The sequence below is a fragment of the Rana temporaria genome, chromosome 5, assembly GCF_905171775.1.
Source record: "Rana temporaria chromosome 5, aRanTem1.1, whole genome shotgun sequence".
NCBI lineage: Eukaryota > Metazoa > Chordata > Amphibia > Anura > Ranidae > Rana > Rana temporaria.
In genome coordinates, this window is record NC_053493.1 from 353,018,703 (window position 1) to 353,595,418 (window position 576,716).

At 42.9% G+C, this 576,716-nt stretch overlaps 1 protein-coding gene across 2 annotated transcripts; it reads right to left on the reverse strand.

Moving 5' to 3' along the window:
* Nucleotides 1-116,720: 116,720 nt before the first annotated feature.
* On the reverse strand, nucleotides 116,721-435,528 carry MMP16 (matrix metallopeptidase 16). Of its 2 annotated transcripts, XM_040354586.1 has the most exons (11): nucleotides 435,097-435,528; nucleotides 273,581-273,729; nucleotides 263,241-263,255; nucleotides 260,462-260,584; nucleotides 233,406-233,710; nucleotides 187,265-187,426; nucleotides 181,052-181,272; nucleotides 154,997-155,135; nucleotides 138,111-138,261; nucleotides 120,289-120,404; nucleotides 116,721-119,529 (listed from the first exon to the last, which is right to left on the reverse strand). In XM_040354586.1, exons 1-11 carry the CDS (start codon nucleotides 435,217-435,219, stop codon nucleotides 119,195-119,197), a joined length of 1,839 nt encoding a protein of 612 aa, XP_040210520.1. In that variant the 5' UTR covers nucleotides 435,220-435,528; the 3' UTR covers nucleotides 116,721-119,194. The 2 variants fall into 2 exon arrangements, with proteins under 2 accessions (XP_040210520.1, XP_040210521.1); XM_040354587.1 differs by lacking the exon at nucleotides 263,241-263,255.
* Nucleotides 435,529-576,716: the final 141,188 nt, after the last annotated feature.

Sequence of the window (576,716 nt, forward strand, 5' to 3'; positions counted from 1 at the left end):
GGCGTAATGATAGGAAACAGTCCTGCTCCCAAACGTAACACTTCTCTTTGCCACTCCCGCCGGAGAGGGTTCAGTGTACCCGGACAGGCCTCTCTCACTGACCTGGCAGCCGGAGTATCACTCTGACAAATATAGGAATAAGTCTCTGCCACAGACCCTCCTTGGTGAACTTGAACTTGGGAGAAAGTCTCTGGCACAGACCCCTCTCAAAGAGCCTCAGAAGATACCTCTGCCACAGGTCCCCTCTGGGTAGAATTCTTGGAGATATACCTACTTGGTTGAATTATGTCTGGATCTCCTTCAACTTGTCACCCAGGTACCGACTGACAGGTGATCAGTCCCACAGTGTCCGGCTACCTGTGATCCCTGGTGGTTTCGTACAAGCCCTATTGGACCGCCAGCGCTCCTCAGACCGACTTCCCCACCGAACAGCACCCAGCTTGGGATCTATAAAAAAGGGGAACCCAGTCGCTCACTGGATCCCCATCGCTGGTTCAGATGCTCCGGGCCAACATGGTCCCAGAACCAGGAACACCACGTGGCACGCACGCCCCAGCCAGATAGGCTATAGCGCCGGGGCACCGTGGTGTGGCCACCCTAAAGGTGGGTGCCACACTCGATGAAGAAGACCCAGAACCGATGGCGTCTGTCCCATAAATACCCCCCCCCAGCATGCACAGCGAGGACAAACCCTTGTGATTGTCTACTGGGAAGAGCACCCAAACCTCGACTCCACTGCTGCCACCTGCAGGGCTGGGGTTGGAAGGACACTCCAGAACAGCAGAATGGGCTCACAGCACAGCCAGGCTGAGACAGAGACCGCAATTTTCTACCAACAATCTGGATCAGAGTTTAACTACACTCTGATCTGCCCCTTAAATTTGACTAGCACCAATACAATAAAGTACATAGACGCTACACATGCATTGACAGTTTCCACTACCTAAATATAGAAGAATTCTAATCAACAAACCCTTTGTGTGAGTATCCAGATGAAGAATTATAACTTTCTGCATGCTGCATGAAATCTAATTGCACAATATGCTTGGTGAAAGAGCAGTGAAATAGAGAGCAAAACTACAGAGCACAAACTTGTATTGTTTTCAATATCAAACATGAATAAATATATAGATGTCAGAAAAAGCCATGTTCATCTGTTACATTTTCCTGACATACTTTGCAGACGTTAGCAGCTGATATTTTTTTTTCTTTACACAGAGTACAGTCCTCTTCCGTATCTTTTATTTTTTATTTTACAAAATGAGATGGAAAAAGGACAAAGAACAGACCTTCCATGTTCCTATAGCCTTATTCTGTGAAGTTTTGAAAGTTAAGGTAAAACATGATGGATGTTTTGTCAGCAAGAGCACTGAAAGGATAAGAAAGCAAAAAGACCTGAACAAATCAGGGCGAATGACAGGGAGATTAAAGGGAAATCAGTTAAGTATATTTCACAAAAAAGAACAAGTTAGTTGAAAAGAAACCAGATGAAAGATCTAGGAGAGAGAAATGACTGGCGTTCCTGTAACAAAAGGGAATGTCAGGTTGTTACTGGAATAGAAATATGACAGATTTCAAAACACAATGAAATTTGTTAAAGAAGATCTCCGCCATGTACTGTTGTATCTCAGTGTTACATCATTTATCAGTAGCCTCTTCTAGCTTTAAGCCAAACCGGGGTTATTAATTGAATAGGGGACGGGGGATGTCAAATATGAAAGAAAATTGTTTGTACAGTTTTATCTTATGTTCCAAAATAATATGGTTAACTAGGGAGTGCTATTTTCCACAATAATAATCTTTTAAAATGGCCCTAAAAAACGTAGTAAGGTGACTACAGACCTGAAATTTTTTAGTGCGTACACCTATTTTCAGATACCCTGCAGAACACGCAGACAGCCGCAGGACGCTATTATATAAACTTTGACTACAGCTCCCGAAGTCAAGCTTGGCACTCCTCCTGCTTTTCTCTTTTGGTCATTGAATTTGCCTAACATAGTAATGGACCAAAACCAAGGCATTGGTGAGGACAGGCCAAAGCAAGACTTAGCTGAAGATTTAGATGAAAATTTGCAGTGTACACTAGATTTTAGGGCTCCAGGGCTGGGAAGTAGGGATGGGGGAATCTGCCTAACAGTTTTGATTGTCTTTGCCCTTGTCCTCTGCTTTTCCTTCCTCATGTCATTGCACTCTCTGCCTGATTCTTTTCTAAATTTCCTTTCCCTCCTCTCCTCCCCTTCATTTCCCTTCCCCAACCTCCTACCTTTACCCTCTTGCCAAAGAGCAGTGTGGCCACCCAAGCCAAATCTATCCTCTTTTGGGGGGAAACCATTGACTTTGCAGATTGGTCCTAGGCACTACAGTGCCTTGAAAAAGTATTCATACCCCTTGAAATTTCTCACATTTTGTCATGTTACAACCAAAAACATAAATGTATTTTACTGGGATTTTATGTAATACACCAACATAAAGTGGCACATAATCATGAAGTGGAAGGAAAATTATAAGTGGTTTTCAACATTTTTTACAAAGCAATATCTGAAAAGTGTGGCTTGCATTTGTATTCAGCCTCCTTTACCCCAATACCCCTAACTAAAATCTAGTGGAACCAATTGCCTTCAGAAGTCATCTAATTAGTAAATAGAGTCAACCTGTGTGTGATTTAACCTCAGTATAAATTCAGCTGTTCTGTTAAGCCCTTTTGTTAGAGAACCTTCATGAATAAACAGCATCATTAAGGCCAAGGAACACACCAGACAGGTCAGGGATAAAGTTGTGGAGAAGTATAAAGAAGGGTTAGGTTATAAAAAAAATATCCCAAGCTTTGAACATCTCACAGAGCACTGTTTAATCCATCATCTGAAAATGGAAAGAGTACTGTATGTCACAACTGCAAACCTACTAAGACTTGGCCGTCCACCTAACTGACAGGCCGGTCAAGGTGAGCATTAATCAGAGAAGCAGCCAAGAGGCCCATGGTAATCCCGGCGGAGCTGCAAAGATCCACAGCTCAGGCGGGAGAATCTGTCCACAGGACAACTATTAGTCGTGCACTCCACAAATATGGCCTTTATGGAAGAGTGGCAAGAAGAAACCATTGTTAAAAGAAAGCCATAAAAAGTCCCATTTGCAGTTTGTGAGACGCTAGGTGGGAGACACAGCAAACATGTGGGAAAAGGTGCTCTGGTGAACTGAGACCAAAATTGAACTTTTTGGCCTAAAAGCAAAGCTCTATGTGTTGTGGAAAACTAACAATGCACATCACCCTGAACACACCATCCCCACTGTGAAACATGGTGGTGGTGGCAGCATCCTGTTGTTGGGATGCTTTTCTTTAGCAGGGACAGGGAAGCTTGTCAGAGTTGATGGGAAGACGGATGGAGCCAAATACAGAGCAATCTTAGAAGAAAACCTGTTAGAGTCTGCAAAAGACTTGCAATTGGGTCGAAGGTTCACTTTCTGCAGGACAACGACCCTAAACACACAGCCAGAGCTCCAATAGAATGGTTTTGATCAAAGCATAATAATGTGTTAAAATGGCCCAGTCAAAGTCCAGACCTAAATCCAATTGAGAATCTGTGACAAGACTTAAAAATTGCTCTTCACAGACACTCTCCATCCAACCTGACAGAGCTTGAACTATTTTGCAAAGAAGAATGTGCAAAAATTTCACTCTCTAGATGTGCAAAGCTGGTAGAGACATCCCCAAAAAGACTTGCAGCTGTAATTGCAGGGAAAGGTGGTTCTACAAAGTATTGACTCAGGGGGGCTGAATACAAATGCACCCCTCACTTTTTACATATTAATTTGTAAAAAAAAAAATGAAAACCATTTATCATTTTTCTTCCACTTTACTATTATGTGCCACTTTGTGTTGATCTATAATAGAAAATCACAATAAAATACATTTAAGTTTTTGGTTGTAACATGACAAAATTTGGAAAATTTCAAGGGGTATGAATACTTTTTCAAGGCACTGTATTTTCCACTACATTATGTAACATTAAGGAACTAGTCTTGTTCCTTAATGTTTTGCTGTACGTGTTGCGTTCTTGCCCCTCTGTAGGCTACATGCTGTAGCTGGTATACTTTTCAAAATTAATATAAATATTGAAATTCAGCAAACCCAAAGTAAGCCGCGAATCCCCTTGAATCCTATGGAGGGAATCCTCTTATTAAATTCTGGTCTTTTTAGGGCTAATAGGCAAACTACTGTAAAATAAAATTTACTGAAAGCTGAGCACTGCCATGGGAGACGTACTGATGCCAAAAAAAAGTAAAAAAAAAAAATACAATGCAAGGAGAGAGAGTATTTATATGTGGCTTTGAGGGCAACTTTTAAAATACAACATTTTCTCGGATAGTCTCAGTGACAGTGGAGATTGATGGCATTCCTTTCTGCAGAAATTATTATTATTATTTTATTTTTTTTTTACAATTAGCTTGGCTTGAATATAGCAGTAGCACCCCAATATAATTTATTTACTTCTGGAAATAGGTTGATTTATCAGTGAAATGCTTTTTTTATCAAGTGGTAATAATTTTTTTTAACTGCCAGTTAGAGATTGCTCAGTAGTTAACGGAAGCTGTCCCTGTTCGCACTAATGCAACAACGTCCTGCTACTGACCAATTTCTATAAAACTTCCTTTAAGAAACAGAATGTAAAATTATCCAGCAGCAGAACACTTTTAACCACTTGCCGACCACCGCCAGTAGATATGTCGCCAGAATGGCTCCTGTGGGCAAAGCAACGGACAGGTAAGTTTTGCTTTGCTGTGCTGGCACGAAGTGCTGCGAGCTCTGTGAATGTGGCCGTGGGACCCGAGGACTCGATGTCCGCCGGTGTTTCCCGTGATAGTGTCACGGAGCTGCAGAACAGGGGGATGCCTGTGTAAACAAGGCATCTCCCTGTTCTGCCTAGTGACAGGACACTGATCTACTGCTCCCTGTAATCGGGAGCAGTGATCAATGTTATGTCACATGTTGCCCAGCCTTTACACAGTTAGAATCACTCCCTAGGACACACTTAACCCCTTCCTCACCCCCTACTGGTTAACCCCTTCACTGCCAGTGTCATTAACACAGTAATCAGTGCATTGTTATAGCACTGAGCGCTTTATAAATGACAATGGTCCCAAAATAGCGTAAAAAATGTCCGATGTGTCCACCATAATGATCGCCGCCATTTCTAATAAAAAAAAATATCAACAAAAATGTCATAAAATGATCCCCTATTTTGTAGGTGCTATAACTTTTGCGCAAACCAATCAATATATGCTTATTGCAATTTTTTTTTGCCAAAAATATGTAAAAGAATACATATCAGCCTAAACTGAGGAAAAAAAAAGATTTTTTTTATATATTTTTGGGGGATATTTATTATAGCAAAAAGTAAAAAATATTGGGCCAGATTCACAGAAGAAGTACTCCGGAGTATTTACTGATACTCCGGCGTACTTTCTTATTTGCCGCGTCGTATCTTTAGTTTGAATCCTCAAACCAAGATACGACGGCTTTTGGCTTCGTACGCCTTTGGATCGTAGGTGTAATACTTCGGCGCCCGCTGGGTGGAGTTCGCGTCGTTTTACTCGTCGGGTATGCTAATTAGCTTTTTCCAGCGATTCACAAAGGTACGCGCGGCCGTCGCATTCTCTTACGTCGTCGCTAGTCTGCTTTTCCCGGCGTATAGTTAAAGCTGCTATTCTGTGGCGTATAGATAGACGTGCCATGTTAAAGTATGGCCGTCGTTCCCGCGTCAAATTTAAATTTTTTTTTTTTTGCGTAAGTCGTCCGTGAATAGGAAAGGACGTAACTCACGTCGACGTTCAAAAAATCACGTCGGTGCGATGTAATTTCGCGCAAAGCATGGCGGGAAATTTCAAAACGGAGCATGCGCAGTACATTCGGTGCGGGAACGCGCCTAATTTAAATGATCCACACCCCCTACCCGGATCATTTCAATTAGGCGGGCTTGCGCCGGAGGGATTTACGCTACGCCGCCGCAACTTTACAGGCAAGTGCTTTGTGAATCAAGCACTTACCCGTAAAACTTGCGGCGGTGTAACGTAAATGCGATACGTTACGCCGCAGCAAATGTACCTGAATCTGGCCCTCTGTTTTTTTTTCAAAATTGTTGCCCTTTTTTTGTTTATAGCGCAAAAAAAAAATACAGAGGTGGTCAAATACCACCAAAAGAAAGTTCTATTTGTGGGAAAAAAAGAACGTCAATTTTGTTTGGGAGCTACATTGCATGACCGCGCAATTGTTAATTAAAGCGATGCAGTGCCAAATCGCAAAAAATTGCCGGTCATTGGGCAGCCAAATCCTCCGGTGCTGAAGTGGTTAATGGGGGAAAATGGGCTCAAATGTACTAGACACACAGGGTACAAGCAGGTGTTTTCCGACTAGAATTACGAGACCACAGATGACAAAGCAGTGTAAAATTGGCCAGCACAGGAAATTTAATTAGGGGATAATAGGCCCAACTGGTGGGTGCCTAAAAAAAATAATTCTATGGGGATAGGGGGTGAAGTGGGTGTCAGTAATATATAGTGAGGTGCACATTGTCCTTGCAAGTTGCTGTTTTTTTCTTTCAAATGATGCAGTGGCATGCTGCTAAGAGAAGCCTTGCTTAAAAAAGAACAGTACTTTAAAGAAAGTTAACAAAAATAAAATTATATCAAACACAATAAAATCACACATTAATAAGAAAGAAGCAGCAAAGTGGTTGATAGCCCAAAGAACTAGCATATTTCCTAAAGAGCAACTCCACTTCTGTTAAGAAAAAAACATTCTATGTACATTACAAAGATTTTAACAAACGTTGGTGCAGATTCCTACCTTTTGTTATTCTGAAGACATAGCTGTTTGTTTGTCTGTGTCCATATGCAGTGAATCTGTATGGGAGTGGTTTTATTATTTTCAGTCAGCTGCTGCACCTGCAGGGCTCTAATTAGTTAATAATTAATTAGAAGGAGGCTATGCCTGCGAAACACATTGTCGTGGCAACTGTGTGATGTCCTCACTCTCCCCCCCCCCCCTGTATTCTGCTTGTGTGGGTTTCTGTTTCCTCAAAGAGCAGCGCCTGCTGGATCGGACGCAAGCGCGTTAGGATCTGCATGTCGAGCATTGTGGTGGATAGCCTCGGATGTGCAGCCAGGATCTGGGCAGCTAGTTTCAACGTCCACAGCTTCCCCTTCCCCTGTTGGGATCTTAAGATAGTTATAGGTGTGCGGCCACAGTGGAATCCTTACGCTGTATCTATCTTCGCACAATGTGAGTTTGACCATTGTAGTGTTTTTAACTTTACCATATTAAAGCCGAGTTACACTAGGACAGCTTTGCGCTATCTTCTTTTCTGTTTAGGGCTCTAATTAAGAAAGTGGCAGAGTCTGCATACTTTTAGATGGGATTTATCCTTTGGGAGTATCTCACCAAAAATGACATTTCTGTTGCAGGAGGTGTTTAATATCTGATTTGTACCTTAGAGCAGACTTCTAGGAAGATCAGTAAGCCAATCAAAGAAGCAGGAAATTAAATTTCTGGGGGCATTCTGTATACCATCTGTGTATTGCATTACATTTTACAGAATATTACAGAGCTGCAGACTGAAAGGGAAAGGTAATTTGTAATGACATTTAATTACAATATGACTTGTGTCCCAATTGTATACGCTATACTAATTTTTTTTATTTGCACGCAAGTGCAGTTAAAGCTGTTGTAAACCCACCTTTCAAAAAAAAAACACAACCTGCAAGACAAAGGCATAATGAGTTATTATGCATAGCATACTAACTCATTATGATATACTCACCTCAGATCGAAGCCATTACAGCCGTCCTCGTGCACCACTCGGGAGGCCCATCATCTCTCCCAGCGATTACTTTTGGGTATCGCGGCTCCGGCGCTGTGATTGACCGGAGCCGCGATGACATCACTCCCGCTCATACGCTCAGTAGGCGCCAGTCACGGCCTCCTTTGGAAACGGCACGATCTCCGTTTCTAAAGTGCCCCTGCGCTGTTGTCTACGGCGCATGCTCCGTAGCCATCGTCGTCTGTCATTATTGTAAATATCTCCTAAACCATGGAGGCTTATCTGTAGGTAAAAGTGGTTGTAAAGGGTTTAAATCCACTTTAACCTTTAAATGACTATCACCTCTCCCAGTGAAGTTTGTCAGCTTTCTCTACACCAGCTCCCGATACACCAACACTATTGCTGCCCTTTGTCTTCCCTTTTATAGTGAGGGGGGGTGACTTATCCAAAAGTCTATTTATTGACTCTCCTAAGCTTTCTGGCCATTGTTCAAAGGCAAAGCAGTGCAATATGGTCTAAAAAATTCTTCTCAAGCAAATCAGCACATAAAGTTGCCGGGATCACAAATCAAAAAACCATGCTAAAAACCCAACTTCATCCCTAGTGGGGAGTTCTGCAGCATGTTTAAGGAACAATCGAATACTGGTAGATGCCTGCTTTCCAAGTCTGCAGTCACATTAATAGGGTCAAAGCCACATTAGTCAGGTCAAAGCCATTCCCATCTCTTTTAAACCAGTGATCATAATAAATATATTAAACCACCTATAACACATTGAGCCCTGGTTCACACTGGGCTGCGTGAGTGAAGCTGTGCGAGTTCAGCTGAACTCGCACGATTTCACTCCCGCTGGCAGTCCCGATTTCGGCCGCGATTTAAGAGACATCTGTGCAGGTTTCTGCACAGATGTCTATGTAAATCGCGGCCCTAAATCGCAAAAAGTAGTACAGGAACTACTTTTTGAAATCGGTGCAGCGTCGCACCGATTAGGACAGTGTCATTGCCGACAATTGCCGGCAAATGCCGCCGATTTGAGATGCGATTTCACAAGTGAAATCGCATCTCAAATCAAAGCAAATCGTACCCAGTGTGAACCTGGGCTAAAGCAAGCAGCTCTAGTAGCTTTCACATTGGGTCTACATTCTTCTAGAATGCCCTAGGAGCCCAGAAGCCCTGAAAGTCTTGTTTTGCAAATAGCAAATTGCCTTCTGTACCTCACTATTGGTTAGTAAGGCCAGCCATCAACATAATGAGGCACTAGCTAACTGTGCCAAAACGTGTCTTCACTTTTGCTGCTTGTCAGCAAGGAGAACAATACTTGCCTGATGATTACATGATTACAACTATTTAAAGGCAATTTTTACAGGCTGAATACGGCAGAGCTATTTGCAGGGTGATAAATGTAAATGAGCTACGAAAACAATGAAAGATTACTGCTTGTAAAAGGTTTAGCTATTGTACAGGAGAATCAGGGGTTAGGTAAGCAAGAATGCTGTACCTTACATAATCCACTTTGCTGGGCAAATCCAAACTCAAATCCAAATGCAGAAATCCAATCTGGAAACAAAAAAATATTACCTCTATATTATGTTATGCTGCACTAAATGTCCTTATATCACATCCTTAGGCTGCATTCACACCTGAACGCGGCGTATGTTACCGTGATTTGCCGCGACAAATTGCGGAGTTTTGTCCCGCGATTTGCCACCACAAAACGCGGCGTTTTTTAAGCCTTACATACGCCGGAGGAGTGATCAACATTGTCGGCTATGCCGAACGCCGAAAGCCGCCTGAAAAAAAGTCCGGGACTTGTTTTGAGCTTCAGGCGTACGGCGTCCAGCGTATTGCAGGCTGCAATAGCGTCGTGCTACAGGCGACAATACGCCTAGGTGTGAATGGAGCCTTAGATCCATCTTTGATTTTAGCTGTATCTTACCCCACACAGTAATAGATTTTAACCACTTCCATACAGGGCATTTTCACCCCCTTCCTGCCCAGACTATTTTTTAGTTTTCAGCACTGTCGCACTTTGAATGACAATTGCGCGGTCCTGCGACATGGCTCCCAAACAAAATTGACGCCCTTTTTTCCCCAGAAATAGAGCTTTCTTTTGGTGGTATTTGATTACCTCTGCGTTTTTTATTTTTTGCGCTATAGACAAAAGAAGAGCGTCAATTTTGAAAAAACACACTGGGCCAGATTCTCGTACATCCGCGTATCTTTGCGCGGGCGTAACGTATCCAATTTACGTTACGCCTCCGCAACTTAGACGGGCAAGTGCTGTATTCTCAAAGCACTTGCTCCGTAAGTTGCGGCGGCGTAGCGTAAATCGGCCGGCGTAAGCCCGCCTAATTCAAATTTGGAACAGGGGGCATTTCTCCTAATACGCCGCAAGGACGTATTGGTTTTGACGTGATTGTAAATTACGTCCAGCCCCATTCACGGACAAGTTATGCAAACAACGTAACATTTTCAAATTTCTTCGCGGGAACGACGGCCATTCTTAACATTGGTACGCCGCACTTACGCCTCATATAGCAGGGGTAACTTTACGCCGGGAAAAGCCTAACGTAAACGGTGTAACTGTACTGCATCGGCCGGGCGTACATTTGAGAATTTGCGTATCTAGCTGATTTACATATTTTGACGCGTAAATCAGCGTACACGCCCCTAGCGGCCAGCGTAAATATGCAGTTACGATCCGACGGCGTAAGAGACTTACGCCTGTCGGATCTAATTCAAATCTATGCGTAACTGATTCTAAGAATCAGGCGCATAGATACGACGGCACAACGCAGAGATACGACGGCGTATCTGGAGATACGCCGTTATATCTCTTTTGAGAATCTGGCACACTATCTTTTACTTCTTGATTTAATAAATATCATAATTTTTTTTTTTTAAAACATTTTTTTTCCTCAGTTTAGACCGATACGTATTCTTCTACATATTTTTGGCAAAAAAAATAAGAAAAAGTGCAATAAGCGTATTTGATCGGTTTGCGCAAAAGTTTTAGCATCTACAAAATAGGGAATAGAATTATGGCATTTTGTATTTATTTTTTTACTAGTAATGGCGGCGATCTGCGATTTTTTTTATTGTGACCGTGACATTGCAGCGGACACATCGGACACTTTTGACACGTTTTTGGGACCATTCACATTTACACAGCGATGAGTGCTATAAAACTGCACTGATTACTGTGTAAATGTGACTGGCAGGGAAGGGGTTAACACTAGGGGGCGCTGAAGGGGTTAAAAATGTTCCCTAAAGTGTGTTCTAACTGTAGGGGAAGGGGGACTCACAAGGGGAGGAGACCGATGTGTGTTCCTCTGTACTGGGAACACACATCTGTCTTCTCACCGCTGACAGGACATGGATCTGTGGATTTGTGCTTATTATTGCATTTAATACTTAATATTATCTTTTAACATAGCTTACATAAGTTGGAAAAATGTGAAGGCCTTTAAATGTATTTTCTATGGCACCAGCAAACTCTAATAATTAATTATACATTTTATATTATTTTGTATCTTCAGGCAAATGCCGAAACAGCAGGAAAACAACTCACAATGGGGTTTACTCCTTGCTATCCAGCCCGCCAGTAACACAGATGCTAAACAGATGTGGCCTCATCTGCCTTGTAAATTATAACACCATCGCAATAACCTTTAATGATTAAAAGTTTTTCACATTTTAATTGCCTGCTAGAGATCGATTTTTGCACAGTTTCTATTTTGTTTCTGTTTAAATAAGTACTTTTGAGTATATTTATAAAATAGATCAAGCATTCTCTATTTAATCTTTTATTTGAATTAATTATGTATGTTTATTTTATTACATTTTTTATTTTTTTTATGTAGCTCTATTGTTAGTAAAACTAGCTGAGTGCGGCAGTACATTGCGGCATCCTGTTCACGCATGGCTTCACCCAACTGAATATTCCCAGTCATCACAATGCAATTAACCGGCAAGTAATGGTGTAATAATAAAATGGAATAACAATAATTAAATGTAATCCCTATTTTCTGTTTTTTTGTCACATGTAACATTTTCACTTAGGCTGCTTTTAATAGAGTGATTGCTAAGTTTGCCCTTGTAGATATCAAGTTGAACCCACAGCCTATTTATTTTATGCTTGGATCCATTTAATCTTTCCATTTTCCGGTCCACTAACTACACTTGTCAAATGGTTTTGGAGTATATTTAAAGCTGAAGGATCGATTTGCCAAGTTAGGGGAGGAAGGGGGGATTTTAAAGTGTAATCATCTTTGAGTAAGTTTCCAGCTATAAATGCAGTATGCATACATTAAAGTTTTCACCAGGATGATTGATTTCCTTATTTTCCTTTTTCATATATTTCAGAATTTCCTCACCTTTGCCTGTAAAAATTCTCATTTTCATTTTATAGTTTTCATAGTTTTCAAATCTGATAAGTTTTCTCTGAGTGGAAGCAGTGGGTTTCAATGTCCGTGTTTATGCTGTAACTTGAACAATAAAGTTGTTTTTAGCCTTGTATGTGCTACTGAGTCTGAAAGGGGGTGACAGACCTGTGAGTAGATAAAGGGGCTGACATTTTTTTTTCTGAGAGCTGTTTATGTGATCATGCTTCTCCAATTCTGACCTTACCCACTATACTGTGTATATATGTATATCAGCCCTCAAAATTTACACTCGCCTTCTCGCATTTTGCGAGTACATTTTGTGGGCTGCCTTGGAGCAGGGGGGCGAACAAGGAGAGGAGCCACCGCCGCCGTCTGGTTGTTTAAAGCGCGGTACACATAACAGCTTTCAATTCAATAGCTGTGTCCCCCACCGTGCTGTCATATACAGCCCCTCCCCCTTATCTGGGCACTTTGATAAACAGATCACCCATCTCAGGATTGGACAGTCTATCAAAGTTTCCCGAACAAGGGAGGAGGGGCTGTATATGACGGCTCACGGCAGGAAACACAGCTAGAATTGAAAGCTGTTATGTTCCCCGTGCTTTGAACAACCAGGCGGCGGCGGCTCCGTCTCCTCCGGCACCTCTGGCTCCTCTCCTCTCACCCAGCACAGGTAGGCTGCTATGGGGACACTGGCTGCTCTGGGGACACTGGCTGCTATGGGGACACTGGCTGCTATAGGGACACTGGCTGCTATAGGGACACTGGCTGCAATGGGGACACTGGCTGCTATGGGGACACTGGCTGCTATGAGGACACTGGCTGCATTAGGGACATTTTGCTGCATTGGGGACATTTTGCTGCACTGGGGACCCGTAACTGCATTGGGGACACGTGGCTGCACTGGGGACACGTAGCTGCACTGGGGACACGTGCTGCATTGGTAGACATGGGCAGGCTGCATTTTTAGGCATGGATAAAGTTGTTGTTAATATTAATTTTTATAACTTAATTCTGCATAAAACATTTAAGTGTCATTTCATGAGATAATTTATGAGGGAGTGTCTAGGGGCGGGATTAGGGGGCAGGGCATGGTAGGGGTTGGGCGGGGCAACTGGTGGCGAGTACGCCTTGAGGCCTGGCTAGTAGCTCAGGACTTGAAATTTTGAGCCCTGTATATATATATATATATATATTCCATTACAATTTTCCATTACAAACATGTTATACATTCTGTGCAATGGTTTTGCAAAGAGCAGCCCCAATCCTCCTCTTCTTGGGTCTCCGCTGATGCTCTGGGCTCCTTCCCCTGCCAAGTGCCCCATTGCAAGTCGCTTGCTATGGGGGCAATTGTACATGCTTCCTCCTAAGCCCTGCTTAGTGTGTCCATAAGACACACAGAACGGGGCTCAGCCACGCCCCACTGCTAATGGCTCCCACTGCTGTGTTTGAGCCAATGAGAAGGCAGGCAGCAAGGAGAGCCTTGGATCTAGTGCACATCACTGGATTGAGATCAAACTCATGTAGATATTATGGGTGGTCTGGGGGGAAGCTGCACACAGATGTTTTTTTTACCTTCATACATAGAATTCATGAAGGTAAAAAAACATTCAGCCTTTAGAACCACTTTAAGTTACTGATGCAATGCACTGTGAGACTTAAAATGTAAAGTCAACATTTTTTGTTTAAGTTCTAAATCAAGTGGGAAAGGGTTAAAACCTTTTGGGTTTTATTTTGCCAGCTTGTGGGCAGGGCTTACTGCACCCATGTGGGGATCCAGGGAGAGCGCTCATTGGTGCTCCCTAAGGTGGGCTGAGGTTGCTGTTTAAGGTAAGGCTGCTCTTAAGGCAACTTAAAGTGATTGTAAAGTCAAATTTTTTCCCCTTTAAAAATAACAAACATGTTATACTTACCTGCTCTGTTGCAGTGGATTTGCACAGAATAGTCTGGATCCTCCTCTTCTCGGTCCCACTTCTGTGATCCTGGCTCCTCCCTCCTGTTCAGTGCTCCCACAGCAAGCAGCTTGCAATGGGGGCACCCAAGCCAAGTCACAGCTCCGTATGTACAATATAAAGGGAGACAGTACAGTTATAATACAATTTAAGACAGGAGGGATAAGAGGGTCCTGCTCATGACAGCTTAAAATCTATATGAAAGTAACAGAAAAAAGTGTTGCACTAAAAAAATATGTCTTTGTGTTTTTTACACATGTAGTACTACCCCCGAAGGAGCTGCTGTTTTATTTTGGTGGCATGTTACCTCTATTTCTCCGCTGTCTAGGGTACTGGATAAAAGCTGAAACAAAGTCAATGTCCACACGTTGCGTTCCTTTTTCTTTGCTTTATTTACCGAATGTGATAAAAAAACGGAAAAAAGATTGAAGAGGTGAAATAGTGTATAGGTAGTGGGTTCAGGTGTAGAACTTGATAGGAAGCACTCCTGCTTCCAGACATAAACTCTCGTCGCCACTCTAGCCAGAGTGGGTTGTGTGCCCCTGGATAGGCCTCTCTCACTAGTCCTAGCAGCCAGGGCGCTACACGGAACCTTGGTACAGTCTGTGCTACTGACCTTCCCAAAGGTGGAGATACATTCGGTCCAGAATCCTCTCACGTTAGGTTTAAGCATCCGGATCTCTTCTCAAAGTACCGTATTTTTCGAACTATAAGACACAGTTTTTCCCCCTAGAAACATGGGGAAAAATGTCCCTGCGTCTTATCGTGCAAATAGATGACAGGCTCTGCCCCCCGCCGCCGATGGCACCGCCGATAGCAACGTCCCCCGCCGCCAATGGTCCTGCTCCCCACGCCACTCGCATCGCCTCCCGCCACCGCTGGCAACGTCCCCCGCCGCTGATGGCACAGCCCCCCCTGGCCACTCGCATCACCTTCCGCCGCCGATGGCACCACCCCCCCACCGCCGTTCGCATCGCCTCCTGCTGCCTCCACCGGAAGAGAGGCAGGAGAGCGGATTACAGACTCCCAAACCCCGTCAGTGCCAGGCAATCTTCCGGATGGTTCCTGAGGCAGAGGAAGGCGGAAGTGATAACATGAGGTAAAGGCTGTGTTTTTAGCAATGATCACTCTGCATTTCTATGGGCAATGGTCACTCTGCATTTCTATGGGCAATGGTCACTCTGCATTTCTATGGGCAATGGTCACTCTGCATTTCTATGGCATAGTCAATCTGCATTTCTATGGGCAATGGTCACTCTGCATTTCTATGGGCAATGGTCACTCTGCATTTCTATGGGCAATGGTCACTCTGCATTTCTATGGCATGGACCCTCTGCATTTTTATGGGCAATGGTCACTTTGTATTTTTATGGCATGGTCACTCTGTATTTCTATGGCATGGTCACTCTGCATTTCTATGGGCAATGGTCACTGCATTTCTATGGGCAATGGTCACTCTGCATTTCTATGGGCAATGGTCACTCTGCATTTCTATGGCCGTGGTCACTCTGCATTTTCTATGGCCGTGGCACCTCTGCATTTCATGGGCACTGGAAAATATTTTAGTATACCATTTGGTACAGAATTATTTTTTCTTGTTTTTCCTTCTCTAAAATCTAGGTGCGTCTTATGGTCTTATGGTGCGAAAGATACGGTAGTTACTTGTGAAATCAGGAATCTGACAGGTGATCACTGCTCAGCCTTTCAGTAATAATGTGTCCTTCAACGAAGTTCAGGCCTCCCCTGAGTGTACTAGCCTCGTGAAGGGGTTCTCTCCAGTCAGGTACTTCATTCGGTGGCTTCTTCCCTCTAGAAAGGATAGCGCAGGATCACTTTCTCAATGCAAACCCAGTCTGAATACTGGGCCCGCTCGGCAAGACACGACTCCAGACTAACGTGGTACCCGGAGCCAAGAAAACTCTGAAACACACACCCCCGGCCAGGAGGGCCACACACAGGGGTGGTGGGACGACTGCCCAGGGTGGACGACGACGACCCAGAACCCGTGACGTCTGTCCCTTAAATACTCCTTCTTGGTATGCACAGTGAGGCGATCAACCCCCACTGATTGGCCGCTGAGAAAGAATACCCAACACTCCTGGATCTGACTGCTGCCACCCTTGGCCTGGGGTGGAACTGCCACCCCAGACAACAATAGTGGTCACCTGCAGTACAGCCACGGCTGAAACGGAGGTCCAAGTTTGAAAACAAATCAGTCAGAGGTAACTAATCCTCTGACTAACCTCTAAATTTAAAGCCCTGTCTGCCCTAATGTTGCAGTCCTGCTAAAAATCTGATCACGACCATTGCTAGTAAAACAAATTATAATTAAAAAATGCCATAAATATGTAGAAGAATACGTTGTGGCCTAAATTGATGAAGATTTTTTTTTTGGAGGGGGGGGGGGGGTATTTATTTTAGCAAAAAGTAAAAAATATATATTTTTTTGTTTATAGCGCAAAAAATAAAAACTGCAGAGGTGATCAAATACCACCAAAAGAAAGCTATATTTGTGGTAAAAAAAGGACATAAATTTTGTTTGTGTACAACATCGCCCAACCACGCAATTGTCAGTTAAAGCGACGCAGTGCGTATCGCAAAAAAAGGCCTGGTCATTAAGGGGGAAAATCTTCCGGTCTTTAAGTAGTTAATACAGGATACAAGGTATCACCAATTGTTTATTACAGGAGTACCTTCAAAGGGTAGACCCTGCAGTGTTATCATGTAAAAGATTTTAGGGAAAATACTGGAAATCCCCTTTACATGCAGGGAAATGAGCCACACATTTATACAATTTAAGTTTGCTAGTATAGGAAAACCATGTTTATGAAACTGTCAACTAGTCATTCATTGCTATTTTTGCATCTTACATAGATTATTATTACTGTCATTATTTCTTGATTCAGCATCTGGCATCTTTCATGCATCATGACATTTTTACTCAATAATAGCTTTGGCTGGAAGAGAGAGTTCCAGATGGTAGTGATGTCGAACATGCAGATTTACATTTGTGACTATAGCTTCACAAACAAAACAGGCTTACCACTTTCCAGAAGTGATCCATATCATGTTATTTCTTCAAATAAGCCAAATATAGAATAAATTACAACTTTAATTAATTTATTACTGTATAAAGCCGATTTGTTTTTATTGCCTAAAAATTACAGCTGACCCTTGATTATTTCAACCTTTTGTTACAAACAACTGTATTGATTTCAGTGGAAGCAAATGGTCACTGACTTTATAAAAGTGCCTTCTGTTTCCCATATTATTTGCACAGGAGCCACTCCGAAGATGTGTGAACCCGGCTCCATAGAGAGCCGGTCACAATCTCCTGACATGTGAATTGGATGCGAGATTCCCACATCCAATTCGCAATAGTGTGGACCCAGTCTTAAGGTTTCGAGGCTAATGTTTGGTAACTTGAACCAATACGCCGTCGTATCCCTGTTTCTATCTTTGGAACTGATCCACAGAATCAGTTTCCAATAGATAGGCAGAAGATCCGACATGTGTAAGGGACTTACACTGTCGGATCTTAGGATGCAGTACCGCATCCGCCGCTGGGGGCATTTCGAGTCGAAATGCCGCTTCGGGTATGCAAATTAGCACTTACGGAGATCCACGAAGCTTTTACGCTTCGTTTTTTCTCCGTAAGTATTAGTTTGCACTCGTAAAATTAGGGCTGCTTTTACAAGGCCTAAACTGTTTAGGCCTTGTAAAAGTAGACCCTTCTATCTCGCGTCGCCGTCTTTTTTTTTTTATTTTTTTTTCCCGCCAAAACCCGGCGCAACGTAAAACCGCGCAAAGCACGTCGGGAAAATGACGCCGTGAGCATGCGCAGTACGGCCGGCGCGGGAGCGCGCCTAATTTAAATGGGACTCGCCCCATTTGAATAGGAACGCCTTGCGCCGGCCGGATTTAAGTTACACAGCCGAAAATTTCTAGGTAAGTGCTTTGTGGATCGGGCACTTAGGTAGAAATTTTCCGGCCGTGTAACTTAAATTGAAAAAGTTACGTTGCGCCGGGTTTTTGTGGATCTGGCCCTAGGTGTTCTTGAGCTACTTTTTTGTTGTTTGGTTGTGTATTTTGGGCCATTGTCATGCTGGAATACCCATCCATGAGCCATTTTCAATACCCTGGCTGAGGGAAGGAGGTTCTCACCCAAGATTTGACGAAACATGGCCCTGTCCATCGCCCCTTTGATGCAATGAAGTTGTCCTGTCCCCTTCGCAGAAAAACAACCCCAAAGCATAATGTTTCAACCTCCATGTTGGACAGTGGGGATGGTGTTTTTGGGGTCATAGGCAGCATTTCTCCTCCTCCAAACACAGCGAGTTGAGTCGATGTCAGAGTGCTTGATTTTAGACTCATCTGTCCACAACACTTTCACCCAGTTCTCCTCTGAATCATTCAGATGTTCATTAGCAAACTTCAGACAGGCCTGTGCATGTGCTTTCTTGAGCCAGGGGGCCCTTGCAGGTGCTGCAGGATTTCATTGTTACCAATTGTTTTCTATGGTCCTGCCTGCCTTGAGATCATTGACAAGATTCTCCTGTGAAGTTCTGGGCTGATTCCTCACTGTTCCCACAATCATTGAAACTCCACGAGGTGAGATCTTGCATGTAGACCAAGACCGAGGGAGATTGACAGTTATTTTGTGTTTATTCCATTTGCGAATAATCGCATCAACTGTTGTCACCCTCTCACCAAGCTGCTTGGCGATGGTCTTGTAGCCCATTCCAGCCTTGTGTAGGTTTACAATCTTGTCCCTGACATATTTGGACAGCTCTTTGGTCTTGGCCATGTTGGAGAGATAGGAATCTGATTGATTGCTTATGTGGACAGGTGTCTTTTATACAGGTAACAAGCTGAGATTAGGAGCACTCCCTTTAAGGGAGTGCTCCTAATCTCAGCTCATTATCTGTAAAGAAGACACCTGGCAGCCAAAAATATTGCTAATCAATAGGGTATCAAATTTTTATTTCACTCATTACAATGCAAATACATTTGAACTTTTTTTTTTCTGAATATTTTGTTGCTATTCTGCCTCTCACTTTTAAAATAAACCTAGCATTAAAATTACAGATTATTTCATTGCCAGTGGGCAAACTTACAAAATCAGTAGGGGATCAAATACTTTTCCCCCTCACTGTAACCCCCTTTCCTGCTCAGGCCAATTTTCGCACTTTGAATGACAATTGTGCGGTCATGCAACACTATAGCTTTCTTTTGGTGGTATTTAATCACCACCGGGTTTATTATTTTTTGCTAAACAAACAAAAAAAGACCAAACATTTAGAAAAAAATAGTTTTTCTTAATTTCTGTTATAATTTTTTTGTAAATAAGTACATTTTTCTCCTTCACGGATGCTGATGGGCACTGATGAGGAGGCACTAATATGCAGCACTGATGGGCACTGATATGCAGCACTGATGGGCACTGATATGCAGCACTGATGGTCCCTGATAGGCAGCACTGTTGGCCGCTGATGGGCACTGATAGACGGCAATGATGGGCACTGATAGCATTTATTTGGAAAAGAAAAATGGACTTTGTTGGCACCACACATTTTATACCATTAAAATGTAAAACATTTTTATTTCTTTATACAGAAAAAGTAAAAAAATATTCTATAAATAGAACAATCATAGACTGCCCCCCTCCTTTATGGTGGCAAGGTTGAGTACACAGCTCCTGGGGACCTAAAGTGGTGAGTTCAGCTCTAGCATTTCGCAATTGGAAAGTCAGTGTACTATACTAAATCTATATACTAGCTATCTGACATGAGAACAGACATATACCCTGGTGTTTTACAGGCTAGCTACCTTCAAGTGAGCAACAGTACAACTATTTCCAAGAACATTCAGCTCCTGGGTAATTCGATTGGTGAGTGTAGCTCTAACCTAGAGAACTTTTGAAAGTATTTTACTGTATAGATCCCATGTAATAGTTGCTTGACAGTGGGATTTTTACTCTGGTGTCTTACAGGTTAGCTATTCCTAAATGAGTAACAGGCACTTTGGTATAACCTGTAACTGAGCTTCAAATAATTTCCAATCATAATTCTGTTTAGGAAAATTCTTTATTCTTTTAACTCTAAAGCTCCTGAAGAAGCGCGTCTGGGGTGAAACGTGTTGAGCAAGATTGCAAGCTGGACCTCATCCTCCCTCTCCTAGGGGCCACCCGCATGCCATGAATGATTAAGATATTACTTGTTTAAGGCCCACATGCCCTTATTGGGAGGACCCATGTTACTTGAGGGTTGAATGTTGTGCCAGCATCTATTGTCTAAGATTGTCATCGAATATTTTTTAACTTTTTCTGTATGAAGAAATAAAAAGCGTTTACATTTTAACGGTGTGAATTGGGTGGTGCCATCAAAGTCATTCTTTCTTTTCTAAATACATGCTAGTATACATAGGACAAGGCACATTTTACCAATTATGTCCACAGTACCACCCAGTGGTGACTTAATATAATTAATTTAGATGTGGCACTGATGGGCGGCATTTATGGGCATTGAAAGGCAGCACTGATGGGCATTGAAAGGCAGCACTGGTGGGCACTGACAGCCATCGCTGATGAGGCTGCACTGATAGATATTGCACTGATTATCAGCGCAGATGTCCTCACTGAGGAAAGACACTTATTGGCTCTTCTCTCCTCGCATGCTGTCAGGAGAGGAATGCTGATAACCGGCACTTCCTATTTACACTGTGATCAGCTATGATTGGACACAGCTAATCACATGGTAAAGAGCCTACATCAAAGCATTAAAGACATAAATGAGCGAGTTTGGGGTGGAGGAACTTGACTGCCCTGTACAGAATCCTGATTTCAACCTGATTTCATCCTTTGGGATGAATTAAAGTGGAGACTGCAAGCCAGGCCTTCTCATCCAACATCAGTGCCTGACATCACAAATGCCCTTATGGAAGAATGGTCAAACATTCTCATAGACACACTGCTAAACCTGCTGCAAAGGGGGTCAACTTAATATTGAACATATTACGTACTAAGACTGGGATTTTATTAAAGTTCATGTCCCTGTAAAGGCAGATGTCCCAATACATTTGACAATCTCCTGTATGTTGCAAGACTTTGAGGAGGATGTTACACCGTTTTTTTTATTGAATCCCTCAGTGTCCAGCCAAAAACCAGGAATGTTATTTTGTTTGCATCTATCCTAAGAGCATATCTAAACCCAAAACAAATTGCAGCTGACAAGACTTTAGGTGTGGTGGCTACATTAGTTTCTCTTTTTCCTTTAATTTCGACTAGTGATCCTGCCAGTAGTGCATTTCCTATGCAATTTTGATAATTTGAATAAAAATAAACCTACTATATACGGTAATAGAATAATAATGCAATAACCACATCTAAGGACTGGTAAGTTGCAATAAGTTACATTTTTGTTTTTGTTTTTAGATATACTTGGTGACTGGTGATACTTTTAGAAGTATCTCAGCTGAGCTTCTACACCAACCCTCTGTGCTGCAGCTTTTACTTCTTAGCTGTTTTCTTTCTATTAAAAATCCCCAAAGCATGCAGGACCACTCATAGAATAGTATCTCAGAAAGAAACTCATGGTTAATTGAGTGGCAATAGATGCTCAGAAAAAAAAAAAAGGAGCAAGCCTTTTGGGAATAACACAAGATAAATGGCTACTAGGGATCGGGTCCTGCTGAATCTTTGCAGTGAAAGTGTCAAGTCTTTTATTAAATACAGTAAAATATCTGAGATGTGCCCACACTTATTACAATTATCTCTGAGGCCAAAAGTTTAAATCCTGGCTCTACGTTTTCTTCTCTAGAGTGTTATTTCACAGAATGTGATTAGCAGATTTTCAAGAATTGTCCCTAACCTTTAATACTTTCCAGTTATGCTTATTCTTGCGTGTTCCTTATATTGGACCTGAACTTAAAATGGTTCTAAAGCCTTTAAGGTAAAAAAAAAACTTCTGAGTGCAGCTCATCTAGCAATCTCTCCCTTCTCACTCAGCAAATTATTAGCAGCGAGAGCCATTGGTATAGTGCCGTGACAAGGGGCAGGGTCTTGGGGTGATATCACCGGATGGCCATGCCTCATAGCTACAGTGGGGATCGAAAGTTTGGGCACCCCAGGTAAAAATTTGTATTAAAGCGGATGTGCCAGTAAAAAGAAATATTAAAAGCCAGCAGCTACAAATACTGCAGCTGCTGACTTTTAATATTAGGACACTTACCTGTCCTGGAGTCCAGCGCCGTCCGCAGCAGAGGATGAGCGATCGCTCGTCTCTCTGCTGCTCCCCCCGCCATCCTCAGTGAGGGAACCAGGAAGTGAAGCGCTCCGGCTTCACTACCCAGTTCCCTACGGCGCCTTGGTGAGTCGCGCTGCGCCTGCCGATTGGCTCACACGCTGTGTGCTGGGAGCCGAGTGTTCCCAGCACACAACGGGGGACAGACGGGAAGTCTGGAAAAACCCGTCTTTTGCCCGAGACGTGTGGCCGGAAGTGGGTGCAAATACCTGTCTTTAGACAGGTATCTGCACCCCCCTCCGCCCTGAAAGGGAGGGTGGGTTCCGATAAGTGTGAGTTCCACTTTAGGGTGGAGCTCTGCTTTAATGTGCATAACGAAGCCAAGGAAAGATGGAAAAATCTCCAAAAGGCATCAAATTACAGATTAGACATTCTTATATGACAAAAAAAGTTAGATTTTATTTCCATCATTTACACTTTCAAAATTACAGAAAACAAAAAAATGGCATCTGCAAAAGTTTGGGCACCCTGCAGAATTTATAGCATGCACTGCCCCCTTTGCAAAGCTGAGACCTGCCAGTGTCATTGATTGTTCTCAATCATCGTCTGGGAAGACCAGGTAATGTCAGTCTCAAAGGTTTTAAATGCCCAGACTCATCTGACCTTGCCCCAACAATCAGCACCATGGGTTCTTCTAAGCAGTTGTCTAGAAAACTGAAACTGAAAATAGTTGACGCTCACAAAGCTGGAGAAGGCTATAAGAAGATAGCAAAGTGTTTTCAGATGTCAATATCCTCTGTTCAGAATGTAATAAGGAAATTTCAGTCATCGGGAACAGTGGAAGTTAAAGCAAGATCTGGAAGACCAAGAAAAATATCAGACAGAACAGCTTGCAGGATTGTGAGAAAAGCAATTCAAAACCCACGTTTGACTGCACGATCCCTCCAGAAAGATCTGGCAGACACTGGAGTTGTGGTACACTATTCCACTATAAAGAGATACTTGTAAAAATATGGTCTTCATGGAAGAGTCATCAGAAGAAAACCTCTTCTACGTCCTCACCACAAAAATCAGCGTTTGAACTTTGCAAATGAACATATAGACAAGTCTGATGAATTTTGGAAACAAGTTCTGTGGACCGATGAGGTTAAAATAGAACTTTTTGGCCGGAATGAGCAAAGGTACATTTGGAGAAGAAAGGGCACAGAATTTAATGAAAAGAACCTCTGTCCAACTGTTAAGCATGGGGGTGGATCAATCATGCTTTGGGGTTGAATTGCAGCCAGTGGCACAGGGAACATTTCACGAGTAGAAGAAAAATGGATTCAATAAAATGTTAGCAAATTTTGAATGGTAACTTGATGCCATCTGTAAAAAAGCTGAAGTTAAAGAGAGGATGGCTTCTACAAATGGATAATGATCCTAAAGACACCTCAAAATCCATGGGGGATTACATCAAGAGGCGTAAACTGAACGTTTTGCCATGGCCTTCACAATCTCCTGACCTCAACATAATTGAAAATCTATGGATAGACCTTCAAAGAGCAGTGCGTGACAGACAGCCCAGAAATCTCAAAGAACTGGAAGACTTTTGTAAAGAAGAATGGGCAAAGATACCTCAAACAAGAATTGAAAGACTCTTGGCTGGCTACAAAAAGCGTTTACAAGCTGTGATACTTGCCAAAGGGGGCAGTACAAGATATTAACTCTGCAGGGTGCCCAAACTTTTGAAGACGCCATTTTTTTGTTTTCTGTAATTTTGAAAGTGTAAATGATGGAAATAAAATCTAACTTTTTTTTGACATATTATAAGAATGTCTAATCTGTAATTTTATGCTTTTTGGAGATTTTTCCATCTTTCCTTGGCTTCGTTATGCATATTAATACAAATTTTTACCTGGGGTGCTCAAACTTTCGATCTCCACTGTATATAAGAACAGGCAGACAACTGAGCTGACACAACAGAGGGAACCAGCATCGGAGGAAGATAGTTTATTTTTTATTTTTAACGGGGCGGCAGTGACAGAAGTCATCACCGGATGGAGAAGACATCACATCGCCGGAGGGAGATGACTAGGGGAAGAAGACATCAGAGGAGGGAGAAGACCGGAGGAAGAAGACATCACCGGAGGGAGGAGACAGCAGAGGGAGAAGACTGGAGGAAGAAGACCTCACCGGAGGGAGAAGACAGCAGAGGGAGAAGACAGAAGAGGGAGAACACATCACCAGAGGGAGAATACAGCAGAGGGAGAAGACCTGAGGAAGAAGACATCACCGGAGGGAAAAGACAGCAGAGGGAGAAGACCGGAGGAAGAAGACATCACCGGAGGGAGAAGACATCACCGGAGGGAGAAGACATCAGAGGGAGAAGACATCACTGGAGGGAGAACATATCAGTGGAGGCAGAATACTGGACGAAAAAGACACATTGGAGCCACGACGGGGGACATTCTTCATTTTTAATAAAGGACTTGTGGCTCAGAAGCACAGCCTGTATGGGGTCTCTCCAATCTATCGTCCACCATCCAGCAAAATACTGCAGTTGGAAAGCTATAAAGTAAATTCTTGGCTGTGGCATTGCTGGACCCACACACTCTTCCTTAGCCCGCTGACGGACAGTTTAATCCTGAAGCTTTTTTCTTTCCACAATAACTTTAGAAACAAAAAATCTATTTTCTTAAACCATTTTAAAGGAATCCACATGGGTAAGTGTAAAACATATAATAATTGAGGGGCCCAAATCATTTTTATAAGGTTTGCTTGGCCCGCTACTGATAAAGGTAAATTAGACCAGGCTAGACTATTTTGTTTAAATTTATCCAAAATGGGAGTCAGATTATACTTTAAATAACCTTTCACCCTTAGAAATATCCTTATTCCTAGATATTTAAAGGACATCACAACTTTAATTTGCTGAGCCTCACTTGACATTTTCAAATTAAATGAATCTAAAGGAAATAGGACCGATTTGTCCCAATTAATAACAAAGCCTAAAAATGAGCCATTTTTTTATAAGGGTCATTAAGAAAATCAAGGAATTATCCATGTCTACGAGAAACATCAAAGCATCATAGTGAATTTTTTTCATTCCGTACTCCTCTAATGAACCCACAGATATCCTCAGACTGTCGAACCGCTTCTGCTTGCGGTTCCACAGCCAATGCAAATAGCATTGGGGATAAGGAGAACCCCTGCCAAGTGCCCCTTGATAATGAAAATAATTTTGGCACTAACTCACTAATTTGCATACACGCCCTTGGAGCAGAATATAGTAACTTGACCCAGCGTATAAATCTATACCTCCCACAAATATGTGCACTTGATGCTGTTGAATGCTTTTGCAGCATCAAGTGACAGAATAGCTCTTTTCCCCATGTTATCTGAAGGTGACTGCACGTTTAAAAAAAGTCTCCTTAAATTAATCACTGTAGACCTGGTATGTATGAAGCCAGACTGATCTGGGTGGATCAATCCCTGCATAACCCTACGAGTCTCCTGGCCAAAATCCTTGCCAGAATCTTAACGTCCGAATTTAGCAATATCGGTTGATAAGATTCCAGAGTGTGTAAGATAGAATTAGGTGCACAACCAAAATTATGCAAACAAGTATATCAAGAAGTGTTGTTTAAATAAAACTTAAGATGAAGAAAAATCAAATTCAACAGAAGGCTTGAAAGCGTCCATATCAGATGACATTCAATAAAAAATTTCACTGTGGGCAAGTCCTTTAATCAGAAGGAAAAGGTGTTCTTTTCACCATATACTCCCACGAGCCAGCCAAGGAAAAATAAAATACCCAAGGGCCACTTACCAGTTCTCTATTATGGAGATCTTGTAGGCTCATACAGGAGGGATCACTCAGTCAGGGGCGGCAGGTTTACACATCCATCTGGATCCTCTCCTCCGCTAGCAGTTCCAAATGCTGCAATTATCTCTGTGGGGTCCTTGTCAGGGTAAGATCGTTGTATAGAAGCATGTTAAAAGCGGAAGAAAAGGCTCTTCATAGTGCAGTAGTTTTTTTATTTGTTATTTCCTCTATTCCATATGATGGGCAACTGACATCTTTAAAACCATTTAGCAGAAAAATTCAAATGGATTCACAGCCGCGGTTCAAGCCAGCCAGCTGGTGCATGGTGACGTCAGGTCCTATAGCTCCACCCAGCGCAGCGTTTCTCCATACAAGGCATCGACTTTCCCAGACTTTCCCAGTTCAGGAAGTGTTCAGGAAGTGTCTTCCTGAAGACATCAATCACTGTGAAATGTATGTCGGAGTGGTGAGTCGTCACTTTTGGGTCCGTGTGACTTCCTATGTTGGCCGGTGGTGAGAACGAGGCGTGGACCACACGGCAGTGCCAGATGGGCAATTGTTATATGCACATGCTGTATACACCAGTGCCGGTTCTAGGCACTTTTACATGTGAGTGCAAAACTTTATTTTAGCTTTCATTCCCATCATATAAACATACTACACTACACTATGTAATCTTTTCATTATGTCTCCTGTGGAGTCATTTGCTCTATCCTTACCATACACTAAGGCACGGGACACACGGTCGGACCGAACCGATGAGAATGGTTCGACGGACCGTTTTCATCGGTTCACCGCAGAAGTGGCCTGATGGTCTGATGTGTGTACACACCATCAGTTTAAAATCCGAGCGGGTCAGAACGCAGTGACGTAAAACACACGACGTGCTGAAAAAAACGAATTTCAATGCTTCCAAGCATGCGTCGACTTGATTCTGAGCATGCGCGGGTTTTCAACCGATGCTTTTCTGTACTAACCATCGGTTTGGTCCGATCGGGCAGCGGTCCATCGGTTCGGTTTTGAAGCATGTTTAGAAATTTTGGACTGAAGGAAACCAGACCGATAGCCTATACACACGGTCGGTTTGGTCCGATGAAACTGAACTTAGGTTCATTCTCATCGGTTCGGTCCGACCGTGTGTACAGGGCCTAAGGGATCTGAGGAATTCCTATTGGATATCATAAGCGGTTTTTGACCTCTTTTGTAAAAAGGGATCAAACACCTCTGGTGAGTTTAAACTTATCACTTGAGCACTAGTGGTGAAGTCTAAAAGGATATCTCCATACTGAAGCACTTATTTGGTGTTGGGAATTGTCACACTGGACTTTTTTGGATTTTTTGCAGACTCTGTGTAAAGCCATATTGTCTCTAATTTCTCTAGAGTTTTCATAGTAATATCAGGCTAGAGAGGTCCACGACGGATGCAAACTGCTATTATCCATCCAACAATAATAAATAATTTTTGACTGACTTAAAACTATATCTAAAGCCAAAAGATTTTTCCTATTCAGAAGGTTTCCCTTTACCTTGTGTCCATCTTAGTCCTTTTGAGGAGATTTCACTTGCTGCTCAGTAGACAATAGGAAATGAGAAGAAACTTCTCCAAAGTGAGGGAGCCCCAGTGACAGTGGGCCAGATTCAGAAAGAGATATGATGGTGTATCTCCTGATACGCCGTTGTATCTCTGAGTTCTGCCGGTCGTATCTATGCGACTGATTCAGAGAATCAGTTACGCATAGATATTCCTAAGATCCGCCAGGTGCAAGTGTCTTACACCGTCGGATCTTAGGCTGCAATTCCAGGCCGGCCGCTAGGTGGCGTTTCATTTTTTTCATGCGACGAATATGCAAATGAGGATTTCCGCCAATTCAGAAACGAGCGACCGCCCGGTGTTTTTTTTTTACGTCGTTTGCGTTTGGCCTTTTCCGTCGTAAAGTTACCCCTGCTGTGTGAAGGGGTATCCTATGTTAAGTATGGCCATCGTTCCCGCGTCGAATTTTGAAATTTTACGTCGTTTGCGTAAGTCGATTCAGAAATGGGCTGGACGTAAGTTACGCTCACGACGAAACCAATGACGTCCTTGCGACGTCATTTGGAGCAATGCACGCTGGGAAATTTAACGGACGGCGCATGCGCAGTTCGTTCGGTGCGGGGACGCGCCTGATTTAAATTTTACACGCCCCCTACCCGCGGAATTTGAATTCTGCCGGGGGATTTACTTTTTGAATAAAGCACTTGCCTCAAAAACTTGTGGCGGTGTAACGTAAATGAGATAGGTTACGCGGGTCTAAAGATCCGCTCACCTATCTGAATCTGGCCCAATGAGCGCAGGTTTTAGATGCATTTCAACTGAACTGCATTTCAAATTATTCTAGTCGAGTACAACAACCACTGTGAATACCTCTACAGACTGTCCTTATTCTGAATTCTGTCTACAACTGGAAATATAAGAAGGCTGTAGTGTCTCAGATGATACAATATCAGTCATTTAACATGCTTCCAGGATTGTCTTTGAAATGTGTAATTATGTCAGTCAATGCATGAGAGATTCTTGGTTGAATTTAGTGGCACGTAAAGAGTTTTTTATTTATTGTCTTGATGAATAATGCATAAATCAGCTTATTGTTCTGTTTTCCTAATCAGATAATCTATCAATGTGGGAATTGCCAGTGCTTTTCACTTAGGTGCCTGACTAAGCAAAGTAATGAATAAACGTCTTAATAAACAGCACTGTCCACTCCAGCAGATACATAAAACATAAAATTAATATACCAAAAGAGTTAGAAGAGTCACAGAAAATTATTCTGAGGGATTATGATTCTAATATGCCAAAATGTATTCTAAGTGAACGCTTTTACATTTTTATGTGTTTTTGTTTATGAAAAAAGATCAGTGCTCAAGATCGCTCTTGGCAGCTGTAGACCCCCAGTGTATGTGTACCAAATAAAAATAAATAAATAAGAAGACCAATTTAAAATGAGCAAAAAATAAAAAAAAATGTACATGGAAAGGGCATAATACAAAGTAATACATAAGCCTATGGTTTATTTAAATTCCAAAAATAAAAATAATATACACTCACGGCTTTTTTATTAGGTACACCAGTTAAATTGCATGGTAACACAAATTGCTTATCAGACAATCGAATAGAAGCAACTCAATGCATTTAGGCATCTGGACGTGGTGAGGATGACTTGCTGAAGTTCAGACTGAGCATCAGAATGGGGAGGAAAGAGGATTTAAGTGACTTTGAAGGTGGCATGGTTGTTGGTGGCAGGTCTGAGTATTTCAAAAACTGCTGATCTACTGAAATTTTCACACACAAATGCCTCTAGGGTTTACAGAGAATGGTCTGAAAAGGGAAAATATCCAGTGAGCGGTAGTTGTGTGGACTAAAAAATGCCTTGTAGATGTCAGAGGAGAATGGGCAGACGGGTTCAAGATGATAGAAAGGCAACAGTAACTCAAATAACCATTCGTTGCAAACAAGGTATGCAGAATACCATCTCTGAATGCACAACACATCAAACATTGAAGCAGATGGGCTACAGCAGCAGAAGACCACACCAGGTGCCACTCCTGTCAACTAGAAACAGAAAACAGTGGCTACAATGTGCACAGGCTCACCAAACTTGGACAATAGAAGACTGGAAAAACGTTGCCTGGTTCTTATGAGTTTTGATTTCAGCAGAGACATTTAGATGGTAGGGTCAGAATTTGGCATAAACAACATGAAAGCCTGGATCCATCCTGCCTTGTATCAACAGTTCAGGCTGGTGGTGGTGTAATGGTGTGGGGGATATTTTCTTGGCACACTTTGGGCCCCTTAATACCAACTGAGCATCGTTAAAACACCACGAGTATTGTTGCTGACCATGTCCATCCCTTTATGACTACAGTGTACCCATCTTCTGATGGCTCCTTCCAGTAGCATAATGTACCACAGTGATGCCCAACCAGTGGCCCGCGGAGCCCTCTGATGTGGCCCGTGACCTCCTGCTCTGGGATGGCTGGTTGGCAAGCCCAGATTGCAGGTTGCCGACCTGCCATCTCAGTGTTGTGAATGAAGCCGGCAGTAGAGGAAGCAAGCAGCCTCTTAGAAAGAGCACCATACCTACAGGATAAAATAGACGTCTATGGCAAAGTCCAGCTAACTGGCAGGAAGACCACAGGAACACTGTGCCGCACCCACGGTGTGGGTAGACCATAGACATTCAGTGTAAAATCAGCCTTTGGACCCTTTCACACAAACTGTCCGACCCAATCGGACCCTCCATTCACCTCTATGGAGCGGCAGATGTAAACAGACTTGTCCGTTTACACCCGCCTACCTCCAATCCGATCTGCTAAAAAAAACAGAAGTGAATCTGTCCCCTTCCATCTGATTGGATCAGAGGGCCCACAGAGTAGATTGGTCTGTGCCTGTGTCTGCTTTGCATATGCAGACTGGACACAGATCTGTCATCTGCCCACCCCACACATTGTGGCCCGCGACTGGTTACTAAGTCGCTTAAGTGGCCCTCGGCTTTCAAAAGGTTGGGCACCCCTGATACACCATGTCACAAAGCTCAAATCATCTCACCACTGGTTTCTTGAACATGACAATGAGGTCACTGTACTCCAATGGCCTCCACAGTCACCAGATCTCATCCAATAGAGCACCTTTGGGATGTGATGGAACAGAAGATTCGCATCATGGATGTGCAGCCGGCAAATCTGCAGCAACTGCGTGATGTTATTATGTCAATATGGACCAAAATCTTTGAGGAATGTTTCCAACATCTTGTTAAATCTATGCTATGAAGAATTAGGGCAGTTCTGAAGGCAAAATAGGGTCCATCCTGATACTAGCAAGGTGTGCCTAATAAAGTTGCTGGTGAGTGTATATTCCAGCTCACCAGTCCTTAGATGTGGTGGCTGCATTCGTTTTCTTTTTTCAAGCTTTTTTTACATTACTATTTTTACCTGGTGATTTTGCCCGTTAAACACTTGGGTCGACTTTTGCTGCGCTTTAAGAAAATGCACCAAAACAACCTTATCTAATAGGAGTCTATGGTAAAGTGCAGATAACCTGCACGAAAACCTAGAGTACACCGGCGTTGTGGGAAAACTGCCTTGCATCAATATGAATGCTTCTTTACAGTCCTAGGATGACAACATTTGTGTCAGGACATCAGAATTAAGATGAGACTATGGAATCCTGTCCCTCTCCTATTGTCCAAAACACGAAGGGCATGGTTCTGTAGCCATAAGAGAACAATGTAATTAAAAACAGTCAGCACAGTTCATAGAAGTGGACTCTCTGGAGACTGAGACATGGTTTTTCTGAGCTCCTGTGGCCTTTACAGTACCTCTGAAACAGACGAGAACCCTAAATCCTAGTGTGGGACTGGTGTATTGTCGGTGAGCCATTCTCTTGTTTTATGTGTACCAGGATGGTGGAATGTTTATGTTATTTGTGCTGAAGAAAAGCTGTTTATTTTCCTGAGTTTAAAAGTGCAATGAAGCTTGATCACTATTACAAGCAGCTGGCTGATGGTCTCCAGCTCTCCAGGTTACAATACAAACAAGCAGAACAATTGTTATCAGATTGGGAACCCATTGGGAAATTTGGATAGTTTACTTCATTTTATGTGTAGATAGCAGGCGACTCTGGCAAGCAATGAGAAATAATCTGTCATTACTGTGTCAACTATAAACTGCGGGAAACTGTAGTTCTGACTTGGTATACGCTCATCATTGATCTTCTCACTATATTTATGTGTATTATAACAAGTCACAATTTACACACTTAAGAAGTATTTATTTACCAATGCATTGCATACACAAATTCTCCTTTTATAGAACAGTAATAAAATGGATTTGTATTCTTACATGGAGCAACCATATGTGCGTTGCAAAACGAATGCTTCTCAGTGAAACCATCTGCTATATGGCCATCTGTCTTTAAATCCGCTTCTCATAAACAAGCACAAGCATGAACGCATGGATGTTATATTTCATTTCTGATTCTCATATGTTTTAATACTCAGGATAGTTCTATGGCATAAAAAATGCCAAGAGCTTCTTTACTGCCACCCATTTTTAACTTTAGAGCCATTCCCACTGCAATGCAAACAGGACGGTCCCAAGGAGTCACAGGAAGAGCAGATGCACCTAGAGCCCAAGACTGGATAAGGTCCAAACGAAGTTGGCAACCCAGTAGGCCTCTAAACATATTTGCTATGTTTAAGCAGACACTGGAAGACACCCAATGTAAGAAAACAACTTGTAGGGGCTCTAGGTAAACATGTATGGACAGCTTTGTTCCCCCCAGCCACAGCATAGCAGTAATAAAGGTAAGGCTAAAGCTTAGTACACATGATGAGATTATCGGACGAATGATCGTCCGTTTTTTTTGTAGGATGTATATAGAAAACGAATAGGTTACTAAAGTTACGAAAATTCGTACGACAGAATAAAAATTTGGAAGTAATGGAATGTGTTGTAATGTATTTGTATTGTATTTTTGGACGCAAGCTGTACTGGTTAAACAAAAGTCATATGATCTGGTATCGTACAAGAATGTTTTTGGTGTTTGTCCCTTAGGAAGATTTCGGACGACAGCGGTGTACTAACGATCAGATTATCATACTGTACGATCGATTTGAAAGCGGTATTTTTTGTACGATATTCCGATCTTGTATACAGGGCTTTACCATGAGGTGGGCAGGATTTTACATTAGCTGGACCCTGGGACATGAATTAAATGCAACATTTCATCTTTACCAGAGAGTCTAGCTGCACTGTGGCCACTAACAGCTGCTTAAGTGGATATTTACAGTGGCTCTAAATAAATGTAGAATCAGGACACTGTTACTGTGTCCCTAGCAGTCCCTTGTGGTGAAAGTCTGAATTAAAAGAACTGACCCTTGATACACAAGCCTGAATATGCCTGAAAGAGGAGCAGAAAGGAGTGGGCATTGTAAAATTGCTCCACTTTTAAGCTGTTATAAAATTGCATTGTTATCTCTTAGGGTTAGCTGTATGTGCTGTTATTTGGTTGTATTTTCTACCTGTCAAATCAGAAATGTCAAGCCAGTGTATGGCTGCAATGCCCCTGTGGAGGCCGACCTTTTTAATCAGGTTTATAACTCAAACCAAGGCCCCTTTCACACTTGTGCGACTTGTCCTGCGACTTGTGAAAGTCACATGACATATCTGTGCAATTTCAAGTCACAGCAACCGTAGTCCCTGCACTACTTTGGTCTGACTTTTAATACGACTTGAGGTCCATAGACCTCAAGATTACACAGGCATTGCCTCAAGTCCCGTCAAAGTCGGGCGACTTTCAGGTTGCACAAGTGTTAAAGGGGCGAAAATAAAAAAAAATAAACAGTTCATGCACATCATATTCCTCATGGAAGGATCCTTTCTAAACTTTTGCTGACCCTGGATAGGACACAGTGTAGGAATGGCTTCCTACCTATAAGCAGCACTGTAATTCAGAACAGTAGAAGATGGCCACAGGGAAGAATTTAAAGATGTTGTAAGCCCTTACATATATCCAGTGCAGTGACTATCCTCAGCTGATTCACAGAGATGAAGCAAATCCTCCTACATAAGCTGTACTTGTTTATCTGAAGACTTCTCTTCTCTACAGATGTTCAAAGTGCCCCATTTCTATAGCTTGTCTGAAAAAACAGAAAGTAGGGGGCAGGAGATGAAGTTACACTCTACAGAGCTCAGTTAGAAGCTGATTGGAGGGAAGGGGCACACCCCCTTCGCACAAAATGCAGGAATAGAGCAGAGGCTGTCAATCACAGGCTTTGTGCTAGATCTCCCTCCCCTGTCACCTTTTTTTTCTTGATGTCAGAAAAACAGGGGAATGAGACAGCAGACAGAAATGCCACTTAGTGCCACTTAGTGCTTTGAGTTGAGACAAGTATTCACTATAGAAGGATATGCTTTGTTTATATTTTGTGTCTGTGGTTTACAGAAAAAATTCTTTGGGCCCTTACATTTGAGTGGACGGATTAGGTTAGTCTTTCAGTTTTTTAGGCGGACCCAATCGGAGCCTGCAGTCTACTCTTTGGAGGGGTAGGTGTCAACGGACATGTATCTGCTGACATCTGATCCTATTCACTAAAAAGTGATGGATTGGGATCTGTCCCCCATCCGTCTGGTGGAGCAGATTGGATCGCAGTCAGGTGTAGACAGACAGGTGGTCAGTTTAGATCCAACCGCCCATAGAGGAGAGTAAGCTGTGTCTGTGTCCGCTCCGCACAAGCAGGACAGACACAGACCAGCCATCCGCCAGCTCAGAAGGGTCAGCAAACAGATTCCCCGCTGAGCTGGCAGACTCAAAAGGAGCCAACCCGTGTATAAGGGGCCTACATTATTATGTGCATGATGTTGACTGTTTCGATATAGCTATATCTGAAAGCTGATGATCAGTTGCTACAGTTTATTACATCTTGCAAATCTTCTATATAAAATAAACCTGTGTATGTCTAGGAGCTGTCTAATGAATAGTTTGTATTATAAGGTTGAGCTTGACATCCTGACTCATCAAATTAATGGCGCTTTTCCAGTCCAAGTGACGGGACCAAAGGACTAAGGCCTCGTACACACCAGGTCTGATGGACCTTTTTCATCGGTCAAAATCGATCGTGTGTGGGCCCCATAGGTTATTTAACCATCGGTTAAAAAAAAGCCAACTTGCTTTAAATGTAACCGATGGATACCTAACCGATAGGTCAAAACCGATCGTTAGTAGGCACAACCATCGGTTAAAAATCCACGCATGCTCAGAATCAAGTCGAAGCATGCTTGGAAGCATTGAACTTCATTTTTTTCAGCACGTCGTGTGTTTTACGTCACCGCGTTGTGACACAATCGTTTTTTTAACCGATGGTGTGTAGGCACGACGGACCATCAGTCAGCTTCATCGGTTAACCGATGACAACGGTCCTTCAGACCGCTCTCATCGGATGGACTGATCGTGTGTACGAGGCTTTACTACTGCAATTCACAGCTTTCCCCACAGGTATGGAAACTGATCCATTACGAAGCAGCACGTAGTATCTTTTTCATTGGATAACTTGTAGCGCTCACGCTCATTGCTTGATAGCATGCTGGAATAAATGTAACTCTATTCAACACTGCTGTTTTGACTTTGCTGAAAATCGCACAAAAAGTTTCAAACACAAATCTAAGGCCTCGTACACATGATCAGTCCATCCGATGAGAACGGTCCGAAGGACCATTCTCATAGGTTAACCGATGAAGCTGACTGATGGTCTGATGTGCCTACACACCATAGGTTAAATAACCGATCGTGTCAGAACGCGGTGACGTAAAACACAACGACGTGCTGAAAAAAACGAAGTTCAATGCTTCCAAGCATGCGTCGACTTGATTCTGAGCATACGTGGATTTTTAACCGATGGTCGTGCGTACTAACGATCGGTTTTGACCTATCGGTTTAGGCGTCCATCAGTTAAATTTTAAAGCAAGTTCCTTTTTTTTTGACCGAAGGTTAACTAACCGATGGGGCCCACACACGATCGGTTTGGACCGATGAAAACGGTCCATCAGACCATTCTCATCGGATGGACCGATCGTGTGTACGCGGCCTTAAAGTTGAACTCTAGGCAGATATAAAAGACACAAAATAATGCAGTTAAGTAATCATTAATAAATCGTTAAAGCAAAACTAAAGGCTCCAGCATTGACATCTTCTCTGCAGCATGTGCAGCTCAGTGTACATTCAGAAGTAGTTTGCAAAAAGGTAGGCAATTATTATTGCAGTTATTTCCAATATAAAATGCATCAACCCTGTGCTGAAATTACGTCACAGTTGCCCCTTTAAGTGTGAACCGTACTAATAAATTGAACCAAAAAGATAAAGTAGGCGCTATTCAACTGACTATGGGCCAGATTCACAAAGGAGATACGACGGCGTATCTCCTGATACGCCGTTGTATCTCTGTGATCCGCCCGTCCTAACTATGCGGCTGATTCATAGAATCAGTTACGCATAGATAGCCCTAAGATCCGACAGGTGTAATTGACTTACACCGTCGGATCTTAGGATGCAATTCTAGGCCGGCCGCTAGGTGGCGATTCCATTGTGGTCGGCGTAGAATATGCAAATGACTACTTACGGCGATCCACGAAAATACGCGCGTTCATCGCAATCTCTTACGTCGTCGCTAGTCGTTTTTTCCCGTCGCAAAGTTAGGGCTGCTTTAACATGCCTTATCTTTAGAACAGCCATGTTAAAGTATGGCCGTCGTTCCCGCATCGCATTTTTTTTGGCGTAATACGTCCGGGAATACGAAACGCTGTAACGCACATCGGCGTTCAAAAAAAACGTTGGGGCGCCGTAATTTCGCGCAAAGCACGTTGGGAAATTTCCTAACGGAGCATGTGCAGAACGTTCGGCGCGGGAACGCACCTAATTTAAATGGTGCCCGCCCCATTTGAATTAGGCGGGTTTGCGCCGAGCGGATTTACGTTACACCGCCGCAAGTTTACAGTTAAGAGATTTGTGAATCAGGCACTTACGCTGTAAACCTGCGGCGGTGTAACGTAAATGGGATACGTTACGCCGCCGCAGCGTAACGTAATTCTCTCTGAATCTGGCCCTATATCCCTAACTTATTTATGCTGCATGTTTTCTACCTTAAAAAATGAACAATACTGTGCAATAAATTAAAATAATCCAAAAAACAAAAACCTGTATGGGTTAAATCAACAAATTCATGCAATACATATATTACTGTCCGTTTGTGATAAGTTTGTGCACAAAAAAACGGAACAACTTGTGCTATAGAAGTAAAAAAAAAAAAAAAAAAAAATTGGAAAAAAATATATAAAAAAAAAAATGAAAATATCAAGTCCTTGTTGAACTATAATCACATCCAAATCTTTTATCTTGCGCTCTATATGGGAAGTGTTAAAGAGCGCAAGATAAAATATTTGGATGTCATTATAGTTCATCAAGGATTATGGGATGCCCAAACTGAGTTCAGCAACAACTTGGAGGACAAAGTCACTATATACAAACTGCAACAAAATGGATCCTGGACTGTACTCCCTCCAGAATAATCTTAGTCCTTAATGGATCAGTAGCAAATGTCCCATTTTCGTGTACAAAGGATTTTATTAAAGTTTAGTTCAACATAACAATACATTGCATTGATGGTCATATCATGAAAAGAAATCAAGAAAGCTTCAAAAGAAAGCAATTTAAGCCAGAGAGATATGTTCAAGTCATTGAAATTCCAAGAGTAATTATACATAACAATTAAGAGGTTGTCAACATCATATAGATCTTTGAGAGGCGAGAACACACTGCACCAGATGTGAGTAAAAACGGTCTTACGGAGTTTTAAGTGTTAGCAGACCATATAGTCAAAGCATATACTTTCTCAAGATATAGTATATATAAATTTCAAAGACTTTACCATGCAACCATCACACCCAGGGCTATGCCTGGTGGCCCAGGGAGGTAATAAGAAAAAATGAGGAGTGAGACATTAAAGAGGAGAAGGAGAAGAGAAGTAGTAGAGTAGGAGTGTTGAAAAGAAAAAGAAAATTAATAAAGGTGGTAAGAAGGATAGAGTCCCCCCAATTTATTTTTCGGTATTTGCAGCTTCGGCATGCACTTAGAACACAAATGGAACAGGTCGGTGTAGATTTGAGTAGGCCGCAGGTGCTGGATGTCATCTTTGGGGCTGATTCAACAAAACTCACATCCAACTTATACTATACTATTCGACTGAAAAAGGTAGGCAAGGTGTCACAGACGGCAAAGATAAAATGGGAACAGGACCTGGGACAGATAGATGACACTGACTGGGGAGAGATATTAGAGGGAGTGAAGACGTCACCCCCCAAACAGGCTAACACAGCTATATATAATTCACAGGGCATATCTGACGCCTATGAGACTTGCGAAATTTCAGCCCACACGAAGTACTGCTTGCCCCATGTGTGCCGCTGCTGCGGCCTCGTTCTACCACATGTTGTGGCACTGCCCGGACGTGCAGGCCTACTGGCTGCAGGTAACACAGTTCCTCCATGACAATATGGGATCACCGGTGGGTATGGACCCGAAGTTATGTCTGTTGGGACTGGTCCCAGATGTGGAAATAGATAAATACCAGAATATTTTTATTTGTGAATCACTATTCATGGCCAGAAAGGTAGTGGCGAAGGCATGGATGAGGGATAGGGCCCCAACACTGGAGGACTGGAAAAGGGAGGTGAACACCACTCTTCCCTATAGGAAGATGACTTATATTCATAGGGGGCGCCCACAGAAGTTCTCCAGTGTTTGGGACAGGTGGCTAGAAGATGGGGAAACATGCACGGTATGAGTCTCTAACAGGTGGAGAGGGTCGGTAGAAGGAGGGTGGCGAGGTTGGTTTGTTACATGTATTACTGTAGGTCTCTGGAGTGTGTAGGGTTTCTTCTTATACGTATGATAATGATAAGTTCATGTGCACGGGGTCTGGTGTGAAACGTTATGCGAGCCTGAATTGTAAAATGTATATCTGTAAAAATGTATCAGTTATTGATCAATGTTGATCAAATGCCTAACGTGTATGTACCTCTTATTTTCTACATCTCAATAAACTTGGTTTTGAAGTAAAAAAAAAAAGAAGGATAGAGTCCACGGGGCAGGGGGGCAGAGACAAAGTAAATTGAAAGGAATGCTCGGTCAATATAAGCGACCCAAGTTTGCCAAACCAAAAGGAATTTGTCATGGGTGTCTGATAAAAAAAGCTGTCAATTTTTTATTTACCATAATATCGTTCATGCAGTTTTTAACTGCTTCAAAGCTGAGTATCGGTGACTTACAAGTCCTTGCTGTAGTCAATTTAGTTGCAGTAAAAAGATGCAATGTCAGCTGGTGTCCGGGCGGAGAAGTTCCGCAATTGGCCTACACAGAAGTGGCTCATAAGGGTCCCTCTTTAGATTGATGTGGAATAATTTGCAAAGAAGAGTATAGATTCTGACCCATAATCTGCACACCTTCGGACACGTCCACAAAATGTGCGCCATTGTATACTCTTGAAAACAGCCACGGAAACAAAGGGGAGAACAGGTTGGAATAAAACTTGCCAATCTGACTGGACAAATGTCGCATTTTATTACAGGAGCTTTATGTCCCCTATGTAGAAATAGCAATGTTACCACTGTATGTAGGAGTTCTCTGTCCCCTTAGTAGAAAATAGCACTGGGCCAGATTCGCAAAGAGATACGACGGCGTATCTCCTGATACGCCGTCGTATGTCTGAAATCCGATGGTCGGATCTATGTGACTGATTCATAAGAATCAGTTCCGCATAGATCTCCCTTAGATCCGACTGGTGTAAGTGACTTACACCGTCGGATCTTAGGCTGCAATCTCCCGCCGGCCGCTAGGTGTCGCCTCGGTTTTTTACGCGTCGGATATGCAAATGAGGAGAACCACCGATTCAGTAACGAACGGCCGCCCGTCGCTTTTTTTTCACGTCATTTGCATTCGGCTTTTTCCGGCAGATAGTTACCCCTGCTATAGCAGGGGTAACTGTGGCGTATCCTATGTTTAGTATGGCCCTCATTCCCGCGCCGAGTTTTACATTTTAACGGCGTTTGCGTACACCGATTCAGAATTTTTCCCGACGCAAGTTACGCTCACGCCGAAACCACTGACGTCCTAGCGACGTCAGTGTGATCAATGCACGCCGGGAAATTTAGCCGGCGGCGCATGCGCATTTAAATCGGCGCGGGGACGCGCCTGATTTAAATACTACACTCCCCCTAGCCGCGGAATTTGAATTCCGCCGGGGGAGTTACGATCCGCCGGTGCAAGTTTCGAGGTAAGTGCTTTGTGAATACAGCACTAGCCTCGCAAAAGTGCGCCGGCGGATCCTAAATCACATAGATTAGCGGATCTTTAGATCCGCGTAATCTATGTGAATCTGGCCCGATGTCTCAAATAGCAATGGTACAACTGTATGTAGAAGCTCAGTGTCCCCTTAGTAAAAAATGCCAGAACACCTGGCTTCTATGAATAGATCCCAGAACAAGGGGTTAAGGTAAGTTGTGGAACTGTCCCTCTTAAAGGCTATCTAAATATTGCATTCGGCTGCCTTCTCCCTTTGTTGGCTCTGGGGTTGATAGAGCTACTCACACTGTCTCTTAAAATCCTTCTGCTTGGCAAAGACTGCTGTTTAGGCCTCCTGCTGTACAGGTCCTCCCTTGCAAAACAGGGTGTCTCCTGAGTGAGACTGAAGGGTGGTAAAGATCCCTCTGGTCATACTGCTCATTTCCTTCCTTCCTCAGCTCCCACCTGGAGGCAGAGCCCCCCATGGTCCCCTCTTGATCCTCTACTCAGCACTTCACACTCCAACCAGCAACAACAACAACAACAACAACCCCCACTGGCCAGACGCTTCAATATTTATAGGCACATCTTACCACACTGCCAGGCCTCCCATCTGGGGATTGGTCAAACTCTCATATATACTAATATCCCTGCCCCTTCTTCCAGAACTTCCAGAACCAGGGTGAGACGACATAAGCCTGACCTGCAGAGCCCTCCAACCTGAGCTAATTGAGTGTGAAAAGTTATATTGAGGTGAATGGGAGGCGGTTTCAGGCGCTATTTAGAGGCTATGTCTGTATGGGGTCTAAGGTAAAAAATGTTTAGGTGTCAGCTTCACCCCCTCAGCCACCCTTTACTTACCCGTGACCTTTTTCAATTCAGCACCGCGTGCGTCAGCAGATCTTTTCCCCCCTCTCTTCCGGGTTTCGGTTTGTTTTGCTGGGGCACTGTTTGTTTTAAATATGTAATTATTTAGTGTGCAAAGTCTGAGTGAGCACAGGTTCACATTAAAGCTACAGTTATATTGCCTTTTGCCCATGGTGTCTGTATTGAAGTCTAGTGATAATTAGTATAATGTAGGGAGCCAGTGACCCAGTACAGCAGCAAGGGTATAGCTATACGCAAACAAGTGCAAACCACAAAACTGTTCTGGGGTTCAGGTTTTATGGCAGGCTAGTGCAGTATGAGAAATAACAATGGGGTTATACAATTAATGTGGACTAATATTTTATGCTATTAATTGAGTGATAAAGATAGATTAGATAGATAGATACAGTAGGTAGATAGATAGATAGACCGACCATCCTATACAAGGATCCTGGGATGTGTGGTCACAATCACATACCTCCCAACTTTCTGAGATGGGAACACCTATTAGCAAAAGTATGTAGGTATAGGACACCTCCACTGTCATGCCCCCTTAAAGGAGAATTATGCAAAAAAAATGATTAGTTAAACCACAAGTGCTTTTTTTTCTACCACTACTATTCCTTTATATTGGCTTTTTAAATGTACAAATGCAGACATTTAGGAATTGAATTAAAGGTTTAGCAATGGGAGACAACTTTTTGATAGATAAATAGTGCATCTTATATATACAGCCACCCCCGAGAAATTTGTTGCCGGGCAGGTGAGAGAGCGGGCATCTCCACGAGCGGCTCCGCGGGCAGGCTAGAGTGAGCAGCTCCGCGGGCTTCTCCGCGGGCGGGTGAGAGAGTGGGTGGGCTGGGCGGCGCAGTTTGCGGGTGGTCAGCGCGGTTTGTGGGCGGGCGGGCCGGTTTGCCAGGTGGCTCAGTGTGTGTGTGTGTGTGTGTGTGTGTGTAGGCGGGTGAGAGTGAGAAAGCAGGCTCACTGCCCTGCATCCCTGCAGTAACTTCCGGCCTCACTGTGCAGGCAGCGTGGGCAGCAGAGAGAATACATTATCTCTCTGCTGTCTGACTCTGGGACAGCAAGAGACAAGCAAAACACCACCTTTGCAGGCAAGTGACAATCCGCAAGGTGTGGCAAGTGACGATCCGCAAGGTGTGGCAAGTAACAATCCACAACGTGTGGCAGGTGACATGGCAAGTGACAATTCGCAAGGTGTGGCAGGTGACAATCTGCATCTGGTGGCAGGCAAGTGACAATCCGCAATGTGTGGCAAGTGACAATTCGCAATGTGCGGCAAGTGACAATCCGCAACATATGGCAGGAGACGTGGCAAGTGACAATCTGCATCTGGTGGCAGGCAAGTGACAATTTGCAACGTGTGGCAGGCGACGGTGGCAAGTGACACGCTCAGGGCTCCCACTGATTCTGCATTATGGTGAGTTGAACCATTTAATTTTTTATTAAACTGTAATAATAGAAATAATGCGTTTCAATCATCCTGTCACCATAACAACCATGGTGCCGTGATGATTGAAGCGCCAACACCAGCGATTGTCCTGACAAATTGCCCACAAAAAAAAGTATTTTCTGGCAGTGCCCCTCCCGAGACTAGACTCTGGATCCTCCCCAGTATAGGTATATGCATCAGACAAAAACGAGGGACAAATTAAGAGGAATGAGGGACAGAGGGACACTATTCCAAATCAGGGACAGCCCCTCGAAATCAGGGACAGTTAGGAGCTATGTAATCATTACATGCAATTAAGAACAGACACATCAGAATAAATGCCATATTAAAATAATTTTTGTCAGTGGCAATCCAATCACAGAATGCCGCCAATATAAGTGACAAGATGGGACAGAGCAGCAGAAAAGGCAACTAATAAAGTTGCGGTGAACCATGTACTAAGATAACAACAAACTGACAAGGGCATGGCCATGCTATATTTGGGCTCTGTATATGGAATAATACCAGAATACCAAGCAAGCAGGGGCATAAAGAACAACATTTTAGACTAGAGAGGCTGTATACAGGTGTACAGGAACACAAGAAGGGTAGAACAAGATATGGGCAAGAATGCTGCTGGGGAGACAGAAAGATAAACCCTCCCAGAAGTTAGGGATGCATACAGTACACTGCAGGACACAACTATTGGTGCTCTCTAAAAACATGCTGGAGAACAGGGCATAGATAGATAGATAGATAGATAGATAGATAGATAGATAGATAGATAGATAGATAGATAGATAGATAGATAGATAGATAGATAGATAGATAGATAGATAGATAGATAGATAGATAGATAGATAGATAGATAGATAGATAGATAGATAGATAGATAGATAGATAGATAGATAGATAATTATTATTAGAGCTTAAAGCAGTTTTACACACTTCAGCTAATAGATAATATCAGGTTGCAATTTTCCATCTGTGTTAGTGACAAGTCATCCAGATGGTACTTTTTAAACATCTGTCACATGGAAAAAGTGAACACATTTTCTTCTCCGTGAATCATTTGGTGAATTATTTTAATGCTGGGAAATCATTTCTGCACTACATGTAGGCAAATAAACAGACACATAAAAGGTCATAAACACTCAATGGATACAAGAAAATAATAGCAAATCTGACGGAGAGACGAACCTGCTGTTCTTCCTGACAAAACGATGATGTCTTAAATGGCGCTGTTTGTCATAACCACACGCTTTTATTATAGAACCTCTAAGCACTGCTATGGCTGGAGTCTTGTGGTTGCTTCTAATATGATAATGGTTTAAATCTACAGGCTCTTGTACAGAAAGATGTTTTTTAATTTTCTCCAAAAAATAAAATATATATATGAAATACACAAAAAAGAAAATTATATATAAATAACAAGATATACATAGTACATGTAAACCCTAAATGTTTGTCATTTATTTTGCTAGAGCAGATTGTGTAAGAATTCTTTAATAAAACAATGTTTTCATTTTTTTTTTTTTTACTTTGTTCCTCTGATCTTCTGTAGGAATGAGCTTCTTGTTCGAGTCGAACTCATGTTCGACTCGAACATCGTATGTTCGACCGTTCGTCAAATTACGAACATTATGGGCCGTTCGTGTGTCACGGCGTATAATTCACTGCGGCATTGCAGTGCATTGCTGGCTGATGATTGGCCAAGCATGCACTATGACCCGCATGCTTGGCCAATCACAACGCGCAAAAAACGGAGAGCCATAATTGGCCAAAGTCAGGGTGGCTTTGGCCAATTATGGCTCAGGGGGTTTAGAACACCCCCACACTATATAAGGCCACCTGGAAGTTGGCCTTATGTAGTGTGTTGCGGTGGTTAAGAGTGGACAGAGAGAGACTGAGAGAGAGACTTTTTTTTAAGTTAGATAGAGCAGGCAGGCAGGCAGGCTAGTCAGTTAAAGTTACAGTGTGTAGAGGATATATATGCATCCCAGGTGTTGTGTATATATATTTATACACTGTATTGAGTTTAGCTAGATCCACTCTTCCTAATATACTGGCAGTGACAGGCAGGCAGGTGATTGTGCTAGCTGCAGTATTCTCACTTGGTGTACTGTGTCCTCTGCACAGTGTGCACCTAAAGCTACGTCAATAGATTTGCTGGTGTTCTCATATTAATACCACAGGCAGGGATCTGCTCATATTAATACCACAGGCAGGGGATCTGCAAGTATTTCTAGTGGTGTACTGTTTCCTCTGTACAGTGTGCACCTAAAGCTGTGTACAGCAAGATTCTGTGTACAGCAAGATTTGGGTCTAGTGGAAGGAATTTAGACCTCTCTTTTTTGTTATTATCCAGCTGGTGTGCTTGGGGGACAGGAGCCACACTGGGCCAGAGGTTCTGTCAGCTCTGCAGGGGCAGGCTCAGAGGTGGTTGACGCCACGCCAGCTTAAGCCAGGAATGGTGGTTTGCAACAATGGCACCAACCTCCTCTCCGCCCTGCGACAGGGACAACTGACCCATGTGCCCTGTTTTGCTCATGTCCTTAATTTTGTGGCGCAGCGGTTCTTGGGCAGGTATCCGGGCTTGCAGGATGTCCTGAAGCAAGCCAGGAAAGTCTGTGTGCATTTCCGACGGTCATATAATGCCAGTGCTCGGCTGGCAGACCTCCAAAGAGAATACAACCTGCCCAAGAACCACCTAATCTGTGGCATGCCCACCAGGTGGAACTCTACGTTAGCCATGCTGCAGTGGCTGCACACACAGCAGAGGACCATCAATGAGTATCTGTGCCAATATGGCAGCAGAACTGGGTCAGGGGAGCTTGGTTTTTTTCCCCACGCCAGTGGGCCATGATCAGGGATGCATGCACTGTCCTTTCACCATTTGAGGAGGCCACAAGGATGGTGAGCACTGACAGTGCATGCATCAGTGAGACTGTCCCTCTTATTTACATGTTGGAGAACACGCTGCGTGGAATAATGAACAGGGCCCTTGAGGCAGAACAGAGGGAGGAAGAGGAGGACTTCCTTACCTCTCAAGGCCCCCTTTATCCAGACAGTGTTCCTGCTTCCCTGCCTATCACACAGGAAGAGGACGAGGAGGAGGAGGAGGATTGTGTCAGCATGGAGGTGGAGCCTAGCACTCAGCATCAGCAGCAGTCTTCAAGGGATCAATTGCAGTCCCAAGGAACCCATGGACTTGTATGTGGCTGGGATGAGGTGGCTGCGGATCATGTCATCCTCAGTGACCCAAAGGACTCCGCACCGAATGCCTCAGCAAACCTACGTTGTATGGCCTCCCTGATCCTGCAAAGCCTGCGGAAGGATCCTCGTATTCGTGCTATCAAGGAGAGGAATCATTAATGGCTGGCAACTCTCCTTGATCCACGTTACAAGAATAAGGTTGCGGACCCTATCTTGCCGGCGCAGAGGGAGCAGAAGAGAAAAAACATCTTCGGGAGGCCTTGCAGAAAGGTCTGTGCAACGCGTTCCCAGAGACTGGGGGGGTTACAAAATCCTGGTCCTGGACAACAAGTTGCTGAGGCTTTGGTCAGTCACAGAAGGAGTGGTGGAGAAGGTGGCCGTCTGACCGATGTGTTCAGACAATTTTTTAGTCCGCAGCCCCAAGGTATGACCGGTTCCAGCAACCATCGACAGCGTCTGTTTTACATGGTGCGAGAATACCTAGGGGCAAGATCAGACTTGGACACCTTTCCCACCGAAAATCCTCTGGCTTACTGGGTCTTGAGGATGGATCACTGGCCAGAGCTTGCACAGTATGCAATTAAGCTACTGGCTTGTCCTGCATCCAACGTTCTTTCAGAACGCACAGTCAGTGCTGCTGGAGGCTTTGTAACCGATCACAGGGTGCGCCTCTCCACCGACTAGGTCGATCGACTGACCTTCATAAAAATGAATCAGTCTTGGATCACCACCAGCTACCAAGCACCTGATGCTGATGTAACTGAATAATGTTTTTTGAAATGTCAGATCCCTTCAAGACTGCCTATGCTGATGCTGAGTGACTATACTGTTATGCTGAGTGACTATCCTTTTCCTCCTCAATGATCATGCTGATAGCTTGTAAGAACATTTTTGGTTCTGGGCACCGCCACCAGTGGCTAAGGCCCAATTTTTCTGCCCCTGTTTAACAGGGGCGTGTAATTACAATTTTTGATGCAATACTTTGCAGCGGGCTCATTCCTGCGCTCCAACTAGAGTATCTGTGAGGGGTTGCAGTGTTGTGGCACCAGGGCCTAAGGCCCAATTGTTCTGCCCCTGTTTAAAAAGGGCATGTAATTACAATTTTTGATGCAATACTTTGCAGCGGGCTCATTCCTGCGCTCCAACTAGAGTATCTGTGAGGGGTTGCAGTGTTGTGGCACCAGCACCACCATCACCACCAACAAAGGCCCATTTTTTCTACCACTGTTCAACAATGGCATGCAATTACAATTCTTTATATAATAGTTCACATAGACATATAGACACCCAGCAGGTACGATATTTAAAGGAATTTTTCATTTTTTTTTCACTTTAGGCATCATTAAAATCACTGTTCCATTGATACATGTTCCCTGGGGCAAGACCTGGGTTCTCAAACCCGTTTTCCTCCAATAACTTGAATATTAGGCTTTAAAATTAGCACTTTTGAATTGGAACGTTCGAGTCCCATTGAAGTCAATGAGGTTCTAAATGTTTGCGCCAACGGGGGGGTGTTCGGCTTATCCCTACTAATCAGGACTTGAAAGAATGCAAACATGTAATGAAAACGTTATTAGTGTCGTATGCACAGTGAGGGCAGTGTGCAATACATACAAAATAGAATACAATTATATACAGAACTTACAAATGTCCTTTACAGTTTCCTGTCTTTTGATCAATATTTTGATCATTAACCATACCTGCTATTAGACATGTGCACACTGAAACATTTTGTGTCAGAATTTCATTTTAGTCCGAAAAATAAATTTATTTAGTTACTCCCGAAATTAGTTTTTAGTTATTTTGTTTCGTTAAAAAAATGCAATCGTCCGAAAATCTGAAATAATTAAGGTTGAATCTGACATTGAAGGCTTATGGTATCTGTCGAATGTTCTAAGAAGATTCGACAGTGCAGCTAAACTGTACGACTCTGCAATTGTACATTTCCGGTCGAATGTTCCGCCTACAAGCTATAGAAGAATTCTAATGTATGACACTAGTAATAATTATATTTATAAATTATTATTACTAGTCAACCAACATTCTAATTCTTCTATAGCCTATGGGCCGAGCATTTGACCGGAAATGTACAATTGCGGCGTCGTACAGTTTAGCTGCTTGTCGAATCTTCTTAGAACTTTCGATAGGCACCATAAGCCTTCAATGACAGATTCAACTTTTGTATGTTTTTCGCTGCTTCATCGAATCTTCGTCGTTCATGTCGAATGGTCTACCCCAACACTGTCTCTAAAATGTTGAATCTTTTCTCTCTATGTCAAATCTTTCTTGGGCGTAAACTGAAGGATGGATGGCCGCACTCCAAACCAAACAGGTTGTCTTTATTTAAACGAACAGCAAAACATACCAGATCACAGCAACAGAAACAGGAGGATAACCGACGTTTCGCACTGACTTAGTGCTTATTCTCTATGTAGAATAATCTTAGACTAATAGAGTTAAGGTTAGGCACATTCGACAGCAGATTCGATAGACACAGATTGTTACTGTCAGCGTCATGCCGAATCTATATCGAACTGTATATATCGAACTGTTGTAGCAACGAAAATGAAAATAAAGCATTTTTTATGTTTCGTTTTCGTTTGTTAAATACCCGAAATTCGGACGAAAATGCATTCAGACGAAAACGAATGCACATGTCTACCTGCTATCACCTTTAACCTGGAACCTTCACACGCTTAGGTGTAGGTAGTTCTGGCCAAAGAGGCAAAACTCCATTGTGAAGAATATAATAGCTGAGCAGCTTTTTTCATTACAAAATTACTTTTCATTGTGAAAAACAAATGGTTGATAAGACATAGTACTGGCTGCATAGTACTGTACTGGCTGTACACTCCTGTGGTAAGAATGGTCTTCTAGCTTAATTGTTGGCATGCTGACTTATCAGCATATGTAAACAGACAATTCTACATAAAATGCAAGATGTACAAAAGACAAATATGACTTCAATATGGCTAAACTACATTTCTTAATTATATATATATCCCTTACAATTAAATAATTTGAATAAATAGTACCCTAGACTGTGATTCCAAGAGGGAAATAAATGAAACACAGGGATGTCTTAATTAATAATTCTTGCAGTGTCTGCTGTGGATCCAGGTGACTTTTCCTTCAAATTTTGCACAACTGTACATTAAATAGTTGCTGTATTGAGTCTCCAAACATTTCCTTATATATAAATGTCTCTTAACAATCCACAAATCCCCTGGCTTTAGTTTTAGATCCTTCCAAACTGTTAGGATCTGGAATTGGGGGGGAAACATAAAATTAGTTTGTCAAAAACCTTAAAAGATCAGCAACATTCTCTGTGAGACCCAAATGGAGGATTTCAGCTGCTGAGACAAAATATAAGCAAGTGAGTAACACACTCCCAAACCAAATACCATAGGGAGAGAGTCCAACACCCCCTTAGGGGCTTGATAAAATATAAGAAAACATTTGGGCAAAAGTTTCCTAGTTTGTAACTCGACTTTGTCCGCTACATTGTAGACATTAAGGGGGAGGGGTGTAAAAATAAAACCTCAAAACTTCTAGTAAGGACTCTAGTATAAAAATTATTTCCTCTGTTACTCTCTGTGGATTCTGCACTCTGTGCTTACAAACTACTTCTGATAACACTTTTTACTGGGGCCTTTACAGTAGCATTTGCCACTGGACATCCAGAAAACATGTCCATACAGACAAAATGCATATTCATAAGATCCTGACTTGGGCATCTGGATATACTGTATCTTTTTGTAATCTCTGGAAGGGATGTTCAGCTTTTGGTAACACCTTTGGTAACAGGTAAAACAAGAAGTGGTATATTATAAAAACAACTGTGGTGAACCCTGTCTCTATCCAATGTTCATTTACTAAGGTAGCCATAATTGCTTGTGACTGATGACACGTTCCATGTGTCAAGCTGGAGGGGAAAAAAGTGTCTGGCAGACATAAAAGATCACATTTTTTCAAAGTTATGTTTCATAAGAAGTTGCCCCCTGTGGACCACTTGTTCTTCTCATTCTGGGGTCCTTAAAGTTGAATTATTAGTCCCAGCTATACTGGGCCAGAACTAGGGTGGAATCTGTCAGTTGCACAGACCCATCAAGTGTCCGGGGCTGTGATGCAGGATCCTTAGTTGCCTGGTCTGCTTCCATGTGTGAGTTTTAATGTTAGTATGGCTACCTCAGCAAGAACCTGGAAGGCTGAAAACAGCCAATCAATTTAACTTAGCATGCTTGATTGGTTTACATGCTGAAGTAAAAACAAACTTCTGACCCTTCCAATGGAACCAAAAGCCCTCTATAGCTCGACTATCTATATAAATATATACTCTTTTTATAGCTCGTAGGCTTGCACGATCTCAGTGTAAAATGCTGCTACTAATGCTGCCCAGCTCTGCCCTATTGTTGTGTACAGATGACTCACCTGCAGACCCTGTGTTTACATGTAAAAAAACGACATTCATATGTAAATAACGGGAGCATTCATATGTAAATAGCGGTGGACGGCGGCAATTATATGTAAATAAAGGCGGCATTCATATGTATATCATGCCCCTCTGCAGATATGCTGTAACCTCTAGCAACCAATCAGTGAGTAGTATTACTGTACAGTAATCTCTAGCAACTAATCAGCAAGCAGAAATCATGTGCTGTAACCTATAGAAATTAATCAGTGAGCCGTAATGTGTGCTGTAACCTATAGCAACCAGTCAGTAAATGGTAATGATATGCAAGAAAAAATGTTGCCCAGGGTCCAATCAATATTAAAGATGGCCTGCCTTTACCAACCTCTGGGTCCTCGGATGCCTAACCTGGCTCTAGCTTAAGCTAGTTATTGAGCCCTGAGCTTAAACTAGCTATATAATTCCGGGCCAGAAGGGACAAGGTTAATTAAAATAACAAGAGCTGCATACAAACACTATTGCAATAACAGGGTCACAAATGAATAGGGTAAAACACCTGCGCTGTCTGTGAATGGGAAAGGGAGGGGAAGGGAAGTGAAGGGAGCACTGCTGCAAACACTAGGAAGGTCTACCTTAATAGACAAAATATGAAATAATAAACAAGTGAAAAGTGTTAGCGCTGTGAAAAAAATATTTGTTAATACTAAAAATATAGGTATGTGAAGGAAAAAGGCACAAGTGACTAAAACTAGTGAAGTATTACAACATGATAGCAATAAAGTGAACAGTCTCTGAATATACAATGGTGGTACACATATGATCTTAGGCAAGGAAGTCCAAAAACAGAAGACCACACAGTCACTATTAGTTCTAATTCAACTGATGGATGGAGGAAGAAAAAACACTCAGATGGAAGAAGACCCCGCAACCGAATCTTGTGAGAAAGGCAAGCCGCACACCTTGAAGTATCACACACACCTCTAGTGGTCCCAGCAGCTCACCTCACAGCTGACATATATAGCCTGATCGGAAAACACTTTGCATATGGAAATCTGGTCTTATAGCGGATGTTTGTTCTTAGGTCCCAGTACAAGGCAGTACATGCAAGAAAGGAACATACAGCAAGATGGTGTAATACTGGTATACCAGGGAGCTTAGCGCGCAACCAGCACTAATTGCACTTACTAAAGTGAAAAAATGTAGAGCTTATCTCCACGAGCAGCGAGCTTGTCAGTGTCCTGCTTCTCCTCTTGCTTAGAGTCTCCCGTGTGTCCCGCTGGGGATGCTAAGTGACTCGAGTAGCGATGTCACAAGAAATAGATGGAAGGAGGGCACATCGCATAATCCAGTATACCAAGTAAAATATTTATTAACACAGCATATAAAAACTCACATTTGGGCAGGTATAAGGTGCATAGTATCCACAAGTAGCGAACTTGTTTGCCGTCCGTCAGGTGCTAGAGTGTGTCCAGCACTCCAATCCCGACGCGTATCGTCACACCACGTGACTTCACGCCCCTGTTTAAAAAACTGCGCCTTAGGTGGTGGTGGTGCCCTAAACCAAAAATATTGTTGGAAGCTAGCATCATCAGATTGAGGAGGAATAGGATAGTCAGCATAGGTACTAGTCTTGTCCTGGGAGAAGGGGACATTTGGGTTTTCACCCAGTGTCATCCTGACCTTCATTTGAGGTGGTCCTTGCATCTGCCCCTATGATCTAGTATTGCCCATACTCCTACTTTCAAGGTCGATCAGCACCCACCCAATCAGTTCTGAGGAAGCAAGTAAATCTTGCAAAACGCGTTGACTATTCAAGTATGGATGAACTGTGGATATGACCCCCTATACCTACGCTGAACTACATACATATATCTCCTATTGATGGACTTCTGTATATCTTACAAGTAGGGATGAGCCGAACACCCTACCGTTTGGTTCGCACCAGAACCTTCGAACGGACCGAACATTCGCGCAAACATTTAGAACCCCATTGACGTCTATGGGACTCGAACGTTCGAATTCAAAAGTGCTAATTTTAAAGCCTAATATGCAAGTTATTGTCGTAAAATGTATTTGAGAACCCGGTCTTGCCCCAGGGAACATGTATCAATGGAAAAAAAGTTTTAAAAACAGTCGTTTTTTTTTCAGGAGCAGTGATTTTAATGATGCTTAAATAAAAAAAAGAAGGAAAAATTCCTTTAAATATTGTACCTGCTGGGTGTCTATAGTATGACTTTAAATAGCACAATCACCTGCCTGCCAGTAAATTAGGAAGAACTGATCTAGCTAAACTAATGGAAAAAAAGTTTTAAAAACGAGTCCTGAAAAAAACAACCGTTTTTTAAAACTTTTTCCATTGATACATGTTCCCTCGGGCAAGGCCCAGGTTTTCAAAGACGTTTTCACAGGCATACTATAGACACCCAGCAGGTACAATATTTAAAGGAATTTTTCATATATTTTTTTTTTTTTTAATGTAAGCATCATTAAAATCACTGCTCCTGCGGAGCAGTGATTTTAATGATGCTTAAATAAAAAAAATATATATATTAAAATTCCTTTAAATATTGTACCTGCGGGGTGTCTATAGTATGCCTGTGATAACGTCTTTAAATAGCACAATCACCTGCCTGCCAGTAAATTAGGAAGAACTGATCTAGCTAAACTATACAGTGTATAAATATATGTACAACACCTGGGATGTATATATATCCTCTGCACACTGTAACATTAACTGACTAGCCTACCTGCCTGCTCTATCTACCTGCAAAAAATGACACTCTCTCTGTCTCTCTCTGTTCTCTGTCCGCCCTGCAGGCAGCCTTTTAAAGTGTGGGGCGTGTACTAAACCCCATAAACCATAATTGGCCAAAGCCACCCTGGCTTTGGCCAATTATGGCTCTCTGTTTTTTGCGCGCTGTGATTGGCCAAGCATGCGGGTCAAGAGTAGATCTGTGGAATTTCTGATCAGAAGTGGGATTTTTGAATACAAGTGGATGAGTTAAAAACCAGGAGTTTAAAACAAGAGTTAAGACAGGAGTCTTCTAAAACTGTAAGTAACTTCTTAAACTTCCTACAAGTAATTGTATTGTAACTGGGAAATGAGTGCTAGCAGGGTTAAAGGGTTTGCTCAGTGCACAGTGTGTCACATGTATGCAAAATTGGTGCAACAGCTCCAAGATGGATACCGCTGTGACAGATGTGAGCAGGTTGCCCTTCTGGAAGCTCGTATTAGAGATCTGGAGGAGCAAGTTGCAACACTGGGTAGAAATGACAACCTTGAAAGGGGTCCTCTGCTCGCTGAGCAGGTGGTCAGTAAGGTTGATGTGGAGGGTGGAGGGGCAAGTCAGGATTATCAGATAGGGAGATGGGTTAATGTAGTTAGAGGGAGTGGAAGGGGCGTGCAGAAAGGGAAGGCCAGTCCTGTATTTGTGCATCAAAACAAATTTGCCAATTTGGGTGATGATGTGGAGGTGGCAAACACAGAGGTGGCAGCCCTAGATGTTACTGCTACCCCTAACAGCCGGGAGAGCAACCCATCTAGTAGAGGTGGGGAGGGGAGTGCAGGTAGGCCTAGACAGTTGGTGGTAATAGGGGATTCTATAATCAGAAGGACTGATAGAATAATTTGTCGCCAGGATCGCTTCAACCGAATGGTTTGCTGTCTCCCTGGTGCCAGGGTTCGGCATGTGGTGGACCGGGTGGATAAATTACTGGGAGGGGCTGTGCATGACCCAGCTGTCTTGGTCCACGTTGGAACCAATGACAGTATACATGGAAGGTGGAGGCTCCTTAAGAATCAATTTAAAGAACTAGGCTGCAAGATGAAGGGAAGGACCTCCAAGGTGATATTCTCTGAAATATTGCCTGTGCCATGCGCAACACGGGAAAGGCAGGGGGAGATTAGAGAGCTGAATGCATGGCTAAAGACCTGGTGTAGGAAGGAGGGATTTGGGTTTCTAGAGCACTGGGATGACTTTTCATTGGGGTGCAACCTATATGCTAAGGACGGTTTGCACTTGAATTGAAGGGGGTCTGCTGTGCTGGGGGAGAGGTTTATGGGAATGCTGGAGGAGTATTTAAACTAGGATTGAGGGGGGAGGGTGAACTAGAATTACATCGGGTACACAGGTCAGCTAGGGGTCAGACATTAATGGAGAGTGGAATGGGGATAGATGGGGGGAGGGTTATGGCAGGTGACAAGAAAGTTCCCATGTTGCAAACAGCCATTGGAAATAATAGTGCCATTTGTACTACTATAAATTATATGAAAAACACTAGAGAAAAATGTAACAATACATTTAAGTGTTTGTTCACCAATGCCAGAAGTCTGCCAAGCAAAACAGGTGAGTTGGAAGCTCTGGTGCATGAGGAGAGCTATGATGTAATCGGTATTGCTGAAACTTGGCTTCAATCCTCACATGACTGGGCTATTAATATTCCTGGCTATGCTCTCTTTCGGAAAGACAGGGTAAAAAGGAAAGGTGGAGGGGTCTGTCTCTATGTGAGAAGTGACCTCAAAGCAAGCGTGAAAGAGAACCTGGTTGATGGAGAGTGTGATGAGGCTGAAGCATTATGGGTGGAACTGCATACAGATGTGCGTAGTTCAAAATTAATCATTGGAGTTTGTTATAAACCACCCAATGTTAATGAGGAGGTGGAGACTCAGCTCCTTGCACAGATGGAAAGGGCTGCAAGGGCTGGGACGGTGATAATAATGGGGGATTTTAACTACCCAGAAATTGACTGGATTAATGGCACTTCTGGGACAGTTAAAGGACAACAATTTAAAAACCTATTGCAGGACAATTTTATGGTGCAGTTTATTGAGGCCCCAACTCTGTTGGACCTGATAATCTCAAACCATGCAGAGCTTATTACTAATGTTCAGATAAAGGAACACCTGGGTAGCAGTGATCATAACATGATTTCATTTAATGTTAACTATAAGCAAGAAATACATACAGGAAATATTAAAACACTACATTTTAAGAGAGCAAATTTTCCAAGGATGAGGGCCGCTCTCCAGGACTTGGACTGGGAGGGACTATTGACACAGATGAACACAGAACAGAAATGGGAATTTTTCAAAAAGACTGTGTGGAACCTCACTGCAAAGTATGTTCCCATGGGCAATAAGTTTAAAAGGCTAAAAATAAAACCTATGTGGCTCACGGGCAAAGTTAAAAAAGCTATAAACAATAAGAAAGTAGCTTTTAAAAAATTAAAAAATGAAGGAACACTAGTGTTGTTTAAATGTTACAAAGAATATAACAGGATATGTAAAAAGGAAATCAAGGATGCAAAAATTCAAAATGAACGACAGATTGCAAAAGATAGTAGGACAAACCCCAAAAAATTCTTTAAATATATTAATAGTAAAAAGGTGAAGTCTGAGCATGTAGGCCCCTTACAAAATAATCTAGAGTGGGTGACTGGGGACAAAGAGAAGGCAAATTTATTAAATGCTTTCTTCAGCTCTGTGTATACAATGGAGCATGGGGGAGCTCATGTCCATAATGGGGGTGGGAGTGACACAGCCCCAAATCCACAATGGCTCAAAAGTGATATGGTCCAGAAATATTTAGACAGAATAAAGGTGGATAAAGCACCTGGACCCGATGGCATCCACCCACGGATCCTAGGTGAGTTGAGCTCTGTCATTTCAAAGCCACTGTATCTAATATTTAGGGACTCATTAATGACAGGAATAGTACCACTGGATTGGCGTAGAGCCAATGTGGTGCCTATATTTAAAAAGGGAACAAAGTCTTTACCAAGTAACTATAGACCTGTTAGTCTAACTTCTATAGTTGGGAAGATACTGGAACGTTTAATAAAAGACCATATGGATGAGTTCTTGCAGGAAAAAAACTATTTAAGCAGCAGACAACATGGATTCATGAAAGACAGAAGTTGTCAGACAAACCTGATTTCCTTTTATGAAGAGGTAATAAAACCCTGGACAGAGGAGTGGCTGTGGACGTGATATATTTGGATTTTGCAAAAGCGTTCGATACAGTTCCGCACACATGGCTCATGTGTAAGGTAAGGTCTACAGGATTGGATATATCAGTTTGTAAATGGATAGAAAATTGGCTGAAAGACAGAATTCAGAGAGTCGTGGTTAATGATTCTTACTCTGAATGGTCCAAGGTTATCAGTGGTGTACCCCAAGGTTCAGTGCTGGGACCCTTACTTTTCAATATATTTATAAATGATATTGGGTCTGGGATCAAAAGTAACATTTCTGTCTTTGCAGATGACACCAAGCTATGCAATGGAATAACGTCCTTGCAGGATGTCGCCAATTTACAAGCCGACCTCAATGCTCTGTCTAATTGGGCGACTGAGTGGCAGATGAGGTTTAATGTTGATAAATGTAAAGTTATGCACTTGGGGGCTAAGAATATGCATGCATCATACATACTAGGGGGAGTACAACTGGGGGGATCTGTAGTGGAGAAGGATCTGGGGGTTTTAGTTGATCATAAGCTCAATAATGGCATGCAATGCCAAGCTGCGGTTTCCAAAGCGAGCAAAGTCCTTTCTTGTATTAAGAGAGGTATGGACTCCAGAGACAGAGATATAATTTTGCCCCTGTACAAATCATTAGTAAGACCTCATCTGGAATATGCAGTTCAGTTTTGGGCACCAGTTCTCAAAAAGGATATCGGAGAACTGGAGAAAGTGCAGAGAAGAGCAACCAAACTGATAAGAGGCATGGAGGAGCTCAGCTATGAGGAAAGATTAGAAGAACTAAATCTATTCACTCTTGAGAAGAGGAGAATTAGGGGGGATATGATCAACATGTACAAATATATAAGAGGTCCATACAGTGTACTTGGTGTTGAGTTATTCACTTTACGGTCAACACTGAGGACAAGGGGGCACTCTTTACGTCTAGAGGAAAAGAGATTTCACCTCCAAATACGGAAAGGTTTTTTCACAGTAAGAGCTGTGAAAATGTGGAACAGACTCCCTCCAGAGGTGGTTCTGGCCAGCTCAGTAGATTGCTTTAAGAAAGGCCTGGATTCTTTCCTAAATGTACATAAAATAACTGAGTACTAAGATTTGTAGGTAAAGTTGATCCAGGGTAAATCCGATTGCCTCTCGGGGGATCAGGAAGGAATTTTTTCCCCTGCTGTAGCAAATTGGATCATGCTCTGCTGGGGTTTTTTGCCTTCCTCTGGATCAACTGTGGGTATGGAGTTGGGTGTATGGGATTGTATTGTGTTTTTTATTTTGTTTGTTTATTTTTTTTGTGGTTGAACTGGATGGACTTGTGTCTTTTTTCAACCTGACTAACTATGTAACTATGTATAGTGCATGCTTGGCCAATCATCAGCCAGCGATGCCGCAGTGAATTATGGTCTGTGAAACGTAACTCGAATTTGGCTCGAACGACCCGTTTTGTTCGTATTTCCACAAACGATCGAACATACAATGTTCGAGTCGAAAATGAGTTTGACTTGAATATGAAGCTCATCCCTACTTACAAGTTTGTGTGATTGGATCTCTATCTCCATGCTTGGGACTGGGTATTTGTTTGGTCTACTGAGCGAGCCGTAGAGGATGCTACAATGATTTAAAATTTGATGAGGTTTTTGGAATCTTTTGAATAAAGTTTGTTATACATTTTTAATTAACATTGAGTGTGCCATAGCATCCTCTCACGATGGGTTTACTTTAAAGCTGCTTTTCTCCTGCACCCCCTCCCTTTTTTTATGTTTCTAGGCAGAATATTCCTACGGTTAAATATATATGAACACTGATCTGTTCCCAGAATGCTGAAATCCTCCACACATTCTCCCAGGGAAACAACTTAACCCTTCTTTATCTCTGGTTTGGAGCTGCACATAATTAATATGATTGTAAAGCTGCCTAAATATTCCCCATAACAGCTGAAAAACTAATGTGTTAATTTTGTGCTCAAATCTTCCTGCCTTGTCTCTTAATTACAGTTCTCCAGGCCAAAATCTGCCAGCTGCCTCCTCTGCCAGGGATAAGCAAATCAACTGTATAAGGCACTTATCAAGATGTACTCAGAGCATTAAATGAACTCTGAAAATAGAAATCTTATTAGGCAGAAAGTTAGTGACTTGCAGCACTGGGAAATGTTACATTTGCCCTCCATTCATAGTCAAGCTATTTTGCGCTCATTACACCTTATCAATACATTTATATATTTTTGAGTGCTTAGAATTTTCATTCCAGTGTGTCATCTGCTGCAATTTCCCTGAAATGTGTGTATATTATCTGCACAAAATAAGTCAAGGAGGGGACCAGTCAACCAAATTGGAAAAAAAATTACAGAGCTGAACAGCTTCAGACATTAAACACATTCATTTCTGGTATGGCTTATCTTAACTTTTCACATGAAAAGAATTTCATCAAAATTTAAACGACTTGGGCAATTTTTCCACTGGTATATATTTTTTTATTTATATATATATATATATATATATATATATATATATATATATATATATATATATATATATATATATATATATATATATATATATATATATATATATATATATATATATATATATTAGCCTTCTCTGGTTAAAGAGATTATAAATGTTTATTATTTTTTAGAAAACTTCACTAAAATTTTAAAAATTACTTTTCAACTTAATTTTACAGCCAAGTTTGAATTTCTACAGATGTCAGATGTCAAATTCAAATGTTGCTTCTTAGATACTGCAGCAGTAAAAAAATATATAAGTTTCCCTAGTGTGGTCGGCTTGTGGCTTTTTATTCAGAACACTGCACATAACTTAAAGTCAAATTACAGGCATCCAGAGCATTTATTTTGTAACATACTGTAGCCCCCTGGTCCTAAACTGGGGCTACAAGGCAAATGTAGTTTTTGTCTGGGCTGTAGGCAGCTAAGACTGATTGTACAGTTAATATCTGGTAGACATGTGCATGACGAAAAAAAATTTTTTATTCATTAATCTAGTTATTTTGTTTAGTTAAATTTGTTTGATTCATTCAATTCGTTTTCGGAATTTCTATTTCGAATTTTCAAATTTACCGATTTTTTTCAATTCAAAGCGATCAAAACGATACATTTTTGAATCCGTCGAAACTAAAATCTTATATTGTTTTCGATTCGAATGCAGCAAAGTGAACTAACAAAATAAAAATCTTCATCAAATGAATACAATAACTCTTTAAATCACCTTTGGCTTAACAAAAACAGCATTCTTTTGAAATGATACTCCAATAACACACACAGTCTTTGATTTCAGCAATATGTGTAGTGAGAATTCGACTGGAGTTCAATGTAAAATTAGATTTGAATTTCAGTCAGAATTTCTGAAATTCGGACCAATTTTGTTACGTTATTTGGAGCATTCGGTAAAAGTTGTTTATATTGTAATTCGGGTATTTGGACATATCAGAATCTCCGAATAACGAAAAATGTGTCCGAAAATTAATTTGGAACTAAACAAACCACACATGTTTAATATCTGGCTTTTCCCTAAACTCTATTGGTTTGTGCATTTCTCACTGTCGCTAGTAGGGGTCACTGGTATAAGACAGTACAACTAGACTGAGTTATGAATATTTATATGTCTTCCATGCAGCCCAGTAGGAGGGACATGACCACTGGTGCATTCTGGGAGAGGATATATATATTTGGGCTGGACCATGTGCTCGCTCTTGCCTCACGCTTGAGGAGGTTCTGCTGAAGTGAGCTCTGCATGTAGGCCCAGAAGCCTGTCTGGACCCTATCATGACGTGGTTCTGAGACTGTCTTGCCCAGTGTGAAATGAGCCAACCCAAGGTGAGAAGAGCCAGGGGAGGACCCTTGCTGGAGAGAGCCAGGATGAAGGCTGGACCCTCAGAAGGGTTCTGGTCACTAGTTTGGAGGATGCATCAGAATCTATGTGCTTGCAGTGTTGCCCGGTCGGCTTAAAGATTCTGACACTGTGAAGCTGTTATTTTTCTGGATCTGAGGAGCCTGTAAGTGATCTGCCATGGTATCTGAGACCCCTACCCCTCTCTCCTACTACCTTCTTTTCAAGTTCAACATTAAAGCTTTTAAAAGATCAAAAGTGACTGGCACCCAATCTATGTTCAAAACTCCCCATTAAAGCCATGGAATGAGTCCTGGGGTAAATGCTAGCTTGCTCCCTGCCTCTGGAGGTTTCACCCTGCCTTTAGAAGACCCAGGGGGGAGCTACGATACTTTTAAGGAAATGTGGGGGATAATTCACAAAGCTGTTGTATATATTTTAATAAGTTTAACTTTAAAACATATATGTGTAGCACCCTGGGGTTTAGTCAAGGAGCTCCTCACAAATTTACTTGCCAGGTATAGTTATCTTGATCGATTGATAGAGATCTATTGATTTCTCCCCAAGATATCCTTGTTGCATTTTTCTCTTCTACCTCTAGTTGGCCGATTACTTGGTGGTACTATATATGAGAAGGGCAATCCAAGGTCAGGTTATGAGTATATGGGGTATCTCAGCCAATGGGCAGGGGTTTTCTTGAATCCCTTGGCCTGCTGGGAGAACCTATATATTCGGGGGAGGCCCGGGTTATTTATGTTCTGTGCCACCTGGACGGCTGTCAGGGTGGACGCGTGCCATATGTCCGGGGCTGCTAGGCCGGAGATTGGACCTATCCCAGGGGCATCTGGCTGCCAGGCTGTGTGAGGGCCTATCCAGAATTAAGAGAGATGCGCAGGGTTGGGATTGCAACTTGCAGTCCAACCAAAAGTGATGGTTCTGCCAGCCGGAGAACCCGTCATTGGTCGGAGGATACCAGGGATATTATTGTTACTATCATGTTTTATTGTTATTATTATGCTTATCATCTAATCTTGATACTAGCATTGTATGTATGTTTACATTATAATATTAATAAATTCCCTAATTACCCTCTCGCTACCATGTGCTTCACACAAAGTCCCACCTTCCTTGTTCTCCCCCTATTTTACACTTGGGTATAGTGGGTTTATAATTGAAACATGAATATTTGCATTAGTAAAATAATATTTTAATTTTATTTAATATTATATTATTACTAGGCATTTTGCAGCCAGCTTAAAAAAAGTATTTATGCCCCCTGAAATTTTCCACATTTTCTCATGTTACAACCAAAAGCGTAAACGTATTTTATTGGGATTTTATAAGATAGACCAGCTCAAAGTTGCACACATAGGTGTGTGCAGCCTATTGGATTAGGGTGTGCACAATTAAGCTCAAACACGTGTGTGTGTGTCTACATATATATGACCCCCGGCAAATTGATCTCCCTGCCCCGCACAGTGAAAGAGAAGAGCATAAACACTTCTCTTATGGCAGAGCCAGTAAGAGGGAGATCTTTCCCATGCCTCTGCAGCTACACAGAGCAATAACACTAATGCGCATGGGGTGATTAGGGTGTGCCTGGGCACATCCGGAACACCCTGTGCGCACGCCTATGGTGGCACATAATTATGAAGTGGAAAGAAAATGATCTATGGTTTTCAAAATATTTCATAAATAAATATCTGAAAAGTGTGGCGTGCATTTGTATTCAGCCCCCTTTACCCTGATACACCTAACTAAAATCTAATGGAGCCAATTGCTTTCAGAAGTCACCTAAAACCCTCAGAGGTTTGTTAGAGAACCTTAGTGAACAAACAACATCATGAAGGCCAAGGAACACAACAGATAGGTCAGGGATAAAGTTGTGAAGAAGTTTAAAGCAAGGTTAGGTTATAAATAATGGAAAGAATATGGCACAACTGCAAACCTACCAAGACATGGCCGTCCACCTAAACTGACAGGCCGGGCAAGGAGAGCATTAATCAGAGAAGCAGCTAAGAGGCCCATAATGACTCTGGAGGAGCTACAGAGACCCACAGCTCAGGTGGGAGAATCTGTCCACAGGGAAAATATATAGCTGTGCACTCCACAAATCTGGCCTTTATGGAAGAGTGGCAAGAAGAAAGCCATTGTTGAAAAAAAGACATAAGAAGTCCCATTTGCAGTTTGCGAAAAGCCATGTGGGGGACACAGCAAACGTAGAAAAACATGCTCTGGTCAGATAAGACCAAAATTGAACTTTTTGGCCTAAAAGAAAAACGCTATGGGCCAGATTCTCAAAGGAGTTATGCCGGCGCATCTTGAGATGCGCAGCGTAAGTGTACAGATGCGCCGTCGTATCTATGCGCCGTACCCACAGAACCAGATACGCCTGAAAATAGGCTTGTTCCGATCGGCGCAACTTTTGTACGCCGGCGTAGCGTAGGCGCATATTTACGCCGAGAGCACCCAGCGCTCCCATTGATTTCCTAATCAAATATGCAAATGAGGAATATACGCCGATTCCCGAACGTACGACCGGCCGACGCAGGCTACGTGCGGTGCGCGTAAGCTGTACGTCCGGTCTAAACTTGCCCCTCATAAAAGCAGGGGCAACTTTGCACCAGACGTGTGCAGGTCAGCTGGAGAGCAGCTTTAGCAGCACCCTTACGGACGAGCTGAGCAACCACACTTGCAGGACAAGACTTCTGTATGCCAACATGCCAGGGGCAGGCATGGTCATAGCACAACTAGTGTGCGCCCAGGCGCTTAGAAGGAGAAGGAGGAGGGCACGGGAGCAGATTTATCGAATGCCAGTAAACGTCTTTGCCATCGGTGAATCAGAGGTGTATCGCCTCTTCAGATTCAACACGGAAGCCATCCTGGAAATAACCACAATCCTGCAGGATGACATCACCAGCCCAACACAACGCTCACATGCAGTGCAACCACTGATCAAGGTCCTGGTAACACTGCATTTCCTTGCCAGTGGATCTTTTCAGCGGACAAGTGGATCTGTGGCTGGGATGTCACAAACCAGCATGAGCAGATGTGTGCACCAGGTTGTCCCCGCAATCCTCAGACGCATGTCCAATCACATTGTCAGACCCACCCAGGAGAATCAGCGGAATAAGGCAAGGGAGGATTTTGTCAGAATTGCAGGATTCACATGCACTGTGGGGGCCATTGATTGCACACATGTGGCAATACAGCCCCCCCGTGAGACAGAGCACATATACCGCAATCGGAAACATTGGCATTCAATCAATGTACAGGTGATAGCCGATGCCCAAGGCCTCATATGGCACGTCCGTGCCAAACACCCAGGATCCAGCCATGACAGCTACATATACCGCCAAAGCGACATCCCAACAGAATGGCTGGTTGGTGAGTGACATGGGTGACATGGGTGTCAGGTATGACTGTCCCCCCCATGATGCAGACATCACGAGGGGCACATGCACGACTAACATCCTCCTGTCTTTTCCCTTCCATATGCACTTGGACCCCATCTCATGACTCCATACCGGAACCCCCAAACCCCAATAGAGGAAAGTTACAATGCTGCACACATAAGTACCCGTGGAGTGGTGGAACGCACATTTGGCCTCCTGAAGTCCCGTTTCCGATGCCTGGATAAGTCTGGGGGGACCCTGTTGTATTCCCCAAACTTTGTGTGCCAGATCATCGGTGCATGTTGCATTCTGCACAACTTCGCCATGAGAAGGGGCCTGCAGATAGAGCTACGTGATGACCTGACCCCCGAACCCGACAATCCCCCCCTGACCGAGGATACCCCGTCTGCTGAGGGATCAGCAATCAGGAGATGCCTCGTTGAACATCTCTTTGAGCGTTAAACACACACATTAATCATGACACAAGTAGAATGCATGCATGCACACCACTGTGGTCCCTAGCACACACACCCCACATCCTCATCGAATTGGATTAGACCCAAGTAAACCACATGGTATTAGGGAGCAGCAACGCCACGCCAAGGCTCCAATTATGTCACTGTACATTCATACACCTTTCACATGGCAGAGGGTGACACCCCTTTGCTGGCAGGAGTTTCACCCCCCCCCATTCACACACCAGTCACACTATTCTGCACGCCTCACCGTGTGCATTTTGAAACAAAAATAATAAAAAACTCTTTACCAGAGCAATTAAATAATAAAAATAAAACTCTTTACCAGAGCAATTAAATAATAAAAATAAAACTCTTTACCAGAGCAATTAAATAATAAAAATAAAACTCTTTACCAGAGCAATTAAATAATAAAAATAAAACTCTTTACCAGAGCAATAAAAAAAAAACTAATTGCCCTGGCTGCTGCCACGGCCACGGCCACAGCTCCTCAACTGCCTGGTTGAGGGGGGGGTTGCATCAGGCGGAGGAGCATCCACCGGGGCTGGAGGCCTGCCCTCTAATGCCACCGCTATCCTCCTCAGGAGGTTATTGGTCTCTGTCTGTACTCCGACAATGGCAGCTGTGTGGCCCTGGACTGCCTTATTTAGGGACCGCACCTCTGCCACAAGGGTTGCCATGGTGGTTTGTAGATCCCGCAAACATGATATTGTTGCAGTAGTGTTGCCTGCAACGTCCTGCAGAACATCGGTGACATGTCCCCTCTCCCCAAGGCTGTCAGCCACTCGACTCATGTCCTGGGCCATCGCACCCATAAGGCGGGTCTGGTTGTCCTGCGCAGTGGTCAGGGTCACAGGCAGCAAATCGGAAACCCCACTGCTTTTCCTCGCTGCCTTCCTGGGCCCACGAGAGGCATCAGGTCTGGCATAGGGGGAGGGATTAGATGGAGGGGGTGGGTTGGGGATGGAGACAGAGGGAGTGGGTGGGTTGGAGATAGAGTCAGAGTAATTTGTGGATCGTGGGCTTGAGGTCCGGGATGGACCAGCCAAGGTCGACAAATCCTCCAGGAAGAGTGACAGTGACACCTCCTCCCCCAAATGCTCGGCATCCTGAAGAACCTCCTCAATGGAGGTGTGGGCACCACTCTCCTCCACCAATGCCGCTTGCCTTCCCTGGGGGTCAGGGGCATCTTCATCAAATGAAGAGGGTGTGTGACGGGCAGGGGCATCATCATCAGGGGATGGTGTTGGAAGGGCAGGGGCATCATCATCAGGGGATGGTGTTGGATGGGCAGGGGCATCAGCATCAGGGGATGGTGTTGGACGGGCAGGGGCACGAGACGGCCCAGCTACATCCTGGACATGTGTGGATGACACAAAACATTCACATGTTGGTGGACCCACACACTTGTCACATATTCCCTTCCCCCCTCACATGCTACACACCACATAGTAGAAATAAGCACTTACCTGTCCTCAAGGGCGGGTGAACAGAATCATAGCCCGGCATTCCCTCAACTTGCACCCTGGTAAGGCACCGGGCAACAACCTCCTCATCAGGTGTCAGATGGACCCTTGAGGCAGGTCCCCCACCAGTGCCCCTGACATGCATCGTCATGAGGGCCATCTTGTCCTTGACCCTCCGGCGAAGATCATTGATCTTTTTAGCTATGTCTTTGGGCCTCCTTGCCTCATTGCCCAAAGCATTCACCTCATCTGTGATCCTCTGCAGGATCTCGTCCCTTTTCCCCTTACTTGTGTTTTTGCTGCGGGACCCATGGAGGCGGTCATAGTGCCTCTCCATGCCAGCAAGAATGATGGCCCTCTCATCTGCAGAGAATTCTTTTTCCTGCTCCGAGAATGCTCAGCAGACATTTCTCAAAGCACAGCAAAAGTTAGATCACCAAACCAAAACTAACAGGTGTACTTTTGCACTCGATGGGCGCATGTCTGGGCGTATTTATGCACTGGGCGTAATCAATTGGTCGGCGCAACTCACCAATCACGTTGTGCGCATGCACATAGGGGCGGGGGACACACGATCACGTGACGGCGCATGCGCCGTCCGTTCAGACCTTCATTTGCATGAGGTCACGGTTCATTTAAATGTATCACGCCCACTTCCTTCCTACTTTCACTTACGCCCACTTACGCCGACGAATTTGCGCTGCGCCGGCGCAAAAAAGAACGCTTCTGATTCGAGAATACGGAGCTTGCCTCTCTAAGTTACGACGGCGTAGCGCATCCAAGATGCGCTACGCCCGCATAAAGATGCGCCGATGTACGAGAATCTGGCCCTATATGCGCCTTTAATCTCCATAATTCTGCCAACAGCTTAGACCGTTTCTCTGGGTTATTTAACCCCTTCACATTGTAAGAGGTCAAAGTAATCCTAGTCATTTTAATATTTCTCTCAGGCTGTCCCAAATGGTTCAGAGAAGGAGAGGGGGAGGGGCAAAAAAAAGAAGGTTTTATAGAGGCCGCTAACTGCGCCTCCAATCGATGTCTTCAAATCCGGTTAATCCCATAGGATCCCAGAGAAGACAAAAAAAAAAAGCCTACGCCTCCGACTTCCCTCCCAGTGGAGGTGAGGCGTAACAATTGGGGGTAGTGGTAGACCAAGACAGAGAGCTGAGGCCTATGCCATCCTGCACCCGCCTATTTAAACTATTTTTATCACGGGATAACATTTGTCCCTGATTACAAATGAACAAATTAACTAAATTGTTTAGTTTGTCGTGGGAAAAAATCCTCTGCCCCCAACACTGGCATCATAGAAATCACTGGTTATTAGGCAGTCCCTTTTTATAAAGCTACTTATTCGAGTAGAGGGGTCTTGGCCAAATTCGAAATGATATGGGTACTCCCTGGTACTGTTTGAATAACTGCATGTAATGTATTTCTGGGATGGAGGGTGTTGTTGGCTTTCCCTATTGACCTATTCTAATGATATTTTCTGGGATTTAGTCTCCCGATGGGGTGAGGTTGAGAGATCTTAGCAATTGTAAAGAATGTTTTACCACATATGGTTTGGGGGTGACATCACCCCATTAGGCTGGACATATGCTTGCCTCCTGCTGGAGGTCCTTGAAGTGTGCATGTTTGACAGGGAAAATGTTTTTTGTTTAGTTGTGTTAAAGGGGTTGTAAAGGTAAATGTTTTTTCGGCAGGGCCGAGTGATACAGTCGGCGGCTATGCCCGCCGCTGTATCACGGGAGCGTCCCCGCAAAAGCTTTCCACCATGCTCGCTCGCATGAAGGTGGAAAGCTTTTGGGGGGAGGAGCCGAGGCAGCCGCCGAGGGACCCCAGAAGACAGGACTCAGGGACACTCTGTGCAAAACGAGCTGCACAGTGGAGGTAAGTATAACATGTTTGTTATTTAAAAAAAAAAAAAAATGCCTTTAGTGTTCCTTTAAGTGTAACAGGTTTACTTGTTTCTGTTATACTGTTTTAACTACTGTGTACACAGTTTATAAAATTCCAAAAAAAGTAATTTACAAAAAAAAAATACCTTGGGGCATATTCTTATAGATCTGAGGCAGCGGAACGTATGTCCTTTACGTTACGCCGCCGCAAGTTTAAGTGGCAAGTGCCTGATTCCCAAACCACTTACCTGTAAACTTGCGGCGGCGTCGCGTAAAGTCCACACGCGCAAGCCCTCCTAATTCAAATGATCCTGGTAGGGGGCGTGGATCATTTAAATTAGGCGCGCTCCGGCGCCGATCGTAATGCGCATGCTCCGTCTGGTAAATTACCCGACGTGCATTGCGCTAAATGACGTCTCACGGACGTCATTTGTTTTGACTGTAACGTAAATGGCGTCCAGCGCCATTCACGGACGACTTACGCAAACGACGTTAAATTTTCAAATTTCGACGCGGGATCGACGGCCATACTTAACATTGAGTACGCCACCTAGGGGGGCATCTTTATCTTTACGCCGCGTATCGCTTACAGAAACAACGTTAAAACACTACGGTGGGCAAGCGTACGTTAGAGAATCGGCGTGACTAGTCATTTGCATATTCTACGCTGACTGCCACCTAGCGGTCAGCGTAAATATTGCAGCCTAAGATACAACGGCGCAGGCCGTCGTATCTTAGGCATGTTTAAGTGTATCTCAGTTTGAGAATACACTTAAACATAGGATCGGACTTACGTTGGCGTATCTGCTGATACGCCTGCGTAAATTATTTGAGAATATGGCCCAGTATTTTAGGTCTACATTATGTAGAACGTGACACAATAGTCATTTTTGCACAATTGAAAGTTTAGTTGGTCAGCTCATACGGATCGAATGTCAGCTTGACAAACTGCACCGATTTGTGTCTTGTGTCTGCTTATTCAGCAAAGGATAATAAAATCAATGTCTTTCAACCAACCTGTTCAAGTTTCAGGCCCCTTAGATTGTTGAATAATTGCTTTGTCTCCCTTCAAATTGTCATGTTAGATTGCCCATGTGTGGGCAACATTGACAGAGATGTGCTGTTTAGGTGACAATATGTGACTTACAGAATAGTTCTCTGTATGATTAATTAAGCTTTGAGGCGATACGCCTTTGACAACAAAGCTCTGAGAAAGAAAAAAAATCCACAGCAGTATTATAGGCTATAATTAAAGTCATCATGTTTCATTAGCATCACATTGTGAAAGTACGATAATATGGTCTAGCCATGAAGTGCGTGAGAATAACAAAATACAAATGAAAAAACATTACTGGGTCAGGGCCAGCTGAATGGTTATTGAGGATTCCACGACTGTTACCATACTGTAATGTTATACCACAACACAGTGGTGGCCTGTCCATAGGGGGCTCCACCCCCCATGCATGCGTCCGGCCCCTAATCTACATGCATGTCACCGGACGCATGGATTTCAATAGGGTGTTTTTTTAAGCACATAATTAGAGCCTGAGGCGCTAATTGGCTTAAAACAAGGGTGGGCTCAGGGGCATAGCATTGCGCCCTGAGCCCACCCAGTTGTGTGACAGTAGTGACACAACTGGTCCATAGGTTGGACTTGATGGACTTGTGTTTTTTTTCAACCTCACCTTCTATGTACCTATGTAATATTCGCTATTTACTTCCTTATTCTCCTCCCGGCCAATTAGCAGCTCCTGAGTCCCAATTGGCCAGAGAGTCTTAGAACAGTGGCGGCGGCGGTGCGAGTGAGGGGGAGGTTTGTTTGCTGCCCCCTCCAAAATATTTAGCACCATCCGCCACTGCCACAACAGCAGACTGTGTAGGCAGGTTGAACTGTGTTTATATGTAGTAAGTCAGCGGCTGGCCCAGGCTGAGGGAAAGGGTTATATGTTGTTAGCTCAGTTCCCATGCTTAGCCAGCCAGCCCACCTGTGCTATACAAAGGGGGAAGGCTAAGGTCCAGGGCTTTTTTTTGCTGGATTGCTTCTGTTCTGTTCATGATGGCACTGAATTTTCCAAAAGACATCCAGCCATGGACAACACCATATGCCTGGGCAGCCGCATTACTAAAGTTAGAGTTAGAGGAAGGGCAGGTGCTTAAATATTTTGCACCCTAGGCAAGGCCAGCTACTTGCCCCCTGTCCCCCCCCCCCCCCAAAAAAAATAATAATAATACACGCTGCATTCCCTTCTCCTCCAACTACCTCCTTTAGGCCTTCCAATCACAGTACCAGTTGTCAGGTGACCCCCTATGATGATGGTGCAGGATATAGAAGCAATCCTTGGTGTGATCCGGAGGTTGCAGTCACTGGCAGGAAGGACAGAAGAGTTCTGATTTATGCTCCATAATAGCCGACTCTGGCCGTTCACACACAGCCTTCTGATCCATGTGCCCAGGGTGGAGGAGAGGAGGGGGGACCCCAGTTACCTTAACCAAAGTCTGTACTGCCACCATACAAGTCTTCAAGTGACCGGCACAGCGCCTCCATACTGCCCAGCATCCCCATTCCATGATGGGAAGAGATGGCCAGGCCTGACACACAGGACCTCGCTCACTCCTCCATGGGGTAAGAAGACACTATGACTACAGGTGCCGAGCCTTGGCCATCCATTCAGTAGGGCTCTCGGGGGGGGGGGGGGGGAGGCAACCACGGCCCACTCACTACTAACATCAGCATCTCTGATTGGCCAGCTGTGCTTAACTGTTAACGGTGGCAATGAGGACACAGATCATGTTCCTGCTTATGTGGCTGTGGAGAGGTGAGAGCATGTCAGTGTACATGTGCTTTGTGCGCTCTGTCCTCCTACAGCAGCTGTGGCTGCACCCTATGTGGCTGCCTAGTTTGCCAAGTGGTAGCGCCAGATAGGAGAAAGACGTTCATATTAAACTGTTATGCCACATTTCTTCAGTAAAGCTACATTAACTGTTCTGAGACTGGTCTGAAGTTATTGAAAGGGGTGCATGTTGGTTCTGGCATATTAAAAGAACTTGGGTCTGAAAAGCACAAAGGGGTATGAAGTAACACCACTACAAAAAAGGTTAACTCGGCAAGACAAGAAGAGGAATGCAGTTGCTATGGGTAACCAAGCTCAAATTCTAGACATAAAGCAACCAGTCGTTAGGCATGTTCCAGGTGTATGGACGTGAAGGAGTTAATGGGCACGCATAAGGTCCATGCTAGATGCACGACAGGTCCCCATTCTGTTACTGGGGCTGAGGACTGGTGGAGTGGGCACAGGCTCAGCACGTCCCTCCTAATACAAACATGCAAGTGACCCATGTGTAGTGAGTGACATGAGACAACACTTTAAGAAGAACTATGTATGTTTTATTACTGCACACAGTGAAGGCTCATCTCTAAGTTGAGGAACTGTCTTAATGCTAGATGTTTCATATTCTCCATCTGATCCCGGACAATGATGAATGCGCTCCATGCAAAAGGTTCCACCATGTGCAGACAAGTATACCCTGCCCACAACACAACACACTAATATAAGTGGTACTGTTCTACTGACCACCAATGGAAGAGACAGTTTTCTACTAACCACTGTAACCTGGGGGATAGGTAGCAGGTACAAAAGCTCCCTGGCATGAGCAGGCACAGATACCAAGTCCATAAGATAAGTGAAAAACAGTGGAGTGTTTATTGGTGCTATATACAAAGTCTATTTACAGGTGCAATACAGTGTGCAGAAAAACAAACAGAACAAAAAAAAAGTTAAACAAAAACCTAGCCGTGTCTCGGCTCTAACTATACGATATATATACAGGCCCTCACTACCAGGCTGAACAAGCCTACAGCTTGTCAGCTTCCACATCAACTGCTTAACAGTTTTTTTTACCAACCTCCTTGCTCTCACAGACCAACACTATCTGTGCTTCCCAGGCAGAGCAAAGGCTGTCTGCTCAGGTGAGCTTAAATTGACCTGGGAGAGAGGAACAACACCTGAACTGGATCAGAGCTCCCTGATCCTGTACGAGAGGAGCCTGTGAGAGGTATAAACCCTGAACAGGACTTTCCCAGGCTCTCTCTGGGATGCTCTGCTACACCGTCCACTAATGTAAGGATTGGTTTTCTACTGACCACCAATGGAAGGGGAAGATTTCTACTGACCACTAATGAATGGAGCAGTTTTCTAATGACCACCAATGTAAGCGGTACTGTTCTACTGACCACCAATGTAAGGGGCAATTTTCTACTGACCGCAACTGTAAGCATTTGTTTTTACCGACCACTAATGTAAAAGGTACTGTTCTACTGAAGGCAAATTTAAGGGGCAGTTTTCTACTGACCACTAATGTAAAGAGCAGTTTTTTTACCGACCACCAATGTAAGCAGATCTTTTCTACTGACCACCAATGTAAAGGGAAGTTTTCTGCTGACCACTAATAAAAGTAGCAGTTTTGTACTGACCACTAATGTAAGGAGCAATTTTGTACTGACCACTAATGTAAGGAGCAGTTTTCTACCGACCACCAATGTAAGCAGCAATTTTTTATCGCCCACCAATATAATCGTGACTTTTCTACTGACCACCAATGTAAGGGGCAGGCTTCTACTGACCATCAATGGAAAGGGGTCTTCTCTACCGACCATTAATGCGAGGAGACATTACAGATTTCACAGCTTTTCTTTCCCACTTTTGGAGTCAAATACATTAGGTACAGAAATTCTTTATTCAATGATTTATGATTAGCTAAAATGTACCTATTACATTATGGTATCATGAACTGTAGACCTCATCATTTTATCCACTTAAGCCCCGGACCATTTGGCTGGCCAAATACCAGGCCACTTTTTGCGATTCGGCATTGCGTTGCTTTTACTGACAATTGCACGGTGGTACGGCATGGCTCCCAAACAAAATTGCCGTCCCTTTTTTCCCACAAATAGAGTTTTCTTTTGGTGGCATTTGATCAACCTCTGCATTTTTTATTTTTTGCGCTATAAACAAAAATAAAGCAACAATTTCGTAAAAAAAAACAATATTTTTTACTTTTTGCTATAATAAATATCACCAAAAAGATATAAAAAAAAAATGTTTTCCCTCAGTTTAGGCCGATACGTATTCTTCTACATATTTTTGGTAAACAAAATCACAATAAGCGTTTATTGTTTGGTTTGCGCAAAAGTTATAGCGTTTACAAAATAGGGGATCGTTTTATGGAATTTTTAATAATTATTTATTTTTTACTAGTAAAGGCAGTGATCAACGATTTTTATCGTGACTGTGACATTATGGTGGACACATCAGACACTTTTGGCGCTATTTTGGGACCATTGTCATTTTTACAGCAGTCAGTGCTATAAAAATGCACTGATTACTGTAAAAATTACGCTGGCAGTGAAGGGGTTAACCTGTAGGGGCGCTGAAGGGGTTAAGTGTGACCTAGGGAGTGCTTCTTCTTTTAAGGGGCATGGCTTGCCCGACACGTCACTGATCGCTGTTCCCGATGACATGGAACAGACGATCAGTGACATGTCACTAGGAAGAACGGGGAGATGTTGTGTTTACACTGACATCTCCCCGTTCTTCAGCTCTGTGACACAATGGCTGGACACCGGCGGACATCGCATCCGCGGGTCCTGTGGGCACGGTCACGGAGCTCGCGGCAGGGTCGCAAGCATGCCGCCAGTGGCGCGCAAGCGACCACACAACAGCAATTTAAAGGGGACAAGCACATATACGTCCATTTGCGCAACCGTGCCATTCGCCATGCAGTTAAGCAGGGGTTCCCTGAGGTCTCTGTCAAAGATTCCTTTGGGTTTTAAAAGCTGACAAATACTGTACTGCATAGTGATTGGTAGAGATGGAGGAAATTGTGCAATAATATTGTAATGTGTGCATGGTGAGTTTAAATTCAGTGCAGCAGATAAGATTGGGCCTTCGGCCCTGCCATGTAGGAGTGTGCTGTGTGGCAATGCACTGTAAATCTTAGAACTGAATGCACAGCAATACAAATCTTTTAGCAGGTAAAACAGCTCCCTTTTGTGTATTTAATCTGTGTATTTATTGGTTTGCCTGGAGTTCAGTTTATTATCTGTATTCAAACCTATATTACAGCATATATCCATAAATCTGATTTCCAGTTATGCTTTGAAATGTATTTATTACCTGTGAATTACAATTGTTTGAATATAAAAGCACTTGCAGTTTCCGTTTCAAACTATTTGGGGAACGCTTCATTTTAGAACATTCATTTCAACTGAAATTTAAATATTTTTTTAGAGGAATTTTCCTTTTTATACATTTTATTAAGCATTCAGCCTGATTAGAATGGCAGATCTGCCTGGGCAGTTTATTTTGTTACATAACTTAAACAGATCATTTTCAGTAACGAACAAGTTTCCATCTGTGCAGCGCTATGCCGGAAATCGTTTAGCAGCAATTTTAGTTGTGAGAGGCGTACATATCTGAACTCCGTCAAAGGGAGAGAAGTTCTCAAAAGACACGGCCAGCTTGTCTTAGGAACCACCACCAGGATAAGACAAGGAACACAACTAACCGTATCTTGTGACATCAATGACGTGTCTGTTGAATGTGCAGCATGCATTAGAGGATGAGGAAAGACATACCCCCCTATTTCATGGACTTTGGCTGCTTTGTGAGGAAGGAGCTGAAAATATTTTTGCTGAGCAATAAATAGAGCACTTTGTTCCGTTCAGAAGAGGGCCCAACCGTCACTCTTCAGGGACTGGGATGTTTTCAATACTTCCACAAAAGAAGCTATTGATAGGCCATAACTGAGGCCGTTATGCTGTTATGAGACCACTGTAGATAAATTCACAAGCAATTAGATACAGATGCTAAAAATGTTACACGGTGCTAACTTCATTTTCTGTTTATGTGCCAAAATACAACATTTTTCTTTGATTAACAACCTGTTTACTTATATAATCAGTTGACTACTTCCACTCAGATGGTTTACATAGGGAACAGACAGCACCGGAAGTTTCTCAGACTGTTTTTTACCAAGTGCTCAAATGCTAGTCACTGATGACACCTACAGGGGCCACCTATTTGGCTTTAAAGTAGCCAGTCTGTTTTATGAGCAAACGGGTTCTGTCCTCTGTGCTTAAAGTGGCACCACAAACCAAAAATGCTATTTGATTTACTTTTAACCACTTCTGGATACCCTGACCCCCTTCCAGTCCGGGCCATTTTTCAGCTTTCAAGGCTGTCATACTTTGAATGACAACACTAACAGTCATGCAACACTGTACCCAGATGACATTTTTTATAATTTTTTTGAGACTGATAGAGTTTTCTTTTGGTGGTATTTAATCATAATTTATTTTTTTTGCTACACAAGGGAAAAAATCCTTTTAGGAAAGCAGACAGTCCAAGGTATTTAGTAAGGGGTATTGTGAGTTTTCTGAAATCAGGGACAATATGACTCGTGTGGTGATGATCAGGGACAGTATGACTGGTTTGGCAGTGATCAGGGACAATATGACTGGTGTGGTGTTGATCAGGGACAATATGACTGGTGTGGCAGTGATCAGGAACCATATAACTGGCGTGGCGGTGATCAGGGACAATATGACTTGTGTGGCTGCGATCAGGAACATTGTGAGTGGTGCGGCGTTGATTAGCGACACTGTGGGTGACAGTGATTAGGGACAATATGAGTGGTGTGGTGATCAGGCTCATTAGGTCAAGTGTGGTGAATACCATAACTGGTGTGGGGGTCATAATGGACACCATAACTGGTGTGGTAGTTATCATGGACACCATAATTGGTGTGGCGTTGATCATGAACACCGTAACTGGGACAAAAACACTGTATCAGGGACAACATTACTGGTGTAGCGATGATCAGGGACAAGATCACTAGTGTGGCAGGGATCATGAACATTGTGAGTGGTGCTGTAGTGATTAGCAACACTGTGAGTGGGTGACAGTGATAAGGGCCAACAATATGAATGTTGTGGTGGTGATCACGAACACCATAACTGGTGTGGGGGTGATCATGGACACCATAACTGGTGTGGCGGTGATCAAGGACACAGTAACAGGTGTGGCAGTTATCATGGACACCATAACTGGTTTGGCAGTTATCACGTACACCATAACTGGTGTGGCTGTGATCATTGACACCGTAACTGGTGTGGCAGTTATCACGGACATTGTAACTGGTGTGATCACGGACACTGTAACTGGTGTGGCTGTGATCATTGACACCGTAACTGGTGTGGCACTGATCAGGAACACTGTAACTGGTGTGGCAGTTATTAGGGACTTTTTTAAGTGGATGGCTGTGATTAAAGACACTGACTGGTGACACAGTGGCACAGATAATGCTTCTGCGTGGAGTGCGCACTCAAGGCAGGTGAGAGGGGACGCACATCACTGTTCCTGTCCAGCCTTTTATGTACTATGGCCGGACGGGAATTGGTTAATACTCAAAGAAAACTCTCTGTTTTATTTTGTTGAGGAAACACTTTGAAACCGCCCCCCTAGCATTTCTAGCCTTGGCCATCTTGAGTAAGGGCAGATGTTTATTGTATTAATTACTTCCTGGCATCCATCTGCCCTTAGCTTAGGCATGCAGGCAGGGGGGTGTTCTTAGCTGAGAAATAATTTTCTCCCCTCCTCCCGATGATAGAAAAAAAAATGTCCATGAAGGCTCTAGGGATGTATGACATCATTTTGGCCTAGGCTAGAAACCAGGAAGCAACTGAAGAATTTGTGGAAAAAAAAGTTAAAGCAAGTAAAGTAAAGTAAAAATGATACATTCCTATCTATTTAGGCTAGCAGCATAAGGATTAAAAATAGTTAAAGATAAAGTTAACAGAAAATCGAGTAGGACATTTAGCACACTATGCGCTATACCTATATGGGACAGCACTGTGTTTTTTTTTTAAAAACTGAAATTACACTTTAAGGGGTTTATGTATAAAAGGTTTTCTTAATGAATGAGACACACATCCATACCTCCCAACGTTTTGAGATGGAAATGAGGGACACCTTATAGCACAAGTATGTGGGCATAGGACAAACCCCCTGCCATGCCCCCCTTAACCGCTTCAATACAGGGCATTTTCACCCCCTTCCTCCCCAGACCAATTTTTAGTTTTCAGCGCTGTCGCACTTTGAATGACAATTGCGCGGTCATGCAACACTGTACCCAAATGAAATCTTTATGTTTTTTTCCCCACAAATAGAGCTTTTGTTTGGAGGTATTTGATCACCTCTGTGGTTTTTATTTTTTGCGCTATAAACAAAAGAAGAGCCACAATTTTGAAAAAAACACAATATTTTTTACTTTTTGATTTAATAAATATCAAAAAAAAATAAAAAAATACAAATTTTCCCTCAGTTTAGGCTGATATGTATTCTTCTACATATTTTTGGTAAAAAATCGCAATAAGCGTTTATTGATTGGTTTGCACAAAAGTTATAGCGTCTACAAAATAGAGGATAGATTTATGGTATTTTTAATTATTTTGATTTTTTTACTAGTAATGGCGGCGATCTGTGATTTTTATTGTGACCGTGACATTGCGACGGACACATCGGACACTTTTGACACATTTTTGGGACCATTCACATTTATACAGTGATCAGTGCTATAAAACTGCACTGATTACTGTGTAAATGTGACTGACAGGGAAGGGGTTAACACTAGGGGGCGCTGAAGGGCTTAATATGTTCCCTAGTAAGTGATTCTAACTGTAGGGGGAGGGGACTCACAAGGGGAGGAGATCGATGTGTGTTCCTCTGTACTGGGAACACACATCGGTCTCCTCATCACTGACAGGACATGGATCTGTGTGTTTACACAAACAGATCCATGGTCCTGCCATGATTGCGGGCAATCGCGAGTGCCCGGCGGCCATCACGGCCACCGGGCATACGAATTGGGTCCCGAGCGATACGGCGCGTGCGCACCCCCTAGCCGCCCGGGAAGCCCAGGACAACATATGACGTCCACCCTGAGGGAGGGAGGGTTCCCACCAACGTCATTTTACAATGACAAGGTAGGGAAGGGGTTAAAGGAGAATTATACCAAAAAAATTATCAGTTAAACCCACAAGTGCTTTTTTTGCCACTACTATTGCTTTATAATGGCCTTTGAAATTTACAAAAAGCAGCAATATAGAAATTGGATGAAAGATTTAGCACTGGGGAAACTCTTTTCGAAAGTTTAAAAGTGCATTTTACATACAACTATACAAACCAAAATGAGGGACAAACAAGGAGGAAGGAGGGACAGTTGGGAGCTATGACACATTATTATTACTACAAAGGATTTATATTGCGCCAACAGTTTTCGCAGCGCTTTACAATATAAAAGGGAGACAATACAGTTATAATACAATAAAATACAAGAGGATTAGAGTGCCCTGCTCAGAAGAGCTTACAATCTAATCCATAAACATCCACACAGCCCCAATGAAACATGCCTAAATCTGCGTTATATAACTATTTCATATGATTGTTAGCACCATGTAGTGGCCATAATGCGGTATTTGTTTTTAAAAGAGGTTAAAGGGGTTTTAAAGGTACAATTTTTTTTTCCTAAATAGCTTCCTTTACCTTAGTGCAGTCCTCCTTCACTTACCTCATCCTTCCATTTTGCTTTTAAATGTCCTTATTTCTTCGGAGAAATCCTCACTTCCTGTTCTTTTGTCTGTAACTCCACACAGTAATGTGAGGCTTTCTCCCTTGTGTGGAGTGTCGTGCTCACCCCCTCCCTTGGACTACAGGAGAGTCAGGATACTCTCTACGTTACAGAAAGAGAAAGGAGCTGTGTGTTAATGGGCATCCTGACTCTCCTGTAGTCCACAGGAGGGGGCGAGCACGATACTCCACACCAGGGAGAAAGCCTTGCATTACTGTGTGGATTTACAGACAGAAGAACAGGAAGTGAGGATTTCTCAGAAGAAATAAGAACATTTAAAAGCAAAATGGAAGGATGAGGTAAGTGAAGGAGGACTGCACTACGGTAAAGGAAGCTATTTAGGAAAAAAATTGTACCTTTACAACCCCTTTAATGGCTTTTGAAAAAAGTAAACATTTATACTCACCTAGATGGATGCAGCATCAATCCGATGCTGCATCTGTCCCCTGCCACCTCTGCACTATGAACTGAGCGATCAAACACTGCTGATCAGTCAGTTCTCCCCTCTGCTCTGAGCAGAGAGCCCTGACTGTCAGTCAACACCTCTCTGCAGTTCTGCCCCAGCAATCACTGGAAAGCTGGGCTGTGGAGGGGAAGGGAGGAGCTGGCACAGGCTCTCAGTGAAAAATGTAATTGAAAGTGAAACAAGTGGAAAAATTTGAAGAAAAAATGTAATAATAATTGCAGCTGCTGTGCACAAAGTGCTATACACTTGAATGAATATAGTAAAATAATTACATCACTCCATTGAAAAAACTTTAAAAAAATAACAGTGAAAATACAAAACCATCAATCAAATAATCATGTTGAATTGCAAAACTTCCCAAATAAAGGTGCTTAAGTGCTCCAATCATTATAAAGTGCGGTAGTGCTCCACACTTCCACTCAGTGATGTAGCGCATACCCCTCCTGTGTCTCCACTCATCAGATGAAAAGGACCCCTAGATTTTCAGTCTAGGGGTCATACAAGCTTTAAAGCTGGCCAGGTATGACGACTTTCAGATGGTACAATGAAGATCTCCCCCAACGTAATAATGATGAGTCGTAACATGCACCAAAATAAAAAGAAGAAACTAATAGTGAAGCACAGTAGGTTGGTGTTTATTGCGCAAATAAAAGTAGGTACTTACAGGACAGAGAGGTAAAATCAGCATATAACAACACAGGGATTAAATCCAGAAACACTGCATCCAGCGTGCGTTCCACCAAAACCAAAAGTGACGTCATTTGGACTCGGCACCGAAAATTACGTCAAAGCGTTTTACCCTCCCACAAAGCTTCATCAATGACCTAATTTCCGGTTAATGGGAACAAGTTTATATACAAGAGAGGAGTCCCCTCCCTCTTGCTTAGCCAATCAAAACAATCATGACGGTCATTTTATTAGTTTGGATAAACACCCACCGATGAACAGCAAAGGTGGCCATTTTCCCGTGGATTAGAAATTACAATCAATCCAAAGGGCGTCAATCCGCAGATATACATCTTACATAATTATATCAACTTTATAAACATTAATGTATTAAAATTGTTAAAATACCTTCCTATAATTAATGTAAAAAGGTAATAAAAATACAATAAAAATAAGCAAAAAATGTAATAAAAATAAAAAAATAAAAAAAAATACATTTAATTAAATATATATAAATGAGGTAAAAAAAAGAAAAAAAATATTATAGTAAAAATGTCAGAATATAATAAATTAGAAATGAGGATAGTTAATTAACACACATACTAAATTATAAAAAAAAACATAAATATATTTCTAACTTAATAAAGAATTTTTGAAATGTATTTGTTAAACAATTTGAAAGAAAACAATTCAAATCCAACTCTATATTTAACCCAGATGGACTCATTGTCCCCAACCGATGGATCCACTGGGTTTCGTTCTGTACCACATCACGGAGTGTAAGTTTGGAGCACTACTGCACTTAAGCACCTTTATTTGAAACGTTTTGCAATAATTCATCATGATTATTTGATTGATAGTTTTGTATTTTCACTGTTATTTTTGAAAGTATTTTCAATGTAATGATCAATGCACTTTTGCAAGCGCTGTAATTATTTTATTATATTCATTCAAGTGTATAGCACTTTGTGTACAGCAGCTTCAATTATTATTACATTTGTTATTCAAATTTTTTCCACTTGTTTCACTTTCAGAGCGAGTATATTTAATTTTTCACTGTCACTGTCTGCACTCAGCAGCTATGGAAGTATTTAACGTTGTTAACAATAGAGTGTTAGATGCAGATTATTTTTTTTTTTCACCCAACAATGGTAATTTAGATTTAAATTGACGATTTCAAGGTTTTGAAAAATGCCATAGACAAGCAGATTAGAACAAGGTGGGATGTCTTCACCTTGGGAAAATATGTGAAAGATGGCATCACCAATAGGAGAATAAGGTGGGATGTAGCCCCCAACGATAGCATGACAAGTAATACATTGGAGGTAGAGTGGTTTACCTTTTTTTAACTTAACTGAAAAGAAGTTATTAGAACTTTTAATATCTAGGAAAGAAAATAAATTGAAATTATTGGAAGCTAATATCAATGCCGTTAAAGCCAAAATAGCACCTTTGGAAGGAACAGCAGAGTATAAAAATAAAATGAAGCACCTTCAGGATTTTGTGGGAAAGATGGATAAAGAGACCAAAAAGAAAAAAAAATGAAAAAATATACTAGAGATATTAATGATTATAAGATTAATAAGGTGTAACTAAGGGAGAAGGAAGGGTCTCTAGAGCCTCCACGGAGAAAAGATAATCCATCCACCCTATTTCTACTCAAGCCAATCCCCACAAAGGTACTATTGGACCTATATCTAGGTCTCAAAACAATCCCAGTGATAGGAATAGTGGCAGGCCCCAGGGTGACTCTAATTGGTATGGAGTACCCACTTATAATAGATATGAACCGTTGTACCAAGATGACTATCACTCCTCCCAGAGATTTTCATCACCAAGTTAATGATGTTAGAAGAGGATGGGGAGGTCCTTCTTGGACCCCACTACAATCCAGGGGGTCCCCCAGGTAGAGGACAAAGAGACCACCCAGGTCATAATAATCACAGAGGAGGGGGTATGGAGGTCACACAATAAGGGGGAGAGGAGATCCCTTCCTTAGAGGGAGAAGTCAAAATCCCCTGGAGAGTGGAGAAGGGGAATGGAGACCTTGGTACCCAATGTATGTCCCAGACTATATGGAGAAGAAATAAGAAAAGAAAGACAAGAGGATGTGGAGGAGGTAAAGGAAAAAAGAAAGCGAGAGACCTAATGCAAGGGATTTTCAATCTTAGTGACGCCATATTTACAGTAGATGAATTTAAAGTATTGGAATTAGGCATCAAGTTTCCCCCTGATAGTAACCTGAATACATTTTATGTTTTTATTGATTTTCAAAAATGTATGAGGTAGATAAACATAAAGAAACATTTTAATAAATTGGAACAGGAGCAACCAAATTATGAACAGACCAATTTGGGGAACAATAACATTTTTAATACTAAAAATACTAATAATCATTTTTTGGAAGTTTTTAAACCTTTGGTTGAACATGATTTAGAAAACAGTAAAATTAATCCCGGTAGACACAAAAGGGAGATTGAAAAGGGATTAGAATTATTGGAAAATAACAAACAGATTGTTATTAGAGGGGCGGATAAGGGGGGGGGGGGCTTGGTGATCCTTAATAAAGCAGATTATTTAGATAAATTAAATAGATTGGTAGATGATGTAGAAACTTATGAAAAACTGAAGGGTAATCCAACAGATAGATACAAGGCCAAACTCAACGATTAGTAAAGAGAGCTCAAGATGAAGGAATTGTTAATAAAAGGGAGGCCAGATATTTGGTCCTAGGGTTCCTGTTATTTATCAATTGCCCAAGATTCAAAAGAACCCCTCCAAACCTCCTGGTAGACCCATTCTTAGTGGAGTAGGTTAACTATTTGCTAGAATGGGGGAGTACTTGGACCAGTTTTTACAGCCTTTGGCACAAAAATGTTCAGCCTATTTGAAAGACAGTAAATATCAGATGGAATTACTACAGGTGATTAAGGTTGATGAAGAGTGCATTTTGGCCAGCATTCCTTATACACTAATATTCAGCAGCAATATGCAATAGAAGCAGTGGAATGGGCCCTTAATAGTACCGACATCAAAAGGAAACAAATAGATCTTTGATCCAGTCTTTAGATTTGGCCATGAGCCACAATTTCTTCTGGCATGAGAAGAATTTTTTCAGACAGAGGAAAGGTGTGGCGATGGAGGCTAAATATGCCCCCTCAATGGCTAATCTGTTCATGAGTCACTGGGAGAAGCAAGCTATTTTTGATAATACTGTACCTCAATTACAATTTTAAAAGAGATATATAGACGATATACTGATCAATTGGGCTGAGTCACGTGACACATTTTTAAAATTTCTTGGTGAGATTGAGAACAATTGGTATGGTATCTCGTACTTAGCAATATTTGATCAACAATGCATTAATTTCATAGATCTTGTGGTGTTTAAGGATAATCATCAATTGTTCACCAAAACTTACTTTAAAGAAGTTGACAGAAATGGCTACATCCCATTGGGAAGTTGCTATCATCCTAGATTGTTGAGTGCCATTCCCAAAAGTCAACTGATGAGAGTAAGACGTAACTGCATTAGGAAAGAAGATTATGATGGTCAGGCTGACATTTTAATAGGTAGGTTTCAGAAAAAGGGTTACAATTCCAAAGATCTAGAGAAAACTAAAGGAATAGTTGGAAAATCGAGGAGCGAGGACCTATTTAAAAAGAAAGAGGCTAGTAGGAAGGATTTTGGAGTTGCCTTCATGACAGGATTCACCCACCAGCACAAACAAATGGAGACAATTATTAGAAAACACTGGCCTTTAATATTCAAGGATGCAAAATAAAATAAAAATTATTACCCAAAAGACCACAGTTTATTTATACTAAGCCACCTTCATTGTGTTTAAAACAAGCTCCTAATGATCCACCCAAGAAAGTTTGCACTTTTTTGGATTAAGTAGATTTCTTTAGTTGTGGGAGGTGTGTGATGTGTAAGACTTCCAAACATAGATAAGGAGGACCACACATTTCATGTCTCACGCACGGAGTGAATCCCACAGGATAAAAAAAAGTTTATCACTGGTGGGACCACGCATGTCACATACCTTTTAGCTTGCCCATGTGGGCTACAATATGTGGGCAGAACCACTAGAAAGTTGTGGGTCAGACTCTGAGAACATGTGAATAGGATTAGAAAAGGATACAGACACCACAGTCTGTCCAATCCTTTTAGACTCCATCATGGGAGGGATCCGAGTTGTTTGACGTTCTGTGGTATAGATAAAGTAGAGGCCAACTGGAGAGGAGGGAATCTAAAGAGGGTCATCGCCCAGAATGAAACCCAGTGGATCCATCGGTTGGGGACAATGAGTCCATCAAGATTAAATATAGAGTTGGATTTGAATTGTTTTCTTTAAAATTGGTAAACAAATACATTTAAAAATCTTTATTTAGTTAGAAATATATTTATGGTTTTTATAATTGAGTATGTGTTTTAATTAATTATCCTAATTTTTCACTTATTATATTCTGGCATTTTTATTATAATCATTTTTTCTTCTTCTTTTTTTACCTCATTTATTTATATTAAGTTCTAATTAATTTTTTTATTTGTATTTTATTTTTTGCTTATTTTTATTTTATTTTTATTCCCTTTTTACATGAATAATACAACAGCTGCAACTGCATTTAGACACCCAAAAATTACTCGACCCGTTTCAATCAGGCTTCCGTCCGGGTCACGGAACAGAAACGGCGCTGCTCAAAATATGGGATGATGCTCTAGAGGCCGCAGACAAAGGAGAATCTTGTCTTCTGATACTGCTGGACCTAAGCGCGGCTTTTGACACTGTAGACCACGGACTACTACTGTCTAGGCTAGCTGAAGTAGCCGGAGTCGCTGAAGGTGATTTATCTTGGTTCTCCTCCTTCTTGGAAAACCGATCACAAATGGTGAAACTGGGGTCGTTCACTTCTGAAAAACGTACGGTATCATGCAGAGTCCCTCAGGGATCTCCCTTGACACCCGTATTGTTTAATATCTATCTTTGCCCTCTCTTTGAAATCATCTGTAACCAGAAGTTACCTTACCACTCCTATGCAGACGACACACAACTGTATTTCCGCATCTGCAACAAAAAGGATCATTCTCTTGCACTAGAGAAATGCCTTACTTTGATAGATAACTGGATGACACACAGTTATCTTAAACTCAACGGTTCAAAAACAGAACTTCTCCTGTTTCACGCTAACCGGAAAAATCACCCTGCGTCAACATGGACTCCCCCAGCCATTCTGGGTAAAACTATCACCCCTAGCACCAAAGTCAAAAGTCTCTGAGTCATTTTCGATACCTACATGACAATGGATGCACAAATAGGGTCAGTATACAGCGGATCCCACCATCTGCTGCGCCTACTACGCAGACTCACGCCCTTTATCCCGAAAGAGGACATTGCAGTCGTGGTGGGAACAATCATCAATTCCAGACTTGACTACGCAAATGCCCTCTATCTCCCACTCCCCAAATACCAAATCACTCGTCTGCAAGTCGTTCAAAATACGGGCGCTCGACTAGCGACCGGAAAAAAAACATGGGAATCAATCTCACCTTCACTGAGATCCCTTCATTGGTTGCCAGTAAAAGACAGAATCACTTTCAAGGCACTCTGCCTAATGCATAAGTGTATTCAAGGCAACGCCACCCAATATCTATGCAAAAAAATAAAAGCCCATAACCCCAATCGCATTCTGCGATCCACCAATCAAAACCTACTCCAGATACCCAAAGCCAGATACAAGTCCAAAGGAGATCGAAGATTTGCAGTCCAGGGACCTCGCCTGTGGAATGCACTACTAACCACCATCTGACTGGAGTCGGACCTTCAGGAGAAAGATTAAAACCCATCTCTTCTGAGGTCAAGGGGTTCCTTACCCATGAAATGGATACAGTGCCCAGAGGCGATTCAGTTCGCATGTGTTGCGCTTTACAAGTTTCTCACTCACTCACTCACTCAAAAATAGGAAGGTAATTTAGCAATTAAAAAAAATATATGTTTGTTTATATAATTATGTAAGATGTATATCTGCGGATTGACGACCTTTGGATTGATTGTAATTTCTAATCCATGGGAAAATGGCCACCTTTGCTGTTCATCAGTGGGTGTTCATCCAAACCAATAAAATGGGTGCCATGATTGTTTAGATTGGCTAAGCAAGAGGGAGAAGACTCTTCTCTTGTATATAATATCGGTCCCATTAACCGAAAATGAGGTCCTTGATGAAGCCTTGTGGGAGGGCAAAACGTGTTGACGTAATTTCCGGTGCCAAGTCCAAAAGACGCCACTGGCGGTTTTCGGTGGAACACATACTGTATGCAGCGTTTCCTGGATTTTATCCCTGCATTATTGTTATATGCTGATTTTACTTCTCTGTTCTGTAAGTACCTACCTGTATTTGCGCAATAAACACCAACCTACTGTGCTTCACTATTAATTCCTTGTTTTTATTTTGATGCATGTACCAACTCATGATTATTACATTGAGGGAGATCTCCATTGGACCATCTGAGACCATTGCCATTCCTGGCCAGCATTAAAACTTGTATGACCCCTAGATTGAAAAGCTAGGGGTCCACTTTGTACGGTGAGTGGGAACACAGGAGGCGTGTGTGCCACATCACTTAGTGGAAGTGTGGAGCAGTACTGCACTTTATAAGGATTGGAGCACTTAAGCACCTTTATTTGGGAAGGTTTGCAATAATTCAACATGATTATTTGATTGATGGTTTTGTATTTTCACTGTTATTTTTGAAAGTTTTTTTCAATGGAATGATCCGGGTTCTCAGTAAATCACTGAGAGGCTAAACCAGGTGCCGATCCAGGCTCCTGACCTGGATGTGTCCCAACCATATGGCTCTGTGACATCAGCCAACAGCAGGATTTAGACCACTGTTGGCTAAAAACAGGAGTGCAGAATGAACTGCACATATGTGATCCACAGGAGGAGTATAGCCAAAATATCTTTAAATACCTCAATCGGGGAAAATGAATTTTGGCCACCAGATGGCGTGTCAGGAAAGGTTCCATCCGCTGGTAATATCTATCATTTGGCATGCAGTACTGAGGTCCACCAGCAGGTGTCTCCTGGCAGTTTTGAACTGTCAGGGGAACTTCTCCCTGCTGGTGTTATGTCATCTTTGGGCCGCAGTACTGGCGTCCACCAGCAGATTGATCCTGGCAGTGTGGAGCAGACAGCACCTTTTGCGCTCAGGTGTGACTTGAGGCCAATTACAGGCATTCCTATAAATACCCAGCAAGTGAAAACATACCTTGCCCTGGTATCGTCCTTGTGCCCTGATCTGTACCTGCTGCCTGATTATCTGAACCTGTTCCTGTAATCTGCTACCTGAGTTCCTGATCCTGTCTCCCTGTCCTGACCATCCATCCTCTCCCTGTCCTGACCATCCATCCTCTCCCTGTCCTGTGTTCCTTACCCCATCTGCTGATCTCCCTGTGTATGACCTTGGCCTGGCTAACGTTTATGTTTCTGCAATATCCCTTTGTCCATCTGCCGATCTGCTGTGTATGACCCTGGCCTGGCTATTGTTTATGATTCTGGCATTTCCCATTTATTGTACATATCTGTCTGTTGTTATTTGTGGGTCTCTGTCTGTTGGTTGGTTTGTTGCACTGTGTCATATTGGAGGTGGTTGCATTTATATTATTCACTTACCTAAATAAATCATTAAATTTAACTTATATGTGTTTGGTGTTCCTCTGTTGCTAGCCACACAGTTCTGGTCACACCTGGTACATGACATGGCGATTATGGTCATACACAGAACATGGCAAGTTTTGTTAGAGCTGTGCAGATGTGTGTGACATTCCTTTAGCAAACTTTTTATATATAGCCCCTTAGGGCTGGTTCACACCAGAATATGGTGCCGGAAAGGTGTGCTTTTTTTTAGAGGCATCCAGCTCTCACTTCCTCCCGGGGGCTTCGTGGCACCGGAAGGAAGTTCACCTCTCCCGCTCCCTCCGTGCAATCTTTTAGGACACATCACAGGACCCAGAGGATTGCCGGGCCAATCACTTGAGCATGCGCAGTGCGTACCCGGCTGTGAAGCCACAGCCGTGGGCCCACAGTCAAAACGCTGTTGCGGCGGAAAAGGAGGGGAGAGAAGCAGGGCTTTGTTCGCCCGCAATGCTGGACCGTGGGACAGGTGAGTGTCCGATTATTAGCTACTGACTTTTATATGGGTGGAACTCCGCTTTAATGCAGTAAAAAAGATAGAGAAAATGAAACAAGGGAAAATCAGAAAGCAGAGCCTACCATTTACATACAATATGAGGAACTTTGTATAACCTAGCTGCTTTGGATTGCATTAAACTCAATTAAAGTCGGCCATACAAAGATTGAAATTCAATAGGGAATGAATGACTTTCAATCCATGTATGGGCAGGGAGGTTGTATAGAAGTTGATCTACTTATCAAATTCTGTACAACCACCCTGTCGACTTTTCCCCACTTGATCAGTGAATACAACAGCTCAATGTGCAGGATTCCCCCATCCTCATCAAAGGTGTTTATGGACAAATTGAGGCATCCTTTTTTTTTATTCAACCAGCGGGTTGAATGAAAAACAAGTGAATCTATAAGCTGCCTAAACTACATTGAGTGTACTTTATGACCTTAGCAGTGTTTTCTGGATAGCATTGGCAGTTTACTGACTGGTTTCACTTGTTTTTTGAATTGTTCTATATAATATTTTACAGATCAGCTAACATAAAAAAAAAAAAAAAAAAAATTGAGCTAAAGTCATTGGAGCTAAAAATGACTCACACAATTTCCCGAATGCCTAACAACCTAACAAAAATCCTTTAACCTTTAGAAATGCTTGGTTTCCTGACTTCTCCTTTTGCTATAGTTTGTCACTGGCTTTAAGGAAAATGTTAAAGAGATTTAAATGCCCACTTCACTTTTAAAGGTCAGTTGTCCAAACTGGTATTTGATCATTTGTGTTCCCATGAAAATAGAACCTATTACACTTTTAACCAAGCATTTGATGAACCTTTGTTTGGTTCACAGTTAAATTATATTTTACGATTTTAAAAATTATGAAGCGATATAGAAGATGATACATAAAATGAACATTAAAGCTGATCTTTAATGTATTGCATTTGTATTTGTATTTATACAGTACATTAGTTCAGCTTGTTACAATGTTAAGTATATATATATCTGATACCTGATGTACTTTTAGGAAAGCTGTAATTCACTGTAGTAAATGGTGATATTACAGTGAGCCGCCATTTTCTGGGTCCTGCTCAGGTTCTACAGTATGTGATTTGCTGCCCCAGTTGCAAACTTGGCAAAGCCACCATTCATAGAACACCTTGAATAATTTTAAATAAATACGAAGTGTTCTCTAATTGATACAAATATTTTTTGTATTTATTTGCCTGGACTTTGTTTGTTTGTGTGCTGGCTGCTTTTTGGGTCATACCTCTTATCACTAATTTTTCTAGTTAGCGCAATTTTCCCCCCACATATCTGTTCTCTAATTGAACAAGGTGAAAATAATAACATCACCACCCCTCCTCTCCACCTTGTCCAATCAGAGAACACCCTCCTGGTTCCTCTGTCCACCCAAGAGGACTGAGGAGAACTGACTGCTATATTGTAAGTGCCACATGGACTCTGTTAAAGCGGAGTTCCACCTAAAAATGGAACTTCCGCTTAATCCACTCCTTCCCCCCTTACATGCCACATTTGGCATGTAATTTTTTTGGGGGGGTAGTGGGGGGGTCAGGAGGAGTGGGACTTCCTGTCCCACTTCCTCCTTCCGCCGAGGGGCTGGAAAGGCGATTAGCTTAATCGCCTTATTGCAGCCCCTCCCTGTAGGTGAGCGCCTGTCCAATCGGATGGCGCCGCGCTGCTCGCGTATGCGCAGTGGAGCCGAAAGCTGTCACTGCCGGGTGCCCACACTAGGGGGGGCGAGGAGCTGAGCCCCGGCCGGCGCATCGCTGAAACCGTGGAGCAGGTAAGTGTCTTTTTATTAAAAGCCAGCAGCTACACTTTTTGTAGCTGCTGACTTTTAATAAACTTAAAAAAAGGCTGGAACATCCCTTTAAGAAGCTCCTTGTGCTACAATTACCTTTTCTCAGATTTTTAGGATCACATTACTTTTCTGTCATACAGTACTGTTATATCTTTAGCTACCTTTTCATCTCATAAAAGTCATTATTTGACTATGCAATATATACAGTGGATTAATGCAAACAATTTTTCTTCGTACTGTAAGTGTCTACTAGATAAAGTGGACTGTGTGGGAAGAGATTTTCTCAAAGTGCATCATCTTAAAGGGACTGCACACCTGTTGTATCTTTCAATACATTGGTTACTACTTGTTGCTTTGGAAAGAAATGCATTTACTGTTCCGTTGATTAGGTCTCCAATGCAGACGTGTCAGCCCTCCAATGGACAAATTTGGTATTTAAAGTATCGTTTTGCTAGCTAGGGTAAGTGAACTGCTATGTCACATTTGTTTGTGTTCTGATGCCAATACAATGATTCTGCTTTTAATTATTACATATTAGAAACCAAGTTCTTCTGGGTGACTTATCCAACATAAATACTAGATAACAGGTTTTTGTTGTTGTTCAGTCGTTTAGTCATGTCCGACTCTTCGTGACCTCATGGACCATAGCGCGCCAGGCTTTTCTGTCCTTCGCTGCCTCCCGGAGCTTGCATAACTTCAGCTTCAGGATTTGTCCTTTGAGTGAATATTCAGGGTTGATTTCCTTCAAGATTGACTAGTTTGATCTTCTTGCCGTCCAAGGGACTTTCAAAAGTCTTCTCCAACACCATAGTTCAAAAGCATAAATTCTTTGGTGTTCAGCCTTCTTTATGGTCCAGCTTTTACAGCCATATGTTCCTATGTGGGATACCAAAGCTTTGACTATACGGCACTTTGTCGGTAGGGTGATATCTCTGCTTTTTATAATGTTGTCTAGGCTTGCCATTGCTTTCCTCCGAAGAAGCAAGCGTCTCTTAATATCATGGCTACAGTCATCGTCTGCCGTGATCTTGAAATCTAGGAAGATAAAATCTGTCACTGTTTCCATTTCTTCTCCTTTAATTTGCCAAGAAGTGATGGGACCGGTTGCCATGATCTTAGTTTTCTTAATGTTCAATTTCAGGCCAATATTTGTGCTCTCCTCCTTCACCTTCATTAAGAGACTCTTTAGTTATTTTCACTTTCTGTCATTAGTGTGGTATCGTCTGCATATCTCAGTTTGTTGATATTTCTCCCAGCGATCTTATTTCCGGCTTGTGATTCATCGATCCTGGTATTTCGTATTATGTACTCTGCCTATAAGGTAAATAAGTAGGGTGACAATATACATCCCTGTCACACTCCTTTCTCAATTTTAAACCAGTCCGTTGTTCTATGTCCTGTTCTAACTGTTGCTTCTTGACTTACATACAGGTTTTTCAGAAGACAGGTGAGGTGGTCTGGTATTCCCATTTTTTGGGGATTCGCCACATCTTGTTGTGATTCACACAATCAAAGGCTTTACTGTAGTCAATAAAGCAGAAGTAGACATTCTTCTGGAACTCCCTTGCTTTCTCCATGATCCTGCGAATGTTGGCAATTTGATCTCTAGTTCCTCTGCCTCTTTGAAATCCAGCTTGTACTTGTGATAGCTCTCAGTTCAAATGCTGCTGAAGCCTAGCGTGTAGAATTTTCAGCATAACATTGCAAGCGTGTGAGATGTGTGTGGTTGTATGGTAGTTTGAACATTCTTTGGCGCTGCCCTTCTTTGGTATCTGAATGTAAACTGATCTCTTCCAGTCCTGTGGCCATTGTTGAGTTTATGTACCAGTATATTTCTCTGTGTGTATATGTATGCATATATATATATATATATATATTCATTAAATAATTCAATTGTAGTCTCACCTGACCACCTTAAACACATATTGAAGAGTCTGAGGCCACATGGAAAAAAGTGTTATGGTCAAATAAGACTAAAATTAAATTATTTGGTCTCAAACGATATATCTGGCGGAAATCCAATACAGCTCACCATCTAAATAACACTTTTTGCCCACAGTAAATCATGGAGAATAATCTGCTGCCCTTTGCCAGATAGTTGTCAGTGTGAAGAAGGTTTAATTTTCAACAAGACAATGATCCCAAAACACAGAAAAAATGACCAAGCAGTGGTTGAAGAAGAAAAAGGTGAATGTTCTGGCATGGCTTAGTCAGAGCCCAGACTTAAAGGGGTTGTAAAGGAATTTTTTTTTTTGCCTAAATAGCTTCTTTTACCTTAGTGCAGTCCTCTTTCACTTACCTCATCCTTCAATTTTGCTTTTAAACGTTCTTATTTCTTCTGAGAAATGCTCACTTCCTGTTCTTCTGTCTGTAACTCAACACTGTAATGCAAGGCTTTCTCCCTGGTGTGGAGAAAGCCTCTTGAGGGTGCGAGTAGGAGTGTCAGGACGCCCACTAACACACAGCTCCTTTCTCTATCTGCAAAGTAGAGAGTGTCCAGACTTGCCTGCTCACCCCCTCCCCCCTCAAGAGGCTTAGGCTTAGAGTTAGAGACAGAAGAACAGGAAGTGAGCATTTCTCAGAAGAAATAAGGACATTTAAAAGCAAAATGGAAGGATGAGGTAAGTGAAGGAGGACTGCACTAAGGTAAAATAAGCTATTTAGAGAAAAACATTTTTTCCTTTACAACCCCTATAAACTCCATTGAAAATCTGTGGAATGACTTAAGGACGTCAGTCTACAAACAGTTACCATCAAATTTAACTGAGCTTGAACAGTTCTGCAAAGACGAGTGGACAAATATTGCAAAGTCTAGGGGCCAGATCCACAAAGCAGTTACGCTGGCGTATCTATTGATATGCCGCATAACTGCTAGGTTGCTCCGGTGTATGTTTGTTTTGTATCCACAAAACAAGACACGCCTGAAGCTGGGCTAGATCCGACTGGCGTCTTAGTACGCCGTTGGATCTAAGGTGTATATTTACGCTGGCCGCTAGGTGGCGCTTCCGTCGATTTCCGCGTTGAGTATGCAAATTAGCTAGATACACAAATCCACAAACGTACGTCCGGCCGGCGCATTTTTTACGTCGTTTCCGTAAGGCTTTTTTCAGCGTAACGTTACCCCTGCTATATGAGGCGTAGCCGATGTTAAGTATGGACGTCGGGCCAGCGTCAAATTTTCCGTTGTGTACGTTGTTTGCATAAAACGTTCGCGAATAGGGCTTTGCGTAGAATGATGTTCACGTCGAAAGCATTGGCTTGTTGCAGGTTAATTTGGAGAATGCGCCGTTCAGAAAAAACGTCATTTACGTCGGGTCAAGACGTATTAACATAAAACATGCCACCATCTCATCTATTTGAATTGCGCGCCCTTACGCCGACACAGCTACACTACGCCGCCGTAACTTGCGGCGCAAATTCTTTGTGGATACGGGAAATACGCTGTAAGTTACGACGGCGTAGTGTATCTGAGATACACTACGCCGGACGTAAAGAAGCGCCGCGCTACGTGGATCTGGCCCTAGATGTGCAAAGTTAGTAGAGACATATCCCAACAGACTAAAAGCTGTAATTAAAGCAAAATGCAGTTCAACAAAATACTGATATAAGGGAGTGATCCCTTTTCCAACACAGTGATTCTGTTTTAGATTTTTTCCTGACAGCCTAGGTTTTCATTGCAAGTGCTTTGTGAATCAGGCACTTGCGATGAAAACTTGCGGCGGTGTAACGTATCTACGATATGTTACGCCGCCGCACTTCTACGTGAATCTGGCCCAAAGTTTGGAATCTAGATTTAGTATGTAAAATACTGCCTTAATATTCTGTGAGAATGATATGAACTTCAATAGAAATAGTCAGAACTGTTTCCAATGCTTCTGAGTGGCAAGATGAAAATATGTCAGCATGAATCACAAATCTATCAATTAGACAGTAGGAAAGCTAATGAAGGAACCTACGCATGTCCCTTCAGGGTTCTGTTTAAAAATAGATGAAAATGTCCTAGTAAAAAAGGAGAAACATAATCAATAGAGTGATTAATGGGGATGATTTCACACAAACATCTGGGCAATTAAGCGTGCTCTTTCGGATATGTCCCTCCCTACAATTTCTTTTTTAAACTTGCTTTACAGTCTGTCTAAACCAAAGTACTTAGACAAGAGCCTAAAACACTTAAAGATCTTTTTAATGAATTAAAAAGCCATGCTCATGGTTTGTTAGGAAAGAAAACTTGGAGTCTCTATCCAATTATTTCACTTTGTAAAACTTCTTAGATTTAGGAAAAACGGCAATTACCTCAAATAACCCTGGTGGGCCACAGATGAATTTGTCATTGTTAAGAGTTCATGTAAGTAATCCTAACCTTTATGCTCAGGCAAAGGCATAACCCCAATGGTCTGGGGTCTAAAGTAACCCCTCAGAGTAAGCCTGTCTCTACTAGATTACCATCATGTCATTGGGAGGCTTTTCCGGGTTCAGGCACACCTCCCGATGATGCATAGCTAGGCTCGGCCCCTTCTGCTTTGGTTAATGGAATGAGTATAATCCAGTTCCTCCTGGGATATGCACGTCAGATATCTCAAGAGGCACTGACGTCATTTGTCTAGGCAAATGATGGAGGGGGGGGGGACTTTTTCTTAAAAAAATGTCAAGGGAAAACTAAAAAAAAAGGCCAATACCCAATACCTGTGCAGAGGAGGGGAGGAAACATATCTGAAAGGGTGATGATTATTATTTTATAGGATTTATATAGTACAGTTTACGTAGTGCTTTACAGCATAAAGGCAGACAGTCTTGGGGTGAGTAAAGAGAACGATTAGGTTGGTATTTTGAGGCTAGGTTAGTGGTGTAGCTGGGGGGAAGAGTTGTGGATGGCTTTGTAAGTTGTTGTAAGTATTTTGAATGTCATCTGTTGGGTTAGCAAAAGCCAGTGGAGTGGGGCAAAGTGTGGTAGCAGACACAGAGCATCTGGCAAGGTGGATGAGTCTGGCAGCAGCATTTATGATGGATTGAAGGGAGGCTAGCCTATGTAAAGGTAAGCCAATGAAGAGGGAGTGAACTAGGAGCTTGGTGGTGTCATTGTTTTAGAGATGTTGCAGAAGTTTAGGCAACAGGTGTTGGGTATTAATTGGATGTGGGGCCGAAAGGATAGTTCAGAGTCCAGTATTACACCTAGTCCCTTGACATGCGGGATGGGTTGATAGTTGAGCTGTTGATCTTGACAGAGAAGTCAGGGGAAATAATATCAGCTCATTTTTGGGTTGAGTTTGGGTAGATGAGGGTACACTTTAAGTACCTCAACCAGGTCATGTTTTCAGATTTCCTCCAGTATGCACAGGTGCTTTAAATACATGTAAATGGCTTGACATTTTTGACAGCTATTTTATCCAAGGGAAATTACCAAAACATGGTCAGTTGGGGGTTATTGAGCAATGTGATTGGGAAACACTGATATACATTAATGCCAAAAGTGCCAGTTTTGGTCATAATATGGTGGTGAGGCATCGGATTATGGTGCTGAAGGTGAGAGATTCCTCTGAACTATTGATTTTGCAGTAGAAAAGATTATTGTGGTGGATGCATGGATCTTGTGTGTGGTAAGAGTAATGGCCATCATAGTGTAAAGAAAAAGGCAAGTGTGGCTCTAAGACCAATACAAGAAGCTCATTGAAGGAGTCTGATGAGGTGTGTTTTTTCGAGTCTGGGTCAGGAAGATCTTTTGTGTGGAGACAGTGGTACTGGAGCAGCAATTGATATGGACACCCTGGGCTAGATTCAGGTAGCTGCGCCGCTTCTTATGGCGGCGCAGCGTATCGTATTTATGCTACGCCGCCGCAACTTACAGGAGCAAGTGCAGTATTCACAAAGCACTTGCTCCGTAAGTTGCGGCGGCGTAGCATAAATGGGGCCGGCGTAAGCCCGCGTAATTCAAATGTGGAAGGGGGGGCATGTTTTATGCTAATATGTGATGACCTGACGTGATTGACGTGTTTTACGAACGGCGTATGCGCCGTCCGTGTACATATCCCAGTGTGCATTGCTCCAAATGACGTCGCAAGGATGTCATTGGTTTCGACGTGAACGTAAATTATGTCCAGCCCTATTCGCGAACAACTTACGCAAAGGACGCAAAAACTGCAAATTTCAAAGCGGGAATGACGTCCATACTTAACAATGGCTGCGCCACCTAATAGCAGCAGCAACGTTACGCCGAAAAAGCCTTACGCAAACGACGTAAAAACTACAGCCGGGCGCACGTACTTTTGTGAATCGGCGTAACTAGGTACTCTGCATACTCTACGCCGAAAACGATGGAAGCGCCACCTAGCGGCCAACGTGAGAATGCACCCTAAGATACGACGGCGTAAGAGACTTATGCCAGTCGTATCTTAGGCTAATGTCGGCGTATCTTGCTTTCTGAATACAGAAAGGAGATACGCCGGCGCAGCTTTGAATTTACGCGGCGTATCTATGGATACGCCGGCTGAATCTAGCCCCATGTGTGTTGGTCTCCAAGCTTGGGTGATGTGTCAGCCACTGCTAGTTAGGCATCATTGCAAGCATATCCAGAGAAGGCCAAATGAAGAACAGATTGTCAGTGCCAAGAACAAACAGAGACCTTTTCCAACTGGAGATGGAACCTGAACAGAAACGGTCATCAGAGCTAGGAGGCTCATTGCACCAATAAAAAAAACAAATACACTGGCATTCAGTCGGTCAGAAGTGGAATGCATCATCATGTTTGGTTGCACTGATAACTTTTTTCACTGATCTAGTTTCCCCAAATAAAAAAGTATAAAGGTGTCAGTAAAACACTAAAATATCATTTGCACTCTGACATTGACAAGATATTTGAAAGTAAAACATATCCCTACAGGTCTGCTTTTAAAAATTAAACCAACAGTGTGTAGGCTTTTCATGAGGACTAGCTTTGGATGTTTAGCAAAATGAAGATTAGTTTAATGACCTTGACTGTTCAAGGAAATAAAAATAAAATTATAAATTGCAAATAGTGAGCACATTCTTTGAATAACTGCATTGAATCCCAGCACTCTGCTCTGAATATGAATCCTGCACTGGGATTGCGGTGTGTATCTTATTGTACACATTTGCGTATACATTTATGCTGATTGCTCCTTTTTTTTTAAATAAATCAATTTCAAAGTACAGATTTTTATATATACTGTATCTAGCAGAAAAGGTAATTGCCCTAGGCTGCAATCAATCTCAGCATTCTCTGTTCACCAACAATTTTGTTAGTGATGGAGTCTGATGGCTGTTGTTCTGCAAAGGCTTATAAACTTTATGGTTCCTAATGATATAGGAAGACATAGGTAGCCAGATTCAGGTAGAGATACGACGGCGTATCAGTAGATACGCCGTCATAACTCCGAATCTGCGCCGTCGTAGATTCGGAGGTCTCTTTAAGCCCATCCCCTGAAATTCATTTGCTTCCATTCACAGTTCTCCCCTGCTATTTACCCTCTCCATTATAGCTGTCCAACAATACCAGATGTCAGTAGGCATCAGGCTGTACAGGGAAACAATAGGACCCCTCATGTTACAGTCTTTGGTCAAACTAACGGGGTGCAAGACTGAGCACTGCATTATGAGACACATGCTCCCCCATACCCAGGAGCATGGGCTATTTTGCAGAAACAGAGACAAACGAAGGAGCAGTGGGGAATTGCAGGGAAGCTGAGTGTAACTGGGTTAGTGAGCTTTAAAGTGGAGGTTCACCCAAAATATAAATTTTTAACATTAGATTGAGGCTAATTAAGGGGAGCAGAAATGGGTATTTTTTTTAAAATCAATGCCGTACTTACCGTTTTCGGGATAGATGTTCTCCCGCCGCTTCCGGGTATGGGCTGCGGGACTGGGCGTTCCTATTTGATTGACAGCCTTCCGACCGTCGCATACAGCGCGTCACGAGTTTCCGAAAGTAGCCGAATGTTGGTGCGCAGGCGACGTTCGGCTTCTTTTGGCAACTAGTGACGCGCTGTATGCGACCCTCAATCTAATGTTAAAAAAAAAATTCCGGTGAACTCCCGCTTTAAAGTGACTGACTTTGCGCTGAATAAGCAAGATGGCAAGGTCTCTTTAAGCCTAGGAGCTGAATTTGTAGTAATAACTAGACTGGGGGCCCATTCACACCACAACACTGTGTGCTGTAATGCATGCATTGTCATATATTGACACATGTAATGTTAAACAGCATGTCCAGAAGATTTCTAAACATTGCAGCACACCCCTGTTTTTAAGGTGCATTTGGGTGCCATCCACAATGAATAGCACTACAGCACAGCAACATACATATTGTTATCACAGCACAATGCGGTGTGAATGATACCTAAGTGCTTTGTAATATTCTGATAGGAGACCTGGACCTAGGACACCCATTTAATCGGGCAACAGAATAATTTTCAGCTCTCCCCTCCAACAGATCACACAACCTACCGGCATCTGGGCTGAGATACCGAACAGCCTTTATTTCCCTCTACCCCTCCCCGCTTTCTAAAGCCTCGTACACACGATTGGATTTTCTGCAGACAAAGCATCTCTCTTTTGTCCTAAGGGTGTTTGCCGTTTGTATGCAGGACAAATTCCTGGCGAAGAATTGTCAGCCAACAAACATGAACATAGTAAAGTACTGTATGTACTACGTGGTTTTTCAGCTCTTTAGCGCCACACTTTGGGCACCTTCTGCTAATGTTGTCTTTGGTGAGCATTTACTAAGTTTCGAGGATGTGTGTTTGTACCTTGGACTTTTGTCCGGAAAATCCGACAACATACTGTTGTCCGATGGAATGTACGAACGGTCGGATTTTTCACCAACAGGCTGTCAGCACACAATTCCCATCGGAAAATCTGATCGTGTGTACGAGGTTTAAGACTGGGATGCCATTAAAGTTTTAAAGGCTTGCGTCTACTTATACAGCCCAGTTTCAACTCAACTCCTACTACGAAGGGTTTACCCTCTTTACCAGAAATATTGCACAGCACTACTTGATTGACAGTAACTTCTGCATTTTTTTGTGTTTGACTTATGTTATGTCATGATGTTATGATAGTATTTTTTCAGAATTTTCCTGATTTGATGCCTTTCTCTTCATATTCAGTGATATGCACTTTGAAATATGCTTAATAAAATATTTGAACAAGAAATAATATACTCCGATTTTTGTTGTGGCTTCTACCTTTTAACTGAGGTCTATTAACACTGGTTAAAAAAAAACAAAAAACGAACGTGCTGCTTAAAAAAAGCTGCTGCTGCTGTATTTAGGCCAGGCAATAATGTAAACGTATATACCGTTATCTCGGTGCAGTACAGTCTCATGATATGTGCTCAAACGTGCTTGAAACATAACATACGTGACAAAACCAACATCAAAATAACAAACTTCATACAAAAAAATATTTACTTAAATAACATACATGATGTCCTTCTTTATAAACGAATGTCATTAATCAATCAGTAAGTGCTGTATAGTCTATGTGGCTCAAAGTTTTAGTGTGAATATTTAAATGTGCCAAAGAGGTTATTCATTTATGCAAAATTATCGATTAATGCGCAAGCCATATATTTCACTCTGGATTGGGGATTCCTCGATGAAGTCACGTGCTTAGTGATGTAACGCATAGGGCGGGGCTGATGATGTCAAACCTCATGACAGGAAGTTTGCGATCCATCATCTTGTCAATGTCTAGAGACCATGAACCTTAAGGGGAAAGAGGCTTTTTATTTTGTATCTGCAGTGCATCAGATATGGGGCTAGATTCAGATAGATTAGCGGATCTTTAGATCCGCGTAATCTATCTGATTTACGATCCGCCGGCGCAAGTTTTTGAGGCAAGTGCTGTATTCAGAAAGCACTTGCCTCTAAAGTTGCGCCGGCGGATCATAAATCCCCCGGCGGAATTCAAATTCCGCAGCTAGGGGAGTCTACTATTTAAATCAGGCGCGTCCCCGCGCCGATCGAACTGCACATGCGCCGCCGGCTAAATTTCCCAGCGTGCATTGCTCCAAATGACGTCGCTAGGACGTCATCGTAAATTACGTCTATCCGTATTCGCGACCGACTTACGCAAACGACGTAAAAAATTCAAAATTCGAGCCGGGAACGACGGCCATACTTAACATAGGATACGCCGCATATAGCAGGGGTAACTATCCGCCGGAAAAAGCCGAACGCAAACAACATAAAAAAAAAAGCGCCGGGCGGGAGTTCGTTTCTGAATTGGCGGAACTCCTCATTTGCATATTCGTTGCATATACAAACGGAAGCACCACCTAGCGGCCAGCGTGAGATTGCAGCCTAAGATCCGACGGTGTAAGTCACTTACACCTGTCGGATCTTAGGGAGATCTATGCGGAACCAGATTCTATGAATCAGGCGCATAGATACGACGGACGTATCTTCTTTCTGAATCCGGGCCATGCACTTTAAATAAATACTATTGAAAAACATTTTACGCAATGATAATTTGAGTTTTGGTGGAAGAAATATGATATGAAGGAGGATGGAGATGGATTGAATTCCTGAGATAATTGGATATGGAGAAACATCTGAACTTACACCTACCCGATTTAAAGGGAAAAGGGTTATCTGACCTAACATTAATTTGGGTCAAATACTGGAGGAGAGGATATATATATATATATATATATATATATATATATATATTTGTCGGTGAAGGGAAGAGCGCTACAGTTGGTGGAACAATCACAAGTGAAATATATGGGCTGCCTAATAATTGATCAATTTGCATTAATTAATTAGGATAAAAATAACATTTTTGGCACGTTTATTTACTGTATCAGCACTAATACTTTGAGCCACACAGACAATGACATTCGAAAGACATTATGCATGATATTTAAGCAAATGTTTTATTTATGAAATTTGTTATTTTGATGTTGGTTTTGTCACACATGTTCTGTTTTTAGCAAGTTTGATCACCTATAAGACAGCACTGCACTGAGATAACGGCATATTCTGATGCATATGTGGGACCGCATGTAGTGCAAGCTGCAGTCTAACCGCAGTTCAGTTACAAGATAGTACATATTTGCGCTGAAGTTTATGGAACCGAAAATAATGTAAAGGTAAAAAATAAAACACACATCCAAGACAGGTGATGCCTTAATACGATGTCATGTCTGTGAGTAATATACTGTTCCGTAACACCCTTACGTTTTAGGACACCCCTAAGGCTGCATTCACACCTGAGCGTTTTGTAGCCTGAAGCTATAAAACGCTAGAGGGAAAAAAATACACTCGGGCTGATTTGGGCGTTTTTGAACGTTTGTATTCCCATAGAAACTAATGGAAACGCTCGATTCAAGCGTCTAGCGCAACAACGAGCATTTCTACGGGCGTTTTGTCGCTTTAATCTGTTCTGTGAAATAGAATATTCACACAGGAAGAAGATAAAATAAGTTTCTATGGGAATACAAACGTTAAAAAACGCCTAAATCAGCCCGATTTGCACAACAAAAAAGGGTCCAGAACTTGTTTGAGCTTCAGGCGTTCGGCGTCAGGCGTTTTGGAGTGGAGATGTGAACCATCTCCATAGAGAATAATGTATTTTTTGTATTTTTTCCCCTCTAGCGTTTTATAGCTTCAGGCTACAAAACGCTCAGGTGTGAATGCAGCCTTAAGCATGTAATTGAAAGAAATTGTGTTTTTTCATGTTGTCCTTGAAGTTGCATAAAAATAAAGTTTTCCTTCACGCTGTATGGTATTTCTTAATTTTTTTTTTGCAGGTCAGCTATGGTAGTGCCCAGATTTCCATGTCTGTTGTGTGAGATTTCTTGGTCTATAATTGAAAATGAGCAATATAAATATCAAGATCTGTCCCCCTGCAGACTTCAGTGGGATTCAAATTAAAAGCTGAACTCCGGGCAGAAATTTTATGATCTATATAATATATATTATATGCTATATTACCAAAAGTATTGGGACACCTACCTTTACATGCACATGAGCTTTAATAGCATTCCAGCAGTGGAGGCTCGTCCATAGGAGCTCCTGGGGCAGCACCCCACCAGTTTTGTTGCAGGAAAAAAAATAAACAAATAAAAAATAAACTATGAAATTATTTGCTTGGTTGAGTTTCTCTCTCTCTCTCTCTGCTGCTGTTGCTAAGTAGATTAGAAAAAAAAAGTATAATTATGAGTAGAAGTTTTTTTTCCAATCTGCCTAGCAACAGGACATCTACCAGAAAAAAATATTTAGAAGTTGTATTTAGAACGGTTTAGAAAACCGATCTGGCCGGCCTATTGAGCTCCCTAATTTGGACCATTCCTGCACCAGGGAGCGGAGAAGATCTTCCCTTGCAGTTGCTCTGCTGAGCTCAGTGGCCTGGCTTGCACAAGAAATTGGTATGACAGAGGAGAGGAAAGAGAGCACAGCTCTGACCATGCTGTGTCATGTGTGAGTTCAGATCAGATGAAGGAGGTACTCAGTTGGGGACAGTCAGATCATCTGCTGGCACTGGCAGGCTGGAGATCAGCATCATTAGGAATTGGTAATCCTACACTAACCTCTGGCACATTGTGCGCCATAGAAATGTGACGTCCCTGGCTTTTGGAACTGACCAGCTTCAAGAATATAAATCATCTTCACTATCTGTTAAAAAAAAAGTTTAAAATGTAATTATAAAATGAGGCGATTTAAAGGGGTTGTAAAGGTAAATGTTTTTTCACCTTAATGCATCCTATGCATTAAGGTGAAAAAACATTCGACGGTACCGCCCCCCCCCCGAACCCCCGTTTTACTTACCTCACCCTTAGAAAGTCCCGCGCGGGTCCTCGTGATCCTCTTCGGTTCCCAGCCTGGCTAGGCCGGACGGATTGATAGCAGCGCAGCCATTGGCTGGCGCTGCTGTCAATCACATCCGATGACGCAGCACGCCGGGGGCGGGGCCGAGTGCTATGCCCGCCGCTGTATCACGGGAGCGTGCCCGCAAAAGCTTTCCACCATGCGAGCTTGCTCGCATGAAGGTGGAAAGCTTTTGTGAGGAGGAGCCGAGGGACCCCAGAAGACGTGGATTCGGGGACACTCTGTGCAAAACGAGCTGCACAGTGGAGGTAAGTATAACATGTTTGTTATTTAAAAAAAAAAAAACATTTTGCCTTTAGTGTTCCTTTAAGATGGCATTCATTGAAAAGCAGTTATTTTAGAGAAATTGTTATAACTAGAGACATTTCCTCTTTTTCTGTTTGATGCATTGCTGAGGTCCACAGTCAGAAGCTGAGCAAGACTCCATAAAAACAGACAGCTTCAAACAACACAGCAACATCTACACTCCTGGTGACTTCTAGATCCCTGCATTCAGTGCATTGTAAGTAATGAATCATTACTTACAATGCAGGGATCTAGAAGTCACCAGGAGTGTAGATGTTGCTGTGTTTGAAGCTGTCTGTTTTCATGGAGTCTTGCTCAGCTTCTGACTGTGGACCTCAGCAATGCATTAAACAGAACAAGAGGAAATGTCTCTAGTTATAACAATTTCTCTGAAATAACTGCTTTTCAATGAATGCCATCTTAAATCGCCTGATTTTAGAATTACATTTTAAACTCTTTTTTTGAAAGATAATGAAGATTTATATTTGTGAAGCTGGTCAGTTCCAAAACCAGGGACATTTCTATGGCTCACCATGTGTCAGGGGTTAAAAACAAGGTCCATAAAAACATGCATGAGCGAGTTTGGGGGTGGAGGAACTTGATTGGCCTACACAGAGTCCTGACCTCAACCTGATAGAACACCTTTGGGATGATCTAGAGCGGAGACTGTGAGCCAGCCCGTCCACATCAGTGCCTGACCCCAGAAATGCGCTTCTGGAAAAATGGTAAAACATTCCTATCAATACACTCCTACACCTTGTGGACAGCCTTCCTAGAAGAGTTTTTTTTCTGCATGAAAAACCACATGGATAGTAGGTTATATGGCTTTCAATGGCATTGTTCACACCAGTGCTTGCAGTTCCATAAAAACAAGTAGAACATGCTTCATTTTATCTGCACTGGAATGCTGTAAAAAGCATCAACAATGCACTGGAATGCACAAGTCCTTAGTTAAAGGTTAAGAAAAAAACTGGACTGCACCAAAAACGCGCATTGCAGAAAAGCATCTGGAACACATCCGGACTGTGTTTCTATGGTGTGAACTGGCCCTAAGACTGGGATGCCATTAAAGTTCATGTGCGTGTAAAGGCAGGCGTCACAATACTTTTGGTAATATAGAGTGTGTATATATGTATATATTTATTTATTTATTTTTTACACACACACACGTTCCTATACCATCATTTTATTTGGTGTTTTAGTTCCCTTGGATCTCAAAAATCCAGCCTTCTTTATTCTGTCTATTCCATACAAGCGCACAGTCTCGTTCACCCTGCAACCCATTCAGACTCACAGGGCATTTGTAGTGTTAGTATGTGGCAACAAACACCAACAGGAAGTTCCCCCTGGAGCACAAAGATCGAGAAAATCTGTGTAAAGAGATGTCACTGATTTTTAAAACTGTGAGCTTTGTACACAGCGTGGCACATTCCCACGAAACAACGTATTGGTAAATTGTCCCCTTTAGGAGGCGCGCGTGGGTGCCCACTGCGCGGCGGGGGACCCGATGCACGCGGGTGGCTGGCGCGATTACCATCGGCCACCCGCGAGAGAGCCAGCTTGGGAATTTGTGCGTGCAAAATACCATTTTTTTTTTCCTAGTAAGTAGGAAGACCGATACGTCTCCTCACCCAGTGTTAACCCCTTCCCTGCCATTGCCATTTACACAGTAATCAGTGCATTTTTATAGCACTGATCGCTGTATAAATGTCAGTGGTCCCAAAAATGTGTCAAAAGTGTCTGATCTGTCTGCTGCAATGTCACAGTACCACTAAAAATCGCTGATCACTGGCATTACTAAAAAAAAAAAAAAAAAAACAATCAATATACGCTTACTGCGATTTTTTTTCATACCAAGGATATGTAGAAGAATATATTGGCCTAAACTGATCAAGAAATGTGTTTTTTAAAAACATTTTTGGGGATATTTATTATAGCAAAAAATATTGTTTTTTTTTTTTTCAAAATGTTTATAGCACAAAAAATAAAAACCGTAGAGGTGATCAAATACCACCAAAAGAAAGCTCTGTTTGTAGAACAAAAAAGGACGCAAATTGTCTCTAGCATAGGTTCGATGAATGCCCTGCAAACTGAATGCAGGCATGTTTGCTCATCCCTAGTTCTTTTTGAAAATCATATAATTTCTAGCATCAATTATTTTTTGTGCCAAGACCCTGGTGCTTCTTAATGAAGGAGCAGAGACTGTTGATCCCAGAGTGCAGTTCTAAAGGGGTTAACTTAGTGTTAAAGCAGAGTCGTCGCCCCCCCCCCCCCCCCCAGCAAAAAAATGTAAGTCAGCAGCTACACATACTGTAGCTGCTGACTTTTAATATTAGGACACTTGCCTGTCCTGGAATCCAGCGATGTCGACATCCCGGCGGATGTTTCCATCGGTTCTCATGTGCTGCCGCCGCTATTCGTAGTAAGGGTAACCAGCAGTGAAGGCTTCACACCCGGTTCCCTACTGCACATGCGCAAAAGCGTGCTACGCTTTCTGAATGACCCGGTGGTGGAGAAAAGAGGAGGGGGGCGTACTTCTGAGTGATCTCATAGTGGTGCAGTCTCTCGAAGTGGGGACAAGTACCTGTAAAAAAAACAGGGACTTACTACCCCCCCCCCAAAGGTTCCAAACAGGAGGGGGAGAGGAAACAGATTAGCGGAGGATCCACTTTTGGGTGGAACTCTGCTTTAAGGTAGGTTTCAGAGGATTAAAGCAAAATATTTTTTGAGTTTTTCCTATAGGAGACTTGTTGGAGAGTTTGAGTGGTGAATGGTACACTGAAGTGTTGCTTTAACCTCAAACACATTTGTGAATAACCCCTTTCTATTGGCACCAATCAATGCTTTGTTCTGTTTAGCACCATTGATAACGTTAGTAAATATTTTAAGCTATCCATTTTTTCTAATGTGTCTAGCCAGTGCAATAGTAATAAACAATGAATTATTAATATGTGGTTTACTTATCAAGGCACTGTACTCATTAGAGAGCAAGTACAGTAAGCAAAGTGAATGACTCAGAATGCAGAATGAAGTGCATTACAAAGTAGGAAAAAATAAATGTGGAGCAGGGAGGCAGAGTCCGTGTTTCTTAATCTTTAACCTCAATGTATTTCATAAAACCAACCTGTAAAAAGGAAATAGTTACTACACAAGCCATTTTGTAACTTAATTTTTATTAAAATACGTTTTTATTCTCATTTGACAACAACAATGATTCTTCCACAAATTAGCAAATTGAATGTGTTAGTTGAAATGAATACTAGGTCCTATGGCACTCCAGTTCAAGATCACATGACCTAAACCTGGTATTCTAGAAACAGCAGTTGTTCCATGAGGGCTCCGTCATTAGCAGAGTTTATGATCATTTGAAGTAATTGGCTCAGCCTCAATTCCTGGAATTTGAAATTTAAAGCAACATTTGTGACCAGCTTTTTACAGATTTCTAGACGATTTAAAGGAGTTGTAAATGAAATGCAATCTATGCATTAAGGTGAAAAAACATCTGGTGTTGCCGCCCCCCCACCGAGCCACCATTCTACTTACCTGACCCGTCGAAAGTCCCGCGCGGTCCCTATATCCTCTTCGCCGCTCAGCCTGGCCACTGATTGGCTAGAGCGGATGGATTGAGAGCAGCGCAGCCATTGGCTGGCGCTGCTGTCAATCACATCCAGTGACGCGGCGCACCGAGGGGCGGGGCCAAGTGATACAGTGAGCGGCTATGGCCGCTCGCTGTATCACGGGAGCGTGCCCGCAATTACTGACCACCATGAGAGACAGCCGCCGAGGGACCCCAGAAGACGTGGATCGGGGGCCACTCTGTGCAAAACGAAGCATGTTTGTTATTTTAAAGGAATTATTTTTTTCCTTTAGTGACCCTTTAACCACTTGCCTACTGTGCACATACACCCCCTTCCTGACCAGACACAATTTTAGCTTCCGGCACTGCGTCGCTTTAACTGACAATTGCGCGGTCGTGCGATGTGGCTCCCAAACAAAATTTACGTCCTTTTTTTCTCACAAATAGAGCTTTCTTTTGGTGGTATTTGATCGCCTGTGCGGTTTAAATTTTTTGGGCTATAAACAAAAAAAGAGCGTCAATTTAGAAAAAAAACACAATATTTTTAACTTTTTGCTATAATAAATATCCAATTTTTTTTAAAAAAACATTTTTTTTTATCGCCGTTTAGGCCAATACGTATTTTTCTACATATTTTTGGTAAAAAAAATTAAATCGCAATAACCGTATAGTGACTGGTTTGCGCAAAAGTTATATTGCCTACAAAATAGGGGACATATTTTTTTTTTTTACTAGGAATGGCGGCAAACTGCGATTTTTTTTCCGTGACTGCGACATTATAGCGACACATCGGACACTTTTGACACATTTTTGGGACCATTCACATTTATACAGTGAACAGTGCTATAAATATGCATTGATTACTGTATAAATGTGACTGGCAGGGAAGGGGTTAACCACTAGGGGGCGGGGAAGGGGTTAAATGTGTAGCCCAGTCAGTGTTCTAACTGTAGGGGGAGGGGGGTGACCGATCTGTGTCCCTATGTACAAGGGACACAGCATCGGTCTCCTCTCCCTGACAGGTCGTGGAGCTCACAGAGCTCCACGTTCCTGGTCAGTTACTGGGCAATCACGCGTGCCCAGCAGCCATCGCGGCCGCCGGGCACGCGCACGATGTTCTCAGTAACGCAACGGGTGCGCGCGCCCCCTAGCGGCTTTTTAATGACAGGACGTCATATGACGTCCTGTCAGAACAATAGAGTATTCTGCCCGCCGTCATTTGAGACTATAGGAGGGCCGGATCGATGGCCAGCAGGAGTGGAAATTTTTCTGGCATCAGTAGGAGTAAATATCACCACATTTGGTATTAGGTTGGGAGGAATAGTGCCCCATCTTTGGTAATATAGGGAGTAATTGTGCTCCATTATTGGTGTCAGTAGAAGAAATGGTGCCCCATTGTTGGTGTTAGATGTCAGAATAGTGTCTCATATCAGTGGGAGGATTAGTGTCCCAAGGGCCGGATAAAGGCCAGGAAAGGGCCGTATCCGGCCCACGGGCCGCAGTTTGGAGACTCCTGCTTTAAAGCATACCTGACTTTAGCCTAGGTTCATAGTAGTGCTTGCTGCTGAAATCGCATTATTGTGAATGGGGCCTTAGAGTTTGGTGTTATGAAACATTTCCAAGTGAAAATTATGCTTTTTCACTTTCACATTTCTTCAAAAAAAAGTATTGAATTCTTTAGTTCTACACGTTTTTAAAATGCTATGCTTATGGTATATTTCTACACGCTATAGTAAAGCTGAAATTATGGCTGCAGTCAGGGCTGCCATTAGAAATCATGGAGCCCTGTACAGCCTACTTGGCAGGCCCCTCCGCCCAATGGCACAAATTCTCCCTGCTGATTGTGCCCCCTGTGTGCTGGGCCCCCAACAGGAGGACTGGTGGTCCCCCCCCCCCCCATGAGCAGCCCTGGCTGCAGTAGGGCGGCCTGCTCTGTAAGGTTACAAATTATAGCAGGAAGTACATAGATGTCTAAACAGTGAAATTCTTGCGAGCTACCATATGATGCCTATTAATTAATCAAATAGAAAATAAATGGAATACCCGCGCTTAGGATAAGAGGTGGGAAATGTAAATAATGTAAATTATAAGACTGCGGCCCCCCTCTTTTGTATCCCCAAGAGGATACAAATAAAAAAGGAATAAAATTGGGGTGTGGGGGTAGTGGCGCTGTCTGTTCAGTAGCCACTGGCTAAAGAAAAGAAAAAAAGAAGGCACACAGCAATATATATGCAGTAATGCACACTAGTTCCACCAGAAATGGCGTCCACCAGCCTGGAATTATGATATAATGCTAGGCACAGCTGAGTATATCTAAACCAAAATATGAAGCAGCATCTAAACCAAAGTAATGTAACTATATAGTGAGTACCTAGAGTGGAAAACTATTGCTAGTTAGACCAAACATACTATGTGGATAAAAATAGGCGCATATGTGTGAAATAGATACAAATAAAAATAAATTGAACTAGAACTCTGCTAGCAAAATATAAATATATGTAAACCTAAAGTGAGATAAAGTCCTGTGATGCCCGTAGCATAATAGTTGAATATAAATATAGTATGCGCACAATTGTGCAAAAAACATCAGCATATATCACCAAAAAGTATTGAATCCTGTGATAACCAGAGTTGGATATATGTACCCAACTGTGTTGGATAATGAAAAGTGTAACACAAACACCAAAAAGTGAAACCAAAAAGTCATAAGGTCAATCCAAAAATATGTGTAAAAAATGTCACAAAAATCAGCAGTAAAGTGATGAATCCTCAAACAGTTAATTGAAATTCAAATTCAACTTGAGTGCAGTAATCAGCTTGACCCAGTGCTTCTTGCTGTGCTGGGTGATCACACTATGCAGTTTGTGTAAGCGCGGTGGTCCCGGTGCTCCCCCACTTGGGTCCCCACTCACCAGAAGCCCTCACCCCTGCAGGGGTAGGGTGCAAAACACGCTGCGATGTCTCTCGATCCCAATCCTTCCTTCCCTGAGCTCTCTGGGAATGACTTCCACCAGGTGGCAAAGATCTTCCTAATCGTCCAGACTCCTCCAGAAAAAAAGACAGACTAGTCTGGACGATTAGGAAGATCTTTGCCACCTGGTGGAAGTCATTCCCAGAGAGCTCAGGGAAGGAAGGATTGGGATCGAGAGACATCGCAGCGTGTTTTGCACCCTACCCCTGCAGGGGTGAGGGCTTCTGGTGAGTGGGGACCCAAGTGGGGGAGCACCGGGACCACCGCGCTTACACAAACTGCATAGTGTGATCACCCAGCACAGCAAGAAGCACTGGTTCAAGCTGATTACTGCACTCAAGTTGAATTTGAATTAACTGTTTGAGGATTCATCACTTTACTGCTGATTTTTGTGACATTTTTTACACATATTTTTGGATTGACCTTATGACTTTTTGGTTTCACTTTTTGGTGTTTGTGTTACACTTTTCATTATCCAACACAGTTGGGTACATATATCCAACTCTGGTTATCACAGGATTCAATACTTTTTGGTGATATATGCTGATGTTTTTTGCACAATTGTGCGCTTACTATATTTATATTCAACTATTATGCTACGGGCATCACAGGACTTTATCTCACTTTAGGTTCACATATATTTATATTTTGCTAGCGGAGTTCTAGTTCAATTTATTTTTATTTGTATCTATTTCACACATATGCGCCTATTTTTATCCACATAGTATGTTTGGTCTAACTAGCAATAGTTTTCCACTCTAGGTACTCACTATATAGTTACATTACTTTGGTTTAGATGCTGCTTCATATTTTGGTTTAGATATACTCAGCTGTGCCTAGCATTATATCATAATTCCAGGCTGGTGGACGCCATTTCTGGTGGAACTAGTGTGCATTACTGCATATATATTGCTGTGTGCCTTCTTTTTTTTTTCTTTAGCCAGTGGCTACTGAACAGACAGCGCCACTACCCCCACACCCCAATTTTATTCCTATTAATTAATCAAGTCAGCTGCTTGCACTGATCATGTCTCATATGATCATGTCTCATATGATCATGCACAACAAATTGAAATATAGAGGAGAATGCTGCGCTGTCTTGACCTAAAATTGTGATACCTTATTGAATACCGTATTTATCGCATTATAACACGCACAGGCGTATAACATGCACCTTTATTTTAAGAAAGAAGTTTCAGGAAAAAAAAAATGTTTAAATAAAGAACTTTAAAGCAAAATAAGGGTCAGTGCCCATCAATGCAGCCTGATCAATGCCCATCTGCAGCTTTACAATCGCCCACCAATGCAGCTTGATCAATGCTTATCCACAGCCCCACAATTGCACATCAATGCAGCTTGATCAATGCCCATCTGCAGCCTTACAATTGCCCATCAATGAGTATTATACGCCCAAAAATGATCTTATTGCAAATCATACAACTATTGCCTTATCCATTATTTAAAGTGTGCACGTTATGAAAAGTGCTAAAGTGCAAAAATATATTGCAATGTGTATATTTGTAAACAAAGTCCTCATAAAAAGTGCTTCAATGATATAACAAAAATATGTTCCAGTGCACTAAAAGTGCTGCGTGCAATGCCATGCGTTAATGTACATATAAAGTCCATTTCAAATCCATAAATGCAGGTGATAAAAATCAAATGTGCATATGTCCACTCTGGCGCCCCCCCTAGAGCGTGCGACCTTGCGGCTAAGCTTGGTCAAAACACGCTTCTGAACCACCTCTGAGTTCAATGTGTATGCTGGGATCCTGGGCTGGTTTATGGTATGTTTTTCCACATATGGGTATAATAGAGGAAACTTGATAGTGAATTATCGTTTAAAAATGTTTATTAATATGCAACAGCAATCCCTATATTAGGGTACTCACATTTATTGGGTGCTATAGTGCACCAATCTATACAGGTAACAAAAGCAGTTTGTAGCCGCTGAAGTGGTGTGTTCCACACTGAGAACACTCTGCTGCCTCCTACACCATCCTGTCCCCTATCCTACATGTGTTGATACCAGGACTTTTGTTGTATCTTCCTCAGGGGGAATGCTCGACAAAAGTCCCAGTATCGACACATGTAGGGGAGGGGACAGGACAGTAATACAATCATAATAATAATAATAATAAACGATAATACACTATCGATTTTCTCTATTATACCCATATGTGGAAAAAGGTACCATAAACCAGCCCAGAATCTCAGCATACACATTGAACCCAGAGGTGTTTCAAAAGAGTGATTTGACCAAGCTTAGCCGCAAGGTTGCACGCTCTATGGTGAGTGCATAACTGAAGGGGGAGCACCAGAGTGGACATATGCACGTTTGATTTTTATCACCTGAATTTATGGATATCATTGAATTGAAATGGACTTTATATGTACATTAATGTATGGTATCGCATGAAGAAAATTGCACACAGCACATTAGTGCATTGGAACACATTTTTTGTGATATCATTGAAGCACTTTTAATAAGGACTTTGTTTACAAATATACACATTGCAATATATTTTTTGCACTTTAGCACTTTTCATCATGCGGACACTTTAAATAATGGATAAGGTAATAGTTATATGATTTGCAATAAGAGCATTTATTATTTAATAAGGTATCACAATTAAAAGCTTAGAATAAGGATCACCAATGTTGTAATATGCTCTTGTAGCCCAATGACAAGTAATAAAGTGGGGTACTGACGAGGATTTTGCAAAAGTAAGCCTAGGTTCACATTGGAGCGATTTGTCATGCGATTTGAGAGATCAAATCACATGACAAGTCATAGCCTAAGCAGAAACAGCACTGTTCAAATCAGTGTGACACAGATTTTGCGGCGCCACACCGATTCCCAAAAGTAGTAATTTTGCCGATTTCAGGTGAGACTTTAATAGACATCTGTGTATCACCTGAAATTGTACTGACCTTGCTACTTTGAAATCGTGCTACTTCAAGTTTAGTAGCACGATTACAAAGTGGCATCAATGTGAACCAGGGCTCATGCTCTGAAAACTGTGGTGTCAGTCTCTTCTGGCTATGCAGCCATGAAGCAACAGGGAGAAAAAAAATGTAATAATTTAACTAAGCTTTAGAAAGTTAAAACAATTCACATACAATTGATAGAGTACGTACACCACATAGGTAAAAGTCTGTGGACACCGATCATCACACTTAAATGTGATTATTGGATATCCCATTTTAAAACCACAACCATGTCTAGTATAATGGAGAGTTGGCACCATTCTATGTAGCTATAAAAATCCACCATTCTTTTGGGAAGGCTTCCCATAAAATTTTACAGTGTGCCTGTGCGAATTTAACCAAAAGATCATTTGTGTTCCAACTCATGCCAAATGTGTTTAGTAGGGTTAAGGTCAGGGCTCTGTGCAAGCCACGCAAGTTCCTCCATACCAAACTTATCAAAACACCCTTATGGACCTTTTTTTGTGCCCAGGTGTAGAGTCATGCTGGTATAGAAAAGGGCCTTACTGTTAAGCCCTGTACATACGATCAGATATCTGATGGAATCTAATCCGATGGATTTTTTCGTCGGATATCCGATGAAGCTGACTTTCATCAGTCTTGCCTACACACCATCGGTCAAAAATCCGACCGTGTCCAAACGCGGTGACGTAAAATACTACGAGGTGCTGAGAAAAATTAAGTTCAATGTTTCCGAGCATGCGTCAACTTGATTCTGAGCATGCGTGGATTTTTGACCGATGGACATCCACCCAGACGATCGTTTTTTTCTATTGTTTTTGTATCCATAGGAACATTTTAAAACATATTCTATTTTTTTTCACCGATGGTAAACAAACCGATGGGGCCCACACACGATCGGTTTGTCCGATGAAAATGGTCCATCGGTCTGTTTTCATCGGTGTGTACAGGGCTTTACTGCATGGTAGGAAGTGCATAATGATCTAAACATATTTTGTATGCGCTAATATTAACAGTACCCTTAATGGAAACACCTAAACGCAGACATTTAGAAAGTCCACATTTTCACATTTGGTCATTCAGTGTATTTAGCAGTTTGTCTGGATTTGCCCATTAAGCTGAATACTCACAGACCTGGTACATCTGTTGAATATAGCAATGAAAAATGGCAAGCACACAAAGTAGGATCTCATCTGCTAATTATTTTGCAGCTTTATTTGTATTTTTAATTACAACACAATAAAACAATGGTAATTACAGAAGATGCAATAATATAAAAAAGCGACTGATCCCCTACCCTTAAGACACTTACAGCAGACAACAACTGCCCCACCCAAAAACAGCCCTCCTCGAGAGAGAAACAGTAAAATAAATAGTAATAAATAGAAATTAATCACTGCACAGCCTTTAATACTTTGACTGCGGAAATGGAAAAAGTGATGTTTAGCGCAGTTGATGACAAACTGTCAGTCGTCTGGTCAAAACTGCAGTAATATATTTCACCTTTTATTATAAGAATGATGCAGTCAAAGTATTAAAGTATTGTAAACAAGTTTTGATTGAAAAATAAATGTAAATCATGGTCTATGGTATACAATAAAACAATAATAATAATAAAATTAACAACCCCTTGACCTTTGATGGTGTAATATATGGGGGCAGAAATTATCTTTCTGTGGTTAGTTTTATAATATCTATTTAAATGTTAGCCTCTATTGTTCTCTGCATTGACTCTGGGTATTAAAATACAACTCCTGTTCACATACTGTATGGACAGGAAATTAATGTTTTATAGATCCATCTAAGCACTACAAACATTTCCCGGTTATATCACAGTCTTGATACAAGTTAGCACCATATATTCAGGTCTGTGTTAGCACACAAAGAAGCTTTGTGTTTGTCAGTAGAAGCAAAATAGAATATTATATCTACCAGGACTCTAAAAGACAAAAATAAAATATATCCAATATAACATCTAATACAGGAAAGCTTCATCCAACATTTCAGCATAATATAAATAACACAGTGAGCACTCCCCAAACCATATTTCTATCATCTTTTTATAATGTACCTCGTCAGTATTTCTGTCCATATACAATGCCTCTGAAGGAGTTAGATTTTGATAAATACATTTTTATCATTAATATGAAAGAATAAAAATACTGATTACTTTATGCTCATGGAGTTATAAGTGGGACAAATACATGTTAAAATGTGAAATCCAGATTAGTTTTACTAAGCTCTTAAGAACTATTAAAAAAAATCAAATGTTATTAAATAAAAAAAAATAACACATTACTTGCCATAGAGGCCATTTTAAAAACCCAACGTCATTAAAAAGGACCTTTTTATTTCAGCTGGCAACCTGCTACAATTTTCAAATACTGCCGAATATTTAAAATGTTCCCTTCCTTCCAAGGCATTGTTGCTCTGTAGATGACATTTTTGAGAATTCTTATCCCACCATTCTTGTAATTGGCTTGCTGCTTTCAACAGAAGTCAGCATAGTACTGGAGGTCAAATCACAGGCATTCCCATCAACGTCTTTACATTTACAATAGTAAGAGTTCATCTTTGGTGCAATACTTGTTAAGCATGCTACAGATTTAAAGGAATGCTGAAGGGATGCCATGTTCTTTATTAAGACACAGGCACTTACAATATGGCCATGATAGACTGACACTCCCATTTAGCACTTTCATTGTATTCACACAAATTTTGGGCAGACTTATACCCAGTATTCTGGTATAAGAGGCTGATAAGGTAATCTAGTCCTAGAACTTGGACCCCTTTCACACTGAGGAGTTTTTCAGGTGGTACAGCGCTAAAAATAGCGCTGCTATAGCGCCTGAAAAACTCCTGCACTGCATACTCAATTTAAAAGCCCGAGGGCTTTCACACTGAGGCGATGCACTGGCGGGAGAGAAAAAAATCTCCTGCCAGCAGAATCTTTGGAGCGGTGAGAGGAGCGGTGTGTATACCGCTCCTTCCCATTTAAAACAATGGGAAACCGCGGTAATACTGCCCGCAATGCACCTCTGCAGAGGCGCATTGCGGGCGGTATTAACCCTTTATCGGCCGCTAGCGGGGGTTAATACCCGCGGCAATTCCGACTGCGCAGTGTGAAAGGGGCCTATAGCTTTTAGCATAATCACCTTTGCTACCTTGCATGCAAAAGAAATTATGGGATTATCAAAAACAATGCAATTTTGAGACATTGGATGTTTTTTTTATTAAGGGGAAGGAGGGTTTAATCACAAACTATGGTTCAGTATTTATAAATCCCTAGTTATACTGCATTGAAAAAGTTGTCACTTATTTCTTTTTTTATCAAGGACTCTCTGTAAAGGTGGCCTTGGAATGGTAAGTGGGGAAATATCTGCCCATCCCCAATTGATTTATTCAGTTTCTGGACTGACCATGATCCTCCGGGCCACGTAACATTACTGATCCTCATATAGAACAAAAAAGCATTGCAACAAACTGCTTAGAGACTTTGCAAGCTGGAAAATGTCTTGCACAAACATGTTATACTTGCTTGCTCTGCGCAATGGTTTTGCACACAGCAGCCCAATACTCCTCTTCTCAGGTCTCTTGCTGGCACTCCTGTCCCTTCCCTCCTGCTGAGTGCCCCCATAGCAAACAGCTTACAATGGGGGCTCCACCGCTGCGTGTCCATTCACACACAGAGCTGTGGCTCAGCCCCACCCCCTCTGATTGGCTCAGTGAATGGGATTAACAGCAGTGGGAGCCACTGCTGTCTCAGCCAATGAGAGGCAGAATCCAGAGCCAGGACACTCATACACATCACTGGATCAAGATGGGGATCAGGTGAGTATTAGGGGATACTGCACACAGGTGTTTTTTTTTACCTTCATGCATCCAGTGCCTTTACAACCACTTTAAGGCTACTTTCACGCTGAAGGCATTTTTCAGGAGTTTAAGTGCTAAAAAAAGCGCATGTAAAGCACCTAAAAACTGCCTCCCATCCCACCCAAGTGTGAAAGCCTGAGTGAATTCACACTGGGGCGGTGCGCTTGCAGTCCTTTGGAGCAGTTTGGGAGCACTGTATACAGCACTTCTAAACTGCCCCTGCCCATTGGAATGCATAGCCAGCTTTTCCGAAGTGCCTGAAAAGCGATTCAGAAATGCCGCAACACGGGTGGTTTTAACCATTTCTTCGGCCGCTAGCAGGGGTTAAAAGTGCCCGGCTAGCAGGCGAAAGTGCTGCTAAAACGACGGTAAAGCACTTCTGAAACGAGCGGCGTGGCACCAGTCTGAAAGTAGCCTGAGTCGATTGCTTTACAGTTATGAATTTCAGAGGACAAGAGACATCAAAGGCTTTGCTAGAATATGTTGCACACAGTATCCCACCAAGGCTTTGTCATTTTTATATATCTAAGCTGAATGGCCTTTTTTTATCACATGACACATTTCACTTACTCTTCAATTTTAAAACAACTCTGTGGGATCTATAAAAGAAATATCCAGCCAGAAGAATCCTGTAAACAAGCATATCTTCAAAGATCTGCAGGACAGCTGCTAATAGCCACTTCCAGGTGTGACAGAAGTGTGGTTCTTTCCACTGGTTGCTATGTTACTACTGTGTCCGGAAAGGAAGTAGCGAAAGGAACCACAACACCCAGCAAAGGAGCATGCTAACCGATATGTCTGGAAGTAATTAATAGCTGGAGTACTGCTAGCTCTACAACAGAGAGAAGATTTAATGTGTCAGAGGCAAGTATTTATCTTCTTTTACAGGGTGCTTATAGCTGGTGCTTTTATACCAGTAATAAGGTAATTTTAAAACTCGTCATTCATGGATCAGTCCATTATCAATGATAAGATACAGGATGGTACTGATCTGCACTGTGTCTAGAAAAGGGGACATCCTTCAATGTGCACTAGATACCTAAAGACATTTTGCACCTTCAGAAAAAAAATTATCATTTCATAAAAAGAAATAGTTGGGTGTTGCAAAAAAAAGAAAAACACAACAAAAAGTCCCACCGAAATCACATTCTTTAACCATTGTTTTATAAAAGCGGCCTGCAAGTTTTCTAAAAGTTTTTTCCCACCATAACTATTGGACTGTATACAAACAATGGGCTGTGGACGTCCCTAAAATGGGTGTCGGCTTAAACGTTTTTCTCTGATAAATTAAACAGTTTCTTTGTATACTCCTACCGCCAAGGTACAGTACATCTTTTTTAGTTGTTTATTTTGTAGTTTATTTTATCGAGTGACAATTGTTGGAAACAAACTGGAAATGTTTAGCTATGAAGTTTGTTATTCCAAAAAAATTTTTAAAACAAAATGGAAAACAAAAATAAGCATCACGAAAATAAACCATGTATTTTCCTTTCCATATTTTATGTAGACTATAAAAGAAAATCTTATCTTTGATTGTAGTATTTTTTCTTAGCTTGCTTTTACATTATAAGAATTACAAGTTACATCTTTATCTTAAGCTTACCTAAAACAACTGCTACCATCAGCATACTTTTTTTTAAGGACTATTTAAGGTCCAAATGTCTCATCCCAATAAAGTTTACCCTCTTACCACATTAGCTTGGCTACACTTGGACAAAAGCATGACCATATTTACTATGTCCTTTGCATTTGTGGATTCGAGAAAACAAATGCTCTCCATTTTAACAATGTTGGAGGAGTGACACTCTGTATTATACAAGTCCTATGTTTAACATCTCACGTATTTCCATTGGAAATTTAAATAATGGGTGTATTGTTCCAACAGGGAAATGTGAACATATATATGCACCACTCTTATAGGCAAACAGAAAAATAATTTAACATATAGGTTATATTATGCTTCTTGGTTGCAACCTGCATTTGCCATACATAATAACTAGCATTTCATATCATTGATTTTGCTGAAGGTCAAAGGGCACAAACAGCAAGAACAGCACTCTTTAAGACAGTAAGATATTTATAAAAAGGAAAAAAAAAAACGAATGACAGCCAACAGGACACCAATGAAGTTAAAGGCATACTGTTTTCATGGAGCAGTTACTCTCTGATGCACTGACTTCCAGCCAGCTGACCACACATAAATGGCATCCGGTGTTACCTTCATTACCTGTTTAGTTAGCATAGTGCGGGTAAAAGCATAACACTGCTATATAAAAAAAAGAAAAAAAAAGAAGAAAAAAAAAACAGCTTACTTTTTAATATGGAAAAAACATGAAAAAGCACCTGCTACTGCAGGATGAATGGTAATAATGACAGCACTTTCATTATGTGATATACTTGACAAGAAAATGCTTTGGTGATTCAGTTTCGCCTAGTCCTGCTCCTAATAAGATCAAGCCACTTTCACCCTTTGAGAACTAAAGTGAACATGCAGTTTGAGAACACTTTAGTATGGAACATGCAGTAATCAGATTCTCTGCTAAATAGATAGAATTAATTTAGATGGATGTATTTGTATAAGGCAATTCATATTATCGTGCAACATGGTTTGAATGTACAGTAGACCTCTGTGGATGAAAACAGTCAACATTTTCTTCTGCATCCTCTTTTGTTTAGTACCACTGTCTTATTTGGTTATACCAAACATTAGCCTTTCCTATGGAATAAAACATGTTTTTAGAAGCTGTTGGATACAACACTTTATCAAAACCTCAAATCTCATAACTTTTCTATCCATGTCCACATTATTTTGTGGCAAGCAAGCCATGCCTAATAGAATCTGAAAACTGGTAAGATAGTACTCAAAGGGTTACAAATACGTAATACTTGTAGCAATTTTCTTCTCAACATGACGGCCATTTTGCCACAGCTCACTGCAATCCGTTTCAAAGACATTCTGCTTCCTGCCAGGCTTTCAAATAAGTGTTCCTGTCAGACCTGCTAAGTGCCAAAGGCAGTGGAATGCAACTTGATAAAATATAATGATGCCAAAAAATAAAATAAGAAATTAAAAACAAACAAGTTAAAACAAAAAAAGTTTCACTTTGTTCAGTAAATTCATGACTATAAATGTGTTAAAACGTTTTGGACAAAGCTCAGAAAAAGTTGTATAAAACACAAAATGAATGTATCATTATTAAGGCTGTTTCTATATTGCAGATATTTTGGCCCCTTGTTAGTTGGAAAAAGTCTGTCCAAACAGTCTGAAGGTCCCATGTGACTTGTTCTCCCACAAGGTCAACCGTGGGTGTCTTCCCGTAGCAGACAGTGAATCAATCCTCTTTGGACACAAAGCTATTTAGGGTCTTCACACTCTCCCTAAGGTTCCGTACGGGCGATTCTTATGTTCGTTTGTTGCTCACACTTAAGGATATGTGTCTGTGCAGCACATATCGTTTTCAAAGAGGATCTGTAGTTTTCAAAAACTAAAATAATGTAAAAGAATATTTTAGTAAAGTAAATTTTTGTTCACCTTTCTCTTCAGTGTTGACTCCTGGAAAGGTAACACCATCTCCAGAGTTTAGAAGGAAGGCCTAAAGTTGAATGACAAAGAAATACAAAAGGACTGGAGGAACGGCAAAAACGTTTGGAAGCTTCCCAGGTGATTGAATCCCCACTCAGGTGGGGGCACAAAACCTCTTGGGTTTTAAAGATCAGCCATAAGACCCTGGCTCACAGATGCCTGTGTCTAGCTAGGGATAATAGCTCTGATGTTGATTCTCAAGTAACCTTGAAATTCTACACTAGGAATTGTTAGATCACACCCACTCTTGCATAGAGCGTTTACAGTACAGTATGTGTCGGGGTGTTCCTTTCCTCTTAAATTGAAACACGGTGTAAACCAAGACAAGGAGGCACAAGGCCAGGATACAAGGGATTACAATAGCTATGGCTTTCACAGTGCTGGCTGTGTTGTCCAGCTTCATAACAATGTCTACATCATCTTGAGAACTGGTTCGTTCCTTTTCTCGGTCCATGGTGTCATCACACCCCATGAAATCTTTAAGGATAGAACGTGGGTATCCAGGTTCTACACGCAGTCTCTGATTGTGGAATTTCCAGTATTCTTTTCCTTTATAAAAATAGGTGAATCCTGAAAAAGCAAGATAAGTGCATTAAAAAAAAAACACAAAAAAACAAACAAAAAAACCAACAGTGCTAGAATTTGCCTCTGCATGTTTGCAAAATTCATGAATAACATATGAATGAATAAATAAAAGCCAAAACTAAAATATCTTTAAAAAAAACTTTAATATAGTTATCTACTTATGTATCTAATGTGATTAAATAAATTTCATTGCTTTAAATACCAACTAGACGATCTGTCTCCAGGTTTCAACATGCTTACAGGAGGGTAGAGTCAAGTAATGCACTCAGTAGTTTGCCGCTTCTTCTTTACTGTTCAATCACAGACTGAATACAAGTTTGTTATGCTGTATTGTGTAATTGTAGTAGCGAAAAGTGGGGTTACCAACTGTGCTATGCTGTCTGGCTTACAAGACTGGCTAAACACAATTACACATTTAGGGGGTTAAACAATTCATGTACCATTATTTCAGCTGCATGTTTAGCTTTTTGTTTGTAGTTTGCAGCATTAATAGCTTTCCTACTGGAATGTCTTTAATAGAGCAAAACAATAGTATTTATGAAAGAATTGGCATAGAATGCCCTAAATGTTCAATAATGAAATCACTGTGGACTGTACCAGTCAACCATTTACATTTTAAGCTAATCAATGAATTTCTTTATCAGCTTTCAAATACATTATATTACTTCATGTGAAGTTTTGCTAAAGTTTCTGGTGCCAAAAAAAAACAAAAAAACAAAATACTGTTGTGACATTTATTTATACCATTTTCTTTGTCCACAAATGCCCCTTGAGGCGATTCAGGAATTCCTTTCCATATGGTTATTGATTTGGGGTAACCAGGATCCATAACCCTTAACTCTTCATTGTATCTCCAGTATCTGGAATACAGAATAACACATGCAATGTTATCATTATACATTATTGTCCCAATAGCATCCAAATCAGTATTGCCAACTCTATGCCTTGAGAGAAGTGAAGTTTGGGGAAAAAACAAACATGTATTTAGGGCACGATTAGAAGGAATACATTTTATATTATTTGCATAATTTATGTTTTTTTTTTTTTTTTAAATATAGGTAAGCAGAAGACTCTTGGAATTCCAGTAGTCATAGCACATTGTTACAGCTTGCATCTCCATAGTGGCTAAAAGCAAAAAGGTTCATAGCCTTAATGATCCTGACTTAGTTCAGGTTTTTCAGCAGGGGCTCATATGGAAGAGGGCTTGAGCTAGATTTAACAGACATTGGGCCAGATTCAGATGGGAGATACGACGGCGTATCTCCTGATACGCCGTTGTATCTCTAAGGTCGGCCGGTCGTATCTATGCGACTGATTCATAGAATCAGTTACGCATATATATAATCCTAAGATCCGACAGGTGTAAGTGACTTACAACGTCGGATCTTAGGCTGCAATTCCAGGCCGGCCGCTAGGTGGCGCTTCCGTGTCTTTTACGCGTTAAATATGCTAATGAGCATTTACGCTGATTCAGAAACAAACGCCCGCCCATCGTTTTTTTTTTACGTCGCTTGCGTTCGGCTTTTTCCGGCCTATAGTTACCCCTGCTATGTGAGGCGTATCCTATGTTAAGTATGGCCATCGTTCCCACGCCGAGTTTTGAATTTTTACGTCGTTTGCGTAAGTCGATTCAGAATACGGCCGGACGCAAGTTACGCTCACGCCGAAACCAATAACGTCCTAGCGACGTCATTTGGAGCAATGCACGCTGGGAAAAATCGCGGACGACGCATGCGCTGTTGGATCGGCGCGTGGACGCGCCTGATTTAAATTGTAGACGCCCCCTAGCCGCGGAATTTGAATTCCGCCGGGGGATTTACGGTACGCCGCCGCAAGTTTTGAGGTAAGTGCTTTCTGAATACAGCACTAGCCTTTAAAACTTGCACCGGTGGATCGTAAATCAGATAGATTAGCGGATCTTTAGATCCACGTAATCTATCTAAATCTACCCCAGTATGTTTTATCTGATTTAGGTTTAAAAAACAAAACAAATGAATATGTTTCCTATTTTCTGTTCAGAAAATGTGTTTTGTATTAACCATAGTAGAAATGGTTTCCCTTACAATCTCCCTTACAATGGGGGAAGAGTGGAATGAGAAAAGGAAATGAGAAGTGAAGGAAGAAAGGGATGGAGGAATAAAAAACAGGACTTTTGTCTTACCATAGAATCCTCTTTTTGGCTTTTTGGAGTTTATTAAGGGACACACATATTCAGAGCTATTCTGAAATGTATGGGTTGCTGCCTATAAGAGAATTGGACACTAGCAAAAGCCATTAGTCAGCCAGTTATAACAGCTCCCATTTGCATTATGCTTCAGTTTAATGCAAAAGCAGTAGTAGTGAGTGATCATAGGAGGTGTTGAACATGTGTCCATTAATGAATTCCAAATTAATTAAAGTCACCAATCTTTTCTCCAGTCCACCCATGGCTGAGGCCAGAGCCTCCTGAAAATAGCCGCAGGAGCATTCCCGAGATCCTCTGAGGCTGATGGCAAAACCATTTGTCTTTTTTGCATTTTTAGTCCCTGAGCCCTTTTGCTATAGTAAAGCCGAGGTACTCACAGCCAGGAATTGCATCCACTTGCAGACCTATAGACCAGCACTGACGCTGCTATTTGATGGTCAGCGAGATGCAGAGCACACTATGCACCTTAAGAAAATTACACTGTCAATTTATGCACAAAAAAACTCTCTGTGTCCACCGTAATCCAGGATGGGTGAGGTAGACTGAGCTTTATGGACTAGGTGCAAGTCACCTGACCTGCTCTGTCCTGCAATTTCAGGCTCATAGAGAGCAGCTGAAACAAATCCTCCTGTGCGCCTTACACAAAGCCGTGCACATGTGCGCGAGTCCCGCCGCGCGCGCCTATTCCGAGGCCGCGCACACACGCTACCGCGCATGCGTCCCGGAGCGCCGGGACGCATAAAAGTAGGCTATTGCACGCGTGTGCGCCTATGATGACTATTGCACGCGTGTGCAAGTGACGCTAATGCGCCCGTGCACGAGGTTGCTGTCAGCCGAAGCCAGCATGTGAGGACCAAAAACAAACACTTTGTAGCCAAAGTTTTGGAGTAACCTTCCCCAGGAACCAACTACCAGCAGGTGGAGGCTAAATGACGAACTCAGGCAAGTGTACTCATTATAGATAAACCTCACAATCACTGCTACACCAGGACAATGAAAGGAGAGAGAGAGGCACAGACAGGCAAACTTTAGGCAAACTAGCATAATGGCTCAAAAGAAGGAAACTTTCAGAACCAAGTTCTGAAAGGCCCTTTACTTACCTTATCCAACGCTTCAGGACTCTGCAAAATACAGGCAGTCCAATGTTCGCCCATCACGGAGAGCTGAGACTGCAGACCTTCAGGGACCGGGGTCCATGGACAGGAACACCACACCCCTGGACCCATATCGCACCCTGTCAGTAATCTTTTGGTATTGGGAAATTTACCAAAGCACTGAAACCTAGGATCCAGCCCTCAAAAGAGGAGCATTACAGGCCAAACCATGTTCTTCTCAACCGGGGCCCGAGTACAGTCCACTTTTTAAATCCAGCATGGATCCCTCCAGTGGAGCTACTCAGAGCTCGTGACAAACACCATAGACACTGTCAGGGACTCACCTCTCAATCCCGGAATCCTTCCAGAGGGTTAAATCAGCGGCGCGCAATCGCGCACCGTCGTGTGCCTGTGGTGCGCGCGCGTGCATTAACGGCGCGCGCGTGCACGCCGGGAGCGCGCGCTGCGGGGCGCGCGCATGCGCGCTGACTTCTTGGCGCCAAAACGGCTTTAAATGGACACTGACAGCTCCAGCACATTGCTGTCTGATCTACAGTCTCTGAACGCTGTTACCCTGAAGAAACCTGATTACCTGCTATCACCTATTTGACCCGGCTTGTTTGACCTTCCGCACCTCTCCGATCCCGACCTCGGCTGCTATCGACCTACCTCTGATCCACTGTTGCCTGACCTACCTGCCTGCACAACGATTACTCTCCTGCTTATCCCATCTGAATACCTGAACTCTCTATTGTGATCCGGCTTGTTTTGACCCTGCTTCCGTCTGCTATCTACTTACCAGCTTGCCTTCTCAGTTGTTGCTGTGAATCTTCTGCCTGTGTCACGGACCCCACTTCCGGTTCCAGCTCCCGTCTACACTTCCAGCAGTGGTCTGCATCTACTCACCTATCAAGCCAGCCGGCACTCCTACCCCGCCAGGCTTCTGAGTCTGCTGTTCCATATCCAGCAGCTCACAAGCCGGAGTTGTAAGAGAGGCCTACTCCTACCACCGGGCTCTGGTTACCAGGTACGTGATACATAACAGTATCAGACAGCCATGTCAGAGCCCTCAGGAGTGGCCCCAGCAATGGAGGAGATTTGTAAACACCTCGCATCTCTCACCCAAGCTGTTAAAAATCTACAGGACGGCTACATGCGACTGGAAGGCCGAGTACAGAATCTGTCCGGAGACGCAACTCCTGAATCTTCCGCCAGATCGTCTTCATCAGCCGCTGCCCCAACTGTAGTGATGCTACCACCCGAACCCAGGGTTCCGATGCCAGAGCGATTCACTGGGGATCGCTCCAAATTCCAGAACTTCCGCAACACCTGCCAATTATATTTTGCTCTCCAACCTAGGACTTTCTCTTTAGAAGCCACAAAGGTGGGATTTGTGGTGTCGCTTCTTCAAGGAGAGCCTCTAACCTGGGCGCACCGACTATTGGAGGAAAATGGCACCAACACTGAGACTCTACTTGCTTTCTTTCAGGCCATGGCACAACTCTATGACGATCCTCAGCGAACTGCTACCGCTGAGGCCGCCCTGCTTGCGCTTCAACAAGGCCGCCGAGCCGTTGAGGAGTATGTTTCGGACTTTCGCCGCAGGAGTGCGGACACCCAGTGGAACAGCGCAGCTCTGCGTCATCAATTCCGTTTGGGACTTTCAGAAAACTTAAAGGATGAGTTGGCCCGTATTGGGATTCCTGATACCTTGGAGGACTTAATTGATAAATCCATACAGATTGACCGACGCCTACGAGAGCGACGAGCAGAGCGATCTTCTCATCTAAGTCGCCCTGTATGGGTCACTACTAAAGCACCCCTGCCTGCCTCTCGCTACCAACCACCCGTCCATTCTAGTGCGGCCAGCTCTCCTCCTGATACCTCAGAGCCTATGCAACTTGGGGTCATGCGACCCACTCTGCCTCCAGAAGAACGAACACGTCGTCGGCAGCTAAATTTGTGCCTCTACTGTGGTGAACCCGGTCATTATGTCGCCAACTGCCCCATCAAGATGCGTAAGTGTCGTTTTTCTGTTCCTGTCAACGTCTCTACTCTCTCAACCAATACAACACACCTTGCTCTTTCTCTGTATTTACAGCTCCCAGGAAGAACGATTCCGGTCAACGCAATCATTGACTCCGGCGCCTGCAGTTGTTTTATTGATGCCACCTTTGCCAGTCTGCACCACATTCCTCTTCGAAAGAAAGACTTCAGGCTTTCAGTTTTCCTGGCCGACGGATCCCACATTAAATCGGGTCAAGTGACCCAAGAAACCCTTCCTCTACCTGCTTCTACTTCCGCTAATCATAGGGAATTATTAATTCTGGATGTAATCTCTTCACCCTTGTTTCCAGTGATCCTTGGCATCCCCTGGCTCCGGGTCCATAACCCCCAGATTGACTGGGTCTCTGGAACTTTACAATTCCCTTCCCAATACTGCCTGGAACACTGCCTTCCTGGATCTTCCAGTTTCTCTCCAACTCTGTTATGTCTGAACACCGACCCCAGTTTATTTCAGTCTGTTCCGGAGCCCTATCATGAGTTCCTCGATGTCTTCAGTAAAAAGGGGGCCGATTCCCTACCTCCTCATCGCCCCTATGATTGCCCGGTAGAATTACTTCCTGGGGCCGAGATCCCTTTTGGGCGCATCTTCCCCCTATCCGAGAAGGAACAAGATGCTCTAAAAATCTACATCGACGAGAACCTAAATAAGGGGTTCATTCGTCCATCCACCTCACCAGCAGGTGCTGGTATATTTTTTGTCGCTAAAAAGGATCAGACCCTTCGCCCGTGCATCGACTATCGAGAGCTCAATAACATCACGGTTAAGAACCGTTATCCATTGCCACTGATACCCGAACTGTTTCAAAAATTAAGGTTCGCTACTATCTTCACTAAACTGGACCTGAGGGGGGCCTACAACCTAATTCGCATCAGGGACGGTGACGAATGGAAGACTGCTTTCCGTACTCGGTATGGTCACTACGAGTATTTAGTCATGCCATTCGGGTTATGCAATGCTCCTGCCACCTTTCAGCATTTCGTCAATGACGTGTTCAGAGACTTTTTAGATATTTTTGTCATCGTCTACCTGGATGATATCCTGGTCTTCTCGGGCTCATTAAATCAACATCGAGAGCATGTCCGGAAGGTTTTGAATCGTCTTCGTCTACACGGTCTATATGCGAAAGCAGAAAAATGTGAATTCGAGTTGCATACCATCCAATTTTTGGGCCTAGTGATCTCCCCGACAGGAATTGAGATGGACCCCAAGAAAGTGTCTGCTATTCTGGACTGGCCGGTGCCCCTGGACAAGAAGGGGGTCCAACGTTTTATAGGCTTTGCAAATTTCTATAGACGTTTTATCAAAGGATTTTCTACCATTGTTGCTCCCATTACACAGCTTACAAAACAAAACTTCCGTTTCCGTTGGAATCCTGAGGCACAAGAAGCCTTCGACACGCTAAAAAGATTCTTCACGACCGCCCCAATTCTCAGCCACCCAAACCCGGCTCTACCCTTCCTTCTTGAGGTAGACGCCTCCGAAGTCGCAGTGGGGGCCGTTCTCTCCCAACGCATGGGAGACAAAGACCTGATACATCCCGTAGGTTTCTTTTCCCGAAAACTCTCCCCTGCGGAGAAAAACTATGACGTAGGTGATCGTGAGTTATTGGCCATCAAGGCCGCTTTGGAAGAGTGGAGATATTTATTGGAAGGAGCTTCACACCCTGTGCTAATTTATACGGACCATAAAAACTTGGAATATTTAAGATCAGCCAAGCGATTGAAGCCCCGACAGGCTCGGTGGGCACTCTTCTTCTCCCGTTTTTGCTTCCACATCACTTATCGCCCAGGCTCTAAGAATATCAAGCCAGATGCCCTGTCCAGAATGCATGACAATCCAAAAGATACCTCCACTCCTGACACCATCCTACCAGAGAACAGTTTTTTGCTACTGCACACTGACCTACTTTCCCTGCTCCGGAGAGCATCTTTAGACTCTTCCAAACCTCCCAACATTTCTTTAGAATCCCGAGATGGACTATTCTGGAGAGGAAGCCAGATTTTTGTCCCTGAAGACATCCGAGTAGAGGTTCTGAAACACCTCCACGACCATCCAATGGCAGGACATTTTGGGGTTCGTAAGACACTAGAGCTGGTGCGTCGCACCTTTTGGTGGCCTGGATTAGAGAATTTCTGCAAATCATACATCAGCACATGCCCTATTTGTAATCGGAACAAGACACCTCGAAACCAAGCCTGGGGTTTATTGAGACCCTTACCAGTACCCGACAGACCATGGAAAATGATAGCCATGGATTTCATCGTAGAGCTTCCTTGCTCCGAAGACTGTACTGCAATTTTCGTGATCGTGGACCGTTTGACCAAAATGGCCCATTTCCTCCCTCTAAAGAACACACCTTCTGCCGTTGAAACTGCTCGTGTCTTTATTAAAGAAGTCGTTAGGTTGCATGGGGTACCCTCCAACATAGTATCAGACAGAGGAGTTCAATTTACCTCTCGGTTTTGGAAGGCCCTCTGTGAAATATTACAAATTGAACTCGCTCTTTCTTCAGCATATCACCCCCAGACCAATGGGCAAACTGAACGAACCAATCAGACTCTGGAACAATACATCAGGTGCTTCACTACGTTTTCTCAGAATGATTGGGTCTCTCTGCTACCCCTAGCAGAATTTGCCTACAACAACGCCAGTCATTCTGCCACGGGTCAATCTCCCTTTTTTGCCAATTATGGTTTCAACCTAACTTTTCTACCAGATTTTCTTTCAGAATCTTCAGTACCGGCAGTACAGAATACAGTGGAATTCCTCAAACAGAACACCAAATTACTACAGGAAGCTGTAACCAAGGCCCAGGCTGACAGCAAGAGGTTCTTTGACAAAAAAAGGAAAGGAGAACTGGATCTGAAAACAGGGGACCAGGTATGGCTTTCTACCAGTAACCTCAGGTTAGCTTGTCCTTCTAAAAAATTGGGACCCAAATTTATGGGACCCTTTCCGGTCAAAAGGAGAATTAACACGGTTTCATATGAACTTTCTTTACCTGATTCTCTTAAAGTGCACCCTGTATTCCATGTCTCTTTATTGAAACCTGCAGCTCCTGATCCCTTCCCTAATAGGGGTACAAGGCCTCCTGAACCAGTTCATGTTGACGGATGCGAGGAATATGTAGTAGAAGCCATCCTGGATTGTAGAAGGCGACAAGGACAGAACCAATTTTTGATTAAATGGAAAGGCTACGGACCAGAAGAAAACTCCTGGGAACCTGAAAGCAACATCCATGCCAGAAGATTGGTACGTTCATTTTTTCTTGATCATCCTGACAAGATGGCCCGACTAGGCATCCGGAGGCTGCCCCTTGGGGGGGGGCAATGTCAGGGACTCACCTCTCAATCCCGGAATCCTTCCAGAGGGTTAAATCAGCGGCGCGCAATCGCGCACCGTCGTGTGCCTGTGGTGCGCGCGCGTGCGTTAACGGCGCGCGCGTGCACGCCGGGAGCGCGTGCGCGCTGAATTCTTGGCGCCAAAACGGCTTTAAATGGACACTGACAGCTCCAGCACATTGCTGTCTGATCTACAGTCTCTGAACGCTGTTACCCTGAAGAAACCTGATTACCTGCTATCACCTATTTGACCCGGCTTGTTTGACCTTCCGCACCTCTCCGATCCCGACCTCGGCTGCTATCGACCTACCTCTGATTGATCCACTGTTGCCTGACCTACCTGCCTGCACAACGATTACTCTCCTGCTTATCCCATCTGAATACCTGAACTCTCTATTGTGATCCGGCTTGTTTTGACCCTGCTTCCGTCTGCTATCTACTTACCAGCTTGCCTTCTCAGTTGTTGCTGTGAATCTTCTGCCTGTGTCACGGACCCCACTTCCGGTTCCAGCTCCCGTCTACACTTCCAGCAGTGGTCTGCATCTACTCACCTATCAAGCCAGCCGGCACTCCTACCCCGCCAGGCTTCTGAGTCTGCTGTTCCATATCCAGCAGCTCACAAGCCGGAGTTGTAAGAGAGGCCTACTCCTACCACCGGGCTCTGGTTACCAGGTACGTGATACATAACAGACACTGGCAGAAAAAACTGAGGCACTCCCGGTATTGGAGGGGTTATATAGGGGAGGGAACTTCCACACCCAGAACCTTCATGCAAAATCTAAGAATTGGATGACTGCAGAATCCAAACATGAGAGTGGAGAGTCATGTGTTTGTTTGAAAAGAAACCCTGGACTTAGCAGTATTTAGAAAGAGACCTAGAAAATCAAAGTAATAAATTGGTTCCCGCATTGACATCTGGAGGGTCAGGATCCAACCAAAGTCTGAACAGACTTTGGCCAGATTCAGAGAGAGTTACGCTGGCGTATCAGTAGATACGCCGACGTAACTCTGAATCTGCGCCGTCGTAAGTTTAAGTGTATTCTCAAACTGAGATACACTTAAACCTAGCTAAGATACGACAGCCTGCGCCGTCGTATCTTAGGGTGCAATATTTAGGCTGGCCGCTAGGTGGCACTTCCGTTGAGTTTGGCGTAGAATATGTAAATGACTAGATACGCCTATTCACGAACGTACGTGTGCCCGTCGCAGTACAGATACGCCGTTTACGTAAGGCGTTTTCAGGCGTAAAGTTATTCCATCAAATAGCTGGACTAGTCAATGTTAAGTATGGCCGTCGTTCCCGCGTCGAAATTTGAAAATTTTACGTCGTTTGCGTAAGTCGTCCGTGAATAGGGCTGGACGTAATTTACGTTCACGTCGAAACTAATACGTCCTTGCGGCGTACTTTGGAGCAATGCACACTGGGATATGTACACGGACGGCGCATGCGCCGTTCGTAAAAAACGTCAATCACGTCGGGTCCCCCCCCATTAACATAAAACACGCCCCCTCATCCTAATTGGAATTAGGAACGCTTACGCTGGCTCCATTTACGCTACACCACCGTAAGTTAGGAGGCAAGTACTTTGTGAATACAGTACTTGCCTCTCTGACTTACGGCAGCATAGTGTAAATACGATACGCTGCGCCGCAACAATGCGCGCCCCTACCTGAATCCGGCCCATTGACTGATAAAGTCTGTGCTGACAGTTCCCAGACACCCTTTGTTCCTTGACAGAACAGTCAGTGTTTTGTTAAGATAAGAAATGGTGGGGTCCATGAAAGGAAGGGTCAATTGCTTACTAAAGGTCTCCTCAATAAGGTATTTCTCCATAAAATGCTGGAGAGGAGAAAACATCCTCTCAGGATTAGACCAGTCATTACATAAGACTTGTTGCAGTAATGCGTGTACTGGGAAAGTTTTGACAGGTTACTGACTTTCAAAAGAGCACAGACTGGTAACCTAGGAGAATTCAGCTGCAGGTTACTTTATTTTTAGACAAGTACACACTGAGTCAATTAAAACTGAAAAGATCAAGCCTAGGAGTTATGTCAGAAAACTAAGCATCCCCAGGAACTCATCGAAAAGGACCGATTAAGGATCTATAATAATGTGTGCACAACACATTCAAAAGTGGTGCAGCAGTGCTCCCCAAAGGTACCTGCAACAAATACAATTTCCAAATCTCCAAAGTGACGGACCAGAAGGTGATTGATCACGTGATTAAAGTAATCATCTACTAGGCTCCAAATAAAATCCCAGTTACTGCAATGGTGGTTTGAATAGAGCTCTGTGGCAAACAAATGCAGTAATAGCACCGAGTGGTGACAATGCAGGACAAAGTGAAACATGTCACATTTAAGACCATCCATTGCCCCTTAGGCTGGCATATTCCTGAGAGAGCCTTCAGAGACAGGATCACACCAGAGGATGAATCAGGGCACTGGACCTGCTAAGTGCTCTGCGGCTATTGAACACAGCAACACTGGGTGTCTGGAGAGCACCACAAACAAAGCCCAGTAACAGAAGGTCACATTACAGGCAGACCCTGCATCTTCATTATGACGGGTCCAAGTATGGTCTCCAAGGCTTTTCTGGAGAACCAACCAATCTGGAATAAGAGCCCTTCTATATCTTCTGTCAGGCTGGGTTCACAACTCCGACGGATGTGACTTGCAGCAGGGGTGCGGCGCGTCCCTGTTCTCCATTATAGGGACGAATCAGGGTCAAATTTTTGACTCAATTCGCCCCTGAAACAGAGCCAAAACACACTGTTCCTGTACAAGCCACTCCGCAGGCACAAAAGGAAATTTGTGAACCGGCTCCATAAAGAGCCAGTCCCAATCTCCTGCCATGCGTATTGGATGCAGGGAAATGGGCAAAATACGTTTGGATAGAGTAAGAGTAACCGCTTTCAGATTTTTTTCCCCAGCATCTGTGTCCCATTGCGGAGATTTCCCTTCACTTCCTGTCAGATAGCCAAACAGGAAGTAGGAGGAAATCTCTGCAAATTAAGAGAATGCCTTGGGGACCCCCAGATCACCAGAACTGGTGTCCCCATCGGAAGATTTCTCACTATTACTTTTACTTTCACTTTCAATAATAATGGTAAACAGCACAGATAGAGAGGGTGAATCTCCCCCAACGGGGACACAAACAGCAAAAAAAGCTTCTGGGGGGTACTAATCCCTCTCAACTCTATCAAAAACTAATAAAAAGTACAATGTACAATACCAGGTGCTGAAGTTCATTATTGTATAATTTAAGCTTATGATGTTTGAGATAGACTGATACAATCTTTGGACGTCATTATGTACTGGATTTTGTTTTACAATACACTTGACCAAAACTTGGGTACACATGCCAATAGTGCCATCTTCCACAACTGCTAGATTTTGTTTGCATACATGATGGTTATTAAAGCCTAAAGTTTGAAACATTTCAGTGAATATCAAAGTGTGGTTTAACTACCTACCATCTTCTCTTGTTCAGGGGCACCGTCTTATAATGACATCACAGTGTCTGCACGCAGTGCGGCGGTCACGCCGTATTCCTAGGACACTGCGCGACCCTGATCTGAGTAAGAGAGCCGATGATGCGGCTTTTTAACCGTGTTATTGGCTGTGTCCAATCACAGCCGATCACATGTAAACACGGAAGTGCCACTGACAAAGTGTGACAGTGCTGAAAGCTGAAAATTGGCATGGGCAGAGAGGGGATGAAAGTGCCCGGTATTGAAGTGGTTAAATAGCATTCTGCTCCAGCAATGCAATGTCTAGCTGAAAATAAGATATGCACTTGCTGGGACCTTTCTAACTTTGACATCTAATGCACATTGCCATACCCTAAGACAGCCTTGCAAATGTTTCTTTCAATTATTCCCACCCTAGCTATAACAGTATAGAAACTAGAGAAACTACAAAGTGATGCAGCTTATTCGAACTCTCCCTGTAGAAGGCATTTAGATAAATTTCTAAAGTTTTGCCTATACACTATACTATAAATGAATGAGACTTTTGCTTTAAGTTCTATTTTTGCAACACATGAATATTATTTCTGATATACAGTGCAATTCCCTGGAACTGTAAGCCATCACATGTGCGGAAACAGATCCGTCACTGAAATGCTGGGACACTGATGAGTTGAAGTGTTCTTTATACCCTCCTGTGCTTCTGAATGCTCTATTTTTGGAAGGTGTGTGATTGCTGAGTATGATAATTAGAACTAAAGAATGATTATCTTCACCATAATGACTCTTCAAAATGAATCAACAACTACATAGATAGCTGCTTCATATGCCAATAAATGCTTATTACTTGAGATGGAAATTAAATCAAGGCATCTGGGTAATGCACTGAACAACCTGATTTAATGAAGAGATTTAATATTATCTTGTTCCATATGTCTGTTTTGGATTGCTATGTGAAATGCCATACCTCACACAGACTACTCAGCACGGGGATCCTCTCTTAATGTAGAGTGGCTTCTACAAATTGAACAGATTTTAGGTAAAGTGTTTTTATGTAACTTAAGATTCAAAGGGAGTTTTTAGTTCTCTGTCTGTTCTGTGTATTCTCTAGTTCTTGCAGTTATATAACCTGAACATGCTAGGCAGCAATAAATTAATTAACAATGGACTCCAGCACTGCAAGGCAAGAGTGTCACGTACTAGCTACCATGTTCTGCCTCTGCCTAGTTTAAAACTAGTGCTAGTGAAAAAACAGCCCATTGAGAGCTCTCTCACTTTCTGTCCCTGTAGCACCAGTCCAAGAAATGAGGGGGTTTGTCCCTGAAACAGTAGTGTTGGTCACATGGTTTGAATTTTGTCCAGTTCCTAATGAACTGGCTGAAATTCGTATAGTGGGGGGAGGCCCTGCCTGAAACTCTTCAATTGAAATCTGATGGCGCCAAGTAGAAATTTGTCGGGCAACAGCAGCTTCAATCAATCAGATGGCAACTGTTGCTCGGGTATTCTGACAGCCGCCCAGTAGAGGGGTTCGACTTTCTGTGCAAATGAAGGATTCAACTATGTTTTTTTCATTCAGCTTGTGGGCCTGCTTAAGGCAGGACTGCAATAAAAGAATTGTCAGATATTTTAATGTTTTGTTACTTTACTAAAAAACTTTTTTCTTCCTGAGCTGGCCCCCCAAATTAGAGAGATTATCCTTATCGTTGCTTTGCTATTGTATATCATGTGTTAGGAAACTTGAATTATGCATACTATAGCCAGTCCCTTGCCAAGTAGTAAAATCAGGATCAGGATGACAGCCTTCAAGCTCACATGTCAAAACAAGCCATAAATAGCAAAACTCTTCTTTGCATCCTGACAGATCTTTTTAAATATTTTGTAAGAGAAACATGGAAATTGCCATTGCTGGCTTCCTTTTAAGGCCTCACTCATTGGGTGTACTACACTACACATGTTTAAGTGCTGTGTTTGACCACACGCTCCATAGGCCTAAAAATGCTAGTTGCTTGGTTATTTAACTGGCCAACTAGCAACAACGTGTTTTAAAAAAATAAATCTGACCCAAAATGGACCTGGCAAATTCTGATTGGATTTTTATATTATTCACTTCTCAACATTCCCTGCTGTATACACACAGACCCTCAGGAAAGCACTGGCTTGACCTGCCCATCGAGTGATGCATCAGCTTAGAAATCAGTTTCAGTTTACACTCCCAGCCCCCCAACCCAAGAGAGTTGCTGGAACAGAGTTAAACATATTTTTTTTAATACAGCACCAGCTATTTATAAGCAACCAGCGTTTTCATGTACCAGTTTCTAACATCACTTTATTTATTTAATTAGTAATCGTTAGTAGTGATAAGCAAAATCGAGTTTTTAAAATTTTCCTGAAATTCCATTGAAAATCCGAAAGTTTCGGCAAAATGTATCAAATTTGTTAAAAAGCATTGGCGTTATCAGGGGAAGGCAAATTAAAGGTGCATTTTAGGGCTGCAATGGGATTTAAATGGCTCTTGAGGGTTAGGCAAAAGAGAGGAAGGATATTGGCGCAAGGAGGACACTTAATCATGTAATCAATATAAAACCAAAAAGGGGAAGCATATCATAAACAATCAATATAAAAAAATCTTTATAAAAAATGGCTCATACGAAACAGTCCATAAGGAGTAGTCCATGTACAGCTTACTTGAGGCAGCTCCGTGTAAAGCAAGACAATACAGGAAGAAGCACAAGCGTTTTCTAAGTGTAGCTGTTAGTAAAAGTATTTATTGTCAAGTTAAAATCAAAACTACTCACAATGGCTCAGTTTCGTGATATATGGCATGTGGTATATGGCTCTCAATGTCTCTAGCCTGGGAATTCACCAGGGACGCAGTCATCTATCAGGCTGGTGGCTGGCAGGTGCTGGTGTATTTTGGCATTTCCAGGTCCATGGAATGCACTGGCAGAGCAAAGATGATGTCACTTCCAGGATGCCTGTGAGGGCAAAGCTGCAACGCATTTGCAGAGCATGTGCTCCTTCTTCAGGCTGTAGTGGAGCCATGTTGGAAGAGGGCTATATGAGGGCATGGTTGTTGCGGGATCCAAGCAGGCTCCACCCCAGTACCCCATAGAAAAAATAGCTTACTAATAACAACTGCTGAATATGCAATGTTTAACAAATGGCAATATAAAAAAATATGATAAAAAAGGCGATATAATAAAAAGGGCAATATAATAAAAAGGGCCCATATGGTGGAAATGCCAATATATATACATAGCAATATATTAAACACTGGCAATACATGGGAATGTTTTATTTATTTTATATGCTCATATTAGAAAACACATTGATTATGGTTTATGGTGATATAAAAAAGAAGAAATTGATATACGGTATCTCACAAAAGTGAGTACACCCCTCACATTTTTGTAATAATTTTATCATATGTTTTTATGTGACAACACTGAAGAAATGGCACTTTGCTACAATGTAAAGTAGTGAGTGTACAGCTTGTATAACAGTGTACATTTTCTGTTACCTCAAAATAACTCAACACACAGCCATTAATGTCTAAACCACTGGCAACAAAAGTGAGTACACCCCTAAGTGAAAATGTCCAAATTGGGCCCAAAGTGTCAATATTTTGTTATTTGTTATTTTCCAGCACTGCCTTAACCCTCTTGGGCATGGAGTTCAACAGAGCTTTACAGGTTGCCACTGAAGTCCTCTTCCACTCCTCCATGACGACATCACAGAGCTGGTGGATGTTAGAGACCTTGCGCTCCTCTGCTTTCCATTTGAGGATGCCCCACAGATGCTCAATAGGGTTTAGGTCTTGAGACATGCTTGGCGAGTCCATCACCTTTACCCTCAGCTTCTTTAGCAAGGCAGTGGTCATCTTGGGGGTGTGTTTTATCATGTTGGAATACTGCCCTTTGGCCCAGTCTCCAAAAGGAGGGGATCATGCTCTGCTTCAGTATGTCACAGACAGTACATGTTGGCATTAATGGTTCCCTCAATGAACTGTAGCTCCCCATTGTCGGCAGCACTCACGCAGCCCCAGACCATGACACTCCCCCCACCATGCTTGACTGTAGGCAAGGCACACTTGTCTTTGTACTCCTCACAGGTTGCTGCGACACATGCTTGACACCATGTGAACCAAATAAGTTTATCTTGGTCTCATCAGACAACAGGACATGGTTCCAGTAATCCATGTCCTTAGTCTGCTTTTCCTCAGCAAACTGACAGGCTGACCCCTTCAACCTCTGCAGTAATGCTGGCAGCACTCATACATCTATTTCCCAAAGACAACCGCTGGATATGACGCCAAGTACGTGCACTCACCTTCTTTGGTCGACCTTGGCAAGGCCTTTTCTGAGTGGAACCTGTCCAACCACTGTATGGTCGTGGCCACCGTGCTGCAGCTCAGTTTCAGGGTCTTGGCAATCTTCTTATAGCCTAGGCCATCTTTATGTAGAGCAACAATACTTTTTTTCAGATCCTCAGAGTTCTTTACCATGAGGTGCCCTGTTGAACTTCCAGTGACCAGTATGAGAGAGTGAGAGCGATAACACCAAATTTAACACACCTACTCCCCATTCACACCTGGGACCTTGTAACACTAACAAGTCACATGAAAATGGCTATTTGGGCCCAATTTGGACATTTTCACATAGGGTTGTACTCACTTTTGTTGCCAGTGGTTTAGACATTAATGGCTGTGTTGAGTTATTTGACACTGTTATATAAGCTGTACACTCACTACTTTACATTGGAGCAAAGTGTAATTTCTTTAGTGTTGTCACATGAACAGATATAATAAAAATATTTACAAAAATGTGAGGGGTATACTCACTTTTGCGAGATACTGTATGGCTATATCATGCAACATGTGTTTTGGAGGGGAGTCCTTACTAAATGGGAAATGGTCTCACCTGCCCTTGTGGTCTCCTCTCTTCTACTTGCTGCGAGTTAAGGAGCAGATCTTCAACCAGAAAGTGAGCCACTGCCCAAGGCCCACTGCATGGGGAATTGAGATATAAAGAAAGTTTACATCAAGCAAAGCCAACCTGTATGTAGGTTCCCAAGCATAGTGTGCTAGTTGTTCCAACAGGTGTACCCCATCTCTTGGATATACGATGTGTTGGCCAACGATTGGAGGAATTGATCTATATATTATGAGAAGGGGTTGGTAATACTATACATTACTGCTATTATGGGCCTGCAGGGTGGGTTTTCAGATTTTTTTGGGACTTTTGGTATATGATAGAAGTAAGGGGTGGAAAATAATTCCTTTTTGAAAAAGGACAAATCCTGTTTATTTATGACACCTGCCTCTTTTTTTATCATATTGTTTTTTTATATTGCCATTTTATATTGCCATTAGTTAAACATTGATATTCATATCCAGCAGTTGTTATTCGTAAACTACTTTTCCTATGGGGTACTGGGGCAGAGCATTCTTCGATCCTGCTGCAGCCGTGCCCTCATGTAGCCCTCTTCCAACATGGCCTAAAGAAGGAGCGCATGCTCCACAAACGAGTCGCTGCTACGTACTCACAGGCATGCGGAAAGTGGCATCATATTTGCTCTGCCAGTGCGTTCTACGAATCTCAAAGTGCCAGAATTCACCAGTAACGGTATAGAAATAACAATATACTGTACAATAAATGCTGGAAAAACACAATTGAATAAACTATACTATGCTAAATGTGAATTTGTGTTCAGAAGCCTGGTAAAAGCAAAGTTATCATTCTTTTGCCTGGTAACCTATATACTATATTCACTTTTGCCAGTTTACTGAAATGCTGTTTAGCCTGTCACCAAGCCTATGTAATATTCCTTTTATTGGAAGCTTAACTTTTGTATCTTTTCCTGGTAAGCGACATATTACAGAGATTTTAGTAAACCTCTCTGCGCAGTCCTACTTGGTAATGTGTATTAGAACTCGCACACTTATTGCGCCCTACTTGCTGCAACTATTTCCTACTTCCCAAGTAGTGGATGGTAATCCTGATATAGTCACATCATCAGTCTTAATTTTATAATAAGTGCAAACTGCTGTTCACAAGGAAAAAAATGCATTTCTGGGGAAGTTTTGTTCAGACCACTATAATAGGAAGTCAAGTTTGATCTTTTTTTGCCAGATAAAGAAAATTACCTTGCTTCTAATTTAGTTTTCTCCATTTAAATTTGTTGCCATCAGCAGACCTTTCCGCCACATAAGTACTTTGTCTCTTAAGGCACTGTTAATACTGTGAAACAGATTGAATGACAATATTGCAAATGCCAGCTCTTAGCATCTCAGCCTTATAAATCAGCCACCATGCTCTAAAGTTTGTCTCTGCAGCAATCAAGACTTGAGCCTTTGGAAACAATGCAGATAATACCAGAAAAACATATTATAATTTGATTTCTAATTACCTGTCGCCTTTAAAAAAATAGGTCTTTCCGACGTCTTCCCACCAAACAGCGGTGTCAATGCCATGGGGTGGAATGCCATGTCCTAGCTGTATCAAGTCATGAGGATAGCCTGGTTGTAATGTTGTGTCTTTGAACACCCAATATTTATTACCTGGAACAAAAAAAAAAAAAACACACTTTATAAGTAGACAGTCCACTGAAAAGGAAAGGCATATTTCCCTTAGAGGTGTAGGTGTATGATAGGCTGCATCACCCCCAGATATCTTTGGGGGCTTCAGTGTTTATATTGACCATAGCTAGTTCCCATCTACCTTTTCGCCATTTTCAATGCTGCCTTTTCCAAAATATAAAATACAAATAAACTTCAAAAGAAAATGCAAGTTTCAAAATAAACTATTAGATACCTGATCTCTCCACGGCATCCATCAAAATATTATTAGCCTTTTTTAATAGATGCACCTTTCAGGAACTTGTATTACAGTTATTTATATAGCACTGAATTTACACAGCACTTTACATACTGTACAATTACATCAGTCCTTGCCCTGAAGATGCTTACAATTTACGGTCCATATCGCACATGCATGCAATTAAGATAGAAACCAATATTCAGATAGGAACCAATTAACCTACCAGCTTGCCTTTGGAGGATGTGTTGAAGGAAAACCACGCAAGCACAGAGAGAGCCAAGGACCCCAATGCTGTAAGGCAGAAGTCCTAACCACTAAGCCTAAATTTTATATAATAGAGTGGAGAAAATAAGGTAACCTGAAGTTTCAGCACATAACTTATTGTGTACACGTTATTTATAATACGCATGATACATAAATAAGCAAAATTGCACACGTCAGAAAAGCACAGAAATGTCCCAGCTGTCAACCTTCAAGATCAGACCACACAACATTTAGGGATCGCCCAACCTTGAAAAATTATTATTTTTACTTTAAATACAATGATTTCCTATAATCATCAGCTCCATCTAGTGGCCATAATACAGTATATTTTCTAAAATACCACAGTCAGGACAAATACCACATTATGCCCACTAGATGGAGTTGATAATCATAGGAAATTGCTGTAGTAAGCTAATTAAAGTCATAATTTGTCAGGGTTGGGCAAATGCTTTTCACATTTGTCCAACTTTTTAATTTTAAATGGACCCCTTAATCAGGTCAAATCCTTAGACAAATTTAAAATGTCCAGGACTTGCAGTGGTTAGAACCATCTTTTTCAGGTGGCAACCGACTGTTCAGTAAAAGCGATTGCTTTTACAGTGATAAGGGCCTGGAAGGGTTTGATTCTGAAAGATCTTTAGCTGGAAGATTTGCTTAAATACTACCAAGATTAGCAACCCAAGAGAGCCAAGTATTCCATGTCTTTCATGCAGGATTATCTTTCTACTACAATTTAATTTCAGCGACGGAATTGCTTTAAGGCAAAATTTCCAACTCCATTTGATAAGTAAGACATTGTTTTTAAGTGTTAAGCTATTGAAATCATGTATTTTAACTAATTAAGACATTTAACTACAATCTTGGCAGTTGGACTGTGGTTAAAAGGCAGTCTGGGAAGGTGTATTCGTTTTTGGTGCCAGGTGCTCCCAGTGCCAACCATGCCAAAATCATGTCTAACCTATCCCACTGCTAAATTGGCCTAAACATTCAAATTGTAGCTGAAAATAAATCTAAAATAATCTCCCATGCTTGACCCGGCAATGGCTTAAACTGACATGAATACAGATGTTTCAGTTTTACATACAAATAGATCCATGTGAAGATCTAACGTGTTGGTTCTGCATTGTTTCATTGACACACACACCTGATCAGCCATAACTGTATGACCAATGATAGGTTAAATGGATAAGATTTTCCCATTACAATGACATTTGAAAGTTAGTGGAATATATCAGGAAGCAAGAAAACATTGTCCCTAAAGTTGGTGTGTTGAAAGTAGTTTGTTGTGTAAAGGTCTGCATAGCCACCAACCAATCAGGGTACTACAATGGGCATGTGAACATCAGAAATGGACCATGGAGCAATGGAAGAAGGTGGCCTGGTTTGATCGATCGATCACATTTTCTTCTTGATCATGTGGATGGCCGCTTATCTGGGGAAGAGGTGACACCAGGATGCACTATGGGAAGAATGCATGCCATAAGAGGCAGTGTGGTGCTTTGGACAGTATTTTGCTGGGAAACCTTGGGTCCTGCCATTCTTGTGGATGTTACTTGACACATACCACCTAACTAAACACTGTTGCTGGCCACGTACACCCCATCATTGGAATGGTATTCTCTCATGGCAATGGCCTATTTCAGCAGGACAATGTGCCCTGCCACACTGCTCAAGAATGGTTTGAGGAACACAACACATTTGAGATGCTGACTTAGCATCCGAATTCTCCAAAGCTCAATCTAATTGAGTATCTATGGGATGTGCTGGAAACACAAGTTGTATCCATTGAGACCCCACCCTGCAACATACAGGACTTAAAGGGTCACTAAAGGATTTTTTTTTTAGCTAAATAGCTTCCTTTACCTTACTGCAGTCCTGGTTTCATGTCCTCATTGTTCGTTTTTGCTTTGATGTTGCTGTAATTCCTCTCTGTTCTGTACACTTCCTGGTTGTCTGTTTCCTGATCACCACAGTACTGGGAGATTTCTCACTGTGGTGACTAATCAAGGAGGTGTGATTACTGTGTGTCAGCACAAATCCAGTTTCGTTTTACAAAGCATCACTGCCCTCTATTGGCTCTTTGTCTCTGTACATCAGAGAACCAGGAAACAACAGCAAAAACTAAACTAAACTGCAGGTACATTATATGATTGGTTTTTATCTAATTGTAATCATTTTAAAAGGAATCCGTTAACTATTATGTCTCTATACCCTGTAAACAGTCATTTCAGCAAAAAAATTCCTTTAGTGACCCTTTAAAGTGGTTGTAAGCCCTTACATATACCCAGTGAAGTGAACATCCTCAGATAATACAAAGAGATTAAACAAATCCTCCTACATAGGTTTTACTTATCTGCAGCCTTCTCTTCCCTACAGCCCTTCAAAAGGGCAGTTTAATGTTAAAATACCATTTCAACTGTGAAAGCAAAGAGGGACAGAGGGGGCGGAGAGGCTGTAGTTACAGTGTGTGATAGCTGATTGTAGGAAAGACCTACACCCCCCTTCACACAGCAGAACGATGGTGTTCTGAATAGACCATCTGCATGCTGAGCTCCCTCATCGAATGAAGCAGCAGAGAGAAACAACACTTAGAGCTTTGGAGAGATATAAGTAAACACTACAGTTATGTGTGTTTTACTTAGATTTCATGACTGAGATGTACAACCACTTTAATGTCACTACTGGTGGCTTGGTGTCAGACACCACAGCTTACCTTCAGTGGTCTAATGGCATCCATGCTTCAAAAGGTCAAGGCTGTTTTAATGGCAAAAGGGAGACCTACCCCATTTTAAGTGGAGTTGTCAAGTTATGGCTATTGTGTATAAATAAATATAAACATCAGCTTTTTAGCTTTGCCTCCTCTTTGTTAGAGCTGGTGAAGGATAGTCCCTCCTTTGAGTCATTCAAATATGAGTAATTTGACCCGCTAGTCACATTATAGGGTATTCACAGCAAAGCAACAGATTGGCCTTAAAAAAATGCAGATGTAGCCTCGTGCTTGCCACCTGCTGGTAGATTGTAATAAATATAAAATATTTATATACAATACTTCATATTTACTGGACTCTAAAGCAGCGGTCTCCAAACTGCGGCCCTTTGCTTGTCTTTATATGACCCTCAGGGCACCATTCCATCCACTGACACCAACAATTGGGCATAATTCCTGTCACTGACACCAACAATGGGACACGATTCCCTCAACTGATATCGATGAAACACTAGTCCTCCCACTGACACCAAAGGTAGGGCATGGCTTATTGCCACTGGACCCAGGACACCTTCTACTCTCACTGGCCCAAATCTGACCCCCTTGAGTCTGAAGGACAGTAAATTGGCCCATTGTTTATAAAGTTTGGAGACCCCTGCTCTAAAGAATTGTAGGAATCTCTGGCAAAAAATATAATTTGTAGTTGTGAACATTAAAAATTATAAAATAAAATAAATGTTGGTGCGTTCACTGGTAGATACAGTACAGATGTGGCAGATCAAAATAACAAAAATGTTTTGCTTTGTACTGTGTTGATAGTTTTGAGGTGAAATGACAGAACTATGCGAAACATTCATTGGGATCTTCAGCAGACTAGCCGTACCTCTGGTCAATTGAAATACACTAATCAAATCACTCATCTGTTTGATTTATTGTACAATTCTAAGGGCCCACAAATCTTTTTTGGTAAATTCTAACCTATGTCAAAACTTTTGTGAGGATTTCATTGAGGACTCAGACTCCACTGGGGAAAATCTCCAACCTTTTAAATCAGACACTAGGCAGGGCCAGAACAAGGGATGGAACAGGAGGGGCAATCACCCCATGTACCGGGCTATCATATGAGGTGGGAGCTGTGCAGGAAAGTGAACTAGTGAACCGCAATCTCCCTTCTAACAGCCAGGGCTTTCTGCACTAAACTCCCAACATGCCCACTCTCCACCCCCTTACCCAAACCACCCACAGCGGACAAGAAAAGTGCACTGTGCACGCAAGCCTTCCCCCCTTCCCCAGCTGCTAAAAGGCAAGCAAATGTCCACATATGTGCAGTGCACCCTGCACTGCCAACTACAGAAAGCCAGAGTATATGCCCAACCACATCGTATGTCGGCAGTGGTGGAGGAAGATAGGTCAACATCTTTGCCCTGGGCACTGGACGACCCCAATACTGACAGCAGGAGATTTTAGACATGGTGGTGATCAGGACAGGAAAACACATATATTTATGTGTGCTCTAAACTTAGGTGCCATAAAATAAAATCATTATATAGCCATATCAACAAAAAGATCTGAAGCTAAATAGTACAGAAACATCACACGTAGCTGTCTAAAATGGAAATACATTATTTCTTTTCACACACATAAACCTTGTCCTTTACATGAAAACATGGTATATTATAGCTTTTCAACAATTTCTATTGAAGACGGCAAAAAGAAAATCTAAACTGAGATGATACTTTAAAAATCGCGGCTTTCAAGGCTCTCCATTTGTTTAAATTCCTATTTGCACACAGCAGCCATGAAATTTTCCAATTTAACTCAATTCAGTTAGCCAATACAGATATCACCAGCAGTTCAATTTTCTCCTTATACTAGAGGACCATTAGGAGTCGTGTGATGTTCTGTCATACACAGTTACTGTCATGTCTGGATGAGTGAAAAGAAAGGATGGAAGCCGATAATTATGGAGGTAGGGCTGCCGATGTCCACAATATAAAAAAATAAAGCTTACATTTCTAATTTAATCGACAGAATCCATCAAGAAACTTGGTGGCAGAGCTTTTTTTGCAGAGGAAAACGGTTGTGTGTATGTTTTTCATCGAGAAAACTGTCGTGGAACTCAATGAGAAAAAAAAGAGAACAAGATCTCTTTTTCCTCGTCGGGAGTCTCAATTTCCTCGTCGTGTTCCTCTTCGGGTTGGTTTTCGATGAGAAACACGTTCGTGTGTATTCTTAGAAACCTGCGCATGCTCAGAATAAAGTATTAGACGGGAGCGCACCTTCGGTAAAAGTACCGTTCATAATGGAGATAGCACATTCGTCACGCTGCAAAAATGATGGCATTGTTTAAATGCTGCGCATTTAAATCATCTTTAGAATGGGACAAACATGAAAAATAATGATGTTCTTTTGCAGCTGATGACTCATGACTGTTGCAAATTGATTGTAAATAAATAGAAAAGACAATCATTCTGACCCCAGCAGTTTGCATTCTTTTCTCCCCAACTTTTTCGGCCACTACTGTCTATTGATATGGAAAACACTTTTAGATCAAACATTAGATATTTTTTACATATTAACATCTATTTTACAGCTTATTTTTACCCAAGAAATACATTTAAAATACTATGCCTGGCTCCAGACAGCCAAATCTGGGTCTTCCTCCAGGATGGAAGGCTCATCTTGCTCCTGAGAGGGCTCACCTTGAGAAGGATCAGCTTGGCTGCAGGGAAGGCTGGAGACTTGGCTGCAGGGAAGGCTGGATGCTTGGCTGGAGGGAAGGCTGGAGCTTTTTCTTGTGCTTTTTCTGGAGGGTTGTCTGGGGGGAAGGCTGGAAATTGAATCCCTTGTTTCAAGGTGGTCATCCAGAAAGGACATTCTGCTGTAGTACCACAACTTCGGTACATATACCCTCCCTGCTGCTGCTCCAGACCTCTGAGAAGCCAGTACCTTGTTACGCGGAGTCCTGTATGTGCCTCTCAAGGTCCCAATTTTAGTCTCCAGCTGTTCAGCTGTTACATGGGGCATCTTTGTGTGCACAAATGGGAGCAGACTATTCAGTGCTGCTGTCCTTAGTTCTTTATTCCTGTGGTTGGGGTCTTTTGTCGCCCAAAGAACGGGCAGGTCCCTTAGCCTATCAATAAATTCACCCAGGAACTCCTTTTCATTAAATGGATTCATATTTTTTGCCAGACAAAAGCAAAGACAAAAATACTAATGTCAATCACAGTCTATAAACTCTAGTAATCTTTATCCCCATATAGCCCTCAAATCTCTTTGCAGTATAGGCCACTGATGTCCCAAGTTCAAATCATACCTTCATCCACACGTTCGTCGTTCTAACGTCTTCCTCCACACACCGAACGTACGTACGACACATGTGTGTTAAGCTTTATCTACACTACGCATGCGTGACACTCCGCACACGTCGCCCGCCCATGACGTTCTTACTTGATGTTTCCCCACCCCTTCTCTTTTGGCGCGCAAACGACATGGCGGAATAAGATGAGCAGGTGTGTGATACTCGGCCAAGTTCGTCTAAACAAGATGTCATGGCGGAATTAGATGAGCAGGTGTCTGATAATCGGCCAAGTTCATCAGAAAATGACGACATGGCGGAATTAGATGAGCAGGTGTCTGATAATCGGCCAAGTTCATCAGAAAACGACGATATGGCGAAATCAGATGAGCAGGTGTCTGTAATGAGGCCTAGATCATCCAGAAAAGCCGACGTGGCGGTATCAGATGAGCAGGTATCTCCAATTCGGCCTAGATCATCCAGAAAAGACGACGTGGCGGAATCTGATGAGCAGGTAGGTCTGTACTTATAAATTTGTCTAACGACGACACAACAAGCCTGGAGCCTGATGAGGAAACGTTAGAAACGCGGAGCAGATACAAGGCATCGAACATGTCCTACGCGGAAATGGTGGACATCTTACAAAAGTCTGATTATGACGCCAAGCATGGGCCCTATACCCACCCTAATTTAAGGAAGGCTGAAATTATGGATAAAGTGCAAAAGAAGTCTGGATCGTCATTTTGAGGTGAAACGATCGAAGGAACAGCTCAGAAAGAGGTGGTCAGACCTCAAACTGAGGGAGCCGGAACAATTAAGGAGCATTAAGAGAATGCTAGGAAAAAGTAAGTACTTCTCCTGTGTCCCTATTATTATTGTTTTTCAGAACTTGCATGTTGCTCCATGTTGATGCTTTTGCATATAGGACCTTCGAAAATAACGGTCGTTTCAGACACATCCGTTCGTCCACTACATACAATGGGCCAGATTCACAGCGGACTTACGACGGCGTATCTCCACGTACGCCATCGTAAGTCCGAATGTGAGCCGTCGTATCTATGCGCCTGATTCTTAGAATCAGTTACGCATAGATTTGGCAAAGATACGAGCGGCGCAAGTCTCCTACGCGTCGTATCTTGGGTGCATATTTACGCTGGCTGCAAGGGGCGCTTCCGTAGATTTAAGCGTTGAATATGTAAATTAGGTAGACACACCGATTCACGAACGTACTTGCGGCCGCTACGCCGTTTACGTTAGGCTTACATCCGGCGTAAAGTTACCCCTGCTATATGAGGCGCAGCCAATGCAAAGTATGGACGTCGGCAAGCGTATCTTTTTACGTCATTTACGTAAGTCGTATGTGAATGGGGCTGTGCGTAGGTTACGTTCACGTCACAGGCAATGGGCCTGGCGTACCTTATGGAGTAAATTCGACGTGATACTGAGCATGCGCGCGCATGCGCCGTTCGTTAGGCGCGTCATTTACGTGGGGTCACAATTGATTTACATACAACACGCCCACCTCTTCCACAGAGGTGGCCCGTTAACGCTACGCTGCCGCAACTTACGGAGCAAGTGCTTTGTAAATACTGCACTTGCCCGTCTAAGTTGCGGAGGCTTGGCGTAAATAGGATACGCTACGCCCGCACAAAGATACGCCAGGATACGTGAATCTTGCCCAATGTTTTCTGAAGATACAGGGTTAACTAAATTTATCTAGGATTGATTATATTCCAGAAATATGTTTAAATAGTTGTCTAGCTGATGTGTTTGTAACTAGAATTCAAATAAAAATTATATCAGTCTAAAGGAGAGGACACTCCACAGCTTTTTACACATCTGCACTCAAGAGCACTTGTGTGTGCCACCAGAACAACCTTTTTAGGGTGACCCACACAGGTGCTCCTGTGTATTTTTGGGGTGTCTACATGTGTGAAACGTGTCCCAAAAAGGTGAGTATTCAAGAATAGTGTTTGCAAAAAAACATGTCTTCTGCTTGTAACTGCCCAAACAGACACTTGTACCCCACTTCCAAGCAATGTTTAATATTCCTATTTTTGCCCTCAAATATGTGTGTGCTAAGTGTACTTTTTGTTTCATTCTCATAGGGGACAGAAGACTGGGAGGATACCACTCCTCCGAGCCAGAAACAAACAGACCTCGCAAGGAGCCCTCACCTCACCGCCCACCTCGCAAGGAGCCCTCACCTCAGCGCCCACATCAGCGCCCACCTCGCAAGGAGCCCACACCTCAGCGCCCACCTCGCCAGGAGCCCACACCTCACTGGCCACCTCGCCAGGAGCCCACACCTCAGCGTCCACCTCGCCAGGAGCCCACACCTCAGCGCCCACCTCGCCAGGAGCCCACACCTCAGAGCCCATCCAGACCTCAGAATGTGGAGAAAGGAGAAGTGGTTGAAATTACTACAACAGTTCAGTATCTGTCACCACAGCTTCAGGTAATACGACATGTATGCCTGCAGATGTTTAATCCTTTTTTTTTTTTTTAAGAGGATGATTATGTGCCAGAAGAAAGGCCTCGATCCTCCCATTCCAAGACCCAAAATCTACTCCTCCAAATAAAGGTGTGCAGTAGGGAGATGTCTAAAATCAAGCAAAAATTGTCCTTTATTGATAAAAGCTTGAAGGACATAATCGAGGGGAAACTAAAAAAAAAACATTTTTGGTTCCCAGTTTTACCTCCAAATTTTTGTACTTTTTCTAACAAGCCAAAATTTGAGGATGCACACAGTGCGTCAACATGTGCTATCTGCCATCTCGGGATATCTATGTCCGTGTTTTGTGGGTGCAACCCCTTCCTCGCTACTCAAGTAGGTGAAAGGAAGAAGGGGTTGCACCCACAAAACACGTCCATTGATCACCCATGATGGCAGATAGCACATGTTGACCCTAAAAAGACTGTGTGCATCCTCAAATTTTGGCTTGTCCAGGGGTGACAATACCCCATTGTACTATGGGCAGGTAGAACATTTTAAAAAATATTTCAATGTCTGCGTTATTGCCTAGAGGTTTACATTGTTATATTTTGTGCTATATAATTTTCTGTTTTTATGGCAAATAAAAAAAAATATACACCACAAATACTTGAGAAAGACCATGTGTGTGAATATGCACCAAGTAAAATTTTGGTCAAACAAGAAAGTGTGTCTTGTTTTTCTTAAATAACCTAGAACTTTTGATGTGTTTAGTTTTGGTGTTACCTGTGAAATGGTTGTTAGTTGATAATGAAAATACACTTGACACTACATGTAGTACACTAGGAAAAATTAGGAGACAGCTAAAATAAACACAAGCGAGACATCAAAAATGGATTTTAAACAGATTTTTTGAGGTTTTGGCTCAAAATAATAAATTACAGATTGGCTGGCATAGGAATAGCCCCCCTACCTGTGAAATATTCAACATACTTATTCCGGACTGCACGGGCACTTTGGGGGGGCAAGCCAGTACGGGCAGGTTCTAGGCCCGGCAAGGTGATTTCACCTGAGGTAAGTCCGGCCTCGGGCTCAACTGTGGTCATATAGATAGGAGACTGTCTCCTTAAAAAATTGTGCAATATGCAGCAACAAAAAATAATATAGTTCCATTTATATTCCGCCATATGCATTGCGGTTAAAAACAGGCGGAACCGGCTGGCCATTATCCCGAAGGCGTTCTCCACAACTCTTCGGGCTCTGGCCAGCCGGTAGTTGAACACCCTCCTTTCTGGGGTGAGGGTTCTTTGGGGGAATGGCCTCATTAGATGCGGTCCCAGGCCAAAGGCTTCATCAGCCAGAAACACGAAGGGGAGTCCTTCAACATTCTCTGCATCCGGTGGCAATGCAAGGTCATCACTCTGGGAACGAAGAGCAAACTCTGTTTGCCTGAAGGCTCCCCCATCCGACATCCGGCCGTTCTTTCCCACATCCACATAGAGGAATTCGTACTGTGTTGACACCACCGCCATCAGCACAATGCTATTAAACCCCTTGTAGTTGTAGAATTGGGAACCAGAACTGGGTGGTGGCACGATGCAGACGTGCTTCCCGTCAATGGCTCCACCGCAGTTGGGGAAGTTCCACCGCGTAGCAAACTCCGATGCCACAGTCTGCCATTCCTGTGGCATGGACGGAAGCTGTGGAATGAAACAAAAAAATATATATTAACTTTTGCACATAACATTGCAAGCAGGTTATACAAAAACATTATTGGCCAATATCATTCAAACATTTATTTTAAGGAGCATTTCACACCAAAAATATAAGGCCCAATTATCACATTCCTCACCCCCTCTGATGGACCATTGTAAACATTTTAGGGGGGGGGGCTAGATGAGTTTGGGACCTCTAAAAAAAAAAAAAAAAGGGGTGAAGCTATGCTTTAAAACACATTTTAGGGGGGATAAAGCACTACAATGGATCTTACAAAATACATTGGGAAGGGACTAGGCTAGGTGTGTTTGGGCCCAGGTTAAAATGCTGGGGAGGTAAGTGAAGGAAAATATGCATGTAGGCCAAAAAAGGGGCATTCACAGCATATTACAAACATGGTAATTATGGAAGGAGGAAATAAATACAATACATTAGCATACATTAAATACATTAAATGTGATATTAACCACTTAAGGACCCCTTCACGCCGATATACATCGGCAGAATGGCACGGCTGGGCACATCAACGTATAGGTACGTTGTCCTTTAAGCTCAGCTGTGGTGTCGCGGGTGTGCGTCCGTGGCACGCTCCAGTCCGAAGCTCCGTGACCGCGGGACTCGCGAACCCGATCGCCGCTGAAGTCCCGTGATCGGTCCCCGGAGCTGAAGAACAGGGAGAGCCGTGTGTAAACACTGCTTCCCCGTTCTTCACTGTGGCGGCAGCATCGATCGTGTCATCCCTTTTATAAGGGGACACAATCGATGACGTCACACCTACAGCCACACCCCCCTACAGTTGTAAACACACTTCAGGTCACACATAACCCCATAAGCGCCCCCTGTGGTTAACTCCAAAACTGCAATTGTCATTTTCACAATAAACAATGCATTTTAAATGCATTTTTTTGCTGTGAAAACGACAATGGTCCCAAAAATGTGTCAAAATTGTCCGAAGTGTCCGCCATAATGTCGCAGTCATGAAAAAAATCGCTGATCGCCGCCATTAGTAGTAAAAAAATAAAAAAAATTCAGAAAAATGCAATAAAACTATCCCTTATTTTGTAAACGCTATAAATTTTGCGCAAACCAACCACGATAAATGCTTATTGTGATTTGTTTTCCAAAAATAGGTAGAAGAATACGTATCGGCCTAAACTGAGGAAAAAAATGTATATATTTTTGGGGGATATTTATTATAGCAAAAAGTAAAAAAATATTTAATTTTTTTCAAAATTGTCGCTCTATTTTTGTTTATAGCGCAAAAAATAAAAACCGCAGAGGTGATCAAATACCACCAAAAGAAAAGCTCTATTTGTGGTAAAAAAAGGACGCCAAATTTGTTTGCTAGCTACGTCGCACTACCGCGCAATTTTCAGATAAAGCGATGCAGTGCCGAATCGCAAAAAGGGGCAAGGTCCTTTAGCTGCATTTTGGTCCGGGTCTTAAGTGGTTAAAGGAGAAAACTTACCCTCATATAGTCGTCCTGCAGAACCTGTATTATAGCAGAACAGGTATCCGGAATTATGAGGCCCAGAGCCTGGGGGGGAGATGCCCGTCGTGAACTTCAAGTCCTGCAGTTGCCAGATAGCGTAACTTGGCAACTAGCCTCTGCTCAGCGCTGATTGCTTCCCGCATAACGGTGTCCTGCCTGGTGATATATGGCGACACCAAAGCCAAGAGGTGCTGGAATACGGGATCAGACATCCTAAGGAAATTCCTGTAATCATCAGGATTATTCTCCTGAATCTCCCGCAGCAGAGGCGTATGAGAAAATTGGTTCCTATGGAGCAACCAATTCTTGGTCCATGAACGCCTCCTCACACTGTTCATGGACTCGTCTAGGTCTAAAACAATAAGACCAACACAAACCGACTGCATAATACAAATTCGACGACGAGCAGGTGCCTGCAACATGGCTATAAACGAACGACTAATCAGAACGAACGCACTAAACAGAAAGCACTGAAGAACAGCAAGTCCTATGAAGAACGACCTGAAAACCAGAAACGAGTGGACAGGAACGCACTATAAAACAAATACGACCTGACCACACGCCCTGAAAGACAAGATACGAACCCACAAGCACAAACTGAACGGCAGACAACGATCTGAAAGCACGAAGACTGAAAAGCGCGAATTGTCACTCACTAAACTTTTACTAACATGCGGCAACACAAGATTAGCAAAAGCAGCCCCAAGGGTGGCGCCAATGGAATTGAACTTCCCCTTTATAGTGCCGTCGTACGTGTTGAACGTCAACGCGTTTGAGAACAACCAGATTTGGTCTTGACAGTGTGTACGCAAAGAAAGCTTGTCAAGTTTATCGACAAGCCTAACAAGTAACTCGTCAAGGAAAACGATGTTTTATTTACGATGAGTTCCTCGGGTGTGTATACGAGGCCTGACTCATCTGACTAGAACTGGGGTAAAGCTGCAGGTCACTCATGCTCAAATAGTCAAAAGCCTTATAATATAATGGGAGAGAGGCATGCTGGGAATTTTAGTGTAGTAGAGACTTCAAGAGGTAACCTTTTATGGAAGGCATACAGATTGAAGAATTGCATTGCTGAAGTACCAAATACAGAGAAACAAAGATCAGACAAGGCATTTAAATATGTATATAAGTGAGAACAGAATAGCAATAGCATCTAGCAGTTTCAAGAACATTAAAAAATCTGCAGTTTTGTTGCATTGCCCTACAAGAGTATTTTCTAGATGAGTGTTTTCCAACACAAAGGTGTGAAAGCATGCTTTGATGAACGCAATTCTTTACTGGAGGAATATCTCATCCATAATGCTAGCAGAGATCTGTTCTGGGCCAACATATACAGGTCCCACCCAATGTCCACATCTCCACACATGTTGCCTCTGGCAGTAGAATTCAGGATGCTGCCCTGATTCAATATGTGCAATATACTTGCGTAATCCTGTTGGAACACTGCTACTGTAAATTCTGTCTTCACAAGCCAAGCACATCAATATGTAGTTTGAAAAGCTGCTAAGAGGAGGAAGAGATTATTTTCATTTAATAGACCAGAGGATTTAATGATAGCACCATCTGCTTGACTAGTTAGATGCTGTCTAGCTTGCTTATACTGCTAACTAGTCATTATCTCCCCAAGTCTGAGGCATGATTCTGTTCTTCATGGTATTGTACTTTATTAGTACATATTTTCATTTATATTAAGCCTGAAATTGACATAGGTTTATTAAATAGTCCACAGACCTTACCAATACTATATTTCCCCTTCATACTGCTTCAGTGTAACTGAGCTCCAAAAATCCCATACAAGCACTAAAATTTGAAAAGTTATTTTGTGCATGCCTGCCATGTAAAATTACTCAGGCCTGGTGATTGGCCAATTAGGCTCTGAACGCAAAGTTGTGGGAGGTGGGTGTACAAAAATGTTCCACAGCATCAGAGCCAAAGGCAGTGCATAGCAAAGGTAAGAGCAGGGCCGCCATCAGGGGGGTACAGGCATTAAACCTGTAAGGGGCCCGAATGTTCCCAGGGGCCCGGCCGCTCCCCCTTGCGGTTGAGAGGAGAGGAGAAAAATGTAATTTCCGCATTCTCTCTCCCCCCTCCCATGTAGCGGTTGGCGATAGGAGAGAAAACACTTTCAATTTGCGGCAGGGGGAAAAGGAGAGTGAGATGACACTGGCAACCCCAGCCCCCCCGATTCTCAACTTGTGGCAGCACCTCCCCCATTCTCAACTCGTGGCAGCACCCCCCCTGTTCTTTGCTCCAGGGGGCCCATGCCTGAAGCTGTGCAAGGGGCCCCAAAAATTCTGATGGCTGCCATGGGTAAGAGTAGGCACTATAAGATGTTTGCAACAAAGTTTTATTTATGAGAACAGTTCTACCTCAGTAGGTGTTCACATTTAATCTAACCACATATCATAAATCCCATGCTATGGAATGTATACGTGCTATTCTACTGTATATATTTTCAATTACAGAAGAATATTTTATTTTATTTTTAGCCATTAGATGGAGCTCTAGTCCCTTTAACATTTTCTCCAAGCTACCCTTAACTGCTTTGCTGAAAAATATTTTTGTTTACAGAGATCAATAGCTTAATTTCAACATGACACCCAGAGCTGCATAAGTGACGACGAGTCCTCTTCCTTCCTCATGCTGTCTGATTGTTCAGACATGTCTGTGCCAAATTTCAAATAAGTTTGATCTATGCATCATTCTCACATAGATTTACACTCGGGAATGCACTTAGAAATCTGCACAGCAATCCACCTGTCAGTGATTTGAACAAACTACATGCACACAAAACATCTGTGCTCCTCCCATGGGAGTAAAGGTGCCCTTTGCAGGGGTGTACACAACAGTATGCCTGTGTGAATGAGACCTTTCAATCTGAAAAAAATAAAAAAAACTTTTTGCTGTGCTATCCTGTGAGAAAATTAGTAGTGCTCCTTGAATCTAGCCTTATTGGTGCACCATGTATTTAATATTTATTTGCAAAATAAAATTGATATAGATGTTGCCAAAAAAACAAAAAAAAAAAACACACTTGAATAATAATGATTCCAACTTAAAGATCATCTTTAAAGTGGAAAAAATTAAAAAATGAGGGTACCTCATAGCACAAAGCAAACTAAGTGATAGTCCTTCCAAAAAGGTCAGCTAGTATGTGGTTTCTTAAAGGGGTTTTCCACCTTTTTTTAAGTTTATTAAAAGTCAGCAGCTACAAAAAGTGTAGCTGCTGGCTTTTAATAAACAGACACTTACCTGCTCCACGGCTCCAGCGACGCTCCGGCCGGGGCTCCCCTCCTCGCCCCCTCTCGCCGGCGTCTTCATTCCTAGTATGGGCACCCGGCAGTGACAGCTTTCGGCTTCACGGCCGGGCACCCACTGTGCATGCGCGAGCGGCACTGCGCATGTGCAAGCGGCGCCGTCCGATTGGACAGGCGCTCGCCTACAGGGAGGGGCTGCAATAAGGCGATTAAGCTAATCGCCTTACCAGCCCCTCGGCGGAAGGAGGAAGTGGGACAGGAAGTCCCATTCTCCTGAAGCCCCCACTCCCCCCCAAAAAAAATTACATGCCAAATGTGGCATGTAAGGGGGCGAGGAGTGGGTTAAGCGGAAGTTCCATTTTTAGGTGGAACTCAGCTTTAATGTCTGACGCCTGTAACAATATCTAAAAAATGTAGGGCAGGCGAGCCTCTCTTGCTCCAGCATTCATATTAGGTGTCAATCTTGAAATAACCGAGTTGGCTGGAGCGGATCTCTTCCTCAAATTCAAATTTCTCAGTGCACACATGAGCATTTTGAGGGCATTGGTTTTTTCTTTCTATGAGTAATTAAAAATGCTTCCAAGTTCCCTGTTGATCCAAATCCTAGGCTTTGGTAAATGTACTGTGACTGGTAGAAGCATTGTGTTTCACATCCTTTCAGACTGCAGAGAGTTTAATTGTTTCACACAAACATTTTAAATTAAAAGGAAACCTGTACTCAGAGAAATATAGAGGCTGCCATTGCTGACCTCCTTCTGAAATGTCAGCTGCCAGGCTCTGGACTCTGACATCACAGGCTCCGAGCTCCAAATGTGCATACTTGTTCAAATTCAAGGACTCTGAAAACACTGACGCAATTGAAGATTAGCATTACAGACAAGGAACCAGAAGTTTCAGAACATGGTCAGCCATATTTTCTCAGTATGCAGCTTACAAAGCGCATACAGGTAATATTGTAAACTCCTCTGGGGAGTCTAAATATACAAATCCTTTTATACAAATCAAGTTTGGTTGGAACCATTTACCATTTGTACTGTAAATAAAACATAGAGAACTCTGAAGATTACTCAAAATTAGACATTCACACAAATGTTTTACAAGTGGTGCCCATGGTTTAAAATTAAGGGCAGAACTCCAGAACCACAAATCAAGCTTGCCAATTATGGCTGAGGTTCTCCAATAGCACATACAGTATGTCTGGTCACTGGCACTTCTGGCAAATGTCTGAGTGTGCAAGTGGTCCAAGCTGTGACCCATCAGTAATACAAATTACAAACACAAATACAGACAAACAAAGCATCTCACCTTTAAAGAAGACAAAGTTACCATCCCTGTTTTCATAAACTGCATCAATGTTGGGAGGCAATCCTCTCCAAAAGTAAGTAATCTGCATAGGATTTCCATCCATGACTTTATTATTTCTAACACGCCAGAACCACTGATCCTGTAAAAAAAAAAGATACACAAAAAATTAGGCAAAACAAATTCACACTTCGCATAACACATTCTAAAGCTTTGCTTAATTATTATTATTATAAATCAGTTCCAGTTGGATGTATTCAAAAATCTTTTTTGATCCGTTTTGAAGGCAGCACCATGTGCACAAGACTTGCCCATCCATTGTCCCTGTGAGTACAACCTTAAAGTATAACTTATAACTTTTTTTATTTAAGTTTTGGATAAAACGGGGAGAATTAGTGCACCTATCAGGTGTTTATTGCTACCTGTTCCTCAATTAGGGAGATTCACCCTCTCTGTTTGTCCTGTTTACACTTATCAGCAAAAGTGAAAATAAAACTAAATAAAAAAGGGAAATTTTACGAGTTCTGGTGTCAAAAAATGATTCTCCCACTTTGGAGAGATTTCCTCTTATTTCCTATTTTGGTTATGGGACAGAAAGTGAAGGGAAATCCCACCCAAAGGCACAAAGGGGGCACAAAATAAACTGCCAGCAGTTATAACTACACTGTAAATCACTGGACAGTATAGTTAAAGACCAAGCGTTAAAGAATCCTACCTAAGAGGGAATTTGAAAACATATCTTCTCACTACCTGTTAACTCTGCGGGACAGGAATAGAAGGAAATCTCCCTGAGATACAAATGACAAAAAAAAAAAAAAAACACCCACAGTGGTTTTCCTTATCTACCTACTATATCCAAAAAGAAAAAAGTCAGGCTTTAGATATAGTTTTGTTTTTCTGGTGTTTTAGGTTTGGACAGTTATAGCTGGATTCAGGTAGCCGGGGCGCATCTTTCTGGCGGCGTATCGTATCCTATTTACGCTACGCCGCCGTAAGTAAGTGAGGCAAGTACTGTATTCACAAAGCACTTGCCTCCTAACTTACGGCGGCGTAGTGTAAATGGGGCCGGCGTAAGCGCGCCTAATTCAAACGAGGATGGGGGGGCGTGTTTTATGTAAATTACTCGTGACCCGACGTGATTGACGTTTTTTACGAACGGCGCATGCGCCGTCCGTGTACATATCCCAGTGTGCATTGCTCCAAAGTACGCCGCAAGGACGTATTGGTTTTGATGTGAACGTAAATGACGTCCAGCCCAATTCACGGACGACTTACGCAAACAACGTAAAAATTTCAAATTTCGACGCGAAAACGACGGCCATACTTAACATTGACTAGGCCACCTAGGGGGCAGCTTTAACTTAATGCGGCGTAACTCTTACGTAAACGGCGTATCTTTACTGTGACGGGCGCACGTAAGTTCGTGAATCGGCGTATCTAGGAATTTACATATTCTACGCCAAACTCAACTGAAGCGGCACCTAGCGGCCAGCCTAAATATTGCACCCTAAGATACGACGGCGTAGGAGACTTACGCCGCTCGTATCTTAGCCTAATTTAAGCGTATCTGGTTTCCAAAATACGCTTAAATTTAGGATGGTGCAGATTCCGAGTCTCTATGAATCCAGCTATCAAAGTGTAAGTTCATTCTAGAATTACTCTACGAAGGTTAAACAGCCATAAGCAAATGTACATTCATAAATGCATAGCACCAGGTTTGGATTCTGTTCATGTTTTAGTTTTTTCAGTAGTTGGCATTGGAAACTGCTGGCCATTTACCATTGACACCATGTTGGCTCAGCCTCTCATGTTATCTAAGTCTTGTGATTGGAAAGCCTGACTGGAAAACACTTTCTGTGCCCAGATGTGAATTACGGAGATAACATAAGTGAGTCCAAGTGACACCATCAGGTGCATGATGTTGATGTTGAATGGCCAGCAATTCCAATGAGAATAGCTGGACAACCAAACCTCCAACACAAATCACACGTGGTGCTATGCATTTATCTAGGTACATATGTTATACGGCTGCTTAATGTTTAATGAATAATTCTAGGATTAACTTCCACTTTCATGATGGTCCAAAAAGACAGAGTATAGGCAATTATACAGGAGAAAGCCTGCCATTCATAAGTCAGCCATCTTTGCCACACAGGTATACATGTAAAAGGGAAATGAAACCCCCAAGCCCATTTCTAGAATAGGCTACTGAAAATGAATGAACAGACTTTGAAAACTGTACTAATAGAAGTATGGTACCTTTTGTTTCTTTGCAATGCATCAGTTTCTAACGTTATACAAAGGGTCAGACTGCTGCAAGAATGACAGCCCTTGCTGGATGGACATGGGAAACATTAGGTGGCCTACACTTTAAAATGTACAATCCATAATACAATATCATCACAATATATTTAAAGTTATTGTAGAGGTTTTTTTTTTTTTTAATAAAACATGTTGTTATATTTACCTGCTCTGTACAAGGGTTTTTACACCTTTTATGGGGTCCCACATGGCGCTCCTGGCTCTTCCTCTTCATTGAGTTCCCCCACGGAGAGCTGCATTCCATGGGGGCACGCTCCTGAGTCCTGTCTGCTGCATCCATTGACACAGACAGCAGGACTCAGCCCCGTCCCGACTCCCATGTCACTGGATTTGGAGCCAATGGCTCCTGCTGCTATCAATAATTCCAATGAAGACCCTAAACAGCGGCTGGTGCTGCAGGGCTCGTGTGTGTCACCGCTGGAACGATTGGGTTTTAGGTAAGAAAAAAGGGGGGGGGGCAGCTGCGGCACAGATGGTTTAATGCATAAGGTGAAAAACCATAAGACTTTACAGCGCCTTTAAGGAGTACAACAACAAATTCTGCACTGTATAGTACATTGCGCTCTGCAATGAGGTATAAAGTGGTTGTAAAGCTACAAGGTTTTTTACCCTAATGCATTTTATGCATTAAGATAAAAAAATCTTCTCATCTGCAAGATCCCCCATGCCCCCCTTATTCTTACCTGAGCCCTTTCCAATGCAGCAACATGCATGAGAGCAGCAGCTCTTGCAGCTGTCTCCCTGCTCAATAATATAGCAGCGGGATCCCGCTCCTGTCAATCAATTCCGGTGAAGAGGGGACAGGGATCACTGTGTCAATGAATGCAGCAGCAGGGCTCAGGAGCAAGCATGTACGAGTGCCTTCACTGGGAAGCAGCTTCCCGTGGGGGCAATGGACAGATAGAAGGAGCCAGAAAGGCTAACGGGGGACCCGAGAAGAGGAGGTGCGGGACTGCTTTGTGCAATTCCATTGCACAGAGCAGGCAAGTATACAGATGCTTGCTATTAAAATAAACAAATCCTTTACAACTGATTTAATAGCAGGCAAAGGTGAAGTGTGATATTTGGAGTATGGGTCACCATGGAGCTGTGTTGGCAAAAGCAAACAGTCTTTATTCTTTCAACACAGGTAAAACAACCTAGCTTTCTTCAGCATGAACAAAACAAATAGTCCACGCACTCGTGGAACTAAAGCAAAGATACAGCCCACTGCCAGCATAACCCTTGTCCTATAGCAGGGTTTAAAGTCCCTGTCAACTACAGGGTCAAAACAGAATACCACAGTTCGGCAGCATCTTAGTAGCCCACACAATACACAACTACGTCTCACAAGCATGTCCTGCTTGACATTACACTTAATGGACCCTGCCGAGTGTTTCCCGTCCCTTTCAGCCCTCTCTTGAAGGTTGGGTAACCCATTCAGGACCACAGGAGCTGTAATCCAGGTCAGAAGCTCATTCCCACCCAAAACTACTATGGGCCTCCTGATTCCGGGTCCCTTATGAGGACTTTATAGTCCTGGGGAAACTGCAGGTCAATTTTACCCCTTTTCTGGACCTCCCTGCAACCCTTCACATTGCATTGGTGAGAATCCCTAAATACTGCAAATGTCTCTTGTCACACCTCCCCCCCTTAAAGAGACCACAACCCAAGGAACAGCGATAGATTATCTGCCTTCCAAGACATAATCCTGGCATCCTGTAGAGCAGGGTAACTTCTACTTATGATTAACTGCTGAAAGTAAAACATTGGCATTGGTTAGTCAATTACTAGAAAAAAAACTCAGATATTCCAACATATTTGAAAATGGCAGACAAAGGGTGTAGCATAACAAATATAAGATAAACGTGGGAGTAGTATATATAGTGGATCTCTATTATCCTACAGCAGCTGCACAATGCACTGATGATGGCACAGGCAACGTCAGGACAGTACAAAACCCCAGGGGAGTCATTGTAATGAAATGTGGCAACTATTACTAAGACCACAGGTATTTAAATGCAGTACTGATTGTTTACAGATTTTGCCATAGAAAAGAAGATAAACAAACAGGGACACTTTATTAGAAGCTTTTAAAGGAAGCAATTGATTAAACTATAAACTTTGTATATTTGCCAAGGTCCAGAATCAGATTGTAAGGCAATTGCGGCTGGGCACCTGAACTCAATCTAAGCATTAGAGCAATACATAAAGAGCTCTTAAAATGTGCCCCCTCTGATAGAGTTAAAATGTATCCATAGTCAAAAAAAAATAAAAAATATATGCAATAAGGGCACCCTGTAGTAGACAGTGCGCGGGATTTCGGTCCGCTGGTTAAACGTACTAACCAGCGGACATGTCCGACGGACAGGTTTCCAGCGGACAAGTTTCTTAGCATGCTAAGAAACTGTTGTCCGCTGGAAACCTGTCCGCTAGGCCGGAAAAATGTCCGCTAGGCCCTACACACGGTCGGACATGTCCACGGAAACTGGTCCGCGGACCAGTTTCAGCGGACATGTTCGGTCGTGTGTACAAGGCGGTGGTAACTCGCATTTAGCCGCGGTTCGTTTACAGGCGTTTTTAATGGAGATACATTTTATATATTTTTTAATAGTCAATAAACACGCTTCTAAAATGCAAACGTGGCATGTAAACACGGCAAAACTGACATTTTTAAACATCGGTTACTATCTGTCAAGTTAAATAGTTCAGGAGAGGTTTTAAAACGTCCCGTGTACATTACGCCTTAGGGGTTTAACATACGTCTGTATACCTTTGTTTGCCATTTAATTTCTAATAGTCTCTTGGCTTTTCATAGCTTTGCCTAAGATCTGGTTTTAATTGGGCTGTCTCCTGATATTTTCATGGAAGTCAGGTCAAAAGCTACTGTAAACATATCAGCACAGTATACATTTCCAGATTATAATCTATAGCCTGGAGGAAGAAGCAGAAGGTCACTCTTCCTGTTTTATAAACTACGGGAATTAAAAGGTCATGGATTCAACAATAAAGGGAAATGTTCTGTGGAAGGGAGAGACAAACAAACCTAATGACATCCTCGGCTTGGAAGCAAAATATATATGCAACAGGTTAGACTGAACTGTTGCTCCCCAGCGCCAGCTTTTAAAATAAAGGCTACCTCCAGCATCAAAAGTAAAAGTATTGTCTGGTTGGCATTCAAGAATTTTAAAGCCACTGATTTGGAACAAGTACAGTATGCAGACCAGGAGCTGTGACCTCACCTAAACTTCCCTTGCTTCATGCTTGTTTTGGGTCAGTGCAAAGTACTGAAGCCAGGGACAGCTATGATACTAGATTTCATGAAGAGGTTAGCTATGGCAGCTAAAAAAAATTTATGACTTAATTTATTTATTATGTAACATTCACAGATACATACACTAGATTACCAAAAGTATTGGAACGTCTGCCTTTACACGCATATGAACTTAAATAGCATCCTAGTCTTAGTCTGTAGGGTTCAATATTGAGTTAACCCAACCTTTGCAGCTATAACAACTTCAACTCTTCTGAGAAGGATTTCCACAAGGTTTAGGAGTGTGTCTATGGGAATTTTACAGCGGTCAGAGTTAAAAATAGTCACTGATTACTGTAGAAGTGTCACTTTCAGGGAAGGGGTTGACACCAAGAGGTGATCAAGGGGTTAAATGTGTTCCCTCAGTGTGTGTTCTAACTGTGGGGGGTGGGACTGACTGGGGGAGGAGACTGATCATTGTTCCTAAGCATTAGGAACAAAAGATCTGTCTCCTCACCCCTGATATAATGGGGTTCTGGCTCTGTCAGTAGCGATCAAGGGTGCCCGGCGGACATTGCTTTTTGCGCATCGGCTCCTAAGTGACACGGCCGTAGCATGCCCCCAACAGCCCTTAAAGCGCCCGCCGTACAGCTATGTCGATTTGTACAGGGGAGCCATTCTGCTGCTGTCAAACAACGACAGGCAGTCGGCAAGTAGTTAAAACAAGTAAATTCAAGATACCTTCCTATCTATTTACAAATGCTAGCAGCAGAAAGTTTCAAAGAAGTCAATGTTATAATGCATTAAGGTACAAAACGTTCTGGGTGCAGCCACCCCCCAGCCTCCCTTTATGACTTACTAAAGCACCATTTTGATCCAGCAATGTGCATGAGAGCAGAGGCTCTCCTGGGTCTCGTTCCTCATTGGGCCACACAGCCATTGGCTCCTGCTGCTGTCAATCACAGCCAGTGAGCCAATAAAAGAGAGCAGGGGGCTGAGCCACACTCAGTGTGTGAATGGAGAGAGTGGCTCAGGAGCAAGGCTGATTGCATGCCCCTATAGTAAGAGGCTTTCTATTGGGGGCACTCAGCAGGGGGAGGAGCCATAACCACCAGTAGGGGACCCAAAAATAAGAGGATCGGATCTGCTCTGTGCAAAACCATTGCACAGAGCAGGTAAGTAATCATGTTTGTTATTGGTTGTAAAAAAAATCTTTCCTTTAGAATATCTTTCAGTTAGTAATAAACACATTCAATATGTTTTTAAAGTTTTTCTAATTGCTCCCACGACCGCAAAGCTCCAGTGTGTGTGTCTTTTGGAGCAGAGCTTACAACAGAGCTGAATCCTTGGAGCTGAGATGTCATCCAACTGGCATCTAAGCTCTAAAGCGTTGTCAGGCTGGAAGGTGTTCAGGTCCACCAGCCATTCGGACAGACCTACCTGAATTTGCTGTCCCCTCAAAATAACTCAACACACAGCCATTAATGTCTAAACTGCTGGCAACAAGTGAAAATGTACAAATTGGCATCAAAGTATCAATATTTTGTGTGGCCACCATTACTTTCCAGCACTGCCTTAACTCTCTTGGGCATGGAGTTTACCAGAACATCACAGGTTGCCACTGGGGTCCTCTTCTACTCCTCCATGTCGACATCACGGAGCTGGTGGATGTTAGAGACCTTGCGCTCCTCCACCTTTCATTTGGGGATGCCCCACAGATGCTCGATAGGGTTTAGGTCTGGAGACATGCTTGGCCAGCCTATCACCTTTACCCTCAGCTTCTTTAGCAAGGCAGTGGTTGTCTTGGAGGTGTATTTGGGGTCGTTATGTTGGAATACTGCCCTGCAGCCCAGTCTCTGAAGGGAGGGGATCATGCTATGCTTCAGTATGTCACAGTACATGTTGTCATTCATGGTTCCTCAATGAACTGTAGCTCCCCAGTGTCGGCAGCACTCATGCAGCCCCAGACCATGACACTCCCACCACCATGCCTGACTGTAGGCAAGACACACTTGTCTTTTTACCCCACACCTGGTTGCCGCCACACACATTTGACATCATCTGAACCAAATAAGTTTATCTTGGTCTCATCAGACCACAGGACATGGTTTCAGTAATCCATGTCCTTAGTCTGCTTGTCTTCAGCAAACTGTTTGTGGGCTTTCTTGTGCATCATCTTTAGAAGAGGCTTCCTTCTGGGACGACAGCCTTGCAGACCAATTTGATGCAGTGTGTGGAATATGGTCTGAGCACTGACAGGCTGACCCCCCACCCCCTTCAACCTCTGCAGCAATGCTGGCAGCACTCATACATCTATTTACCAAAGACAACCTCTGGACATGACACTGAGCATGTGCACTCCACTTTCTTTAGTCGACCATGATGAGGCCTGTTCTGAGTGGAACATGTCCTGTTAAACCGCTGTATGGTCTTGGCCACCATGCTGCAGCTCAGTTTCAGGGTCTTGGCAATCTTCTTATATAGCCTAGGCCATCTTTATGTACAGTAGAGAAAAATTCTTTTTTTCAGATCCTCAGAGAGTTCTTTGCCATAAGGTGTCATGTTGAACTTCCAGTGACCAGTATGAGAGAGAGAGAGTGATAACACCAAATTAAACACACCTGCTCCCCATTCACACCTGAGTCACATGACATCAGGGAGGGAAAATGGCTAATTGTGTCTAATTTGGACATTTTCACTTAGCGGTGTACTCACTTTTAGCCAGTGGTTTAGACATTAATGGCTGTGTGTTGAGTTATTTTGAGGGGACAGCAAATTTACACTGTAAGGCTGGGTTCACACTACGATTTTCCCGTCCGTCAGCCGCATACGATTTCAGTATTGAAAACGTACGGGCCCGGACGGGAAAACGTATAGATAGACAATGCATTGCAAATCGTATGCACTCAGATGCATCCGGGTGCGTACGATTTGCTGGCAAAACGTTTTTTAAACGTACGCAAAACCGTGTTCAACCACGGTTTTGCGGCCGTTTTTAAAACAGTATGGCAAACGCATACGTTTTTCTTTAACATTAATGTCAATGGAAAACGCACATATGTGCGGTTCCATACGTTTACGTCCGTTTCAGTACGGTTTTTCATATAAATCGTATGCGGCTGACGGACGGGAAAATCGTAGTGTGAACCCAGCCTTATACAAGCTGTACACTCACTACTTTACATTGTAGCAAAGTGTCATTTCTTCAGTGTTGTCACATGAAAAGATATAATAAAATATTTCCAAAAATGTGAGGGGTGTACTCACTTTTGTGAGATATTGTGCGTATATATATATATGTTTTCACCAATGCGATCTGATCCCTGCCTGAATCCACAGTTCGCACTGCGATCTGTGAACTAATCTGGGGGTGTCATTAACATAGTATCGACACCCGCAGCGGTTCGCAGAGGGCAGTGTGAACTAACTGCCTGCGGGAAAGATGCGATGCGCAAACCGGCGCTCGATTCATTTTGGTTCCCGCATCGCTATAGTGTGAACTCAGGCTAAGGGTAATTACTTCTAAAAGGGATGTCAACACTGCAACTTTTCATTAGAACACCAAGAGTGCACCAGCTGATTATAATGAACCTCTTATGCAGAATCAGTCTACAAATGACATGGTCAAACAGAGCAGAACCAGGTAGGACTCAGCAGTAAAAGTTTGTTAAAAGCCTTGCAATGTACATTGATCACCCAGAGCGCAATGTTCTTTTATCTTAACAAAAGTGGTTTACTCTTTAAGACGCACAAAGAACATGTAAAAAGTTCAGCATGCAAAAATGTGCTAAAGTGTGCATTCTTGGGAAATGTGAACAGATCCTCAGTAATAAAATGGAAAAAAAATAATAAGAAAAGCTGTCAGAATGATTGCGTTGACATTTAGATGAATTCAATAAAGAACTAGCTATTTATTACTGCCATAAAGCACTATAGAACCCAGACACATGTAATTCCACAGTGACAGATTTTTGCTGCTTAGTAATCAGACATCAATTGGATAAGAAGCAATAAGTGCGAATTCCAGTGAGCCGCACTACTGAAAGTATCAACATATTTTACGGTTACTGTCTCAATGGTCAGTGAACCAAATGGCTGGAGAGTAGCAGGCAGCTCATTAAGAAGAATGTTAATCTACAGAATAGTCACCAGAGTGTATTTGTGTAATAATAATAATAATCATAAAAGAAAATCATTTTACATTTCAGTTCTCTGTGGTTATTCTTTTTGCATAAATTCTTTTTATTTTGCACTTTCCTCATCCCATGTTTTATCATGCAGTTTGCATTTCAACCCCCTCTATATCTATCTGTGCTGTGGCCTCGGAGGTGTATTATTATTACAGATAGAAAGCTCTAGCCATTGATAAATCACATGTCCTGGCAAGTCTTGCTGTCAAGCAAGCTGGGACATGTCATTTCTTGTCATCCTAAAGTGGTTCTAAAGATAAAAGATATTTTACCTTAATACAATCTCTACATTAAGGTAAAAAAACAAACACCTTCTATTATTTTATTATTACCCAAGTCCAATTTAGATCCCGTGGTAAACATGAGAGCTGCAGCTCTCTCCCCTCTCACAGGGCAGAGAGGCAGCAGTGGGAGCAATTGGCTCCTGCTGCTGTCAATCAAATCCTGTGAGGAGGGAGCAGGGGGTGGGGCCAAGCAGCACCATCTGTGTCTATGGACAGACGCAGGCAGTGTGGCTCAGGATTGAGCCCCATTGGCCCCATGGGAAGTGGCTTCCTATGCAGGGACTTGAAGAGGAGAATACAGGAGTGCTGGTCAATCTTGTGATGCCCCCTTCCCCTTCTGCTAGAATCTTCCAATACAGCGGGTGTTAAATGAACTGAGGGATCTGTCATATGCATTCAACAAGTGTGTCCACTAGGCCTGCCCTTTTCTACTTCCTCCTCCATTCAAAGAAAATGTAGCTATGAATGAAAAATTATCTATGAATAGGCATACCCATTATTCATCCATCTGTCCCCCATCCAATAGAGCACTTTCCATTCAGTACAGTTTATATAAATGGAGGAGGGGGTGGACCAAAAGGCAGACATTTTTGGCACTATAGATGAGTGCATATGGTAGATCCCTCAGATTTATTGCTTATGGGTTTGTTTGTTTTTGTATGGGGGGGGGGGGGTTGGAAGACAGGTGATTTCAACCAGTTCTGCAGCCACAATGGACACACTGTGGTGATAGTTAATATTTCCCTTCAGCTGATCTTTTTTCCATTTTTTTTATTTCTTAAACTTAGGCTCTAAGGGCCAGATTCATAGAGAATTACGTTACGCTGCGGCGGCGTAACGTATCCCATTTACGTTACACCGCCGCAGGTTTACAGCGTAAGTGCCTGATTCACAAAGCTCTTACCTGTAAACTTGCGGCGGTGTAACGTAAATCCGCTCGGCGCAAGCCCGCCTAATTCAAATGGGGCGGGCACCATTTAAATTAGGCGCGTTCCCGCGCCGAACGTTCTGCGCATGCTCCGTTAGGAAATTTCCGACGTGCTTTGTGCGAAATTTTTTGAACGGCGACGCGCGTTACGGCGTTTCGTATTCCCGGACGTCTTACGCAAAAAAAAAAAAATTGAAATTCGACGCAGGAACGACGGCCATACTTTAACATGGCTGTTCTAAAGATAAGCCATGTTAAAGCAGGCCTAACTTTGCAACGGGAAAAAACGACTAGCGACGACGTTAGAGATTGCGACGAACGCGCGTATCTTCGTGGATAGCCGTAAGTAGTCATTTGCATATTCTACGCCGACCGCAATGGAATCGCCACCTAGCGGCCGGCCTAGAATTGCATCCTAAGATCCGACGGTGTAAGTCAATTACACCTGTCGGATCTTAGGGCTATCTATGCGTAACTGATTCTATGAATCAGCGGCATAGTTAGGAGATACGCCGTCGTATCTCTTTTGTGAATCTGGCACTAAGAGGATATCTATGCTGCTTGTTGCAATAACATTAACAATGCCTAGCCTTTACACAATAAATGCCCAATATATAGAAAAAAATATAGGAGATGTAAACTAACCGAATGCCAATTTGCGAAAATACTGTATATAATAATTAACATTTGGCATTTTATACAATAAACCTCTATTTTTTTATTTTTGTTATACTTTTTTTTTTATATACTTTTCAACATTTTATTATTATTTCTATACGTAATGAACTGATAGCTGGATGGCATTTCTAAATGTAAGTTTCTGGACAGTGGCACGTGAATGTACAGTGCCTTGAAAAAGTATTCTTAACCTTTGAAATTTTCCACATTTTGTCACGTTACAACCAAAAATGTAAATGTATTTTATTGGGATTTTATGCGATAGACCAACACAAAGTGGCACATAATTGTGACGTGGAAGGAAAATGATAAATGGTTTTCATTTTTTTTTTACAAATAAATATCTGAAAAGTGTGGCGTGCATTTGTATTCAGACCGCTTTACTTTGATACCCCAAACTTAAATCTAGTGGAACCAATCTCCTTCAGAAATCACCTAATTAGTAAACAAAATCTCAGTATAAGTACAGCTGTTCTGTGAAGTCCTCAGAGGTTTGTTAGAAAGCCTAAAGCTAGCCAAACATTATACAATGTTCTTGTTCAATTTCCTTTAGATTTACCTTCAACTATGTAGTGCAAGGGGCTACCTGATTGCAGACAAATTGAAAGAGTTTAGGTTTGACCTTATATCAGATGGTTTTGGTAAATCTAAAAGAAAATTGAACAAGAAAATTGTATAAAGTATGGCTTGCCTTGGTGAACAAACAGCATCATGAAGGTCAAGGAACACACCAGACAGGTCAGGGAAAAAGTTGTGAAGAAGTTAACGCAGGGTTAGGTTATAAAAAAAATTCCCAAGCTTTGAGCACTGTTTAATCCATCATCCAAAAATGGAAACAGTATGGCACAACTGCAAACCTACCAAGACATGGCTGTCCACCTGAACTGCCAGACAGGGCAAGGAGAGCATTAATCAGAGAAGCAGCCAAGAGGCCCATGGTAACTCCACAGGACAACTATTAATTGTGAACTACACAAATCTGGCCTTTATGGAAGAGTGGCAAGAATAAAGCCATTGTTGAAAGAAAGCCATAAGAAGTTGCAGTTTGGGAGAAGTCATGTGGGGGACACAGCTAACATGTGGAAGAAGGATCTCTGGTCAGATGAGAAATAAATGTAACCTTTGGCCTAAAAGCAAAATGCTGTGTTGCAGAAAGCAAACACTGCACATCTCCCTGAAGACACTATCCTCACTGTGAAACATGGTGGTGGGTGGGAGCATCATGCTGTGGGGATGCTTTTCTTTAGCAGGGACAGGGAAGCTGGTCAGAGTTAATGGGACGATGGATGGAGCCAAATACAGGGCAATGTAGAAAACCTGTTAAGAGTCTGCAAAAATACTTGAGACTGGGGCGGAGGTTCACCTTCCAGCAGGACAACGACCCTAAACATACAGCCAGAGTTACAATGGAATGGTATAAATTAAAGCATATTCATGTGTTAGAATGGCCCGGTCAAAGTCCAGACCTAAATCCAATTGAGAATCTGTGGCAAGACTAGAAAATTGCTGTTAACAGACGCTCTCCATCGAATCTGACAGAGCTTGAGCTTTTTTGCAAAGAAGAATGGGCAGGAATGTCACTCTCTAGATGTGCAAAGCTGGTAGAGACATCCCCAAAAAGACTTGCTGTTGTAATTGCCGGGAAAGGTGGTTCTACAAAGTATTGACTCTGGGGGGGCTGAATACAAATGTACGCCACACTTTTTACATATTTATTTGTAAAACCATTTATCATTTTCCTTCCACTTCATAATCATGTGCCACTTTGTGTTTGTCCATCACATAAAATCCCAATAAAATGCATTTACGTTTTTGTTTGGCAACATGAAAAAAATTTGGAACATATTTAAGGGGTATACATTTTTTGTCAAGGCACTGTATACTGTGTATAATGTGTGTTGAAACAGCTACTTTTAGCCGCTTCAGAATCCTGTGTGACAAGGTGACAATGCAGGAGCATAAAATGAAGACATGGACAGAGTGTTGTCAGCCCATAACAAGAGTGCCTAAACATGACAAGATCACCAGGTATTTTACTGAAAGCTGCCAACTTAAAAATATTAAAAATTACTTCTGAAAATATATTAACAAATTAAAATTTCGGTGATTGGGTTGACATTAAACTGTTTGGGTATGGTAGAGCTGTGTCTAATGCCGCGTTTTTTTTTCGGCATGAAAAAAACGTTGTTTTTAAAAAATGGCATTTAAAATGATCGTGTGTGGGCTTCAAATTTTTCGAGTTCTGAAAAACGCCAATTTTTTTCCCCGAACATGCTGCATTTTTTAACGACGTTATAAACAATGTCGTTTTTCGGGTTGTAAAAAATGATGGTGTGTGGGCTAAAATGAGGTTAAAAACCCGCGCATGCTCAGAAGCAAGTTATGAGACGGAAGCGCTCGTTCTGGTAAAACTACCGTTCATAATGGAGTAAGCACATTCATCACACTGTAACAGACAGAAAAGCGCGAATCGTCTTTTAATAACACAGAATCAGCTAAAGCAGCCCCAAGGGTAGCGTCATCCGCATGGAACTTCCCCTTTATAGTGCTGTCGTACGTCACCACGCTTTGCTAGAGCATTTTTTAAAAATGATGATGTGTGGGTAACGTCGTTTTAATGATGAAGTTGGAAAAATTTTGTTTTTTTTTAATGCCGAAAAATGATCGTGTGTACGCGGCATAAGGAATGAAGAATTTGTAGATTTTTCCATAGGAATATATATATATATATATATATATATATATATAACTCAAAGGCACTTTTAGCTCAGATCACACAGCCTAAAATAGTTAGGGATACCGTGAGCAGAAATGACACCAAAAAGTCTTTGAGTTAAAGCAGGCTGAAAATCAGACGTGAGTTATTAGGTTTTTCTGACAAATGGGGTTTACAAAACCAAAATACAAAAACAATGAGCTATTTGCATATTTACTGAATTTGTGTTTTTTTGCTGTTCTAACTGAAAGTGTGTCACTGTCCATGGTACTGAAGGTTCACTCAATCCAAAAGGAGTTTTTTTTTTCCTTCCAATGTTTGGGGGGAATGCTAAAAACTTGCAGGAAAAGAGCCAGGAACTATAGATTGAGCTCCTAAGAGTACTTGAACTTGGTACTGATGTATGAACATCAGATATTCCTGGCATAAAAACCCCAGAGGATGGGCTGTACACTCGCATTGAAACATTCGCTTACAGAGTCGAGATCTATTGTATAAGTAAGGGAGTATGGCATATGCATAGATACAGTTGTATGCAAAAGTTTAAGAACTCCTGACAATTTCCATGATTGTCATTTATAAATATTTGGGTGTTTGGATCAGCAATTTCATTTTGATCTATCACATGTCTGAAGGACACAGGAATATTTCAGTAGTGAAATTAGGTTTATTGGATTAACAGAAAATGTGCAATATGCATCAAAACAAAATTAGACAGGTGCATAATTTTGGGCACCCTTGTAATTTTGTTGATTTGAATACCTGTAACTACTTAGCACTGATTAATTGGAACACACAAATGGTTTGGTGAGCTCATTAAGCCTTGAACTTCATAGACAGGTGCATCCAATCATGAGAAAAGGTATTTAAGGTGGCCAATTGCAAGTTGTTGTTCTCTTTGACTCCTCTGAAGAGTGGCAACATGGGGGGCTTCAAAACAACTCTCAAATGACCTGAAAAAAAAGATTGTTCTACATTGTTTAGGGGAAGAATACAAAAGGTCATCACAGAGATATAAGCTGTCAGTGTCCACTGTGAGGAACATAGTGAGGAAATGGAAGACCACAGTCACAGTTCCAGTTAAGGCCAGAAGTGGTAGGCCACATAAAATATTGGAGAGGCGAAGAATGGTGAGAACGGTCAAAAACAGCCCACGGACCACCTCCAAAGACCTACAACATCAACTTGCTGCAGATGGCGTCACTGTGCATCCTTCAACAATTCAGCTCACTTTGCACAGGGAGAAGCTGTATGGAAGTGTGATGCGAAAGAAGAATTTTCTGCACACACGCCACAAACGGAGTCGCTTGAGGTATGCAAACGCACATTTGGACAAGCCAGCTTCATTTTGGAATAAGATGCTGTGGACTTATGAAACAAATATTGAGTTATTTGGTCATAACAAGGGGTGTAATGCATGGTGGCAAAATAACACAGAATTCCAAGAAAAACACTTGCTACCCACAGTAAAATTTGGTGGAGGTTCCATCATGCTGTGGGGCTGTGTGGCCAGTGCCGGTACTGGGAATCTGGTTAAAGTTGAGGGTCGCATGGATTCCACTCAGTATAAGCAGATTCTTGAGAATAATGTTGAGGAATCAGTCACAAAGTTGAAGTTACGCCGGGGCTGGATATTTCAACAAGACAATGACCCAAAACACTGCTCAAAATCTACTCAGACATTTATGCCGAGGAACAAGTACAATGTTCTGGAATGGCCATCCCAGTCCCCAGACCTGAATATCATTGAACATCTGTGGGATGATTTGAAGCGGGCTGTCCATGCTCGGCAACCATCAAACTTAACTGAACTGGAGATGTTTTGCAAGGAGGAATGGTCCAAAATACATTCATCCAGAATCCAGACACTCATTACAGAATAAAGGAAGCGTCTAGAGGCTGTTATTTCTGCTAAAGGAGGCTCTACTAAATATTGATGTGATTTTTCTGTTGGGGTGCCTGTCAAATTTCATTTTGATGCATATTGCACATTTTCTGTCAATCCAATAAACCTCATTTCACTACTGAAATATTACTGTCCTTCAGTTATTTGATAGATCAAAATGAAATTGCTGATCCAAACACCCAAATATTTATAAATGACAATCATGGAAATTGTCAGGGGTTCCTAAACTTTTGCATACAACTGTATATGCGCATTTTTACGTGTATGCACATAAAAATACTGACCAGCAACACAGATTTGTATATATGCAGCAAAAGTTTACACAACAATGGGCTGCATTAAGATCAGAAATAAAACCTCAATGTACTGTATATCCAGCTGTAATTCTGGATGGTGGCACACGTTGTGGTAATTTTGATGTATATGATATATTTGTTCTTTTTACAGAATGCCGTTCTAGCCATACACTTGTTTTGGAATGCTTTTCCCATGCCAATATGGAAATTGTTATGGCTTTACTATTTTTACTGTGTACCTAAGCTCTTTTCAATTACATTTTTTATTTATTTTTTTACAAACAAAAACTCCTGAATGCCTACACACAAGGGGGCAGATTCACAGAGATCGGCACCCGCAGGGGTATCAGAGATACGCTACGCCGCCGTACCTTACCTGGCTTTAAATCGAATCCTTAAAGATTTTGCGCCGTAAGTTACGGCGGCGTAGTCTATCTCTGGCGGCAGAATTCAAATAGGCGATTAGGGAGCATATTTCATTTAAATGAAGTGCGCCCCCTCGCCGAATGAACTGCGCATGCGCCGTCCCAAAATTTCCCGCCGTGCATTGCGCTAAATGACGTCGCTAGGACATAGACGTGAATTACGTCCATCCCGATTCACGGACGACTTACACAAAAAAAAAAAATCAAATTAAACGCAGGAACAACGGCCATACTTAACATGGCAAATCTAACTATACGCCGCAAAACACCAGCTTTAACTATACGCCGCAAAACACCAGCTTTAACTATACGCCGGAAAAAGCCGACTAAAGACAACGTAAAAGAATGCGACGGCCGCACGTACGTTCGTGGATCGTCAGAAATAGCCAATTTGTATACCCGACGCGGAAAACGACGCAAACTCCACCCAGCGGATGCCAAAGTATTGCATCTACGATCCGAAGGATCTAACCCAGATGCCGTCGTATCTTGGTTTGAGGATTCAAACTAAAGATACGACGCGGGTAATTTGAAAGTACGCCGGCGTATCAGTAGATACGCCGGCGTACTCGCTCTGTGGATCTGCCCCAAGATGTTTTTTAGGGCTTCCATGTGCAAGAGGCCTGGGACATAAGAGTTCCCATAAAAATGCAATAGGTGATTCAGCCTACTAGACTCAAAAATGTAGGGATTGATATACAGTGAATTTAAATCCACTCCCAGCTCTATTTGCTTCAGTGGAAATCAGGAGAGACTAATAGACCCAGATGCCTCAATAAAGAGAAACCTGTCACAGCCAAATGCTATCACATGGGGGCTATAGGTCTAAACTTAACTGTAAAAAAAGTAGTAATGCCTATGGACAATTTTGGGTACCAAAGTTGGTGTGCACAATTTCTTGGCTTGACATTTTGGGCATCTATTTACTCGTAGCAACATCTTTTATATTTAGCAAACAAATAAAAAAAAATTAACGTTTATGTGCATTAACACTAACTTTAGTGGTGCAGTTTGAAGTTAGTCAAATACAAGTGTAGCAATATGGTTATATTTAATGAAGGTACAACATTTAGCAACTCACATGGTTGATGAATAAAATAGATCCAAGTATGGAGGCATCTGGGGTAAAGCTGTCCACATAGACCCCCCTCAGCACCGCCAGCTCTCACTGCTATCGGTCTGCAATCGTGGGAAATCAGGACAGGGAAGACTACCCTGCAGTAGAGCAATCTGAAAGTGAGGTTTGAACCACTCGTGGAGCGCAGCATGGAAGGGACGACATCAATGGTGGTACAGAGGATGGTCTATGTGGACAGCTTTACCCCAGATGCCTGCATAAATCATCAACCATGCAAGTTGCTAAATGTTGTACCTTCATTAACCACTTCCAGACCTTAGGTGTTTTTCAGATTCGGTGTTTGCAAGACTAAAACATTTTTTTCTGCTAGAAAATTACTTAAAACCCCCAAACATTATATTTTTTTTTTTTTCTAACACCCTAGAGAATAAAATAGTGGTCATTCCAATACTTTTTGTCACACCGTATTTGCGCAGCGGTCTTACAAGCGCACTTTTTTTGGAAAAAATTCACTTTTTTGAATTAAAAAATAAGACAACAATAAATTTGGCCCAATTGTTTTATATATTTTGAAAGATAATGTTACGCCGAGTAAAATGATGCCCAACATGTCACGCTTAAAAATTGCGCCCGCTCGTGGCATGGCGTCAAACTTTTACCCTTAAAAATCTTGATAGGCGACGTTTAAAAAATTCTACAGGTTGCATTTTTTGAGTTACAGAGTAGGCCTAAGGCTAAAATTATTGCTCTCGCTCTAACGATCGCGGCGATACCTCACTTGTGTGGTTTGAATACCGTTTTCATATGTCGGCGCTACTCGCGTATGCGTTCGCGTCTACGCGCGAGCTCGTCGGGACGGGGCGCTTTAAAAAAATTTTTTTTTGCTTTTCGCATTTATTTTTATTTATTTTAGAATTTTTAACACTGAAAAAAAAAAAAAAAAAATTATCACTTTTATTCCTATTACAAGGAATGTAAACATCCCTTGTAATAGAAAAAAGCATGACAGGTCCTCTTAAATATGAGATCTGGGGTCAAAAAGACCTCAGATCTCATATTTGGGCTTAAATGCAAAAAATAGAAAAAAAATAAAAAATGTCATTTTTTCAAATGACCAAAAAAAAAATTTGTCTCTTTAAGAGGCTGGGCGGGACTGACGTTTTGACGTCACTTTCGCCCAGCCGAGCTATGGGGACGGGCGAAGGAGATTTTTCCTTCAGTCCCGTCCCCGCTCACCAGCCGACAGCATCCGATCGCCTCCGCCGCTACCGACGGCTCCGGTAAGCGGCGGAGGGCACGGGAGAGCGGCGGGAGGGGGGGGGGCCCCTCTCCCGCCACCGATAACGGCGATCTCGCGGTGAATCCGCCGCGGAGACCGCCATTATCGGATTCCAGACCGCGCACCCTAAAGATGGATACCTCGGTTGTGACAGCAGCTGCTGCCGTTACCGAGATATCCGTCTTTAAAAATAGGACGTACATCGTCGTGCGCAGGTCTGGAAGTGGTTAAATGTAACCATATTGCTACACTAAGGCCTCATACACACGATCGGTTAAACAGAGGACAACGGTCTGATGGACCGTTTTCATCGGTCAAAACCAATCGTGTGTGGGCCCCATAGGTTATTTAACCATCGGTTAAAAAAAGCCAACTTGTTTTAAATTTTAACCAATGGATTCCTAACCGATAGGTCAAAACCATTCGTTAGTAGGCACAACCATCGGTTAAAAATCCAGGCATGCTCAGAATCAAGTCGACGCATGCTTGGAAGCATTGTACTTTGTTTTTTTCAGCACGTAGTTGTGTTTTACGTCACCGCGTTCTGACACGATCGTTTTTTTAACCGATGCTGTGTAGGCGCGACAGACCATCAGTCAGCTTCATCGGTTAACCGATGAAAACGGTCCATCGGTCCGTTCTCATCGGATGGACTGATCGTGTGTACGCGACATTAGAGGCGCCTCTCCTCTTTTATACTCAGTTGTGACGTGAAGCTACTTGTGTATCAAGACATCACTTGTAAATCAAGTCAAAATGTATTAAACAATTTAGCTTGTCTTGCAAAACGCTCTCAAACCAAGTTGCTCTCAAACCAAGGTTTTACTGTACTTTGAATTTTGCCTTCACAAACACACATACACTTAAAAAAAAATGCAGCTATTGCTGCAGCACTCACTGCTTCACTAGCATTTTTCCTCCAGAGATCATGTCATGCCCCCTGCATTCTGTTATGTCTCTTCCTCTTTATACTGTAGGTGACCGCGATATTGTGTCAATCTCGCTCCCTTTCTTGGCGAGATTGACCACCTACGAGCCCCGTGGGTCCCGGAGCATGATGGGACTGTGGCGCCATAAGAGGCCTATATAAATCGGTGCGAGCCACGCACCTGGCATTACAGTGGGAGGAAGCGTCGCATCAACATAAGAAGAAAAAGGCAGAATATGGCAAAGAAGAGCGGGCTGCGCCGCCGCTAGTAAGAGAGCTAAAAAGAAGATAGCGGCGGCCAGCCCCGAAGAGGGCACCGGAGAGCGAGCGGGAGAAGAACCGGGGAGTGCCGAGACGACAGTGGAGAGCAGAGAAGATGGAAGAAGACCCCCCGGAGAGTGGAGAAGACCCCCCCGGACAGCGGAGAAGACCCCCCGGAGCTGACTAATAAATTATTTTAAAACCCTGTGTTGTGTGTTTATTTTATTGACACTTTGCCTCCAGGTGAATGGGTAGGGCTACGATGTACCCCATATTCATTCACCTAGGGTGGGGGGCCGGTATCTGGGCCCCCCTTATTAAAGGGGGCTCCCAGATTCCGATAACCCCCCTGCCCACAGACCCCGACAACCAACGGCCAGGGTTGTCGGGAAGAGGCCCTGTCCTTATCAACATGGGGACAGGGTACTTTGGGGTGGGGGGAGCCGCAGGGCGCCCCCCTTAGCCCAGAGCACCCAACCCCCCCATGTTGAGGGCATGTGGCCTGGTACGGCTCAGGATGGGGGGGGCGCTTGCTCGTCCCCACTCCTTTCCTGACCGGCCGGGCGGCGTGCTTGGATACGGGTCTGGTATGGATTGTGGGGGGACCCCCACGCCGTTTTTTCGGCGTAGGGGGTTCTCCTTACAATCCATATCAGACATACAGGCCTGGTATGCCCCTGGGGGAGAACCCATGTCGTTTTTTATTTAAAATTTGGCGTGGAGTTCCCCCTCATGATTCATACCAAACGCAGCGGCTACAATTGGCGGGAATCCAAGTCGGAATGCCTGTCGCTTCTATGACGCACTCGCTGGAATGTGCTTTTTCTATTCCAGCGAGTGCGAGATGTCGGCACCATGTCGCCGAGAATCAGTGCGATACCGTTGTGCTGGAAACACATTCTCGGCGACAGGTATTGTAAATTCAACCCACTTCCTGTAAACCCCACACCCTATGAATGCATCATGACACAGTCTGGGCTTGAAGTAAAATGTTGCAGCGACTGGTGCCCCCAACTCACAACTAGAAAATAATTCCCTCCATATTGAGGACTGTGTACTCCTGGAGAAGAGGAATAGACCCTTCACATCACATGACCGGCTGCAACTCTCCTGGAATTAAGGCCTTGGGGTAGAGAATTTGGTGTGGCCCTGAAACCCCTAAGGCTGGGAATTGTGTTAATGGCTTGATTACAAGAAAAAAAAAATGAATGCAGCCACCTCATCTAATAAGCAGCAATATATTACATTTATATTACATTTTTGTTTATGGGTTTATATACACTTTAATAAAGAGACTCTAAATTATCATTATGCATAAAAGTTAGAAAAATAAAATGACTCCTTTATTATGGCTATTTGCTTAACTAAAACAAATGAGAGCTACATATAAAACAGACATGGGTTTAATATATATGCTACAGCAGCTCATTTTAAACCACAAGTGCACATTTAAATATGCTTTAATTTTATTATTTATAAAATGGGACACATTTGGTATCTAGAGGTATAAAAAGCCACTATCAAAATGAAATGGCATTCTAACGGAAGCTTTACTACGCTGCAAATTCAGTAGTGAAATTTTAATGCAGAGGCCCAGAGCAAGGCATCAATATTCTTAATTAATCTAAAATATTGCAGGCATAAGTAATTGAATATTGATTTGTAAAATGCAGTGTGTTTTATCCACATAGCAGGGGGAAAAAATTGCCAAGCCTGCATACAGCAATGAATTAAGATTGTTTAAAATTCGGCCCTGTTATGAAATATTATAGGGTATATTAAAACATTGACTGCATTCTCTTGCAGGTTGATGAATGGTTTTTCATCTGTTTCAAAAGAAAATAATTTAAATATAACAAGACTAAACCCTTTATTAGGCAACTATATTTTCTGTTTTCGCAAAAAGCCCAGTAGCCCTTGTGATATGGGGGTTGCTTAGTACAATGGTAGATGTTTTAGTGGCTTTTTTAGTGAAGTCAATGCTGGTCTGAATTGTGTTTTAAGGGAATGGCAGCCCACTTTTATTGAATAAAATAAAAGTTTCAAACGAAAGTTGCCCACACTGCGGTTTCAACTTCACAAAACAAGTGGAAAAAATGGCGAGCCACCTGACTCTTTCAGCAGCTCCAATGCGGTTAACAATGGTCTCCCTGACCAGAGGTTCCTTAAGGCTACGCCTTTTCTATCTCAATGACTTTCTGTATGAGCCCACTCCTAGCCCCCTGATAGGGCCTTCCATTCCCTGCAGTTTGCTCCCTCTGGAGATTTTCAGATTTTCTTCAGCCCCCTGTACCAGCTAGCCACTTCAGTTTTCTTGGCCCCCCAGAGATGCGTAGCTTTCCTGATTTTACCAGTCCTTGGGCAAGTAATCCCCCCCCCCCCCTCACAAGAGATGCAGTCTCTGGCAGAACAGTTCTACTGACAGGGCTCTGTCTCCAAATGGCAGAAAAAAACCTTTATGAGCTGCTATACAAATTAAGCGTAGCTGCCCGCACTTCCTTAAATTATGTGAAGTAACAATATAAACAAATAGTTGCAGCGTGTGTGTGTGTGTATATATATATATATATATATATTATAGGGAGAGGGGTAATGTGCAGGGGGTCCGGAGCTGTGGGGGGTAATGTGCAGGGGGTCCAGAGCTGTGGGGTAATGTGCAGGGGTTCCAGAGCTGGAAGGTAATGTGCAGGGGGTCCAGAGCTGTGGGATTGGGAGGCTGGGTAATGTAAAGGGGTCCAGAGGTGCGGGGCGCTGTGTAATGTTAAGGGGTCCAGAGGTGCAGGGGTATTTGTAATGTAAAGGGATCCAGAGGTGCAGGTGTTGTGTAATGTAAGTGGTCCAGAGGTGCAGGGTGCTGTGTAATGTAAAGGGGTCCAGAGGTGCAGGGTGCTATGTAATGTAAAGGGGTCCAGAGGTGCATGGGGTTGTGTAATGTAAAGGGTGCCAAAGGTTGCAGGGTGCTGTGTAATGTAAAGGGGTCCAGAGGTGCAGGGGGTTGTGTAATGTAAAGGAGTCCAGAGGCGCAGGCTGCTGTGTAATGTAAAGGGGTCCAGAGCTGCAGGCTGTGTAATGTAAAGGAGTCCAGTTGTGGAGAGGGGGTACAAAGTAGTGACAAATAGATATTAAAGGATGCAGAGGTATGCAGGGGGCACAGTGGGGTGTTTTTACATTTTAAAGTTGGGGGTGCCAGATATGGGATCCGCCCCAGACGCCAAATGCTCTAGGTACACCCCTGGTTATCGCTATGACTGGCGTTCACAAGCAGCTTCGATAAGGAAGGAAAATTACTAAGAGGAGAGTTCCACAGGAATATATTTACAAAGGCACAACTTAATAGGAATTTTCTAATAGGCACAGAAGTGTATGTTTGTGAAGAGATCGTCTAATTTACACATTTGTTTTCACCATTTTAAAGTGGACTGGAACATTGGTTTCAGTATTAATCGCTTTATAATGACGTTATATGGACTTATGTGATATATTTTACTTTTAATATTTATCATTTTGCACTGTACATATATCCTTTATGGGACTTATTTGTTTATATCTGTCTCCAAATGGCAGCAACTCCAACTGAAACTACCGTGAGCTAACCTCAGACCTTCATAATAACAACCCTGCGCATCTGTGCACTCACACAGGCTGCAGGCGTACAGCAAAGTCCAGACACAGAATTTAGGGTTCCATCCCACCCAAGACTCTTTGGGAACCTCAAACTCCAGGATCCAATCCGGGCTTACAAAGTCCGGAGAAAGCTTTAAGTACAGCTGTGTCTGTTAATAAGAAACACCCTGGAGCTTTGCAATGAGCCTAGGGAGATGATCAGTGGAACGTCCTTTTTTAAGTGACGTTTCTCTTTAAGCACCAATTGACAGGACTGGACCAGAAGGTGGAAGCTGTGCATCACTGACTGTCTTAACTTGAGACGCCAGCCAATTACATTCCTGCAAACAAGATCCCTAAACACTATGGGCTGCATTTTCACATATTCATTAATAATGATACATTTAAAAAATTAGGAATTTAAATTATATACCCCTTTCAAGTTTAGACAATGAAGATAATCCAAAGTTGTTGAATCAGTGATTTCATCACTAGTCATTAAAGGGGTTGTAAAGGTAAAACATTTTTTCCCTAAATAGTTTCCTTTACCTTAGTGCAGTCCTCCTTCACTTACCTCATCCTTCCATTTTGCTTTTAAATGTCCTTATTTCTTCTGAGAAATTCTCATTTCCTGCTCTTCTGTCTGTAACTACACACAGTAAAGCAAGGCTTTCTCCCTGGTGTGGAGAAAGCCTCTTGAGGGGGGAAGGGGCGAGCAGGAGTGTCAGGACACTCTCTACTTTGCAGATAGAGAAAGGAGCTGTGTGTTAGTGGGCGTCCTGACCCTCCTGCTCGACACCCCCCCCCCCCCTCAAGAGGCTTTCTCCACACCAGGGAGAAAGCCTTGCATTACTGTATGTAGTTACAGACAGAAGAACAGGAAGTGAGGATTCCTCAGAAGAAATAAGGACATTTAAAAGCAAAATGGAAGGATGAGGTAAGTGAAGGAGGACTATACTAAGGTAAAGGAAGCTATTTAGGGAAATGTTGTTTTACCTTTACAACCCCTTTAAGAGGAGAAGGATATCAGCAATCATCAAATTTAGCAAACTGAGCATCCATCTGAATGGGATGAACCTTAGAATGAAAAATTAGAATACTGTAATTCACAAGGTGAACTGTATTCTCTGTCGAAAATGTGAAATGTTTATGGTTGGCTTGGGTGTACCTTTATTATTATTGCTCTGTTTTCAATTCATGGTAATTTTTTATTTTACTAGGGCTCTTGCAAGTGAAAGTTGATGTTCCATACTGTTCTATGTAACATATTTTATGCATTTTCATTGCAGTCCTGTGAATGTTTGCTAGCTTTAATTTACTTCCTTAGGGGATGTGCCTCACGAATCTGGAAACTCAGTTAGACTCTTGCAAAATATGCCAAAAGGGAAGGAGCTCATTGCTGAGAACATCAAATTTTAAAACGATTTCTCCAGAAAAATACTCACAAGACTATTTACCCTTCAAGGAAAGACATTTCATTTCTCTACAAGAGGGAAAAATATACTTTGTTTAATTTGCTTGATTTTCCAGGAGAAACGCCATATATCCTCCACAGAACTGGTGAAATATTCAATCCGAACTAATGATAGCTGACATTTTAAAGTAGTTAAAACTGTGTTATGTAAAAAAATTACTTTTTATAAATTTACAGTAAAATAACTGACAATTTTTATATCAACTATCATCCATGAAAAGCAAGAGAGTAACATTCTACCGCAGTTCAACATCATTTCACATACGCTAGATACAAACAAACAAAAATGGATGTAGATAGACAGACAGGCAGGGTATTCTAGGACAAAGACATCCAAAAAAAAGTTTAAACAACAGCCTCTATGCATAGGGATTGTTAAATGAGATAGCAAGAGGACTGGCATGGCTCAATTTGTTATTTACTAAAAGAAGTCACAATGTAACATATCAAAATCTTACCTTAAATACAAACATCTCCCGGCGCAAGATAGCCAGGGTATTAAAATTCCCATCGCAGATATTAGGCTTGGCTCCCGGATAAGATGGCCGTTCTCCTCCAGTAGGAGGCCTGGGAGGTCTTGGTTGTCTATCATTCTTGCGTGGATCTGCTGGTGGGTTAGGCCTGTGTGGTGGCACTGTAGGAAGAGGTTTTGTTGGTGTTGGGATCTTTTCAGGTGGACCTAGGCAGGGATGGAATATACAGTTGAATCAGAACTCTACACTATTGGTTTATGGTAAATGACAAATACTCTAAGCAGCCAGAAAGCAGCAAAAAAAAAAAAAAAGAGACTGCTGTCATTTTTGGGATTTATACAGATTGATAGCGTTGTATAGACAGTAGTTCTACGCTTTTTCGTGTTTTTTTTTTGTTTTGTTATACACACATTTTTACATATGAAGATTTTAGCTAGGAGAACATACATGAGTTTTGCTGAATTAGTCAGAACATCAAAACGGTTATGCGCTCGGTCATAATCAGCAGATTCCATTGCTTAGCCTAACAACAGGAAATTTGCTTTTACGGTGTTTGATTATGTTATAATATTTTATTAAATATGTTTGATTTTTGTTTCTGGTCTCACCTTGAATACTACCGTATATATATTTAATTTAGGGGATGACAACAGCCTAGAAATGTCTTGGTCACCTTTTATTTGTATATAGATCCATTTTGGAACCATTGCACATTACAAATGTACTCCTAAAAAGTTCAGGCGCTGTATGGAGAACCAACATATGGCAGTCTGTGTAATGTTAGCCCTCTGCAGCTAGAGGGGAACCAAAGCACCAGGGATGGCGTTGTGCAAAGGAACCACCAACAAAAAATTCCTCTTAATCCAGCACTGGGGGGTAATGGCTACAAACCACTTGAGGCATACCTCAGAAAAGTCATAAACATGTTTATGCCACTGTGATAAAAACATTGGGGCAGATCCACAGACAGAGTATGCCAGCGTATCTACTGATACGCCGGCGTACTTTCAAATTACCCGTGTGGTATCTTTGGTTTGAATCGTCAAACCAAGATACAACGGCATCTGGGTTAGATCCGACAGGTATACGTCCTCATACGCCTTCGGATCCAAGATGCAATACTTCGGCGTATGCTGGGTGGCGTTCACGTAGTTTTCCGCGTCGGGTATGCAAATTAGCTATTTCCGACGATCCACGAACATACGCGCGGCCGTCGCATTCTCTTACGTCGCCTCTAGTCGGCTTTTTGCGGCGTATAGTTAAAGCTGCTTTTTTGCGGCGTATAGTTAGATTTGCCATGTTAAGTATGGCCGTCGTTCCCGCGGCGAAATTTGAATTTTTTCTGCGTAAGTCGTCCGTGAATCGGGATGGACGTAAGTCACGTCTAAGTTTAAAAAATGACGTCCTTGCGATGTCATTTTGCGCAATGCACGGCGAGAAATTTAGAAATGGAGCATGCGCAGTTCATTCGGCGCGGGGACGCGCTTCATTTAAATGAAACACGCCCCCTAATCGCCGATTTGAATTCCGCCGCCAGAGATACAATACGCCGCCGTAACTTACGGCGCAAATTCTTCCAGGATTCGAACCAGCCAAAAGTAAGTTACAGCGGCGTAGTGTATCTCTGATACGCTGCGCCGATGTATTTCTATGTGAATCTGCCCCATTAATTGTAAAATCAAAGTCAAAGGATTCCAAGAATGGAAAGGTTTAAAATATGGCTGACAGACAATCAATGTTAAACATCATGCTCGGTTTTGAACCTCAATCTCACCCAAACCTAGGCAGGCTGACTCTGGCATACTAAGGCTGGTGCTTGGGGCGACCAAAAGGCGCCTACACACCTTTTGGTTGCCTCCAGCACTGAGTTTTCAGGTTACCTCTGTCTCAAATTAAAAGATCCCCCCTATTCCTGTATTGGTGAAATTCAATACTGGGACAAGGAGGAAGAGAAAATCTCCCAACTAGGGACACCGTGGATGAAGCCCCCTGTCAACACTGACAAAAACAAGATTTTAAAATTTGCATATATTCCTCCTTTTAACAGTTGGAGAGATTTACCATTTTGGTAACACTTGTCAATAGCATAGGAAGTGAGTGCACCCACTGCATGAGTAGACACTCCAAAATTATGTGCAAGAGCCTTCCCAGTAGAGTGGAGCCATATAGTGTAGTTTTGTTTTTGGATTTAAAGAGTCATGTGGGCAGTGGGCAGGACTTAATATATGACAATGATATATGACATAACTATGTTAGACTGGCAATTACCACCAGTTTAAGTTGATTTCACTTATCAAGTATGTAATGACGCCTTATTTAAAAAGCAAATAAAAAATAATTAAAAAAAGGTATGGAGAAATCATTTAAATATAAATGATGAAAAAAACGAACCCAGAGCAAATATATAAAATAAACATCATTTGCAAAGTGCTTTATGACTTTTAATAGGGATTTGAATGCTGCTCTGGCTTTTATGGGTATTAGAAGATGAAATGCTGATTTCTGTGAATTTATATAATTTTCTAAGTAATCAAACAACCAACGATGTAAGGATACATTTGAAATCTGTAGTTAAAATGGAATATTAGTAATAATTATCTGTAATTAATTTACAGAAATTGGAATAATGGCAGCAAAATACTCTTCAAACTCCTACACCTGTTAGAAATATATGGGTCAGCTCTATGCTTGCCAACAACCCAATCACAGATTGTAATCTTACTGCACCATTCTCAACTTGGAATCCAAACTTTATGCACAGTAATAAGTGACCTGTCAGCAATGAAGATGACAGCAGCCATTTTTCCAAATGTGTAGATGCCAAACATTTAAAAATGATTCTTATGCATGCGATTCCCAAGAAATTGGCTTACTCATCAAAAAATAAACGTGAAAGAATGCAGAGTTTTATATAACTCAGAATAAAAAAGCAATGTAAGTTATGACACTGGAACAGGCTACAAAAAGTTGGTGTGTTTTCAGTAAATTATAATCATACCTTTATTAAGCAAAAGCACATTTTAATCTCCCACGCGTCCCCATTTACTGCCAAACAAAACGCATATCCAGCCATTTCCCCACGGATCATGGACCAAGTCCAAAAATTAGAGTTTCAACGGTCAACACAGCTTATCAATGACTTCGTTCAAGGTAGGGAAACATTGACATGTAACACTTCTCTAGCACAGAAACCGAGTTTGTCTCTTGAACATTGGCTATGCATTGCTTAGTACACTAACGCTATTTTTTAACAGTTCATATTTCACCAGCATTTTAAAGTGAGAAAATGACTTTGAGACTAACGGGTCTGATGGCTTGTTTATACAAAAAACAAGCTTTTCAAAATGTAGAATGTCTCCCAGGGAATAAAGGGCTAATGGTTACTAAAATTGTGAAATTCAAACAGAAGGTCAGCAGCAAGTAAGGTCAGTGAGTACAAATCCCACGCAGGGAATATTAAAATGATGATGGTTTAAAACGTTTACCGTAATGTATATAAAAAGCCAAAAAACTTTTATCGGTTTTGAATAGAGTAGGGTTAAAACCCCTTGCTTTTTTCCTATCTGTGTCGAATTGGGTGGTGTTTATTCTCTTGCAGTCTCATAAAGACATAAGGAAATTGGGGGAAATCTCTCCAACATGAGAAAAATCCTCTTAGACGGTTGATACACTAACAAGTGCCCCATCGGAAGACACTCATGCACACTGCGACTCAAAGAAGTGGCTCCTACAGGCTTTTGAGCTCTCGTTTTTTTCTGCATGGAAACTCCCCTCCGTGTTAGCCAATGTGTCCATGCACATTATAGCTTTTTCAGGAGTTTAGAGGCATCTGCTCTTACAACCAGAAAAAAACCCCCACCAAACTGGCGTTTTCGAGCAGGAAAGACGCCTAAGTGCTTAAAAACTTGCAAAAAAAGCAAAAAAAAAAGGGTGAAACCACACAAAAAAAAACAAAGAAAAAAAAAAGAAGAAAAGGAAAGAAAAAAAAAAAAAGGAAAAAAGAGCTGAGGGGAGGGCTTTGGAAAAAAACACTTATGCTCAAAAAAATTTAAATACCACAAAAAAAGCAAACACTTCTTCAAACTTTTAAGCACAGAAATATAAGCTCAAATGCCTGTAATAGCAATTTTTTTTACGCTGCAGTGTGCATGAGCCCTTAGTCGGTCTAACGCAATCCTAAATTGCCAGTGTATCATAGGTCCAGAGTATTACAATATAAATGTAAGGGGGGCATAAAAAAATAAAATGATGATGGGAAAAAGCAGCACACTTTTATGTGCAATTCAGTTTGAAATGCTTCTTAAGCCCCATACACACGGTCACACTTTTTGCCAACCAACTTCAAAATCTGCAACTTTTCTAATTTGTCTGACCGTGTATACGCTCCATCGGGCCAACTTTTTCGGGTTTCATCCAACAAAAAGTTGGGTCTGCAAACGGACCAACTTTTCGGCAACAAAAGTCCGATGGTGCCTTGTCTGACCGTGTGTACAGCAAGCCAAACAACTTTTGTACAAAGTGCAAATACGCATGCTCAGAACCAATGTTAAAATCAACCAACAATAGCTGAAGTTAACCAAAGGGTGGCAGTAAAGAGCAGAAAAAACACGTGATGTTGGGTAATTTTTAGAAAAGTTTGCAGAAAAGCTAGTGTATGCTATGCGTGTGACCGGACAAATCAATTAGGAAAAAAATCCAAGGGAAAGTTTGTTGGATGTGTGACCGTGTGTACGAGCCTTTAGAGTGTTCAGAATTATTTGACCTGCAGTTAATCTCCTATTGACCTGCACAAGACTTCTAAGCTGCTTCAAACCGATTTAAACTGCATTTGCATCCCCATTAACTTGTATGGAAAAACAAGCCGTTCTTAAGGCTCATACACAAAAAACAAAATTTCCCTTGGATTTTTTTCCTAATTGATTTGCCCGGCCACACCCATAGCATACACACAGTCAGACAAGGCACCATCGGACTTTTGTTGCCGAAAAGTTGGTCCGTTTGCAGACCCAACTTTTTGTTGGATGAAACCCAAAAAGTTGGTCCGATGGAGCGTACACACAGTCAGACAAATTAGAAAACTTGCAGATTTTGAAGTTGGTTGGCAAAAAGTGTGACCGTGTGTATGGGGCTTTACAGTGTAAAAAAGCCCATAGGCCACACACAGGACATAATGCTAGTTTAAGTCATAAGAAAGTAGTTCAGTACAGTGGATCCCCACTACTTTCAACTACAAGGTTTAACCCTAACATTTCAAACAAATCTCCCACTGGTGCTGGCAACATTTTTACACTTTTTGGATGTTAAATCTTCACCAAGACAATTTAACACCTTGGCACTGGCTGCCGTCAGCCCTTTAAGGAGTTTGCTATTCCAGGAGGCGAGGCTTATGACCAGGTGACCACTGTGATTGGCTGTCACATGATCGGAAAATACTTTCTGTGAGCTGCCGATCACTGTGTTGGCGCTATTGCATGCAAATATGCGGCCGCTCGCGACAAGGGGCCGCATATTTGTATACGCTCTGCACCAACTGGTTAGGCTCATGAGTAAAACTGTAGAGAATAAATAATCATTTGTTTAAATGCAACAAAGTATATATAAGATCGCCAGACGATAGGTGATAAAACCAATTTAGAATTATAAGGGATTATTTGATTAGGGAGGGGGTGTGCAAAACCAGGTACAGATGTCAAGTGCTATGTTAATAAAAGTGCTTCCAGGGGAAAAGGTACAAACTTTAAAATTTGAGAAACACCAATTTGCAGCTTCACAATCCAAACTTCATTAGTTAAAGGTCTCGCCCCATAATGGAGCAAATCTCCCCTTTGATCCTTCAGTGAAAAAAAAAAATTGGGCTGCATATATGTTACATTGGATATTTTTCCCCCATCATAAGAAATGTATATATTTACAGTATATTATCATATTGCTGATCCAGACATAGGAATCTGCATAATGAAAGTGTATCTAGCAGATGGATTATATCAAAACCTGTGTTCCAACAAAGTGAAAAAATATACCCTGGCATTTACCAGCGCTAGAGAACAGTATTAACTCATTTATGGCCCAGTCTAACCTTCTAACCTTCAAGAAACCACACACCACATATGTCATGCTTGGCAGTGGATAAGACTAGCACAAATCAGACAGTAATGGAAGCTAAAAGGTTTATTTATTACATACGTATTTATTACATACCATATATTTTCTGAATTCCCTGTAAGTCATCTGTAGGTAGCTTGAAATTGTCTGTCTCCATGTACTGATAAAACGGTGCCATGATGGCGGTTGGATCGTTGGAGTGCTCCAATCCCAACGCGTGACCCAATTCATGTACAGCAACCAGAAATAGGTCATTTCCTGAGGAAAAAAATAAATGAAAACTCTTTTGTCAAAGAATGTAATCAATAATGTAATTACACACTCATGAACCATTCAAATCCTACTTAATTAGTTTAAGAGAAGGCTCGGAACAGTTGGGGGGGAAGAAACTATTTCTCTTGTAATTGCATAAAAAGACTAGCAGGTGTTAAAGATCATTTCACATTATTGTCACTAATTGTTTACATTATTAGGATAATCTAATGCAACGCAGTCACGTCAAAGCGAACACCTTTTAATTTATAACAGATGCTACTTGTATTCTCTGTTGTGTGTTTTTGAACTCCAATCACTACACTCGGCATAAATGGCTGACACTACACAATATAACCTTATAAGCACATCAATAAAACGTCTAATATTACTATCTAGTTTTAGCTTTGTGCCATGTGATTTTAAAGAATTTCTCTTCAATTATATGCTAATATGACCGTATAGTCATCAAAAGCAGAAAGTCCGATTTTTGGGATATGAAGCCAAACTTAGATTTTCCTGACCTCACATTCTGGAAAGCCCCTCTCCTCTCCAACCAAAACCTCATCTTATTGAGATCAGTCTTCATTCATCTTGCTATCCTTTGAATTCTGGACTTCTACTGCTGTTTCCCCAATGTTGCAATCCTCAGCACACCACATGCTGCCAATTACCACATTACAGCTGTAAGAGAAGTTACAGATTCTAATGACCATTCACCAGCAGGTGAGAAAGGGAGAGGATCTATAGCATTTTTCAGGTTCGTGAAATCCATCTATTTGTCTATAGTACATGTGGCCCACGGGCCAAATCATGTTATTTCATGTGGCCCTCACACCTCTCCTGCAGCTACAGTAACCCCCTTGTTTCTGCCTTCATCTTGTTTCAGCAGTCAGCAGCAGAGGACAGAACTCCTCCACCAGATCCTGCATCTCTCTGTGCTGCCGCAGCACACCCTTGTCCCTGCCTCCCATGGTCTCAGCATTCAGAAGACTCTGGCAGACCCTGCACTCTGGCCTCCAGACCCTGCACTTTCTGCTTCCTGGCAACAGCAAAAGGTAAGGTGGTGCACTGTGATATAAGGGAGGGTTGGGGCTCTTGAGTTGAGATGGTGGGGTGGGGGGGGGCTCTTGAATTGAGATGGTGGGGGGGGCTCTTGACATTTGATGCAAGGGTGATAGGGTGCTCTGGACATTTAATCCTACAAATACAACCGACCTAAGGCAACCATAATGCTGATATGCACGATTAACCCCTGATCTACAGTATCTAACTAGCTACAGTATAATCTATCCATCTAACATAGAAGGAGAAAACTTGGGAATAACACAAGACCCAATTCAACACTCAAACACTGCATTCCAGGACCTTACAAAACACAAACCCACATGTGCAAAACTCCTTAAAGTGGAGGTTCTCCCGGAAATAGCATTTTTTACCCTTAGATTCCTGCTCATTTTGTCTAGGGGAATCGGCTAGTTGTTTTAAAATCGAAGCTGTACCTACCGTTGTAGAGAGCGATCTTCTCCGCCGCTTCCGGGTATGGGCTGCGGGACTGGGCGTTCCTATTTTGATTGACAGTCTTCCGACAGGCTTCCGACGGTCGCATCCATCGCGTCATGATTTTCCGAAAGTAGCCGAACGTCGGTGCGCAGGCGCCGTATAGAGCCGCACCGACGTTCGGCTTCTTTCGGCTACTCGTGACGCGATGGATGCGACCGTCGGAAGCCTGTCGGAATACTGTCAATCAAGAAGGAACGCCCACTCCCGAAGACCCATACCCGGAAGCGGCGGAGAAGATCGCTCTCTACAACGGTAAGTACTGCTCGGATTTTAAAACAACTAGCCGATTCCCCTAGACAAAATGAGCATCAATCTACGGGTAAAAAAATTTTTATGGGTGAACTCCCGCTTTAATGAAAGAAGTAGGAAGTCTCACTTATAGCGAAAGATTAGAAAAACTGTACTTATTTAGTTTGGAACAGAAGACGTATTTGACTTAACATACAGACATATATCCAAAGTGAATATAAAATAGTTGCCAAATAAACCTTTTATCCAAAGAACCATAAAAAGAACAATTGGACATCAGTAGTGTTATGAATAGAAGATTTTAACATTAGTATAAGAAGGACTCTTTCAGAATGTTTAAAGCAGATCTTTTCTCAAATGTTAAAATAAATCTATGTTGACAGTTTTGCCGACATATGGTAGATTAACCACAGTAGGAGGTCTGAAAATATGTACTTGTCCTGCAGCAGAGTTTGCTCATGTGGTCTTTGCTGAATGGGGCAATTCTCATTTGCAGCAGAGACTGTGTGACAAAATAACCTAATCCTAAAGACATGTGGCTAGCACTAAATGGAAGTGACAATTTCTGAAAGAAGGGAAAGTAGTACTTTATAAAGCCACAAAGTAAATATCACAATTACACTTGTATTGACCAGTTGAGGTTAGGACCAATGCTTGCGTATGTATGAATACGTTTTAAACTGCTGGCTTTCAGCTTGCCCTACAATGCTTCCCAAAAATGACAGTCAGGAAGCGCAGACCCCCCCCCCCCCCCCCCTATTCAGGATTACATAATTCCAAGCTCTACTGCACATGTGCATCCTATGCAGCCTCAGTTGGCATACTGGTACAGACAACATGGACTTGGCATCTCTCCTAGGGCCATGCAAGAAAGAATGACTCCACTGGACCATGAAAGGCAACGGAATCCTCCAAGAAGAGGAAACCTGCAGCAGGGATCTGTGAACCAGATATTTTTGAAAGATCGCTTTTTTTTTCAAATTCTTTATTTAAATTATCCAGCATACACAAAACGGCCAATCCATTAGATCAGATACATCAATAAATTGAAAACAAAACAGATCTATACAAACTTGAATGTACAACATCAGTCATGATTAATAAAAATATATGTGCGGTCATACAAAATGCCCAATAATCATAGAAGCTTCAAGACTTGGGCTATTAGTGGGGGAATCCACACTCTAAATTCGATTAATCTTTGCCATCCTGGATGCATGGACAACTTATTTTTCTTTAACACCTTTAAAGTAAAAGGATAAAACTAGAAAAGGTAAGAAGAAAATAAATTACAGTAAAAAGTGAGGAAAGGGGGAAAAAAGAAAAAAAATGATAAAAAGGAAGGGAGGTGAGGTAATGGGAATAGCCAGGACCGGTATAGCCGCCGGCAAGGGGGCTGGGGGGCTCAGTAAGTCCTCCCACGCTATGCTGAATAAACCTCAAGATGCAATTAGGGCCTTTCCTTCCTCCGAGAATTTAAATATATTCCATTGAACCCAAGTTTTAAAGTAAATCTCATATCAATTTTGGGCCAATAGTAACAGATCTTCCATCTTGTTTACCTCTTCAATTCTTGTAAGCCATAGGGATATTGTATCTCTATCGCTTTTAACCACTTCAATACCAGACCACTTTAACCCCTTCCTTCCCAGGCCAATTTTAAGCTTTCAGCGCTGTCGCACTTTGAATGACAATTGCGCAGTCATGCAACATTGTACCCAAACTAAATTATTATAATGGGGTTTTCATTTTTTGCAAAACAAAAAGAATAAAATATATATTTGAAAAAAAAAACAATGTGTTTTTCCTTGTTTCGGTTATAAAATTTTGCAAATAATAATGCTTCATAAATTTAGGCCAAAATGTATTCTGTTACATGGTTTTGGTGAAAATAACCCAAATCTGTGTATATTTATGGTTCAATATTTTTATTGAAAAGAAAATTATTCATAACAATACAAGTAACAAATAGCCAAGGTTACGAAATAGATTTGAATAAACAAGAACAATACCCGTCTACAGTTTTATCAAGTAGAACAAATAGGAGCAAGTACAAAGTCAGTTCACAATAGATTAAATTGGTGAAAAGAAAAACTATTGTTGAATCTTGGTGGGAATAATTGATGGGTAGAATGGTGCCACTGTAGCCAGGGTTGCCATAGTGAATGGGATTTTCCATAGGAACCTCTGCTGGATGCAAGCAGAGCAGCGTTTATGGATCAGATCCATTGTATCTGCTGAAGAGGGAGGTTGCATTTTTTTCCAGTGTCTAGTAATGTTAAGTCTGGCAGCCAGGAGGATGTATGTTATTAATTGTCGGACAGGTGGTGCAAAGGATTCCATTGTCAGATTCAGTAAGGCTAACTCAGGTGAGGGGGGATATTTGGGCGTTGGTCACCCTTGAGATAACTTGAAATACAGTGGAACCTTGGATTACGAGCATAATCCGTTCTCGTAATCCAAAATACTTGCATATCAAAACGAGTTTCCCCATTGAAGTCAATGGAAATGAAAATAATTTGTTCCGCATTTACTTCAACGGCATACAATACTGCATGCGGCCAGAGGTGGGAGGCGCCGGAGAGCCTTGGAAACAGCCAGGAAAGGCCCAAGGACAGTTTGGCTGACCTCGGCAAACCTCAAAAAGACTTTCCGAGGTTTGCCAAGGTCAGCCGAACTGTCCTCGGGCCTTTCCGGACGTTTCCGAATCAGCTCTGGCGCCCCCCAACCTCATGCCAAACCCAGTACTGCACACCGCTTTGGCCTGAATCCTGCTATTTTTGCAAAAAAAAACACTCGCAAACAGAGTTAGGATTTTAGGAAATACAGTTTACTTATTATCAGTGGACTACTGCCCTCCAGCATATACAAATGTACAAGCTGCTCTGCTCTATGAGAACGAACTCTAAAACCACCGCTAAGCTGACAACATTTTACAAACAAACCTCTCATCTATGTTGAAGAAACTGTGGTCAAACAGGTGACATCTTACATATACTTTGGAAATGCCCGGCCCTCCACACCTACTGGCAAGAGATACAATGGAACCTCGGATTGCGAGTAACACGGTTAATGAGCGTTTCGCAATACGCTCATTAACTGTGTTACTCGCAATCCGAGGTTCCACTGTATCTCTTGCCAGTAGGTGTGGAGGGCAAGGCATTTGAAAGAATATGTAAGATGTCACCTGTTTGACCACAGTTTCTTCAACATAGGTGAGAGGTTTGTTTGTAAAATGTTGCTAGCTTAGCGGGGGATAAATACCATCTGAGGGAAATTTTTAGAATTCGTTCTCATAGAGCAGCTTGTAGATTTATGTGTATGCTGAAGGGCAGTGGGGTCCACTGATAACAAGTAAATGTGGCATTCATGTTCGTCTCCCACTGTAGTAAGGGTTTGGATTTTATAAAGGTCTTTGAGCTGAAGGTAGTGTAAATGAGTGAGATACCCTTTTGCCTAGAGTTGGTTTTGGTGAGGAAACGCCACACCAAGCCGGGTATGGCATATAAGGGGTTAGCTAGTTTGGATAGGCAATGTTTAAGCTGGAGGTAGGTGAACAGTGTAGTGGGCGGTAGTTGGAATTCCTGTTGGATGTTAGCAAAGGGTTTGATAGAGGAGTTGCTAAAAAGGTCTTGGACATTGATAATAGAGATATGTCCGGAATCATAAGAGTGAGAGTTTCTAAATAATGCTTTCTGTATGCAGGCCAACTAATCGGCTGGCTGAATAATTGATTATGAATATAGTTGACAACTATTTTTATGATCGATTAGTCGATGAATTGATTAGTTGTTTTGGCCCTAACCATAAACACAGTGTACCTCTTACAACTAATGGCATCCACAGCTAAAACTACTAAAGATCAAGGTTAGATGGTCTGACCATGTTTCTAGGGTCAAGGACGACTCTCTCTCTCTCACCCCCCCCCCCCACCAGTTGGGAACAGATGATCACAGTTGTCCAGGGAGTAATAAACATGGAATTTGTAGGAGGCCAGGCCTGATATCTCTTTTTCCCATAATTTATTTAGATTTCCAGGCATGCTAATAAAAAATCCCTGGACATTATAGACAACACAGTGAAGGGAGAGGCTAGCATTTCCTTCAGGTGGCATTGTGTGTATCCAATATAAAAGAGAATAGTGGCAAGACTCTGAAGGAAGGAAGTCCTTGCCCAGGCTGTTCAAACAGAAACACAGCTCTTGGCTATGAAAACCCAAAGAGCTATTTTAAAACCGAGTCATTTAAAACTGGTATAGTAATCATCAGCTGTGTTATAGCTTTAGAAATAATAACAGGAGTGTATCACGCTAGCTTGATTTCAGAGTGGTTATCAGAGGCTGCAGTGGATGTCTTTTATCTATATTTAAAACAGCCTACAATCCCTAGAAACTGACAACAGAGCCCATTGGAATTCATATATAAACTTTACTTGCAAAACGCACATTACCGATACACTGGGATTCTTGTGACCTTAAAAAGACAGACCTGCCAAATACGGACACTGAAATCGTGCCTAGTACAAACAGTACAATATCACATTCCATGTTCTTACATTTTACTTTACGACTCCTACTGACTACCTATGTAATCTGGGCTTCAAATCTAGCACTACAGCACAGTCAAAGTAAAACTCCAGTTTAAAAAAAATAAATACAGTAAAACCTTGGTTTGCAAGCATAATTCGTTCCAGAGACATGCTTGTAATCCAAAGCACTTGTATATCAAAGCATTTTTTTGCCAAGAGAGGCACTTCTAAGTGTAGCAATAAGTTGCTAAATGTTGTACCTTCATTAAATGTAACAATATTGTGACACTTGGAGGCTCCTCTCTTCTTTTTTATACTCGGTTGTGACATGACGCTACTCTTATATCAAGACATTGCTTGTATATCAAGGCAAATTTTATTAAAACATTTTGCTTGTCTTGCAAAACGCTCTTAAACCAAGTTACTCTCAAACCAAGGTTTTACTGTAAAATATATGCACATTTCAACAGTAGATATCTATGCCCTTTTTTAAAACCCAAATTGAATTATGGCAGCAATGTGTAGTATTATGTTTCCCCTAAAGATGCCGTAGTCACACCTTTGCTGAGGTCATCATGTGACTGTCCAGAGAGGGTCAAAGAAAATGGCAAGGGTACACTTAACTTTCGAGCAACGCAAGACCATTTTGAAGTGGTATGTTGTCAGGAGTTTAACCACTTAAGCCATGTACCATTTTGTTGCTAAATGAACGGGTCACTTTTTGCGATTTGGCACTGTGTCGCTTTAACTGACAATTGAGCGGTCGTGCGACGTGGCTCACAAAGAAAATTGGCGTCCTTTTTTCCCCACAAATAGAGCTTTCTTTTGGTGGTATTTGATCATCTCTGCGTTTTTTTTTTTTTTGTGCGATAATTTTGTAAAAAATTCAATATTTTTTACTTTTGGCGATAATAAATATCCCAAAAAGATTTAAAAAAATATTTTTTTCCCTCTGTTTTTATTTTTGGTAAAAAAAAATTGCAATAAGTGTTTATTGATTGGTTTGCGCAAAAGTTATAGCTTCTACAAAATAGGGGATAATTTTATAGCATTTTTATTAATACATTTTTTTTTTTTTACTAGTAATAGCGTCGATCTGCGATTTTTATCATGACTGCGACATTATGGCGGACACATCCGACACTTTTGACACATTTGTGGGACCATTGTCATTTTTACAGCGATCAGTGCTATAAAAATGCACTGGGTATGGTGAAAATGACACTGGCAGTGAAGGGGGTTAACCACTAGGTGGCGCTGTAGGTGTTAAGTGTTCCCTAAGGAGTGATTCTTACTGTAGGGGGGCATGGCTTGCTATGACATGTCACTGATCGTGTTCCCGATGACAGGGAAGACGATCAGTGACAGTGTTACTAGGCAAAACGGGGAGATGTTGTGATTACACTAACATCTCCCCTTCTATCAGTGTTGCCAACCGTCCGTATTTTTACGGACAGTTTGTAAAAACGGGCACTTTTTCCCCCCGTTCGTAAATGTCCGTGGTTGCGAGAATGTGCCAGTAAAAATAGCCGAGATCGGTTCGGCTTGGAACTGCGCATGGAGAATGGAGGCAGGGGGTGATGGTGGCTGCGGTGGCACCGCAGAGGGGGATGGAGGCAGGGGGAGATTGGAGGCAGGGGGAGATTGGAGGCACCGCAGAGGGGGATTGAGGCAGGGGGCAATGGAGGCAGGGGGAGATTGGAGGCACCGCAGAGGGGCATGGTGGCATCGCAGAGCGTGGGGGATGGAGACAGGGGTTGTTGGTGGCACCGCAGAGGGAAATGGAGGCATGGGGCCTGGGGGAGATTGGAGGCAGGGGGAGATTGGAGGCACTGCAGAAGGGGATGGAGACAGGGGGTGATGTGACTAAATAATTTGCCCTTATATCGAAAATAACAAAAATATTTATTTTTACCTTAATATCTACCTTAAATCACATTGCTATTTGCCTAGCGTACAAAATACTGAATAAATACTGAAATTTGCACCTAAAATGTTAATTTAGTAATTTTGTAAAATGCCAGTAAAAACGTGGCTCCGCCAGTAAATTTCGGGTGTCTTGCCAGTAAATTTCAATCTGGTAGGTTGGCAACACTGCCTTCTATCTCTCCGTGAGACGATCCCGGTAATGCCCACAGCGATCAAGAGATCGCTCACCAAGATCGCGGCACCGGGCGCATGTGTGCGCCCCCTCAACAACCACTTCTTAAAGGGGACATATACAGGTACGTCCTTTTGCCTGCCCGTGCCATTCTGCAGACGTATATCTGCGTGCGGCAAGCGTTTAATTGGACTATTCTTTTTTGAAGACAGGGTCACTTTTCCAGTGTACCGCGACATGCTTTGTACATCCATTTTACCGGCCATTCATGCGGTTTACGCGGATGAGCAATTTTACTTCCAGCAAGATGGCGCACCACCTCCCTATCACAGAGACATGAGAGCCTATCTCAGTGATGGCGAACCTTGGCGCCCCAGATGTTTTGGAACTACATTTCCCATGATGCTCATGCACTGTGCAGTGCAGTTGAGCATCATGGGAAATATAGTTCCAAAACACCTGGGGTGCCAAGGTTTGCCATCACTGGCCTAACTCGTCTGTCAAATTCTCTCCACGTTCCTTGGAATTAACACCCCGCGATTTCTATCTGTGAGGAGCACTAAAGGATGTGGTGTACCATAGAAAGGCACCTGCACTACATGAAGAAATTGAAATGTCAGTGTAGTTAATGCAGTAGTTCACCAAAATCAAAAAAGTGTCTGGATGCTAATGTTGACCACTTTGAGCACCTAATGTGATTGCATGATTTAAACATTACTTACAGCTACACATTGATGTTTATATAAAATCTAGTAATAAAATTGGTATGCATATATTTTTCATTTTGAAGTGTGTATACATTTTGGGCCCCTCTGTACATATATTTTAAAATAAAATAAAGAACATTCCAAATATAAATTGAGATATTGCTTTTCTCCTAAATTACCCAGTGTACCCTTGGGCACCCAGTGCAGGGTGAAGTCTTGCCACAGTGCACAGGTCACATATCATTTCTGCTCTTCCCATTTCTTCTGTATTCATGCTTTACTCTCTCCTCTTTTTACCAGTGTCCTCTCCCCTGCTCCACTAATGGATTCTTGCAGAATTGGGGTCCTTGATTTAAACCCCAAACAGGACACTACGTGCATGGGAGTTTGTAAGTTCCCCCTTGTGTTTGCATAGGTTTCCTCCCACACTTCAAAGACATGCTGATAGATTGAAGGATACAGTAAGTTCAACTTTGTAAAAAACTAAAATTATACGAACATCTTTTTGCAGGTAAAAAAAAAATAAAAGGCAGTATTTTTATTTTTTATTACCAAGAGCCTGGAAAGCATTGCACCCACGATCAGCAGTGTAAGTTGTATGTTTGTACCTTGTACAGGCAGGCAGTTACACACCGACAGGAAGAGACAATGAACTACCTAGAGTGCTCAACAGCCAGTAGTTGTAGTTCTCTCATTCACAAAATTCTGTGAATGAATGACACAGCCAGGCGAGCAGAGCCCACGCGGCCACGTTTTTTTTTTAAATAGTGACCGCAAGTTTGGGGAAAGGATCCCTGGCTTGCTGTCACTACAGGCAGCAGATCGGGGAGGAGCTGCATGAGTGGGAACATGTTACAAGTTCCACTCTAAGGTCTCATTGACTTTTATCCACCCTGTGAGGAACCATACCTGGCTCACAGGATGCCCTGTGAATGGTCCTGCAGGAAAATAAAAAGCAAGAAAATGATCCCCTAAAGTTGAGCATTTAACCCTTGGAACATCTGCTGCCTGCTAATAGTAACATTGTATGATACATTTTGCATCCTAAAACCGACCTTTAGAACTTTTTCTCATGTTAGATGGCAGATCCTATTCAGACATAATCTGCAGGTTATGCAGGGCAGAAGGAAAGAATGCCTATAGATCCATAGCAGCCAACATCTGGGGTCCACCATGGACAGCTAGTTAGGCACACATAATTCTATTACCTAATGCTGTAATGTTTTTTGGGGGTTTATTTTTCCATATTATGTTTAACATGCTGGTAAATGTTGTTTGGATCCTAAGCCCACCATGCTCTTTTACCAGCCCACTTAAGCATATTCTTCTAGGACCAACAAATGTTGTATGGCCCAGCACAGAATCAACCAACCAAATGGCAGTTCCATGCTGCATAATCCTGGGACTACAGGAATACAGTATTTATAGCTCTGTGCTCAGGAGCAGTTCAGAGACAGAAACCGCTTAGGAAGTATGTGGTCATATTGTCAACATAGTCTAAGTAGTATAAACTACTTTTTGGCATACAAATACAGTGGCTATAGCTTGCAAGCTCAGCTTAGGCAACATTTAACTACGCTTCACATGTTTTGACCATTCCCACTATCTGACATTGTATACCACAAAGTTTTGGAGATGTTACCTCCATGGTTTTCCCATGATTCTTCAAAATCCTAGGTATACCACTGGTAGTTTACACTAGAGGGCTGTAAAATGGGAAACTAGCATCTCCATCATTGCAAAAAAAAGTAGTATAAGTATTAGTCGATTCTATGTATTGATTTTGAGAGTTATTATACAGGTTTTCTATAGCGTCAACAGTTTGTGCAGTGCTTTACAACATGAGGGATGACAGACAGTACAGTTATAATACAATTCGGTACAGGAGGAATCAGAGGGCCCTGTTTGTTAGAGCTTACACCCTAAAAAGGGAGGTCAAGTGATAAAAAAAAAACACATAATTGTTGTGCAGCACAGTGGCCAAGTGGTTAGCAATTCCACCTAGCAGCACTAGGGTCACTGGTTCGAATCACAGCCATGGTACTACCTGCCTGGTGTTTGCATGTTCTCCCTGTGCCTGAGTGGGTTTCCTCCCACACTCCAAAGACATGCTGGTAGGGTATTTGGTTCCTGTCTAAAGTGTCCCTTATATGTGTATGTATTAATGTGAGTAAGGGACCTTATATTGTAATCTCCTTGAGGGCGGGGACTGAAGTGAATGTATAATACAGGGCTCAAAATTTCAAGTCCTGCGCTACTAGCCAGGCCTTAAGGGTTACTCGCCACCAGTTGACCCAACCAATCCCTACCCTGCACCACCCCTAATTCTGCCCCTAAACACGCCCTCAAATTATCTCATGAAATGACACTTACATGTTTTATGCCGAATTAAATTACAAACTTTATCAGTGCAGCCACCCCTGTGCCCACCATTGCTGCCTCTGTCCACTGTTCCCACCATTGCAGCCTCTGCCCACTGTGCCCACCATTGCAGCCTCTGCCCACTGTGCCCACCATTGCAGCCTCTGCCTACTGTGCCCACCATTGCAGCCTTTACGCACTGTGCCCACCATTGCAGCCTTTACGCACTGTGCCCACCATTTCAGCCTTTACTCACTGTGCCCACCATTTCAGCCTTTACTCACTGTGCCCACCATTTCAGCCTTTACTCACTGTGCCCACGATTGTAGCCTCTGCTCACCTGTGCAGAGGATAGCCCCAGGGGAAGAGGAGCTGGGAGTGGGAGGGAGCGGCGGCATGCAGGGATTGATTGGGAGCCGTTCTCCCATCGATCACACAGGGGAAGAGAAAAACCGCAGGATTACATAGCTGATAACCCGCTGTTACAGCTGACTTTACATTGCAGCTCCCTCCGCTCAGCTCGCGGTTACACACAGCCCTGCCTCCTGACCCCCTGCCTGTATCAGATTGACAGAATGCCAGTCCAATGCTGGGACGTGTTCTGTCTATATCAGGGTTATTGAATTAAGATTCACGGAGGTCCAGTCACTAAAATTGTATTCCAGCGGAGGTCCGAATTCAATGTTTGATTCCTAATAGCACCTTGAAGCACCAGGCAAGCACTGCACATTTTCGTGAGCGCCAAACTAGCTTGGTGAAGCCCAATTTAAAAAAACAGGGGGTAAGGGGACTTATTTCGCTGTGTTTCTGCATGTAAAGCAGCCTACATGCAGAACACAGGTAGCAGTGATATAAACCTAGCCTCAGATACTTCACATCAGAATAGTGTTTTTAGCCCCTCTGCACATCACAACCCCCCTCTACATCACAGCCCCCTTCATATCACCCCCTTTACAGCAGTGTCTTCAAACCCCCTCATATCAATTCCCCATTAATATCACCTCCCCATCACATTCCAGTTCTCTGCCCCATTTATATTGGCCCACTCCTTCAAATTACTAACTTCAGCCCCCCTCACATCGCTGTCGTCACCCCACCCACCACTTCGTATAAATCCCTTCCCCTTTACATTCCTGCCCTAATCCCCCCTTTTAAATTCCTGTCCTTACCTCCCCCTTTGAATTCCTGTCCTCGCCCCCCCACTTTAAAATCCCCCCCCACCTCCAGACTCCTGCATTGGCCCCTCTTCACATCATCCTGGGCTTCACACACGCACTTCACAGTACTGACAGCTCTCTTTGATGTCCTACCTACACAGGGCGGAAGGCACATCTATAGATGAAATCGGAGGCAGAACTGCTCCACCTGGATATAGAGAGGCAGGAGGGGGACACCGGAGGCAGGACAGCTCTGCTTGGACCCTGGGAGGCAGGAGGGTGACTTCCGCAGCAGGACAGCTCTGCATGGCCCCCGGGAGGCAGGAGGTAGACATCGGCAGCCAGACAGCTCTGCATGGCCCCCCGGAGGCAGGAGGGGGACTTCTGCAGCCGGACAGCTCTGCATGGAGCCCGGGAGGCAGGAGGGGGACATCGGCGGCCGGAACAGGTCTGCATGGATCCCGGGAGTCAGGAGAGGGACATCGGCGGCCGGACAGCTCTGGAAGGAGGGCGGGAGCTGCAAACTTTTCCTGGTAACTAGCTTGTGATGGGTTGCTTGGCAGCTACTGCCCTGTACTGTCTGCCTCCAATGTAATCCTCCTGCCACCCATGCAGAGCTGTCCTGCCGCAGATAACAACTCCATAAGGATGACAGCAGTGAGGGCAGCTGGTGGGAATGCAGCCGGGCCGGATGAAACAGTGACTGGGGCCGGACCTTGTCTATATGATACAGGGACGGGGTCAGGAGGCGGGGCTGTGTGTAATCGCGAGCGGAGCAGAGGGAGCTGCAATGTAAAGTAAGCTGTAACAGCGGGTTATCAGCTATGTAATCCCGCGGCTTTTCTCTTCCCGGGGTGATTGATGGGAGAACGGCTCCCGATCAATCTCCGCATGCCGGCGGTACCCGCACTCCCCCCTCCCACTCCCAGCTCCTCGTCAGAAACGATTTTGCACTCGCAAAATGCGAGTAGGCGAGGGGAAATTTTGAGCCCTGGTGTAATATACAGTATATGTATAGCGCTGCATAAATTGATGGCTTTATATAGGTACCTGTAAGAAAAAAAATAGAATAACTATTGGGGGATGAGCTGATAAAGTAAGATAGAGTAGGAGATAGACATATTGGGTAGGAAGTTCCAGAGGATGGGAGCGGCTCGGTAGAAGTCCCGAAGGTGAGCATGGGAGAAGGTGACAAGAGAGCAGGTGGTCTTGGGAACAATTTGGTTAGTATTTTAAAAATTAGGTTATTGACGTACCTAGGGAGAGAATTGTGCATGGCTTTGTAAGTTATTGCTAGTATTTTGAATTTAATCTGTTGGGTGGAGGCATTGGCATAGATGGGTGGCAGACACTAAACAGTTGGTGAGGTGAAGGTGCCTGGCAGCAGCATTCATGATGGACTGAAAAGGGGATAGCCTATGTAAAGAAAAGCCAATGAGGAGGAAGTTGAAGTAGTCGAGGTGAGAGATAACCAGGGAGTGAATTAGAAGCTTTGTGTTCCTCATGCTAAAACAATTCCCTACTTTTTAATTAGACCAGAGCTCTTTGTTAAGTATTATTCAATGTAAATGCCAGATGTGCTTTGCAACCAGAGGTATTACCGAAGTCATTTTTTAATCTTTTTTTCCTGGGAAATATGAGCCATGTGGGTTGACAGTAAACAGACTGTCCATCTAATTTGTAAAAACTGCATGGCTAACCTCTTGTCTGAACACTAAATTGGCAGATTGACAGCCAAGCCATTCAACTCCCAGCAGAGAAAAAAGCCAAGAATGTTTGAGGAAGCCCTAGTTTAATTCATGTCCTCATATAGGTCACCTGAATCTGACCCAATTTTAAATGCAGCTAGAAAAATAGATTTACGTCCTGGAAGCAAAATGTTCAGAAGGTCCCAACAGGGATTTTATTGCTAAGAGCAAACATACCAGGCTTGATGCACAAAAGTTCATCAAGGGATATGTTAAATTAAAGAAAAAAAAAATTGTCTTTTTTTATTATTTAATGATTCATTAAAATTTGCATTTCCTTTTTTTTAAACTTTCATATTTAAGCAAAGACCATGAGACCATGTTTTCTTGTGAGACTATGGAGGTTAATAACGAAGGGCTAATCCACTTTGCACTACAAGTGCAAACTACAAGTGCACTACAAATTGCACTGAAATTGCACTTGGAAGTGCAGTCGCTGTAAATCTGAGGGGTAGATCTGAAATGAGGGGAGGCTCTGCTGATTTTATTATCCAATCATGTGCAAGCTAAAATGCTGTTTTTTATTTCCCTTTCAGTGCAATTTCAAGTAGGGTTGTCCCGATACCGATACTAGTATCGGTACCAATTCCAAGCATTTGCCCGAGTACATGTACTCGGGCAAATGCTCCCATGCTTCGCCTGATACCGGTGATCGGTGATAGCGGTGATCGGTGCGGTGGGGGAGTTACAAGCAACGATCACCCTGTATAGATTTCAATAAAGCCCGACAGCCGCTTTCCCCCCCCCTTTCAGCTACTTTATTGAAATCTATACAGGGTGATCGGTGCTTGTAACTCCCCCCTCCTCACCGACTGACCTCGTATCCTCTTCCAGTCCCCTCTGTTCTGCTACTCTGTGCTCCGCGTTCCCCTCCATGCTCCATGTCCCCCTCCGTTCTGCTCCATTTCCCCCTCCGCCCCCTCTTTCCTCGATCAGTCAGGATGAAGAGCGTAGGTAGGAGCCGCTAAACCCTTCTCTTTCCTTTTGCGCATGAACAAAGTCAGTGATCACTGACTCTGTCCATTCACATAACTGAAACATCGTAACCTGTGATTACGATGTCTCAGTTTATGAATGGAGAAGAAAACAAGGGAAGAGGCGCCTCTGGGTGTAATAGTAGCAGTGGTGAGGCTGCCGCACTCCTTTTTCAAGCATGTGATTGACACATGCTTGAAAAAGGAGTGCGGCAGCCTCACCACTCGCTGCCTGTCACTCGGAAACGTGTCGCATACCCGGTGACGCCATCATCCCTCGCCTGCTGTCCACCTGCGCTCCAAGCCTCGTTTTGGAAAGATTCCCCATCGCAGCCAACCATCTCCATCAGCGGTGACAGTGAGTCCACACAGTGCTCCAGCAGACCCTGGATGACAGTGACGGCCGGATGACACCTCTCCCCACCTCAGGATTACTGACTTACATGCCTATTTGTCACTTCTAAAATGTGAGTGACCATTACCTACGTTTTTAACCTTATTAAATGGTTTTAAAACTATTACACCCAGAGGCGCCTCTTCCCTTGTTTTCCTCCTATAGATTTGGAACATGGTTTCTGTTCCCCCCTGATGGCAGCCCTGAAAGTGTATAACCTCATCAACAATTCACAGACTTTTATTATTCATCCCTGTGTCAGCTAATGTTAAACATTATATATTGACTTTAACCCTTCCTCTCATATGGTGCTGGTTTGATACCAGAAGCATTGCTCACTTGCGCATTTTTTACTTGTATTGTTATGAATGGAGAGGAGCCGCGGTCTTCTCTCCATTAATTTTCAGTGCTGCTGAGAAAGGGACTGGGGAATCTCTATCCTCTGTCCCTTTCTCTGTCTCAAAGGGGAGATGTCAGCGGTCTGTTAAGACCCCTGATATCTCACCAAAGCCCCCCAACAGGGCTGATAAAAATAAGAAATTGCAATAAATAATAAAAAAATGAATTAAAAAAAAAAAAATGACACATGTGCCACTGTCGCATGACATTAAAAAAAAGTATCTGTAAATGGTATCAGCGAGTACTTGAAAAAAAAAAAGTACTCAGTCTTAAAAAAGTAGTATCGGGACAACCCTAATTTCAAGTGCACGTTGCACTTGTAGTGCAAAGTGGATTTGCCTTTAGTAAATAACCCCCTATGTGCAAAAAAGCATTGGATGGATTGCCATGAAGTAGCATTTTTTTTAAGCAGGAAATGACACTTAGTCAACATTAGCCACTTCAAGATTCATTAGTATCCAACCCATCTGTGGTTGCCAAAGTTTCGGACTTCACGGATAGTGTTGCTCACGAATATTCGCATTGCGAATATTCGACTCGAATATAGCATATTCGAGAAATCGCGCTATATTTCGAATTTCGCGGTGAATATTCGCAATTCCGAATATTCGCATTTTTTCAATTTGATTTTTAAAACAGATCACATCCTATCGACGTCTAAAAGCATTGCTGGTATGATTAGAGACCCTGGGCCGAGTAGCTAAGCTGAGGCGATCCTTTTATGTTGCCAAATTGAAAAAAAAAAAATTGCGATTTTTCGCTATTGCAAATGCGAAAATGATTGCGAATTTTCGATAACTGTGGTAGGAGAACTCTGATTGTCTCTGATGCAAAAGGGGGGGGCTTTGTGTATGTGTATGTTATGAATATTTGTATGTTTGATATTATTATTTTTTGTAAGAAGGAAAAAATTGCGCATACCTTAAAAAAGGGGAGAATACAGCAGCAACTCAAAAATGTTATACAACATAAATTAATACAAGACAGAAAATGGAGTCGCTCTACAAGAATAAAAAATATGTCTAGTGACAAGACATGTGGGCAAATTATAAAATAAGCAAGCGCAAATAACTTGTGAAATACACAGTGAAACAAATATATAAAGAAATATAGTCCCAATAATAGAAAAATAATCTTTCATAAAAATGTCTTTGATATGTGAAGTGAAAAAAAGTCCAAAGCATGCAGCATGAACGTGTTCAATCTTCAAGGTGTTTGATTGACAAACGGCTGTGACAGATGGATAGAGTAAAGAATCACCACCAATGCAAAACACTTTTTATTTTCTATTGTAAAATATCACGAATATTCTGAGCCAATCAGAGTGCTCCTTCCGCATTTGCCGAATATTCGCAATTATTTTGTATTGTAAAATATCAAGAATATTCTGAGCCAATCAGAGTGCTCCTTCTGCATTTGCCGAATATTCGCAATTATTTTGTATTGTAAAATATCAAGAATATTCTGAGCCAATCAGAGTGCTCCTACAGCATTTGTCGAAATTGCGCAATAAATATCGCATTCGCATGTTGCGATATTTCGATAAAATATCACGAATATTCTGAGCCAATCAGAGCGCTCCTCCAGCATTTCTCGAAATTGCGCAATAAATATCGCATTCGCATGTTGCGATATTTCGATAAAATATCACGAATATTCTGAGCCAATCAGAGTGCTCCTACCGCAGTTATCAAAAAAATCGCAATTATTTTCGCATTCGCAATAGCGAAAAATCGCAATCATTTAATTTCGATAAAATATCACGAATATTCGAATTTAGCGAATATATCTCGAATATTCGAATATATATTCGAGATATATCGCGAAATCGAATATGGCATATTCTGCTCAACACTATTTACGGATCAATAAACTCACAATTTTGAAACCCACAAACTACTAACATGAATTGTACATGTTTTATACACACAATGCTTTGGCCCTTTGCCTCCTCTCCCCCTGGATCATGCTGCTGCCTTGTACACACAATTGTCCGTCTCTCTGCCTCCCTCCCCTGGATCACACTGCTGCCCTATAAAACACAACTCTGGCTCTCTGCCCCCCCCCCCCCACACACACACACACTTTGCATCACACAGCTGCCTAATGCCTCATAAACACGGATGGATTTTCCAAGGAAAAAAAGTCAGACAGGCTTTTTTTCTAGGAAAGTCCGGCCGTGTCTAGCCACCATCAGATTTTTTTTTGGAAGTCTGACGGACATAAGATAGAGTACCTGTTCTCTTTCTTTCCATGGTTGCATGGTCAAAAGTCTGTGTACAAGGCATAACCCAGACTAATCACTGGATCTCACCTCCTTATCCAGCCATGTGCTCGAGCTCCGTGCTCCCTCCCACACTGCCACAGCACTGCCACTGGTAAAAATATGTATGAATCAAGCTCCACATTTTTGACAGTTCCGGGTCCCAGAAAGAAAATGTCCTCTATGCCAGAAAATGTTATCCAGATGGAACATATTACAAGCCAGGTTAAAGTAATCTGGCAAGTATCTTTTAGTACTGTTCTTGTCTATAGACAGTTTGGTGGTACAATAAGCAATGCGATTCATATTTGCTGAAACATCAACATACCGATAGTTTCCCTCCGAATTACCATGTTTTTCTAACTGGTATAAAACCAAACTGGCCAAAAATTGGCTTGACAAAACAATAAACCACCAAAATCTATTCAGGAAGACCAGTTGTCTTATTTACACTTAAAAAAAAAAAAAACATTCATTCTCTAATAGTGACCATCCAAAATGTCTTCACTTTTGGAATCTCCCAAATTAATTGGGAGTAGCTGTGACCAAAGGCATTGCAAGGCAGATTTCCGCAGGGATTTGGGAAGACTAGGGCTGAAATTACAGTTATTCAGCTATATGAAAATAATGACCTCTATATACTGTATTTATTGGCGTATAACACTCACTTTTTTACCCTGAAAATAGAAGGAAAAACTGTGCCTGCGTGTTATACGCAGGGGGCTGTGGAAAGTTTTTTCCTGAAACTTCCCTCCTAAAGTTAGGGTGCGTGCTATACGCCTGTGCGTGTTATACGCCGATAAATACGGTATATGAATTATCTTAATGTTATTTTTCTAACAGTACAAACAAAATAATGCTGCTTATAATAAATCGCTGTATTATGAGCATAGTATTACTATGCAGTGTTAACACCATTTATATGCAAAAGAACCAGATTCAATGAAAATAAAAAATAATTTGTTTTGACGTAAAAACATTAATAGAACACTGCATACATATTTTTGGAATCTTAGTGTGTTTGACTTTATCATTATATAGTGTTTTGTGTCCCTTTTATCTTACTTTTTTTCATAAACGTGTTACTTTTTTAAATTTACTTTTCATATATTTTCTTTCTAATTAACATTCAATACAGGGTGAATCCTTGAAACTTTTGTCACAAAGCATTATGGCTTTTCTTCAAAGTACACAGCTGAGCCAGATATTTGCCTCCAATCTCTTTCTTCTGCCTTCTGACTCAGTTGCTTAAATTTAGTTTCAAGTTGAGCTACTGAGCTGTGTACCTCAATTTGGCTTGCCACCAACCTTTTTAATCTTAAGCAGCAACCTTCTCTAGAAAAATATATGAGTTACCTAAATTGCAGCTTATATTCATGCCCTAAAGTATCCTCTTGCATGTCTGCTCCCACAGAACGGAAGTCACGGCAAGAAGGTATCAGCAATGCTTGCCTGTCTTTTCCTTGTGATGTGCAAGTCTCCACAAGAAAATACATACAGCTCCAAAATCCCAGGTGATGATGGGCCGGTTGTCCCACTTGCAGTTCGACTTTAGAGTATAGATACCTTTTACTAAACGATCACTTAACCACATTTCCCAGCCCTCCTAAACTAAAAACTACACAAACCCTGCAGATCAGCCATTCTCAACCATGGAACAGTAGGGTTTCTCCAGAGGTTGCTAGGGGTTCCTTGAGTAAAGAGTGATTTCTGCCTCTCAGGTAAGTAATCACTGACATCAATGATCTTTTCAGCTACTAAGGGGAAATTCTTCCCATTTGCCTCAAATGTAAGGAGCAATCGTCCCACTAACCATCGCACTAATGTACTATGAGCCTTGAATACAGCAATTATTAGCAGAGGTTCCCTGAGATCAGAAAGTTATTTAAAGGGTTCCCATGTGAACATGGTTGAGAAAAGCTGCTTTGGGTGTGTTTATTTACCTTAGCTGGTGCCCACACCTTCGACAGTAAAATTTACTTCATCGCTGACCACACATGCACCCTATTGACTTAAGTAGGACTATACAGTATCCGAAGATCTCCAGTCTTGATACACGCCTCCATACAGAATTTTGATGTAAAGAATGTAAACATGATAGCAGGCTGGAGCTCTGCAAGAAAGGCAGTTAAAAGTTGGGGTAGTGGTGGTGTGTGTGGGAAGATGGAGGTAGAAGGGAGTCAGTACACTTTAACTTGGGCAGGAAGGTAAGGAAAGTTTTTAGCGAATAGTACACCTGTAATTTAAATTATCTAGCCCTAGAAACATGCTGGCTGAAACATAACTGGTAGGTACTCGTGTAACTACTACCAATTTCCTTTCCTCGACATTTTAAACACAAGGCCCACTGTGGCTCCATTTTATTATCTTCAGTGAGAAATTGCATGTGCAGTGAGAAAATACGTTTTACGGGAAATTGGCAGCTGTAGTGCAGAGATAGGCACTTATGCCCAGGTGAATGATCCAAAGTACTTGTAATCAAAAATACTGTCCTCAAAACCTTGGGGTAATTACCAGTTTTCAGATGATTGGCAATCAAGTAATTAAACTGTACTTGCTATGTTTCATCAACATAAAATGTGTTCGTTGTTGAGGAAAAAAAACGTTTTGGAGAATTCACTCTACTGGGAGCAGGAACTGTCAGCACATCATAAGATTGAAGCAATTAAAAAGCATCAGACTGTAACCAGGCATGAAACTGTGACATTAAGAATGCTTTGCATATAGAGATCCTGAAAAACACAGGCGTCTTGTGACTCTCCAGCTGTTGTGGAATGCAGCAACCACGGCTACGTAGGTAAGCATCTCTCTATGAAAAATTTGAACCTGGGCCCCATGACACACCCCCATAGTTACCAAAACCTTCCACATAGAAACATGAAACCCACAGTTCTAAACACCTCAAGATGTTGTCTATATTGGTGCAATGAGAACGAAAGAGACCAGCGTACCCGATATCCACAATTTGTAAATCTTAACATCGCTTAGCATGATTCCCCATGGTTACAAAACATCCCCACGAAGATCAATAAGCCAGTAGAATATTTACTTTCCACCTTGCTCACTCTATAGTCATGATGCAGTCAGTCTTCAAGGAAACCATCCCACAGATGCGCCATGGCCCCAATTATTCCTATGGATGGGCCATACTCATGGCGGGCTACAACGAGTACTGCTGTGTCAGTGGGAGGCATAGAGCCCCATCGTCAGTGCCAGTGGGAGGCATAGGGCCCCCATCGTCGGTGCCAGTGGGAGGCATAGGGCCCCCATTGTCTGTGCCAGTGGGAGGCATAGGGCCCCCATCGTCGGTGCCAGCAGGAGGCATAGGGCCCCCAGCGTCGGTGCCAGTGGGAGGCAAAGGGCCCCCATCGTCGGTGCCAGTGGGAGGCATAGGGCCCCCATCGTTGGTGCCAGTGGGAGGCATAGGGCCCCCATCGTCGGTGCCAGTGCGAGGCATAGGGCCTCCATCGTCTGTGCCAGTGCGAGGCATAGGGCCCCCATTGTCGGTGCCAGTGCGAGGCATAGGGCCCCCATCGTCGGTGCCAGTGGGAGGCATATGGCCCCCATCGTCGGTGCCAGTGGGAGGCATAGGGCCCCATCGTCGGTGCCAGTGGGAGGCATAGGGCCCCACCGTCGGTGCCAGTAGCAGGAATTATGCCATACTGTTGAAGTTAGTGGGAGTAATAGTGTCTTCCATCAGTGGAAGGAAAAGTGCCTCAAGGGCCGTATAAAGGCAAGAAAAGGGCATACAGTTTGGAGACCACTGCTCTAGAGCAGTCATGGTGAATTTATTTTTTTAATTAACATGGAGGAACCCTTAAACTTGCATGCCTCAGGGAACCCCTGTCAATAATTACTACACCTCCAGCTCACTGTATATTAGAGTGTGGTCAGTGAAAGTAATGCTCCACATATTTGTGGTCTTCGGGAAGAATGAAACAGATGGCTTTAAAAAAAAAAAAAAAACTTCTGGTAACAGTGGTTATATATCTCAAAAAGGTTGAAATTGCTCATTGTTCAACCACTAAAAACCCTTTGGGTAACCCTAGGGTTCTAAGGAATCCTGTCTGACAAAGGCTGCTCTAGAGCTTCGTACTTGTGGTTACATGCAGTAAATGTATTGCTTGTGCATGTAAAATGCATGTAGAGGAGCCATATGCTGATTGTTTTAGTTCGATTTTGACCAAAATCAAACAGCACCTTGTGAACGTCTGGCAGATATAATCAAATTTAATAAAAATGCTTAAAGCGGAGGTTTACCCTAAAAACATGTATATAACATTACATTCTGCATACTTCCAACATTTACAGTATGCGTTTTTTTTTTTTGCTGTACATACCGTATTATTGCTATTTTCCACCCGGCTCTATACGGCGCCTGCGCACTGACTAGGAGCCGTGTAGAGCTGACTGCACAGGCGCCGTATAGAGCCGACTCGCAGTTCGGCTACTTTCGGAAACTCGTGACGCGCCTTATCCGCCGGGGGGGAAGTTTTTCTCAAGACGTCAATCATCTGGGCGAAGTCCCACATGACACTGCGCCTCTGCATAGGAACGCCTACTCCTGCGGGAGTGAGCAGTTGGAAGACGGGTGGAAAATAGCAATAATACGGTATGTACAGCAAAAAAAAAAAAAAAAAACAGCATACTGTAAATGTTGGAAGTATGCAGAATGTAATGTTATATACCTGTTTTTAGGGGGAACCTCTGCTTTAACTATAAACTATCAGCATCTGTCACACCCACTCTGCCAGAAGCTCCACATAAGCATAGGCACACCAACTGCAACGTTGGTACCTGCTGGTAGGCCAAGAAGCTGCACTGCAGGATGCCGGTAAATGAATCTCTAGGCCGGAAAGAATGGCTTGTTCTGACAGCTGTTTAACACATTTAGGTTATATTGTAAGTGCACCTGTAGTCAGATAGGCACCAACTATTGACATATTCTTAAAGTGGTAGTAAACTTTTTTTTATTTTTACCTATAGGTAAGCTTATAATAAAGCTTACCTGTAAGTAATGATCATCTCCCCCTAAACGTGCACCAATTAGGAGATACTCTAGTGAGCAGAAGCTGGTGACGTCACCGAAGCATGTGCTCTGCAGAAATGCTATACCTGTGCCATTCCTTCAGAGCTGTATACCCCGGTCGAGACTCCCAGACAGAAGGCCAGAGTCCCCAAATTGCTGTAAAACTGTGGCTAAACAACCTGTTTTTACCATCCTGTATAATTGAGGCCTAAAACGAGATTTAAAACAAGCCCTTACTCACCTCTCTAGCTGCTTGTCTAATGAAGCAATTCATTCTCAAAGATCACAAGACTCAGGTTTCGCTTGTTTTTTTTTAACAGCTTAGATACACCTGCTGGTTGACATTAGGGGCCAACCCAAATCTGTTCTCACAGGGGAAAAAAAGCACAGATTTCTGTGCATCTGTCATAGGTTTGAACACTAATTTCTCCACAATACATACAGCTAAACAGGTGAAGTGAGGTGCGTTTGAAAGTACTTTTACCACCTTTTCAGAACACGTAAATACTTAAAGTGGAGTTCCACCCATAAATATAACATTACATCGGTAGTTTTAAAAAAATGTCATTAGTCCTTTACGAATTTTTTTTTTTTTTTTAGATGCCTTCAAAGTGTTGTTGCTAGGCAGAATAGTTAATCTTCCTGCACCTAGGTGCTTAATGCTTCCTAACCTACACCGCACAGACTCCTGGGAATGTAGTGGGTGTAACTTTCCAGGAGTCTGTGCACTCCCCAGTCTCAAAGAATCATGTGACTTGGACAGCACAGGTGCTAAAACCTGATCTGACACTGATTGTGCAGCACTGAGCATGTGCGAGATTTGCAAGGCTGAAATCCAGGAAGTCATACAGTCTGGCTTCATGATGCCCACACTTAAAATGGCCCCAGTCAATTTCTATTTTATAAAGTGTCTAAATGCTGTAACAACATAACAAAACGGACCTTCGTTTACAGACTAACTTTACTAGAATACATTAAGCTTGTGTATTACAGGGGTATTTATATTTAAAAAGTGAAATTGTGGCCGGGACTCCGCTTTAAGTGAACCTGTGGCAAAACAATCATAACCTAGACAATAATTAGATTTACAGTATTGACTTCCTTTGCCCTAGGCACAACATGTTCAGCAATGCCAGTAATTTTGCCACTGTTCCAAATAGGTTCTCATCGCCCAACGTGGAGGTTATGGGAAACAAAAAACAGAAACAGCAGCAGCCTCTTAATTCCCAACTCTCACCCTATCCAGCCTTTGCAGGTGGCTGTAAACATTTGTATCAACAGAATCTTCTAAGCTGCTTGGATATACCAAATTCATGGCAGCTGGAAAGCCGTACATTTTCTGCTTGATCGACACTAAATTAAAAAGCAATATCCACATGAAAGTGTGTGTTTAAACATCTCCTCCTTCAACTCAAGGAAAAACTGTGAGATGCACTCTTCAAACACTCTGTAAGGTTACAGAAAGTGTAAATATTTTGTGTTGAAAGACTCATTGGATTTTTTTTTGTAAAATGCACACTAATGAACATGTGGCAGGAGAAAAAATGTAAAAAGGTCTCTCTACTAAGTTTTTAGAAGAGTTGTCTTTCAAAAAAAAATTCGCCCACTCTTTACAATCACGCCTTATTCATGTCATCAGTTTTTCGGCAGCACCTACAGTATCTCACAAAAGTGAGTAAAACCCCTCACATTTTTGTAAATATTTTGTTATATCTTTTCATGTGACAACACTGAGGAAATGACACTTTGCTACAATGTAAAGTAGTGAGTGTACAGCTTGTATAACAGGGTACTTTCCCCTCAAAATAACTCGACACAGCCATTGATGTCTAAACCACTGGCAAAAAAAGTGATTACACCACTAAGTGAAAATTTCCAAATTGGGCTCAATTAGTCATTTTCCCTCCCCTGTGTCATGTGATTTGTTTGTGTTACAAGGTCTCAGGTGTGAATGGGGAGCAGGTGTGTTAAATTTGGTGTTATCGCTCTCACTCTCTTATACTGGTGACTGGAAGTCCAACATGGCACCTCATGGCAAAGAACTCTGAGGATCTGAAAAACAGAACTGTTGCTCTACATAAAGATGGTTTAGGCTAGAAGAAGGTTGCCAAGATTCTGAAACTGAGCTGCAGCACGGTGGCCAAGACCATACAGCAGTTTAACAGGACAGGTTCCATTCAGAATAGGTCTCATCATGGTCGACCAAAGAAGTTGAGTGCACGTGCTCAGCGTCATATCCAGAGGTTGTCTTTGGGAAATAGGCGTATGAGTGCTGCCAGAATTGCAGCAGAGGTTGAAGGGGTGGGGTAAGCCTGTCAGTGCTCAGACCATACGCTGCACACCGCGTCAAATTAGTCTGCATGGCTGTCGTCCCAGAAGGAAGCCTCTTCTAAAGAGGAGGCACAAGAAAGCCCACAAACAGTTTTGCTGAGGACAAGCAGACTATAGACATGGATTACTGGAACCATGCCCTCTGGTCTGATGAGACCAAGATAAACTTATTTGGTAAAGATGATGTCAAGCGAGTGTGGCGACAACCAGGTGAGGAGTACAAAGACAAGTGTTTCTTGCCTACAGTCAAGCATGGTGGTTGGAGTGTTATGGTCTAGGGCTTCATGAGTGCTTCCGGCACTGGGGAGCTACAGTTCATTGAGGGAACCATGAATGCCAACATGTACTGTGACATACGGAAGCAGAGCATGATCCCCTACCTTCGGAGACTGGGCCACAGGGCAGTATTCCAACATAACGACTCCAAACACACCTCCAAGATGACCACTGCCTTGCTAAAGAAACTAAGGGTAAAGGTGATGGACTGGCCAAGCATGTCTCCAGACCTAAACCCTATTGAGCATCTGTGGGGCATCCTGAAACGGAAGGTGGAGGAGCTCAAGGTCTCTAACATCCACCAGCTCCGTGATGTCATCATTGAAGGAGTGGAAGAGGACTTCAGTGGCAACCTGTGAAGCTCTGGTGAACTCCATGCCCAAGAGGGTTAAGGCAGTGCTGGAAAATAATGATGGCCACACAAAATATTGACAGTTTGGGCCCAGTTTGGACATTTTCACTTAGGGATATACTCACTTTTGTTGCCAGCGGTTTAGACATTAATGGCTTTGTGTTGAGTTATTTTGAAAGGACAGCAAATTTACACTGTTATACAAGCTGTACACTCACTACTTCACATTGTAGCAAAGTGTCAGTTCTTCTGTGTTGTCACATGAAAAGATATAATAAAATATTTATAGAAATGTGAAGAGTGTACTCACTTTAGTGAGATACTGCATATTTGTGAGCAACTATTTTCAAGCACAAAGCACGAGGGGCAAAATTAGATTAAATAGATCTGATGAGCACCTTGGGAATTAACTCAGAATTGCTACTCCACCCATCAAACCAGATATTGATGCCTAAGTTCCCACTGATCCCAATGATGGGGCACAATTCCTCCCACTGACACCAGCGATAGGGCACTATGCCTCCCCCTAATACCCAAGATGCATTGTTTTCTCCCACCGACGTCAGGATAATTTCTACTCCCAATGGCCACAGTTTGGCCCCGTAAAGTCTAGAGGACATAAGTAAACTGTCCATTTGTTTTGAAAGTTTGAAGACCCCTGCCTTAGTTTATCAAAAACCGTGTCAAACCGTGTCAAATATTGCACTACTTTTAGATTGCCCTCTTTTACTTTTATAATAAAAAATATATTACAAAGAATTGAAGTTTTTTTACTCAGATAGGTACATTATCTACATCAGTGATTAATTGTGATCTGTCTGACTTTTTCTGCCCATTAGCCATCCTTAGTGTTAGTGTATGTTATGTCCAGCCCAAGACAATTCCTCTTCTTCCAATGTGACCCAGGGAGGACAAAAAGTTGGACACCCCTATGTTAGAGGGTGGCTATGTTCTTTCTCCATGGTCCCATTGTATGTAGGAACATAGCCACCCTTCTCTTCTCACACCCAATATGGCCAGAGAGTATGGACTATGGTATTTGTAGTGTGCATAGAGCAGTGAACATGATCACTAATGTGTACTGCTCAATCCCACAAGGAAGCAAAGGGAAAAAAAGGAAAGGTTTGGGAGTTCACAAGAAGGCTGAAAAAAAACAGTAAGATGCCGTTTTCATACAAAATAGATTACAGGACCATTAAGTAGTAGAAATGTATGGATCATTATTGGAGAATAAGTATATTGTTTAGTGTCAATTGAACATTAAAGATGAGCTCCAGTCTGGGCAAAAATTCAAATTTAGCCGCTACAGCATTTGTAGCTGCTGACTTTTAATTTAAGGATACTTACCTGTCCAGGGATCCAGCGATGTTGGCACCCTGAGCCGATTCGTTAATCGGCTTCGGGTGCAGGCGCTGGCTACTTCACTAAGGGAAACCGGCAGTGAAGCCTTAACAGCCAGCTTCCTGCCAAGCTTTCTAAATGGTCCCCTGTGAGTGTCCCAGAAGGCAGCGGGAGGAAGGAGGAGGGGCCATAAATACTCAGCTGTAGAAACCTGTCAAAATCTTACCCCAAAAAGTGCAAAATGTGGCAGGGTGTGAACAAGAAGAGCAACCTCTTTTAATGGAGCTCCACTTTAAGTTAGTTACACCTATTCAATGAACATCACAACAGTTGTGATTTAATTTTCCTTATTAAAAAAAGGACAAAACTGCCACAGCTCAAACAGAGAAGCCTGTCCTCTGCCAGTATGCTGCAGAATAGGACTCTTGCTCTCTGAGGATCAGCAGCAAGCCCTTTTCAGAGGTCCAAGTCGCCAAGTTGCCGAGTCAGAGATCTCCAATCAGCAAAGAGCATGATGATTGCTACTTGCACAGCTATAGGCCTGACTTCGTAGGGGACGTGTCTCACAGACGGGCAAGGATTCAGATTGGCAGCTGCTGACAGGTGACAGACTTCTCTACACAGGCTGTGGCTGCTTTAGGAAATAAAATGAAACAAGCAAACTGTAAGGCCCCATACACACGACCGAGTTTCTCGGCAGAATTCAGCCAGAAACTCGATCGGAGCCGTATTCTGTCGAGAAACCCGGTCGTGTGTACACTTTTGGCCGAGGAAACCGACGAGGAACTCGTCGAGCCAAATAGAGAACATGTTCTCTATTTCCTCGTTAGTCAATGAGGAAACTTGGCTCGCCGAGATCCTCGGCGGCTTCACAAGGAACTCGACAAGCAAAACGATGTGTTTTGCCCGTCGAGTTTCTCGGACGTGTGCACGGGGCCTCAGACATTGATCACCTTTTGCTTTGACGCATTTCAGTGGAGGTTCACTTGCACTCTAATTTTCTGTCTTGACTAGCATGTACATTTAAACCCTTCCAAATATTCCTTTTTTTTTTTTAAAGGACAGTAAAAAGAACCTTCAATGACTCATTTAAAAACGCTTCTTGAACATTTGGTTCTGTCTTTCAAAGGGGACATTGAAATAAGTATCTAACGAATGATGCCAAACATTATTGTGCCTCTTAGAATCAGACAAAGAGCCACTTTATCTGTGTAAAAATAGAATTTGGCTTGTCAGCCACCAAATCTTTACAGCAGAAAACTACTGAAAAGAAACATTTTAGGTCTTTCTGTGAATGGGGTTTTTAAAGAGTTTTCGAAGGATTTCATTGGTTGAAAGTCAATCTCATTAAAGCGGTTGTCAACTTGAGTTCACAGAAAGGTAAGCACATAAAGAAGATCTAATACAGTAAACAACCCCCAGAGCAGTCCTCATGAAAAGCATTTACTGCCTCTTCCCTATAGACACAGTGATTGCAGCCAGCTATGCCCAAGAAGACGTAAGACCGGCAGGACTGACTGTATGTGTACCGCCGTTAGTCACTTTATGTATTCGCTAGAAAAATAATTTGATGTGCTTTTACATACTGCTAGCAAAGGTACCGGAGTCTATCTTAATATTAAAGCAGAGTTCCACCCGTGGGCTTCCCTGACAAGTAAGTGTCCTTATTAAAAGTCAGCAGCTACAGTACTTGTAGCTGCTGACTTAAAAAAAAAAAAAAAAAAAACTTGCAGCTGGAACTTCCTTAATTGCTCTGAACAGCAGCACCCACATTGGGAGAGGGGAGGGCAGCACATTTTAGTGAACAGTTGCATCTCCATGTACATACACCTTTCTTGGGGACAGATTTAAAGTGTCAGTAAACCCCAAAAGTTTGTTGGCACAGACTTTAAAATTATTTTTCTTACCATGTGCTCAGTGTTTCTTTTCACTGCAATATACTGGCTTATCCTGTTATTTCCTTCTACTTTCTTATTTAGAGTGGCAATGCTACTTAACCACTTCAGCCCCAGCCATATTGCTGGTCAAAGACCATGCCACTTTTTGCGATTCGGCACTGCGTCGTTTTAACTGATAATTGCGCAGACGTGGCTCCCAAACAAAATTGGCGTCCTTTTTCCCCACAAATAGAGCTTTCTTTCGGTGGTATTTGATCACCTCTGCGGTTTTTCGTTTTTGCGCTATAAACAAAAATAAAGCAACAATTTTGAAAAAAATGAATATTTTTAACTTTTTGTTGTAATAAATATCCCCCAAAAATATAAAAAAAAAAAAAAATTTCCTCAGTTTAGGCCGATACGTATTCTCCTACATATTTTTCTAAAAAAAAAAAAAAATCGCAGTAAGCGTTTATTGATTGGTTTGCGCAAAAGTTATAGCGTTTACAAAATAGGGAATAGTTTTATGGCATTATTATTATTATTTTTTTACTAGTAATGGCGGCGATCAGCGATTTTTATCGGTACTGCGACATTATGGCGGACACTTCGGACACTTTTGACACATTTTTGGGACCATTGGCATTTTTATAGCGATCAGTGCTATAAAAATGCATTGATTACTATAAAAATGCCACTGGCAGGGAAGGGGTTAACACTAGGGGGCGAGGAAGGGGTTAAGTGTGTTCCCTGGTTGTGTTCAAACTGAAGGGGGGGGTGGACTGACTTGGGGAAATGACTGATCGCTGTTCATACATTGGTCAGGCATTTCTCCCCCTGACAGGACCGGGAGCTGTGTGTTTACACACACAGCTCCCAGTTCTCCCTCTGTAACGAGCTATCGTGGGTGCCCGGCAGTGATCACGCTCGCCGGGCACGCGCGTCGGCGTCAGGAGCGAGCGGGGGGCACGTGTGCGCGCCCCTATTGGCTGCTCGGCGAGATGACGTAATATTACCTGATCTCGCCCAGCAGAGCCAACCTGCCGCCGTAAAACTGCGGCGGCTGGTCAGCAAGCGGTTAAAGGGATTGTAAAGGTTTGTTTTTTATTTTCTAAATAGGTTCCTTTAAGCTAGTGCATTGTTGGTTCACTTAGCTTTTTCTTTCGATTTCCCTTCTGAATGTTTTTTTTCTTTGTCTGAATTTCTCACTTCCTGCCGAGGCTGCCTACCCCTGATGTAGACCATTTATGTACCTCATAAAGCCCGACTTAAAAACTCCTAGAGAATGCACTTTTAGGCCGCGTACACACGATCGGTCAAAACCGATGAAACGGACTGAAGGACCTTTTCATTGGTCCAAACCGATCGTGTGTGGGACCCATCGGTCAGTTAACCTTCGGTCAAAAAATGTAGAACTTGCTTTAAAATTTAACCGATGGACTGATAACCGATAGGTCAAAACCGATGGTTAGTATGCAAAAGCATCGGTTAAAAACCCGCGCATGCTCAGAATCAAGTCGACGCATGCTTGGAAGCATTGAACTTAGTTTTTTTTCTGCACGTCGTTGTGTTTTACGTCACCGCGTTCTGACACAATTGTTTTTTTAACTGATGGTGTGTAGGCACATCAGACCATCAGTCAGCTTCATCGGTTAACCGATGACAACGGTCCTTCGCCATAATGTTGCTAACTATATATGACAGTATGTTTTTCTACACGTTTGTAATATTCATGTTTTGGAATAAAAAATCTTTTTGTATATAATATCTTTGGTTTGTGACTCGTTAAAGTCCTGCGGGCAATTATATTTGAGAATGAAAACTGTTCCTACAAGCTTTAACCAGACACTGATAGAATATATATACTTCTATATACTGCTGATAAGAAAAGGTATTTAGCAGTTTATATTTACTAAAGTAATCTCCATTAAAAAGGGAAAGTTCCACTTTAAGGCCTCCTTCCCCACTCCTGGTAAGGCCCCATGTACACGGGACGCTGCTAAACGTACGTTCAGAGGCAGTTGGACAGTTTTTTTAACTGCCCCTGAACTAATTTAATGTTATCCTATGTGACCATGCACACAGTCTTGTTTATTCCTGTTTTTAGGCAGTTGCGTTTAACAGCGTTTCTTTGAAAGCAAAAAAATGGGTTCAGACGCAGAAAATTTCCACGTTTCAGACTCCAAACGCGACTAAACGCTGCAAAAAACGTATTTAGCAGCATTTAAGTTATAGGCGTTTTTCGTTTTTGCCCATTTAAAAAAAAAATATATATATTTTTTGTTGTTGTTGAAACGCTTCTAAACGCAACAAAACAGACATTTTAAACTATCTGTCAAGTTTAATCATTTAGGAAAAAAGAGAAGGTCTGGTGTCCCCAGTGAAACACTTCCATCCCTATTACATATAGTCAAAAAGGATTCGCCCCGGGACTTTAAATGAAGTGGGTAACGTTTCCGCCAGTAAAGATAACAGTAATTGTATAATATATAATTTATTCAAGAAAAATTGTTTACATGCGTAAAGTAAAATTGTTACATACATAGATAACACCAACAATTGCCTATTGAAACGATACATTAACAATAAATATTAGTACACAAGTATAATAGTGGACAGAGTACATGGGCATCGTACTACCCGACTAGCCTAGTTTCGCAAGATCCAGCTCGCTCTTCAGGGGTGTGTAACACTGTACCTAGGATGAAAAAGTATACATTACAGACCAAAAGTTTGGACACACCTTCTCATTCAAAGAGTTTTCTTTATTTTTATGACTATGAAAATTGTAGATTCACACTGAAGGCATCAAAACTATGAATTAACACATGTGGAATTATACATAACAAAAAAGTGTGAAACAACTGAAAATATATTTCATATTCTAGGTTCTTCAAAGTAGCCACCTTTTGCAGCAGACACATCTCTAGAACTGTTAGGAGGAGACTGTGTGAATCAGGCCTTCATGGTAGAATATCTGCTAGGAAACCACTGCTAAAGAAAGGCAACAAGCAGAAGAGACTTGTTTGGGGTAAAGAACACAAGGGATGGACATTAGACCAGTGGAAATCTGTGCTTTGGTCTGATGAGTCCAAACTTGAGATCTTTGGTTCCAACCCCTGTGTCTTTGTGCGACGCAGAAAAGGTGAACGGATGGACTCTACAGGGAGTGCAGAATTATTAGGCAAGTTGTATTTTTGAGGATTAATTTTATTATTGAACAACAACCATGTTCTCAATGAACCCAAAAAACTCATTAATATCAAAGCTGAATATTTTTGGAAGTAGTTTTTAGTTTGTTTTTAGTTTTAGCTATTTTAGGGGGATATCTGTGTGTGCAGGTGACTATTACTGTGCATAATTATTAGGCAACTTAACAAAAAAAAAATATATACCCATTTCAATTATTTATTTTTACCAGTGAAACCAATATAACATCTCAACATTCACAAATTTCTGACATTCAAAAACAAAACAAAAACAAATCAGTGACCAATATAGCCACCTTTCTTTGCAAGGACACTCAAAAGCCTGCCATCCATGGATTCTGTCAGTGTTTTGATCTGTTCACCATCAACATTGCGTGCAGCAGCAACCACAGCCTCCCAGACACTGTTCAGAGAGGTGTACTGTTTTCCCTCCTTGTAAATCTCACATTTGATGATGGACCACAGGTTCTCAATGGGGTTCAGATCAGGTGAACAAGGAGGCCATGTCATTAGTTTTTCTTCTTTTATACCCTTTCTTGCCAGCCACGCTGTGGAGTACTTGGACACGTGTGATGGAGCATTGTCCTGCATGAAAATCATGTTTTTCTTGAAGGATGCAGACTTCTTCCTGTACCACTGCTTGAAGTAGGTGTCTTCCAGAAACTGGCAGTAGGACTGGGAGTTGAGCTTGACTCCATCCTCAACCCGAAAAGGCCCCACAAGCTCATCTTTGATGATACCAGCCCAAACCAGTACTCCACCTCCACCTTGCTGGCATCTGAGTTGGACTGGAGCTCTCTGCCCTTTACCAATCCAGCCACGGGCCCATCCATCTGGCCCATCAAGACTTACTCTCATTTCATCAGTCCATAAAACCTTAGAAAAATCAGTCTTGAGATATTTCTTGGCACAGTCTTGACGTTTCAGCTTGTGTGTCTTGTTCAGTGGTCGTCGTCTTTCAGCCTTTCTTACCTTGGCCATGTCTCTGGGTATTGCACACCTTGTGCTTTTGGGCACTCCAGTGATGTTGCAGCTCTGAAATATGGCCAAACTGGTGGCAAGTGGCATCTTGGCAGCTGCACGCTTGACTTTTCTCAGTTCATGGGCAGTTATTTTGCGCCTTGGTTTTTCCACACGCTTCTTGCGACCCTGTTGACTATTTTGAATGAAATGCTTGATTGTTCGATGATCACGCTTCAGAAGCTTTGCAATTTTAAGAGTGCTGCATCCCTCTGCAAGATATCTCACTATTTTTGACTTTTCTGAGCCTGTCAAGTCCTTCTTTTGACCCATTTTGCCAAAGGAAAGGAAGTTGACTAATAATTATGCACACCTGATATAGGGTGTTGATGTCATTAGACCACACACCTTCTCATTACAGAGATGCACATCACCTAATATGCTTAATTGGTAGTAGGCTTTTGAGCATATACAGCTTGGAGTAAGACAACATGCATAAAGAGGATGATGTGGTCAAAATACTCATTTGCCTAATAATTCTGCACTCCCTGTACATGCCTGGTTCCCACCGTGAAGCATGGAGGAGGAGGTGTGATGGTGTGGGGGTGCTTTGCTGGTGACACTGTTGGGGATTTATTCAAAATTGAAGGCATACTGAACCAGCATGGCTACCACAGCATCTTGCAGCGGCATGCTATTCCATCCGGTTTGCGTTTAGTTAGACCATCATTTATTTTTCAACAGGACAATGACCCCAAACACACCTCCAGGCTGTGTAAGGGCTATTTGACCAAGAAGGAGAGTGATGGGGTGCTGCGCCAGGTGACTACCTCTTGAAGCTCATCAAGAGAATGCCAAGAGTGTGCCAAGCAGTAATCAAAGCAAAAGGTGGCTACTTTGAAGAACCTAGAATATTAAATATATTTTCAGTTGTTTCACACTTTTTTGTTATGTATAATTCCACATGTGTTAATTCATAGTTTTGATGCCTTCAGTGTGAATCTACAATTTTCAGTAGTCATGAAAATAAAGAAAACTCTTTGAATGAGAAGGTGTGTCCAAACTTTTGGTCTGTACTGTATATGTTTGGCAATCTGGCATAGTATTAGTTGCAAAGGCACAGGGCAGGTGGGGTTGTGGGTCCCCATACTCACCACTGAGCTTGACCATGGCTACAAGTGTGCAGCCCCAAGACGGCAGCAGCAGGTGCCTTAAAGGGGAGCTGAGGGGGCGGAGTCAAAAAGGGACCCCTCCAGGGGCCAAACGGAGAGCAGGCATGGCATAGGTATAGTGATGTATCCATAGAGACCTCATAGTCCATAAAAAGTACAGGCTAATGAACATAAGCATGTTTTATCAGACATCTAAAGTAGTAAAGTAGAATCAATCAATATTAGTATAGAATTATGTCTGAATGAAAGGCCTGGGCCAAAAATGGTAGCAAGATGGTTAGAAACATGAGATATCAGAGGGATACTAGCAGATGACAGGATAGAAGAGAGAGGTGAACTGTGAGTGTGTGTGTAGTGATGTGTCACTAGAAACCTTTGTTAATCCATACAGGAGTATAGGCTATACATTTTTGTCAGGTATCTGAAATAGTAAGGTAAAGTTAATGAGTATTGGCATTAGGATGTATATATCTCAGTAAAGGGCCTGGGTCCAGGATGGTGGGGACTTGGAAATGATGAAAAACATATGGTAACAAAAGGGTAATAGCAAGTGATAAGATAAGAGAGAGAGAGGAAGAGAGAAGAAAGAGATGAACTTGGTGTGGAGGAATCCAAGATATCAAAAAGTAAAACAAACCAAAAGATAAAAATAATAATAAATGATGACTTCTCAAGGAATGAGCTGTGTGTAAGAAATGCAGGTGTGCCTGAATATAATGAGGTGGATAAAGCAAGTACCTGAGTATGGTAAATATCCCAAGTATGAAAGTAAGACACAGCAGGCAATCTCCACAGCTGTGTGTGTCCTCAGTGAAGAGTGAAATGAAATCCAAGCCATGCCTCACCTCCAATAAAACCCCGGAAGGACCCAGGAGGCTCCGCCCCCAACAACATGTGTGGATGGCTGACATCAGGGGTCAAGTCCTGGGGAAAAAAGTGTGGGAACTCCCACCCAAAATCCACTCCCCCACCAAAAAAAAAATGATGCGCTCATATGCATAATTACTAAACCGCATGTTTTTCTTTAAGCAAGTTCTTTATAAATCTCTCGATAATTCGCGGCAGACCTCTGCAATGTCTCCTGGGAACAATGACAAAAGCTCCCAGGAGACATTGCGGCATCGAGGAAGTGACGGAATACCCACACACTACCCGATGAATCCATATACAGGAAGTGGCCGGTAACACAAAGGATTACTAAGGTTCGCCTGCCCCTGACAGTGACTCGAGCTGGGCATCGCCGCTTAGTGAAGGATTGGCTCGGGTGGCTTGGCTGCTCTCGGCTGCTCTAGTCCTGCAAAGGGAACTGCGTTCCTGCTGAGAAAAAAGTGCAGGAACTCCGTTCCCACGCGTTCCCGCAGGACTTGAGCCCTGGCTGACATGTGAGTGCAGGAGGCACCCACTATCATAGGGAGGCACACATGTATGAATGCACCCCCATGCTATCAGATGGTAAAGTGCGTCCAGCTGCGCTTACGTCTGCGAAAACGCAGACGCCACGCTTCTGGCGTCTAAGCATGGTGCCGATGTGTAGGTGTCCCCATCCGCCAAAAAGCAGACGGGGACAGCAGGAGACACAGAAAAGCCTCCCTTTATACACATCGCAGCTCCCAATGCGAGACAGAAAAGGGCATTCACCACGGGATCGCACAGGGAGCCAGGATATACAACAATACTGGGATGAAAATTCGGTTGGAGAGTGAGTGGCTAGTATAGTATCAAAGTATAATGATAGTTTTATACATGTAAATACTGGCGGGGGTGACAACAGACCAGGTTTGGGCTATGGGTGTCTTCCACCCGGATTCAATATACAAAAAAAGAGAAGGTCTGGTGTCCCCGGTGATCATTTAGGAGCAGTTGTAAAAACTTCCCGTGTACATGGAGCCTAAGAGGAATGGCACTTTTGGGGAGCAGATACCCGATTTCGATCGCCTAGGCAAACGGAAGCGGAATTTCTCCTCCCCCTCCCTCCCGGCTATGGGACCATTCACAATGCGCAGTGTGGCTCAGAAATGGGACTGGAATGGTAATAGTGTAGAGGACTATATGACACTAACTGACACAGGCTGGGAACTGACATCTACAGTGACATTAATACAGTGATCAGTGAGAATATACACACTGTCACTGTACTTAAGACACTGGCGCTGGGAAGGAGTTAACATCTAGAGGGAATCAAAGGGGTTAATTGTGTGCCTAAAATGTGTAATGTGTGCTGGTTTCAGTAAGAGATTTGACCGACTTATCTCCCTGCTTTGCAGGGAGACAAAAACAGCTGTATCTCTCCTCCGTGCACAGAGCCCTGTGTTGTTAGCATCACGTGAAGCATGTAGCCCAAAAGAAGCTCCTGAACTTTTTTGGGACAGCAAGATTCACGTGATGCGATTTGCTGAGACTGCAGAGCGATTTGTGTTTCTTCTTACACTTAAGCCCTGTACATATGGGCCGCATGTCAAGAAACATCGGCTGAAAAAAAAAAAAAAAAAAAAAAAAAGAACTATATTCGTGCTGGAAAACCAGCAGCCGACCACCTTCCTAATGGCCAATGGCAGAGAGCGCTGATTGAAGTGCTCTGGCGGGGGGGGGGGGCGTCCCCCTCTCAGGACACAACAGCTTAGCAGGGGAGATCGCTGCACTACCTTTGCATAGTTAGTACAGCGGCTCCGACCAGAGCTGTCAGTTTTTGTTTACGTTCAACCCAACTCAGTGTGTACCAGGCATTATACAGGAAAACGTTCCCCACCTCAACCACTTAAAAAGGTTGGTTTTCATCTTTCAATTCACTCCAGAAAAACATGGAAGAGTGTGGATAGTACGAGTAGCACAACTATTAATTTAAGCGTGTCACTGCATAATAATGGTTTGCGGCTTTGCAGTAGTTTTTTTTTTCCTTGCAGCTGCTGACTTCTGCAGATGTCTGGAAATACAAAGAGATACGCTATATTATCAAAAGTATTGGGACACCTGCCTTTTACAAGCCCATGAACTTTAATGGCATCCCAGTCTTAGTCCGTGGGGTTCAATATTGAGTTGGCCCACCCTTTGCAGCTAGAACAGCTTCAACTCTTCTGTCCACAAGGTTTAGGAGTGTCTATGGGAATGTTTAACCATTCTTCCAGAAGCGCATTTGTGAGATCAGGCACTGATGTGGACGAGAAGGCCGGACTCGCAGTCTCGGCTCCAATTCATCCCAAAGGTGTTCTATCAGGTTGAAGTCAGGACTCTGTGCAGGTCAGTCAAGTTCCTTCACCCCAAACTTGCTCATCCATGTCTTTATGGACCTTGTTTTGTGCACTGGTCAAATTCGGTGAAGAGGGGATTATGGTGTGGGGTTGTTTTTCAGTGGATGGGCTTGGCCCTTTAGTTCCAGTGAAGGGAACTCTTAAGGCGTCAGCATATCAAGACATTTTGGACAATTTCACGCTCCCAACTTTGTGGGAACAGTTTGGGGATGGCCCCTTCCTGTTCCAACATGACTGCCCACCAGTGCACAAAGCAAGTTTCATAAAGACATGGATGAGCGAGTTTAGGGTGCAGGAACTTGACTGGCCAGCAGAGAGTCCTGACCTCAACCTGATAGAACACCTTTCGGATGAATTAGAGCGGAGACTGTGAGCCAGGCTTTTTTGTCCACATCAGTGCCTGACCTCACAAATGCACTTCTGGAAAAATAATCAAACATTCCCATAGACACACTCCTAAACCTTGTGGACAACCTTCCCAGAAGAATTGATTATAGCTGCAAAGGTTGGGCCAACTCAATATAGAACCCTACAGACTAAGACTGAGATGCCATTAAAGTTCATGTGTGTGTAAAGTTAGGCGTCTCAATATTTTTGGTAATATAGTGTATGTTTTGCACATGATGGTCTAAATATTTTTTTCTTCTGAAATGATAGACACATTACTTGTGGATTAAACAAAGGTTCTATTCTGCCTAAACTTTTTAATGCTAAACATATTTTCTCAGCTCTACAGCTGCCCGGTATATGGTGGCAAGTGGTGGTAGTAGCAGAACTACAAGCATAGCAGTCCATATGGACACTCTGGAGTCTTGATTCAGGACTTGATTTCAGTGAGTCTGTCCCTCGCTGCATCTGAAGTCTCCCTGATTGTCCTGAACAGGGACTATATATATTGATTATGCAACCCGTCCTTGTTCACACAGTACATTCTCTGCAACGGCCTTTTTTCTTAAAAAAAAAAAAGTGTACATTTTCTCAGTTTAAACATTTAATATATTTTCTACTGTCCATAAAATAGGGGTTTATGAAATTTGCTAATTATTGCATTTTGTTTTTATATTGATTTTACAGTGCCCCAACTTTTTTTGAATTGGATTTTTTTTTTAGTTTACACCAGATATGTACTATACTATCTTTTTATGATTTTTTTAAATATAAGAATAAAGACATGCTTCTTGAACATAGTGTACACTGATTTACTCTAAGCGGCAACTGAAAAGTCTCAATTATCTTAAGACCTCTTTCACACTGAGGCAGTTTTCAGGTGTTTAAGCGCTAGAAATAGCCTCTCTTTCATTGCAATGAGTGCTTTCACACTGGAGCGGTGCACTTGCGAAACGTTAGAAAAAGTCCTGCAAGCAGTATCTTTGGGGCTATAAATAGTGCTCCCCAAAACGCCCCTTGCCCAAATAAAATAAATAGGCAGCACTTTTGGACTTTTTTCCTTTTTTTTTTTTAAGGGTCACATTGTCATGTGACCTTAAAAAATCTGCCCCGGTAGTGCCCGAAAAGCACGGAAAAAACATCTGGCACCTTAGCGCTGCTACAATGTTTAAGAGGTCTTATGCCGCGTACACACGGTCGTATTTCGGCATGAAAAAAAACGACATTTTTAAAAACGTCATTTAAAATCATCGTGTGTGGGCTTCACATCGTTTTTCGGGTTGTAAAAAATGATCGTGTGTGGGCTAAAACGACGTTTTAAACCCGCGCATGCCCAGAAGCAATTTATGAGACGGGTGCGCTCGTTCTGGTAAAACTACCGTTCATAATGGAGTAAGCACATTCATCACGCTGTAACAGACAAAAAGGCGTGAATCATCTTTTACTAACAAGGAATCAGCCCAAAGACGAATAGAACTTCCCCTTCAGAGTGGCATCGTACGTGTTGTACGTCATCGCGCTTTGTTCATCAACATCGTTTTTAATGATGAAGTTGGAAAAACTTAGTTTTTTTGGACATGCTGAAAAATGACGTTTTTTTTCATGCCGAAAAGCGACCGTGTGTATGCGGCATTATACTTGCCTTGGTTGTTTGTGAATTTTAGGGACGTGGTGCACATTAGTTAAGCCATTTCTATGCAATCAATGCCAAGTTCCCTGAACAGATCTTCCCTTTTCCGTTTATTAAAGTGGTTGTATACCCAGTGAATCGAACAGCCTCAGATGATACACAGGGATGAAACAAATCCCCCTACAAAATCCACAGCTGTCTCCAGTCCCCCGTGTTGGGATGACCAGAGCTGTACAATGCAGTATGTAAGCCTGTTTGGCTCATAGGGGGTTATTTACTAAAGGCAAATCCACTTTGCACTACAAGTGCAAACTACAAGTGCAAAGTGCACTGGAAATTGCAGTGAAAGTTCACTTGGATGTGCAGTCGCTGTAGATCCGAGGGGGACATGCAAGGAAAATAAATAGCATTTTAGCTTGCACATGATTGGATAATAAAATCAGCAGAGCTTCCCCTCATTTCAGATCTACCCCTCAGATTTACAGCGACTGCACTTCCAAGTGCACTTTCAGTGCAATTTCAAGTGCACTTTGCACTTGTAGTGCAAAGTGAATTTGCCTTTAATAAATAACCCCCATAGTGTTGGCTAACCCAGCCTAGCTCAACCTTTTTTCAGCCATGCACAATCTTGAAGCACCCCAGTCTTGGACAAATTTATACTGCCTTGAGTAAATAAATTTTACATCAAAAGCCCTCATCACATCAGAGGTCCTGACAATCACATCGAATTTCCCTCTTCATGTTAAAAGGGACTCATGTCAGAGTTTCCCCCATTACGTCAGATCCCCCTCATGTCAGAGTTTCCCCCATTACGTCAGATCCCCCTCATGTCAGAGCTCCCCCATTACGTCAGATCCCCCTCATGTCAGAGCTCCCCCATTACGTCAGATCCCCCTCATATCAGAGCTCCCCCATTACGTCAGATCCCCCTCATGTCAGAGCTCCCCCATTACGTCAGATCCCCCTCATGTCAGAGCTCCCCCATTAAGTCAGATCCCCCTCATGTCAGAGTTTCCCCCATTACGTCAGATCCCCCTCATGTCAGAGTTTCCCCATTACGTCAGATCCCCCTCATGTCAGAGTTTCCCCCATTACGTCAGATCCCCCTCATGTCAGTTTCCCCCATTACGTCAGATCCCCCTCATGTCAGAGTTTCCCCCATTACGTCAGATCCCCCTCATGTCAGAGTTTCCCCCATTACGTCAGATCCCCCTCATGTCAGAGCTCCCCCATTACGTCAGATCCCCCTCATGTCAGAGTTTCCCCCATTACGTCAGATCCCCCTCATGTCAGAGCTCCCCCATACATGAGATCATGGGTAAATTGGGTCCCATGCTGGTGGTAACCCTTCGCAATCCAGGTGGTATGCTGGTTTGAGAAACACTGGGCTAGCCCATCCTCAGACTCACTTCTGGCACACAAGAGATTATGGGGCATCGCTATAAAGACGGGTTTCAAGTCATTATTTTGAATGAATACATAACTACAGCTTACACCAAGCTTTTTTTTCTGTATTTTCCTGGCGTTGTTTGGAGGTTCACAGCAGAACAGTGCAAAATACAATCTGAGCAGCAAACAACAAAAAACGGAGCATAACATACTATCTAGGAATGCTTCCCATTCTTTTGTTATCTAAAAGAATTCAGTAGGTGGATGATTTATTGAAAGGGAAAGTTCCAATCAAACATATGTCATTCTCTTTCAGCATGCTGCATGACAGATGCCGGGGAAAAATTGAAAACAATATTACAGTGCTCGGCTTGGATTCTCTCTCAGGATGAAGAAAATGAAGTGTCAATCTTCTGTGATGTTCTTGATAAATGTTGGTAACCAGTCAGCGATGTACAATTAAATATTCACAGACAGTGTATATGTGTGTTACCCTTACAGACGTCTTCATGATTCTTTACAGCGCGGACATCACAGTAATCTCTTCAGTTTGACAATAAAAGAAACTGGAACACAAAGAGCAACTCCAAGTTGATGCAAACACCACCCTACAGTCTATGAATGTACTCCATAGAGAAAACCGCTACTGAGAGAAATATATGGTTTATCAAACTACACAAAATATAACAGCGTTCCACTAAACCTATCATTATGTTCATGTTGGCCATTGACTTTGAGCTCTTGCACACAGATGCCAAAAATACCATGTTTTTAGGCATTCAGATGTTTTTTTCCTAATCTGAATGCAGCCCATTGCATTCAGTGTAAAGAAGATACCAACAGTCAACCACGGCTCAGAAAGGAAATGAAAAGTGCAAATGCAAACAAGTGCAAGTAGGATATGCGCTAATCCTCCAAGATCTGCATGGCAAGATGTACATGAAACAACAACATATGTGTCAGTGTGTGAGAAAGGTAGTCCTATCTACTAAACAAAAGATACTGGGCCAGATTCACGTAGAATCGCGGCGGCGTAACTTATCCTAGATAGGTTACACCACCGCAATTTTTCATCGCAAGTGCCTGATTCACCAAGCACTTGCGATGAATACTACGCCCGAGGCCTCTGGCGCAAGGCGGGCCAATTCAAATGGGCGCAAGGCGGGCCAATTCAAATGGGCGTGACCTACTGTGCATGCTCCGTTTCCTAACTCCCGCCGTGCTTTGCGCGCCGCGACGTCATTTTTTTGAACAGCGACGCGCGTAGCGTACTTCCGTATTCCCGGACGGCTTACGCAAACAACGTTAAATTTTGAATTTTGACGCGGGAACGACGGCCATACTTTAGACAGCAATACACTTGCTGACTAAAGTTAGGCCACCAAAAAATGACTAACTTTGCGACGGGAAACTTGACTAGCGGCGACGTAGCGAATGCAAAAAAACGGCGTGGATCCGCCGTAACTCCTAATTTGCATACCCGACGCTGGTTTACGACGCAAACTCCCCCCAGCGGCGGCCGCGGTACTGCATCCTAAGATCCGACAGTGTAAAACAATTACACCTGTCGGATCTTATGGATATCTATGCGTAACTGATTCTATGAATCAGTCGCATAGATAGAAACAGAGATACAACAGCGTATCAGGAGAAACGCCGTTGTATCTCATTTGTGAATCTGGCCCAAAATTACCAAATGTCAGCCAATGCAGTAAAGAGGCTGATGTGCAATAGTTAATAAAATCAGGTTTATTGAAAAAGCTATTAAAAAGTAATGCACTCCCAAATGTGGGAGCAATGGAGGACAGAACTACAAGATCCAGGATGATCGGCAACATAACAGAAGCTTCTAACCCTGGCCAGGGTTAACTACAATGGTCCGGATTCATGTAGAATGGCGTATATTTGTGCGGGCATAGGGCATCTCATATGCGCTACGCCGACGTAACATTGAGAGGCAAGAACAGTATTCACAAAGCACTCGCTCCCAACGTTGTGCCGGCGTAACGTAAATTGTCCGGCGTAAGCCCGCCTAATTCAAAGTAGGAAGTAAGTGGGCGTGATCCATTAAAATGAAGCTTGACCCCATGCAAATGATGGGCCGAACGAACAGCGCATGCGCGCGCATGCTCAGAATCACGTTGAATTTACTCCCTAAGATACGACGGCTCAATGCCTACGACGTTAACGTAACCTATGCCCAGCCCCATTCACGTACGACTTACGTAAACGGCGTAAAATACGTTGTCCATACCTTTGCATGTGATGCGCCTCCTATAGGTGGAATAACTTTACGCCGGACGTACGCCTTATGTAAACGGCGTATACTACTGCGACGGGCGCAAGTACGTTCGTGAATCGGCGTATCTCAGTCATTTGCATATTCAACGCGTAAATCAATGGAAGCGCCCCTTGCGTCCAGCGTAAATTTGCGCCCAGGCTTCGACAGCGTAGGAAACTTACGTCGGTCGGATGAAGCCACATTTCAGGCGTATCTAGCATTGAGAATCAGGCGCATAGATACTATGGCGCATCTGTGCACTTACGCGGCGTATAGAAAGATACGTCGGCGTAAGTGCTTTAAGAATCCGGGCCAATATGTGCCAGGCAGCTCAGATGGGAAGGGAACTTCCATCTCGCCAGGGAGAACACAGCTGACCTCCCCAAAATGCATACTTGCATAACTCTGATGTCACGTTTGGTGGAGGAGGTTTGGGGGGGTGGAGTCTGGACGCAGTGTTCTCCCTGACATGACGGATCTGGGCTGCCAGGCATGCATTGCAGTTACCCCTGGCCATGGTTTGGATCTCCCGATATGTTGCCGGTTAACCTGGATATTGTAGTTCTGCCTTACATTACTCCCACATTTATGATGCATTACTTTTGTTGCTTTTATAATAAACCTGATTTTATTAACTACTACACTATCAACCCCTTGTGCTGTTTTTCTTTGTTTGTCTTTTGCATGGCTTTCAATGAGTTGTTATACATAGGCATAAATATATACATTTTAATATAATTAAACTATCACTGTGTTTAGAAAATCTGCATTACTGGTCAGTATTTTATAAGCTTAGACGCATAATTACACCACAACCTTAAATAGTAGATAATATTTAAATATTTGGCATTCTAGGAGCTATATATGTGTGTGCAGTACACACATGAGCAGTAGCATTATGTTAAAGATTAAACAGCATATTGCTTTCATAAGGCATTGAAACTTGTCAGCCGCCTCCATTCATTTCAATGTTATCGTTCCATAACTGCACGTTAACCACACCTATAGTATGACATGCTATTCAAACATTTAAAAAGTGTTAGCTGGGTGCTGAGGGAGAGTCAGTGGAGATTCCTGTATCCCAGAGTGCACTGCAAAATAGAGAACCACTTCCTGGTTTTACAGAGCAGCCATGTAGTAACACCATCTGCTTTTGTGCGCAGGCAAAAGCATCAAGCCAGAACGCAATACCGACTGTGCCAGGCAAGTCTTTTGTCTAAGCAAAATTGAGCAGAACTAAGCAAAGTGTCAAAGAGATCAAGGTATACAAATCCTTCTGGCAAAGAATGCACAAAAATGGCTACTATCACACCACAACCTAACCACACCTAAAAGCAGATAATTTCCTCTATATAACTTCCCCTTTAAGCACTTCCCGTCTAGATAAACAACACTTTCATGGGCATTTAAAGCGGGGGTTCACCCTATCGACGGGAAAATTTTTTTTTATTTTTATTTTACCTTAAAATCAGGCATTGTAGCGCGAGCTACAGTATGCCTGTCCCGAATTTTTTACCCCCGTACTCACCTTGTAGTCGTCCATCGAAGATACCGGGGAATGGGCGTGCCTATGGAGACGGAGGATGATTGACGGCCGGCTCTGGCGCGTCACGCTTCTCCGGAAATTGCCGAAATAGGCTTGGTCTTCACGACGCGTGCGCATAGCCTGTGCGCAGGCGCCGTGAAGAGCCGAGACCTACTCCGGCTGTCTTCGGGGAGAGTGACGTGCCAGGGCCGGCCGTCAATCATCCTCCCTCTCCATAGGCACGCCCATTCCCCGCGGGAGCCGAAATCTACGATGGACGACTACAAGGTGAGTACGGGGTTAAAAAAATCGGGACAGGCATACTGTAGCTCGCGCTACAATGCCTGTCTCGATGGTAAAATGTGTCGGGGGGGGGGTGAACTACCGCTTTAACAAACACTCTTGATACATTTTCAATGCTTCAAAAACACATCATAAAGGCTATAACCACATTAATGAGCATTTCCTTATTTATAATTAACACACGTGGGATTGAGCCCCGAATGAAAGAGTAAATGAATTAAAGAGAAAATCTTACCATCATGATTGGGATTTCCTAACGTCCATGGTTCATCAGAGTCAAAATGTGTATCCCCTCCTATTCCAGGTCCCGGAAAATAGGCATGCGCCAAAAATCCCCCTTCGCCATCAAATGGTGAACTGTCCCCATGGAATCCAGATGCAAAGATAATAGTAATGTCCACTTCCCTCTTGCCATTTTCTAACTCATGGTATGGAATTTCTTCAAATGTTAGTGGAGTTACATTCTGCCAGACATCAAAGGCACGGCGAATGGCTTTACGTGTTTCAGTATCTCCCACTTTTGGTGTAACGTTCTTTATACTGGAAAAAGAAAAATATACAAAAAGGTTGATGAGTAACTTTTATATTTTTTCCCTTTGACTGTGTGCTGCCATATGTGTTATAAATTGATTTATCAGCCACCTTTTCTTCTAGCTGTTCTCTTTTGGTTTATGCACATAGGAAAGTCTTAAAGCACTTGTTAACCCAAAAAAATAAAACATATACTGTATAGATCCTGGTCCCTTAAAGCAGATTACACAGCACAGTGCAGTAATCTGCCCCCCTCTAAACTGTAAAAGAAGAAACCCTGAACACTGCACTTACTGTATCCCCTCTCTAAACCCACCATGACCAGGGCTGCTTCATCCTGATCACCTTGGTCAAAGTGCGTGCCTCCGTCATACACTGCCTGCTCTCTGCTCTCCTCTCTACTGCCTCACCCCCTCCATCCTTCCTGCCTGTCATCTTACTCTCTGTCTGTATCTGGCCTGGCCCTGCCACTATTATTCTAAAATAAAAAGTTACATTTGTCACTACCAGCCTCTCTATTAGAGGTTGGCATAGCACACCGTGTAAGATGTTCTTAAAAAGGAGTTTGAAAATACAGAATTTCAGCTGTCTTCAGGCCGGTTACGTGACTCGCGGACGCTTTACAGCTCTGATGGATGGCTTCTGCTGAGGAGACAAGTGGCCACGTGATCTCGCCTGCTGATGTCAGAGGGAGATCACTGCCCCTCCCACAGAAGACATCCATCGGAGCTGGAAAGTGGCCACGAGTAATGTGATTGGCCTGAAGATGGCTGAAATTCAGTATTTACAACACTTGTTTTTAAAAACAACTTACACAGTGTGCTATGCCAGCCACTAATAGAGGGTCTGGTGTAGTCTTGTATAAGTGCATTAACAAACACTTTAAACTACCTACTACAATGCTAGGCTATTCATATGTATGCACCATAGGGAGGAATGGGATATCTCAAGGCAAACTTACCAGTTCTTTTTTTTTTTTTAAACCTAAGGCTATATTATACAGTATGTCCCACTGTCCTTTGAAATATTCAACACACACACATAGATAGCAAAAGCGGGTTAATGGGCTTTGGGGTTCCGTTTTTCAAAAGGAAACTGGATTTTCAGTTTTCTCCAGGGTTGGTAAATCATGGTCAGGTCCTGGAGCCTTTGTAGTGTATTGAATGGGATCATGCTTTCAGCCCTAAGACCATGTTTTGCTGACATACATGGACAGACTTTTTTCAGTTCAGGGACTTTACTTTAGAATAAAAATTGGTATAAATTCTTAAACATACTTTACTGGCTAGACTGGAGTTCATGGAAAAGAGACAGGGAGATGGGCTCAACTGGTATTGGTAACAGCAAACCAGACACAATAGAGTGACACCTAGTAACAGTCTAAACAGGTTTGTCCTGCACTTTTTATTCAGCAAGGCATTTAACCAGTTACCATGCAAGGTGGTTTTGCTTTCAGCAAGTCCATAGCATAAAACAAAACTGCTTGCCAGAGCAATCACACAGAAATCCATGCCACCAACAAAGACACCCCAAAATGTGTTCCCATTATAGCAGATCTTGTAGTTTTTTTAGTGTTCTCTCAGCAGTCAGCCTTTTCTCCCAGCAGCAGGCGCATAAAGAGGGAGAGAGGGAGAGGGATTGGGAGAGGGAGAGAGAGTCCACTCACATATACTGTATAAAGGCCTGGCTACCAGGTGAGATGTGGGCCCAGGAATGGAGACTTTGCCAGCTCAAAACTCTACAAAACCCCTGATGCGTGGTGGAAGACATGTTTTGTTTATTACATATCCATGCTGTGCTATCTTTTATCAGTTCGGAACAGTTATTCTACTAAATTCCACATTTTTGTCTCAGGGCAAATTTATAGGTCAACCGAGACTGCAAATTATATATCCTTCATGATTTTTTCCCCACACTAGTTCAACAGAAAGCTTCTTGCACTGACCTCACAAAGACTAAACTTCATATACAAAATTAAGATCATATAAATATAGCACAGCAAAAAAAAAAAATTATCACTATTAAAACCTAATTTCATGTATGCATAACTAAATTATGTTTCGTCAGTGAAAATATACGGTCATTTACCAATAAAACTCCTCTAGATAAGCCTTTAAGAATATGGACTGAGATGTGTAAACCACTCTCACACCCATAATATACTTTAGGTTACACTTTCAGTTACAGCAACAAAAAAATGTTAAAAACGGCAAGTGCTGTACAGATGTGAGACCTTCTGCTCGGCATTCATACGTGGCAGCTTGTCTGCACAAAGTGACGATACATAAATAATTTATTTCCATGGCATAAACTTCTGTCCAATCTAAGCTTCTCCAAAAACACTTTTTATCTGGCTTAAATCAGTCTCATCAGTCTGAGGGAATCACTGAGCTTTCTGCTAGCCAGTAGTTTCTGGAACTCATCAATCTTGCAGGTCTCGCTTCCTTTTGTGTGTCAGTGCTGATGGTGATGATGACTTGCCTCTCATTATCATAGTGATTGATTGCTTAATACTCTTGGCTTGCAACGCTGGGGTACTGGGTTTACGGTCCACAATGGTCTGATGGAGTTTGTAGGTTTCCTTCTTGAAGTTGAATTGTTTTTTTTTTTTGGGGGGGGGGGGGCGGTACCCCTGTTCAATCATCAATTCACAATGCATATTCCCATTTCAATTCCTCACTTGGACCATAATGGATTTACATGTACAGTTTTTATCCCAGGAACAGCCATTCTAAAAGCATTAGGTAAGCCCAACCCCACAACATTTAAATTTTAACCTGTTAAAGTGATTTCAAAAGATTTAAAGAATTTTTTTAAGTTTTACCTTTTAAAGTGGTATTTGCTGAAAGTCTTGCTCAAGGACTTTCTGTTATGGGGTGACTAAACACTATACCTGTTCTCCTGCTATGTCACCCTGTCACATGGGCTTCTGCACCAATGTACATTTCACATGAACGTTCTACTGTTGTTATGTCACTTGTCATGAGTAATGTCATGCAAGAGCATGTAGACAGGGAGATGCTGCAGGAAATCAGCAGTGCAGGTATGTGACCCAGGTTAAAAAAAAATATGGAAATAATAAAAAAAAAAAAAAAAAACATCACAAATGTTTACAACAGTGTTCTTACAAACTAAATATTGTTCAGGTAAAAAAGAGATGAAGAGCAAAGACAACCTCTGACAAAATACATCGACACAAAACCGGTTCAAATTAGTTTATGTTTTTGAACTATGGCTTTTTTAATGGAGAAATAAAAGGATTTGCTGTTTATGTAAAATATATATATATATATATATATATATATATATATATATATATATATATATATATATATATATATATATATATGTATCCATCTTGCCCAAAAATTTTAATATATATATATATATTAATATTTTTGGGCACGATGGTTACAAAAGCATAATAGATATATATATACCGTATATAGATGGATAGATAGATAGATCTCTGTCTATCTATTTCCCTTTTATTTTCCTTCTCGCCAACAAGATATTGAAGCAGGGAAGAGTGTACAGTAAATTTGTTTATTTTGGGTACAATCGGCGCCATTTTCACATCCAGGCACACTCTGGACTAGTAGATAAAAGAGAAAGTTGCTGTGCACTGTATTTTGATACACATTTTCTTTGTTGCTTATGGTATGTTATTCATCATCCCCCAAAATTGGACTAGATGTTGCATCTGTAGGTTTGTGGTATGGATATTAGACAGCAAGCTCCTATGGACCAAAGAATGCCTAAATTAATCTTTTTTTTTTTTTTTTGTCCTTCGCATATGTCATCACCATAGGCGTGTGCACAGGGTGTGCCAGGTGTGCCCAGGCACACCCTAATCACCCTGTGCAGCACAGATTCCCCCTACTGCCCTGGCTCCCATCCCCCCCCCTGCAGCGCTGCCAGCTTCACTCTTCTCCTATCGGCTGTTGCTGCTGGGATGTTTTAGGAGTGGGGAAGGGGCCAGTAAATATGTAATTTACCGGCCCCTTCTCTTTCTGAATGAACATCATGAGTGATCGGTAGTGTGTGTTTGGTCTTTGGGGTGCACACCCTAATGCAATAGGCTGCGCACACCTATGGTCATCACTGTGTAACAGAATAAAAGGAGTATGAAAAAATAACGGGGGTTGTATAACAAACAGCTCTCTGAAACATTTTATGATTTTAACTTATTGGTGAAATGCCTTTGGTAGTCCACGCAGAGCAGCTATTATTTTCCATCTAAGCTAAACCAGTAGTCAGATGGTGGAAAGGCTGCCTGGAATCTGGGACAGAACAAGGAAACTGATTGGAAGAGAAACAATTTGGATGTGAACACTGCAAAGGAAGCCAAGCTTTTTAGGAGAATAATTAAATCGTATTATTGCATTAAAAAAGGACTGTAATTCTGCTCACTAAAAAATTTCCAAAAAAAAAAAATGGAAACTGTAAGCAGCAAAATTTGGCACACAAAATATTTTTCAAGCATAAATACTACTACAGACACTGAGACTTTGTAAATTCAAGCCGGGCTAGAGCAATCAGAGTGAGATCCATTAATAGTGCTTCGGCTTCTTTCGGAAACTGGTGACGCGCCTTATGCGCGGGGGGGAAGTTTTTGTCATTACGTCAATCACTTAGCCTGTGCATAGGAACGCCCACTCCCAGGGGGAATTCACTACCCAGAAGCCGGGGGGAAAATAGCTATAAGACAGTATGTACAGCAAAAAAAAGAAAAACAAACAGCATACTGTCAATGTTGGAAGTGAGCACAATGTAATGTTAGAAAAATGTTTTTAGGGTGAACCTCCACTTTAAAATAGGCTGCACAGTGGTAATGTCATTGTTTACAATTGTGATAGCTGTGACTGGCCACAGCTACCACATGGTACAGGGCATGTGATCACTGTGACTAAAGAGGTCACAGTAGTAAGCAACAGCATCATGAATGACATCCATTGTTTCCTTCTGGTGATTGGTCATACCATGGCAGAGCACAAAAGCCGGTACACAGATCAGGTATTCACTGTGTCTGGTGGACACAGTGGTCACATATCGTTCCACCATGCACCCCCCAGGGGCACTTCTGGGAGGAAGTACCCATATGGCCTCACAAAACTACACTTATCCCACCCGCCTGTTTATGTACAGTAGTTGGATGGGAGGCACTTGACTTTCAAAAGGTTTTACCCCCTTCATGACCAAACCATTTTTTGATATTCAGCATTTTGCTACTTTTACTGGCAATTCCGTGATCATGCAACACTGTACGCCAATTACATTTCGATAATTTTTAGTTTTTTATACAAATAGAGCTTTCTTTTGGTGGTATTTGATCACCACTTTTATATATATATATATATATATATATATATATATATATATATATATATATATATATATATATAAAAAGACAGAAAATTTTGAAATATAAATAAATATTTACACACAGATACATACACACACACACACACACACAGTTGTGCTCATAAGTTTACATACCCTGGCAGAATTTATGATTTCTTGGCCATTTTTTAGAGAATATGAATGATAACACAAAAACTTTTCTTTCATTTATGATTAGTGTTTGGCTGAAGCCATTTATTATCAATCAACTGTGTTTACTCTTTTTAAATCATAATGGCAACAGAAACTACCTGATCAAATGACTCTGTTTAAAAGTTTACATACCCCAGTTCTTAATACTGTGTATTGCCCCTTTTAACATCAATGACAACTTGAAGTTTTTTGTGGTATTTGTGGATGAGGCTCTTTATCTTCTCAGATGGTAAAGCTGCCCATTCCTCTTGGCAAAAAGCCTCCAGTTCCTGTAAATTATTGGGCTGTCTTACATGAACTGCATGTTTGAGATCTCCCCAGAGTGTCTCAATGATATTGAGGTCAGGAGACTGAGATGGCCACTCCAGAACCTTCACTTTATTCTGCTGTAGCCAATGACAGGTCGACTTGGCCTTTTTTTTTGGATCCATGTCATGTTGGAATATCCAAGTACATCCCATGTGCAGCCTCCATGCTGATTAATGCAAAAGTTCCTCCAGTATTTATTTTTTTCTACAACATACTGCAATTATCTTGCCATCAATTTTGACCAAATTTCCTGTGCCTCTGTAGCCCACACATCCCCAAAACATCAGCGATTCACCTCCGTGTTTCACAGTAGGAATGGTGTACCTTTCACCATAGGCCTTGTTGACTTGAAGGTTCGAGGCTTGTCTCTGTGCTGTTTGTCATATTGTAAGCGGATACTTTGTGGCATTTGCGTAGTAATGGCTTTCTTCTGGCGACTCGACCATGCAGCCCATTTTTCTTCAAGTGCCTCCCTTATTGTGCATCCACACCACATGTTTTCAGAGAGTCCTGTATTTCACCTGAAGTTATTTGTGGGTTTTTCATTTCATCCCTAACAATTTTTCTGGCAGTTGTGGCTGAAATTTTAGTTGCTCTACCTGATCGTGGTTTGATTTCAACAGAACCCCTCATTTTCCACTTCTTGATTAGAGTTTGAACACTGCTGATTGGCATTCTTAATTCCTTGGATATGTTTTTATATCACGTTCCTGTTTAATGCGGTTCAACTACCTTTTTTCTACAGATCCTTTAGTCAATTATTTTGCTTTGCCCATGACTCAGAATCCAGAAACGTCAGCGCAGCACTTGATGAAAGATGCAAGGGTCCGTCAGGAGTCTAGAAACTCATTGACATTTTATACACACACACTAATTACACACAAACAGATCACAGGTGAGGATGGTTACCTTTAATAGCTATTCAAACCCCTTTGTGTCAATTTGTGTGCATGTTATCAGGCCAAAATCACCAGGGTATATAAACTTTTGATCAAGGTAATTTGGGTAGTTTCTGTTGCCATTATGCATTTAAAAAAAAAGTAAACAGTTTATTGATAATACATGGCTTCAGCCACCAAACAATAAGAAATGTTTTTGTTTTATCATTCATATTCTCAGAAAAATTTCCAAGAAATCATAAATTCTGCCAGGGTATGTAAACCTATGAGCACAAATTATATTATAATATATATATATATATATATATATATATATATATATATATATATATTTTTTTTTTTTTCTACTGTCTGAGATAAAAACAACCCTCACAATTTCTGCTCGCATTTGGCTAGTTGAGGGCGGGTGTGTAGCACTGATATGCTGCACTGATGAGATGGCACTGATAGCCACTAAAGAGTTGGCACCGATGAGGCTGTACTGATAAGGCAGCACTGATATGCTGCACTGATGGACACCGATAAGGCTGCACCGATAGGCACCGTTATGCTTTATTTTAATATTGTTAAAGTTGTGGTTGTTAATATTTATTTGTGCAACTTAATTCTGCATAAAACATTTAACAGTGTAATTTCATGAGATCATTTAGGAGGGCGTGTTCAGGGGAGGAATTAGAGGCAGTGGTTGGGTGGGACAACGGGAGGTGAGTAACTCTTAAGGCCTGGCTAGTGGCTCAGGACTTGAAATTTTGAGACCTGATAAACATATCTAATAAAATTAAATGTCTTCATACATTTAAAGGGGTTGTAAAGGAAACTTTTTTTTCATATTAAGCATCCTTTACCTGCAGAAATTTTTCTTTTCACTTCCTCATTGTTCGTTTTTGCTCAGAAGTTGCTCTATTTCTTCTCTGTTCTGTTCACTTCCTGCTTGTCTGATTGTTACTCACCACCGTGAAGGGAGACTTTACTGCGGTGGTCAGTGACATGCTCGCCCCCTCCTGGGAACTACATCTGTGCGGCAGGATGCTCTCTACGTGTTAGAGACTTCAAGGAGGTGTGAATTACTGGGCGTGCCACAATGCATACTGGGAAATGTAGTTCTTACATGAACGAGCGCTGCAAACCAGGAAGTGAATGAGAGAACAGAAACTAGAACGCCGGAGGTGATATAGATGAAGGAATTTAATAGGTATTTACTTGTTTTTAAACAGAATCATTACACTATTCTGTCTGTCTACCTTGCAGACATTAATTTTAGGCAAAACATTTTTTTCCTTTACAACTCCTTTAAGCCAAAATGTATTTTGGCTACATGTAATTTTACATGTAATTTTATATTTCAATAATTTTTATTAAATTTTTCATTAGAAAGTAGTATATGCATTACAGAACGAAGAAGTAGACATATACATAAGATTTAGATGAGTACAGTATCACAAATCATTGGAACGATAGGTATCAGTACACATTAACACATTCTGCGGCGTATCATGTTCATATTCTTTTGCAGTGTCATGTGTCCCAAAATTGTGTGGAGACCCCGGGAGGCTTTCCTAGGGTAGGTAGCCATAGCTAGCCCCTTGCGATCCCTCTCTATGGTCGCGGAGGCCAGCTCCTTATATAGGAAGTATGGTTCGTACCCCCACTCTCACCCCCCAAGTCTCTCCCGCTGTGGCAGATTTTTGAGTGATATGACTGTGACAAAAGATATGCTTGTATTCATAAATTCGAGGAGAATAAAGGAAGAGTAAGCATAGAACAAAAAGATAAAGAGAAGAGAAAAGTAAAGAATGAAATATCAGAGTAGTGTATCAAAAACAGGACAGAAAGGCTGTTGTCCATTAACATTGACACTACCAACATTGTTGTACGCCCTAGCTGACCATGACCCACCTTTGTTTCATATTATTGTTATAGTGCATTCCAACTACCTATTTGCTGCTGTGTCTAATGTGCCATGGAGCCCATAAGTTGTTGATCTTTTCATACTTTCCCAAAGCCGAAGCATGGAGGATTTCGTAGGTGCTGTGAGTGTGCACCGTGTTTATAATTTCTGCCATTGTGGGGGGATTTATATTCTTCCAATGTCTAAGAATTACTAGGCGGGTGGCTAATAGAATGTGTGAAACTACCATTGTCTGGGATTTAGGGATTGCATCAATACCCATGGACAGTATAGCCATGGCAGGATGAAGTGGTGGGAAGGAGTCCGAGACCCCAGCCAGAACGCCCTCTACCTGTGACCATAGTGCCCTGATGTTCGGGCATTCCCACATTATGTGGAAAAGTGTACCCCTCTCTCCACACTGCCTCCAACAAGTTGCATTGGCGTTTGGGAACATCTTGGCCAAGCGATGGGGGGTGAGGTACCAACGAAGTAACAGTTTCTGGTGCATCTCAAGGAGATTGGTGCTCCTGGTGGAGGCCGTCAGAATCCTTATGGATTTTGCCCAAGATTGAACTGAGTAACTTACCCCAAAGTCTCGCTCCCAAGCTATAATATTATGTTCTTTGACTAATGTGTCTTTCTCCTGTAGGCCCTTGTATAAGATAGATATGCCCTTGGGTTTAGTGGACGGATGGAGAAAGAACTTTGTCATCTGGACTGGAATGTGGGTAAAAATCTGAGGAGATTTTTTGAGCATTTTGGAAATCTGGATGTACCTGTATCTTTCACTAGCTGGAAGGCTGAACCTCTGTTGCAGAGCTTCAAAGGACATCATGTTAGGGCCCTCTATTGTATCTTCTAGGTAAGTTATACCTTTGTCCCTCCAAGAAGTGAGATTGATGTCCGTGATTAGGTTATGAATGGCTGTTATGGGGAATTTAAACGACTCTGTGGGACCAGTCCATCTGTAAGCTGTACGTAGATGGGCCCAAGCTCTCAGTGATGCTAAATTACATGTAATTTTATATTGATTGGTTTGTGTGAAAGTTCTAGCATCTACAAACTATGGTCTATATGTTTGAAAATTGATCAGTCCTGATGTACTGACAGCTTATTTCATTTCTTGAGGCCCTTAAAATGCTAGGACAGTACAAATATCTCCAAAATTAATACTTTTCTGAATATAGACAGTCTGCAGTACAGTATTTAGTAAGTAGCAATAACAAATATCTTGAAGTTGTAATTTTTGGTAATTTCTTTGGAAAATTAAGTTAAATAAAAGGTGTTTGATGATGATGTTTTTCCCACATTTTATTTTTTTTTGGCCTGCAGCTGCCTCCTACCCATAGTAAAACTACTCTGGGCAGGCAGAAAGTAGTTAACTGCATATTATTTATCTGTAAAAGCCTCCATTGTGTATACATCTAAAATCCCTGAGACTGTTACCGGGTGGTGCCATCCTGGATATGAGGTCAGCAGCCCCATCGGGCTCAGAACTATAGTGATACCTATAGTACTCATCTTCACTAAAAGGTTAAGTAGGTAGGCAAGGGGAGGAGTGGAGGAGCTTGGCCTAGCAAAGGCCATAATTAGAAACTCCCAGAAAAGAGAAAAGGGCTATGAAATACAAAGAGGGAACGAAGCTGTGTTGGGGAAATCAACACTTTCTGGAATTTTAATTCACTAGTAAGTTTAGAAGCACATTGCAAGTCAATAAAGAATAATCTATGGAAAGGAAAAACAATGCAATAAGCAGGGCTCAAGTCCTGCGGGAACGCGTGGGAACGGAGTTCCTGCACTTTTTTCACAGCAGGAACTCAGTTCCCTTTGCAGGACTAAAGCAGCCGAGAGCAGCCGAGCCGCCCGAGCCAATCCTTCACTAAGCGGCGATGCCCAGCTCTAGTCACTGTCAGGGGAGGCGCACCTTAGTAATCCTTTATGTTACTGCCCGCTTCCTGTATATAGATTCATCGGGTAGTGTGCAGGTATTCCGTCACTTCCTCGATGCCGCAATGTCTCCTGGGAGCTTTTGTCATTGTTCCCAGGAGATATTGCGGAGGTCTGGCGCGAGTTACCGCGGAATTTAGAAAAAACATGCGGTTTAGTAATTATGCATATGAGCGTATCATTTTTTTTTTTGGTGGGGGAGTGGATCTTGGGTGGGAGTTCCCACACTTTTTTCCCCAGGACTTGACCCCTGGCAATAAGCAATTAACATAGGAATACAAGGAAGTTGCTACACACTGGATAACTTCAAGCAGCCTATTCCAGGTTAGAGTATATGCATGGCTCAGTTCCCCACCTGCATATGGGGTTCACGTGGCGCCGGGGAGCAGTAGCCTAGAGCGGAGAAACTTCCTAGTCTAAAGTTTTTAAAAATATTTGATATTTCTGTAATTTTTACCTGGCAATTAGCATCAGGGTCTCATTAATCATGCATGAACTCTTGTAGATTTTCCCAACTTTGCATTTTTTGCAGCAATAAGACAAGTTGTAGGCTGTGCCACTACTCAAAGTAAATCACCCTAATAAAGATATCCCCGTTCTCGGTGTCTGATGGAAATTTACTGTGACAACGCTTTACATGTGACAAAAGAGGATAGCAGAGGAGTGATGAAAAGCCTCACTAGTGATATACAAAGAAGTGTTAAGGATTTTCAAACACTGCCTTCCATGCTTCAGCACTGACATGCATTCATAACCAGGCTCCTGTAAACACCAGCAATTCTAATCAGTTAATTAGGGTATACAACGTGATTTGTCAGGGTCTCGTAAAAATAAAAAGCTTACAATTCTCTATGATTTGTTACACCTGAATCTTTTCATTCCAGCTGGCATCAATCAAAGCTTAGCTGAAATAAGGCTTTTTTTTGGTTGTTTTTTTTCCAGCTCGCAGTATGGCTTATTGATTTAAATGAATTGCTTCTAGTCAAATATAGATTTCATTTTCTACTTTTCCCGTTTTCTTTTTTTCTCCCGACATTTCCCATTGGGTTATTTTATTAATCTCTTTGCAGTCTGTCTGCTCTCTAGACTAAGTTTGTTCATTCCTAGGCTTAGAAAGAAACACCATCTGCATATAATGGTACTTAATGGTGGGATGAATTTGTTCAAAATGATATCAGGATTTTATTTATAGATGTCATAACTATACCGTTCCACTTCTGGACTTTAGCTATTTCTGAATTTTAACGCAAAACTCCAGACAAAGAGCTCAATACACACCTAAAAGTGAATTTTGTTTTCTGTTTAGAAACCCTACTTACCTAGATGGATGCAGCATCAGTCCCCCACTGGCTCAAAGACTGAGAAACGAGTGATCAAAGATCGCTGATCGCTCAGTTCTCAATGTTCCGTGAGCGGAGAGCTGGTGACTGACAGTCAACTCTGTCTGCTCTGCCCCCCTATTCCCCCACACCCAATGGAGCACTGAGCTGTGGGGGGTGGAAGCAGCTGGCTCAGGCTCTCAGAGGCTCTCTGAGCGAGCTGCCGTTCCAGGCTTTTGGGCAGATCAACCATATGGCCGCAATGTTTCCCCAGCCTGGACAGGCTCTGTGAAGTCAGCCAAAGGTGCGTCACAGGAGTACAAAACAAACTGCACTCCTGTGATTCAAAGGAGAAGTACAGTCAAAACAAGCTTTGGCTGTACTTTTCCTTTAGGCTGGGTTCACACTGGTAAGACAAGTGCTCCAACATTGGGAGCTCATATCGTATGACGTGTGCAAATCAATGTTTCCCTCTGAGAGCCGTCTTAACTGGTCCGACACAAGTCAGTCTGAATTTGAAAATGCTCCCTGCACTACTTTGGTCCGACTTTGATCCTATTTCAGCCCATTGAATATCACTGAAGATGGATCAAATTCGGATCGCTGTCTTAACTGATCCGACTTTGGAATGCGACTTGTGCTCTGAAGATCTTGAAGGGGAACCCCACGCCAAAAAAAAAAAGAAGAAAACTGTGTTGGGTCCCACACAAAATCCATACCAGACCCTTATCCAAGCACGCAGCCCGGCAGGTCAGGAAAAGAGAGGGGACGAGAGATCACCCCCACCTTCCTGTACCATACCACCCCCCAACTCAAAGCACCACCTTGTCCCCATGGTGCCTGGCATTGTTGGATCCCCGTTTACAAATCTAAAGGAGAACGTAGATTCACAGTCCAAGGACCATGGCTATGGAACGATATACCCACGGACATCTGCATGGAAGAAAACCGTCGGGCCTTTAGGAAAAAACTTATGATCCACCTCTTCTGAAGGCACAGGACGACACTGGATACAAAAAGCGCCTTGAGGCGATTAAGTTTGCATTTATAGCGCTATACAAGTTACTCACTGAAGTCAGAAAGGATGTGGGACTTCAGTTGCAAGTCACAAGTCGCAAGGCAAAGTAAGATCCACAGTCGTACGACTTTCGTGTCGTACCTGTGTAAACCCGGCCTTAAAGCAGAACCCCAGGCAGAGTAAAAAAGTTACTTTACAGTTTCTCAGGCCCCGTACACATGACCGAGGAACTCGACGTGCCAAACACATCGAGTTCCTCGTCGAGTTCAGTGTGGAAGCCGCCGAGGAACTCGGCGGACCGACTTTTGCCATTGAACAACGAGGAAATAGAGAACATGTTCTCTATTTCCTCGCCGAGGTCCTTGTCGGCTTCCTCGGCCGAAAGTGTACACACGGCCGGGTTTCTCGGCAGAATTCAGCTCTGAACCGAGTTTCTGGCTGAATTCTGCCGAGAAACTCGGTCGTGTGTACGGGGCCTCAGACTTTAGGGGGTCTGGTTTGTGAACAGGAAGAGTAGAAAAGACAGCAGGAGTAGACAATGCCTGAGGATTTGTGGTCAGTGGGAGTAAAATAAATTACAAAGCACTTGTGGTTAGTAGGAGGAGTAATTGTGCCCCAATGTTGTTATCAATGGAAGGATAAGTGCCCCATCATTGGTTTTAGTGGAAGGAAAAATGCCCCATCATTTGCGTCAGTGGGAGGAATAGTGCCTCATCATTGCGGTCAATTGGAGAAAAGATCAGTGGGAGGAATAATACTCCATATCAGTCAGTGGAAGGAACAGTTCCCCAAGGGCCACATACAGGCATACAAAATGCCATAATTTGAAGACCACTGGTCTGGGGGAGCAAGAATAGCACTTCTTTACCTAAACCACTTTCTCCGGCTCCCTCTGTGCTGCAAGACTAGTCCCGCAGCCTCTTCTCTATTATCCTCTGGTGGTTGGTCCCCACAGCCTCTTCTCCCTTATGCTCTGTTGGTTGCAGAACCACAGTCCTGAATTTGATGCAGGGAGATCAAGGAACAGTCCACCACATGAGTGTAGGAGAATGCTGCTGGCGGAGCAAGTGTTAGGACTGAAAAAGCAGTTTTGCATGCACTAAGTACCTTTTTTCCCCTAATTGATATGCAGCTGTCATATGACCCAGCTCTTTCCCAGCCCATCTGCAGGGAAACATCAGCAGGAGGAGCTTCTAGTCTTCTGCTGCTGATCACATGTTCAAAAAACAAAACAAAAAAACGAAACAAAAAAAAAAAACACATAACAGCCTTCGAAATACAATGAAACAATACATAATTACAGGGAATCTTCACTCACTAAATCAATATTGTTAATCCTTCTGCTGCTACAATTAGTAAATAGATTGGAAAGTATATCATATTTCCTTGTTTTAAACTTTTATTTTACATTTCTTTAGTTACTTCCTGGATTCTGGCCTGGTCAAATTATGGCATACATCCCAGGAGTCTTCAGAAGCTGTGTTTTCTCAGCCAAGCACACCCACTTTCCTAAGCTAAGGGCAGATGGATTCCAGGAAGTAAATGCTACCTGAATCATCTGCCCAAGGTGGCCATAACCAGAAGCACTAGGGGGTGATTTTCAAAGTGATTTCTCAGCAAAAGTAAAGCATAGAGACATGGATGGATTGGGGAATTTGCTGTGAATATATAAAAAATAATGTATGATATAGATGCAGTGTAGTTCAAGTTTAATGTCAAAGGAAGGTTTTAAATCATGCAAATATATATTTGATCTCAGATCTTTATTATGTTTGTGCAAAAAAAAATGGGATAGGCTATCTAGGGGAAGGTTCTGCCAATCACAGCGCGTTTCACGCCCCTCTAGCCTGTAGCCATTGTTTGAATGTGCTTAGAAATTACAGGGAGGTGATGCCATCACCAGTCAACTTGTAATATCCCACCCCATAGTGTTTAGCTATTTAGTGGGCATTGAGGAAGAGGGAGATAGTGGGCGTTAATTTATCCATAGTGTATATACCCACAGGTGTGACTCAGAAGTCATGCAGGCTGTACAGATAAGAGAAAAAGGAGGAAATAAACAGCTTAGGAGGGAACTGAAACTGGAGCATGCTCAGTAGATGTGGCAATTGCTGGTCTACATAATCTCAGGCTGAAGTAGGGACACAGACAAGGAAGGGACAGTGAACAGCAGGGTCAACCAGTATTTTGCAGAATACAGAAAATAAATCCTGTAGTGACTGAATGCGTATAAACAGAAAATACGAAACAGTTTTTAATAAAGCAGGTTTAATGACACTTTAAGAATTTCATCTAGGTGATGACTGTCAGCAGCATTTTTTCAACAAGGAGCCATTATCATGCAACGCACATCCTAACTGTTAAAGCAGTTGTAACCTTAAACATTGTTAAAACATTTTTTTACATTAATAAATCTAACCATATCTTGCATCTGTGCTTCTTTAAAGTAGAAGTCCCCCCTTACACTAAAATCTCTAAAAATACAGGCATCCACGATCTAAAATTAACCTATCCAGCCCTGTAAAGAAGAAATTGCTATACATACCTTTTCTGAAGCTGCTCCGGCCCAGTCCCACTCTGAGCTGTCAGCAGTGGCTTCTCTGAGTACAGGAGAGACAGTCGACAACAGGAGCCCCATAGTAATGGGTGGCGTCACTTACCAGGCATTTCACAGCCATCGTCGGTTCTCTCCTCTGCAGAGCTTCTGCCGCTGGAGACCAGACTGGATTCAAAAAAGGTATATATAGCAATTTCTTTTTTATAGGGCTAGATAGGTTAGTCTTAGACTGTGGATACAAGTTGTTTTTGAGATTTTAGTGTTCGGGTGTGCTTCCACTTAAAAAAAAAAGGAAAAAAAAACCTTGCATGTAATATGTTTTCTCTCATTGAAGTGCAGGTCAAGTGATTGCTGTGTTTTGCCAAGCGATTCATGGACCTCCTGGTGGATGGGTCTGCTCTGGGGCATTTAAATCACTGGAAAAAATGACATTGGCTGCCATGTGCCCACGTTTCCAAGGCAATGAAACGCAAGTATACCCGGAAGCTACACAGCAGTGAAGGAGCAGCTGAAGCGGAATCCACAACTCAAGGCAAGATAGATAGGTGGGGGGGTTCAGGCACGCTGTGCACTTCACAGTGTGCCTGTACAAACTACTAGATGACACAAGACAAACTGACTACGCTAGCATGGATCGGCAGCCATGTTAGTGTGGTCAGATTCTTCTCAGGAGGAGGAACATAGGCAGGATCAACCAGGTATTATTGAATACAGGCAGCACCAAAATAAATAGTAACATTACAAAGCATATTAAAATTCTTTAAAAAAGGCTGTAGTGCCTTTTTTTTTCTAGGATAACATTCGCTTTAAATTCATCCAGCATGAGAGGCAGAATTCATATCTGAAATTAGAGCGGCAAAGCCACCCATTCCCTAACGAGTTTTAGTTTGTGAAAAGGCATGTGATCAGATTAACTAGACCCATGACTAATTTCATCAAACACTGCATAGATCAAGTCCTCCTATTTTCCAGGCCCATCTTGTTGGAGCTCTGACAACAGCACTTGCAACATAGTCGAGGTCCCAAACCTGCCCCACAGTGACACCTATAGGCACAAACCTAGCATGACTAATCTAAAATCCGGCCCAGGCTGAAAGACTGAGACGGGAAGGGCAAGATGAAAGACTTGAGTACTTCTGCAGTGAATCTGGAGGATGAATTGCTGCCTTGCAGCTACAGAGGTCATTGAGGCTCCATTCACTTCTTGTTAAAACCAAACCATATCTAATAGACCCCGGATGTCTCCATAATGAACCCTGACGAAGGAGACCTGCACAACGAAACATTGCACTCTTCTTATGTTGTAATCATGCAATAAACTACCCGTTTGGATGCTACTTTGTGTCGATCCATGGTGACCTGGCAAATATCTACTTCATAAAGAGAACCTGTCACCTATATGTTATTACATAGGGGACTACTGGTCTCTTATGTGATAGAAATAAAATAAAAAATACAAGTGTTAAAGCACCCCCCCCCCACATACATACATACAAAAACACGTGTTGGGGTGCCTAAGAAAATGTCAATTGCCCTGCACATTTTTATATATCACGTGCATTCCGCAGTAAGGGTAATATTTTTAGCACCAGAGCTCCTGGGTGACTCTAAACTGATGACCTATAGGGGCTTTTAAAGCATCAACTATGGAAAATACCAGGTACTGAAGTGTTGCCTGTTCACAGGCACGTGCAGTTTTAACACTTGACATGTTGAGTATTTACTTACTTGGTGCAACCTCATCTTTTATATTTTACGAAAAAATTGGGCAATTGTGTTTATGTGCCCCAAAATAAACTTTAGTACATTTATACTAAATTTTTTGTGCTTCATAAATTATGCCAATATTGTGTGACAAAAAACTGGAACTATCATTATTTTATTCTCTAGGGCGTCTGCTTTTAGAAAATATAAAAGGTTTGTGAGTTTTAACTAATCTTCAGGCCTATAATGATATTTAAAATGTGCAAAAAAAATTAAATAAAAAATAAATAAAACGCCGGGACTCAAGTGGTTAACCATCAATCAAAATCCACTTCCCCATTTGTGGCATATCAATTAAACGGGTTTGATCGATTACTCCTATTGCAATAGATCAGTCAACATCTATTTGTTGAAGTGTGTATTATTAGATAGATCTGCTCACTGTATTAACCTGTTCAAGAAATATGATCATGCCTCTGTTTAGGGTACACGTTTTGTAAGACAGTTGAGCAATAGGATCTTCCAACTGCTGTCTATGGGCAGTTTGAGTAAGACTTTGTACTGCTCCACAGGAGATGACAGCACTTTATAAATCGTTAACGTTATTCCATCCAGCCAATGGGTTTATTCCTCTGCGGGATGTCTTTCCAGAGAGGAGTGTAATCCGCACATCAGCTGTTACACATGTTCATTAAGTTAATAAGCGAAGGGTATTTATTATTAATCCCCTTTGAAAACAGACTATATACAGTAAGCAGGATGGCATTGCAGTCAGAATATCTGCACTACACTATACAGCCAAATATTTTCTTTATAATTTCCCAAACGCATTGCAATTCCCATCAAATTCAGTGGAAAGTTGGCCCAATATTATGTCTTCCATCCCAAATTCCAAGAGATGAAATAAGGGCCAGCTTTGATTATTCTTCAGGAGGTTATAGCAGCTGAATCATTATATGGTTTTATTTAAAAGGACAAAATAACAAAAGAAAAGATATAATAAGGCAGCCACTGCATCTAAGGACAGGTAAGTGGTAATATATTAAGTTTTGGTCTTCTCTTTAGGAATGCGTAAATATTCATACGTCTATTGCTTGGCCACAGTTGCACTCTATAGCCTCGTACACACGGTACGATTGTTGGCCAACCGATCGTCTGATTTTGTCAAAAGGGCGTGTGCCAGGATCTTGTCTTGCATACTAACGTTACCCAATTGTCGTGCCACAAATACGAACATAGTGAAGTACTACGAGGAATTTCAGCTCGAGCGTCACCCTTTGGGCACCTTCTGCTAATTTCGTATTTGATGAGCATTGATTCCGAGCATGCGCGTTTGTACTTTTGACTTTTGTGTGACAGATTTGTGTACTGACCATATACGAAAATCAGACGTGGAGCCGTTGTCTGTCGAAAATTTACTAGCCTGCCTTGCAACATTTGTTGGCCGAAACTGGACAACAATTGTCAAAAGGAGCGTACTAACGGTAAGAATTTAGGACAACAGTCTGTCAACAGACAATCCCCTTCTAACAATTGTACCGCATGTACAAGGCTTAATTCTATAACCAAAATATTGTATAAAGTGGGGACTGATTAAAACCCCTTTCCTGTGAAACCAATAGTATGTGGGAGGAAATCTCTTGAATGAACCAAATCCTCTTTAGGTCGTTGTCTCCACGGGAAGGTTTCCACTAAATTCATGTTCTGGTGACAACTCATTTTCGGTCCCTTGAGAGTGGTCAGAGGACACAAAGAAAGGAATACTTAGCAGGGGCAGATATACCAACTAAAACAGAAATTCTAATCCATCACCACTCTATTCAAGAATGGTTTGAGGAAAACACAAAGTTCCAGGTGTTGACCTGGCCTCCAAATTCTCCAGATCTCAATCCAATTAAGCATTGCTGGGATGTGCTGGCTTTTCCCAATTGCATACCCCTAAAAGTTGATTTTTAATATTGTAGACTGCAAAGCAGACCATAGAGCAGGGGGTCTCCGAACTTTAACAAAAGAGCCAATTTACAGTACTTCAGACTTTAGACAATGTCAGATTGTGGCCAGTGGGGGTAGAAAATTTCAAAGGCCCAACATCAATTACAATAAACATTGCCTCCGGGTTGGTGGTCAGAAGGAGGAGGAATATTTCCCCATCACTGGTATCAGTGAGAGGAATAGTACCCCATTGTTAGTGTGAGTGGAAGACATAGTACCTCATATCACTTGGGGAATAGTGCCCCAAGGGCCAGATAAAGGCTAGCAAAGACTATCTAGACCAGAGGTCTCCAAACTTTCTAAGCAAAGGGCCAGTTTACTGTCCTTCAGACTTTAGGAGGGCCAGACTAGGGCTGGTGGGAGTAGAAAATGTCCCGGTGTCCAATGGGAGTAAACCATGCCCTGGAAGAATAGGAATAGTGAATAGAATCGTGCCCCATTGTTGGTGTCAATTAAAAAAATAGCCCCATCCTTGCTGTCAGTGGGAGAAATAGTGGCCCGTCGTTGCTGTCAGTGGGAGAAATAGTGGCCCATCGTTGGTGTCAGTGGGAGAAATAGTGGCCCATCATTGGTGTTGGTGGGAGGAATAGTAGCCTATCATTGGTGTCAGTGGAAGGAATAGTAGCCCATCATTGTTATCAGTGGGAGGAATAGTAGCCCATCGTTGGTATCAATTGAAGGTATTGTGCCCTTTTGATAGTGCTCCACATGCCCCATTGTTGGAGTCAGTGGATGGAATGGTGCCCCAAGGGCCAGATAAAGGCAAGCAAAGGGCCGCATCTGGCCCCAGGGCCACAGTTTGGAGACCTCTGATCTAGACTATCTAGACTTTGGACTGCAGTTTGGAGAACACGGCCATAAATTATCAAAAGAAACAAAAAAATGCATTCCGCCATCCACACATTTGAGGTGGATATGGGAATCCTCCCAGCTGCGCTACTGTATTCGGACAGTGAGACTTCTCCCCTTCCAGAATCCACTGATCAGCACTGCAGACGATTGGCTGCATGCACTGATCGAACACAAGTTTTCCAAAATTCCCATTCAAGAGGAGATGATCATTAGGTCGACTCCTCTAAAAAAGGAACGGCCATAGATGGATCAAAGTTTGGACAGTCCGAATTCCTATACATCTTTTGCCAGCCTTATACAACATCTATAAAAATAAGCTAAACCTACCAAACTACAATAACAAAAAACTGCCAAAAAAAAACCCTGAAAAAGGTAAGTCACGAACCTTAGCTGTCCTGATCTAAAATTTTAAAAGTCTCTATAAAGGCCCGTACACACGATCGGGTTTTCCGGCAGACTTTATACCGATGGGAAACCCGAGGGGAAAGCCGAGAACCGGCTCGGCAGCTTTTTCCCCCTAAGCCTCGTACACACACGACCGAGTTTCTCGGCAAAAACCAGCAAGAAACTTGCTGTTTTTTTTTTTTGCCGAGGAAACCGGTCGTGTGTACATTTTTCGACGAGGAAACTGTCGAGGAACTCGACGAGCCAAAAAGAGAGCATGTTCTCTTTTTCCTTGACGGGAATGGAGAAAATTGGCACGTCGAGTTCCTCGACAGCCTAACAAGGAACTCGACGAGCAAAACGATGTGTTTCGCCCGTCGAGTTCCTCGCTCGTGTGTACGAGGCTGTACATACAGCCAGTTTTCCTGGCAGAAAAACTGCCATGAGAGCTTTGGCCGGAAAACCCGGCTGTGTGTATGCTCCACCTCAGGCTTTCCCCATAGGAAAACTGCCTGGTTAAAAACCGTTGGGAATCCCGGCGGGAAAAAAGGAAACATGTTCTCATGTCTCCTGACGATTTTCCTGACGGGAAAACTGCCATGGAGCATACACATGGTCAGTTTTCCTAGCCAAAAGCTGTCATGGCAGTTTTCCAGACGGGAAAAATGGTCGTGTGTACGAGGCATAATACTGATACTGGCCTCTTAATGAGATTTTATCTGTGTTGCGCTCATGCTGCAACAATTTCTAACCATATATGGCCAAATTCACCAGTAGAATACGGCTAAATTCATAGAAAGTGCTGCAATAAAACAGCTGCTGTTTAAGTGCTTTGAAAATAATGAAACTAACAAGCCGCTGTATTAACAGCCAGTGAGTCCTGTTATATTACAAGTTTATCATTTAAACCTTCCGACCATTGGCAGCACTGTGATCACAATTTCTTAGGAAATGTCTTACAGGTGCTTTTGCTGATTCATTGTAATTATCTTGAAAGCTCCAATCAATTTCATTTTAGAGACCCTGGCTTTAACAAGTCTACACCAAAGCTATAAAAAAAGCTTATTACGGTAATCTATAAATGAGGGTGACAGAAGGCAATGCAGAAGTTCTGGCTTTGCAGGTGAATACCAAATAATTCATATCTAATATGCTTTCTAATTCTCAGACTCCTGGACAATTCTTTACATGCAGAGAACAGATAATCTAACAATTTGCTTCCCAGTTGCTTCACAAATTACAGAAATGACTCCATTAACAGACAGCATAAGGGATTTGTACTGTAGTTATGTCTGTGGCCTTACTAGCAATCTTACAGTACTGTGCAAACGTTTTAAGGAGGTGTGAAAACAATTCTATAAAGGAAGAATGCTTTCAGAAATTGTTAATAGTTTATTTTTATCAACAAAATGCAAAGTAAATGAACAGAAGAGAAATCCAAATCAAATCAATATTTGGTGTGACCACTGTTTGCCTTCTAAACAGCATCAATTCTTCTAGGTACACTTGCACACAGTTTTTGAAGGATCCTGGCAGGTACCGTATTTTCCGGCGTATAAGACGACTTTTTGGATGCAAAAAAATGCATCCAAAGTCGGGGGTCGTCTTATACGCCGGGTACGGTCTCCGTGCAGCTGCGATCGTCATAATTTCAAAGCTGCGCGCCGTCTTCTCAGCGCGTCCTCGCTGTCCTGTGATAGGCGGAACAGAAATCTTCCCAGCAGCGCCTCTGTTCTGTTTTCCGCCTATCACGGATGCCTTCTCATCCTCGGACGAGATGAGAAGGCATCCGTGATTGGCGGAACATAGAACAGAGGCGCTACTGGGAAAATTTGTGTTCTGCCAATCAAAGGACACGCTGAGAAGATGGCACGCGGCTTTGAAATCATGGATGCTCGCAGCAGACGGAGACTGTCACCGGCCTGCAAAACGTGAGTGATAGCACAGTGGGGGGGAAAGTGGGGACATGTAATGTGATGGCACTGTGGGGGCATGCAATGTGATGGCACTGTGGGGGCATGCAACGTGATGGCACTGTGGGGGAAAGTAATGTGATGGCACTGTGGGGGAAAGTAATGTGATGGCACTGTGGGGGCATGTAATGTGATGGCACTGTGGGGGCAAGTAATGGCACTGTGGGGGCAAGTAATGGCACAGTGGGGGCATGTAATTGCACAGTGGGGGCATGTAATGGCACAGTGGGGGCATGTAATGGCACAGTGGGGCTTGGAAAAAAAGGGGGTAGTCTTATACAGTGAGTATATCCCAAAACCAAAATTTTTCCTGGAAAATTAGGGGGTCGTCTTATACGCCGAGTCGTCTTATACGCCGGAAAATACGGTAGGTTGTTTCAAATATTTTGGAGAACTAATCAAACATCTTCCGTGGATGTAGGCTCTTCATGTAACCAAAGACAAACTTAATGTGAAGATCGGGGCTCTGTGGGGACCAAACCATAACATCCAGGACTCCTTGTTCTTCTTTACCATGAAGATAGTTCTTAATGACATTGGTTGCATGTTTGGCCCCAGATTTAATCTGCAACAACCTCAATCACACACCTATCTGATGGCATGATGGATAGGTATTTCTTATGATTGAGGACACCATTGATCAGGACCAAATCAACTCAATTTGCAGAAATGCAGCCCCAAACTTGCAAGGAACCTCCAACATGCCTCACTGTTGCTTGTAGCACTCATTATTATACCGTTCTCTAGACCTTCAGTGAACAAACTTCTTCTACAGCAAATATTTCAAATTTTGACACATCAGTCAAGAGCACCTGCTACCATATTTTTGAACCCCAGTTCTTATGTTTTCATGCATAGGACATGAAATAAGTCTAAGTGACTCAGCATGCTCTTCTCCCTTGTAAGATTTCATATGAATGTTTGAGTACACCGCAAAGTGCTATGGAATTGGTCAGAGCTCTATCAAAAAAATGGGACATAAGCATCAAAATATAATACATTTTAATGTACTTGTAGCTGTAATTTCAACACTCTACCAACAGTGGATATTTCAGATTTTGGGGAACACTTGATTGCGCCATTTGTATCGTTCATGGACTCCAGTGGCAAAGTCACTGCACAGAGTTTGAGGCTTCTTTGGCTGCAGATTGATGAGGGAAGACTGTTCAATTGTCCTGAAGGAGCTAGAACTGCCGAAATTCCAGAGAGACATTAGAAGATATTGGGAGGATTTTCTCACCAGTGTCCAACCATGCTTACAGCAGTATCTAGGATATGACCTTTTCCAAAGAGATTACCCTACTCATCAAATTCATGAATGTCTCAAAATATAACGTTATCCATTATAAATCCTTCTTAGGGGCTCCAAATGTTTACTTACAGGGGTTGGACAAAAATATGGAACACTACATGATTTGCCAAGACGATAATGTTCTTATTTACACAGCTAGTGTTGTCCAATTGTGGGTTGAAGAGCATGCAGACATAGGAGTTGATTTACTAAAACTGGAGAGTGCAAAATCGAGTGCAGCTTCATTTAACAAGCTGAAGTTAGATGCTGATTGGCTGCCATGTACAGCTGCACCAGATTTTGCACTCTCCAACTTTAGCAAATCTCCTCCATAGTCTAGCACCTTCCCTGGGCACCTCAATATTAGAGCCACTATAGTTAATTTTGGAGAACAAGGTTCAGGTTTTCTGCTTCCGCCATCTCCGCAAGAACTGGAACGATTTTGCATTAAGAGTGCTATCCAATTCCCTTATCCAACATCCAAGACTTATATGTTTCAATTCCCAGGAGAATTCAGGCAGTCATGGATGCCAAAGGTGGTCCAACATCATATTTCGTTCTTTTACCTTGTGTTTCCATAATTTTTTCCTGTATATTGTGTTCATTTTGAAGCTTAAAGGTTGTAAACTTCTGAAATTACAAATTAGCAAACATATTCCTCTATAGTGTGTACTAGCCTCAAACCAAAGAACCGAGTGCGGTTTCTGTCTGCCCCATCTTTCCTCTGTGATCTGACAGGTTATGCCGATACCAGGGTATCGTGGGAGAAGGCCTTGCCCCTCACCATTGCAAAGGTGGTGACTGACTCTCTCAGTTGTGCATGCTTCCTTATGAGACTGTGTTGAGGTGGGTGTCTCTATACACAAATGTTGCGAGGCGGAAGGGGTTACACCCTTTTTTTTTTTTTTTTTCAGCTGGTGATGCTGTTTAATGTAAAAGCAATCCAAGCCCCCTGCTGTTGCCTTTCTGGGCTCCTCAGTCTCACCGGGGAGTCTGGGACAGAAGCCAGCAGTTGACCATAGAGATTGTCAAGGACCAGAATGTCCCTGATCATCTTTATGGCCTAAAAAGAGTATTTTGCCATTTTCGGTTTCGGTCTAATGTAAACAGGCCGTTACCAACATGTGAAAGCATCGGCTTAAACGGATCTTGGTTTGATCTGATGCCTTTAAAGGTCAGAGGAGTGATCTGGGGTCCATTAGAACCCAGATCTCTCAGTAAAGAGTACCTGTCACTGCCCATGCCATCACAAGGGATGTTGTTCATACCGTGTTTTTTTCAATTCGGGTGAAATGTTTTTTTTTTCATAAATGAACAAAAGCTGACCATTGTAAGCACTTGTCAGTTTGTAAATTGTTTGTCTCAACCCTCTAAATGCCACTTCTGCTGGACAGCTTGGCCTAAAGTCAGCTAAAGTGAACCTGCATTCTCCCAATAACCATTGACTATGTTTAATCTGTATGCTACTAGCATTAATAAATAGATAGGAAGGTATATTTTATTTACTTGTTTTAAATGTTGTTATTTGAACATTTCTTCAGTTATTTCCTGGTTTGCAGACCTAGGCAAATGTCATACTGTAAATCCCAGGAGGCTTCAGGAGGGGAGGAGAGGTTTTCTCAGCTAAGCACAATCCCCTGCATGCATGCCTGAGCTAAGGACAGATGCTAAATGAACTAAATGCTATATACATTATCTGCTCTTACTTAAGACGGCTGTGGCTAGAAGTGGTGTTTTTCAAAGTGATCTCTCAACAAAATAAAGCATGGAAACATGGATGGGTGAGTTTGTTTTGAATAAAAGGGAATTAAATAATGTAGTTCTGCTCTAAACACTTCCTGACCAAAGTTTTTGCATCTGACGGGCTTGTGCAATTTTAAAGCCTGACACCATTACTTGGTGTAACATCATCTTTTACCAAAAAAAATCTTTTAATATATTATGTTTGTGTACACTAAAATTCATTGAATGTGTATTTATTTCTCAAAACCAGCATTTGATAAAGCAACTGCACAAATATCATGCAAAATAAAAAATTGCAACCGCCACCATTTTATTCTTCAGGGCTTTTGTGATCACAAAATATATAACGTTTAGGGGTTCCATGTAGTTAACCACAAAATAAAAATCAGATTTTTACATGTATGTGAGAAATGTCAGAATTGGCATGGCAAGCAAGTAGAAACGAATGTTGAAAAATTACAGACTTACTGGATGAAATACCTGGTGAAAATTAAGCCGCGTACACACGACTGAGGAACTCGACGGGTGAAACACATCGTTTTCCTCGTCGAGTTCCTTGTTAGGCTGTTGCGGAACTCGACAAGGCAAGTTTCTCCATTCCCGTCGAGGAAAAAGAAGACATGCTCTCTTTTTGGCTCGACGGGATCCTCGACAGTTTCCTCGTCGAAAAATGTACACACGACCGGTTTCCTCGGCAAAAAAAAAAAAATCCCAGCAAGTTTCTTGCTGGTTTTTGCCGAGAAACTCGGTCGTGTGTACGAGGCCTGAAAGGAAAAAAACTAAAACAAACAATTAAAATTAATGCAGTTGCCACAATTAAAACTGAACTCATATTGTAAAATGTGCTGGATTACTAGGAGGTGAAGTTCAACAATTTGCATGCCACCTCCAGGTCTTAGCTCGTTAATTTAAAATGTACATTTTTTACTGGGCACCGGGAGCAATGCTATTGTGTGGATATTGTGTGTGAGAAGACCACGTGTCTCCTGTCATGCCATGTAGCGATGGCTATACTCCTGGTATTCAGTAAAACTGTCAATTGTAATTAAAAGAGCCAAGTCCATGAGGTGGTATATACCTTGTTGGACTTATCTCAAAGGAAGCCAGCTCATTTTCCAAAGTGGACAATTTCCTGGAGTTCAGCTTAATGGTCTGGTAAGCAGCGGTGAGTTACTAGACTTGAAATATTACCTTGAATGATTCTGTTTATAGGCAGGTATAATTTAATGAGTACCAAATAAAGAGCGTGACTTAACTGCCAGAACCAATCGTAACCATTAAGCATGCATCTAGCGTGACAATATAAATACAAGAGTCCTCTTTACCTATATGTGATATGCTTGTGATGCCACTTCTGCCCGGTTAAGGCATAACGTTTTCGGCGAACACTAAACCTGGAGCTAGCTCTCGTTGTGTCAGGCACGCCACATCGTGGTTTCCTCATCCAGCTAAAATGAAGCAAAGAAAACATTCAGATTATATAAGCAAGTTTAAAGCAAAACCCCGGCCAAAACTTTTCTGGAAAGGGTGGTTGTTTTTTATGGTTGTCTGTGCCCCACTTAGGGAGATTGCCCTCACTTCCTTCTTGGTGATCTTGTCTAAGGCCCCTTTCAGACGTACGGACCGTTCGTCCGTTTATTACAAGTCCGTTTACGGACTTGTAATGCATCCCTATGGGATTGCGTCCGCTAGCGGATGGAGCAGCCGCTAACGTCCGCAACCATCCGCGTCCGTCAGGATCCGGTTTTTTGGACGGAAGAAAACCCTATTTTTTTTCCGTCCGGCGGAACGATCAGATGAAGACGGACAGACGGTCCGTCTTCATCCGATTCCCCATAGGGGAGAGCGGAGGAAAGACAGGGCGGTCTCTGCACAGTGTGAGGGGACCGCCCTATCCGCCGACAGCTCAGCGGGGATTACGGATGATCCCCACTGAGCCGACGGACACACACGGAGCGGACACAAAAACGGTCCGCTCCGTGTGAAAGAGGCCTTACTAGCAAAGAAAACCTGACAGAAGTTATAACCCTTCCCCTCTCCATCAAAACTAAAGTTTTAGCTGGAATTTTGCTTTGAAATGAACAACTGGCATTACTAAGCAATATAATTTTGAGGGGACACGGGAGGACCAAGTGTTTGAGCATGGTACAACTGAAATGACATTCCTCTGTCTGTATTTACTGTATTTGCTTTAGGGTGCAAAGTGTCTTGGTGTGCATTAGAATTTAGTTCAGGTAACCATAGAAATTTAATGCCATTTTCTGTTTAATATAACTGTCCTTCGGAGAAAGGAAGACAAATTTCAAGCTAAATGGTCAGTCATTGTAAAGTGATACTTCAATTTGTGGCAGATAATAGTTGGGATGTACCCCCTACTGACTTCATTCCTCAAGGTCTTCTGGGGCTAGATCTGACCTGTGCCTTGTAACCTCCTGAGTGATGTGGAGTCTCACTCTCTGTAGCATTGTATAAAAATAAAAGAACTACATTCTAGCAGGGAGTAGGAGGCCTGGTCAACCAGCAGATCTGAGACTCAAGGACAGAGCCTTTGCTCCCGACTACACAACCACTTTCAACAGATGGAATGTAGTGAAATGATCTAAAATGTTGGTGGTAGAAGGTCTTCATGAATTCAGTTATATTTGTAAACTAAATGGAGTGGAAAGTGGTTGAAATTGCTTAAAGTGGTATTAAATCCTCAGCATTTTCAGCTTAAAAAATAAACATTCCCATGGAATATTTATTAACCATTTTAATACAGGGCACTTTTACCCCCTTTCTGCCCAGGGCAATTTTCAGCTTTCAGGGCTATCACACTTTGAATGAAAATTGTGCGCAGTCATGCAACGATGTACCCAAACACATTTTTTTTTATATAATTTTCTTTCCACAAAAGGAGCTTTCTTTTGGTGGAATTTAAAATATAGCTGGGTTACAAACAAACAAAAAAAGACAGAAAATTTGGAAGGAAAAAAAAAAAAAGGTTTTAGCTTCTGTCAGTAAATTTTGTAAAGAAGTAATGTTTCTGCTTCACTGATGAGCACTGATAGGTGGCACTGAAGGGCACTGATGAGGAGGCACTAATAAGCCGCACTATTATGCAGCACTGACTGGCATCACCGATGGGCACTGCTGATGATCAGTGCCCTAATTAGGAGATGCTGCTGATCTGCTCTCCTCGCCATTGGGAAGTAATTTTTGTTCCACCACTGGAGCAAATCAAATCATGCTTTATAGCAGAGGTCTCAAAACCTTCTAAACAAAGATCCAGTCCATTTTCCTTTAGACTTTAAGGGGGCTGGACTGTGGCCTGTAGGGATAGAAAAATTGTATTCCGCAAATTGTACCCCATACTCATTCATATAGGGTGGGGGGGGCGGGGATCTGGGGGCCCCCTTATTAAAGGCGGCTCCCAAATTTCGATAAGCCCCCCCCACTCGCAGACCCCGATAACAAACGGCCAGGGTTGTCGTGAAGAGGCCCTTGTCCTTTAAAAAAAATTACATAGCGTCTGTGGTTAGTAGGAGGAGGAACAGTGCCCCATCATTGGTATTATAGGGAGAAACAGTGCTCCATCATTTGTAACAGTGGGAGGAACAGTGCACCATCTTCGGCAGTGAGAGGAATAGTGCCTCAAGTGCTGAAAACAGGCTAGTAAAGGGCCACATCTTTTTTCTCATTTTTGAGATCACTGCTTTATAGGGTTGTTTTTTTTATTTATTTTTATTTCCTCTGAATCAACTGTGGTTATAGAATCCTGTTTCGGGAGGTTTTCTATTTATGTGTTTTTTTGTTTTCTATATGGTCTTTTTTCAACCTAATTACGCAACTGTGGAAATAAAAGAACAATTTAAAGTTTTGTTTTGTTTTTTTCAAAGGAATAGCATATTCATAATTGCTCATTCAACTCATGAATTTAAATAGCATAAAGAAGAGCAGGAGGGGCTGGCATTGAGATTCCCAAAAAAACAATAAAGACTATTTCAAAGCAAAATGTCATCCCCAAGCTTATGGGTGTAAAATATGGAAAGGCATTTAGCACTGATACGGACAGCAATCCACTTACTGACAACTACTGTAACATTATGTAACGGAAGTGCTCACCTCATTGTGATTTCACTACATCAAGCCATGGAAGCAGGAGGAGAGAACACAAACACACACATAATACTATTACATTTCATTAGCTGCATTACCATCTTGTTACAGAAACCATATATTTCAGACATGACAATTACTACAAATCAATGACAGGTTTGAAATCACTCAAGAAAGCTGAACTCTGGGCATATATAATAGGCACAAAGTAATCCAGCTCTATGATCAACATATTTAATAAATGTAATCAGTGTAAGGAACTGAATTCGACTTGATACCATCGTATAGCAAGGCTGGAGTATGAGAGGAAGAAACAGAACAAGTAGCCTATCAGTTTATGTGCAGACAAAAAGCATGCTGATAGGAGGAAACAGAAGAGATGAGTTCATCACTGTGCTGCTTCTCCTTTCGCTGTCCATTCATTCACAAGCTAGGGTGGGTCCAGGATGACCTTGCTCTGAAAAAAGTGGGTTAATGATCAGGACATCCAACACCAGACATCCTTAATGGATTACTTCTTTTTATCTTATTTTTAGCTGGAGTTCTGCTTTTAACCGATAAAAACAGTTCAACAAAAATGAACGTATATAAAACTAAAACCAAATCCTCTTTATTTTGGAGGGGTTAGGGAATGGTCAAATCCTTGCCAAGTTTATTTTTGTCGTGCGTCATTGGGTATTTATTTCTTTACTTCCCATTCTTGAAAAGACAACAGGAAGAGGAAAGAAAGCTAGCCTATGTGCCATAAATCGCCTCAGACAACTGTCTCCAGAACAAGAGTCCCTAATGAAAGATTATTTTTTCCTGAAATTTTGACCACTGTTAAAATAAATCTAAAAGGCACCCCCCCCCCCCCCCCATTTCCCTATACCCTACATAGGTGGATGTTCATTGTGAAGCAGGTAATCTAGTGGAGATCAGAAGAAGTTGCAGGACACTGACGGGAAGGGGAAACAGCAAATCGCCCCGCAATTTTGCCATGTTTTGCGCTTTGCCAGAGCTGGTGGTCAAAACGCTCCTATCCTGAATCAGCTTCTTCTGTGTTCAGAAGAGGGAGGTTGAAGTTCGCCTAACCGAGGCAGCTCCTAAACTCTGCTAAAAGCCCATGTGTACATGGACACTGGGGGAGATTTACTAAAACTGGCGCACTCAGAATCTGGTGCAGCTGTGCATGGTAGCCAATCAGCTTTAAACTTCAGCTTGTTCAATTAAGCTTTGACAATAAAATCTGGAAGCTGAATGGTTTCTATGCAGAGTTGCACCAGATTTTGCATATTCCAGCTTTAGTAAATAACCCTCGCTGGTTTTTATGGATTTGTGTTTAGGTGCTTTGGCAAAACACTAAAAAGTGCCTAAACTCAAGTTTAGGAGCTGCCATTGTAGGCTAGTGTACATGAAGCCTTATACTGTATGAGTGCAATTTTATATTTTTTGTTAAAATCTGTTAAACTGTTTTACATTAAGTGAGTTCCCTTTCTGCTTTTTTGATACAAGTTGGCCATATGATCTTGAGTAACCAATTTAAGGAATCTGTTTTATGCTATGTATTGCTTGAATTTAATGTGGAACTTTAGTCAAAAAATTAAGTCCTGCTAGATTACTTCAGGCTGGCACCTTCTGCAGGTATAGCCACGTAAAAAAACAAGTGCCTACACTGTTTAAAATCCTGTAATATATGGTCTTAGGTTTTGCACATGCTCTCTATTCTCAGCACTGTGCCTAAAATCAGAGCCACTAGACAGACGTCTCCAAACTATGGCCCTCCAGTTGTTCAGAAACTACAATTCCCATCATGCCTAGTCATGTCTGTTAATGTCAGTGTTTTACAAGGATGATGCAGTGGTGGCATATCCACTAGGGGCGCAGGGGTGCCCCCCCATCCATGCGTCCGGCCCCCTATTATACCTGCAGGGCGCCGGATGCATGGATTCCAATGTTTTTTTTTTTTTGAAGCATGTAATTAGAGCCAGTGGCTTTAATAGGCTTCATAAAGGGTGGACTCGGGGGAACAGAGCACTGTGCTCCAAGCCCAACTAATTGTGTGACAATAGCAAATTAATATTCGCTATTATCACACTGAGTTAAAATACAACTAAAGGCAGCCTTCATATTTGTAGTGTACTGTGAATAATGCTCATAAAAGTGCCACATTTTAATAAGTATCAAATAAAGCCATAATTACCTCCCACAGTAAACTACAGTCCCATGATTCAGTGGGCAGTTGGCAGTGACATAGGCAGGGCATAGGCGGGCCAAACGTGAGACTTGGGATAAAGCCTTGGCGCGTCTTCAAAGAGGAATGCCACGCTAGTGCTTTCTAAGTAAAGGAAGCAACGCCCCCTGTCATGCCCCCGGGCTATAAGGAAAAATAATATCCTCTGGACTTGCAATACCAACATTGTCCACTAGATGCCACTTTAACAAAAGACTACTGATGGGCAGGGTTCTATGGTTATTACATATTTCCTGTTATATCACTGGGAAATAGCTCCACTTCCTTACTACAAGTTTCTTTCACCTTCTCCATTGGGACAGACCGCATGGGAGCCAGCTAAGCCTGCACCACGTGTTTCCGAGGAAGATCCTGGTCCTTCTAAGGCAGCATCGCTGGTATGCTAAAAGATTGTTTAACTGTATACCCAGTGACATTTGTTTATGTTCATGTAATTATTATATGTTCATTACATCTGTATATTTCTAGTTTTACTGCATGTGCATCCTATTCTTATATGGCCACCATCTGTTTATTGTAATAAAGTTCCAAAGTTACAGACAGTCTGGTTATTTTAGGATTTAAGGTTTAAGCTGTATGTTGAGCTAAATACAGGCCAAGGGCAAATGTGTAGCAAGAACAGAACACCCCCAATGATGCCATGGCACTGCGCTGTAGCTCCTTAAATAACGGCGTAGCCCAAAAGGGAACAACAGAACGATTTGGAAAGTGAGGAAGCTGCGTTGTTCCCACAATAAAGGAAACAGACAAGCTGGAGCAGGTACATTTCTCTATATTCTTGCATTTATATTACAAAGACAGACATGTTTTACAGTCTACTAAGTTCTATTACATATTGAATTTTTGTTTTTGACCTTAATTCTTCTTTAAACGTATCTCCCTGATATGCTCTGTTAATGGGCATGCTGAATGGTTTATTGGTCGATCAACTTGGGTACAACCACCCTGCTGGATCTTGCAATTATCACTAGCGACTGCTATAACCGTTAGCGATAATCACGTCTTCTCCCGGCGGGGACAGCTTCCCCTGCCCACCCCTGCTTCGGGAGAAGACAATTGCTGATTTCCCTGTCAACATGGTCTATGTTAATCATACACATTTCTTTCCTGCAACCCATGGTTGCAGGAAAGAAATTCACACCGTGTATGGGCAGCCCAATTGAGCCAAAACACACATTTAAGGTTGGAAATGTACATATGTTAATTAGATTAATTGTTATCAAATGGTAATGTGTAAAGTTCAGTTTTTATGTAGAAAAAGCCTAGGTTTGAAAAGCGCCATTGCCCGTCTTGAATGAGATGCAAAGTAGAGGGTGAGAGTGATTCCAATCATGGGTGGGGATGGGCACGTACGTGGGTTGAAAAGAGGTGTTTACCACCAAGAAGAAATTATGGACATTGTATAAAGTTTTAACTTTGGTGTATATATATTTTGACACTTTGTTTATGTATTTTTTTTTAAATACATTTTGCTACTTTGTATTGAAGTACACGACTACAGACTTTTTTTTCCCATTTTGCTGGAAAGTAGTGTTAAGTGCTGCATCATTATACTGTATGTTTATCTTATTTGTGTTTTAATTGGGAATTTGGTCTGGATGTAGTAGTTGATTTGGAGACGGATTTTGGGGTAATTAGCATGAAATGGGGGCATTTATATTTAGTTAATTAGGTTTTTAATGCTGTCTGTGTCCCCAATGGGAGCTATTACCCCTCACTTACTGTCCCAGAAACAGTATTCCTATTAAGAATCTTATTAGAGGGGTAAGACTGGTGGACATTATAAAGGAATTCCAGAGAGAAAAATCATGAAGATAAGCTCACAGCAAAGGTGTTCTCTGGGAATGGAAGAAAGGGGACATTTCTCCTGTGGGACAGATGAATAAACCAGCAGTATCCAGATTTTAAACAGTTCTGGCTGTAGTTTACCATGTTTTATACAATTTATTGCAGCCAGATCCAACAGGCTTCTCACAATTAAAATAAGTAGCACGACAACCTCTGATCATGTGATTCTCTGATATGCAACCTCCCCATCTGAGAAAGTTAGTCATAGACATCCGGGGATGGTAAATGTGAAGGCTTGATTCAACTTGAAGGCCTTTTGATAAATAGGAATTTTTGGATGAGCATTTTTAGCCAAGTATACACACAAGGGAGGATAACTTGCACAATACAGACCATTCTGGGACCAATTTGGATTAAGAGAAACAATAGTAGTTTATTGAGTTTTTTTCCAAGATCAGTTGGCCTAGTTAGGTGTCTATACACAATGACATTATTTATTTATATATATATATATATATATATATATATATATATATATATATATATATATATATATATATATATATATATATATATATATATATATATATATATATATATATATATATAAATAAATATAACTACACATACTATATTACCAAAAGTATTGAGGCACATGAACTTTAATGGCATCCCAGTCTTAGTCCATGGGGTTCAATATTGAGTTGGCCCACCCTTTGCAGCTATAATAGCTTCAATTCTTCTGGGAAGGCTGTCCACAAGGTTTAGAAGTGTATCTATGGGAATATTTGGCCATTCTTACAGAAGTGTGAGGTCAGGCACTGTTGTTGGACGTGAAGTCCTGGCTCGCAGTCTCAGCGCTAATTCATACCAAAGGCATTCTATTGTGTTGAGGTCAGGATTCTGTGCAGGCCAGTCAAGTTCCTCCACCCCAAATGCACTCATCCAAGTCTTTATGGACCTTGCTTGTGCAATTGCGCTTCTGGAAGAATGGTCAAACATTCCCATAAACACACTCCTAAACCTTGTGGACAGCTTTCCCAGAATAATTGAAGCCGTTATAACTGCAAAAGGGTGGGTCAACTCAACATTGAACCCTACAGACTAAGACTGAAGCCATTAAAGTTCATGTGCGTGTACAGGCAGGTGTCCCAATACTTTTGGTAATATAGTGTGTGTGTGTGTATATATACATATATTTATAGAAAGTGAAAAAATGCGCATACCAAAAAAAACAGGTTCTAGAACAGCAGCAAACTCAAAAATGTTATACAACATAAAAACGGATAATAATGAATGGGAGTTGCGCTAAAAAGATGAATATATAGGTGACCATATAAAAAATAAAAATAAAAAAGTTGTGCTAGAGACACCTCTTAATGATGACCACAAGGTCAACTGAATACAAAGTCCCATTATGTGTACACATGTAACAAGGGTGAAACAAATGTGTATTAATCCAAAAAGAATAAATGAGTTCAATTCTGTGGATAATGCTGGATCAATTCTTGTGGATAATGCTGGATCTGTATCCGGGTAAACACATTCAAGCTGACCCTTACCAGAAGTATAGATCCCAAGGATCAAAATAAGCCATCCACGATGTAACCAATGAAAGATCCAATCTAGATTGATGCAGAAACTCCAACTTCAAAGGACTCGACCCAGTAAAAAAGAAAAACAAAGAAAACAATAGTGCAAAAACGTATGGTGAACAGACACTCTGGCTAACTCCCAGTGACTAATATTGACAGACACTGTGAAGGGAAGATGGAGCACCACCACCAGAAAGAACACACTGACCCTTACCGGAACTAGGCGACCCTCTAGGGATCAGTATTGCATAGTAGTGTGTTAAGGTAATCAGCGGAGAAGCGTTCTCAAAAGGTCGCCCTCAGTTGAAGTCGGAAGTGACGAAACGAGTCAGGGCGTGGCTACACAGCGCTACACAGGAAGTCTATGTGCGTTCCACTGCGCTCCACTGTCTTCCAATCGCATTCAGGACACCATACCATCGCATCCGCAGCACTAGCGCGGCCCCTCTTGGTATTGCAACTCCCTCCTTGTTGGCCTACTTCTGCATAGGCTGTCCTCTCTTAACCACCCGGTCAAAAGCAGTGCAGTCACTGTAGGTCTCTGTAGGTCTCATTTATTCTTTTTGGATTAATACACATTTGTTTCACCCTTCTTACATGTGTACACATATTGGGACTTTGTATTCAGTTGACCTTGTGGTCATCATTAAGAGGTGTCTCTAGCACAACTTTTTTATTTTTATTTTTTATATGGTCACCTATATATTCATCTTTTTAGCGCAACTCCCATTCATTATTATACATATATTTATACATACATATATATATATATATATATATATATATATATATATATATATATATATATATATATATATATACATATACATATATATATATATATATACATATATAAATATATATATATATATACATATATAAATATATATATATATATATATATATATATATACACACACACACCCCTATATCTCATAGCTAGAAAATCACCTTTGTCAGATTACATTTATATGGTTCTTTATCACAATCATCTCCAGCTGCATCACATTAAACATTACTAATGCCAAGTATGCATACATTTAGCACAAAACATACCGTAGTTACAATTGCAGAGATGGATTCCAGTCCATTCAAGATTACACAGAAGCTGACCTTGGTCAAATGTCCCCATTTACGGTATTAAGAGTGCCCTGGTGCTAAGCTCAAATGCCTTGGAAGGGTGAAGTCACCAAGCATTTAAAAAAATTATATATTGGAAATAAGTCAATATGCTTCATTCAACCAGTGACAGATTAATGTCTATGGGCCAAGGGAGTATTGGAACTCTCAACATATGAGTGCAGAACGGCCCCTTCCAGCCCCGCAGGATGTGAAACATGCAGGTCATAATGAGAATACAAAGCAACCCTCTACATTTAATAAGTTGGTCTGTTAGGTTGATTTCTGTGGCCATACAGGCGCAAACTTAACACATATAGAAACAAAATTTGCCCTCATTTCCTCCCAAAATGTATTTTACTAAACATCATATGATTAGGAGAGATGGTTATCAAAAGAAAAGATCAAACATTTAGCAGTTTAATAAACTTGTATTTATCTATCTATCTATATATATGTGCGTATATATATATATACACACACACACACACTATAAATAAAAACAGTCTGTCGGCATTAGCCCCAGGTCTATAAACAATGGGCTTCAACACATCAAAGAAGCAAAACCTAGCATCTAGAAAATGTGAAAATGATAACTAAAACTCCACCTGTTGGCTTAAAATGGAAATGCAAATGTTATGAAAAATATTATACAGTATGCCCAGTTTCCAATGCTATGTTTATATTCAGAAAATTCAAACAAATGATTAACTACTGACAGATTTTATGACTCCCTTAAATTTCCAGTCTTTTAATACTTTATTCAAGTCATTGTTGTGAATAATTAAAAAAGTTAAGCTTCTTAATTTGGTGATTTAAATTCCTTGTGGATTTTGTTTGGTTTATTGAAGAAGTGAATGACAATTATCTGTTCTCATCCAATGACGCAGTTTCATGTAAAAAAACTCAGGTTTTTTTTTTAGCACATTTTGGTACTTTTCACAGTACAGATTTTATGACCGCTCCTCTCTGGCTTCCTGACTGTGAGACCACTTCAAAGCATCTGTTTAGCGGCATAACTATTTTTTAAAGATCTTAAAGGATTTTTTATTATCGCTATTATTTTTTTTTTACTACACTCCCAAGAACCTGTCAAATTCCAAGGGGAGTCCCTTAGTATAAGGAGATGGGCATCCTAAACCTTTCATTATTTAAGGTCATTGATGCATAGATGCCCAGACCAAATTTAGCAGTGTCATTAGTATTCCTTTATAGCTTATGTTTGCCCAACATGGCAGCCAACATATTTTTATAAATGTGGGAGTGCTTTCCCATAGTATAAACATCTGTAAGCTTTAGTAAACATTTCAGAGGTAACTCCCTGAGGCTACATTCATAATTTTGTGTGCGTCGGGAACAAACTCAAAATCACACGCGTTCAACGTGCACAGAAATGCGCTGCCCTTTAGCAGACAAGCAGAGGTGCTAGACACCATGCATTTCAGTGCGGTTTGATTCTGAAAATGGTTTGCACGGTTCTCATGCGTAGGGCAGCCCACTGAAATGAATGGGCTGCCTGATGTATGCACGCACCTGCATGGTGCCTTAAAACATTTAAAAATAGCAATATGCCAGGCAAACACTTTGTTACGTATGTTTTGTTAAAGTAAAACCAGTGTCTAGGTTAGTTAATACCTGTTACTTCCAGACATGGGGGAGCATGTAATTAATCCATGCAGGTGCTTGATGATTGGCCTAGTGCTGTCACATCGATGAGGCGGGAATTTAGCCCTGTGTAAGCTGGAACGTGAGATACAAATTCATCTTACACGGGATGGTCTTTTCTTGCTCCCTGCAGCTGAAGGCAGCGGCAGAGGAGTAAAAAGAAGGTAAATATATTCTGCTGGGTAGGGGAGCATTAAAGTGGACCTGTTGCTTTGCCCTGCATTGCCAAAGCATAGATTCACTTTTAAACGTGAATAAATTAGTGCTTGCTTTTCACATGCTTCCCAGCTGCTTTGTGGGACCTGCAGCCTGTGTCTGAGCTGCATTAACCTCCCTGGCGGTATGATTATTTAAGAAAAAAGGTGCAAAAAGCGGTACCATTATTTGCAAGGAAATTTGTCGTTTTATACTGTAGGCCTGTAATTCTTAGGAATAACTAACTTAAATCTGACCAAACAAGAGTCTAGTAGGCATCCCGGGTATGACATTTTTTTAAAAACAAAATTATACATTTTAATATAATAAATAATTATAACAAATAATAATATAATTATAATAAAAATTATTCAATAATGTAATCAACTTAAAATCACTGAAATTTGCTCAGTTGCAGAATTGTCGCTGTCATTACTTTTATTTTTTTTATGACGAATTTCCCCACAAATCGCTATCGCACAATTCTGCAAGTGATTATAATTTATTATCACTGTTTTCTAGCTGCTCTAAAACCATTTTTGACATAAAGGGACATTTTTGGTTGCTATGGACAATCTACAGTTTGCAGGCAGAAAAAACAGTTTTTATTATATAAAAGTACATGTAGGGCACTGGGCAGACCACTAGAGACAAGGGGGGTGTGTATTTTTTACATACAGTACTGTAACCTATAAGATTACAGTATACTGTATGTAAGGTGTTTGTTTACCTTTTTGAATTTGGCGCCGTTCTCCGCTCCCGTGCGTCGTAACGTCGCAGGGAATGGAGATCGGCGGCACACAGAGGCACCGTGTGAATCGAGCGAGGTCCCGCTTGCTCACACAGCGCGGTGACATCGCTGGATCCAGGGACAAGGTAAGTAACTTTGTCTGTGGCTGCAGCGAGGCGAGCCCGAGTCTGACTCGGGGTTACCGATCGTAGCCAAAAAATCTCATCCCGAGTCAGACTCGGGAATACCGCCAGGGGGGTTAAATTGGTTGTAAAGCCTCAAGGTTTTTCACCTTACTGCATTCTATGGTGAAAACCTGCTGTGCTGCAGCTCCCCCCCGACCCCTCCCTTATTCTTACCGCAGCCTGATCTGACCCAGTGATGTGCATGAGCGCAGCAGCTCCAGCCGTTCTCTCCTTATTGGACAGATTGATGGCGGCAGAAACCATTGGCTCTCCCACTGCTGTCAACCAAATCCAGTGACAAGGGAGCAGGTGGGCTGAGTCCTGCTGCCTGTGTCAATAGACGCACTAGTGGGACTCGAGAGCCCGCATGTGTGCCCCCCATAGAAAGTGGCTTTCCCTGGGGGCACCTAATGAAGAGGAGGGGTCTGGAGCACTGGCAGGGGACCCCAAAAGGAGAGGATCGGGGCTGCTCTGTGCAATCTGATTGCATAGAGCAAGTATAGGCATGTTTTTTTTTTGTTTTGTTTTTATAAAAACACAAGGGTTTACAACCCCTTAAACACCCCATGATGGTCAATATGCTTTTTGTTTAGTATAAAAGGACATGTGACCTACATAAACTACCTGCCCCTTACAATGGAGGTTTGGATAAAACTCCATGTAATGTATAGAGCCCCTTAAAATATGTAAATGTATAAATACTCAATTTATGATTATGGATCGACATCTCTGCTCATATACTGTACCTTTAAAACTTTTTTGAATAAAAAGATATTGGACTTAAAATATGTAAATGTATCTAACAATTATAATAAAGAATAGAACAGAGTACTTACTCGATTGTGTGTTTGTCTATTTTTCTAGTGATGTTAATGCCATAGAATTGCTGCATAGCAGCTATAGCTGATTGCATGGATTCTGCAGAGCGCAATACCGACATTCGGGGGTCTGTTGATGGAAGGTAGCCGTAATTTTGCAGCCACACCTGTAAACAAACAAAACAACAATGCTGATTAAGTGATGATGAGCTATAGCAAAATATAAAATCGTATGTAAAAATGAGAATCTAGAAATACAGCTTTTGTAAGGGTGAGTGTCTATGGGGGTTTTTGAAAGAAAAGATTTACATTTTGAAATGGACTAGATGTAGCAGTAATATGTTTTCCGCTTTTACCATACAGTGCATTACATACAACGCCCAATGCTCCTGATCATCTCTCCAGCTTTCACATGACATCCTCCGATCTTAAAGCAGTATTAAAACCAAAAATATAATATATTGCAGCTTACCAATCATTAGATGTGGTGGCTGCATTAGTTTTCTTTTCTCACCTGGTTAATATAAGGGAAAGAAAAAATAAAAAACAAATGCAATCACTATATCTAATAACTGGCAAGCTGCATAAATGTTTGTTTTTAGGTTTAATACTCATCGATTAAAAGTGGTGACAGGTTGGTTGTCCACTTTTGCTGAGAAGAAAAAAAAGAAACCATCTCTGGGTAATCAATGTACATTGCATTGATTTAACAAACTTTTCAGCAGATTCCTACCTTTTGTCACTGTGAAGAAATAGCTGGATTCACCAGACTAATTCAATACTCATTCTGAATATGAGGGTCTGGTTCAATAATAATCTTCCAATGCAATTTTTGTTTTCTAAATGAGGAAAGTTGCAGTGTCTGCATCCATTTAGAAATATTAACAATTAGTGAGTATCTCACCATTGCAGGGAATGCCTTAAATCTGACGTGTCTTTGTGTCTTCAGTGAGCCAATCACACAAGCAGGAAATTACATTTTTGGAGGCACTCTCTAGTCTACACAAACATCATACTGAACACATCCAGGTTGCCATATTGAATTAAATTTTACAGAAAATTACAGTTCTGCAAAATAAAAAGGAAAAGGTAATTCTTAACCACTTAAGACACGGACCAATATGCAGGTAAAGGACCAGGCCCCTTTTTGCGATTCGGCACTGCGTCACTTTAACTGACAATTGCGCGGTCGTGCGACGTGGCTCCCAAACAAAATTGGTGTCCTTTTTTCCCACAGAGCTTTCTTTTGGTGGTATTTGATCACCTCTGCAGTTTTTATTTTTTGCACTATAAACAAAAATAGAGCGACAATTTTGAAAAAAAATCAATATTTTTTTACTTTTTGCTATAATAAATATCCCCCAAAAATATATAAAAAAAAAACTTATTTTTTCCTCAGTTTAGGCCGATACGTATTCTTCTACCTATTTTTGGTAAAAAAAAAAACAGCAATAAGCGTTTATCGATTGGTTTGCGCAAAATATATAGCGTTTACAAAATAGGGGATAGTTTTATGGCATTTTTATATATTTTTTTTTTTACTACTAATTGCAGCGATCAGCTATTTTTTTCGTGACTGCGACATTATGGCGGACACATCGAACAATTTTGACACATTTTTGGGACCATTGTCATTTTTTACAGCAAAAAAATGCTATAAAAATGCATTGTTTACTGTGAAAATGACAATTGCAGTTTGGGAGTTAACCACTAGGGGGCTCTGAAGGGGTTATGTGTGACCTCATATGTGCTTCTAACTGTAGGGGGTGGGGCTTGACGTGTGACATCATTGATCGCCTTTCCCTATATCAGGGAACAGACGATCAATGACAGCACCACTGTGAAGAACGGGGAAGGTGTATTTACACACACCTCTCCCCATTCTTCAGCTCCAGGGACCGATCGCGGGACTCCGGCGGCGATAGGGTCCGCGCGTCCCACGGTCACGGAGCTTCGGACCGGGTAGCGGGCACGCGCCCGTGACCCATGGCTGGGCATTTAACAATCATGTACAGGTACGTGATTGTGCCCAGCTGTGCCATTCTGCCAACGTATATCGGCGTTAGGCAGTCCTTAAGTGGTTAACATTACATTTGGGCAGCATTTGTATATGATATAATTTTTTTTCTTTTTTTTTTTCATGAAAGCAGAGTTACCCTTTAAATCTTAAAGCGGTTTTAAAGTTATTTTTTTTACTTTTACCTACAGGTAAGCCTATAATAAGACTTACCCGTAGGTAAAAAAAATAAATATATCTCTTAAACCTTTACGGTTTAGGAGATATTCCCTTCGCAATGAGGCGCTCAATGCAGCGGCGCATGTGTACAGGGGATTTTCAGCTTAAGGCCCGGCAGCCGCCAGACCTTGCCGGAAAGAAGTCTCCGGCACACATGCACGGGAGTGACGACATCGCCACTCACAGCGCTGGAGCCGCGATACCTGGAAGACACGCTGAGGCAAAATCTCCGCTGCCTCGACGTGGACCGGGAGGGACACCGACGCCTCGTACTAAGGTATGTATTTTATAATGAGCTAGTATACTAGCTCATTATGCCTTTTCTCTTACAGATGTAAAGAAAAAAAAAGTCAGCGGGTTTACTACCGCTTTAAATAGATGCAATCAGAAAATTTTAACAACTTTTCACAAAATAACTAAAAATTCCCATAAAAAAAATTATAATAATAAAAAAAAAACATAATTTGCTTATCTCCAAACTACCAAATTCATATTATTGCACATCAAACCATCACTGGAATTACATAAAATCTGAAGGGATTAGAATTTCATTACTCAACATCATTAAAATTAACATGCATATTAATTGTCCAACTAGTACATCACTCCAAAGGTAATTTGGTGAGAAAGATTGAAAATCTGAAATAATTAATTACATATAAAACTGATAAAAAAAGCTGAATGTACATATTGACTAAAATATAGAATGAGAGACCCATCAATCACAGCAACTGTTTATTGATTTTACAATGATATCAATGTCAAAACATGCATTACTGTTTGGTAACAGGAGAGCTTTCCATTTTACTATGAAATCTGCCTAGCATGTTGTAACAGTGTGACAACACACATCCTATTGCTGCAAACAATTCCACACCTAACCTGATTTATCTCCATGCACACTAGTGTTTCTATAACCACTTCAGCCCCGGGAGAATTTATGCCCTTCCTCACCAGAGCACTTTTTGCGATACGGCACTGCGTTGCTTTAACTGTGACGTTGCACTGCACCCCAACATTTTTTTTCATACAAACAGAGCTTTGAGTGGGATTTGATCACCTCTTTATTTTTTGCGCTATAAACAAAAAAAAAAGTGTGACAATTTTGAAAAAAAGCTATAATTTTTACTTTTTGCTATAATAAATATCCCCCAAAAATATATTAAAAAACGTCCCATTTACGTTACACCGCCGCAGGTTTACAGCGTAAGTGCCTGATTCACAAAGCTCTTACCTGTAAACTTGCGGCGGTATAACGTAAATCCATTGGGCGCAAGCCCGCCTAATTCAAACAGGGCGGGCACCATTTAAATTAGGTGCGTTCCCGCGTGCATGCTCCATCCGTCAAATTACCCGACGTGCATTGCGCTAAATGACGTCGTAAGGACGTCATTGGTTTCGACGTTAACGTAAATGGCGTCCAGCGCCATTCACGGACGACTTACACAAACGACGTGAATTTTAAAATGTCCACGCGGGAACGACGGCCATACTTAACATGGGTTACACCACCTAGAGGGCAGCCTTAGTTTTACGTGGCGTATCTCGACGTAACTAGTCATTTGCATATTCTACGCTGACTGCAATGGAATCGCCACCTAGCGGATGGCCTAGAATTGCATCCTAAGATCCGACGGTGTAAGTCAATTACACCTGTCGGATCTTAGGGCTATCTATGCGTAACTGATTCTATGAATCAGCCGCATAGTTAGGACGCCGTCGTATCTCTTTTGTGAATCTGGCCCTATGTCTTTGTCAGTTTAGGCCGATATGTATTCTTCTACAAAAAAAAAAAAACCCTAAATGTCACATTTGCTTGTGTCCGCAAGGAACCTTTCAAAGCATCAAATGGCTGGTGTCATAACTGATCACATGTGCAGCACCATGGCAATTGCAGATCAAACAGAAGCAGCTTCCTTGGCTGTAAAGGATAGGAGGGTTTAATTCCGCCTTAAGGCTGTCAGCAGATCGGTTTCTATAAAACTCGGCTGTATCTAAAAATACGGAGCAACTGAGCATGTGCAGACCGTGTATTACTGGATTTTAAACAGTATAGGCATTTATTTTTAATATTTTACATAGCTATACCTGCAAAAGGGGCCAACATAAAGTCATCTAACAGGACATCATTTCCTGACGGTCCACTTTAATTGGAATCTGGCTGTTGGTTGAGAGAATACCAACTGTTATGCCTTGTACACACAATCGGAACTTCCGATGGGAAAAGTCAGATGGAATTTTTCCATCGGATATTACGACCGTGTGTGTGCCCCATGGGAGTTTTTCCATCGGAAATTCTGACGGACTTAGAAAGAGAACATGTTCCTTTTTTTTCCCAGATGGAAAAAATACTGTTCGTCTGTATTGAACGCCAACAGAGAAAAAAACACGCATGCTCAGAATCAAGTTGACGCATGCTTGGAAGCATTGAACTTAATTTTTCTCGTCTCGTCGTAGTGTTGTAAGTCACCGTGTTTTGGACAGTCGGAATTTGGTGTGACAGTGTGTATGCAAGACTGCTTGAACGGAATTCTGTCAGAAAAATAAGTCAGAGTTTATCCCAATGGAAATTCCGATCGTGTGTACGGGGCATTATTGTCCCAAGCAGCATCAAGGACCTTGACAGACTAAACAGAAATGTTCAGCTGAGCAAAATCTTCCTATTCGTGGAAGGCAGCACACCGGAGAAAAGTCCCAATTAGCAATGAATCCACGGACCATCTGAACATCATTAGGTTGTGAGCCAAATCTTGTGTTTTAATTTTAGGCTTTGTACCCATCTGTAATGTTTTCATATGACAAACATGTACTTTCCATGTTGTGATCTCAGTATATTTGGCATGGTCTCGGGCATTCTGGACCATTTTTTTATTAATCGAAAACCACAAATAAAAATATGTCTACAGACCATATGAAAATTGGTAGATTGGTGGTTTGCCAATCACAGTACCAGGATCATGAGGCCTTTTTTTAATGCACTCGTTTTTTGTTTTTGTTTTAGCTGGGACCCAACTGTACTGCTTTCATATTATGAAGCTGTACTTTCTACACTGAGATTATTGTACATTCTTCAGGGCCCTGTGTCTTCTTCATTTTTAGGTTCAACCTGGGACAATGTTCTGCTTCTTTCTTCTGTATACCTTGTCTTACCTTTTTTTTTTTAAATGTTGATGCATTTCTATTTAAAAGATATGTAGTTGTTTTTGAAACTTGTAATAAGATAAGATAAATAATGAAATGTAATGTAATGCTACATCCTTCTCGCCCATCCCTCCTCCTCTTGCTGCCATGTTTAATTGTGTTGGGTCATGGCACGCAGACAAAGGTCTGGAGACACCTCGCAGCAGGGGATGTGTAAGGAGGGGCTGCCTGCTTATCATAATCTCCTTATGTGTTTCAACTGTAGTTGTTTAAATATACAAGTGTTGAGTTCCCATTGGTTCTTCCTTGTCCCCTACCCCCTCTATGACAAACGCTAAGGGGAGTGTCAAAACGATGAGAATGGTCTGATGGACCGTTTTCATCGGACCAAACCGATCGTGTGTGGGCCTCATCGGTTATTTATCCATAGGTTAAAAAAAAGCAATCTTGTTTTAAATTTAACCGATGGATACCTAACCGATAGAAAAAAAATTGATCGTTTATAGGCACGTCCATCGGTTAAAAATCCATGCATGCTCAGAATCATGCGCGGTCGTGCGACGTGGCTCTCAAACAAAATTGACATCCTTTTTTTCCCACAAATAGAGCTTTCTTTTGGTGGTGCGCTATAAACAAAAATAGAGCGAAAATTTTGAAAAAAAAACAATATTTTTTACTTTTTGCTATAATAAATATCCCCCAAAAACATATATAAAAAAAAAATTCCTCAGTTTAGGCCGATACGTATTCTTCTACCTATTTTTGGTAAAAAAAAAATCGCAATAAGCGTTTATCGATTGGTTTGCGCAAAATTTATAGCGTTTACAAAATAGGGGATAGTTTTATTGCATTTTTTTTTTTTACTACTAATGGCGGCGATCAGCGATTTTTTTTCGTGACTGCGACATTATGGCGGACCCTTCGGACAATTTTGACACATTTTTGGGACCATTGTCATTTTCACAGCAAAAAATGCATTTAAATTGCATTGTTTATTGTGAAAATGACAGTTGCAGTTTGGGAGTTAACCACAGGGGGGCGCTGAAGGAGTTCAGCTTCACCTAGTGTGTGTTTACAACTGTAGGGGGGTGTGGCTGTAGGTCTGACGTCATCGATCGTGTCTCCCTATAAAAGGGACCACACGATCGGTGCTGACGCCACAGTGAAGCACGGGGAAGCCGTGTTTACATACGGCTCTCCCCGTTCTTAAGCTCCGGGGAGCGATCGCGAGGGGGCGGCTAGAAATGAATAGCCGTGCCCTCATCCCGGATCGCTCCCTGAGGCTTAGCGACCGCGGCATGTACCGGGGGGGGGTCCCGATCGGACCCCCGGCAAGGCAGAGACGTGCGGGCAGGTCGTTCTGCCTGCCCATGCCATTTTGCCAACGTATAATTACATTTGGCGGTGTTAATCGGTTAATAAACAGTTTATGCTCTGCATTTTTTTTTTTTTTTTTTTTTTTTTAATTTTTTATTTATAAACAGGGAAAAGGACGTCTCCTTATTATAGGACCCTCTTCCCTGCCCTTGGTGAGCGAATGGTGTCATTATTTAACACCTTAGGCACGGGTAAATCACTTCATCATACTACGCTTCTGGCACACATAGCAGTAATCCCCAAAGACGGTAAGGACCCTGGACAATGTGCGAGCTACCGACCGATCTCCCTGCTAAACACCGATTTAAAACTCTTTACAAAAATCATCGCCACAAGACTGCAACAACACCTCCCTGACCTGATTCACTTAGACCAGGTGGGATTCGTCCCGACGAGAGAGGCAAGGGACAATACAATTAAGGTACTCAACTTGTTGCATGTTGCCAACACCACAAAAACACCGTGCGTTTTTGTAAGCACGGATGCCGAAAAAGCATTCGATCGAGTAAACTGGAAATTTATGTTCTCCACCCTAGAGCATATAGGCCTAGGCGAAAAAATGAGATGTTGGATCGCGGCGATATACTCCAACCCGACGGCGAGGGTAAGGGCGAATGGCGACCTCTCGGAACCATTTGCTATATCAAATGGGACCAGACAGGGCTGTCCACTATCGCCCCTCCTATTTGCGATCTCGCTCGAGCCCTTTCTGAACCATGTTCGGCTGAACACGGATATTAGAGGGGTGGAGGTCGATAAAACACAATACAAAGTCTCGGCATACGCTGATGACTTACTGTTTTCCTTGTCGGAACCAATGCTCTGCATTTTTAACCCTCAACACCTGTGTGGCTTGTCTTGTGATTGAGGGGTTAAGGGCTGGTTATGGCGAGTCTGCAGGCTGCGGGTGCGTTTGGAGGACAGGAGACACAGGTCTGGCGGAGGTTCACATACAAGGTATGCGAGATCCGTCATAGTTGGTTACATAGTTGGACAATAAAAAAAAGTATTTTATCATATTACAAGTTTCAAAAAAGTGATACAATTCATTTAAATAGAAATGCATCAACAATTTGAAATAAAAAAATTAAATTAAATTGCACTGCAAATCATTTTCAAAAAATAGAAAGAAAAAAAAAAAAGAAAGTATTCATCATCTACCAGTCCTTAGCACAATGGCAAACCGCTGCATGTTTACATGCGTTAAAAAAACATAGGTGTAAATGTACCAAAATAACGCTGGTTTAAACACTGCATTTTACGCTAAAAATGTTTTACAAAGTTAATCTACACTTGCAGTTTAACCTTCTCTTTCATTTTCTAGCTTGGTAAAGCATGTATTACAAATATGGTTACCACCACCACTGTAAGGTTCCTACCAGTGTTCCACAGATAAACTTTCATGAATATCTTGACAGGTTTGGTTACCTAATATATCAAAGAAATATCACTGGCTTTTTGAGCAATACCATGTAAAGGGCAATATTTCTCCATTGCTTACTGGCTGCCTGCCTGTGACTATTATAAATGATCCTAGTAATTTAGCCTCCGATTCATAGTCCAGGAAAAAAAAAATGTCTTGAACAATACTTCATCATCTGCTATAAATCTTATTTAGCACTTGCTTTCCTCTGCTACACTGACCCAGCAACTATTTTATGATCAGAGGCTCTGTAGAGCTTGTATTTCTTACCGTGTATTTTATTCGACTTGTTTAATTGATCACTTCAACTTGTAGGCATTAGATATGAAGCATTTCGAGTTTTACAAACAGGAATGGATGACTTAGTGAAGGGAAGTTTGCATACATTGTATGATAATTTATTTACAAGTTGCATCAATGGCCCAAGCACGGATGAATGTCACCGCTGAATACATGAATATATCAGTCCTTGCACTATTCCTCAATAATATGCAAATTGAGAGACCTTCTGTTGGATGTTGCTCCATGTTTCTACCAAATGTATAGTCTCCATAATCATATGTACCGGATTCAATTTACTTCACAGAGCGGTGTAATGCCAATCACAGATTTAAATAAGCAGGTATGAAAATAATATTTTTCTGCACTAGCAACTTCAGTACATCTAAACGCCTTATAAATGGTGGTAGTTGCTTGCTGCCAATATACAGGTGGTGATCATGGGTAATTAAAATAAAAGCAATAAAAAGGTGCACCCAACGCTATATCCTGGCCAGGCCTAGGGCAGCACGGAAAGAGTCCCCACCGGCTTGTGCTGCACTTATGCCGCGTACACACGATCGGTCAAACGGACCGTTTTCTTCGGACCAAACCGATCGTGTGTGGGCCCCATCGGTTATTTATCCATAGGTTAAAAAAAAGCAATCTTGTTTTAAGTTTAACCGATAGATACCTAACCGATAAAAAAAAAAAAACGATCGTTAGTAGGCACAACCATCGGCTACAAATCCACGCATGCTCAGAATCAAGTCGACGCATGCTTGGAAGCATTGAACTTCGTTTTTTTTTCAGCACGTCGTTGTGTTTTACGTCACCGCGTTCTGACACAATCGTTTTTTTAACCGATGGTGTGTAGGTTAACCGATGAAAACGGTCCATCAGACCGCTCTCATCGGATGGACCGATCGTGTGTACGCGGCATAAGTGTAACGCAAGCTGCTTCTAATTTTGTCCTATCATCCTGGACCACAAACCTTCCTCACTATGCTATATGTTTTCTGCTGCACCATTGGCATGGTTATATCATCTTATTTCGCTCCATAAAATTATCAGAAATGTGTGCTTAAAGTAGAACTATAGGCAACACTTTTTTTTTCTTCATTTTGGATAGAGTAATGGAGGGTTATAGCCCCTGACAGTTTATTTTTTACCATCCCTGTCCCATTGCAGAGATTTCTCTTCATTTCCTGCCCCATGGCCAAACAGGAAGTGAGAGGAAATCTATTCAAATTAAGGGAATCCAATGCCCCCCTCCTCCAGGCCCTAAGAACTACTGTCCCCACTCAAAAATTTCAGAGTGGGTCTTAAACAGAAAGAGGTGTGGCTTTGACAGGAAGAGGTGGGTCATATTTAAATTAGAGGGTGCATGAGTTTAGTCAAGCCTAGGGCAGCACAAAACCTAAATACACTACTGGGTGCACCCATGCAAATACACAGTGGCCGGGATTCAGAGAGATTGTTGCATCTTTAGTGCGGCGTAGCGCATCTGCTATGCGCTACGCCGACGTAACATAGAGTGGCTCGTACTGTATTCAGAAGGACTTGCTCCCTTTCTTACGCCGGCGTACCGTTAAATGGCCAGCGTAAGCCCGCCTAATTCAAAGTAGCAAGGCCATGGGTGTGTTGCATTTAAATTAACCGTGACCCCATGTAAATGAGTGGCCGAACGAACGGCGCATGCTCACAATCACGTCAAATTTACTCCATAACATACGCCGGCTCAATGCCTGTGACGTCAACGTAACCTACGCCCAGCCCCATTCACGTACGACTTATGTAAACGGTGTAAAAATATACGCTTGTTCCGACGTCCATAATTTGCATTACCTGCGCCTCATATAGCAGGGGTAACTTTACGCCGGACGTAAGCCTTACGGCGTAGCTAAATCCGACGGGCGCGAGTATGTTTGTGAATCGGCGTATCTAGGTCGTTTGCATATTCTACGCGTAAATTTACGGAAGCGCCCCTTGTGGCCAGCGTAAATATGCACCCAAGATACGACGGCGTAGGAGACTTACGTCGGTCGTATCTTGGCCAAATTCAGGCGTATCTGGTTTCCAGAATACGTGTAAAGATACGACGGCGCACATTTGGACTTACGACGGCGTATCTGGAGATACGTCGTCATAAGTCCTTTCTGAATCCCGGCCAGTAAGTTTAAGGCAAAAAAAAATTAGTTTTGGATAGAGATAGGGATTAGAACATCTCTCAGCTTTTTATTGCTGCCTGTGCCTAAGAAGATTAATACTCTCCAATTTGTCATATTTACCATTATCACCGAAAGTGAAAATAAAAGAAAATCCCCCAATTTAGGGTTGTCCACAGAACAGGAATAGTGGAGATATCTTTCAATGGGGATTCTATTACTGGTGACAACCAGGGATTTTCTCTCCCTTTTTGTTTTGCCTATGGGACAGAAAGTGAAGGAAAATCGATCCAATCGGACTCAGTGGGCAAAAATAAACTTTACGAGGGATAAAACTCTCCTTTACTCTATCCAAAATTAAAAAAAAAAGTTATGCTTTTAGTTCTACTTTTACTTCAAATGATAAAAAGTAGGTAGTGCACTCACATGTGCCCATATTTTTGGGTGCACATAGCAGCCATACAACTGGTACAGTACTAAGGGGAATCAACACTGGCCAGTGGCAGGGATCCCAAATAGACACAGCAGAAACAATCCAAAAGTCCAGCTCAGACAGCTGGTAAAGCTTAGGTACACAGATGTGGTAAACACACTCTTGACCTAGTTTGGAAGACGGAGCAAGAGAAGACCACATTACATGGCCACTTGGTCAGTTGGAGGGCAATGCATTTTGAGGGAAACTCTTGAGTCCAGACGAAGAGGGAGCTTCCCTCAAAACATAACTGCTGATATGCAACAAGGTAATGCCTCATGTAACATTACATCTTTAGCCACTAAGCCACTATCCTGGATGAATGTAAGCGATTACTTTTTATATTAGAAAAAAAGAGTAAACAGGGTCACTTATCCGGCGCTTCAATATATATATATATATATATATATATATTGCAGCGTTTCCAAATCATATGTTGTACACTTTTAGGTGACAGTATAATAATAAAAAAAAACACCCAGTGAGACAAATCCGGTAAAGTGCTAGGACGATAGTTCATATGAAATCATCGGGTGTATGGAGAATTCCTCTTCACCGCACCATGTGATTCCACTCCCCTAGGAATTGCACTTACCAGAATTATGTCAAATTATGGACACAGTAATATCAAGGGGTTATCTTACAGGATACCTCAAGTAGTTCATCACGATAATGAATTTGTGTGCTCCAATTCCAATTCATATTATTCTCACTCATGATGAGCCCTGGTTCACACTGGGTACGATTTGGAACGATTTGAGATGCGATTTGACATGTCAAATCGCATCTCAAATCGGCGGCAATTGTCGGCAATGGCACTGTCCTAATCAGTGCGACGCCGCATCTGCGATTTCAAAAAGTAGTTCCTGTACTACTTTTTGCGATTTCGGGCCGCGATTTACATTAAATTGCGGCCGAAATCGCGGCAAAATCGCAGCCGCGAAATCGCGAAATTTTGAATTTGCAGCAGTGTGAACCTAGGCTTAGAAGTAGCTCCATGGGCTCCTCCACCTACTACTGTCACTGCCTAGTGACAGTAGGTGGAGTAGCCCATGGAACTACTTATATCTGGGCATAAAATATCCAAAGTGTGATTTGACATAATTCTGGTAAGTGCCATTCCTAGGGGAGTGGAATCAAGTGGTGTGATGAAGGTGGATTCTTCATACACCTGATGATTTCATATGAACTATTGCCCAAGTACTTTACGGGAGTCGTCTCACTGGGCGTTTTTTATAATACTATCATCCAACGATGCACAACATATCGTTTGGAAGCGCTGCTTTGCCTTAAGGAATTTTCTTGAAATTAACTTTATGGCTTATGGATTACTTCTTTTTAGATTGTTTCAATTGATAAACTCGATTCAGTCCATTTGCTTTAGAGTCATGATGAAGGGGCAGTGCCTAAGCCTGTTACACTATTCAAATTAATATTCAAGTTATTTAAAATTGCCTTTTACTCATGCTCATTGTTGTGGTACTCTTACTACATCATCTATTTCCAGACCCAGATCTCTGGTCTGGGGTCCCTGGCTGATTGGAGCTCAGTGGCTTCGGTAAGGCTGCTTTCCTCATTGGACTTCACGTTTCCAACATATAACCCTATTCATGAAAGATCCAGCGCCTCACATCCACATTTCTTCCCCGAAATATTTATGTAACAAGGAACAATCAGCTACACTGCTGAATATCTGAATTGAAGTGGCATGGGGACATTTTTATGCACAGTAAACATTAGACATGTGCATTTGTTTTAGTCCGAATGCATTTTCGTCTGAATTTCAGGTGTTTTCGTTATCGATAACGAAAGCACAGAAAAACGAAAGATCCGACATAAACAAATGCTTTATTTTCGTTTTCATTGCGGTCGAATGTGCCTAACCTTAACTCTATTAGTCCAATATTATTCTACATAGAGAGAAAAGATTTGACATAGAGAGAAAAGATTAGACATTGAGAGACATGAAGAGTCGAAAAAAAATGTAAGATTTTTTTTAAGATTCTGTTGAATCTTTTTTTTTTTTTAGAACATTCGACAGACACCATGGGGCAAATCCACAAAAACGTAGCCTAACTTAACTTTTACCATTTAAGTTACACTGGCGGAAAATTTCTACCTAAGTGCCCGATCCACAAAGCACTTACCTAGAAATTTTCGGCCGTGTAACTTAAATGTCTCCGGCGCAAGGCGGTCCTCTTCTGCAGGGGGCGATGACAATTTAAATGAGGCGCGCTCCCGCGCCGGCCGTACTGCGCATGCTCGTGACGTCATTTTCCCGACGGGCAGCGCGCGAAATTACGTTACGCCGGGCTTTGTGGATTGCGACGGGACAATAAAGTTGCGTCGGGTAAAAAAAAAGTTACGCGCCTAAAAATAAAATTCAAAATTTAAAAAAAATAGCGGCGATCGAAAAAAAGGTCTGTTTTTACAAGGTGTAACTAGTTTACACTTTGTAAAAGCATCCCTAATTTTACGTATGCAAACGTAAACTTACGCAGAAAAAACAAAGCTGAAAAGCTTTGTGGATCTCCGTAAGTCCTCATTTGCATACGCAAAGCGGCATTTCAACGCGAAATGCCCCCAGCGGCGGATGCGGCACTGCATCCTAAGATCTGACAGTGTAAGTGTCTTACAGATGTCAGATCTTCTGCCTATCTTTGGAAAACTGCTTCTGAGGATCAGTTCCAAAGATAGGCACAGGGATATGCAGGCTGAACAGCAGTTCCGCCTGCGTATCCCTTTTGAGGATTTGGCCCCATAAGCCTTCAATGACAGATTCAACCTTAAATTTGGATTTTCGGACGAATGCATTTTTTTTACGAAAAACAATAAATAAATGAATAAATGAAAACGAATTTCGGGAGTAACTAAATAAATAAATTTTTCGGACAAAAACAAAATATTTCAGTGTGCACATGTCTAGTAAACATTAGCAGCCATTTACTAGATTTATTATAGGGATAAGTATGGCGTTGTGAATGTACAGCATGTAAAGCGCTGCGTAAATTGACATCAGTCCCGGACCTCAAGGAGCTTACAATCCAAGGTCGCCAACTCACATTCATACATACACATACTAGGGCCAATTTAAGCAGGAGCCAATTAATCTACCAGCATGTCTTTGGAGTGTGAGAGAGGAAACCAGAGTACCCAAAGGAAACCACACAGGCACAGGGAGAAGGTGGTAAGTCCATGCAGGTACTGTCCTGACCGGGACTCGAACCAAGGACCCTATTGACATGTAAATTGACAGCGCTATATAAATACCTGTAATAAACAATAAATAAATATCTGCTAATGACAACGTAGAAGTAGTTTTAGTTACTGGTCCTTTAAGCTTCAAACGCCCACTTTTCCCCCGATGCCTTATTAGCACACACTGAACAGAATGAAATCCGTTCTCGAGCGCAGACTGAAAACACAAACAAGTTATTAGGTGGAATAAAACCACACTCCACTACAAACATCAAATCTGTAAAAAAAAAAAAAAAAAAAACACGCCAGATGCCACAGTTAAAAATAAAACTTCAGCATTTTGACATGTGTACTGCGATTTATATCCAAGTAGGAACTGCATTGTGTGCCAATGTAAATTATTCCCTGACTCAACACATAGCTAGTTAATCTTTAAAATAATAGCATGCATATTTTTTCTCCCAGAATTCTTAGGTGTGCGATGATAAACTGGCTGATCAAGAGATCCAGTTTATACCATCAAGTCCATGGCATATTTATGAAGATAAATAACACTTGCACGTTATTTATTTATGACAGACAGACTGTTTTCGTAGGTTATTCCAGGACAGCGTTTATTAGAAAAAATGAGGTGGGAAAGAAAGCGAAGGAGAAGAGCCGAGGCTCGCTAATAATATATGATAGGAACTGAAAATTGCAACCGTAGAATAAGTGTCAGTCCAATTTGTCAGCGGTGCCCAACTGGTGCAGATATAAAATAAAGATTTATTACAGGACATGGATTATGCACATAGATTAATAGTAATACATTGTATTATTATCCTAATAATATTACAACTATAAATTCTACCTCTACTATCCTATTATTTTTTACTATAATACTATTAACCCCGCAGCACTGGAAGATTACAACTGCTAGGGTGGGAATCATAGGACTTCCCATTTCAGCTAGAAAGGCAAGGCCTTCAAATACTCCAGATCTCAATCCAATGGAGAGTCTGTGGGATGTGCTGGGAAAATAAGTCCGATCCACGGAGGCCTCACCTCGTAACTAATGTCCCGTACACAAGATCGGAAATTCCGACAGCAAAAGTCCGATGTGAGCTTTTGAACAGAAATTCCGACTGTGTGTAGGCTCTATCGGACTTTTGCTGTTGGAATTTCCGCCAGCAAAAGATTGAGAGCTGGTTCTCAAATTTTCTGTCAGAAAAAAATTCCTATTGAATAATCCTATGCGCAAAATTTCCGACGCATGCTCAAAAACAATTCAACGCATGCTCGGATGCATTGAATTTCATTTTCTCGACTCGTCGTAGTGTTGTACATCGCCACGTTCTTAAAGGTCGGAATTTGGTGTGACTGTGTGTATGCGCAAGCCAAGGTTCAGCGGAATTCCGTCGGAAAAACCATCCAAGGTTTTTCCGACGGAAAATCCGATCGTGTGTACGCGCCATTACAGGACTTAAAGGATCTGCTACTACCAGCTTGGCACCAGATACTAACGCATACCTTCAGAGGTCTAGTTGAATCAATGCCTCGACAGGTCAAGGCAGGTTTGGCAGCAAAAGGAGGACCTACTCAATATTAGGTGATCAGTTATACAGTTATGGCCGATCTGTATAAATATAATGGTGCTTCCTTGCATCAGTACTCTCTTTGTAAAGAATGGATTCTCAGTCCATGGTTTACTGCTTTTCCCAGAAGCCTGCATAGCTTAAAAAAAATCATGCATCACTGTCCTTAGGTTTAAAGAGGTGAATGCATTAAACACTGAGAAAGGATAATGCACTCAGTTTGAGGATGTTACAGTAGTGGTCTGTACCAGTACAGCGTATGTACTCAAAACAGAAGTGTGTATTCAACAATATCTTACAAAAACTTACACAAATGACTTACAAATAGGATTTTTGTTTTCTGGAGCTTTACATTAAATGAGATATATATATATATATATATATATATATATATATATATATATATATATATATATATATACACATACACATACACACACACACAGTGGGGATCGAACGTTTGGGCACCCCAGGTAAAAATTTGTATTAATGTGCATAACAAAGCCAAGGAAAGATGGAAAAATCTTCAAAAGGCATCAAATTACAGATTAGACATTCTTATAATATGTAAAAAAAGTTAGATTTTATTTCCATCATTTACACTTTCAAAATTAGAGAAAACAAAAAAAATGGCATCTGCAAAAGTTTGGGCACCCTGCAGAATTTATAGCATTCACTGCCCCCTTTGCAAAGCTGAGACCTGCTAGTGTCATGGATTGTTCTCAATCATCGTCTGGGAAGACCAGGTGATGTCAGTCTCGAAGGTTTTAAATGCCCAGACTCATCTGACCTTGCCCCAACAATCAGCACCATTGTTCTTCTAAGCAGTTGTCTAGAAAACTGAAACTGAAAATAGTTGACGCTCACAAAGCTGGAGAAGGCTATAAGACGATAGCAAAGCTTTTGCAGAGGTCAATATCCTCTGTTCGGAATGTAATTAAGAAATGGCAGTCATCAGGAACAGTGGAAGTTAAAGCAAGATCTGGAAGACCAAGAAAAATATCAGACAGAACAGCTTGCAGGATTGTGAGAAAAGCAATTCAAAACCCACGTTTGACTGCACGATCCCTCCAGAAAGATCTGGCAGACACTGGAGTTGTGGTACACTATTCCACTATAAAGAGATACTTGTACAAATATGATCTTCATGGAAGAGTCATCAGAAGAAAACCTCTTCTACGTCCTCACCACAAAAATCAGCTTTGAACTTTGCAAATGAACATATAGACAAGCCTGATGCATTTTGGAAACAAGTTCTGTGGACCAATGAGGTTAAAATAGAACTTTTTGGCCGGAATGAGCAAAGGTACATTTGGAGAAGAAAGGGCACAGAATTTAATGAAAAGAACCTCTGTCCAACTGTTACGCATGGGGGTGGATCAATCATGCTTTGGGGTTGTATTGCAGCCAGTGGCACAGGGAACATTTCACGAGTAGAAGGAAAAATGGATTCAATAAAATTTCAGCAAATTTTGGATGGTAACTTGATGCCATCTGTGAAAAAGCTGACTTAAAGAGAGGATGGCTTCTACAAATGGATAATGATCCTAAACACACCTCAAAATCCACGGGGGATTACATCAAGAGGCGTAAACTGAAGGTTTTGCCATGGCCTGCACAATCTCCTGACCTCAAAATAATTGAAAATCTATGGATAGACCTTAAAAGAGCAGTGCGTGACATACAGCCCAGAAATCTCAAAGAACTGGACGACTTTTGTAAGGAAGAATGGGCAAAGATACCTCAAACAAGAATTGAAAGACTCTTGGCTGGCTACAAAAAGCGTTCACAAGCTGTGATACTTGCCAAAGGGGGCAGTACAAGATATTAACTCTGCAGGGTGCCCACACTTTTCAGTCTCGATTTTGTCAGCGATTTGAGAGACATCTGTGTGGGTATACTGCACAGATGTCAATGGAAATTGCACCCCACAAAAAGTAGTACAGAAACTACTTTTTGAAATCGGTGCAGCGCCGCAGATTAGGACAGTGTCATTGCCGGCAACTGACTTCAAATCCCATGTCAAATTACACCAATGTGAACCAGGGCTAAAATATGCCAATATGCTTTTCTGCTCTGGTGCCTACATATAAAATAAAAGTTGAAACTGTCTTTTGTAGGCATCTGTATCCCATTGGAAAGAGTTCCTTTCATTTCTTGACCTACATCTACATCCCTCTAAAGGCACTCTATACAAAATTGAGAAAATGCACTTTATGAAAGCTGTCAGACTAAGATTTTCCCTACTTTATTGCCGTTCTGTTGCCATAGCAAAATGTTGGATATCCCTTCAATTACAGCTCCAGTGACAATAATCACTAGGCCATACAGAATGTGAATTTCTAACGAGGAGACACAAACAGAGATAAAAACCTGACAGGGAATCTAAGCTCCACCAACTTATCCAAACAAAATAAAAGAAGTTATTCTAAAGCTCCTTTTTAAGCTAAAATAAAAATTGTTTTATACTTCCCTGCTCTATGCACTGGTATTGCACAGAGTGGGCCAAAACTTCCTCTTCTGGGGTCCCCCACCGGTGCTCCCTGCTCCTTCTCTTCTGTACCTGCCCTTATGCCCTTCCATAGACACACACAGCCTGGCTCAGCCCCATCTGCCGCAGCAGAAATCAATGGCTCTCGCTGCTATCAATCTGCCCTGTGAGATTGGGGGGAAAGAGCAGTGCTGCTGCAGACAAACACTGGATTGATACAGAATTCCAGTAAGTATTTAGGGAGGGGAAGCAAACAGCTAATAAAATTAATCAAGGTAAAATAAACTTGTGACTTTAGAACCACTTTAACCACTTAAGGACCGCCGCATGACGATATACGTCGACAGAATGGCACGGCTGGGCACAAGGGCGTACATGTATGTCCCCTTTAAGAAGCTCAGTCGTGGGTCGCGAGCGTGCCGTCGGCAGCTCGCTCGCGACCCGGTCCGAAGCTCTGTGACCACGCCCGCGGGACTCAATCGACGCCGGTGTCCCGCGATCGGGTCACAGAAGCTGAAGAACGGGGAGAGGTGAGTGTAAACACACCTTCCCCATTCTTCTCTGTGGCAGTGTCACTGATCGTCTGTTCCCCATTATAGGGAACGACGATCAGTGATGTCACATGCCCCCTACAGTAAGAAACACACATGAGGTCACACCCCCTTAACCCAATCACTGCCATTGTCATTTTCAAAGTAATCAGTGCACTTTTCGCTGTGAAAATTACAATGGTCCCAAAAATGTGTCAAAAGTGTCCGATATGTCCGCCATAATGTCGCAGTCACGAAAAAAAAATTGCTGATCCCCGCCACTACTAGTAAAAAAAACTAAAAAAAAAAAAAAAAAATGCCATAAACTATCCCCTATTTTGTAAACGCTATAACTTTTGCGCAAACCAATCAATAAACGCTTTTTGCGATTTTTTTTTTACCAAAAATATGTAGAACAATACGTATCGGCCTAAACTGAGGAAAACATTTTTTTTATATATTTTTCGGGGATATTTATTATAGCGAAAAGTAAAAAATAGATGTTTTTTTAAATTGTCGCTTTATTTTTGTTTATAGCGCAAAAAATTAAAACCGCAGAGGTGATCAAATACCACCAAAAGAAAGCCCTATTTGTGGGAAAAAAAGGACACCAATTTTGTTTGGGAGCCATGTCGCACGACCGCGCAATTGTCAGTTAAAGCGACGCATTGCCGAATCGCAAAAAGGTGCCAGGTCCTTAACCTGCATAATGGTCCGGGTCTTAACCGGTTAAAGCGGATCTCCCACGCCAAAAACGTTTTTTTTTAATGGCTCTTTAAAAGTTAAATGACCCTAATTAGCGCTACTCACGTGTCCTGTCTCCCCCGGCCGCTCCGCTGCTATACAGTGGCAAATAAAAACTTATATTCCTCCATCCGGTTCCTGCTCCATTTTAACTGTGGGCATAAGCCCACAGCTCGGCAGTTCCTTGTTCCGGTGTATCTGCAGATTGGAGAGTGTTCAAAACGCCCGCCCTCCTTGCTTTGTTTACATCGCGTCACTTCCTGCTACACAAAGTCACGCGATGTTTGCTTTCACAGGGCCAACTATGATAATTAGGGAGCTCAGAGTCAAGCTCCCAGAAGACACAGCGCGGGACAGGAAGCCAGAGAAATCCCGACGGAAACCCGAGGGGATGCAGACCGGAAGACATACCAGTGCAGATGGTACAGTAATTTTTTTTTTATATAAAACTATCGGATGTAGCATTGATTTGTACCGTTAGTAATATTAACATTAAGTTAAATTGAGGATGGAGCTCCGCTTTAAGATAGGCATTAACTGTCATTTTGCAGCACATACATATGGGTTTTAGAAGCCTTAAATAAAACAGACATTTTGACTTTCAACATAGAAAGAAAAATCATTAGGTTTGTACAAAAGCTTTTCATTCAAAGTAAGGCTTGTCATGTCCGTTATAAAGCACATCTCCAACTAACAGAGAATAATAAGCAATATGCTTGTATTGTTTGAAGTGATTTTTCAGTTATAGAAAGTTTGGTTGGTGCCACGGGAAAAGGGCTCAGTAAAAGAGTATTAACAATTCATTCATTCATGGATGCACACTGAAGCTAAGCTAATTAAAGGGGGAAATGGAATATGAAAAAATAGACATGGCTATTGTGTACTAAAGATGGACTTGGATGGATATTCCCCTGAATTTCAGCTCAATCTTTGCTAACGTAATCCTAATCTGATTAAATGGTTTCCACGTTTAAACAGCTACTTCTCAATATCAGAGAGCAAGCATATTTCTCTCATCAGCATCGCTGCGTATGGGAGATACGCTACGCCGCTGTAACTTACTTGTTTAAACTTCGAATCCACAAAGAATTTGCGCCGTAAGTTACGGCAGCGTAGTCTATCTCTCGCGGCGTAAGGGCGCCTAATTCAAATCGGCGAGTAATGGGCGTGTTTCATTTAAATGAAGCGCGTCCCCGTGCCGAATGAACTGCGCATGCGCCGTCCCTAAATTTCCCGCCGTACATTGCGCTAAATGACGTCGCAAGGACGTCATATTTTTTAGCATAGACGTGAATTCTGTCCATCCCGATTCACGGACGACTTACGCAAAAAAAAAAAATTCAAAATAAACGCGGGAACGACGGCCATACTTAACATGGCAAGTCTAATTAAAGGCCGCAAAACAGCAGCTTTAACTATACACCGGAAAAAGCTGACTAGAGACGACGTAAGAGAATGCGACGGCCGCGCGTACATTCGTGGATCGTCGGAAATAGCTAATTTGCATACTCAACGCGGAAAACGACGAGAACTCCACCCAGCGGACGCCGAAGTATTGCATCTAAGATCTGAAGGCGTACAAAGCCATACGCCTTTTGAATCTAACCCAGATGCCGTTGTATCTTGGTTTGAGGATTCAAACCAAATATACGACGCAGGAAATTTGAAAGTACGCCGGCGTATCAGTAGATACGCCGGCGTACTCTCTTTGTGGATCTGCCCCTTGGTCTTTAAGCCTAGCACCCAAGATAAAGCTCATCTTCTATTAAAGCACAAGAGTGCCGTGTCACACATTTTAAGAGCCAAGGTCCTGGATGACCCCTTATCAAATTTCCCAAGATCCTGATTTTTCTACTCTAGGTGCAATCCAAATCCTAACATTAACTCACTTTTTACATTCCTTTCCAATTTACCTGGGACCTCACTCCCTTTGAAAACGAATGCCAATTGCCTTCACTACTGTAGCACTAGCTCTTCTGGGCCTATAAACTCTTACTACTGGAAGCTTCCAAACTTCCCTTAAGATTCCTTGAACAATAGGAAAGAAACCTGAACACTATTCTTGCTGCAGAGGACCATACTGACATACTTTCCCTTCCCTACAAGTCCTCAATTAGCAATAAATACCAAGAATCTGGATATAAAATCGTTACCCGCTGGTACTTCATGCTATGAACTCCTCTTCAACAAACACCTGTTGTTAAAAAGGGTATCTCGCGCCAAATTTAATTAATTGTGATATAAGCTGCTCCCCAAAAAATAATCAGTGACTGACTACAATGAATTGTAAATTGTGGGGGTAGGGGCGCTAGATAAATTATTAATAAGAGTTTAGTGAGTGATATAACAGAAACTAACTATATTAATTACCACCACACCTGTTGCCTGATACGATAATAAGTGAACAATGCATATATGTAAATTAAACAATCCCTATCCTTATGCAGTGAAACAAATGATGTATAGATTGCAGTACACAATAACTGAGATAGTGCAACGTATGATCAAAAATTTAATAGTGAACAAAAAAATGCAAAGTAACCGTGGATGCAATTAAATGCTCTGTAAAAACAAAATAAAGTGCATACAGTGCTTCATGCAAAAATAAAGTCCATCAAGTATTCAATCTGTTCATCCTGTATGTGCAAATCCATAGAATGTAGAGATCCACCTTCACCAACCGTAGTCACACACCCAAAGTGATCAAAAAATGGATGGCAGCTTACCAAATGGTGTTGACCCTTTTTAATAAAAAAAAAAGAGGTCAGATGCGCTTTGTGCAGGATGCACCTGCTAAATGGATCAATCTATACACCTCAGACTCCTAGTGCCAAAGAGCTCCCATACGGATATGTGAAAACGAAAATGATACCACAATAGTGTAATCTCGTTTAATAAAAGGATGCGTAAACATAAAATACAGCCAAATGGCTCCTTACTTGCAAGAGTGCCCCAAACCCGGCACTGAGGCTGAATGGCATGTCATCGGTGGATGGATGTCTAAGTGTGCTGGCGTGCGTTCCACCAGCGGGACTGGACGTTTGCGTAGGTGCGTGCGTGACCAAGTACCGCCTCAACGTACGTTTCGTTACCACGTCATCAGGGAGCGTACTTGGTCACGCACTAGTTGGACTTAAATAAGTCAATCAATTTAGCTAAGGGGAGGAGATTAATGACAGCCTCTGTCCTAATTACAGCGGTTATACCGTAGTTAAACCCACTTGGTATACCTGAATCTACAAAACCCTGAATTATCCATAATCACATATAATTAAAATTATCTCTACATACATATTCATACATATGGTATTTAATATAGTAAGTACCAACTTACATTAATAAAATTATAAACGATATTATTAAAAAGGTCACCTATTCATACAAATTTTACATAAATATGTATTCTATTGCATCACTTTAAAAATCCCAATTAATCCCTGAAGAAAAAGATTATATAAAAATGAAAGAAAATTTATTATTCAATGGTTAGAAAACAATTTATATCCAATTCTATATTAAGGCCCTGAGGCTGCATCGACCTCAATCGATATATACACTGAGTTTCATTTTGAGAGACTGCCCTAGTAAGGTCAGTTCCCCTCCAGTGGCTAGTGGCCCTATCAATCCCATAAAAGGTCAATTTGCTGGGATCTTGGTCATGACATTGAGCAAAATTCCTTGACACGCTGTGTTTAGGGAAGCCTTTAATAATATTGGCCACATGTTCATGAATTCTAACAATTAATTCTCGTGTTGTACGTCCCACATACTGGAGGGAGCCAGGGCGTTCCAATACATATGTGACATATTTTGAACAACAGGTGATAAGGGGCTTGATAGTATATTCATGTTGTGTCACATTGGATTTAAATTTACTGATTTTCTTGGACTTTCTGACAGTGGTTCTACACGATCTGCATCGAGTGCAGTAGTGGAACCCTGACCCATCCAAAAATATTAGAGGTTTTTCCGGAGGGTCCGGTACATTGGGCACAATCATGTTCCTCAATCCCGGAAGCCCTCCTATAAATGAACTTTGGTTTGGGAGGTAAAACAGATGCAAGGTCTACATCCTTCAATAGGATGGGCCAGTGTTTTTTAAATATTTTCTCTACACTCTTAAACCGTCTATGAAAGCCTGACAGAAATGCCACTTCCCCTACATAAGGGGTTTTCTTATTGGAAACCAAAAGTGACTCCCTGTTCATATTTGAAACTTCATTTACTGCTTTCATTAACCCTTGTTGAGGATAACCTTTTTCCATAAATTTCTCAGGTAAAATGGCGGCCTGGGATTCAAAATCAGTCAAGTTGTTACAGTTGCGCCGAATGCGCATATAATGTCCCTTAGGGATAGCTCCCAGCCATTGTGGGTGATGGCAGCTAGTTGTGGGCACGAAAGCATTCCTGTCTGTTGTTTTAAATATGTCTTTGTGCCAACACGACCACCATTCTTAAACAGGGTTAAGTCAAGATAATTAATGGAAACCAACCTGAACTCCGCTATGAATTTGAGCCTATATTGGTTGGAAATCAACCCTTGTGAAAAGATTTCCAATGTGGACTGTGTCCCCTCCCACAACAGGATGACATTGTCGATATACCTTTCATAATATATCAGGGACATATGATTATCTTTGTAAATGGTTTCCCCTTCCCACTTGTTGATTACCAGATTTGCTACACTGGGGGCATATCTAGCCCCCATAGTCATGCCCCTAATTTGATTATAAAATTTTCCCTGGGCCCAAAAACAATTGTTTACCATGGCCTGTTTGAGTCTGTCCATCAGGCATTTAATTTGAGCCTCTTTTAGCTGAGATTCCTCCATGAGAGCCATAGAAACAGCCTTAATGGCATCCTCCTGCTTAATGTTAGTATAGAGGGACTCAGTGTCAACCGTTACTAACCACGTAGCATCTGTGACTTCTATGGAAGACAGTGATTTAATGACTGACTGACTGACTTTCAAATAAGACCTTCCCTGTGTGACATGGGGTTGGAAATAAATATCAAGATATTCCCCCACTCTGGAATACAATGACCCAATCCCACTAATAATGGGTTGGCCTGGGGGATTGCTTCTATTTTTGTAAATGTTAGGGACTATATACAAAACTGGGGTGCATGGTACTCGTGGAACAAGATAGTGGACTTCCTTTTTATCTAGTATAAGTTTAGCAGCCCCATCATTAACCCATGATGTGAGCTCTGTTTTGAGTTTGACCAAAGGATCCCCGGGCAATGGTTTATAGGTGGCAGTGTCTCCCAATAGCCATTAGATCTCCCCATATATATATTTAATCGCATACTGCTAAAAACGCATCTCATTTAAAGTCCCAAAACCTCCCCCCCTTCTATCCATTTACAGGAATGGAGGCCTGTGGTAGTTCTATCATATGCCTCATGTAAAGTCCCAACCCTATCCCCCCTTTAACACTATCCAGGGATGGAGATGCGTTTCAAGAGTGGAATAAAGTGCCTCCACAGATCTACCACTGACAGTTAATTATGCATTGTCATTTTTTGACTAGCTGACCCAGGTTGATGTGGTCTGCCTTTAGTTTGGTGGTATTTTAATTTGGTAGGCATGTTTGGTTCCACTCTTGCATTTCTTTTGTTTTTCCAGTGCTCTTTTTTTCTAGACCAACTATAGGCAGGGGCGGGTTTAGGTGATCACCTGCCCCCTATCTATTGATTAGCACTCCTGTGCTCCTATTTAGGAGACTTTAAAATTCATAGTTAGGACTGCAGTACACGGAGTGCCTTGACGCGGCCTGCAGCTCACACAGGTATTTGCAAATACATGCAAACTAAACTTTTGGTTGGTAACTTTGAGCCTGGCTATTATGGGAAAAAAATGTTATTCCATATATATATATATATATATATATATATATATATATATATATATATATATATATATATTCAATCGCATACTGCTAAAAACATATCTCATTTAAAGTCCCAAACCTCCCCCCCTTCTTCTCCCCATAATAGCTATCCTTCGTGAGCACTACTACTCCTTCACCTTTGTCCGCGTGGCGTATTACTATATTTTTATTTTTATCCAACATGTTAATTCCCTTCCATTATTGTACGATAACAGTTCTGGTCTGTTTTACCTCCAATTCTTTGATTTCTTCTTGTATCACGTGTTTGAAAACCTCAACATGGTGATGTGTCCCTTTCTTAGGATTAAAAACTGAGTTATTCCTCAAACCACTGTGTGAATGGAAAAGCAAAAACACATAGTGGGGTTTTCTCAGGTTAGGCTGAAAAAGTGGAAATACACTTCAAGGGTATATACACATTAGGTACAGTGCCCATGTATTGTGCGATTGCCCTCCCATCCTCGCTGGTCTGCACTCACATTATAATCGAGCAAGCTTATTTCAAGGCATCTGCCAGACAGACCAGTTATCTCTGTCTTCGTGCTCTGCAAGTGCTCAATGATCTATGAGAGTTCCATACCTGGACACGGTTAGCGATCTCACCTAAGCATACATGACTAATTCCAACTGAACCATGCTCAGAACGCCTATTCCAAGCAGGTCCAGATCTGGTATTCTGAGCACAGTATTAGGAACTCACACTACACAAACAAATGGGACTAGAGGTGAACCCTGAACAGTTCATACCCATAGCGTGAGTACACCCTAAATCTCCCAAATGTTCTCCGTCACTGTAATTTCTAGGAAGTTAGGGCCACTTTTGCTACTGCTGTTTCTATTTATTCTATTTGAGGAAAATTAGAAATGTGAAGCGCTACTGGTTGCGAAAGCAGCTGAAGCAATTTTAGGTGTTCTGGCATGAAGACCTCAAGCAGGAGCCCCCAAGAGATGTAGGGAACCACTAAGTGATTTGACCCAATAGTCATATGCAAAAAATATATTATATAAAATATAATTTTTGCATATATATATATATATATAAAAAGAAAAAGTGTGAATTTTATGAATACTGACCTCCCTTCCACCTTCCACCCTTCACAATGAAATCCACTCTATAGGCTGTTGTGGTGCCTGTACAAGTCAATATTTGCATAAATACACTTCCCTGCTTAGGGGCTCCTGGAGTACGTTAGAGCCCCAATAAAAGTTGTCCAGTTTAGACAACATATCCTAATGATAGGCTGCTATCATACTGGCTGAACTGACCTTTCAAGATCCCCAGTCCCTCTTAGTTTTATGTTCCACAGTTGCAGAGTCATTCTTGATTAAAACGGTCATAATTTTCCACGATAGAGCAGAAGAAAAATTAAATGAACTGTCCGCATTGTATTTGATGTTATCCATAGCACATCTATTATAATTTACTATCGCTCCAATGGTTAATCTACTGAGCTCGGATCTTCATTTCCTTTGCATTCCCGAGGTAGTTCTGTCTTTAAATTCATCTCAAACTAATTTTCACTTCACAGATTTTTAATCAAATCATCTTATTTATAGAAAAATAATTTAGGTTGTAGACTATGTCAGCTTATTCTGGCATTTGTCCATTTAACATTGGACAAACATAAGGGGTGGGTGATAGGATTTAAAACTGAACACTAGGCAGATAAAAAAAACAAAAAAAAAGATGCACATTAATACAGCTCTGTAATTAATACACCATTAAAGTGGAGTTCCACCCACAAATGGAACTTCCACTTTTTGGAATCCTCCCACTTCCTTCACTGCGGTGATGGCGGTGACCTATGGCACTTCCTGCGCTTACACTGTCCTCCCCCACTGTCTTCTGGGAGACACACAGGTCCCAGAAGACAGCAAGGACCAGTGAGTATGCGCAGCGCGGCTTCACTTCCTAATTCCCTCACCAAGGATGGCAGCGGGGGCACCTGAGCGACTGATTGGCTTCGGCTGCAGACATTGTGGTGCCCTGGACAGGTAAGTGTCCATGTATTAAAAGTCAGCAGCTGCAGTATTTGTAGCTCCTGGCTTTTAATATTTTTTTTTAGGCGGACCTCCGCTTTAAAGTATTTTTAGATGCAAGCAGTAAGTATCTAAATATGACCCGATATCAGTCTCTTGCACTCCCTGTACAGTAGGGGGGTGGAGTACGAGAGGAAGAAGCAGTATAAGAAGCCACTCAGATGCATGCCGATAGGAAGAGAAAGCAGAGTGACCGAGAATAAGCAGTGTGCAACTTTTGCTTTTATATTATTTTTGGCTGGAGCACCCCTTTAAACTGGTGCTTCAGTCATTTTACCCTAGAATAGTGATAAGGACTAGCAGATTTTGCCCCACTTAGATAATCTTCATAGCACAAAAAAAAAAAAACCACACACACACTATAGCGTTCAGAGTCTGGAAACCCACTGAAACCAAAAGGCCGCATACACACGATCGGAAAAGCCGACAAGAAAGATCGCGGTGACGTACAACACTACGACGAGCCGAGAAAAATTAAGTTCAATGCTTCCGAGCATGTGTCGACTTGATTCCGAGCATGCATGGTTTTTGGTGAGTCGGAATTGCATACAGACGATCAGAATTTCCTCCAAATAACTTTTCTTGTCAGAAAATTTGAGAACCAGCAGAAATTCCGACAGAAAAAGTCAGATGGAGCATACACACGGTCGGAATTTCTGACCAAAAGCTCACATCGGACTTTTCTTGTCGGAATTTCCGATCGTGTGTACGCGGCATAAGGCTGGAGCTCCAATCATGCCAAATACGGATTGTGTGTTTTTTTTTGTTTTGTTTTTTATGATGATGCAAAATTACTGATTACAGAGTTTTCCGGTTTGGTGAAAGGTTGTCTTTTTTATTGAGCTTCTTGAGCAAAATCAGCTTGAAATAAAAATAAATAAAAAGTTTTAAATTTTCTTTTCCTCTACATAGATGTGCATTTTTTTAGGGCTCGGAGACCCATTACATGTGAGCAGGAGCGGGTACATGGATCTAAACGCAGACTGTGCATTCAAAATCATAGACCCACTCCTGCCCAAATGTCAAATTTTGGTATGCAACTGTGTGCAGCCTATGTACTTGCATTCAATTCTATAGACTGCCTGCATGCAGCTCCAAAGTGGTTGAGCTGCATTTTACTACATGTGCAATGCTTAGGAGTCTGAACTCTAATCTGATTGAGCCCTTAGAGTTTATTTAGGGTAGTTTTGTTTATTTCATTTAGTTTTAATTTTTTTATATTTTTTGATTGCCATTTGTCCAATTACATTTTTTATTTTACTCTTGTTACTCATTTTTTCCTTAGCTTAAATAAAGATAAAAAGGGGCACAACAACAGGTCTAAGATGGTTAAAAGCAGCTTTTGTAACACACAGTAGCTACTTAAAACCTACAAAACACCTTCAAAAGAGAAGTGCGGGTTTTAAAAAATAAATAAAAATAGAAACATACCTATATAGATGAAGCATCAGTCCGATGTTGCATCTGTCACCCTCTGCCTCTACACTGAAAACTGAGCAATCAAACACTGGTGATTACTCGGTTATTAGTCTTTAGTAAACAAAGAAAATAAGTGTAGCGCTAAAAAAATATAAATGAAAAATTAGGAAAGACTACAAGAATGAGTCTTATAATAAAGTATAGTGAAAACACCATAGGTGCTCATACAGTCTACTAAGCACAGTGAAAATATATTGATGAAAGTATGAGGAAAATCAAAACAATCCCACTGAAAGTGACTGTGTGTTGAAATTTTGTATAGTAGATCCACCACCAGGTAATAATGATGAGGCTTACCAGAGGGATCGGACCCAAGTAAGTATACACTTATCAGGTCGATCAAGCTTATAAGATACCGATGCCCAGACTCCAAAACGATTCCAATACTAGATAGGTAAATGTAACCTTCAAGCACTCAAATGCATAATCAACATGGAACCAAATCGATAGGAAATCAGCCAGATGGTATCAATAGAAACTTCCAATAGTATGTAATCCAGGTGACTCAGAGTATATGAGGCAAAAAAGAAAAACGAGGGTGCACATAGCGTGAATCCGTATAAAAAGTTTACTTTGCAGTAAATAAATAAAAATTACACTCACATTTTAGGTGAACATAACAAGCGTTGTAAAATCAATCAAGCAGTAGGGTCAATGTATCATCCCGATGCGTTTCGTTCTCATGAATGTCATCTGGGGTCTTTAGTAAGCAGTCACTGACTCTCTGCTCTGAATGTGCTTGGCTGTGGAGGGGAGCAGAAGTGGTTGGCTCAGGTTCTCAGCAGGGCACTGAGAGGCTGAGCCAGATGGCAGTCAGCCGTCTGGGTGGAACCCAACATTATAGTTGGGATCCCTGCAGAGCCTGGACTGGCTCTGTGACATCAGCCAACAGTAAACTTCTGCCCAAAGTGGGCTGAACATGGATCATAGGAGTGCAGAACTACCGTATATACTCGAGTATAATCCAACCCGGGTATAAGCGGAGGTACCTAATTTTATCACAAAAAACTGGGAAAACTTATTGACTCGGGTATAAGCCTAGGGTGAGAAAGCAGCTACCGTAAGCGGAAAAGAGGGTCAACAATGCCCATTTGCAGCTTCACTGTGCCCATTGCAACCTTACTATGTCCATTGCAACCTCACTGTGCCCAACCTCACTGTTCCTATTGCAACCTCACTGTACCCAACCTCACTGTGTCCATTGCAACCTCACTGTGCCCAAGTCAGTGTACCTGAAATTAACGGGTTGCGGGCGTCCATTCATTGTTTAAAAGTTGCGGTCTCCTCCTGGTCCCTTCCGTGATGGGCGTTTCTCAGCAGACAAAGTCAATCACGGACGTCCTCTTGTCCGAGGATGAGAGAATGTCCGTGATAGGCAGAATTTTGTCTGCTGAGAAACGCCTATCACGGAAGGGACCAGGAAGAGAACGCGACTTTAAAAGAATGAATGGACGCCCGCAGCCTGTCAATAACTTCAGGTACAATCACTCGAGTATAAGCCGAGGGGGGTATTTTCAGCCTTAAAAAAGGGCTGAAAAACTTGGCTTATACTCGAGTATATAAAGTAAGTGCAGTCCTGTGAACCACAGGAGAAATATGACCAGAAGAGCTTTGTCCATATTTTGCTTTTAATTTTTACATTCCCTACTGACTAACTGCATTTTGCCAAAATGGTGATAGTTCACTGAAATCTCCCTATTTCCAGCAAAAAGTTTGGAAAATTAAAACTCATATTTCGCTCATCTGTAATGCTAAAAAACGCAATGCAGTTCAAGAATTCCTACAGCCCCCACAGCCAGAGGATTGGATGAGAGTCACCCCATATGTAATTGAAAGTGAATGGTTTTTCCAACTTATAGCTGTAGATCTAGGTCAGGGGTGCCCAACCTTTTGAAGAGTGAGGGCCACTTAAGCAACTTGGTAACCAGTCGCAGGCCACAAAGAGCGGAGCGGGCAGATGACAGGTCACAGCTGCTCTATAGGCCCTCTGATCCGCCCTGATGGAAGGGGACGAATTCCCTTCTGTTTTTTGGATTGGAGGTAGGTGGGCGTAAATGGACATCTGTCGCTCCATAGAGGTGAATTAAGGGTCCCATTTGGTCGGGCTGATCGTGTGAAAAGGGCCTAAGACTGCTTTCACACTGATGTGCTGCGGTTTACTCACACTGCGGGTGCAACGTAGTGCACCTGTGTCTATCCTGCGGGTTAGCTGAATTTTGCCATAGACTCTGCCTGTGGCAAAAGCCAGCGCTGCAGAGGAAACATTGGCTTACGGGGCTCTGCTCCACAGCCACTTTCATCCTCTACCACCAGCTTCATTCACAACACTGATGCTGTGGTATGGCGGGTCGGCAACATGCGATCTGGGCTTGCCAACCCGCCATTCCAGAGCAGGAGGTCGTGGGCCACATCAGAGGGCTCCGCGGGCCACATGTGGCCCCCCGGGCAACCCCTGATCTAGGTATTAATGAATACATTTATTTTTACAAATGGAGCAAGTATAATGCAAGGGAAGAAGTACAACAAGCCAATCTGTGTATTTGCTGACAGGATACATATGAGGAAAAAACATAGCAAAAGAGTTCATCACTGTGCTACTTCTCCTTCACCGTCCATGACCAAGGAAGTGGGTTGAATGATGCTGGCCATAGTCCAACCTTGAAAGCCTGAAGACCTCTTGTGGCAGAAGATTATAGCAGCAGAAGCTTATTTATTCTAGGTTTTAATTGGTGTTTTTTTCATTGGTGGAGTTCTGCTTTTAAATGTGTTAATATGTGGCCGTTTTTACACCAAATGCACAGCACTGATGCAAACCAGAAAATGCATACAGCACGTTGGGTCTGTTGATTGACTGGCTTTTTCAATTTTAAGTCAACTGGAAAAGGTCTTTCAGAAAGCATCCAAACTCCTCTAAAATGCACGCTTGTTAATGCACCTTTAATGCGTGCATCTGGTGAGCACATATCCTAAGGTCATCACAGAAGACAAAAGGACACCCTTTATGGTTGCAATTTAAACGTAGAGCTATGAAAGGGGTTCTTTATTGAAGCTGCAAAACTGCAGAATGCTCTTCCAGAAGAAGGGCTTTTAGCAGACACTTTAGACCTACTGCAGACAAAAAAAAAGAGGATATTTTAAATAACTGGTTAATGGCAATTTTAAAACTTTGCAGGAGTATGTTGATTCAGGGATTTATCTACCTTCCCGTGAATCTACTGACATTTGAGATATAGGGGTTAATTGCATTTGTTACAGTATGCCCATCATGTCTGACCTTGTATGTCAAAACCAATATAATACAAGTCATAATATAATAAACTATATAAAGGTAAAAGGAACAAGAAGCAGCACACTACGATGGGCTCAAAACCAAGTGATATTTCTACAAATTTGGGCCTGTTAAAAAGTCACTCACCAATAACGCATAAGAAAGAACTTATATTAACTTATATTGTGATTGCAAGGTCTATAATCAAAGTAACAAAGGCACACATACACTGTATGAGGACATAATTTATTGTTGTCCTTACATAAACCAAAAGGAATAATGATGAGGCTATAACAGTACTTATCTGGTGCAGAAACACAGCCTGCTGTCTTTTTCTTTGGCGTAAAAGTAGAGTTATATTATTTTCTCCATTACACGCAGCTCTATTGAAAAGTGTCCAACTGATGAAGATTTGTCAGCTGTCAGCTATGGTTCTCTAATCTACAGGCTGTGTTCATAGTATATTCTGATTACTGCTGGCAGCTATAAGAACTGTGATTTCACCAGGGTCAGCACTAGTCACAAATCACACTAGTTATTTTAATCTAGGTCAAAGTTGTCCAGGCAATGAGTTGTCCATGGGAAAGAATAAGAAACCACGAAGGCCGAAAATTTTGAGAAAGGAGTAATAAAGTATAATTATTATTGATGAGGATAATAACAGCAACAACAACAGCAGCAGCAGCAACACCACTGCAGTAGATTTCTGTGATGTAAAAAAAATATGAGACAAAGATAAATCCTTTCAGAACTTTTTCCACCTTTAATGTGACCTATAAACTGTACAACTCAGTTGAAAACCCAAACTGAAACATTTTAGGTAGAGGGAAGTAAAAAATATATAATATGGTTGCATAAGTTTGCACACCCTTAAACTAATACTTTGTTGAAGCACCTTTTGATTTTATTACAGCATTCAGTCTTTTTGGGTATGAGTCTATCAGCATGGCACATCGTGATTTAGAAAAATGTGCCCACTCTTCTTTGCAAAAACACTCCAAATCTGTCAGATCTTTAGGACATCTCCTGTGGACAGCCCTCTTCAGATTATCCTACAGATTTTCAATGGGATTCAGGTCTGGTCTCTGGCTGGGCCATTCCAAAAACTTTAATCTTCTACTGATAAAGCCATTCCTTTGTTGATTTGGATGTATGGTTTGGGTTGTTGTCATGCTGAAAGAGGAGTATCTCTTCATGTTCAGCTTTCTAGCAGACGCTTGAAGGTTTTGTGCCAATATTGACTGGTATTTGGAACTGTTGATAATTCCCTCTACCTTGACCAAGGCCCCTGTTCCTGCTGTAGTAAAACAGCCTCAAAGCATGATGCTGCCACCACCATGCTTCACTGTGGGTATGGTGTTCTTTTGGTGATGTGCAGGGTTGTTTTTGTGCCAGAAATATATCTTTTGGAATTATGGCCATAAAGTTCAACCTTGGTTTCATCAGACCATAACATTTTTTTCACATGCTTTTGGGAGACTTCAGATGTGTTTGTGCAAAATGTATCTGGGCTTGAATGTTTTTATTTTTTTTGCAAGAAAAGGCTTCTGTCTTGTCACTCTACCCCATAGCCCAGACATATGAAGAATACAGGAGATTGTTGCAACATGTACCAAACAGCCAGTACTTGATAGATATTCCTGCAGCTCCTTTAATGTTGCTGTAGGCCTCTTGGCAGCCTCCCTGACCAGTTTTCTTCTCGTCTTTTCATCAATTTTGGAAGGACGACCAGTTCTTGGTAATATCACAGTTGTGCCATATTATCTCCACTTGTTGATTGTCTTCACTGTGTTCCATGGTATATTGAATGCCTTGGAAATTCTTTTGTACCCTTCTCCTGACTGATACCTTTTAACAATCCCTCTGATGCTTTGGAAGCTCTCTGCGGACCATGGATATTTCTTTGGGATGCGACTAAGAAAATGTCAGGAACAACCTACTAGAATAGCTGAACTTTATTTGGGGTTAATCAGAGGCACTTTAAATGATGCGAAGTGTGTATTGACGCCTATTTAACACGTGTTTTTTAATGTGATGGATAAATTATGAACACAGCTGCATCCCCAGTTATAAGATGTGCACAATTATGCAACCACATTTTAGTTTTTTTTTGTTTCCTCGCCCCCCTAAAAGATTTCAGTTTGTTTTTCAATTGAGTTGTACAGTTTATAGGTCACATTAAAAGGTTTGAAAAAAATCAGAATTGATCTATTTTTGTCAAATTGTTTATTTATTTACAGAAACCTGAAATTTTAACAAGGCTGTTTTGACTTTTTATATCCACTGTATTTTGTAAGTCTCCAGGTCCTTGGTCAAAAACAAATTCTCTGTCCCCCTTCTACTACTAGTGGCCAAGTATAATTATTTTAGATATATATTTTAAGATCCTGAACTCTCTCATGCCAGGTGTGTCTAAAAAGTTTGGTGATTGGTACGTCACGCTGAGCCAAATATTGGTATACACAGATCGCACAGTGCGCAGATGCGTTATCGTGGACCAACATCCACTGTCCAGTTCTGTGCAACTCTGGGTGAACATGGTGGATGCGCCATAGCAACCGTTTCAAAACTTCCTCATAGAATGCAGAATTCATGGTTTGATCCACAGGAACAAATTCCTTGAAGGCGATCAACATTGTCTTGACCTTGGACTTTTGCAGGTGACTCTTTTTGAGGCAGGCCCTAATCTTGTGCCAGCATTTGTTACACTCACTCGACCATGTCTGGGGTTCTGCTTGTTGACGGTTGACCCAAACATGGCTCATCCTCAGACATTTTCCTCCTGTAGCAAAAGTGTTTGAACCAGTTGATAACACATTTTTTGATTACAGCTTCCGTCCCGTACACTTGAACAAACATTTCATGCGTCTCAGTCTTCCCCAATTTGTAGCAGACCTTCATGTTCACTCCTTGATCCATTGCACTGTGATCCTACCTCTCACATGGACTATGTTCTACTGCCCACAGCGGTTATATCCTGATGGTCACGTGTACTCAACGCTAGGTGGCGCTTCTCAACCAGTCTCTGGATAGCCATATGCATGCGTGCGCACTTGGCCCATGTTGCTGTTGAGATATCAGACCATTCAGCAAACTTTTTAGACACACCTCGTATGTCTTTTTTATGCATTTAAGATCAGATGGAGAACATTTTACTTTCAACACAAATGCTGTAAAGAGGAAATGGAAGTATTCTGCATGTCTCTGTGTTGGTCAGTCAGAGTAAGGGAGATATTTGCTGCACAAGACCGCTTGGATATTACAAACAAAAAACGTTAGGGCACCATAAAGGGTCCCTCCCATTTCTCCCCTAGCCTAAAAGGAAGATGTGTCTAGGTCTAACCTAGCCCAACCAATGTTGTATAAATGGGCACCCAAATCCCAGGGGACCAATAGGTCTCTATGGTCGCTACACATTTAGATAGAGCACTATTCTAAATTTGCACATTCTAAATTATAGCTGTAACATTCATCTGCGATTTTTTTTTTATATTTGAAATAAAAGTTTTTATTACTGCCTGTGTCCTCTACAGGAAGTGTCCTCATTTACTGTATTGGCGAGCACATTGGAAATGAGGGAAATCTTAAGCCGGCCATATATGGATAGAAACTAGCCACTTCAGAAGGAACAACCCTAAATTTTGATCCATGCATGGGCAGGCTGGTTGTACACAAGTTGACCTATTGAGTGACTTGCGTACAATAAGCCTGTTTTTTCCCCCCCAACGATCAGGGCCACCGGCTATAGCTGGCAACACTGATCTTTGTATTTTGGTGGCCAGAAAATCTCCTTGCTGTCAAAATATAATACCACAGTGGGAGGGATTCCCCCACCCAAATCAAATGTGTGGACGGGGAATTGAGGCCTTTTCTTTCGTTCAACCCACTGGTCGAGTGAAAAAATAAATAATCCAGAATGTATGGTCACCCTTCCTCATCTGCACACAACAGATTTCCTCTTACTTATGCATTGTACCGGGATGGGAAAAAAGGAGTGTTTGCTGTGTGACCATAGATGTACTACAGTTCCTCATTGGAGACCAGGAAAATATCTTTTTGGGCATCCTAAGATATCCGCCATCTCAGTGGGAATCAGATATATATTCTTTTGACAGTAAGAACTATTTAAAAGTATTTCCCCGTCTTACTCTCCTTCTCTAATATTACTAATGTAGTGCTGCAAACCAAAAGGTTCATTGCTGTACTGGCATAACTTACCTTTTTTTCACAATTTTTTTCAATCACAATGATCACATGATCAGGAACCACAGATATCCCAGTTTGACTGTGGCTCATAATCTGGTCACTATCAGATCACAATGCGACTAAGAATGGGAAAAAAGTTTGCTACATTAGCAAACTTTTCCCATTTCAAAGCAATCAATAAGAGTCTTTGATCAAAATGATCAAATGATCAGTAACAATAGCAGTCTATTCTCAATAACAAATAAAAAAAAACGTAATAAATGATCTCCCTTCATGATAAACTCACTGGGAGGCCATTCATTTACAGTGGCATGGTCAGGAATGTATAATGCCGCGTACACACGATCGTTTTTCGGCATGAAAAAAAAAATTGTTTTCAGCATGTCCAAAAAACGAATTTTTTTCCAACTTCATCATTAAAAACGATGTTGCCCACACACCATCGTTTTTGAAAAATGATGAACAAAGCGCGGTGACGTACAACACGTACGACGGCACTCTAAAGGGGAAGTTCTATTCGCCTTTGGGCTGCTTTTAGCTGATTCCTTGTTAGTAAAAGACGGTTCGCGCCTTTTTGTCTGTTACAGCGTGATGAATGTGCTTACTCCATTATGAATGGTAGTTTTACCAGAATGAGCGCTCCCGTCTCATAACTTGCTTCTGGACATGCGCATGTTTAAAACGTAGTTTTAGCCCACACACGATCATTTTAAATGACATTTTTAAAAACGTCGTTTTTTTTCCATGCCGAAAAACGATCGTTCGTACACGGCATAAAGCCTAGTAACCTCATTCAGAACGTATTTCATTGTCAGAACAGAAGGCTTTACACATGCAGAATGATCAGATCTCATCTCAGATTGAGGAGCAGGCAGTGGGATTCAGAAAAAGAACATAATGTTACGCTGTCACTGTTACAGGTTGCCATTTACAAATCAGCTCTTCTCGGCAGAACACAAGTCTCTTATTGTTGATGGCCGGAGCGTTCACTGCTGGACAGTGTTGAATTGTCTGTAATGACTAGTTTGTTGTCCAAAATACATAGAAACAGTTGCATTAGACAGACTAAATTTCCTGCTCCCGGCCCCATCATTTATGGAACATTATTCTACTACAGAAAAGTGCCTCCCGAAACAACAAACAGACCAGAAACCAACTATTTATATTTATAGGTTATCTTTGTGCTTTGCCTGGAGATCTTATACCCATTCATTATGACCTTTCAGTCAGTTAAAGTGAACCTGTCTTTTGCCCATACCGAGAAATCTATCACGCTTACTTTGCAGAAGGAACATAAACGTTGAACTACAGGCAGACAGAAAAATAAAAAAAATACATAATGAAGCTCTGTATTTATTAATAAAATAAAGCCCAACTGAATGGCATTTAAATTTGCTAAAGAACCGTGTATCCAGAATGATTGTTATTTATTTACAAAGACAAAGAAAAAAATACCACAGACTTTTCATTTCATGTTGCATATCAGTTCTACTGGTTGGTGGCAGACTTTCTGAAACCCCTTCCCGTCTTCATGCATGTTCCCTAGCAAACGTTGCACATCATTTCTCAGCATGGGTTCTTTGATAGGGACAACAGAAAACATGCCTGCTCAACATGCCTGTATTGGCATAACTGCTTGTAGTCTCTATGAGTGGCACATGTGACAAGTCACAAAGCAGGCAAACAACTGGGAGACGGAAAGGGAGCTGGTTACCCTTTAACAGTAGTGTGATTACAGAAAAAGTGTTTGGCCCATGATCTTGGACTTGTCACCACAAAACTGTTTTATATAAAAAATACAAAAAAACTTTATTATTAATGCATTGTTAAAAACAGGAAATTAAAAACATAAAATAGTAGTTACATATCTTGCACCATGTGTCGACTAGGATGGGAACCCTTACAATAACACAGTATTATTGGTACAAACTAATGTATTCTTGTAAACAATAGTTTAAAGGCGTATCACCATCCATTCACATAAACTTGAAATGTTTCGCGGAAATTCTGCTTCTTCAAGAGCAGAAGGTGCAAAAATAGAAACACTACAGAAAAATTGGTTGGAAAAGAGGGTCCCAATGGCATCATAACATATGGGGAACCATGTACTTAGGGCCACACACAGCAACAGATGTTAAAGACAAAAATTAGAAATTAGATATATCATCTACACCAGTGGTTCTCAACTCCTATCCTCAGGACCCACTAACAGGCCAGGTTTGCAAGATAACTGAAATACATCACAGGTGATATAGTTTGCTGCTCAGTGATTGCAGTATTCTAGTCTGCATATCCCCAAGGTAATACTTAAAATCTGGCCTGTTAGTGACAGTACCACTGTTCTAGAGCAGTGTTTCTCAACTCCAGTCCTCGGGGCGCACCAACAGGTCATGTTTTCAGGATTTCCCTCAGATCAAACTGCTGTGGTAATTACTAAGGCAGTGAAACTGATAGAATCACCTGTGCACAATAATGGAAAGCCTGAAAACATGACCTGTTGGTGCGCCCCGAGGACTGGAGTTGAGAAACACTGTTCTAGAGGGATCGATCCACTGTGCCGAAAGTTGTCAGTGTGTTGTACACTATTCAGATTTGGCAATACCAATAACATAAAAAAAGGAATGCATGTAAGTTTTTTAAAACACTTGTGCTAATATAGAAAGCCCCACAGGCAATATAAGGTTGATGCCACCAAAAGATCACCAGATATACGTCAAGTCTCAAAAGGATCTGAATATATAATGAGGAACCGATGGACAGAAAGAAATACAAATCCCCAGGCAGCCCATAAATAACTTTGTCTATTTAGATGTCTGCGTAGAGTTCAGATTTAAAGCATCCTTTACAAGGCTGAGCCTAAATGTTCCTTCCATCCACAGAGAGGCTGCCACTGTATAAATAACCAGTACCCTACAGCCTCCATAAACCTGAATTTGCATAAAGCACACTAATGAACCTCTGCGGAATTAATTAAAAAAGACATTGACTATAAGGTCTAGTAAATGTCAAGGCCACGTTGACCCCACCTATCGATAAAACCTAATTAAACTAGCGTTCAGATAAAAAGCGTCAATAGGGAAATTGCATTAAAGGCAAAGTACTTAAAGGGCTAATAAACCTAAAACACAAGCTGGTGTACATAAACGTACACACTTCACTAGATTATCTGAAGGCTGTATGTAACTTACTGAGTGAGAGTGGCTCTAGTTCTGAGTAGTGTGGGCGACATCATTAAACCAGAACACACTCTGCTTCACAGAATTTAATGGCGTATAACACTCACTTTTTTACCCTGCAAATCGGTTGCAAATAGTTTGTGCGTGTTATACGCTGTTACTGCAATTTGGGCTACCTCGGAGAGAACGAGGAGGGGGGCGGGATGAATGCCATCAGATTACATACAGCGAGAATCTCCTATTTACTCAGCGGCCTCTGTAATAGGAAGTCCTGTCCCCTGGGCCAGCATTGGACCAGTGTTCTGTCTATCATAGAAGCTGGTCCAGGAGGCGGGACTTTGTATTAAAGAAGCCATCAAGAAAACAGGCGATTCTCGCCGTATGTAATCTGATGGCGCTCATCCCGCACCCCTCCCTGAGATGGGCATTGATCAGGCTGCATTGATGGGCAATGGTGAGGCTGCAGATGGGCATTGATGGGAAATTGTGAAGCTGCAGATGGGCACTGATCAAGCTGCATTGATGGGAAATTGTGAAGCTGCAGATGGGCATTGATCAAGCTGCATTGATGGGCACTGACCCTTATTTTGCTTCATAGTTCTTTATTTAAAATTCTATTTTTTTTGTGAAACTTCCCTCTTAAAATAAGGGTGCGTGTTATACGCCTGTGCGTGTTATATACGGATAAATAAAGGTAAATATAAAATAAAAATAATACTCAAATCGGTTGTGGGTAAACTGTAGAGGACTAAATGCAAATATTCTTCCGGCCACACTCACACTTGTAGAACACTATTATACTGTATGTTTTAATGTGTAGAACTACACATACCATATAGGTATGCAAAAATTGTGTTTTATGAGCCACATGTGGCTCTTTTGCTATTTGAGGCCCTCATTGATTTAAGGATTAAAAAAAAAATAATGCATCCCTAGCTTATCTCCACCTGATAAATTACCTTTCCTTAGATAATTTTGCTACTAAATACTTCAGGAGATGTTTTACGGTCCCTTTCTTTGGGATTAAATACTGGAAACTGCAATCTTATTATACTTTGAAATTCCAAACTTTTTCTGGAACTCCAGCTTTACCTTCAGACTTGCACAGTTTTACAGGCTCTCTCCTGTACTGAAATGGCTTACTGCATTTCACTTCAAAATCTGCGCTTCTCTTCTCCCCAGTCCCCCCACCCCCGTTTTACTTACCTGAGCCCTTGAATTTAAGTGGGCGCGATCCCGCATCACTCTCTCCACGGGTTCTAGGCTCTTCTCTGATAGATTGATAGCAGCGCAGCCATTGGCTCCCGCTGCTGTCAATCAAATCCAATGACGCTGCGCCAGGGGGCGGGCCGAGTCATACACTTGGCATCTATGGATGCTGAGTGTATGACACAGGAGAGCGCCCACAAGGTAACCACCTCGGGAGAGAGCTTCCCAGAGGGGGTTATCCAATGCGAGGAGGAAACGCGAGAGCCGCGATGGGACTCCAGAATAGGAGGATTGGGGGCACTCTGTGCAAAACAAACTGCACAGTGGAGGCAAGTATGACATGTTTTTTATTTAAAAAAAAAAAAGTAAAGTAAACCTTTAACCTCCCTGGCTGTATGATTCCTTCTGGTTTTAGGTGCTGAAAGCAGTACAATTATTTTGCATGGAAATTTGGCGTTTTATATTTTAGGCCTGTAATTCTTAGGAATAACTCACTTAAATCTGTCCAAACAAGAGTCTAGTAGGCATCCCGGGTATGACAAAGTTTAAAACACAAAATCATAAAATTATAATATAATAATTAACTATAAATAATTATAACAAATAATAATGCAATTATAATAACAATTATTCAATAATGTAACCAAATCAAAAACACTGAAATATGCTCAGTTGCAGAATTGTCGCTGTCATTACTTTTATTGTTTGATGATGAATTTCCCCACAAATCGCTATCGCTCAATTCTGCAAGTGATTCCAATTTATTATTGCTGTTTTCAAGCTGGTCTAAAAGCACTTTTGATGTAAAGGGACACTTTTTGGTTGCTATGGACAATCTCCAGTTTCCAGGCAGAAAGAACAGTATTTATAATATAAAACTACATGCAGGGCACTGGGCAGACCACTAGGGACAAAGGGGATGTATAATTATTTCATACAGTACTGTAATCTGTAAGATTACAGTATACTGTATGTGTACTGTGTTTCATTTTTTGAATTTGGCGCCGAACTCCGCCCTGTGCATCGTAACGTCGCAGGGAATGGAGTTCGACATTTGGCACTGTGAATAGAGCGAAGAGACACAGCGGAGGAGACCCACACACACAGCGGGGACACATCGCAGGATCCAGGGACAAGGTAAGTAACTTCCCCTGTATCCTGCAATGCGATCCCGAGTCAGGCTCGGGGATACCGCTTTTGGTATGAAAAATTCACCCCGAGCCAGACTCGGGAATACCGCTAAGGAGGTTAATATCACTTTAACAGAGGATTAAATAAGAATTCTACTGCACATCTGTATGAGCAATCGACTAGATAAAGACAAAGCAGACTATATTGGATTTTTATATTGCCTGGACATTCTTTTATATACAATTGTTAGTGTCACATAAGCCAGAGTATCAATGTATCAGACAGGAAAATAGAACCTTTTCCAAGGCCTGGTTCACACGTGCGTGCCTCTGAGCCACGTTTTGCGCAGACATGGCAGCCCATTCGATTGAGTGGGCTACTGTGCGTCCTGCAAAACCCAGGAAAAAGGTTCCTGCTCCATTTTTGAAATCACTGCCCACACGGAAACAGCAAGTCCAGTGTGTTCCCAGCGCCAGAAGCGTCTGCTGCGATTTCTAGTGCATGCAGGGGTCATTATGATTAATGTCACTTACACGCATCTCCTGCGTTTTGTTTTGTGCAGGTGGTTGCGGCTTCGGAAACGGGTGCGGACTCCCACTGGAGCCAATTGGCACAAGTGTGAACCAAGAGGGTCAAGAGTCGCAGGTCATTATATATATCATTTTTTTTTCTCACCGCTCATTTTAAATTGAAATAGGTTTGCATCGCTACTGTCAAAACTTTGGTTCAGTATGACAGATAGTGGAGTACCTGTCTATAGACATAACAGTTATTGTTGGCCAGATTTAGTAACTCAGAAAATGCATGTATAATTATCAGCTTCACGTAGATTGCAGTTTTAGAGTTAGGTGATAAACCTGGCAACAGAACAGTAATCTGTATCAATTAAGAATTATTAACAATTGCTATCTTGGAAGAAATAAATTAACTTGGTAATAAGAGACAAATGAAATGTACATAATTAATTATGGTATGTACTGAATTTTAAGTAGGTAATATATTTGCTCCTAACCAATTTAAATTGAGCAAATCAGTTAAATAGCTTGCTTTTGTAATTAGTATATCTACAAAAAAAAAAAAAAGTGCTTATATTGATTGACTTGCATAAACGGAAATACACAATGACTATATCATTCGCGAACAGTACAGTTTTAAATTAGTTTTTATAATCTAGAAATTAAACTCTGGCAGCATTACTACCAATAAATCCTCATATAGTTCTCTGGCTTAAAGGAGTTTTTTTTTTTTCCCGAATACAAAAAGTAGCTTGCTTTACTTACTTTAAAACAGGGTTTGTTTAACTGAAGATATTTATATTCCTTGGCCATATGGGAATCAAATGATGAGGGCATGGGACGGAATCTCTGACTTGCAAAAAAATGATATTAAAGCTTAGCTTTATTGAACCCAAAATGGAAATGGAAAATTCAACCTGATGTGTCAGATGAGATAGGAACTAAGGGCCAGATTCACATAGAAATACGTTACGCTGCGGCGGCGTAACGTATCCCATTTACGTTACACCGCCGCAAGTTTACAGCGCAAGTGCCTGATTCACAAAGCTCTTACCTGTAAACTTGTGGCGGTGTAACGTAAATCCGCTCGGCGCAAGCCCGTCTAATTCAAATGGGGCGGGCACCATTTAAATTAGGCGCGTTCCCGCGCCGAACGTACTGCGCATGCTCCGTCCGTCAAATTACCCGACGTGCATTGCGCTAAATGACGTCGCAAGGACGTCATTGGTTTCGACGTTAACGTAAATGGCGTCCAGCGCCATTCACGGATGACTTACGCAAACGACGTGAATTTTCAAATTTCGACGCGGGAACGGCGGCCATACTTAACATTGGCTAGGCCACCTAGAGGGCAGCCTTAATTTTACGCGGCGTATCTCGACGGAAACAACCTAAATTTAGAGCGACGGGTAAAGCGTACGTTCGTGAATCGCCGTAACTAGTCATTTGCATATTCTACGCCGACCGCAATGGAATCGCCACCTAGCGGCCGGCCTAGAATTGCATCCTAAGATCCGACGGTGTAAGTCAATTACACCTGTCGGATCTTAGGGCTATCTATGCGTAACTGATTCTATGAATCAGCCGTCGTATCTCCGTCGTATCTCTTTTGTGAATCTGGCCCAAAGTTGTCAGTAATTGTCAGTAACTGGACCTCGATCAAAAGCATCAGCACAAATCATACTGGTTGCTGCTAGGTTAGGCATTTAGGATTTACCTAAATAAATATGATAGAATCCTGAGGATTTTCTTTTAGCCGTTTTTTGCTTACTAGGATTAGTTCACCTTTGTTCACTTTTTCCCCCTAAATTCCAGCTCCCCTATGTACCAATATAGCATTAATTTACTTATTTTGCAAAAATAGAACAGCTTTCCATTAATTCTACACAGACTTACCTCACTGGCTTCGTAGCTGTTTAAAAACACTGCTCGAGAAATCCTCACTTCCTGTTCTTATGTCTGCACCTCCACACAGTAATGCAAGGCTTTCTCCCTGGTGTGGAGTGTCTTGCTCGCCCCCTCCCTTGGACAACAGGAGAGTCAGGACGCCCACTAACACACAGCTCCTTTCTCTATCTGCAATGTAGAGCGCATCCTGACTCTCCTGTTGTCCCTCATTCCCATCTCAAAAAGTTCGGAGGCATGCTTAAAGTGGTTGTAAACCTGCATGTAAAAAAAAAAAAAACCTGCAAGACAAAGGCATAATGAGCTAGTATGCATAGCACATGAATATGAAATATTCACCTTTAGATCGAAGCCCCCGCTGTGGTCCGGTACACTGCTCTGCCCGGCGACATGTCTCCCGGAGTTATTTCCTGGCATCGCATGCTCTAGCACTGTGATAGGCCAGAGCCGCAATGACATCACTCCCGCGTATGCACGCAGGAGCCGCCGGTAGCGGCACATTAGCTGAAGCAACAGTACGAACGAGCCGTTGCTTCAGTGCGCATGTGCCGATGACGTCGGGATATCAGGGGATAACAGGGGATATCCTTATTATAGGCTTACCTGTAGTGAAAAGTGGTCTGTAAGGGTTTACAACCACTTTAAAGGAGAATTATACAAAAAAAAAGGGATTAGTTAAAGGGGTTGTAAAGGAATTGTTTTTTTCCTAAATAGCTTCCTTTACTTTAGTGCAGTCCTCCTTCACTGACCTCATCCTTCCATTTTGCTTTTAAATGTCCTTATTTCTTCTGAGAAATACTCACTTCCTGTTCTTCTGTCTGTAACTCACCACTGTAATGCAAAGCTTTCTCCCTGGTGTGGAGAAAGCCTTTTGAGGGGGGAGGGGGTGAGCAGGCAAGTCAGGACACTCTCTACTTTGCAGATAGAGAAAGGAGCTGTGTGTTAGTGGGCGTCCTGACACTCCTGCTTGCCCTCAAGAGGCTTTCTCCACACCAGGAAGAAAGCCTCGCATTACGGTGGTGAGCAGGGATGGACTGGGACAGAAATTTGGCCCTGAACTTCATCCAGACTGGCCCACTTTGACAGGTCTCTCCCATGGAGGTCGGACAACTCCTGCACCCCCCCCCCCCGGCCACCCAGGCCCCCTCTCCCCCTTCACTAGCCACTAGCCGTTCTAATTTATTAGAGTAGAACGGCTGGTACTGGTACTCTTATAGGCAGTACCAGTGGGGAAGCTAGACATTATTTCACCCGGGGGAAAGAATCAGTTCAGTGCCCCCCCTTATGGGACAAGATTAGGCAGAAGTGAGAAACTCCCAGGCCATAGCTGTTGAGTCAGCTGTCTGTCCCCTCCCCCCATGCTCCTCTGTCGTCCCCCTGCTTCTTTGTTCCCCCCAGGTGAGCGCTGCGGGGAGGGAGAAACAGAGGAGTGGAGGGGGGCAGCAGCCTGCTGTCACTGAAGCTGGCCCACTGAGCCATCGGCCCACCGGGAAACTCCCTGTGGTCCCAATGGCCAGTCCATCCTTGGTGGTGAGTTACAGACAGAAGAACAGGAAGTGAGCATTTCTCAGAAGAAATAAGGACATTTAAAAGCAAAATGGAAGGATGAGGTAAGTGAAGGAGGACTGCACTAAGGTAAGGGAAGCTATTTAGGGAAAAAAATGTTTTCCTTTACAACCCCTTTAAACCCACAAGTGCCCTTTTCTCTACTACTATTGCTTTATATTGGCTTCTGGAATTTACAAATGCAGCAATATATAAATTGGATGAGAGGTTTAGCACTGGGAAACACCTTTTGAAAGATAGAAAGTGCATTTTATATACAACTATATAGATGAGACGACAAGAGGGACAGAAAGGACTTTGTTGCAAATCAGAGACAGTCCTTACAAATCAGGGACATTTGGGAGCTATGCCTACAGTACTGTTTTCTAGTCATTAGGCCATGCGATTTCTGCTGAACAAGAAGATCAGCCAATCAGGACTCTGGCCCTTCCCTTCAACAGGATCACAAAAAAGATTTTTGGTTATGCAAGCAGTACTGACAGGAGACGAAGCAGCATTTTATCCAGGACAGTACTATTTATTACTCCTTCTAAGGACTGTTAACATAACTTTATGTAGATGTTTCAATATAGTTCTGCTTTTATGGAAAAACATTTTATTTTTTATTTTTTATTTATCAAATTCTAAAATGCACATTATAACCCATATATGACATATCAACATGTTAGTCGTCAGGGAGTAAATGCAGATTATAGGTCAGGATGGAGGTTTGCTCAAGCTTTGAAACAGTCTCATTTACTGAAGATTACAGAGTGGAGAAATTCATCTGGCTCTAGCTTGGAAAGGTCATCTGCTGTATATTATCTATGTCTAGGCCATTACAGCTAAGCATGTGTTTGTTAAAGCTAATTAAACAGCTGAATAAATCACACAGATGCACATTTTAATGATGTGAAGGGTAAATGTAAATAGGCAGGCGGTATGTCATTCCTAATGGCAGGAAGTGCTTCTAAATATAAAGAGCCTTATTTAAAAAGGGAAATCATAACACTTGCTTTTTTTTTGGGGGGGATTTGTAAAATTATGTTTGCAAGTTTCTGGACTGATTTTTCAAAATTACTTTGTCAACAGGTTCCACCTAGCAGTAACTATGGTCGCCGGTTCAAATCCCAACCATGGCACTACCTGCCTGGGTTTCCTCCAGGTACTCCGGTTTCCTTCCACAATACAAAGACACACTGATAGGTTAATTGGCTTGTGTCTAAAATTGACCGTAATATGTATATGTACGAATACGAATAAGGGACCTCGAAAGCGGGGAGTGATGTGAACTTACAATACGCTGTATATGTTAAGCACTGTGTAAATTGATGGTGCTATATAAATACCTGTAATTAAAAAAAAAACAGGTCCTGGCCTATGATTTGTTGCAGAGACCTGCTGATTGGCAGCACCCGTGTGGGCACGCTCCAGAGTTCATTGACACAGACAGCAGAACTCGGTCCCACCCCCCGCACCTGTGTCACTGGATTTGATTGACATCAGCGGGAGCCAATGGCTCCCCCTAAGATAAATCTATCCAATGAGAGCCCAAGACAGTGGCTGGAGCTGCTGGGCTTGTGCTCGGTGCTGGAAAGATCGGGTTCAGGTAAATAAAGGGGGGCTCTGGGGGGCAGCTGCAGCACAGAAGGTTTTTCACCCTAAAGGAGTTGTAAAGGTAAGCATTTTTCTCCTAAATAGCTTCCTTTACCTTAGTGCAGTCCTCCTTCACTTACCTCATCCTTCGATTTTGCTTTTAAATGTCCTTATTTCTTCTGAGAAATCCTCACTTCCTGTTCTTCTGTCTATAACTCCACACAGTAATGCAAGGCTTTCTCCCTGGTGTGGAGTGTCGTGCTCGCCCCCTCCCTTGGACTACAGGAGAGTCAGGACGCTCTCTACATTGCAGATAGAGAAAGGAGCTGTGTGTTAGTGGGCGTCCTGACTCTCCTGGTAGTTCAAGGGAGGGGGCGAGCACGACACTCCACACCAGGGACAAAGTCGCACATTACTGTGTGGAGTTACAGACAGAAGAACAGGAAGTGAGGATTTCTCAGAAGAAATAAGGACATTTAAAAGCAAAATTGAAGGATGAGGTAAGTGAAGGAGGATTGTACCTTTACAACCCCTTTAATGCATTAAGGTGAAAAACCTTGAGACTTTACAATTCCTTTAACTTCAGTTCAAAATGTTATTGTAGGTGTGGAGAGTGTTAACAAGATTAAAGATGAATTTCAGGCATGGTATATTTTTACACCGTTACATTGGTCGTGCTTAGTCCAATGTACCTATTTATATACCATACCTGATATATACCTAGCTGGACAAATGTAACTACGTGAAAATATACCAAACCTGGGATTTTCTTCTTTAATCATTTAAGTCCCCAGAGCCAGTTTAAATCAGTGCAAGGAGAGGGTCTTTTCCTCCCAGCATGGCTTTAAATGGCAGGCGTTCAGGCTGGTACCGCTAGCTGTCAATGACTGGATCCAGTACAAAGCTCCGGGACTGAATTGATTAACTCCTGGGCTTCTTATGCTTCTACAGATCACACTACAGGAAAAAAATACTGAAAAATGTAATTCATTCTCAAGAAAAAACATAATTATTAAGTAAAATTAAATTAAAGTTAAATTAATTAAGCTTAATTTAAAAAAATTATATATATATATATATATATATATATATATATATATATATATATATATATATATATATATATATATATATATATATATATACACACATACACACACACACATACACACATACCAACAAATTAAAGCCATATCCATATCAATCACAAAATAATAAGTATGATATATTGGGTTTGACTACAAAACCTAAAAAGACATAACGTGTGGAATTGGGACATTGCCGAAATGAAAAAATGCTCTGGACTCAAAAAAGATTTAGGGATAAAAAGGCCCCGGGACTAAAGTGGTCCAGAACAAAAAGAACAACTTTATTATGTTGCCACCGACATGTTTGTTGTTCATTTTTTAGCATAACAGCTGCTCTGAACCTGCACTGACCTCCTGGTGGCTGCAAGTGGTAAATATTAAATATTTATATGCAAACTTTCATAAACTGATTTAAACTAAAATTACATTCTAAGTCTTTGCTGTTTTTATTCATTTTGCTTATTTATTATGTTCAGTATAAAACGCAAAGAATGCATTTAAAAAGGAAAGCTGTACTGATGGAAAGACAAAGGCAGCCATTGCTGACCTTGATGGCAATGAGACGGACATACAATTATTTTGCCTTAAAAAGACCTGGTGATCAGCCTAAAAGATTAAAAAGGTAAAAGCACAGGAAATTTGAATATTTTACATTTTACATTTCTTCCCAAATATTTTTTTTTTTCACTTCCCATGTTCCACTCCAGGATGACACAATTCCCTAAAACAGCTACAGTTCCCCTTTAATCCTCAAATCATCATTGCACCTTTCCCACCTGGAAACATCTTATTACTGTGCAGATCCTCTGCCTCACACATCCCTTTATGACCTTTTATGTAGAGAAAGGGAATCCTAGAGTCTGGAACTGCCGACATCACATCCAAGATGGCAGAGCCAAGTGGCAGTCTCAGACCTTCTGGATATCAGCATAGAGGATTTTACAGATGCACCTACATTTCGGCAGCCGAAACAGGCAGAAATTTGTGTTTTCGGTATTTTGCCATTTTGCCAATAAACAAAAAAGGTGCTGATAATGGCGCCAAAAACGCACACGATTTTACTGCTCTTATGGTACATTTTTCATTAAGTTACATGACGGCATCAAAAACAAATCACCAGTGTGTTATTAATGCGTCCTCGCTGCGTTTTCGCTGTATTTCAACAGGGAGATGCGTTTTTGGTGTTTTTTTTTTAAACTGACCAATGGACCAGTGTGAAGACATACATAGGACTTACAGGGATGCATTTATACATACCGTATATATTCGAGTATAAGCCAAGTTTTTCAGCACATTTTTTTTCAGTTTAGGCCAGTAATAATATTTTGAACAAAGAAGGACAAAGGTGGGACTTCAATTGAGGCATGCACCCCAGGAGCAGGGAAAATGATTACATTCATGTGAGATACACGAACTACCATGTATCCATGAGGCCGCCACTTGGGATTTCTAGCTCTCCACTGGATATTCCATCAGTGTGGCGGGGTCAGTCCTCCTCAGCTCCCGGGGGCTGTCAACTTCCTGGCCACCTTTCTGCCGTCCAAGCCTATGCCCATAGCCATTGACATATCTACTTCTACTTCATACCTTGCTCCTGAAGAGTGGCAGTAGCCACAAAACGTGTTGAGCCAATAGATGCCCCCCTTCATACTCGCTGCTACTGTACCACCTATCATTTTTTATCGATTTAATTTATTTATCATTCAATCATGGCTATAATTATTACAAAGACATTTTAATGAATTTTATTTTGTACAATGTCTATATTATGAACCAATTATATATTACTAGGAGCCAATAGATGCCCCCTTGGTCAATATATGACATTTTAATTACCAACCATTTCTTTTTATACAAATTGGACTGTACCAACGTATCAAGATTATATTCATATATCATGGAGACACGTTCCAATGAATTGGCTTCTTTTTATTGTTTCTAGTATTAACTAATTATGTTATTTTATCTCTATTATTGACACTATGAATTGTTGGAATGTATGAAATATCAACATTCTTTGACTATTGTACCAGGGTTATCATGCTATTATTGTATCTGTTATATTTTTACACTATTAAATAACGGACTATCAATTGTTGTTATGCAATGCTTTCATGTTATGTGTTTAGTTCTACTGGATCAGTTACCTGCCATATTCAATTGTCATTGTTAATCTCCTGGGGTGCATGCCTCAATTAAAGTCCCACCTTTGTCCTTCTTTGTTCAAAATATTGGGGATGGAAGTGCTTGGCTTTATGCCTTGTGCCTCATTTAAAGTCCCACCCTTCTAGTTTTTCATATAATTTTTTTCGGGGGATGGAAGCATGCACCCATATATTAGAACACTATTAATGTTGGTACTCTCCTTCTTTTAGGCCATTTAGTTGTCTGTTTATTTAAAACGTTATAATTTCATAATGTCAATCCTGTATTACATCAATTAAGGCCTAAAGGAGTTTAGTTATACAGTACCCCTCCACACGGTGTGTCTTTCTGGTCATGTTTCTGCTATATCAGACCGATGCTCCATCTGTCCTCTGCCATCTGTGCACTGAGAACCAAGCCATCGAATATTGCCGCTGGCTCGGTTCTCACAGATCCCCGAGAGTAAAGCCGCTGACTGTCAGTCAGCGTCTTTCCTCTCTGCTTCTCCACGCTCATTGGAGAGCTGAGTAGTCAAGGGGCGGGGAGAGGCTGTCTCAGCGGCACGCTGATACGCTGAGACTGTCATCAATCAGGGCAGCTGGCGGATCCCAACTTGGGAAGTCGTGACGACGCGCTGCCCCAACTGATGGCAGTGACGTCAGCAGAGAGTGGACTTCAGACCATTCTCCGCTGAAAACGGGTCACAGGAGTGCAAAACGAATTGTGACTCAGAGGAGAAGCCCAGCCTAAAAAGCTCAGGCAGTTCCCAGAAGCAGGAATGCGGAAGAAGACCCACTGCGGATAAGGACTCGGGGACTTTAATCTGTGGGCCAACTCCGCACAGGATCCCATTGCGGACGCCTGCATTGATCACCTGGAGGGATTAGGGCTACAGCAACTTATATGCGGGCCAACACATGCTTCAGGTCACACACTCGACCTAATTTTCAGACAAAATCTGAAAATAAGCAATTTAGAAAATGAACCATTGCCATGGACAGACCACCATGCAATTAATTTCATAATCTCCAAAATTCCCCCAGTGATAAAAGCACCCAAGCCGGTGACAATACACTGGGCTAGATCTCAGAAGAAGCTCCATTCGGAACTCTTCAAATCTACCTTGGGAAACAGAATCAAAACAATCCATCCACATCAAACAGCCGCAGATACACTGGATGCCATAAACGCAGCCCTGCTACAGTCAGCCGATTTAGTAGCACCGAAACGCAAAGCCTGCATCCGAAAAAGAAAGTCCGGCTGGTTCAACAACCAGCTGTCGCTTCTGAAGCAAGAGCGCAGAAGGGCGGAAGCCGCCTGGAAAAGAAGTCCTGCAGAGGATAACCTCATCACTACAAGGCAATAACAACACGATATCATAAAGAAATCTTCAAAGCCAAGAAACATCATTTTTCTATGGCGATTAACAGCGCCCTAAACCGCCCCCGTGAACTCTTCAAGATGGTCACCCAGACCATGAATCCAGGATGTCTTGAAGTCCCCAACTCAGACACCCAAGAGTTCTGCAATGAACTATCGGATTTCTTCATCAACAAAATTGAAAGAATCCGGGAAAGCATCATGCAAAACAATACCCCCCTCAACCCCACCGTCAATCAACCACAAAACACCCACAGAAACGCTCTACAATCAACAAAGTTCACTCTGGAACCGATCTCCATCGATACCACAAAAAATATCATTGGTGCTTTGCGGAACAGCACATCGCCCAATGATATCATCCCCACCAAACTGCTGAAGGAATGTGCCGACATCCTGGCACCACCCATCACACAGCTTATAAACCAGTCATTTAAGGAAGGCACAGTGCCATCCCTGTTGAAAGAGGGCACAATCCAGCCCATCTTGAAAAAACCTAACCTGGATCCCAAGGACCCAACTCACCGCCGTCCCATAACAGGCCTAAATGTTCTCTCCAAGATAATGGAGAAAGTAGTGGTACAACAGCTGCAACAGCATCTAGATACCCACAATCTACTGGATCCATTACAATCAGGCTTCCGTCCCGGACACGGGACAGAAACGGCCTTACTCAAAATATGGGACGATGCCCTTGAGGCCGCAGACGAAGGAGAATCTTGTCTCCTGGTTCTGCTGGACCTAAGCGCAGCCTTTGACACGGTAGACCACAAACTGTTACTGATGCGACTAGCCAAGGTAGCAGAAGTCGCAGAAGGTGATTTACCATGGTTTTCTTCCTTTCTTGAAAACCGATCACAAACAGTTAAATTGGGTTGTTTCACGTCGGAAAAGCGCACGGTGTCATGTGGAGTCCCCCAAGGATCCCCCCTGTCACCGGTGCTTTTCAACATCTATCTTCGCCCTCTCTTTGATATTATCAGTAGCCAAGAACTACTCTATCACTCTTATGCAGACGATACGCAACTGTATTTTCGCATCTGCAACAAAAAGGATCATCATCTCAGTTTAGAGAAATGTCTCTCTTTGATAGAAAACTGGATGACTAATGCCGCGTACACACCATCGTTTTCTGCGATGGAAAAAAACGTCATTTTCAAAAACGTCAATTTAATTGACCGTGTGTGGGCAAAAACGTCGTTTTATGTCTTCTAAAAAACGACAGAAAAAAATTGAAGCATGCTTCAATTTTATGTGTCGTTTTTGGCCGACGTCGTTTTCTGTGTTCTAAACATTGACCGTGTGTACGTAAAAACGTCGATTTAAGCCCGCGCATGCTCAGAAGCAAGTTAGGAGACGGCAGCGCTCATTCATGTAAAACGACTGTTCAGAATGGAATCAGCACATTCGTTAAGGTGTTTTTCAGCTTATAGACAAGAAAACGAAATTTAAAGCACAGTCACTGAAAATCACGAATCGTATCTCACCAAACTTTTACTAACACGCAGCAACACGATATCAGCAAAAGAGGCCGTCTTCCGCATGGAAACGACCCTTTATAGTGACGTCGTGCGTGATTGACGGAACTGCGCTGTGCTAGAGCGTTGTGAAAAAGCGATGGTGTGTATGCTACGTCGTTGTTCAAATTGAAGTTTGAAAAATGACGTTTTTTTAAAGCACATAAAGCGTCGCATTTTTCCATCGCAGAAAACGATGGTGTGTACGCGGCATAAGAGTTATCTTAAACTCAACAGTTCAAAAACAGAACTCCTTATGTTTCACGCCAGCCGAAAGAGTCAACTGGCAACAACCTGGACACCCCCGCCCATTCTGGGCCAAATCATCACCCCTAGCTCCAAAGTCAAAAGTCTCGGGGTCATCTTCGACACCTTAATGACAATGGACGCACAAATAGGGTCAGTAGTCAGCGGAGCGCACCATCTGTTGCGCCTACTACGTAGACTTATTCCATTTATCCCCAAAGAAGACATAGCAGTCGTGGTGGGAACAATCGTGAATTCCAGACTGGACTATGCTAACGCCCTGTACCTCGGACTCCCAAAGTACCAAATCTCCCATCTGCAAGTCGTTCAGAATACGGCCGCCAGACTGGTGACTGGGAAAAAAAAAATGGGAATCAATCTCACCTTTGTTGAGAACCCTTCACTGGCTGCCAGTAAAAGACAGAATTGCATTTAAAGCACTCTGCCTGACACATAAGTGCATCCATGGGAAGGCTCCGCAATATCTTTGCGACAAGATAGAACCTCACAATTCGAATCGCGTTCTGCGATCCACCGACCAAAATCTGGTCAGGGTACCAAAAACCAAATACAAGTCCAAAGGAGAAAGAAGGTTTGCTTTTCAGGGTCCTAGACTATGGAACGCTTTACCAACCAGCATTCGGTTGGAGGAAAACCACCTGACTTTCAGAAGACGGATCAAAACTCTGCTCTTTTGATGTCATGAGACACGAACAACTAGCGCCCAGAAGCGATTCAGTTCGCATGCGCCGCGCTTTATAAGTTTTTCATTCATTCATTCATAAGGAAGAGGCAGATTAGGAACATCGACATAGAAACAGGCAGTTACATTCAGTCAGAGAGGTTATAGTATGTTCTTTGTTTATCACCGTTTTATATTATGTAATAAAGTGGTTTTATGGTTGGTCATTGTAATAAAGGGCTGCTATCAGGGCTCAAGTCTTGCGGGAATGCGTGGGAACGGAGTTCCTGCACTTTTTTCACCAGCAGGAACTCAGTTCTCTTTGCAGTACTAGAGCAGCCGAGAGCAGCCAAGCCGCCCGAGCCAATCCTTCACTAAGCGGTGATGCCCAGCTCGAGTCACTGTCAGGGGCAGGCGAACCTTAGTAATCCTTTTTGTTACTGGCCGCTTCCTGTATATGGATTCATCGGGTAGTGTGCGGGTGTTCTGTCACTTCCTCGATGCCGCAATGTCTCCTGGGAGCTTTTGTCATTGTTCCCAGGAGACATTTCGGAGGTCTGCCACGAGTTATCGCGGGATTTAGAAAGAACTTGCTTCTGTAAGTAACATAAAGAAATACTAAGGTACAGTGTATCGAAAAAAAACATGTGGTTTAGTAATTATGCATATGAGCGTATCATTTTTTTTTTGGTGGGGGGGTTCCCACACTTTTTTCCCCAGGACTTGACCCCTGGCCATTTAAACCCAAGAAACCATGTCTAGTTTGAATTATTTAAATAAGGTAAAGTGGTATTTGGGTAAGTGGCATAACAGCCGGTACTTGGGCAATACCTCAGGAGGTCCTGGGTGCCGAGTGGGAGAGAGGTTTATATTTAAGGCCACGCATTAAAGCCAAGTTCCTGCTATAGAAGTCCTCTCATGGGAGCTGCCACGCTTGCATTTAGATGCTGCATAAGAGTGTCGGAGCAGAGACATCACTTGCATTGGTGATAGTCAAGGTCAACGCCACACTGCTCTTCATCATCATTACACTGTGAACTCACGCCCTAAATAAAAGCATTAAATGTATAGCACCTGTTTCCTCCCACATATGGTTTATTTTGGACACAGCTTTATGTAAAGCAGTTGCCATAAACTGACCATCTTGATGACACAGTCAGAATGCTGTGTTTTACCAAGCAGTAGAGTAATTAAAGCTAGATCATTAATTTGTAGTGACCATGGTCAATAAAAACGAATCAATATTTACTTTTAAGTGCTCTCTGCTATTCCTAAAAGCACTTCTTAATTGAAAAATGCTTTTAATATCGCCTGTAGCTCTTAATAGACAAATTGCCAGCTTTTTAATGCTAAACCAGGGAAACACTGAATATTAAAAGAAAGGTCCATCTAATCAGTCTTAGCATGATCTTTGATCAATGGAACACTGAACCAGGGTGTGCTTAGAGGAAATCCATGCAGAAGCCTGATAGAACACAATAGCGGATTCAATGGTGGGACAATATCCAAAGCAGATCAAGACGGCAGGATAGGGCCCCTAAAAGAAGCACAGTACTGATCAAGCAGGTCAAACGTGTAGCAGCCTGCTACTTTTTAGCCGACGCTGCTTTAAATTTAGAGGGTCGTCTGAGAGTTAGTTTGCTCAGACTGTGTGATTTTTTTCAAATTTGGGCCTCTGTTCCAGCCATGGCTGTACTGTGAGTGACCACTATTGTTGACTGGGGTGCCGTTATCACCCCAGGCCAAGGGTGGCAGTAGTCAGGTCAAGGTGTTTTGGGTGTTCCCCTCCGGCAGCCAATCAGTGGGGGTTGGTCGTCCCAATGTGCATGCTGGGGAGGAGTACTTAAGGGACAGACGTCATTGGCCCGGGTCGTCGATCGCTGGTCTGTCGTCTCACCACCCCCCGTGTGTGGCCCTCCTGGCCGGGGTTGCGTGTTCAAGTGCTCCTGGCTCAGGGACCATGTTGGTCCAGGGTTGTGATCTACGAAGAAGGCCCGGTAGTCAGACTGGATCTACGTTTGCAGAGTGGTCCTGTGCTGTCCGTTCTAAGGGAGGAAGCCACTCGAAGAACCTATTTTGGAGAGCACCGAGCACGAGGCTGGTATCTCGGGAGAGGCCTTGAACTTCATCGAAGGACGCACCATTACTGAAATGCTGAATGATGGTCGCCTGTCAGTCCTGAGATTACAAGAAGTTAATCGGGAGTGATCCGGGTGCTTAATCTAATGTTGAGAGGATTTTGGACCGAACATACCTCCATCTGTGGGAAGGTCTGTGGCAGAGACTTTACCTAATTTTCCGTGAGCCATCCCGGCTGCTAGGCTAGTGAGAGAGGCCTATCCGGGTGCGCAATACCCACTCTGGCTGGGGTGGCATGATGAAAGCTGTGTTGCTGGAAGCAGGAGTGTTTCCGGACAAAAGATGTGCACCTGAACCTATTACCTGTTACCCTTCCACCTCTTCAACTACTTTTATTCAGTTCAGCAAATAAATCCAAGAAAAAGAAGTCTAAGTGTGGACATTGAACTTTTTCTCAACTCTCATCTGAGTTGACCCTAGACGGCAAGGAAATAGAGGTAACATGCCGCCCAAAACAATCCAGCAGCTCCTCCGGGGTAGTGCTACATAGGTATAAACACACAACTCCCCAGCACAAATAAGAACAAAATGCCAAAACTCAACCAAAAGTGTGTACAAATGTGACCAGAAAGACAGGAGAAAGAGGCAGGGACTCCCTGAAACATGTTGCCACGCTTTCTATGACATCACACAATTCTGGGGTCCTGCTTCGCCCGAACAATCTCCAAGCGGCCCCTTCTGGTTCTTGGCAAGAGACTACATGATGAAGTGCCTAGGTTGAGAAAAGACTTCCATCTGTTTACATGCTGTTTTTTGGATCACACATTGTGAGTACATATTATTTGTTTAACGACTACACCTAGTCGGTGGCACAGTTCCTCTTTCCTTGTCTTTTACATACATAGATGGATGGATTAAAATTCAACCACTTCTGCAGGGGCTGGCTCTGCTTGACGGAAGGTAATCTAACTAATGACTTCTCTCAAACAGGCTTATTGGAAAAGATTTGTCGATAAGTCACTGAAGGCGCTGATCAGTGCATTCTGACAGCGGAGGGTCCCTGCTTTTAGAATACAATGATACAGGGAGGAGGATTCCTCCATTGACCACATATGTGTGGATGGGGGAATCAGTTTCTTTTTTTTTTTCGGCCCACAAGCTGAATGAAACAAAACTATTAATCTACAGGCAGCTTTACTCCAGCCTTATGGCTCTTGGCTATTTTAAGAATTTTAAGCTCTGCCTGAAGAACTGTTGGAAATTTACATTATTTTCTGGTGCCTTGTGTAACTTTGCAGTATGACAAGACAACTGTGAGATCTTCCAATGTTAAAAGCCTCCTAGAAGGACCAGGGCTGGAAGTATCTGTAGTAGTCTTAATGTGTTAAAGCCAAACTGGGAATTAGAAAAGTCAGACTCCTGACACACAAAAAAATTGCTGCATTGGGTCGGCTAAAAGGGGGCCCCTTGGCATTAAGCTAGTGTTAGTTTTTTTTACATGGCCATTCATAGTCGATTGGCTATACCTCTGCAATACATGCACAATGCAAGTGTTTCAGACCCAGCAAGTACAGAAACGTCTACTACACACCCATCGGTGAGGATGTGGTTTATTAGAATTAACAAAATTATTAAGGTGGAACTACAGACAGCCACAGTACATAAACAGGAGGAAAAATGCCATAGTATTTGGTCTAGTAGGGTAGCATTCACCGGCTCAATCAGGACAAATTGCACTCAGACGTTTAGCATTTTAGCAAAGAAAACCTACGGCAAGCACCTAGGTAATAGGATGATCCTGGTAAAGGGGGATACAGAACGAGCTGTATTTAGGACTTTTACCTGGAGAGTCCAACCACCCCCCATGTTGGTTGGTTAGGAGAGTCCCTTCCTCCCCAGGCCTGAAGCTGTGTAAGGGGCCCCAAAATTCCTGATCCCTGGCTACCATCACTCAACAATTTAGGACCGAGCAGGGGGCATGGCTGGTAAACAGACTCTGTAAGATACATGCACTGAACTTCTAAAAAGCAAGTCTTTGGAATACAAACTGATCAAGCAAGCACAGATCTGCTTCTGAACATTGCAAGGTCCGTTCACAAGAAAGAAGAGGGACTAGAAGGATCAACCAGGTATTTGTAGTGAATATATTGCCTGAAAATTAAACAGGTACAAAGTAGACAATATAAATTGGAGGGTAATATACACTATCTCTCAAAAGTGAGTATACCCCTCACATTTTTGTAAATATTTTATTATATCTTTTCATGTCACAGTGACCATGACCATACAGCGGTTTAACAGGACAGGTTCCACTCAAAACAGTCCTTGCCATGGTCGACCAAAGAAGTTGAGTGCAAGTGCTCAGCGCCATATCCAGAGGTTGCCTTTGGGAAATAGACGTATGAGTGCTGCCAGCATTGCAGCAGAGGTTGAAGGGGTGGGGAGTCAGCCTGTCAGTGCTCAGACCATACGCCGCACACTGCAAAAAATTGGTCTACATGGCTGTCGTCCCAGAAGAAAGCCTCTTCTAAAGATAATGCACAAGAAAGCCTGTAAATAGTCTGCTGAAGAAAAGCAGACTAAGGACAGGATTACTGGAACCATGTCCTCTGGTCTGATGAGACCAAGATAAAACGTATTTGGTACAGATAGTGTCAAGCGTGTGTGGCAGCAACCAGGTGAGGAGAACAAAAACAAGTGTGTCTTGTCTATAGTCAAGCATGGTGGTGGGAGTGTCATGGTCTGGGGATGTATGGGTACTGCCGGCACTGGGGAGGTAAAGTTCATTGAGGGAACCATGTTTGTCAACATGTATTGTGACATACTGAAGCAGAGCATGATCCCCCTCCCTTTGGTGACTGGGCCGTAGGGCAGTATTCTAACATGGTAACAACCCCAAACACACCTCCAAGATGACCACTACCTTGCGAAAGAAGCTGAGGGTAAAGGTGATGGACTGGCCAAGCATGTCTCCAGACCTAAACCCTGATGAGCAGCTGTGGGACATTCTCAAAACGGAAGGTGGAGAAGTGCAAGGACACCAACATCCACCAGCTCCCTGATGTCCTCATGGGGGAGTGGAAGAACTCCAGTGACAAACTGTGAAGCTCTGGTGAACTCCATTCCCAAGAGGGTTAAGGCAGTGCTGGAAAAAAAAGGTGGCCAAAAAAAAAAAAATAGACACTTTGGGCCCAATTTGTACATTTTCACTTAGGGGTGTACTCACTTGTTGCCAACTGTTTAAACATTAATGGCTGTGTGTTGAGTTATTTTGAGGGGACAGCAACATTACACTGTTATACAAGCTGTACACTCACTACTTTACATTGTAGCAAAGTATAATTTCTTCAGTGTTGTCACATGAAAAGATATAAGAACATATTTACAAAAATGTGAGGGGTGTACTCACTTTGTGAGAAACTGTATACTTTAATCTTTAACTCATCCCAACTAGCACCACAAAATATCTACAATTGCACTTGCTGAAAAGCTGCCTACTTTGTTGGCTTTACATCCAATACAGTGTAACTATTTCTCACTATCTTTTTACACATTTAAATGTAAAATGCCTTTTCATTCTGTAGAGTATGGCATAAATATGCATTTTCTAAACTAAGCAGATTTTCATTGCTATTGAGTGATAGCAGGCAAAATAAACACAGAACACAGTACTAAAATATGACAGAGTGATATAAAAGATGAATGACGCACTCAGTAGTTACCATTTGCTTCCATAGCAGCTATTAGATACGTGAAACCATAAAATTGGGCACACAGTGCATTGCTGAAAGTCAGAGAAAACTTACTGTAGAATAAAAATTTCTTCGAAATTTCAGAATTTCTAGTCACAATCATTATAAAGCTACAGAAACTACGGATACAAAAATTATGGGCTTGCGTATTAAAAGTGTACCAACTTAAAATCTTGTTTTAATTTCTAATTGACAGTTGAAAACTGATTGGATGCCAATACATTTCTGGCCCATTATACAAAAGAGTAGCTGTTACAATCTAAAAAAAAAAGACAGACATAAGCAAAGTGGTTGACATGTGTTGCTGCACTGTGGGCCTTATGACCAAAAAAAAAGCCTGATCTAGTTTAACCCCCCTGGCGGTATTCCCGAGTCTGATTCGGGGGTTAAATTTTTTTGCTGCGATCGGTAACCCCGAGTCAGACTCGGGCTCGCCTCGCAGCATCCTTAGGCAGGGTTAACTTACCTTGTCCCTGGATACAGCGGTGCCACCGCGCTGTGTGAGTGAGCGGGTGCTCGCTCGATTCACACAGTGCCTCTGTGTGCCGCCGATCTCCGTTCCCTGCGACGTTACGACGCACGGGAGCGGAGAACGGCGCCAAATTAAAAAAGGTAAACAAACACCTTACATACAGTATACTGTAATCTTATAGGTTACAGTACTGTATGTAAAAAATACACAACCCCCTTGTCCCTAGTGGTCTGCCCAGTGCCCTACATGTTCTTTTATATAATAAAAACTGTTCTTTCTGCCTGCAAACTGTAGATTGTCCATAGCAACCAAAAGTGTCCCTTTATGTCAAAAATGGTTTTAGAGCAGCTAGAAAACAGCGATAATAAATTATAATCACTTGCAGAATTGTGCGATAGCGATTTGTGGGGAAATTCATCATAAAAAAATAAAAGTAATGACAGCGACAATTCTGCAACTGAGCAAATTTCAGTGATTTTGAGTTGATTACATTATCATTATTGAATAATTTTTATTATAATTACATTATTATTTGTTAGGATTATTTATAATTATTTATTATATTATAATTTATAATTTTCTTTTTAAATAAATTTCATACCCGGGATGCCTACTAGACTCCTGTTTGGTCAGATTTAAGTGAGTTATTCCTAAAAATTACAGACCTACAATATAAAACGCCAAATTTCCTTCCAAATAATGGTACCGCTTTCAGCACCTAAAATCAGAAATAATCATACCGCTAGGGAGGTTAAAACAGAAATATACTTGCCGATTTATGTTTCCAAAACAGTTAAGCCTCGTACACACGATCGGACTTCCATCCAACTTTTCCATGGATTTTGGTCCGAAAGGGCGTCGGCCGTGAACTTGTTCTGGATAGACACGGCACAACAATTTCAGCCAACATTCCCCAAACCACATGGTTTTTCAGCTCTTTACCGCCACCCTTTGGGCAACTTCTGCTTCTGTTGTCTGATGTTTAGCATTGGTTCAGAGCATGCGTGTTTGTACTTTGGATTTTAGTTTTTTAGTTGGACAGACTTGCGTACACACGATCAGATAAACCGACGTAACAGATTTATTGCCCAACAATTGGTGAACATAAACAGCCAACTTTTGTTGTCGTCAATTCAGCCAATAATTGTCTGATGGAGCATACACACGGTCGGATTATCCGACACAACACGTCCGCCAGACAATTATGGCCATAAAGTTGGATCGTGTGTATGAGGCTTTACAGTCATGGGATGCCTAGGTGGTAACTGACACAGTTGCCAATGTGAGCTCTCAACCACTTCTTTAAGGTGGAACCCCAAGAACAAACTCCCATTTAAATTGTATTCCTTGATAACCACACAGATCTCTTACAAATATCTCAATAAACAGATATTGGGGGTTTCTTTACTAAAGGCAAATTCACTTTGCACTACAAGTGCAAAGTGCGCTTGAAATTGCACTTGGAAGCGCAGTTGCTGTAGATCCGAGGGGGACATGCAAGGGAAATAAAAAACAGCATTTTAGCTTGTACATGATTTAGTGCAAAGTGGATTTAACTTTCATAAATAACCCCCATTATGTTGTAAAAGTAGCAATGAAATCATCACAGTACTGTGATGGACGCAGGGCTGTGGGAGGGACCTAGCAGGCCCACCCAATACAGAGTGTTTACAGAAAACTACATGAGGGGGAGGGGACAAGACCAGCCACCCTGCACAAGGCAAGAGAGCAGCAGTGACCGGTCTTTAGCTCCTCCTACACAAAGGCAAAGTCTCACACTGGATTACTGCATAGAACAGGAAGAAATACACAAATCACACCAAGATTCAAGAACACTCATGTATTTAGACAGGGTTTTCTTATCCCAAAGTTCAGTTTAAAATGCTACTAAAAGGTTATATTTTATTTTCTGCTTGTACCTGGGCTGCTGTCTTTGCCATTGTAAAAGGAAATTTTTACATGGGCAATGCTGGTGGATCGTTTTGTCAGCAGTTACTAGTCCACAGCTAGTAAGCAATAAGGAGGCGATATGCCACCTGCCACAACTACGTCCATTAGACAAGTTTTAAGCATGGTTACAGCAAGTGCCTTTTCACTTCTATAGGGTATGTTGGCAGATGGTACTGTCTGCTCAATGCAGCATGCTCTACTTTGTTGTGCAAAGCAAAGGTTTGCAGCCACAACAATGTAGGATGTCATCAGATGACCAAAGCCATGTTTCAACACCGCCTGGTTTTGCTTTTCTGCCAATCCCTATGTGAAAGTAGCCAAAATGTAGTTCAGTTAAGCTGCACTGAGGGAACTGGAGCTGGCATCTGTTTAGACAAGCATTGTCTTCCCTGCTGGACACTATATAGTGCAGACTTTAAATGTGTTGTGCTAATCAGTTGCCTGATAACTCTAGAAGCAGGTCTGATAGAAAGTAATCATGCAACTGATTGGACACACTGCATAGCTAAAGTCTACACCACCCATTGGTCAGCTCCCTCCATGGAACATGCAAATGGTGCCTAAGGATGCGTTCTTTCACTCAGGCTGAGACAGTACAGTGACTGTAGGCACTACAAGGGGCCACTAAAGCTAAAAAAAATAAAAAAAAACAACAGTTGGGGCTATAGGGATGGACATTTTTAAAGAAAAAATATTTCAGCAATAATTCTATAGCATTTTAAGTCCATGATTAATGCTTTTTATTAATACTGAATATAATAAGTTTTAAGATTTGTGACATTTAAAACTAAAACTTCTTCAAAATGTCTATAGATACAGAGATGAATTGGAGCTTGTTTTAAAAATATTTATATACATAAATAAATAAATAAATAATCCAAAGTCGGGGGTCGTCTTATACGCCGGGTACGGTCTCAGTTCCTCCTATCACAGATGCCTTCTCATCCTCGGACGAGATGAGAAGACGTCCGTGATAGGCGGAAACAGAACAGAGGCGCTGCTGGGAAGATTTGTGTGCCGCCTATCACAGAACACTCTGAAGTGAAGGCGCGGCTTTGAAATCATTGACGCTCGCGCTCGCCGTATGGAGACTGTCACCGCTGGGAAAAAAAAGTGAGTGTTATTGCACTGGGGGGGCAACAAGTTCAGGCATGTAATGGCACAGTGGCAATGTGGGGGCATGTAATGGCACAATGGCAATGTGGGGGCATGTAATGGCACAGTGGCAATGTGGGGGCATGTAATGGCACAGTGGCAATGTGGGGGCATGTAATGGCACAGTGGCAATGTGGGGGCATGCAATGGCACAGTGGCAATGTGGGGGCATGTAATGGCACAGTGGCAATGTGGGGGCATGTAATGGCACAGTCTGGGCATGTAATGTAATGGCACAGTGAGGAATGTAATGGCACAGTGAGATTTGAAAAAGCCTGTTTCTGTCAGCGGTTCTGGCTACCCCTCAGCTTCCAGAAAGACTAGAAAGAAGGGGGTAGTCTTATACAGTGAGTATATCCCAAAATCAAAATTTTTCCTGGAAAATTAGGGGGTCGTCTTATACGCCGGGTCGTCTTATACGCCGGAAAATACGGTATATATAAATCTATAGTAAACAAAATTTTATAGTGTATGTATATATATATATACACACACACACACATACACTCACTCTATATTATATATATATATATATATATATATATATATATATATATATATAAACATATATAAATACACACACACACTATATTATACCAAATATTTAATTTAATTTTTAATTTGTGTAGAATGAAAATGGAAAAAAAGCGCTTCCTTTCGAGTTCAGTTCAACAATCAATATAGTAAGAAAAAAAAGAAAAGCACAAAAATAAACTTCAAACCTCAAGTTATTGTGTTTCACATTTGCTAGATATAAACACTTTTGTGCGTTTTAGAGAGATGCTAGTATACCGCAATGTTATTGATGCTGTCAAACGTGCTTTAAAACACACTCATCTGAAAGTGTATAATCAATACATGTCCTATCTAGGATGTGCCTTGTCATTACAAACGTCTGCCCTATACTTAAACCAATCCGTCTCTCTAGGCTTTGCTGGAATGTTGAACAATGCAAATTAAAACAGAATAAAAAGAAAAATGTAATGTAGTTTGTTAAAGATCATCAATATTAGCGATAGGCATAGAATGATGGAACCATAAAGTTAACTGGTATGGGAGAAAATACTGAATCTCGTCTTTCAGATATACACTCACTGGCCACTTTATTATTAGGTACACCTTGCTGGTACTGACCTTAATTCTTCATGGCATAGATTCAACAAGGTGTTGGAAACATTCCTCAGAGATTTTGGTCCTATTTCACCACATCCCATTGGATGAGATCTGGTGATTGTGGAGGCCATTGGAGTACATTGAACTCATTGTCATGCTCAAGAAACCAGTTTAAAATGATTTGAGCTTTGTGACATGGTGCATTACACTGCTGGAAGGAGCCATCAGAAGATGGGTACACTGTAGTCATAAAGTCCGGACATGGTCAGCAACGATACTCAATACACAATACTTGGACGCTGTAGATCTGAGGGGGACATGCAAGGATAATAAAAACAGGATGTTTGCTTGTACATGATTGGATGATAAAATCAGCAGACCCCTCGTTTCAGATCTTCCCCTTTCAGATCTACAGCGACTGCACTTCCAAGTGCACTTGTAGTGCAAAGTGGATTTGCCTTTAGTAAATTAACCCCTATGAGTACTACCATCATCTAATTATGGGCCAAAAAAAAAACACCCCCCCCCCCCATTCTCCTTGCACGTGATCGAGTATTCTTTGCAAAAGGAATTTTCACCACTTTTGCTAAGCTAAAGGTAAATCTTACTAGCAAAGTAAACTGCCTATTTGCCTTTACTAAACCATCTACACTGTGTCTTTCCCATATAAAACCATTAAGGAAATACCCCCAAAATGACCAAATTTTATGCCACGCTTTATTGAACAGGCAGAATCATGAAAAACATTTGGTTTGGTTGAGAACCATTACTCTGCTTTGCAGATAATGCCTGATAAGTCTTGCCAGATATTGCTGCAAGTTAAAAAATAAACACTTTTCGAAAAATGCCCCATTTAGATTTTATAAACAGGCTTGTTTCAGAAAGTCGACGTTAAACCTGATCGTTTTCATTATTATTACAGTTCATTCCTTCAGCCGAGAATGTAAAGTTTACAGTTATTTTCTGTTGTGAATTTTATATTTCTAGTGAGAACAATTTCACTTGATGTATTTTTTTACCAAAGGGCTCTTTACAAGAGGTCCAGAGCAGTGATTTATTACATCTGGCAGCAGAATCAATAACATCCTAACCAACTTTGCATAGGAGGGTTTGACGGGCTTGACTAAGACTTTAACCACTTGACTGCTAAAAGCAAGGAAAAAAATTAATTTACAGTCAAACCAGGATCTCTTGTTGGTAGGACACTAAAAAAGTGTATTGTAATCATTGCGATCTACCCATAAAGTTTTGTTTTACCGCTCCACAAGCAGAAATAGGTTATTCTGCCCTCCAAAGCACGAAATGGCAAACAAAGACTGTTGGCTGACACCTTCTGGAGCTACAAAACCTGCTCTACTCCTGGATGCAGTACTAAAGACTCCCCACCCCAATCTCTGGACTTCCATTTTTGGGTCAATGGTTCACATTTCCTTCCCATACCATTATGTTCACAGATTGATCAATTTATTAATTCTAAGCACTGATAGTTGTGGATGTGCCTAGTTACCCGTACACTTTCAGAAAGACTCTGTAGTGAAAGGATTTCTATGAAGAGATTTTTGGGATGTGAAAAAAATAAATAAAAATTATAGTTACTACAAGAGTGAGTAACTTGTATAGCGCTACAAATGCAAACTAAATTGCCTCAAGGCGCTTATTTCCATCCGGTGTTGTCCTTGTCCTTCAGAACAGGTGGGTCTTAAGTTTTTTCCTGAAGGCCCGATGGTTTTCTTCCATGCGGATGTTTGTGGGAAGAGCGTTCCATAGCGGTGGTCCTTGGACTGCAAATCTTTGTTCTCCCTTAGATTTGTAGTGGGATTTGGGGATGTGGAGGAGGTTTTGGTTAGTTGATCGAAGAATGCAAAGGTGGTGTAGTTTTTTATTTTCTTGCATAAGTATTGAGGGGCCTTTCCTTGTGTACATTTGTGGGTGAGGCAGAGGGTCTTGAATGTCACCTGATCCTTTACGGTGAGCCAATGGAGGGGTGATAGATTCCCAGGGTTTTTCCCTGTTATCAGTCTGGCTGCCGTGTTCTGGGTGACTTGTAGGCGCCAAATCTGGTATTTAGGTAGTTCTAAGTAGAGGGAGTAGAAGTAGTACAGATAATAGAGAAGAATTGGGTTCAAGGTAATTTGGTAAATAGTTTGAGGATGTGTAAACATTTTTTACCAAAAAGGAACCCAATAAGGCAAGGAGCCTAGCAAAAAATATATTGTGGAGTTTTCGGAAGAAATGTCAAAGCCACTTAGTTACGTAGGTGGATTGAAAGAAGACACTAGTCTATCGATTTCAATCAACAGAATTTTAAATGTAGACCTGTGTATACAGAACCCCAAGCCACAGCTGTTCCAGAGAAGGCAAAAAACAAACACAGTCCAAAAATGTACAACTTGTAACGTAAAAAAAAAACTGATTTATTAATAAGCATTATTAAAACCAAAATGTATTATAATGCAGTTTACCAATTCTTAGATGTGGTGGATGCATTGGTTTCCTTTAAAGGCTGTGTTCACACTAGCTGTGGCTCACAGTAAGGGACACACAGGGCCCCTTTCCTGTGCAGACCGCATCCGCCCCGGAGCTGTGTGAACCAGCTCCATTGAGAGGTGGTCAGTGTCTCCTGTTATGCGAATTGGATGCGGAGAAAACCGCATCCAATTTGCATAAGTGTGAACACAGCCTAATGCCATTAAAAATTTTGAATATGCTCTATTTTTTCACAATGTTTTTAACGTTGTCGTTTTTAAGGTTTTAAAAAATGGTCGTGTGTGGGCTTTAACGACGTGAAAAACCCACGCATGCATAAGTGTGAACACAGCCTAATGCCTCGTACACACGATCGGAATTTCTGATGAAAAAAGTCAGACAGACTTTTTCCATCAGAAATTCCTACCGTATGCATGCCCCATCAAATTTTTTTCCGAGGAATTCCATCAGAGTTTAGATAGAGAACATGGTCTCTTTAACTCAGATGGAATTCTGTCGGAATTCCTATGTTAGTTTGGCCGGGCAAATGCCTGATCGTGTGTACGCGGCATAAGACTTTTTTTCCCTTTATTATCACTTGGTGATTTAGCCAGCAAGTCTTTTATTTTTCAACTTCTTCTAAGGCCTCGTACATACGACCGAGGAACTCGTCGGGCGAAACACATCGTTTTCCTTGTCGAGTTCCTTGTTAGGCTTGTCGAGGAACTCGACAAGCTTGCTTTGCGTACACACTGTCAAGACAAAATCTCCTGGTTCTCAAACGCGGTGACATACAACACATACAACGGCAGGGGAAGTTCAATTCCACTAGCACAACTCTTGGGTCTGGTTTTGCTAATCTCATGTTACTGCGTGTTAAGTAAAACTTTGTTAAGAGACGATTTGCACTTTTCAGTCTGTTACAGCTTGAAAAACATGTTATCTCCATTACAAATGCTACTTTTACTCCCGTCTCATACTTTATTCTGAGCAAGCGCGGGTTTCTTAGCATACACACGCTCGAGTTTCTCGTCGAAAACCAGCCCGACGAGGAACACGACGAGCAAATTGAGACTCCCGTCGAGGAAAAAGAGAACTTGCTCTCTTTTTTGCTCGTCGAGTTCCTCGACAGTTTCCTTGATGAAAAATGTACACATGACCGGTTTCCTCGGCAAAAAAGCTCTCCCACATAGTGTCTTGATGGATTCTGCCGAGGAAACCGGTCATGTGTACGAGGCCTAACAGTTTAAGCTGTCCAGCTAAGGTGGCAGTTAGGGTCGAAGAAAACTATTTAACGCTTTTATTTGTTTATTTAATATCCTTAAAAGGAAGGCTTGATTTGTTAAGTTGAAAAATAACAGACTTACTGGTTAAATCTCTAGGTGAAAATAAGGGAAAGAAAAAAAAAAGAAATGCAGTCACCACATCTAAGGATTGGTAAGCTGCAATAATTTATATTTTTATTAGGGTTTAATACTGCTTTTTAAGTAGAACTTTAGGCATGTTTTTTTTAATTTTGGATAGAGTAAGGGAGGGTTATAACCCCTGTAAAGTTTATTTTTACCATCTTTATCCTGTTGGGGAGATTTCCCTTCACTTTCTGTCCCATAGCCAAACTAGGAAGTGAGTGAAAATCTCTGCAAATTAAGGGGATTTCTTGGGGACCCCCAGGTCATCAGAACTAGTGTCCCCATTGGAAGATTTCCCCCTCTCTTACTTTTCTGGGGACAACCTAAAGTTTCAAAGAAAATCATACTTTCACTGATACTGGAAAAAAGAGGGTGCATTTTCCCAACTAGGATACAGACAGCAATACAATTTTGACAGGTGTTCTAATCCATCTACCCTCTATCTAAAACTTAAAAAAAGTTTTGCATTTAGTTATATACTTTAAATATTAAATATACTAGGAGTTTCTCATTAAAGCGGAGGTCCACACAAAAAGTGAACCTCTGCTTTTTGGAACCCTCCCCCTCCCCCCCCCCTCCAGTGTCACATTTGGCACCTTTCAGGGGGGAGGGGATGCAGATACCCATATAATACAGATATTTGCACCCACTTCTGGGAATAGACTCCCACGATAGTCACACCCCTTTGCGTCACCCCCCGCTGACTTCTGGGAAACACACAGATCCCAGGAGACAGCGGGGACCAATGAAAACATGTCGCGTGACTCGCACATGCACAGTAGGCAACCGTGCAATGAAGCCACAATGCTTCACTTCCTGATTCCCTCACGAGGATGGCGGCGGGGGCAGCCAAGAGACGAGCGACTGCTCGGCTTCAGCTGCCGACATCGCGGGCACCCTGGACAGGTTAGTGTCCATTGAATTAAAAGTCAGCAGCTGCAGTATTTGTAGCAGTATTTGTAGCTGCTGGCTTTTAATATTTTTTTTTTGTGGGGCCTCCGCTTTAAAGTTTTATGTGGCAGGGTTTTATGTAAAAAACAAACCAGAGAAATGGTACAGGTGACAAATGGATTAATGATCAATGTAAATAAAAGTGAGTATGACAAACCGTAATCAGTTATTGACTACATCATAAAGCCTGTACTGGCTAACCACAAATCCATGAGCTGAAAATAATTACAACTTTCCCAGTACCTTGGCTTCAGCAATACCGGTATATCTTCTACACATTAGCCATCAAATGGCTTGTATGTCTGCAAGGGGACATTGTGCTCCAGCTTGTCCTAAACCCTTATATTGATAATGAAGTACAAGGGTTTAGGAAAAACTGAATATTCCAACCGTAGGACAAGATGTCTAAATATAATAAACAGTTTTAATGAACTAGTAATTTAAAAGCCACCAAAATTGCTAAATGTATTGCTGATCAGCCAGTGAAGGAAAATAGCTAGATCCATCTACAACCTTCCCCAGCTCATTGATAAAATATGGAAGTTTATGGCCAGTACCGACTCCCCTCCCTACTGGAATGCCACCCTTATGATCCCTGGTCTACAGTAAAAGAAAGTAAAACAAAAATGGATACAAAGTTCTGAGATGGCAGTCATCATATATACATCATACAGCAGGCATGTCCAAAGTCCGGCCCGCAGGCCAATCGTGACCCGCGTTCTGGCTTCAGACAACACGTCTTGTCATTTTGACATGTTTGTCTTTTGTGGCCCCCAAGGAATCCCCGAGCGCTGGGGGCCACAAAAGAAATACATGCTGCCTGCCTTGGAGGAGGCGGGACGAGCGATGTGCATACAGGAGTACTTCCTGTTTACACCGCGTCCTGTCTCCTGCGCTGCCATTGGATGACAGTTCTGTCCATCACAGGAGGTGGGACTTTCGATTAAAGAGGCCGCCGACAAAACAGGAAATTCTCCTGTATGTCTGTCGGTGCTCGTCCTGCCCCCTCCCTGTCTCCTCCAATGCTGAAGATGAATGAATCAGGCTGCAATGGTGAGTCTGCATTCATGGCAAGGGAGTGTTGCATCCATGGCAAGGGGGGGTGCTGCATTCAGGGCAACAGGGGTGCTGCATTCAGGGCAACGGGGTGCTTATTTTGATTCACAGTTCTTTATTTAAAACGTAAGATTTTTTTAAAGTGAAGGTGCGTATTATACGCCGATAAATACGGTACAGCCAAAAAACACGCCTGAGCGCATCTCTTCACCACACACAGCCACAGAGGCAAGGGAATTCTTGTTGGGCCGTGTATTAGCGCTCGAACAAACATACTTAGACCGAATTTTAATGGTTCACAGAATGTCAGGCAAAATGGTCGGCTCTCACGCATGTTCACTTCATCAAATCTGGCCCTCTTTGAAAAAAGTTTGGACACCCCTGTCATTCAGTAAAGACCATCACTCACTTGGAAGGGAAGCATAATGCCGCGTACACACGATCATTTTTCGGGTTGTGAAAAACAAAGTTTTTCAGGCTCTAGAAAAAACGACGTTTTTTTCAACTTCATCATTAAAACGGCCTTGCCTACACATGATCGTGAAAAAAAATGCTCTAGCAAAGCGCGGTGACGTACAACACGTACGACGGCACTATAAAGAGGAAGTTCCATTCGGATGACGCCACCCTTTGGGCTGCTTTAGCTGATTTCATGTTAGTAAAAGACGATTCGCACTTTTCTGTCTTTTACAGCGTGATGAATGTGCTTACTCCATTATGAACGGTAGTTTTACCAGAACGAGCGCTCACATCTCATAACTTGCTTCTGAGCATGTGCGGGTTTTTCACGCCGTTAAAGCCCACACACGATCATTTTTTACAACCACAAGGCTCAGTGCAGCAATGCCCTATCTAGGACAGCTGCATTAACTGGGTAACAGTAATGTAAGCTTTATTGCCCTTTTTTTTACATAGATTTGTCTTTTTTCCTAGCTTTGCGTTCTCTGAAAAACCTTAGACATATTAGTAACCACGACAATTTCAAGATCTTGTTGCTCTAGGAATAATGATCCCCAATTCGTCTTGGGAATTCAAGATTTTCTTTTTGCTGTGAGTCTCTTAAAATATTGTACAACTTGGCCAGCTACCGGTAATTTATTCTTGCCTTTGCTGCCCTGCACAAGATGCAAAGATGAACCATAATCAGAACAGCAGCCCAAACACTTGTCCCTTCTAGAAGAGCCCTAAAGCCCACTTGAAGGCGTAATTGGGAAAACAAAAACCCTGGCAAGATAACAAAAAGCTATGATAACCAAGGGAGACCGAGAGCTCAATGAAAATCATTGCAAATTATCTCAGTACAACAGTAAACAGAAGCCCAAACTCACACATAATAGTCCAATATGACCTCAGTCAACTCAAGGTAAAATTCTAATCAATAAAAAGCAGCAACTCAGATTTAAAATCACCATACTTCCAACCGACATAGCTCCCTTTCATTTCAGCCCTCATGCCGCGTACACACGACCGTTTTTCGGGTTCTAAAAAATGAAGTTTTTTTTAATGTCATTAAAAACTATCGCTTGTGGGCTCCAGAGCATTTTTCACCATCTAAAAAATGGGCATTAAAATTTTTGAACATGCTCTATTTTTTCACAATGTTTTTAACATTGTCGTTTTTAAGGTTTTAAAAAATGGTCGTGTGTGGGCTTTAACGAAGTGAAAAACTCACGCATGCTCAGTAGCATGTTATGAGACGGGAGCGCTCGCTCTGGTAAAACTACGGTTCGTAATGGAGTAAGCACATTCATCACGCAGTAACAGACTGAAAAGCGCAAATCGTCTTTTACTAACACAAAATCAGCTAAAGAAGCCCAAAGGGTGGCGCCATCCGAATGGAACTTCCCCTTTATAGTGCCTTCGTACGTGTTGTACGTCACCGCGCTTTGCTAGAGCATTTTTTTTCACGATCATGTGTAGGCAAGACCGTTCTAATGATCGGGTTGAAAAAAACGTTGTTTTTTTTCTAGACCCTTAAAAACATCATTTTTTAGAACCCGAAAAGCGGTCGCGTGTACGCGGCATTATTCTTCTGTAGAGATACAGAACTTAACATAGACAAGGTCATAATAATAAAATTGGTGTTCATTTTCCAGGACGAACTAAAGAATTAAGTCTTCAAAACCCTATGGATGTTGACAGATAGGGAATTCTGCCACTAGCGACACACCACCAGCAGCAAGATCACTAAAGAGGCTGTCCATCTGTCCCAATAAATCTGTAGTTCCAGCAAGATGTTGCTTGATCACTGGTCCAATGGCTAATGAATCTCAATGGCTAGAGATAGGAGTGACATCTCACCGCCTCTGATACAGAGGGGGTGATTCCATAGGGACAAACAAGCTGCCTTCAAGCATTTCTGCCACTGGTGATTTCAACATATCATCAGCAGCCACCTTTTGAATAAAATGGACTATGCAGTCAAACCCAGTACCGTATTTTCCGGCGTATAAGACGACCTTTTGGATGCAAAAAAATGCATCCAAATTCGGGGGTTGTCTTATATGCCAGATCTGTCTCCGTCAGGCTGCGGACATTCATGTTTCAGGCTGCGGGCATCCATGATTTAAAAGCCGCGCCTCCTCCTCAGACTTTTCCGTGATAGGCAGAACACTCATTTTCCCAGCAGGGCCTCTGTTCAGTGTTCCACCTATCACGGATGACTTCTCATGCTCGGACGAGAGGACATCCGTGATAGGTATGTGTAGAGCACTGTCCTCCTGTAACAGCAGCTCATGCAAACGGTTTCATTTATAGCCTTCATGTGGTCTTACATTTCTCTGTGCTGTCCATTCCTTTTTATACTTTTATAATGAATCTTATTTTTCATCACATTCATGTCTTCAAAACGCAAGTTCTCCTTTAGTTTGCAATTTTCAAGAGGGCTATAGGGAGCAAACATTTTGAAGCCCTGATTTTTAAAGGAGCTGTGATAGCCTTGTCATGTTATGTGTCTCAATGAAGGTTTCCTGAAGAAAGTTCCCCATTTCCAACAACGCCTAAAGCATGTGTTGCACAGGAGGTGAAGAGTTATGGACGTAGAAGTCTGCAGGGAGAGTGCAGAGGCGGGAGAAGTTCTGAGGTGAAAAAGTCTGTCAAGATTAGAGTCCACCATTTTTGTTCTGGGAAGGTAATGAGTAACTATTTACCAATTTGAAGCCGGATCAGCTCCAGCATTTCAAATACCAATTGTTCTATGGGCATCGCATATGCCTTTCCCCCAACCAAATGAAATCCCCCCAAAAAAAACAAAACAAAGCAAAAGACTTTTCATTGTCTACAAGTGTGACGTATGGCTGTCTGGCAGCAGGGTGAATATGCGTGGATGATAGTAACTAGTGGCGCTACATACACTACAAACTGTATGATTGAATCAGTTTGGATATGGCTGTTTTACTAACCTGACAACTTATTATTCAAACCTTCATTTTTTTTGCAAATTAGAAGTCCTTACATTTAAGGAGCACCTGTTATTTCAGATCCATCTTGGCAGCACCTGTTAGTGGGCATGCACTCACCAGCTGCCGACACGTCCGTCACCTTGTTATGTCACTACCGCATCACCAGCTGTCCCATTAAAGTAAATGGGACTGTCGGTGAGTCAACAGCAGGTCAGAGGAGGAGCCGCTGTGGGACAGAGATGACAGTTGCTCTTTAACCACTTAAGCCCCGGACCATATTGCTGGTCAAAGACCAGAGCACTTTTTGTGATTCGGCACTGCGTCGCTTTAACTGACAATTGCGCGGTCGTGCAACGTGGCTCCCAAACAAAATTGGCGTCCTTTTTTTCCCACAAATAGAGCTTTCTTTTGGTGGTATTTGATCACCTCTGCGGTTTTTAGTTTTTGCGCTATAAACAAAAATAGAGCGACAATTTTGAAAAAAAAAAAGAATATTTTTTACTTGTTACCATAATAAATATCCCCCAAAAACATATAAAAAAAAAAATTTCCTCAGTTTAGGCCGATACGTATTCTTCTACATATTTTTCGTAAAAAAAATCAAAAAAAAAATCGCAATAAGCGTTTATTGATCGGTTTGTGCAAAAGTTATAGCGTTTACAAAATAGGGGGTAGTTTTATGGCATTTTTATTAATATTTTTTTTGCGATCAGTGATTTTTTTTCGGTACTGCGAAATTATGGCGACACTTCGGACACTTTTGACACATTTTTAGGACCATTGGCATTTTTATAGTGATCAGTGCTATAAAAATGCATTGATTACTATAAAAATGCCACTGGCAGGGAAGGGGTTAACACTAGGGGCAGGGAAGGGGTTAAGTATGTTCCCTGGGTGTGTTCTAACTGTAGGGGGGTGGACTCACTAGAGGAAATGACTGATCGCTGTTCATACATTGTATGAACAGACGGTCAGGCATTTCTCCCCTGACAGGAACGGGAGCTCTGTAATGAGCGATCGCGGGTGCCCAGCGGTGATCGCGACCGCCGGGCATGCACGCGGGAGTCAGGAGCCAAGTGGCCGCTTCGCGAGGCGACGTAGAGCTACGGGCTCTCGCGCAGGAGAGCCGACCTGCCGCCGTACAACTGCGGCGGCTGGTCGGCAACCAGTTAATTATGATTCAAGAGTTGATTTAAATCAAGCCTTTTTACTAAATTGGGTTTCAAACCGTAATTTAAATCAAATCCACCCTGATTTATATTCAACATAGTATGATGCAGACCAAAGCCAGCTAGAGGAACCTGGAGATAGTTATACAATAAGGCTTATAATTCACCTTATGCACCAACTCCAAAGCATTGACAACATTTAACCAAAATATCCAGATTTTCACTGAAAAACTTTGGGAAATGGATAAAGCTGGGTACACCCGATTTGTTTTTTCTTGTTCAACCCAGCAGGTTGAACGGAAAAAAAAACACGTCAGGTCCAGTCGGAGCTGCTGTACTCACTATGCTAAGTGCGTACAGCGATCTCCCCCCCCCCCCCCCCCCCGCTGAGCTGTTGTGTTCTGACACCCTCGCCAGAACGCTCCTATGAGTTCTCTCCGCCATTGGCTGAGCGGGATCTAGTTGGTTGACTGCTGGTTTTCCAGCTATCTTGTATGACAGAAGCCGGCCAAACATCTGGCTTCGGTCGGACAAACCGATACACACGGGTAGAATGTCAGTCAGTTTTTTTTGAACCGGCAAATGTCTCGACATTCTGATCCGTGTGTACACAGTTTCTTTCACTTATTCTTACTAGCCTGATACATATCTGTAGGGGATTCAACCAGCCAATACCAACAATTTTGGGTGGGCTTAGCCTTAAAACTCATTGTGCATTTGGTAGAAATACTATCTACTGTACTAATTCCATTAATCATATTTAATATATTCATTTTCATCAAGACCTTTTAAGACCTAGTGTCAGTACCGAGAGTCTTGTATCTCGTGTTTTAAAACAGAATCCTCTAATTATAAGATTAAGATGGCAATTTAGAATGTGCAGACACAATGGTTCCCACTTGCACTTTAATGTGATATGTCATTTTATAAAAATGCCCTCTTCTTTATGCAGGATAAGTAATGTTCTCAGAATTTCACATTCATTATTTTAATAAAAAGAATTTCATGCATTCCACTCTCCGCATGAACTGTCGTTTAAAATGTTCATTTATAATAATCCTTGTTTAATTTATTATTCATATGGCGCAAGACCTCTGGTAATATAACCTGTACCATAACAAATCTTTTGGGAAGATTGGTTTAAAAATTCTGTTGAAAAATATTTTTTTCCCTTTCTAGAACCGCAAAGGGATTTGTCGTAGTGTTGTACGTCACCACGTTTGGACACGATCGGATTTTTGACTGATGATGTATAGGCAAGACTGATGAAAGTCAGCTTCATTGGATATCCGACGGAAAAATCCATCAGATTAGATTCCATCAGATATCCGATCATGTACACGGCTTTAGTCTTCCTGATTTGTGCCTCCTACCCGCTCCAATTACTGATCCAGGATTGTGGGATTTCCCTGCAACAAGCACCTCTTATATTACCAGGGTAGTATCAGCAATGTACTTGTTGATTTTACTTATTGTTGCTATTCACCAAGGTATTTTTTTATTCCTGGCGACTGTTCTGCTATTTTCTCAACACAGGAGGTCGGCCATTTGACAAGTTCGCCATTTAGAGATGACTTTGCATTTTCTAAGTGAATGCAGGTCACTCCTTCATTGGACAAGGTGTAAATCATGACATCACAGCCTCACTTCTCCACGAGTCCAATGAGAAAATGCTTTCCATTTATGGAGAAGGTGCAAACCTCTAAATTAGCACCCATGCTGAGCGGCCAACCTACTGTGTTAAAAATGCAGCAGGGCAGCCACTCATCGCAGGACCTGGAAACAAGTTGAGATTACTGCAATAGCGGTGTCTTCTTCAGTTGCAGTTTCTAGAGCAGTGGTCTCCAAACTGTGACTGAGGGCCAGATGCCACCCTTGGTAAGTCTTTATCCCGCCCTTGGGGCACTATTCCTCCCACTGCACACCAATGATGGCCACTATTCCTCCCAAAGATATCAATGATGGGGCACTATTCTTCATGCTACTGACCACCAACCCTGAGGCCATGTTTATTCTCACTAATGCTGGGCCCAGGACATTTTCTACCCCCACTGGACACAATCCAGCCCCCCTAAAGTCTGAGAACATTAAAGGGGTTGTAAAGGTTCTAAACTAGCCCTTTGTTTGAAATGTTTGGAGACCCCTGTTCTGAAGGGATTCCACAGTTATTGTATATACATAGGCCCAGATTCACATAGAACTGCGGCGGCGTAACGTATCGTAGATACGTTACACCGCCGCAAGTTTTCATCGCAAGTGCCTGATTCACCAAGCACTTGCATGAAAACTTACTCCGGCGGCCTCCGGCGTAAGCCCGCCTAATTCAAAGGGGCGTGTGCCATTTAAATTAGGCGCGCTCCCGCGCCGGACCTACTGCGCATGCTCCGTTTTGAAATTCCCGCCGTGCTTTGCGCGAAGTGACGTCATTTTTTCGAATGGCGACGTGCGTAGCGTACTTTCGTATTCCCGGACGTCTTACGCAAGAACAAAACATTTTTAAATTTTGACGCGGGAACGACGGCCATACTTTATACAGCACATACGTGGGCTGTGTAAAGTTAGGGCAGCTAAAACGACGACTAACTAGACTGGCAGCGACGTAGCGAATGCGAAAAACCGTTGTGGATCGCCGTAACTACTAATTTGCATACCCGACGCTGGTTTACGACGCAAACTCCCCCCAGCGGCGGCCGAGGTATTGCATCCTAAGATCCGACAGTGTAATTCAATTACACCTGTCGGATCTTAGGGCCAACTATGCGTAACTGATTCTATGAATCAGTCGCATAGTTAGGAAGACCCTAAAACAGAGATACGGCGACGTATCAGGAGATACGCCATCGTATCTCTTTTGTGAATCTGGCCCCATAGTTCTATTGTTCCAAGCTTGACCAATGTAACTATAACAATATTCAGACCCGGAATTCTTTAAACATTAAAAGTGAAAGCACAAGGTGATAAAGGAAGAATTTTATTTTATTTTTTTTAGAAGAAGAAACTTTTTATAGCAACATGGAGGCTACCATTACTGGCCTTTCCTTCTGAAATGCTAGTTGCCCGGATGTCACGTCGATGCTTTAAATTTTCGAACATAAAACAAGTACAGCTATAAGAATGTCTGTCTTTTCTCTGCCAAACATTTGCTGCATGTTTGTTCAGGGTATATAACCTGAAAGATAAAAAAGACAAAATCTGGATGTTTTACAACAAAAAAGCAGCTTCTGGCTGCAATACTCACTTCCTCTCTAGTGATGTCCCCTGCAGTAATTCCTTTCCATTCAGTCATTCAACCAGGAACACTAAGAACATTCTGCGAGTACAGGGTGTCAAGGGTGTCCCAACAGCCCCCTGCATGCACAATGACGAAAATAATGGGCATCATTATGTCAGAGATGCACTCTGCATTACCAAGCAGTTATATTTTTCTTATGACAGTTGAACTTAAAAAAGGAACTCCCATCATTTTCCATTACAAGGGTTTGGCAAAGGCTCTCAAAGCTTTGGAGGAGTACCTTTGCCTGACTCATAGAAGCAGGATGGTTTCTGACTGCAAACACGCCATCTGCTTGGTACCCCTTTGCTAGGAGAGACTTAAGAATATCTGCAGAGAATTAAGCAAGGCATTCAGAATTCATGAACTGCAAGCTCTGCGAGTGAAGACAAAAGCTGCTTTTAGAATAATCTTCCAAGGTTCTGCTTATTTTGAATTGAGCACATCTGCAACCTTTGTCATTCTTCCCCAGGTGTAGGTGTGCTTTAAAAAGAAATTAGATAGGAGAAGAGGCTCTGCAGAACAGGTGTCTAGCAAATAAATGAGTTTCAGGTCACTGACGTCATAGCGTTGCCCTACTCAGTTACTCTGCTGGAGCCTGTTGCTATATTCTTAACTGTGCCTAAATAATTCATGAGGGCACAGTGTTTAGTGAGCAGCCCAAGCAGCAGGCAATGGGCCAAAGCCAAGGTCGCTATGGAGATTTATGTGCACCTTGAGACTTCATCCCCCTGACTTGGATAAACAAAATGCAATGACGGTTTCTAGCAGGACATAAAAATAGATGTGCCCAAGCATGAGCCTTAAAAGTTAATCAAGACATTGACAAATATCAAACACAAGCCGTGTAAGGAAAATAACATTTGAACAAGGCTATATCAGTAGAAGAGTACACGGGAATAACACGCCATATATAAACAGCCCAGGCGGTGATTACTGATTTTGCACTTCTCATACCACAGTGGACCTCACTAAGGAAAATATCAGACTTGTTATTAAACAAGCAATCAGGCACCAACTGCCATTTTCTAGATAAAAATGTGTTTATTTATACTCAAGAACATAAATTATACTATATCGAGTTAGCAGTCCTTCGATGTGGTAGCTCAATTACATTTCTACTTTTATTTTTTATATTTTTTTCCTTATTTATACCTGCCAATCGTGCGCCAGCAACGCACCTCCTGTCCTAAGGTGATAACGCTCACTTATTGCACTGTATCTGAATATAAGCAGCGTTATGCCTCTAGAACAGAAGTGTATTAGGACAACACCTACCCCTCTACAGCACATGGGGGATTTTCTGTAGTCCCAGAAGGTTATGAGCAGGGCTGGTAACACTGCTTGAGATTTCAGTTTAGCAGAGCTACTGTGCTGTCCACTCACTACAGGAGTTTACGAGCTTGCTGGATTTCTGTCAGGTTCAATGGGTATTTTTCTGTACCTGCAGTAATTTTAGATACAAACTTTAAAAAGAAGATGTTTTTACTATAAAGACTTTAGTAGCTCTTCCAGCAACGTTCTTCTTCCAAAAGGCCCATAATGCCCTGGGGAAAAACTTTACTGAGCTCTGGCCCAGCCCACCCCCCCCCCCCATATTTGACCAATCACGACCTTACACCTAACTTGTTCAGCACATGGCCATGCCCCCATCAGTCAAGGCTCTCTTTCCCTAGGGGGTTCAAGAGGCCCTTATTATGTTTGCTCTGTATTTAAAGTGAAGCTATTCGTAACACACGAAACACACGACCGAGTTTCTCGGCAGAATTCAGCCAGAAACTCGATCGGAGCTGAATTCTGCCGAGAAACCCGGCGTGTGTACACTTTCGGCCGAGGAAGCCGACGAGTTCCTCGTTGAGCCAAGTAGAGAACATGTTCTCTATTTCCTCGTTGTTCAATGAGGAAAGTTGGCTCGCCGAGATCCTCGGCGGCTTCACACAGAACTCGACGAGCAAAAAGATGAGTTTTGCCCGTCGAGTTCCTCGGACGTGTGTACGGGGCCTAAAGCTAACTTGGCAACTTGAATAAAAGTAAGACTCCCACAACAGCCCACAGGTACCTGTAAATACCTTACTGAGAATGAAGGAAAAGGAAAAAGGAAAAGAAAAAAAAGGGAAAGGAATGCTTCATAATGAAAATAGCCACTTTGGCAAAATAAGACTACAGTGGAACCTCGGATTATGAGCATAATCCATTCCAGGAGAATGCTCGTAATCCAAAAGTACTCACATATCAAAGTGAGTTTCCCCATTGAAGTCAATGGAAGCGAAAAAAAATTGTTTCCGCATTGACTTCAATGGCATGCAATACCGCATGTAGGCAGAGGTGGGGGCGCCGGAGAGCCTCGGAAACAGCTGAAAAGGGCCGAGGACAGCTCCTTCGGGTGTACGCCACTCTACTGAACGATTGCTGATCCTCCATAATTCCTAAACTCTTAATGCCGTGTACACACGATCGGAAATTCCGACAACAAATGTTCGATGTGGGCTTTTGGTTGGAAATTCCGACCGTGTGTAGGCTCCATCGGACATTTTCTGTCGGAATTTCAAACAACAAAAATGTGAGAGTTGGTTCTCAAATTTTCCGTCTGCAAAAGTTCTTGTCGGAAATTCCAATCGTCTGTATGCAATTCCGACGCACAAAAATCCTAGGCATGCTCGGAATTATTTCAGACAACATTTGCAAGACAAGTTTGAGTCAACATTCCGTCGGAAAAAAATCCACGGTTTTGTTGTCGGAATTTCCGATCATGTGTACGTGGCATTAGAGTGGAAATAACCATTTCTGAACCATTTTATTATGGCCCAAGACCAGTTACCAAATCACTTATCTGGCCCGCACTCTTCAAAAGGTTGAACGCCCCCCGCTATAAACCCTTGATGTGTTAAATATCAGTATAGCTAACCAGAATCTCTTGAAGCTCCCTCTGCTTAGCAGCCATCACCCCACAATACAGACTTCTGACCAAATCCATTCTGCAGAAGGCAGTCTATTATACAGAAACATGAGAACACTCAGTATTAGATATTGATTCATTACCCTGCGCTGTATATGTTGTGGGACGCTGCACCATTATATTCCTGCACACAAGGCATATGAATTGATTTCTTTTGACCGTATTACTGTATTTTCTTAAAGGACAGCGTCGAAATGTGAAAGGTTAAACAACCGATAGGAAGACTAATTTACAGACTACTTAATGTCAAGTATAATAGGTCTTTTTCGCAGACAAGAAGAAAGGGCAGGAAAAGGAGAGAGAATGACTAGCTATATTAAATAATGTTATAGTCGGAGCCACAGGGGATTCAAGTGACAAACTGTTTCTTAAGGAGTTCTAATGGAATGCAGGACATTGTTTTAAAAACGAGGAACTTCTGAATCAGTTAAAACAAATGAATAAAAATGTTTACTTTCTTCAGTTAAAGCGGAGGTTCACCCGCACATGACACTTTTTCCCCTTAGATGGATGCTCGTTTTGTCTAGGGGAATCGGCTAGTTGTTTTAAAATATGATCCGTACTTACCGTTTACGAGATGCATCTTCTCCGCCGCTTCCGGGTATGGGCTGCGGGACTGGGCGTTCCTATTTTGATTGACAGTCTTCCGAGAGGCTTCCGACGGTCGCATCCATCGCGTCACGATTTTCCGAAAGAAGCCGAACGTCGTTGCGCAGGCGCAGTATAGAGCCGCACCGATGTTCGGCTTCTTTCGGCTACGACGCGATGGATGCGACCGTCGGAAGCCTCTCGGAAGACTGTCAATCAAGAAGGAACGCCCGCTCCCGAAGACCCATACCCGGAAGCGACGGAGAAGATGCATCTCGAAAACGGTAAGTACAGCTCATATTTTAAAACAACTAGCCGATTCCCCTAGACAAAACGAGCAGGAATCTAAGGGGAAAAGAGAAAAAAAAACATAATTGGGTGAACTCCCGCTTTAAATTTTATTTTTAAGTGTTAAAGGGATTGTAAAGTCAGTTTTTTTTATCTAAATGCATTCTATGCATGGAGATAAAAATACTTCTGTGTGCAGCAGCCCCCCTAATACTTACCCGAGACCCCTCTCTGTTCAGCAATGTCCACGAGTGTCTCAGCTGTCCGAGATTCTCCCTCCTGATTGGCTGAGACACAGCAGCTCCATGTCTGAATGCACACAAGGAGCTGTGATATGGCTCGGGTGCCCCCATAGCAAGCTGCTTGCTGTGGGGGCACTGAACAGGAGGAAGGGGCCAGGATCACAGAAGAGGGACCCAAGAAGAGGATCGGGCTGCTCTATGCAAAACCACTGCAACAGAGCAGGTAGGTATTTTTTTTTTTATAGCCTAGACTTTACACTCACTTTAAAGTGGTTCTAAAGACTGAACATATTCACACACACTAGATTGTCAAAAGTATTGTGATGCCTGCCTTTACACACATGACCTTTAATGGCATCCCAGTCTTATTCCGTAGGGTTCAATATTGAGTTGGCCAACCCTTTGCAGTTATAACAGCTTCAACTCTTTTGGGAAGGCTGTCCACAAGGTTTAGAAGTGTGTCTATGGAAATTTTTGACTATTCTTCCAGAAGCGCATTTGTGAGGTCAGGTACTGATGTTGGACAAGGCGGCCCGGCTTACAGTCTCTACTCCAATTCAATTTATCCCAAAGGTGTTCTATGGAGGTTTAGTTTAGGACTCTGTGTAGGCCAGTCAAGTTCCTTCACCCCAAACTCGCTCATCCACACTATATTGCCAAAAGTATTGGGCCAACCCTCCAAATCATTTGGTGGAAGGGGGATTATGGTGTGGTGTTGTTTTTTTAGGGTTTAGGCTTGGCCCCTTGGTCCCAGTGAAGGGAACTCTTAAAGGCGTCAGCATACCAAGAAATTTTGGACAAATTTCGTGCTCCCAACTTTGTGGGAACAGTTTGGGGATGGCCCCGTCCTGTTCCAACATGACTGCACACGAGTGCACAAAGTGAGGTCCATAAAGACATGGATGAGTGAGTTTGGGGTGGAGGAACCCGACTGGCCTGCACAGAGTCCTTACCTCAACCCGATAGAACACCTTTGGGATGAATTGGAATGGAGACTGCGAGCCAGGCCTTCTCATGCATCATCAGTGCCTGATCTCACAAATGCACTTCTGGAAGAATGGTCAAACATTCCCATAGACACACTCCTAAGTCTTGTGGTCAGCCTTCAAAGAAGAGTTGAAAAGTTCATGTGCGTGTAAAGGCAGGTGTCTCAATACATCTGACAATATAGTGTAGTTTTTAGGCATCTCCTGGTCCTGCAACAGACACTCACATAGGAGAGCAATAACCAAACCAGGCTGAGAGGACTTCTTTTGGCCACATTATAGAGTCTTACAATGCCCTGTAGAGCAGGTACAAGCCAAGTTAGTAGTTTGTACCCAACCATGTTGACCTGCTGAGCCATTGCAAGCAATGTTAGTAGTTGTGGCCCACCATATACACAATTCCCATGAGTTCCGTAAACACAACCATTTCGTTGTCACAAGATTTCCTAATGAATAAACCTTTTTATCCAAGGACACTTACCGTAATGATCAAATACATTTATCTAAGGGCACTTTTATTGATCAAATACTTTTATCTAAGGGTCCTTTGTATCAAGATACAGCAGAAGGACCCTGGGGAAAGAAAATCCCCTGATTAAAATGTACTTCTAGAGGGTACTGTCGGAGAAACTTTCACCTTCTTCATAAAAGGATCATCACAGCCAATGGGTACATTTGTTTTATAGACACAATCACAGCATGGTTTGTATCCAGCTCAATAAATCCAAGATCAATGACAAAGGCCCCATGTTTTCTTGTTTCCTATTATCCTGTTTTGTTCCTTAAAAGGGACTCATCCATTTAGTTCACATAAACAGTTTGTTTCAGAAGTGCTAGACATCACTTTGCAGACCAGATAAGCCCGTGGCTGACATTACAGGCTATGAAATGTATTGATCTAGTACCTTTGCCGTAAATCTCGAATTTATCTGCCATCGTAAATCCTGCGTGATTAGCTGTCCTGTTACTAAGTGAAAAGCCAAACTTCTCATGAAGGAACTTTATGAAAGTCTTTTTTTGGGGGAAATTCTACCGTTCTTGTGTAATTACAACAATTATTTGGCTTCACTTCCAAGTGAACTAAAGGGCCAGAACATGTTAATGTGCAAAATGAGCTATTAAAGAGCTTATGATAAAAAATAAAATATAGAATTGTTTTTAATGCCGCATACACACGACCGTTTTTAATGTCATGGAAAAAAACAACGTTTTTCTCAACGTGATTCTTGTCAAACCTGCCTTGCCTACACACGATTGTAAAATAAAAATGCTTGAGCAAAGCGCGGTGACGTACAACGGCACTATAAAGGGGAAGTTCCATTCGATTGGCGACACCCTTTGGGCTGATTATGCAAACTTCCTTTCTCATAACCTGCTTCTGAGCATGCACGTTTTTTTCCCCGTCGTTAAAGCCTACACAGGACCGTTTTTCACGATGTGAAAAACAACGAGAAAAATTAGAGCATGATCTAAATTTTTAATGCCCATTTTTCACGTCGCGAAAAATGCTCTGGAGTCTTCACACAACCGTTTTTAATGACCAATTAAAAAAATGGCATTTTACTCGTCATGAAAAACGGTCGTGTGTACGCGGCATTAGGGTTGTGCGCATTATGGCACTAGGCAAACCTCATGCAGCAGATTTTAGTCATGCCTTGAAAAAGCATTGAAGGGCTGTTTTTTTTTGCTTTTGCCAGTGTTTTTAACCACTTCTATACTGGGCATTTTCAACTCCTTCCTGCCCAGGCCAATTTTCAGCTTTCAGCGCTGTCACAATTTAAGTGAGAATTGTGCAGTCATGCGACGTTGTACTCAAATTAATTTTGAATATATTTTTCCCCCACAAATAGAGCTTTCTTTTGGTGGTATTTGATCACCTCTGCGGTTTTTATTTTTTGCGCTATAAAACAAAAAAGAGTGACAATTTTGCAAAAAAAACACAATATGTATTACACTTTTTGCTATAATAAATATCCCATTTATTTTTTTTTATAATTTTTTTCTCAGTTTAGGCCGATATGTATTCTTCTACATATTTTTGGTAACAAATAAAAAAAAACAATCCACGTCCCTGCTCTGTGACGATCAATGACGGGTGCACGGCGGACATCGCGGCCACGGGGCACGTGCATCTAGTCCCCAGTGATGCGAGTGCGCGTGCTGCCAGCGGCTCGCGCGCTCTCCACACTGCAGGGAATCCCCAGACGTCATATGACATCCGCCCAGAGGGACAAAGGGTTCCTGCGGACGTCATATGACTATACGGTTAAAAAAAACAGCACAAAAAAGCTCTTTTTTTTTTTAACAGACACAGAAAGGTCCATAAAGACACGGATGAGCGAGTTTGGGGTGCAGAACTTGACTGGCCTACACAAAGTCCTGAAGTCAACCCAGTAGAACACCTTTGGGATAAATCAGAAGCGGAGACCGCAAGCCAGGCCTCCTCATACACATCAGTGCCTGACCTCAGAAATGCGCTTCTGGAAGAATCCTCAACCATTCCCATAGAAACACTCGTAGACCTTGTAGACAACCTTCCCAGAAGAGATGAAGCTGTTATAACTGCAAAGGGTGGGCCAACTAAATATTAAACCCTACGGACTAAGACTGAGATGGCATTAAAATCCATGTGCGTGTAAAGGCAGGTGTCCCAATACTTTTGGTAATATAGTGTATGAACGCGAGTTAGGGACTTAGGGCCAAAATTTACAACCAGTGGGCGCAACGTAACTTTTCCGATTTAAGTTACACCGCCGCAAATTGCCCAAGTTAGTGCCCGATCCACAAAGCACTTACCTGGAAATTTGCAGCGGTGTATCCTAAATCAGTCCGGCGCAAGGCGGGCCAATTCAAATGGGGCGAGTCCCATTTAAATTAGGCGCGCTCCTGCGCCGGACGTACTGCGCATGCTCCCGGCGCTATTTTCCCGACGTGCTTTGCGAGAAGTTACGTTGCGCTGAGTTTTGTGAATCGCGACGGGTAAAAAGGAGTTGCGGCGGGAAAAATAAAAAATTTCAAAAAAATTTGACAGCGACGCGGGAAAGACGGGTATACTTTTACATGGTGTACTAACTTTACACTTTGTAAAAGGTACCCTATCTTTGCGACAGCAAACTAACACTTACGGCGACTTCACAAAGGGAAAAACCTTTGTGGATCTCCGTAAGTGCTAATTTGCATACCCGACGCTGGTTTACGACGAGAAATGCCCCCAGCGGCGGCCGCGGTACTGCATCCTAAGATCCGACAGTGTAAAACTATTACACCTGCCGGATCTTAGGGATATCTATGCGTAACTGATTCTATGAATCAGTCGCATAGATAGAAACAGGGATACGACGGTGTATCAGCAGATACGCCGTCGTAACCCTTTTGTGAATCTGGCCCTTAGATTGCAAGACCCTTTCGGGCAAGAACTGATGTGAATGTACAATATATATGTAAATTACCTGCACTATACAAGTACCTAAAATAAATAAAAACTTGCATAAGCACCTGGGGCCAGATTCTCAAAGGACTTACGACGGCGTATCTCCACGTACGCCGTCGTAAGTCCGAATCTGTGCCGTCGTATCTGTGCGCCTGATTCATAGAATCAGATACGCCTCTCTGTTGCCAAGATACGAGTGGCGTAAGTCTCCTACGCCGTCTTATCTTGGGGTGCATATTTACGCTGGCCGCTAGGGGCGCTTCCATAGATTTACGAGAAACCATATCGACAGATCACCGGAACCAACCAGTACAGAATCCGTTGCATCATTCCCCTTCCTTAAATTTTCTGCAGATGAGAGGTACTAGAGGTTCTGCTCCCTGGCAAGTGTCTGTGCTGTGTGTAATAAATAACCCGAATGGTTCTTCCCGGATAACCTTCCATTTGGGAATGTGGCAATTATGTGGTGCACTTACAGTCTAACTAGGCTCGAAAATGGAGTAATCAGTCCTAATAAGCACCTGGTTTGATTTCAGGAATAAATTTGACTTACTGGGCATCTTAAAATATGTAGTAACCACAGAACACCACTTCTCAATTCTATGCCACCCTGCGGAGAACAATGTCTGGGAAATGAGCCCAATACAGATCTCCTCATCACATATTTCACTGGACGCGCTCTAGAAGGAATGAGGATTACTTTATTCATGCAGGTTCAGTATCAGGAGAGGAAAAATGAAGCAGCCAATATTAAGTGTCATCTTATACCATGAAAGCAGACATTTTCTCACCTGAGAACACATTTATGTTGATGCCACACTTTGAATTTCATAGAAATAAGACAGCATGGCAGCACAAGACTATAAATGCCTCCTCTGTCATCCTTAAAATGCATTTCTAAGGAAATGAAAGGCATCGATATTAGGAAGGCAAAGGGAACCTAGACAATAATGAAGGATAGCACTTAAAGTAGAACTACTACCTAAAGGTGATGTTTCGCTTTTAAGAATCCTCCCCCCTTCCTCTGACAAGATTTGTTTGGGGGTGGGGAAGCATTTTAGCTTGCAAGCGTGCCACCAAGCCATCAATTCGACCAACCAAGCCTTCAATTTCACCTCATGATGCTACAGAAAAGAATTTGTGTGGCTGAGAATCTTCTTTTCTTTCCGGGAATTTTCTTTTCTTGCACATGCGCATTTCTTCTCAGATTACATTTCTTGCACAATTCTCCCATCATTGATTAGAAAATCTTCAGTTTTTCCAAAAATTTCGAACATGTCCGATTACTCAAATTCGATGGCCGCACGAAAATCCGCTGTTGCTGCAGCCCACTAATGATGCAAAATACGAACAAATAAGAAATTCTTTCCAAATTCGACCCATGCATGTGGTGTCTCTGGGGTGCGATTTGAGCCATCGATTTGTATGCACCAAACTGGTGTAGGTCCTTTTTTTGTCAGCAAAAGAATCGGATCGCACAGGCATTGACACCTTTGTGATCTGATTCTGCAAATCCTGCTGCGTTTTACAAACAGATTGTTGGGTGTCCTTAACTTAACATACACTCCACAATCAGTTCGCATAAATGGGTTGCGATTTAGATGTCGTGCCAAATCAAACAGACTGAGGCCACTGCTGCCGGATGCGTCTCGCAGTAGGGGTCCGGTGTGTCCCTGTTCACCGTTTCAGGTTCGATTGCAGTCCAAATTTTGGGCTGAATTCGGACCTGAAATGGACCAGAAGACACACAGGACTACTGTGCAATCCGCACCAGAGCCGCTCCGGAGATGTGTGAACCGGCTCAGTAGAGAGACGGTAACAATATCCTGACATGCGAATTGAATGCGGGGAACCCACACCCAATTTGCAATAGTGTGAACCCAGCCTGAAGGAAACAATGAGACGACCCGATTTGTTAAACCACTTAAGGACCCCTTCACGCCGAAAAATGTCGGCAGAAGGGCACGGCTGGGCACAGGCACGTACCTGTGCGCCGCCTTTAAGACCCCAGCCATTGGTCGCAAGCTGCCGGCGGTGCGCTCGCGACCTGGTCCTTTGCTCAGTGACTGCGCCCGCGGACCTGATCTCTGCCGGTGTCCCGCGATCAGGTCACAGAGCTGAAGAACGGGGAGAGGTAAGTGTAAACAAACCTTTCCCTGTTCTTCCTAGTGTGACTGCCACTGATCGTCTGTTCCCTGTAATAGGGAACGATGATCAGTGACGTCACATGCAAAGCCACGCCCCCACACAGTAGTAAACATTTCCTAGGAAACACTTAACCTCTTCACTGCCAGTGTCATGTTCACAGTAACAGTGCATTTTTATAGCACTTTTCGCTGTGGAAAATGACAATGGTCCCAAAAATGTGTCAAAAGTGTCCGATGTGTCCGCCATAATGTCGCAGTCATGAAAAAAAATCACTGATCGCCGCCATTAGTAGTAAAAAAAATAAAAAAAAATGCCATAAATCTATCCCCTTTTTTGTAAATGCTCTAACTTTTGCGCAAACCAATCAACAAACGCTTATTGCAATTTTTTTTTACCAAAAATATGTAAAAGAATACTTATCGGCCTATCTTTTTTTGGGATAGTTTTGTTTATAGCGCAAAAAATAAAAAACTGCAGAGGGGATCAAATACCACCAAAAGAAAGCTCTATTTGTGGGGGGGAAAAAATGTCAATTTTGTTAGGGAGCCACGTCGCACGACCGCGCAATTGCTAGTTAAAGCGACGCAGTGCCGAATCGCAAAAACGGGCCCGGTTCTTTAGCTGCATATTGGTTCGGGGGTTAAGTGATTAAATAGATTTAACTTATCCATCCATTAGAAAAGAAGATAGAACAGAGGAAACAAATAAGATATATCATAACTTCATCAAATGACAGGGTCCCTTTAATTACCTGTCAGGTGACAGAGCTGAATTAAATGATATATGAATTTCATGAGATGTTTGTCTCAAAAGGTATCAACATCTCTTTCTATTTCTATTTTTTAACTATACATGCCAAATATATATTGTGTAACTTAAAAAAAAAAAAACCTGCAGTAGTAAGAAGAACAAACATTATAGCATACAATACATACTCCAAATGGGCTGTGATCAAATTTTATTAGTAAAAATACACCAAATATATTTAGTAAAGCGCACAACCCCTCCTGCAAACAATGCAATCCACCTTATGAAATGGAATATTTTCTTCAATGACCTCTTACACTCTGAAGGGTATATTTAATTTTCATTCAATGGAGCCAATATTTATCCCGTTGTGTTGATTCACTGGAGTGGAAAAAGGGTGTATATGTCAATTTTATTATACCTTGGTGACAACCTGGTCTATTTCACAACATACTTTACTGCCCAGAGGAACTGCATCAGAATACAGAATGGATAATGCTCAATAATGGAACATATTCATTTATATTTTTATTTGGTAAGAGCTGAAAGCAGACATTATGAACGCCCTTGGATTTTTGATTGAATATATAAAACTCTACTTTTCAAAAAATGTGAAACTGTCAGTCTAGGCAGTATAACAGTTAGCCTTGTAAATAGCATTTTAAGTTCAGACCTACAGCCTTCATGATCCAACCATCATCCCAATCTTCCTGCTACAGTGCTCCCATAAAAAAGCAGCTTATTTGTAGTTATTTTATTGTGTGTAAAATAAAAAAACGTTTTTTTTTTACAGAAAACACACAGCAGCTTATAAAACGCCTACCTAACCTGGAAAGAAGAGACCGATATTTAGAAATTCCTGGCCAGTCAGCAAATGTTCATTTGTGTTTATCTAAAGTATAATTCCAACAAAGTTAGGACACTGGGGGTTATTTACTAAAGGCAAATCGAAAGTGCAGTCGCTGTAGATCCGAGGGGGACATGCAAGGAGAATTAAAAAAAACAGCATTTTAGCTTGCACATGATTGGATGATAAAATCAGCAGAGCTTCCCCTTATTTCAGATCTACAGCAACTGCACTTCCCGTGACCACGTCCTCTTTACGACGAAACGTTGGGCAGGCGACGTTCTGACGTCACCGCGTTTCCAGCTGAACCCGGAAGACGGGCAGGCATATCAAGGAGCCGGCCGGCACGATTTTTACATGCTTCTTACTTTCATCTGCATTGTAAGTGCGTTTTTTTTATACTTCATTAAACACACCTTGGATTTTACACTATGTGAGCTCTCTTTTCATGACATATCGATATATATGCACTGGATGTGACTATCTGCATGGAGGATTCCCCTGGTGGAAAGCTGTATGGATTATCAACCTCTAAAGCATATGTGATCTCCTAACTAGAGATCAATATCAGTCGGTAAGAGGCTGCTATTACTTATGGTGGAGGTTTTTTTCTTTCTTCACAATTTCTGGATGCTGACAGTTTGTGCACTGGATAACCATCGTTTCACACAATTTTTACCGTGATTTAATATCACTGTTTGGGGATCACTATTTCATGAACTGTTGATTACTACTTACGGACTGTTCATCAATTGGACTTTCATGATTATACCTGTCACTGGTTTTTCTTTTTTTATTCACTGGGGGATAGATTTATTTATTTTTGTTCACTCAGTTTGATTTATATTTATTATCCATTTATTCACTTTATTTTTATATAGAGGCATCTCTATACTGATTTTTTATTGTAGCGCAGCTGTTGTTTTTGTCCCCATATCTGTTTTTGGTGTAATATAACACTGTCTAGTTGCCGCTGGTTAGGTTTTGAATGAGCGCAATATTTTTTCCATTACTTTCAAGTGCACTTTGTACTTGTAGTGCAAAGTGGATTTGCCTTTAGTAAATAATCCCCTATGTATCACAAGCAATCTTAAAGTGGCACAATAAGAATGTACCGTATTCTTCTGTGTACAAGACTATACTTTTGTCTAAAATTGTTCAAATCGAGGGTCGTCTTAAAGGGGTTTTCCAGCCATTTTTTACGTTTATTAAAAGTCAGCAGCTACAAAAAGTGTAGCTGCTGGCTTTTAATAAACAGACACTTACCTGCTCTACGGCTCCAGCGACGCGCCGGCCGGGCCAGCCGGCGTCTTCATTCCTAGTGTGGGCACCCGGCAATGAGAGCTTTCGGCTCCACGGCCGGGCACCCACTGCACATGCGCGAGCGGCGCGGCGCCGTCCGATTGGACAGGCGCTCGCCTACAGGGAGGGGCTGTGAAAAGGCGATTAAGCTAATCGCCTTTCCAGCCCCTCGGTGGAAGGAGGAAGTGGGACAGGAAGTCCCCTTCTCCTGAAGCCCCCACTCCCCCCCCCAAAAAAAATTACATGCCAAATGTGGCATGTAAGGGGGCGAGGAGTGGGTTAAGTGGAAGTTCCATTTTTAGGTGGAACTCCGCTTTAAGCACGGAAGTAAGCCGAGTAGAGAACCGAGCAATTGCTAAACTGCCCATACCTTGTCTCTGCAAACAGGCTTCCTCCAATCACGAGCCTTATGTAACCAACGTCAACTGATGCTGAACAAACCAATTGGAGCACATTCCGTTGGAGGTGGAGAGCACGTAGGCAGTGCGCAGAGATGCGGATGATCTCACATATATAGACAGTGGGGGGTTATTTCCGAAAGGCAAATCCACTTTGCACTACAAGTGCACTTGAATTGCACTTGGAAGTGCAGTCGCTGTAAATCTGAGGGGTAGATCTGAAACTAGGGGGAAGCTCCGCTGATTTTATTATCCAATCATGTGCAAGCTAAAATGCTGTTTATTTTCCTTGCATGTCCCCCTCGGATCTACAGTGACTGCACTTCCAAGTGCACTTTCAATTTCAAGTGCACCTGTAGTGCAAAGTGGATTTGCCTTTCGTAAAAAAATAACCCCCATTGTCTATATATGTGAGATCATCCTCATCCGCATCTCTGCTCACTGCCTACATGCTCTCCACCTCCAACGGGGTGTGCTCCAATTGGTTCAGCATCAGTTGACGTCAGTTACATAAGGCTCGTTATTGGAGGAAGCCTGTTTGCAGAGACACGTTTTTGGCAGTTTTGTAGTGCAAAGTGGATTTGCCTTTAGTAAATAACCCCCGTCTCAGAAGAAAGCAATGTTGCAATAGAAGTTGAAGAAACTGATATGTCTGAAACTAATGCCACGTACACACGATCATTTTTCAGCATGAAGAAAACGTAGTTTTTCAAAAACGTCATTTAAAATGACCATGTGTGGGCTTCACATCATTTTTCAGGTTCTGAAAAACGTCAATTTTTTTTTTTTCGAACATGCTGCATTTTTTAACGTTGTTTTAAACTATGTCGTTTTTCGGGTTGTAAAAAAAGATTGTGTGAGGGCTAAAATGACGAAATAAACCCGCGCATGCTCAGAAGCAAGTTAAGAGACGGGAGCGCTCGTTCTGGTAAAACTACCGTTCATAATGGAGTAAGCACATTCATCACGCTGTAACAGACAAATCGTCTTTTACTAACACGGAATCAGCTAAAGCAGCCCAAAGGCGAATGGAACTTCCCCTTTAAAGTGCCACCGTATGTGTTGTACGTCACAACGATGGTGTGTAGGCAATGTCGTTTTCATGATGAAGTTGGGAAAACGTTGTTTTTTAGACATGCTGAAAAACAACGTTTTCTTTCATGCTGAAAAATGATCGTGCGTACGCGGCATAATAGTGATGAAGAAAAAAAAAGTGACACAACAAAGGCTGAATAATGTGATGCATAATATTATAGTACTGGTATGTAAATGTTACCCAATTGCTGAATAAAAATGCGTTCAGTTTTAGGTTTAAAAATATTGATTTCCTAAATTTTGGGTTGGAAAAGTGGGGGTCTTATACACTGGAAAAAAAAAAAAGTGCAATAGTTTTATTGATGGTGGACACAAGGAACCTGCAGTCCATGCCAAGTAATGGAGGACGAATGCACAGCTCACATTAAAGGGGCTAAATCTAGTCCATTGGACATTTGGTGAAACACAGTCCACCTTCCTTTGAAATCCACTCGGCAGCTTTCTACACAAGAAGCCCAACCAGGAAACGCACCTGAAAGTTTTTTTTCTTTTCTTCCTCTTGAAATATGCCTATAAAACACCATAATGTGCATGGATGGACACATAGGATAACACTGAGCTACGGGTAGGAGAAAAAAAATGCAAAACTCCTTAAGGCCCCGTACACACGACCGTGTTTCTCAGCAGAATTCAGCCAGAAACTCGATCGGAGCCGTATTCTGCCGAGAAACCCGGCCGTGTGTACACTTTTGGCCGAGGAAACCGACGAGGAACTCGTCGAGCCAAATAGGGAACATGTTCTCTATTTCCTCGTTAGTCAATGGGGAAACTTGGCTCGCCGAGATCCTCGGCGGCTTCACAAGGAACTCGACGAGCAAAACGATGTGTTTTGCCCGTCGAGAAGCAGTGTTTAAGCCCAATAGATTACAGGGCCATTAAAGGGGAACTCTACCCAAAAAGGAAACAGTTCTGCTATTCCTCCTCCTTTACAATTTGGGAGGGAGGAGTGGGTACCCCATTTTAACAGGTACACGCTTCCGGACGGATCACCAGGCGGAAGTTCGCCCCCCCTCCTACGCAGCCTTCTGGCACATATCACAGGTCCCAGAAGGCTGTGGGACCATTTACAAAGCACTGCTCGGGCATGCGCAGTTGGAACTGGTTGTGAAGGTGCAAGGTTTCACTGCCAAATTTGCATAAAGCCTGGTACACACTAGTTATTTTTCATTCAACCCAGCAGGACTGAAGAAAAAAAAATAAAAATAAACCTGACAGCTCAGGAGGAGACGCTTTACCAACTATCCAACATTAGTACAGCGATCTCCCTTGCTGTTCTATTGTATTCTGACAGAGGGATGAGGAACGAGGAACAAGGAACAAAAGGGCGAGGCCCCCCCACCCAGCCAGTGGCAGAGAGCACCGATTCCACAGAAGCCCTCAGAACAGCCAGCTTCTGTTGGACAGACTGCAGTACACATGGAACGAATGTCGTCCGGTTTCTATTGAACCAGCCAATGACGCCCGACATTTGGCCCATGTGTACTAGGGCTTTAGTCAAGATGCCAGAACCTGGACCCAAAGCCTAAAATAATCGGCTCAGGTGAGGACATCGCTGGATCCTGGGGCAGGTAAGTGTCCTTCTATTAAAGGTAAGTAGCTACAGTATTTTTAGCTGCGGACTTAAAGTGGAGGTTCACCCTAAAACAATTATATAACATTACACCCAGCATACTAACGACATGTACAGTATGCTGGTATTTATTTATTTTTTCGCCGTACATACCGTTTTATTCTTATTTTCCCCCCGGCTTCCGGGTTCTGGCTCCCGGGGGAGTAGGCATTCCTATTGAGAGGTTAGATGATTGACGTCTGGTGAAAAACACTCATGTGTACTAGGGCTTTAGTCAAGATGCCAGAACCTGGACCCAAAGCCTAAAAGAATCGGCTCGGGTGAGGACATCGCTGGATCCTGGGGCAGGTAAGTGTCGGCTAGGAAACCAGCTGTGTAGAGCTGACTGCAAAGGGGTCATATATAGCCGACTTGCAGGTCGGCTCTTTACGGAAAACTGGTGACGCCCCTTATGCGCCAAGGGAAGTTTTTCATCAGACGTCAATCATCTAACCTCTCAATAGGAACGCCCAGTCCCGTGGGAATCAGAACTCGGGGGGGAAAAATAGGAATAAAACGGTATGTACGGTATGTACGGCGAAAGGGGCTATATAGAGCTGACTCGCAGGTCGGCTATTTACGGAAAACTGGTGACGCCCCTTATGCGCCAAGGGAAGTTTTTCACCAGACGTCAATCAGCTAACCTCTCAATAGGAACACCCAGTCCCGTGGGAATCAGAACCCGGAAGTCGGGGGGAAAATAAGAATAAAACGGTATGTACGGTGAAAAACTTCCCTTGGCGCATAAGGCGCGTCACCAGCGTTCCGTAAATAGCCGACCTGCGAGTCGGCTCTATACGGCGCCTGCGCCCGCCGTGTAGAGCTGACTGCGCAGGCCCCATATAGAGCCGACTCGCAGGTCGGCTATTTACGGAAAACTGGTGATGCCCCTTATGCGCTAAGGGAAGTTTTTCATCAGACGTCAATCATCTAACCTCTCAATAGGAACACCCAGTCCCGCGGGAATCAGAACCCAGAAGCCGGGGGGAAATAAGAATAAAACGTTATGTACGGTGGATAAAAAAAATACCAGCATACTGTACATGTCGTTAGTATGCTGGATGTAATGGTATATAATTGTTTTAGGGTGAACCTCCACTTTATTTTTGAAGACTAAGGATATTAAATAGCTTAGGGTTACTTTAAGTAATGAAAATGAAAATATAGAAGTGGGTTGGCTGCCGTGCACAGCTGCTCTAGTTTTGATAAATTCCTCTCAAAGTTCATTTAATTTCCCCGAGATGAATAAAAAGATTTCTGTGGGCGAGTGCGACTACTAGCAGCGGAATCCGATGTATACAGCATCATCTGTCCCTCGCTTTTCAGTATGGAGAGCGCCACTTGTGCGGAGTTATTGAACCTTCTCCCAGCTTGGCATCTGACACTCAGATCTCTCTTGTAGGGAACATCAAACTGACAGCTGCAGCCGGATGGCTTTTTCTTTCTCCTAACGGTGAGGATCAGAGTTGCTGAACTCCTAACATCTCCGTCTTGTCACTCAGCTATCAAGTGGAAATCAAGTGGCAGAAGCGACGCGTCTCTTTATCTTAGGAGGAACCATTGTGTTCACAGCATTCATTAAAAAAATACAAGAGAGAGTGTCTATGCAGCCCGGAATTGTCAATGCAGTCTGTTGGTGTGACGAGATTCACACTCTTGTTCTAATTGCAGAATTGTAAACAGTTCGTACTCATTAAATCCTGGACATTTCTTTCCGCTGCTCATGAAAAGGAAAGACAGAGAGCGGCTTTTACAACAAGGGGATTTCAGGAAAATGGAAATCTGATAAAGCTCCTTTCCATAGAATGATGGCGAACACCATACTTGGATCCCGCATTCATTTTTTCCCCCCCATTTGACCATCAGGCTAAATGGGGGGGAAGGGAAGGTGGGGGGAGGGAAAAGTTCCTCCTTCTCCATCCATAAAAATAATAGTGTGCATGAAGAATTCACTCCCACCCACCGGACATTGTATTCCAACGGCTGCATATGCTGCGGATCGGTAAAATTTTAAAGCGGTAGTAAGCTGCATAAAAAAACAAAAAACAAAGGGCAGGAGCAGTTTAAAGGGGTTGTAAAGGTTATTTTTTTATACCGTATTTATCGGCGTATACCGCGCACTTTTTTGCCCTAAAAAACAGGGCAAAATCCTGGGTGCGCGATATACGCCGATACCCGCGCCGAGTTTGAATACTGCGCCGGCATATACCGAGCGCAGTACATTCGTGTATAGTCGGGCAGGCTCGGCTCCTCTCGCGCTCACGTCCTGGACGTACAGGACGTGAGCGCGAGAGTAGCTGAGCCCGCCCGACTATACACGAGTGTACTGCGCTCGGTATATGCCGGCGCAGTATTCAAACTCGGCGCGGGAAAGCGGGGAATCGAGTGGGGAGGACGCCGCAGAAGGACGCCGGACCCGACGAAGAGGACACCCGAAGCCGCAGACAGACGCCGGACCCGAAGAGGCCGCCGATGGACGCCGTGCAAGACACCAAAACTGTAAGTACAAAAAAAAATTTTCCACAGGAATGCGGGTCCACTTTAGGGGTGCGCACTATACGCCAGAGCACGCAATAGCGCGATAAATACAGTATATAGAAATAAGATGTTATACTTAGTGCTTCTGTGCAAGGGTTTTGCACAGAACAGCCACGATCCTCCTCTTCTGGGGTGCCCCGCCCACGCTCCTGGCTCCTTCATTTTTTTGGGTGCCCCCACAAAGAGCCACTTTCCCAGGGGACACCCATGTGGGCGTGTTTGAGTCCCACTGCGGCACCCATTAAAACAGACAGCGGGACTCGGCCCCGCCCCTGTCACTGGATTTTATTGACAGCAGCAGGAGGCAATGGCTCCCGCTGCTATCTATAAATCCAATGAGGGCAGAGACAGCGGCTGGAGCTGCTGGGCTTGTGCACATCGCTGGAATGGATGGGCTCAGATAAGAAAAAGGGGGGCTCTGGGGGACATCTGCAGCAAAGAAGGTTTTTCACCTTAATGCATACAGTGCATTAAGGTGAAAAACGCATGAGACTTTACAATTAATTTAAGACATAATGTGCTAGTATGCATCCCATTCTAGCACATTGACAGCCTTACCTGAAAACAAAGCCCTCCAGCAGCGCACGGTCACCGCTGACCACGGTCACCCCCGACTTTCTCCTGGGTTCGCTGGCTTTGTCGATATGAATGACCGAGCCAGCGAGGATGTCACGGCATGCACACTGGAGTCGCTGTTTGCGGCATGGCTCTAAAGAAACAGCGCGGGTATGCCATTCCTTCAATGCGCCGGTGACATCACTGGCTGCATCTAAACTGTGCACATTTAGGAGATATTTACTGTACCTCTCCGCCAGTGCTGGGTGTTCTGTTCAGAACACAACAGAACAGCAGGGGAGATAGCTGTACCAACATTGGATTATTAGTACAGCGGCTGAGACCTCAATTTTCTTTCATTCAGTCCACAATCAATGACTTCAGGTCCTTTTTAACGTCCCAACTCATGAAGCAAGTGCAATACAAAGTTAAATGTGAATTTGCTTTGATGGAATTTTATAGAACAGTAATGAATTCCACTAGGGACATTCAGATGTTATCAGACCAAAATAGACACCTTTCACCAAAAATTTGCATTTTGCAATACTGCAAATCCCCAGATTTTTTCTGCCTGTGCATTTTCAAGTGATTTGGCTTTTTTTCCCTTTTTTTTTTGGTGGGAGTCTGCTGACTTTGCATAGTGGCAGAATCCTGCATTTATCAAGCAGCAGGCAGCCTGTTATTCCTCCAGAATGTTCCACAAAAAAAAAAAAAAAAGAAGTACAAAGAATTTCAAGGCTTGGGCAGAATAAAGTCTTCTTTTTTCTTTTAAAGTAGCACGGTAGGATTCTACCGTCCCCCGAGCCCCCTTCTCTCAACACCTCTCACTTCCACTGTTCTCACTCATCTGCTGCTATCTGTATCCTACTTCCAGCTGAACGTTGATCTGATAAACTGCGCCGAGAGCGTTCCGCGCTGACCTCCCGCTACTTGGATAACATTCACCTGACTGCTAGAATAACTTTTACTATACTTACAATTACCAATGTCTGGTCCTGTGCATTTAATTAGGAGACCTCATAGAGTGTCAGTTCTTTGAGATATTAAATAACAGATACAGTAGATATTGTGCCAGCGTGCTGCTGCAGGTGCTCGCTCAGTTAGAGCAGGACTGGGGTGGATTTACTAGAGGCAAACAGACTTTGGGCTGGATTCAGGTAGGGGCGCGCATTGTTACGGCGGCGCAGCGTATAGTATTTACGCTACGCCGCCGTAAGTCAGAGAGGCAAGTGCTGTATTCACAAAGCACTTGCCTCCTAAGTTACGGCGGCGTAAATGGGGCCGGCGTAAGTGTGCGTAATTCAAATGAGGATGAGGGAGCGTGTTTTATGTTAATTCTAGGTGACCCGACGTGATTGACGCTTTTCCCCGAACGGCGCATGCGCCGTCCGTGGAATTTCCCAGTGTGCATTGCTCCAAAGTACGCCGCAAGGACGTCATTGGTTTCGACGTGAACATAAATTACGTCCAGCCCTATTCGCAAACGACTTACGCAAACGACGTAAAAAATAAAAAATTTGACGCGGGAACGACATCCATACTTAACATTGCGTACGCCTCATAATAGCAGGAGCAACCTTACGCCGAAAAAGCCTAACGTAAACGACGTAAAAAAATAGCGCCGAGCGTACGTAAATTTGTGAATCGGCGTATCTAGGTCATTTGCATATTCTACGCCGAAAACTACAGAAGTGCCACCTAGCGGCCAGCGTAAATATGCACCCTAAGATACGACGGTGTAAGAGACTTATTCCAGTCGGATCTTAGGCTAATGTCGGCGTATCTTGCTTTCTGAATACAGAAAGAAGATATGACGGCGCAGCTTTGAATTTACGCTGCGTATCTATAGATATGCCGGCGTAAATCCTTGCTGAATCCGGCCCACAGTGCTTTGCGAGTGCAATTATACTCTTTTTCCACTGAGCTTAGTAGACGTGGTAAAAAAAAAAAAAAAAAAAAAAAAATTTGCATATGATAGGATTATGGAAATCAGCAGCACTTTACCCCATTCACCAAGCTCTGGGGAAAATGAGTGCAACTGCACTTGCAACGTGCATAGTCAATTGGTCTTTCACGATAGACAGACAATAGAGCTAAAATGAGAAGCACCCTTTTTTTTCTTCCAATAAAGGTCACGATTCTCGCAGCGTAACATCTTTCACATTATACAAAAAAAATTGGGCTGACTTTACTGTTTAGTTTTTCTTTTAATTCATTAAAGTGTCATTTGAAAGGCCGCTGCGCAAATACAGTGCGACATAAAATATTGCAACAACTGCCATTTTATTCTCTAGGGTCTCTGCTAAAAAAAAGTATAGGCGTAACGTAAATTTTTCCATTTAAGTTACACTGCCTTAAAATTTCTACCTAAGTGCCCGATCCACAAAGCACTTACCTAGAAATTATCGGCTGTGTAACTTAAATTCCGCCGGCGCAAGGCGTTCCTCTTCAAATGGGGGCGATTCCCATTTAAATTAGGCGCGCTCCCGCGCCGGCCGTACTGCGCATGCTCGTGATGTAATTTTCCCGACGTGCATAGCGCGAAATTACGTTACGCCGAGCTTTGTGGATCGCGTTGGGTCAATAAAGTTGCGTCGGGGAAAAAAAAACATACGGCGAAAAAAAAAAAAAAAAAATCGCATCGCTGGACAGAAGGGTCTGCTTTTACATGGTGTAAACAGTTTACACTTTGTAAAAGCAGCCCTAATTTTGCGTTTGCAAACTAAAACTTACGGAGAAAAAACGAAGCGTAAAAGCTTTGTGGATCTCCGTAAGTGCCAATTTGCATACCCGAGGTGGCATTTCGACAAGAAATGCCCCCAGCGGCGGATGCGGTACTGCATCCTAAGATCCGGCAGTGTAAGTCCCTTACACATGCCAGATCTTCTGCCTAACTATGGAAAACTGATTCTGTGGATCAGTTCCATAGTTAGGAATAGGGATACGATGGCGTAACAGCAGTTACGCCGGCGTATCCCTTTTGAGGATCTGGCCCACTGTTTTTTACTTGTAAGCAACAAGTGTCAGAAAAAGTCTTTAAGTGGTTAAAGCGGGGGTTCACCCTAAAAAAAAAATCTAACATTGCATTGAGCTCAATTGCGACATTGACTGTATGCTGATCTTTTTTTTTTTTTTTGCCGTACATACCGTTTTTTCCGCTATTTCCCCCCCCCCCCCGGCTTCCGGGTATGAATCCCGCGGGAGTGGGCGTTCCTATGCACAGGCTAAGTGATTGACGTATGACAAAAGCTTCCCCTCGGCGCATATGGCCACGTCACGAGTTGCCGAAAGAAGCCGGACTGCGAGTCGTCTCTATACGGCGCCTGCGCACCGATGTTCGACTTCTTTCTGCAACTCGTGACGAGCCCGTGTGCGCCGAGGGGAAGCTTTTGTCATATGTCAATCACTTAGCCTGTGCATAGGAACGCCCACTCCCGCGGGATTCACTACCCGGAAGCCGGGGGGAAAATAATGAAAAAAACTGTATTTAGGAAAAAAAAAATAAAAAAAACAAAGATCAGCATACTGTTAAAGTTGGAATTGAGCTCAATGTAATGTTAGAATTTTTTTTTAGGGTGAACCCCCGCTTTAAACTGCCTTCATTTGTAGACTGAAGTTCATCCCTTTGATCTAAAAGAACCAAATTATACAATGTTTATAGTTATAGTTCTCTCAGCGCTGAGCAATGTTGATAAACATCTGCTTTCTTTTTGGACAGCTCTGCACTTGTTACATAGAATCGTGGAAATGCCAGATTAAGATCGTGAGGGGGGTTGAATCGAGATTTTTTAACGATTAATTGTATAGCTCTAATAGACACAAACATTGAAGTAGATCCAAACTCAATTGTTAAAATCTCAAATAATCTGTAAAAAGTTTTTTTTTTTCTAGCTGAGGAAGTCATCAACTCACTGGAATTTTAGCAGAAGTAACAGTTTTTTTTTTGTATTCATTTATCAAACCTATATTACAATCACAATATTGTGTAGTTTCAAAATCAGTTTAGATTGATGCTGGAAAGTACAGCCAGTGCTGTACCTCTGGCATTGCGGTAGGAATGCTGTGTCTCTCTTACGATAAAGGGATCCTATAATTTACCCCAGCCCTCAAAAAAATCCACTCGCCTGCTTGCATTTTGCGAGGGGATTTTGAGGTCTGGCGAGGAAGGGCTGCCTGGGAGCCGGGGGGCGAGCACCGCCTGCAGCCTGCGTGTAATGGGAGTCCTTCTCCCAGTGACCGCGGAGGGGGAAGAGAGAGAGAGAGAGCTGCCCAGGTGTTTGAAGCACAGCGCGGGGAACACAGGATAACAGTTTTTATTTTAATTGCCATGTTCCACGCCGCTCGCTATCAGATCCAGCCCCACCTCCTGGTCCCGGAACTTTGATAGACAGATCACCCGTCCAATCCTGGTGACGGGTGATCTGTCAATCAAAGTTCCCCAGCCAGGGGGCGGGGCTGAATATGACGTTGAGCGGCGGGAACACGGCAAGTAAAATGAAAACTGTTATCCTGTGTTCCCCGCGCTACGCTTCAAACACCCAGGCGGCTCTGCTGTTCCTCTCCTCCCCTGCACACAGGAACCAGCTAGGCTGCATAGTGGACACAAGCTGCATTTGGTAAACACAGGCTGCATGGTGGGCAAGGGCTGCATATGGTGGACACGGGCTGCATGGTGGACACGGGCTGCATATGGTGGACACGGGCTGCATATGGTGGACACGGGCTGCATATGGTGGACACGGGCTGCATATGGTGGACACGGGCTGCATATGGTGGACACGGGCTGCATATGGTGGACACGGGCTGCATATGGTGGACACGGGCTGCATATGGTGGACACGGGCTGCATATGGTGGACACGGGCTGCATTTGGTAAACACGTGTTGCATTTGGTGAAAACGTGTTGCATTTGGTGGACACAGGCTGCATTGGTGGGCATAGGCAGCCTGCATTGGTGGGCACAGATACAGTTGTTGGTAATATTTATTTTTATAACTTAATTCTGCATAAAACATTTAAGTGTAATTTCATGAGATTTATGAGGGCGTGTTTAGAGGCGAAATTAGGGGCGGGGCGGGCTGTGTGGGGCAACTGGTGGCGAGTAACCCTTGAGACCTGGATGGTAGCTCAGGACTTGGAATTTTGAGCCCCGATTTATCCTCTTTTTCCTCTCTCCAAGGTATTCTGTGAATGGACAAAGGGAGAGGAGGGACTGTGAAACAGGGTCTTCCCTTATCTACTCACAGAATGCATTTTATTCTATAACAGAATACAGGGCATTTTGTGAATGGACAGGGGAAGAGAAAGGGTGCATAAACAGTATGGCTTCTGTGTATGAGAGCCCCAGCTGTTCTGTTGCAGCTCTTGAAGTACAGTGGTGGCTTTACTTTCCGGCATCAATTAAACTAATTTTTAAACTACACAGCAGCAATCCAGACCTAGGATTATCCTCATTAGAGGAAACTTGTTTTTACTGAGCAAATATTTTTTTCTCTCCTGGCGCTCCCTGGATTTACCACACCAAGGGGAGAAAATAAGTTGATGATTCAGGCTAGAACTGAACAACTGGATAAAATGAGAATCGCAAATTTTTTTGTGTGTGTGTCTATGGGCACACACAGCCCAGCTTGTAAGACCATGGGAGGGCAGGGCAGATAGCGCTGCTTTAAGACTGCCAAACAGGTGGTAAAAGACCACTCTGTGCAATTTTATTGCACCAATCAGGCAGGTATTACATATTTTTTAACAGAAAAAGATTAGAACTTTAACATTCATACTACAATATAAAGTTTCATCAGTTGGTGATGCTCAACATGCTTTAGGTTGGGATAAAAACCTGTACATGGAGGGAAACATCTGTGCTTATACACACAAATGGGAAACCCCCTTTAACTTGGCCAATAAAGCATGCTTTTAGGATGAGTCCTATTAACGGCATGCGGTTTTCACGGCACAAAAAACAAACAGTCACAGCATGCTAGGGTGACAATAGACACATAAGCATATTCTACAACATCTGCAGATTAAAGTGTTCTGAATTTTATTTGGAGTCCAGCCTGCCACGACTCCACCAATGTCAACACTCTTCCCAATACTGCAAGCCAGCTGTAACTGATAGTTGTTACACAAAAGCCATTAAAAGGGAACCCAAAGGATAGGGTTTCCTACGATAAATTATTTGTTTCTGCTTCGCTTTTAGAATCAATTGTAAGTCAAATTAAAACCAAGTGATACAAAGGATGTTCATCTGTGCGTCTGAAAATTCCCTGAGCAATCGAGAATAACACGGAGAGGAAAAATAGCTGAGCCTACACAGTCAGCTAACTGAATTTTAAAGGCGATTACAAAGGAAAATGGAAATCCAGTATTTGGTTGTGGAGCTGCTATGCAGTAAAAAGATGGGTCTTTTAAACGATTGTTTTGGGTTTAGATAAAAAAAAAAACAAGCTTAAAGCGGATCTCCACCCTCAATTCAACTGCAGCTCCATATTCCTACCGCTCCAAAATAATGATGAATCGGCTATTTTCATTTAATGTAGTAATCGTGTACCTTATTAATCAGCCAGGCTTCCGGTCTGCCCCCCCTCGGGTTTCTGACGGGTTTTCTCCAGTTTCCTGTGCTGCGCTGTGTCTGCTGGGAGCCAGTGTCAGAGCTCCCTAATTATAATATTCCGCTCTGTTACCAAACATTGCGCGACTTCGTTTTGCAGGAAGTGACGCGGATGTAAACAAAGGAAGGGGCGGGCGTTTTAAACTTCTCCATTACAGCACAGATACTGATACGCCGCTGCTCCCTGCTAAGAGTGCGCATGCGCGAGATCGCGCGGTGCATGCTGGGATTACAGCGTCAGCGAAAGCAGGAAGTCGCTGCTGGTGGGATTCTAATGCCCACAGTGAAGATGGCAACGGCGCAGACAGATGAATATAACTAATTCTTGCAGACTGAAAACGAAAGGAGCGGACGTTTAAACAGCAAAACGTGAGTTTATTTAACCCTTCCTAATATCCGTTTAACTACCCCCAAAAAAAAAAAACGTTTTGGCATGGGAGATCCGCTTTAATTTTAACCACCCTGCCACTTCCACACAAGTCCTGCCACCTCTTCACTTCTCCCTGCACCAAGTTTTCAAAGCTGTAAAGCCCACAGTCCATGTGGTCAATTGGTGAGCTGGGCTTCTCTCTGTTCCACAGCCTTGGCGCTAGATGGCCTTTAATGCTGCATAGTACAGTGATCACAATGTCATATGCAAGCGCCATTCTATTCACTAGAGATGCACCAAAATTTTGGCTGCCGGTGTTATCGCCATTTTGCCATTCAGAGAAAAAAAAGGTGCCGATAATGGCAGCGAAAAGGTACGCAATTTTACTATGCTTATGGTGTGTTTTTCATAGGTCATGTGACTCAAAAACTGCATCAAAAACGTAACACGGGTGCGTTATTGATGCGTTTTCAATGCATTATAATGGGGAGGTGCTTTTTTTTTCTAACTGACCAAAAATGCAGCAAGCAAGATTTTTAACACCAAAATGGAAGTGCAACGGACCAGTGTGCCGACATACACAGAGATTAAGGGGATGAATTTTTCTTAAAGTGGAGGTTCACCCTAAAAATAAGTATATACCATTCAATCCAGCATACTGCCGACATGTACAGTATGCTTTTTTTTTTCGGTTTACATACCATAGTATAGGTATTCTCCCCCCCGGCTTCCGGGTAGTGAATCCCGCAGGAGTGGGTGTTCCTATTCAGAGACTTTTTTCGGAAACTGGTGACGCGCCATTTGCGCCGGGGGTGAAGCTTTTGTCATACGTCAATCACTACCCGGAAGCCGGGGGGGGGGGGATACCTATACTACGGTATGTAAACCTAAAAAAAAAAAAACCAGCGTACTGTACATGTCGGCAGTATGCTGGATTGAATGGTATATACTTGTTTTTAGGGTGAACCTCCGCTTTAAACTAAAAGGTGCCAATAATGGCTATTGGCCAACAATAAATTCATATTCGATTTAAAGCGGAGGTCCAGCTTAAAAAAAAGTTAAAAGTCAGCAGCTACAAACACTGTAGATGCTGACTTTTAATAAGCACACTTACCTGTCCAGGGTGCCCGCGATGCCGATCTTTCCATCGTAACGTGTGCCGGTGCCACTATCCTAAGGAAGGGAAACCGTCCTACTGTGCATGGGCGAGGCGCATGGCGCTTTGTGAATGGGCGGCTGTTCTCTTGGGACACACACAGGTCCCAGGAGACAGCGTACCCAAATATCCCAGAAGACAACGCGAGCAGGAGAAGAGAGAGGATCACCGCAGAATAGGAAGAGGCATTTTAGGACGATCTGCCTAGCAACAGCCATTTCTGGCAAGTATAAAATTCAATAATTATAATTATTCAATATATTTTTTTTCCCAAAAAATTTTGGAGCATTTTTGTCCAATTTTTTTTTTTTAGGGTGGACCTCCGCTTTAAATCATGATATTAAATGAAAAAAGATGAATATAATACAAAATTTATAAAAATATATACATTTTTTTTAAAAACGTAATCTTTGTTTTTTGGCCATTCTCTGTGCACCTCTACTATTCACGTGTGTTCCCCTATGGGCTCATAGTACATTTAAAAAGGAGCCTGGGTGTTACACAACCATAGAAGGGATTCAGCGGGCAAGAATGTAGGGGGCGTTAGAGGACCAAAGTGGGTAAGAAGTGAAAATATATTTTTTGGGGGGGGGGGCACTACAAAAAGGATTTCCACCATTCACCTAAGTGAGGTGGATGCAGGAATTCCCCCAGGCTATCAGAATACACTGATCAGCTGCTGTAACCAGTTGGCTACATCCTGCTGATTTGCAAATGTTTTTCAACAGAAGTTGATTATTAGATCAACTTCGGTCAAGGGGGAGTGGCCATAGATGGATTAAAATTTGTTCAGTCCCTGCTTAACTGCATAGCTCCAAACTGTCCCTGATTTGGAGAAATGTCCTTCTGTCCCTCTTTTCCCCTTATTTGTCACTCCTTTTGGTCTGATCTATATAGTTATCTTTCAAAAAGTGTTTCACAGTGCTAAATCTTTCATCCAATTTCTAAATTGCTGCATTTGTACATTTTAAAAAGGCAATATAAAAGGAATAGTAGTGATTAAAAAATAAAAATAAAAAAATGTGTGGATTTAATTAACCTTTTTTTTGTTATTTCCCCTTTAAGGGGGCATGGTAGGGGGCATGTCCTATGCCTACATACATTTGCTAGTAGGTGTCCCTCATTTCAACTCAAACTGGCTGAATTTTGATCAATCTATGGCCTGCTTATCCTTAGCTGAGCAATGGGTAGCTTACCAAAAACATGCATGTACCCTTTATGAAAATAAATAAAGCAGATTTTTTTTTTATTTAATTTTTGGCGCGTTGTAGAGTACGCTGTATATTTACAGTGTGACAAGAGGATCTATTTATAATACCATTATGACACGTACACATTGGATTTTGTCAATTTCTTGTCAAAAATCCCTCGAATTATTTAAGTAAGGATAGAGTTCAGCTCTGTAGCACACACACCACGAGTGTGCCGATAACTCCCACCAAGATCATCATATAAATGTAGATTAGCTGTGATAGGATTTATGAAAGGCATGCTAGTCATTATGTTCTGCAGGTCATCTTCTGCCTGCAGGGCTGTTACTAAGGCTACTTTCACACTGAAGCGCTGGGTGCGGCAGCGCTATTTTTAGCATCGTTTTACCAAAGTTTTTGCCGCGATTTTCGGGCGATGGCATTGCGGTTTTAACCCCCGCTAGAAGCCGAAAAAGTGTTAAACCTCTCTGCAAAAAATGCCACTTTGCAGGCGTTTGAGGCGCTGCCCCATTGATTTCAATGGGCAGGGGCGCTGTAGGAGCGGTATATTCACCACTCCTACAGCGCCTCAAAGATCCGGCTGGCAGGACTTTTTTTACCGTCCTGCCAGCACAACGCTCCAGTGCTGTGTAGACTTATAGGGATAGACTATAAGTACTAATAATGTAATGGATAACAGTGAAAATGTCATACAGAGACCACACGGTATGACACCTACACTTTGGGGGCTGCACAGATCCACAGATTTTACATGCGTACACATTCAAAATGTGTAGCCAATTTAAATGAAAGAATTATGCATGTCTAAACACGTCTAAAACTTGCATACTTTGAATGCGCATTTCACATAAGATCTTGCTAGCCAGCAAGAACCTGTGTTCCATGCATAAAATATGCATATGGCTGTGTGAACGAGGCCTCCTTGATAAAAAGTAAAAAAAGGTTACCATTCACATTAACCCTTTCTACTTGTCAACCTGGCCCCCCATGTCCTTCACCATTCTGCATGATCTTTTCGCAGTTGAAAAAATGCCCAGTGTTGTTCAACCCACTTCCTGGGAGCCCAGGATATCATGGACAAACTAACCGGTAGTGCACCCCAACACCTCCTGGGCTCACAGGAGAATGCCCTAGAGAACAACCCAAATGTACTCTCTGTAGCATTCAGGATTGCCATTACAAGAAAAAGAGGAAGAGGACCTCAAAATGTCAAGTGGTCAGCCAGAAGACATAATAAATAAATGCAAGAAGACCAGAGTCCAAGAGGGAGAATTGGGGGGTTGCCAGAGTCCAAGAGGGAAGTGCTCGGGGTAGTGGGCCACAGTCCGAGGGGGGGTGGGAAGAGGTGCTCAGGGGGTTGGGCCACAGTCCAAGGGAGGGGAGGTGCTCGGGGGGGTGGACCACAGTCCAAGGGAGGAGAGGTGCTCGGGGGAGTGGGCCAGAGTCAGAGAGGGAGACTTATGTGTGCATCTGAGCCATTTTTTCCCCCCATTCAAGACACTCCTGTGTCCCTTAGGACTTCTCCTAAGGGACACAGGAGTGCAATTTGTTTTGCACTGCTGTGACCCGTTTTCAGGGGAGAGCGGTCTGAAGTCTGCTCTCTGCTGACGTCACTGCCATCAGTCCAGGCACCGCATCATCCCAAGTTCCGAAGTCTGGACCTGTCAGCTGCCTTGCAGTCTCAGCAAGCTGTATATATATATATATATATATATATATATATATATATACACATACATACATATATACACATACATAAACACACACACACATACATACATACATACATACATACATACATACATACATACACACTTTAAAAAATATATATAATAATAATAATAATGATAATAATACACACACGCGTGTAAATCTAATTAAAATCTCATATACTTTCCCATTTACCAAGGCTAGCAGCATAAGGGTTAAACATAGTTAACATTGATTGAAAGGAGTTTAGTTTCACTTTAATAACGAATTTTTCCCCAAATCCAATTATATATTTATCGATACCTTGTAAATTCTTTACAAATTACAAGAGGATCCATGGTGCCAAAACATAATAAAATTCAGACCTATATAGTAAGGTCTAGACAACATCCCTGGTTGCCCATCTCCTGCCATGTGTTTAATAACTTTCAATTTACTTGCAGACACACCAATCGCTCACATCTAATTAGCGGCCAACGTGTTTAAACTTCAAAATTTCCCAGTTAGCCTCTGTACCTCCACTATTCCCTGTGACCCTCTCCTGCATGCCAATACCATTTTTTTTTTGTTGTATGTAGGTTTACAACAGTCGAGACCTTTGAAGCGCTGCGTAAACTGTTAGCGCTATATAAATCCTGACTAATAATAATAATAATAATAATAATAAAACCTGTATTTAAATTTCTATTTTTTTATTTTATTTAAAAGGGGTGTTCCAGGCTTTTTTTTATGTATATTAAAAGTCAGCAGCTACAAAAAGTGTAGCTGCTGGCTTTTAATAAACATACACTTACCTGTTCCTCGGTCCAGCGACGTGCCGCTGGGAGCTTCGTTCCGGTCCCCCCCTTCACCGGCGGCGCCTCCACTGCAACTGTGGGCACCCCGCCGTGACAGCTTTCGGCTTCGCGGCCGGGCACCCACTGCACATGCGTGAACAGCGCAGCGCTCCCTGATTGGACAGGTGATCACCTGGGACCTGTCACGTGTCCCAGGTGATCGCCTACAGGGAGGGGCCACTAAAAGGCGATATGACGTATCGCCTTAGTGGTCCCTGGGCGGAAGGAGGTAGTGGGACAGGAAGTCCCACTCCTCCTGAAGCCCCCACTCCCCCCCAAGAAAATTACATGTCAAATGTGGCATGTAAGGGGGCGAGGAGTGGATTAAGCGGAAGTTCCACTTTTGGATGGAACTCCGCTTTAAAAGCATGCCCAACAGGAGTTGTATACGGTATTTATTCATGGTTTGTTTTTAAAATTGAACCGGCACTGGTCCCCAGCTATACGGGGTTGTCCTTTTTCTCTAGGACATCACACATATCCTTATTCACAACCATATTTCCAGCAATCAGTATTCTGAATGATCACACATTCCTCTCAGAAAGCACATTCACCTTGCTTCACTGCTCTGCCACCTAAGAGAAGCCAACAGATCCCTGCAAGAGTACACTGAACAAGTCACCCAGGTGACAAGCACAGCAAGATTCCAGCAAAATTAGATTGGCAGCTTGGCAGCTGTGATGCCGAAAAGAATACCTTAAAAATAAAACATTTGGGTTTTTTTTATTTATTTTTTTCAAAATATGCACCCTGCACAGACTGAATGCCAGCATTTCCACACGTAATGATTAGTCATTATCCTGAAGAATGTAATAGCCTCCTGTGTGCGTTTTATTTAAATGCAGGAAAAGTTTATCTGGAAATATTACTCAACTTTATACTTCCCAGATCAATCTCTCCTGCATTTTAACTGTACGTGTGTTTATATACATGAATTTACATGTGTTCAGAATAACTAATCTGCTCCAAGACGCACAGATGATTTCTATTCTTTTCTAAATGCAACCAAACTAACCTCATCAGAATGCAAGTACAGGCACATGGGTTGATAGACTGCACTCTACATGGGCATTTGTTCCAGAGCTTAGTAAATGAGGTGGAGCACTGCTGACTTCCATCATCCAATCATGTACAAACAAAAATGTATTTATTTTTTTCCCTTGTATGTGATTGTGTGCTTTTTGCAAAGTGAAACTTTACCCCATTCCCTATACTCTGGAGAAAATAACCTTGTGGGATGCACAGTCTATTAGCTTTTAGTAAATTGACCCCACAGTGTGAACGCTGGAATTTAAAGAGGAATTCCAGACATGGTATATTTTTACATTGGTCCAGCTTGAATCGATGTAACTTTACATATACCATACCTGGCTGATGTCCCTGGAAGCTAGAAGTCATTGAAGTTGACACCCCTACTTCAGTGCCTCTGGGTCGTGTGCCCTACAGAATTCTAAAAACAGGGAGGTTCCTGAAACCCATTGTGATTAGGTAGAGAGATGCAAGTAGATGCTGGGCTTCTCCAGACTGTTGCTGGGTCTTGTGTATGGTACCATATGATTTCATTTTTATCTTGGGGAATTACTTAAAATGTCATCTCTCAACCTACTTTAAACAGCTCTAAACATACCCCGAACACTGATATTTTGTTCAGTGCTGTTCTATGGTCCACATCAAAATTTATTTAGGTTAATATATGGACACTAACGATCCTCTATAAAAGGCTCCATTCAAAACAGCTGAAAGAAGAGAATTTTGTTGGACAGGCCAAAAAAGCTGAAATAGGGTATGGCTCTTCAAGGGAGGTAAGTAATCAATTGGGGTTGCGGTGGGTTGTTATTGTAGTTTAGCTTAAGAGAACTGGGGAGAGAAGAATAAGTGCCAATTTAGTTAAAACCCAACTCCAGGAAATGAACAAAAAGTAGCCTTGCCGTGGAGATTGGGTTACTGAGGATGTGAGAGGAGGGGGGGGGGATGCAAGGACTCAAATGAGAAGAGGAAGGGGGAAATGAGTACTCCACTCCATTGTGCAAGAGGGGAATTTTAATGGGATAGGGGACACTGGGGTGCCTCTAGATTTCTACATACTTTTAAAGGTTGCCATGACTGAAAAAATTGAAACACTGCTCTACGGTGCTCTTGGTAGCGTTTGCACTCCAACCCTCCCCTGTACAATGCAAGAATAATAGGGACGACCCAGGAAACAGTGCACCAGAGGGAGACCTAGGGAGTGCTGGAGCAGCGTAAGGCAAGCAATATGGCTTCTTCACCCGTGGGAAGAAACAGCCATCTCCCCAAACCGATCAAGATGGTGATGCAGAAACAAAAGCGGCACAAGGAGAATTTCAGTGGTGAGTGGGACAATGCTGGACTCCATGAACTAGTAAATATTTTTTTATTCTTATACAAGGACAAAATTACTAGTGTAGTGGTGTGATCATTTTTTTGGCCCGTGTATACTCTTGTTATGCAGTGTTTGTTTGCCCTTTTCCAATATGGCTGCTATGCTCTCTCTCACCAAGAATGAGGTCATCAAGAAGAGCAGAAAATGGCAAGGGGTTTGGAGGTAAGTGAGTGGAGAGAGAGACATGTGAAGAGAGAGAACAATGAATTTCTGCTAAGAGAACACAGGCTGTGTAAGTGCTGCTGCTGCAGATTCATCTCACTGAGACATACATAGAGACTGTTAATGATTTCATGTTCCTGTTTGGAAAATACTTTATGTTGGATGGTTCACTGAATGTTATTTCTTCAATACATGGACTTTCAAATACAATGCTGTGTGGATTAATGTCTATATGAAGATATATTTCTCAATTGGGATTCACAAGCCTCAATTGAGTGGAGGCACTGTGCTCGTTAAAGATCCTGTCCTGATCACACAGATTATAAAGACTCATCGAGTCGTAAATACTATACAGGTGACACCATCATACCTCAGTAGCTGCAGAAAGAGAGAAAAATAGTGCTACACTAGAAAGATAGAATTTAAAGGGGTTGTAAAGGTAAAAAAAAATCCCTTAATAGCTTCCTTTACCTTAGTGCAGTCCTCCTTCACTTACCTCAGCCTTCCATTTTGCTTTTAAATGTCCTTATTTCTTCTGAGAAATCCTCACTTCCTGTTCTTGTGTCTGTAACTACACACAGTAATGCGAGGCTTTCTCCCTGGTGTGGAGAAAGCCTCTTGAGGGGGGAAGGGGGCGAGCAGGAGTGTCAGGATGCCCACTAACACACAGCTCCTTTCTCTATCTGCAAAGTAGAGAGTGTCCTGACTTGCCTGCTTGCCCCCTCCCCCCTCAAGAGGCTTTCTCCACACCAGGGAGAAAGCCTTGCATTGCTGTGTGGAGTTACAGACAGAAGAACAGGAAGTGAGGATTTCTCAGGCCTCGTACACACGACCGAGAAACTCGACGGGCGAAACACATCGTTTTGCTCGTCGAGTTCCTTGTGAAGCCGTCGAGAAACTCGACAAGCCAATTTTCTCCATTCCCGTCATGGAAATAGAGAACATGCTTTCTTTTTGGCTCGTCGAGTTTCTCGACAGTTTCCTCGACGAAAATGTACACACGACCAGTTTCCTCGGCAAAAAAATATCTCCCAACAAGTTTTTTGCTGGTTTTTGCTGAGAAACTCGGTTGTGTGTATGAGGCCTAAGAAGAAATAAGGACATTTAAAAGCAAAATGGAAGGATGAGGTAAGTGAAGGAGGACTGCACTAAGGTAAAGGAAGCTATTTAGGGAAAACATTTTTTTTTTACCTTTACAACCCCTTTACTTTTACATAGGTAGGGTGAAAGTTCCTAATTTCTTCCTTTCGTTTTCACAATACAGTAGGGGGGAGGAAATGTTCTTGAGGTATAAAACTTGTTTGGAAGACATGTCAACACCTTGTTCTTTACTTTATAGAAAATGTGCACTTTTACCAAGTATGTGCCTTCCAAGTTTATAAAAACACCACAAGTTTGAGTTAGAAATAAAACACTTCAGCTGAAATTGCGAAGTTCTCGTTCTTTACACTTTTTATGGGTCTACTCCTAAGGGTTCTGTAGATGAACTGGAACATATACACTTATTTATGACTGGCTACAGCTTCATTCTTATAGAAGGCATTTCAGTTTACTGGCCTATGCTTTTTTTTGTCAGTAAACTGCATCTCCCTAGATTTATATATATACGCACACACACACACATTGATTTCAGATTTGCAGTAAACAATGAAGTTTCTATACCATACATTGAGGACCTTATCACTTTGGCCTAGTAAATCTGTCACAACATTCTGGCTGCTCGCCAGGCCACATTCTTTCCAAAATGTATGTTTTCCTGCTTAAATAAACATCCAATCAAAAGTAAATATAGCCTTCATTGGATCCAAACTTCGAAGTCTCCGAGCCAGTGTACATTTTAACCCCCCGGGGAATAACTGCAAGATGAAGACAGAATCAACCTCATTCAGACGTCAGCACTAAACCACTAAGGGCCTGTAATCTCTAACAAAAGAGCATTTACATCTCCATTAAATGGTCAGACTGTCAGCTACTCTAATAGGAATGAAACAGGAGTCAATGTGTAGCTTTAATCCATACACTACTACAAACTTCAGCAAAAATTTTATAAAGTCAGTAGGGTTAAGAAAAAAAAAAACACACCCCTACATAAACATGAAGCAGATCCTTTATATTTAACCTTGGCCAGAGCACCTTTCTAATGAAAAGGGGACATTTTTCTCTACATGGTCCAACTTCAGGTAAAGCTTCTTTCTTTTGCTTTTGAATTTCAGCATCAGCAGGCAGCCACCGCTCTGTTTGCACATAGTGTCCATAGTGTCAGAAGCACAACAGCGGCTGGGGACTGTCTGTGTCCTGACTCCCGAATTAATGGAAACAAGCAAACATTATTTGATGGGCGCTGGTGAGGCTGCATTTGATGGGCGCTGGCGGGGCTGCATTTGATGAACGCTGGCGGGGCTGCATTTGATGGACGCTGGCGGGGCCGCATTTGATGGACGCTGGCGGGGCTGCATTTGATGGGCGCTGGCGGGGCTGCATTTGATGGGCGCTGGCGGGGCTGCATTTGATGGGCGCTGGCGGGGCTGCATTTGATGGGCGCTGGCGGGGCTGCATTTGATGGGCGCTGGCGGGGCTGCATTTGATGGGCGCTGGCGGGGTTGCATTTGATGGGCGCTGGCGGGGCTGCATTTGATGGGCGCTAGCGGGGCTGCATTTGATGGGCGCTGGCGGGGCTGCATTTGATGGGCGCTGGCGGGGTTGCATTTGATGGGCGCTGGCGGGGCTGCATTTGATGGGCGCTGGCGGGGTTGCATTTGATGGGCGCTGGCGGGGCTGCATTTGATGGGCGCTGGCGGGGCTGCATTTGATGGGCGCTGGCGGGGCTGCATTTGATGGGCGCTGGCGGGGCTGCATTTGATGGGCGCTGGCGGGGTTGCATTTGATGGCCACTGGCGGGGCTGCATTTGATGGGCGCTGGCGGGGCTGCATTTGATGGGCGCTGGCGGGGCTGCATTTGATGGGCGCTGGCAGGGCTGCATTTGATGGGGGCTGGCGGGGCTGCATTTGATGGGCGCTGGCGGGGCTGCATTTGATGGGCGCTGGCAGGGCTGCATTTGATGGGGGCTGGCGGGGCTGCATTTGATGGGGGCTGGTGGGGCTGCATTTGATGTGGGCTGCATTTAATGAGTGCTTCATTAAAAAGGTGGGTTATACATGGGAAGGGGGTGGGGAGGGTCAAAATTAGGTTTTGCCTAGGGTGCCAAAAATCATTGCACCAGCCCTGATCTGTCAGGCATCATCGATTCTCATATGTTTTGCTAGTTCTGCCAGCAGGTGGTAAAGAGTTTTGGCTGATCGCAAGGCCATTGGTGTGCACTTGGAGTAAACAGTGCCAATGCACCGGAACCTACTTTTTTTTAGACATTTTACAAGTGGGGTTCTGTGCACACAGCACCATTACATTGTGGGGGTTTGTATCACAACTTGCTGCACTCAATATGCAGCGCACACCAACGCAACGCACTGGCAGGAACTGCCCTCAAAGCGAAATAAGGATTTTTGCCTTGCCTTGCGTTAGGACTGCCCTACCCAACACACCTGGTGTGACCAAGCCCTTACCGTAATGCTTGCAAAAGGTTTTTCCTTCCTTGTAGGATTTTGTTGGTTAAGATATAACATCCCACTAACCATGATTTGCCTGAACTGCATAGAGCAGCACAGAGGCCGTTTGATGATGAAACTGGATCTTAAAGTGGACGTAAACCCTTTTCTTGTGAAAAAAGTGGATGTAAACCCGATTCATGAAATTTGAGCTGGGTACATATATCTGCAGTATTTTGTTATCTCTCTTCAATGAGCCAAGTCCTGTAGCTCCCTAGTGAACCATTCCTCTGTTATCAGCCTGAAAACTCTTGACAAATTCTCGGACACTTTAGACAAAAGCAGCCTGCATCTCATGTCAGGGGATCTTGCTAAAATAGATTAGCAGGCAGCTGGCCCTATTACAAAACACCTCTGAAGCCTCGAACACACGACCGAGGAACTCGACGGGCGAAACACATCGTTTTTCTCGTCGAGTTCCTTGTTAGGCTGTTGAGGAACTTGACAAGGCAAGTTTCTCCATTCCCGTCGAGGAAATAGAGAACTTGCTCTCTTTTTGGCTCGTCGAGTTTCTCGACAGTTTCCTCGATGAAAATGTACACACGACCGGTTTCCTCAGCAAAAAAATATCTCCCAGCAAATTTCTTGCTGGTTTTTGCCGAGAAACTAGGTCGTGTGTACGAGGCTTGAGACTCTCTGCCATTGATGAGAGGGAGTGTGTGTCTTTCCTCCAATCAGCAATGTTACCTTTCTTGGCTGTACACCCAGACATCACACTCTGAAAATCTCCCAATGTGATCTCAACTTTCTAAACAGTATATAAATGTGAAGACAGCAGATATACATGTAAAACCTATGTAGGGAGATTTGGTTCATATCTGTGTATCGTCTGAGGTTGTTCCCTTCACTGGGTGTATGGAGGGATTACATCCACTTTAAATTCAAGGAATGCAATGATAATGTAAAGTTTTATTAAAAATGTTGTTATCAGCATAGGGGTGATAAAGGAGGAACCAAGGAAGCAGAATAATCTTCAGCTTATAACTAACATTATTTACAGGTTTTTCCACAATAGGATGCTTCACTATATCAGCCACTAAAGTGGTAGTGGGTTGTAAGATAAATCACCAACTCTAAACACATTAACCCACTGTACAGGCATTAGCAAGGTTTAAACTGAGTAGTGTAAGCAAGTGCAATACTTTGTCTTCGCCGCTGGCTGTGGTATCAACAGCATTTTACTGCAGCAAGGCACTCCAACACTTAAATTGCATGGGGAAAATCAGACAGCAGCATACAGATTTTGATATACGAGGTCATAAATTTAATAGGTTTTATGAAAAGGGACTTTGATACAAATGATCTGTTTAGGTCAATGGTCATCAACCATCACATTCTTCCTTTGCTCACCGTTACATGACATATTGTAGCTGTGACCAAGTTGGACGAAAAAGACAAATAAATACAGATGATTAAAACGGAAATGTGACAGGGTTGAGATCTGATTGGTTGATATGGGGGCAATAGAAATACACAATTGCTTTAGACGCATTGATAGCCAAGGGCTGTGAGAAATCTCCAATGACTTTCACACTATTACACTGCAGACTTTATTTATCAATGTGTCCTAAACTAGAGATTGTGAACTAAGAGTCTCAGAAATTAAAAATTGTGGATGAAACTTCCCTCACCAGGGAATCAACATCAAAAGAATTGGTCTATAAAATAATCAGCGGGGAGTACTGAATGCCGACCTTTTCCCATAAAAAGAATCCTTACATTAGTAAGTTATGCTGGAAATATAAAACCAAGATGCTTTTTCTGTGCGTCTGTGGTAGTTTTCTGATTTCTACTCGAATAAGTCTCTTTATTAGTATCTTCCAAGAGAAACCTATTAAGCTAACCCCAGAAACAATTCTCTTGTCATCTGGACCATGATATTATTAAATCATGCAAAAATGACCTACATTCCTAATCTTTGCAGCCACAATTATTCTTTCTAGACACTGAAATAAACTGACTCTACCCTTTCCTAAAGAGTGCTGATTAGAGATGAATCTGTTTTAAGCCCAATTGAAGTCTTATGTTTTATACCAAAATGAATGAAGGGTGCAGACAAAGATAGATAGATAGATAGATAGATAGATAGATAGATAGATAGATAGATAGATAGATAGATAGGAGCTTGCTATGGGGGCACCCGAGCCTAGTCATAGCTCCCTGTGTCCATTCACACATGGGGCCCTGACACGTCCCCGTCCTCTCTCCCCTGATTGGCTAGCTGATTTTGACAGCAGCGGGAGCTAACGGCATAGCTGCTGTGTCTCAGCCAATCAGGAAGGAGAATCTCGGACGGTTGAGACACTCGTGGACATCGCTGGACAGAGAGGGACCTCAGGTAAGGTTAGAGGGGCTGCTGCACACAGAAGGCTTTTTTATCTTAAAGGGTCACTAAAGGAATTTTTTTTTTTTTAGCTAAATAGCTTCCTTTACCTTACTGCAGTCCTGGTTTTATGTCCTCATTGTCCGTTTTTGCTTTGATGTTGCTGTAAATCCTCTCTGTTCTGGACACTTCCTGGTTGTCTGTTTCCTGATCACCACAGTACTGGGAGATTTCTCACTGTGGTGACTAATCAAGGAGGTGTGATTACTGTGTGTAAAACGAAACTGGATTGGTGCTGAGGAGTTTTAGACAAAGTATCACTGCCCTCTATTGGCTCACTGCCCTCTATTGGCTCTCTGTACATCAGAGAACCAGGAAACAATAGCAAAAACTAAACTAAACTGTAGGTACATTATATGATTGTTTTTTATCTATTTTTAATCATTTTTAAAAAGGAATCAGTTAACTATTATGTCTCCATACCCTGTAAACAGTCATTTCAGCTAAAACATGTTGTTCCTTTAGTGACCCTTTAATGCATTAGGATAAAAAAATTATGCCTTTACAAACCATTTAAAGTTTCCAGAAATTTGAGATACAGCAGCATATATCTTCATATTTGATTGAACTACATGGGCCAGCCTTTGCTCCTCACGTGCATCAATGAGCCTTCCTTCCCTGAACCACTTTTGGTAGGTCCTGACCACTGCAGACCAGGAACATCCCACAAAAATTGCAGCTGTGGTTGCTTTGACCCAGTCGTCTAGCCATTACAATTTGGCCCTTGTCAAAGTTGCGCAAAACCTTATGTTTGCTCACTTTTTAGCTTTTTAGCTTTCAACACATCAGCTTTAGAGACAACGTGTTAATTTGCTGCCCAATATATCCCACCCACTTTTAGATGTTATACTAACAAAAAAAATGTTTTCATGTATTACAGGTACTTATACAATGTATGCAGCGCTTTACAGAATTGTATGGTCACATCAGTCCCTGCCCTCAAGATGCTTACAGTCCAAGGCCCCTATCTCACACTCATACAAACACTTTAGACAAGAGTCAATTAACCTAATAATGTCGTTAGAGTGTGGGAGGAAACCGGAGTACCCAGAGAAAACCCAAGCAGGCACAGGGAGAACATGCAAATGTCAGGCAGGTTGTGCCATGGATTGGATTCTGTCAGGAACCATGAAACAGACAGAGACAGAAAATGCTTAAAAAAAAAATCAAAAAAAAAAAAATGGTACAATTGGTAAACGTAGTCAAAACATAGCCAGGGTTCGGTAGCCAAATTGGGTAGCCAGGATAAGCCAGGAAATCAGGAAGCCAGAGATCAGCAAAGTAAGAGGCGCCAGACAGGATCAGGAACCCGAAGGAACATCAGCCAGGCAAGTCTTTAACAGGAACACAGCAGAGAGTCTCTAGATATGTTGACCAAGACCAAGGCAATTGATGAAATGAACCAGGAAGTTTAAATAGCCAGAAGGGGCTGGCTGGCTGTGGGCTTGACCGACGAGCAGGAGATGATAAACAGGTGAGCCACTGTGGAACGATGAGTACTGGCAGTTAACTGACAGCTGAGCAACCTGAGCATAGAAATGGAAGGACTGAGAGCCCAGACCTGACAGATTCAAACCAAAGACACTAGTGCTGCCCCACACCGCAACATAACATATCCCAACCACTTTCAGGTGTCATTGTAACAAGATAATCAAGTTTACTTTTGATTCACTTGTCATATTTTATGGCTGATCGTTGTATACAAAATCCAATTAGTCACTATGCAACAATATAGGCAAATGAGAAACCTTGCCATATAAGGTCCACAAGCACCTATGTACAGATATCAGCGAGAAGTAATATAGGAAATAAATGGCTGCTGAATGTGACAATACTTCATTGTACAATGAATAGTTATAGAAGAAAGTGATTACCGGTATGTAATAGAATTCTTTTTTTTTTTTATCAAAACGACTTTTATTGAGCATAAGATAAGAATAGGTAAACAATCGGGTCAGAAGTGCAACATGCACTACAGGTGCAGATATTATCCATTCGACATTCATGAGGACATGCATAGTTGATACACATTGAAATAAGGGGATATGGGGAATAGATGGTTACAAACAGGAGGAGGAGACACAACACGGCCAGGGCGCGGCAGCGCCAGGCGTACAGATGGAGGGAAGTCATTGCATTTTGAAGGGGACCAAAAGGGGTAGGGAGGAGAGCAGGGGGAGAGGACAGATAGCGAGTGGGGGCAGCGTCTAGTTCCCAGAGGACCATGTGGAGGGCTCCTCCAGCCACTTGTCCCAAATTTTGTTATACTTCTTCGGGCAGCCCCTGCGGGAATACATCACTTTTTTGTAGGGAAGGGTAATGTTGACAGCCCTAATCCACTGTTGTAGGGTGGGTGGTGCCCCTCTCATCCATCTCCTAGCGATCTGCATCCTAGCTAGGAATAATGTTTCCTGCAGAAATGTATTAAGGTACTTTTGGCTTTCGGGGAGCGAGAGGAGCCCCAGCACACACTGACGTGGGCAGAGCGATACGGGGGAGCCCATGCGATCGTGGAGGAACCGGACCACCTGGGTCCAGTATCCCTGTACGGGCGGGCAGGTCCAGAGTAGTTGGAAGAAGGATGCGTCAGGGTGGCCGCAGCTGGGGCAGTTAGGGTCGTGATCTCGTCGAAACGTAGAAAGGCGGTGTGGGGTCAGGTACGATCTGTGAAGAATGAATAGATGGGTGAGGCTGTCAGAGAGCTTGGGAGAGACTGTCTTGCAGTTAGTGAGGGCCTCCCCCCAGTTCTCGTCGGTCAACGTGCCCAGGTCGGGTTCCCAGCGTGACTTCAGGCGGTGGGCCGTGGCAGCCGCAGCTGGCTGAAGGAGGTATGCATAGAGTTGGGAGATTAGTTTTTGGCTGTCTGACCCCGATACAATATCCACAAGGAGGGGAATCTCAAGGGCCGGTATGGGGCCACCGAATTGTGTATTGAGTGCGTGTCGAAGTTGAAGGAATCGAAAAAACATATGATTGGGTAGTGTCAATTTAGTTTTAAGGGACTGAAACGACTTGACTGAACCCCGGGCCACCACCTGTGACAGGAAAATGACACCCCTGTTAATCCACAGGCCGCGGTCAGGAATAGAGGCAAGCTCAGACAGGAGGGGATTGTCCCAAAGAGGATGTAATGGAATTCTATATACATGTATTTTCACTAAATTCTATTAAATTACATGATATCGTGTTCAATACAGCATTAGACTATGCTGATGTGTACAGTACTATTGCAGATGTCTGGTGTGACACAGCTGCAGCTGAGGACGGCGGTGTCCACATTTATACAATAGTCAGCGCTGCAAATCTCTCCTTCCTTCAGGCGTAATAATCTACAGACAGCTGCTGCTACTGAGAGCCTACAGAGGCCTGAACCTTGCTGCTTTTCCCTATGACAAGCAGAATGGCACCACCCTGTGAGGGAGTGTAGTCTGGAAGGCCAAACAATGCTGAGCCAATCCCAAAAATACAAATGCAGACATATCAACAATCGTAATAACCAAATCGCACAAGAAACAGGCACTTAAACATACACTATGGGTAAAATATTAGAGCAGATCTAAAACCCAATCACTAAAATCTTATGTAAGCTTTAATAGAATTCCAAAAACCACATTCAGTCTTATTAAATCTGCAGTTTTCATTAACTACTTGCCGTCCAGCAACGTACCAGTACGTCGCTGGATTGGGAGGGCGATAGCTCGGTCATCGCTGCAGCACCACCAATAATTGAGATATCATTTTCTTTAGGACCCTTTCAGAGGGGGCGGCATGCACCGCTATTCGGCCCCCAGCTGGCAGCCGAGAAAGGGTTAAAAAGCACTGCAAAGCGCCTCTGCAGTGGCGGTATAGCTGCGGTGCCCCATTGATTTCAATGGGCAGGTGCGGTGTAGGAGCGGTATACACACACCGCTCCTTCACTGCTCCAAAGATGCTGCCAGCAGGACTTTTTTTTTTTTACTGACCTGCTAGCGCACCGCTCCAGTGTGAAAGCCCTCGGGGCTTTCATACTGGAGAGACAGCAGCGGCTGTTTCAGGTCAGTTTGCAGGCACTATTTTTAGCGATTCAGTTCGCATGTGTTGCGCTATATAAGTTTCTCACTCACTTACTCACTTATATCGCCTGCAAACCAATCCAGTGTATAAGGGGTCTTAGGACCGGCGATATCCTTAAATGCAAAAGTAATCCTAACGGCTATTAAGCCGCTGGATTATTGTTACATGAAGTGAAAGAGGGTCACACCCCCTCCCGCCGCCTTTCCCTTGTGATCGAGGAGCCCAGTAGGAATGCAACCGGGGTCATCAGTTTCCTAAAGAATTAGCCTGGAGTCAAGCGGTTAAAAAAATACCTGGTGATCCTGCCATGAAGAGCCTTGCTGAAGCACTTCCTGTTAGGACTATCAGGTCATGAAACAGATGGGCCAAGTGATAAAAGTGCCCATTGTTTGGAACAAAGCACAGACTGCAACAAAAAAAACATTTAATCTGGTTTATGTTGCAAGCTTCTGGCTCAGAAGGGTAATGGTTAACCTTACCATCTGCAGGTCACTGGTTGGTTTTATTTTATTCCTGGTTAGGGGGTTCCTAGTTAGGGCTATATAGCATTCAATTTGTTGGTCTGACTGTTTTAGTTGGATCATTGGCAGGCAGATAGAGACCGATTACCTCTCTTGTGGTGGACAGAGGAGATGTTAGTAAATCTGTTCCAATCATGCCTGTTCTCCTTAACCACTTCCGGACCGCCGCATGTACATTTACGTCGGCAGAATGGCATGGACAGGCACATTGGCGTACCTGTACGTCCCTGCCTAGACGTGGGTCGGGGGTCCGATCAGGACCCCCCCGGTACATTCGGCGGTTCCCGTGGCTGTCCGAGAGATCCGGGATGAGGGGGCGGCTGTTTGTTTTTGTCCGCCCCCTCCGGATCGCTCTCAGCCAATCCGCGCGCTCCCCCGTGTGTCACTTCCTCTGCCTGTGTAAACACAGGAAGAGGGAAGTGATGTGATCTCTCCTCTCGGCGGTATTTTAAACCGCCGCTGAGGAGAGATCACATCACACAGTGAGTCTGCACAACACTACACTGACACCAGTACACGCAGGCACATTAACCCCTTGCGATCATCCCCCCCCCCCGTCACAGTGTCACTGAATGCAGTGATCATATATGTACTGATCACTGCATTTAGTGTCAGTGTGACAGGCAGTTAGTGTTAGGTTCAGGGTAGCCCCTGTACCCCCCCCCTAATAAAGTTTTAACCCCTTGATCACCGCCCTAGTTAACCCTTTCACTCCCTATTGCCAGTGTCACTAATCGATCATTTTTCTGATCGCTGTATTAGTGTCGCTGTTCCCGCTAGGTAGCTTTTTTTTTTTTTTATTGCGATTTTTTTTTACTAAAGACATGTGGCTGAATAAATTTTGGCCTAAATGTTTGACTAAAATTTAGTTTATTTGATTTTTCTTATAACAAAAAGTAAAAAATATTGTTTTTTTTTTCAAAAATGTCGCTCTATTTTTGTATATAGCGCAAAAAATAAAAATCGCAGAGGCGATCAAATACCATCAAAAGAAAGCTCTATTTGTGGGAAGAAAAGGACGCAAATTTTGTTTGGGAGCCATGTCGCACGACCACGCAATTGTCTGTTAAAGCGACGCAGTGCCGAATTGTAAAAACCCCTTAGGTCATTTAGCAGCATATTGGTCCGGTCATTAAGTGGTTAAATGGAGTTTGAGTCTAGACAGAAGTACTGAAATATTGCTGATGAATTCCTTGTGCATCAAACAGAAGCCTAATCTAGTCACCGATTAGGCCAACCAGCAACTGGAGCTAGGCTTCTGTTTAATACAGCTTTCTAGACTCAAACCCATTTCAAGGAGAACAGTCATAAATCAGGACAGATTTTCTATCCCATCGGATGCCCATCATGAGAGATGTCATTGGTCTCCATCTGCCTGCCAATGCCAACATAAGATTGTCACCTGGTCCAACTAAAACAACCAGATCAACCAATCAAATTCTCATGCCTTTCTATAGCACTTACCCAGTCCTGATGAAGGGAGCCTCTCAGAACTACATAAACATCCCTCTCTCTCTCTCGTCGATTTGACCCCACCAACTTTTAGAAAATTGAACGAATCTTCCAAACATAAATGTTTCAAAAAAGGTTCTACGGGTGTAGTGTCAACTTAAAGCGGAGGTTCACCCAAATAACATGTATAAAAGATCATATTCTTTATACTTCCACCATGTACAGTATGCCCTTTTTTTGGGGCTCTACATAGGCAGCCTCCAGGCAGCACTGGCAGCACACCCTCCCCCGGGGCCCACGACTGACAGACATCCAAATAAATATACACATGAACCTTCAGAGTTGAACTTCATGCCGTTCTTTACTGGAAGTGATGTCACAGAAGTTGCCATCTTTAAGACATCATATTTTTCCTGAGGCTAGTATTCTCTACCCAAGCATTAGCGGTTTATTTTCTACATTTGACTTTAAGCCCTGGTTCACACTGGGTACGATTTGGAACGATTTGAGATGCGATTTGACATGTCAAATCGCATCTCAAATCGGCGGCAATTGTCGGCAATGGCACTGTCCTAATCAGTGCGACGCCGCATCTGCGATTTCAAAAAGTAGTTCCTGTACTACTTTTTGCGATTTCGGGCCGCGATTTACATTAAATTGCGGCCGAAATCGTGGCAAAATCGCGGCAAAATCGCAGCCGCGAAATCGCAGAATTCGCAGCAGTGTGAACCTAGGCTAAATCTGATTGTATATAATAAAAACATTGGCTATACAATTTGTGCAGATGCTTATCATATATATATATATATATATATATATATATATATATATATATATATATATATATATATATATATATATATACACACACACACACACACACATACACACACACACACACACATTTCTTTTTTTTACAAATAAAAAAAAAAAAAGAATCCGTGAATGTATTTTTTTTTCTACATTTTTCCAATTATCAAAAACAAATATCGCATTGAGGCCCCACATTCCCTACTTGCCTTAGGCCCTTTAGTTACTTGAATTTCTTGCTTATAACATACATAAAATATGTTGATTTTCCAGCTTAGTAGCACAGAACAGCGATTGTGCTATGCTGCTCAGCCCCCCCAATCTCAGTGCAAACATGTAGGTAAAACCGTCGATGCTTGCTTTAAAAAAAAAAAAAAAAAAAAAAAAAAAAAAATTTTTTTAATGTTTTTGGTAAACAGTGATGAGGGGTACACCTCCTGCCAAGTTTTTATTGTTGTCTGTGCCCCCAATCCCGATTAAGCAAATTTAGTTGCTTTTTTTGTCCTGGTGACTTATCAAAAGCACTTAAAGTGAAGGAAATTTTTAACATTTAAGATAGTTATTTATACCTCTTTATCACACACCACAGTATATACAGAGGTCCCTTGTCATGGGCACAGTGGCCTACACATATATTTGCAAACAAAACCCTCTATTTTTAATGTAAACTGTTGGACAGGGCAAATTTGGTTGCTTTGCAGGCAGGTTGGTAAGTGTGCTGGGAAATCTTTTGTTTGCGAGATTATATATAATCTTTTTGTAGCGGCAACTGTCTAAGGCTCACCACACACGTTAACGACAACTTTGTGCTTAAAGCGTAGTTCCTACTGTTTAAAATATTTTTTTTTTTTATATCTTATTAATATCACTCACGTTTTATGTATCGATCGCTGCTCTATAGCCGATTTATGATCATAAGATAGTTTATCTTTTTCTCTCCTGGCATTATCCATATTGCTTGTGGGCATGTGAAGCGCACAAGCAATATCTTCTGGGATACCGTGCAGCTGAGCTACTAGCATGCACCGCCCATTCTCGCGCCTGCGCAGCACTACGGCTCGCAGCGCCACACACTACTGACGTTGCTAATCACAACGGGCGATGGCGTCGGAAGTGCCCACACCATTGTGATGGCAACAAAGTCCTCGGGCACTGCCCACTGACTCCTGGGAAATGATGACACACATCTCCCAGGAGCACTAGAGAGCACAGGCGCCAAGGGAAAGGACGTCAGGCGCCAGCGAGAGGAAGAGGCAGATTACAAGGCACCCCCTAGCAACAGCCAGGAAAGTGTAAGTAAAAAAAAAAATTATGTTTTTCCAAATGTTATTGCTTAGGTTTATTGCTGCTGAATACTGCAAAGATAATTTTATGGGTGGAACTCCGCTTTAAGGCTGCATTCACACCTAGGCGTTTTGTCGCCTGAAGCGCGACGCTAGAATACGCTGGAGGGGAAAAATAACATTGTTCTCTATGGAGATGGTTCACATCTCCACGCCGAACGCCGAAACGCCTGAAGCTGAAACAAGCCCCGGACCCTTTTTTGTCGCGTGTATCGGGCGGCTTCGGCGTTTCCCATAGCCGACAATGACCACTACAAAAACATGTCGCAGCAAATCTGGGTACAAAACGCTGCAATTTGACGCTGCAAATCTTGGTACAAAATGCCGCAAATCGCCTACGCAAAGGTGTGAATGCAGCCTAATGCATCAGCCGGTCTACAAACCTAATATTTCAGGTAGGCCCACATATTACAGTTTGAAATCTGACTGTACAATCTCTGCACCATTACATTTAAAACTTGACAAAGTATTAGGTGAGCATCAGAAAGAATTCACCTCCCTTTGGCCCCTTTCACTTGTGTGGACCATTTATCCATCGGTTGGCTGAAAAATGGACATCAATGCATCGCTATGGAAAAATGGATGTAAATCAGAGGATCATCCGTTTACTGTACATCTGCCAACATCCGTTGTTTGACACAAATCAAAGCCCTATTTTTGTTCCATTAGAAAACCGGAACGGACGGAAAACAAAAACGGTAAAATGGATGAAATGGTCTGTTTTGTTTGGGAGCCACGTCACACAACTGCGCAATTGTCAGTTAAAGCGACGCAGTGCCGAATCGCAAAAAGTGCGCTGGTCTTTGGCCAGCAAAATGGTCCAGGGTCTAAGTTGTTAAGAGATTGATAGGTCTTCTTAATCTGGCTATTTTACATAGTCAGTTGAAGTTTTCAGTTTAAACGGCACATTAGGATGAAGTAGGGATATTTAGCCTTCACATTTGAGATTTACATACAATTGTTTTAGCCTAAAACTACTGACTTGAAATCTTATGTCTGTAAAAAAAAAAAAAATAGTATTTTCTACTTTTTCAATAATAAAAAAAAAGTCAGACCATGTCCATCGGTCTTCAACCTCAAACACAAATCAAGCCAAAGCATGACGTACAGTTGCTTTTTTTCCGCTTTCTCGAGATTCTCCTTCGGAAATACAAAAATACACACTGAATGAAAGAGGTTTCTTTCCTGTTGCTTCTCCATCCGAAAAAGTCAGCTCTTTCAGCGTTACACTGGCTGGGGGCCAAGCGCATGCTGCAGACAGAGACAACTGCAAGGATGGGGAAGCAGGCAAAGGGCATGACACATCAGCTGGCAATAAATCCCAGAATTACGCATTCACAGGGCCATTTAATAAAAATGCATTACTATGTAAAGTAAATGGAAAGGTCTGAACAATACAATGACTGGACTGCGAACAAAAATACAAAGTTCAAACACAGGTGGGAGGGGAATTTCTCAAAACTGGAGCAGCTTTGCATAGCAACCAATCAGCTTGTAACTTCAGCCCACGAAAGTAACTTCTCTCCAGGAGCAATGTTGTCTCACCTGGCTTAAAGTAAACCTGACTTTAAAAATGAACCTTAGAGAAAATAAATAAAATAAAAAAAAACATTCTCGGTAGGACATACTATACTAATGGCTGGAATCTCAACATGCTTAAGCATACTTTTGGTGCTTAAAGCGGAGCTCCACCCTAAAGTGGAACTTCGGTTCATCTGAACCCTCCCCCCCTCCGGTGTCACATTTGACACCTTTCAGGGGGGGAGGGGGGTGCAGATACCTGTCTAAAGACAGGTATTTGCACCCACTTCCGGCCACACAGGCTGCGGGTAGGCTGCGGGCAGGACGTCAGATTGGGCCCCCCTGTTTTGTTTTTGGAAACACACGGCTCCCAGAACACAGGGGACCAGTGAGCGTGGCGCACACGACTCACGTATGCGCCGTTGGGAACCAGGCAGTGAAGCCGCAATGCTTCACTTCCTGGTTCCCTCACAGAGGATGGCGGTGGGGGAAGCAGAGTGACGAGCGATCGCTTGTCCTCTGCTGCCGACGGCGTTGGACTCCAGGACAGGTAAGTGTCCTAATATTAAAAGTCAGCAGCTGCAGTATTTGTAGCTGCTGGCTTTTAATATTTTTTTTTTCCGGCGGAGATCCGCTTTAAGAAAATTACTCCCAGGTGCTCCAGAGGTTAACCTCCCTGGCGGTATGATTCTTTCAGATTTTTGGTGCTGAAAGCGGTACCATTATTTTGCATGGAAATTTGGCGTTTTACATTGTAAACAAAAAGGGGGGGTCTAAAGTGCTAGCCAAAAGTGAAAATATGAAAAATGTATATGAATAAAAAATGTGCAATTAAAGCAAAACATTGTAGGCCTGTAATTCTTAGGAATAACTCACTTAAATCTGTCCAAACAAGAGTCTAGTAGACATCCCGGGTATGATAAAGTTTGAAAAACAAAATCATAAATTATAATATAATAAATAACCATAAATAATTATAACAAATAATAATAATAACAATAATACAAATTATTCAATACTGTAATCAAATCAAAAACACTGAAATTTGCTCAGTTGCAGAATTGTCGCTGTCATTACTTTTATTGTTTGATGACGAATTTCCCCACAAATACGGTAGCTATCGCTCAATTCTGCAAGTGATTCTTATTTATTAATCGCTGTTTTATAGCTGCTCTAAAACCACTTTTGATGTAAAGGGACACTTTTTGGTTGCTATGGACAATCTCCAGTTTCCAGGCAGAAAAAACAGCACGGCCTCTTACTGCCTACTGTCGCAAGGGATGTTTACATGTTATAAAAAAAATAATTAAGCGGCCTATTCGTCCATGCTCACGCACAGAAGCGAACGCATACGCAAGTTGCGCCCGCAAATGTAAAAATTGTTCAAACCACATGTGAGTTATCGCTGCTATTGTTAGAGCAAATGCAATAATACTAGCGCAGGACCCCCTATGTAACTCTAAACGGGTAACGCTTAAAAAAAATGTTAAAGCCTCGCCTATGGTGATTTTTAAGTACCATAGTTTGTCGCCATTCCGAGAGTGTGCACAATTTTAAAGCATGACATGTTAGGTATCCATTTACTTGGCGTAACATCTTTCACATTATACAATTTTTTTTTTACAGTTTTTTATTTATTCATTAAAAGTGCATTTAAAAGACCACTGTGCAAATACAGTGTGACATAAAATATTGCAATGCCATTTTATTCTCTAGGGTCTCTGCTAAAAAGATAATATAAATATATATATATATATATATATATATATATATATATATATATATATATATATATATATTTTATCCCTCTATGATCTCTCTCTCCATCTGCATTATCTATCTCTCTATTATCTCTCTCTCTCTCCATTATCTATCTCTCCCTTTTATCTCTATTATATCTCTCTCTAGTATATATATATATATATATATATATATATATATATATACACATATATATATATATATATATATATGTATGTAGCGCTACCCCCTCAGGAGCCGCTGGTTATTTTGGGATCGGTGTATTAAGTTACCTCTTATCGTTGCCTAGGGTGATTGTAGTGAGTAGAGTAGTAAATGAATGTCCAATCAGCGAATGAGATTTTCCGAATGTTTTATTTCTCGGCCCAACATCAACATGAGATAGAGAGAAAAGGTTGATGAAGCGATAGAGAACTTTGCAGTATCAGGCCTCGATATGAAAAAAGCAATCCTGCTCTCAGTAGTAGTAGACACAGTTTATCTAGCCAGAGTGGGTGAAGTGCCTCCGGGCAGACTCCTGCCACGAGCCTGGCAGCCGAAGCGCCACTTTATGGTTGCTGGGAGGAACAGGTCTCTGCCTCAGACCTGGCTCTAGGGACCTCTGCCACAGGCCTAGTACTTGGATGAGCTAAATGGATTGAGCGAATCCTCCCAGTAGATTAGGTAAGGGTCACCGGGTGACAGTTGAAGTATACCTGTCAATGTCCCGATCACCAGATCCCCGATGGTTCGTTCAAGCCCCTCGCATAACCTGCCTCCGGGTTTTCCTTGAGCCGACCCCCCACCGCACAGCACACAGCTGGGGATCTCTACAATAAAGCTGGGGACCCAGCAAATCACTGGGCCCCCTTTCAGCAACATGGAACTCCGTGTAGTATGCGTCCGCGGCCTGGTAGGCCATATCGCTGGGGTCCGTTGGATGCGCACACCCTGGAACCCGCGAAGAACCAAAGAAAATGGCGTCTGCCACAGATATACTCTCCCCCAGCATGCCCCGCGAGGGAAAACTCCTCTAATCGGCTGCTGGGGAAAAGTGGCTCCACCAGAACCCCTCTAGCGCCAACTGTCGCCCAGGGGTGGGATCGGCACCCCTGGAGCGCAGACTGAGCTACAGGACAGTTCAGGAATGACAGCAGCCCAAATTTAACAAATTAGGAATGGGAGCAAAATAACTCTCCCATTCTGCCACTAACTTTAGCGTAGCGCCCATACTGAAAGTAAGGGGGCGCTACACACACACACACACACACATATATATATATATATATATATATATATATATATATATATTCATCTCTATCTATGTTTGAGGGTTCTAAGTAATTTTCTAGCAATAGAATACTGATTTTAACTTGTAAGCAACAAAATGTCAGAAAAAGGCCTGGTCTTCAAGTGGTTAAGCAAGTGGGGATGCAAGATGGCTGTGACCCATTAGAGGAAACATTACTCCCCCCCCCCCCCATTATATTTGCAGAACAGGTCCTGACATTTGTATTTTCACTTATATAGGGTGTCATTATTAATTTAGGAGCCAAGCTTAAGCGGCTTATATTATGGATTATACACAAGATCATGGAAATAATGAAATATATGTACATTGGTTTGAATGCTCCACCGATGACCTCTGCATTGAAGTTTCCAGGAACTATCAATATTTCAACACGATTCAGGTATTCATTATCAATGAGTCCCAGCCAGCTCAGTATTGCTCCTTCACTGCAGGTGGATCCCGCAGCACCCTCCAAGACACGGGGAAGCCTCTAATGACGGCACAGATCCTGCACCTGTGACCCCGCGCCGATGACTCCGCACCGATCATGATGTATGACTGACTATATGAATATATACTAAGTAAATGACTAGCCATCAATATTCTCCTCATTGGCTCACACATGAACTCTTCTGAGATGTATTAAATTATGGATAGCACACAAGTTTCCATTCTCCGACATCTGCTACCCATTTAAAGAGACACACCAGTCAAAAAATAAATTATACTGGAAACTTTCTGCAAAAATCTCTACTCTGTGTGCTCAGCCCTTGGCTCTATCAGTGTTACGCGGCATTATAGATTGAAATTTTTAGAAGTTTTTCCAAGACGCCCTCATTGTAGCATTTGCACCACATTTGTTCACTCAGTCTCACGGTGACAGCCAAATCTGTCAAACATGACCTAGAATAGTGGTGTGTGATATGGCTAAGCGGCTAAAAGCTACGGGCCAGATTCACAGAGAGAGTACGCCGGTGTATCTACTGATACGCCGGCGTACTTTCAAATTTGCCGCGTCGTATCTTTAGTTTGAATCCTCAAACCAAGATACGACGGCTTCTGGCTTCGATCCGACAGGTGTACGGCTTCCTGCGCCTTCGGATCGTAGGTGCAATACTTTGGCGCCCGCTGGGTGGAGTTCGCGTCGTTTTCCGCGTCGGGTATGCTAATTGGCTTTTTCTGTCGATCCACAAAGGTACGCGCGGCCGTCGCATTCTCTTGCGTCGCCGCTAGTCGGCCTTTCTAGGCGTATAGTTAAAGCTGCTATTTTGCGGCGTATAGATAGACTTGCCATGTTAAGTATGGCCGTCGTTCCCGCGTCGAAATTTGAAATTTTTTTTTTTTGCGTAAGTCGTCCGTGAATAGGAAAGGACGTAACTCACTCGCGCAAAGCACGGCGGGAAATTTCAAAACGGAGCATGTGCAGTTCATTCCCCCAACCCACCCAATTTCAAATACGCCACCAGAAAAACACTACGCCGCCGTAACTTACGGCGCGAAATCGCTGAATATTCGAAATTCCGCCAGGTAAGATACGGCGGCGTAGCGTATCACTGATACGCGGCGCAAGTGCAAATGTCTGTGAATCCGGCCCTACATTTTTACCCTTTATAAAGGAGAACACTAAGGCTGCATTCACACCTGAGCGTAGGGCGTTCGGTCGTTTTTTCGGGCGTTTTTTTTCGCCCGTATTCATGCTTATTTGCGCGTTTGCATACAGCGTCGTGCGACGTTTTTGTACTTCGGCGTTTCTTATTTTAGCCAATAGAAAAAATTATCATCTTTTCATCACTTGTTGCTATGTTGGTAGATTTTTTTTAATCTTCTGCATGGGCGACAAGTTCTATTGATTAAAGCGACGAAACGCCCATAGCAAACGCCCGTTGTCGCGCGATACGCTCAATACGCGCGTTTCCCATTACTTTCTATGGGGAAAAAAAAAACGCTCAAACGCCGCTGTCGCGCGATTCGCGCGACAAAAAAAGGTCCGGGACTTGTTTGAGCTTCGCGCGACAGGCGTTTGGGCGTTCAGGTGTGAACAGTCACCATAGGGAATAATGTTAATTCTCCCCTCTGGCGTTTGTGAGCAGTGCGCTTCAGGCGTAAAAACGCCTAGGTGTGAATGGGGCCTTATAAAATACTTTATTTTTTTAGCATCCAACCTCCTCCCGCATCCAAGCCATATACCCTACTGCCTCGGATTGCCATTGGAGTTGCCGTAGGTGTAAAGACAATATGTTACACATCTATTGGCATTTCTCGATCCTAGAACCATATTGGCAGATAGTTCAGGATCTCTTCCAATGCCCATTTGATATGGATTTCCCTTTCCTCCCCAAGGTTTTCCTCCTAGGACTGCTCCCACCCAGGCTGCCTAAACCCGCTTAGAAACTAACACGCCATATTCTAACGGCGCCCAGATACATGGTGGCGCTCCACTGGGAAAAAACGAACAACACCTACCTCCTTGGACCTGAATGCTAGGATCGAGGATGTGGAACTTATGGAGTCTCTCACAGCATGCATTTCTGATACATAGGAGAGCCATAGGGTGGTGTGGGAGCCATGGCACTTACAGGAGGACCACCTGTGATGGCACTTTTACCCCTTTTCTTCTCATTGAGACAATGGTGTCCAAACTCAAGGGGTGAACCCTTATTTCTTCTTCTTCCTGGTCTGATTTTCTTTTTCTCTTCTGTATATTTTTATCGGTTAATGGATAATCACCAGGGCATTTATCTCTGGGTCGAATGTTCTCTAGCTGTTGGTTTTCTTTTTGCAAGCTACTGCAGTGCATTAGGGCCTGTTGTTGTCTATGTTATGCCCTCGCACACTTTTGCTTTGGTTTAACTCTAAAGGGGTTGTAAATGTACACGTTTCTTCACCTTAACACATTCTATGCATTAAGGTGAAAAAACATCTAAGGATTAGCGGCCCCCCAAGCCCCCCGTTTACTTACATGACCCCTCAACAGTCCAGCGCTGTGAACGCGGTGGCTTCGTGCTCATTCATTGGTTGATTGAAAGCAGCGCAGCCACTGGCTCGTGCTGCTGTCAATCACATCCAATGACATGGCGCACGGGGGGCGGGCCAAGTGATACAGTGAGCGGCTATAGCCGCCGGCTGTATCAGGGGAGCGCGCCCGCAAGAACCAACCACCATGCGAGCTTCCTCGCATGAAGGTGGTTAGTTCCTGTGGGGAGGAGCCGAGACAGCCGCCAAAGGGACCCCAGAAGACCAGGTTCGGGGCCACTCTGTGCAAAACGAGCTGCACAGTGGAGGAAATTATGACGTGTTTGTTATTTAAAAAAACCTTTACCTTTACAACCCCTTTAAGCTGGACAATATAGAGTTGCTGCATGCTCCGAATCACCTTAAAGTGGTTGTATACCCCACTTTTATTTTCACTTTTACCTACATGTAAGCCTATAATAAGGCTTACCTGTAGGTATAAAGAATATCTCCTAAACCTGTACGGTTTAGGAGATATTCCCCCCACAATGCGCCGCTGATTGCAGCGGCGCATGCGCAGGGGGGATCCTCGGCTAAAGGACCGGCAGCCGCCGGACCTTGCCGAATTGAAGTCTCCCGCGCGCATTCGCGAGAGTGACGTCATCGTCACTCCAGCCAATCACAGCGCTGGCGGCGATACCCGGAAGACACACCGGAGCAAGATGACATCTCACTCGGCGTGGACCAGGTAAGTTCTCTTCACCTCGTTTTAAGGTAAGTATTTCATAATGAGCTAGTATGCAGTGCATACTAGCTCACTATGGCTTTCCCTTTACAGGTGTAAAAAAAAAAATACAAAATAACAGGGTATACAACCGCTTTAAAACACAGATGTCAAACACAAGGCCCGTGGGCCGAATCCAGCCCTCCAGGCCATTTCATGTGGCCCTCGCACCTCTCCTGCAGTTCCAGCCCTCCTCTGGTCCTCACTCAGACCCTGTACTTTCTCCTTTCAAGCAATGCAACCATCTTCTTCCCAGCAGCAGCATAAGGAAAGGGGGTTGCACTGTGATGTAAGGAAGAGTGGGGGACTCAACTTCTGATGGTGGGGTGGCTCTTGATATCTAATGTAAGGGGAGGGGAGGGACTGAGCTGGACATCTAATCTTTCAGATACAACCGGCCCTTTTGAGGACAATCATAATGCTGATGCGGCCCACACACACACTATTATATATAATAAAAAGTCTACACACCCCTGGTATATCCACTGTGTGCCTGTGTATGTATATATTTATATTACACACAGTGGATATACCAGGGGTGTGTAGACTTTATAATTATATATATATATATACAGTTGTATTCAAAATTATTCAACCCCCACTGAAATTGATTGTTTTGGCCTGTTTGACATTGATTTTGATCATTCAGTCATCCTGCTTACAATTAAATCAAAGAGGCACGTGTAGGTCAGACAAATATAACATAACATTTATAATGAAATAACCACAAATGTCTTTTCTGTGCTCACATCATTATCAGTTTTATTCAACCCCCAAGTGACATTCAATCTTAGTACTTAGTACAACATCCTTTTACAGTTATAACAGCTTTTAAACGTGAAGCATAGCTTGACACAAGTGTCTTGCAGCGATCTACGGGTATCTTCGCCCATTCGTCATGGGCAAAAGCCTCCAGTTCAGTCACATTCTTAGGCTTGGGCACTGCAACTGCTTTCTTTAAGTCCCACCAGAGGTTCTCAACCGGATTTAAGTCTGGTGACTGCGATGGCCACTCCAAAATGTTCCAGCCTTTAATCTGCAACCATGCTCTAGTGGACTTGGAGGTATGCTTGGGATCATTGTCCTGTTGAAAGGTCCAACGTCTCCCAAGCCTCAGGTTTGTGACGGACTGCATCACATTGTCATCCAATATCTCCTGGTACTGAAGAGAATTCATGGTACCTTGCACACGCTGAAGCTTCCCTGTACCTGCAGAAGCAAAACAGCCCCAAAGCATGATTGACCCCCCGCCATGCTTCACAGTAGGCAAGGTGTTCTTTTCATCATAGGCCTTGTTCTTCCTCCTCCAAACATAGCGTTGATCCATGGGCCCAAACAGTTTCATCAGTCCACAGAACACAATCCCAAAACTTCTGTGGTTTGTCCACATGACTTTTGGCATACTGCAGTCGACTCTTCTTATTCTTTGGAGACAGCAAGGGGGTGCGCCTGGGAGTTCTGGCATGGAGGCCTTCATTACGCAGTGTGCGCCATATTGTCTGAGCAGAAACTTCAGTACCCACATCTGACAAATCTTTTCTCAGTTCCTCAGCAGTCACACAGGGACTTTTCTCCACTCTACGCTTCAGGTAGTGCACAGCAGTCGAAGTCAGCATCTTCTTTCTGCCACGACCAGGTAGCGTTTCAACAGTGCCCTTTGCCTTGAATTTGCGAATGATGATTTCTATGGTGTCTTTTGGTATGTTTAACATCTTTGCAATCTTCTTATAGCCATTGCCCTTCCTGTGAAGAGTAAACCCCCCTACAGTTGTCTTCCTGGACCATTCTCTTGACTTCACCATGTTTGTAACCACACCAGTAAATGTCTAGAAGGAGCTGAATATCACAGTCATTTTAAAGCTGCCTAATTAATGCTTATTAGGCTTTATTGCTGCTCCCTGACATCCACAGGTGTTTTCAATACCTGATTGAAAACACTTCAATGAACCTCTGTTCTTCAGAGTGGTAGTCTTTAAGGGGTTGAATAATTGTGTAAATGAAGAATTCACATAATAAATATTTACTACTGTATTACAAAACCAATTGATGTCATTTTAGTTGCATATGGTTCTTTAAGAAGTCCTTGTAGGATTTCATTCTGAATACAATTACAAATGTACACTAAATTCCCTAAAACCCTTTACAGCATTGGGGGGTTGAATAATTTTGAACACAACTATATATATATATATATATATATATATATATATATATATAGGGCCAGATTCACAAAGACTTACGCCGTCGTATCTATGCGCTGATTCTCTAAATCAGATAAGCCTGAATTGTGGCAAGATACGACCGACGTAAGTCTCCTACGCCGTCGTATCTTGCATATTTACGCTGGCCGCAAGGGGCGCTCCCGTTGATTTACGCGTCGAATATGTAAATTACCTAGATACGCCGCATCTAGGTCATGCGCCGTTCGTTCGGGAAGTCATTTACATGGGGTCACGGCTAATCTTAATACAACACGCCCACTACCTTCCTAATTTGAATTAGGCGGGCTTATGCCGGCCCATTTACGCTACGCCGACGTAACTTAGGGAGCAAGTGCTTTGTGAATACTGGCCTTGCCTCCCTATTTTACGTCGGCATAGCGCCGACGTATCTACAGATATGCCACGTAAGTGTCAACGTGCGCCGTCGTATCTATGCGCCTAATTCGTATCTTGGGCGCATATTTACACTGGCCGCAAGGGGCGCTTCCATTGAATTACGCATCAAATATGTAAATGACCGAGATACGCCGATTCACAAAGGTACTTGCACCCGTCGCAGTAATATACGCCGTTTACGTAAGGCGTACGTCCGGCGTAAAGTTATTCCACCTATAGGAGGCGCATCCCATGCAAAGGTAAGGACGACGGAACAGCCGTCGTATTTTTAGTAGTTTACGTAGTAGTACGTGAATGGGGCTGGGCGTAGGTTACGTTCACGTTGTAGGCAATGAGCCGTCGTATCTTAGGGAGTATCTTCTACGTGATTCTGAGCATGCTCGCACATGCGCCGTTCGTTCGGACCATCATTTGCATGGGGTCACGGTTCATTTAAATGGATCACGCCCACTGTCCACCTACTTTGAATTAGGCGGGCTTACGCCGAATAATTTACGTTACGTTGGCGCAACGTAGGGAGCGAGTGCTTTGTGAATACTGTTCTTGCCTCTCTATGTTACGTCGGCAGAAAGATGCGCGGCTCTACGAGAATCCGGCCCTATATATATATATATATATATATATATATATAAGAAGGCCAGTATGGTGGCCTGAGTTTATGGGAGGAGCCCGGAGGGTATTTAAGCAGCCCACTCACACATGCTCTTTGTCGGTTCAGTGTGCAGTACTACACGTCACTGGGCCGACTCTTCCCAGCTCACCTCATGTCCGTGAGTCTGCGCATTCAATCGCATACGACATCCTAAGCGCTTTGCGGCTTCTCCCTTCATGGTCTTCGCCGGCGGTTCCCGCTTACTATCGCAGGTAGGATTCAAACCTTTTCGTTTCTTGTGCAATCTTACAATTCGTTATGCTTCCTATCCTGCATCCCTTTTGGGAAAAAATCTGCATCTGAGTTACTTTTGCTTATGTTCCAACATCATTTGGCTCAGGCATAGTACATTTGCAACTTCCTTCTGCCAAACATACGATTCATTTGTAAATCCATTTGGAGATTGACATGTGTTTGTATGGGTTCTTTGGCAGATTGAGGTGGTTATTGGACTCACATGGTGCCTTCTCTGCACTTGATTAGCCTGGGGGGATGGGTGGTTGGTAGGTGTTCGGTTTCAAAGCAAGGGGTAGCATACACTCTACAACCAATTTGTATCAGATTCGTTCAATACTCCTTACTATCAATTCGTATCGGATTCATTTCATGCATTTTACAACCATTTTGTATCCGATACATTGCATACTTTCTACCGTTGTCATTCATTGTTTCCCCCATGTCGTGTGTTTTAGTACCCGCAGCGGAACTTACGAATTGCTTGTACACGGCTCTTCTCTCTCATTTATTTACCAAAGTTATTGCCTGTGCGTCATGCATGGCGCCACACCACACTCTTGGGATGCGTTGCACATCCACTCCAGTCCAAAGCAAACCCAGTCGCATGTTCACTGCCCTAGGTAGGATTCGTTAGCTTGTTTGTCATGTCAAATTTGTGGCCACTCATGGTGTCAGTGTCACCTGTACCATATGTTTGGTTCCCGCAGTGGAGCTTACAAAGCATTGATACGTACTTCTCGTGTTCTATTTTCTACACCAAACCTCATTGTTTGGCCCCATGCACGGCATCACGCTACACGTTCCCGACATGTTTCACTCCAGCCACAGTCCGCCGCAAACTCACTCGCATGGCCCACTGTCGCAAGTAAGATTTGTTATTACATTCTTTATGTTCTATCAATTTGCTACCATTCGTTGTCTCCCATATCATTCATTAGTGGCCCCTGCGGAACCTACGATTCAAACAGGCGTTGTCCTTCTACCTTATACTGCTTGCTTAAGGTACAAACAAACCAGGTGTTTCTAACCTTTCTCAGTAACCCAATTCTTATTGATTGAGACCTTGCAACCATGCAAATCATCTCAGCAGTCTGATACCCTTGCTGAGACCCTTGCAACACATGACCCTTACAAAATGCAAAAAAATAAACCACGTAATCTCAGCCCAGCAACCTGACACCTGTTGAGACCGTTGCAACGATGCAAAATTCGTCTCCACAGCCTGACACCCTTGTTAAGACCCTTGCAAACGCAATATCGTCTTAGCAGCCCCACACTCATCGAGACTCTTGCAACCACACTAAATCGTCTCAGCAGCCTGACACCCTTGTTAAGACCCTTGCAACACATGACCCTTACAAAGCGAAAAAATAAAAATAAACGCAAAAAATAAAATAAAAAACAAAAAAACGCAAAAAAAAAAAAAAAAAAAAAAACGCAAAAAGAAATATAAAAGTGCAGAAAAAAAAAAAAAATTGCCACCACACAATCTCAGCCCCGTTGAGACCGTTGCAACAACGCAAAATTCGTCTTCGCAGCCTGACACCCTTGTTGAGACCCTTGCAAACGCAATACCGTCTCAGCAGCCCCACACTCATGGAGACTCTTGCAAGCACAGAAAATTGTCTCAGCAGCCTGACACCCTTGCAAACGCAATACCGTCTCAGCAGCCCCACACTCATGGAGACTCTTGCAAGCACGCAAAATTCGTCTTCGCAGCCTGACACCCTTGTTGAGACCCTTGCAAACGCAATACCGTGTCAGCAGCCCCACACTCATGGAGACTCTTGCAAGCACACAAAATTGTCTCAGCAGCCTGATATCCTTGTTAAGACCCTTGCAACACATGACCCTTACAAAACGCAAAAAAATAAAAATATGAAAAAAAAAAATAAAAATAAAAAAAAAAAAAAGCAGAAAAAAATAAATTGTCACCACACAATCTCGGCCCAGCAACCTGACACCTGTTGAGACCATTGCAACCATGCAAAATCATCTCAGCAGCCTCACACCATTGTTGAGATCCTTGCAAACGCAATACCGTCTCAGCAGCCCAACACTCATCAAGACTCTTGCAACCGCACAATACCATCTTAGTAGCCTCACACCATTGTTGAGACCCATGCAAACGCAATACCATCTCAGCAACCCTACACTCATCAAGACTCTTGCAACCACGCAATACCGTCTCAGCAGCCTTACACCATAGTTCAGACCCTTGCAAACGCAATACCGTCTCAGCAGCCCCACACTCATCAAGGCCCTTGCAACCACGGAATACCGTCTCAGCAGCCTCACACCATAGTTCAGACCCTTGCAAACGCAATACCGTCTCAGCAGCCCAACACTCATCAAGGCCCTTGCAACTACAGAATACCGTCTCAGCAGCCTCACACCATAGTTCAGACCCTTGCAAACACAATACCGTCTCAGCAGCCCCACACTCATCAAGACTCTTGCAACCACGCAATACCGTCTCAGCAGCCTCACACCATTGTTGAGTCCCTTGCAAACACAATACCGTCTCAGCAGCGCCATACTCATTGAGACCCTTGCAACCACGCAATACTGTCTTGCGCAACCTCCCACTCGTCAAAGACCTTTGTGACCATACAGTCTCGCCCCAGCAACCTGGCATTCATTGAGACCCTTGCAGCCAGACAAATCATCTTTGGCCTCATGTACACTGCTGTTGGTAAAAAAAAATAAAAAAAAAAATGGGTTCAGACGGATGTTCAGAGGCATTCGAAACGCATTCGAAACGCCAATGCCTGTAACAGCTTGTAAACACTGCCAGATGCGGTAACTCATGTTTACCAGCGTTTCATTCACAGTCGTTTTCATAAAAATATTAAAAAATAAAGGGGAATATTGTCTCAGCAACTTGACACTCATTTGAGACCCTTGCTAAATGTAATATCATCACACCCTTTTAGACCTTTGCAACCACACAATCTCATCTCAGCAACCTGACACCCATTTAGACCTTTGCAGCCATACAAAGTTGTCTCAGCGGCCGACGCTCATTTGAGACCATTGCAAAACGCAACATCGTCTCAGCAACCCCTCACTTGTTGAGACCTATGCAACCACACCATGCCATCTCAAAACAAACCTCATAATCATCGACACCTTTGCAACCACGCAATATCGTCTCAGCAAACCAGCCTGAGACCCTTGCAACCACCAATACCATCAAACCTTCATACTCAAGGCCCCTGCCACCACACAATATCGTCCCAGCAACCTGACACTCACTGACACCCTTGCAAGCGCACAATATTGTCTGCAGTAGTATAAAACACTTAGCGGCACGCACCTACGTGCAAACCCGAATACAAACTAAACTTGCAAACACACCTCAGTGACAAACAATCAGCCACACAAACACACAGTGGCACCCAGTTGGCCATTCATCTTCAGTGCAAGTTCTCAAACTAGACCAAGCATCAGTAGCAGACTTAGCTATGTGGGACAACTTCCCCACCTGATAGAACATCATTTCAATCTTCATCCCGGCAGTGTCAGCCGAGCCACCAAAGGCTTTTGCAGCCATTTTTAGGCCGCCACTGGTTCTCCAAAACTTGGCCCCCAGAAATTCTCTTTAATTTTTGCTTCACTCAGTCTTCATCACGCCTCGTGCTGCACCCCATCGTGGCAGCTGCCCAGGTCTGGGACCACACTTGAACAGGACAGACACTGTTCTTCACAGACAATCAGGCCACAGCCGACATCATCAATTAAGATAGATCTAAGTCACTCCCCATCACTTCCTGCGCAGGCTCGCGCAGCTGTCACTCCGTCACCAGTTAATATCTTATGTAGACCTTTTCCAGGCAAATGCAAAAAGCAGCTGATGTGCTTTCCTATTCCAACCTTGGAATGGATGTTTTTTCCAGCAAGAGCCTGGAGCCGACCCAACAACTATCCCTGTCCCACCATGGACATTGCTGACGATGGACTGAAGTCGCATCTCGCCAACGCAATCCAACTTATTAACCACTCCTTGGCACGCAACACACTGAAGGCCTATCGCACTGCTTGGAACACTAATCGCAAATTTTTGGCCCCTTGCCCCGGAGCAGCAATAGGCAACGTTGGACACATCCTAGCCTTCATATCGTATTGCCACATGCAGCTGACCATTTCTCAATACTATCACGCCATATCTAGATGGCATCCAGCATTTCCTGTCCCTGCAGGACCCCAGTAAACCGTCAGTATTCTCGAGCCCATGCAGTCAAGTCCCTCCTACAGGGCATACAGAAGCACCAACCTGTAGTCAGTGGCAAGCGCCTACCTTTCAAGAGTCCCCTCTTTAGGCACATGTCTAAAATCCTTACTCGTTCCCTGTTTAGGGCTTTGCCCAGTCTAGTCACCCAACAGCCATCTACCAGGCCTTCTACGGTTCCCTACAACCTAGTGAATTTAGTCAGCGGCTCCGGCAGTCACACACTGCTCCGACGCCACCCGACTCGCTTTCGAACCACTACACTCTCACAGTCTGCAAACGCAACAAACAGGCCCCTGGGGTTGACATCAACCTGTTTCAGACTGACAACGCCTGACACCCAGTGACGGTGCTCGACCCACTACTGCTCCATCTACCCAGCCAACCTGGTGGTAGCTCGTTGCTACCCTTTCTAAACCAGCTCCCTGAGTGTCAGCTAGTGTGTCAAGCATGTCAGAATCCTCCTAAGTAACTTGGGCTTCAAACCCCAGTCAGTTCTCTGGACATTCTTTCCGAATTGGAGCAGTCTCAGTTGCCTCCCAACAGGGAGTACCAGACTACGTAATCAAGATGCCAGGCTGATGGAAGTCTCCTTGTTTTGCCACATACATCCCAAATCCTCATGAAGGAATGGCACAAGCCTTTACCAAGCTGGCTCAATAAATACAAGAAATCAATATAAACTATTTCCCTATCTGAGTCTTTTGCCCCCTTTTCTTGGCATACTGACCAGACCACCAAGCCACACTTCAGGTCTATTTATGTTGTAAGTCTTGTCGCGTGTTTATGTGATCCACATCTCTCTCTCAGAGGGTAACGACCATAAATAAGAAGGCCAGTATGGTGGCCTGAGTTTATGGGAGGAGCCCGGAGGGTATTTAAGCAGCCCACTCACACATGCTCTTTGTCGGTTCAGTGTGCAGTACTACACGTCACTGGGCCGACTCTTCCCAGCTCACCTCATGTCCGTGAGTCTGCGCATTCAATCGCATACGACACCCTCCCGCCCTTCCCTTTTTCAGGGCACTTCTCAGCATATCCTTCTTCAATTAACTACCCATTACTTACCTTGGGTATGCCCCCTTTTCTTGGCATACTGACCAGACCACCAAGCCACACTTCAGGTCTATTTATGTTGTAAGTCTTGTCGCGTGTTTATGTGATCCACATCTCTCTCTCAGAGGGTAACGACCATAAATATATATATTTGTATATAAAAATCACACAATCAGCATTCACATTCATGCAATGTGCTGTACTAGAGCGCAGGAACATTTCTTACAGTATGTGCTAAAAATGTACGGCAGGGTGATATATACAGCTCATTCCCCTGCATAACAGAAATTCTAGTTAAAATGCAATTTTTTAGTGCGTATTACCGCAAAGCGTAGATGCGAATCCGGCCTTAAAGCCTACCTAGAGAATAGTACCTTCCTGCAGATTGCACTCGTGACCCCGGGAAATGTCACAAACCAGGATATATGTGAGCGTTTCAGCATCTTCTCGAATCAGAAGCATTTCAGATAACGCTGTGGCCATACAAGGTTTATAATCCTATGTTCAGCTGACTTTCTCTCAGTAATCCTATTGAAACACACCACAGTCAGCCAATTTTAGGCTCCCGCTGTAGAAAATGACTTATAACAGAACACAAAGTCGTCCATGAAAAAAATAAAAATAAAAAAAAATCATGAATCCATCAAACAGCTCATCCAGGAGAATGCAACTGTTCAGACTGATGATCAGTACTTCAAGCTTTTCTACGCAGATTAGTTCACAGAACTTCAGCGGTTTCAAGCCTAACTGCGGTTTAAAGCTGAACTCCGGGATAACAAAACATTGTGCAAAATACAAGAGGCGTGTGTATTCTTGCTGTGCTTTGTGTATTTTTTCCAGATCTGTAGTCTATAAATTGCTCTGTATGCAGAGGCTTCCTGAAATAAGACCTGTCTGCTGCTCCCTCTCCTTGTGCAGGGTGACCGGTCTTGTATCCGCCCCCTCCCATAGTGGGTGGGCCTGCTGGGTCCCTCCCACAGCTTTCTGCAAAGTCTATGTAAAGCCCAGAGATGTCAATGCTACTTTTACAAGGTAAAAATCTGTGTTTGCAAATATATTAGGCGCACACAAAACAGATTTACCCTGGGTGACTATTGAGGAATATATATATATATATTATACACATATATACACACACACACACACATAGATGGAGCCTTTAAAGTCCCAACCTCAGCCACTGATGTCCTGGAACAACAAAAGTAATTGCCACCCCTGCCTTCATTGGAGGGATTCTGCTAAGCTCCTGTCCTCCTCACCACCTTGGATGTATAAGAAATGCATTATATTACCAAAAGTATTGGGACACCTGCCTTTACATGGACTTTAACCGCTTAAGGACCGCCTCCTGCACATATACGTCGGCAGAATGGCACGGCTGGGCACACGCACGTACAGGTACATCCTCTTTAAGTGCCCAGCCGTGGGTCACGGGCACGTGCCCACGGCGCACGCCCGCAACCCGGTCCGAAGCTCCGTGACCGTGGGACCCGATCGCCGCTGGAGTCCCGCGATCGGTCCCCGGAGCTGAAGAACGGGGAAAGCTGTGTGTAAACACAGCTTCCCCATTCTTCACTGTGGCGCCGTCATCGATTGTGTGTTCCCTTTTATAGGGAAACACAATCAATGACATCAAACCTACAGCCACACCCCCCTACAGTTAGAAACACATATGAGGTCACACTTAACCCCTTCAGCACCCCCTTGTGGTTAACTTCCAAACTGCAATTGTAATTTTCACAGTAAACAATGCATTTTTAATGGAGAGGAGACTGAGCACGTGCTTCCCCCTGCTTGCAGCAGACTGATGACATCATCTCAGCCTGGGCAAAAAATAAAAATCACAGACTAAAACTGAGACGGCTTTTTAAAATGACAAAAGGTACAGCTTTTTCAAAAGATTACACAGTTGCTGCATTTTGTGGGATATCAGAAGGTATTCATGCAGACAAGTTACTAAAAGCCCACTTTAACATTTCAAGCCTTCATTTGCAGTCATTATGACCCAAGTCTACCTTTAAGTCAAAGCTGGAAAAACGGAGCGGATTTCTCTCCCATCCTGCCACCCTCTTATTTCTGCCTGTTCTAAGTGCAGATTTTTTGACACATTTCCATGATTGCGTCTTAAATAGATTGTAATGGAGAATGAAAACCAGGCAAGACGTGAACCGCTTTTAAGCTGCTGTCAGAAAAAAAGTTGATGACACATTGAAGTACAAATAGCAGCAAACTCATTTAGCAGCCATAGTGTTAAATGCAATGACATTTGCAATACATCAAAAAAATAATCATTGCACCACAGAAGCTGAAGCGTGGCGGAGGCAAATTTACAGCAAGGAAATAAATAAAATAAAAAAATAATATCAGGGCCAGTGGAGAACGGTTCCTTATAGAAGGGCGGCCTATACTGGAAACATAGGAATGCAAAAGCATTCAACCATAAACAGCCACTTATTTTTTTTAATGAGTTACCTCTACCACAGCGCGTGCTTCAAGGATCTCATTTGCACTTAGCTGACTCCACTTAATACAGCTGATGAATTTACAGTTATTTGAAAACCTTTAAAGTGTCTAAAACAAAACAACCACGCGACAAAGAATGCTGGTTACTTGGCACTGAATACATTGGCCAGAGTCCACGGATGACCGCACAGGGCTACTAGGGGGTTAACCTCATTCAAACATTTCTAGGAAATTTTGAAATGGATTGGTTGGTATTAGGGTTGTCCCGATACCGATACTAGTATCGGTATCGGGACCGATTCCGAGTATTTGCGGGAGTACTCGTACTCCCGCAAATACCCCCGATACCGAAATAGAATACATATGCATATGGGGGACATGGCTGGATATGGGGGGAGACATGGCTGCATATGGGGGACATGGCTGGATATGGGGGGAGACATGGCTGCATATGGGGGACATGGTTGTATATGGGGGGAGACATGGCTGCATATGGGGGACATGGCTGCATGGGGGGAGGGCATGGCTGGATATGGGGGGGAGACATGGCTGCATATGGGGGGAGACATGGCTGCATATGGGGGGACATGGCTGCATGGGGGGGGGACATGGCTGGATATGGGGGGGAGACATGGCTGCATATGGGGGGGGACATGGCTGGATATGGGGGGAGACATGGCTGCATATTGGGGACATGGCTGGATATGGGGGGGGAGACATGGCTGCATATGGGGGGGGAGACATGGCTGCATATGGGGGACATGGCTGGATATGGGGGGAGACATGACTGCATATGGGGGGAGACATGGCTGCATATGGGGGGACATGGCTGCATGGGGGGGGGACATAGCTGGATATGGGGAGGGACATGGCTGCATTTGTGGGGGGACATATTTTTAAAAAAAGTATCGGTATTCGGTATCGGCGAGTACTTGAAAAAAAGTATCGGTACTCGTACTCGGTCCTAAAAAAGTGGTATCGGGACAACCCTAGTTGGTATGATAAAGCTATGACTAAGGCTATTGCCGAAACGCGTCAGCATCATTGTTTTATTGTCACTATGATGTACCAATAAACGTCACTGCAAAGATTACAGTTTTGCCGGCTCTTACTACAGTTTTCATTGGGAGTGTGTTGGGACACATTGAGCCTTGGCACCTGTGAGAGGATCTGGTGTATGGATTGGGTTGTCCCTGCAGCGAGCGCTGTTACCTTTCTTCTTTTCCATGTTGGTATGATAAAGGTCGTAAGCTGGCATAGATAAGATTTTTTTTTCTTGCCTAGACAAGAATGACTTACCCCAGTTTCCAAACACCTGCTGGAATACCCTTTGCTAATTCCTCCACTGGCTTTTGATTAGCCAACAAATAAAATTCAAATATTAACAACTTACAAAGCCATTGATCTATGCCCTGAAGGCGTCACATGGACGAAGCACATTGGGTGGGGCCACCCACACTACTTCACTTCCACAATGGTGGAAAGCAAGGCCATTTTGAATGGAAAGCAGGGTGCCCGGAGCAAAACAGTAAAGCCTGATGTGCGGGGTTATGTTCAAGCGTATAATTTGCTGCATTCATGGGAAATTAATAGTATTACACTATTAGCGTTTTTCTCTCTTGGTATTATGTTCTGAGACCTGTTGGAATAGATAAAGTGAAACATTGGAAGTATATGTCAAAAGGAGTGTGCGAGGTGGAGTCCTAAAGATAAGGGAATCCTGTATTTAAAGGGGTTGTAAAGGTAAAAAAAAAAAAAATATCCTAAATATCTTCCTTTACCTTAGTGCAGTCCTCCTTCACTTACCTCATTCTTCGATTTTGCTTTTAAATGTTCTTATTTCTTCTGAGAAATCCTCATTTCCTGTTCTTCTGTCTGTAACTCCACACAGTAATGCAAGGCTTTATCCCTGGTGTGGAGTGTCGTGCTCGCCCCCTCTCTTGGACTGCAGGAGAGTCAGGATGCCCACTAACACACAGCTCCTTTCTCTATCTGCAACATAGAGAGCATCCTGACTCTCATGCCGTCCAAGGGAGGGGGCGAGCATGACACTCCACACCAGGGATGGATCACTTCCTGATGATTAGGTAGGACAGCCCCCTTACAGCTTATGTATTGTAGATCCATGGACAGAGGGTGTTTTTGTGGCGTGTGCTTTAAAAATGTGAGGGCCAACAATGAACAGCCTTCTTTCTCCTTGAGCTCCAGCTAAAATACAGAACACAGAGGATGGACATACATAACACATCATCTATGTGCCCTTTTGTTTTATATTATATTTTTAATTTTATTAGCGTTCTACTTTCTTTGTAAATAAGACATTTGCTTCTTTGAGCATTGTGTTAATTTTTTTATAGCGATTATTGTTATTATATCATTATTATTATTAAAGATTTCATAGAATAGCTAACTAGAGGTACAGACAAGGTAGTAGAGATTTATCATTTAAATAGGTGGGATTCAAACACCACCGCTTATTTAACACTCCCCAGTGGTGATCCTCTTTATTTTATGCTTTTTATAATTCACTAAAGAATCCTTTGTTTACTGCCTCAAAGTGAAGTATGGCCAAAGCTATTTTTTTTTTTGGCCATACTTCTCTTCTGGGTCCCAGAAGTGCACCTACTTGTGTTCTTCTTTGACACAGAATCAGCTGACAGTGGGTAAAGCCTGTTGTCAGCTGATGTCACAGAGCTGGTTCAGGCTCTGTGGGGAACCCGACAATGTCGGGATGCATCCAGATGCCTGACCGGCAGCTGGCTCAGCCTCTCAGCTTGCTGCTTAGAGCCTGAGCTGGCCGCTCCCGTCCCCTCCACAGACCAGCACTCCAATGAGCTCTAGAGGGCAGAGCACAGAGCTGGTGACTGACCATCTCTGCTCTCTGCTCAGAGCGCACCAAGAACTGAGCGATCAGCAGTCATGTGATCGCTCAGTATTACAGCATGTAGGGGTCAGCTGCAGCAACACACCAAAGCAGCAGCCTTATAGGCCAGTAAGTAGAGGTCGACCGATATGGGTTTTTCTCTGGCCGATACCGATGCCGATATTTAGAATTTGGGGCGGCCGATGGCCGATATATGATGCCGATTTTTGCAGCCGATATTTTATTTTTTGGCAGGTGGCGCTAATTGGCACTGGCAGATTGCACTGGATGGAACCAATTGGCAAAAGCAGATGGCACTGATTGGCAGGTGGCACTGAATGGCACTGGCAGGTGGCACTGGTTGGCACGTGGCACTAAGGTGGCGGTGGCAGTGGCACTAATTGGCACTGGCAGGTGGCACTAATTGGCACTGGCAGGTGGCACTGGATGGTACTGGCAGGTGGCACTGGTTGGCACGTGGCACTAAGGTGGCGGTGGCACTGGCAGGTGGCACTAATTGGCACTGGCAGGTGGCACTAATTGGCACTGGCAGGTGGCACTGGATGGTACTGGCAGGTGGCACTAATTGGCAATAGTTAGCACTGGCAGATGGCACTGGTTGGCACTGGCAGGTGGCACTAATTGGCAGGTGGCACTGGATGGCCTTGGCAGGTGGCACTAGCAGGTGGCACTGGATGGCACTGGCAGGTGGCACTGGATGGCACTGGCAGGTGGCACTGGATGGCACTGGCAGGTGGCACTGGATGGCATTGGCAATGCCAGGTGGCACTGGATGGCATTAGCAGGTGGCACTGGATGGTATTGGCAGGTGGCACTGGATGGCGTTGCCACTGGCAGGTGGCACTGGATGGCATTGACAGGTGGCACTGGATGGCATTAACAGATGGCACTAGTTGGCATTGGCAGGTGGCACTAGTTGGCATGGCATTGGCAGGTGGCACTGGATGGCATTGGCAGGTGGCACTGGCTGGTTGGCATTAGCAGATGGCACTGGCAGGTTTCACAGCACATAATGTAGCGGATAATGTGTGAAACTCTCTATACAGTTTCACAACTGCTGCAGAGAGAAAGAGGAGCTCAGATTCATTGCGATGTTGAAGGTGGGCGGGACCCGGGTTGGGCGGGGCTCAGCTGTCCACCAGCCAATGGGATGAGATCATTGGCTGGATAACTGCTGAGTCCCGCCCACCCCGGGTCCCGCCCACCTTCAACATCGCAACGAATCTGAGCTCCTCTTTCTCTCTGCAGCAGTTGTGAAACTGTATGAAGAGAGAGTTTCACACATTCAGCTACATTATGTGCTGTGAAACTGTGAGAGCAGAGAGAGAGAGGAGCTCAGATTCATCGTGATGTTGGAGGTGGGCGGGACCCGGGGTGGGCGGGACCCGGGGTGGGCGGGACCCAGCAGCTATCCAGCCAATGATCTCATCCCATTGGCTGGTGTTGGACAGCTGAGTCCCGCCCACCCCGGGTCCCGCCCACCCCGACATCAGTCCGACAGCTCCATTCTCCTTCACACACACGGCACTGCTCTGCAGACAGTGTGGAGAAGGGAGGGGGAACCCCATGTTCCTCCTTCCTTCTCCACACTCTGCTGATGCAGATCTGCTAAATATCGGCCACATTTGGATAATAATCGGCCGATGCCGATTTCTCCAAAATGACTGAATATCGGCCCGATATATCGGCCGGCCGATATATCGGTCGACCTCTACCAGTAAGTATTTTTTTTTTTTAAATATAGCCCATACTTCTCCTTTAACCTCCCTGGCGGTATGATTCTGTCTGGAATTACATACCAAAAGCGGTACAATTATTTTGCAAGGAAATTTGGCGTTTTATATAGTAGGCCTGTAATTTTTAGGAATAACTCACTTAAATCTGACCAAACAAGAGTCTTGTAGGCATCCCAGGTATGATTTAAAAAAAAAAAAAAAAATATATAAATTATAATATAATAAATAATTATAAATAATTATAACAAATAATAATATAATTATAATAAAAATTATTCAATAATGTAATCAACTCAAAATCACTGAAATTTTCTCAGTTGCAGAATTGTCGCTGTCATTACTTTTATTTTTTTATGACGTATTTCCCCACAAATCGCTATCGCACAATTCTGCAAGTGATTATAATTTATTATCGCTGTTTTCTAGCTGCTCTAAAACCATTTTTGACATAAAGGGACACTTTTGGTTGCTATGGACAATCTACAGTTTTCAGGCAGAAAGAACAGTTTTTATTATATAAAATAACATGTAGGGCACTGGGCAGACCACTAGGGACAAGGGGGGTGCGTATTTTTTACATACAGTACTGTAATCTATAAGATTACAGTATACTGTATGTATTGTGTTTGTTTACTTTTTTGAATTTGGCACTGTTCTCCGCCCCCGTGCGTCGTAACGTTGCAGGGAACGGAGATCGGCGGCACACGGGAACACTGTGAATCGAGCGAGGAGACACCGCTCGCTCACACAGCGGGGATGCATCACTGGATCCAGGGACAAGGTGAGTAACTTGTCTGTGGCTGCTGGGAAGGTTAGCCGCGCCGCTGCACACTCTGCACAGCTACCCCGAGCGTGACTCGGGGATACCGATCCTGGCATGAAAAAAACACCCCGAGTCACGCTCGGGGATACCGCCACGCTCGGGGCGGGACTACAGTCCCTTGTCACATGACAGTTCTGTACAACCTCTCCCTCATTCTCCAAGGCGTGCGCGATGGAAGAGCCGGCAGTGCTTAGAGAACTCAGGAAGGTACTGCCTTGCATTTCTCCTTGACTCAAATTCAAGGCCGTTCAGAAGAGTCTTATCTGGATGCAGCATATAAAGATTCAAAAGATTTGGCAATCACAATAAACTGCTTTTTATTCCCAAAAAGTGACATCAGCAACTTCCTAGTCATACTTGTGACAACAGACATTTATTAAACCTCTTCAGATCTAAGATCTCATACATATGAATGAAGGAAAAACTGCACGGCTTCTTTCTATCAGTCATCTTGACTATCTTAGTATAGTCAGCGTAGGGTTGGTTATGCGAGTCAAAAGGTACAATCTAATCAATGAGAACAAAAAAAAAGTGAAAGAACCAAAAAGGTTTCTGAGGTTCTATATGAAATACAAATGTGATAATCACTGAAAACAGTAGAAAAGTGACCTCCAGCCACAACCAGGAAAAGTACATAAATGGGATCCATCTTCAACTACATGAGACCAGAACTTTTGAAAAATTTCTGCAAGTCTCAATTCACACTTGTTGTGCGACTTTTGGCATCAGTCACATGAAAAGTCACAGCCCATTATATACAATGGCACTCATTTAAATCAGTGTGACTTAAAGTCGTTGACAAGGTGGCAGCACTGCTTTGGTGCGACTTTGGTTCAGAGAATGTAAAGTCAAATCAAAGTTGCACCAAAAATCACACTCCAAAGTGACACTGAAAAAATTGTGCGACTTTGGAGACGCACTAAATGCAAACGGGGCCTAAAATCTTTCTCAAGTCAAAGTAGCCAGTATCCTAAACAGGTAATTAAGTTTATATCCATTTTATCAAATGCTAAAACCTTCCCTGTGCTAGTGACAAAGCAAACAGCAGATTGAAAATAGAAAAGGAGGGCAGTGCTAAAGCTGGTCATACACTGGTAGATTTTTGAAGGAACGTCCATACGAACATTCTTAGTACATTTGATGACTTGACAAATAAAAAAAAGTATAAAAAAAAATACATATAAATTAATAGGTAGATTCACACACAATAGCCTAAACTTGCGGCGGTGTAGCTTAGCGTGTTTAGGCTACGCCGCCATAAGTTAGCTAGGTAAGTACATGATTCTCAATGTACTTGCCTGCTGTTACGGCGGCGTAGCCTAAAGCGGGCGGGCGTAAGGGCGCCAAATTCAAATGTGTGTTAGGGGGGCGTGTTGTATGCTAATTGTGCTTGACCTTACGTTTTTCACGTTTTGTTTTAACTGCGCAGGCGCCGGGCGCCTACATTTCCCAGTGTGCATTGCGGCTAAGTACGCCGCACGGGCCTATTGATTCTGACGTGGACGTAAACGACGTAAATCCCGATTCATGGACGACTTACGCAAACAACGTAAAAAAATTGAATTTCGAAACGGGATTGGCGGCCATACTTGACATTACTATTCCAATAGGGCCTAGCTCTAGCTTTACGCGGCCTATCTCTTACATTAACGGCGTAAAAGTACTGCGTCGGCCCGGCGTACGTTCGTGAATCGGCGTATCTACTCATTTACATATTCTACGCCGACCGCAATGGAAGCACCACCTAGCGGCCATCTAAAATATTGCAATCTAAGATAGGACGGCGCAAGCCGTCGTATCTTAGATATGTTTAAGCGTATCTCTGTTTGAGCATACGCTTAAACATAAGTCGGCGTAGATTCTGAGTTAGGTCGGCTTATCTACTGATAAGCCGGCCTAACTCTTACTGAATCTACCTATAACTTTTTAGAGGAACATCTTCTACCCTGTTTCTTCAAATTTTCTCATCCCTGCAGTGCAAAAGCAATGTTAATTTTACTCCAACTGATCTTAAAAAAAAAGCAACAAATGTTCCTAAAAGAAACAATTTTGAAGGAAATTCTACTAGTGTATGGCCATTACGGGGGAGGGGGATCGTAAACTGAATTGGACCAGTGTTTGTTGTATCCATCCAATCATATACAGGAGAATTATGGTTTATGTCCATCATAGACTCCATTGGTCAGATTCTTGTGCATTAGGTCTATCTGGTTCATTGAAAGGTCCTGAACTCCCTGTTGGGTTTTAGATTTAAGACAGAAATCCAGCATTCCCTTGAGTCTTGCACAGTTATACAGGCATTTCTCTTGTACCAAATTTGGATTTGTACCATTAGATGCTGTAAGTCAAATAGAGCTTTTCCTGGCTGAAGGACGTCCATCCAGCTCTTTCCTCCCCAGCTTGACTGTCCCTGCCTCCCTTCTCTTTTTTCCCTTCTCTTGTATTTCTTTCCATTATGGAGACTCAGCATACATCTCATCTGGACAATGCTATTTGCATGCAGATCACCCTAGGCAAGCAAAAAGAACCAGTACACCAATAAAATAGCATATTTGGCATGCAGAGGACATCAAAGCCACCAATGTTTCAGAGACAATATGGCCTCCTTTCTCCACGCTACGTCACCTTGAGAAAGGAGGCCATAGGGTGTCCGGAATGTCAGTGGTTTGGATGCCTTGCTGACTCACCTATTGGTGTGCTTGCCATTTTTGCAATTTGGATACCAACTGCTCCCACGCTTTCTGGCAATCTCATTGACCATCTTTTAATACTTACTAACCCCAAATAAGTATGCATAAAGTCAGAGTAAGGCTTGGATCATCAGACCTTCAGGTGTGACCAAGTGTGTCATGTTTCTGTGTATAGCGTGGAGGGCAGTCCAATAATTTCAATGGGCTGCAATATGCATGAGAAACATGCACCACACTGAATCACATGGTGCTGTGGCACATTGTGGTATGGCACATGCGACAATACTAAGGCCTCGTACACACAAAAAGATACATTGTTTTCCTCGACGAGTTCCTTGTTAGGCTAGCCGAGGAACTCGACAAGCTTGCTTTGCGTACACACGGTCAAGACAAAATCTCCTCAATCTCAAATGCGATGAAGTACAACACAAGAGAAGTTCGATTCCACTGGCACAACCCTGGGGGCTGCCTACCACCTTCCATCTACGTATATTTAAAAATGCCACTTTTTAGTGGAGTGGCTGGCCCTTTCATTTTCCCAGTAAAAAAAAAAAACCCAAACAATCCCCTCTGGGTGATCAAAGCACATTGCAGACATTTTAACACACTTTTTTGCACACACCTACCCATTGTTGCTCTGAAGCAATAGCTTTCTGGTTGTGCCGATGGACAGAATAATTCAAAATGTGGGTGACTTTTTCATTATTATTCAGACTATTGCACTTGCAGTGTTCTAATATGGTAAGTTACAGTGTCTGCATCCTTTTAGGATTGATTAACCCCCTTGGTAGAATTTTACCAAAACTTCCATTCCTATTGCAGGGGATGCCTAAAATCTGACTTGTATCTTAATGCAGACTTCTGGGGAAAATCAGTGAGCCAATCACAAACAGGAAATTACATCTCTGGGGGTGTTCTGTATACAAACTGTGTACAGGACACTTACAGGTTGCCATATTGCATCAAATAAAAAATGAAAAAAAACACAGATCTGCAGATTGAAAAGGAATTTTTTATTTTTTTAAATAGAATTAACTTACAATATGACTTGTATAATAAATTGTATATGCTAGTTTTTATTTATTTTTTCACCCGCAAAAGTGGAGTGCCCCCTTCAAGCAAGGCATCCTCTAAATATTTCTAACAAGATAGAAATTGTTTGTAGCAAGTAAAAAGGATATTTGCTGATCAATATTTGATTTTAAGCTGCTGGCGTATGTTTATACTGTGTGTTTATTATTGTTAGGTTTGTATGGCAGACATAGTAAAATATTTATATATTATTAAATTACGATTATCTGGAGGACACGTCAAGTTTGTCTATTTGTAGAAGATAATACAAATACAATTTATAAAATAAACATTGCTATGACTCTAGTATTGGTATTTCTAGGATTTGACAGGCAAATTGTTTAGTGCTTTCATTCAGCAACATCAGACAAGGTCCCATGCACTGACAGCCCTCCCATGCACGACCACCCCCATGCACCGACAGCCCCCCCATGCACCAACAGACTCCCACCCCCCCCATGCACAGACATCCCCCCGCCCCCCATGCACCAACAGCCCCCCATGCACTGACAGCCTCCCACCCCCCCCCATACACCGACATCCCCCCGCCCCCCCATGCACCAACGGCCTCCCCATGCACCGACAGCCTCCCAACCCTCCCCCATACACCGACATCCCCCACGCACCAACGGCCCCCCACCCCACCATACACCGACATCCCCCCCCCCATGCACCCACAGCGGATCAGTGCTACATCACACTAAATAGCTGAAAGCAATATCCGGGATCCTTCCTCCAGATTGCCTCTTCCTCTGGATTATACTTGGTAGTGATGACTCTCCAGCCTGCCAGCTCCCAATGTCATCAATCATCGAGGAACAACTGGTGGCAGACACAAGAGTCATGTGCGAGGATTTACTATCAGCGTTGTCACAGACGGCCCTCTATGGAGAAGGCTTCTATCCCAGGATGCTGGATCTTCCTGAATTTCTATCCTGAGCAAGAATAAAATTACAGAATAATGGGCAGTACAATGGGAGAGAAGGCAACCGGCATCTCACATCTACTATGAAGACCCATTGTGTAGATGTCCCCCGGTAACCAGGCTGCCAGTACACAACACAGTCCTCACATAGCTCAAGTTTCCTTGTTTGTGCTGCCGAGACTAAACATTGTCTGAGAACAAAGCAACAGGAACCGAAGCCAGGGGCCCCACCTGAGCCTGGTCGGCGTGCGCAGTCAGGGACCCCCCCCACCTAAGCATGGTCGGCGTACGCAGCCAGGGACCCCCCCCCACCTGAGCCTTGTCGGCACGCGCTGCCAGGGACCCTCACCTGAGCCTGGTCGGCACGAGCAGCCAGGGACCCCCACCTGAGCCTGGTCGGCACGTGCAGCCAGGTGGGGTCCCTGAGCTTTGCCAGTGTGCCCAGCCAGGGACCCCCCACCTAAGCCTGGTCAGCGGGCGCAGCCAGGGACCCCCACCTGAGCCTGGTCAGCGTACGCAGCCAGGGACCCCCACCTGAGCCTGGTCGGCGTACGCAGCCAGGGACCCCCACCTGAGCCTGGTCGGCGTACGCAGCCAGGGACCCCCACCTGAGCCTGGTCGGCGTACGCAGCCAGGGACCCCCACCTGAGCCTTCCCTGTGTACACAGCCAGGGACCCCACCTGAGCCTTGCCAGCGTGCGCAGCCAGAGACCCCACCTGAGCCTGGTCGGCGTGCGCAGCCAGAGACCCCACCTGAGCCTGGTCGGCGTGCGCAGCCAGAGACCCCCACCTGAGCCTGGTCAGCGTACGCAGCCAGGGACCCCCACCTGAGCCTGGTAGGCGTGCGCAGCCAGAGACCCCACCTGAGCCTTGCCGGCGTGCGCGGCCAGAGACACCACCTGAGCCTTTCCAGTGTATGGAGACAAGGCACAGGGAACATTGCCAGTGTAAAGAGGCAGGGAACATTCAGTGTATGGAGGCAGGGCACAGGGGAACAACCAGCTGTTGATCTAAAGTGTGAACTGTTGGGACACCCAGCACTAGATGCTTCATGGCACTCTGGTCATTGTAAAGAAAGAAGAGCCCCCCCACCACACACCCCTCTTCCATGCTGCCAACTATATTACTTTATAAAGAAGCTCAGTCATAAGTGAGGTCGGGTCTCTGCTGGTCTCGTAGTTTGCTCTGCACTATGAAATCTCCCAATCACTCTATTACTATAATGCCCCTCTCTGCCCCGTACAATACAGACCGCCCCCCGGCTAATCTATGGTAAAGCATTTCTTGTATGCCGTACCAAATCTGCAAAGCCAGCAGCACACCTGTACAGAACTAGAAGAGCTCCAATAGAATACAAGGCTCTGATCTTCTCCCACCAGGAGGACACACCAATCAAAAGCCTGTTACTAAAATGCTGACCAATGAAATGATACCGGCTCCTTGGCCTGTGATTGGTTACATGTTTAGACGAAATGCAGCACATGTTCAGGTGAGAAGTTCTTGTCACTACTGACATCCTAGAAGTCACATAATCCGGGGGGGGGGGGGCACATCTGTCAATGTGACATTCTTGGACCTGGCAGTGTGATGGGAATTGATAACCAAAAATATAGAATTTTCCAACAGAACCAAGTGCAGCCAAAAAAGAATGATCTACATTGCGGAGGGGCGGGTTTTCACGTGTCAACGATGGCCTTGCTGTAAAAGCTGCCCATACACTATACCAGGGATATGCAATTAGCGGACCTCCAGCTGTTGCAGAACTACAATTCCCATGAGGCATAGCAAGACTCTGACAGCCAGAAGCATGGCACCCAGAGGCAGAGGCATAATGGGAGTTGTAGTTTTGCAACAGCTGGAGGTCCGCTAATTGCATATCCCTGCACTATACAATCTCCTTCTACCACCAACAATTGTATTACAAGGGCCTGCCTGATCTGATACTAATGTTTTTTTTTTAAAGGGGGGGGGGGGGGGCTTCTCTTCATATTACATATACATATTACAATCTGTGTACAATCAACCCAACAGTGGCCCTATGTTCCTGGATCTTATTATTTCCCAATCAAAATGATCAACTTTGCATTCGATCCAATAGCCATAACTTCCCTTCTGATCAATTCAGAGTCAATCAGCCAGAGAAGAAAACTATCAATTGCTTTGCATCAATTGGCAGCACTGAGATTCGTTGGTCCTAAATCCAATCGATCAAACGATGAGATTGTGATCAATAACTGACAATCATATCTTCCAAGTATTGATCAGAATTCCTTTCCCTATGTGTGAGATATTGGTCAACTACCAATCGATTATTCCTATCATGAGTGATAGATCAGAAAAGTCTACAGATTTACTAAAATTATGTAATATGAACACCAATCAATCTGTACCCAATCCAACAGACCTCGCTGCACAGATTGCAACATGTATAGTGAGCCTTAAATAGGTTGATCAGATTGTATGCTGTATGGTCAGCTGAAGGTTTTTAAAGATCAAAGTTGTTTCCAGAGTTACATTGTATCAGGTTATATGTAATAAACTGTACAGATGTGCATGGGAGAGCACAGCCCTGCGATCAGCTCACAGACCTATCATGAAACTGGGTCTACACTTACCCCTTACCTCTACACGAAGTCCCGCCTCCCCTTTACCTCTACACTGAAGTCCCGCCTCCCCTTTACCTCTACACTGAAGTCCCGCCTCCCCTTTACCTCTACACTGAAGTCCCGCCTCCCCTTTACCTCTACACTGAAGTCCCGCCTCCCCTTTACCTCTACACTGAAGTCCCGCCTCCCCCTTACCTCTACACCGAAGTCCCGCCTCCCCTTTACCTCTACACTGAAGTCCCGCCCCCACCTTTACATTCAGGTCTCACCCCCTCTTACCTCCACATTGAAGTCTCATTCCCTCTTACCTCTACATTGAGGTCTCACCCCCTCTTACCTCTACATTGAGGTCTCACCCCCTCTTACCACTACATTGAGGTCTCACCCCCTCTTACCACTACATTGAGGTCTCACCCCCTCTTACCACTACATTGAGGTCTCACCACTACATTGAGGTCTCACCCCCTCTTACCCCTACATTGAGGTCTCACCCCCTCTTACCACTACATTGAAGTCTCACCCTCTCTTACCACTACATTGAGGTCTCACCACTACATTGAGGTCTCACCCCCTCTTACCACTACATTGAGGTCTCACCCCCTCTTACCCCTGCATTGAGGTCTCAACCCCTCTTACCACTACATTGAGGTCTCACCACTACATTGAGGTCTCACCCCCTCTTACCACTACATTGAGGTCTCACCCTCTTTTACCACTACATTGAGGTCTCACCCCCTCTTACCACTACATTGAGGTCTCACCCCCTCTTACCACTACATTGAGGTCTCACCCTCTCTTACCACTACATTGAGGTCTCACCCCCTCTTACCACTACATTGAGGTCTCACCCCCTCTTACCACTACATTGAGGTCTCACCCCCTCTTACCCCTCAATCGAGGTCTCACCCCCTCTTACCACTACATTGAGGTCTCACCCCCTCTTACCACTACATTGAGGTCTCACCCCCTCTTACCTCTACATTGAGGTCTCACCCCCTCTTACCTCTACATTGAGGTCTCACCCCCTCTTACCACTACATTGAGGTCTCACCCCCTCTTACCACTACATTGAGGTCTCACCCCCTCTTACCCCTACATTGAGGTCTCACCCCCTCTTACCCCTGCATTGAGGTCTCACCCCCTCTTACCACTACATTGAGGTCTCACCACTACATTGAGGTCTCACCCCCTCTTACCACTACATTGAGGTCTCACCCTCTCTTACCACTACATTGAGGTCTCACCACTACATTGAGGTCTCACCCCCTCTTACCACTACATTGAGGTCTCACCCTCTCTTACCACTACATTGAGGTCTCACCCCCTCTTACCACTACATTGAGGTCTCACCCCCTCTTACCACTACATTGAGGTCTCACCCCCTCTTACCACTACATTGAGGTCTCACCCCCTCTTACCCCTACATTGAGGTCTCACCCCCTCTTACCACTACATTGAGGTCTCACCCCCTCTTACCACTACATTGAGGTCTCACCCCCTCTTACCTCTACATTGAGGTCTCACCCCCTCTTACCAGTACATTGAGGTCTCACCCCCTCTTACCACTACATTGAGGTCTCACCCCCTCTTACCACTACATTGAGGTCTCACCCCCTCTTACCACTACATTGAGGTCTCACCACTACATTGAGGTCTCACCCCCTCTTACCCCTGCATTGAGGTCTCACCCCCTCTTATCCCTACATTGAGGTCTCACCCCCTCTTACCTCTACATTGAGGTCTCACCCCCTCTTACCCCTACATTGAGGTCTCACCCCCTCTTACCCCTGCATTGAGGTCTCACCCCCTCTTACCACTACATTGAGGTCTCACCACTACATTGAGGTCTCACCCCCTCTTACCACTACATTGAGGTCTCACCCTCTCTTACCACTACATTGAGGTCTCACCACTACATTGAGGTCTCACCCCCTCTTACCTCTACATTGAGGTCTCACCCCCTCTTACCCCTACATTGAGGTCTCACCCCCTCTTACCACTACATTGAGGTCTCACCCCCTCTTACCTCTACATTGAAGTCTGTGTCCTCGGCACACACAGCACATACAATCCACAGCACGCCCTGCCACACCAGCCCCAGTGAGTGGAGGAAATCTCGGGATGTGGAGCCGGGTGTGATCAGGAGCATGGTGAGCCGCCTGACACCGAGTCCGATCCTTCAGAAAGTCCCCAGTGTTCCCGGCACGGAGAGCCCAGCACAAGGGATGCTCTGCTGCTGCTGTTGCTGAGGCTGCGATGAACGCTCGGTGATCGGAGGGCCACACACAGATGGGATCCTATGCATAACCAGCGAGCGAGGCGGTCCAGTGTCCAGGCAGAAAGAAGGTCTCCCCCCGGACAGTGTCCCCGGTTATCCCCGTGTACAGAGAGGCCTGTGTGCCCAGCCTGCCTCTCCTCTCCTCCCTGTGCGCTCCTTCTTCTCTACGGGAAGGTCCATCCTTCATCAGCATAACCACGCCCCGCCCCCGTCTGCCCCGCCCCAGCCACCTTAAAGATGCCGCTGCATCCCCCGTACCGAGCATGCGCACTGCACGCCGCATCACCCTCCTCTGACAGCTGGATACAATGTAATGGACTGGAGCGAAACTACGTGGAATCGATGAGTGTGATATATTGTATCCAGACACAGGAACACTCGTGTCACCCCATTCACTAACATGTCATGGGGGTTATGTTTATGTATATCTCTTCTTTTTATAATTATACTTTATAAAGTTTTTTTTTCTGGTTAAAAAAGATTGTAAAGTCTATTTTTTTTTTCTTTTAAACACTTGCCGATCAGGCTTGTTCTGGCACTCTCTGGGGTAGATTCAGGTACATTTGCACAGTTCTTACAGAGGCGCAGCGCACCGTTTTGCCACTGCGCCTCCGTAAATTACCTGCGCTACGCTTGATTCACGGAGCAGTAGCTTCGTAAATTGCGTGGGCGCTCATGAAAAATGCCCGGCGTAAGAGCGCGCAATTTAAATGATCCCATAGGGGGCGTGGATCATTTATATTAGGCGCGTTCCCGCGCTGAACGTAGTGCGCATGCTCCGTTGGAAAACTTTCCTGACGTGCATTGCGGTAAATGACGTCGCAAGGACGTCATTTGCTTCAAAGTGAACGTGAATGGCGTCCAGCGCCATTCACGATTCACTTACGCAAACGACGTAATTTTTCAAAAACGCGACGCAGGAACGACGGGTATACGTAGCATTGGCTGCCCCTGCTAATAGCAGGGGCAGCCTTACTCAAAAACCGACGTACGCAAACGACGTAAACTGCGTACGCAGAGCTCGCGTAGGGTTGTGAACAAAACCGCCCCCCCACTCACGGCACTCACCCCTCCATGGTGACAGTCCCCCCGCACTCACCCCTTCATGGTGACGGGTCCCCCGCACTCACCCCTCCACGGTGACAGTTCCCCCGCACTCACCCCTCCATGGTGACGGGTCCCCCCGCACTCACCCCTCCAGTCCCCGCACTCACCCTTCCATGGTGACAGTCCCCCCCGCACTCACCCCTCCATGGTGACGGGTCCCCCCGCACTCACCCCTCCAGTCCCCGCACTCACCCCTCCATTGTGACAGTCCCCCCCGCACTCACCCCTCCATGGTGACGGGTCCCCCTGCACTCACCCCTCCATGGTGAAGGGTCCCCCCGCACTCACCCCTCCAGTTTCCACACTTTCCCCTCCACGGTGACGGGTCCCCCCACACTCACCCCTCCAGTTTCCACACTTTCCCCTCCACGGTGACGGGTCCCCCCACACTCACCCCTCCATGGCGACAGTCCCCCGCCCACTCACCCCTCCACGGTGTCAGTCCCCGCGCACTCACCCCTCCATGGTGACGGGTCCCCCCGCACTCACCCCTCCAGTCCCCACACTCACCCCTCCATGGTGACAGTCCCCCGCCCACTCACCCCTCCATGGTGACGGGTCCCCCCACACTCACCCCTCCATGGTGACGGGTCCCCCCGCACTCACCCCTCCAGTCCCCGCACTCACCCCTCCATTGTGACAGTCCCCCCCGCACTCACCCCTCCATGGTGACGGGTCCCCCCGCACTCACCCCTCCATGGTGAAGGGTCCCCCCGCACTCACCCCTCCAGTTTCCACACTTTCCCCTCCACGGTGACGGGTCCCCCCACACTCACCCCTCCAGTTTCCACACTTTCCCCTCCACGGTGACGGGTCCCCCCACACTCACCCCTCCATGGCGACAGTCCCCCGCCCACTCACCCCTCCACGGTGTCAGTCCCCGCGCACTCACCCCTCCATGGTGACGGGTCCCCCCGCACTCACCCCTCCAGTCCCCACACTCACCCCTCCATGGTGACAGTCCCCCGCCCACTCACCCCTCCATGGTGACGGGTCCCCCCACACTCACCCCTCCATGGTGACGGGTCCCCCCGCACTCACCCCTCCAGTCCCAGCACTCACCCCTCCATGGTGACAGTCCCCCCCCCGCACTCACCTTCATACAGGTAGTACTATGGGTGGGATTTGAACCAATGACCCTAGTGCTTCCAGGCATATGTACCATACAAACTCCATGCAGGTAGTGCTATGGGTGGGATTTAAACGATGACCCTTGTGCAGGGCCGATCCTAGGGTCACAGGCGCCTGGGTGCAGAAATATTTCTGGCGCCCCACATGGGCGTGGTCATTTTACTAACTCCTCCCCTTTACAAATGTTTCTATGGCAATGACTCAACCACAGAGATGCTCCCCCACAAAGTCTTCATTACCCTGGGATCCTTACATGATCTCTTAACAATAAACAAAATACTGGAAGAGAAGCAGAGTACTTTATTGGGACCTGGAGGTTTGCCTCTCTGATGGACACAGAGAGGGCTTCTGTTAGAGAGTCTGTTAGAAAGACCCCTAGACATTCTACAGACATGATACAGGAGATGGTCAGAGACTGCAGACATAGAACATGAGATGGTCAGAGACTACAGATATAGTACAGGAGATGGTCAGAGACACATCAGTTCTGCACAGACACACACCTATGCTCGGAATACTAGTTCTGGACGGACACAAACAAGGAGAGAAGGAGGGAGGGGAGAACTCTGCCACTTCGGTGCCCCCTCCTCTGCAGGCGCCTGGGTGAAAAGCACCCTGTGCACCCTGCCTAGGATCTTTGTATTAACCCTCCTGGCGGTAGGGTGACCAGGTGTCCCGGATTGCCCGGGACAGTCCCGCATTTTGCAGGTCTGTCCCGGGCACATTCATTCAAGGACAATACAGTGTCCCGGAATGAAATTGACACAGCCATCCCATGGGCCAATCTGATGCCCCCAAAAAAGGCCGCCACAAAGGCCTTTACTCACTGACAGTACTTGTCCTGGCCGGGAATGCCTGGAGGAGCACAATCCCTGTCCTCTGCTTGTGATTGGAGAAATCATAAATCCCGCCTCTTGTGTCCAATCACTGTGCTGTGATTCGTTACAGCACAAGCTGATTTTTAGGAAGATAGGGTGTCCCTGAATGATAGTTTGGAAATGTGGTCACCCTACCTGGCGGTATTCCCGAGCGTGACTCGGGTTGGATTTTTTGTGCCAAAATCGGTAACCCCGAGTCACGCTCGGGGTAGCTATGCAGAGCCTGCAGCGCGCGCTGGCTTACCTTGTTCCTGGATCCAGCGATGCCACCGCGCTGTGTGAGCGAGCGGGTGCTCGCTCGATTCACACAGTGTCCTCCTGTGCCGCCGATCTCTATTCCCTGCGACGTTACGACGCACGGGGGCGGAGATCGGCGCCAAATTCAAAAAGGTAAACAAACACTATACATACAGTATACTGTAATCTTAAAGATTACAGTACTGTATGTAAAAAATACACACCCCCTTGTCCCTAGTGGTCTGCCCAGTGTCCTACATGTCATTTTATATAATAAAAACCTTTCTTTCTGCCTGCAAACTGTAGATTGTCCATAGCAACCAAAAGTGTCCCTTTATGTCAAAAATGGTTTTAGATCAGCTAAAAAACAGCGATAATAAATTATAATCACTTGCAGAATTGTGCGATAGCGATTTGTGGGGAAATTCGTCATAAAAAAATAAAAGTAATGACAGCGACAATTCTGCAACTGAGAAAATTTCAGTGATTTTGAGTTGATTACATTATTGAATAATTTTTATTATAATTATATTATTATTTGTTATAATTATTTATTATATTATAATTTATAATTTTGTTTTTAAAAAAATGTCATACCGGGCATGCCTACTAGACTCTTGTTTGGACAGATTTAAGTGAGTTATTCCTAAGAATTACAGGCCTACAATATAAAACGCCAAATTTCCTTGCGAATTATTTTTTCTGAAATAATCATACCGCCAGGGAGGTTAATGTACTGGCTGAAAACAGAGCTTTTTCATGTTTCTTTTAAACGGAGCACTTTATAAAGTAAACGTAAAAGCTGCCAGTGCTGAGTTGTCATTTTAAAAATGTCAGATGCCTGGCTATCATTCTGGTCCAACACCTCAACTGACTGAAACAAACATGATGATCAGGAGCTCTGGCTTTCCTCCTGAATGTCAAAATCTGCATGCTGACTCCAGGTAAGTGACTCAGAAAGTATTGAGGCCAGAAACAGCCAGGCACTTAGCATTTTCAGAAGAAGTCAGCAATAGCATTCCCACATATTTCTCTTGATGCAGTTTTTATTTATAAAGCAGCCTCCGGAGGCAGATTCGAACCCTTGCCATTTAATTGTTCTTCAATGAAAAGAGAGGTCAATATATATGTTTTTCTGGTAGTGTAATGCCGCGTACAAACCATCACTTTATGTGATGAAAAAAAACGTCACTTTAATTGACCGTGTGTGGGGGAAAACGTCGTTTTATGTCTTGTAAAAAACGACCAAAAAAAATTGAAGCATGCTTCAATTTTATGTGTCGTTTTTCAAAACGTCGTTTTTTACTTCACAGAAATTGACCGTGTGTAGCAAAAAACGTCGTTTAAAAAGACGTTTTTACACCCGCGCATGCCCAGAAGCTACTTACGAAGCGAGCTTTAATGGAAAAACGTGGTGGAACGTAACCTCACTTTGCTAGAACATTGTGAGAAAAACGACGGTGTGTAGGCAACTTCGTCTTTGAAAATTGACGTTTCAAAAACGTCATTTTTTACTTCACAGAAAATGTCGTTTTTTTACATCACATAAAGTGATGGTCTGTACGGGCATTAGGAAGGGATAAGAAACTTTGTAAGGTTTTAGTGTGCTTGGTGTCCCCATTAGTGTTGCTCACGAATATTCGCATTGCGAATATTCGACTCGAATATAGCATATTCGAGAAATCGCGCTATATTTCGAATTTCGCGGTGAATATTCGCAATTCCGAATATTCGCATTTTTTCAATTTGATTTTTAAAACAGATGACATCCTATCGACGTCTAAAAGCATTGCTGGTATGATTAGAGACCCTGGGCCGAGTAGCTAAGCTGAGGCGATCCTTTTATGTTGCCAAATTGAAAAAAAAAAAATTGCGATTTTTCGCTATTGCGAATGCGAAAATGATTGCGAATTTTCGATAACTGTGGTAGGAGAACTCTGATTGTCTCTGATGCAAAAGGGGGGGGCTTTGTGTATGTGTATGTGTATGTTATGAATATTTGTATGTTTGATATTATTATTTTTTGTAAGAAGGAAAAAATTGCGCATACCTTAAAAAAGGGGAGAATACAGCAGCAACTCAAAAATGTTATACAACATAAATTAATACAAGACAGAAAATGGAGTCGCTCTACAAGAATAAAAAATATGTCTAGTGACAAGACATGTGGGCAAATTATAAAATAAGCAAGCGCAAATAACTTGTGAAATACACAGTGAAACAAATATATAAAGAAATATAGTCCCAATAATAGAAAAATAATCTTTCATAAAAATGTCTTTGATATGTGAAGTGAAAAAAAGTCCAAAGCATGCAGCATGAACGTGTTCAATCTTCAAGGTGTTTGATTGACAAACGGCTGTGACAGATGGATAGAGTAAAGAATCACCACCAATGCAAAACACTTTTTATTTTCTATTGTAAAATATCACGAATATTCTGAGCCAATCAGAGTGCTCCTTCCGCATTTGCCGAATATTCGCAATTATTTTGTATTGTAAAATATCAAGAATATTCTGAGCCAATCAGAGTGCTCCTTCTGCATTTGCCGAATATTCGCAATTATTTTGTATTGTAAAATATCAAGAATATTCTGAGCCAATCAGAGTGCTCCTTCTGCATTTGCCGAATATTCGCAATTATTTTGTATTGTAAAATATCACGAATATTCTGAGCCAATCAGAGTGCTCCTACAGCATTTGTCGAAATTGCGCAATAAATATCGCATTCGCATGTTGCGATATTTCGATAAAATATCACGAATATTCTGAGCCAATCAGAGCGCTCCTACAGCATTTGTCGAAATTGCGCAATAAATATCGCATTCGCATGTTGCGATATTTCGATAAAATATCACGAATATTCTGAGCCAATCAGAGTGCTCCTACCGCAGTTATCAAAAAATCGCAATTATTTTCGCATTCGCAATAGCGAAAAATCGCAATCATTTAATTTCGATAAAATATCACGAATATTCGAATTTAGCGAATATATCTCGAATATTCGAATATATATTCGAGATATATCGCGAAATCGAATATGGCATATTCTGCTCAACACTAGTCCCCATAAGGAACATTTCCTTCACTTCATTTTCTTATTGACAGCAGCCCCCAAGGGAGGAAAGCAATAACAACATGAAGGAGGTCTGACCAATCTTTAGAGCATTCAAAACTCCGGACCCCCTGCTGGCTTGTTTACCTACAAAAGCTGTACATGGAAGCCAGTCAGGGATCTGTCTTCGACCATGACTAAATGACAGATCCCTGGCTTGTGAACAAACACTTTTAACCACTTCCATACAGGGCAGTTATACACACATCCATACCAGGCCTATTCTGGTACTTCTTTCCTACATGTACAAATCATATTTTTTTTGCTAGAAAATTACACAGAACCCCCAAACATTATATATGTTTTTTTAGCAGACACCCTAGGGAATAAAACGACAGTCATTGAAACATTTTATCTTGCACGCCATTTGCGCAATAATTTTTCAAACGCCTTTTTTTTGGAAAAAAATTGTTTCATGAATTAAAAAAATAACAAAACAGTAAAGTTAGCCCAATTTTTTTGTAAAATATGAAAGATGATGTTACACCGAGTAAATAGATACCTAACATGTCACGCTTTAAAATTGCGCACATTCATGGAATGGCGCCAAACTTCGGTACTTAAAAATCTCCATAGGCAACGCTTTGACATTTTTTACAGGTTACCAGTTTAGATTTACAGAGGAGATCTAGTGCTAGAATTGTTGCTGGCACTCTAACGCACGCGGCGATACCTCACATATGTGGTTTTAACGGCGTTTACATATGTCGGCGGGACTTGCGTGTGCGTTCGCTTCTGCGCGCAAGATACTGGGGACAGGGGCGTTGAAAAAAATATTTTTTATTTCTTTTTTTTTTTTTTACATATTTATTTATTTTTTTACACTTTTTTTTTTTATTTTATTTTTTTTATTATCACTTTTATTCCTATTACAAGGAATGTAAACATCCCTTGTAATAGGAATGTGTGTGACAGGTACTCTTTATGGAGAGCTGCAGGGTCAATAAGACCCCACATCTCTCCTCCAGGCTGGAAAGCATGAAATCGGTGAAAAAAAATTCACCGATCTCATGCTTGCTGTTGCTTAGCAGCCGCAATTGCAGCTTTGTTTACTTACGGGGACCCGGGCGTGACGTCATCACATCGCGCCCGGGTCCTCCGACGGTCATAGAGATGACTGGTGACCATCTGGTCACCAGTCATCTCTATGCTTCCTGCCAGCGCCGGACGATTCGTTCTCCGGGCCCCCGATGGCACGGGAGAGCCCGGAGAAGCACCGGATGGCGGCGGGAGGGGGGGGATGTCCCCTCCCGCCGCCTGTAAGAACGATCTAGCGGCGGAATCGCCGCTATGATCGTTCTTACGTTGTGCAGAATCGCCGGCAGGAGAAAAGGATATCTGAATGATGCCTCTAGCTGCAGGCATCATTCAGATATCCACCCGGAAAGCCCAGGACGTCACATGACGTCCTCCTGGATCGAGGAGGGGTTCCTGCCGCCGTCATTTCACAATGACGCGGTAAGGAAGTGGTTAAAGGAACACATCAGATTGCTCCGTTGCTTTACATGCAGGTTTAGGACATCCCTAAAACATGTTATTTAAGTGGTTGTATGGTGCATTTTTGTACTTTTACCTATAATAAGGCTTACCTATAGGTAATAAAAATGTCCCCTCGCATTTATTCCCCTCGCAATGAGATGCTGACTGCAGCCCGCGAGACGCTGGACTTTGCCGGAAAGAAGTTTCCCGTGCGCATGACGACATTACAGCTCCAGCCACTCACAGTGCTGGAGCCGCGATTCCCGAAAGACACGCCGAGGCAACATGTCATCTCCCTCGGCGTGGACCAGGTGAGTTACCGATGCCTCATTCTAAGGCAAGTATTTCATAATGAGCTAGTATGTGGAGCTCATTATGCCTTTTGCCTTACAGATGAAAAAAAAAAAAAACTTTTGGGACTATACAACCGCTTTAAAGGATTTGTGTGTTTTTAACGTTTCCATTTACATCTCCATTCACACCAAAAAATGGTGCGGGAAACACACGTTTCCTGCAGCACGTTCAAAATACACTGCAGTTGTTGTCAGTGTTAAAGTGATACTAAAGTCTTGTGTTTTTTTTTTTCAAAATAATAAACATGTTATACTTATAAATAAATGGTGATTCTGCGCAACATATCACACTAATGGAATAGTGATATCACATAAGCAAGATAAATGTAAGAGCTGACAAATAATCAGCATATAGTATTAAATGCAAAGAGAATAGTGAGTCCAAATATAAATATATATATACTCAAATAGTGAATAGTGAGTCCAAAATATATAATACTCATAAGGCGAATGTGCAAAAATATATAAAGAATATTGTGCAAAAAAAAACGGAATGGAAGTTCAATCCCAATAGTAAACACAAATCAGCTGTCAGGGCAGATATTCTGAATGCACTGGATGAAGGTGAGCACCAGCTCTATGGTGTGAGTGCACGGCCGTGCGATAGAAGATAAACCAGATCCCTGGCTGAGCTCCCGGGACTCTTACCTCTCAGCCCTCCTAAATGGGCATTGATGTACAGGTCACTCGCAGCCTTCTATGGGTGGTCCCTGATGTTTCCTCTCTTGATCTGATGGATCCTTCCTTAATTGGGACAGATGCTCCTCAAAACCAGATGGATGATGTGGGTTATAAGAGAGAGAGAGAGGGGACTCCCATAGTGAGGTAACGTTTGGTGCAGGTAAAATATGTTTATTGAGGAAAAACCTGCACTTACATTAAAAGAAAAATAAAAGTGCAACGAGGAAACAAACAAGCGGCGTTTGAATCGCCAGCTTACGTCACTCCGGGTGTACGTCCTCCAATTCCTACGCGTTTCGACACCACGTGTCTTCGTCTGGGGCTATACTTACCTGCTCGGTGAAATGGTTTTGCACAGAGCAGCCCAGATCCTCCTTTCTCCCTCTTCGGTGCTCCTGGCCCCTCTCTCCTTCACCCGAGCCACAGCTTTGTGTGTCCATTCAGACACAGAGCTGTGGTTCGGCCCGCCCCCTCTCTCCTGATTGGCTAACTGACTTTGATTACCAGCAGCGAGAGCCATTGGCTCCCGCTGCTGTCAATCAAATCCAGTGACACGGGTGTCGGAGGCCGGGGCCGAGTCCTACTGTCTGTGTCGATGGATGCAGTAGCAGGACTCAGGAGCGCACCTGCATGAGTGCCCCCATGGAAAGCAGCTCTTCATGTAGGCGACTCCACGCGGAGGAGCAGCCAGGAGCGCCGCCGGGGAACCCCAGAATAGGAGGATCGGGGCCGCACTGTGCAAAACCCTTGCACAGAGCAGGTAAGTATGACATGTTTGTTATTTAAAAAAACAAAACAAACCTTTACAATCACTTTAACCACTTAAGGACCCCTCACTGTATATATACGTCATTTTTTTAAAGATGGATATCTCGGTAACAGCAGCAGCTGCTGCCCCAACCGAGATATCCATCTTTTCAGTGAGCGGTCCTGTAAACGATAACAGTGGTCTCCGCGGCAGATTCGCTGCCCTCCGCTGCTTACCGGAGCCGTCGGTAGCGGCGGAGGCGATCGGGTCCTGTCCCCTGCTCGGCTGGGATACGAGTGAGGGCAAGATGGCCCCCACCCGTCTCCATAGCATAGCAGGGCGGAAGCGACGTCAAAACTTCACTTCGCTTCTTAAAGGGACATTTTCTTGTTGTCATTTTTTCAAATGACAATTTTTTTTTTTGCATTTTAGTCTGAATATGGGATCTGAGGTCTTTTTGAGGACCTGTCATGCTTTTTTTCTATTACAAGGGATGTTTACATTCCTTGTAATAGTAATAAAAGTGACCCATTTTTTTTTTTGTATAAAAATTAATAAAATAAATAAGAAAAAAAAACATTTTTTTTTTAAAGCGCCCCGTCCCGAGAATGTTAGAAAATATATATATATATAATGTTTGGGGGTTCTAAGTAATTTTCTAGCAAAAAAAAAAATGTTTTAAACTTGTAAACACCAAATCTGAAAAATAGGCAAGGTCATTAAGTGGTTAAATACAACTAGTGTATTGTAATGTAATTTAATAGTACATGATTTTATCTTTATATCAGCCTCTGGTAATCCCCTCTACAGCAAAGCTCAGACTGGAAGAGAAAGGAGCATTTATCAGGTACATGTGCTGGGAAGAGTAAGTAGAGTGCAGATTTGTGGGGTATTCTTTTCAGGGAGAGTCTATCATGTATTGATGACAGTGATAGGACCAAGGGCTTGCTGTGCAATAAAAGAAGATTTTACAGGTAAACGCCATTAAAAATATATTTTCAGTTGGAGCGTTTCTTCTAAAACTAAAGGCAGAACATTATTTTTTTTCATTTTGCACAGAGTAAGGGAGGGTTAAAACCTCTGATGTTTTTTTTTTTTTGCAATGTTTGTCCCATTGAGAATATTTCCCTTGATTCCCTGTTCCATAGCAAACACTGGAAGTGAGTAGGAACTCATCCAAAGTAGGGGACTCCCTGGATGTCACTAAGGTTAACAGAACTAGTGTCCCCATTGGAAGATTGCTTCTATATTTCTGTTCTGGTGACAACCCATTGGCTGGCCTGGCGCTGCTGTCAATCACATCCAATGACGCGGTGCCGAGGGGCGGGGCCGAGTGATACAGTGAGCAGCTATGGCCACTCGCTGTATCACGGGAGCGCGCCCGCAAGGACTCCACACAATGCAAGGGAGCTCGCATGAATGTGTGGAGTTCTTGCGGGGAGGACCAGAGACAGACGCTGAGGGACCCCAGAAGCCGTGGATCGGGGCCACTCTGTGCAAACTGAGCTGCACAGTGGAGGTAAGTATAACATGTTTGTTATTTAAAAAAAAATGTTTTTTAAGCACATATAAAAAAAGCCATAAAAATGCTAATGGAGCGAGTAAACCATGAGTTCCCACTTCAATGTCTCTTTTCCAAGTATTGTCATTGTCATTAAGAGCCCAGATGTGAATTGAGATTTCCCATCATTACGATTTTCTTATAGCAGGACTGCCCCACCCTGTTCCAATTATAACTTGCCGAAGGAGCATTCAAAAACAAAGGTGAAATGAAGACATAACAGAGTCTGAGCAATAAACACGCTGAGCACTGAATACAGTAGATCCACCCTTATCTTAGCCCACTCCAGTATACCTACCAATGCTTAGGTAAACAAATTAATACGAATTTTAACCACTAGCCGACCAGCCGCCACAGTTATACGGCGGCAGGTCGGCTCGGCTGCGCGCGATCACGTAGCAATACTTCATCTCGCAGTTCATCCAATAGGGGCACGTGCTCGCCCCTGGTGCCGGCGCGTGTGCCTGGCGGGCGCGATCACCGCCGGGCACCCGCAAACGCTCGTTACAGAGCGAGAACCGGGAGCTGTGTGTGTAAACACACAGCTCCCGGTCCTGTCAGTGGGAGAAATGACTGTTCATCTGTTCATACAATGTATAACCAGCGATCAGTCATTTCCCCTAGTCAGTCCCATCCCCCTTTCAGTTAGAACACACCTAGGGAACATAATTAACCCCTTCCTCGCCCCCTAGTGTTAACCCCTTCCCTGACCTTCCGGGCTGCTTGCTTGGATAAGGGTCTGGTATAGATTTGGGGGGGACCCTACGCTGTTTTTTTTTTTTTTTGGCGTGGGGTTCCCCTTAAAATCCATACCAGACCTGAAGGGACTGGGTTGGCGGGGGGGGACTCCATAACGTTTTTTTTTTTTTCAATTTCAATAGCCAGATGCCGGCAATTGTAACCGCAAGTCATTTTAACTGGAATTTCACCCCATACCCCTGTTATGGCAAATTACTTGCATATTAGCCATCAAAATGGGCACTTTTGATTTTTCCTGTTTGGCTCCCATAGACTTCAATGGGTTCGTCATTCGAGTTAGAACATTTCCCCTATTCAGGGATTCTGGTGCCCACCAAACAGGGGGTGTTTGGCCCATCCCCACCTGTTACCATCCGGCTTGCCTCTGGACTTCTCTGCTCCTGATCCGTGGTTTTGACCCCGGCTTGCTCTAAGGACTATGCTTTTCTTGCTCTACTGTGCATGACCCTGTCATATGTGGACTCAAGAGATGCAGAAGTGTGCCAAGGATAAAGCTTGGCAGCACACCCACTGCTTGCTCCTGGTACAGTAACTAAGCTGTTATAGACTACTCTTGGTCTCTAGCAGTGGCGGTGCGTCCATAGTGGGCACAGGAGCGCTGCCCCCTCTCTCCTGCACCAGTCACTCAACAATACATAGATTCATGCATTGCAATTGGCGGCAATTGATGGGCACAGTGGCTGCGTTTGATGGCACAGTGGTGACAATTGATGGCACAGTAACTGCGTTTGATGGCACAGTGGCGACAATAAATGGCACAGTGGCTGCGTTTGATGGCACAGTGGCGACAATTGATATCACAGTGGCTGCGTTTGATGGCACAGTGGCTGCATTTGATGGTCACAGTGGCGAAAATTGATGGGCACAGTGGCTGCGTGTGATGGCACAGTGGCTGTGTGTGATGGCACAGTGGTGAAAATTAATGACACAGTGGCGACAATTAATGGCACAGTGGCAAAAATTTATGGGCACAGAGAGGCTGCAATTGATGTTTTTTTTTTTTCATTTGTTTGTGCCCCCCCCCAAAAAAAAATTTGCGCACCAGCCGCCACTGGTCTCTAGCCATGATTGGGAGTTGGCAGAAAGAGCTCCAGATCATGTGACCACCTTGGTAGTCAAATACAGTGGTCATGTTACCCATTTAGAGGGACACCAAGGCTGGGTGGGTAAGGGTTAAAAGGTTAATTGAGGTGTGCTGGCCACCCATTCTAAATGTCTGGGCTGCAGGTTAGCGTTTAACATAGCACACATTAACATGTGTACGGTAACACGTCGCAACGGTCTGAATTTGATCCCAATCTTCAGTACAGAAACGTATGCTGTCACCCGCCTGTTTCTATTGTGTATTATTGTTTTCTTTTATTAAATCTCTGACAACTGCACTTTTCTCCGAAGCCATTTAACAAAATCTAAGTGTGTTTCCAGGAAAGACAGACACCTACACATGTAATATCCTCCGCTGCAGCAATTGCTCTTTTGCATAAATGCATGGAGCCTACTGGATGTTCCAGACTGTTGTATAAATATGTATAAAGAAACAAAAGATTTTTTTTTTGCTTACCGTAGTTGTTTTTTTGTCTTTGTGTTTTGTAAGGGGAACTACAGGCTGTGATAAATATGCCAACTATGAAGCTGCTTACCTGTGACTGGGATTTGGGCTTTTGATACACTGACTGGTAGGGAGGAGGTTTAGCTTTGCCGATATGATGGCTTAACAGCAGACAATGGACCTAGAATTTCACCACCAGATATAAAGAACAACCTAGAATGCATTTTTTTGCAACTTTTTTCAGTGATGGCACACTTTGGAAGAATACAAAATCTCGAGGCACTTCATTCTAAAATAGAGTCCCCATCACATCAATCCTGTGTTCATGTCAGAGACCTCAGACACCCCCCCTCCCCCCCCCCCCTAGAGGATGGAACTTTCAAGAGTCCTCAGTTCCTTCCCCTTCTTTTCACATCGGAGTCCTAAGTTACCCCTTCTCGTCCCCTTCACATCAGAGTCCTCTCAGAATCCTCAAATACCCCCAACCTTACCCCTTCACATTAATGTCCTCACTCAGGTTCTTCCACTGCTTTTTACATTAGAGTCCTCAGTTTCTCCTGCTCCGTTTTACATCAGAGTCAGGGCTGTCTCAATGAGAGGGCACACCTGGGCACTGCCCAGGGGCCCAAGCTGCATGGGGGGGCCCTGCACTTTCCCCAAAGCAGCTGGTCTTTGAGCCCACGCTGCCCCGAAATTGGGGGCCCCATGATGGCACTGAGAGTGATAGATACACAGGGGAGGCAGTCTGCCTCCTACCTACTTGATGTCTGTTTACCTGCACTGTCATCGTTGTAGGGGCCCCAGAGCATTTTTGTCCAGGGGCCCATGATGCTATTAAGATGGCCCTGATCAGAGTCTACTCCTTCCTTTTCCCCTTCACATCACAGTCCTCAGCTACCCCCTCCCTTGCACCCTCCCATCAGAGTCCCCAGTTCCTCCCATTCCCTTTCAGAGGTACTCCTTCCCTTTTGCCTTCACATCAGAGTCCTCAGGTATCCCTTCCCTCTCCCCTTTACATCAGAGTCCTCAGGTACCCCCTCCTATTAAAAGACCTCTGGTATCCACTCCCTTCCCCTTCACATCAGAGTCCTCAGGTACCCCTTCCAATCAGAGTCCCTAGTATCTCCCATTCCCTTTCAAATCCTCAGGTACCCACTCCTTTCCCCTTCACATCTAATGCTCTGTGTACACGAGAGGAATTTCCGTCGGAAAAAAGTTGGATGGTTTTTCCCGTTGGAATTCCGCTCAAGCTTGGCTTGCATACACACAGTCACACAAAAGTTCTCTGAACTTTCGAGCGTTAAGAACGCGGTGACGTAAAACACTACGTCGAGGCGAGAAAAAGAGGTTCAATGCTTCCGAGCATGCGTCAAATTGTTTCCAAGCATGCATGCTTTTTTTCCCACCGGAATTCCATACAGACGAACAGAGGTTTAAGAACCTGCTCTCAAACTTTTGCTGGTGGATATTCCGCCAGCAAAAGTCTGATGGAGCATACACACGGTCGGAATTTCCGATAAAAAGTTCACATCTGACTTTTGCTGGTGGAAATTACGCTTGTGTGCATGGGGCATTAGTCTTCAGGTATCCCCTCCCTTCCCCCTTCACATCAGAGTCCTCAGGTACCCCCTCTATTGCCCCTTTACATCAGAGTCCTCAACACCCCCCCCCCCCCTTTTTACAAGAGAGTCCTATCTTCCAATCTTCAGCAGAGCAATTGCAGAATGACAGTGGATGGAAGGCAGAGCATGTTTGAACATTGGCGGACTTCCAACTTCTTCTGAATTGTTGGGTTGCCTAGAATAACAGATGTTTCTAAGGTGCTGGTGGCCAGTCCACCTGCACCATGGAAATGCATGGTGCTGTGCAATCATACCGGATGCAGCGCGGCACCCTTGACAACCTCAGTCTACACACCAGGGTGCATAGCCGCTGCCTCTGGTCAGCTGAGTAACAAAAGCCAATAATTTAAAGTAATATATGAAGAAGTATATTAATACCTCACAACTATGTGAGATTTAAAGGAGTTATAGCCATCCCTTTCGCTATCCAACTGTCATGGTCTAGGATCAGGCTGGAAGGCCAGTGGCTGTAGCAGTAGAGAGTTCACTGGTAATCAGCAAGAAATATACAAGCAGAGTCCCCTAGCAGATGACACAGACTTACCTGAGGTGCAGGGTATTAGCCTAATGCCCTGTACACACGATCGATTCGTCTGATGAAAACGGTTCATCGGACGAACCGAACGTGTGTGGGCCACATCGTTTTTTTTCCCATCGGTGAAAAAACTTAGAACCTGTTTTAAAATTATCTGATGGTTAAAAAAACGATAGAAAAAAATGATCGTCTGTGGGCAAGTCCATCGGTTAAAAATCCACGCATGTTCAGAATCAAGTCGACGCATGCTCGAAAGCATTGAACTTCATTTTTCTCAGCACGTCGTAGTGTTTTACATCACCGCGTTCTGACACGAACGGATTTTTAACTGATGGTGTATAGGCAAGACTGATGAAAGTCAGCTTCATCGGATATCTGATGAAAAAATCCATCGGTCCGTTTTCATCAGATGAACTGTTCGTGTGTACGTGGCATTTGGGTCTGTCTTCAGCAGAGCTCCTGATGGTGGGGGTGGGTTTTGCTAATGACAGGTGGTGGCCCAGTGGGGAAAGAGCAAGCAGGGGTCAGATAACCGATGAAGCAGAGAGGGAAGAAGCAGAAGCGTAATCAAGCAGAAGCGTAATCAATCAACAAGCCAAAAGGTCAGTAACAAGCAGTTGCTGGATGGGATCAGAAGGAAGTGTAGTCAATGAACAAGCCAAGGGTCAATAAAGAGTGGTAGTGAAGTTAAGCACAGTTGCAGGTATGCAAGGTGCAATATATCGGTTGGAGAGAGAACAATAATCTGGCAAACAGAAAGTGCAGAGACATGGTTTAAATCAGGAAGTTTATAGGAGGAAAAAAATAGGTCAAAGTTCACCAAAAACAAGATAAAAGGCATGGTTGTCCAAGGGATCAGGCAGGGAGCTGGCCAGCAGGTGACACATTGAGAAGCACTACAGACAGACCTTGCAGAGGTCCCAGGATCAGCTTCTGACACCAACATGAAAAGTTTTTTCTACTTCTAGGGTGCCCACAGATTGCAGACACCTATGACCATTTGATCTTGGGAAAAATTAAATTTCTCTCTAACCAACTGGCCAACTTTAATAATCTCAGTAACTTGAATCAATGAGTGACAAACAATATTTTTACAATGGCTGCGTCGACTCCGTGTCCGTGTGCAGTGACAGGTGACAGGTGCACTTCATGTGAAATGTTGTTGTGGACAGGCACACGAGGCCTCACGGGTAGGTGACCCTACTACTGACCTTTGTCAACACTATTAATCAGCAGCAACCTGCTGGCTGCTATTCGGCCACATCTGTGTTTTGTTCAGCTGCAAACTTCTAAAAACTTTCCAGCCTATCTGCCTTTCCATTGTTTGTCAGCAGTAAGAAATCATTACGTGGTCTCACTTTTTCTCTGTCCATTCCATCGGGAAGACATTACAAATGACAAATGGGAACATTGCCTGGTTTCCTAGGCTCATTTTTAACTGTTTGGTTTGCACAATTTATCAAAAAAGAAAAAAAGAAAAAAAAAACACCCTAAAAGTCTGTGCAGTTCCCCTGTACGGAGAAATAGGGCCTGATTTACTAAGCAACACACTTACTGGCAGCAAGAGATTGGAAGTCCTTGCTGAACATTGCCAGTTATACAATGATTGTGTGCTTGCAGCCTGTAAGTGTACTATCATGCAAAGTTGTATAGGGGAGGGCTTTGAAATGTTTTTAATGCATGTGGTTGCGCTAAACGACCTATAGGCAGGTGCAGGTTTCCTGTCTGTCTTATAGGTGACACTGTGCAATTTTTACAGATGAAGTGGAGTCTGTTAGGGGGACTGTCCCCATGGACTCTATTAGGGTCAGAGAAGCTAGCTGTCTGATTGGACACTACGACCTCAGGTGGTCATCTTGACCAGGAACCTTATACTGTAAATAGGGTCTCCTGCATCATTTATCCAAGACAATATCCCCAACACACACGAGAGGGAGAATGGAGGACAGGAGTCAATAGGGCAGGGTACAAGGGTCAGCAGGATGGAGGATAGGAGTCAATAGTGCAGGGTACGGGGGGTCAAATCCCCCCTCCATTCTTCCCTCTTAACCAAAATCCATCCACCCCTCCTAGTGCAAATACCCCCCCCCCCCAATTCCTCCTCCTAGCAAAAATAGCTCTGCACAAATTTCCCTACCCTTTGCAAATAGCAACCCCCCTCCCCCTCCTCTACAGACCTCTCCCCCTCCTGTCATACCAGAGCTCCTCCATACAGCACATGACACCGGCTGGATCCATAGTTCAGATTGTACACTGTATGATTACCGCCCCATCCACATTTCTTGCTGCCAGAAGATGAGCAGCTCTTGGAAGTCATAGAGGGCACTAATCATAGAGTGTACAGTCCAATTCATAGATCTGGTGTCACCTGTCATATGGAGGATCGCTGGAATGACAGGAGAGAGAGCACAGCTCCTGTCACTTCTCTCAGCAGCCAGGTATGGTGTCCATGGCTGGGGGCGGCCTGGAGGGGGGTACAGGTGAAATCTGGGGGCAGGGCACTGAGGGGCAGCCCACCACACCACCATCGTAGATCTGAGCCTGACATGACGCCTCCCCCCTCCTGTCTGCATCACAGTTGAGGAGGAGGAGCTGCAAGCCTCTCTGCAGTGCACTGTGTTTGTGTGTGTATGTGTGTGGCAGCCGGCATTTCTCACTGCCGGCTGCCTGTCACATATACACAGCAGTGCAGGACCCGAGACACCCCGCACATGCAGCAGGTTGGGTGTTGGTGCCTGCGCTAGTGCATGCATGTGGGCAAGACTTATTGGAGGCAAGTGCTGGAACATGTTCCAGCACTTTGCTCCATTCCAGGGCAAAGCATTTATTCGCCAGGACACTGGGTGTCACGGTCTGGGGTCAGGCTCAGAGGCCAAATTGCTATAGCAGTGACAGAACAGGTATACAGGCAGTAGAGTAGTCCAGGAACAGGCCGAGGGTCAAACACAGGTGATTGCAGATTGGGATCAGGCAATAGAGAAGACCAGGAACAGGCCGAGGGTCAAACACAGGTGGTTGCAGATTGGGATCAAGCAATAGAGAAGTCCAGGAACAGGCCGAGGGTCAAACACAGGTGGTTGCAGATTGGGATCAGGCAATAGAGAAGTCCAGGAACAGGCCGAGGGTCAAACACAGGTGGTTGCAGATTGGGATCAGGCAATAGAGAAGTCCAGGAACAGGCCGAGGGTCAAACACAGGTGGTTGCAGATACAATGGCAGCAGAGCAGACAAATCGCAAGGCACTGGCTGGGAAGGCACAATAACCTGGCAAAGAGGAAGTGCAGAGACAAGGCTTTTATAGGAAGTCTGTGGGAGGAGCAAGGGGTTCAAGGTTCAAGACAATCAAGACACAAGGCAGGAATGTTCAATGGATCAGATGGGTTTGTCCAGCAGATCAGTCAGGGAGCTGTCCAGCATCCCAGATAGCTCAGTGAGAAGGTTCACTGCCAGACACAGATGAGGTCCCAGGTTCAAGTCCAGGTCCTGACACTGGGACTTAGATCAAATCCTGGGATGGTCCCGGCGAATACGGGAAGGTTGGGAGGTATGCAGATAACTAGAACATTCAAGAACTGTGTGTGCCACGTGGGAAGAAGACAGGATGACAGCTGCTATGCAACCTTGTCCTCCAGCACACAATCTGCCCAGATGCTGCTGAACACTGTAACCCCACAACACACAGCCTGCTGCATGGAATAGAAAGAAAGAAAGGAGAGAGATAGGGACAGTTGCTTAGGCTGTCAACTATAGCCTCCAAAAAATGGACTGGAAATAGGTACTCGGGTATGCAGATGGGCTGCAGGAGGGAGGGTGTTTTTTTTTTGCTGGTGTCAATTTACAATGTTCCGGTAGGGAAGTGGGTAAAATCCATACCATCCCCAAAGGATCCCCCCACGCTGATTTTCCCCCAATTCTTTTTAATTTACATTCTTTTTTTAAATTGATTTTTCAGCGGGAAAGCCTTAAAGCGGGGGTTCTGCTGGATATCCTTTTTTTTTTTTTTTGCATCAATCGTCAGGGCTTACCTGTACTAATGCACTGCCCGGGTGTCCCACTCCTTTAGCCCGCGTAATCGGTGTAATCGTGGAAAGGATATTTTATATTCTGATGCGATGGACGTTTCTATCTTACCTGTGGGCACTTTGAAGCCGACAGGTTCTTCTTCTGGGATACGGTGAATGTTGGCCTCCCAGCATTCACCGCTCGATCCCGCGCATGTGTAGTGTTGACGGCGAGCGTCGCCGTCAACACTACACGGTTGCCATAACAACGGCGGCGTAACAAGCTCACGCCCCGTTGTCGCGCGATTAGAGCAGAGCGTGTCTCCTCGGGAGTGTCAGGAGATGGATTGACAGGACGGGGGAGAATGGACTTACACGCCCATTCCCCGCGGGGGATTCTGATTGACAGCCCAGGAACGGCTGCTGAAGAGGGGGTAAGGAGCGATTAAAAAAATAAATAAAAAATGGTTTGTTTACTGTCAATGCCTAGCAGTTGCATTGACAGAAAGTGTCAAATTAGGGTGAACCACCGCTTTAACAACCTATTGACTGTGCGCTTGGTGGGCGAACATCCTACAAAGTGCCCAGAAAGTTTGGGTGTTGGATGAGTACTTGAATGGGTGGCGTTCAGGCCAAACTTATGCTCGGCCCAAACCATTCGCCCATCTCTAGTGGTGCCTGAACACTGTAACCACTCACAGTTACTTTTACTGAGCGCAGGAATGGGCTCTGCTGTTAAAAATTAGAAAAAAATGTAAATGACGTTCACCTGTCAATGCCAGTCGAGCACTGTTGTTTTCTGGCCTGCCTCAGAAGATCTTGTATGCCTGGGTACCTGTTCAAGAAAAGCTTCACTACCAAATTCAGGACATGTGCCAAGCTATGAACTCAAGTGTCCCTGTCGGAGGGCGGAGAGAAGGTTAGTGCCATTGTCACATACAACCATTCCTGGCTTAAGCTGCCGTGGCGTCAACCACCTCTAAGTCTGAGCCTGCAGAGTTGACAGAATCTCTGCCCTGGTGTGGCTCCTGTCCCCTAGAGACCAACTGAAGCACTGCATGGCATCTTTTAGCCTGACTGCTTGCGTAGCCCCTTGAACGCTTAGGGAGCATTGCTGGTTCTGTCACGTATCAGATAAGACCAGAACTGTGTGGACTGCAACAGAGGAAACCCAGACGTGTTTAAGTGAAATATGATAATTTATTAAAGATAAGTGAAATAATATAAAAATAACAACCTCCAATACCACACTGTGCACAACAACCAATACCAACAGAACCCACAAATAACAACAGTAGGAGACCAATATGTACAGGTAATGGGAAAACCAGAATCATAACAGGGCCAGGCCAGGGTGGTCCACGGGAGGTCAGCAGCTAGGGAAAGGGAAAACAAACAGGACAAGGAGAGGACGGATGGATCACAGGGGGGACAGGTACAGGTACAAGGCTCAGGGTTTAGGATTCCAGGTTCAGGTAACAGACAGGATCAGGATCGGGTAAAGATGCAGCACTACTCAGGATCAGGGCGAATGGAGAGATACCAAGGCAAAGTCTGATTGTCACTGCCAGGTATTTGTACACATCTCCTGCAATCAGTCTCGGGTGACGCCTAATCGCAGGAGATGTCGGCCCCACACTGCCAGGAACCCCCCCGCTGGTGGACGCCAGTACTGCGGCCCAAAGATCACATAATACCACCACCAGGGGAGAGCTCCCCTGGCAGTTCCAGACTGCCAGGGGACACCTGCTGGTGGACCACAGTGCTGCACGCCAAATATCAAGCAGTGTCACCAGCGGAAGGAACCTTTCCTGACAGGTTCAGGGGACAATACAGCAGAAGAGGCCATAGAGGAAGAAGAAGAGGAGGGGGTGGAGCAGCCAGATGTGGCAGAATCTCCACCAGCTTTTTGGAGGCATGGTGATGGAACAAGCTCCAGCCACTGAACCCTGTGCTGCTTCCTTGCCAGCTGAGAGCAAAGTTACCCAGTGTGAATTGAAGGAAATGTAATGTCGCTGACCATGCCTGCTGGACCACGAGTCAGCAGTAATGTGAACCTTGCTGCTGACCGCCCTGTCCAATGAGGCCAAAACATTGCCTTTCACATGATGGTACAGAGCTGGAATGGCCTTACGTGAAAATTACGTGAACCTGCCACTGTGGTACAGCACATTCTGCAAGTTCACAAAAGGGGGTAGAGTTGGCAGCTGCGGTCAAAGGCAAACTAGTATGAGCATGGATGACAGAGGATGATTAGGATGAGGACGGCTTAGTTATCCACTCCACCAACTCTTCTCCGTGTTGTGGCTCAATAACACGGTCCGCAGAAGAAAAAAAGGACAAGTGTGCCCACCTGCAGAGGATGCACCATGTCGTGACCACCACTTTTCACTGTAGACCCTGAGGCTGCTTTTCTTTTAGTGGCCTGTGAATGTCTGCCTCTCCTTGTTGGCCTTTGAGACATACAGTATTGGGGATTTTTTGGGGGGGATTTTTTTATAGAGTGTGGGATAGAAATATGGTGCTTGGGTGCAATACTTTTGTACTTGGTGCACTATAAAAATTGTATTATATTTTTTTAAGAAAATAAGGGTGCAGTAATTGTCAAGAATTCGTTTTTACTGCTGATGAAAAAACAAACAAAAATAAAATAAATTAAGAAAACAAACAGCGGTGATGCAGAAGGAAGACCACTTGCTACTCAGAAGTAGAAACAGCAAATATGGAGTTTTTTTTTTCCGCAACAGCTGGAGGGCCGTAGTTTGGGGATCCCTGGGGAAATCCAATGAGGAGGGAGTTGCAGTAGAGATGACAAGGGAGTGAAATAAGAGCTTTTTTGTGTCATTAGTTAGGAAGGGGCATTTTGGAGATGTTGCGAAGGTTGAGGTGGCAAGCTTTGGACAGTGATTGGACGAGGGGCTTAAAAGAGAGTTCAGACTCCAGGACTACACCTAGGACCTTGTCATGCGGTGACGGGCTTATGGTTGTGCCATCGATTTCAACAGAGATCAGGGGAAGAGGCAGATGGGGAAGGAAAAATTATAAGTTTGGTCTTGGATAGATTAAGTTTGAGGTTGTGGTGTAACATCCAGACATATCTGATAATAAGTTAGTGATACGTGAGGAGACTGAAGGAGTGAATCTTGGAATAAAAAAAATAAAAAAATAAATTATTTTTTCATTTTTAAAAAACCTGGAATGGTCAAATTTTTCTCTTTGCCATATGTGTCCCATTGGGGGATTTATCTTCATTCCCGGTCATGTAGACACCAAAAAAGGGAGTGAGAGGAATTATTTCCAAATTATCACTGATCAATTGTTCCCATTAGAAGATAATCCTGTTCTGGTAACATATTTTTGATTTTCTTCCAGCTTCAGTCCCAGGGACAATAGTCAGTAGGACAAATAGAAAGGGTGAATTTCCCCCATGAAGACACAGACTGTAACTAAAATCTGATAGGGGTTCTAACCCCCTTACCATTCTATACAGTTGAAATGACTCTAGAACAATAGGATCTTTTGACATATATACATAATAAATAACTAAGCACCTGGCCCTTACTTTGTCTGGAAAAGGGAACACTTCCTTGTCTATGCACACCTTTTTCTATGATGAATTTGTTTGCCTGTATGGTAATTAATCAGAATGTATTAAACCCAAACCACTGGAACTGAGGGCACTGGTGTGGATGGAGACATTTTAATATCATAAATTCATTATTAGACTGTGTGTTTAATACACATTAGTAATTCATATTAGAAGACAAGCTCTGACGAGCCTGGCAGTTGGCAATATGTTCCCTAAGCTGCAGCTGGTACTAAAAGACATCTTCCATCTGCCCATGAATTTTTGGTTTGGTAAGACGTAGAAATGAAAATGACTGAAATAAACTGTGAAAAATAAATACAGCATGAAAAAAAAAAAAAAAACGAATGAAATATTAAAATATGCTAAACATCATTTTTACAGAATGCAAAATTTAGTTGTTTATGACAGACCTTTACAAATGTTGACATTGTTCTAATATAGTTACATCAGGTTGAAAACAGTCCATTGGATTCAATCATAAAAAATAAATAAAGTAAAACTCTTTCAGATTCAGATTTCATAAACCCACAGTGGATCCAAAGAAAAGCAAAAAATAATAATAAATAAATAAAACTATAAGGCATGGATGCAAAATAATAAGCAGACATACAGTAAATCTCTGCTAAGCAGTATGCACTGATCCCATGATGCAAATATTTGCAGCAAAGAGCATAATAGGCAAGCGGGAGTGTTTTAAATTAAACAAGTGCATTAGTCAGTTTATTCCATTGAGTAACAAGCATAAAAGAACAACATTGAAAACTATGCGGCTAAGCTCTAGTGTAAAAAAAACCGAAGAAATAAGACAGGTCTTAAACCACTTCCGGAGCGCCCGCTGTAGTTTTATGTCGCTACTTTGAAGAGGAATATCGTTGTTATGGCAGCAGCTAGCAGCCATAACCCCAGTATCCTATTCAAGAGAGGGCGGTCCTCTTCAAGATAAAAGTGGTGTCTGCAGCGGATTCACCGCAAGATCACTTTTATCAGCGGCAGGAGAGGGCCCCCCTCTCGCTGCTCTCTGGTGCCCCCTGACGCTTACCGGAGCCGTCGGTAGCAGCGGAGGCGATCGGATCCTACTCCTGGCTTGGTATGGAGATGAGTGAGGGGAAGATGGCACCCACCAGGCTCCATATCATTGCAGGTGCATCGCCCATAGCTCTTAAAGGGACTTTTTTTTTCAAATGACATTTCATTCTTTTTGACCACAGATCTCATATTTAAGAGGTCCTGTCATTTTTTATTTTTTTTGTTTCATAATGTTTTTTTTTCTATTACAAGGAATGTCCTTGTAATAGGAATAAAAGTGACACATTTTTTTTTTTCTTTAAAGTAGAGTGTAAAAATGTAAAAAAAAAATTAAACACACCCTGTCCCACCTAGCTTGCATGCAGAAGTGAATGCATATGTGAGTAGCGCCCACATATGAAAACTGTGTTCAAACCACACATGTGAGGTATCGCCACAATCGGTAGTATAATTCTAGCCCTAGACCTCCTCTGTAGCTCAAAACATGCAACCTGTAGAATTTTTTAAACGTCGCCTATGGATATTTTTAAGGGTAAAAGTCTGTCGCCATTCCACGAACAGGCGCAACTTTGAAGCGTGACATGTTGGGTATCAATTGGGCTAAATTTACTGTTGTTTTATTTTTTTATTAAAAAAAGTGTTTTTTTTTCCAAAAATAGTGCGCTTGCAAGACCGCTGCGCAAATATGGTGTGGCAAAAAGTATTGCAACAATGGCCATTTTATTCTCTATGGTGTAAGTAAAAAAGAAATAAATATAAATATATATATAATGTTTGGGGGTTCTAAGTAATTTTCTAGCAAAAAATTTTTTTTTTAATCTCAGAAAGAGGCTCGTTCCTCAAGTGGTTAATAAGTACAAAGACACCCTTTGCATTCCAGATTTACAAAGAATGCAACAAGAAATGCAAGGGAGCAATTAGGGCAACTAAAATAGAATATAGGAAATTCATTGCACTAAGTAAAAAAAATGTTTTTAAATATATCAATAATAAAAAGTTTCCTCAGTTTTTACAGAAAAAAAAAAGACAGGTTTGATAGCCAGGTACCTCTCTGGTTGACTGAAAACCGGGTACAAAAATACTAAAGAAGTGTAAAATTACAGTGCCTTGCGAAAGTAATTTGCCCCCCTTGAACTTTGCGACCTTTTGCCACATTTCAGGCTTCAAACATAAAGATATAAAACTGTAATTTTTTTTGAAGAATCAACAACAAGTGGGACACAATCATGAAGTGGAACGAAATTTATTGGATATTTCAAACTTTTTTAACAAATAAAAAACTGAAAAATTGGGTGTGCAAAATTATTCAGCCCCCTTAAGTTAATACTTTGTAGTGCCACCTTTTGCTGCGATTACAGCTGGAAGTCGCTTGGGGTATGTCTCTATCAGTTTTGCACATCGAGAAATTTTTGCCCATTCCTCCTTGCAAAATCGCTCGAGCTCAGTGAGGTTGGATGGAGAGCGTTTGTGAACAGCAGTTTTCAGTTCTTTCCACAGATTCTCGATTGGATTCAGGTCTGGACTTTGACTTGGCCATTCTAACACCTGGATATGTTTATTTGTGAGCCATTCCATTGTAGATTTTGCTTTATGTTTTGGATCATTGTCTTGTTGGAAGACAAACCTCCGTCCCAGTCTCAGGTCTTTTGCAGACTCCATCAGGTTTTCTTCCAGAATGGTTCTGTATTTGGCTCCATCCATCTTCCCATCAATTTTAACCATCTTCCCTGTCCCTGCTGAAGAAAACCGGCCCAAACCATGATGCTGAAATGTGGCAAAAGGTCGCAAAGTTCAAGGGGGACGAATACTTTCGCAAGGCACTGTAACAATTCACTAGATCAAGATAGTTTAAACCAATGAGTCCTTAGGGAACTTAGCTCAGTTATAGCCAAGCCGCTATTTATAATTTTCTCATCAAGACACCTTACTAACTGGAATGAAAAAATAGTACTACAGCGCTACTAAATACTTAATAATATATGGCATCAAAAAAATTCCTAAATAATAAACGCAGCATATGATATGTTTAGTCAAACAGAAAAGTGAAAAATCAATAGTATTATTATGCGCTGAATATTAACTTCTGTGATGTGAAACCTTAACCACAAACCATGAGTGATTCAAAATCAGTACATGAGTAAAAATAATTAGTCCAAATGCATACTAGATGCATGCAATTACAATACACCTCTTGTGTGCAAGTGCCGTGTACTGGCTTGAAAGATAGGTATGGGGTGACCAGGTTCTACAGACTCCAAGCTGATTTGCTTCACATATGGGTATGAAATCTTCCACAGTTGTGCAGCTCATGTGAAAAACAGAGAGACAAAGGAAACCTCATTGCGCAGATACACAAAACCATATGGAAACAATTTGACAGGCGACATTTCGCCCTATGTCACCAAAAAAACCCTAAAGACTTAAAGTTTTGGGCCATTGCTAAATATACTCCCCATTGGAGGGGTAGTCACAAAGTGCATGAACTAAGCAAGAGCGAATCAAGATGGATCCATGAAATGAGATCTCTATCGCCTAATGGCTTGAACATTGAGTTTGATCTCAATTGCTTCATTTCTGATTATTAATCATGGTTCTTCCCTCTCTTTTTTAAATTCTATAGATATATTTTAATCTAATTTTAATAATTTTATGATATATTCTGAGTGTATTGATATTTGTTTTTTTCTATGATTATTATGTACATTGGATATCTGAAACGGATTGGATAGTGTATGTCCAAGTAGCAGTATATGATCTTTGTACTATGCTGTTACTGATCATGGCCACTGGGGGCTGCTATGCAGTTTGCATATCCTCCATACATGCCGTTTTTAAATAGGTTTTTCGATTGTTAGTAAAATGCTTTGTATTAAAATGGTTTACTTTGTATGAAATGACATATACACATATCCCATTTGCTAGCAATGATGTTTGATGTTAGAACTCCTTTTTGCACATTCCCCGTTGGTCCGGATGTCTTGCTGACTATAAATTACATCAGCTAACATTCGACCAGCAGTTACCCATGACTAAGTCACGTGTCCAGTGACGTAACGCGTGGGGGAGGAGCTACGAACAGGACGGATTACACATCCGAATGAGGAGACACATCGTATTCTGAGCAGCCAAATGAGGATTGTTTGTTTTGCTGACATAAATCGGTGGATTCGTGAGTGTGACCTATCTCAAGCCTGTCAATTTGTTTCCATATGGTTTTGTGTATCTGCGCAATGAGGTTTCCTTTGTCTCTCTGTTTTTCACATGAGCTGTACAACTGTGGAAGATTTCATACCCATATGTGAAGCAAATCAGCTTGGAGTCTGTAGAACCTGGTCACCCCATACCTATCTTTCAAGCCAGTACACGGCACTTGCACACAAGAGGTGTATTGTAATTGCATGCATCTAGTATGCATTTGGACTAATTATTTTTACACATGTATTGATTTTGAATCACTCATGGTTTGTGGTTAAGGTTTCACATCACAGAAGTTAATATTCAGCGCATAATAATACTATTGATTTTTTACTGACTGGAATGATACTACTATATCGCTTCAGAGCAAATGTGGTATCAATTTACAAAAAAGGATCAAGATGTATACCAGACTCCACAGGTCTATAGAGACCTGCCAGCAGAGCCGTAGCTTGAAGCTTGTGGGCCCCAATGCAAAAGTTGACCTGGGACCCCCCCCCCCCATACCATCCGCCGTTTCCACAGTGCATGCATATACACTGCACGCCAAGATACTGAAAGAGGCTTAAGAGTTTTGAGTCCCCAGAGTTCCTCCTTACATCAACGGACAGGGATTACTGCTAGAGAATCAGAGGACAGGGATCACCGCTGGAGAATCAGAGGACACGGATCACCCCTGGCAGGTCACTTAGCAGAGCTCTTTTCCCAACCCAGCACGGTATACAGTCTCCCCCCCACACTACACAGGGCTGAAATCACATTCCCTTACACACAGTCTGTCAGCCACGATCTTCACAGGGTGTATCTGGCTCTTATGTTGCTGTTCTGACATGTGAAATTCTCTGGTTGAAACGGCAGTGTAGTTGCAGTAGGAAGATAGGAAGATTGTGCAGATTGTGACTGTGTTGTAAATGAATGTTATTTCATCCCTGTGGAGGAGCAGTAAGAGTGCTGTAATGGCAAAGGAGCTCAGCAGCCGGGCATAGCATCCAGGGTGGTCAGGGGGCTTGGGGGGGGGCGCAACTTAGATCTGGGGGTACAAAGCCATGTGACCCAAAAATCCAGGGCCTGCAGCCCCTCAGTGACCCCTCAGGAGGTGTTAGAGAAACCTTCAGAAACTGATAAAACAAATCTCCTGTCAGTTTGGCAGGTGTTGGGGAGAAGGTCACCTCTCGGAGGTGTGTGTATTTTCCCCAGTTGTCAGGGAAGTGGGGTAAGCAGATATCCCCGGATTGGGGGGGACAGAGAATCCCAGCTTGTGACTAGGAGACAGCGTGACTACAGGACGGCACTCTCCTCCTCTACTTTGACTGACAATTTCACTATCATGCAACGATTTACAGAAATAACATTTATGTCCTTTTTTTTCCCACCAATAGAGCTTTCTTTTGGTGGTATTTGATGACCTCCACGGTTTAACACTTTTGCGTTATAAACAAATAAAAGACTGACAACTTTGAAAAAATATATATATATATATTTTTTACTTTCTGCTATAAAACATCCAATAACAAAATTTAAAAAATCAAATTTCTTAAATTTAGGCCAATATGTATTCTGCTACATATTTTGGGTAAAAAATCCCAATAAGCGTATAGTGATTGGTTTGCGCAAAAGTTATAGTATCTACAAACTATGGGATACAGTGCCTTGAAAAAGTATTCATACCCCATGACATTTTCCAGATTTTGTCATGTTACAGCCAAAAAAGTAAATGTATTTTATTGGGATTTTATGTGATAGACCAATACAAAGTGCCACATAATTGTAAAGTGGAAGGAAATGATAAATGGTTTTTCATTTTATTTTACAAATAAATATCTAAAAAGTGTTGCATGCTTTTGTATTCAGCCCCCTTTACTCTGATACCCCTAACTAAAAGCTAATGGAAACAATTGCCTTCAGAAATCACCTAATTAGTAAATAGAGTCCACCTGTGTGTAAATGAATCTCAGTATAAATATAGTTGTTCTGTGAAGCCCTCAGAGGTTGGTTAGAGAAGCTTAGTGAACAAACAGCATCATAAAGGCCAAGGAACGCACCAGACAGGTCAGGGATAATGTTTTGGAGAAGTTTAAAGCAGGGTTATGTTATACAAAAAAATATCCCAAGCTTTGACCATCTCATGGAGCACTGTTCAATCCATCATCCGAAAATAGAAAGCGTATGGCACAATGAAAAGCCTACCAAGACATGGCCATCCACCTAAACTGACAGGCCGGGCAAGGCATTAATCAGAGAAGCAGCCAAGAGGCCCATGGTAACTCTAGAGGAGCTGCAGAGATCCACAGCTCAGGTGGCAGAATCTGTCCACAAGACAACTATTAGTCATGCACTCTTCCATAAAGGTCAGATTTGTTGAGTGCATAACTAATAGTTGTCCAAAAGACAACTATTAGTCATGCACTCAACAAATCTGACCTTTATGGAAGAGTGGCAAGGAGAAAGCCATTGTTGAAAGAAAGTCATAAGAAGTCTTGCAAGAAGTCATGTGGGGCACAAAGCAAACGTGTGGAAAAAGGTGCTCTGCTCATATAAGACCAAAATTGAACTTTTTTGGCTTAAAAGCAAAACGCTGTGTGGTGGAAAAATAACACTGCACATCACCCTGAACACACTATCCCCACTGCGAAACATGATGGTGGCAGCATCATGTTGTGGGGATACTTTTTTTTAGCAGGGACAGGGAAGCTGCTCAGAGTTGATGGGAAGATAGATGAAGCCAAATATAGGGAAATCTTAGAAGAAAACCTGTTACAGTATGCCACGTACACACAACCGGTTTTGCCGTCGAAAAAAAAAAATGGTTTTCTCAACGGAATTCCGGCCAAGCTTGTCTTGCATACACATGGTCAGACCAAATTCCGCCCGTCAAAAGCGCAGTGACGTACAATACACACAATGGCACTATAAAGGGGAAGTTCAATTCCAACGGCGCCACCCTTTGGGCTGATTTTGCTGATCCTCGTGTTAGTAAAAGTTTGGTGAGAGACGATTCGCTCTTTTGAGCCTCATGCTTTTCAGTCCATTACAGCGTGAAAGAATGTGCTATCTACATTGCAAACGCTAGTTTTATCAGAACGAGCGCTACCGTCCCATACTTGATTCCGAGCATGCGTGTTTTTTTCCCGTTGGAAAAGCATACAGACGAACAGTTTTCCCGCTAGGATTTTTTCCTGTCGTGTGTACGAGACATTAGGGTCTGCAAAAGAATTGAGACTGGTGCAGAGGTTCACCTTCCAGCAGGACAACAACCATGAACATACAGCCTGAGCTACAATGGAATGGTTTAAATCAAAGCATATTCATGCGTTAGAATGGTGCAGTCAAAGTCCAGACCTAAATCCAATTGAGAATTGGTGGGAAGACTTGAAAATTGCTGTTCACAGACGCTTTCCATTCAGTCTGACCGAGCTTGAGCTGTTTTGCACAAAAGAATGGGCAAAAATGTCAGGCCTCGTACACACGACAGAGTTTCTCGGCAGAATTCACCGAGAAACTCGGTCAAAATCCGGATTCTGCCGAGAAACTCTGTCGTCTGTACAGTTTTGGCTCGATGGAGCCGCCGAGGAACTCGACGAGAAAATAGAGAACATGTTCTCTATTTTCTCGTTGTCCTCGTGCTTCTATGGGAGAAGCCGGCCCGCCGAGCTCCTCGGCGGCTTCATCCCAAAACTCGACGAGGAACTCGACGTGCCAAGCACGTCGAGTTCCTCTGTCGTGTGTACGGGGCCTCACTCTCCAGATGTGAAAACCTGGTAGAGACATTCCCAAAAAGACTTGTAGCTGTAAATGCAGAGATACAAGATTTTCTCCAATAGACTTCAATGCAATTTGCATCTAAGTTTGTGGGCTTTATGGCGGGTGAGTTTGCCAAACCCAGTTAAAACTGAACCTGGATAGTTTTGCTTATCCCTAGTCGCAGTCCTGAAGCAAGCCTACCATTAGGGATGAGCCGAACACCCCCCTGAACGTTCACGCGAACATTTAGAACCCCATTGACGTCTATGGGACTTGAACGTTCGAATTCAAAAGTGCTCATTTTAAAGCCTAATATGCAAGTTATTGTCGTAAAACGTCTTTGAGAACCCGGGTCTTGCCCCAGGGAACATGTATCAATGGAAAAAAAGTTTTAAAAACTGTAGTTTTTTCAGGAGCAGTGATTTTAATGATGCTTAAATAAAAAAAAATAAAAAATGAAAAATTCCTTTAAATATTGTACCTGCTGGGTGTCTATAATATGCCTGTGAAAACGTCTCTAAGAACCTGGGTCTTGCAGCAGGGAACATGTATCAATGGAAAAAAAGTTTTAAAAACGGTCGTTTTTTTCAGGACTCCTGAAAAAACTATTTTTTTAAACTTTTTTTCCATTGATACATGTTCCCTCGGGCAAGACCCGGGTTCTCAAAGACGTTTTCACAGGCATACTATAGACACCCAGCAGGTACAATATTTAAAGAAATTTTTCTTTTTTTTTTTTATTTAAGCATCATTAAAATCACTGCTCCTGAATGTTTAGGTGCAAACTACAGAGCACACGGCCAGTACACACCAAGTAGCTTTAGGTGCAAACTACAGAGGACACAGGCAATAAACCACGTAAGAATACTGCAGCTAGCACAATCACCTGCCTGCCAGTAAATTTGGATGAACTGATCTAGCTAAACTATACAGTGTATAAATATATGTACAACACCTGGGATGTATATATATCCTCTACACACTGTAACATTAACTGACTAGCCTGCCTGCCTGCTCTATCTACCTGCAAAAAATGTCACTCTCTCTGTCCTCTCTTAACCACCGCAACACACTACACAAGGCCGACCTGCAGACAGACTTTTATAGTGTGGGGCGTGTACTAAACCCCCTGAGCCATAATTGGCCAAAGCCACCCTGACTTTGGCCAATTATGGCTCTTTGTTTTTTGCAAGCTGTGATTGGCCAAGCATGCGGGTCATAGTGCATGCTTGGCCAATCATCAGCCAGTAATGCCGCAGTGAATTAGGGTCTGTGAAACATAACTCGAATTTGGCGCGAACGACACGTTTTGTTCGTATTTCGAAGAACGATCGAACATGAGTTCGACTCGAATACGAAGCTAATCCCTACCTACCATACGTGTCAGAAAAATGTTAGAATTCCTACTTTCTGTATTTGTTTCAGATAAGTCACTCAGAAAGCATCAAAATATACCATGACAGCCAGGGAACTAATATTTTCAGAGGAAAGCTCGGTAATGGCAGCCCCTTATAATTTTCTGATGACGGACTCACTTTAAAGAGGAGTTGTTCGCTTTGGCAGTCTCAATATTTTTCTCATTACAGGCTTCTTTTATGTCTAGTTCACACAGAGTTGAATGAAGAAGAATATCCAATGCCAATGCTATTTGGGTAAATTTATGTTGTGGGTTGACTATTCCTGTGACTGTCTAGCCAGGGGAAGCAATGGAAAGCATAGTCATTGATGGCCCTGCTACAACATCCCACCTACTGACCACCATTATATATTCCATAGTCATTTGGCTCAGTGTACCCTTTTAGACTTTGGAGAGGGTGTTTGCTAAGGGTCATAAGCTTGTACCAGGCTCACCATTTTATGCACAGCAGGAACAACTCTACACATACAAAAATAATTATAACAAGGTAGCCAGATTTTATGCACTATTCACCGTGTCCTTGATTGCAAATATTGGCCGGTCTTCAAATGTAGACATAATTACAAGCCATGTCTTATTAATAATAATTTAATGATTGTCTGGGTGCAATAACGAGGCTAAATGTACTTGGACAAGATTTAATTTATACATTCCTGCTTACTTCTCATAAAGACTGATGAATCCAATTTAAACTGGTTGGTGTGATTTCACGGTAAGAATGTACAACATTGCATGTTTATTTAGGACTTGCCAGGGAGCAGGATGTAACTAGCAATTTCATCCCAAAAGTCTGTTTCCGGCTCATTTTTTCACCCTTCTACAAAGAACTAGTTTCCATACTCAGGTGTTTTGTTGCTATGGAAACCAGTTTCCCAAAATGTACTTAAAACATAAAGGTTTTACATGACTTGAACATGTAACCTGGAGGTTCGACTGTTTTCTGCCCTGTGTTAACGTAATGATAGCATGTGATAGAAAATATTGTAGCATCACCATAGTCACCCAGAGCTTGGCTATCGCTGTAGATAAACAATTGTTGCTAATTCACATAACAAACCAACAGCTGAATTCAATAAATCTTTGCAAGTTGTAAGACTCCAGTTTATGAATGCCGGAATTCAATAATTACTCTGTGAGCTAATGTTGAAGTCCAAATTTACTTAAAGCCCAATTAAACTTTCAGTGTAAATTTGCTAAATACATTTCAGGTGCATCAAAACAAAAGATATACAAATAGAAAATATATGGAATCAAAATTGCGCCAAGGTGTGTGCCCCACCTTCTATCTCACTTCCGGGATCACTTCCGGGATAGTCACATGACCTGACCATGTGAGCACAGTCACCTGTGCATGGTCATTATGAATAATGAGAACCGAATGGAAACGTGCGCATCCCATAGGGGTCAATAACGTGCATCTGCACATGACCACCCCATGGGCGCGCAATGCAGGATGGGAACCAGCGTCAGAGACGCCACCAACCCCAAAAGCAGAAGAGGAGTGCAACACACGGCCCGACGTGGCCCCGCCCACAACAGAGGACAGCATCGTGTGTCCCACGCATGAAACATCCAAATCCGCGCAAAGCAGGATGGAACTTGTAGTCAGCTGGGGAGGAGGGCGGCGCATGACTTGACCCAGCACCGCCCACAGCAAAGGACAGCAAGGTGCATCACACGCACGAGACATCATACTTCGTGCAAAGCAGGATGGGCGCACAACTTGACGCGGCCCCGCACACAACAAAGGACAGCAACGTGCGTCACGCACGAGACATCCCACTCAGCGCAAAGCAGGATGGGACCTGTAGTAAAAAGGAACGCTGGCCGGGCAATACATAATAGACCGCTGATGTATCCATCACGTAATATGTCACAGCCCAAAACATCCCCAGCGTGTTGGAAGAGTAATAACCTACATGTTAAATAAGAGTTGTCTGTATAAAATATCTAGGCGGCCATAATACTAAGTATACTTTACTGCACATAGGCAGTGACAAAATATAAATATATTAAAAGTGGACACCGATCCCGGAAGGTGAAAGTATCGGTGCAACACACATTTACAAATAAATACCAACATTTTTTAATAATGATATTAGAAGCAGAAATTAATGGCAGCTGAGACCAAATAATGCATGTATAAAAATAGGCTGAGCCACATGAATATAAATTCTGACAACTACTCAAAGAACTACCTAAATTGTCTATAAATGCCCTGCATCCCAGACATTCCTGCGATAGGTACATATATATCATATCGCAGTAATTAAAACATAGAAAGAAAAAAACAGCAGTGACACAAGAGGGTAAACAACACGGGGGGCATTCATAATTAACAGGAATTAGGCTGAATTAATGAAGACATTGATGTCCCAATCTATGTTCAGGTCATAAGGCCTATAACTTTTAAGCTGGTATATCCAGAAAGTTTCCAACCTGGAAACACCCCTAAGACATGATTCGCCCCTCCAACTTGGAACAAACTTATCTATAATTTGGAACTTCGAGCCCCTCGGATCTTTGTTATGTGACTCCAGGTAGTGTCTAGGGACACTATGATTGGTTTTGCCCTTATGAATGCTGGTAATATGTCCGCCTACCCTTGTGGAAAAAGTCCTGATTGTAAGCCCCACGTACTGTTTCCCACAAGGGCAGGTGATCAGATAAACAATATATCTAGTGGCTCTAGTGGTAAACTGTTTAGTTTTGTATTCATCCCCAGTAGGCGTGGAGGTGAAAGTGTCCACCTTTCCACGTCTACATATATTGGATCGGCAGACTTTACACTTTCTACATGGATAATAAGCTTTTATGTGTCCGAAAAAAAATGGGGCCACTGGAGGATCAAGTACATTGGCCACAATTTTACCTCTCAGTGAAGGAGCCCCTCTGTAGGTTACTCCAGCTCTATCTGGAAGTGTGAGGCCCAGAATGTGATCATTTTTCAAGACATTCCAGTGTTTCTGTAAAATGTCTTTCATTTGTTTATGCTGAACTGAAAAAGTAGTAAAAACAGACCATTTATATTTGGAATCCTGAACTGATTTGGATTTCTCTATCATCAAAGAGTTTATATCCATAGATGTAATCTGTTCGATTTCCTTATCTATCATAGAAGATTGATAACCCTTATCAACAAACCTAGATTTTAGTATCTTTGCTTGACATTGGAAATCCGAGAGATTAGTGCAATTATGCCTAATCCTCAGCAGTTGGCTTCGGGGCACAGATTTTAGCCAGGCCGCATGGTGGCAACTGTCTACTGGAATGTATCCGTTTCGATCGTTTGATTTGAAAAATGTTTTTGTCATCAATTGACCACCACTAGCGAAAATTTCCAGATCCAAAAAGTGTATACTCCTAGGACTTGCCTCATGAGACAATTTTATACCTATCTGGTTATCATTTAAATAGGACATAAATGTTTCCAATGAGTGCCGATCACCCTTCCATAGGAGGAGGATGTCGTCTATGTACCTTGCCCAAAGAATAATTTTGGGTCGGTTACAGGCATAGACGACATCCTCCTCCCATTTGGCCATGAAGATATTGTCCAGACTGGGTGCAAATTTAGCACCCATTGCAACTCCCTTCTGTTGCAAAAATAATTTGTTGCTATACCAGAAATAGTTATGTTTCGTTGCAAATTGTAAAAGGTCCATGATATAGCTTTTCTGGGTGCCTGGAATATTACTATCTCTGGACAAAAACTGCCCAACGGCTGATAGGCCCAACTCATGTGAGATACAGGTGTACAGTGAGGCTACATCCGCCGTTACCAGAAGAATGTCCTCACTGTAATCAACCTGCTGCAATAATGAAATGGTATGCCTAGTGTCCTTGAGATAGTACGGAATAGATCTCACAATAGGCTATCGATATATATCCCTATACGGGAGGTTACAGAATCATTTCCGCTGATAATTGGGCGGTCTGGGGGATGCATAGCCTCCTTATGGACCTTAGGCAGATAGTAAATTATGGGGATCCTAGGAGCAACAGGTACCAAATAGCTCTTTTCCTTTTTATCAAGGATACCCAATTGGGACCCGGTATCTATAAGATCTAACAATGCCTTTTTATTAGTGCTGTCAAGCAAATAAAATTTCTAATCGCGATTAATCGCATTAATGTCATAGTTAACTCACGATTAATCGCGCGATTAAGGAGGTTCACCCTTTAAAACATTTTTTTTTCTTATTTTTTTTTTTTTTTTTATAATATTAAATTGTGTTTTTTTATTTTTTTACATTTTGATCACTTTTATTGCTGTCACAAGGAATGTAAACATCCCTTGTGACAGCAATAGGTGGTGACAGGTACTCTTTATGGAGGGATTGGGGGTCTAAAAGACCTCCGAGCCCTCCTTTGCACTTCAAAGTATTCAGATCGCCGAAAACAGCGATTCTGAATACTGTGTACTTTTTAAAATCTGGCGCCATTGGCAGCCGAGAAACCCGGAAGTGACGTCATGACGCCACTTCCGTGGTTTCAATGCGGAGACTGAATCAAAGCTGCTTACGGCTTAGTGTCAGTCTCCAACCTGGACACAGAAGGCGGCGGATCGAGGATCGGGTCTCCCGGTGGGACGGGAGGCCCGGTCAGAGCGGCGAAAGGCGGCGGGAGGGGGGGATGTCCCCTCCCGCTCCTCCGGCATAACAACCGAGCGGCTTTTAGCCGCATCGGTTGTTATGTTTGGATAGCCGATCGCCCGCTCCAAACAACGGTACCGGGATGATGCCTGCGGCTGCAGGCATCATCCCGGTATAACCCCCGAACGCCGTCTCGTTAATCGCGCGATAAAAACATTTACGGCGTTAACATGGGCTTGCGTTAACGCCGTTAATAGCGCGTTTAACTGACAGCACTACTTTTTAAATTATGATGTTGGATATTTTCGAAGACGGACATACGTTGCTGTGTCACTTAGGATCTTGGTCATTTCCCCATGGTAGGCCTGTTTTTCCACAACGACAATACCCCCACCCTTATCACCTGGGCGTATAGTGAGATCCTTCCGTTCACAGAGTGATTTCAGGCCTAATTTGATATTAGGGTCATTGCAAGTTCTTTTCTTTGGGAGAGTCTCTAAATCTTTTAAAACCAAATCTTTAAATACCTGGATAGAGGGTGCTGTAGGACCAGGAGGATTGAAAGTGAAGGATTTGAAAAACCTGAATGTACCGTCAAAGAGGTAACTTCTGGTAGAGATGGTCTAGTTGGATTTGATATAAAATATCTTTGTATGTTTAATTTCCTCACATATTTTTGAATATCAATGAAGGTGGAAAACGTATTCAGTTGTTTAGGGGGGACATATTTCAATCCCTTGTTTAGAACGACTTTTTCGGATTCAGTAAAAATAGCTGTACTTAAATTAAAAATGCCATCATTGTTTAGATGCATTTCCTTTTTCTTGGTGCGCCGTCCACCTCTACATCCGCGTTTGTGTCAGGGTTTTTGTTGTACCCATTGTGCTCCTTGTAAAAACCCTTTGAGTATGATGGCCCAGGGTGATTTTGATTATAATTATATGGCGATCTGTTATACTGATGGTGTTCATCTCTATCCATATAACTATATTGGGACTGGTGTGACCCCTGTGTATTGGTAGTGGTGTTCTCTGAGATTGCTGTTGGTAATAATAATTAGGTTCATTGCGACTATGGCCACCTCTCCCTCGGGGTGATTCATATCTGACATATTCCCGAGAGTTATCTCTTTTTCCTCTGTTACCACGACCACCCCTTCCTCTTTCCCCTTGGGCATGAGGTTGGGGCCCCCGATATTGTGTGGTGGGAGCATAACCACTAGGTTGTCCCTGATGAGGTTCTCCTGTAGTCCTAGAGCTACCCCTAGGAGCCAGGGCTGGCAAGGACGAGTAGGGGTGCGATCCTGAATCATTACCTACAGGAACGGTTATTTCCATAGTGTTATTGTGCGTTTCTCTAGTTCTCAATGTGCTTTCTTTGGATTGCCAACTAAAAACACAATGGTTTTTATAGTCGCTAAAATCCCTTGTGTATTTCTTTTTTTTTTCTGTTCTCTCTCTTCTTTTTCTAAATGGGTCTTTAAATCAGTGGACATATTCGAGAGTGGTTTTATATGGTAAAATTTTTTCGCTGATGTCTTCGTTGTGGGCTGGGCCACATCGGCCGTGTGTCGCCCTCCTCTCCTGCTTTTGGTGTTGGTGGCGTCTCTGACGCTGGTTCTAGTCCTGCATTGCGTGCCCATGGGGTGGTCACGTGCAGATGCACGTTATTGACCCCTATGGGATGCGCACGTTTCCATTCGGTTCTCATTATTCTTAATGACCATGCACAGGTGACTGTGCTCACATGGTCAGCTCATGTGACTATCCTGTAAGTGATCCCAGAAGTGAGATAGAAGGTGGGGCACACATGATTTTGAAGTCCCCCTATTTAAGCATGGAGACAACTGACTGTAATGCACCCCAGTTGATGTCTGTGTAGACGAAACGTGTCGGGTCTGCATGCCAGTATTCGCTGTCTATACCACGCAGTATATACCCCCTCTCTGTTTTCTATTTTGGATGGAGTTTTTTATACATTTTATATTTTTGCAGTTTTATTGTTTTTGCATTTGGAATTTTTTGTTTGACAAATTTGAATAAAGTTTGTCAGCTTTTTGGATTTACACTATGTGGAGGTTTTTTGCTTTTTCCACATACCTTCCAAGTTCGGCTTAATCTGATACATCTCTGAAGCCAATATACCGGATTTGATGCTGCAACAGTCGGTCTGATACATAATCTCGTCTTCCAGCGGAGAAAAGGAGGTGTCCTATAGATCCAGTTCGTATTGTCCTTGGTTTGGCTTAAGCGCAAGCGATCCACCACCGTACGGTGAGCTGGGTCCACTTTGGAGGGTAAGAGTATTAATTTCTCCCCCTGCCCACTGGTGAAGGCACTCCTGGGTGATATTTTCTATAGCACACCAAGTGTATAGAGAACGTTTGGAAGTACAGGGTACAGTGTGGACAAGATCACTATCAATTGGATATCTATCAGACGAACTGTTTCGGAAGCTTACAAGCTTTTTCATATTTTTATAACTTGATGATTTGTGTAGAGGACTGTTTATTTCATTTTTCACAGCTGCTTTTGTTATCACATATGGGATGGGTGATCTGTCTATCAAAGTGCCCAGACAAGGGGGAGGGGCTATATATGACGAGGCGCGGCAGGGGAACACACAGCTATTCAAATGAAAGCTGTAATGTTCCCCGCACTGATCAACTAGACGGCGGCGGGGGGGGGGGGCTTGGCTTTCTCTTTGAGGACTGCTCTGCTCCGCTCTCCGCCCCCTCTCCGGCCCCTCTCCACCCCCTCTCCACCCCCTCTCCACCCCCTCTCCACCCGCTCTCCACCCGCTCTCTGGAAAAAAAAGGTCCCGATACCGATACTAGTATCCCTTATTGGGACAACCCTAGTGATAACTGAGAAAAGGGGGGGGGATAATTGCAAGGGCATTGTAATATAAAGGGGCCTACCTGTAAAGGGGCACTGTAATCCTTACAGTGCCCCTTTACAGTGCTGTCCCCATTATATCACAGTATCCTCTGTACATCACACTGTGGAGGACACAGACACCAGCCACCCCCTCGAATGCCTACCAAAACCATCCCCCCCATTCCTGGAAAAATTGTCTGCTCAGTCTTAAATGCCCAGGCCTATTTTTTGTCCCAGTCCGGGCCTGTAGATGAGAATGACATCTGGGACCTCCCGCCCCCTCCGGATTCTGCCTGTGCGCAGAGCCACAAGGCTTTGGGAACTAAGAGTCTTGATGGACATCTGAATGAGTTTCCCCATACATCTATGTGTGGTTTGCCTGCACATGCACAAAGAAATGCTTTGTGTTCACAAAATGCATTTTAAACTCAGACATTGCATTGTAAAAGTAGCTGTGACATTACCACTGTGCCTTACATAGCCTGTGCAGAGAGCAGACCTGTGGCATGGACCCAGTAAGCCCCACCCACTACAGGCTGCCTGCAGAAAACTAGGAGGGGGCGGAGACACAGTCACCCTGCACAAGAACAGCGAGCAGCAGTGACTGGTCTTTAATACAGGAAGCTCCTCCTACACAGAGGTAAGGTTTCTCACTGGATTACTGCACAGATCTGGAAGAAACACGCAAAGCACACCATGATTCAATGAAGAACATGCATGACAAAAGTATTTAGACAATATTTGCTGATCCTGGAGTTCAGCCCAATTATTTGTTTTAGCACTACCAGTGCTGTGCAAAATGTGTTGCATTAATGTGTATTTCGATAACTTTAAATGCATTTTCTACCATGTGGCACCACAGTGGGGTTAATCTGTTTCTAGAAAGCCAGCACACTATTGCCAAGTCTGAAAAAGACCGTGATTATATCTCATACTCTAGTGTAGTACTACAGTAACATGTGATCCAATTTGGGTATGATGCTGTTTGACATTTGTAGCTATGATTTCATTATGGTGACTATGCTAGTATGGTATCACTATACAAGCTTATTTAATGCATGTGCTAATGCAGTATCTCACATTACACAATTAGTATTGTGCCACCCTCCAACAGTCATCGAATGATGATTTACTGGTGGAATACATAGAGAAGAACAATCAATTTCTATATTTGTACAAAGCTAAGCTGAGCTAAACATTACTGAATGTTATTTTTGAGATTGCATCATTAATACAGTTATGTATGACAACAAAGAAAGAAATTGGCTGAACCGGCATGGGTTTACTAGAAGTGATGCCTTAGTGCTTATTAGTGTTGAGCAGAATATGCCATATTCGATTTCGCGATATATCTCGAATATATATTCGAATATTCGAGATATATTCGCTAAATTCGAATATTCGTGATATTTTATCGAAATTAATTGATTGCGATTTTTCGCTAAAGCGAATGCGAAAATAATTGCGATTTTTTGATAACTGCGGTAGGAGCGCTCTGATTGGTTTAGAATATTCGTGATATTTTATCGAAATATCGCAACATGCGAATGCGATATTTATTGCGGAATTTCGAGATATGCTGGAGGAGCGCTCTGATTGGCTCAGAATATTCGTGATATTTTATCGAAATATCGCAACATGCGAATGCGATATTTATTGCGCAATTTCGAGATATGCTGGAGGAGCGCTCTGATTGGCTCAGAATATTCGTGATATTTTATCGAAATATCGCAACATGCGAATGCGATATTTATTGCGCAATTTCGAGATATGCTGGAGGAGCGCTCTGATTGGCTCAGAATATTCCTGATATTTTATCGAAATATCGCAACATGCGAATGCGAAATTGATTGCAGATATTTCGAAAACTGCTGTAGCAGCACTCTGAAATCGAATATGTATGATATTTTAACCAAAAAACATATTGCGATTGCGATTTTTCGATCGCGCATGCGCAATTGCGCGAACAACACGCGACCATTTCCTGGAGCCTTGCCAGTTTCCAACTTATGATCGCAGCGCAATCACACAGCAACATGGTTGGAAGCAATTTCACTAAGTCTGAGGAAAAGTTGCTGATTTGTGTAAGTATTTTGACCACTGTTATTTCATCATCTTCAACTGCATTTTAGTCTAGTTTAAAAGTTAGTATATATGATCAGATATTAGTATTTCACAAAAAATGTGTCTCCTGCTTTTACAAAACTACAAGTCCCAGCATGCCTGGACAGCTGCAGACACCCTGGTTGGCAAATGTGTATTTAGGCACTTTTCCTTGTTATTTAGCATAATGAATTTAACATTTTATTGGACATAGGACGTATGCGAACGTCCTGACTTCAGTGTCCTCAAGGCCCAAGGACGTTCGAATACATATTGCCCTTTAGATGTTGCAGAACTACAACTTCCAGCATGCCTGGGAATGCTGGCACTTCTAGTATTGTAAGTTCTGCAGGCCCACATTTTTCAGGCCTTTATGCACGGGTCTCTAAACTGTGGCACCCTAGATGCAGCAAAAGTAAAATTCTTAGCATGCACTGACAGACCGTGGCTGATGGGAGTAGTAGTTTTGCAACAGCTGGAGGTGGACTGGTCTTGAAACCCAGAGTTAGGTAACAAACCCGTAGTGTTTTGCAACCATTCTGCCTCCAGCTGGTTATTTTCTGTTGAAAAGCCTGTGGCGTGCAAAACACAACCCAAAAACTCCACCCGGTGCAAGGAAAAATTTGCACACAACTAAAGAGTGACATCACAAAAAACTGCGACGGTTGCATACGTCAGTGGTCCTCCGAAAAGGTCCCGTCTCTGACCCCCCGGGGCGTTAGGCTCCTGACAGGGAAAAGAGTTACTGTGGTCCATACAGCCGAAGCCATATGGACCCATCTCGGTCCAAGCAGCGCAATCAACACGCGAACAACACGCGACCATTTCCTGGACCCTTGCCAGTTTCCAACTTTATGATCGCAACGCAATCGCAGAGCAAGATGGTTGGAAGTAATTTCACTGTATCTGAGGAAAAGATGCTGATTTGTGTAAGTATTTTGACCACTGTTATTTCATTATCTTCAACTGCATTTTAGTCTAGTTTAAAAGTTAGTATATATGATCAGATATTAGTATTTCACAAAAAATGTGTCTCCTGCTTTTACAAAACTACAAGTCCCAGCATGCCTGGACAGCTGCAGACACCCTGGTTGGCAAATGTGTATTTAGGCACTTTTCCTTGTTATTTAGCATAATGAATTTAACATTTTATTGGACATATGACGTATGCGAACGTCCTGACTTCAGTGTCCTCAAGGCCCAAGGACGTTCGAATACATATTGCCCTTTAGATGTTGCAGAACTACAACTTCCAGCATGCCTGGGAATGCTGGCACTTCTAGTATTGTAAGTTCTGCAGGCCCACATTTTTCAGGCCTTTATGCACGGGTCTCTAAACTGTGGCACCCTAGATGCAGCAAAAGTAAAATTCTTAGCATGCACTGACAGACCGTGGCTGATGGGAGTAGTAGTTTTGCAACAGCTGGAGTTGGACTGGTCTTGAAACCCAGAGTTAGGTATCAAACCCGTAGTGTTTTGCAACCATTCTGCCTCCAGCTGGTTATTTTCTGTTGAAAAGCCTGTGGCGTGCAAAACACAACCCAAAAACTCCACCCGGTGCAAGGAAAAATTTGCACACACCTAAAGAGTGACATCACAAAAAACTGCGACGGTTGCATACGTCAGTGGTCCTCCGAAAAGGTCCCGTCTCTGACCCCCCGGGGCGTTAGGCTCCTGACAGGGAAAAGAGTTACTGTGGTCCATACAGCCGAAGCCATATGGACCCATCTCGGTCCAAGCAGCGCAATCAACACGCGAACAACACGCGACCATTTCCTGGACCCTTGCCAGTTTCCAACTTTATGATCGCAACGCAATCGCAGAGCAAGATGGTTGGAAGTAATTTCACTGTATCTGAGGAAAAGATGCTGATTTGTGTAAGTATTTTGACCACTGTTATTTCATCATCTTCAACTGCATTTTAGTCTAGTTTAAAAGTTAGTATATATGATCAGATATTAGTATTTCACAAAAAATGTGTCTCCTGCTTTTACAAAACTACAAGTCCCAGCATGCCTGGACAGCTGCAGACACCCTGGTTGGCAAATGTGTATTTAGGCACTTTTCCTTGTTATTTAGCATAATGAATTTAACATTTTATTGGACATAGGACGTATGCGAACGTCCTGACTTCAGTGTCCTCAAGGCCCAAGGACGTTCGAATACATATTGCCCTTTAGATGTTGCAGAACTACAACTTCCAGCATGCCTGGGAATGCTGGCACTTCTAGTATTGTAAGTTCTGCAGGCCCACATTTTTCAGGCCTTTATGCACGGGTCTCTAAACTGTGGCACCCTAGATGCAGCAAAAGTAAAATTCTTAGCATGCACTGACAGACCGTGGCTGATGGGAGTAGTAGTTTTGCAACAGCTGGAGTTGGACTGGTCTTGAAACCCAGAGTTAGGTAACAAACCCGTAGTGTTTTGCAACCATTCTGCCTCCAGCTGGTTATTTTCTGTTGAAAAGCCTGTGGCGTGCAAAACACAACCCAAAAACTCCACCCGGTGCAAGGAAAAATTTGCACACACCTAAAGAGTGACATCACAAAAAACTGCGACGGTTGCATACGTCAGTGGTCCTCCGAAAAGGTCCCGTCTCTGACCCCCCGGGGCGTTAGGCTCCTGACAGGGAAAAGAGTTAGCAACGCATATCTCCCCTATACGTGTATCCTGTGTTGTTAATAATATATTCATAATTATGCAAATGATAATGGCTGCTATATTTATGTAAAAAAAGTGGCGACCGAAATGGCAGGATATAAAATCTGTCATGTTACCCCTGTCATTGATTAATAAGGCGAGAATGCTTCCAATTGTTGAATAGCATACATTTACGTCATATATCCATAAGGCTGTCAACAAAAGTATTACAATATACTTTGTTCTTCATCTTGCAGAAGTTCCTGGAAACAGGATACGATGAGCTGCGGAGGCAGCAAGAAAAACAGGGAGTTATAAGCTCCCTGATTGAGGAACTAGGCGAAGAACACACTCGCATGGCGATCCTCAAAAAGTGGTCCGACCTGAAGAGGCGCCAGATGAACCGGGTCAGGCGTATCCGGAATAAATATCATCCTGGTAAGTTATTGGTCACAGTTATGTTTTTTTTCCCCTAAAGTGTATTTTGTGCATGTACTCGAGAGAGGAGCCGGACTGCAGGAGTTGGGAGTAGGCAGGCCTCCCCCAGAGGTAATCTGCCACCTTTCTCCATGCCCCGGGTGGCAATGGCGGGTGTGAGGGGGTCCTCCCACACAGACCGTCCTACCTGCTCCGCTTCGAAGCCCAACGGGGCAGAGGGACTCCCTATAAGGGAGTGAGAGGATTTGCCCGCTCAACCAGCCCCGTTAGTCCTTCGCCTCTCTTTTTAGAGACCGCATGGTCAGAGTGCGTGCATGTTAACCCAATTGCGAGTGCGTGTGTAAGTGTGGTGGTTTTTGTGGGAGGGAGGTGGGCATACTAAGCGCAGGCTTACCTCGTATAGCACACCCACCGGGGGCCGAGCTGAGACCACCAAACTCAATTCACATGTAGCCGAGAGCGGGATCCGAACCCCTAGCTGCAGAGGTGAATGGCTTGTCAGCGCAGTGGCAATCGCGTTGAGCCAGCCCGGGTCCCTTGGGGACAGTTATGTAAGGTCATATGTAATTAATGTAAGGTCAGATGTTGTTAACCAAGACGCCATGTTGTTGTAACATATATCACCACCAGCCAAGGTATTCATAGTACTGTTGGAAAAAAACATGGGACAGCAGACAGGAACACAGAAGTTATGTGGGAACATACTTTTCCCATTGCTTTGCATGGGACTTTAAACAAAAAGCCAGACCCTCACCAATGGGGTTAGTTAAGGGATAAATTAACGATCCTATACTTTAAGTGGACGTATAGATAACATGTGACCAAGTGTTATCGAAATATCTACAGCTGTTATGAAATAACATGTATTTCCCATAGAGTTGAATGGGACTTTAAAGAAAAACCCTGACCAAGGCAAATGGGGGTGGGTAAGGGTTAAACCACCAATCCTATATTTGTGGCTGACATATAAGTAACCTGTGTGCCAAGTTTCATGTAAATATCTTTAGCCGTTTGGACGTGATGGTGGAACATACATACATACATGCACACACACGTTGAGTTTTATATATATAGATTCCCACTAAATTCCTGTGTTAGGCGTGGGGTTGTTATAGTAATCCTGTGTACTCCATCAAGTCCTTTTTTTTAACATGAGATCGTCTGAACAAAACAAAGGAGACAAAAACAGCTCATTTTACCATGGTGGCAGCCCAGCTCACGCTCAGTCCCCTGTAGTGCCCACAAGACCCTTTAATATAACATTGTCCCATTGGTTAACTGTCTATATAAATTAATTTGTATTCATATACAATACAGTAGAGTACACAGAATTTGCATACGTCATTAGAAAACATTTTTATAATATATGAACATTGTGTTATTATAGGAGCTCCGCTACCAACTGTGCGCCCCAAGCGCACAAGGCGACAGGCCGCAGAGGAGGAGCAGGAGGAGGATGTGGAAGAGGAGGAGAGGGATGAGGAGGAGCAGCCAGGGCCATCCACATAACCACCCCCAGTTCCTGTGGAGGAGCAAGAGGAGGAGCTGCACCCCCCCCCCCGAAACTTCTGGTGGAGTAGTGGGTGACGAGGAAGAGGAGCAGGATGAGACGGTTAATTTTACCATCAATCAGGAGGGTAAATATGTGCACAGAGATTAATAAAATTTCAACAATAAAATGTAGCTCTAAAAATGGACAGCATTTAAAGCAGGGCTGTGGAGTCGGTAGATAAATTTTTCGACTCCGACTCCTCAGTTTTATGTACTTCAGACTCCGACTCCCCGACTCCCCGACTCCGACTCCTCTGTATTAATATGCGAATGTATTTTATAGATTCCTTGAGGGAAAGAAACGCAAACTACCACAGGACTACTGGCTGGGAAGCCAACAGTCTACTGTATTACACAGTTTAAGCAAAAGACAAACACAATGAAAACAATCAAGTGACTGGATAGTAGCAGCAGGCTTAAACATCAGGAACATGATCTTTAACAGTTCAAAAATACAGACCACATTATTTGGCTGTTTTAGAACAAAAACAAAGCTTATCTATAATGAACCAAAAAAAAAATATGAAAAACCTAGAAATGGTTTATATTAATCTTGAAATGTAGTTCTAGGCTTAGCAAATGCAAATAAATGCAATGTAGAGTTCTAAGGAAGAGAATTGCCTCTGCCAGATCCTCTTTCATAGAGTCTCTTAAGTCAGACTTTATTATTTTTATGGCTGAAAATAATCTTTCGTAACGGTCTTTGAAATCCAAATGTTTTTTTCTTATATCCTAACAGTTCTAAAAAAGCTAGAGGTGAAACAAGCTGCCATGAAAAACCTGACGCAGAGAGTAATGGCAAATGAGCAGCAGATACTTTTTTTGATGCGCCAAAATCAACAACTGGTGCAACAACTGGAGAAAAACATGGATGAGGTGACAGAGCTTCAGAAGTTAATGTCCTAATTTTTTTTTTTTTTTTGAATAAAAAATGTTATATTTTGCAAAGGTTTCATTTCTTATTGAAATTGTTAGTTTTTTAAACACATCTAACTTCACATCTAACACATCAACATCAACATCAACACATCTAGCTTAATAATAACCGAAAACATTTTATACTATTACTAGCTGAATACCCGGCGTTGCCCGGTCTTCCTATCTTAACCTTTTGGGGAGGAAAATCATAGTAATATAAATATACCCATCTTTTATATAAGGGTGTTGTTAAGGGTTAATTTAACTGTTATATATTTTTATTTGGCATATAAGTAATATGTATAGCGGGTATTATTGAAATATCTCCAGGCGTACAGAAGTTATGTGGGAACATACATTTTCCATTGATTTGCATGGGACTTTAAAGGAAAACCCCGACCCTCACAAATGGGGGTAGTTAAGGGATAAATTAACTATCAGTGGTATCAGTGAACAGCAGTGGTAATAGGAGTATATATAGAGTGGGAATTAACTTTTTACATAGGTGTCTTGACTGAGCAGCAGCAGCAGTAGTAGTAGTAGTAGATACAGAGTCATATCACTTGGGCAGGAGGTGCCATGATGAACAGCAGTGGTAATAGGAGTATATAGAGTGTGAAATAACTGCTGACATAGGTGTCTTGACTGGGCAGCAGCAGCAGCAGAAGCAGCAGTAGTAGTATTAACAGTAGTAGTTGATACAGAGTCATATCACATGGGCAGGAGGTGCCATGATGAACAGCAGTAGGAATAGGAGTATATAGAGTGTCAAATAACTGCTGACATAGGTGTCTTGACTGGGCAGCAGAAGCAGCAGTAGTAGTATTAACAGTAGTAGTTGATACAGAGTCATATCACATGGGCAGGAGGTGCCATGATGAACAGCAGTAGGAATAGGAGTATATAGAGTGTCAAATAACTGCTGACATAGGTGTCTTGACTGGGCAGCAGCAACAGCAGAAGCAGCAGTAGTAGTATTAACAGTAGTAGTTGATACAGAGTCATATCACATGGGCAGGAGGTGCCATGATGAACAGCAGTAGGAATAGGAGTATATAGAGTGTCAAATAACTGCTGACATAGGTGTCTTGACTGGGCAGCAGAAGCAGCAGTAGTAGTATTAACAGTAGTAGTTGATACAGAGTCATATCACATGGGCAGGAGGTGCCATGATGAACAGCAGTAGGAATAGGAGTATATAGAGTGTCAAATAACTGCTGACATAGGTGTCTTGACTGGGCAGCAGAAGCAGCACTAGTAGTATTAACAGTAGTAGTTGATACAGAGTCATATCACATGGGCAGGAGGTGCCATGATGAACAGCAGTAGGAATAGGAGTATATAGAGTGTCAAATAACTGCTGACATAGGTGTCTTGACTGGGCGGCAGCAGCAGCAGCAGAAGCAGCAGTAGTAGTATTTACAGTAGTAGTTGATACAGAGTCATATCACATGGGCAGGAGGTGCCATGATGAACAGCAGTAGGAATAGGAGTATATAGAGTGTCAAATAACTGCTGACATAGGTGTCTTGACTGGGCAGCAGCAGCAGCAGAAGCAGCAGTAGTAGTATTAACAGTAGTAGTTGATACAGAGTCATATCACATGGGCAGGAGGTGCCATGATGAACAGCAGTAGGAATAGGAGTATATAGAGTGTCAAATAACTGCTGACATAGGTGTCTTGACTGGGCAACAGCACAAGCAGCAGTAGTAGTATTAACAGTAGTAGTTGATACAGAGTCATATCACATGGGCAGGAGGTGCCATGATGAACAGCAGTAGGAATAGGAGTATATAGAGTGTCAAATAACTGCTGACATAGGTGTCTTGACTGGGCAACAGCAGAAGCAGCAGTAGTAGTATTAACAGTAGTAGTTGATACAGAGTCATATCACATGGGCAGGAGGTGCCATGATGAACAGCAGTAGGAATTGGAGTATATAGAGTGTCAAATAACTGCTGACATAGGTGTCTTGACTGGGCAGCAGAAGCAGCAGTAGTAGTATTAACAGTAGTAGTTGATACAGAGTCATATCACATGGGCAGGAGGTGCCATGATGAACAGCAGTAGGAATAGGAGTATATAGAGTGTCAAATAACTGCTGACATAGGTGTCTTGACTGGGCGGCAGCAGCAGCAGCAGAAGCAGCAGTAGTAGTATTAACAGTAGTAGTTGATACAGAGTCATATCACATGGGCAGGAGGTGCCATGATGAACAGCAGTAGGAATAGGAGTATATAGAGTGTCAAATAACTGCTGACATAGGTGTCTTGACTGGGCAGCAGAAGCAGCAGTAGTAGTATTAACAGTAGTAGTTGATACAGAGTCATATCACATGGGCAGGAGGTGCCATGATGAACAGCAGTAGGAATAGGAGTATATAGAGTGTCAAATAACTGCTGACATAGGTGTCTTGACTGGGCAGCAGCAACAGCAGAAGCAGCAGTAGTAGTATTAACAGTAGTAGTTGATACAGAGTCATATCACATGGGCAGGAGGTGCCATGATGAACAGCAGTAGGAATAGGAGTATATAGAGTGTCAAATAACTGCTGACATAGGTGTCTTGACTGGGCAGCAGAAGCAGCAGTAGTAGTATTAACAGTAGTAGTTGATACAGAGTCATATCACATGGGCAGGAGGTGCCATGATGAACAGCAGTAGGAATAGGAGTATATAGAGTGTCAAATAACTGCTGACATAGGTGTCTTGACTGGGCAGCAGAAGCAGCACTAGTAGTATTAACAGTAGTAGTTGATACAGAGTCATATCACATGGGCAGGAGGTGCCATGATGAACAGCAGTAGGAATAGGAGTATATAGAGTGTCAAATAACTGCTGACATAGGTGTCTTGACTGGGCGGCAGCAGCAGCAGCAGAAGCAGCAGTAGTAGTATTTACAGTAGTAGTTGATACAGAGTCATATCACATGGGCAGGAGGTGCCATGATGAACAGCAGTAGGAATAGGAGTATATAGAGTGTCAAATAACTGCTGACATAGGTGTCTTGACTGGGCGGCAGCAGCAGCAGCAGAAGCAGCAGTAGTAGTATTAACAGTAGTAGTTGATACAGAGTCATATCACATGGGCAGGAGGTGCCATGATAAACAGCAGTAGGAATAGGAGTATATAGAGTGTCAAATAACTGCTGACATAGGTGTCTTGACTGGGCAACAGCAGAAGCAGCAGTAGTAGTATTAACAGTAGTAGTTGATACAGAGTCATATCACATGGGCAGGAGGTGCCATGATGAACAGCAGTAGGAATAGGAGTATATAGAGTGTCAAATAACTGCTGACATAGGTGTCTTGACTGGGCAACAGCAGAAGCAGCAGTAGTAGTATTAACAGTAGTAGTTGATACAGAGTCATATCACATGGGCAGGAGGTGCCATGATGAACAGCAGTAGGAATAGGAGTATATAGAGTGTCAAATAACTGCTGACATAGGTGTCTTGACTGGGCAGCAGAAGCAGCAGTAGTAGTATTAACAGTAGTAGTTGATACAGAGTCATATCACATGGGCAGGAGGTGCCATGATGAACAGCAGTAGGAATAGGAGTATATAGAGTGTCAAATAACTGCTGACATAGGTGTCTTGACTGGGCAACAGCAGAAGCAGCAGTAGTAGTATTAACAGTAGTAGTTGATACAGAGTCATATCACATGGGCAGGAGGTGCCATGATGAACAGCAGTAGGAATAGGAGTATATAGAGTGTCAAATAACTGCTGACATAGGTGTCTTGACTGGGCAACAGCAGAAGCAGCAGTAGTAGTATTAACAGTAGTAGTTGATACAGAGTCATATCACATGGGCAGGAGGTGCCATGATGAACAGCAGTAGGAATAGGAGAATATAGAGTGTCAAATAACTGCTGACATAGGTGTCTTGACTGGGCAGCAGAAGCAGCAGTAGTAGTATTAACAGTAGTAGTTGATACAGAGTCATATCACATGGGCAGGAGGTGCCATGATGAACAGCAGTAGGAATAGGAGTATATAGAGTGTCAAATAACTGCTGACATAGGTGTCTTGACTGGGCGGCAGCAGCAGCAGCAGAAGCAGCAGTAGTAGTATTAACAGTAGTAGTTGATACAGAGTCATATCACATGGGCAGGAGGTGCCATGATGAACAGCAGTAGGAATAGGAGTATATAGAGTGTCAAATAACTGCTGACATAGGTGTCTTGACTGGGCAGCAGAAGCAGCAGTAGTAGTATTAACAGTAGTAGTTGATACAGAGTCATATCACATGGGCAGGAGGTGCCATGATGAACAGCAGTAGGAATAGGAGTATATAGAGTGTCAAATAACTGCTGACATAGGTGTCTTGACTGGGCAGCAGAAGCAGCAGTAGTAGTATTAACAGTAGTAGTTGATACAGAGTCATATCACATGGGCAGGAGGTGCCATGATGAACAGCAGTAGGAATAGGAGTATATAGAGTGTCAAATAACTGCTGACATAGGTGTCTTGACTGGGCAGCAGCAACAGCAGAAGCAGCAGTAGTAGTATTAACAGTAGTAGTTGATACAGAGTCATATCACATGGGCAGGAGGTGCCATGATGAACAGCATTAGGAATAGGAGTATATAGAGTGTCAAATAACTGCTGACATAGGTGTCTTGACTGGGCAGCAGAAGCAGCAGTAGTAGTATTAACAGTAGTAGTTGATACAGAGTCATATCACATGGGCAGGAGGTGCCATGATGAACAGCAGTAGGAATAGGAGTATATAGAGTGTCAAATAACTGCTGACATAGGTGTCTTGACTGGGCAGCAGAAGCAGCACTAGTAGTATTAACAGTAGTAGTTGATACAGAGTCATATCACATGGGCAGGAGGTGCCATGATGAACAGCAGTAGGAATAGGAGTATATAGAGTGTCAAATAACTGCTGACATAGGTGTCTTGACTGGGCGGCAGCAGCAGCAGCAGAAGCAGCAGTAGTAGTATTTACAGTAGTAGTTGATACAGAGTCATATCACATGGGCAGGAGGTGCCATGATGAACAGCAGTAGGAATAGGAGTATATAGAGTGTCAAATAACTGCTGACATAGGTGTCTTGACTGGGCAGCAGCAGCAGCAGAAGCAGCAGTAGTAGTATTAACAGTAGTAGTTGATACAGAGTCATATCACATGGGCAGGAGGTGCCATGATGAACAGCAGTAGGAATAGGAGTATATAGAGTGTCAAATAACTGCTGACATAGGTGTCTTGACTGGGCAACAGCACAAGCAGCAGTAGTAGTATTAACAGTAGTAGTTGATACAGAGTCATATCACATGGGCAGGAGGTGCCATGATGAACAGCAGTAGGAATAGGAGTATATAGAGTGTCAAATAACTGCTGACATAGGTGTCTTGACTGGGCAACAGCAGAAGCAGCAGTAGTAGTATTAACAGTAGTAGTTGATACAGAGTCATATCACATGGGCAGGAGGTGCCATGATGAACAGCAGTAGGAATTGGAGTATATAGAGTGTCAAATAACTGCTGACATAGGTGTCTTGACTGGGCAGCAGAAGCAGCAGTAGTAGTATTAACAGTAGTAGTTGATACAGAGTCATATCACATGGGCAGGAGGTGCCATGATGAACAGCAGTAGGAATAGGAGTATATAGAGTGTCAAATAACTGCTGACATAGGTGTCTTGACTGGCGGCAGCAGCAGCAGCAGAAGCAGCAGTAGTAGTATTAACAGTAGTAGTTGATACAGAGTCATATCACATGGGCAGGAGGTGCCATGATGAACAGCAGTAGGAATAGGAGTATATAGAGTGTCAAATAACTGCTGACATAGGTGTCTTGACTGGGCAGCAGAAGCAGCAGTAGTAGTATTAACAGTAGTAGTTGATACAGAGTCATATCACATGGGCAGGAGGTGCCATGATGAACAGCAGTAGGAATAGGAGTATATAGAGTGTCAAATAACTGCTGACATAGGTGTCTTGACTGGGCAGCAGCAACAGCAGAAGCAGCAGTAGTAGTATTAACAGTAGTAGTTGATACAGAGTCATATCACATGGGCAGGAGGTGCCATGATGAACAGCAGTAGGAATAGGAGTATATAGAGTGTCAAATAACTGCTGACATAGGTGTCTTGACTGGGCAGCAGAAGCAGCAGTAGTAGTATTAACAGTAGTAGTTGATACAGAGTCATATCACATGGGCAGGAGGTGCCATGATGAACAGCAGTAGGAATAGGAGTATATAGAGTGTCAAATAACTGCTGACATAGGTGTCTTGACTGGGCAGCAGAAGCAGCACTAGTAGTATTAACAGTAGTAGTTGATACAGAGTCATATCACATGGGCAGGAGGTGCCATGATGAACAGCAGTAGGAATAGGAGTATATAGAGTGTCAAATAACTGCTGACATAGGTGTCTTGACTGGGCGGCAGCAGCAGCAGCAGAAGCAGCAGTAGTAGTATTTACAGTAGTAGTTGATACAGAGTCATATCACATGGGCAGGAGGTGCCATGATGAACAGCAGTAGGAATAGGAGTATATAGAGTGTCAAATAACTGCTGACATAGGTGTCTTGACTGGGCGGCAGCAGCAGCAGCAGAAGCAGCAGTAGTAGTATTAACAGTAGTAGTTGATACAGAGTCATATCACATGGGCAGGAGGTGCCATGATAAACAGCAGTAGGAATAGGAGTATATAGAGTGTCAAATAACTGCTGACATAGGTGTCTTGACTGGGCAACAGCAGAAGCAGCAGTAGTAGTATTAACAGTAGTAGTTGATACAGAGTCATATCACATGGGCAGGAGGTGCCATGATGAACAGCAGTAGGAATAGGAGTATATAGAGTGTCAAATAACTGCTGACATAGGTGTCTTGACTGGGCAACAGCAGAAGCAGCAGTAGTAGTATTAACAGTAGTAGTTGATACAGAGTCATATCACATGGGCAGGAGGTGCCATGATGAACAGCAGTAGGAATAGGAGTATATAGAGTGTCAAATAACTGCTGACATAGGTGTCTTGACTGGGCAGCAGAAGCAGCAGTAGTAGTATTAACAGTAGTAGTTGATACAGAGTCATATCACATGGGCAGGAGGTGCCATGATGAACAGCAGTAGGAATAGGAGTATATAGAGTGTCAAATAACTGCTGACATAGTTGTCTTGACTGGGCAACAGCAGAAGCAGCAGTAGTAGTATTAACAGTAGTAGTTGATACAGAGTCATATCACATGGGCAGGAGGTGCCATGATGAACAGCAGTAGGAATAGGAGTATATAGAGTGTCAAATAACTGCTGACATAGGTGTCTTGACTGGGCAACAGCAGAAGCAGCAGTAGTAGTATTAACAGTAGTAGTTGATACAGAGTCATATCACATGGGCAGGAGGTGCCATGATGAACAGCAGTAGGAATAGGAGTATATAGAGTGTCAAATAACTGCTGACATAGGTGTCTTGACTGGGCAGCAGAAGCAGCAGTAGTAGTATTAACAGTAGTAGTTGATACAGAGTCATATCACATGGGCAGGAGGTGCCATGATGAACAGCAGTAGGAATAGGAGTATATAGAGTGTCAAATAACTGCTGACATAGGTGTCTTGACTGGGCGGCAGCAGCAGCAGCAGAAGCAGCAGTAGTAGTATTAACAGTAGTAGTTGATACAGAGTCATATCACATGGGCAGGAGGTGCCATGATGAACAGCAGTAGGAATAGGAGTATATAGAGTGTCAAATAACTGCTGACATAGGTGTCTTGACTGGGCAGCAGAAGCAGCAGTAGTAGTATTAACAGTAGTAGTTGATACAGAGTCATATCACATGGGCAGGAGGTGCCATGATGAACAGCAGTAGGAATAGGAGTATATAGAGTGTCAAATAACTGCTGACATAGGTGTCTTGACTGGGCAGCAGAAGCAGCAGTAGTAGTATTAACAGTAGTAGTTGATACAGAGTCATATCACATGGGCAGGAGGTGCCATGATGAACAGCAGTAGGAATAGGAGTATATAGAGTGTCAAATAACTGCTGACATAGGTGTCTTGACTGGGCAGCAGCAACAGCAGAAGCAGCAGTAGTAGTATTAACAGTAGTAGTTGATACAGAGTCATATCACATGGGCAGGAGGTGCCATGATGAACAGCATTAGGAATAGGAGTATATAGAGTGTCAAATAACTGCTGACATAGGTGTCTTGACTGGGCAGCAGAAGCAGCAGTAGTAGTATTAACAGTAGTAGTTGATACAGAGTCATATCACATGGGCAGGAGGTGCCATGATGAACAGCAGTAGGAATAGGAGTATATAGAGTGTCAAATAACTGCTGACATAGGTGTCTTGACTGGGCAGCAGAAGCAGCACTAGTAGTATTAACAGTAGTAGTTGATACAGAGTCATATCACATGGGCAGGAGGTGCCATGATGAACAGCAGTAGGAATAGGAGTATATAGAGTGTCAAATAACTGCTGACATAGGTGTCTTGACTGGGCGGCAGCAGCAGCAGCAGAAGCAGCAGTAGTAGTATTTACAGTAGTAGTTGATACAGAGTCATATCACATGGGCAGGAGGTGCCATGATGAACAGCAGTAGGAATAGGAGTATATAGAGTGTCAAATAACTGCTGACATAGGTGTCTTGACTGGGCAGCAGCAGCAGCAGAAGCAGCAGTAGTAGTATTAACAGTAGTAGTTGATACAGAGTCATATCACATGGGCAGGAGGTGCCATGATGAACAGCAGTAGGAATAGGAGTATATAGAGTGTCAAATAACTGCTGACATAGGTGTCTTGACTGGGCAACAGCAGAAGCAGCAGTAGTAGTATTAACAGTAGTAGTTGATACAGAGTCATATCACATGGGCAGGAGGTGCCATGATGAACAGCAGTAGGAATAGGAGTATATAGAGTGTCAAATAACTGCTGACATAGGTGTCTTGACTGGGCAGCAGAAGCAGCAGTAGTAGTATTAACAGTAGTAGTTGATACAGAGTCATATCACATGGGCAGGAGGTGCCATGATGAACAGCAGTAGGAATAGGAGTATATAGAGTGTCAAATAACTGCTGACATAGGTGTCTTGACTGGGTGGCAGCAGCAGCAGCAGAAGCAGCAGTAGTAGTATTAACAGTAGTAGTTGATACAGAGTCATATCACATGGGCAGGAGGTGCCATGATGAACAGCAGTAGGAATAGGAGTATATAGAGTGTCAAATAACTGCTGACATAGGTGTCTTGACTGGGCAGCAGAAGCAGCAGTAGTAGTATTAACAGTAGTAGTTGATACAGAGTCATATCACATGGGCAGGAGGTGCCATGATGAACAGCAGTAGGAATAGGAGTATATAGAGTGTCAAATAACTGCTGACATAGGTGTCTTGACTGGGCAGCAGCAACAGCAGAAGCAGCAGTAGTAGTATTAACAGTAGTAGTTGATACAGAGTCATATCACATGGGCAGGAGGTGCCATGATGAACAGCAGTAGGAATAGGAGTATATAGAGTGTCAAATAACTGCTGACATAGGTGTCTTGACTGGGCAGCAGAAGCAGCAGTAGTAGTATTAACAGTAGTAGTTGATACAGAGTCATATCACATGGGCAGGAGGTGCCATGATGAACAGCAGTAGGAATAGGAGTATATAGAGTGTCAAATAACTGCTGACATAGGTGTCTTGACTGGGCAGCAGAAGCAGCACTAGTAGTATTAACAGTAGTAGTTGATACAGAGTCATATCACATGGGCAGGAGGTGCCATGATGAACAGCAGTAGGAATAGGAGTATATAGAGTGTCAAATAACTGCTGACATAGGTGTCTTGACTGGGCGGCAGCAGCAGCAGCAGAAGCAGCAGTAGTAGTATTTACAGTAGTAGTTGATACAGAGTCATATCACATGGGCAGGAGGTGCCATGATGAACAGCAGTAGGAATAGGAGTATATAGAGTGTCAAATAACTGCTGACATAGGTGTCTTGACTGGGCAGCAGCAGCAGCAGAAGCAGCAGTAGTAGTATTAACAGTAGTAGTTGATACAGAGTCATATCACATGGGCAGGAGGTGCCATGATGAACAGCAGTAGGAATAGGAGTATATAGAGTGTCAAATAACTGCTGACATAGGTGTCTTGACTGGGCAACAGCACAAGCAGCAGTAGTAGTATTAACAGTAGTAGTTGATACAGAGTCATATCACATGGGCAGGAGGTGCCATGATGAACAGCAGTAGGAATAGGAGTATATAGAGTGTCAAATAACTGCTGACATAGGTGTCTTGACTGGGCAACAGCAGAAGCAGCAGTAGTAGTATTAACAGTAGTAGTTGATACAGAGTCATATCACATGGGCAGGAGGTGCCATGATGAACAGCAGTAGGAATAGGAGTATATAGAGTGTCAAATAACTGCTGACATAGGTGTCTTGACTGGGCAGCAGAAGCAGCAGTAGTAGTATTAACAGTAGTAGTTGATACAGAGTCATATCACATGGGCAGGAGGTGCCATGATGAACAGCAGTAGGAATAGGAGTATATAGAGTGTCAAATAACTGCTGACATAGGTGTCTTGACTGGGCGGCAGCAGCAGCAGCAGAAGCAGCAGTAGTAGTATTAACAGTAGTAGTTGATACAGAGTCATATCACATGGGCAGGAGGTGCCATGATGAACAGCAGTAGGAATAGGAGTATATAGAGTGTCAAATAACTGCTGACATAGGTGTCTTGACTGGGCAGCAGAAGCAGCAGTAGTAGTATTAACAGTAGTAGTTGATACAGAGTCATATCACATGGGCAGGAGGTGCCATGATGAACAGCAGTAGGAATAGGAGTATATAGAGTGTCAAATAACTGCTGACATAGGTGTCTTGACTGGGCAGCAGAAGCAGCAGTAGTAGTATTAACAGTAGTAGTTGATACAGAGTCATATCACATGGGCAGGAGGTGCCATGATGAACAGCAGTAGGAATAGGAGTATATAGAGTGTCAAATAACTGCTGACATAGGTGTCTTGACTGGGCAGCAGCAGCAGCAGAAGCAGCAGTAGTAGTATTAACAGTAGTAGTTGATACAGAGTCATATCACATGGGCAGGAGGTGCCATGATGAACAGCAGTAGGAATAGGAGTATATAGAGTGTCAAATAACTGCTGACATAGGTGTCTTGACTGGGCAACAGCAGAAGCAGCAGTAGTAGTATTAACAGTAGTAGTTGATACAGAGTCATATCACATGGGCAGGAGGTGCCATGATGAACAGCAGTAGGAATAGGAGTATATAGAGTGTCAAATAACTGCTGACATAGGTGTCTTGACTGGGGAACAGCAGAAGCAGCAGTAGTAGTATTAACAGTAGTAGTTGATACAGAGTCATATCACATGGGCAGGAGGTGCCATGATGAACAGCAGTAGGAATAGGAGTATATAGAGTGTCAAATAACTGCTGACATAGGTGTCTTGACTGGGCAGCAGAAGCAGCAGTAGTAGTATTAACAGTAGTAGTTGATACAGAGTCATATCACATGGGCAGGAGGTGCCATGATGAACAGCAGTAGGAATAGGAGTATATAGAGTGTCAAATAACTGCTGACATAGGTGTCTTGACTGGGCAACAGCAGAAGCAGCAGTAGTAGTATTAACAGTAGTAGTTGATACAGAGTCATATCACATGGGCAGGAGGTGCCATGATGAACAGCAGTAGGAATAGGAGTATATAGAGTGTCAAATAACTGATGACATAGGTGTCTTGACTGGGCAGCAGAAGCAGCAGTAGTAGTATTAACAGTAGTAGTTGATACAGAGTCATATCACATGGGCAGGAGGTGCCATGATGAACAGCAGTAGGAATAGGAGTATATAGAGTGTCAAATAACTGCTGACATAGGTGTCTTGACTGGGCGGCAGCAGCAGCAGCAGAAGCAGCAGTAGTAGTATTAACAGTAGTAGTTGATACAGAGTCATATCACATGGGCAGGAGGTGCCATGATGAACAGCAGTAGGAATAGGAGTATATAGAGTGTCAAATAACTGCTGACATAGGTGTCTTGACTGGGCAGCAGAAGCAGCAGTAGTAGTATTAACAGTAGTAGTTGATACAGAGTCATATCACATGGGCAGGAGGTGCCATGATGAACAGCAGTAGGAATAGGAGTATATAGAGTGTCAAATAACTGCTGACATAGGTGTCTTGACTGGGCAGCAGAAGCAGCACTAGTAGTATTAACAGTAGTAGTTGATACAGAGTCATATCACATGGGCAGGAGGTGCCATGATGAACAGCAGTAGGAATAGGAGTATATAGAGTGTCAAATAACTGCTGACATAGGTGTCTTGACTGGGCGGCAGCAGCAGCAGCAGAAGCAGCAGTAGTAGTATTTACAGTAGTAGTTGATACAGAGTCATATCACATGGGCAGGAGGTGCCATGATGAACAGCAGTAGGAATAGGAGTATATAGAGTGTCAAATAACTGCTGACATAGGTGTCTTGACTGGGCAGCAGCAGCAGCAGAAGCAGCAGTAGTAGTATTAACAGTAGTAGTTGATACAGAGTCATATCACATGGGCAGGAGGTGCCATGATGAACAGCAGTAGGAATAGGAGTATATAGAGTGTCAAATAACTGCTGACATAGGTGTCTTGACTGGGCAACAGCAGAAGCAGCAGTAGTAGTATTAACAGTAGTAGTTGATACAGAGTCATATCACATGGGCAGGAGGTGCCATGATGAACAGCAGTAGGAATAGGAGTATATAGAGTGTCAAATAACTGCTGACATAGGTGTCTTGACTGGGCGGCAGCAGCAGCAGCAGAAGCAGCAGTAGTAGTATTTACAGTAGTAGTTGATACAGAGTCATATCACATGGGCAGGAGGTGCCATGATGAACAGCAGTAGGAATAGGAGTATATAGAGTGTCAAATAACTGCTGACATAGGTGTCTTGACTCGGCAGCAGCAGCAGCAGAAGCAGCAGTAGTAGTATTAACAGTAGTAGTTGATACAGAGTCATATCAAATGGGCAGGAGGTGCCATGATGAACAGCAGTAGGAATAGGAGTATATAGAGTGTCAAATAACTGCTGACATAGGTGTCTTGACTGGGCAACAGCAGAAGCAGCAGTAGTAGTATTAACAGTAGTAGTTGATACAGAGTCATATCACATGGGCAGGAGGTGCCATGATGAACAGCAGTAGGAATAGGAGTATATAGAGTGTCAAATAACTGCTGACATAGGTGTCTTGACTGGGCAACAGCAGAAGCAGCAGTAGTAGTATTAACAGTAGTAGTTGATACAGAGTCATATCACATGGGCAGGAGGTGCCATGATGAACAGCAGTAGGAATAGGAGTATATAGAGTGTCAAATAACTGCTGACATAGGTGTCTTGACTGGGCAGCAGAAGCAGCAGTAGTAGTATTAACAGTAGTAGTTGATACAGAGTCATATCACATGGGCAGGAGGTGCCATGATGAACAGCAGTAGGAATAGGAGTATATAGAGTGTCAAATAACTGCTGACATAGGTGTCTTGACTGGGCGGCAGCAGCAGCAGCAGAAGCAGCAGTAGTAGTATTTACAGTAGTAGTTGATACAGAGTCATATCACATGGGCAGGAGGTGCCATGATGAACAGCAGTAGGAATAGGAGTATATAGAGTGTCAAATAACTGCTGACATAGGTGTCTTGACTGGGCAGCAGAAGCAGCAGTAGTAGTATTAACAGTAGTAGTTGATACAGAGTCATATCACATGGGCAGGAGGTGCCATGATGAACAGCAGTAGGAATAGGAGTATATAGAGTGTCAAATAACTGCTGACATAGGTGTCTTGACTGGGCGGCAGCAGCAGCAGCAGAAGCAGCAGTAGTAGTATTTACAGTAGTAGTTGATACAGAGTCATATCACATGGGCAGGAGGTGCCATGATGAACAGCAGTAGGAATAGGAGTATATAGAGTGTCAAATAACTGCTGACATAGGTGTCTTGACTGGGCAGCAGCAGCAGCAGAAGCAGCAGTAGTAGTATTAACAGTAGTAGTTGATACAGAGTCATATCACATGGGCAGGAGGTGCCATGATGAACAGCAGTAGGAATAGGAGTATATAGAGTGTGAAACAACTGCTGACATAGGTGTATTGACTGGGCGGCAGCAGCAGCAGAAGCAGCAGTAGTAGTATTAACAGTAGTAGTTGATACAGAGTCATATCACATGGGCAGGAGGTGCCATGATGAACAGCAGTAGGAATAGGAGTATATAGAGTGTGAAACAACTGCTGGCATAGGTGTATTGACTGGGCGGCAGCAGCAGCAGAAGCAGCAGTAGTAGTATTAACAGTAGTAGTTGATACAGAGTCATATCACATGGGCAGGAGGTGCCATGATGAACAGCAGTAGGAATAGGAGTATATAGAGTGTGAAACAACTGCTGACATAGGTGTATTGACTGGGCGGCAGCAGCAGCAGAAGCAGCAGTAGTAGTATTAACAGTAGTAGTTGATACAGAGTCATATCACATGGGCAGGAGGTGCCATGATGAACAGCAGTAGGAATAGGAGTATATAGAGTGTCAAATAACTGCTGACATAGGTGTCTTGACTGGGCAGCAGCAGCAGCAGAAGCAGCAGTAGTAGTATTAACAGTAGTAGTTGATACAGAGTCATATCACATGGGCAGGAGGTGCCATGATGAACAGCAGTAGGAATAGGAGTATATAGAGTGTCAAATAACTGCTGACATAGGTGTCTTGACTGGGCGGCAGCAGCAGCAGCAGAAGCAGCAGTAGTAGTATTAACAGTAGTAGTTGATACAGAGTCATATCACATGGGCAGGAGGTGCCATGATAAACAGCAGTAGGAATAGGAGTATATAGAGTGTCAAATAACTGCTGACATAGGTGTCTTGACTGGGCAGCAGAAGCAGCAGTAGTAGTATTAACAGTAGTAGTTGATACAGAGTCATATCACATGGGCAGGAGGTGCCATGATGAACAGCAGTATTAATAAGAGTATATAGGGTGTGAAATAACTGCTGACATAGGTGTCTTGACTGATCCAGAGGAGTCATGGGAGAAAATCATGTGGTCAGATGAGACTATAATATAACTTTTTGATCATAATTTCACTAACCGTGTTCGGAGGAAGAATAATGATGAGTACCATGCCAAGAACGCCATCCCTAATGTGAAGCATGGGGGTGGTAGCATCATGCTTTGGTGGTGTTTTTCTGCACATGGGACAGGGTGACTGCACTGTATTAAGGAGAGGATGACCGTGGCCATGTATTGCGAGATTTTGGGCAACAACCTCCTTCCCTGAGTTAGAGCTTTGAAGATGGGTCGAGGCTGGGTCTTCCAACATGACAATGACCCAAAGCACACAGCCAGGATAACCAAGGATTGGCTCTGTAAGGAGCATATCAAGGTTCTGGCGTGGCCTAGCCAGTCTCCAGACCTAAACCCAATAGAGAATCTTTGGAGGGAGCTTGTTTCTCAGCGAGAGCCCAGAAACATGACTGATGTAGAGAAGATCTGTGTGGAGGAGTGGGCCAAAATCCCTCCTCCAGTGTGTGCAAAGCTGGTGTAAAACTACAAGAAAGGTTTGACCGCTGTAATTGCAAAGAAAGCCTACTGTACCAAATATTAACATTGATTTTCTCTGATGTTAAAATAGTTATATTCAGCACTGTAAATACATCAGGTCCGGGGCTTTATCAGGGAATGCATGACAAGGGACCCTTCAGCGCCCTGAACCGACGACGGGTGCCAGAAAGTCACCGCCGATCCAGGACTCATTCATCTTTATGAATGTGAGTCTGTCCACGGAGTCTGTGGACAGACGGGTCCTCTTGTCCGTGACCACCCCACCTGCCGCGCTGAATGTCCGCTCAGATAGTACGCTGGAGGGGGGGCAAGACAATAACTCCAGCGCATACTGAGCGAGCTCGCGGCAGGTGTCCAATCTGGCAACCCAGTACTCCATGGGGTCGTCGGTGCTCATACTGTCAGAAGCACCGACGGACGCCATGTAGTCTGCCACCATGTGGGCCAGCCGCTGGTGGTGACTGCTGCTGCTGCTGGTGCTGGTACTGGGTCGCTCGGTTTGGAAGAACATCCTCATCTCTTCCATTAGGTCCCCTGCTCGGCTGCAGCTGGGTGCAGCCACCTGCTGGGTGAGATGAGGGGGGACAACTGGAGGCCGGGGAGTTGCCTGCTCCAACCGTCTGACAATGGCTGCCTGCAGTTCCTCCATCCGGTGCTGCCTCCGGCTGGCTGGGATGAACTGCTCCAGTTTCCCCTTGCACCTGGGATCCAAAAGGGTGGCCATCCAGAAATCATCCCTCGTCTTGATGGTCTTAACCCGGGGGTCCCTCCTGAGGCATCTCAGCATGTGGGCAGCCATGGGGAAGAGCACAGCCCGCTGTGACTCCTCAATGCTGGCCAGGTGAATGAGGTGCGACTCTTCATCCCTGAGGCGCTGCTGGTCAAACTCAGACATGCCCAACCCCCGGACTATCGGTGCCCCCAACACCGGCTCTCCCTCCTGACCAGGCCCTGACTCCGGGACGACACCAGCAACCACCTCCTCCTCCTCTTCATCATCATCCTCCTCCTCCTCCTCCTCGTCCTGGCCCTGGTCTCGGTGGAGCATTGCTGACTCCTCCTGCTCCACCAAGGCACTCTCCCCAGCCTCGAGCAGGCGATCTAGTGTCCTCTCCAGCATGAACACTATTGGCAGCACGCTATTGAGGCCGATTTGCTCACTGCTGACCATCTTGGTCGCCTGCTCGAAGGAGGACAACACTTGGCAGACCTGGTTTATCTGCCCCCACTCCGCACAGGCGATGAAAGGGAGTTGTGGTGAAGTCCTCTCAGTGCCTAGTTCCATCAGGTACTCCCTCACCGCCCTTTGCTGCTCCCACAACCTCTTCAGCATGTGGAGGGTGGAGTTCCACCGCGTCACACTGTCCACAATCAGCCTGTGAAGGGGCAGATTGTACTCCCGCTGCAACTTGGACAGGGACGCGGTAGCGGTTGGGGAGCGCCTGAAGTGGCTGGCAATCCTACGCGCCTTTGCCACAATGTCACTCAACCCTGGATAAGTGCGCAGGAACTTCTGCACCACCAGGTTGAGGACATGTGCCAGACAGGGCACGTGGGTCAGACTGCCAGCACTAAGGGCGGCGAGTAGGTTGCTGCCGTTATCGCAGACAACCATACCTGCCTGGAGCCTTCGGGGTGTCAGCCACTTCTGGACCTGAGCCTGAAGTGCTTTCAGCACTTCTTCTCCAGTGTGTCTCCGGTCCCCTAAACTAACAAGCTGGAGCACGGCCTGACAGCGCACGTGCCCCACACTTGAGTAGCTACGGGGGCGCTTGCTGGGAGGCTCAGCAGCTGCGGAGACAGTGGCTTGAGGGAGACCAGCAGTTCTCCCCTGGACACCCCGGGGCGGCACCACAAGATCGGTTGCCGCCGATCCCTCACCGACGACTCGGAGGGAAACCCAATGGGCCGTGAAGCTGATGTAGCGCCCCTGCCCATGCCTGCTGGTCCAGCCATCCATTGTCAGATGAACCCTGTCGCTGACAGCGTGATCCAGCGACAGGGTTACATTCTGCACAATGTGCTGGTGTAGGGCAGGGACACCAGTCCTGGCAAAGAAATGGCGGCTGGGGACACGCCATTGGGGTTGGGCCTGCTCCAACATCTGCCTGAAGGGGTTGCTGTCAACTATGTTGAAGGGCAGCAGATGTTGGGCAATAACCCTTGCCAGGAGCCCATTGAGGGAACGCACACGTCGGTCTCCAGGGGGGAAGGGAGTGGTGCGGTCAAAGGCGTCTGAAATCGACGCCTGGCGCCGGACGGCAGTGCGGGACACAGACGTGGAGGGTGCTGTGGAAGTAGAGGTCTGGCTGCCGGTACCAGTACCTCTACTAGAGGGAGCGGGGGGGCATGACCTGCTGGAAAGAGATGAAGATGTGGCAGGGGCTGCTGTACCCTGCTCACTTGTGGTGGTGGCGCTGCTACCACCACCACGCTTCATCTCGTCATACACCGCCCAGTGGTTTATCCTCAGGTGCTGGTTCAGGGCTGTGGTACCCACCCGAGCCAAACACTTCCCTCTCTTCACCCTCACTTTACAAATCCGGCAGATGGCCACGGTAGGGTTGTCTGCCACCAGGGTAAAGTAATTCCAGACAGGTGACTTCAGCACCGCCCTCCTGTCAGATGGGGTGACGCTTACTTGCACCTGCTGGGACTCGGTGCGCACAGGTGGAGCTGCCTGCTGCTGCTGCTGCTGCTGCTGCTCCTCCTCCTGACACCTCCTGCTGCCATCACCAGTGGAGACTCTGACGATGGTCTCCCTGGTGGTGACCTGGCGCACCGTTTCACCAGGGTGCCTACCTTCCCCGTCGTCACTGACGTAGTGAGCCGACGCGTCAGATGGCAACCATGATGGGTCACCCTCTTCGCCCCCAGAGATGTCAGACCAAGGGCTGAAATGTGTTGGTCTGAGGGAACCACCTGACATGGAGCCTCTAGCCTGGCTCCGCTGTCCCCTCACCCACGCCTGGGTCTGACTAGGTGCTGCTGTTTCCTGCACCAAAACAGCAGCACCAGTTTGAAGGGATGTCTCTGGGATACTGCCAGCAGGTATCCCATCCTCCTCATCCATCCCTTCAAAAAGGTCCTGACCATCAGGACAGAGCTGGAGGTCTGCCTGATGCATGGCCTCCCCCAAGATATCCCTATCACTGTCGCTGTCGAACAGTAAGATGCTGGACTCTTGGGGGCTGGGGGGGGGTAGTACAGGCACCAGGGTAATGGTGGTACTACTGTGAGTCGGGACCGACGACTCAGTGGCACTGCTGTGCCCCATGTAGTCCACCACTACTTCAGCCTGAGATGGCAATATCGGGCGGCTGCCCGATGGGAAGAACTCCCGGATCAGGCGTACTCCCCTTGCACCCGATCCTCTACCACTAGTAGGGGCACGAGAGGTACCCCGTGCTGGCAGCGATCCAGCACTGGGAGTAACTCCCCTACCCCTGCTGCCACGGATGCCGCTCATTATTGCTGATATGTATGTGGGGGGGGTAAACTTTATTGGGGGGGGAAATGTGAACAAAATGTGTTTTTGTGTATTTTTTACAAGACAGGCACGCAGACAAAGACGTACACAGACAGCTACTAAACTATAAGAAAAGTAGTACACCAGACAAGGACTACAAAATTAAAGAAAAAAAAAAAGCACAAAACAAACACTAACTTTTTTTTTTTTTTTTTTTTTAAACACAAAACACAGACACTAAACACACACTAAGCTAAGCTAGATGAAATAAATGTACACTAACAGTGTGTACACTTACTACACAAAATTTAACTAAACTGAACACAAAACTTAGCTTTTAGAAAAGCTCTTTAGGAAAAACTAACCAAAATGTGAACTGAGATGCCTAGCAAATATCACTGAACAGCGAACCTGCAAGATCTAACAGTAACACAAGATGAACAAAACTTAGCTTTTAGAAAAGCTCTTTTAGAAAGCTCAGCAAAATGTGTTCTGAAATCTCTAGCAAATATCACTGAACAGCGAGGATTGCAGGATCAAACAGTAACACAAATGAACAAAACAGCACAAAACAGCACAAAACGTAGCTTTGAAAAAAGCTCTTGGGTCTATTGCTTTGAAAAAAGCAGTTGATATACTGGAAAAGATCCACTGGAATCACTAAATAGCAATGCTGGTGATGATCTAAATCAATCAGGAACAAAGACACAGGAAAACAGGAACACAGAAACAGCCTCCACACTCTCTAGCCAGCTTCTGAATCTGCAATGAAATGGTTCTGGGAGTGAGCTTATATAATGTCCATGCAGGCAGGTTCCTATTGGTTGCTAACCTCTGACGAGTGTGGAAGGAGAACTCTGATTGGCTCTGATGCAAAAGGGCGGAGCAAATAATCGCGCAATATTCCTATTGCCGAATATTCGCATTGCGAATATTCGGCAATATAAAATGATCACTTCAGCTACTCGGCCCAAGGTCTCTAATCATACCAGCAATGCTTTTAGACGTCTATGGAGATCACTAGGATGTGATCTGTTTTAAAAATGAAACTGTAAAAATCGCTCTGATGCGGAAGATCGGGGCGAGGAAAATAATCGCGCGATATTGCGTTTGCCGAATAATCGCATTGCGATCTTTCTGGAAAATTCAATGAACGCTTCAGCTACTCGGCCCAGGGTCTCTAATGATACCAGCAATGCTTTTAGACGTCGATGGAGATATCTAGGATGTGATCTGTTTTAAAAAAAAAATTGTAAAAAATCGAATATTCGGAATTGCGAATATTCACCGCGAATTTCGAAATATAGCGCGATTTCTCGAATATGCTATATTCGAGTCGAATATTCGCAATGCGAATATTCGTGAGCAACACTAGTGCTTATCCATTTCCTTGCCTCAGGCTACATAATAAAAGTTGGGAAAGATTATTAAAGGAGAACTCTGTTAAAAACTACCTTATTTGCCGGCGTATAAGATGACCTTTTATACTTAAAAATATGCCTCAGAATTCGGGGGTCATCTTATATGCCAGGACCTGTATGCAGAGTCTCAGTCAGACTGCGGGCGTCAATTATTCAAAAACCGTGCCTACTCCTCATGCTGTTCTGTGATAGGCGGAACACTCAGTTTCTCAGCAGAGCCTCTGTTTAGTGTTCCGCCTATCACGGATGTCTTCTTATCCTCGGCCTCGAACAAGAGGACATCCGTGATAGGCGGAACACTGAACACAGGCTCTGCACGGAACAGCACAAGGAGGAGGCTCTGCTTTTGAACAATGGACGCCCGCAGTCTGACTGAGACTCTGCATGTCAGGGATATGGTATGGGATCGTCGAGGTGAGGTATGCAATGGCACAGTGAGGCATGTAATGGCACAGTGAGGCATGCAATGGCACAGTGAGGCATGTAATGGCACAGCGAGGCATGCAATGGCACAGTGAGGTGAGGCATGCAATGACACAGTGAGATTTGACAAAAGCTGAAAAAAGCCTGTTCCTGTCAGTGATTGTTCCTGTCAGCGGTTGTTCCGGCTACCCCTCAGCTTCCAAACAGACTAGTAGGAAGGGGGTCTCTTATACGGCGAGTATATCCCAAAACCAGAATTTTAGCTGGGAAATTAGGGTGTCGTCTTATACATTGGCAAATACGGTATTTATACTAAATGTAATGATTTAACAATACCATAAAAAAAAAAATGTGAGGAAAAAACTCTTCCTATGCCTTTGACTGACTACCAAATATCTTAACAAAACACTAGCCTTGGGATACATACTTGTCTAATACCAATGTGGCCAATGGTGACCCCACTGTTCCCTCTTTTGTAGAATTAGAAGTGCTGCTGGGATTCTGAGCACTCTGCAGCTCCTGCAGGTGAAATTTGGAATAAACTGTTAGCACAAACACTGGTACTACTGAACACTTAAAAAGCTGGCAATGTATATGTCTAGAAAACAGTCACAGTTTTATAGTCCATATAGTGGTACAAAATGACCAGTCCTAAAAAGTAAGGAGATGGGAAGTTGGTGGGCGGCAACTGTTTTCAGAGAAGGCCTGTAGAAGGAGCTTGTCTCAGAGCGCGTTGCCTGTTATTTCTAGTCTCACCTTCCTTCCGGTGCTCTTCCTGGTCCCGCTCTCTGGTAACATCATAATCTGCATCTCAACGCTGAACCTGGCTGTTTCCTGGTGGCCACAGGATGGATTTCTCTCCCTGCCTGCAGATCCGTGGATCTAGATGGACCTGAGACTGGACCGCACCACGCATCATAAGACCATGATGAGCCTGTTTTGTAATTGTGTAATTGTGTATTGCAAGTGCATTTCTTTTGAGATTAAACATAGTATCTGACATATTGCACTTAGGTGGTGCTTCCCTTTTTTGTTTCCCTGTGTAGCACCCTCCTAGTTAGGTTGCTAGGTACATTTAGTTTTTGGCTTCTGCTGTAACAGTAATTGTTTGGTCTAGTCAGGGTTTCACAGGCTGGGAGTTTGATTTCTTTCCCCTGCCTCTAGAAGAAATTGCTGGAGTTTCGGGAGGGAGAATTCAAAAGACCAGCTTGAATATTGCCCAGGGCCTAAAAAAAAATCAATGCCGGAAACTTATCTCATGCAGATGAGCTAGCCAGGAAAGGGGGGCATGGGGGGAGGGGGGAAGAGAGAGTGTGCAGCAATTCAAATGATTCTGAGGGCAGTGGTGTTGGCTGGGTAGGCGAAGATCTCTCTTTAGAGGGCAATGCATGTGTAAGTGAGCCCCTATTGATTGGGTTACATGTACTTTAATCTTGTACAGCTATGTCACCTAGGGTTGCCGCCTCATCCCTTTAAAACTGAGCACATTAATTACACAGGTTCTGTGGCTGATTAAGGTGGTAATTAAACTCACTTAGTGCCTTATCTTATCTGTGTAGTGATCTAATATGTCCAATAAATGTAGTGATATAGATGTATAGTGTCCAGTAGTCAGGTTAGATAATTAATATCTTAGATGTTAGTATGATGACTATAAATTTGTTGTTCCGCAGCAACACAGGTTCTCCAGAGAACGCAATTTTAATTAACTGACTTACAATACAGAATGAAGTCCAAATTCTACAGATGATACAAATCCAACAGAGTAATTCAAAGTCTTATCTTAGAGTGTATATATATATATATTCTCTCCACTTCTAGATCTGTGCCTTCATGTTCGTACAGAGAATATACCGGGAATATATTCTGAGTGACAAAACTGAATTCCATGAATATATTCCCTAGCCAGTGAATAGCTGAGCAATTTGATTGGCCATCTTTGATCTGAAAGACAGGAACTACATCCTGTCTTTTAGAGTGGCAGATAAATGACTCCAGCCGGAGTCACTAATTAGTATGCATTCTTGCATACTAATAAGCCCCCTCTAATAAGTAATTAGATTACATGTGATCTGAGTAATTGTTTGATTGGTTTGATGTGTAAAAACTGACCCATCCTGTCTTTTTTGCATATTGACAATAGACAAACCTCTTTTGATGTGTTTACATGTAATTACAGGTTTAAAAACAGGCCTGGTCAATTTTGGACTTATAAAACAATAATACAACAATCTGCATTAAATTAGCCTCAGAACCTGTGTAATTCATATGTGTTCGGGTATAAAGAGATGAGGTGGCAGCCCTGATGCAGTGGCGGTACGTCATAAAGGGCGCAGGAGCGCCGCCCCTTCTCTCCTGTCACCTCTCTCTCACCATAGATAGATTCATGCATTGCATGAATTTATCTATGGTAGCCCCTGCCACCCCCTATTCAGGTGTCTGACCCCTTGTCGGGTGCTAGGTATCTGAATTACAGAGGCTTTTTTTTTTTAGAAGAGCCTGATTAGAGCCGTAGGCTCTAATTGGCATCCTGATTAGAGCCTACGGCATCCTGATTAGAGCTCTAATAGGCTTCCAAAATGGTAAACAGCAGGCACAATGTTGTGCATTCCCTGTTTACTCAGTGTTGTGTTAGGAAAGGGAATAAATCGCCTTCCTAACACTGACCCGCCTCTCAGCCAATCAGGTGCTCAGGCATGGTTACCTGTCACCTGATTGGCTGAAACAACAGGCGATGTGATTGGACGCCTGATAGAGAGGACCAGAGACATCGAGGAGTGTGGATGAAGAGGACGCCACTGTGAGCTGCTGTGAGACAGGCAAGTCTCAATTTCCGGGCAATGCACACTGGCAGCATTTCATGGGGCACAGTAGCGGCAATTGATGGGCACACTGGCAGCAATTGATGGGGCACAGTAGAGGCAATTGATGGGCACACTGGCAGAAATTGATGGGGCACATTAGCGGCAATTGATGGGGCACAGTAGCGGCAATTGATGGGCACACTGGCAGCAATTGATGGGGCACAGTAGAGGCAATTGATAGGCACACTGGCAGAAATTGATGGGCACACTGGCAGTTGATGGGTACAGTAACTGCGTTTGATGGCACAGTGGTGGCAATTTATGGGTACAGTGGCTGCATTTGATGGCACAGTGGCGGCAATTTATGGGTACAGTGGCTGCATTTGATGGCACAGTGGCTGCGTTTAATGGGCATAGCAGATGCGCTTGATCAGCACAGTGGCTGCGCTTGATGGGTACAGTGGCTGCGTTTTATGGCACAGTGGCTGAGTTTGATGGGCACAGTGGCTGCAATTGATGTTTTTTTTTCAGTTTGTTTGCGCCCCCCCCAAAAAAATATTGAACACCAGCCGCCACTGCCCTAATGTCACCTTTTATTCTAAGTTTTAGTTATATTTACAAAATGGCTGCCTTTGCTTTGTATGGAGGACAAGGACACTTTAAAAAGGCCACCTCCGAAATGTAATACTCTGACATCAAACCATTCCTGGCAGTAAGATTTTATGAGCTCATTACATTGGAGTATTGATTGGGAAACAACACGTACAAAGTAAGAACATCATACAACATCAATAGAGAATGACAAGTGAGATAAGTGAGGGAGTTGTGTGTTACAATTATCACTGCATAAAAGGCCTCTTAGTGCCAGAAATCATGAAGGTTAAATGACACAGAAGCAGAGGCCTGCTCAGAGATGACTACATCTTTACACAGGAATTCCTAACGTGCTATAGATTACTGGGAAACCCGCCATTTCTGGGCAATAACGAATAAGTCATTTTGCAGCACAAGAAGACAAATAAACATTTTACTTCAAGGAAAGTTTCAGTCAAAACACAATTGAATAACAAATGAGGAGAGGGATTAGGAGAGAGATAGCTGTTTCCATGGTTCTGAGTTGTGATTTGGAATGAACTGTTTGGTAGAGCTAACCATCCACTTGTTGTTTGCCATGATGTTGGTAAATTTTATTGCAGAACCCTGCTTGCAACATAACAACTTCTGAAGATGTCTGGGAGAACATTAATCTGCAGATACTATATACGTCAATGCACAAAGTATGCTTGAACTGAGGCAGACACCCCCAGTAACTAGTGAAGGAAACTATTCATTGGTATCTAGGAGCTGGGGGTGGTCGTGTTTTTAGAGTCTGTACACAGGCTTTCCTCCTGTATGATAAGAAGATATTAACCGCTTACTCACCGCCCTATAGACGATATACGTCTACAAGGCGGTTCCTTAACTCTGGGAGGACATCCATGGACGTCCTCCCAGAATCGCGCTCCCGCGCACCCCCTGAGGTGCGCACACGGGAATGTCCATGACCGCCGGGTCCTATCGCCGCTGATAGCGGCGGTTTACCACGTGATCGCTTTGTCCAATGACGGTGTGAGAGGAGAGGGGAGAGAGCGGATGCAGCATGAGTGCTGTGGGCTGGATCTGTGACAAATGCAGTCACAGATCCAGTCATCCATCCCTGCTCAGCCATCCCTGCCCCATACTAAGACTACTCTACTGTGCAATACTCTGCAATACCCCACAATACCCCACAATACTCTGCAATACCCACAATACTCTGCAATACCCAACACTACTCTGCAATACCCCACAATACTCTGCAATACCCCACAATACTCTGCAATACCCCACAATACCTTGCAACGTTGCCTATGGGGATTTTTAAGTAGCGAAGTTTGGCGCCATTCCACGAGCGTGTGCAATTTTGAAGGGTGACATGTTGGGTATCTATTTACTCGTCGTAACTTCATCTTTCACATTATGCAAAAGAATGAAGAAAAAATACTAAATTTGCTAAATTTTATAACAGAAACAAAGAAAAATTATTTATTTTTTTACAGAATTTTCCTTCTTTTTTCTCTTATAGCGCAAAAAATAAAAAACCCAACGGTGATTAAATACCACCAAAAGAAAGCTCTATATATGTGAAAAAAAGGACGAAAATTTCATTTGGGTACAATGTTGTATGACTAAGTAATTGTCATTCAAATTGTGAGAGCACCGAAAGCTGAAAATTGGTCTGGTTATTAAGTGGGTTTACGTGCCTGGTGGTCAAGTGGTTAAAGGGGTTGTAAAGGTTTTTTTTTCTTTTTTCTAAATAGGTTCCTTCAAGCTAGTGCATTGTTGGTTCACTTACCTTTTCCTTTGATTTCCCTTCTAAATATTTTCTTTCTTTATCTGAATTTCTCACTTTCTGTTTCTCCTCAGTAAGCTTCCCCCATCATCCGAGCTGTTCTGGCTGGGGGTTTCCTCCCTTGAGAAAAAAAAAACATTTAGAAGGGAAATCGAGGGAAAAGGTAAGTGAACCAACAATTAACTAGCTTAACCACTTGACTACCGCCGCACGCCTATTTACGTCGACAGAATGGCACAGGCAGGCAGATTGGCATACAGGTACGTCAATTTAAATCTGTCGCCCAGCGGGCGGGGGCGCGTGCCCGCCACTTACCTGGCGAGTACGACCGTGGGTCCCGGGAACTCGATGTTCCTGGGAGGCCCGCGATTGCGGTCGGCAAGAACAGAACAGGGGAATGACTTTGTAAAAAAGGTATTCCCCCTATTCTGCCTAGTGAAACTGTCACTGATGACCGTTCCATGTGATCGGGAACGGTCATCAGTGACGTGTCATGTGTAGCCACGCCCTCTAACAGTAAGAATCACTTCCTAGGGAACACTTATCCCCTGCAGCGCTACCTAGTGGTTAACCCCTTCACTGCCAGTGTCATTTTTACAGTAATCAGTGTATTTTATAGCACTGATCACTGTAAAAATGACAATGGTCCCAAAATGGTGTCCACCATAATGTCATGATAAAAATCGCCGCCATAACTAGTAATAAAAAAATTATTAATAAAAATGCCATAAAACAGTCCCCTATTTTGTAAACGCTATAACTTTTGCGCAAACCAATCAATAAACGCTTATTGCGATTTTTTTTTTTTTAACAAAAATATGTAGAAGAATACGTATTGGCCAAAACTGTGGAAAAAATATATATTTTTAGATATTTTTGGGGGATATTTATTATAGCAAAAAGTAAAAAAAATATTGCATTTTTTTCAAAATTGTCGCTCTTTTTTTGTTTATAGCGCTAAAAATAGCAGAGGTGATCAAATACCACCAAAAGAAAGCTCTATTTGTGGAAAAAAAAGGACGTCAATTTCGTTTGGGAGCCACGTCGCACGGCCGCGCAATTGTCAGTTACATAGTTACATAGTTAGTCAGGTTGAAAAAAGACACAAGTCCATCCAGTTCAACCACAAAAAATAAAAAAAAAACAAAAAAAATAAAAAACACAGTAAAATCCTATACACCCAACTCCATACCCACAGTTGATCCAGAGGAAGGCAAAAAACCCCAGCAGAGCATGATCCAATTTGCTACAGCAGGGGAAAAAGTTCCTTCCTGATCCCCCGAGAGGCAATCGGATTTACCCTGGATCAACTTTACCTACAAATCTTAGTACTCAGTTATATTCTGTACATTTAGGAAAGAATCCAGGCCTTTCTTAAAGCAATCTACTGAGCTGGCCAGAACCACCTCTGGAGGGAGTCTGTTCCACATTTTCACAGCTCTTACTGTGAAAAAACCTTTCCGTATTTGGAGGTGAAATCTCTTTTCCTCTAGACGTAAAGAGTGCCCCCTTGTCCTCAGTGTTGACCGTAAAGTGAATAACTCAACACCAAGTCCACTGTATGGACCTCTTATATATTTGTACATGTTGATCATATCCCCCCTTATTCTCCTCTTCTCAAGAGTGAATAAATTTAGTTCTTCTAATCTTTCCTCATAGCTGTGCTCCTCCATGCCTCTTATCAGTTTGGTTGCCCTTCTCTGCACTTTCTCCAGTTCTCCGATGTCCTTTTTGAGAACTGGTGCCCAAAACTGAACTGCATATTCCAGATGAGGTCTTAATAATGATTTGTACAGGGGCAAAATTATATCTCTGTCTCTGGAGTCCATACCTCTCTTAATACAAGAAAGGACTTTGCTCGCTTTGGAAACCGCAGCTTGGCATTGCATGCCATTATTGAGCTTATGATCAACTAAAACCCCCAGATCCTTCTCCACTACAGATCCCCCCAGTTGCACTCCCCCTAGTATGTATGATGCATGCATATTCTTAGCCCCCAAGTGCATAACTTTACATTTATCTACATTAAACCTCATCTGCCACTCAGTCGCCCAATTAGACAGAGCATTGAGGTCGGCTTGTAAATTGGCGACATCCTCCAAGGACGTTATTCCACTGCATAGCTTGGTGTCATCTGCAAAGACAGAAATGTTACTTTTGATCTCAGACCCAATATCATTTATAAATATATTGAAAAGTAAGGGTCCCAGCACTGAACCTTGGGGTACACCACTGATAACCTTGGACCATTCAGAGTAAGAATCATTAACCACGACTCTCTGAATTCTGTCTTTCAGCCAGTTTTCTATCCATTTACAAACTGATATATCCAATCCTGTAGACCTTACCTTACACATGAGCCGTGTGTGCGGAACTGTATCGAACTCTTTTGCAAAATCCAAATATATCACGTCCACAGCCACGCCTCTGTCCAGGGTTTTACTTACCTCTTCATAAAAGGAAATCAGGTTTGTCTGACAACTTCTGTCTTTCATGAATCCATGTTGTCTGCTGCTTAAATAGTTTTTTTCCAGCAAGAACTCATCCATGTGGTCTTTTATTAAACGTTCCAGTATCTTCCCAACTATAGAAGTTAGACTAACAGGTCTATAGTTACTTGGTAAAGACTTTGTTCCCTTTTTAAATATGGGCACCACATTGGCCCTGCGCCAATCCAGTGGTACTATTCCTGTCTTTAATGAGTCCCTAAATATTAGATACAGTGGCTTTGAAATGACAGAGCTCAACTCACCTAGGATCCGTGGGTGGATGCCATCAGGTCCAGGTGCTTTATCCACCTTTATTCTGTCTAAATATTTCTGGACCATATCACTTTTGAGCCATTGTGGATTTGAGGCTGTGTCACTCCCACCCCCATTTTGGACATGAGCTCCCCCATGCTCCATTGTATACACAGAGCTGAAGAAAATATTTAATAAATTTGCCTTCTCTTTGTCCCCAGTCACCCACTCTAGATTATTTTGTAAGGGGTCTACATGCTCAGACTTCACCTTTTTACTATTAATATATTTAAATAATTTTTTGGGGTTTGTCCTACTATCTTTTGCAATCTGTCCTTCATTTTGAATTTTTGCATCCTTGATTTCCTTTTTGCATATCCTGTTATATTCTTTGTAACATTCAAACAACACTAGTGTTCCTTCATTTCTATATTTTTTAAAAGCTACTTTCTTATTGTTTATAGCTTTTTTAACTTTGACCGTGAGCCACATAGGTTTTATTTTTAGCCTTTTAAACTTATTGCCCATGGGAACATACTTTGCAGTGAGGTTCCACACAGTCTTTTTGAAGAATTCCCATTTCTGTTCTGTGTTCAGCTGTGCCAATAGTCCCTCCCAGTCCAAGTCCTGGAGAGCAGCCCTCATCCTTGGAAAATTTGCTCTCTTAAAATTTAGTGTTTTAATATTTCCTGTATGTATTTCTTGCTTATAGTTAACATTAAATGAAATCATGTTATGATCACTGCTACCCAGGTGTTCCTTTATCTGAACATTAGTAATAAGCTCTGCATGGTTTGAGATTATCAGGTCCAACAGGGCATCATTCCTAGTTGGGGCCTCAATAAACTGCACCATAAAATTGTCCTGCAATAGGTTTTTAAATTTTTGTCCTTTAACTGTCCCAGAAGTGCCATTAATCCAGTCAATTTCTGGGTAGTTAAAATCCCCCATTATTATCACCGTCCCAGACCTTGCAGCCCTTTCCATCTGTGCAAGGAGCTGAGTCTCCACCTACTCATTAACATTGGGTGGTTTATAACAAACTCCAATGATTAATTTTGAACTACGCACATCTGTATGCAGTTCCACCCATAATGCTTCAGCCTCATCACACTCTCCATCAACCAGGTTCTCTTTTACGCTTGCTTTGAGGTCACTTCTCACATAGAGACAGACCCCTCCACCTTTCCTTTTTACCCTGTCTTTCCGAAAGAGAGCATAGCCAGGAATATTAATAGCCCAGTCAGTTAAAGCGACGCAGTGCTGAATCGCAAAAAGTGGCTGAAGCGGTTAAAGGAACCTATTTAGAAAATTAAAAACAAACCTTTACAACCCCTTTAAATAGAATGGACTTCAGAGTTGTCTGAACACCACCTACCTATAATAATGTATAGATATAGACACACACAAAATATACTGCAACAGGATTTTTAATGTGTCACAATTACAAATCAAAAATCTAGTAAGGAGACTAAAAAATATTTTATTTTTGTAAGTTCTTTTATTTGTTTTTATTCTTTTATGTAAGAATGTGATTCAGGACAGACGGATTAACAAGGTACATAAAGTGGAGCCTGGGTGAGCTGTCTCCAAAGAAGATACAAAATACTTAATGGGACTGAAACAAACATAATTACGTGACTCATTGATTGTGGTCTCCAATCACTCATCTGCCTGTTGACAGGTGCCCACATAAGGTGGATGTAAACCCGATTCATGAAATTTGAGTTGGGCACATATATCTGCAGTATTTTCTTATCTCTCTTCAATGAGCTAAGTCCCATAGCTCTCTCCTGACCCGTTCCTCTGTTATCAGCCTGATAACTCCTGACAAATTCTCTGACACATCAGATAAAAGCAGCCTGACATTTCTGTCAGGGGAGGTTGCTAAAATAGATTAGCAGGGAGCTGGCCCTGTTACAAAACACCTCTGAGAGTCTCTGCCTATGATGAGAGGGGGTGTGTGCCTATCCTCTAATCAGCAGTTTTAGCTATCTTGGCTGTATGCCCAGACATCACACTCTGGGGATTATTTACTAAAGGCAAATCCACTTTGCACTACAAGTGCACTTGAAAGTGCACTAGGAAGTGCAGTCGCTGTAGATCTGAGGGGAAGCTCTGAAATTAGGGGGGAAGCTCTGCTGATTTTATCATCCAATCATGTGCAAGCAAAAATTATGTTTTTATTTTCCTTGCATGTCCCCCTCAGATCAACAGCGACTGCACTTGAAAGTACACCTGCAGTGCACTTGTAGTGCAAAGTGGATTTGCCTTTCATAAATAACCCCCTCTGTGTTAAACAGGAAGAGAACACAATCTGAACTTTCTAAACGGTATATAAATGTGAAGAGAGCAGATATACATGTAAAACCTATGCAGGGAGATTTGGTTCATCTCTGCGTATCATCGGAGGCTGTTCACTTCACTGGGTACATGAAGGGTTTACAATCACTTCAAATACTGCGCTATTAATCAAAAGCCCAAAGCTGTTAGCACCACAAAAAATTGTGCAAATAAATTGTGCAAATAAATAAATAAACAAGTGCTGCGCTACGTAAAGTATACCAAAAATATATGAAAGTTCAAAGGGCAAATAATGATTTCAAAATACAGTGTAAACCTGTACGTAAGATCTCCAAGAGAAAGTATGCTTCCAATATTCAGTACCAAAGTGCAAGTTAGATATAAAATGCAAAAAAAAAAATAAGTGTTGAATAATTATTATTATTATTCAACACTTTTTTTTTTGCACTTACATATAACTTGCGCTTTGGTACTGAATATTGGAAGTGTCCTTTCATTTAGACATCCTACATACATGATAACACTGTATTTTTTTCCCCATACATTTTTATTGTATTCTGGAAAAATTGTACAAACGAGAGGTTATCATACAGAATGGGGGTTATTTATAAAAGGCAAATCCACTTGAAAGTGCACTTGGTAGTGAAGTCGCTGTAAATCTGAGGGGTAGATCTGAAATGAGGGGAAGCTCTGCTGATTTTATCATTCAATCATTTGCAAGCTAAAATGCTGTTTTTTATTTTCCTTGCATGTCCCCCTTGGATCTACAGCGACTTTAGTAAATAACCCCCAATGTGTCAAATAACGCTTATATTGGAAGAATGGTAAATACAGTATGTGTGGCTCATCTGATAATAATGATTTGTACTCTTAACTTAAAGCGGAGGTTCACCCAAAAAATACATTTTTAACATTACATTCAGCCGAGTTGTCCTAATGACAATCGGCTGTTTTTTAAAAAAAATTCCCCGTACATACCGTATTTTCACCGTCACTTCCGGGTATGTCTTCTGCGGGACTGGGCGTTCCTAATTGATTGACCGGCTTCCGACCGTCGCATACTGCACGTCACGAGTTGCCGAAAGAAGCCGAACGTCGGTGCGCAGGCGCCGTATAGAGCCGACTCGCAGTCCGGCTTTCTTCGGCAACTCGTGACGCGCCGGAAGCGGCAGTGAAAATACTGTATGTACGGGGAAAAAAAAACAAAAAAATAGCCGATTGTCATTAGGACAACTCGGAAGAATGTAATGTTAAAAATTTATTTTTGGGTGAACCCTCGCTTTAATTGTAAAGCATGGATACACTGTATTTTTAAATCATTATTTGCACTTCGAAGTTTCATATATGTTTGGTATACTTTATATAGAGCAGCACTTGTTTATTTCTATAATTGAGCCTTCTTTGTTAACTGTTGGCTGGTGCTGCAGAAGTTAAAGTGGTTGTAAACCCTTACACATGTTGGAAGAGCAACATCAAAGTTGCTTTTATAAACTGACTATATACTGTATGCATTATATCTGTCTATACCAGCAGGTGGTGCTGCAGTGTTATAGTGTGTATTCTATGGTAATGTAATCAGAGGACGTACCTTCCCTATTGTGTTATGTACTTGTTTGTTACTCAGTTCCTGTTTCTCATGCTGTAAAGACATGTTCTGATATTCCTCCATGAAAGACACACGCCCCAAAACACACAGCTCCCAGGAACAGATCTGCTGGAGATCTCTCCCCTGTCACCATTTTTCTCTTGGTGTCAGGAAAACTAATGCTCATGCTAATAGCAGAGGAATGAAGCAACAGACAGAAATGACAGGTAGTGCTCTTAATTTAGACAAGTACACACTATAGAGGGATATGCTTTGTTCATATTTCACGTCTAAAGTTTACAAACCACTTTACAGGTTGTGTGCCAAGTCATGTTTTTCCCTGTGTGTGTGACTCACTTCCCTTTTTTTAAGGTGATATATACAGGGGAGGATCGATCTCATGGGCAGTCCAGTATGGCAGTAATGCAATGAGGTATTTCATTTTTTGAGCTGTGTTAGAGACAGCGTTATCCTTAATGGGATTCCATTTTTGGTACCCACAAGGATGGACTTTAAGCCATAACTGATGAGAGACTTTTCCTAATACCAGGTATGGGTAGTTCCACAAAAGGGCATAGCCCAGACTGTTGCAGAGCACAGGCACATGTAGCATATTGTACTATGTAAGAGGACCTAAGTTGTATTATCTCAATATGTAATTACTACATGCAGTCCCAGGTTACAAACAAGGTTCTGTAGATTTGTTCTTAAGTTGAATTTGTTTATAAGTTTGAACAGGTACATTTTTTAAAGGGGTTGTAAAGGTAAATGTGTTTCACCTTAATGCATCCTATGCATTAAGGTGAAAAAACATCCGATGGTACCGCCCCCCCCTGAACCCCCGTTTTACTTACCTGACCCCTCGAAAGTCCCGCACTCGTCCATGTGATGGTCTTCGGTTCCCAGCCTGGCCGTTGATTGACTAGGCTGGACGAATTGATAGCAGCGCCAGCCAATGGACCGTTTTCATCGGTCAAAACCGATCGTCTGTGGGCCCCATAGGTTATTTAACCATCGGTTAAAAAAAAGCCAACTTGCTTTAAATTTAACCGATGGATTCCTAACCGATAGGTCAAAACCGATCGTTAGTAGACACAATCATCGGTTAAAAATCCATGCATGCTCAGAATCAAGACCATCAGACCGTTCTCATCGGATGGACTGATCGTGTGTACGAGGCTTTACAGGAGTGGATTTCCCTTCCTAGGGGTAGATTTCCTCTCACTTCCTGTTGTTTCCCTGTTTGTAAATAGGAGTTGTTTGTAAGTCAGATGTTTGTAACTTGGGGACTGCCTGTATTCTCCAAGTAAACACAGCTCTTGTTGGAAAGAAAGGCTCCCTGGACTCAATTACTTGAAATATGATCAAGTGTTTTAAGAACAATGCCGCGTACAGACGTGGATAAATTTCCGACGGATGTTGGCTCAAACTTGTCTTGCATACAAACGGTTAAACAAATGTTGTCATACAACGGCACTAGAAAAGGGAAGTTCAATACCAGTCATGTTAGTAGAAGTTTGGTGAGAGACGATTCACGCTTTTCAGCCTCATGCTTTTCGGTCCGTTACAGTGTGACGAATGTGCTATCTCCATTACGAACGCTATTTTTACCAGACCGAGCGCTTCTGTCTCATACTTGATTCAGAGCATGCGTGGAATTTTGTGCATCGGAATCGTCCACACACGATCGGAATTTTCGAGAACGGATGTCCGATGGAGCCTACACATGGTCGGAATTTCCAACCAAAAGCTCCCATCGAACATTTGTTGTTGGAAATTCCGAGCGTGTGTACGCACCATAAGTGTATTCATAGTATATCTGAGGGACTGGGAGTAACAGCCATAAGTAACCACTTGGGTTATGCAGTATACAACAGAGTTAACCCTTGTGGTTATGAATTCAAGAGTGTATATCATTGTTAACCCTTGAGGTTATGGAGTAGAAGAATGGTGGGAAGGAGAAGCAGGGGAGTCAGCTTGGGAGAGAAAGTGGTGGTGACTAGTGAAGACGGTCTGGCATTTGACACTCTACTGAGTGGTTGGGGTTTTTCTCTTGGGACACGCTGTGGGATAGAACCCTCCTAGGCACTAGGGACCATGTATGTGTAAGACCTTTCAAAACTGAGTGAAGGGGACTTCTCTCGTGCCTTTGGGCTGAACCAGGTCAACAAAACATGGTAGTAGGACATAAGACTTTATAGTCAATTGTTGGGACAGATAGGAAGAGACCATGTCACCTGCTGAATAAGAAGTCTTCTATTTAAATTGGGGACATAGTAAGGTAAGGGGTATGGACCAAGTGGATGGAGGTATGAAAGGCATGAGGTAATGGTACTAAGGAAGCAATATTGGGAAGGAGGAAAGGCGATGACAGGGGAAAACAGTGGTGATGGGGAGGCAGGTGGTCAAAGGCAGATGGGCCACAGCAGCAGAAGACTAAACTGGGTGCCACCCCTGTCAGCTAAAAACAGGAAACTGAGGCTACAATTCCCACAGGCTTACCAAAATTGGACAATAGAAGACTTAAAAAACGTTGCCTGGTCTGATGAGTCTCGATAATAGCTGCGACATTTAGATGGTAGAGTCATAATTTGGTGTAACCAACATAAAAACATAGATCCATTCTGCCTTGTATCAACGTTTCACCCTGGTGTTGGTGGTGTTATGGTGTGGGTGATATTTTCTTGGTACACTTTTGGCACCCTAGTACCAATTGAGCACCGTTTAAACTCCAATGCCTATTTGAGTATTGTTGCTGACCATGTCTATCTCTTTATGACTCCAGTGTACCCACAGTGGTGTTGGGAGGGGGGGCTGGAGCCCCGAATGGTTCCCCGAAAAGCCCCGGGTCTCAGGCATGCACCATTCTATTGTTAGCCCCGAGTACTGCAGCCAAGCTGGGAACTATCTGATCCTGGGCGCCGCCGAGCGCGGCCGAGTGACATAGCAGGTCTCGCTTTCTGGAGCCTGCAGTGCCTATGATGGACATCCCACTGGTTCAATGCTGGGACCGCAGGACGTGTGACATCCATCATAGGCGCTGCAGGCTCCAGAAGGCGGGAATTGCAATACGGCCACCACGTTACATCACTGATCCCCGCTCCCCACTTGGTGCTCGGGCAGGGGGCTCTCCTCTCCTCCTCTGGCTGCCTGCATGATGATGGGCGCGCCACACACAGCGGCTGAGCTGAGCTGCAGGACACATGAAGTCTCCTGGTTAGGTAGGTCAGTGTATTATGTCACTACCGTCAGTGTATCTATGTCAGATAGGTCAGTGTATGTCAGGTAGGTCAGTGTATGTATAGTAAGAAAAGAGGAGAAAGGCACGTGATCCAACACATGGATAAAAATGATACAGTTTATTTTTAAACAGAGTAAATAAATAAAAGAAAATTACTAAGTATTCATAGAGACTAGGTTACAAAGTATTCATATAAAATGAGTTGTGCCCTTGCAAGGGCAAAGGTTCAATGGTAGGCTAACACATTTCGAGGGGTTCCCTCTTCATCAGAGCCTTGAAGAACAAGAGAAAGTGTCTGCTGTTTGGGAGTTGTATCACATAATGGGTGGTATATTGTCCTTTGTTCTAAAGGTGTCCACATTCCAGTGCTCGTGGGGTATATTATTAGTTTGCTGCTGAGGTCCCACACAGCTACAGGCTGCTACAACTCTCCATACAGCACAGGACATCACTCTGCTAGGAGGATTGGAGAGCTCCCAAAAAGACTGCCTTCAGCCTGCAGCCAATGTGGATTGACTGCAGCTCTTCAACAAGCTAATACAGTTTTAGGCAGTGGGATATGCATGTTTTTTCCTACACAACCTACCATCCGAAATTACTTCCATTCTACACCAATACTGCCTGCACGAGCGCAGGATAAATATTTTTTTGTTCATACCAACAGTGGTCAGTGTATGTGTGTCAGGTAGGTCAGTGTATGTCAGGTAGGTTAGTGTATGTCAGGTAGGTCAGTGTATGTCAGGTAGGTAGATCAGTGTATATATGTCAGGTAGGTCATTGTATGTATGTCAGGTAGGTCAGTATGATGGTCAGTGCATCAGGCAGGTGAGTTTAGTGGTCACCATTGATGAGCACTGGCACACAACCGCCACACAACCCCACAGCCCAGCCAAAAAACCCTGCGCCACATAACTCCCCCCCCTCGCCTTGGACTTCGGGCTGAAGCCCCTGGTCTTTTTGCCACCTAGCAACACCCCTGTGTACCCATCTTCTGATGGCTACTTCCAGCAGAATAATGCACCATGTCACAAAACTCAAATCATCTCACCACTGCTTTCTTGAACATGACAATGATGTCACTGTACTCCAATGTCCTCCACAGTCACCAGATCTTAATCCAATAGGGCACCTTTGGGATGTGGTGAATTGGGAGATTTGCATCATAGATTTGCATCATAGATGTGCAGCCGACAGATCTGCAGCAAATGCGTGATACTATCACATCAATATGCACCAAAATCTCTGAGGAATGTTTCAACACCTTGTTAAATTTATGCCACAAAGAATCTTGTAGATTGTAAGCTCTAACCAGGGGCGGACTGACAACTCATGGGGCCCCCGGGCAATAGAAGATTATGGGGCCGCCCGGGCTTACAGATGGCCACCACGCCAGGAGGCAGTCCAGAGGCGATTAAGTTTGCATGTGTTGCGCTATATAAGTTTTCATTCATTCATTCATTGTATGCTGTTGTGGGTGGAGTGTGTCATTGTCCATCTGATTACTGCAAGTATTCTTTTTGGTGTATATAAGAGCCTGCCTTCTCAATAAAGATGTTCTATGCCTGGTACACTCTTCATGAAGTCTTGGCTCATGTTTTTGGGGAATATTCTAACCATTGGGAAGAATCATCCTGGAAACTGCATTCATCTCCACTATCCCTATACCTCCTATGGTAGCGATAATCACTTATGCTCTGCGATTGAGGGCCGGAAAGAACCCCATAACCACTGCAGGTCTTAACAATATAAGGCATTGAAAAAGCTAAGCAGATTGAAGCAGGTTGATGCAGCTGTGTAAAAGTTATATACACCAGTGGCAGCCACTCCACCCTTAAAAAAAGGGTGGACTCGGGCGCCCTGAGCCCACCCAGTTGTGTGACAATAGCGAAATAATATTTGCTATTGTCTTTCTGCTCCTCCTCCTGGCCAATCAGGTAGCAGGTCCTGAGACTCGATTGGCTGAGAGGAGAAGCAACCGTATTAATTGGTACTTAAGGAGGATGTACGAGGAGATTCTGGAGATGGCCGTCCTCATCAGAGTGATCTTGCTCTGCGTCACTGCGGTGGTGGGATGGAGGGTGAGATGAGGCTGGAGGGGGGGTTGGGTAGTTTGTTTGATGCCCCCTGCTGGAGCACAAGCCGCCACTGATATGCACAGAGTTCAAGTGACAAAGCTCTCAAGCCCAAACTCCTCTGACAAAAAAAAAAGTCAGTTTTGAAGTTCTGCAGGCTAGTATACCGAGCTCCTCTTCTGGCATATGAAACCATGTGGCAAGATGCCTGTCTGTATCTATTCATGTCTGCTTTATCAGCAGAGATGAATAGAAACGTGGATGATGAATTTCTGCTTGCGTTCTGTTCCTACTCAGAAAATGTTTTCCGAATGCAGCATTCCCACACCAGATATGCCAATTGTTGTAAAGTTGGCAGCATGGTGCCAAAAATGTTTTCCTTTGTCGCCAACCTAGGGAAAAACCATAGCGAATTTTCACATTTTGAGTTGTTATTGTAATTTACCTGAAAATAATATTTGTTCTGAGTTTTGTAATATAAAATGTTTGCTGTGATATATTTGCATTTTACATATAGGTTTGTTGTACCGTATCTGTATAATTGGTGAATTAAAAGCCACTTTTGGGTAAGCTATCTACATATACTCCTATTGTATTCAGTCTGACCTGATCCATAACCAGGGCCGTCTTTAATATTGATTGGACCCTGGGCAAAAAATTCTTGGGGCCCCCAAATTTCGCTGTCCACATGCTCTGAGACATACAATAATTAGCATCTCAAAATCAGAGGTTACAGAATACCATTACCACTTACTGACTGGTTTCTAGAGGTTACAGCACACATTACGGCTCACTGATTAGTTGCTAGTGGTTACAGCACATGATTTCTGCTTGTTGATTGGTTGCTAGAGATTACTGTACAGTAATAATGCTCACTGATTGGTTGCTAGAGGTTACAGCACATCATCTCCTCACTGCCTGCACACCATGGACTGGGGAGGTGAGCGGAACCATCAATAGTTAGTGAGATTCACCCTTTCTATTTTACCTGTTTTCCGATATTACTGAAAGTGAAAGAGAATCCAAAATTATGGGTTGTGTTATAATTCTCCCTTACTCTTTCCAAAATGAAAAACAATATGTTTTGTCTATAGTTCTATTTTAAAAGTTTATAGTTCTGTTTATAGTTTTATCTATAGTTCTATTCTAAATGAAAATGAAATTGCACAGTGTTATGCTTGACATCCGGACACGGTAAACTGCATATTTATGTATTTTTCTGACAATCTGGGTTCCTATTTAATGTACAGCATATTAACCATGCAGAAGACCTCTGCATATTTTGGTCTTTTTACTGTGTAGCCAGAAGGAACGTTATTGATAATTTTTGCTTTCTGTATTTTGCTGCTTGTGAGTCATTTTATAGCAGAAGAGAGCAAGCATAACTGGAACAATCATTACATGATTGTACTTGTGATTTGATTGATTTTATTTTTTGCATTACTGTTCTTACTGTAGTTTTGTGACTCACAATAGCTGTTCAAGCTGCAGTTCTACAAACTGTTCAGTTCTGGGAAAATGCTGAATACTTTAACCACTTAACCCCCGGACCATATTGCTGGTCAAAGACCAGAGCACTTTTTGCGATTCGGGACTGCGACGCTTTAACTGACAATTGCGCGGTCGTGCGACGTGGCTCCCAAACAAAATTGGCGTCCTTTTTTTCCCACAAATAGAGCTTTCTTTTGGTGGTATTTGATCACCTCTGCGGTTTTTATTTTTTGCGCTTTAAACAAAAATAGAGCTACAACTTTGAAAATAATGAATATTTTTTACTTTATGCTGTAATAAATATCCCCCAAAAATATATAAAAAAACATTTTTTTTCCTTAGTTTAGGCCGATACATATTCTTCTACATATTTTTCGTAAAAAAAAATCGCAATAAGCGTTTATTGATTGGTTTGCGCAAAAGTTATAGAGTTTACAAAATAGGGGGTATTTTTGTGGCATTTTTATTAATATATTTTTTTTACTAGTAATGGCGGCGATCAGCGATTTTTTTTTCGGTACTGCGACATTATGGCGGACACTTCGGACACTTTTGACACATTTTTGGGACCATTGGCATTTTTATAGCGATCAGTGCTATAAAAATGCATTGGATTACTATAAAAATGCCACTGGCAGTGAAGGGGTTAACACTAGGGGGCGGTGAAGGGGTTAAGTATGTTCCCTGGGTGTGTTCTTACTGTGGGGGGGGGTGGCCTCACTAGGGGAAATCACTGATCGCTGTTCATACATTGTATGAACAGAAGATCAGCATTTCCCCTGCTGACAGGACCGAGAGCTGTGTGTTTACACACACAGCTCCCGGTCCCCGCTCTGTAACGAGCAATCGCGGGTGCCCGGCGGCGATCGAGCCCGCCGGGCACACGCACGGGAGTCGGGGTCGAAGAGCGGACGTATAGCTACGGGCTCTCGCCCAGGAGAGCCGACCTGCCGCTGTATAATGACGGTGGCTGGTCGGCTAGTGGTTAATTACTTCTTATGCGTACACACCATCACTTTATGTGATGAAAAAAAACAACGTTTTTAAAAATGTAAATTTCAATGACCGTGTGTGGGGGAAAACGTCGTTTTATGTCTTGTGAAAAACGACCAAAAAAAATTGAAGCATGCTTCAATTTTATGTGTCGTTTTTCAAAACGTCGTTTTTGTTTCACAAAAAAACACCGTGTGTAGCAAAAAACGACGTTTGAAACAACGTTTTTAAACCCGCGCATGCCCAGAAGCTAGTTATGAAGCGAGCTTCAATGGAAAAGAGTGGTGAACGTAACCTCGCTTTGCTAGAGCATTGTGAAAAAACAATGGTGTGTAGGCAACTTCGTTTTTGAAAATTGAAGTTTCAAAAATGTTGTTTTTTACTTCACAGAAAATATCTTTTTTTTCCATCACATAAAGTGATGGTGTGTATGCGGCATTAGGCCCCGTATACACGGTCGGACAAAACCGATGAGAATGGACCGAGGTTCAGTTTCATCGGTCCAAACCGACCGTGTGTATAGCCCCTCGGTCTGTTTTCCTTCGGTCCAAAATTTTAAAACATGCTTCAAAACCATACCGATGGACTGCTGCCCGATCGGTCCAAACCGATGGTTGGTACAGAAAAGCAACGGTTCAAAACCCGCGCATGCTCAGAATCAAGTCGACACATGCTTGGAAGCATTGAACTTCGTTTTATTCAGCACGTCGTGTGTTTGACGCGTTCTGACCCGATCAGTTTTTGGAACAATGGTGTGTACGCACATCAGACCATCAGGCCACTTCAGCGGTGAACTGATGAAGACGGTCCGTGGGACCATTCTCATCGGTTTGGAACGACCGTGTGTACAAGGCCTAAGAGTCTAACATGTATAAAATTGTAATTGTAGAGATTCTCTCCCATTTTTAGTTTCTTGCACTTGGAAGATTCTTTGTCAAAAGGGATGTAAAATGCCACCAATCCAGCAACCATAGAAATTCATATACTACTAACAAGAACAACATGGCAAAATGTATGTATTATTAAAGAAAAATCATGAAGATATTAAAGTGTATGCACAGTAAAAACTTTTTTTTTTTTAAACTAATAACCAAAAAAGAAACTTCTTCAAGTGTTTTACATTACGCAAAAGCAACACTAAAGAATCCTGTCTTCCAAATTCTATCCCTGTGTCAAATCATGTCCATACCATCAGGGCCGGATTTCCCACAAGGCCAACAAGGCCAGGCCTCGGGGCGGCACTGTGTGCAGGGGCGGCACCGCGCGGCAGAGGAGACAAATCATTTTTTCAGCGGTGCGGGCCGTGCGGTGGCGGAGAGAGATTACATCTTCTCTCATTGTTCGCACTGCTGTTCCAACTTCCGCCCTTACTTACAGGCTGCGTGACACAGAAGAGAGACAATTACGTCATCTCTCACCGCCCGCCCTCACTCTCATTTCTCACTCGAGTCTCATGTGCCTCTGTTTCACGGTTAACCTGCAGCTAGTTTCCCCGCGTGGGAGAGGAAAGGCTGACAGCATTGTACCTGGCCGCAAGTAGTACTCTGCAATGCTGGAGGGGGGCTTGATTTTACATGCAATTAGTGACAAACTGATACTTTTTGAGTAGCAGCCAGGTAACTGTGGCAATTCCCATTCTGCTAGCAGGCAGTGTGGCAAGTGACATCCCCATCTGGTGGCAGGCAGTTGTGGCAAGTGACATTCCCATCTGGTGGCAGGCAGCGTGGCAAGTGACATCCCCATCTGGTAGCAGGCAGCGTGGCATCTCCATCTGGTAGCAGGCAGTGTGGCAAGTGACATTCCCATCTGGTAGCAGGCAGCGTGGCATCTCCATCTGGTAGCAGGCAGTGTGGCAAGTGACATTCCCATCTGGTAGCAGGCAGCGTGGCATCTCCATCTGGTAGCAGGCAGTGTGGCAAGTGACATTCCCATCTGGTAGCAGGCAGTGTGGCATCTCCATCTGGTGGCAGGCAGCATGGCAAGTGACATTCCCATCTGGTGGAAGGCAGTGTGGCAAGTGACATCCCCATCTGGTGGCAGGCAGCGTGGCAAGTGACATCACCATCTGGTGGCAGGCAGCGTGGCAAGTGACATTCCCATCTGGTGGAAGGCAGTGTGGCAATTGACATCTCCATCTGGTGGCAGGCAGTGTGGCAAGTGACATTCCCATCTGGTGACAAGCAACAGTGGCAAGTGACACGCTCAGGGCTCACACTCATTCTGCTTTATGTTGAGTTTAACTATTTAATTTTATATTACAATGTAATGATAGAAATAATGCATTTTAATCATCCTGACACCATAACAACCTTGGTGCCGGGATGATTGAAGCACTAACACCAGTCATTGTCTGGGAAAAATCGCTTACCCCCGTGCGTCGCCCCCCCCCTTTAATGGGGGGGGGGGCGGCATTGAAGGACCCGGCCTTGGGGCGGCAAAGGGAGTAAATCCGGGCCTGCATACCATTAGGTTCTACACCGGTATAACGCCATAATCATTTATCAAAGTTAGCATATTAACTGCTTGCCGACCTGCCAAACTTGTCAGGTCAACTTGTACCGTCACCCTAATATACCTGTACATCGTAGCTCTCTTCCGAGGTTGGCTCGTGAATGGGCGTGCACCCAGAAGCTTGAGCTGCCAGTCGCTGCAGCACAAGCTGATCAGCAGGTCCCAGCTAATAATTTATGGCTGGGACCTGGTGATTGGCTGAGTAAATAACTGAAGAGAAGGGCTCTCTACAGACAGCAGCGATGTGCTTTTTACTTTCTCCCTGAAAAGCATAGTAAACATTTTTAGGCACACATTGAATTCATTGATCGCCCCTGATGTTAACCCCTTCCCAGCCAGTGCCATTAGTGAATTGGCAGTATATATTATTAGCACTGATCACTGTATTAGTGTAACTGGTGATGTCAGTGGTAGTTAGTCAGCCCCCCCCCCCCAGCGTCAGTTAGTGTCAGACTGTTCGCCGCACTATTACAGTCCCATTAACCATTTGCTGACCAGCCACCGTCATTATACGGTGGCAGGTCTGCTCGTTCCCACAAATCGCCGTAGTTGTACATTGGCTCCTTTATAGGGTCACTAAAGGCAACATTTTTTTTTTTTAAATAACAAACATGTTATACTTACCTCCACTGTGCAGCTCGTTTTGCACAGAGTGTCCCCTAACCCTGTCTTCTGGGGTCAAGCTCGCATGGTGGAAAGCTTTTGTGAGCGCGTGATACAGAGGCGGGCATAGCTGCCGACTGTATCACTCAGCCCCGGCGCACCGTGTCATCCGCTGTGATTGACAGCAGCGCCAGCCAATGGCTGCGTTGCTATCAATCCGTCCAGCCTAGCCAATCAATGTGCGCTGGACTTTCGAGGGGTCAGGTAAGTAGGTAAGTAAAACGGGGGTTCGGGGGGGGTACCGTCGGATGTTTTTTCACCTTAATGCATAGGATGCATTAAGGTGAAAAAACATTTACCTTTACAACCCCTTTAAGAGCCAAAGTAGGTGCGATCGCGGGAGTGAGAGCCAGAATGGGGATCTGTCAATGTAAACAGACAGGGGAGGAGAGAGATCTGCTGTTCCTAGTGATTCTACAGTCAGTCCATATCCCCTACAGTTAGAAACACCTCCCAGGGAACACATTTAACCCTTTGATCACCCCCTAGTGTTAACCCTTTCCCTGCCAGTGACATGTACACAGTAATTAGTGCATTTTTATAGCACTGATCGCTGTATAGGTGTCAATGGTCCCAAAAAAGTGTCAAAAATGTCCGATCTGTCCGCTGTAATGTCACAGTCCCGCTAAAAATCACCACCATTACTAGTAAAAAATTTATAAATAATAAAAATGCCATAAATCTATCCCCTATTTTGGAGACGCTATAATATTTGCACAAACCAATCAACATACGCTTTTTATTTTATTTTTTTTATCAAAAATATGTAGAAGAATACATTTCTTTTAGTTCAAAATTGAAGATTTTTTTGTCTATAGCGCAAACAATAAAAACCACAGACGTGATCAAATCTCACCAAAAGAAAGCTTAATTTGTGGGAAAAAATTTATGTCAATTTTGTTTGGGTACAGTGTCGCACGACCACGCAGTTGTCAGTTAAAGCAACGCAGTGCCATATCGCAAAAAATGATCCCGGTCATTAACCACTTGCCTACTGTGCACACGGTTTTAATTTTTTGGGCTATAAACAAAAAAAGAGCGTAAATTTTGAAAAAAAACACAATATTTTTTACTTTTTGCTATAATAAATATCCCATTTTTTTTAAAAAAATATTTTTTTTTTCTCTCAGTTTAGGCCGATACGTATTCTTCTACATATTTTTGGTAAAAAAAAAAAATCACAATAACCTGGTTTGCGCAAAAGTTATATTGCCTACAAAATAGGGGACATAATGATTTTTTTTAAAACCTTTTTTTTAATAGGAATAGCGGCGATCTGCATTTTTTTTCGGGACTGCGACATTATAGCGGACACATCGGACACTTTTGACACATTTTTGGGACCATTCACATTTATACAGTGAACAGTGCTATAAATATGCATTGATTACTGTATAAATGTGACTGGCAGGTAAGGGGTTAACCACTAGGGGGCGGGGAAGGGGTTAAATGTGTATCCTGGGTGTGTTCTAACTGTAGGGGGAGGGGGGTGACTGGGGGAGGTGACCGATCTGTGTCCCTATGTACAAGGGACACAGATCGGTCTCCTCTCTCCCTGACAGGACGTGGAGCTCTGTGTTTACACACAGAGCTCCATGTCCCTGCTCAGTTACTGGGCAATCGCGGGTGCCCGGCGGCCATCGCGGCCGCTGGGCATGCGCACTGTGTTCCCAGTGACGCGACGGGTGCGTGCGCCCTAGAGGCTTTAAATGACAGGACATCATATGACGTCCTGTCGGAACAATAGACCATTAAATGACGGCGGGCGGGTGTTAAGTGGTTAAGGGGGAAAAACTTCCGGTCTGTAAATGGATACAAGTCGCCGATCGACGCCATTAGTAAAAAAATTCCAGTATCTAAACCATAGTTTGTAGACGATATAGCATTCAAACCAATCAATATACACTTGTGATTTTTTTTTTTAATCAAAAAAATTTTGCAGAATGCATTTTGGGCAAAATATATGAAGACATTTATATATATATATATATATATATATATATATATATATATATATATATATATATATATATATATATATATTTTACTTATTGGATATGTTTTAAAGCAGAAGGTAAAAAACCTTGTTTTAAATTTTCTTAAATTTTCAGTCTTTTTTAGTTGATATCGGCACAATTTTTTTTTAAAAAAAACTCAGTGGTGATCAAATACCACCAAAAGAAAGCTCAATTTCTGTGGAAAAAAATTATGATATTAACCACTTAAGCCCCAGACCATATTGCTGGTCAAAGACCAGGCCACTTTTTGCGATTCGGCACTGCGTCGCTTTAACTGACAATTGAGCGGTCGTGCGACGTGGCTCCCAAACAAAATTGGCATCTTTTTTTCCCACAAATAGAGCTTTCTTTTGGTGGTATTTGATCACCTCTGCGGTTTTTAGTGTTTGCACTATAAACAAAAATAGAACAACAATTTTGAAAAAAAAAATGATTTTTTACTTTTTGCTATAATAAATATCCCCCAAAAATATATATATAAAAAACATTTTTTTCCCTCAGTTTAGGCTGATACGTATTGTTCTACATATTTTTCGCAAAAAAAAATCGCAATAATCGTTTATTGGTTGGTTTGCGCAAAAGTTATAGCGTTTACAAAATAGGGGATAGTTTTATGGCATTTTTATTAATATTTTTGTTTACTAGTAATGGCAGCAATCAGGAAGTTAACCTCTGCCCCCTCCCACTCTGCAATCTTATCGGACTCGTCACAGGTCCAAGAAGATTGCTCGGCCAATCACAGGATGCAGTGTGGCTCGCGCATGAGCAGTGTGGCTCGTGCATGCACAGTGCATGACCCGGCTGTGAAGCCACAGCTGAGCGCCCACAAGTCAGAATGCCGGTGCCGACCTTTTAGGATTAACAGGGAAGAACATTACCTCTACAGGAAAGAGAACACAGGTAGGCCTATTATTATTATATGCTAGAAAGATGATAATGCTAATTTGGAAGAAAGCGGAAGCTCACTCGGTGGTACATTGGAACATTTTGGTATACAGCAATCTGCCACTGTATAGGGAAACATATTGTAATAGAGGACATGGGGAGAAATACAAAAGAGTGTGGTGTGGGTAAGTTGGATAGAGAACCCTATGACGACTTTAGGATAGGGTATAAAGAGAGGATAAGTCACATCAGGGAATAAAGGGAGAGGAATGAATGTAAAAGGTAATTGTGTTAGATGAAATTAATGTTAGGCGGAATCTTTTTATGAATTTTGGAGAAAGTAGATAAATATAAACTGTGCAATGTATATGTATATTTTGTGTTTTTTTTTTTTTTTTTTTTTGTATGAGAAGGAAATTTTTTTAAATTAATTAAGAGATTCATAAAAGTAAAAAAAAAGAATGCTGGTGCTGCGGAGAGCAGAGGGGCTTCGTTCGCCCGCAGCGCTGGACGGCAGTACAGGTGAGTGTCCGATTATTAAATGTTAGCAGCTACACTTTTTGTAGCTGCCAACTTTTATGTGAGTGGAATTCCGCTTTAAATATTTTAACCTTTGTATTAGTACAAAGTGCATATAAGGCGGATAAGGCGGGGAAGAGTGGGAGCAAGGGAGTAGGGGCTGAGGCTAACCCTATGGCATCTCCACTCAGAAGGTTTTTCCTGGACTATCTCGGTACTGGTAAATAACAATATACAATATAATGTAAAAAAAAATGATTTATTATAAAACCAAAAATACAAATGATATTATTAAAAACAAACAAAAAACAGATGCTCAGGGGTCACCCAGAGAACATCTGTAGTTGTCGAATGATAGATTGGTCAGAGTCTCGACTAGTTTCGCGGTCACCTGGAGAACCAATCTATAAGGCAAATAATACAGTAAAGACATATAGAAAAATTGACTTAGGAAGATTACAGCATATGAAGACAAGAAAGTAATAAAATGAATAGCTTACTCAATGAATGAAAATTACTGTGCGAACCATAGCCGCCATCAGAAGTGCCCCCCAGGCGGACAAGGGGGGGTGTGAGTGGATCTCTATAAAAATAAGGTAGGGTAAAATGAAGAGGGATAGAACACTAAGATATAGGGCTGCCGTGGGAGAGAGGGGGGAGAGGAAGGGAGAGGGAGGAAAAAAAGGGGGAAAGGGTATGGAATGACAGGGAAAGAAAGGGAGAGGAGTAGGGAAGGACAAATAGAGACAGGAGGGGAGAGGGGAAAGGAAGGAAAGGGGAGGGGGTGTGGGAACAAGAAAAGATGGGAAGCGAGGAGGGAAAGGGGGAAAAAAAGAAAAAGTGACGGGGGAGGAAAAGGGATAAATGAGGGGAGGGGGAAGGGAAGGAGGGGGGGGTTTGAAGGTGGGGAGGGTAGGGGATGATGGGCAGTGGCCAAAACTGATAATAAGAGTCATAAAAGGATAAGAGATATAACTCACCGACGGGTATGTCAAAAGATATCCCATAGTGTCAGGGTTGCTGGGGTTGTGAGGGCTGGAACAGGTGGGCGGATGATAGCCGGCTGATGCAGCTGCATAAGAGGTGACGGGGAAAAGGTGCATATGGTATATCATGGATATTTGGAAATCTGATCTTTACCAAAACCTACATATCTATACAAAGGGTATGCACATATATTAATAATGTTGCACCCAAAATCAACATATAATAGTATCAGTACTATGCGAGAACAACAATGCAAAAATCTGAATGATGAATTCGAGCATAGAAAATTGCATGAAACAGTTGCAATATTTTGGGGAACAAGTACCACCTGATTCTGAGATGTCTGTATAATTATAGGGTTTTGTTAGAGATATGCATATCTAATTTTACATTTGTTAAAATCAAGACAAGTACTTATTTTAATAGTATTAGTTTAGGTCACAATTTAACAGTGAACTATGATGTGTGGTTATACTGTTTTTATTGTATTATTGTGTTTGTTTATTACTCTTCTCACAAGCATGCTCCCTTTGCACTGGGTGAACACAAAGGGGCTTCTCTCCTCCCTTCTAAGCACTACAGTAAGTTCTGCCCAGCTTGCAGGACATCTGTAAGATAATATGTAGGTTGCCCCAATCCTTCAACGTCACTAGAAGCTAAGACCATCAGTAGTACTAAATCCAACTGTCTCAGCCTTTCAACTACACTTCACTGACAGGCTCACACTCTGCTATGGGTTTCCCAGATGTGAACCTCCTGGTGAAGGAGGAAACTATGACTCTCAGGGCAGTAGGTAAAACGTTGTTGACAATTTAATCTCCATTACTTGAAGCCGAGACTAAAAAGGGAATCACGCTTTTAACATGAAAACCCCTATGGTATCATTAAGTGGAATTAAGTTCTATATTTCAATAAGGCATAATATTAGTATAGGAACTCCAAGCATAACTGCAAATTCGATGAGTTATGGTTATTATTCCGTTTCTTTTTAAGTTGTAATGTGATAACTCAATTCATGTTGACGACAGCCCAATACTAAGATTAGTTTCTCAATAAGGTGCAAACTTGCTTAGACTAGTGGTAAAAAAACACAAACGAAAAAAAAAAAAGAATTTGACAAAACTGTCTAGGGTGTCAACACTTACCTTTTGTAATTTTGAAATAGTTTCCTGTCTCCCAAGAGTTTAGTAGGTGTCAGGACCCAGGATGCAGATAGACGTTTTTGGGCCTCTGTTGCAAAGTGTTTTTACAAATAATGACTGAAAATACTTTATACAGTGCAACAAACCTTAACAAATATTAAAGTTCATTCCACCCAACATCTGTTGCATCATAACAAACGCTACCTGGAGCTCTTGTGGACACACACTCATTCTTTCTATGCATCATTGATTTTTGTAATTGAATTGTTACTGATTTAGTAATTGATGTTTGTTTTCTTCTTTGTGTATATTATTGCAAATTTCCAAATTACTGTTTACCTCCTGATGAAGTTGCAAGGAGTTGAGGTTCAACGCCATTGAAATTGTATCTATGAAGACAACTTTGTATGATGGAATCCATACAGTTTATGAGATGTACCTATGATGTATTGAATAGAGATGAGGTTTATGTTTGGGTCGAACATGAGTTCGGCTCGAACATTGGCTGTTCGCCCATTTGCTGAATATCAAACAATTTGGGGTGCTGCGGCGAATTCAAAAGCCGCGGAACACCCTTTAAAAGCCTATGGGAGAAATCAAAACTGCTAATTTTAAAGGTTAACCTCCCTGGCGGTATGATTCTTTCAGAAAAAAGGTGCTGAAAGCGGTACCATTATTTGCAAGGAAATTTGGCGTTTTATACTGTAGGCCTGTAATTCTTAGGAATAACTCACTTAAATCTGACCAAACAAGAGTATTGTAGGGATCCCGTGTATGAAATTTTTTTAAAAACAAAATTATAAATTATAATATAATAAATAATTATAAATAATTATAACAAATAATAATATAATTATAATAAAAATTATTCAATAATGTAATCAACTCAAAATCACTGACATTTTCTCAGTTGCAGAATTGTCGCTGTCATTACTTTTATTTTTTATTGCTATGGACAATCTACAGTTTGCAGGCAGAAAGAACAGTTTTTATTATACAAAGGTACATGTAGGACACTGGGCAGACCACTAGGGACAAGGGGGGTGTGTAATTTTTACATACAGTACTGTAATCTATAAGATTACAGTATACTGCATGAAAAGTGTTTGTTTACGTTTTTGAATTTGGCGCCGTTCTCCGCTCCCGTGCGTCGTAACGTCGCAGGGAACGGAGTTTGGCGGCACAGGAGGACGCTGTGTGAATCGAGCGAGGACCCGCTCGCTCACACAGCGCGGTGGCATCGCTGGATGCAGGGACAAGGTAAGAAAACACTGCCTGTGGATCCAGCGAGGCGAGCCCGAGTCTGACTCGGGGTTACCGATCCTAGCACAAAAATCTAACCCCGAGTCAGACTCGGGAATACCGCCAGGAGGGTTAATATGCAAGTTATTGCCATAAAAAATGTTTGGGGACCTGGGTCCTGTCCCAGGGGACATGAATCAATGCAAAAAAAAGTTTTAAAAATGCCAGTTTTTTGGGAGCAGTGATTTTAACAATGCCTAAAGTGAAACAATTAAAGTGAAATATTCCTTTTCATTTCATACCTGGGGGGTGTCTATAGTATGCCTGTAAAGTAGCGCATGTTTCCCCGTGTTTAACAGTCTCTGCACAAAATGACATTTCTAAAGGAAAAAGGTCATTTAAAACTACTCGCGGTTATAATGAATTGTTGGGTCCCGGCAAAACAGATAAAAGTCATTGAACAAAAAAAACAGCATGGGTTCCCCCTTAGTCCATTAACAGACCCTTTGGGCCCTCTGGTATGAATATTAAGGGGAACCCCGAACAAAAAAAAAATGCCCCCCCCAAATTCCATATCAGGCCCTTCAGGTCTGGTATGGATATTAAGGGGAACCCTGCACCAATATCTTTTTTTAATGGCGTAGGGGTCCCCCTCAAAATCCATACCAGGCCCTTCAGGTCTGGTATGGATTTTTAGGGGAACCTTGCACCAAAATGTAAAAAAAAATGGCGTGGGGTTCCTGCCAAATATCCATACCAGACCCTTATCCGAGCACACAACCTGGCAGGCCACACAGGGTTCCCCTTAAAATCCATACCAGACCTGAAGGGTTTGGTATGGATTTTGAGGGGCACCCCTACACCATTTAAAAAAAAATTGGTGCAGGGTTCCCCTTAATATCCATACCAGACCTGAAGGGCCTGATATGGAATTTGGGGGGGGGGACCACCACACATTTTTTTTATTTTGGTTCGGGGGTTCCCCTAAATATTCATACCAGACCCAAATGACCTGGTAATGGTCTAAGGGGGGAACAATTGGTCTTTGTAACTCTTCAGCCAACTGAGCTCCATGTCTGTCACTAGACTAGATGATTCACTGCCACTGAATCCCTTGAACTCGTCCAATCTTCACGTGGTATCTTCCTAAAGGGTCACCCCTGCTTCTCTGCTGGGTCCCTAGATTGGCACTTTAGATACCTCTCAAGCTTCACCCCCGCTGGCCTGCTTGGTCCCTAGCTTGACACACAAGGCTGCTCTGCAAGCGTTACATCTGCAGGCCACCAAAGTTTCCAGATTCTTCACCAACCCCGGGAAAAAGAAAACATGGACAGCCGCACTCCAAAAAACCTTGATGGTTGTCTTTATTTAAAAAAGGAAAAATGCACTACAAGTCACAGCAGACAACACGGGAGCAAAACAACTGACGCGTTTCGCACTATAAATTAGTGCTTAATCATAGCTGACAATTATAAAACATCACATCTAATATATAGCTATATATCTAATATATAGCAAAATTTCAAAGACATGTGATTAATGCTAACCCCTGATAGGTCAAAACTAATTTACCAATGGGGTTGCCAGATCTGAATCCCTAACCACAATCATCTCTGTGTGTGTGAATAGGTCTCAGAGATCACTGAGATTTAACCCCGAAATGTCTAGATTATTGGAAAATATATAATGAAAAACTAATATAATAAATGTTTCTTGTGTAAAAAATTCATATAGATAAAAAAATGTAGTTCATGTTTAAAAAGAGATATAAATAAAGTGACTGAAACTATATGAATTTATCTGTATATATAATGAAACCGTATAAAAAAAATGCATTAAAATAAAATGTGATTAAATTAGATAGATAGGTGTGTGTGTCTAGTGATACAAGACTATTGTTATAATAACTGTATATACACACCCATTAACTAATAAGTAAATAAATAAATAGATAAATAAATAAAAATACCATTTGTGATGCAATTTTATAGTGAAAATGCATAGTGTGTATGAGATGAAAATGAAAGTGAACATAGAGCAGTGAAAAAACTACTAGTAAATTTTGTTCGCTTCCAGGAACTAATAAAAATTATTGTGTGATGTGTATATACCGTGTTTCCCCGAAAATAAGCCCGGGTCTTATATTAATTTTGGCAACAAAAGACACAGTAGGGCTTATTTTCGGGGTAGATCTTACCATGTAATGTTTCTTCTCTCCCCCTCTCCCTCCCTGCCTGTCAGGAATCCCCAGTGTGAACTGAGTTAAAATGCTGAGTTAAAATGCTTATAAAATCCTATAATCCACTCTATTACAGTAGTATATAATGTACAATGTGTGCGCTTCTGTAATATAATTGTGCCAAATACATTTGTTATAGCGCTGCTCTGCGCTTCTGTTACCCGCCGGAGCTCTCTTCCCCGCAATTATATTACAGAAACACACACATTGTACATTATATACTACTGTAATAGAGTGGATTATAGGATTTTACAAACATTTTTAACTAGGGCTTATTTTCGGGGGTAGGTCTTATATTGCGGCCCTCCTGGAAAATAAAGCTAGGTCTTATTTTCAGGGTAGGCCTTATTTTTGGGGAAACAGGGTATATATATAGATGTCCAGCTACCACCTAAAATACATAAAAATATTGGAAATGTTGAAAACATTTCTAGTGTGATGTAATAAAAAGTGAAAAAAAGAGTGAATGTGATGTGTGAATAAATATTATTTATAGTTTATATATTTTAGTTGTTGTGCTTTATATATTTTATAGTTTGTGTTTTATGTAAAAAATCATGTAAAAGGCCAATTAAGTGGCACTAATATTGTGACATGAAAACTATTATGGAGTTATAACATTAAAACACAAAAGGGTATGAATGTAGATGTGATGAAGTATAATAAATATGTTGTAATGGATAGTAATAAGAATGGCAAATGACTATGACCCTGTAGGTGTGCGAGTGAAAAATGCACACATATAGCGATGTGAGCGTTCCAATACGTATATAGTTGTATAATTATTATTATCTCCCTTATATATGTGTGTGCGGAAATAATTACCAGACACATAACACCCGACAAACCTAATAAAAGGTTCATATCAACATAATAAAAGAGGGGCGATAGGGAGAGGGATAATGGATATACATATAAAAATGTCAATTGACAAAAAATTATATACACAAAGGAACATGTGCACATGAATTCAATGCCTGGTATCCATAGCATTGAATGTGCAATGTGCAATGTTCCCATTGTAAGATGCGAACCCCGGTTGGTGAGAATGCTGCTCTGGTACTTGCTTCAGTTACTCACTTTGGTCCCTGGTAATTAGGCAGATTGTCCCTTATTGGCGACAGCTTCCCCTCTTCCTCCGACCATGACAGGTTCTCCGGCCGGCAGAACCGTCACTTCTGGTTTGACTGTAAGCTGTAGTCCCAACCCTGTGCTGCTCTCTTGCTTCTCGATTGGCCCTCAGACAGGTTAGCAGCCAGATGTGCCTGGGATAGGCCCCATCTCTGGCCTAGCAGCCCGGGCAATACAACACACATCCACCCAGACAGCCATCAGGTGGCACAGAACATAGATCACCTGACTCCACCCAAATATATAGGTTCTCCCAGAAGGCCAAGGGTTTTAAGAAAACCCTGCCCATTGGCTAAAATACCCCATATACGCATAACCTGACCTTGTGTTGCCCTCCTCATATCTAGTACCACCAAGTACCCGGCCACCTAGTGGTAGAAGAGAAAAGTGCAACAAGGCCAAACTTAGAGAAAAATCAATAGATCTCTATAAATCAACCCGGATAACTGCTCTTGGCAAGTAAATGTGTGAGGAGCAACCCTGCCTAAACTCCAGGGTGCTAAAAGTACATTGGGCAGTTTTAGAAAAAAATGTACTTAAACCCAAGACACAAACTTGATGGCTAGTATATAAAAGTATAACAAATTTAATCTGCGTTAACATTTGTTTTGTAAATGTACAACCTTATGTAGTAACATTCATTATAATATTTATCATATAAATTATATGTTCTTCCTATAAGAAAAGAAAAACAAAATACACTCAGTGCTACCCTTGCTATAACCAAGAATTAAAGATTGAATCGTGTATTGCTGATTGAACTAAAACTCTTTTGCGTGTACAATAAAGATGGCAGTAACTGAAAAATGCAGAAGACCTATGGTGCCTATATATGTGAAAAATAAACAGTGATATGATCCCAGAGGTTTATAGCTAAATTAATTGAATCAGTCACTGTCTAACAACATGGGCTGGAGCAAAGCTGCCTATTTTGAAGGGCTAGGAACCTGAGGAAAGGGAAAGAGAGGCGCCAAGCCACCGATAATGCAGCACAGTTTATTTACAGCAACATAAATTTAAAATACAAATGCAGTCACAGGCATCCAGGGTGACAGTAAAAGACAAAAAACAGTGCCCTCTAAATGCAGCGAGTTAACTATTTTTAATATTTAGAAGTAAGATTAAGAACACTCACAAACGAACAACATTATCCAGCATGGGTGTGTATCATATAAATTTCATCCGCGCTGTCCCAGGATAGTGCTGGGCATCATGAGCTGGTGAAAACTATCTATTGTTCGGCTGCAATCCAGCTGCACTGTTTGCTCACATCGCTTTCGGAGAGCTGGAGCGACGACCGTCGATGCTCTGAGATGATGTCACTTCCGGGAACAGGATCGGCGGTCAGTGCTTTGCGTTCGGAGCATGCATGCTCCTTCCTCAGACTTTGCTCTGAACGCAAAGCATCGCCCGCCGATCCTGTTCCCTAAAGTGACATCATCTCAGAGCATCGCCATGAGTGTGGGGTGCCCCTTGAGGCCTACATGTTGGTTTAATGATGTAGCATGAGGATAGTTTCCTGGAAAGTCTTGGGTCGATTGTTCCTTGCTGGAGAGGAGATAACTGCCAGGGGGAAACCTTTTGGTGTATGGGAAAGGCCATGGTGCTAAGCACTGCTCACTCTGAGGTGTGTGGATGATTCCTTGTAATGAAGTGGTGCATCCAGGTGCCCTACAGGTTGGCCAGCTTTGGAAAGGAACCGTAAAGGTTAGCTACCTCCCTAAGGGTTGAGTATGGCACACATTCCTTCATGCATGGAAAGAATGCACAGATAAACGCTGAGCCACTTTACTTTGCAGAAGGGGAGGATAATTTTGTACTTAAGTGTAAGATTACTGTGACGTGCCACACTAGTGGGAGGATTCACAAACATTGTACCCTAAAGCATTGTGCAGCCTTCCTGTGAAGAACTATATTGATCTTCTACTGTAGTGTGAATACTTCCCCAGGTCAAAAACTTTTCTTGAGTGCCTCGTAATAGATTTGGCATCAATACTGCTGCACATAGTTGTGGTTTAGTACCACATGGCTTTGTTTTGTTTGATCTGCTCCAAGCTGTAGAACTTTTAAGCCTTTCCAATGGTTGGTGTGTATGTTCATTGAGTGATAACCTCTGTATCAAATAATTGGTAGCTATGGCTGCCCCATGTATTTAATGAAGACTATTTAAAATAGCATCTTTTAAAACCCCACAGTGTGATACATGAGCCACAATGAGGCAGGCCATAGATGATGTGTTTATCTCGATTCCCTCATCAACACAGTCAGTGTTGATTGAGAAATCCCTTCTACAGAACTATTGTGTTCTTGCAGCAAGGGGGTGTGGGGAGCTGTCCCTGCTGGGAGAGCACAGAGATTATTGCTAGCGACTATAGCCACTGGCAATAATCGCATGCTGAAAATCCGACATGCTAGTTGATCCATTGATCGACTTGGGTACATTCAGTTTGGCCATAGATTGTTTCAATGGCGGCCGGTCCCTGATGAACGGGTCGAAATTCGAACCATCTATGGCTGGCTTAAGGCTTATAGATAAAGTGACTGAAATAAACTCTGTCTTTGATTCTGATTGGTTCCTGTGAAACAATTTAAATACTGTGATAAATGAAGCCCATTCTGTTTACTGCCTACTTATGCGTAAAAAGAATTAGCAACTTTTAACTTAAAGGGTCACTAAAGGTTTTTGCTGAAATGACTGTTTACAGGGTATAGAGACATAAAAGTTAACTGATTCCTTTTAAAAATGATTAAAAATAGATTAAATTCTATCATATAATGTGCCTCTAGTTTCACTTTTGGTTTTAAACTGGTTTCAATGTTTATGTGAAGTAAAGAGACCCACAGAACAAAAACAAACAAATCCAGGGCAGTGTTTTGTTTTAAAATGAATCTGATTGGTTCTGAGGAGTTTTAGACACACAGTAATGACAGCTTAGACCACAGTGAGAAGCTCCCATGAGTTTTTTCATAAGGAGCCAGACAAGCAGGAAGTGTGAAGATCACAGCAGAATTACAGCTACTTCAAAGCAAAAACGAACAATGAGGACATGAAACCAGGACTGCAGTAAGTTAAAGGAAGCTATTTAGCTAAAAAAAATCCTTTAGTGATCCTTTAAGCCATATTGGTATACAAAATGAGGCCTGTTACCTTGATTTGCCCTCTATAGCTTTTCCAAGTTTGGTAATATTCCATTTCAGATCCTTTCCAATAATGAAATGCTCCCTAAAATGTAATGATGAAAAGAAGGTGAATGAGTTATGAGCCCCAATTATTGTTGATAACAGCAGTTCTTTACGGTTTGGTGGTTCCTACTTCAATGTTACACTGTGACATAACTCATCTTCTCTATTATATGGATTCCACCTTTCACCTTTTCAAGAAGAACATAAAATGCTCACTTTCCAAAATCATTTTATTGTGAATCTATCTGTGTCCTGACATCAGTCTTTATATGTTTAATAAAAAAGTATAATACATACCTGGCCCATCCCAGACAGTTTAATTTTGTAAATCTAGCACAATTTAAGAAACAAGTCTCTACTAATGTTTTGTAACCTTTCACTTAACCGCTATTGTGGTGAAATATAATCTAGTTTCAGATTTCCTAGGCTCTGGCAGAGAACTCAGATAAAGCGTCCTTGGGTAAGTCAGTGCTGCTGTGCAAACCAAAGAAACTAAACAGATTTTACCTTTCATCAATTGGGAGAACTTTTTTGGTGGTTTCATCTTATGATTTACATGGCTTTTCTCCTCGCTCTGTCTGTTTGTCTTAAAATTGTTTAGTTTGGATTTTTTTTTTAGGTATGAAATTTGGCAAACCGAACCCCAATCTATTTTGCCCAGAGGTGTAGGCCAAATATGTAACTGCAAATGTAAAGTTAATCTGATGAATCCTAACTGATTTAATCTGGATTTCAAATCACTTTCACTTTGTCAGTCTGAGTCTGGCTTTCACAAAAACTCTTTGCAAGGCTCCAGGCTCTTTCTGCTTTTCTGTTAAAATGCCCTGTGTAGCTTCCTTGCTTAAAGTAGAATTATAGGCATTATGCCATATGTGCCCTATTGGGGAGATTTACCTACACTTCCTGTCCCATAGAAAAACAGGAAGTGAGAGGAAATCCCTGCAAATTAAAGGTATTTCCTGGGGACCCCCAGACTACCAAAACTAGTGTCCCCATTGGAAGATTTCCCCTCTATTACTTTTCTGGGGACAACCCAAAATGTTGGATTTTCTTTTACTTTCACTTTAAATGCTAATGGTAAACATCACAAATAGAGAGAGTAAATCTCCCTAATGGAGGGAAATACAGCAACAAAACCCCTCTTCACTCTGTCCAAAACGAAATAAAAAATGTTGCCTTTAGTTATACTTAGGAACTCATGTCTTTGTGTGCATCAAGTCTTCTAAACTACATTGGGTGGTGGAACAGGGGAGTGAAAAGTACATTTTTTTTTTTTTTTCAAATTTCTTTTATTATTTTTTCAACAGTACAATAAAAAAACAGTATACAAAACCCATACGGACAAACATACAGCATTTATGGTCTCAATAGATACCCTTTATAGAGATAAAGAGGTAGACACCTTCTACTATTACCACTTCCTGATTTTTCTAGAAAAGTACATTTATAATGATCTAGGGTGCACATAATTAGATTGAAAAGAGTCCTACCGAAAGTTGGAGAATTCCTATAGAACTATAGACTCAGAATTAGGCGTTCCCAGAACACCATTATTACACAAAAGTATGTGATTTTCCATAGGGGCTGGCCTGGTATACTCATATATTACCATTATGAAACAAAAGGCCATTGGTCAGTTACAAATGAGCTTTGTCTTGTCCTCTGCCACCTCCTGAGCCTTTCTTATGGTCAAATAGGTCAACTATTACATTAAAAAACAAATACAGCGTTTCAAGCGGTTGTAAAGGACGTTTTTTTCCCCTAAATAGCTTCCTTTACCTTAGTGCAGTCCTCCTTTACTTACCTCAAGCTTTGATTTTGCTTTTAAATGTCCTTATTTCTTCTGAGAAATGCTCACTTCCTGTTCTTCTGTCTGTAACTACACACTGTAATGTGAGGCTTTCTTCCTGGTGTGGAGAAAGCCTCTTGAGGGGGGAGGGGGTGAGCAGGAGTGTCAGGACGCCCACTAATACACAGCTCCTTTCTCTATCTGCAAAGTAGAGTCCTGACTTGCCTGCTCGCCCCCTCCCCCCTCAAGAGGCTTTCTCCACACACCTGTAAACATTTGTTTTGCTGTCTGTGTGCATCTGTTTAGAAGATTGCAATTCACTTTCTGTCCCAATGACAAATGATGTTTTGAAAATGTGGATTTTTCGGTGAAACAAGGATTGGTGATAAAGCATCAGTGGACAGGAGACACCTCTTACAGAAGAGAATTTCCCTTCCTAGGAAAGATTTCCTCTCACTTCCTGTTGTCTCCTTCCGTTTGCAAGTAGGAGTCGTTTGTAAGTTGGATGTTTGAAAGTAGGGTCCTGCCGTATATACTCTGCAGAAATGTGGGCCCTAGGTGTTGGTGTTGCCACAAAACTGTAAGCCCTCACAGTCTTGGTGGGCGCTGGAACGCCCTGCTGTGTGAACTATTATATCAAGAATTGTAAATACATGCCATTGTTGAACAGTGGTAAAAAAATTGGGCCTTTGGTGCTGGCGCTGGTGCCACAACTCTGTAAGCCCTCACAGTTACTCTTGGTGGGCACAGGAATGGGCCCTGCTGTGAAATAATAGATCAATAATTGTAATTACATGCCACTGTTGAACAGGGGCAGAAAAATTGGGCCTTTGTTGGTGGTGGTGGTGGTGCTGGTGCCACAACACTGCAACCCCTCACAGATTCTCTAGTTGGAGCGCAGAAATGAGCTTGCTGCAAAGTATTGCATCAAAAATTGTAATTACACGCCCCTATTAAACAGGGGCAGAAAAATTGGGTCTTAGGCACTGGTGCTGGTGCCACAACACTGCAACCCCTCACAGATACTCTAGTTGGAGCACAGGAATGAGCCCGCTGCAAAGTATTGCATCAAAAATTGTAATTACACGCCACTGTTAAACAGGGGCAGAAAAATTGGGCCTTAGCCACTGGTGGCGGTGCCCAGAACCAAAAATGTTCTTACAAGCTATCAGCATGATCATTGAGGAGGAAAAGGATAGTCACTCAGCAAGCATAACAGTATAGTCACTCATCATCAGCATAGGCAGTCTTGAAGGGATCTGACATTTTAAAAAAAAATATTCAGTTACATCAGCATCAGGTGCTTGGTAGCTGGTGGTGACCCAAGCCTGATTCATTTTTATGAAGGTCAGTTGATCGACCAAATTGGTGGAGAGGAGCACCCTGTGATCGGTTACAAAGGCTCCAGCAGCACTGAATGTGCGTTTTGAAAGAACGCTGGATACAGGACAAGCCAGTAGCTCAATTGCATACTGTGCAAGCTCTGGCCAGTGATCCATCCTCAAGACCCAGTAAGCCAGAGGATTTTCAGTGGGAAAGGTGTCTAAGTCTGATCTTGCCCCTAAGTATTCCCGCACCATGTAAAACAGACGCTGGCTGCTTGCTGGTTTCTGGAACCGGTCATACCTTGGGGCTGCGGACAAAAAAATTGTCTGAATGCATCAGTCAGACGGCCACCTTCTCCACCGCTCCTTCTGTGACTGACCGAAGCCTCAGCTGTATGCCCCTGTCTTTGCTGTGATGTGTGGCATTTGAATACTTTTATCAATAAAAGGCAACCGAGAAGGTTTTTCCAGACATTCCTTTCTACGAAGCCTCAGCAACACGTTGTCCAGGACTAGGATTTTGTAACCCCCCAGTCTCTGGGAACGCGTTGCACAGACCTTTCTGCAAGGCCTCCCGAAGATGTTTCATCCTCTATTCCTTCTGCTCCGGCAAGATAAGGTCCGCAACCTTATTCTTGTAATGTGGATCAAGGAGAGTTGCCGGCCAGTAATGGTCCCTCTGCTTGATAGCACGAATACGAGGATCCTTCCGCAGGCTTTGCAGGATCAGGGAGGCCATACAACGTAGGTTTGCTGAGGCATTCGGTGTGGAGTGCTCTGGGTCACTGAGGACGACAGGACCCGCAGCCACATGCGTAGCTCTGTGTTGTGATGCAGTCGGTGTGCTGCCCTGCCTCGCTGGAGGTGTGCCTGTGCCTCCTCCTCCTCTCTCCTATCAGGCACCCACATAGAGTCAGTGACCTCATCATCCCCTCCCTCCTCATCACTGTAGAAAACCTGGCAGTATGCTGCAGCTGGGGGAACATGACTGCCAGATTGCTGTCCTTCTTGGGCACCCCCTCTCTCTGGGCTCACGTTACTGCCTTCCTCTAGCTGTGTACCATCATCGGAAGCCTTCAAAATGCTGCGCATCCTCATGCAGCATGTACCCAACACTGTGGTCAAACAGTTCGGGGGACTCCTCAGGAGTACATGGTGGGGCTAGGGAAGGAGTGACTGATGCCATTGAGCAGAGGGAAGAGGACGCCTTGGCAGCTGCTTTGCCAGACAAAGTACCCTGAGCCTGGGTGAGGGAGGATGAGGAGGATGAGGACGGCTTGGTCATCCACTCTACCAAGTCTTCGGCATGTTGCGGCTCAACACGGCCAGCTGCCGAAAACAAGGACAAGCGTGTCCAACGGCCACGTGCTGATGAGGATGCATAGTGTCCACGACCAGCACTGTTGCCTCTAGACGCAGAGCCTGCTTGCCCTTGTGACTCTCTGCCTCTCCTTGTTGTCCTTCCAGACATACTAATTGCCTGCAGAGGACAAAGGCAGTACACACACCTCGTAGCTTTAGGTGCAAACTGCAGAGGACAAAGGCAGTACACACACTACGTAGCTTTAGGTGCAAACTGCAGAGGACACGTGCAGTACACACCAAGTAGCTTTAGGTGCAAACTGCAGAGGACAAAGGCAGTACACACCACGTAGCTTTAGGTGCAAACTGCAGAGGTCGCGGGCAGTACACACCGCGTAGCTTTATGGTTCACACTGCAGAGGACACAGGCAGTACACACTATGTAGCTTTAGGTGCAAAATGCAGAGGACATGGGCAGTACACACAAAGTAGCTTTAGGTGCAAACTGCAGAGGACACGGGCAGTACACACCAAGTAGCTTTAGGTGCAAACTACAGAGGACAAAGGCAGTACACACACCACGTAGCTTTATGGTGCACACTGCAGAGGACACAGGCAATACACCACGTGAGAATACTGCAGCTACCACAATCACCTGCCTGCCAGTAAATTAGGAATAGCTGATCTAGCTAAACTATACAGTGTATAGATATATGTAAAACACCTGGGATGCATTTATATCCTCTAAACATTATAACTTTAACTGACTAGCCTGCCTGCTCTATCTACCTAGAAAAAATGACACTCTCTCTCTCTCTCTCTCTGTCTTCTCTCTCTTAACAAGCGAAACACACTACACAAGGCCGACCTGCAGGCAGCCTTTTATAGTGTGGGGTGTGTACTAAACCCCCTGAGCCATAATTGGCCAATGCCAAAAGAACCTCTGCCAGCCTGGCTGTGCCTATGCAAGTCTCAGGCTGCAACAATTGCGGGGCACCCCCTACACGTGCTTACAATTTCAGCTTTTATTCATTTATTTAAAACCTTTATCCCAAAAGGAAAAAAATGTTTGCTGTAACTGCTTTTAACCTCTTCATGACTGCAATATAACTGAATTATGGCTACAGTGCAGCCACACATTGTTGGGAGGGCTGTCTTATGATGCCCTCCTGTGATCGTGCTTCATGTGTGCCCCCTGCGACGTGCATCGGCAGTGATCTGTGAAGCGAGGAGAGCCGATAAGCGGCAATCCACACAGGGCACATCTACACTGATAACCAGGGCACTGATCATCAGTGTCCTAATTATCAGTGCAGCCCCAACAGTGCCCACCACCAGTGCTGCCAATCAGTGCCCACCAGTGCTGCCAATCAGTGCCCATTAGTGCTGCCTGCCAGTGCCACCTATCAGTATTGCCTATCATTGTCACCTATCGGTACCCATCATTGCCGCCTATCAGTGCCCATCAGTGCCCTTCAGTGCTACCTATCATTGCCGCCTATCATTGCCCATCAGAATACCCTATTAGTGCCACCTATCAGTACCCATCATTGCTGCCTATCAGTGCCCGTCAATGCCCTTCAGTGCCACCTATCAGTGCCCATTAGTACAGCCTCATCAGCACACAACAGTAAAGGAAAAAAATTACTTTAAAATTGTATAACTGAAAATAAGAAAAACAATTTTTTTCAACGTTTTCGATCTATTTTCATTTGTTTAGCAGAAAGAAAAACTGGCAATTAAACACCACCAAATGAAAGCTACATTTGTCTCAAAAAATTATAAAACTATTATTTGGGTGCAGTTTTGCATGATCGCACAATTGACACTCAAGCTAAATCTCCTAGCCTAAAACTACTCGCCACCTGGAATGACAGCACTGATGTCTGAAGGTTTCTGCTGTGCCACATCAACCAGAATGCAAATACCCTAAGACAGAAAGTGTGTTATCAGCAGGATTGCACAATGTTCACAGATATTCAGGTACTTATAGATTTGATTAGCTCACCTATAGTGGCTACTACTTGTGCAGTTTATAAATAAGCTCTTATTGACTGTAAATTAGTCCCCAGTGTCTACTGCGATTAAAAAGGCCCCAAACTGTTAATAAGACCATAAGAGCTGCATAAAACGCCTTGGATTTGAGGAAATTTTCTTAAAATAGCACAAAGTCATTCCGTCTGCTTGTCTGAAATGTGTAATAAATGTTTTAGGGATTTGAGCTCTTAATATTAGTCGGCCCCTTCTGAACATAAAAGCCAAACTGCTCTATTCATTTGAAATGGCACATTTAGATTAAATACGTAGCTTCAGACTAGTTTTATATGCTTTCATTTTCCAACTGTGATCTCATGTACAAATAGCGACTGTTAATTTTGGCATGTGTGCCTGTGTAGGCTGGCTGTGTGGGACCAAGAATGATCGCAGTTTTAGGTCAAAGCTTTACACTGTGCAGGAGAAAAAGAAAACCATGATGGTGATTGTTTTTCCATTCCTGGCTCACAGAGAATGGTCAAGACAGGGAGCAACTGACAGCATGAATAAGTATGAGTTTTTTTTAAACTGTGATCTGTATTAAAATAAAGCTGTTTCTTGATTCATGAGGGAAATTTGCTATTTATACGCATATATTTATGGGGAGTCTGCTATATTTAGACATTGATTTCAACTCTGGGCTAAATTGAATCTCTGTAAAACATATATCAGACAGGACAATTTTGGTGCTACGTCTGATATTTTTAAAATTCTCTTGAAACTTTACAGCGTGTCATTTTTTTTGGGGGGGGGGGGGGGCTATAACCTGCTCATAGATTAAATTCTATAAAAGTACAACTATTAGAAATACAATTCATTTTGATTACAGTTTTAGATGTTATCTTTTGGTATTCATTTGTGTTATTTAATTTGTATAAACAGTTAAAACTGAAGTTTAAGTGAATCTTCACTCAAATGTTAAAGTACCGCTCGTGCGCCTCCTCACCCCACCTAAAACCAAATTTTTCTTGTATAATCTCTTTTTATTAGCAATTTTGTAAGTATATATCAATAAAGGAAAAAGAAAACAATAAAAAGGGATAGAATATAATCAAAGGAACGAAAGAAAATAAGGCCTGGTTGAGGCAATGGGTCCAAGAGACCGACTGTAATACATACAGTATCACAAAAGTGAGTATACGTATACCCCTCACATTTTTGTAAGTATTTTATTAGATCTTTTCATGTGACAACACTGAAGAAATTACACTTTGCTATAATGTAAAGTAGTGAGTGTACAGCTTGTATAACAGTGCAATTGTGCTGTCCCCTCAGTCATTATTGTCTAAACCGCTCCCAACAAAAGGGAGTACACCCCTAAGTAAAAATATCCAAATTGGGCCCAAAGTGTCAATATTTTGTGTGGCCACCATTATTTTCCAGCACTGCCTTAACCCTCTTGGGCATGGAGTTCACCAGAGCTTCACATGTTGCCACTGGAGTCCTCTTTTACTCCTCCATGATGACACTTTGGGCCCAATTTGGACATTTTTAGGGTTCCCTGAGCCCGGAAAGTTATTTCAATGGTTCCTCTGTGTTGAAAAAGGCTGCTCTATCCAATAAATGTCTGAAGGTATCGTTCCTCTCATATATTTGCTTTACTTTGTGGCCAGTCTGCTTTTGTTACAAAGGAGTGTTCAATAAACTTTGGCTTCCCCTTAAGTTTTTGTTAGAGGATAGAGTTGTGGTGGGCTAAGTATTTGCCTATAGAAACCTATCCTGTAGGTCCTGAGTTCTCATCTTGTTTTCAAATGTGATGTGATTAATGTTATGGTCAGTGGGAAGAATGTGTGGTCATTGATAAGAATTACTCCCTTACAGAGAGTTACAAAGATCAATGGTATCATTAGAAACTTATCTTAAAGACAGTAATTGCTCATTGCTCAAGAAGCCCCCAACAACCTCTGGAGTAACCCTTGTTGAGAAACTCTTGGATAGAGTCACACAGATATCTGAGATCCTCATTCATCCTCATTCATCTACATCAGGGATCTCCAGTCGTTCTAAATAAAGGGCCAGTTTACAGTCCTTGAGGCTTTAGGGGGGCCAGACTGTAACTAGTCCGTTTAGAAAGCACCCTGGTGTCAGTGAGAGTAAACAGTGGACCACTGTTGGTATCAGTGGGAGGAACAATGACCCATTGTTGGTATTCAAGGTAGGAATGGTGCCCCATCATTGGTGTCTGTCCAAAGAAAAGTGCCCCATTATTGGGCCTGAAGGCAAGCAAAAGGTCCACATCTGGGCCACCACTGATCTACATCATAGTTGTCTCTGCATGTAAGGAAATTGTCTGTGTCCAGATGCTCTTTACTTGACATCAGAGGGTAGAACAACCACCACTCATTGACTCAGCCTTAGAGACATCGCAAGAATGAGGATGTGGGAGGGAAAGCTTATTTAAGCAGGCTGCTTGTGCCTCATGATGGATGCTGTTGATTGCAATTTGTCTATATTACTCTTAATCTTAGATCCAGTGCTGGGCAAATGAGCTGTGGCTTGGACTTTCCCTGCACCGTAAATGAATGTCAGTGACCTTGTGGCCATGTCAGTAGCCATGTGGCCATATTAGGTCAATGATGTCAATGATGTCACACATTTAGGATGTCTGCTACCTTCTGGGTTTGGCTGAACCCAAGTTCAGACTGATGAAGGAGAGAGGCAGAGCTTACAAATAAATGTTTGTGTACCCTATGCAATGCCAATGTGGGGATAAGCATGACAAAGAAAGTGACTGTTGTTTACGCACTGTGCATGAAAGCCTTAAAAAAGAAGTGCACTTTTTTCAATGGACTCTACGTAAATGTAGAGACAGATGGCAATAATCTCACTGACTTGGTTAAAATTGAATTTACAGTATATGCATTGAAAAGATCATTCTATTTTCAATGTGGAGAGGTAAAAAAGTTACTAACATGATACAGTATGTTTAAAAATTGGATATATCATGTTTGATACATCTGCTTGGATCATGCAGGCTTTTGCAAGTGATAGGGAGACATCCCCTTTGACAAAAAAACAAAACACAACTGTTCCATTACCAGCTTACTGAGGGCATGTTTCCTATAACGCTGACCACACACAGGAAATTTAGGCTATTGATTTGCAAATGAGAGGCTAGTTATACCTCACTATTTACTACATAATGTACTGTGATCATTGAACTGAGACACATCATATAGCTGATGATTTGTTCATCACTATACATAAAATATTCCTTTTAAAGGTAAGTGAACTAATCAACACAAGCCCTAGGATTTTTTTATATGAACTCCTCTTGTCCCTAATCATATAGCAGCTACACAGGATGGCATGGCATTCCTGTAAAATTTGGACAGGTTGCTGTTATACAAAGATATACATACATATACACACTGCTCAAAAAAATAAAGGAACACTTTGAAAACATATCAGATATACAAAGATATATATACATATACATATACATATACACACTGCTCAAAAAAATAAAGGAACACTTTGAAAACATATCAGATCTCAACGGGCAAAAATCTCATGCTGGATATCTATACTGATATGGACTGGGTAATGTGTTAGGAATGAAAGGATGGCACATCATTTGATTTCATTGCAACAACTCAAAATGGTCCTCAGTAGTTTGTATGGCCCCCAAGTGCTTGTATGCATGCCTGACAACATCAGGGCATGCTCCTAATGAGACAACGGATGGTGTCCTGGGGTATTTTCTCCAAGATCTGGACCAGAGCATCACTGAGCTCCTGAAAAGACTGAGGTGCAACCTGGCGGCACCGGATGGACCGAAACATAATGTCCCAGAGGTGTTCTTTTGGATTTTGGTCAGATGAGCGTGAGGGCCATTCAATGGTATCAATTTCTTCATCCTCCAGGAACTGACTGCATGCTCTCGCCACATGAGGCTGGGCATTGCCGTGCACCAGGAGGAACCCAGGACCCACTGCGCCAGCGTAGGGTCTGACAATGGGTCCAAGGATGTCATCCCAATACCTAATGGCAGTCAGGGTGCCATTGTGTAGCCTGTAAAGGTTTGTGCGTCCCTCCATGGATATGCCTCCCCAGACCATCACTGACCCACCACCAACCAACCGGTCATGCTGAACGATGTTACAGGCAGCATAAAGTTCTCCTCAGCTTCTCCAGACCCTTTCACGTCTGTCACATATGATCAGGGTGAATCGTCTCTCATCTGTGAAAAGCATGGGGCACCAGTGGTGGACCTGCTAATTCTAGTGTTCAATGGAAAATGGCAATCGAGCTCCACAGTGTCCAGCAGTGAGCACAGAGCACACTAGAGGATGTCAGGCCCTCAGGCCACCCCCATGAAGTCTGTTTCTGATTGTTTAGTCAGAGACATTCACACCAGTGGCCTGCTGGAAGTCATTTTGTAGGGCTCCGGCAGTGTTCATCCTGTTCCTCCTTGCACAAAGGATTAGTGTGACGGTATCGGTATGATATCCCCGTCAACGTTCCCTTCTTCCCATAACGAAAATCACCCCAATATTCCACGAGGAGGGATATCCCTGGAGTCACCCAGAAAGCCACACATGAGACCAGCTTACTGCTTGAACAACACAGACTTTAATGTTATATCACACAGCTTATATGTCATTTCCAAAACTGTTACAATGACAAATCTCCGCCCCCCTCACACTGGGGCTTCCATACAGATGACTAGGTAGACACGACGGGGCCGATGCTGAAAACACATTTTCTTTAGACAATGACATCAATGACGCTGAGCACTAGCTGTACTGAATACATCAACCAGACCGCTCGACCCCGCATATAGAGAGATAATTACCACAATGAAGCAATCAGAATAATTAACACAAGCCACTTAAACACAGCTCTTCTTCACACAACACAATAGATCAATTAACCTTTAGAAATAGTGAGGGGACATTAGCACGTCAATAACCTGTCAGATGAATGAATCACATGAAATTCCTTTCTACCTCTACCATATGGCTATCAGGGAGCAGTAAACTGAGACATATAGGCAAATGTATCACAATGGCCCCCCTTTTGCTCCCTGCTCCGGCAAACCCGGTTGGACCTTCCCTGGTCCAGTAGGGTTGACGGGTTCAGAGCTTTTAGTCCGAGGTTAACTCCGTTTGGCATGACTGACCTCCCTTGGCAACTGCTTCAGACTCAGGTATGTTACCGGGTCGTCAGATCACACGCCGGTCAGTCCCCAAGTCTTTGTGCGATCTGCAAAGTCACCAGAAGTCAGTGTGAAGACAGCGAATGGGTCTGTGCGCCGCCGTCTAGGTGTCCCGCTATGGGAGGGGGCAGGTTATGGCTCTGAAGTGACAATCCCAGGAGATTCATAAAAAGAAAAAGTTATATTTGTTGAAATGCTGTAGCACTGGTGCTCAGAGTTCGGGGGGGGGAGGGGAATCAGAGCCCCATAAGGTCAGCCACCCCCTGCTCCCTCCACAGCCGCCGGTTCTCCTCTTGGAGCTTCTCCAGCTCCATCTCCAGTTCATGGAGCCTGGGGGGGTCAGCCTGCTGTGACCTCAGGTGGTTGTTCTCCTCCTCCATGCGGCTTATGCACTCCTCCAGCTCTATGTACTCACGGATCAGATCCTGCTTGCTCATGTCCTGCAGGCTCTCCACGTGGTCCTTCATCATCAGGAACTGGGTGGTGGTGTAAGGGGCCACCGGTGGGCCCTTGGCGAACATCTCGGCACGCATCTGGGACGCCCGCTGCGACTCCCTCTCCTCCAGTCGCTTCTTCTCCTCCCAGGTCAGCTTGTTATACGGCTTCCAGGACCTCTTCTTCTTGAAGGGTGGCCGGCGGTGCCTCTTTCTGCCCAGCTCCCTCCAGGGCCCCTCCGGCTCAGGGCTGTCGCCCATGACCAGCTGACAATGGTGTTCCCTGTTGTCCGTAATAACAGATTGTACCATGAGGGCTTCGTAAGGGGTGCCCAATGGTTCTTCCTGACCCAGCTCCTGGGGATCCCAAGCCGAGTCTACACAATGGGCTGCTGCTGGTGGGCGGTACCCAGGTTGAGACCAATTTGACCTGGTGTTGTCATTCATGGGGCAATTCTGCTTGAAGTGACCCAGCTGTTTGCACCGGAAGCAGCGTTGTTCGTTGCCCTCCTGGCGTGGATAGCGAGGGCCAGATGTCACCGGTCTGTTAGGAGGTTGGTATCTAGCGGTTGGTGGGTGTAAGGGCACCGTTTGTGGTGGAGGTTGTTCCTGTGGTGTGACCTGGTTCGTCTTGCGAGTATCTGCATATTCATCCGCCAACTTAGCGGCCTCTGGTAGAGTCATTGGCCTGCGATCTCTCACCCAGTCTTTGACGTCCGTCTGGATGTGATTGTAAAATTGCTCCAGGAGCATTAGTTGCAAAATGTCCTCTGCGGTGGTGGCCTGGCTGCTGTTAGCCCAGTTAGAGGCCAACCGGGACAATTGGCATGCCCATTCCGCATAAGAGTCTTTCGTGGTTTTGCGTGAGTCCCTGAACTTCTGTCGGTGGGACTCTGGGGTTACTGCATAACGAGCCAGGAGCGCTTCTTTAACCCGGGCGTAGCTATGGATATCCTGATCTGGCACGGTACGGAAAGCATCAGAAGCTTTGCCTGACAGTTTGCCTGACAATATTGCAACCCACTCTCCTCTAGCTATTCGGTGCAGGTTACATTGTCGCTCAAAATCCGTCAGGAAGTTATCAATCTCACAGTCCTTTTCATCAAAAGCTTTAAAAGCGCTAAACGGAATCTTCCTTGCGTCTGCTGTGCTGTACTCACTGTTTGGAGAATGTGCGGCTGCTTGTTGGACTGCTGCCAGTTTTAACTGTAGCTCTGCGTTTACTAACAGGTCCATCACTTTCAGCACCACATCCGCCGCTGGGTTCGGGCCGAACCACGCTAGCTTCTCTCTCATTAGCTTGTTGGCTGGCGATTCCTCCTCCTGAATCACTGGTGTCTCCATCTCTTGTACTGCTGGCGTTGCTGCAATCCCGTCCTCCTGGTCTAGCTCCATTGATTCTGCTATGATGACCCGCTTGGTTTTGTTGCTAGCAATCCTTCCACGAACTTCCAGTAGTTCTTCCAGTGTCTGCTTGGAATCCGGGTGTGAAGGGGAATAGAAGGGAAAAATCCCACTGCTACCAACCAATTGTGACGGTATCGGTATGATATCCCCGTCAACGTTCCCTTCTTCCCATAACGAACATCACCCCAATATTCCACGAGGAGGGATATCCCTGGAGTCGCCCAGAAAGCCACACATGAGACCAGCTTACTGCTTGAACAACACAGACTTTAATGTTATATCACACAGCTTATATGTCATTTCCAAAACTGTTACAATGACAAATCTCCGCCCCCCTCACACTGGGGCTTCCATACAGATGACTAGGTAGACACGACGGGGCCGATGCTGAAAACACATTTTCTTTAGACAATGACATCAATGACGCTGAGCACTAGCTGTACTGAATACATCAACCAGACCGCTCGACCCCGCATATAGAGAGATAATTACCACAATGAAGCAATCAGAATAATTAACACAAGCCACTTAAACACAGCTCTTCTTCACACAACACAATAGATCAATTAACCTTTAGAAATAGTGAGGGGACATTAGCACGTCAATAACCTGTCAGAGGAATGAATCACATGAAATTCCTTTCTACCTCTACCCATATGGCTATCAGGGAGCAGTAAACTGAGACATATAGGCAAATGTATCACAATTAGATACCGGTCCTGCTGATGGGTTAAGGACCTTCTACAGCTCTTCTAGAGTAACTGCCTGTCTTCTGGAATCTCCTCCATGCTCTTGAGACTGTGCTGGGAGACACGGCAAACCTTCTGGCAATGACACGTATCGATGTGCCATCCTGGAGGAGTTGGACTGCCTGTGCAACCTTTATAGGGTCCAAGTATAGTCTCGTGCTACCAGTAGTGACGCTAACCCTAGCCAAATGCAAAACTAGTGAAAAACAGTCAGAAAAGATGAGTAGGGAAAAAATGTCAGACACATCCACCTGAAAAAACATTCCTGTTTTGGAGGTTGTCTCATTGTTGCCCATATAGCGCACCTGTTGCTAATTTAAATTAACAGCAAAGCAGCTGAAACTGATTAACAACCCCCTCTGTATACACCCCTCCCCCTCCGCTACTTAACTGACCAGATCAATATCCCAGGAGTTCTGATTCAAAAGTGTTCCTTTGATTTTTTTCAGCAGTGTATATATGCCACACTTGGGCTGAGTGCGGCAGGGTTATAATCCCTGTCAGTTTGTTTAGTCATCTATATCCCATAGGGGAGATTTCCTTTCACTACCTGTCCCTAAGCCAAAACAGGAATTCAAAGAAAATCTCTACAAAGTGAAGGAACCTCTGGTTGTCACCAGGGTCACCAGAATTAGTGCCTCATTGGAATTAGGAGTGTGTCTATGGGAATGTTTGACTATTCTTTCAGAAGTGCATTTGTGAGGTCAGGCTCTGATGTGGACGAGAAAACCTGACTCACAGCTCCGCTCTAATTCTACCCAAAGGTGTTCTAGCGGGTTGAGGTCAGATTTCTGCATTCCAGTCAAGTTCCTCCACCCCAAAGCCGCTTATCCATATCTTTATGGAGTGTGCTTTGTGTACTGGTCCAAATCATTTGGTGTAGGGTTAGACTTGGCTCCTTAGTTCCAGTGAAGGGCACTCTTAAGGCGTCAGCATACCAAGACATTTTGGACAATTTTATGCTCCTAACTTTGTGGGAAAAATTTGGGGATTGCCCCTTCCTGTTCCAACATGACCAGTGAACAAAGCAAGGTCCATAAAGACATGGATGAGTGAGTTTGGGGTGGAGGAACTTGACTGGCCTGAACAGAGTCCTGACCTTAACCCGAAAGAACACCTTTGGGATGAATTAGAGTGGAGACTGCGAGCCAGGCCTTCTTGTCCAACATCAGTGCCTGACCTCACAAATGCTCTCATGGAAGAATAGACACACTCCTAAACCTTTTGGACAGCCTTCCCAGAAGAGTTGAAGCTGTTATAGCTACAAAGGGTGGGCCGACTCAATATTGAACCTTATGGACAAGACTGGAATACCATTAAAGGTCATGTGTGTGTAAAGGCAGGTGTCCCAATACTTTTGGCAATATAGTGTTCGTACATTAAATTGCATTGATTTGTGTAAAATACAAAAAATAAAAAAAACATTCCTACATATCTTTTTACGGTTTGAAAGGTGTAGGTCATGTGATTGCCTTTCTTTCCACAGGGCATCACAGACCTGAGCGTGTCCACATTGGGGCAAGGATTTTTGGAAGTGACATTTGCCGCCGAATGTCAGCACTTCCAAGGTAATGGTATGAAATCACATCTTAGCATGGACAGTTTACTACCAGGGAGTAGAGAACTGACAGGATCAATCAGGTAATATTGAACGATTAGAACCACAAATAAATTATTAAGATAAAAAACCCACGATAGATCCTTAAAGAGACAAACCTCATGAATTGTTTTATGTAAGGTTACAAACAATATGAAATAAAGTACAATGTAATTTCACAGAAGTGTTTTCATAAAAGTTCAAAGTGTTGGGCTGTTTGCCCTTCCTCATGCATGGAAAACACATCTAGTTACAAAGTAACTAAGCGTTATAATTAAAAGCAACAAATCGGAACCGGAAATCAGCGAACATCAGATACTAATTAACAAAGTAAATAGCATACATATTGACAGAGGCAATGATCTGGAAGCAATATACCTCCTCAGGGACATATAGAGAGACTGAATAGTCAAGTTCCATGAAATGACAGGCTACAAGCGACTGTGTTAGTCCATTCCAGATCAAGTATTTGTGTCAGGCTATTCGGTCTGATGCTTTTTGTGCGGTTCCCCAATGTACTGTAAACCACAAGGACACTTTAGGGTGTAAAATACATATGTTTACTGAAAGGTGTAGTATCCTGTTATTTGAAAGGATAACTAAACCCATGCTGGATCAGGAATTACATGTTAGTCCAAAAGGTGCACAAAGACTGGAAACTGTATAATTTACAACACATCCCAACTTATAATGTACGAGTGGTCACTGTCAGGGGAGGGGGGTTATTTAAAAAAAAAAAAGCAAAAAAAGCCAGAACTCTGCTTTAAAGAGGAAGTAAACTCTGCAGTCCCTATGATGCTTTTCATCCATTTCAATTTAGTTACCTTATAGCAAGTATTACATGGTCTAATCAAGTCAGAATAGCCTATTACAATACTTTGTTTTCAAACTTTAAATTTTTTTATCTTCCGGGATAAAGCCCAGCCATCTTTAGTACTGTCATCTTGAGTCTGTGTAGAATATAATCTCCGCCCTTTCCTTATTCTCGTCATAGTATCGCGCATGCGCAATCTGACATTACTGGATCGCCAGTCATACCCAGCATATTGCGTTGTCTGTGTGCTTATATATATATATATATATATATATATATATATACCCGTTCTGGGTATATGCGTGCCTGTCAGTCCTGCTTGATGTCTCCTCTCCTGATCATAATCTCGGATCTAGTATGTTTACTTCCCATGTGATGTCACGCGGTCACGTGGGGATTTCCAGGATGCAGGAGAAACTCTGTAGTCTCGCAAGGAGAGGGCAGTCAGCACTGTGCCACTGGGAGAGGAAATCACAATTTATGGCATGTGACAGCAATGTCAGCACACCAAACAGGATGGATTACAGCAACTAAACAGGTAAGGAGACATTTGCCAGCAGCAATCATTAGTGTTTTTTATGAGGATCACAAAACAGTAAAGTTGTGTGGGAGGGTTTACAACCACTTTAAGGGACATCAGGATGGTGATTTTTGAGAATCCACCAATGTTCTTTAGTAATAGTATAACTCTTATGAGTATATGGATGAAATTCGGAAATTAAATAAATGTGATTTTTGGAAGCTAAGGGTTCCCTAGGACAGGGATAACCTCAGCATATCAATTTAGGTTCAATCTTATTGTGGTGTGTCTCTCCACGTACAGGGTCACTGACAATGCTTTTGATGCAAGCAAATTGACTCTGGAGGGTTGAATTGAGAACATTGGAAGGTTGGAAACTGCTTAAAGGAACACTAAAGGCAATTTTTTTTTTTTAAATAACAAACATGTTATACTTACCTCCACTGTGCAGCTCGTTTTGCACAGAGTGGCCCCGAACCTAGTCTAGAAAGCATACAGTCTGTGCCTTTAGTAATGTGATTTCTTAGGTGGGACTAGATGGTTAAGATGCTAATAAAGTTTTATAAAGGACAATTAATTTGTATATATTTTACTCTTCTTGTATATTACCCCTGGTACATGATATGTACTGTATATATCTTACATACTAGCTGAATACCCGGCGTTGCCCGGTCTTCCTATCTTAACCTTTTGGGGAGGAAAATCATAGTAATATAAATATACCCATCTTTTATATAAGGGTGTAGGTAAGGGTTAATTTAACTGTCATATATTTTTATTTGGCATATAAGTAATATGTGTACCAGGTATTATTGAAATATCTCCAGGCGTACAGAAGTTATATATCAGACAGGAGGCTCATATCTTATGCATTAATCTTTCTTTAATTAATGCCCATAGCAGTACATTTTAAAACTTTTCTATTAACTTTTAGAGTAAAAAAAATTTCTCTCATTAAACTACGACTCCCAGCAGTCCCTGTAACCTATAGCCACGCCCAGGTCAGTGGCCTCTATATAGCGGACTGCCCGACCAAGATCCTCCTCTTTCTTTCTGCTCATGGCGAAGATAAGTAATCATTATGTGACATTTTTCCTCTGTAATTGTGCATTGTCAATTGTCACTGTCTAATATCATTAGTTATTGCTATTTCACTCTCTGTCCTGCTCTGGTTCTCCCAGAGCACCTTTTTCTCTCTCTCTTGTGACTCTGTATATATTCTAAACCAAGCCAACTTTACCTTGGCTGCTCCTTTCCTCACAGACTGCTATCCTGTGTCACTCGAGCGCCCGGCAGGCGCCGCTCCATCGGGGGTTAACTCTCTCCCTCTGCCTTCTTTCCCCTCCTCCTCTCTATCTTTCGACAGGCTCCCCTCACTGTACGGCGTCACCGCCATTTTCCCCTTCTTCCCCTTGTCCTCCCGCGCGCCGCGGGGGGGCGGAGCCCTCCCCCCTCACGTTTGTCCGTGCTGATTCGCTCTAACTCGTCAGCGCTGGACGAGGGAGGAGCGGCCAATCAGAGGGGAGACATCTACCCATGTGACTCTCCCTCTGACCAGGAAAATCGAGTGGGCTCCCTCCTCCTGCCGCAGCGTCAGTCCCAGCACTGACGGCGGTGAGGAGAGAGCCTGTCTGGTATAGTAATTAGCTGCAGCATAGATTCAGCAGACGGAAATTTTCCGTTCTCCCCACTCAATCCCTTAACTTACATTTAAGTGGCATTCATATATCTGTCTATAGAGGCCGTTTTTTAGACAGTATCCATAATATCATTATTGCTCTAACTTAGTGCAAACTCGCAGCAATGTCAGAACTACCTTCCCCAATCAACCCCATTGAGGAGGACCCCACTAGGGACGCAGCTCCCTCCCTGAATGCCTCACAGATTCAGGATTTGATAAACAGGTCCATCCTAGCTGCCCTGACCTCAGCTGCCTCCTCCAGGGTTCAACTACCCATGGCCCCACAGCTACCGCCGCCGCATGGCGACGAACCGCCGATTAAAAAAGGAAAATCCTCACACAAGAGGAAACACACCCTGGCGGTAATTGACTCCCCGGCAGGGGAAGGAAATAATATGTCGCAGGTAGCCCCTAACATGGACTACCAACCCCAGCATCAGGCACACTCAACTCGACCCCTGGACCCCAGGGAGACACAATCTAAGGGGTTTAAGGCCATAAGAAGGGCCAAACCGGACTCTTATATAGATTCCTCACAGGAGGATTCTGCCGATCCCTCAGAGGGATCGGAGGACTCAGAGCCGGACTCATATGCCGATGATGCTGGGGATACGGCGCTCATTACAGCTGCCACCCCTGCCATGCAGGGCGAAATTCTCCTAGATTCCCTAGGAGAACCCTTCTTTGACCCAGACGCGATCAGCCACCCGCGTTCTGGAGAATGGACCCCTCTACCACAGGTCAACCAATACGTGGAATTGTGGGCTAGGAAATCCCTAGACAGGGCTAGCCGTAACAAGCTCAGGGTCGAATGCCCCAGACCTCTCATACCCAATAAGGTAGTGACTACTCCTGAAATAGATCCTATTTTAACCAAGTACCTGATGAAATCAGGCAAATTCCAGAAGAAGGGGGTAGAACGGTCGTTCCGGTCCATCCAAGACCGCGTCCTCGACCTAATGGGGTCCACTGACTAAGATTCTAAATCTTTCAGAACAGGCTGCGGCATCCGGGCAACCTGTCGACCTCCAGCAACTGAGAGCTTGGGCACAGAGGGCGATATGCCTAGCAGGCACCGCCAATACGGCATGCTCTATCGAGAGGCGCCGATCTATCCTGATGCGCCTAGACCCCCAATTAGCTCACCTGGCTGAGTCCGAACCTGGGCCGTCGGCTGACGGCATGCTATTTGGAGACTCCCTACTAAAAGATGTTAACAAATTTGTGGGTCTTTTTACCAGCCTTGACAAGGCTCAAAGCTCCTTGAGGAAAGCCGGTGCCCCTAAGGTTTTTAACAGGGCCGGCAGAAACAGAGGCCGTTCTGCCGGCCGTGCCCCATCCTACAGGCCGCAAAATAGAGCTTCGGCACAATACCAATACCCTCAGGCTCAATCCTACGCCACCCCAGTGGCACAACCTGCGCCTTTCTTCCCTACACGAGGCAGACCATGGCGAAGCCGAGGTGGACGCGGTTACCCACGATCCCGACCTCCCACCGGTGAGTATGCTTTACACTCCACTCACTCACATTCCTGTGGGGGGACGCCTCAGGTATTTTACCCACGCCTGGTCTGCGATTACGGCAGACGCGTGGATACTATACACTGTAGCGGGGTTCGCTGTAGAAATCCTATCACTACCACCACTCAACGTAATTCCTCCCCCCATTCGCTTCGCGAACCAGAACGTTGTTCTTATAGACGACGAGTTACGGGAACTACTGTCCAAACAGGCAGTTATAAAGGTGGACCATTGTTCCCCAGGTTTCATCAGCAATATATTCCTAGTGCACAAAAAAGACGGCGGCTATCGCCCAGTGATAAACCTCAGAGAACTGAACCAGTATGTCGCATACCGACATTTCAAGATGGAGGGTATACACTTCCTTCGAGACCTTCTTCACCCAGGAGACTGGCTCGTAAAGCTAGATCTAAAGGACGCCTACCTTACGGTCCCCATACATCCGGAATCGCAACATCTCCTACGATTCCTGTGGAGGGGCAGAATGTGGCAATTCACCTGCCTCCCATTCGGCCTATCGTCCGCCGCATGGTGTTTCACCAAACTCATGAAACCGGTGGTGGCGGCACTGAGGAGCAGGGGAGTGCGTCTGGTCATTTACCTAGACGACATCCTCATCTTGGCCTATTCAGAGAACCAGGCCCATCTCCACATGTTATGGACTGTGTCACTATTACAACAATTGGGCTTCATTATCAATCAGGACAAATCAGTATTGACTCCTTCCCAACAGATGGAGTTTTTGGGTTTCACGGTGGACACCATCCAGTCCACTCTCAGCCTCCCCAGGTCCAAACTCGCCCTGATCCGCAAGGAGATCCGTGCAGCGCTGCGGAAGGGTTGTCTTTCCCTCCGCACGCTAGCACGTCTCGTGGGCCTCCTGGCAGCTTCCCTCCAAGCCATTTTCCCGGCCCCGCTGCACTACAGAGCCCTCCAGAGGCTCAAAATCATGCACCTGAGGCAGGGTCTCAGGTACACCGACGAGGTCCCCCTATGCCAGGACACGACCGAGGAGTTGAAATGGTGGCTCCGCCACGCCATCGAATGGAACGGCAGGACCATCTTCAACCCCTACCCGGACGTGGTCATAGAGTCAGACGCCAGTCTCCGGGGATGGGGCGCCATGTGCGGCACGTCATCCACCGGAGGGACTTGGTCGATAGAGGAGGCCAAGCTCCATATCAACGCGCTGGAACTCCTGGCAGCCTTATTCGCTGTCAGGAGCTTCATGCCACGTACCTCTACATGCTGTATTCTTTTCCGCATGGACAACGTGGCGGCGGTCCAGTACGTCAACCGTCTGGGTGGCACCAAATCCAAAGTATTAGCGAATATCGCGAAAGAATACTGGCACTACTGTTTGGCCCACAATATAACCCCTATCGCGGAATACATTCCGGGAGTTTCCAACTCGGTAGCCGACTGGAACTCTCGCTACCTTCGAGACTCCAGCGACTGGAGGTTACACCGCCCAGTATTTCTTCAACTACAACGGCTTTGGGGTCCACTTTCCATGGACCTCTTCGCCTCCCGCCTCAATTACCAGCTGCCCCGCTTCTTCAGCTGGAGGCCGGACCCAGAGGCTTATGCGGTGGACGCTCTCCATCAACCTTGGCCGGAGGGCACACATTATGCATTCCCTCCTTTCCAGTTAATCCCCAGACTCCTCATTCGGATTGCCACCATGGAGGCAACAGTGGTGCTGATCACACCTTGGTGGCCGACTCAACCGTGGTTTCCCCTTCTGCTGGGGATGACCGCGGATCTTCCCAGACTCCTCCCCCACTCCCCTCACCTCCTCACCAACCCGAGCAGGGGCCTGCATCCCCTGATCTTGGAAGGCAACCTGCCACTCATGGCGTGGTTGGTTTCGGGATCACGGACGCTGACAGCATCCTTTCACAGTCGGCTCGGGATCTCCTCGCCCTGGCCTGGGCCCCCGGGACTCGATCGGCATATCGATCAGCCTGGGGACTCTGGGTGCGTTGGTGTGATCAACGGCAGGTTGATCCCGTACGAGCTCCTATCTCTCTAGTGGTGAACTATTTGGCAGATTCATTCGAATCTGGCAAATCTTTCAGTTCCATTAATGTTTATCGGTCGGCTATTTCGGCGTATCACTGCCCTGTGGATTCCTTACCAATCGGCAAGCATCCTTTAGTTTGTCGACTCCTGAGAGGTACAAAATTTCAACGTCCCCCACGGCCTAGATACCAAGCAACCTGGGACGTTTCTAAGGTGCTGGATATGTTCGCCAGGTGGGAGGACAACTCAGATCTTCCTTTAAGACTACTTTCCATTAAGCTGACAGTCCTTCTATGCCTAGTTTCCGTCAAAAGGGTATCCGATGTTAAGGCCTTAGACATCTCTAGGCGTCAATTCTTGCCACAAGGAGTCAGGTTTTCTGTGGTGCGCAGGACTAAGACCGGTATCCAATCGGTCTTCTACCCGTTCTTCCCTGCTCATCCACTCCTCTGCGTTGTTCGCTGCCTACAGGCATATGAAGTACAGACCGCTACCTTGCATTCCCCGGACTTGTCACAGCTTCTGGTGTCTTACGTCAAGCCACACCTTCCCGTCTCGTCGGCCACTCTAGCGCGCTGGGTGCGAGTTGCCATGGACATGGCGGGTATTGATGTGTCCCTCTTCGGAGCCCACTCCGCCAGAGGGGCCATGGCCACTAAAGTAGTCACGTCAGGAGGCTCCCTCTCCGATCTCTTAGTGGCGGCAGATTGGTCTTCAGAGACCACCTTCCGCCACTTTTACTTTAGACCTCAAGATCATGTATCCATGTCGGTCTTACCTTAAATCATAGATCTGTATTGTACTATGTTGATGATGTTTATGTTATGTTTGCATGATTAAAATGCTAGCTTTGAACTTGCATAAGATATGAGCCTCCTGTCTGATATATAAATCTAGATTTTCCTAGCTTGTGACGGAAAATATAAGTTATATGAAGACAGGAGGCGAGTATCTTCCCTCCCGTCCCACCCTATCACGTATATTTCTGATTTCTTCGCAGGTTACTGAATATCGTTCCTGGTCACTAATCCAGATTGAGACAGTTTGAAGACTGGCTGCCTTCTTGTCCCCTGTTGGGACGGAGCTCCTGCTGGACCCTCGTTGGGTTGAAGTTCCTCCGAGTTCCCCGTTGGGACACAGTGAACGGTTCTGGTTCAATTTATGGACTTATCGGATCTCGGCCGGACGGCCCGAAGTCCAAGATGATGACACTCCGACAGACAAGATTTTCGCATCAAGAAAGAGGAGGATCTTGGTCGGGCAGTCCGTTATATAGAGGCCACTGACCTGGGCGTGGCTATAGGTTACAGGGACTGCTGGGAGTCGTAGTTTAATGAGAGAAATTTTTTTTACTCTAAAAGTTAATAGAAAAGTTTTAAAATGTACTGCTATGGGCATTAATTAAAGAAAGATTAATGCATAAGATACTCGCCTCCTGTCTTCATATAACTTATATTTTATAAGCTAGGAAAATCTAGATTTATGTGGGAACATACATTTCCCATTGATTTGCATGGGACTTTAAACAAAAACCCTGACCCTCACAAATGGGGGTAGTTAAGGGATAAATTTACTATCCTATAGTTTAAGTGGACATATAAGTAACATGTGACCAAGTGTTATCGAAATATGTACAGCCGTTTGGAAGTTATGAAGTAACATGTATTTCCCATAGAGTTGAATGGGACTTTAAAGAAAAACCCCGACCATGGCAAATGGGGGTGGGTAAGGGTTAAACCACCTATCCTATGTTTGTTGCTGACATATAAGTAACATGTGTGCCAAGTTTCATGTTAATATCTTTAGCCGTTTGGACGTGATGCTGGAACATACATACATACATACACACATTGAGTTTTATATATATAGATGTGTCCGGACAATGGTGGTGTGGGGTATAGCCTAGGTTCACACTGCTGCGAATTCAAAATCGCGGTAAAATGCGCGATTTTACCGCGATTTCGCGGCTACGATTTTGCCGCGATTTTGCCCGCAATTTAAGGTAAATCGCGGCCCGAAATCGCAAAAAGTAGTACAGGAACTACTTTTTTAAATCGCATGTCAAATCGCATCTCAAATCGTTCCAAATCGTACCCAGTGTGAACCAGGGCATAGAGTGGAAACATATAATTTCTGCTTGTGTGTTATCGTGCCCCACTCTGTTACTTATACCTAGGCTGCTTTGTTTTATGTATATTTCCTACATCTTTATAACACATTTTTTAGGTTTCTGAAGAAGAAAAGTATTTTTGAACATCTTTTGTATTGTGTTATATGTCCCTGAGGATATAGATTGCTTCCCAAACGCTGTATGCCTCTTTACACAGATGTCGACGTGTATGCTACTTACTTTGTTAATTAATTTCTGATGTTGTTTCATCTCTGGTTCCTGTTTCTTTTGCTTTAAATTAGATTGTTTCTTACTTTATAACTAGCTCTCGGGACGCCTTGGTTGCTGGAACTCATTGCACTTAGCCTATGAGCTGAGCACTGTTAACTTTGAGCTAAATACACCCATGTGGATCTCTATGAGTTTTCATTGGCCAGCTTTCTAGAGATAATGGCAATTGGGTAATTTTCTTACTTCAACGAGGACACAATTCAGATGTTTAAAAGTGTCACAGAGTTACAAGATTCTTTGATATCTTCATCTTTAGCACAACTGACATGTAAATTGGACAAATTTACTAAAAGACTTATCTTATTACAATTACATGAGATCACCGTTGCAAAATGTTATAAATTAAAATTTAGGTCTGATGCCGCGTACACAATGACCGCTTTTCATGACGTGAAAAATTTAATTTTTTTTTTAATGTCATTAAAAACGATCGTGTGTGGGCTCCAGAGAATTTTTCATGGCGTAAAAAATGGGCATTAACATGCTCTAAATTTTCACGTTGTCGTTTTTCACGTTGTCGTTTTTCACGTTGTCGTTTTTCACGTTGTTGTATTTCACGTTGTGAAAAATGATCACGTGTAGGCTTTAACGACGGGAAAAAAACATGCAAGCTCAGAAGCAAGTTATGAGACGGGAGCACTCGTTCTGGTAAAACTAGCGTTCGTAATGGAGATAGCACATTTGTCACGCTGTAACAGACTGAAAAGCACGAAGACTGTAAAGCGCAAATCGTCTCTTACCAAACTTTTACTAACACTAAATCAACAAAAGCAGCCCAAAGGGTGGCGCCATCTGAATGGAACTTCCCCTTTATAGTGCCGTCGTACGTGTTGTACGTCACCGCGCTTTGCTCAAGCATTTTTTTTTCACGATTGTGTGTAGGCAAGGCAGGCTTGACAAGAATCACGTTGAGAATTTTTTTTTTCTAGGACAAGAAAAACGCTGTGCGTACGCGGCATGAGGGTTAATTTGGTACCTATGCTATTTTCACAAAGCGAGGATTACATAACACAGGATATGTAAAATATTTGCTAAATGCTCATTTAGCTTAAATACACTGACACTCACAGTTGAACATACTGAGCTAGATTCACAAAGACTTTACGTCGGCGTAACTATTGATACGCCGCGAGGGTTGAAAGATGCGCCGTCGTATCTATGCGCGCTGTTCAGGGAACTAGATACGCCTGAATTCGTGCTTCATCCGACCAACGTAAGTCTTAGTACGCCGTCGTATCTAGGGTGCATATTTACGCTGGCCGCTAGGGGCGTTTCCGTAGATTTACGCATAGAATATGTAAATGAGCTAGACACGCTGATTCACAAATGTACTTGCGCCCGCTATGCCGTTTATGTAAGACTTACGTCTGGCATAAAGTTACCCTTGCTATATGAGGCGCAGCCAATGTTAAGGTATGGACGTCGGAACAGCCGTCGGGTTTTACATCGTTTACGTAAGTCGTACGTGAATGGGGCTGTGCGTAGGTTACGTTCACGTCAAAAGCATTGAGCCGGCGTATCTTAGGGAGTATATGCGACGTGACTCTGAGCATGCGCACTCATGCGCCGTTCGTTCGGGAAGTCATTTACATGGGGTCCCGGCTAATTTTACTACAACACGCCCACTACCTTCTACATTTGAATTAGGCGGGCTTACGCCGTCCTATTTACACTGTGCCGGCGCAACGTACGGCGCCAGATCTTTGAGAATACTATTCTGGGCTCCCTATTTTACGTTGGCGTAGCGCATATGAGATGCGCTACGCCGGCCAAAAGATGCGCCGAGCTACCTGAATCTAGCTCACTGTATATAACATGATCAAACTGAGTTATCCTAACTTATTTGTGATTTTGAAGTAGCGCTAACCACCATAATGGATAGGGAAGAATTTAATCATACTGTATAAAAACTCTCTTGAGTAAAAACTATTTTATTTCAATAAAATATTGAAAGTTGCAAATGTTCTAAGCTTCAGCGTGAAAGAGGACTACTCCAGTAAATGTCTTTATGAATAGGTAAGTCCCACATTCAGATGTCGGTGCAATTTTACTCCTGCATGCTCCAATAGTCAAACGGTTTCCATATTAATTTCATTGACTACCTGAATTACGTCATCTCACTTTGAAACGATAATTCTTTAGCATTATTTTTTTTTCTTATATAATTTTCCTATAGCATTTAGAGCTGTTGGGGCTGCTACGTCCACCAGTCATTTCAGACATATTACTGTTTAATAAAAAATAAAAAAAAGGGGTCGCAGCCAAAACCACCAAAAAAATTAATGCAGTGGTTTCTTATTGGGAAACAAATTGTAATGATTCAGTGAGAAGGGAAAAGGATGCTGGAGGTGGGCTTTAGGGGCATTTCTCAAACATGTAATTACAAAGACAGTTTTTTTTTTTCTTAAAGCGTCTGCCGGGCTTTCAGCCGAGAATCCCCGATGCGTATGCGCCGCTGAAGTCAGTGGCTCATTGAGAGGGGAATATCTCCTAAACCGTACATGTTTAGGAGATATTCTTTTTACCTAAAGGTAAGCCTTATTATAGGCTTACCTGTAGGTAAAAGTTAAAAAAAAGACTATACAACCACTTTAAGTTGCATGAAAAATACTTTCTCCCCACAAGTTTGCTTTGCCAATTGCCCCTTGTGGCAGTGCCTAGTTACCTATGTTATTTTTTGACAATAGTTTTCCCCCACAATAGCCATTTAAAAGCAAGATTTGTACACCCACCTCAATGGCATTTGCCAGAAAGTTTGGGTTCGCTGACTTTGGAGTGAATGAAACCCGGGCAAATTTGTCCATCACTATCTCTGAATATATATAATTTACTTCTGTTCTCCGAAAATACAGCTTTACCACAACTGAAATGGAAAATTCAGGTGTCTACATTTGCAGTCTACGGTTGATTTTTTAATGTTTACAATGATTTATTTTTCAGTCTTATGAAAGATCTGCTTGCTTGTCATCTCAATAATTTGCCACACGTTTGCAGCAAAGTAGATTTATGTCCTTAAAATCATAATTTACATAGTTCGGCTGTCCTCCCCTTATCCACTGTTGTGCGACTTTATAACTGAGTCAAAAAATCATGGATAATGCTGATTAATGAGATTGGATTCAGTATTGTGCCCTATTTAAATATTCATATTACAAATTCTGAACATTTTTAGATTGATCTATCTATCTACACACACTATATATATTGCATATTGTAAATATTGTATATTTACCATAATCCTGTATCCTGTTCAAAGTGCTAGTTGCAATATATCCTCCGGCAACTGTAACATTCTGGATTTAGTGCCAATGACTTCCAGGACAAATAGAAATGTTATTTCTAACATCCAGGGATTCAGACACCAAAAAAACCTGACAGAGGTTTCCAATATTCTATCCAAATCAAAACACAAAAAAAAAACACTTTGCTATAGGTCTAGTTTAATCATCCTGAAAAAAAACTCTGTACTCTTTGGGTCTTCAAAGCTCTCATGCCTCGTACACACGGCCATTTTTCTCGGCAGGAAAAAAACCAAAGTTTTTTCCGACGTGATTCCTCTCCAGCCTAACTTGCATACACACGTTCATGTAAAAAAAGTCCGACCAAAGCGCGGTGACGTACAACACGTACAACGGGACTATAAAGGGGAAGTTTCTTTCAAATGGCGCCACCCTTTTGGCTGCTTTTGCTGATCCTCGTGTTAGTAAAAGTTTGGCCAGAGACGATTCGCGCTTTTCAACCTCATGCTTTTCAGTCCGTTACAGCGTGACAAATGTGGTATCGCCATTATGAGCGCTAGTTTTACCAGAACGAGCGCTCCTGTCTCATACTTGATTCTGAGCATGCACATTTTTTCCCCTCGGAAAAGCATTCACACGACCGTATTTCGCGACGAGAAAAAGACTGACGGGAAACACGATGAGAAAAAAGAGAGCTGGCTAGGGAGTATACACACGACCGGTTTTCAAGACAACTGAAAAAAATGGCAGTTTTCTCGTCGTGAAAACCGGTCGTGTGTACAAGGCATCACAATTTTAAAAAGTGGCAGTTAGGATTTAGACAGCACCCTGAACTCTATGCCATCATATATGTCATGGAGTTTTTACACCTAATACATGTGTTTTCTTTGGGTTGTTTATAGGGTTGCCACCGGTCCAGGATTAACCCAGATAGTTTGGGTTTTGAATCCAGGTTTCAGACACACCTTCAGAACTCAAACACATTATTCAGATAAGACTGTGGTTCCCCAAGTAACCGAGTACCACAACCGCTGAGCATGTAGGCGTGTACAAAGGCCTGGTGTACCTAGACACACCCTAATCACCAGAGGGCTAGCTGAAGTTGTCTAGGCTGAGTGTCTGTGATCAAGTGCTGTGCTTCAAAAAAGGGTTGTGTGGCAGATATATTGTAGATGAAAGCTTTCGATTCTTGAGCTCCCATTTTTAGGTGAGTGAGCTCCCCATCCACTGTGGCTGAATTCTCCCCCCTCCCTTCTTTCTCCTGCCTACAAGCAAGTGAGTACACTAGGGTAAAGGGGACTCAAATATAAGGGGTGCTTTGCAGACTCTGATGTAAAGAGGGTTGGGAACCCTGATTTAAGGGGAAATGCTGGGAACTCTGAAGTAAGTGTGGGTTTTGGTGAGCAGAAACTGGCAGCTCCTGACAACTCCTAAACTTGAGTTTAGGAGCTTTTGGCATTTTTTTTTTTGCCAAAGCTTCTAAGCTCAACTCCATAAAAGCCTATGTGTGTATGTACAGATAGGGTTTTAGCATAGTCTAGGAGCTTCTGCATTTAGGTGAGGTTAAACCTCCCAATCCTGAACGTGGAAGAATCGCATTCAGGATAGAAAAGTTTTGACCGCCAGCTGTAGGAAAACACTAATGTGGCAAAATCACAGCAAAACCGCGGTTTGCATCCTTGCTGCATTTTGCGTTTTTCCACGGCTGCGGTCAGGGTAGGCTAGTGTACATGTAGCCTTACTACAATGTTCCCCGTTAAGAAAAAAATGCTATGCCCTGCTAAAGTGTCCGGGTTTGGCTTGAAGAAAAGTTGGCAACCCAACTGTTGACAAAGTTGTAGGACCAGAATCAAGAGAGCCCTGGAATCTGCACTCGAAAACAAAACTGCAGGGGCTGCTGCTAATGTGCCCGGGTTTCTGGTTCTCTATTAAAATGATATCTTGGTGGAGCACTGTATCAAAATTTTGGTAGTTATTTCGATCTGTTGACATTTTAGCTAAGAGGCAGATATTATACCAACATTTATTTGATATAAATATGTACAATTTTATTTCCCTTCTAGCTGTTCATTTTGTTTTTAAAGCAGAGGTCCACACAAAAAGTGAGCCTCCGCTTTTGGAACCCTCCCCCCCACCGGTGTCACATTTGGCACCTTTCAGGGGGGAGGGGGGTGTAGATATCTGTATAATACAAGCATTTGCACCCACTTCCGGGAATAGACTCACGTGGGAGTCACTCCTCTTCCCCCCCGCTGTCTTCTGGGAAACACACTGGTCCCAGGAGACAGCGGGGACCAGTGAGGACGTGCCCCTGGTGCATGCGCAGTAGGGAACCGAGCAGTGAAGCCGCAATGCTTCACTTCCTGATTTTCTTACTAAGGATGGCGGCAGGGGCAGCCGAGAGATGAGTGATTACTCGGCTTCGTCTGCCGACATCGCGGGCACCCTGGACAGGTAAGTGTCCATTTATTAAAAGTTAGCAGCTGCAGTATTTGTAGCTGCTGTCTTTTAAAAAAAAAAATTATTCCAGTTTGCGAATGGAATCACATGAGCAGCAGATGATTCCAGTCGCAAACACTCATGAGATACTGACAGGCTTGAATTTTATGTGGCAAATGTGAGTACCTGGATTTTTTCTTTCTGTAAAATAAAAACTTGATAAACGATATTACACCACGTGGGCACTCTCTCTCTTTTGAGTCATACCCCAGACTGAATGAGCATAAGTGGAGGTTTCCAGAGAGTGACACAGGGCTAACACTGTGAAGGCTTTACACCCCTTGAGGGTACCTGGATCTGGTGAGTGAGGGAACTACGAAGAGGGAGCACAGAGTGAACACCTGCCAATTGCGTATCATACGAAGCATGAAGCACTTTCTCCTTTTCCTTTTGCATGGACTGTTGTTATCAGCACATGTTATTGGTTTATTACCAGCATAGCACAGAGCACTTTTATATTTATATTTATTTTTATTTTTATATAATATATTTTTTGTCCTAATAATTTTTGTCATAACACGGATTTTGCACATTTCTAATATAAAGTTTAAATCACGCTAATTATTACTAGCGGACCATATCACAGCTATATATTGGTTAAGCATTGGTTTTTGTCATTTTACAATCATGGGAAAGACTCCTGACCTGACAGTTGTGCATAAAACCATCATTGACACCCTCCATAAGGAGGGAAAGCCTCAAAGGGTAATGGCAAAAGAAGTTGGATGTTCCCAAAATGCTGTATCAAAGCACATTAGTTATGTGGAAGGGAAAAGCGTGGCAGAAAAAGGTGCACAAGCAGCAGAGGTGACCGCAGCCTGGAGAGGATTGTCAGGAAAAGGCCATTCAAAAGTGTTGGGAACTTTCATAAGGAGTGGACTGAGGCTGGAGTCAGTGCATCAAGAGCCACCACCACACAGACGGATCCTGGACATGGGCTTTAAATGTCGTATTCCTCTTGTCAAGCCTCCTGAACAACAAACAACGTCAGAAGCGTCTTACCTGGGCTAAAGAAAAACAGACCTGGTCTGGTGCTCAGTGGTCCAAAATCCTCTTTTCTGATGAGAGCAAATTTTGCATCTCATTTGGAAACCAAGGAGCCGGAGTATGGAGGAAGAATGGAGAGGCACACACTGCAAGATGCTTGAAGTCCAGTGTTAAGTTTCCACAGTCTGTGTTGATTTGGGGGCCATGTCATCTGCTGGTGTTGGTTCACTGTGCTTCATTAAGTCCGGGGTCACCGCAGCCGTTTACCAGGAGATTTTGGAGTACTTCATGCTTCTTTCCGCAGACAAGCTGTATGGGGATGCTGACTTCATTTTCCAGCAGGACTTGGCACCTGCCCACACTGCCAAAAGCACCAAAACCTGGTTCAATGACCGTGGGATTACTGTGCTTGATTTCCCAGCAAACTCGCCTGACCTGAACCCCATAGAGAATCTATGGGGCATTGCCAAGAGAAAGATGAGAGACATGAGACCCAACAATGCAGAACAACTGAAGGCCGCTATTGAAGCATCCTGGTCTTCGATAACACCTCAGCAGTGCCATAGGCTGATAGCTTCCATGCCATGCCATGCTTCTACTTTTCAGAGGCTCGATATTGTTCTATGTACAATCCTTGTTTTATTGATTGCATGTAATATTTAAATTTTCTGAGATTGTGGATTTGGGGTTTGCATGAGCTGTAAGCCATAATCATCCCAATTATGACAAATCACGGCTTGAACTATCTTGCTTTGCATGTAATGAGGCTATCTCATATATTAGTTTTACCTTTTAAGTTGTATTAGTGAAATAAATGAACTTTTGCAAAATATTCAAATTTTTCGAGTATCACCTGCGCCTTTCTTTGCATATCTTTGTCTATCAAGAGTCCACTTCCCCCCTGTAAGTGCTGCGTGAGTGCCTGTCAGCTTGCTATCCTGCTACACCATGGATGATTCTGAATGTATATAGCACCTGGAGGACCCTTCTAGCAAAAGTGCTCCTACTTACCATTCTGCATTTAAATACACACTCCTCCAGACTGCCATCCACCCATCAAGGCTTTTTACTGCATAACTCCTCCAAAGAGAGATTCTGAGAGGCGTAGTAAGACAGGGTGTCCTCCCATCATACAAGATCTGCCCGTATTGCATAGAGAAGTACAGAGGCTTAGTGACGACATCCCTGGGTCTAAAATAAGGTACATAATGAAGACGAAAAGATATATTTTTTTTTAAATGACATTAGAATGTTGCTTAGGGGGGAAAAGGAGAAGCCAGGAAGACAAAATATAAGCAGATTAAATGTCAGCTTTAAGTACATTGTATTACGCTACAAAAAAAAGCATGGGGCTTTTTAGGTCCTTACAACAGACTGACATAAAATAAAATCTGTTCATTTGCTGTGAGTTGCAGTTTATTCATTAGTGTAAGCAGTTGGCACATTGGCTAAGATTGCCTTGCAGCACTGCAGTTCTGGGTTGAGGGTTGAATTTCCTCCTATGATCTCAGAACAGCTTCTACTAAAATGATCCCTATTGTGCTCTAGAAATTACTTTGTAAACCCTTTGGGGACAGGGCCTGATGTGAATAGTTCCGAGCTGTCTATAAAGCCCTTTGGAACATATCAGTGCTGTATAAACAGGTAAAATAAATAAGGTGTTTTTTAATCTAGTGTGTGATGCATTCTAATTCACTGGCCATATCAAGCCATCTTTTTTCATCGATAGTAAAGTCCTGCTCAATAAGCACACAGGTTTCCATAAATCACACAATGTTCTTTTTTTTTTTTTCACAGGAAAACATTTTTCATTCTACTTACATTTAATACAGAAAGAGCTCAGGGTTTTTTGCCAAATAAGATAAGACAACTGAATTTATTTCAACATGATAAAGGGGATGTTTACATTGATGGGAATGCACAATGAGCAGAGGCTGAAACAGTGGGAACAGAACAAGAGAGACATAAAACATTTGTTCCTGAATTCCTGCAACATAGGGAATGTATGGGAGTTCTTTTCAAGGATAATAAATGATGCTGAATGGCTGAACTCTTGCAGATGCAGATGGATAAAGATTTTTATTTTATTCCATATAGAGCCAAGATATTGCACAGGCTTTACAATAATACCGTATTTATCGTGGTATAACGCGCTCCCGCGTATACCGCGCACCCCTAATGTTGCCCCCGAAATTCCTGTAAAAAAAAAAGTTATATGATTTTATTACTTACAGTTTTGGTGTCTTCCCAGCGTCCATTGTCCGGTCGGGCGTCCGTCTGCGGCCTCGATGGTGTCCTCCCGGCTTTTCCAGCGCGCGCCTCACGTCGAGTCCCCGCTTCCCGCGCTCAGTTCGAACGCCTCCGCCGACATATACCGAGTGCAGTACACTCGGGTACATTCTGCAAGGCTCGGCTTAGCTCGCGCTCATGCTCTGTGACGTTTATGTGTGAGCACGAGCGAAGCCGAGCCTGGCCGAATGAACCCGAATGTCAGCGCAGGATTTCAAACTGAGCGCGGGAAGCGGCTATCGGCGTATATCGCGCACCCACGATTTTCCCCGTATTTTAAGGGGAAAATAGTGCGCGATATACGCCGATAAATACGGTATATATCACCATTCCCATCTGGCCCTGCCCATGTAGGAGGTTAAAGAGTCATATCCCTAACACACACGGTCATACATACAAAATCATTCTAGGTCCAGTTTTATGTGGCAACCAACAGGTTCAAATTAACCTATAGACCACAGAGGAAACTTGCCGTATTTTTCAAATGCATAGTTTTAAGCAACACATCTTCGAAAAGTAGAAATACATTCAGCCCATACAGAATTAAAAGAGAAGTATAGGAATCATTATTTATTTTTTTAAAACATACCGTATTTATCGACGTATAACACGCACCCCAAGTTTAGGAGGGAATTTTAAGGAAAATAACTTTTAGGAGGGAAGTTTAAGGATAAAAACTTACATTTAAATGTCCATCAATGCAGCCTTATCAGTGTCCATCTGCAGCCTTGTCCATCATTGCAGAATGATGAATGTCTATCTACATCCCTGCCCAGTGTCCATGCAGCCTTGCCCAGTGTCCTTGCAGCCTTTCCCAGTGTCCTTGCAGCCTTGCCCAGTGTTCTTGCACCTTGAACGTTTAAAATTACCGCCGCGGCACAGAGATAGACAGAACTGGATGTCCTGTGTACTCGGCTGTACTCGGCTCCTCTCGCAGTCCCACCCCTTGCCCAGGCTCCTATGATGGACATAACACAGGTCCAATGGCGGGACTGGGCATGACTGCGAGCGGAGCCGAGCCTAGCCGAGTACACAGTACACTCGGCTATGTGTATATTGGCGGCGCTCGCTCCTCTTCCCCTCACAGACAGCGGGGATCAGCGTATAACACGCACCCAGGATTTCCCCCTGATTTTAAGGGGAAAAAAGTGCGTGTTATACACCGATAAATACGGTACTTACCTAGCTGGATGCAGCATCGGTCCAATGCTGCATCTGTCCCTTGGTGCCTCTAACACTGAGAACTGAGCGATCGAACACCGCCGATCGCTCTGTTCTCACAGCTCCCTGAAGAGCTGGGATGTGGAGGGGGCTGAGCTGGGTGCCGTTCCAGGCATGTGGGCAGATCCCGATTTCATTGTCGTGATCTTACCCGAGCCTGTCCCGGCTCTGTGACATCAGCAGACAGCAGACTTCAGGCCGATGTGTGCTGAAAACAGTTCACAGGAGTGCCAAACGATCTGCACTTCTGTGATCTACAGGGGAAGTACAGCCAAACAAGCTATGGCTATACTTCCCCTTTAATTATACATAAATTAATTTTGTTCTCTGTAAAGCTGGCCAGACATAGAATTTTGTTTGAAAACTTCATTTTTCGAAAATGCTCCATTGATTTTCTAATAGTTGATGGGGACAAATCGAAGAGAATGCTTTTCTTGTTTATGATCTGAATGAATAAAATTATAACTGTTAAAGTGGTCCCCAGTTGGGAGAAATCAAACTTATTGTAATGAGCATGTGTAAGGAAATCTCCACTACAACCCAACTGACAACATAAAATGTATATATAAATATATAAATTTACAGTGGGGCAAAAAAGTATTTAGTCAGCCACCAATTGTGCAAGTTCTCCTACTTAAAAAGATGAGAGAGGCCTGTAATTGTCATCATAGGTATACCTCAACTATGAGAGACAAATAAATTCTTTCCAAATCAGATGTGATTGTCTGGATTTGTTTTCACATTTTGTCTCTTAAAGTTGAGGTATACCTATGATGACAATTACAGGCCTCTCATATTTTTAAGTGGGAGAACTTGCACAGTTGATGGCTGACTAAATACTTGTTTGCCCCACTGTATGTTTACATAAACTTTTCTTTATTCTTTGATGTTCCTAAGTATCATTGGATGCCCGGCCAAATGTTTTTCTGAATGTTTCAATGAAAATCTGTGTATGACCAGCCTTAAAGTGGATATTTCAACAGGGGGTGGTTCCTTGGGTACCAAGGGCTAAATAGTTAAAATTTCCAGTGATAGAAATCCAGTCATATGTATGTATATGTTTTTGGGAGAACACTGTAGCACCCAGAGCAGAGCCACGTATACAGGAAAATTAAACGTTATGCAGATAAGCTTCTGGGTGGTAATAAAGTCCATGACAGCAGTCATTTTGGGCAGGGACTCATGAAACCCAGTTTATTTTACAAAGGTCGGGAAACAGCTCCACAGGCCCATCTTATGTCTAAGTGACCCTGTGTCTATTAAGGGCACAGGGTGACTGAGAAAAGAATGGACACCTACTTAATGAACACTGAGAATGTGGTTTGGATTACTTCAGATGGGACAGTAATATTTATCAACAATATCCCTCAAGAGATACATGAAGACTATTCTTGGTTTGTTGATTCAAAACATTACATGTTCATTGAAAGAGCTGGTCACATTGGCCTCTGTTCCATGAAGGAGCCGGACAGTCTGTTACTGGAGGTCTCCTGTTATTGTCTGGGGTCCATCTTCAGGTGTCCACATCACTGACTGCATATTTTTGAAG

Excerpts from the sequence above, each read along its gene's own strand:
- MMP16 (XM_040354586.1), bottom strand. The coding sequence starts at position 435,219 with ATGCTCCTGATCACACCCGGCTCCACATCCCGAGATTTCCTCCACTCA. Across the intron at positions 181,273-187,264 it reads GGGAATTCAGAAAATATATG|GTCCACCTGAAAAGATCCCA; the intron begins GTATGTAATAAA and ends ATCCCTGCCTAG. Across the intron at positions 155,136-181,051 it reads GGGAGATGTTTGTATTTAAG|GATCAGTGGTTCTGGCGTGT; the intron begins GTAAGATTTTGA and ends TTTTTTTTACAG.